Source organism: Cupressus sempervirens, chromosome 5 (genome assembly GCF_028749045.1).
Source record: "Cupressus sempervirens isolate cs-2001-9-10 chromosome 5, ASM2874904v1, whole genome shotgun sequence".
Classification (NCBI taxonomy): domain Eukaryota; kingdom Viridiplantae; phylum Streptophyta; class Pinopsida; order Cupressales; family Cupressaceae; genus Cupressus; species Cupressus sempervirens.
Genome location: NC_143122.1, coordinates 1,032,945,916 through 1,033,446,501, shown reverse-complemented (window position 1 = coordinate 1,033,446,501; position 500,586 = coordinate 1,032,945,916). Strand labels below are relative to the sequence as shown.

Sequence of the window (500,586 nt, the reverse complement as noted above, 5' to 3'; positions counted from 1 at the left end):
CAATTAAATTTTTCAACAGTAAACATTAAATCTCATTCTTATCATATCCCTCTCATATACCCAAAACCCTATCACATACTTAAAGCAATTACTTAATTCTTTGAACCAAAAGCAATCAAAAGAGACATACAATTTATCTAAATTGCATTAAACTGAAAGAACATTGTTCACTTCAATCCCAAGATCACAGATATACAAGAAAGGAGATAAAATTAAGATACACAGATATGAAAAACTTCCTTTTGTATTAATTTCCTTTCAAAATGAATAGAATACTGATATAGGCTTGAAATATAACTCAGAACTTGACAACTTGATCATTCACATTTATTGTATTTTCAAGTTTACAAGACTAAATGCATTCATATAATAAACAAAACTAGATGGACTGTAAATGACATAAAATTGAAAAATCTACAAACCTTTGACCTCTACTCCACATCCTAGAAATCCTTATAAAGGATTGGAACAAGCTATAGATGGGAGGATGACACATGTCAAAACCTGAATGGAAGAAAAGGTGGCAAGACATGTACAAAAGGTTGCAATTTAAGATACTCCTTTGCACTTGATCCAAAAATAGGAAGTAGTTGTAAAGTCAGCAGGTGGCTATTTATTGCTAGAGCTTTAACTTTAATCTTTTGTCTTTTACTATCTTCAGTAAGTAACTCCTCAACTACCTCCCACCGATAGAGCCTTAATCTCTCCCATCGCTTCCCATACATAGATCTCCCTTTTGGTGGGCCACTCAGTTGATTTAACTTCTTGTAAGTCCTTTGTGGCTCTAGTTCACCTGGCATCTATTATGGCTTTAGAATCCACTAAAAAATTATTTAAATCTATTTTAGCTCTGAATAAGGCGTCAATCAAATTGTTGAATGGGGCGTCACTGTTATCTTCAAAAATTGCTACTGTGGCCTCTTGAGTCAACATTGTACTGAATGAATCAAACCATTTCTGTCATTCTCTTAACTTGTTATTAGCATCCATAATTGGTGGAATATAGGGCTCAATTCCCTGAGATAAAACTTTCAACTTTCCTTATATTATTTGCATTTTTCCAATTAAAAAGCCAATTAATTCCTTTACCATTTCTAGGCCATCCTTCACTATAATAATCTTATCAGGAAAATTTGGCTTTATATCCATCAAAATTATAAGCCTCTTTAAGAATTGAATATACGGTCCTAAAAGATTGAAAGTGGGTAATACCCATGAAAGTGCTTCATTGCAAAATTGCTCAGCATCTTGTAAAGAAATATGTAATATATGAGCCTGTTGTGATATACTCTTTAGAGTTTCAACCCTATAGCCAATCACACCTCTAAGGATAGTTATCCTTGCCTCATCACCTTGTTGTGTTGGTGGAGCAACAATGTTCATTCTTTTATGCTTTGTATTCTCTACCTCCAACACACCTATCTATGTGGTTGTTTCTACTATGACCTTGGATGGTTGTTCTTAACTCTCTTGTTGCTTGCTTTATTTTGCAATAGCAACCTGTTCTGCATTGGGTAGTTGCTCTCTGAGAGATGCAACTTGAGTTTCTAATCCTTGGACCTTAGCCTCAAGCTCCTCAATCTTCTCCTTGTATACATGGCTTCTCCTAAGCTCATCCTCATCGAGCTTCCTAACATCAATGTAATCATGAAAGGATTTGACTAGCCTTGTCTCTATCTCCTCTACCTTAGCCTCATTCATAAATGAGAAATGTTTTATAGCCTTGGACATCTTTGTATCTAAGGTACCTTGTAGTGTCCATACTATCATGTTGCCCTGATTTGTGCTTTGCACATCCATTAGTTTGGTTTTGTTTGTTGTAGGAGCCATGCTCCATACTACTAGAGACTTGGCATCAATGTTGAATCCAGATCCTCTCTACATTCCACTAGCACCATATGCCTCATACGAGATGGCATTCTCTTGTCTTCTAATTTGGTCAAGCATAAATGCTTGTTCTAAATCCCAACTAGGCACTAACAACATCCGACTCCTTTGCACTAGATCCCTTGCCTCCTCAAGAGTCATGACTTCACTTTTTGGATCATATGCATGCAATTTTTCAACTAATTCTTGCTTTTTCTCATCTAACTCACCTGGTTTCATTTTTAACACCAGTTAACTTTGTTTGACCTTATACAAGAAGCTCTTAAACTCAACTAATTTGATGAACTCATTATCTTCTATGAATTGTCGGGCTTGGATAATCCTATCATTCAACCTTGTTGCTGCTAGTTTGAGGTCAGTCAATGTGTTCTCAAATACAATGACTCTATATGAGATATAACTTTGTCTTAAATGAACAAAGTATTGAATTTTACCAAGTAGAAAAATTTGCAATGTCCTATGTTTAACCTTTTCATGAATGTAGATAACTTTTTGCCTCTTGTTTCCCTTAGTGACCCATGATGACTCAGGGGGCTCATCTTCTTCCATTTATAAGGTCACATCAGGTTCAGGGCTATCAAGATTCACCCTCTCTTCTTACCCAAGTAGCTCCTCTGGTATTTCTAACATTATTTGTGCATGGTCAACTACCATCATTCTTATCCTTTGTGGGTAGGGGATATCAAGGTAAAAAAATTTGAAATTAGAATCTAATCTCTTCATCTCCCTCTTTACCCTCAGCACATCATCAAACTTTGACAATTTATCAGCTACCTCCCCCTTAGCACCAATATTGGGAATGAGGTCTTTATGCATCAACTCCTTGGTACTAGGCAACATATAGTTTGTTATTACCTTGAGGGTGTTCCTTGTCTAATTATTAGAATCATACATCCTGTAAGGACCAGTAATAGCTTGTAATGGTGGAGGAAATAAAGGATTTGATCTAGGGAGTCTTTTCTAATTGAAAAGTCCCCTACCTTAATACACCTACATAAGAATGTGCCTCTATGCACCTTTGGTCCTAGATACTCCCTATTTACCATAAATAACTGCCACATGAATTTGATGATGGATAGTCTAGGGGGGATGAATTTTGGCAATATATGTGGGGGTTGGGGACAACCATAAACCCTCATCAAGGAAAAAGATGGAAATAGGAAAATATCCCCCCAATTATGATCTAATCTTTTGTTCTTAGGGAGTAGGGTTGGTCTTAAAAGACTCTTCAAAACCTTAGGTGCCCCAAAGTAACTTGGGTCTAACATTATCATTATGATAGTACTGAAATTATTGAAAAATGAGACAGAATCAAAGTAATGATAGGAGCTATCCCATACTCATGTCCACAGTTAAACTAGCAGCTCTCCAATGGAATTAGATGTGTGATCAATAAAGTATGGGCTTATATACCCCACATTTTTTTATAGGATTAGGTGCATCAACATTGAGTAATGGTGGAATTCAAATTTTTCCATTTCTTCATTCAAGGCCAATTCAATGTTCTCCTTCATCCTCCCCAAAATATACTCAACATATTCATATTATCCACCATGGTAGGAGTCTTGCACATCTCTAGCAATGATGAATTCTGCTCCATATACCATGTCAATTCCATCTTTACCAACTACCGTGTGGACACCATACACAATTTTCACAAAATAGTTCTTCAACATGTCCAAAGGCATCATCTTCTCCACCTTCTTGGGGGTAATCATCCACCTGCTTTAGGTCCATGGTAATATGTTGTAGCATTTCCTTCCTTGTGTAGGCCTTGGTGTTCCTCTCAAATTTTCCTTGTAGGTCAACCAGGTCTACTAGTTCACTCATGGCACCATCCAATCCAAATGCTTTAATAAAGAGGCACGATCTAGTGTGCATAGAATAGTTCCATCCCTTCTATGAAATGATTTGGTGGTTGGATTATATGATTTGATCAGGGCCTTTACCAAATCAATGTCCACAAAGACCTCTGGAAAGACTTTGCTAGGTTCTTCTTCCATGGATTTCAAACATGGATCTTCTTTGCTCTGTTGCAATAAAAATATCTGAAAAAATCACAACCAATGACTCCAAGACATATAACATCTCTATAAAATATATAAGGGTCCTTGAACTCTTGGTCATTTGCAGAAATGACATTTGAGGATTTCGATCCATTCTTCCACAAACCTATTAGGTTTCTTCTACCTATTTTTTCCCCTCCCTTTAAAGCTAGAGTTTCTACAACTTCCATGTCTGAAGCTTGAATTTCTTCTACTTCCTTGTGACAAATCTTGTAAATAGATTGGAAACTTCTACAAATAGCTTTGAAAATAATAATCTGCTGACACTAAAAGTTATGCAACTACTCTAAAATCTCTAATTTCTACAAATGGTAATGGATTATTGGATTATGGAATGTTTTATGTTGAATGCACTTTCATCATCCTTCTGTGTGCATTGATATTCTACATGCTCGAGCTTTAAATTCAGTGTAGTCTATCATCTTAGATGGAGTGTTCACATAACAATTTAGCTCAGGAACTTTTGTACTTTACTCAAATTTCATTGGTCACGGGCGTTCTGTCGTTATTCTAGCTTAGGAGAGAAAAGTTCACTTTTTTCATGTCAAACTAGGGTTTATAATCTTACTATATACTGAAAGAGTCCTTTGTATAATCTTAGACGAGGAAATTTGGCTCTACGATATTACAATCGTTTAAAATCAAAACCTTTATTGTGTTATCATAAACATTGAAAATGGCCTTAATGATCTCACAATACATCAATTATTGTGGCATCAAAGGTTACCTTTAGAAAATATCATTTGACCTATGACCACATGACGATGATTATCCTTTCTTTATCATCACCTCAAAAGTATCAATTTTCATCTTCACAATCTCATGATCTAACACTGCTTCGTAGCTTCGTAAAGCTTTGAACTTGCCCTTGAGATTTTATGATCTACTACTTATTGCAGCATCATAAGATATGACTTGCTATGCGTCTTAAAAACTCATGCAAATGTGCTTGGCCCCACCTTGCTTTATCATCTGATCTTTACAATCTTACGATCATCTCTTTATCGTGTCATCAGACACCCTAAAATTTGCTTCCACGATCCCACGATTATGAATTTTTTCATATCTTTAGAACTCTTCTTCAAAACTTTCATGATGCCTTGATCTTTCCTTTGTCGTAAGATCAGGACTAACTTAATCTTTTGCACTTTTATGTCCTTGCGATCTTACGATCACCATTTATTGCATGGTCGTGAGCCTCCACTTCTGCCTTTATGATCCGACAAATACCTATTTGTCGTAACATCTTATGCCTTGCTTTTAACCCTTTTCATCAAACACTTAAGATGACATGACACAAAGGGAGTTGTAAGATCAAAGACTTCAATTTGAGTACTTGCGATGCTATAGCCATATAACATATCTTAAGATTGGGAGATTCAAACTTTACCCCTACGATCCTCTGCTAACCCTTAAATCATAACATCGGGAGAGGGATATTTTAAGCTTATGACAAGATGCCTAAATCCTTGATTGTAAGATCATATCACATGATTTGAATGGCATACAATCTCCCGCTTAGAATAAAACCTAGGATAAGGGTAAAATGATTATGGAATTTAACGAAATTTTTCATGACAAGGGTGAAGACACAACTTTAGGATATCACATTATTTCACTAGGGCAGGAGTTTTAACATTGGACCAAGGCAAGAGAAATGACCAAGTTCGGGTCTTTTCTGGAAACTGAAAAAAAGAAACACAAAACCCTAATAATAAAACTCAGATTAAAATATTTTCACAATGAAATTTCAAAATTTTGGCATAGTCAAAAATAAGGGCTATCATTTGGGATATTATTCCTACACCGAAAACCAAATCAATCATATCTTCAAAATGGTTATTTCAAATGAAACATGTTGTAGATGGAAGAATTGACATATACAAAAGCTAGGTTTATTGCAAGAGATTTCTCTCAAAAGGAAGCAATTGACTATGAAGAAACACTCACTCCTATAGCCATATATACTTCTGTTAGAATTGTGACAGCCATTGTTGCCTCTAAGAGATAGAAAATTCATCAAATAGATGTAAAGGTTGCCTTTTTAAATGGAATTTTTAGAAGAAGTTTATCTTGAGAAACCTCAAGGATTTGTTGTACACAATAAACAATCACATGTATGCAAATTAAAGTAAGCATTGTATGGGCTAAAACAAGCCCCTCAAGCTTGGTATGATCGAATAGATCATCACTTAACTAAACTTGGCTTTACTAAAAATGATGTTTCAATCCTAATTTATATTTCAAAATACAACAAGGTGATATGTTTATTCTGGTATTATATGTGGATGACCTATTGATCACAGAAGAAGATCACCTCATAACCAAATGCAAAAAAGGTCTAGCATTCAAATTTGTTATGAAGGACATGGGACCTCTTCACTATTTTCTAGGACTAGAAGTATGACAATATGCTAATGAGATCATTCTAAATCAAGGAAATTATACAATGGATGTACTTAGATGCTTTGAAATGTTGGAAAGAAAACTCATAAAGACTCCTATGGAAATAAATCTATAGAAGCTAAGAGAAGAAACTAAAGATAATGAAAATGTTGATCCCACTCTCTACCGACAAATCACTAGATCCTTAATCTACTTAGTAAATACAAGACCTAACATTTGTTATGTAGTAAATACCCTAAGCTAGTTTATGTGTGAACCCAAACTAATTTACTTAGTATTGACAAAACATATTCTCAGATACCTTAGTAGCTTAGTTAAATATGGTTTGAGATACACAAATGTTGGTTTAAATCTAATTGGTTACATTGACTCAGATTGGGTTAGAAACTCCTAAGATTGAAAAAGTACATCAGGATGTTGTTTTATCTCGGGACCAGTAATGATATCATGGTTTAGTATAAAATAGTCATCTGTAATTCAGAGCTCCACTAAAGAAAAATACATAGAAGCATCTATAGGAGCTCGAGAAGCTGTATGGTTGAGGAAGCTTCTAGTTGGATTGTTTGGGAAGCCTCTACCTCCCACTACTATCTATTGTGATAACTAGAGATGCATCAAACTCTCCTTGAATCCAATATTTCATAACATATCAAAACACATTGAAATACCATATCACTATGTACGAGACATGGTTGAGAAGAATGTGACTAAGTTGAAATATATCAGTATAGAGAAACAAACTACTGATATTCTTACTAAATCACTTGCTAAAAAAAAGTAGAACATTTTTGTAAGGAACTTGGTATGATTGTAATTTTTGAGAAAGTGTCTGAGAATATCTGAGTATTGTACATGATATATTATAAATGTTATGAATTTATGAAACCTATGTACTTCATGAAAAAGTGACGACTTTCAAATGATTCTCACTTGTACTTGTAGAAGTTATTGAAAGGTGATGATCTAACAATAACTTAAATCATGATATAAATTTTGTATAAATATTGACATAGATCATAAAAGGCTTTATAGGTACTTGGTGAATATCTTGCCTTGATATTTCGATAGGCCATTACCGCTTTTTAGTACTTGGTGAATACCATTTAGTTGATGTTTTGATAGGCCATTGCTTAGAGTACTTGGTGAATATCATTTGGTTGATATTCAGATAAGCCGATGCTCATGATACACAAAAGGTTATCAAAAGTTGTATATAGGTGAATGTTATGTGTTGACATTATGATAGGAAAAATAGTCATATGATATCATTTAATGGAAATCTTTTGATCAAATATTTCCTGAAGATGAAAATTATTGGTTTCCTATATTTATCCTTCTAAATTAAGAGAGAGTGTTGATGTTTTAGTTGTATAAGGACAAATACATCCCAAATGTTTTTCATATTTATAATATATGTCATATATGGTGATATTGTTAATTTTTATATATATAATGATCAATGAAATTAAATTTGATTGGTTCAAATATTTATCTACTAGCTATAATTATGAGTTGATGTATTAATAGTCACCTTCTTGATCTCAGTGAGCGGTATCCATTCATTCAACTCCATTGGGAGTCACATACCCGATGGTATGTGACTCCAATGTGGAGTCACATCCCATTGGGGACACCACTCATATTCAAACATATAAAATGTTGCACCCACTACAGAGTACAAAATGAACACAACAATTAATATTAGTCTTTAGTACATTTGTAGGGTTTCACATTTAACATTCACCAAATTGAATATTCATTTTATCAAGTTCAATTTTATATAACAATCATCCACAAAAAAAAAAAAAAAATAAATTTAAAAAATAAAAAAAATAAAATTATATATATATATATAAAATTTAATTCACTGTGCAAATTCATATATAATATAGGTACCATCTAATTTTTAACTGTTTTGATCCATACAAGATCTTCCTCCTCTGGTAAAGGGTTTGCCTCTCGGATATCTTCCTCCTCTTCCTCTTTGACTTTTTGCATGCCTCTTGTTCAACTTTTTTTCGACCTTCAATGCACATTGATAAGCCTCTTCCACACTCTACAACTTGATCGAGCTAATCTCATCCTATACATAAATACTTAAACCATGAGGATACCTTTCAACTTGTTTGACACCATCCTTAATATGTCTATATTTGATGTCCAACTTATAATATTCTTCAATAAACTCATTCATACTAGATTCACTTATAGTATGTCTATATTTTTGAGGTTTTGTAACTTCATAAATAGATTCACTTAATATAAGTAATGATTTTTCCTTCAATTTATTTACCATCCTATCCCAACACTTGATCTTTTCTTTTTCTCTCCTTTGTCTATTAGTCTACAAATTTTCCCAATACAATGATGCATGTGAGAAAAAATATATACATGGTATAAAGAGTGCACAAACTATCACTTTAAGACCTTGATAATGAATAATCAAAGAGAAACATCCTTGTCTTGTATGTGTGTAAACTTTTGATTTAGTTATTAATTATGGAAAAGGCTCAACATTTTATTTAAAAATGGCCATATAAGAAAAGGGTTATGTTTGAGCATATAAGCTATTTATAAATTTATTAGACTCTTGAAAGAGATGATATTAGGGAAATTGGGTATATAAGTGCGATTAGTTACAACTTAGTCTATCTAAAAATCATTTGGGAGGATTTTATAGATAGTGATAAACCTTTAGACATAATAGTGGAATACATAAATTTGGCTAAAACCTTGGAGAACTCTATTGTGTTGCATCATTTTAGATGAACTAGATGTTATGGAATATTAGTGGAGTACAATACTTGTCCTTTCAACCATACTAATTTTTGAAATGTTCAAGTATATCTCAAGGATAAAAAGAAACATGTTCAACTACTTATCCTCAATTAAATGTGACAAAGTAATATCTCAAGGATACAAAGGAATGTGCTCAACCACTTAGCTTCAATAATATGTGACAAATAATATCTCAAGGATAAAAAAGAACACATTCAACCACTTAGCCTCAATAAGATGTGACAAATGATAACATAAACACTCTCACATATGAACATGACCACTTTACAACATTATCAATGACAATTGTTCCTTTGTAGCACTAAACCTAATGATGAGTCATTAGGTTTGGGATGCACTCGTGTCTTTCAAATGCATTTATACACCTTTGAGATATAAGAAATATGTTGAAACATTTAATTGTTTACTACAATAAGAAATGTAAATAAAATTATAAATATTGATATACTTTATATGTTAATATTTTTTTAATTCTTATTAATATTTTGAACTCATATCACATCTATGGTTAACTAAATTTTTAAATGCAACTGAATATTTTAAATAGATGTCAAAATTTGACTTATAATTTAACAAGTCATATCGTGTCTAAATTCAATGTATCAATGTATATGTTCTTTTTAATAAACAAATTCAATACATCTACTCATTAATTGTCTACATTCATTGTACCCACAACACCTTATATATGGACCAGATTCATTGTATATTTTTCATGAATATGTGAAAAACATATAATGGATCCACACTCATTATAAGACACCACCCTTTATATGGACAAGATTCATAGTACCATTTTAGTAAGTTTGCAAAAATATATAGAATGAATTTTTTAGTGTTCTTTACTAATTCTCCTTTTGCATGAGCATATTTGTTACTAGTTTTGCTTATATATGTTGTATGATTATTAGGTTATTCATTCCTTATAAAATATTGGACCAAATTTTAATAAATTGTTGAACCTTTGTCATAATGAGTAGCTAGCTTAAAAATGTGCAAACAAAATATGAATATTTTTCTCTTTTAATATATATTGTTAAGGTTTAAAAGTACGTTGTAACGTCCCCATTTTAGCAATTGACCAAGTGTGTGTGCGTTAACCTTGTTCTACATGGTCCCGAGGGCTAACGAAGGGTTTAATGGGATCTTGGAGTGTTTTGGCCTAGTCATTTCCAGTTTGGGCCAAAACGAAGTTGATTTACTCAGTTTCAGGCATACTTACTATTTTTAGTAAGTCGGCAGGACACAGTGCAGGTCAATTTTGGTGATTGAATTCGATACTCCTCGGTGAGAGCTTTCCGATGAGCTATCACTCGCATTATTCGGAGTCCGATTGCTAGTACATTTTAATGCCTGAAGTTTTATTAAAGTAACGTCTAATTTAATTGTAAAATATTAAAGTGTTACTTTAATATTTATTTTATGGTGATGTGTACCCAAAGGAGACATAAGGGGTATTTTAATATATGTTTTATATTACACATCTTTTATCCCACATTGTCCATATGAGTTGAGCGGACCCGTGGGAATAGAATAAAAGGAAGCATTTGTGGCTTCATTAGGCAGGTTGAATATGAGAAGAAATTGGTGTGTGAGTTGCAGCTTTGTTCTTGGCATTTGAGGACGTCTATCCTCTCTTGTAACATTCTAGACGTCATTCCCTTGGGGTTTGGCCTTTGGAATTCTTTCTTATTGGCTTCATTATCAGGCAGTTTAGTTGCATTTCCGGCTACAGGCAGATTTGATATTTTGCTCATATCTTCTTCACTACTTGTCCGTCGCTTATGCCGCTTGGAGGGAATGGTATTATGAAGGTAGTGGACTGATTGGAGGACAAAGTATTGTAGCAGCAAGTTCGTAAGCATGGGCTGGAGTATTATGACAATATTGCTGAAGTAATTAGTGAGTTGATAAATCTGCCATGTATTTGGTTTTATGAATTCTGAAAATAACATTTTATTAGCAGCAATTCATTTCCACTTTGCATATTATTATAGTTTCTTTCTTGTTTATGTTGTATGATACCAATTCCATAAAAACGTTTGATTTCCGGAGTTATAAGGGGTTTTAAGAAGTTGAATGCAAACTGTTTGACATAATTCCTTTCAGCAATTTGGTTTAGTTTTTTTGGGACATCCAAGGGTGTCCATTACATACGCAAATTACTTATATTATTTTTTATGTCTATTTTAGTTTCATATGATATTTCTTATTCATTTTATTTATAATCTGTGTCAAATCTCTTTATATTTATTATTATTTTATGTTCAATTTTATCTTTGTTAGTTCAACGAAAGGAAAATAGTCTTTTACAAAAAAATTGATTCAACAACATCTACAAAATTATTGTACAAAAGAAGGTCTTTCATGAGATTATAGGTTCTTGCTATATCTACAAGGCCATTTCATCTAGTTAGAGCCAATTTTTTCACATCTTTGAACTTATGTTTTAATTTCTTAATTTTCATTAAAGGGAAATATCTAGGTTAAATTGAGTTCTTAGAAACCATTTTAGTCATTTATGAGATTTCTCTCTCACCATAACTTGGTCAAAATTAAAATGTTCTCAATTATTTGATAGAAGTTTGACTACTACTAATCAATTTACATGTCAAAAGAATTGAATTGTGCGCTCAAGACTTGTCTTTAAAGATCTGTGTTTGAGACTTGTCTTTATAGATCTCATCCACACTTATTTTAATTAAGGACTCTTAAGACAAAAGTGTATTTCTACATTTAGTTGCATCTATTCAAATTGTCTTAATTATCATATTATCAAAAAAAAAAAAAAATTGGAGATGCCACGCTAATGTCATGATGCAGATTCAAGTTCAAATAGACAAAGTGGTGCTGAAGTGGCCCACTTGTAGGAGATTTTGGCTCACTGGGGCAATGCCCCTTGCAAGGTTGCCAAGGTGTCATTAGACCATTTATTCGGTGATTGTACACCTCCTCGCGATCACCGGAGAGGCCGTAGCAACTCAGCTTGTCAGTCGCATACTCCCAGGTCATAGCCTACACGTCGCTCTCCTGGTGGCAGTTTTGGTGGTCATCATCGCTCGGCCTTGCCTTCGTGGAGGTCAGGCTTGGGCTGGTCCCCAATGGCTCCTCATGCTGCCCCTGATGCATGCTGACCCTCTATCTATAGGGACCCTAAATGGGCATTCCCCCCGCTAGATTTGGCTATCTCTCCTCCCACGCTGGAGGGAGAAAAAGATAAAGATGATGCTGTCGCCACCGCCGCTAATGGATGGGCTCTACCCGAGCCATCCACTAACCCCACTGATTTTTGGAGTTTTGATGACAAAGACCGCCCCCCCAGCTAGCATTGCTCTTGTAGCTTGAGGGCCTTGTTCTTGTTTTGTGTTTTGTTGCTTCGTCTTCAGCCTTTGGGCTTTTATGTTTTTTTTTTGTGAATAGTTGGTCTTTAGCCATGCATTGTTTAAATTTGTGGGGCGATCTCGTATCCCCCAACCTTTCTCCAAACCTTTTTTTGTGAATATGTAACTTTAATATTTAATTAATAGAAAAGAGACTATTCATAAAAATAAAATAAAAATATTTAAGAAAATATTACAAATACGAAAATCTTATATGAACTTTTTCCTTGAACATTATCTGTTCAAATTTTAAAAAAATAAAACGCTCACGTCATAAGTAGGATATCTCACACTTTTTCTAACAAATTAATGTTTAACGACATAACCCAAATTTATGTGGAAAATCTTATTATTATCTAAATAAATATTCTCCAATCCTTTAATAGACTCCTTTTCCCTAAAATAATGAGGACTGAATCCTATGAGTATTTATTCTAAGATTCTTTATGTAGCTTTTCGACTGCACAAAAAAACAGCGAGTGCCCTCCTTTGCTTTAAACGTAGACTAGTTTGCTTAATCTTTGTGGCATATACGCCTTCATAAGCATTTTACATCATCGTTGTTTAAATAACATTAAAACAACAAGAGCATAAACCTTTGCATTCCCTAGAGGATGCTTTGGAAGTCGCACGAGCTTTAACTCTCTGCCACGGCATCCCCCCTATAAATTCAAACGTTTCACTACCGAGTTTTCACAGCGTGTCGGCTAAAAATACTGCAATTGAGTATGTTGCATCAGCAGAACACGCCACGCTCAAGCAAATCGTTTGACGAATGCAATGCTGACATTTGTTATGCAGAGGCTGGAAAAGCTGCAATCTATTTTACTTCTTCTGTATTTATAGCATCGTTTTCTTACGAAGTTTTAAGTGTTGCATTAATTTCTTTGTTTCACTTCCCTTGAATCACCGTGTCATTTTATTTTTTCGATGAGGCTCTAGTGGTTGAAAGGGAAGCTTGACAGATTGGTTTTATTTAGAGACAAAAATGGCTTTTGGCGGCTTAGTTGCTTGTGCTGAGAGTTTTTCACTTGCAGTGGGGTTCAGGCGGAATTCAGTCACTCGTACTCTGGTAAGTATTTAGTTCCTTCTATGATTTTAATTTTCGGCAATGAGCTGCTTGTTAGTATTTAGCCAGTTTCTAAGGTCGAGGGCATCGGAATTGGGTGGTTTTGTTATGTTGTTTTTGTAGAAATTAGTTTCTTGTTGAAATCAAGTTAATCTTCATGGAGGTGTTTCTATGACATGCTTTGTGCACCAGCTATGTCAGTTTATGTTTTCTCGGAGCGCATAACTCTATTATGAATTGTGTTTTTCCCTTCTTAATTCAACGTGTTTTTCTTTTTGGTGAATAAGCTGCTTGTCCTATATGGATTTACGTAAAGACTGTGTGAAAATAAGTGCGTTCAGTTTTGGGATTATACAAGCAGCGTCTAGATATAACTGTGTGTTTATTTTTGCATTCAGGTTTTGGATCACATTTCGTGATCCATCAGAGGACGGGAAATAACGGTCAATTTTTGTAATCTATTCAATGAGCAGTGTTTTTCTGTACAAGGGCAGCGAATTCTGTGTTTCTGTTGGTTGACAGTACTAATTTTTTGCAAATCAGTTAGGTGTTAATATCAAACTTATCTTTATTCCTATCTTACATAAGCAATTATTTTTACCAAGGGACACAATTTTTGTTTTTGTTGGTTTAATGTGCCCCTGGCAATTATGTTTTTACTGGTCTATGTGATGTATTTTTCAGAAATTAGACGTTTGAATTTTGAAACAATTTTTTTGTTATCTACTTTTCACAATTATTTTTATTTTCTTGGGAAGGGCAGAAAACTTCCCGATCCTGTCAGAGGATGGTACCAATTATGCGTGCTCTCTTTTTATGGTATTATTTATTGCTTACAAGCTATGTGCTAATATCAAATCTATCTTTATGTAGTCACAAACTCTCTTTCATAAGCAGGTTTTTCTTTAGTTCACTGAGATTTTGTGATTCTATCAGCCGACAGTGTCAAATAAGCCTTTTCCCATTTAATGAATCTGCAAGGCCAAAGCAGCCTATGGTACCCCTAAGTAGCATACACCTCGGAATAGGATGCTAAAAACCTTAAACAATTTGTAACTTCCTCTTTAATCTGCTCTTTGACAATGAATTCTGATCACTAGGTTTTCTGTTTTGTCTAGCTGTAAAGTACTTAAATTGACCGCCTTTAAAATATTCACATAGCTGGAATGGATGTCATGGATGTCATTTTATGCTGGGAACTCCATTATAAAATGTGTTCTATCTCTACCACTCCCATTTGTAACTTCCTCTTTAATCTGCTTTTTGACAATGAATTCTGATCACTAGGTTTTCTATTTGTCTAGCTGTAAAGTACTTGAATTGTCCACCTTTAAAATATTCACATAGCTGGAATGGATGTCATGGATGTCATTGTATGCTGGGAACTCCATTATAAAATGTGTTCTATCTCTACCACTCCCATTTTGCAGAAAAGGCATATTCTTTTTTCCTATTCTCCCTTAGACATCATTCATCTACCTGTTTTGCACCTCAAATGGCGAGAACTAGTCGTGAGCTGAGCTATAAACATTTGTGCTCTCCATTTGATTTTTGCTCCTATCCTATGTACCACTCCTATGTATGCTCCTATATTTTCTCCTTTTATCTAACATCGTGTTTCAGTAACAAGCTGGGTGTTATCATGGGTTAATCTTCATTACACATCTTTCAGAAGCAGTATTTTCTGTCAAATGGAACAAAGTTATGCATTTCTGTTAGAGGATGGTGTTAAGGCAATTTATTTCCTTTTGTAATATCATTTACAGACAGCTACTTGCTATTATCAAATCAATCTCTATGATCTGAATTTCATGAGCAGTATTTTTTTGTCAAGGGCAACAATTTTGTGTGTGTGTATAAGAGCCAATTATCAGTTGGGTTTAGTGTTTTAGTATCAAGTCAATTTTTATGACCTATATTTGATGAATAGTATTCTTTTGTCAAGGGCAGCACAATTTCTTGTATCTGACGGTGCCAATTATGTTTGATTTTATTTATTTTAATAGTGATACTAGTTTTTGGATTTATCTGCATGTTAATATCAAGTGAATATCATTACTTATCTTTCATTTACAGTTTATTTACCCTCAGTGCAACAATATTTTGTGTCTCAATGTGTTGATAGTACCATATTTATCGTGCCAGGGCTTTGGAGGACGAAATGTTTCAGCGGTCCGGCATGGCTGGAGAAATTTTACGTTGCCGGTACAGAAAAATCTTTCTGGTGTGTGCCAGTGTCTAGTGGATCATAGGTTAGACAGGAATATCCATGACGTCCGAGAGGAGGAGGAGGAACAGCAATTTGTTGGATGGTTTAGGCAGGCATGGCCTTATATACATGGCCACCGTGGGTGCACATTTGTTGTTGTTATCTCAGGCGAGATTGTGTCTAGTCGGCACTTTGATTGCATTCTTCAGGTAGGCTACTAGTCTGAAACTAGCTTTCAAACGAGTACTTGACGTCCCATTTTTTTCTATATTAGCGGTGTCTCACTTCTTCAATGGTATTTTGTATTCATGTAGTGCCACCGTGCCATAGATTATTTTTATCTTGTGAAGTGACTAAAATATTTTATTTTTGATGTTTCTGGTTTAAGATTGTATATGCTTGTAGTGCCACCATGCCATAGACTATTTTGATCTTGTGAAGTGACAAATACTTTTAGATGGTAAGATCTACAACTGTCCATTTTTCATCTTCTTGTGCTTTCTGATAGTGCTTTTTTGTCTCGATGGTGGATTACATAGTGTGAATTGAAACATTGATCCAAAAACTAAACACAACCTAAAACCAGAAACATTGAAAATAACTATTATGGATGGCAGAAAACAAATTCTCTTATAATATTTTCATATATGCCTTTATCTCTTTTTAATATCTTGTTTACTTGAAAATTGTAATAATCACTCTGTAGTCATTTGAATGGAATGGTTAGAAGTTAGAATTGACTATTTAAAAGGCCCTTCCAGGTGAGTTTGATTACAAGTTTAGAATGTTGAAGTAAGATTACAAGATAAAAGCAGAGTTTTAGGGTACTATCATGCGAGATAACAATTTATTATATGAGACCTCCTTGTGGAAGCTTATTTACTATGCTCCACGGAGTTTCCGGGATGGGGACGTCTTTCCGGTACAGGTACAGGTCGAAGCCAAAATTTAGGGGACGTGACCTTAGGGGACGGCAATTAAAAACTTATAGAATTCAAATATGCATATCATAACATTGATAAACCATTCACCATAGACAAATACTAATTACTTCCATTATAACAATATCACATACATATATAGCAAAAATCAAAATGCCTAAAGGCTCCAAGTATCATGCTGAAATCAGAATGAAATAAAGAGAAGTCCAACTAAAATACTAAATGCAAGCTTTCTTCACTAAACACCATCTTTCCTCACTGCTGCTATTGCTCTTATGTTTTTTTTCCTTCCTCTTAGCAAGTATGTCAAATCTAAAAATGATTAGAAGAGTTAGTATTTTAATGGACCAAATATGGGTTGCATATTTGTCTTATGTCTTTAAGACGACTAGGGGCTGTGTGGACAGCAAAAGTTAGAAAAAAATTCATATTTTGGGGGCAGTTTGCCTTTACCAGACTGGCTGGAAAAAAGGGGATGGCCAGCAGTTTCAGGGACTGATAGGGGATGTCAAAACTGTCCCTGCTACTGCTAGCGGTCCCCAAGTTTCCTGCCAAAAAAAAGGGTCATTTCGGGGACGTTTCTTAATTTGCCAAAATGGGGACGACTTAAGGCCGCATCCCCTTTTCGTCCCTGGTACGGGTACGACCCTAAAACCATAGGGGACGCGTCCCCATGGAACATTGCTTATTCAAATTCTGCTATTTGAGGGGTTTCATCTCATGACTATGTTTTGTATTATGGGATATTTTATAGGATGCAATTGTGTAGTTTTTGAGTCAAATTTATTTTTCTTATATTTTCATGAGAAGTGGTTCACAAGAACCCATCACCATGAGCATGAATGTTCTTGATGCTTGACCACTATGAGTGCCCTAGATGCAGTGAGTGCTAAATGGAATGTTCTGCTCATGAAGTGGTTCACAAGAACCCATTGCTCATGAGCATCAATGTTTTTGATGCTTCATTACTATGAGCAGTCTAGATGCAATGAGTGCTAAATGGAATGTTCATGCTCATAAGAGGGGGTGGTTCCTGGGAATCACTACTGAAAAATGACAAGGTTGAATTCTTATAAATACTACATAATTTGACATATTGTAAAAAACTAACTTGATAAGTTCAGTATTGACCACTAACTTACTAACCTTTTTGTATCTAGAATGCAGTGGGCTTTAATCTATTTTGAGGCTAAAATGTAGGATATAACTTCAAATTGTATGTGTTATTGTCAATTGTATGGAAAATTAGCTAATTTCAATATGCAAAAGTGGAAAATGTCTCTGTTGGAAAAATTGTTCATTGGTGGATCTAATTCTGAAAATTTTGTGAGAAATTAGTCAATTAATAAAACACAATCCATATATAATACCTACTAACCCAAGCCAGAAGAAAATGTGTACAAGACTTTTGTTGTTGGAACTAAGAAATTTCAGTGCCTTGGGTATTTTGTTTTAAATTTGAACCTAAGGTTTGAAACTCTTAACCAAGCTTAGGAGGAACCTGTACATTCGAAGATAGGGTTTATAATATGTTAGAAAGGTAAAGGAGACTTATAGGTCCCAACATATCTAGCATAACACAGAAGTTTGGGACATGATATGCTACCTATTTGTGGGAGTGGGACTCTTTACATTTTTCTCATTTGATGTTTTATAAATATGCATTTTTACATTTTTAAATTTAAACCTTCCTATTTTTTGACATTTTTTTCATATATATATATATATATATATTGTTAGAGTTTAAACTTTTGAGTGTTGATTTCATGACAAATCCTCAAAGTAAATTGAGTGTTGCTAATCTCCTTACATTCCGTGAGGTGGTCAAATGCTCATATATATAGAAACCATCTTGTAAGGACTATTCTTCTTCCACAATTGTAGTTGAATTTAAATTGACATTGACTTTGCACCCAGCTTAATGCCTGCTTTGATAGGTTTTCTCTTAACACAGGTAGCATGTCCTTGATTATTATTATTGTTTTGCCACTAGACCATGGGTGCTGGGCTTGTATTCCAGTTTTACAGACATTCTTGTGAAGAATGTTTTTAATTAGATAAGGAGATTCTTATTTTAACAGAAAACTGCATTGTATATTTTTAAGTGCCCTTTAAGATCAGTTTGTTACCTATTGGCGGACTCTTCATTGTAATGCTTGCTGCTGCCCTTGTGTTTGATTCTGCTTAGTTTTCCCAATGCATTGAATGGCATATATATCCATATAGGATCATTCACTCACTGCTATAGGAAATGATGACTTTTATAACCATATAGGAACATCCATGTCTGCTACGAGGAATTTAGCGCATTACATGTGAAGACATTTTTTTGATTATCACACTTTGATGAGTTTTATTCCGTCAGATTAGATCAGGTTACTGCCGAGTTTTTGTTCACATGGGTTAGTTTTGAACATATCAAAATTGAAGTTGAGTTTATAGGGGGACTTGTATTCCGATTTCTTCTTTTTACGAGTATTTTCTTCATTTGCATTTTTTTGTTTGTACATACCATACAACCATTTGTTCTTATGGACATCTTGGATCTATGGGTATGCAAGTCATTGTGCACCCTAAACAAACTCATTGATTATGGTGAGAAAACATGAAGTGAAGCACAGTCTTGATGCTAAATGATGCAATTCTTGTTCAAATTGAAAACTACATACCATACGAATCCAGAGCTTGAAGAGTGTATGCTTTTTCAAAAAGAATTTAAGCATTGGAATGTCTGGTGTAGTTAGCAGATGAATAATGTGTTATCCCACTTTGGTTCTCATATGACGATTATTAGATTGAAGAAAATAAAAAAATATAACCCACTGCTTTTCTAGTTTTCTCAATTATGTGAATTAAAACTGTACAAGTAGAATGCTTGTAGTCAAGGGAGATATCTGCCATTGGTGGATATATTCAGCACACTCATAGCCTCTTGTTTAGGAAGCGATTCATGTAATTTTATTTATACTCCAGGAACTAGGTGACACATTCACAGAAAGCAAATTGTTCCATGTGCGAGATCTTGGACGCCATTTTGCTACTGGGAAAATACTGCAGTATCAATTGATTTGAAATGATTTCTTGATGTAATAAATTGATTGTTAGAATAGGTAATGACAGTTATCTCATTAGAATCTTGTCTGTATTTCCCTTTATCCGAAGTTTGTGCAGGATACAATTTATTAAGTGTTAAGATAGTACATATGTTGTTGTGCAGAACAGTAGAATCAGCTTTGTGCATTAACAATAAAAGAATAAAATTAAACTAATGCCTTGTGTGCCTTTCTTTAATAACTTTGACACAATCTTTTAAATAAAAAACTGAAAATCTTTGAATTGCAGGATATATCTCTTCTTCATGGTTTAGGAATAAAGTTTGTGATTGTTCCGGGCATTCATGTTGAGATCGATAAACTTCTGATGGAGAGAGGTAAGGCCAGTGTTCAACGTAATTATGCATAAGCATTTTTTTGCTGTCAGGGAACTAGGAATATCTATTTATATGATGCATATTTTTGGAAGTGAACTAGGGTATTTCTGCATGCTTCAGCTGATATTTTCTAGTTATTTATTCAATTGCCAATCATTTATTTTACCTGCATTTAGACATTTTATATATATTGTCTTTTGAGTACTTCAAACCATATTGTGGGGTATTTATTAATAGGAGGGGCTCTTGAGATATGATCTGGGATCTATATGAACACGAAATCTTTTTCCATTATTTGAAGAATGGTTTGGTAATTCCATATTTCTTGTTGGCCTCCAAATAAAAAGGTCTCGTATTGTGTAATGGACACCCAGGAATGCCCAAAAGCTGAACTAAGGCTGAAATTATATTAATTCAAAAAATGCTGCAATCAAGTACAAAGAGATGTATTCCAAAGGCCAAACCCTAAGGGAATGACGTCTAGAATATTACAAGAGAGGATGAACGTCCTCTAATGCCAAGAAAGATATGTGATTCACACATCCAAACTCTTATCAAATGCAATTCACAATCATCCGATACAATAATCCTATGCTCAACAATGAGACTTTCAGCCCTATTTATCCTTTTCTTCATCCTTCTGGAAGGAACTAAAACATTAATTAATTGCAAGGGCTAGAAGCTTCCTCCTTCCAATAATTAATGCATACCCTAAAAACTCCTCCTTGGAAATAATTAATTAAATCGAGAGGCTTCCGTCCTTTCAATAATTAATACATACCCTAGAAGCTACTCCCTTGTAATTAATAATTAAATTAATTAAATACAAAGTCACCTTTAAATTGAATGACTTTATAAGAAATTAATTTAATTTCTTCTTATCCTCCACTTAGACTTTGGAGAACGTGAAGGCTAAAACATGGGATCATTACAAATCCGCCCCCCTTGAAATTGCTTGTCCTCAAGCAATTAAGTAACATAATGAACTCCAACCTCCACCTGGATCCCAATTGAAGTATTATGTGATATCCATATTAAACAAACTACAAATGAATATCATTAAGACCAACCACATGTGCTACAAGTTAGCTCCCAAAACTTGTGCTAATGCAGTATAAGTCTCGATGTCACCAGAAGGCGGCTCCATAGAAGATCTATGAAACCTCTTCCTCCCAACTGCTGCAACACAAAACTGAATCTTTGTAGATGGTGAAGACTAAGCCCAACTCCACTCAGGCGAATGATCAGCCTCAAACATCAAATTGTCATAAGACAATGTTGTATCCATGTTTAACATTTTACTATCCCAAGAGTGAACATTAACACTTTGTTGATCGATAGTATAATATGACTTTGTCACTATATTGCTCACCTCATTAGCAATAACAAGTGTACAATCATCAAAGCACACATCTACAACTGCATGCATACTGCTAAACTCTTTGTTGGATGGTTCAACGGACACAAAAGTGGCTGCTGATATGACAGTATCCTCGCATTCTCCTAATCCCATTATTGTTGCATCGCCATTTGCTGACAAAGCTTCATATGTGGACTCCTGACTATCACCAATAGCATAGCCCGGTGGTGTCTCAATCCCATCTGAAGAAATCGACTACCTTCTGCTCTGGAGCAACATACAAATCATCAATGTTGATGCCCATCTGTCTAGCCATAAGCTGCAACATCATATCCATTTTCCTATTCCGCTCTTGTTGCATACGTTGCCCCTTCTCTAATGTACCCAATAACTGTGTGAACATCACATCTTGATCTGGACTAATATACATCTTTAGCTATCAATATGATCTCCACAGGATGGCAGGACTTATAGCTCTGATACCATTGTAATGGACACCTAGGAATGCCCAAAAGCTGAACCAAGGCTGAAATTATATTAATGCTGAGAATGCTGCAATCAATTACAAAGAGTTGTATTCCAAAGGCCAAACCTTAAGGGAATGACGTCTAGAATGTTACAACCGAGAATGAACGTCCTCTATTGCCAAAAGAAGAGAGTGTGATTCACACATCCAAGCTCTTATCAAATGCAAATCATAATCATCCGATACAATAATCCCATGTTCAACAATGAGACTTTCAGCCCTATTTACCCTTTTCTTCATCCTTCTGGAAGGAACTAAAACATTAATTAATTGCAAGGGCTAGAAGCTTCCTCCTTCCAATAATTAATGCATACCCTAAAAACTCCTCCCTGGAAATAATTAATTAAATCGAGAGGCTTCCGTCCTTCCAATAATTAATACATACCCTAGAAGCTACTCCCTTGTAATTAATAATTAAATTAATTAAATACAAAGTCACCTTTAAATTGAATGACTTTATAAGAAATTAATTTAATTTCTTCTTATCCTCCACTTAGACTTTGGAGAACGTGAAGGCTAAAACATGGGATCATTACATATTGTAGATGGGAAGTTGTTCGTATCCATTTTTCTGCAATTGTGATTATATATTTTAGCTGTCTTTGCATAAAAAATATTCAGTTCTATTATATATTTTTTAGCTGTTTGTTCCTTATTGTCATTTGTCTTAAAGATGTCTTATAGAAGTATGACCTGATATATTGCTAAGTGATAATGAATTCTATGAGCTTGCACTTATATACCTGATGACAAATATTTATTATTTACTATATGGAATGAGGTTCTTGCATATATGTTGCCATGGCTGTCAGCTAGACATCAGAACTTTATAGGATAATATAAGATGACAAAAGAAGTGATTCATCTTTGAGATTTTAACAGCATTTTTGACAAACTACAACTAACTCTGTAAATCACCCACAAAGTCTTAAACATTTTAACATAAATATTCAATTTTGCAGGAAACAGGGCCAAATATGTTGGGCAATATCGGATTACAGACACTGAATCATTAGAAGCAGCTATGGAGGCAGCTGGGACAATCCGGTTTGCCATAGAAGCCAAACTTTCGCCTGGGCCACCAATACCAAGCCTTCGCCGTCATGGTGACAATGATCGTTGGCATGATGTTGGAGTTAGTGTTGCCAGTGGTAACTTTTTGGCAGCTAAGGTTAGATGACAAGAATGGGTTAGGTTTAAGTTACTCATGTTATGGATGCATTGATTACAAAATAGGCAGAAAATATTAGTTGTATAGTTAACATGAAGGTCTGTATTTGAGTAATTTGGAGCATTAGAGTGCTTACAAGTTACAGCTTAAGCACCTGTTTTTGTTTAGTTTTCTTTAATTAGGTCTGTGATATTACTCATTAGAATTTTTTGATGAATCTGAAGGATATAGTGTTTGGTTTGAGAGTGTAGTACTTCATTGGCTTTTGACATTAGCCCATGAACTTTTTGTATTGCCTTGAGACAGCGAAGAGGTGTTGTCAGTGGAATTGACTTTGGTGCAACCGGAGAGGTGAAGAGAATTGACGTTTCTCGGATAAGGGAGAGGCTGGCAGCTAACTGTATTGTTATAGTGAGCAACCTGGGTTACTCCAGTTCTGGGGAAGTATTGAACTGCAAGTATGTCAATAACATTTTACTTTAGCTAATTGCACTTGTTTGTTTTACTGCTGAAATGTCATAAATGTATGTTTAGCTAAAAGTCATATGAGCTATTTCCAAAGATTCTTCATCATCTGCAAAAAGGCAATCTGCTGCAGAAGTAACATAATTCAATGTTCAGATTTACACTGGACCTGTTATTATTTATTTATTGCAAGATACATTTCTTCTCAATGTTGCTAGGATTTGATGTTAAATCTAAAGGACTTGTCGGGAGTGGAATATGGTTCTTGGACAGGTTTCCAGTTGCCAAAGCTCTATAACAATGAAAAAACCTTGCCTGGGATGTCCCCAATTGAAACTGGGGTTCCACATGAAGAAACCATTGGCATTACTGATCGTCCCAGAAAAGCTTAAGATATTTTCCTGTGTGCTTCCTTTTAAACAATTTCTATCTTGCTCTCTCTACTGTCCTATCTTCTCTCACATCCTAAAGTGCTATGACTTAGTTCCCAACTGAAATAGGACCTTGGTTGGCTCTACTTCTGGTAATCATGTTTCCACCTGTTTCCAACTGACTGTTTTCAGTTCACGGCGGCACCTTAATGGCTTATGTGCTTACATTGGTCAAAGATTCTAGTTTGTAAGTAATGATTCTAGTTGTCTGCCCACTTTATTTCACTATTTTTTGGAATTGTTTCACATGATTCCATCTCATGTGTGCACCCATAACAAAACGACTTTGCCTATTGGTGTAAACATTGTGCAAGGGCCATGTTTCTATGGCTATAAAATCACATAGGTGTTTGTCCTTATGCAGATATGTCTTGCACTTCGCTACAATGTGTGATGAAGATTTTATATGATGCTCTGATTTGTGCATATCCTTTACCAATCTACTTGAGTAAAATTTCTTTTTTGATAGGCAACTTCCTCTTGCATGGTGTCCTTCAGCTCAAATACCATGACTGATAGGTATCTCTTCCATTGAATTCAATTGGGATTTGCAGTAGGCCAAGTCTGTTGTGGTATTCCATATCCAGAGAGTTGTATGTGTTGTCTTTCCCAATTTCAACACGTTGTCATATCTTCTGAGGATTTAACTTGGATCTCCATAATGACAGCCCCAATATTTTTATCACTTAATCTCATCTAATTGGTCTGTAACTTTTGCTATTTTACTAAAACATGTGATATTTTTTTGAAGTTACCATAAATGCCACACATTTCATGAATGTTTCAGTCTGCTAGAAGACATTTGATTTGCAAGTGGTTTGAGCTTTGGTTCTCCTTTAAATTTATCCATTTGACGGTCATACAAACTCAATGGTGTCTAGAAAATTGACATGTGCAACTAATACCCAGGTAAATTTAATAATATGCTTTGTCTTCAACGCTCACACCTTAATACTACCAACTATGTCCTACAAAATTGGATTTTGAATAAATTTGATCAGGCAATAATAGTGACTATATCAAATAGCTTTGGCCTTAATGGTCATCTTGAAATACTTCTTGTGTACCACACTCAACAATAACAAAATATGAATGCAACAAGTGGCCTTAAAGTATTCTAGAGTTGCTCGGATTTATTTCTGATTTTCTTTGTATGAATATTGATGATGTACTTTTAATAAATGTAAGAGCTTTAATCAGGTTCCATTCAAAGAAAACCATTAATGCCATCATAAGTTCGTTTTTGTATGTTTGAGAGTCAGAGATTCAACTTTAAATTTCTTTGCTTTTGAAAGTTACAAAACTGTTTGTTTTGCATTTGTAAATATGGTTTGTTGTATGACAGTATATACAGAGGTTACTTGTAATATGAATAGTGTTTTAAGTCTTATAAATTTTATATATTTCTGCAGTTTTTGGACTGAAAGGTAATTTTCTTTTGAATTTTATTGCGGATATGGGTTATGGCTTTCAATCTGGTTGTTTATGTTAATGAGATTGATTGAATATTCTTTTGGTGCCTGCAGCACATATGAGGTGGCAACAGCCTGTGCCTTGGCTCTTCGAGCGGACAAACTGATATGTCTTATTGATGGTCCCATTTTAGATGAAAATAGTAGGCTAATTCGTTACATGTCCCTTGGTGAGGCAGACCAACTAATACGGAGGCGAGCTGCACAGAGTGAAGTTGCTGCAAACTATGTACAGGCAGTTGCTGATTCTGATAGTAATGATCTTGCATACTCTGGTCTGAATGGAAACAATGGTTCGTTTAAGAAAGGGCTTAATGGAACTTTTCAGAATGGTGTTGGCTTTGGTAATGGAAATGGGCTCGGGGTAGGGCAGGGATTTGCAATTGGTGGTGAGGAGAGGTTGGGCAGATTAAATGGGTACCTTTCAGAACTAGCAGCTGCAGTTTTTGTGTGCAGGGTAAGATTTTTCTGTCACCATAGAACTCTCTGTAGTCATTAGCAAGGAATTGCAAGTTATAGATTTGTTTCTATTTTTCAAGAAGTGGAATATTTTATATTTACTAATAGCATATGGTTATATTGACCATCCAATTCTGAATTAATTGTTTTTTCACTTACCAGTGTGCATGTGTGTGCAATGGTACTTCTTTCTTAAGGCTTGTCCCCAGAAAAAAAAAAAAAATACTACCATAGTTAAATTGGTTTTTTGGATGATCCTGACAACTTGGCATATGTAGAAGTCCAAAGTGCAACCATAGTGTCAATCTCTTTCCAAGTAGCTGGGTACCCTGAATTTGAAACTACTGTCCAGCATAAATCTGTTCTGGTGATCATGTGCATTCTATCAGAATGATGTTTTTTTTAAATTTATATTCTTCCATGCGGTTTGTTGTCTATCAAGTGTATTCTCACGAAAGGAAAAATAACTAATTTTACTGAAAATTTGAGCACTGACAATTTTTTTTCCTTTCCCAAGTATGAAATTAAGATTCTGCTGAGTTCTTATCCCACTTGCTTGTCAGCTTTGTTGAGATGTTGGTCACGTTGACTGTATTTGACCCCTAAAGTAGCTATTTTAGGAAAATATTATGGTATGCAATTATTTACACAGTTATTTTTTAGTAGCTTTTTCTGTTGTGAAATACCCCCTACTCTCTTTCCAAGCTTCAAAGATTGACTGCATAGATACATTTGAGCAGAGATGATCCCTAGTTTTGAATTGAAAAAATTTCACTAGATTTTTCTTTTGGATTAATGTTTGCTAGCATACTTTACTTGATTGTAAGTTTGCACAATTTTTGGGTTTCATGTTATTCCCTTTTTTATCATTTATCATTGTTTTTAATCATGTGATTGTGGATCAATCCATAAATTTGGTATATTTCTGTTTGTGATATTGCCATCAGGATTTAACTGTGTGATTGAGCTCCATTGTGTACGAGTTGAACTTCTGTAATAAAATGCATATCACAAACTTTAATAGGATGTTTCTGTTTGTTGGTTAATTATTAATTGTTCAAACTTCAATTTTTTAGGTGGTAATGTCAGAATGGATTTCTGTCAATAAATCCAATTTGCCTGTAACATGTATTGAAATTATATTGTTATTTTGGACTTTCATAAATAATTTAACTTCAATAGGTTGAAATTTTTTGGTTTATGTGCTTTGTTTCCTCAAAAAACTGCTGCATACTGGTTTTCAAACACTTTTTTGAAAAGTGTTAGATACTGCAACTAGATAACGCAAATACTTTTTGATCTTCTGGAATTGAGCTCCATTGTGTTCAAGTTGAACTTCTGTAATAAAATGCATAATACAGAACCTGAAACCTTTTGTAGTCAGGGTACAGTGCCAATTGTTCTGTCCTATAATATTGGTTATCCATCAATGTAATAATTGTCTTTTGATTGTTGCTCTTAGGTAGTTGTGTCAGTTGGGTGACGGTTATGTTTCTCTTGGCAACTGTCGGGTCCTTTAAATATGTTTTGTAGGAAGGGGCTAATGCAGAGTTAAATGAATGGTAATCCTTGGTTCACCATCTGTGGTCTTCTTCTTTGTAATGAATTCATTAGCTAATAAAGATATATGACTCCTATTTCTGGTATTCACTATCATCTGTATTATTATTTCATGTATGCAATTTACTAGGTATAGCAATAAACATCTTTCTTGACCCCATGGAAATCTAATGCCTATTGGTGTGCCAAAATTTATGAAAAGAGTAAATTTGATCAAGTTGTGGTATCATTCATTTTTGCACTTCCCTTCACTTATATTTGATGGAACAGAGCTGGATGTTTTTAATACTAATCCTATCCAAAATGTGCATTCAACTCAAAACGAGAGATCAAAGAATGGGGTTAATTTATTGGTCTTCAATTTTGTATATGTACAAAATCAAGAGTTTGTTATATAACCACCATACTTGGTAAATATACATAAGTTAATTGTTCATCTCTAATCTCTAATTGTATTACTCTAGTTAATTTAGTTTAACTAGCTATTATGAACTATACAGTATAGATCAAAGTAACTACCCGGGCAGCAGGTGGGGTTGCAATGAGCAAGGGGATAAGAGAAAAACCTAACATACATTTGCTGACCTTTTATATGTGAAAACTTTGTTAGCCCAATTGTGGGTAGTGATCGTATATATTTATGGGGGCATAACAATCTTGGTATCTAAATTATGTTAGAAACCGAATATAGATGCATTTTAAATGATTTCAGTGTGTTTTAGACAGATGTATTCAATATATCTATGCTAATGTATTCAAGATATCTATGCTAGTATGTATGGGACAATTTTCATTTGACTTTGAGAGCTCGTGCATATTAGCTTTTTGCTAACATCTTTCATTGACCAAGTAAAATCAACCATGGAAGTTCAACCTGGTCCACAAGATGAGGAATAACTGGGGACTCATATTTAATTGTAGGAAAGAACTTCAAGTGATTGTTCATTGCCGACAAACATCTTCCCATACAGTAAATGGTTAATATTCCTTGGCATGTGTATTTGAAATAGGTTGTCTGGGGGCTCTTAAGTTAGTCTTTACCAATTTGCTGATAAATGAGTGATTTGCAAACTCACAAGTTGCAACTTTCAAGTCATGAAGGGTTGTGTGAGCTGAAATCTTTTTGAATAATCTCAAGCCTATAATATACTATCTTGAATACAATCAATCATTATACTTCTGTTTTGTTCATCTGTGTTCTCTCTAGATTGCTTAAGCAGAAATCTGTTCAGTAGCAATATTAAAGTGAACCATTGACACAATATTGCCATTCCACACTGTCTGCAATGATTTTGTCAGTTTGGCCTGCTCCTGTTTATTAGTTTGCGATATTTTGTCCAATATAGTATATTGCTTCAAATGAATGAGTGCTGGGAGGGTCTAGTTCTATTGATTGTTGAGCCTAATTTCAGTTTAGCTGGCATGTCATAAATTAATTTCATAAATGTTTTCTTTTCTCAGTTGAAATTTGTTATTGGTTTGTGAGAAGGAAGATACCCATGTTTTGAGCCAATTCCTAATAGGCAATAGCTAAACAAGAGGATTTTATGTAACAATTGTTAATTTTTGTATAGTTAGATAGAAGCTTGCAATTATTTTGGTTACTTTATATATACTTATAAACAACTGTGAATATGCAGGGTGGTGTGCAAAGGGTCCATCTCTTGGATGGTACAGTTGGTGGAGCTGTATTACTAGAACTGTTCAAAAGAGATGGCATGGGGACCATGGTTGCAAGGTTTGTTTCTTTTTGATTTCAAGCATCCTTTTAGTTATGGTTGTGGGTTTTAATCATTTCTGCAATATCTATATGAAAATGGAGTTTTATATTAGATGAATGAATAAATTGTACATCAAGAAGAGCATTGCATCACAGGATTTTCTTTTCCATCCTAATCAATAAAGGAAGATTTTTATGGTATCAGAATCTTTTATATGCTTTGCAAGTGTTGTGAGTACAATTGTCTAAGGCACCCAGGAATCTAGAACTCAAATTTACAAAATTCTCTCCTGAGCTTTTCTGATCGCATCATCTCTCTCTTATCGGATGAAGAATGAAGCAACCAAAAGATATGCCAAGCAAATTTCTTAGAAAACCAGAGGTTTCTGAGAAATCCTGGCCTCCAATTGACAAGCCCACAAAACATACGATGGTACCATTGATCAACATTCAGACAAATTTGCCTAGCAAATTTACAGTCCTTAAAAGCATGCTTTATAGCCCTGTGGTTGCTGTGCTCTACACACAAGCCATTTGAGAGACTAATTTTAGTTATGTGTGCTTCCTAGGACATCCTTTAACCAACATTTATTAAAGTGCCCTGATAAAGTGCAAGGCGTTTGAAAATGCATCATGGACTGGAAATTGTCATCCATAACTGACAGCCTTGGGATTTAACTTTTCAGAAATGCTGAATTTGGATTTGAAATGGCTGTATATAGCATGTAACTCAAGGAATTTGTATGTTTGGTCAGACACAATACATCATCTAGGTTCAAGCGTAAGAAAGTCTGCTTTAAATTTATAAATTATCATTAGCTTTTACCATATTTTTAATTTCAGCTTTCAAGTGAAGAATGCTGATATTTGAATTTTTTGTTAATAACGACATTTCTGGATCAAAGTCATAATGAGGATCAATCAGAATCCTGAATCATTCAAATCACGTCCTTTAGAATCCTTTCAAAGCTAATCTTCTCTTGATTCTGGGAACTGAACCAAGGGATTTAACATTTTTTCAAAAACAGCAACTATAATATCTACTATTTCCGAAGATCTCATTCATGTCAAATGCTCTAGTGTCCATCTGCTCTACTTTTAAGTGATTGCTGGTTCTGTCTTATTTCTTGGAGGTGTCTGTACAACAGACCTGGCTCATCACATTCTTATTCTGACAGATTTCATGATATATTTAGCAGTCGTATAAGAAAAATTAATTTTGTCTTATTTTATGTCAATTTCTGATGCTTACTGCTAGTTATATTATGAGCTCAAAAATACTTGAATGGTTCTCTTTTCTTGTTATTATTTTAATATTATTGTAAAAAATACTTAGGAAGGACAATACCATAATTATGGTTCAAAATGATGTATTTTTACATACTCACCCATCTTAAAGAAATTGAACTTTTTGATCTATATTGAAAAGAAGCATGCACAACTTAGTTGATCCAGTGTCTTTTGGACTCAGAGTTCAAAAGGATATTGTACCAGTTACTGCATCAGGAGGTGATTTATCATATGGTTTATTATTATGTAGCAATGAAAACTACAGGAATTTTAACCCTATGTCTGTATTGCCCTTAATGGTACTTTCTCATTTAGAGATGCTATATGCTTTTTTTCAGAATCAAATGTCCCATTTTAGCACACTTTGCAAAAGCAAGTATTCATGTATTGTATGATATTCCTTTGGCTTCTATTTCTGTTGCTTTATCGCAAACTGTTGTTGCATCATTTGTGAGAAGTTTCTGATGCACCCAGGTTTTTATCAATTCCAGTCATAACAGCTCCAGCTTTTCTGCATTAGTCTGATCTTCTCAGTGGAATAAAAATCTTCTGCAGTTTACGTTCTAGTTGACCCTTCATTCATAACATTTGAAATTACTGATGTGCTTTTAAGCATTTTGTTCTCAGCAAACAAACACTTTGCTGGTGCATATAAATTTCTACCTTGAAATAAAAAAGATTGTTGTGAACATTCAGTTTGAAGACAATGAAGAGCTAAGCCAGCAATTGTAGAAGAAATTCAAGTTCCATTTGCTGGATGAAACACTCAATAGAAAGCAATGCAGCCATACTTCAGAGCTGCTTTGTATGTAGTTTTTCTAACAGTTCAATCACAATGTAATGGCATAAAATTGAAAGAAATGGCCACTTTCTAGAGAAATATAATGTGTTTCATATAGCTCAATTAATTCCATTATGAAGTGGGAGGATGCTGGTTTATGGATGATTACCAAATTTTTAGCTTCAATACAATTCTGTCGTGAATGCCATTAGAATAATCTGCAGAAAGGTGTTTTTTCAAAGAATTCTTATGACACAACTTTATGATAAAAGAAGAGTTGACACGTGGCACAATCAAGTACTCCCAAGAGGAAGAACATATCTCTCCCATGCTAGTTATTCTCCATCAACTGCACATTATGTAATGCAGTACGATTCATCATGAATACTTATTAAACAACCTGAGACCATATGATCACAAAGACATTCATAAAAGTCAAGTTTGGATATGTATAAATTTCAGACCACAAAGACATTTATAAAAGTCAGGTTTGAATATGTATGAATTCCAGAGGATTAAATGTGAATGTCACATTCTTCTTTCATGGGATTTAAAAAATTTAACAAAAATACAAGAGACAGAAGGATTGCCAAGAGATTTGATATTAAATAAGGAGCCAAAGCCTCCTTATGTATTATCCCTTTCTATATAAAATAACTGTCCAAATATGAAAAAATTAAAAGACGACTAATTTTAACTATTTAAAAACATCATTAAATTAATTAAATTTTAAATAGTCCTAAGCTACTTGGGATTATTTATAACAAAATAATTAAATGTTTCCTTATTTATTTTACTAAGTGACTTTACATTATGCCAATGGGAAATTTTCAAGGTTGCATGGGTACTCGTACCCACACCCCTGGTACTCGTACCCACCGAGTACCCACGTACCTAAGTACCGGGTACATGTACCCCACGTACCGGGTACTCGGTGGAGAGCATCATAGCTAAGGACCTTGATTAAGATTCTGATTTTTTTTTGGTTTTTTATTTTTGTATTAGCTTGTTGTTTATCAAATGTAATTCAATACCAAATCAGTTTGAAACTTTGATACTCATTAACAATAAACTTTATCACTGTTCAAGTCATAAGTTTATCATTTGCAATGTGTCATTGTTATATGATTTAGGATCCTCTTGTTCATGTTTAAAGTCTGCCTTCTTTGTTATGCATCTAAGCATTTATTATGTATTATTATTTCAAACATATAGCAAATCTGAAACTGAAAACAATACATTACATTTGCAAACTTTATCACTGTTCTTGTTTTGAAAAACCATTGTCATGACTCATAATTTCAGATGTTTTATAAATATAAAGGTATAATTTTTAAATAAGTTTGACATACTCAAGTAACTCCGTCCCCTATTATGAAAAATACTTTAAACATTAAACATTCAGCAATAGCATATATATATATTTCAAATTTCTTGTTTTGAATGCTCAATGTCATGACTCATGACATATATTTTGATTTTTATATTTTCTATAAAATATTAATTATATAGAAAAAATAGGCATACACACGTACCCCCATCCCCTATTTTGAAAAATATGCGTACTCGTACCCGTTCCTGTACCCGTACCCGTTCTCGTACCCACGTACCCATGCAACCTTGGAAATTTATAGGCACATAACTTTTTAAAAAAAGTCCTCCAGGAAATTTATATTTTCAAGTTATTTTAATGAAACTTGACTTAAGTTATTGAATTTAGTTCATTCTTCAACGGAAGGATGAAAACCCTTTTGCACATCAGTTGCAAAAACACACCTAGCCGATCTAGCAGATTCATATAGAATTCACCATTGCTTTGAATATTTGTACCATTTGATTTTGTAATATTTGGCTGTGATGTTTATGGAGGATTGTTATTGTATGTTGAAGTATCTTTCCCAAATTTGTGCTCATTTACAGATTGACACATGAGTTTGATGAAAATTAAGATTTGAGTTTCTGGCATTTCTTCTAGGATTTTATTCTAGTATTTGTTGACATTTGTTAATGAATTTTTGAAATAAATATTACCATAATTACTATGGAGAACATTGTTGCCAACCCTATTTTGAGGTCAAGTAGACCATTTTGAAGTTCCTTGTATGCTTTTTTTGATTTGTAAATAGTAGCTATGGGGTTGCACCCTTTATATTAAAGTAGTAAAGATATTATATTAATTCAGCTTATCTGGCCTAGCCAGTCATTTGACCAAGACAAGTTGTCAAAAGCTACCTTTCTTTGAGGTCATCTACACCAAAAAATGACTTCAATACCAAAATGGAGACACATCCAAAGTATGATTTAAATTACACCTCAAAATACCGTATCAGATGCAGCACCTACTATATACTGTAACCTGATTTTTTTTGGCAGATCTATTAATTATAAAAGAAAAACAAAAAATAGAGACTTCACCCTGAGTCCCTTACTTAAGATTGCTCTGCCACCCCGGCAGCCCACTGTACCTTGACCGGACATGTCAACTCATAGGTTGTATGGCTCTTCCCGCTCCGCATCTATCATGTCCTCATTCGCAGGGTCTTTTGCCTCTTTGATTTCCACCCCTAACTCCTCTTTTTCCTCATTCTTTACCAAGCCTTCCTCCTTTATGTAATTCTAGAGCTAACCTGCCTCATTATTTGGTACCAAATTCAAAACATTCTTTAGGAACAAAATGTACCTTTGTATTGCCACCCTTCTCTGCTTGAGCTGGAGTAGTATTGGGATGGGCGATGTGTTGTTATTATGCTTCTGGGCAAGATTGGGTGACCTCTTAGGAAGTTTTGATGAGAATCACCTAGATGCAATGAATGTTAAGTGTTCCATTCATTCTAATGAGAGATTTATTAGAATATTGTAATATTTCTTTAATGGTCATCTTAGTCTTTAGTTTATGAGGTAGTTTCTATTTGCATCTTTAGTTCACGATAATTTAACATTGTCTTTGTAATTCTATATGAGGAGCTCTCATCTTCTCTATTTAATACAACATTGATTTGCCATAACATGGTATCATAGTAGGTCAATGACATTTGATAAGATTTGACGAATTTTTCTTAAAAAATTCGAGCCTCTTCTGATTTGGAATATTTTTCAAGAAATTTGTTTTTCGATTCCATAAAATAAAAATCATTAGGGGTATTTTATGAAAATTTTGTGGTTCGTAGGTGAAGATTTTTGTTGAGAATTGTGTCTGGTTGAGGTTTTGATCTTGTGATGTTTTGCTTTGAGCAGAAGTCTATGATCTTTCAAGTTTGAATGTACTTGTATGTGCTTTTTGTGAGTTGCATGTTACTTGCATATGCTATTACCATGTGAAGTTTCGTGTTTTGCTGCATGAAGGTTTCTTTGATGGGTTTTCATAATGTTCTCCCTTAACACTTTTTTGATGAGTTATTTTCCCTGGCTTTTTACAATTTTTTCCTTGATGGGTTTCCATAGTTTTTTCCCTTTAAATTTTTCGGTAGGGTTTAAAAATTGTCCCTTGATTATTTTTTTAAGTTTATAGTATTTTTAGGAAAAAATTAAGGGTTTGCTCCTATCAGAGAGGGCTCTCTAGTTTCTGGAAAGGTTTTATTAATTTTTCCATGAAAACAATGTTTTGTATGCTGATCCATGTCTTAAATTTTTATTTAATTTGGTTTTTTGATTTTTTCTCCTAAAAAACCGTTTCTAGATTCTATAATTTGCAAAGTTGAGTGTGATTCTTTTGAGTTTTTACCATTTTTTGAATTTTGCAAAAAAATGGATTTGCAATCTTGGGTTTGACAAAAGTTTCCTCAAAAACTGTGAATCTTTCGCAGTCTGTTCTAGGGTGTCATGTTCTTCCACAAAAGTTTGGAGGGTTTACCAAATCTTCCTCAAAATCCTGGTAGTTGTTCTTGGTGTGTGTCTCTAGCTACAGGGAGGGACAACTATGTTATCCAGCATCATGTTGGATATTCTGTGATTATTTTTGGTCAGAAGTTTGGTAGATTATGGGAGGGTTGGTGGCAGATTCATCTTAGTTGTAGAGCATTTTGAAGAAGGGGTCAACTTTCTATTTTTCTAGACAGATTTTGGCTACTCTTGGTCATTAACATTTTGCAAATTAAGGATGGTCTCAATAGCAACAAAATGTTTTGAAGAATTTATGACTACAAGACACATAGCCTTCTGCAAGGTAGTTAGACAATGACCACTAAGGGAAGGTATTAGAATATTTTAATGTTTCTTTTAATGGAGATCTTAATTAGTCTTTAGTTTTATTAGATAGTTTTTATTTTTGTCTTTAGTCCACAATTGTTTCATAATAGAAACATTGTCTTTGTAAATCTATATAAGTAGCGTTCATCTCCTTTGTTTAATAGAATATCAATTTACCATAACAAGATGGGTTCTTGTGACATGAACCAAGGGTCGATGGGTTTGGCTCGAAAACTACAAGTTGAATTGTGATAGCAATGTCACAATTTGACTTGTTGTGGAAAATATCTCCTACTTATTAATTGATGAGCTTAAGGGGCTTTCCAATGAATGGTTCATACGACACAACACTTGCTGAAGGTTTTGCAAATGGGATTGCAAGCATAGTGGACTTAATTGTGGAGGAAATTGTTAGGCAATAAAGTCCACCAACACAACTGGGGGGGGGGGGTGTGGTGAATCAATTGTGTGCTCAAACAACTTAAATTAAGTTTATCAAATCCAACATATTACCAATATATGCAACAACCATAAAATAACAATCATGCACAATAACATCAGATTTGTTAACTAGGAAAACCCTTGTTCAGAGGGAAAACCAATAGGAGTGATGCTGACAAGATGATGTATTAATATAGATAATTCCTTGTGAAAGGATAAGACTCTGTTAGGAACCAATTACATACAATCAGTACATGTAGTCCCTATTAGGAGACTTTGAATCCCTGCCAGAAGATTCCAACTCTGTTAGTGTTGTTGTATTAAAGATCATTTTTTGCAAATGTAATGACATTGCCATTTTTTATTGGTGTGTTCCAAATGCAGATTTGAAGTGTAATGACCTGAAACAGCACTATAATGTTTGAACCAGATTTTATTTGTTTCCCCCTTAATGCTAACTCTGTTAGTGTTGTTGTATTAAAGATCGTTTTTTGCAAATGTAATGACATTGCCATTTTTTATTGGTGTGTTCCAAATGCAGATTTGAAGTGTAATGACCTGAAACAGCACTATAATGTTTGAACCAGATTTTATTTGTTTCCCCCTTAATGCTAACCCCTAGAATATAAACCCTCTAATCAAATAACCAGCAAGGTGAACAATAGATGATAACCCGTAAAAATACTTCTGCAACTCTTAAATATAATATTTAGAATTACATACACAAGAAGAAGAAACACAAACAACAAGGGCCAGAACTCACTCCAATCACTCTGTCTTATTCAAAATGGCATCAAAGGTGCGAGCATATGAAAAATTGCAGTACAAATTAAAGTACTAAACTAGTAACTTTCCCACAATTCGGAAGGACATTGTTGCATTAGATATCAGCTATACCATAACTAGCAACTTCTAGATAACTCCTAAAACAATATTGTATTATACAACAACAATACAATAACCAACAAACTATGAATCCAATCTTAAACACAATTCTGATTGGAAACTTAAGAGAAGAACCTATAAGCACAACCGAGACACCTGAATTGAGATCTCCACTGGCAATGGGTTTGCGTCCATTGCTTGCCTGCACGAGGCGCTACGTCCTCACACGGGCTGAAAGCTAAAGCTTTTTGAATGGCTTTCACAAGAGAGAACTGAAAATCTGAATGGTAAATCAAGCATACCAAAATAACGAGTCTCATCTCCTTTTTATTTTCATCATGGTGGTTCTTCAACTCTCCTTAATAAATCGTCTTATTCATCCTCGTCCTCTTGTGACCACATGAGATATTAATTTGACCTTAATAATAAATCTCCAGGTAACATAGTCAAATTTAATATTGAAAATTCATTCCTTCTTAATAATTCTAATGTCCCCAAATAAGGGACATTACAAATCTCCCCTCCTTGAGATTGCTTGCCCCCAAGCAATCAGCACCAAGATCCCATACAAGTCTGCAGGCAGCCTTGAAATCCAAACTGAAAACAATTTTGGCCATATTGTGAAGTCAAATGTCCCTCTGCAATAAGACTTTCAACCGGATCCCTGGATCCCATATAGCTCTCTAAGAGAAATCACCACCTGCACCTGTAAACTGTTCAACACTGACCAACACCCGGACTACAATAAAATCCTCGTCCAACCATAGGTGTAATCTGCCAACACCTGGGTCCCAAACTCTGTTACGTTGCCTTGCTGCTATGATTAGATAGAAATATATCCAAGGTCCATGTATAATCCAGTAGAGTGTGAAGACCTGACCTAAGCGAACGATGTAAGAAATGATCTACTCAAAAGCTGAAACTATCATCCCATGGACATCAAAGTTCATACTGTCGGCATAAACTTGGAGAATTCCCAAACGCATAGGTGCTATGGGTATGAAGGATGTTGAAAATCTACCCACAAACCTCAAAAAAATACTCCACCAAGAACTGTTCGAACGCTGATGAAGAAAATGCACCCAACTCCTAAATGGAATGAAATTAGAAAATATGTTCGGACTGATCCAATGATAAACAATGGAAGTTGATTCATCATTCCCTTGTTGAGATCTGGATTCACTGCTAGAATCTAAGCCAGGATCCCAAAGTCTGAAATCAAACTCTTCCTCTTCATGGCAAATAAGAGGTGATCCTTCATTTGACACAAAAAGAGGATTGTCGGACTTCCAATCAGCAGGAACTCCAAACGAGGGGTTGCCAGCAAGCTGAAAGTGTTATGAAGTTTTCCTACTTAACCGTTTGGGGCAGCTATCCAAGTCATACGTCTGCTGAATGTTCTCAAGTTCGTCAATGACTTCCTGGAAGAACTCCTGCCTCATCCTATTCTCATGTTCCTGAGAATGTTCCATGAGCTTGATTTGATTTTCTGCCCCCAATAAAGATAATTGAGTTTCACTCAGTGCCTCCCGAACATTCTTAAGTGTCCTGTGGAGGTCCTCAATCTCATCCTTTTCCCTATTTGACTGTGCTGCATAAATCTTAGCAACCTTAAGAATATAATCCCTATCGGACAACTAATATAAGTAATTTGATTTCATAGTCTTAAGTGCTGATTTGACCTTCTGTAAATCGGTCACATGCTAGACATCTTCCCCTTCCCTTGGGATTTTCCTATAAAGCTCCTCAACCAGTTCGTGGGTACTATCGTACTATACCAAGGATGTCACAACCATGTCTTCACTAACCTTCAATTGATTCTGTAAGGCATGTATTTCATTATCTCCTTGCTGAAACTGTGCATTGTCTTGCAGTGTCATCATTGGTTGTTCCTCATAATTCACGTTCTGAGTATCATGAATATAGGGTTCATGATGCCAAGGTCCCAAACCGTTATTACTTTGAGTGCAATTTGCTTCATTATTCTACTTGACAAGGCTCACCTCCAAGTGGCTTCATAGCAGCTCTCTTGAAATTACCTAGTTCCTTTCCAGATTTCTTTTTAATAGATACTCGCTCAGTAACAGAAAGCACGCATTCATTGTGATCCTTCACTTCCTTCATGCAGTGTCCTTTAGAAGTCATGTTCAATTCTTCAGTTAAAGAAATCTTCTTATTACTGAAATTTCTCTTGTAATCTTTCTGTGGCTCATTATAATATCTAACCTTTCCCTTCCTACAATCTTTGGTATCCATTTCCAAAAATGTTAGCAGTGTTTGGCGAAGACTCAATAGAGCCTAGCATGCGCTTTTCAAGAACCTACACCTTCCTAGATGCAGATGCAGCCTCACAAGTAATCTGCAAGCTTCCAACATCAACCCGCAAGCCCAAATAATGAAATGCAGGTCAAGCTCCCAACTATGGCATTTATAAACATGCTCGATAGGGAGACCTATCCTATTCCAAGCACCGAAACTGTTTGCCAATCGCTAATGGTATAGGCATTAAGATGTCTATGAATTTCGAGCTCCCTCTTGCAGCAGAAAAGTCACGCCTAAGCACAGGAAAATAGGCGTCCAATACAAGAAGAAACAACAAAAATATATGTCAACCCAATCGTCCAGTAAAGAAGTAAAATGCCCTCACTGATTTAGCAGACCAATGAGCGATGATTTGCAGATGGCTCAAGTTGTTTCTCAGAGTCTAAACTCCCACACTAAAACACCAGAGCTGGACACCCAATTCAGTGATAAACCAATCCCAATGATGATCGGTTTCACCAAACAGATATCTCCAGCAAATTCAATGCAATTCCTAGCACTAAACTCTTCTTAGTTGTAGTCCATACCCAAGAGAAGGTTACTTCTATCCTAACTCCAATTTCAAATGCTCTCATGCACATAATCTATGTTCCCAAAAACAAAGAACATTTGGCACGTGTTCCTGTTTGTTCTCTTTCACCTTCGCAAATGATCTTTAGTTTATCAACATGGACCATAACAACAACATTTATTGCCTGAATTCATTGCAATTCTTGGTAGAAATTCATCTTTGCCTCCTACTTCTCCTTCTAGCAATGGGAGGAAGCTTCTCTGAAGGCCCAGAAGGAATTGGTTGACCAATTTCCTCTTTAATGCGTTTCTTCAGTTCTCTAAGAATCTTAATCTGACCAAGCTTTTCTGGTGATAATTTGTCCCAGTAAATACCTTGAGGCTTTTGGATGGTTGTATTCATACGGATAATTTGAGTAGGGGTGCAAATCACATCAACTGAAATATTGTGTACGAGAAGTTTCTCTACAGGAATGCCCTCAACTAACTGTTTGTTGTGCACAAAAGTGACGATCAAGGTTGAGTCATCTATAGCTCCCATGTACTGTAGCATTCCATCTTTTATCGTTATAAAATTGAACAACTCTCCTCAAAATTTCATCCTAAACACTGTACGCCTCTATTTTATTTACCATAACCGCATATAATATGTGTTAAGTTAGACCAAAACTCAATTCCTAGGTATAACGTATCCGTTTAGTTCCCTGAACGACTTCTTCAACGCGGAATGAACAAGCTATGTTAAACTCCCGCAGTAGGTATGATCGAACTTGGCACTAAACAACTCGTCCTTTGCCAGGAACAATCATGTTAATACTGCCACGAATTCCGAATTCTAGGTGAAGGAACGCTTCGGGAAGGTAGGCTCATAATTGAGAATAGACGCTTCTGATGATGATGTGTTGCATCGTACTTCAAGGTCGATATTCTCAGCAACCGTCTCTTATTTGTTACTTTCCACTCCACCTGGCTTTTGCGTGGGTTGAGATAACTGCAGGTATTTTGATAGGTCTCGGTTCAATAATATTCGGCTATCATTCTGCCCAAATAATTTGTAACGATAGTTCTCGATATGTCAAAAATATATTAACTCCGACAGTTGTTGCTTGCTATGAAAAAATAATTTGTTTTTTACTTCTTTGTGCAATGCCACGGTTTCCAGCTGTGATAACGTTCTGCTACATAATTTGGCTCCACTGTATTGGCGGTTACGTCCAAGCTGGACCAACATCTTGCATGAAATAACTTATTTCGCCTTCGTGTCTTGTTATTCTGCTCCAAACGTGATTCCTTGAACACTTGCTGCACCCATAGACTTATGTGTGTCTTTCTAAGCTGGCTACCCAACTTCATGTGTTCTCGTTGAATATTCAGCATTTCTGATTATGTGATAGGCGTTGTTCTAGACTGATACGAGACTTCTCGAACACCAATATTTAATAGCAATGCCGGTACTAGAGGCAAACTACGAATACATCTCAAAACACATAAATATGAGAATGCACCTGAATGTTATGGTCGGCTTTGGTTCGAGACTCTCTGGTATGGTTTGCCGACAACGGGTATCTCCAAGTTGTGAACTTCCTCATGCCGTGCGAGTTGATGTAGTTTCCAACTGCGTGCCTTGTTACAGTCCACGCATAAACTCATGAGCTAGGGTGTTGTTAGACGCTACCTGCGATTTACCTAAGGTAGTGGTGACTATACTCACGTTCTTGGTCGCAGTGCTGAATCCTGTGTATGCCTCTTCCTCAGTTTGCTGTGTATTAACCTTACGCGTCTGTGCAAATCAGTATTAGTTCTTACCTTGCAAACCAGTATTCGTTCGCACCTTGCAAACTAACTGTCCATGCAATACAATGCGGGTCTGCTAAGAAAGAAGGCGTGGAAGTTCCAGTACGCTGACTAGGTAAAAACGATGACAGGGACTCCTCCACGAAATTACTTTTGATTATTATGCCTAGACTTTGTTCTTCAATAACAAGTAGTCAACTGGAAACTTGGATTTGCAAGAAAATACCTTCAGGTTTATGAATATTCAACTGGCTCAAACTTCCTTACCTCCCATAGCCTGTTCCTTTGAAATTTTATTGTCTTGCCGATTTCATGCCCAACCTGCATAATGCTGACTAGAAAGAGAATTGGGGTGTGGCTCTAAGTATCGTTGAATACCATTAGATAATTGATAAACATTTTCATAGTCTGAACCTTTGTTCTTGATATAAAGATATCTCTTTGGAAATCTGAAACTAAACATTCTGATTGTACCCGACAGGATGGCAGGTTCGAGGCTCTGATACCACTGTAATGACCCGAACCAGCACTATAATGTTTGAACCAGATTTTATTTGTTTCGCACTTAATGCTAACCCCTAGAATATAAACCCTCTAATCAAATAACCATCAAGGTGAACAATAGATGATAACCCGTAAAGATACTTCTGCAACTCTTAAATATAATATTCATAATTACATACACAAGAAGAAGAAACATGAACAAGAAGTAAGGGCCAAAACTCACTCCAATCGCTCTGTCTTCTTCAAAATGGCATCAAAGGTGCGAGCATATGAAAAATTGCATTACAAATTAAAGTACTAAACCAATAACTTTCCCACAATTCGGAAGGACATTGTTGCATTAGATATTAGCTATACCATAACCAGCAACTTCTAGATAACTCCTAAAATGTTATTGTATTATACAACAACAATACAATAACCAACAAACTATAAATCCAATCTTAAACACAGTTCTACAGTCAGATTGGAAACTTAAGAGAAGAACTTGCAAGCACAACCGAGACGCCTGAATTGAGATCTCCATTGGCAATGGGTTTGTGTCCACTGCTTGCCTGCACGAGGGGCTACGTCCTCACATGGGCTGAAAGCTGAAGCTTTTTGAATGACTCACAAGAGAAAACTGAAAATCTGAATGGTAAATCAGTCATACCAAAAGAATGAGTCTCATCTCCTTTTTATCTTCATCACGGTGGCTATTCAACTCTCCTTGATAAATCGTCTTATTCATCCTCGTCCTCTTGTGACCACATGAGATATTAATTTGACCTTAATAATAAATCTCCAGGTAACATAGTCAAATTTAATATTGAAAACTCGTTCGTTCTTAATAATTCTAATGTCCCCAAATAAGGGACATTACATGACTTATAAATATGAGAGGAGACATTGAAGAGATATGTCTCTACGGTTAATTATCGTTAGATAATAATAAATATGTTAACAATAATATAAATAACCATATATGCATATTATATATATATATATGTATAAGAATATCTATCTAAATGATGATTTACCATCAACAATGAATCTCATAATCGAATTAGTTTGACTAAAGCTATAAACTTAACACTCCCCCTTAGCTAGGTAGGATTGTCATAGAACACATTATGCTCTCAAGTATATGAAGGGTGTTGCCAGACTTTTAGTTCCCCCGTTTAGCTTTCATTTTGGAGTCAAGTGTAAATGTGTTAAAGTCTAAGTCTAGGCTGCCATTAGATGACTTTTCTTCTCATCATTTGCCTTTAAGTTTGCTTGTCGATTTTTTGAGATTTCCTTGCTCTGCCTTGTCCCTGACCCTTTATTGTTGGATTCATGCAATTTTGGTGTATGTTGGCCTTAGGTGATCTAGGACTGGGAAGGAGTGTGGTAGAGCGTCTTCCCCTGATGAGAAGAAGGTCAAGAATCAGTTAGATCAGCACAAGATTGCCCAAGTAGGCTATTTGGGAGTTTTACCTGTTTGACTACTCCGCCACAAGAGAAGCTTAACCACCAAGTTTTCGACACAGTGAAAAGGATAGCCCCCAGAAGCAAAACATGAAGAATGCATTGTCTCAAGATGTGTAGATAAATTGCAAGTCATAGAAGCGATCGGATGAGCCAATTCCATATAGGCACATGCCCTGTCGAAGTTGCACCATTTTAGCTACTCCTTCATCGAAAGAGCACTCCAGAACCCACTTCTTCGACAAGGTAGAATTGAGATGTTAAATGACTTATTCAAAGGGACTATCCGTTTAGAGATCCTCATGATCACCTACTCCACAGTAAAAAAGCTTAAGTACAAGACCTTCGGAAAAGATGAAAACAAGCTTGTCCAGCTCGCAAATGCACTCGAAATGCTACATCTCCAAAAAGGAAAGTTTAATTCACTTTTGGGTAGCGGCTTGTTATAGAAGGCGAATATTTGTGCAGAGTTCTACTAATCTACTTGCTAAAGGCGCCCAAGACAAAATAAGAAGCATAAACATGGAGGTTGCAGAAAAGTGAAGTAGCGGTTTCTCCACTTGCGGAAGCACACTGAAATTGGTGCATTTATGAAAAAAGGGGAATTTCCCCATTATATGTTTTTTCTAGAAAAGTAGACAAAGGCCTACTCCTTCGAAAGGAGTGAAACAACGCATTGCGGAATGAAGTAGAAAAGGTTTCTCTCTGAGGATCAACAAATAAGATGTTTATTCTATTTAAGGCAGATTCTTACCTCTCGAGCTACCCTTTCGAAAGCTAATGTTAAGAGGGAGAATCAAAAAATCTATTTTTCGCTGCACCAGAGCTTCAAGGTTTCTCTCTGAGGATCAACAATCAGCCCATTCATCCTATCACTCTGAAGCTCAAAGAGAGTGGGCTTGTGGAGGCTGTTGGTTTTCCAGTGGTCGTCTAGGCACCTGAACTCTTCAGGGAATGCATAGCCTGATAGGATGCAAAATCTAAGCAAATTAAAATGCTTGATGACTCAATCTTGATCACGCTTGACAGAGGTCTTATGCAAAGCACGTTTGGTGTTCCAAACAGAGTGCAATATTGTGATATTGACTTTGGCTCATCCACCTCCATGTTCAATGAGAAAAAGACTCAGAGGCTTGGTGACATTTTGACAACCTAGTTCCAACCACCAAAGAGCAAGAAGAGTAAGCTCCCATAGACTCTGTTCAGAATTCAGTATGAAGTGAGAAATAGTAGATATCTTGGCCCTATTGTTGAGACTCAAAGGACATGAGGCAGTCATTAATTTTATTAAGCATCATTAATTCCTGGTATAAATGATATGTTACGTCGATTGGGCTCAAATCATTTGTGATGAGTTGAGTAGCTGGATGAACTCAACAAGGGCGTTCCAACAATTTTACATGTCATTGTTTCTGATATATATTCTGGCGACCATTAATTTGTGGCCGGGCTTGCCAAGCATCGAGGATTTTAATGAAGACCCAAAGGTTTATGAATTCTACCCCTGTTTGCAACTGGAGAAAAGTTATGAAAAGTATGTGAAGGGGAATGATGCTTTCACCATGAGGCTATGTAGAGAGCTACAAGGGTGTATTGAACAGAGATTTTCACGAGACGCAATTTCAGTGGTGGCCCAATTCGAGTGCTGCTTCATTCAATTCCTGACATTCTCCTACATCCGAATTGGTGCATTTGATGGCTTTCCAAAGAGTTTGCCCAGGTATCCTGAAGACTATTACAAAGTAATTGGTAAATATTTGCTTAATATTAACAGAGACCAAGAGGTTAATATATACAAAAGAATAAAGTGATGTTTCCTTAGGAAAAGATCGTAAAAAATAGAAACTTTCTATTCTAGCTAAAAGAAAGCTAACGGATAACTACAGACTATCTTATAGTAGAAACATTCTAATATTTACAATAGATTACAAATAGATAACAATTAACTAATAATAGAAGCTTATCTATTATCGTAATGCCCTCCCTTAATGGTTAATCTATTCAGAGCACAAAGTTGTCAAAAAGCGTAAAAGGTAGAGTTAGTTTGCTCAAAGTGCTTCGTACTGTTCGTTGTGGGTTGCGAACCAAATTACTTAGATAGGACAGCTAAGCGTTTCCGACATTCAACCTTCAAATGCCCATACTTGTGGCAATAGTTGCATTGAATGTTGTTTTTCCTAGAGCCTTCTAAAGTTGGTGCAGAGGACCTTTGCTAGGAAGACTGCTATGAACTAGGACCACCTTATTGTTATTGCGATATTCAGAGATGGTTAGCATTTGCTGTTTTAACATGCCATAATTGCGATTGTTGAACTTCTAATTTTCCTCGAGCAAAATATTAGTTAGAGATGCCATAGTACATTTTACAATGAAAAAGCATGAAAATCTGTGAAGGCACGTACTTTGAGGTAAAAAAATAGAAGAGCTCAAAAAATGAAGAGGTATCCAAAAGAGAGCTCAAACAACCTGGAAGGAATATGTTGTCGGATTCTGGATATTCTAGCTCAAAAATTGAGGCACGAAAATTGAGGCACAAAAATTGAGACACCTAGAAAAAATGGACAAAATGTAGTTGAGCTCTCAAAAAACCCACCAAGAATCTTAATTTTTTTTGATTCGATACAAAAATTTAGGGTTTCAAACAAAAAAGGCCCTGGTTGCAAAAAATCTCAGAGAAAAATGATAGATTTGCAGAGAAAATTGCAAAATGTGAGCATGAGTAACCAATACAGGTTTGTAAAAAACCTAGATGCTTCCAAATAAGCAAAAAACGACCACTTTGTTTTTAAAAAAAATGGAAAAAATGGGCCACAAAATAGATGTGCAATTTTTAGAGAAATTTGGACATGAGTGGTAGAAAGATCTAGGCATGAGTTGCAGAGAAATGACGTCCAATAGACCTCTATGTGAAAAATAGAGAATAACCCTCGATTTTTAGAGGATTTAGTTGCGCTGGTTGCAAATAGAGTGGTGCAAGTTCTTAAACCGTAAAAAATCATGGGAGTCGTAGACAAAATAACACAATTTTTTGGTAGAAAGCGCTAGTTGAACCATAGGTTTTGGAAGCAAATATGCATGAAAATAATTTTGAAAATAAAGGGTAGATAATTTCAATCAAGAAATTATAATTATTTTCGAAATTTTTTAGAGTATTGGCTTTGATGCCATATTACGAAGTAATTGTTAAATATTTGCTTGATATTAACAGAGATCGAGAGGTCAATATATACAAAAGAATAAAGCGATCTTTCTTTAGGAAAAGATCATAATGAATAGACACATTCTATTCTAGCTAAAAGAAAGCTAAAGAAAGCTAACAGATAACCACAAACTAACAATAGATTACAAATAGATAACCATTAACTAATAATAGAAGCTTATCTATTATCGTAATAAAGACAAGGTAGTGTTAATTGAGTTATGTAGATAGGTTCTAGAAGGAAATAACTTGTGCTTAGCTATTAAAAAGGCAGGAATCCCTTTCCCAATCGTTGTATGACCATACTCTTGTGCATCTAGATCAGATGCAAGGAATTTGATTAAGGCCTTTGAAGGCAAGATCAAATTGAATGACTATGAAGTCTTTAGGCCACAATATGATCTAATGAATAATGTCAAGGATCATCTACAACTCAACTCTAGCTACAAGCATGTGCCTGATATTGAGGATTACTGGGCCGATTGGTATATCGAGGTTCAGACTAGAGAGCAATTTTGGTCTAGGTTCACTATTGGGGACGTTAAATTGTACAACATGAGCATCAATGTTAGTGATATAGAGGACAATGATTAACACTTGAGGTCCTCTACCTATGAGAAAGAAATCAAGGACACTCCCATAGTGCTAACCCCACCCGAAGGTCACACGATAGATAAGATGGAAGTTCTAATCGACGACATCATTAATCATACCGATAAGTGGGTAGAATGGACAAGAGCCAAAAACAAGGAGATGGGTCATACAGGCTCATGTGCAGGTGTGTCCAGTGGAGCTCAAACTACATCAATAGCCCACTTCTATCGTAGAAGCCACTACTTCAACTTATACGGGTCCATCACAATCTATTGGTGGAGGAGGAGGAGATCGTCCTCCAGAAAAGACCATTCAAGTCCCTCCTACTTGTGGAGGAGGCTTTTTGCCTGATATTGGTAATGTTGGAGATAAAGAGGCAGAGAAGGATAAAGAAAAGGAGAAAGAGAAAGATCAATCGGTAGGAAAAGACCACTCGACCATTTTGGTAGTCAATCTAGATGGAGATAGCAATCAACTAGGTGATGGAGATGGACAAATTCAAGAGACTTCTCAGCAACAAGAAGAAGGAGCTACTAAGCAAGGTAATCCACCCACACTTTTTGTGACTAAAACTATAACCTTTCCTTTCTCTAGTAGGAAGAAGTAGACACCCTCAGTGACGAGAAAGTTATTCGATCCTTCAACACTCTAGTCAGCATTGGATGTCCTCACAACCGAGTCTTGGTCGGAGGAAACCATTGGTAAAAAAAGAGAAGGATGGAAGAGAGTGCTCCACCAAAGGACCTAATTGCTCAAGCCACGTAGTAGCCTACTTCGTGCCCTAAATTGAAGAAGCAAAAGACACTTGCGCCCCTGGCTACTGATGTCAACATTGGACATATGGTTATGGAGATTGCACAACCTCAAAAGGATGGGCAAATTGAAGATCTAAGCCCAACGTGATTTCCAGAAATAAATTCATGACATGGGTCCACCTATGCATGATACCATGGTCAATATCTGGAAATCCAAAACTGTCAAAATTAAGGATAGGCTAGAGGAATTGAAGTTGGTAGCAACACTCAAGGCCTCCAACAAAGAATTAAGAGATTATATCAGGGCAACGCTCGCCCCCCTAGCCATAGTGCCAGTGGATAGTGCTACTACGAGTACCTTTGATCCAAAGGCAGAGGAGAGTAAGAATTTGCTAGTGAAGCTACAGTCAGAGAAGCACTTTGGACAGATCGACCGTGGTTGGATTGAGGATTTGAAGACTTGAGGTCCTTCCGAAATTGAGAAGCTTGGAAATTTGGTACTAGATGCAAATAAGTTGAGAGAGGCTATATTTAAGCACCAAGCCTCAATGCAGGCGGAAGTTGAGAACTTAATACAGGAGTTGTCCCTGATACAAGAGGTGCTTGATATGAAGATTGATGTTGCCATTAGTCATGGCATCCCAAGGTTAGGAAAAGAGCCATTGCACCACTGGAAACAATCAGTGGAATTCAAGAAAGAGAGCTCAGAAAAATCAGAGCATGAACTGAACACTGTACGTGGATCAATGACAAAGGTGATTGAAAAAGTATACGTGTACTTGAAAGATTTACACAATGAATCCCAAGTGGCTCCAAATAAGCAACTGGTGGATATTGGGCGGATTAAGTCAAAATACCTTGAATTCATTGAGGAAACCATCAGTCCCGCCAACTTCCAAGATTTAAAAGTTCAAGAGCTCACCGTAATTGACAATACTCTGAGGACAACATCAGATAAGCTCCTATCCAAGATCACAATGGTGGAATTGACAGGAGATCATTACTACTGGGTGGTTAGAATTGATAACGTCTTCATTCCAATTGCCAAGGAGCTAAAGACAATTGTTGATGCCATGAAAGCACATAAGGCCAAGTCCACAAGACCCAAGTAGAAGAATTGACATGAACATAAGCGTTACATTCTTCTGATAATTCTTCTTTAGTATGAGTTTAGACACGTCTCTCTCTCTCTCTCTCTCTCTCTCTCTCTCTGTTTATCGTAGCCATACATGGCAATTCTTCTCTCATGTATAAGTTTTGGTAACGGATGATTGTCAATCAATCCTATTTTGCGCAATCCCATTTGAACTAGATGTGAATTGTAATGATGAAATGTAACCGGTTAGATCTCTATGCGGGGCCTATAAATGTAACCTTTTAAGATGAATACAAGATCAACAATTTTTTGGTGTGAATTGGCCTAGTAGCTTTGTCTACCTAATTTATTGTGAATGTTTTTTGTTCATTTCATGTTAGATTAGTCCTCCTTGGAATCAAAAGACAATTGTATGTGATGCCGTTAATTTCTTGCTGATCTGAGTGTTAGTATAGTATTAACAATATTAGCAGATTTGGTATTGCTTTTCATGTGCAATTATGTTTTTTTTCTTGGCTTGCATTGCATTTCATAATAGTTGCATATTCGTTCCAATGGTTGGGATTGAGTTTATTTAATGAGAATCTGTCCAAGTTAGGGGCAAACTTTGAGTTGTAAATTGACAGGGTGGGATTTGTATCATTGCCTCATTGAGTCTTTCTCCTCCTTGTTGCTGTTGCATTATGATAGTGTGGTTATGCATGGTGTATTGTGAGACTAGAGTTGAAGTGAGTTGGGAAATTGCTGTTGGGTAAAATTTTGTCTGGTCAGAGAGCCACTAGGGCCACAAACGCTCTGTTTTTGTTGTGCACTCCTTGCATCTAGTAGCAAGAGAAGTAGAGGTAGAGTAGAAGTTAGATGTAGTACAAAAGAGATGAAAGATAGCTCATATCAACCACATCTGTGGGTGTTGCAGGCTGTCCTAAATTTTCTATTTTGCCTAGGTTGCTTGTGTCTACAAGTAGTCTGGTTATTACCTCTATTGTTCTCTGGTTAAGAGCATACCTCCAAACCCTCTGAGTGTTAATATAGTGTTAACAATATTAGTAGACTTGGTATTGCTTTTCATGTGCAGTTATGATTTTTTCTTGGCTTGCATTGCATTTCATAGTAGTTCCATATTCGTTTTAGTGGCTGGGATTGAGTTTATTTAATGAGAACCTGTCCAAGTTAGGAGCAAACTTTGAGTTATTGTAAATTGACAGGGTGGGCTTTGTATCACTGCCTCATTGAGTCTCTCTCCTCCTTGTTGCTTTTGCATTATGATAGTGTGGTTATGCATGGTGTATTGTGAGACTAGAGTTGAAGTGAGTTGGGAAATTGCTGTTGGGCAAAATTTTGTTTGGTCAGAGAGCCACTAGGGCCACAAACACTTTGTTTTCGTTGTGTACTCCTTGCATCTAGTAGCAACAGAAGTAGAGGTAGAGTAGAAGTTAGAAGTAGTAAAAAAGAGATGAAAGATAACTCATATCAACCACATTTGTGGGTGTTGCAGGCTGTCCTAATTTTTCTATTTTTCCTAGGTTGCTTGTGTCTACAAGTAGTCTAGTTATTACCTCTATTGCTCTTTGGTTAAGAGCATACCTCCAAACCCTCTGATCTACTAAAGACAGAGCTTATTGTAAATCTTTCCAACTTAAGGGAGTTGTAGCTTATAATTTAGAGAGGCAGTGATATAACACATATACTGACTCATCTGTTGGTTACAACCTTTGTTCCTCTACATATTGGGCATTCAAAGAGTCAAGGTATTAGCCAAAACCTTGGAGGGACAAACTGTTAACCAACAAAGAGGTATCATCTCAGTATAATATTCCTGGAATGGCATATTTAAGGATATCAACATATATTCATCAACTTAGATGTTATCTCTCAATATTATCTGAAGTATGAGTCAACAGGAAAAATTAATCATATGATATTCGTCATACTTATATTCTTTTGGTATGTGCACTGGCATCAAATCCTTGATGCCTACCAAAAGAATATGTTATATCCTAGTAGGATATGAGTTGTCTGATTTTTGACACTCCGGGACAACAACTTAATGCAATCTATTAGGTAACAGGAAACCACAATGTCATGGTCTCTATCATGACAAGTATCATGATCTCCTACACTTTGGGACAACAACTTAATGAAGTCTGATCATGATACATTCATTATCATGACTTCCGATACAACAAATTAATGAAGTGTGTCATGACAATAGGTCAAACTACTGATAAGATTGTCACCTTACAATAGCTACCTTCTAGATATATATATCAATGAAAGATCGTCACCTTTTACGACATAATCCACATATGCAAAATAGTAACCACCATGAACCAAGTCAGAGGGTGGAACAAGGGCTTTCACCTTAAAGTCTCTCTCACAGAGAATGCATTACAAGGAATTTCAGTTCGATCTTTTCCCTTATGAGAAGAGATCACACTTCAAAGTTCTCCCTCTGAACAACGATCCTAGGAAGTCAGGTCCTCTAGTTACTCCCTTAGAGCTCTCTTCGCCTGAGGAATCATGTTGAACTCCCTTTGAAACTGATATCAATCTTCTTTCTTTTTGGTTATCAGTCATTATTTCCTCATGATGCACACAGGGGTAGGTCCATCAAAATCATGCATTCATACACATGTATTTTTAGACTCCCTCTGAGTATCAATCTTCTGAGCTCCTATGTTGCCTTTGAAGAAGTGTCAAAGTCCCTCTTAATGGAAGAATACTCATAATCTTAATCATCAAGAATATACAATTTCAAGAACCTCACTGATCATCAGATGACTAATGAATTCTCGATCACAGCTTCTTTTGAGCTACTATCATACGATTGAGTCTACTCAATATTTGGTAGCATGTGTAAAGTACTAGCCTTTTTTTATTGCAAGATCATCTTCAGATACAAAGGAAAAGATCAAGGGAAATAGCTCATGTAGGACATATAGAAATACAAATAAGAGAGACTATAATGAGTAGATAAATGTAATATATAAAAATGCTTATTTGTACATGAACATTCTTGATACTAATTTCTCCAATGAAGGTCCATATGCATCAAATCAGAAAATGCCTCCAATGGGAATGAAACATTGGGTTAAGGTATTTATTCTCCTACCCCCACAATGTAAAATTCCCATATGTTTTATTTTCATAGAGTTTTCAATCAATATCAAGTCTAATGAGAGACAATCATCCAGAATGATATCAACCTCTATTTCTGTTAGTAGCTTCTTCTTTCTTTTTCATGATTATTAATCTTTCTGGTTTAGTCCCTTCATCCAATGAAGATCCAAACATTCATTAAGCTTATCAATAGAGGCAAATGAGTATTGACATTTCTCTAAACCCATCCACCATATACCAATATTTTGATTTAGAGTGTTCATGAATCTATTACTCATACTCAGAGCTTTGGTCATCAAGCGGATAACAATTGATGGTTCAAATTCTTATGTAACCATAACTATATAATTTGGATAGTTTGGCCATTCTAATTGTAATTAATGTTATCCATCATATGACAAATTCATGATGCCGGAGCTTTGGTTGACTTTGACGTAAGCTTCTTGAATCAACCTATATGAAGTGACCATCAGATGCCTGCAAACCTCAAATACCATTCATAATGTTTGTCTAAGATGATGGACAAGAGTTTCCTGTGATGTCCCTTAGTATTGTTGTTGGCTTCTGATATTGGACAATGCTCTTATTACTTCAATTTGTGAATGGACTCTTCCTATGAAAACCTTAACTCTAGCATTCCTTGGTTTGCATATTTCCTCCTGTTATGATTTATTTTCTGAGTTGCAATGCAGTAGATAAAACTGGCACACTGTGGTTGGATATTTATAATGTTCGCATGTGTACATTAAAAAAAAAAATGTACTACACCAAATACTTATAAGCTGAACTCTAAGAGATTTCTTAATTTGATATTAAGTATTGGATATGATTTGCAAGAGTCTGAAATGGATAGTAATTAATGAATTCCTTGCAATGAAGATGAGTTTGAAGTGCTGCTATTAATGTCTCTTTTCTGTGATGAGAATGCTTTTTTTTTTTGAGGTCTAATGCTTCATCTGCTGATTCTGATTTATATTCTGTGTATGGTAAAGTCTGAACATTAAATTTAACTCCCCATTCGTATTTCCTCCCCTTGTAATCTTTCACCGATATCAAATATATATTGTGTTTGATAGTCGCATTCTTCGTCGAGGAACTGACACATCCTTTCACAACTATATGTTGTTTTCTCCAAATCACTAGGATATAATCTTCTAGTGAATTTATTGGATATTGTAGTACTGTTCATCTTAAGATATAATAAAACTCTTTGACAGCTTTGGAAGACTATAATGTCCTAGTCAGTGACAGATTACTCTCAGGATGATTATGCATTCATCACCACTTTATGGCTGTTCCCTCCACCATTCCACGGAGCTCTAGAATAAATTAAAGCAATGTCATCTGTCCTTATGTAATAATAGCAGGCATATATATGCACCCATGCGTTCATGTAGAATAAAACATCCAATATGTATCTTGTCCATATATCTCTCTCTGTCCAGAAATGACTATCATGTTTCTTCCTAATTTAGTGATTGAAGAGAATTCTGAGTCATTTTGATCTATCTTTCCTCTTAGGCCTTGTCTAGTCTCCTTATTCGCCATTTTGATTAGATAATTTGACTTATTATAATAACTGTGTTATGGTGCTGATGAGACTTATTGGTTCAATCTTATAAGCTGCCGGTGACTATTAATGTCATGTTCAGCATGTGCCCTCCATGATTCGTGACTGGCTACTCTACCATATCTATTTTTGTCACCTCGTCGTTCTACGCTCAATTAAAAGTACCGAGTCAATACTTCCAATATGTGTGTGCTCTTCTAACTCTGTTCTGGATATTTTCCTTCATGCTTTTCTTTTCTGATCTATAGCTTGAGGTGCCTTTCCTTTTTCTTTGTCTAAGGTGGATGCTCAATATATGCACTCAATTGCTACAGGTTATCTGTAGACGTTGTGACAGGATTAAGTCAGATATATTATAAGAACTGGTGGTGCCTGTATAATCATTGCCTTCCAGATTTGTGCCAATAACTTCCTCTGTATAATCTTTGTCTTCCCAATTTTGCGTCAATAACTTCCTCATTTTGTTATTCCCCCTCTAATCAACGAACTTCCTATCCTGATTGGTTCCTGTAGCTTCTGTTTTCTATTTGTTCTACTGTTGGATTTGATACATTGACATTCTAGGAGGAAATGAATTCGATTTAAAAGTGTATGCAGAATATGGAAGACAAAGTGGCGACAAACAAGAGAATGCAAGCCTCAAAACTCGGAACCATTATACTCTAAATGTAAAATTGATCACTGCAAATAAAATGAGCGGAACATCTTGAACATCCAAGCACAAATCCAAATTGTCATCTGGAGGAATCCAATACTAATATGCTGTCCAGAGGAAGCTTCTACAATTAGACAAGGAGAGGAAACCTAGGTTCCATACACAAGCTCAACACCTTACCACATGACTGTGTAAGTCACAAGCCTCTAAAATACTGATTATGGGCTATGTAGAAACTCCAGATGTGAGTATAATGAGATAGGTTGCAATTCATGCATGAAACGATGTTGGGTGACCACTCACGTGAATCTCTGTTCTTTCCAAAAAGAATGAGGTTGACGTCTATTCCAATGAAAAGAAATAAAACTCTGATCTTCTCTCACCAAAAGAAACCCTATTAGGAATCAAGATGGAAGATGATTTGGTCCTGCAGTTTCTTGATCTCACTTCTGAATTTGGACAACCTATCGGCACTGAGTTTGAAGAACAAGTCTCTCAACTTCTCCACATCCGGCAATCCGTCCTTGTTTTTGTTCTCCAGTCTTCTCGTGACCTCCTCCAACTCACATATCAGGATGGACTGCTGCTTAGATACCATATTTTTTTCAAATTGTGTGTATGAGAGATTTCTCTCTTTGAAAATTATAATCTTTGTCATTTTCATTTGATTTTCTACATTTGCAGCCTGCTCTGATACCATGTTGTTGTTTTAAATATCATTTTCTGCAAATGTAATAACATTGCTATCTTTTATTGGTGTGTTCCAAATGCAGATTTGAAGACTTATAAATATGAGAGGAGGAGACATGTCTCATGAAGAGATATGTCTCTACGGTTAATCATCATTAGATAATAATAAATATATTAACAATAATATAAATAACCGTATATGCATATTATACATATTATATATAATATAATATGTATTATAATATTATATATATATATATATATATATATATATATATCTTAGAATATTTGTCTAGATGATGATTTACCTATGAACAATGAATCTCATAATCGAATCAATCTGACTGAAGTTACAAACTTAACAGTTAGGAGCTGCTTCAACCTTGTTAGGAGCTGATAGGAACTCATCTAGAATCCCACTGTCCAAATTGTTTTAGAAGTGTCTTCACAAAACAATTCTTTAGGATAACATATCCAAGGGTGAACTGACTGATACGACAACTTATTTGCCAATATAGCTCCTTCGAAGTTCTCAATACATCTTCAACATCATCCTTTGCCCTGATCTCATCAAATTCGCATCCTTAGCATCAATACATCAATTATAGTTCAGTTCCACACTATGACACTTACAACCAAGGAAAACATCTTTCCTTTATACCAAGTCCTAACAACTAATTGAGTTGGCCATAGGCTTCCTGATGTAGGTGCATCATGGGGAATTATGTCTATTTCCCCTTCAATTTTGCTTTGAGGTCTCTAGATGATTGCATTTAGGTGAAATATGCATTTGGTATTCATTTCATGTTGAGTTGTTGTCATTTGCCAAGTTGCATCATTTTGTGCATATTTGCTCATTGGTCAATGGGTGTCAACGGGCAGTCAGAGTCTCATTTTTGGGATTTATGGTATAAGGATGGTTTTGGCATGTTTCTAGGCCATTTCAAGGTGTTTGATCATGTCTTGCATAGTTTCGGTCATAAGTTGTCAAAAAATGCAAAATTGCAAAAAATGTCGCAAAGTTGCAAAATTGGAACTTCAAAATTTCAGAAGTTGAAAAGTCATCTTGGCTTTTTCTGTATTGGGTGAGCATGGGAATGTGAGTAGTCATTCCTCACTTTGATTTAAGCTTGTTTGCAAACATTTGTACAGTTAATGAAGCTTTTGGCAAGAATTTTGAAGCAGCAACTAATGATAGTAAGCGAGTGTGGTAACTAGTAAGAGCCTTTTGGTCTGCAACTCATATTTTCTTTGAGCATTTCCATTGTTTAATGATTTGAATGCATGGAGGGGTTGATTTTACACATTCTGCATAGCTTGGTTGAATAAGACAATAGAATTTGTGAGTTTAGTTGAATTTTGTGAGTTTGCTAGCTCTGTTCAGGCCTGTGATTGGGGTTTCATCAATAACGGCCTAATTCTCCTAATTGCACCATTGGAAAATTCTGATTTTTGGTAATTAGAGGGATGGGCATGTGCATTAACTTATTCTCTCACCAATTTTCTTGCCACTGGTGTTACCTATGCAAATTGATGTGATTTGGTCTAGGCATGTTGCATGTGACTAGCCTTGAGAACAGAATATGCAGTAGCAGCAGAGGGTTTTGGAAGTGTGGGATGACATTGGAAGGTGGAGGTTGGTGATTTGAGTTGTCCTTGAGGTGTAAGAAAAGTCAATTTGAGTGCATGATCAATATAAACCTTAGATTTTGGAATCCGTAGTTGAATCGGCCAAACACCCATGTTATTTGGCCAATTTGGGGCTTTTAGTCTTAGAAAGCAGTTGAGAAATTGAAACCTTGGAATCTGATAGTCCTTCCTATTGATGTTTAGTAGCTTTAGTAGGATAAACTTGTGAGATTGATTAATTAAATAATAATGATTTATATATATATATATACTCACACAGCTATAATTAAGATTGTCATTATATTAATTGATGAATGGACATGTCCCATGAAGAGACGTGTCTCCTCTTGGTTTATTCCTCATATTAATACAAGGGAGATTGCTGCATTTGAAAAACACACACCAAGATAAATGACAGTGCCATTACAAATGCAACAATCCTCATAATACCTTAACATGGTATCAAAACCTAGTTTCGATATAGGGACCTGTGAAGAGGCAGATTCGTTGCTCTTTTGAAATAAAATATGCTTCCAAAAGAATCCCCTGTGATAGTCAATTACTGCATATTGTATCTAGAATGTATGTGCAACCCATGGATATGCAAAAGGCGCACACTAAACTAGCACTACAATTAGAGAAACTTGGACCATAGGCGCCAGTGAGGCACTATAAAATAAAGATGTTAAAGTGTGGTTGGAGGCTTGAGTCTTAAGAACACGAAAGATCTTGCAGGACTGTTCATGGAAGTCTAAGAACATAGCCCAAAAGATTTGCAAAGACTGCATCGTCCTTGCCTATTGGGATGGGGAGGTGATTCCCATCGAACTTCATCTAAATAAACAAAGAACACATGTAATTATAGATACATCAAAGGCATGCAAGCTGTTTGACAGAATACTGACGATGCTCAGATAATAACATAGAAAGCTAAGAGGTTGTTAGCAAGTGTTCTTGGAGAACACGGTGATCTAGAAATTAATATATGTAAAAGGCCCCAATTCACTTCTTAAGGACATAAAAACATTTCTTGACATGAATTGCTATGCAACCTTATAATGGACTATGCACATATAACCTATTTTCAATGGCTCAACGTTCATGATGAGGAGGAGTTTGGAAAGAGATCGATTCAACCAAAATTTTGAAATAGGGCATCGCTCTACTGAAAGCGACTTAGCATAAAACCCGCAAACATCCAACAAAGTAGGTGAGCATTAATAATCACGCTGATTGCCCTAACAAATGTACCATCTGTGGGTTGGATAATAATAGACTCAGACTGTACATGTCATCCGTTTATGTCTTATGCCTTATACCATCGCTAAAATAATAGCATCCACTAAGTGGGCATTACAATGAAGAATGGCCAGTGCTTCATAAAGAGCAAAGAGTAGGTCATGTAAGACAAATCAAAAGATCTTAATATAGGTGAAATATGATGAGTAGTAAGGGAATTAAAAGTTAAGTCACATAATAAAGGCTATTTGGAAGGGGAAATCCTGAAATTGTTCGAGATGTGAATAATTCCATCTTAGTATAAGGAGTGAGATATGCAAGAGATTGGGAAATGATCAACACCATTAGAGGTTTAAATTTTCATAAATTTTCTTAATTATAATGCAATTATTATATGATTCGTATGGCAATATGTAATGTCCCCTTTTGGGACATTAGGGTTTATATTCTTACTGTAAATATATTTTCTCCTTTTTGCTCTTAGATTGCGGATCATTCCTCTTTTCTTCTCTTTATATTTTTCCTTACTTATCAAATATCCCTCAATGTTAAAATTTCTCTATGTATATAGTTTTCATTCCTAGGAGTCATGTCTTTTCATTAATTATATTAGTAATAATAATATAATTATATTAATTATATACTTGTATTAATAAGCTTGATATATTATATTAATAATAATTGTATTATTATATATATTATTCTAATAAAATATCAACTATAAATTATATTGCTATATTATAATACTTTATATTAATAGTATCATATCTTAATCATATTATTATTTATTTATAATTATATTAGATTAACATTTAATTAATTTCATAATTCCACATTGCTATTATAATGCAAGGATATTATATATAATTTTACACATAAAATATTATTACTTTAATATTTTTATTAATAACACTTTATATATAATGGTTTATTTATTATTTATATTACATGTCAGAATGGGGACATCACAGTCCTCCCCTCTTGAATTTGCTTGCCCTCAAGCAAATCTTACATACACAAGTTTTGTCACAAACACAAAACATACTTGCATTCAAAAGACCAAAAAATTTATGAAATATACATTGAACGAAAACATGAACCATACACGATGTAGACAGATCATGAAAACACGAAGTAGACATGATGCAGACAGATGAAGGCACGAAGCAAACACGACGAAGACACATCATACATAACCTTGATTAGATCCTAAAATTAACAATGCGCAATGACTATACTTCTTCATTAGGCTTATGAACCCTGCAACCACAAAATAAGCATCAGTACATGCATGTAAATATATATAAACTTAAAAGAAGTTCAAATGATAATAAGTTAATCCAAGCGAGTTCCATACTAAGCTCAAGAGCGGAACTTTGGCCCCCTTGGCCCCAGTGGTGGGTGTTAGGCATCCACACGAGGTGGTCTACTTAGTGGATTGCTTGTTTGGCTAGAAAGGTTCTTGTGAAAAGGAGCCATTACTATCTTTCCCTTAACTAGCACTACAATAGGGTGTCCTAACTGCTCTCCCTTGATTGTAGACTCCATAGGAAAGTGGTAGGATTCCCTTACTATCTTTCCCTTAACTAGTATTGCAATAGGGTATCATAGCAGCTCTTCCTTGATTGTTGACTCCATAGGAAGGATAGATGCCCTTATAGTCTTTCCCTTAACTAGTACTACAATAAGGTGTCTTAACAGAACTCCCTTAATTGCAAACTCCATAGAAAAGTTAAATATGGTAGGGTTTCTATATAGTCTTTCCCTTAACTATTACTACAATAAGGTGTTTTATAAACCTTCCTTGATTGTAGACTCCATAGGAAAGCTACTTGAAATCCCTAAATCATTTCTCAAATAATCAATTTTACACCTTTATGATTACAGTAATTAAGAAAACTTACAATTTCATATTTTAACTATGGTTGAACTTCCTCGCAGCTCCCTCTGAATCTTAATCTCCCTCTTTTCCTGCAAGAAATTTTTTGAAGAAAAGATCAAGGCACATAATGTTCTCGCTAGTTGAAATTTCACTGGTACTAGCTCAATAATACTAATGTAATCTTCATGCTTAGAACTACTCATAATTGTCTCTCAAATACCCAATATTAGTAAGATCAAAATGTTAAATATTATATTCTTTTATAAGCATTATTGACATGAATATTAATATGAAAAGAAACATTTTGAAATAATATACACATACCCTTATGAGGTCAATGTCAATTGCCTTTACCTTCTTGTAGCACAATGACTTAGTTTTTGCATTATACAAATAGCAAGATTTATGTAATTACGAACTTTGTTCTTACTTCTTCCTTAATTGAGAAATTAATATTAATCCCCTTTATTCAATTGTTATCCTTATTATCTTCCCTTAGTAAGAAACTAATATTAATCACTTTTATTTAATTACATTTATCGTTTAGATGTTAAATTGGATAAATATCCATTTTAATAAAAATAGACATATATTATTCATACTAAACTCAAAATTGGATAGTGGCTGTCACTTGACGTACCATGGACCCTAGCTCACGTGGAACCTGATGGAGCCAGTGTACTCTTCTAGTGCAGGTTCTTCTTTCCACGCATTTAAAAAATTTTTTTTTTTGACCTTCAATGTTCTTTTTTCATATGGTCTATGCAATGTAAGCAGTGTTAAACCGTTGCTACGACGTAGATTTGAACGAAGTTTTTAATTTGACAAATAAGTTGCTTGTTGACCACAAAAAATTCTACCTCCAATTCGAGCTCCACATTTGCAATTGTTGAAAATATCCTAAAAGCATCTCTTACTTTGCTAACTTTTATTTTCCACAATCCAAATCGAAAAAGAGTGCAGTTTGTTGGTTCGCCGTTCACAGAGCAGAGCAATTATATTTTATTGTTCTCTTCTTTCGTTTTATTTGATAACTAGTATCTGTCACTTGATGGTTATGTATACTTTTGTCAAGGTTTGAATTGCAAGAAACTGGCCTAGCTTATTGGTTTAAGCTTTAATAGCGGCATCATGAAGTTCGTCGACGGGTGATGATCTGATGGAACTGCTTTTAATGGCCTATCTTCATAGAAAAATGCTTCTCCTGATCATTGGAAATGACGCTCTAGATAGAAGTTTTCAAACTCTTGGCATCTTAGACCTTGGTCAGCATATTACTCTTTTTAAACAGTATTTGGCATTTCTTCTTTTTCCAAACCCAGAAGTTTGGGCCTGACAATCAACATAGCGATAATTCATTCCAACACACTATCACAAAGCTTCCAATTTTGGTGCAAAGCTCTGTCTGCTAAGAAGGTTGTGGCTTGCGGCTAAATTTCTCAAGACGTGTCTTCAAACTTAGAAACTTTGATGGTTGTCTTTGGCTCAAGTTAAATCTAGAACCAAAATTAATAGCATCAGGAAATTTTTAAGTAACTATTTAATTTTAATTTGTTGTAGTCCTCTGCAAATACCATCTTCTACGTATTTGAATATGAACCCGTTAATCTGCAAGTTTGTTGAGAGATTTATGATGAATTCTTGTTGCCTAAGGCGCCAAGGTGTTTGTATCATTTGCAGGTAGTTTTCAATTTTCTCCGCTACCACCTTCAACATGCTTCCATACTACAAAATTTTCATGGAGTGGCCGTAAAGTGTATCATTCGCAGGAAGTTTTAATTAACAAGGGTTGATGTTCTTCATGAAGGGGTTTACGGGGCTTGATGTTGCTAGACTCATGAAATTTCTGATTATACCCAGTAGGATGTCAGAATCGATGCTCCGATACCATTTTTAATGTCCCCTTTTGGAACATTAGGGTTTATATCCTTACTGTAAATATATTTTCTCCTTTTTGCTCTCAGATTGCAGATCATTCCCTTTTTTTCTCTTTATATTTTTCCTTACTCTATCATATATCCCTCAATGTTAAAATTTCTCTATGTATATAGTTTTCATTCCTAGGAGTCATGTCTTTTCATTAATTATATTATTAATAATATATAATTATATTAATTATATTAATTATATACTTATATTAATAAGCTTGATATATTATATTAATAATAATTGTATTATTATATATATTATTCTAATAAAATATCAACTATAAATTATATTACTATGTTATAATACTTTATATTAATAGTATCATATCTTAGTCATATTATTATTTATTTATAATTATATTAGATTATCATTTAATTAATTTCATAATTCCACATTGCTATTATAATGCAAGGATATTATATATAATTTTACACAAAATATTATTACTTTAATATTTTTATTGATAACACTTTATATATAATGGTTTATTTATTATTTATATTACATGTCAGAACGGGGACATCACACAATATTATCTAATTCAAAAGATTAGCATATCATATAATGAGAAACTGATATAGCCATTGAATGAGAGATTGATATAATCTCTAAAGTAAGTATATATGGTGAGTATAAAGTAAAACATATTTTCTAATCAATTTTTTATAAATATAAGTGAAATCAAATACCTTAGATTTTATATGTGGTATTAATAAGGAAATAAAATTTTGAATTTTTTTAATACTATAAGAGCTATTTGCTTTGATCTTTTTCGAGGATGTTCTTGTAGGAGAAGGAATATTGATATCAAACTCAGAGGGAGATTGAGATTCAGAGGGATCTTGGTATTTCATTAGAAGCAACCTTGAAGAGAGGGAGCAAATAGAGGATATGGTTCAGTCAACCTTTGGTGATCTTGGTCATATTGATTCAGAGGGAGTAGACCATGTTGAGATGGATTCAATAAATTGTAGCGGTCAAGAGGATTGTGAATCGTAAAAATACTTTGAGACTATTTGGGCCTAACAACCCCTATGTACATCATGAGGAAGTGATGACTTCCAAATGATTATCACTTGTATCTGTAGAAGTTATTGAAAGGCGACGATCTTTCAATAACTTAAACCTTCTATTGAGATAGACATTTTATGATGTCTAAAACAAATCATTATAGATTGGAAACTTGCATGGTGGATTAAGTTCCTTATACAAACGATGACCATCCATTATGATGGACATCTTATGATGTCTAAGCAGATCATGATAGATGATATTATGCATGGTAGATTAAGTTCCTTAAACTGACCATGGCTATATATTATGGACACCTTATGATGTTGAAGAAGATAATGATAGACGATATCCAACATGGTGGATTAAGTTCCTTAAATAGACCATGGCCTTATATTCTAATGGACATCTTATAATGTCTAAGAAGATCACAATAAAAGATTACTTACATGGTGGATTAAGTTCCTTAAACAAACCATGGCTATTCACATGGTAAGCATTATGAGAATGCGTGTGTACATACCTAATGAATATTTTTGAGTACATGGTGAATGTTATGCAAATTGATGTTTAGGAGGCCATTACATAGAGTACTTGGTGAATATCATGTGATTTGATGTTCAGGAGGCCATTACTCACAGTACTTGGTGAATATCTTGAAACTCGACATTCAGGAGGCCATTGCTCAAAGAGTACGTGGTGAATGTCATATGAGATGACATTCAAGACGCCTCTTAATATCGTTACTCAAAAGTATTTGGTGAATATCATATGTTGATATTTTGGAGGCCGATACTCTCATGATATCAAAATGTTGAATATCTTTTGATCAAAGATATTTTTAAATTACATCGAGGTAATATATGGTCATGTGTTTATCCTACCTAGCCAAGAGGGAGTGTTGATGTTTGGTAGCTTTAGTAGGATAAACCTTGTGAGATTAATTAATTAAATAATATTGATTCATAAATATATATATATATATATACACACACACACAACTATAATTAAGATTGTCATTATATTAATTGATGAATAGACATGTCCCATGAAGGAACTTGTCCTCTCTTGGTTTATTCCTCATATTAATACAAGGGAGATTGCTACATCTGAAAAACATGCACCAAGATAAATGATAGTGCCATTACAAATGCAACCATCCTCATTATACCTTAACACTTCCAAATAGGTATCCAAATATGTGATTTTTTTGGGAAGTGTTTTGGAGCAATTTCAAGTTATTAGACAAAAACCAAGTTTGGAGGCCTAATTCTAGTAGGTCTATTTAGCCTAGGTGCAAGATATTGATTTGGGTATTGGAGTTAAAGGTTGTAACTTGCGGAACAGTTGGAAACGAGTTTGAGAAGATGTCTAATGCCTCTACTTTTCCTCTTGATGGTCTTGGAGTGGTAGTTGTGTAAAGATCCTAGGTTGGTTTGTAAGGGTTGAAGGTAAGCAAGGAATTAAATTGGAGTTAGAGTGAGTTGTGGGTGCAATAGTGGGAACAAGCGGTTTGTTGGAGTTAGGTGGACTGGGAAAAGTTATTTACCTTTTACCTTGGGTCCTGACCTGCATTGGAAACAATTGGTTGTTTGTAGAACTCACCTTGACTAGTTTAGACTTTGCATCAACCTTACTTGCATCACTTCCCAAATGTACAATGAATAATATAGGACCTCATTAAGCTAATACATTACACATTACATTACAATTACACATCCCAAAATAAATTCCAATAGACAGTTGTCCTGACAGTGAACATATGCCATGTTACACTTTAGTGACAATCACAAAACGATCACTAGCATCCGCTACCTCAAACACATCAATACAAACATGTCTTCAACCATATCTTGACCTTGCTCAACTAGAATCCATCTCGCTCAACTGATACAATGCATTTACTAGTAAACTCAGTAAACTATTTCCTACGTACTACCCTGTGACCAATCTTCAGTAAATCTTCTGAAACTGATGCAATCCTTAAAATGACTTTCTGTGAACACAGATACATCATCGTTTGACATATCCTCAAATATGATTCTAGGCCCGCAGAACATGACTCTGCACTTGCTGACCTAGTTAACCAAGTCTCTCTCTGCAACTTTGACTGTTGCAACCCGAATACATCTATGTTGGCATTAATGACAAACCAAGTCATGAATGCAACACATAAGCACTCAATCATTTCCCCAAACATATTGACAATCTCCCTCGTAGGAATATCTTCAATAACAATGCAAACATAAACTTTGTAGTTAAGTGCTCTTGAGTTGGAGTAGTGTTGGTATGTATGATCTCTTGGGAATTCCTGATGCTTCATCTTTGTGAGCATCACCTAGATACAATGAATGCTAAGTGTTCCATTCATTCTCAGGAGACATGGGTTCTTGTGACCCACTACTCATGAACCATGGGTCAATGAGTTTGACTGGAAAACTAACACATTTAAATCTTGATAGCAATATCGCAATTTGACTTAAAGCGGAAAATATCTCCTACTTAATAATCAATTACTCATGAACGATGGGTCAATGAGTTTTACTCAAAAACTACACATTTGAAATCCTAATAGCAAAATCACGATTTGACTTGCTGTGGAAAATATCTCCTACTAATCAATTGATGAACTTAAAGGCTCTCTAATGAATGGTTCATAAGGCACAACACTTGCCAAGGGTTTTGCAAGCAAAGTGGACTTAACCATGGAGGAAACTTTGTAGTAAGAGCAATTGAGCTAGAGTAGTACTAGGATGGATGACCTCACAGGAAGTACCAGTGCTTCACTTTTGTGAGCATTACCTAGATTGCACTAAGGGTTCCACTCATTCTCATGAGAGATAGGTTCTTGTGAACCACTTCTCATGAGCTGTGGGTCAATGAGTTTGACTCGAAACTACATAGTTGAATCCTCATAGCAATATCACATGCGAAAATTTCTACCTCACAATCTTGATGACAACCTACATTGTAGACATTGAAAATTGTTCAGTCTATGACAACACTTTTCACTAACTTTTTGCCTAAACTAATTACATAATAACTAATTTCATTCCTTTAGTACCTCCTGATTAAATAATTTGTAATTATTTACAAAAATCTTTAATTAAAATGTATCCTTCGTCCTTATTCAAATGATTTTCATCATTCTACTATGATTAAATAATAATCTTAATCATTTAACCCCCTTAACGTAGCAAATTGTTCTTTGTCAATAAAATAATTAATTTTAATTATTTAACCTCTTTAACCAAAATCCTCATAATTAAATAAATTCTAAATAATTACTCTGGATATGGGTTGAATAAATAAATAGTAATTTTTTAATTTTCAATCCCAATTAATTGTTAACTTTCCAATTTCTTCATTCTGACTTGCTAGTTTCTCTCCCAACTTAAGTCTCTCACCTTTGCTAACTAAACTTGCACTTACCAAATTAACTCTTAAACTCTTCCAGGTTTGTTCACTCAACTCACACTTACCAAATTAACTCTTTAACTTCTCTCATTTCTTTCTCCATGTATTCCTCACGTGTCCTTCACTTAAAAAATGGTAGCTTTTGTTGAAAATAAATACCTTCCAAAATTTATTTTCACTAAGTTCATCTCCCCTCCACTTCCAAATGGAAACTTGCAAATAGTGACTTTGAGTGTCATTTAATCTCATCCATCTATTTCGCAAAATGTGAATCAATCCTATTCGTCTATCCAATTCTTTGTCTATAAATTTGAATCAAATCCTCATTTGCGAAACTAACCACTATCTCAAAGCACATATTTTGACTTTCTTTTTGTCATTATCACATCAATCACACTTCCAAATTATCTTTATGCACATGAAAACATGAGGAATTCGGGGAAGGTAAAGAACACTGGAAACCACATGAGATGGATGTAAAAACATTTGGTTTGCATTTGTTTTACTGCCTTGAATCCATATTTTGTATTGGTTGAGTCAGATTCTAGGCTTAGTTTTTGAGTTTGTGGTTGCTCTTATTTTCTTTGCTTTACTCATTTCCTACCTCAACATACACAACAATCCCCGGGGAGCGGAATGCCCTTGCCTACCTCTTCATTTTCTAGCACATGTCCAACTTTGCCTAGGTATCTTATCTAGATAAGCTTCTAGCAAAATGTGTTAGCCATTACATTTGTTTGCCCAACATTTAATAGGGTTGCAGAAATGTGGCAAATTTTTTTGTATCTACCCTATGATGATGGCTAATGTCCAAATATTCATCCCCCAAGATTGTCTTTATTGTATATTGTATAGGTAATCAAGTCAGGCCTGGCTTTAAAGACACATTCCATTTTTTTTGTCTAAAATATTTCCCAAGAAAGTCATCTGTCTCTTCTTGCTCGCTAGAGAGTAACCATATCCATTAGTCTCTCATGGCTCTTGTTTTGGAATGGTAGAATGAAACATTTTGTAGCTTGGCAATTATTTAAAGGTGCTTCCAAGCTTACGTCTGAAGCTTTCTTAACCCAACTCATTTATAAGTTTGCAACCCTAGTTTGCATGAATGATGGTCTATCCGTTCCTGAAGTTATGATGTCATAAAAATTGCCATCATTTTTCTACCTTCACCCAACTTGCCAAGCAATTAGATTTCCCATCTAAAATCACCCACCTTTTCATCATTCCAAAATGAGGTTATTCATTCACAAGTTGGTGCCCTATGTGAATTATTACCTTATCCAATCTATAAACAACTTGAGAAAATCCTACAAAGTATATACCTCCATTGTTTTCGGAGGGCATCGAAGTGATCTCCCATAATTATTGTCACATCCATCAAATTCTTTACCCCATTGTGAATTTCAAGTCAGCCTTACGACCACCTCACATAAGTGCTAGTTCAAATTGTCACAAGTATTTCGGGGATTTTTGCCAATTCACTTGCCATTGATTTGCCTTCTCTATAAATATTTAAATACTTGAATCCTTCAAATTCTCGTGCTAAGTCATGATTTAGTTTGGTCCATTTCTCAACTTTCTAGTTTGGAGTTCACTTCTGCTAGATTGCATTGACTGTAACTTGTGATGCGCCCTCCAAATACGCCTGAGGAATATTTAAATCTTGTTTGAAAGCCACCCTAAGATTCTTTTTGTTATGTTATTCATAGAGCTACTGATCTCTGTGCCAGAGTTACTCCAATGCAATCCCATACTACACAATTTGCTTTATTTGCACCGATATTACCCTTGGAGGCTCCACCAAAATTGATCTTTACCCAACCAAGCTTGGGTTTCTCCGAAATTACTTCTCGGGGGTTGGACAAAGATCAACTATCTTGGCCCCATTAATGATGGGCACTTTTAGACCATAGAAAGTTTTAGTTGCTTCATCATCCCTATTAGTGGATATGTTTTTGCTTAGTTTCACATTTTAGCCATTGTAGCCAACATCTAATGCTTCAATCTTCTCCAACAACTGCTTCCCACACATTTCTCGTCCTAAAAAATCCTTCTATTTTTTTCTTTCCGAATTTCGTAGACTACACTTGAAGGAAAGGATAGTCTATATGCCATAAACTAACGCCATTTTTTCTTTATGATTGACTATATTTGAAATCAATCTTTAATCTCTCGAGGAAGAGCTATTCACAATTTGGCTAAGTTAAATAGTGTGATGTTTTCATTTATGGCAACATATATTCAATATAAAGTGAGCAAAATGTAAGGATACAATTTTGGCAGATAAACTTAGAAAATTGTCTAAGTGTTACTCTGTTTTCCTATCAATAGAGATAAAGATTTGATTGGTGAGCTTCATTGAGAGAAGATCAGCACGTGCGCACCTATATGGAGGTAGTACAACATGTAAGGAGGACAGATGCATGAGCGCATGACTGTACAGTCAGTATGGACATAGATATTTTGGTTATACAGTGACAGTGTTGAGCAGACAGAATAGGGTAAAAGATATGAAATCAAATATTTTGTATTAAGGAATTATTTTGTTTATCAAAATAATTACTTCACTAATTAGGGATGACATCCTAGATGTTAACCCTAAGTGGGTAAGATCTAATTTTGTATTTTTGCAAGCGTGTAAAGTGATGAAGGTCGACAGTTTAAAGGAATAAGGTATAAAGGAAAAGATTTTGAATATGAAGTTGTACAAACTTTGAAGTGTGTATAATGTTATGTTTGTGATGCGATTTTGTATCTACTCTTTGTATACTGAATTTCATTGTATATTGCATGTTTGGGCAGTGGGCTCATCTTGCATACTTTGTATATTGTAATAACTCCGAACAGGGTTTGAGACTTCTAACAAGGGCAAAGATACTATATGGATGTAACAAACTCCTAACAGGGTCAAAATCTTTCACAAGATACTTTTGATTAGTGGATTATTTTGTGGGTACAATCGCCACCAAGGTTTTCCCTTGGCCAAGGTTTCCCTAGTTAACAAAATATGGTGTTATGAGTTGCCTTACTTTATGGTTGTGTTTACTGTTCAACATAATTAGTTTGCTTTCATATGTAAGTTATAAGTTTGTAAAAGATATCGAGTTTTGGGCAAAAGTTTGTGAAATATTGATTCACCCCCACCTCTCAGTATTTCCTATTCTAACAAGTGGACCTTGCCAATTGAGGCTATCAACAAAGTACTTAAACAATATTTAGTTAAGTACAAACAAGGAGAAGATGGTCAAATGTTTCTTCATCCTCTTTTTTTAGTACATACCTACTCCAACCTAAAATGCCAAGCTTCCCAAGTCGATCTTCCATGGGAATCTTCTTCTATATTACTAAGCAAGAGAAAATTCTTGCCTTTGGCAAATACTTTGTGTTCCACAAAAAGTGGAGGGGCCAATTCTGCTTGGTTAGGCTGCCTCTTTTGTCTTGTATCCAATCTTAACATTGTAGTCACCTGATTTAGTGCTGCTCCATTTTATGACATACTCCTTGTATGAAAGAATTAAAGCTCCATCCTTCAAAATCCTCCTAAGATCCTTTTTCTTATTTTGGGCAGCAATGTTGAGATATGGTAGCTTTGGTCAGATTATAAGTGGACTCTATTTTGTGCATGTATTTGAATATATGTTTTGCATCTATTCACATACATGTACATATTATAAACTAGTCCGAAATATATGAGATAATAGACCAGCAACGTCATATACAGCTGAGATGAACGTGGTGCACATTGATATCGTGCATTCCTTAAGTATTGATTTGCTAATTCATATCAGTGATACATTGATTAGTTAGTGAATATTAACTGAACCAATGTCATCATGACTCTTGATAATGAATGATCACGACCGATCAGAATTGGTTCTTGGAAATTTTATATATATATATATATCGTCAAAAAAGGAGTATATGTATCAAAATCTATAAATGACTTATACTCTACAATCATAATTTCAGCTATTCATATTATTCAAGTGCAGTTTAATATCCTTATCTTTTTTGTTTGATATCGAAGGGAGATTGATATATATATTAATAAAGATTGATCAAAGATCAGTATACTTGCAGTGCACATTTCTACATTACTACTAAATTGCAGATTAAAGGAGTTGGAAATAGCATTAAAAGATTTGAAACTACAAGAGTTTATTCTGATTACATACGGACAAACAAAGTTCAATTTATTTAACATGGTATTAGAGCCATGATAATAACTAATCCAAAATTGAACTAAAAAAATCAAGGAAATCTGGATCTGTTTGAAGCCGTAGTGAGTCGAGTACTATAACAAACAGATGGGCAATGATGGAACTTCTGAAATTAGATGATGTGGGTAACTGCAACAGGAGAATGGAAGTATCTAATAAGCCACCTTATCTCCATGCGATCGGTCCTCTGCTTGTATCCCGTATTGTCGAAAGCTTCTGCGAAATTGGGGTTTATGTGATACTAAGTCCATCTATGTCATACAAACGTTGAGCTCCAAAAGGTTTTTTGTTGGTCACAATAGTAGTGAAGATAGTCACATTTGATGGAGAGTTCGTTTGCGATAATATGGAGAACAGACTTGGCATGTTTCTTATTGGTTTGATCGATCATATGCTGAGTAAACTCCTCTTGTTTTGTTTGGAATGTTGCTCACTTGTGTTGTGTTTGTTTTGGCAAGGAGATATCATCCATTGCAGGCTTTCGAAATACCTTTGAAAATACTACAATCTATAGAAGGCTTTCAAATCAAGTTTCTTATGTGCAACAATGATTTTCTTTATGAATTTGAAGTTGGCTTGTGCAACAATGATTTTCTTTTTGAAGTTGGCTTGATTTTCTTATGTTTGTTTTGGCAAGGAGATATCATCCATTGCAGGCTTTCGAAATACCTTTGAAAATACTACAATCTATAGAAGGCTTTCAAATCAAGTTTCTTATGTGCAACAATGATTTTCTTTATGAATTTGAAGTTTCTTATGTCATACAAACGTTGAGCTCCAAAAGGTTTTTTGTTGGTCACAATAGTAGTGAAGATAGTCACATTTGATGGAGAGTTCGTTTGCGATAATATGGAGAACAGACTTGGCATGTTTCTTATTGGTTTGATTGATCATATGCTAAGTAAACTCCTCTTGTTTTGTTTGGAATGTTGCTCACTTGTGTTGTGTTTGTTTTGGCAAGGAGATATCATCCATTGCAGGCTTTCGAAATACCTTTGAAAATACTACAATCTATAGAAGGCTTTCAAATCAAGTTTCTTATGTGCAACAATGATTTTCTTTATGAATTTGAAGTTGGCTTGTGTAGTGTATAGATGTCTGTGCTATTCTAGAAAACATCAAATTTGCTCAATCCTGCAAAGCTATGATGACAGATGTGCCAGATTGGAGTGAATTGACTTAGTGCTATTGGTAATCAAGTGCTGTAGAACTACCGTGATTTGCAGAAATCTTGCAATAACTAGAGTTTGAAGTATTGACCGCAAAAGTGAAGAATGTTCTCCGAACCAATTAGATGTGTGGAAGGGGCCTCTGGAGATGAAAGCTGCTGCAAGTTTGACATATCGTTATCTGATGAAGATACAACCCATGTAATGTTCCAAAGATTTGCATAAAGCGACTTCCTGTTAGAACCTGCGGTAAATTCTGAATGAATGGGCTCATAGCAGTTGTAAACAACATTTCAAGGCCATGATGATACCACATTATGATGCTTGGTTCGCATGGGAAAAGTGATTATCATAGGCGTCTTAGATGCTGCTACATATGGCATGGGTCGGTAGTGAATGCTTGAGGACAAGAGGGATTAATTGTGTCAGGTGCAAGAATTTGCATGAGAAGAACTACGCTATATTATTATTGGGCGTTGCTTGTGCATGGTAGCCGCACGAAGAGATGTTACAGAGGAAATTGTATTGATAGATATCACCAAACAACAGAGAGACGAATGTGTTGTCTCTGTCAAGAAAATTAGTCTCAATCAATCTTTGCAAAGAGGGTAAATTGGTTGAAGATTCTCTTAATTTTTTAATCACAAGGTAGCTCGTAGATATAGGACCTTTCATTGATAAAGGATACAAGCATATATTTGAGCTTTGAGTCAGTAAAAGATGTGCTATTTGAAGAAGATGAAAACATAATTAAAAAAAAGAAAAAAGAAGAAAAAAAATTAAAATATTAATAATAATTTTACATTTTGGATGGAGGTAAGGAGAGGGATTACATAGCAAATGACATTTGAAGCATATTATGACACAGTTTTGGAGAGGCAATGAGGAAAAATTAATATCTTCTATTCTCAAAAATACATAATACATGCTCCCTTGCACGGAGTTACATATTCATTTGTAGAATTGCTATGTAGCTCAGAGCAAAATAGCGTACACACTGATGGAAGTAGAGGATAGTGCTAGTCATAGTTCAAAATCTTGTTCTTTGCCACTTATCGGCAAGACAAAAAATAAAGTTCTCGACAAATATCGAAGATAAATTGACAACTTCTCAAGCAAATATTGAGAGTTTTAAAAATGACGCAAATTTAATTAGAAATGCAAAATTCAATAAGGATATGTGTAATGTCCCCTCTTTAGTCCGACATGGCATTGATCATGGATTTGCCTATTCCAGACTCTCGTAGGCAAATGGTGTGGAAAGAGAGTCAATTCTGCGGATCAGATAGTCATATCTTGCTTTTGAAGAAGTGTTAAGAGGTTATATTTTATCATTATGTGATATTGGGGCCCACATGTTATAATTTTAATTTGAGTTGCACTTTTTATTTTATAAAATTACTTTATTATAAAAAGTGCATTATAATGAGAATTCATAAAGGATGTTTCTAGAAGTTCTAGCAACTTCTTAGAAAAGTGAATAAATAGAGGGCTGGGCCTCTCATTTGGACATGCTTGGATTGGAGAACTCTTCTACTTCTTCATTGTGAAGACATTTGTGGACTTTGGATCTGCAAATTATTCGATCTTTGGGAACGAATCACTCCCTTGGATTGGCGACTTTGAGGGTGTGAAATATCACCTGAATTGTTGCATAATTGGAGTTGGTATTCAGCCATCTCATTGGAGCTTATTGAGAATTCGTTGTTAGGGTTTGTTTTTGGTTGGAATAAGGATTTCAGATTTGCCCTATCATTGGAGAAGCATTTGACAAGAGTTTGAAGACAGAATAAGTGCATTTTCAGAATTGGCAAAGCAGGGTTCGGAACCACATAATTGCTCATATCTCCTCAACCCCTTGGAGTTATTTTTTATGGTTTTACAGGGTTACTACCTAACCCTAGGCGCCCATTTTCCTTGCATTTGGGGGTCCCAAAGCCCTAATATTATTTTATTTCAGCAGCCGTATAGGTACGGCCTGGTACGGCCCTGCTAGTTTGGGCAGCAGCAGCAAATTAAGGACAGTTTGGGGGTGCGGTTGGAGGTCTTCATCAACGATCTGCAGCAAAACGTGGTGTTCTTCCATAGTTCTTCAAACCAGGTTCTTGCATTCTGAAATATATGTCAATTTTTGGGTAAATTTGCTGTCATACAGTCATTGTAATAATCAGTCCAGAATTGGTAATAAAATAATTTCAGAATTTATTGCATTGTAATTGAAAAATAGTTCAATGGCTTTATATATATTGTAATTCTGTGATTATATTTTGAAAGTATCAAATCTGAAATTACCATATTCTGAATATTGTTACTGTTACACGCCAAATGTTTGACAAAATTCCTAAGTTCAGTTTGAGGGTTTCTGTGGCCTTTATAGAGAGGGTCATTACAATATGCATCTAATGAGCCAAGTAAACAAACCAAACAAGCTGATCTAGATATGTATAAATGTAATGTGTAACAAAGTTGCATCCTTATATGGAATGTCAATGGCTGGCAGTCATATTCAGAGATTCTGAACTCCAAAGCAACTAGAAATAGCAAATTGTCTTTGCAAAAAGATAAGCAAATGCAAATGTCAAGTAAAATGTGTAACTAATCTACATCTTCCTCTTCCCCTTTCCACTAAATAGAAACAAAATATAGAAAACTTACTTGTGAATCTAGAATTTGCTTTGAATCCACTTGTGATTTATCTATAAGGCTGCCAAAAACTATTTCTCTCTGCCAAAATGTTTCTCTTCTCCAAACACTCAAAATTGCAAAACAAACAATCAATGGGTAGGTCGCTGGGTGTCCCAGTTTTACTAATGTCACCCAAAGAGGAGTAGTTAAGTTATCTCGAGAAGTTCATGATTTATCATAGAAGTGGCCAACTTAATGGTGAGAAATTGAGGTCTTATCAGCTTGAATTTCTCGCCAGAAACCTTAAGTTTTCTCGTTTTGGAAAAGTTCTCACGAGAAGTAGAGATATCTTCCACTTCTCGGAGAGATTTTAATCTATGGTGCCAGTATTAAAGATGCAATACACAGATATCTGTATTGTGTAATGTCCCATTTTTTGGCAAGTTTGTGCAGTTGATCGAGTTAGCTCATCATAGTGACCCTCGTGAGCTGACAGGGTGTTTTGGGGGTCCCAGTTGTGGACTTAATATTTTTAGTAAGTCAATTTTTGGCAGTGTAGTGGGTGGCTTTGACAGTTGGTCATCACGTGTAGTAAATAAGGTTAATAATTGCATGAGGTCTTATTTATTCATTGATTTTTAAGTTGCATTATTATAATAATATTTATGTTATTATAATAATGACATTAAGAGATATTTCTAAAGAGTGTGCTGGAAAGTTTCTAGTGTTGAGTTCTTTTGGGAAACTTCCACAATTTATGAAGTGGAGTTCTTTAGGAAATTTTGGCCAACAAAGGATTATAAATAGGCGCTCATTTCATTGGAAAAAGCACGCTTGAATATTTATTTATTTTTTATGCCTTTGTGGTTTTTTCTGAGTTTTTTGAATAGTGTGCCCTTATTGAAGTATAAGGGCCTGGTTCTGAGTTGTTAATTGATTCCACAGTTGAGGTATTGTGGAACAAGCTCTGAGTACTTTACCAATTCTCCTTACTGTGCTCACTGTATCTAGGGAGAGATTCATTATGTTGTGTGATTTGAAGGAAGATTATTTGCTGGAGTTTGTATTGGATCTGCTGTGAGAAGTTTCTGAGAATTCTGAGAATTGCCTTGAAGGATAGTTTGCAAATTGCTGCTGCTGTAAAGTAATTTGCCAATTATTCTCACTGTGTCCAAGGAGATTATTTGTGGTATTTAGAAAAAGAAATCATTGAGATATCATAATCGATTTTCTGTGGTATCCAAGGCATTTGAAATTAGGGAGCTGTGGGTTTCCGATTTGTACCAGAAGGAGAACATTTCATCTTGTTGTGGCACATTTGGCACTTCATTGTCTTACCTAGAGCCTGGGCTGTAGTTACATTGGGTCTGCAATTCATTTATGACCACATGGGGACCTGTTCTGCAAACACAGGTGTGCCAGTAAGGTCATCGTTCAATTATTTTGGGCCTGCAATCTGCTATAGAACCCAGCATTCAGTTAGTAATGGTCAAACGCTCCTTCCTTTTACAATTTTGATTTGTCTTAAGAGGGGCTGCTGAGATATGTGTATTATCATGGAGCAAGGGGACATGATATAAGCTGGAAAGCCTGCAAGCAATTTGTATAAGTTGCGAATTAATTCTGAAGACCAGTGTGAGTGTTGCCTGTGACTGCAATTTGGTTCAAAGAGGGTGGCATTAAGTTCATTGACTACCGCAACATCATTAGGTTTAATGTTCTGTTTTATATAAATTGTGATCTGCAAAAATAATAAGATGACATTGCTCTTGTTTTAATTGGTATCATAAATTTAATGAGTGGATGTTCATAGTCCAAACTTTGTTTATTATTTATCAATATTTGGTATTAGTTTTGCTTGCCAAATGTTTGACAAAATGTCAAACAATAACTTTGCATAGAAAATTGGTGTGTTAAAGAGCAGTAATCAGACGGGGTTATTAGATATTGACCTGCTATTGTCATTATTACCCATACAGATAAGTGGACCATAGTGGACATTCATAAATCTAAAAAATATAAGGAAAGATTCTTTAATCTAGAGATATTACTGAAGTTCATTGGTGACAGCAGTTCATCATTAATCATTACAGATTTTCTCCTGTGCAACAAATTATAAACAACACCTTAGTGCAGTAGCGAGGAGAAGGCATTCGTCTATAGAAAATATTTTCTTCGATGAAAAACACTTATTTAATCCCTGAAATGGAAGTTGTTTCTGTATATTATGAGCAAGACAGAGGAAGATGTCGTCACTATTTGGATGCTTTAGCTGGAATATCTATAGGCCTATATCCAAATAAGACAGGATTGTGTTGCTTAGGCAAAAGAATCCCTATGAACTTTCATTTACATGGCTTTGATCTCATGTAGGTTGTGGCTATATACAAATCTGCTTTACGAAGAATAAGCTAATTCCCTATTAGATGGACTAATTGTTGTAGATGATGTTATTCCTCCATTGACAAGAGTTATGAGGGAAGGGACTCTCAAAGGAAAGCAACAAATTCATTGGCTAGTTGTATTCATTGATACACTTTTTTTTTTTGGAACTATTCTTCATCTGCTATCATTCCTTTAAGAAACAAAAGAGGTCTCCCACTAAGAGGGAGCTTAAGTATTAGAGGAAAAGTGTAAGCTCATGTAGCAATGTGATTGCTAAAAAACTCCATTGGAATCAACTCTACAAAATGGCATGAGTGGGAATTTTACATTGTGGGGGGAAAAATAACCAATGTTTCATTCCCATTTGAACCACCTGTAGAAGGGAAATTTCAAAGGAAGGACCTGTTTTGAGTTTTTCACACCATCGCCCCAAAACTTTGGGGAACCCCTTTTTCGGGCAAGCCTTGGCAATTTTTGTGGATTTTGGGATTTTTTTTTGTTTGCCTTAACAAAATTTTGGAGTTCTCTAGAGTTTTTTTTTGAATTGACAATTTTACACCTAGGACACCTTCGGGCTAGGAAAATGATTTATTTTGTTAAAAATTTGAAATTGTATTGCAAAATTGAAATTGGATTAAATTACAAAATCTGGTTGAAATTTTTGCTTAGAAGATTTTAGAAATTATAAAGGAAATTGGAAATTTGGAATTGAAAATTGATTTTGGCTTGCTAGATTCGATCTTAATGATATTTTAATTACCAATATGTTGTTAAATGAAAATTTTGACATCTCCTAGGCTTACCTTGTTTCTATTTTGCAATTCTAGATCAAACTGGCAATTAAAAGGGCCAATTTCACTATGGGGCTTGGTTATTTTCACGTTTTATTTAAAACTGGGCCATCTTTGGAGGATTAATTTAATTTTTTGTCTCCTTCTAAGTAGGTCGGCCCACTCTGGAGGTCAACTAGTATATAAGAAGGGCTTCTCCCCTCCTATTCCCTCATCCATTCCATCTCCTCTTGCAAGATTGAGCGATCTCTTCTTCCTTGGAATGGCAATTTCTGCCCTAGGGCGAATTTGAAGGAGTAGATCTGATTTTTGCAAATCGGGCGATTTCTGCCCTAGGTCGAATTTTTGAGGGAAAGCCTGATTTTTGTGAGATTGGCAGCAATTTTAGACTCTGATTTTCACTCCTTGGCTGCGATTTTATTCTTCAGCTATGACAATTTTTATTTGGTGAACAAGCAAGGCGAGTTTGGGAAGTTGAAATTTTGATTTTGGGTAGGTTTTTGCAAGGTTGGTGAATTCTGATTTTTGGTAGGGCATCATATTTTGTTGGAGGACTGAAATTTCTGAGATCTGATCTGAATTTGAAGAGGCCCGATTATTGGTAAAGGCAGATTTACAGTAAAATTCCCATTCATTTTTAGAGGTGAAGTTTGGTTTTAAAGGTGGATTTTATTTCTTGTTCTTGTTTGGTTCGTTTCCCTTATCTTCTTCTTGCATTACTCATCTACCACACTATCATTTCCATTGATAGGCTGAAGTTGAGAGATATAAGTGTAGATTTCATGATAGGACACTTGGAGAGGCAGAATAAGCTAGACCACCCTAGGAATGAAGTTGAGAGATATAAGTGTAGTCCATCCTAGGGTAACGAAGAGGAAAAAATAAGTGGTAGTCCCACCCCTAGGATTGAAGTTTGGAGATTGATAAGTGTAGAGATAGGATTTGGAGAGGCATAAATAAGCTAAATTCCATCGATAGAAAGAAGTTGCGAGATTGATAAGTGTAGTCCATATCATTTAGAACGAAGGGGCAAAAATAAGTGTTTAGGATGCTAGATGTTAGTGCAAGCAAGTACCCAAAGTGAATAAATACCAAAGAAGACAAGGAAAACATGATGCCTAAGACCACCTTCTTGAAAGTGAGGTGAATAAGTGATACCAATATCGGCACGGTGAACATGGTACAGTTGAAGGATAGATTGAAGGAAGAACGATCCCACATGGCGAAGAAGATCTACAATAGAAAAATTGTACACATGGTGGCTTTCCCTCCTAACTTACCTTGTCTGGAATTGGTAATGGAGTGTGCATCCCAATTTGATATTGTTACCAAGTCCATCATTTTTGATGAAGGGAAGAGAGTGTTGGCTAACATCAGTGGACAAGTGGCTGAAGAAGTATTTAATGTTCCCCAGTATAAAGTCATGACAGTGGTAATGATGGATTAGGCGGCCAAGTTATTTCGGGATAATTAGGAGGCCTACTTCATTCATCTAAAGCAAAATTTGTTATACGAAGGCAAGGAGGGAGTTGCCAAGTCGTCAAAGCTCACCAAGTCAGAGTATGGAAACCTTATTGTGCTTCTTACGCAGATCATGGGCATGGCTCAAGCTATGCAATTCGAGAATTGGATGTACTATTTTATAGATGAAATTGAAAATGGAAAGAGAAAATTTGATTGGGCTAGAATTATAAGTGAAAATTTACAGTTGCAACTAAGGACAATACAAATTCAAAATCAACTCTACATGGGATCCTATCTTTTCTATCTTCTTCAAGACTATATGAAAATCTTGGACTTAAGGCCTTAGGAGTGATTGGCAATGGGCTAGGGCAATGTTTGGTGCATCTATTCACAGCTTCATTTGCACAAAACCAAAGATTATAAGATGTTTTATGATGCCTTTGCCATGAAGACGGTAAGAATATTAGAAGGGACACGTGCTAGCAGGCTCTCATTGGACGCGGAAGCAAAAGTTAAGAAATATGGGAGTTGGTTCATCCAATTTTCGCAATTCACATATATTAGGGTGGCAAGAAGTACAGTTTGTCCCAAGAGACATCCAAGGTACCCCCTGACAAGATAGTTTTGATGGAGTTGGCTAGGCAACTTGAGCATTATGACAAGATGATGAAACTTAAAGGTGAGATAGGGATTACCTTCTCATTTGGGATAGGCAATGATACTTGCCCTAATCTTGTGGCCTTTGTAGCTGCGAAGGAGTTAGAATGGTATCATGTAGGATGGTATAGAGCAAGACAGGGATTTGATCCTAATGGTCTTATCAAGGCATTTCATGAAAACACATTCAAACATATTCCTACTATAGAAGATTTTTGGGCCAATGCACAGGATGACTTTCACATGAGAAGATAGTCAGTGGGCATGATGAGGGCAATCAGATGGAGAGGCCTTGATATTCTCGATCGACTGGAAGATGAAAATGTGCTAAGAGGGCATTATGATACAATCGATGGAACAGAATTGGTTCCAGTGGATTAGGATGATCATTAGGATCCTTCCTTAGAGGCAGTTACAAGGACAGTTGATCTACACACTGAGTCATGGTAAAATGAGATGTTAAGGCAATTACAAAGTTGGAAGGTACCCCTTACTTATGAGAAGGTGAAACCAGAGAAAGAAGGACCAACGGAGTCAGTCAGATAGAAAGGTGGGGGTAGTAGCCAGCAACAAAGAGCCGTTAAGATCAATAAGAGAAATTTGCAGGTTAAGAAAAGTAAAGAACATCAGGAGCCTCCAGCAAAGAGACATAATGCAACAACGTCAAGAGGGAGCATAATTGAGGCTAAGAGCCAAGGGGTTAATACAAGTGGCCAAAGGGTCTCGGTAGAAGTGAGCTTTGATTCAAAATCTAGTGGTTACAGTGATAGTACCGAATACTCTCCTCTCTCAAAGACCAACATGGAGATGATATGACTGTCACTAGTGAAGAAGAGGATAGGCCAATTGATATTGAGGAAATAAGCCAGACACTTGAGGCCATTGGTGATGCTTTGCTAGTCGAATTGAATCCAGATTTGGTGAGATACGCTGCACTGCTATGGTTAAGGCAAATGTTTATGCTAAGAGGCGAGGTGGTGATTGTCCAAATAGTTAAAGATATTCAAGGGTTATTGAAAAAGGAAGATAGTGAGAAACATGAACAAATTGCAAAAATGGTGGCAAAGGTAATCAGGAGTGATGATGAGGGTGATCGAAAAGTTTAGATTGCTATACCAAAGGTTAGCAGGGTGGTGGATGAGATTGTAGCCCAGGAATAGGAGATAGTAGAGCATAACTTGGGAAGAATCATGGATGACATGGAATGTGAGGAGATCCAGGAAGGCATGGTTTCAATTAGAGAAAGATTGAGGAAGGCAAATGAGAGGATTGTAAAGTTGGTGGCCAAAAACAAGTATTGGAGAGAGTGCCAGCCTATCCAACAGTTGCATCTGGTAGCCTTTCCGTAAGACAGTGGGAGCAACATAGAAGAGATATCGGCTCAGCTGCACGAAATCAAAGATTGGATCAGTGATATAATTCAAGATGGGTGAAATTTCTTGCCTTCGTCTATCTCGACATTCAGGTCATTGGTGGCTATTAGAGACAAATTCAGAACATTTGATGGGGAGTGGAAGGAATTCGTTCTAGTCAAGGGCTTAACCATTCCCAGGCTACGGGTATTTATTGGGCTACCGGAGAGATATTTGGAAAGAACCAAGTTGGTGGATGAAGGAGAAATGAGTATGGTGGAGTCTTGGTATGTTGCCTTGACCATCAGATTGAGGATACTTGAAGAGATATAGAATGATATTGCATAGCATAGCCTAGGCGTTGACACTTCCATTTCAACCATGTTGGGTGATGTTGAGGTTGCACTTGATTTTGAAGATATCAAAGAGGAGAATGTCAATGAGACAGAGTTTGGATGAGTTGCGGAAGGTTGCCATCAAGAAGAAGCATTTGGGCACCCTTGCCTCCCTGGATGCCTTTATTGGATATGCGAAATGTTGAATATTTTAGCGTTATATGTAATTTTGTAAATTTCTATTAAATGATTATTTAATATTATATATATTGATGCAATATTTGTTTGGAGAAATTTGTTTGTGTTTTTAATAAATTTGCAGGATATAATACATGTCATATTACAAGTTATTCTAGGGCCCGCACAATATTTCTTATAGCGGCAATATTCCTGTCGGTTTCATATTCCTTACATGAAAGGATATTAAGCGTTGCCGAATATCAAAGGTTATCAAGCGTTGGCAAAGATTATAATCTGGAGAATGACATCTGTCGGCAACGTTTTTATGTTCATTCTTGCATCTTTCGAATTTTAATATATTCTATCGGTAAAGCACGTACGGAAAAATGATTTTCTTGAATCAGTTTTATTTCAAGAAATTCTGGGTGTCTTCTAGCTGTGGTTGCAGTCATATTATGTATGTTTAGATTAGTACTTTACTGCATATAAAGTGTGATCGAATTTCATTATGTATGTGATGGTGTTCATTACTGAACTGTAAGCAATTTGTATTTGTTTATATCTGAACTGTAATCGATACAAGTATTGGTTATATCTGGACTGTAATTGATTCAAGTATTAAGTATATCTGGACTGTAAGTGATATATGCTCAGGTATTTCTGATGTTATTCAAATATACAACATTATCATTTGTTTTGTGATTAGTGAGCAAGTAGCTTTTAATATTGTAATTGAAGTTTTTCATTAATAAAGGTTTTACTTTTGAGGCTAGGTTGTTTCCCTTAGTGAAGAGGGTTTTTCCCAGGATATATGCTGATGGTTTTTATCTAGTCTAGTTTCAACATGGTATCAGAGCCTGGTTTATAATTTCTAAGATTGCACTAGATTTTTTTTCATTTTCGATCATGGTCCCTGGATTGAAGGTAGAAGATCGTCTGGAAGGGGCTTCAAATTTCATCTCATAGAAATCTAGAATCTTGCTAGTTCTGGAAGAAAATGATCTTCTTTCTTTTGTGGAGTCTGAAGTTTTAGAACCCTTTGATCTTAAAGAAAAAGGTAACTTGGAGGAAGAACATGATTGTGGCCAAAAGAAATATTATTGACTCCATGAAGGATCATTTAGTCCCTACTATTTCCAAGCTGAAATCTGCCAAAGAAATGTTTGATTCACTTCATAGTGTGTATGAGATAAACAATACTAGTAGAACTCTAGCACTTTGCATGCAGCTTCTTCACATCAAGATGTGCAAAGGTGACTCTATTGTCTGTTTCTTCTTGAAGATTTCTGAACTTAAAGATTAGTTAAGTACTATTCGAGAATTTGTTAATGACAAAGAACTTGTTATGCTTGCAATGAATGGTCTCCCTCATTCTTGGGAATCTTTCATTCAAGGAATTAGTAGCAGAAGTGATTTTCCAACCTTTGAAAGGCTGAGAACTGATTGTATTCAAGAGGAATGTCGGCTGGAGGCTAGAGTGAGTTCTCGTAAATTTATTCAAGTAGAAGATCAAGTGCTCACTTCTCAAACTTCTAAGAAAAGAGGAAGGAAGAAATTTTTCAAAAGGTTTGAAGATAAAAATCTTTCCTCATCTTCTGAATTTAAAAGAAAGAAAGATTTCTCCAAGATTAAATGTTTTAGGTGTGAAAAACTTGGTCATTTTGCTAAGCATTGCACTGTGAAACTAAATTTTCATGATGTGACTATATCTGATTCAAATGTTTCTTCTCCCTCAAATGATTCTTATGATCATTCAAAAGGTCTTATATCAGCCTTGTCTAGTCATGTGCAAGCTGATTGTAATACTTGGTTAATAGATAGTGGTGCATCTCATCACATCTCCGGGTTCAAGCATCATATCTCAAATTTGATTGAATCAGATCGTCATCTTCAAGTGATTATTGGTGATGATACATCCTATTCTGTTAAAGGGGTAGGTAACACATTACTAAAATTAAAATCTGGTATTCCTCTTCATCTAAGTGATGTTTTATTTGTTCTTGGTATCAAGAGGAATTTAATTTCCATATCAGCTTTGGAAGATAAAGGTTTTTATATTGCTTTTTCTAATGGAAGTGTAATGGCTTGGAAGAAAGATTCTGATTTTGATTCTGCTCAAATTATTGGTGAATGTCATGGGAGTCTTTATAAGCTTGCAGCCAATCAAGTTCATGTTCTAAATCATTCTTCTTCCAATATCAACTCATTATGGCACAAGAGATTTGGTCACCTTAATTCCAAATCTCTTTCTTCTTTAGGGAAGTTTCTTGTAGGTCTTCCTTCTCTTAGCTCCTCTTTTAATGGCATTTGCAAAGGTTGTTCTTTGGGAAAATTTTCGAAAAGTCCTTTTTATAAAAGTGAAAATAGATCTAAACATATATTAGAGTTGATCCATTCAGATTTATGTGGACCAATGTCATCGGCTTCTTTAAGTGGTTTTTGGTACCATGTTACTTTCATTGATGATTCTTCTCGTAAAAGATGGATCTATTTTCTTAAAACCAAAGAATTTGATGAAGTTCTATCCAAGTTCAAGGAATTTAAAGCCTCAGTTGAGAAGTTATCCGAAAAGAAAATCAAGACTCTCAGATTTGATAATGGCGGTGAATTTATTTCATGTTCTTTTCAGTCTTTTTGTGTTGAAGCAGGAATCAAGAGGGAGTTTTGTGTCCCCTATAATCCTCAGCAAAATGGAGTTGCTGAAAGGAAAAATAGATCTATTGTTGAGGCTGCCAAAGCTATGATTCATGACAAAAATTTGCAAATTTTTCTTTGGGTAGAGGCCTGCAGGACAGTAGTTTATGTTCAAAATAGAAGCCCTCATCGTATTCTTGATAATATGAACTGGTACCAAACTTGATGCAAGTCATTTGAAAGTTTTTGGTTCATCAGTTTATATTCATATTCCCAAAGACAAGAGATCAAAATTAGATCCTTCAAGTAAAAAGGGAATTTTTATTGGTTATAGTGAATCTACAAAAGCTTATAGGATTTGCATTCTAGGGCAAAAATCTATTGAGCTTAGTAGAGATGTTTCTTTTGAAGAAAATTTTGATTGCTCCAAATTTGCTGATTCTTCACTTTATATTGATTTGGATGTTCCTTTGGTTCCTGAAAATTCTTCTTTTGATCCTTCTAATTCAGAAATCTTCTTTGAGAGGGAGTATTCTCCTTCTTCTCCTAAGATTCAAGATATGTCTGAAGCTGAACCTAGTGGTCATTTAAATGAGAAGAAGAGGCCTTTGTGGGCAAGGAAAATAATACAAGAAGCTGAAAAATTTTCAGCTCCTAAAGGAACTTTTAGGGAAAGTAAACGACCTCAAATTCTTGGTAATTATTCTGCTTTAATGTGTAATCTTATTGACTTTGAACCTTCATGTGTTGAATTAGCTTTAAGTCAGTAGGTTTGGAAGGATGCCATGTTAGAAGAATATGAGTCTATTCTAAAAAATAAAGTTTGGGAGGTTGTTCCTCGTCTTAAAGATAAATCAGTCATTTCCTCTAAATGGTTATTCAAAACAAAACTTGCTGCAAATTGGAGTGTGGACAGATTCAAAGACAAATTTATAGCCAAAGGTTTTAGTCAAAAAGAAGGTATAGATTATGATGAAATTTTTGCTCTTGTAGCAAGGTACACTTCTATCAGAACCATTATTGCTATTGCTGCAAGTAAAAAATAGAAAATTCACCATATGGATGTAAAAACGGCTTTTCTCAATGGTTTTATTAATGAAGAAGTTTATGTAGAACAGCCTAATGGATTTATTATACTTAACAAATAATCTCATGTATGCAAACTTCACAAGGCATTGTATGGTCTTAAGCAAGCACCCTGAGCCTGGTATGAGCGCATTGATGGTTACCTTTTGAGTTTGGGTTTTTCAAAGAATGAGACTGATCCAAACATTTATTTCAAAAGGTATAAAGATCTCATGTTGATTCTTATTCTTTCATGTTGATTCTTGTTCTTTATGTTGATGATCTATTTATCACAGAAGATGATGAAATGATAGTCAAATGCAAAAAGGATTTATCTTCTGAATTTGAAATGAAAGATTTGGGTTTAATGCATTACTTTCTTGGTCTAGAAATTTGGCAACAATCTAATAAAATCATTATCAGTCAAGGTAAATATGCTCTTGATATTCTTAAGAGATTTGGTATACTTGACTGCAAGCCAAATATGACTCCTATGGAATCTAATTTGAAGAGAATTCAAGTAAATGCAGCTGATTCAGAATTAATTGATTGTACCATTTATAGACAACTGATTGGTTCTCTCATGTATCTCGTCAATACAAGGCTTGATATTTGTTTTGCTGTAAATACTTTGAGTCAATTTATGAGTGAACCTCGGAAATATCATTTCACTACAGCTAAGTATATTTTGAGATATGTCAAAGGGACTTTATAGTATGGGGTGAGTTTCTCTTTTTCTAATGATCTGCAACTTTATGGGTTCTCAGATTCTGACTGGGCTGGTTGTATTGTGGATAGAAAAAATACTTCAGGTTTTTGTTTCAGTCTTGGTTCAAGCATGATTGCTTGGTGCAGTAGGAAGCAAAAATGTGTAGCTCAAAGTACTGCTGAAGCTGAATATGTGGCAGCCTGTTCAGCAGCTTGTGAAGCTATTTGGCTTCGAAAACTCATAAGTGGATTATTTGGAAAATCCTCTGAACCTACTACAATTTTCTGTGATAACCAGAGCTGCATGAAAATTTATATAAATCCAGTTTATCATGACAAGTCAAAGCATATAGAAATTAAGTACCATTATTTAAGGGACATGGTTCTTCTGAAGGCTGTGGAGCTGAAGTATATCAGCACTGAAGATTAGACTACTGACATCTTTACCAACCCTCTGTCTAAGGTGAAATTTCATTTTTTCAGAGATAAACTAGGAATCGTAAACTTTGAGACTTAAATGGAACTAAGTCTAGTTTATTAAGATTTATCTATTATTATTTTATGGTGTGTGATCTGATAAATATTGTAAGATCAACTATTACAACTCTTTCACTATGCAATAGTGAATATCATGTAGAGAGAGTACATGATATTATCATGTTGAGTAATTCCGTGATGAGAGTTGTATGTTATGTTGAGAGATTCCATAACTATTCACGTTGAGAGAGTCTGTGAATGAAGGTTTAGCTGTGAGCCTTACAAATTTGTCATGATCAAATTTAGTTATGAATAAATAATTTTTATGTGAGATATTAGAGATATTTCATGATTTTAATCAAATTGGATCTCTGTGTTGCTTATTTAGTTCACAAATTTCATATAAGCTAAGAGGGAGTGTTGAATATTTTAGCTTTATATGTAATTTTGTAAATTTCTGAATAAATGATTATTCAATATTATATATATTGATGCAATATTTGTTTGGAGAAATTTGTTTGTGTTTTTAATATATTTGCAGGATATAATACATGTCATATTAGAAGTTATTCTGGGGCCCGCACAATATTTCTTATAGCGGCAATATCCCTGTTGGTTTCATATTCCTTACATCAAAGGATATTAAGTGTTGGCGAATATCAAAGGATATTAAGCATTCGTGTATATCAAAGGTTATCAAGCGTTGGCAAAGATTATAATCCAGAGAATGACATCCGCCGGCAACGTTTTTATGTTCATTCCTACGTCTTTCGAATTTTAATATATTCTATTGGCAAAGCACGTATAGAAAAATGATTTTCTTGAATCGGTTTTATTTCAAGAAATTCTGGGTGTTTTCTAGCTACGGTTGCATTCATATTATGTATGTTTAGATTAGTACTTTACTGCATTTAAAGTGTAATCGAATTTCATTATGTATGTAATGGTGTTCATTACTGAACTGTAATCAATTTGTATTTGTTTATATTTGAACTGTAATCGATACAAGTATTGGTTATAGTTGGACTGTAATCGATTCAAGTATTAAGTATATCTGGACTATAAGTGATATATGTTTAGGTATTTCTGATGTTATTTAGATATACAACATTATCATTTGTTTTGTGATTAGTGAGCAAGTAGCTCGGAATATTGTAATTCAAGTTTTTCATCAATAAAGGTTTTACTTTTGAGGCTGGGTTGTTTCCCTCAATGAAGAGGATTTTTCCCAGGATATATGCTGATGGTTTTTATTTATGGTTATCTAGTCTAGTTTCAACACGAAAGAGTATGAGAAAGATCACGAGAAGACACTGCAAGTGGCGAGCAACATGATGAATTCAGCTGAGGTCAAGATGAAACACACGGCTTGCCTGCCCATGAAGTCAATGACAGGCTAGCCAAGTTGATTGCCTTGGCTAAGAAGATGAAAGAAAACGGTAGAATTATATTAGAGGATCATTTGATGTAAGCCCAAGTGGCAAATTCTCCTTTCTTCTTGGGTAGGATAGGTGTCTGATTCTGATTGGCTACCATTTTGGTGCCCTCTCATTAGTTTCCACTTTTTCTTTTTTTCATTGGTCCATTGATGAGGTGGCGTCTTCTCTTTGGCCGATGGGGTGGCAGCCCTAATTAGTGTTTCTGGGATTTGATTTGGATCGTTTATTTTGCTTCTTAATCTCTATCGTTGGTTGTTTTTTTGGCCCCTATATAAGGCCATTTGCTCTAAATTGTAAAGGGTTGAAGAAAATTGTTGCTTAAGATAATACCAAAATTGCTTCTTTATCATTGTTATGTCATGCATGGTGATTAACAACACTATGTGTTATTGCATGGTTTCTACTTCCAATAGTTAGAGTTAAATTTCCATTGAAGTTGTTAAGGTAGATTTTATTTCAAGAAAGTTGTTAAGCAAGAGTAAGAGTAGACGGATAGTTGTATGGTGATATTAGTGGATGTGTTACAGGGATCCATAAACTAGGCCACTAGCATCCTAGCGGCTTGTTAGGAAGCCTTGTGTGGTAATCTAGTCCTCTTCCCTTGATCATTACATCTATGGAGGTAAAGCCGCTCATAAGCTTTCATCAGATTTGATCCCCGTCCATTTGCTAATCTTTCCATTCATAGGAGTAGAAGTAAAGCAACAAGTAGTGTAGTAATTGGAATTCATTGTTGGAGAAATTTAGAAAATTAGAGCATTGTTGGTGGACATTCCCTCCATCATCACCATCAACATCATTTGGCGCTAGTGTACATTGCAAAGGTAGATTCAACACCATCATAGAAAAAGTCCAAGTTATCTTCGAATGAATAAAGTAAGCCTACCTACGTGATTAATCAACAAATTACATTAATATAATTGAGTTAGTATCCACAGGTGTAAGGAACCTTGGAGTTTTTTCTCATGTTCTTCATGAGTATTTACTTTTCAAGAGAGGGTTGAGTGTTTGATATTCCATATCAAGTATTCAATTGCTATATGTTATGTAGTGCTACAAAACTGACGTCAACAAGATCTTCATTGGTACACCTTATATCAAGGATGTTGATGTATAGGGATATTCTTCCAGGAAGAGAAGAATGATGCATTAGGAATACTGTTAAGGCATCTTAATAAATTTAAGACAAATGGATCTTCTATTGAGAGGGAGAAGACTATGATAGAATGATCTTATGAAAACACGTCCAACTTTATATTGAATCTAGTACTATGGCTGGCACTCTTAGTGTTTTTGAATTGGTTGGCTCTTTGTTAGGCGGAAAATTGGAAGGGGGGAATCTTGTGGGAGGTATTGATCCTGGTGGGACAGAGGATTGAAATGAGGAAAATTTCGCTAATTCTGCAAGATTTACGGATACTGGTACCACTAGATGTGGGGTTCGGGAACTTTCTTTGGATTCTTTTATTGCAAATCACGTGCCTGGTTAGGAACTCGAGAATGAGAAGACTCCTTTGGAGAATGTGGAGGACACTAAAGAGAGGAAAGCAGAAAGTTCACGTAAAGAGTTAGGCGATCAAAGGACATGGTCTTCTCTATTTGGTAGGAAGCCCGGTGGAAAATAATGTTTCCCACCGATTACATCGAAATCTTGCTGGGAGAAAGTTGAGCTTCAAATATTTATTTCGGACCCAATCATTGATTTCTCTGTATCTTCTATGGAATTTACTCTTGTGGGAAAATTCATGGGGGCCAGATATAGAAACTTTGAAAAATATGATAAAACGGAAATGGGTTATCCGTGGTCAAGTTGATATAGCTCCTATGTTGAATGGATTCCTTTCATTTGTTTTTAATTGCAAAGAAGATATGAATATGGACTTTTGTGGAGGTCCATGGTCGTTTGGCAAAAGTACTCTCACTATTAAAAAATGGGAGCCAAATATGGATTTATTTGATGCCTTCTTCTTAACTACTCCGATCTGAGTTAGACTTCTTTGCCTCCCTTTGGAATTTTGGCATGGAGATATCTTCAAGGGAATAGCTGGTTCCTTTGGGGAACTAATTGCAGTGGATCATGCTATGGCTTCGAAATCTAAACTTCAAAGTGCAAGAGTGCAAGATTATATGTGAAAGTGGCAAACTTGAATCACCTCCCTGAAAAAGTGGAACTAATTTCAAAACTTGGAAAAATAATACAGGAAATTATATATGAAGATCGCCCAAATACCTGTTTTTTCTGTAAAAAATAGTGTCATAGGGTGAAAAAATGTCCTAACAAAGGCAAGAACTATCCCAAGACTGATAAGGAGGATAAAAAGAAGGAAGTAAAAACCCAGAAGAAAGTTTGGAAACCTAAAGATACTCATGCAAAGGGTGTGAAGGATAATGTGAATCCAGAACTTCAAGAAACTAGTATAATGCCAAATTTTGTTTGGAAGGAAAACTTGAGCAGTGAAAATTAGGAGATTGGGGTGATGTTAGATTCAACCTCACCTGAGCAAAATATAGAGAATATGGTTGGCATGACAAAGCAATTAGTCATTTGTCAAAAGAATGATACAAACTGGGAAGATCTAGTTGAGATGGAGGAAATAGAGGAGGGTGAAATTCTGATGGATAGAAGTGGATCGATGGTGTGGGAGGAATCCCGTAATATTGAAAACCAGAATGTTATTCCTTAGCCTCTTGAGACACCCTTGTGCAAAGAAATTGTTCCCTTTAGGAATGATTTTGAAATTGAGGAGAAGAATTTGGAAGGGAAGGATTTGAAACAGAAACAGAGTCAAAGGAAAAAGGTGGAAAAGAAAAATAATACAGTTCCTAAAGGAGTAGAGACTTGTAGTAGTAAATTGGAGCAGCAATCCAAGGTGATACCAAATGTTGGAACTTCGGAGAAACCTGGAATGAAATCTTCTTGGAAAACTAGGGAAAGAGAAAGTTTGTAGAATATTGCTGATGGAAGACAGACAACTATTCTGGATTTTACCCCCAAAAAACAAACATGAAAATTATTACTCGGAATATTAGGGGACTGAATAGTAGTCATAAACTTGACATTGGTAGGAATTTTGTTAGGGAGCATAAGTCGGATTTTCTTTTGCTGCAAGAAACTAAGATGGAGAAGGAGAGAGCTGGACAAATTAAGTCTTTTAAAAATTATTGTTGAAAAGCAAGTAGTTCAAAATGAGCTTTTCAGGGAACTCTGATGTTATGGAAGAAATCCCACTACTCAGGAACTGTTTTGAATGCTAGCAAACATTTCATGGTGGCTAAAATTACTAGCATTGACCAGAATAATGAATGGTATATTGTTAATATGTATGCACCAAATATTAAGAACTCTAGGAAAAAGGTATGGGAAACTCTATCTTATATAAAGAGTAAAGACTACTTTGGCAGATGGATCTTCATGGGGGATTTTAATGTTCCTCTTTATGACCATGTAAAAAGGGGGGTTAATGTGAGCCAACTGGATGGGAGACTGGATCTAATGGATTTCACTAATAAGGAGGGTTTAATGGATCTATATCTTCATGGAATTGAGTTTACTTGGAGTAATAAGAGGCCAGGTGATGATTGTATTCAGGTTCGATTGGATAGAGCTCTTATTTCTTCTGATTGGACTAAAGAGTTTTTATGCAAGTTAGAGGCATTGCAAAATATTGGGTCGGATCATTTCTCGTTGATTTTTACTGCTGAAAAGGTTAATATAAAAAAAAATTTCCTTTTAGGTTTGAAAAAATGTGGATGCAACACGCACAATTTGAGAGTAAATTGGCTGAATGGTGGAATATGGATGTTGATGGAACTGCTCTTTTTAGAGTGGCTTTAGAATTAAGAAATTTCAAAAAGGAGGTTAAAATCTGGAATATAAAATGTTTTGGTAATATTTTTGAGAGGAAATCTAGTATTAAAGAAGAGCTGCAAAATATCCAGGGCAGGATACAGAAGGAAGGATACACTCTTGACCTTGTTAGAGAAGAGAATGAAAAATTGGTACAGTATCATGACATTGTTATCAAAGAGGAAATTTATTGGAGGCAAAGATCCAGAGCGGTCTGGCTGAATGGAGGAGATAAGAATACCAGGTTTTTTTATCTTTCTACTTTGAAGCATAGAGCTAAAACTCGTATCTCATATCTTAAGAAGGGTAATTTGAAGATTAATGAGGAAAAGGATATCTCAAAAGAGATGGCCTCCTTTTTTTCTTTTCTGATGACAACTGACTCTAACATTGATTCCACTCATCAAGCTGAACTTTTTAAAGGTGATTCCTTCTCTAATTATTGATGAGCAAAATAAATTGTTGGGTGCCATTCCCAAGGAAGAGGAAATTTTAAAGGTTGTCTACTCCTTAGGAGGGGATAAGTCTCCAGGACCGGATGGTTTTCCTATGTTCTTTTTCCAGAAGGAATGGAAAATGGTTGGAAAAGATGTATGTGATGCTGTTAAAGAATTCTTTGGGGCTAAAAGAATGCTAAAGGAGATCAATTCCACCTTCCTATGCTTTATTCCTAAAAAGATCGGGGCGGATTCTCCAGACCAATTCGGGCCTATTAGTCTGTGTAATTCTTTTTATAAGATTATCTCAAAAGTCCTCTCTTCCATGATGCTTTTGGTGCTTCCGTCTCTTATTGCTGTTCAGCAAAATGGTTTTGTCCCAAGTAGGCAAATTTTAAATTCGATTATTGCTGCTCAGGAGAATATTCATTCTTTATCTTGCTCTAATAATTAGGGGTTTATCATGAAAATTGATATTGCGAAAGCCTATGACAGAGTGGAATGGGCTTTTCTTGTTAAGATTTTATTGGCCTTTGGCTTTAGTCATAGGATTGTGAGGGCTATTTTTTAGTTGATTTCTACTACTTCTATTGCTGTTTTGGTGAATGGGTGTTCTTTTGAATTCTTTAGCCCTTCTAGGGGTTTGAGACAAGGAGACTCTTTATCCTCTATTCTATTCACTATTATGGCTGATTGTTTGGGGAGGTATATTGGGAAATTGGTTTTGCAAGGGGATATTAAAGGTTAGCAGCCATCTTCTCAGCCTCTTACTTGTTCTCATGGTCAATTTGTTGATGACACTATTTTCATGGGGAAAGCTGAAGTCAGGGAAGCCAAAAATCTCAAAAAAGCCCTTAGCTTGTATTCTTTTGCTTTATGTCAGTTGATAAACTGGAATAAGAGCTCTTTGTTTTTTATTAATACCCCTGTTCTAAAATAGAACAAAATTGCTATAATTCTAGGGTGTGCAATAGGATCTTTTCCTTGTATTTACTTGGGTCTCTCTTTGGGACCTAAAGCTCCAGATTCTTTTTGGGAAGATCTCATTAAGAAGTTCAATAAGAAGCTGGCCGGATGGAAGGGTAACCTTTTGAGTTAAGTGGGTAAAATTAACCTCCTTAAAGCTTGTCTCCAAAGCATCCCCACTTATGCTTTGAGTCTTTTTAGAATTCCAGTAAAATTTGCAGACACTATTGATAAAATCCAAAGAAATTTTCTCTGGTTTGGAACTGAGGAAAGAAAGAGAATGGCTCTGATAGCTTGGGATCAAATTTGTAAGCCTATCAGAGAAGGTGGATTGGGAATCAGGTCAGTGCAAAGTATGAATAGAGCTCTTTTAGCCAAATAGGGATGGAGAGTATATCATGATGATAAGGAATGGAGTACTATATGGAAACGTAAATATCTTTTTAATGCTCCTTCATTATCTAATTTTCTATCATCTGCTGATGTTCTTTCCCCTTTTGCTATCTGGGGGCTGTGCAGGAAACTAAGAATATCTTAAGTAAAGGATGTTCATGCAAAGTTGGAAATGGGTAGAAGGTCAGATTCTAGGAAGATGTTTGGATATTGGATCATCCCTTGATCGAGGAATTTGAGGACAGGACCCATATTGATAAATGCAAACAATTGTATGGGACTCTTGTGGGACATGACTGGTATAATAATAGTTGGTTTAGCCTTGTTGATGTTAACCAGGGTTTTCATAATATCCAGATTATGTTGAATGCTTTTTCTTTGTATCCCCTTGAGGAGGATAAGATGATATGGAGTGCTGATGTAAGTGGCCATTTCAAAGTTTCCTCTGTTTTCAAATTTGAGAAGAAAGGTAACTGCCCTTTATGGACTAGAGCTTGGATAAAAGGTCTTATACCAAAAATAAATATCTTTTATTGGATGTTGCTTTAGAATAAAATTCTTACTTAGGACAATTTGCAAAAGAGAGGCATTAATGTGGTTAATAGGCGCAGTCTATGTAAAGAAGGTTGTGAAGACAAAGATCACTTGTTCTTAAACTGTACTTATAGTCAACAGGTATGGAGCTCTATTCTCAACTTTTGGAATATCACTTGGGTTCACCAAAATAATATAGAACATTGTCTTAAGAGTTGGATTTGCCCATCTAAGGATAATGATGTTGATTTCCTATGGAAAATTACTCTTCCCCAACTCTGGTGGGGTATCTGGAAAGAAAGAAATAATAGAATATTTAGAAATAAAGAAATGCCAGAGTGGGTGCTTGGCCAAAACATTGTTAGGGCAATAAAGGAAAACTTCAATTCCTAGAGAAAGTGTAATATAGATTTTCAAATTGATAATTCAATGTTTTCCAAAGGTTCTAATATGAAGAAAGAAGACCTAAGAATGGACACTAAATGGAAGGCTCCTCCTATGGGATGGATTAAAGGGAACTTCGATGGTGCTGCTAAGGGAAACACGAGCAAAGCGGGTTGTGAAAAAGTTTTGAGAGATCACACATGTAATATCATAGATGCAATTGCTATACCTATTGGTATTTCTAATAGCCATAAAGTTAAGGCTACTGCAGCTCTGTATATGATGAGGTAAGCAGTGGAAATTGGTTTCCAGTGCCTCTAGATGGAAGGAGATTCTTTGAACATTGTAAATATGCTTAATGGTAAAAGTTCTATCACTTGGTCCATCGAAGCTAGTGTAATGGAAATTAAATGTTTAATGGATAAATTTGAGAAAGTCTTTATATCTCATTCTTTCCGTGAAGGAAATGTTGTGGTTGACTAAATCACTAGCTAGGTTGTCCAATGGGAGTGTAAGATGACATGGCATGATGACCTAAGCAAGAGCGTGGATTTGAAAGCTCTTATTAATTATGACAAAACTCACGTGACGGAGGGGAAGATTTGCTAAGATTAGCAATTTAATGATAGATGGAAGTGGGGCTATGGAAGCTAGTGTTATTTTCCCGAGAAAGTACATAAATGTGATTATTATCTTGGCTTGGCACCTATGTGTTTTTATGAGGGCCTTAGTTGTTTTAATGAACACCTTGGATTTGCCTAATTCTTTATGTCTACTTGTCTACTCGACTTTGGCATTTCACAATGAAACGAAATTTTCGGAAATGGGTGGGGAACCAAGAAAACAGGAACCAAAGAATTGTAAAGCATGGAAGGCCAAAGCCTCTGTTTGGCAGATTCTACAGAAGGGTAATGTCACCACTTAACTGGAGTGCCTTCATGGCTATAAACCACATGTCACAGAGGCATTCTTATAAAATTGGATCAAGGATAGGGTTTCTGTGCATGGGGTGACGGTTCATTTGTTTGAAGATTTCATAGCCGAGGTGACGGGCTTGCTTAAGGAGGGCATAAAATTCAGTAAGGAAATGAATATTTCCAATGCTGCGTTTAAGAAATTTTTGAAAACGGATGAGGAGGAAAATAATCTGGAGAAGAATGGTGACTTCTATGAGCTGGGTCAAATTAAGGTTATCTAGTAGGACATTCTCTCTTGCATCCGTTAGTATTTTATTTTAGATAGTAGATAAAAGCGTGTTCATTAATTTCATTTTGTGTTCCTGAATCATTTTCGGTATAAGGATAGGATCTCTTTTCCTTTTTATCTGAGATTTTCTTTGCTCCAATGTCTTCAAGCCCATAGGAAAAAAGAGTGCCGTCCGATTTTACATGAAGAGTTAATCCTATTAATTGAGAATTATTGCAAGAATAAGGCTATTGTTTCTTCCCCTGCCTCTGAGAAAAAGAAGGGCTTTGTTAGTGAAACCTACTCTAGGAACAGTAAGGGTGAGGAAGGGGTTAGTGGGAGAAGGAGTTTGAAGCAAGAAACTCCGCAGAAAAATGCGGAGGAGATTACTGAGTCTGAGAATTCAGATAATAATGATGATAAGAATATGGAGGAGGAGGAGAATACGGATGTGGGCAATTTCAGTTCAAACCTGGAGGGTTACCCTGGTAGCAAGGGCGGGACTGGTAAGGATGAGGCCGACAAAAGCAATGATAAAAACACAGGGTCGGATAATGTTGGAGAAGAGGAAATAAACCAGAGTGAGCATACCGAGAGAGCGAAGGATGAAAATTTAGAAATGTCGAAGGAAAAGGAGGACCTCACTGGCAAGGATGCTATGAATGTAGAGGAAGATAGAAGGAAAGAGAAGGATGAGTCTATTGGTAAGGAAGAAATAGGGAAGGAGAAGGACGAATCTACTAGTAAGGACACTATGCGTTCTTTCCTTCATACTGCTAAGCTTAAGGCTGATTCCTCTCTTCAAGGCGACTTCTGGATGTACAATGAGTTAATGAATTTGAAAAGGAAAGTGGGAAAGATGCAGCAGGACCAGGTAGCTGACCGAGCAAAGATCATTTAGATGGAAGTTCAGGTTGGTAATATCTCGGATAAATTAAAGGAATATGAACACAAACTCTGTCTTTTGATCAAAGAGAGTGACAATAAGATGGAGCAGGTTATTTCGAGCATTTGTGCAACTGCTGCTAGTTTAGGGAAGAGAAATAATGAAGAAATCATTTCTGTTGGTGGACCAAGTAAAAGAACAAGACAAAGCTCAAGAAAGAAGGTGACTGAGGTAACAAGGGGATTTGCTGCTGATACCATCCAAGGCACAAAGAGGTTGCGAAAATGATCAAAGAGCTGTAATAGCAGCTAGTGGTGCTTCTGGTAACTGGTCTCTGTTTTGGTGGCGGTCCCAATAACTGGGCTCTGGTCTAGGTCTTTTATCTGACTTTTGTTCATCTTGTACAAACACTAGGTTCCAGGTTCTTGTAAAACCTGGTTTTGTTTTATGGTCTTATTTTGTGGTTTCAGGTCCCTGTAAAACTTGTTTTTGTATCTATTATACTATAGGTTTTAGGTCCTTGTAAAACCTGGTTGTGCTTATTGGATTATCTTTTGCTTTTCTGTTAAGGGTTTCGGGTCCCTTCAAAACCTGTTTTTACCTTAATCTAAAAAAAAACTTTATATTGGATCTAACAGTTGCAGTTGAATGGGAATCATGACAGATGATAATAAAACTCTTGAAACTTAGATATCATGATTGAGACCATGACAGAGTGAGTAACTAGAGGATCTACTTCAATCAACATCAAAGGATCTTGGACATTTTGTTTCGAAGGGAAGTTGATCACGTTGAGACAAATTCTCTAGTGATTGAAGCATCAAGATTTGCGGGGTGAAGTTCCATGTATGTAGACTGGAAGATCTTTATGTGGATATCTAGGTTGTGATGTTCATAGATAGATGTATACTTGTCAAATCAAAAGCACTCAAGAGAAAAGAATGACAGATCCTGTGTGAAAGTCATACAGGTTGAAAAATGAAGGCATAGCTTGCTTCCATGAGGTTGAGTTGGTTGCACACAATTTTAAAAGGTGGGTATTGTTCTTCGAGAGGAAGAATCAACATTCATAGGGAGTATGAAAATTCATCAGAGGCAACCTTGGACTAGGAAGTTAGAAGGGTGATATCTAATTTAAGGGGAGTTTGACATTTCGTTAGAAGTAATATTGACGAGGAGGTCAAATTGTTAGTGTTTGTTTCATGATTTCTTCTTCATGAAGGAGAAGTTCAAAGTGCACCGCTTGTAATATATTCTTCTCTATAAGAAAGAAGCTTTAAGTGAAATCCTTTATTCCACTCTTTGGAAGTAGCTATGATGGATCCAACCCTTGATATGGTTCGTGGTGAATGTCATGTACGAAATATCATTACAATACTACGTGAGAGAACCCGTGGTGATTTCATGTAAACTTTTGATGTCATATGTATGACTCCATGACTTTAATGGGCCTGCCCCCTGTGTACTTTACAGAAAGGTGATGATTTTTTTGATAATATACACTTGTATTCAACATTGTAAGGTGATGACTTTACAATGCTTACTATCACGACGAATATCATGCTGACTTGATATTCCTAGAAATGTCTTTATAGTTAATATCTCTTCGACTTATTGATAGAAATCATGCTGAGTTGATATCGGTTGAGTATGAATATGTTCTTTATGAGATAATCAATAGAAATTATGCTGAGTTGATATTGGTTGAGTATCAATATGTTCTTTATGAGATAATCATGCTGGGTATTATGTGACGTAATATCCATGAATATGCCATGATGAGTTATGGTAGACATCATTTGATGTGATGTCAGTGCACATACCATAGCCATGATACATGAATATCATGCTAACTTGATGTTCAATAAACTCCTTGATATTACGACTAAGGTGATATCTAAATATGTCATACTTAGTATCTCTTGAGCATTTTGATGGATATCATGAGACGTGATACCTATTACAGATCATTATGTTCCTTATGAGATAATCATAGTGAGATGCCATAATGTGTTATGAAAGACATCATGCAACTTGATGTCAATGCTCATATTGTAATGTTCTTGTCATAAAATAAATAATTAATCAAACCTTTGTTTATGGGCTGATTGATTTAGTATATCTCAGACCCATTTTTATTTAATTGTTTCCATGGTGTGGCCGTCCGCTATCTTTGTAAACCCTTGGGAAGTTCCTCCGAAGGGTATTTGAACATGACATATAGGTAGTAGTTGGTATGTGATTTTGGATTATTTCTTTGTTTTGCGAATTCGTGTTGGAGTTCTCTATGGTTTGCCATTACGAAAGTGAGAAATCTTCCCTATTCGGTTATTCCGGTTTCGATGGGATTCAACCCTCACCCTATTTCGTTCGGTATTACTTTGCTTCAGATCTAACACATCTGGAATGCCATCTTGGTCTACTAATTTATATTCTATGTTCAGTGATAATTTGCATACATTAGTCTTCCTTGGCTTATCTGTATATTCGTGAATGTTTCACATTTGTCTTATTTATGTTACCTAGAGCACAGACAATTTCATTGATTTTTGACTTGTGAGTTGCCATATCTCCTATGCACATCATACCTAGTACTCGTACGACATTTTGATCCACCGTACGCCATTTCCATCTGCTCATTGTACGACCTTCACTCCAAACCGTACGCTGCCTCATCCTCTCATCATACTACCCTCTTCTCATTCCGTACGATCTTCACTCCAAAATATACGACCCCCTAATCCTCTCACCGTACTGTCCTTTCCACTATGTATGGTCCTCTTGCTGTAACAACCTTCCACTCCTCGTGCGGTTAACCTAATGATACCATATGGTCAAACCCAATAGACCTTGTACAACAACATACTTCACCATACAGCTACAACTTTTGTAGGGTACGACCAAGCACTTCTTCATGCTGTATGCACATCATTTATTCATTGATAATGAAGCATATAAGATTTGTATAGTCAACATTTAGCAAGACAAATCAGGAACATTATAGTGGTATCAGAGCCAAAGATCTTGCTAGCATGTGGATAGTGAATTAAAGTTTATAGCCGCAAGAGAAAGAAATCCCACTTAGTCGATAGAATGGCAGAACAAGAACCCACTCCTATGGAAGTCACGGCATTATTAAGGGATCTTTCGAGGAATCAGGCACAAATCAATAACACTCAGTGACTTATGGAAGAAACTCTTTGAAAACTAGTAGACAATAAGATATTTGGAGAATAAAATAGTCATAGTTCTGACTCAGTTTTGGGAAACGCGAATCCTCATCGTGCACGCTCTCAATCTTCCATGCCGACTTTTCCTCCATGGACGAAGGTATCACATGGAGGAAGGCAACCAACCTTTGAGGAAATTCAAGAACAGTGGAAAGAAGATAGGAAGAATGCAAACTTGGAAGAGGATATTTAGGAGGTGGAGACGAGGATATTTTAATGATCTTAGAAGAAAGTTGAGTAAAGTAAGTCTCTCACCATTCGACAGATCCGGATCCATATCTGCCCAAGCATGGGTAATGAAGGTTGATACTTCTTTCTTAATCCAATGCCAGAAGAAACAATAAAATTTGCAGCATTCCACTTAGAGGGAGTGGTGCATGAATGGTGGCATTATGGCACTATCACACTGGGGCATGACCAAGTGACTACTTATGCCGAATTCACTGAAAGATTGATAGATCGGTTTGATGGTAAAGATCCATAACTTAATTTCAAAGAGTTGCCACAATTGTGGCAAATTGGATTGGTCGACCAATACATCAGATAATTTCAAAAACTCACTGTTTTGGTTACGAACATTTTCAAAAGGAGTGCTCTTCATGGACGGACTGACAAAACTACTGAGGGGTTGGGTAAAAGGTTTCAAGCCTGTCACCCTTTCAGACGCTATAAACAAGGTGTGAAACATGGCATCAACATCATCCTCTCGAGGTTACTCCCACTCCAAAACGCTAGTATTCCCAAGGGAGAAAGATAACAAGCCTTTGCCAAAGAAGCCTTCATTGTACGATGCTACTAGATAGGAGCTCCGAAGGAAGAAATTATGTTTCAATTAAAAGGGATTATAGGAACTTGGGCATAGATATCTCGGTGAAGAGAAAATACACTACATCCAAGTTGTATTCGATTATGCGGATGATGAGGAGAATCTACCCACTTAACACAATCACCCCCACGAGGACTCCAAAATGTTTAATTTGAACCTTATGGAGAGGATCGCAATATTGGTACAGCGTGGGGAACCATTGCCCTAGCTGGTAGCCCAAGATGTACGATATTTCGTGTACGGGGAACCCTTCAAGGACAGAGAGTCATTGTGGTGCTCGATGGTGGAGCCACTCTAAACTTCATAAACTCATCTTTGGTGAAAAGAAGAGGTCTACCTACTGAGACGCACATAGGATTCTAGGTCAAGGTTGCCAAAGAAACACTTTTTCCCTGTACACACCTTGTTCCCCAACTGAGTACCACCATGGCTAACTACACTGTGATGGAGAATTTCTTTATAGTGGACCTAGATGATATGGAGGTTATTTTGGGCATATAGTGGATGGAGATACTTGATGAATACACATAGAGTTTCAAGCGGATGGACTTCACTTTTGTTGTAAATGGAAAGAAGGTTGTCCTTTGTGGGATGGCCAATGAGGGACTGAAGGAAGTTTCGACATAGTGGATGGAGGCCATTTATCGACATGACATTGCAAGGGCTGCATATTGTTTCGTTTCGATAGAACTAATAAAAGGACAATTGATACCCCACCAGGATGACGGTCTTCAGAATATCTTGAGTGCCCATGATAAAGTTTTTACAGACATTCCTCCTGGCATAACCCCCATTGCGGGTTCAAGTATACCATCGAGTAAGAAGCTGGCGCCAAACCAGTTATCATCACGCTATACCGCCACCCCAAAAAATTCAAAGATGAGATCGAGAAGACGATTTAGGTGCTGCTCAAGAAAGGATGGATCCATCCCAACTCTAGCCCTTTTGCATCATCAGTAGTATTGGTAAAAAAGAAGGATGGGACAATGCACATGTGTGTGGACTAGCATGCTGAATAAGAAGACAATAAAAAATAGACACCCAATTCTAAGGATCAATGAATTATTGGATGAGCTGCATGGTGCGGTTTATTTTTCTAAAATAGATCTCCGTTTTGGATACCATCATATCCTCATGCAGGGAGAAGATGTGGAGAAGACGACTTTTCATTGTCACTATGGGCATTATGAGTCCTTGATCATGCCGTTTGGATTAACGAATGCATTGACTACTTTTCAATCTTGCGTGAATCTCATCTTTAACAAGCAGTTGCATAAGTACTTGCTTGTATTTTTTGATGATATCCTTATTTACATGAAAACTTGGGAAGAACACCTGAGACATTTTGATGATGTCCTAGGGATCATGAAGGTTCAGTCTTTGTTAACCAAGCAATCCAAGTGTGAATTCCGGACGATAAAAGTATTGTACGTAGGGCACATTGTCAGTAAATATGGAGTGCAGGCCCACCAGGAGAAGCCTCAAGCTATCGAATTGGCCCCCACCAAAATTGTTCTATGAGTTGCGAGGGTTCTTGGGACTGTGCAGTTAGTACCGAAGGTTTGTAAACGACTTCTCTCAGCTCAGCACACCATTGACAGATTTGACTAAGAAAGGTTCCTTCTAGTGGAATGAAAGAGTGCAACACACTTTTGATAAGTTAAAAGAAGCAATGAGCAGTTGTCGAGTTCTCGCCTTACCTGATTTCACTCAAACATTCATTTTAGAGTGTGACGCATTCGGAGAAGGCATTGGTGCGGTATTAATGCAAGATAGACACCTTGTAGCCTATGAAAATCAAAAGATTACACAGTATCTGGTAGGTGTCAAGTTTGTCATCCGTATCGATCATAATAGTTTGAGATATTTGCTGGAGCAACAAGATTTGAACGAGAGGCAACAAAAATGGGTAAGTAAGATTCTGGCTTTTGATTTTGACATTGAATATGTGGAGGAAAAGGACAATGTGGTTGCAGATGCCTTGTCAAGAAAACCCACCATTTGCTTATTGTCTTAGATTTCAGCAAACTCGAAAGCACACTTATTGGTGGAATATTGCAAAAACACATTTGCATGTAAGCTAATGGACTATGACACTTTGCATGACCGATACAAGTGTGGATGACGTCATTTACTATAAGGATTGGATATACTTAGTGCCTGAATCCAAACTGAAGTAGAGAATCCTAAAGGAAATACATGCTACACCCTTGGCCGAACACCCGGGTTTTCTCAAAACCTATAGAGAGCTCAGGGAGAGGTTTTCATGCAAGGGACTTAGAGGAGATGTATTGCAGTACACACGAGAATGTGCAGTCTGTCAACAAAATAAGTCCAAACACACTTTACCTGCCAGGTTACTGCAACCCTTGCCTTTACCAGAACAGAAGTGGGAAAGTATCTCTATTGACTTCATAACCAGACTTCCTAAGGTAAACGGGAAGGATTGTATCTTTGTGGTGGTTGAAAAATTGACAAAGTATGCACACTTCTTTGCCATCTCAGATTTTTAGGCTGCACAGGTAGCAAACTTATTTTTTAGAGAAGTTTTTTGTTTGCATGGGTTACTCCAAAACATTGTTAGTGATAGGGATGGTCAGTTTCTCAGTTTTTTCTGGACATAATTGTTTCAGTTGATAGGAACATAATTGTCGCCAAGTACTAGTTACCACCTTGAGACAGATGGACAAACGAAGATTGTGAACAAGTGGCTAGAAGGCTACCTCTGGAACTACGTTTCGACACACCAACAGGCATGGGTCAAATGGATGCATTTGGGGGAATACTGTTACAATACCACTTATCACATGTTCATTGGGATGACACCATTCAAAGCACTATACGAGTATGAATGCCTTTCATTTATCAACATGGTACTAGGTGACAACTGCGCACCAAGGGCGAGGGACTGGCTTCAGGAAGGGCAAGGCATCTTGAGATTCTTGAATGAGAACTTACAAAGGGCATGTAATCAAAAAATATCTATGCCAACAGACACTGGATTGATGAGAAGTTTTGAAGTGGGAGACTTGGTCTATCTCAGACTCCAACCATACAGGCAGTCCTCATTGAAGGCAAAAGAGAGAAAAATTGAAACCATATTTTTATGTTCCTTATCATGTAGCTCCCCGCATTGATGAAGTTGCCTATGAATTGGAACTTTCAGAAGGAAGCCACATCCATAATGCTTTTCATGCCTCTTGCTTGAAGAAAGCTGTGGGAAATAACATCGCAATAACCACAGATTTTCCGCCACTCAATGAAGAAGGGAAGCACATGTTATAGAACCGACCGAGATGATTGATGTACGGGAGAACTCTGCAGAACCGTACCCTGAGAGAATACTTGGTATGCTGGAAGCACTTGTCGTTGGACGATGCGACTTGGGAAGGTGAACACATTCTACAACATCCGACATTGCATTTGCTTGAGGACAAGAAAATTTTGGGACTAGAGGACTGTAATGTTCCTGTCATAAAATAAATAATTAATCAAACCTTTGTTAATGCGTCGATTGATTTAGTATATCTGGGACCCATTTTTATTTAATTATTTCCGTAGGTGTGGTTTTCGGCTATCTTTATAAACCCTTGGGATGTTCCTCCGAAGGGTACTTAAGCACAACATGTAGGTAGTAGTTGGTATGCAATTTTGGATTATTTCTTTATTTTGCGAATTCTTGTTAGAGTTCTTTATGGTTTGCCATTTTGGAAGTGAGAAATCTTCCCTATTTGGTTATTCCAGTTTTAGTGGGATTCAACCCTCAACCTATTCCGTTCTGTATTACTTTGCTTAGCACCATCTTCGTCTACTGATATATATTCTATGTTTGGTGATAATTTGTATACATTATTCTTCCTTGGCATATCCCTATATTCGTGAATGTTTGGCATCTATCTTACTTATGTTACCTAGAGCACAAACAATTTGATTGATTTTTGACTTGTGAGTTGCCATATCTCATGTGCACATCATACCTAGTACATGTACAACATTCTGTTCCACCATACGACATTTCCATCTGCTCACTATATGACCTTCACTCCAAATTGTACGACCCCTCATTCTCTCATCGTACTACCCTCTTCCCACTTTGTACAACCTTCACTCTAAACCGTACGTCCGCCTCATCGTCTCACCGTATTGCCTTGTGCACTACGTACAATCCTCTTGCTGTGACGACCTTCCACTCCCCGTGCGATTAACCTACTGATATCGTACGGTTAAACCCAACAGACCCCGTACAACAACATACTTCACCGTACACCAACAATTTCTGCATAGTATGACCCATAGATGTGAGTATCGCCGATTAATCGGCGATACGAGATAAAATCGTGATTTTTTGGGGCCGGCGATTTAGTCGCCCCAAAAATCGCGATTTTTTTTGCAGATTTTTTCCAAAAAATCGCAGATTAATCGCCTAAAAAATCGCCTAAAAATCGCGATTTTTTTGCAAAAAATCGCTCGCGCCCGGCAGTCACATAAAGTGACGAAAAAACACGTTTTTTTCATTATGTTTTTACATTGCTTAGGGTGTTTTGGAGAGGAGAGGATAGAGAAGGAGTTCTTGGCAAGAAATAGGCAGAATCAAGTGCATTTGGAGGCCTTTCGATTCGATTTCTTCGTTACTAGGTAAGTGATTTGAATCTTTGTTTTTTGTTTTTGCAAGAGATTGTATTTTTTTTTCTTGCATGTAAATGGATAAAAATACATTCCTAATTAGTTAGGAATGCATTTGATGAATGTAAGCAAGATTAAATGCATTCATTTGCATTTTTTTCCATTCTAGATCGAATTTATGCTAAAAATTTGCCCTTTCTAAAAAAATTTGAAACCCTAGCAGCTAGTTTGTTTGAATGTTATTTGGATTTCAATTTATTGGTGCTGTTATTGGAATGTTGCTTGAATTCTTTGTTTAACTGTTAATTTTGATCTTGTTATAATTTATTTATAGTTTTTTTTAAAAATTTGTATGTGTAGGCAGCCCGCAGCAGTTTTAAATGGCAGACAAATGGCCATTGACTCCATGCCCCTCAGGCTACATTGGCACCAGGCCAAAGAATGCGAGAGATCAAGCATGGAAATATGCCTATGAAGCACCTGATGAACCAACCAAAGTGATTTGCATTCGATGTGAAAAAGTAATATCCGGGGGCATTTACCGGTTCAAATATCACATCGCAGGGATCTCAAAACATGATACAAATCCTTGTGAGAATACAACAGAAGAAATAAAAAGGTTTGCAAATGCCTTGCTCGCAACTGGAGAGCAAAAAAAATTGCAAAGAGAGCGGAATAAATTGCATGTAAGGGCAGCCATAGCAGAGACCCAGGGCAGTTTCGTTGATGTTCTGGAGGAGGAGGCAGCCATTGAGAGCATGGCTGGCTCTTATCGTGGGCCGCGTGTCCGCAAACAGGGTGTTTTTTCTTTCACGAGTTCCACTCCCACTCCCACTCCTACACCTCCTAGCACTTCCGCACCATCAGGATCAGCAGGTGCTTCTGGGATAGGGAGCTATTTTGTGACGAGGCACACACCTGGTGCACAAGCTTCATTAGAGGCCACTAGATGGAATAAGGAGGTCCATGACCAGTTGGACAATGCACTAGCAGATTTCTGGGTTTTCAACAACCTTCCTATTAGTGTTGTTGACAGTCCCTATTGGGAGGCTTTGGCCACAGGGTTGACAGTTGCAGGAAAGGGGTACAAGTCCCCTTCTCGTTTTGTGTTGGGTGGCAGGTAAACGAATAATTTTATTACACTCGATTTCCTTTTAATTTTTAACTTTTTACTTAGTTCTAAATTTTAATTAATTTATCTAGAAATTAGAATGTTGATTACTAACGTCTAAATCAATTTTAAATTACTAAGAATCTAAGACATAACTAAATTTTGTTTTTGTAGGCTTATTGGAAATGCTGTTGAGAGGGCCAAAGCATTTGTTGAGGAACAGAAACAAGAATGGACAAAATTTGGTTGCACCATTCTTTCTGACGGGTGGACGGATGGGAAGAGCAGGACCATAATTAATTTTTTGGCCTGCTGTAATGATAATGTGGTGTTCCTGAAATCAATCGATGCCTCCAACAAGGTAAAAAATGCTCAGACATTAGCATTGATGTTGGAGAATATGGTCTTAGAGATTGGCATTGAAAATGTGGTGCAAATCATCACAGACAATGCTGCTGCATATGTATCAGCAGGTAAACCGTAATTTTATGTTGCATGTGCATTGTGAATTTCACAACAAGAATTTTTAATAGTTTGATATATTTGAAAAGTTGGAAACTAATTAGTATTTGCTTTTACAATTGGCAGGAAAACTCCTACAGCAGAGGCACCCCACTCTCTCTTGGACCCCGTGTGCAGCACATGTCCTTGACCTTCTTTTGGAGGACATGGGCAAACTTGAGTGGGTCACTCCAATTGTGGAGGATGCAAGGCGGGTGACAAAATACATATACAATCACCCATGGGTCCTTAGCCTGATGAGAGAGCACACTGATGGCAAAGAAATTGTCAGGCCTGCCGTCACAAGGTTTGTAACGATTTTTTTGACATTGCAAAGCATTCTCGATAATTTGGCTTCTTTGAAGCAAATGTTTGTTTCCAAAAAATGGCTTGCTTCCACATTTTCAAAGAAGAGTGAAGGAGAGAATGTTGTGCGGATTGTGTTTGATAAATATTTTGAAGATAAGGCTGATGAAATAGTAAAGGTAACTACAAAACTTTAAGTTTTAGTTTGCACTTTACAACTTTATAACATACTAAGTTTGTAACTCAAGTAAATAATAATTTTGTAACTTGTCAACTAATTTCAAATTTATATTGCAGGTGTCTGAGCCTTTAGTCGGAGTTTTGCGTTTGGTTGATGGAGACCAAACGCCAATGGGTGAACTATATGAGGCCATGGACAAGGCCAAAGAATCTGTCAAAAATTACTACAAGGGGGAAAGCATCAAATATGAACCCATTTGGCAGATCATTGATAGAAGGTGGAATAATCAGCTTCACCAATCCATTCATGCAGCAGGATATTTCCTCAACCCACGTTTTAGGTATACTGTAAGCTCATTCTTACTCAAATTTAAGTTAACAAAGACTTGAGTTCATTTTGCTTTCGTAGGGTGTTGGGTGTGTACTAAAATTGGAAGACTTATTTGTTTTTGGTTTTTGGTTTTAGGGCTGATGGTACATATGCAGATCCTGATGGAGAGGTCATCAGAGGCCTAAGTGAGTGCGTCGAAAAGATGGTAACCAGCGAGGAAACAAGAGATAAAATCATCGCTGAGCAGGAGATCTTCACTTCAGCAGGAGGCAAGGTGTTCTCCACTTCTCTCTGCAAGAGAGCAAGGCTTACACAAACCCCAGGTAATACATTTGCAAACTTCTGAATCTCAAATGCTAAATTAATATTTATGTTTCATTTTTTGTTGTCTATTAGTATTTTCTAACTTGTACAATTTTTGTGATGCAGTGGCTTGGTGGACCACTTGGGGTGCAAGGACTCCAAATCTTGCAAAATTTGCTCTCAGAATCCTATCACAGCCTTGTAGCGCATCACATTGTGAGCGCAACTGGAGTTTGTTTGAGGCCATCCACACAAAAAAGAGAAACAGGTTGTCCCAAAAGAGGATGAATGACATGGTCTATGTGCAATATAATCTTAAATTGCGCATGAAAAAGGCGCAACAAGATCCGCCTGGGCCAATCGATTTGGATGAGATAGATCCTTATTATGATTGGACGGCACAAGAGCAGGCTCCCTTATTTACACAGGAGGACATCTCCAATTTGGAGAGGGAGGCCGCGGAGGAGGCTGCGAAGGAGGAAGGGGGTGGAACTGGATATGACATCGAGGAGGGCGATGATGAGGATGATGACATTGAGCTTACTGCAGAGGACCTTGACATCATGCGCGCAGCGAATGTGGAGATACCGACATCTAGTTCTATAGCTACACCATCTCCTGCATTGGCACAGACACAGACACGGGCACAAACCCTGCGGGGTTCTAGTTCTAGAGCTTTACCCTCTCCCGCACTCGCTAGTAAAGTGACTGGGAAGAGGAAGATGTAGTCCTGTATTTGACATTTGTACTTATTTGTAGTCATGTTGATGTGCTTATTTGAACTCTTTACATTTGACACTTTATTTATGAGAATACTTCTCATGTGTTGTGAACTTGTTAGTTGTTAGTAATTTACAACTTGTCACTACTTACTTGTTAGTAATTTACCAATTAATAACTCTTTTTGCATTGATATATATCTAAACATGATTGTTTCTTATGTATTGTTAGTAATTAAGTCATTAGATGCAAAAAAACATTGAATTCTGTAAAAAAATCGCATTTTTTTATTAAAATTTAGTGGTTTTTTAGTTCCCGATTTTTTCCCCGATTTTTTCCCGATTTTTCCCGATTTTTCCCGATTAAACTTTTTCAGGCCTAGGCGATTAATCTCCTCAGGCGATTTTTACATCTATGGTATGACCAAACACTTCTCTATGCTGTATGCAGGCCATTTATTCATTGGCAACGGAGCATATCAGATTTGTATCATCAACATTTAGCAAGACAAATCGAGAACATTACACATACCATAGTCAGGATATCTGAATATCATGCTGACTTGAAATTCACTGTACTCCTTAATATCGTGAGTAATGTGATATCTAAATCTGTTCATAGTTGGTTAATCTTCCCTAGCTAAGAGGGAGTGTTGAGATATGGTAGCTTTGGTCAGATTATAAGTGAACTCTATTTTGCACATGTATGTGAATATATGGTTTTCATATATTCACATACATGTACATATTATACACTAGTACAAAATATATGAGATAATTGACCAGCAACAACATATACAACTGAGATGAATGTGGTGCATATCAATATCGTGCATTCTATAAGTATTGATTGATTAAGATGTAAATCAATCTATGACTGATTTGCTAATTCATATCAATGATACATTGATTAGTTAGCAAATACTAACCAAAGCACTGTCATCATGACTCTTGATAATGAATGATCATGAGCGATCAGAATTGGTTCTTGGAATATATATATATATATATATATATATATATATATATATATATATATATATATATATATATATATATATATATATATATATATATATATATGCTGTCAAACAAAGAAGTATATGCATCAAAATCTATAAATGACTTATACTCCTCTACAATTGTAATTTCAGCTATTCATATTATTCAAGTGCAGTTCAATATGCTTATTAGTCCTGTTGGATATTGAAGGGAGATCGATGTATATATTATTAAAGATTGATCAAAGATCAATATACCTGCAGACCGCATTTCTACATTACTATTAAATTGTAGATTAAAGGAGTTGGAAATAGCATCAAAAGATTTGAAATTACAAGAGTTTATTTTGATTACATACCGACAAAGAAATTTCAACTTATTTAACAATCAATGTCTTGTAGATATCTCTATTTCCATTGACAAACCCTCCCAACCTCTTTTGATTCTTTATAATCTTTTGACTTTATGTCCCCAAGCTTTGCATGTTGTTAGCTTGATTAATTCCAAATTCTACTTATTGTCCAATGGTGAGTGTCCATCCTAGGAAGCCATACAAAATGAAGCACTTTTCCCATCCTTAACTTCCTAGGTTACATTCTTGGAGATGGTGTTTCTATAATCTAGAATAAAGTTTCATACAACTGAGCCTCTTTGATGGTCCCTAATTGTAAGGACAAGAGTAGGGTGATCAAAATCAAGGTATTTTCCCCAGAGAATTTTTGACCCATTTTTAATTTTGTTTATTATACATAGCCCAAACAAGTTTTTCTCCCATTGCCCGATTCATGATTTTCAGTTGTCTAATACTTGTTTTTAGATGCCTAACATGAGATGGATTGTATAGTATAACTTAGAAGTAACCATTCAACATTATTGCATAGTATAAGCTACAAATGGAATGACATGAATAACTAGAGATAACACAAAATCACATAACACAACTAATGGAAGAATGATATCTCGTTCATAGCATAACAATTTCCCACATTAACAACCACATGAATTGTCCTATAGTACTCGACAGTTGGTTAAGACTGCCAATTGCCAATAATTGACACCGTTTCAGGACAAATATTTCACTATATTTCCCTTAACTAACAAAGTTATTATTGATGGCATGATTGCTGCCTACATCACCCCATCCCCCCCGCAAAAGTTGTTGTCTTTCAAATGACAGATCAAAATAGGAAAAAAAAAAAACCATCAACCACCTACTGGGACGGGTGAAAAGACATCCTTGGAGTACGAGAGGTTGCGGTGTTTGGGAGTTGTTGGCGGAGGATCCTTAGGTCTCTAACTGGAATTAGTTGCTTCTCTTGGGCTGCCTCCAACAATCTCAAGGCATCAACAATATCCTTTTGGGAAGTTGCCAATTGCTGCTCTTTCCCCACCCCTGCCAACTTCTCCTACGTGTGCTCATTTTTTAGCTCTTGCACTCTCGTTTTATAGGGAATCCTCTCTTTTTAGAGTAAGAGTATGCTTCTTCGCCTTGCGAGCTATCCATGCTACCTGCTACAACTGTAAGAATATGGCTCTAAAAGTCTCTTTCATCCATGCAAGGGTTCTCATCATTGTTGTGTGGCTCTTGTGTCCTACTAGAGTATGTGGCATACTCCATGCTTACCCTCTTCGTTATCTCCATCTCCGACCATCCTTGCTTTGGGAGGCACTCAGTGAATTTCATGTTATACTCTTTTGTCATGAATGTGAAGAGTGCCTCGGTTGTTATGATTTCAAACCCCATGTCTAACTTCCTTGCTCAATCTGCCATGTCCCGTGTAACTTCTGCTATGGTCACGAGCTTCACTAAGAACCACTGTGCAAAATCTCCAAATCATGGGTTGGAATGTTTTGCTCCACCACCATCCATCACTCTCCCTTCTAGCTTTCCCATGTGTTGGCTTCCCTCGTCTATCTCCACAACCTCAGGTTGAGCCTGGGTGACTTCCTCCATTTGATGTCTCATCATGAGTGTGGGTGAAGGTGGTGGTATGTCACGTACTACCATCTGAAACTTAGCCATCATGTTGTTCGCCTCTACATCCATATCTTTCCCTTCTCCGTTTTTGCCGTTGCGATTAGTGCCGCGGTGTTGTTGGACTGGTGACTATGATGGTTGGGGTTACTATTCCAGTTGGAAGTGCTAGAGTGACCATGAATGCAATAGGTCGGGCTCTCTCAATTCCCTATGAAGTGATGATATAGATAATGTGGGCCCCTACCTTATGTGTTCTGAGATCTACCAACCTCGTCTGTGCTAATTGCAGTGGTGGTTTGAAGAATACTACACGAGCATGCCACGATTGTGTCCGGTTGATCATTTTTTTTCTCATAGCCATCTTGAGATACACGTCTTCTAAAATTGTTGCACTTGAACTTGGACATGTGAGCATTAGTTTTCTTGAAGGAACAATGAACCGATAACTGACTGGCAGTAAGGTTTAATCGTGAACACCGTTGTTTGTCTGTTTGATTTTGAAGACAACAGAGGATAGGAATGACTCTCCTCTACGTAAGCATATAGAGAGCTTCGAGTAATAATATTATTCTGCAATACATATAAGACACATGCCTGCCAAATAGTAATTGCTTTAGGAACCAAAGATATGTAATAACCCTGTTCGGTTATGCTTCTAGCAATACCACTTATTCAGACATTTGATATTTCAACAAACACTTGGCAGACAACCCAATCATCACTGAATATATGATATTTAAAATTCCAAAACATGGTATCGGAAAATGCAACAATTGTTCACAAATTCAATTAGCCTTAGCCTTATACATTGCTCAAATAAATATCAAGTGCTAGTATATAAATCTACAATGTGAATTTACACATTTAAATCTGAAACAACAAATACCGTAAAAACCCCAACTGGCTATAACGCGTTAATTTTTAACAAATCAGAAGTTCAACATTTTGTCAAACACTTGGCAAGCTAACCCAAACACATTTGACAACCCTCGTAGTGCTGCAACTAAATCTGTTCGGTATTTCCAAGAAATAACAATATTGTTTTTGCTATAAGAATTCAAAAATGTTATTTAATATTGAGAACCTTGCATCTACCCCTTACTGGACGATTTGCAATAGTTAATTGCACAAGCAGTATTCAAAACCCTCTACACAAACCCTCTCTTACTGGATATTCATACTGAAATATCTATATTTAACAATTCGTACTTATATGCTAACATTGAAATAAGGAACAATGTCAGTGTTAATTTGTAGTAATTATGAGACAATAATGTGGCAATAACAATTGTAATTAGAACCTGTAATCTGCTAGGGAACAATCCGTTCGCAAAATAAACATTATCTGTGCAAGACCACCAAAATGCAGGCCTTATTTGCTAGCCTCAACAACCCGTAAATGATGCCAAAGATGGAAATCAACAGCAGCTACACAAGATGACGCCCAGGTGGTATCTTAACAGCCATGAGCAGGGCTTCACACAGCTCGATCTCCCTCCAAAAACAGTAACAAAATAATGCCCAGCTGTAGATTATACTGGCAGAAATTAAACCAGCAACTTGTCCAAATATGGATGCCCAATTGCAAATGGACTCCTTAGTAACAGCCAAAAATATGAGGAAGACTCCAAACTCCAAATACCAATCTCAGATTTTTCGAACACAAATTAAATCACTATACAATACCTCAGCTGTGAATTACAAAGCATTTCTCAGCTCCAAACCCTTATACTTCAGCAAGGGCACATAAATCATCAAACTCAGAAAAAAGCCACAAAGGCATCAAAAGCAAATAAAATATCCACGCATACTTTTCTCAACAAATGGGCTTGTATTTATAACCTCCAGATGCCTTTTTTGTTGCCAAAATGTAACTTCACTCAAGAAGCTTCACCGCACATTAATTAGAAGCTTCCATTAGATTCTTTCACTTGACTTGGCTCAACTAATAGAAGCTTCCAATGATAACTCAACTCTTAACTTAAGTGAAATTATAAAGTTAAGTTATAACTTTATAATAAGCCATTTAATAAATTAATAATAATTTGGCCACCAAAAATATAATAATTTTCAAAATATTCATCATTTTAAATATGCCGTTTGAAATAGGAGTTATACCTATTATTTGTCCATGTGTCCAAATGCACTTTCCAAAAATAGAAAAGGGTCCATCACAATCAACACCCAACTTACCACAAATAATAAGTACACAAAACTAATCCCAACCGAAGTCCAATCTAAGCCAAATGAAGTCCAACTTGTAGCTTACTGAATCGTGGAGAAGATAAGACCCTCCTAAGCTAAGCCACTACCTCAGAAGACCCTCTATCCACAATAATTAGCCTACGAGGTCACAATAATATGCTAATCCCTGAAACTTTGATGCTGGCAGAAAATGGGGACATTACAAGATAAGCATACAACTCTAACCAATGGAATTGTTAGAATAAATATTTCGACTATATAATAAAATACATTAGAATTCTTAATATGTACAATCATCAGAATTTCATATGAAGCTATAAGTTTTAGCAATTTTGGACTTGTGTGTACTCCTGTCATAGCCGTGAACTATGATGCGTAATACCAACTCATAATCTCCAAGGTTGACAATGGGCATAAAAACAATGTTATCTACCTGAGCTGTGCGCAAGGAATCCTTGAAGGGTTGAATTTCTAGAGTCCTCTCTCACCAAGCCCTACACTTGCTTCTTGTAACACTCCAGGACATGAGATTCTCGGCTATAATATGCTCATCTTTATCCTTTTGCACCTTTCCATTCTTCTTGCTTGAAGTTACTATCTATGATGCCATTTGTGATTGTAACAGTTTCTTGGTGATGGCCCTAGCCTTATTAAATATCATAATTACTCTTTTTAGGATTGTCATAACTCCCTTTTACTATATTGCACTCTTGGTTAAGATGGCCTTCAAGTTCTGTGTCTTGTATTTCATTCTTTTTGTCGATGATGCACATTGTGACCATATGATAAGTAAAGGCCTGGGCTTGCCAAGGATTTTTCGTATGACTGAGGCACGATGTCTACCAGAAATATTTTGTATGGCTATCAAACAAGTTTATACGATTTTCTACTTGATGGATTGATTGTCCTCATTCCCCCTTCATACGACTATGGTTCACATGACAATTGTATGGTCTGGTAATGTCAATATTATTTGTAGGACCCTTGTCTTTTTTGGCACTCATGATGCCTGTATTTCTTGTATGACTATTGTCTTCCTTGTTGCTTTCGAAAGTACACTATCTCCTATATGTAGCCACGCTCATACGACTACCCAACCTATGCTCCTCCAACTCTCTTGACCGTATTGGTGGTACAACTTTGATCCAAATTCTTATCCATTAATTCTGTTTTCTCCCCTACAAGTTCTTTAATTGGCTTGTTTAAGGTTTAGGGTTTTAATAAAATATTTTCTCTCATATGAAAGACTAGCACCTTTGTCTATTTATTTGTTATTTGTTATTTGTTATTTTTCTTTTCTATTTTTTTGTTCTTTATTATTTCCCTTAGAACTCCTCCCAATATAAGGCTTTTAATTATAACTTTGTCCTTTCTCATTTTTTAAACCCATTTTCCTTTTATTCCCAACTTTCTAACTTTGATTCTTTAATTTTTCTTGAATAGAATTTTTTCAGAGTCATCGTACCTCTTAATTGCTTTTGTTTTTGTGGTTCTCATATCCTTGTTTAGCCTTCACATTTTTCGTTTTGAAGCCTTTAAGTTGCCTTTTCTCCATTCTTGTCGCCATCTTACCTTTCCAAATTTTGACTTCTTTATGTGTCCCTTTACTTCTTCATATTGGTTCCTTTTTACGCCTTTTTCTTCGTTGTATCGCATCTTCACCTCTGAGACATGTTGTCACATCTAGGTGCTTGGAGGTGTCTATAGCATTTATTTTTGCAACATGTTCCAAGGTATTCTAAATTAAATATTTTGTCCATGAGAAGGGTGGGTCCCACCCCTTTATAACTCTCATCCACGTAATTACCTCTGTACTTTTGGTACCATACCATTTCTCCATTCATCTTCGTGGGCCTTGTTGGATTTAATATGACTGGCCATAATGCATTCTGTTTGGGTTGGTATGATCTTGCTTGTCCTTCATTGACATACTTTTCTGACAAGTGATCTATAGAACTGTCTCCTTTGGAAATAAACAAGTCATCCGTTTTCACAATCTTTTTTAAGCATGGTCCTAAAGTGACACGATACTCTAGATAAATTTCTTCCTCCAAGTCTTCCTCTACGATCTCACGCTTGGCTGCCTCATCAATGTAGTAAGCAACAAACCCTTCTCTTCTCCCTATCTTAGGTGCCCCCCATCTACAATTCCCATTTATTTCCACCCATAGTGCAAGTGGTTTGAGCAATGCATTTATCAAGTGCTTTTGTACTCCTGGTACTACAGTACCCTTCACGTTTTTTCTTTGCAAATACTCCTCTAGGGCCATCACGGACTTGGCCCAATCTAGGTCTAGCCTGTGGGTTCTTCGGTTATTATTGGATCTTCTTCAATCTTTTTTTCTTGGCCAAGAGTCTATCACCTTTTGATTGCATATCCCAACATGTTGATTTTTGTAGTGTCTATCTTCTTCTCCTGGTAGATTTATAGTTTGGACTCGTTGACTAGTTCCTTGATAGGTCTGTTTAGGATAGTTATAAGTTTTATATCCTGGTTATCTCCCATTTCTCTTACTTTATAGGGTTCTAGCCAACGAGCTTTAAGCTTACCAAGCTTGCTTTCGTTGTGACCATTATACTTCAAAACTAAGTGGCATTGTCAGAAGTTCATTTGCTGAAAGTGTTTGTTGTGCTAGAATTCTCTCCACCATTGAGCCGCCTCGGTAGCTCACTATCTTGTCATCAGTCTTTCACCTTTTTCATCAAATTGAATAATCATTCTCTTAGCTTTTTTTTATCTCCCCATCGGTTCTCTATTGTTACCCTCAGACTTGGTACGATGTACTCCACAGGTACGAATGTATATGAGTTGGAAAGGTGCACATCTTGTTGTTGCCTTATAAGAGGTCCAATATGCCCAAAGTATAACTGGAAGTCTCTCTTCCCTATCTCCCTATTCCACTCTGCATGTCCTATACAATATCGACACCAATACTTTGTTTGTGGGTTCAATTTGCCCATTCAGTTGAGGGTAGTATGAACTTGAGAGGTTGTGGAATATTGTGAATTCAGCTATCATGTTCAGGATCACTTTGATTTACAAAATGTACTCCTCGATCACTAGTGATGGATATGGGTAAACCAAATCGAGTGATGAACTGCTCATAGAGAAAGCGAGCTGTGCTAATTATGGTGTTATCAAGAAGTACCTTGAACTTTGCCCATTTCGTTGAGTACTTAGTGGCTACCACAATGCACTTGCATCGCTGTGCGACACTCACTTTGAGACACCCCACAAAGTCTAGGCCGCTCCTTTCAAAGAACTCATGATGTAAAGGAAATAATGACACAAAATCTCTCTCTAATGACTTGCCCGCTCTTTGGCAAGTATCACATGCAAGCAGCCACTCTTAGGGATTAGTTTGCAACATCGACCATAACAATCTTGGAATTAGTTCCTTTTGTCGCATATAGCTCATGTGCCCTCGTTCCATCCCTTCGTGAGACTCTCAAAATACTTGGAATTTCCTCCTCCATGACATCTGTGTAGCATGTATTTGGGTCCAATCTTGTACAACCGCCTATTGATGAGTTGGAATGTTTTACGGTTGATTGCCAATTTTCTCCTTTCACTTGGTGGCATTTCTCAGGGGATTGTGGAAGTAGAGAGCTATTGTACAATATGCTTGTACCAGGAAGGTAGGACTGCTATCTAGAATAAATAGGCATCTAGAAAGTCTTTGCTTACTCTGTTAGCAGGCTCTTCCGATTTTATCTTGGATAATTGATCCACAATGACATGATTTTTCCCAAGGCGTATGATGATTGTGAACGTGAATTCTTGGAGAAGTAGCAGCCATTGACTTATCTTTCCTTGTATGATGGGTTTGTTTACCAAGTATAGTGAGGCTTGATGGTTCACATAAAACATGAAGGGCGTGGCAAGAAGGTAGTTGTGTATCGTAATTCTTCTCCATCTTTGACAGTATTGTGCTTAAATATGTTGGGTGGTCCAATCGTCTTGTGCTGACTTGTGCCAGGGTGGCATCAATGGCATAGTTTGAGGCATCCACCTGTACGTTGAATTCCTTATCCCACTCTGGATATGCTAGAATGGGCACACTCATCAATCTTGACATAAGTTCCTTGAATGCTTGTTATTGTTCAGTCACCCAGGTAAATGGTTTGCCTTACCTTGCCCACTTGTCTAGTGGGAATGAGATTTCTACAAACCCCTTGTTAAAACTCCTTGTAGTGGTCAACATGCCTTAGGAAGGACTTCATTCTTGTCCCATCCTCAAGGCTTTCCATTTGAATGCTCACTTCACCTTGTTAGAATCATTCTTCACACCTTGCGAACTATATGGTTCATGAGCTTGCGCTATGGTACGATAAATCAACACTTCTTTGGGTTAAGTGCTAGTTGTGCCTTTTGACATTGTTCTAGTTGCTCTCACAAAGCCGAAGGTGGGCTTCCTTCCTGCTGTATATAGGCCGATTGTCCAAGAAGGATGTCAAATTTCCCACTAACATCTTGGCAAAGATGTGGAGTATGATCCTTCAGAATATGCTAGGGTCGTTGCACAGACCAAATAGCATCCTATTGTTTGCATACACCCCGTCTTCGACAACAATTTTAGTCTTTAGTTTATCTTCCTTGACAATATTAATCTGGTTGTAGCCAAAAAATTCATTCATGAACAAGTACATCTCATGTCCTGCCACCTCTTTCAATATGTTGTCAATGAAAGAAATTGTGAAGGGATCCTTGATTGTGATGGTGTTAAGACTTTTGAAGTGTACAAAAATTCAAATTTTGTTGGCTTGCTTAATTAGAGAGATGACAATGAGTGACACTCGGTTGCTTATTTGGACTCTGAAAATGATCCTTGTGCCAAACATCTTCTCAATTTCCTCCTGCACCTTAGCAACACAGTTCTTATTTACACGATATGGTCTCTTCCATACAAGGTGTCTCCCAGCACCAAGGGGATTCAATGAACGTCTAACTTCGATGGCGCACCCTTTAGGTCTTTTTGATGCCCATGCAAATACATCTTTACACTCAAGAATATCCTGAATGCTGCCATCTTTAGTACGGGTTCCCAATTCTCCCCCACAAGCATAACCTTTGGGTTGTCGCCCTTTCCCAAGTTTAATTTTAATTTTGCTTTGTTCTTCATACTTAACTCTGCCTTATCCCTTTGGACCTAGTGGGCCAGGGTCTCATTCACCCTCCTTGTATTCGTCATACTCTTGAGGGTAAGTGTTTGCTTCGACTTCAACCTCTAGAATCTCTAGCATGTTAGAAATGGGATGAAAACGTTCACATTCTTCCATCTTTTAATAGAACAATCCCTTTAGGGAACTCGTTTCATCCTAGGAACAATGCCCTAGTCTTAGTACTCCATCATCATTTTCCATCCCTTATTGAACTCCTCCCTCAGAATCAAAGTGGCATGTCGATTCCTGAATTATTGCTTGGTTACATAGGTTGATGACATATTTTTACCCATCACTCTCAATAGATAGTATTCTTCTTCTAATTGTGGTTGGCTTTTGTGGCGATGAGCCAACCCCTCTCGAGAAGAGTGTCGTACCCCATTTTTTGAATGAGATGACCACAAAGTCAAGGAAGAATTGTTGGGTGTTGATAGTCACCCTTTGAGCCATGAGTGTTTTGATTGGTTTTATGTTATGCTGGTCGTTACCTACCAAGTGGAGTGTTGACAGCTAGAGTGTTGGTTCGTCGAGGGCCTTCCATGTCTCCTTGGGCAGTACATTTATGCTAGATCCACCATCCATGGTCATGTTGTCAGTGTACGACCTGTATTTCCATTTCTACCACTATTGGGATTCATCCAACACCCACTGCCAACAACATTGGATTTGCGGTACCACCTATGGAGTATCGTATACAGAGTCTTCTTTCTCTTCTTTATTCATTTGGTGGTTGTCAACCTTGTGATCGCCATTGGTATCACCTATGTTGGTGATTGCCAGCTTTAGTTGTGGTAATGTATCTAGTAGGTCTGCTATTTTTATTGGTACTATAGCTTGCAACATCTGCTATATGATGTTGGCTTGAGATATTGACTGTACTGTGGTATTAGTAGTGCCATGTGTCTGCCTTTGCTCTTCCTCCATTGCTTGTTCCATTTCCATTCTGGCTTCCTTAAGCATCTTCTCTATATGTAGATCATGATTTGTAGCTTTCTTTGCCCGGAGCCTCACGATTGTTAGAACTTGCTCTTTTAGGTGCTATCATGTTTACCACCTTTCCTGTAGGGCATTCAACATCCTCATGGTCACCAGGATTACACCATTTGCATAGCATTCTTTTGCCACCTTGCTCGCTTTGGCAGTCTCGCGTGAATTGGCCCCACTTGCTACACCTATCATGGGCCGCCCCTTCGCATTGCACTAGATGTGACATCTCGACGCCTTATTATTGCTATTATTGTTGCTCAGTTGTTGGTTGTTATGGTAACTGCCTGAAAAGGCATTGTAATTTGTCAGTCTAGGTGGTAGAATTGGCAGGGTTGCCTGATCCCCTTATGTGAAGAGCCTTCTATTGCTCCTTGTCTTGAGGTTGTACGAGCACTCCTTAATGGAGTGTCCCAATACTTGACAAATGACACAAAAAGATTTCTTGGGACAATTGGCCCTGGTGTGCCCCTTACTTTTACACTCTATGCACCACACTTCCTTTCTCTCCATTTCTTTTTTCACTCTCATCTCTTTCATCATCCTCATCATGTCCTTCTAGAGTGCTTGTATTGTTCGAGACACTCCCTTACTGTCATTGTTCCTATTATTGTCATCGCTGACCTTCTTTCCTCTCGACGTCTTATTCTTGCTCTTAATATCCATGCTCAGTTGCATGCCTCTGTGTGGGAGGATGGAGGTACCACCTTCATTTTACTTCAGATGGAGGAAGTTAGTCCCTTGACAAACCACCTTTTCTTCAAACTCTCAACTGGCTGGTTGTCTAACTTCCGAATGAATTCATTTAACCTATGATGGTAGGCACCTATTATCTCATTCTTTCATTAATGGTTATTATAAATTTCAGCTAATACTTTGTCATCATCACGAAGTAAGTCAATTCAGCCTGAAATGCTTTTTTCAAGTTAATTCAATTTGTTTTGGTCTCAGTGGCAGGTCTGTGAGCCAATCAAATGCTACTTCTCGTAAGGTAGTCGGTAAAGGCTTCAATGATTATTCCTTATCATGTTGACCATTTGCGTCCCATATGGTTACACATCTCTTACAATGGCGGGCCGTATCCTCATAGTTGGACCTATTGAATTTGGGAAGCTTCTTATTGGGGGTGTTCACTATTTTTCTTTTGCGATCGACACATTGTGCGTTGTTAGACTTGGGTACGTTGGTTATTTCTCTAGGTCCTCATGCTTCTCTTACACATCCAGGCTTGCGCGAGCCCTCTTTCCTTCCAGCTCTATTGTACACGCCTTGTTAGTATTGGTACACCCTCCTATTGAGAGTTTTTGGTTCCTGTACACCCTATTCTCGACTCTTTGGATATGACAAGATTCTCAATGCCCCTTATAATACTTTCAAATAGGTTCTCTACCTCTTCTTCGAGATCCCTTTCTTCGCAATTGACTTCCTTCGAGTGCTCATATGGTTCCATCCATGTGTAGTTACTCTCCCAACTGTCTACATTCGTCCCCTCTTGTATCTTAGAGGTGTCGAGGAGTGGTAACTCTCTTGCAATATCTTCCCACTCCTGACGTGTGGGTAATGCCCTACCTTGAGTGTTTGTACGAGTGTCACTTATGTTGGGAAGACTGAGAGATCTTCTCACAAGTTGTTGTAGGCATTCCTTCAGTTTGTTCTCAAATCTACAAAGAGCTTTTGATAGTTTCTAGCTTCGCTGTTTATGTCTCTTTCCTCGTCGCCACCTTCTGTCTGTATTTGGTAGAAGGGACATTCATTATTAGAGTTGTTTGAGGTGCGACACCTTCTTGTGTTGCGTGGTTTTTCCTTGCTTGGGTTCTTTTTCTTGTGTCGTAGGTAGAAACTGTGTTTGTCAACTGGATTGTCGTCAGTGTTTTTGTAGTCGATGGAGTGATTGTCGGTGGTGTTTCTATAGCCGACAAGCTAATTGTCGTCGGTGTTTCTGTATTTTGTAGCCGACGGGTAAATAGTTTGTAGCAGACATAATGTTTGTGGCCGACGGACTCCTTGATAGTATTTATATCCCGTCTGGGATCATTGCAATTCATCATGAATCATCTTCTATCTTATCTTATGAGGCATAATATAATGTTGGCATATGCGAATATAATTCTGCTATTCTGTTCCATTGTCTGTATGCGTTCATTTATTTTACCTATACGTAAACATTTGGCGCCGTTGCCTTCTAAACTTGGAAGGTGGGAGGAATGAAGATTAATGCCAAATTAGCTTAACAAGGATCGGAATAAAGTCAAGGGAAAAGATGAAATCCGTATTGCGCAAGAGAATTTAATTCTGGCATAGCAAGCCGAACGCCGACGAAGATTTCAGAAGAGTGCCGACGGAAACTGAAGCACGGGAGGAGTTTTTGAATTTCTGTCCACCGAGGGAAGAGAATCTAGATGGAAGAGCATCGACTTGCACGGCTCGGAGTGACGACAAAGCAAGAGCGTGGAGTGAACTCTTCGTCCGGGATATACTCCCGCGGGAGAGAACTTCAGAACACCCTTCTTCACCAAGGTTCGCATTTGTTGAGTCTGCCGGTGTGGGAGTGCAAACCGTCGGTCTGGGAGTGCAGTCTGCCGGTGTGGGAGAGCAGCCAGCCAGTGTGGGAATGCAGTCCGCCAGTGTGGGAGAGCAATCCGCCGATGTGCGAGTGCAGTCCCCCGGTGTGGGAGATCAGTCTGCCGGTGTGGGAGAGCAGTCCGCCGGTGTGGGAGAGCAATCCGCTGTTGTGGTAGTGCAGTCTGTTGGTGTGGGAGAGCAGTCTGCCGGTGTGGGAGTGCAGGCCGCTAGTGTGGGAGACCAGTCCGCCGGTGTGGGAGACTAGTCCGCTTGTGTGGGAGTGCAGACCGCCGGTGTGGGATTGAACAGCGCCAGTATTGTAGGACCAAGTAATGCCTGTTTACAGAAACCAATTGTGATGGCGGGACCGAAAGAGAAACTGCCGAAGTTCAATGGTGATGGTACGGCCGATCCCATTCGACATTGGAAAACATGTGAAACGATCTGGAAGGCAAATGGGATAACTGATGAAGATGATTGGATGAGGCAATTTTAGTCGACCCTACGAGGCGAAGCAATTGATTGGTTCACTGATATAGATCCACAAAAGCTAAACAGTTGGGATAACATTAAAAAGGAGTTTCTGGCAGAATTTAAACTATTGCGAGATGATAATGAAATTGTAGCAGAGATCTTCAATACTAAGCAGGGGAAGAACGAAACCATCCACGTTTACGCCAGGAAATTAAAAGATTTGATAAATAAAATGGAAAGTAAGCTAGTAGACGGACTTCAAAAAAGATGGTTCGTGGAAGGCCTATGCTCGAAGTTGCGAAGGAAAATGAAAATTGTGCCACCATCGTCATACACGGAAGCTTATAACAGAGCATTGCACCTTGAAAGTGAGCAGAAAACAAAGAAGAAGAAGAACACTAGCTCATCTGATTTTGATGATGACGAGCCTGCTGGAGAAGATAGCAGCGACGATGAAGGCAGTAGCAAGAAGGTCCGTGCTTTACAGAAGGACATGAGCCGCATGATGAAGGAGTTTAAAAACATGTAGAAGGAGCCAAAAGGCAGTGAGCTGTGGCGCACGGAGTGTAAGACCAATGGTCATACTAAAGGATCGTGTCCAAAGAACCAATTTTGTGACATTTGTCAGATCATGGGCCATTCGACAAAAGAGTGCCCCTTTAACATGAAGACGAGGATCTCCGTAGGTGCTTCTTACACAGGAGGCTTCCCCGTCGGGCAGTAGCGGAAATATGAATAGCGCAGGTGCCACATCCGGAGGGTACTAGAATAATAACAGAGCGCAAAATAACAACAGTGCGAACAATAACAATAATAATGGGAGCCAAAGTCAAACTCAGTATGATGCAAACGGACGGCTGATTGTTCAATGCTAAGCATGTAATTTGTGGGGTCATTTTGCGCGGGATTGTACAGCGGCAAACACACCGAAATTATTATGCAGATGGTGCGGACCTGGCGACCATGAAGATTCCAAGTGTCCAAAGTCTGGAGTAAACTTGATCACTGTCCGCACAGATGTAGAGGAGGTTCTAGCAATTACACGGAGGCAAGCGAAGGAAAAGAGAAAATTGGGGGAAGCGCAAGCAGAAATTGCAAAGGCATCGTCGGCGGGGACATCTCAGTTGAAGGAAATCACCGGCACCTTGGCAAGGAACTTCGCAGAACAAAACATTGTACGACAGATCTTACAAACGGAGATACTGGTCAAGATAAGTGACCTCCTTCTCACAATGCCCCAGTTACGGACGTCCATTCTAAATCATACACCATTTCCGAAAGCAACGGAGGATGCAGGAAGGGACAGTAGTCCAACGACGGCAACAGACCCAATGCTTCTGGCGCTCACGACGGGAAGGCATCCGGCGGTTGTCGAGATGGGGATTTTGGGATACATTTTGATAAACACAATTGTTGACGGAGGGGCCGGTGTGAATGTGTTGTCGGAGGATACTTGGAAGAAGTTGGGAAAGCCGACGCTGTGGCCACCTACATTCCAGTTGCTCACGGCAGACCAGCACGGGATCAAACCCTTCGGAACCTTGAGGGCGCAACCGGTAACCATTGGTACGCAACCATTTTTATTGGATTTTGTGGTCATTCCATTGAAAAGAAAAGGATATGATGCTATTTTGGGACGGAATTGGTTGGTGCAAGCAAAAGTAAAACATGATTGGAAACAAAATACCCTATCAATGGAGCACGGAGGCAAAAGATTCATAATTGACCTGCACGCACAAATGGTAGGTGAGGAGGCAGCATCGTCAGACTAAGAAGGTGAAGGCAACAGTGACGACGAAAGAAACGACGATGAAGGAGAAAGGAGAATGGAACCGAACAATGAAGGAGTATTGACACTAGAAGGAGGATCAAATGATGACGACCTAGACTCGGCGAATTGCCTTTACCACTGGCAGATAGAAGACTACGAATTGTTTCCGAGTTGTAATATGCTAAAGGTTGATGAAGGTGAGAAAAAAGAGGAAAATGAGTGTCTGAAGGAATACAGAGCAGTGGAAGAAGGAAAGGCGGTTACGCCTAAAGCTGATGGGAAGAACATATAGTCCAAACTTAGAAAAAAGAAAGATCCCACCATTCGGTACATGGTGAATGGACCGCATAGGAAGAAAAGAAGGCATCACATCATAAAATTATTTGAAGGGTATTGAAAGCAAAGAAATAAGCTAGATGCGCGATGATCGTAGGTATAGTGGGTGACAGAGGTGACACAGAATAGACGTAAGGCGTGGCATGACAAACATCTCAGACTTAACAGGTTTCTGTCGGGGTAGTTGGTACTCAAGTACGACGGACAGAATGAAGTCAAACCGCAAAGGTTTAAGACCAGATGGGTTGGACTATATTAGATCCGAGAGGTCGGCGATAATGGAGCGATCAAATTTGTCAACCTCGCACGGCGAAGAGATACCTCACACAGTCAACGGATCCTACCGTGCCAGGAAGATGCCGTCGTTGTCAACGTTACAGAATGGTCAGATGATTCCCTCGTCGTTGTCGTTGCAAAATGGCGATGCCTGGAGGCAAAATTGAGGTACCTCTGTATTTTTATTTTAGAAATAAAAAAAAATAAAAAAAAGAAAAAAAAGAGTATGTAGGCCGCAAGAGAATGTTTCGCGGGCAACTCTCCTGCGGGAGGTTGCCCGCAGGCACATCTCCGCGGGAGGTTGCTCCGTGGCCAATTCTCCTGTCTGCGGAAGCAGTCCGCGGGGTTGTTAAAAGAAAATGGCGACTCTCCCGAATGGGATTGATTGTGTTAGAGGAGTTGCAGTTTGGCGAGATGGGATATTTGTTACGGGGTCCCCGCGGTGTTGGGCTTGCGGAGTCCATATTCCTGTGGAGCAGTTGACCATTTCCGTGGAGTTCTGGGCAATACAATCAATGCCATCGATTCACATCTCCGTATTGGGACGGCTGTGTTCATACTCGTAGCAGAGAATTTTAATAGACTTCAGAATAACGATTGAGGGTTTGGAAGGCTGGAGACAATCTGTTGTGGGAAGCTTGAAGGACGATGACTCCAGATTTTGAGCTTGAGGTGTGAGAAGTCGCGCGCCTGTGTGAGTTGATGTAATTGGAACGGTAGATTTGAGAAGCTTTTGATTTTTGGCTGGGATTTGCTAGTTTCGGGGGTTGTGATACCTGAGGTGGCGTTCTTTTCTTCCACCAAGGAGGGTTTGCTAAAAAAAAAAAAAAAAAAAAAAACGACGACAAATTCAAATTGTTCAGTGTTTTCTAGAAAGAGTGTAGAATCGGCAGAAAATGACAGAAATGGTGTGTTCCGTGCATTTCTGTGTGGGTTGCGAAGTGCGTTGGCCCTCAACCCCACCGAGGGCGTTGCCCCTTGGACCCCCAGTCATTGCGGATATCAGTCGTGAAGTCTGACCAGTTAAGAAGACTTGAAGCAGCTGCAGGCATGGAGTGTTTGTGTACCAGAGGCAGTGGGAGTAGGTGTTGGCCGAAAGGCTGTCTTGGTGGATGCATAGAGAGCTCGGGAGGAGTGGGTCATCCAGAAGGCAGTACAATGACACTTAGCTCAATGGACCTAGTGTTGGAAGCAGAGAAAGCGGCATGGGTAGCTATCAAGGTCAGCTTGAGGAGACAGTATTGTGTTAGCAAAGGCTACAGATGTAACGGGATGAATGTGGAAGTGATGTGACAGAAGCAGATTTTTTGTTGTTACTCTGTTAATGTATTTTGTTTGTTAAATTATCTCAAATATTTTGTAATTGTCGTCCGGAGACGACTTTTTCTTTTGGGGGGGGGGGGGATATGTCGTAGGTAGAAATTGTGTCTACCGACTGGATTGTCATCAGTGTTTCTGTAGCCGACGGAGTGATTGTCGGCGGTGTTTTTGTAGCCGACGAGCTAATTGTCGTCGGTGTTTCTGTATTCTGTAGCCGACGGGTAAATAGTTTGTAGCGGACATAATGTTTGTGGCCGATGGACTCCTTCGGGAAGATTCCGTGGATAGTATTTATATCCCGTCTGGGATCATTGTAATTCATCATGAATCATCTTCTATCTTATCTTATGAGGCATAATGTAATGTTGGCATATGCGAATACAATTCTGCTATTCTGTTCCATTGTCTGTATGCGTTCATTTATTTTACCTATACGGTAAACATCTTGTACTTTTGTAGTTTTGTGCGCAGACAAAATGTGTTTATTCTATAATACGGGAGCAGTAGAGACAGAGCAGCACTTTGTCAAGGATTACCTGGCATACTGTGACATCAGATCTGGTTATACAGAGATATTACATAACAGGGACTTCAACTACTTATTCGAGGAAGATCAAGTGAAGAGAACAATGGCTTTGATTACCAATCTTCAGAGGAGAGACAAGTTAACCAAAACTTTGCAGCTAGATTAGTTCCACTCCTGCCTTGGGATGGTGATCATGTAGGTCCCATAGGCTACTTTACCGTCGTGGACATCATTAAAATCTATCATATCATATTATATCATCTCTTTCCTCACATTGTTCTTGGGTTTCCAACAATGTGCTAGCCAACAATCTTGGAAGGCTCCCTAGAAGATTGTACACAATGGTGTTCACTCTGTGTTCAACATGTACCGTGTTAGTCGGACAACTCTATCCCGAGCCTTCTGCTGCACGTACTCGTCAACCAACATGTCCCATGCCTGAACCAAATCTTTTGTCAATTGGTCTTCTCAGGTCACTTAGTTATTGTTCCCAACGTAATTGTCAGTTACTAGTATCTGCTAGTCGAAGGTACAACCCATTGTGTTGCAATCCCTCCTATTCTTACTTCCTTAGACTTTTAGATTCAAATTTAGGCAATGATGCCAAATGTTAGATGTCTAACTTGAGATGAATTGTACAGTATAACTCAAAATCAACCAATCAACAATATTGCATAGTATAAGCTACAAACGGAATGACATCAATAATCAGAGATAGTATGGAATCACATAACACAATAAATGCAAGAACGATATCTCTTTCATAACATATTAGTTTACGACATTAACAACCACATGAATTGTCTTGACCAAATAGTGCTCGGCAATTGGTTAAGACTGCCAACTATTGGCAACTAATATGGTTTTGGGACAAATATTTTATTATATTTCTCTTAACTAATAAAAGGATTATTGATGGAATAGTTGCCACCTACACCTATTTCCTCGACTTCTTTTTAGGAGAGTAGGCCTTTTCCCAAGACACTAGGGGAACTCGTTATGATGTTCCACGTTAGAAGAATCTCCACATGATCGTGTCATTGCTTTAGGAGTTGTCATACATGACATATAATAGATAGGAATGATCGAAATAAAACCTTAACGTCAACATACGCCCAATTGATGTGAGCCATTTCCCTATTCATGATTCCAATTTGGTTTTGCAATTTCTTATCTCAGTTTTCAATAACATTTTTTGCCGACTCCGCAAATATTGGCACACCTAGGAATCAACTAGAAACATTGGCTGTCCAAAGTTCTAGTATTCTGCTTATGATCCATTGCAGTCTAGATTGCGCTTTAAGGAAGAAAACCTTTTTAATTCTTTGTGTAATTTCCCTTTTCTAATCTTCCCTAGAACATTTCCCCAAAATCACAATTACACAAGATTAGGGTGAGGGTTTACCATGTATGGGGCTTTCTTTAATTGTGTAATTCACAATTTGAAACCTTGCAATATATTTTGTATTCGTTTATAATTACAATGCAATAGTTAGATTTCTTTTAATTAGGAATAAACATACATGAGAAATGTAAATTGGATCAAAAGATTGCTAGAATTAACATCGATGAGATTCAAACATAGAGATGATGGGGTAAGAGGGTTTAATGAGGTGTCCCAAAAATTGTCTACCTGAGGCCCAAGAGTGGATTCATTGTTCCCCCTTGGCCTTATGTAAACCTTGCCACACATATGAGGTGGGCTAACTAGTATGGGGTCCTACTATTGTCTCACTCCATCTTACCATCCTTATTCTGTCTACCCTGATTGAAGGTCCACTTCCCATGATAGGGATTGTGAGGGTTCTTCACAACTAGGTGTGCCAAAAGTTTACCCATCCTAAGCTCAAAGGTAGTCCACCTTTTCTCCCTTTGGCCCCATGGGAGTGCTTAGTCATCAAATGGATTGGTGTGCGTAGAACTTGACCTCATCAATTATGGTTGAATACAACAGTTAGATATGACATAATACTTGTATTGTCTTAAAAAATTGGCATGTATAATTAGATGTTTATTTTAGCGCCATTTTAGTATTAATGGGTTTCTACAATGATTTCATGCTCTCCTAACACTCTTTGGACCTTTAAATTAAGATTATAAGTTTTGTGCGAGGGTGAGTGTGTAGCCGAGTTGGTGTGCAAGCGAATCATGAGGCATAGTGTTAGGTCAGTGATCCAGTGCTACACATCAACTCTGGTTCACATCTTACTGGGTTCCCTGCAAATCCTTTCCTGTAAATGGGCAATGTTGGGTTAAACCAATTTGGAGTGATAGGGATGCTATAATGTGGATGATGCCTGAGGTAGGGTGGTGGAAAGTAAACTTCGATGGAGCTTCTAAGGGTAACCAGGGCCATTAGGTGCTGGTTTTATTATTTGGGATTGGATGGGAAATACAATTGCTATAGGTGGAAAAAGATTAGAAGATGGTATAAATAATGTTGCATAAGTGGAAGTAGCTTTGGTAGCACTCAAGTTGGCAAAGAATCTAGGGATTAGGAGGATAGATCTAGAAAGGGATTCCCTCATAATCATTCAAGCAATCGTTAAAGGCACATTGGAGGCATGACATTTGCAGAAGTATGTGGATCTTACTAACTTGGAATTGGAGGGGATTAATGACTTCAAGGTTACATATGTTAAGCGGGAGGGAAATAAGGACGTTGATTGTTTATCAAATTGGGCTCTTACCTTTGCTAATGAAGGTGCTGTAGTTGAAGATTTAAGGTTTTTGGAAAATCTGAATTGGAAGCACTTGGAATTTGTATTAGAAGCACTTGGTGATTTAATAGGGTGATCCAAGGTGATGTGTAGAGAATTATGACTGTGTATGGGTGTAGGAAGTCATTACAAATGAGGCAATCAAAATGATAAAGGTTATAATGTGAGGTTAGGGTATTTTTTGAGGGGGATGTCTATTTTTTTTAATAAAACCTTGCTTGAGAAGCTTATTTTGTAGAGTGAAAAGGGTTATGGTAGGTGTGAATAAGTGTTGGTGCGTGAAGTTGGAGCCATCTTTCACTTTCAAAACAACCTAACAACAAAATCCATTTCATTCCTGGATTACTAAACAAAGATTGGAGGCTATGTTGTTGTTTGAGGATGAGAGATTAACAAAATGTGTGATGATCATTCTGGTGGAGATGTTTAATGAGGTGGATAATTGACACAAAACTAACACAAATGTGCATTCGATGATAATGGTGTGGGGTCTGCGATTGGGAGAGTCAACTGCAATACCTCTTTCTACGTTGGAGGCTATTGTTCTTCCAAAATTCCTTGTGGGAATGGACTCCATTGTGCCAAAGGCAGTGCAAGGGCTCAAAATGAATCTTATAGCTCATCCAATCGATTTGGAAAAGGTGCACACCAAATTTACGTTGTTTGTGTGGAGGTTTGATGATAGACATTGTAGGTAGTGGTTCAAGGATGCATGCTGGAGGTGGGAGGCCCTTAAATTGCTTTTGTGTTTATGACAGTTGGAGATGGAAATTGAGGAGATGAAGTGTACACGGGGTTGGTCGAGGTAGCAGAAGTGGTGGTTTCCAAGAAAAAATGAGGATCGAGAGGAGGCTACAAGGTCAAGAAAGCAACAAGAAATGTAGAACCAAAGGTTGGTAGATTAGGTGGTGCATGAAAACGGTGGTCGCAAAGAATTTGTGCAACATGTTGGATGAGGTGGTAGTGGAAGTGGGAGTGGGTAATGTCATCCAAATTGTGATTGATAATGCAATTGCTTATGTGGCAGTTAGTAAACATTTGATGGAGAGGTATCTCTCATTAATTTGGATCCCTTGTGTTGCCCATTGTCTTGACTTGCTCCTTGAGAACCTAGGGAAACTGAGTTGGGGAAAGAAGGTGGTTGAAGATTGAAGGAATATCACAAAGTACATCTGCGGTCCACATGGGTCCTAAGTCTAATGAGAGAGCACACTGGTGGTAAGGATCTTGTACAAGCAAGGGTTACAGGCTTTTCTACTAATTTTCTCAACACGCAAAGCATATTCGCCACAGTGAATGATCCGAGGCAATTGCTTGTGAGTGTGAAATGGCGAGAGAGTCCTTATGTCAAAAAGCCTGAATGTAATAACCCCAATACGTTATAACTTCTTTAAACACCAAAAATCTTTATACTTCAGTTGTTTGACATTTCGTCAAACACTTTGTAAGCAAGCTCTGATACCACTGTAATGACCCTCCTCAAATCTGCTCTCAAAAAATGCTGATGAAAGCTCAAGGAATTTCATCAAACAATTCACATGCAAGGGACGTATGACTGATATAGTATTTCAGTTGGCTTTAAATGACTCTTTTTTCAATTTGCATCAATGAGAATCTTGTGTTAGAAGACTCCAAATGGACTACACAATGGCCTAACATGAGTGTGCTACTGATTTTGACAATATTCAGTGCATATAAATGATCTAAGTATGAGAAATGAACACTTACAGCCAACTAGCATTTTTACAAACAATTGGTATGCAAACTAACTACCTGATAAAAATGATATTGAATTGCTTAAATAACACCAGCAACTATTATCTTCTTAATTTGCAATGAAATTTCTAATACAATGCTTATGAAATATGGCCAAGACTTTTGGCATTTACATGGATTACAAAATGATAATGCTGGTATAATGCACACTTACAACTGAAATTTATAACACCTAAAAAGCAATACTAATAATGGAACCTGGTTGTAGATGGCTGTAATAATTTTTTTCAATGCTGCCCCTTCTACTTTGCTTTTCCGATTTGCTTTTTCGAACTGCTTTTTCGGATTTGCTTTTTGAGCGGCTTTTTCAGACTGCTTTTTCGGTTCTGCTTTTTCGGGCTGCTTTTTCGTATCTGCTTTTTCGGACTGCTACCATGTAGAATCTCGAGACCATATCTTTCAATGGCGTCAAGATTTCCAGCTTGAAGGGATTTCGTCCTTCAAACTATTGAGATATAATCTCCAGAAAATTTCCCAATTTTTTTGATATTTCCAACCATACTTAAAAGAAACTCTTCCATTTCTTTTATAGTGTTCTCACAAGGGCTCCATCCTTCGTTTTCTCAATGTGGGATAAAACATAACTCCCTTTATGTAACTTATGTCTCCAATGTGTTATAAAATAAAGGGGACTCTTTTAATTTAAATATTTCCCACAAACTATAGTCTATGCATTAATAAAGTTAAATATTTAAATTTAACTTTATAAAATAGCTTTATCAATGCATAACAAATCTTATCAATGATAAACAAGTTTTCTTGCAGATTTTAAACAATTACCATCGACATACCGCTGCCACTGGATGTCCGACCATATCCAAGAGGACTTGCTATAAATAGTAAGTATGCCCAAAGTTGCCTCAAAACCCCTCAGAAATACCTGCAATTGAAACTATCTAGGCCAAATGGCCTCTAAGTCCCTTTAATGTCCTGGTTAGCCTATGGGACCGTGGGGAAATAGGCTAACGACAACATCATGCTATGAATGCTAAAAAAAGGGGACATTACACTGAAGTAGAGAAGGTTGTATTTGATGTTAGATTTGTCAAGCTAATGGAGGAGATCATCAATGTAAGTTTTCAAAGCTTGATTTATGATTTATTATTTAATTTCTAGATATTACATTTCGCTAATTTTTGTTAAATTTTCTATATGCAAGTGCAATTGCTATTGGTGAGGGCAGTGTTTCGGGACTCTGTGAGTCCGAGGCAGCCTTTCCGAGGCAAATGGCCTCTAGACTCGGACTCGGCTTAGTCCTGGCAGAATCCAGGGACTCGCCGAGTCTTGAGCTTAGGACTCGTGAGTTTTTTTTAAATTTTTTTTTCTCTTTTATGAAAAAGATAGAGATTTCTGGGAAGTGTTATTTTTTTCAGTGTATATTAATTCTGAAAATGATGTTGTGGGGCTCATTGCCGATATTGGTTACTATCTGGGTTCATTATGAAGAAGTCGCTTTCAAGATTGTAGAGTTTAGTAATGTACAAATATTTTCAGATTTACATATATTTGTGTTAAAATTCTATAATGATGTATATGAGTATTTTTTATTTTTATTTTAATACTTACTTGTTCATGAATGTTAAAACTCTCTAGTGTTGTACATAAAATTATAAACTTTTAGACTTGCATGTATATGTGTTGCTGGCTATGTCCTTTATCATTTTCTTGGCAAAAATTTGTAAGCCAACTCTAATTGTTATCAAAAGATTTTTATTGTTAAAGGTTGTGTTTCACCAAGCAAATTGATAGACATACTTGAGAGCCTTGTCGTCTACAATGCGCACATAAGCTGTACCAAACATATTTCTCAATATCTGAGTCTTCCAGGACTTATCTTAGGCGTATTCATAGGAGGGCATAGGCTACTATGAAACTTATTCTTCTACACTCAAGCTGATATTTTGATATATGTTTTCAATTTTTGATTCTATGGATTTCATATATTGTAGACATTTGACAGTGACACTATGTTTAACTTTATATTATGTTAGTTAGTTTCTTTTCTTCAGATATTCGCTGTTATACTTATGTGATCTATGCAAAATTGTGTATGAGTGTTAAGTAGCTTCTATTTATCTCAATTATTGTGTATTTGATGTTAATTGACTAAATTATGCATGAAAAAATCTTTAAACCCTTAAAATCTTTGAATTTCATGGATTTTTCGATTTGCTGAGTCTTGGCTGAGTTCGAGTTCATGTCGGATTTTGACTTTCTGAGTCAGAGGTGAGTCCAAGTCCCATAACTATGGGTGAGGGTTCTACAAATTGCTGATGGGGATAAAAACCTTATGGGGTATCTATATGAGGCCATTGATAGGCCCAAAGTCAAATAAGACCAAATATAGACCCCATATGGCACATAATTGACCATAAGTGGAACTGACAACTCTACCAACATATTCATGCCACTACCTACTACTTGCAACCCAATTTCTGTTTCTTCTGAGGTTCAAGTTGGATTGGAGACATGTATTTGGAGAATTGTTGCTGATTTGGACCTTCGAGACCTTATACTCGATGAATTACAGAGCTACAAGAGGGAAAAGGGGCCATCATTTTCTTCACTTGATTGCAAATGTAGGAGATACACTCTATAGCTAGGTAAAGAAGAACACGTGTTTAGTGTTATTAACTTACATTTATTTCACTCATTAAGTTTATTGGAATCTTCACCACGTTATAAATGACTTTTTATGTCTTTGCAGATCTGTGGTGGGAAGATTATGCTGCCACAACACCTAATTTCAAATGCTTGCCATCCAAATAATATTTCAGCCTTGTAATGTTTTTGGTTGTGAGGGAAATTGGAGTACTTTTGAAAACATACACACAAAGAAGGGCAATATGAATGACTTGGTTTATGTGTGGTACAGAAGAGAAAGTGCAAGGGGCAAGCTTCATATGAAACACTTGACTTGAATAGATTGATCCATATCCAGCAGATTGGATTGCTCCTCTTGATGGTGATGATGTAGATACACATGTGGATTGACTGATGAGTAGCTAGCTGAGTTTGAGATGTAGGTAGATGATTTAGTTGCATAAGTGGCAACATGTGAGGAAGTAGATGAGCTTGGTCATCCATTGAAGGCTTTTGTTGAGGCATCTATTCAGGCACCTATTGAGGATGCTGCAACTACTTCAGCACCACCCATGCAGCAGCAACAATCTCTTTTGAGATTTAGTTGTAGACACAATTTATGATTTCTACTTCTAGTTTTCATGCGTACTGATACTTAATATGTATTCAAAGGTTGTAGTTTCATGGAGTTTGACTTCTATATGTATTGCACTTATTTTTATTCAGATCCCGTACTTGTTTGATTCTATGTTAATCTACTAAGTTTTAATTTCTATGCATATACTTGAAAACTTTGATTTATATATGGTTGGTATCTCAAATCAATAAATGTTCTACAAATTTGGCATATACATGTGTGCTTAAAAAATATTTTAAGAAATTCCATATTTTCAATTATTCAATAAAAGTGCCGATTTATCGCTTATTTTTTCGCCGAGTTTTTCAAATTTCTTGGGTTGGCTGAGATATTGTGGAAACTGAGTTTTTCAGCCTTGATCGAAATGAATGATGGAGGTGAAAGAAATAATGTGGAGAAACCCCTAGTGTGTAAAATATCACAATCATACTTAAGAGTACTCCGAATGGTTTCAATATAAATGTTACCTTCTATATGTCATCCAAGAACCCTCCCAAACAGCAGAAGTATCTGCAAAGACCAATTTACAAACTCTCAATGGATTCCTTTGGCCCACTGTAGTCAAAGCATGTGAAAATTGTCACAAGTAGCTATCCTTTGTACATTGAGATACTTGAACTTCTTAAACTTCATTTAGTAGTACACATGCTTTCACTATCAGGTCAACTCAGGATGTTCATTCTACTGTTATACTTGTAACAAATAATGCCAATGGTTGTATACATGACTGTAGAATTGAAACTGATTTCAGTAGGTAATGTTTCTCTGTGAAAAATGTGGATTCTGGATTTTAGCATCCAAAAAATATCTTTTAATTTTAATGCATTCCATTTACAAATGGTTATATGTATTATGTGATAACATCGACTATATGCCATTTGTAGCTTATGACTTCCATTGCATTCTGCTGGAATCTGTTTTAGATCTGATGATCTAACAGGCTATATTTTTGGTGCAACATCCAGGCATGGATAAGTTCGCTTTGAACACATGTGAAAGAAAGTATTGGTGGCAACCTTCTCAAATTATAGCTTCTTTTCACTGTGCTTCTCATAAGTTGCTATTGACAAAATCTAGTTGATTCAATTATAACGATATGTTATAAGACAGTTTCTTTTCAGTCAAAAAATTTGGTTGCTGATGTTTGTATTCGTGAAACAGTGATATGTATGAAGGCACCCGGACAGCAAGTGTGGTTGATATTCCTGGAATACAACATGTTTTACAACCTTTGGAGGAAATGGGTGCATTGATTAAGCGGACCAATGAGCAGGTATGCGCTTGTCAGTATAAATTCAAAGCTAATAAGAATTTGTGGAATCTTTGCTCTTGAAACATTATCAAGTTTACAAGAGATATTTATAGATATCCTAGAGCAAATAATTTCTTAACCTACATGTTGAGGAAATAGAAATTTGAAAATAAGAACAAACTTAATATAAAAGTTTTGATCATGTTTACATGAAATTTAAATGAACCAGCTCTTTGTTATTTATCTAAATACTGTTTTGTTCTTTCAGTTGCTTGAAGAATTAGATAACTACACTGTGGTTGAAAGGGATGGCTCAATCATTGCATGTGCTGCTCTCTTCCCATTCTATGATGAAAAATGTGGTGAAGTAGCTGCTTTTGCTGTTTCTCCAGAATGTCGGGGTCATGGACAAGGAGATAAGTTACTTGGTATGTAAAAATGACAAATTTTCCTTATATGAATAGATATTACTGTTGATTTCATTGTCTACTATTGGTTTTTTCATTTTCTTTGAATAGTACTTTTTAATCATGCATCTACATGGTATATAATAATGCATAGACTTAAAAATTACATATAAGAAACTTGAGGTTAGCAGATCTATCTTGAGAGTTATTTATGCTTTTTCTTACCAATAGAATGTAAGTTTATGAAATTGTTAGCTTCATTGAGCAGCAAGCTCAGTTTAGAGAGTTATCAATAGATTGAAATGTAATAAATTTATTGTTGTGAATGGAGGTCTGTGGAAGTGTTTGTAGCCTCTTTTTTTGTTGTAAATGCAAAATGAAATGGGCTTAGGATTTAAGGTACAATACCGGTTTGAAACTCAGAGCCCTAGAATTAGGTTTGCATGGGTTCGTTTGTGGGTTCGTCTTGGGTTAGTGCTCGCTCGACACAAACTTCAACATACCCATTGGGTATCCAGGTGAACCTCTGAGAACCCATGGCCTAAAGATGAAAAAGTGGCCCTGAACATAAGTTAAAAATAATTTATTTATTTATTTTATTCCTAACCATAGAATGCACTAATATTAGGCCTTTAATCACACTTTCATTTCATTTTTACCTCTCATCTTGCTCACTCAATTGTATTCGAAGGAGATCCATTGTGGAGTGCCAAATAGCTTCCACACAACATATTAAGTGTTTAAGGTATGCATTTAAACCCTATTCCTCAGCATAAGATAAGAGAAGAGAAGGCAAGATAAGATAATAATATTAATGTCCAACAAAAAACCAGAAAGGTTTATGGGATTGAGTATACAAACAAAAGAGTTGACCACACTAGAAACACCAAAAAGGTGTCAGAAAAGAAACAAAACAAGACAAAAGACCAAGAAACACAAAGTAAGGATTATAAATCCTTCATTGGTACAAAGTAATCAGAAACAAAAGGATATAATTGTGGACGATTCAAAGTCCTAGAGCTTCGCTGAGACCCATTGGAGGAGTGTCGTTGCCCTTAAAAGATTGGTACAATGCTTGACTGATCTACGAGTAGTGTTGGAAGGCCTTTTAACACCCTGTGACGGAGACAAGGGGAAGTAAAAGGCGGTAATGAGCTGGTCAAAGGTGTGGATCTAAGATGTAGCTAACTGAAGAGTATGCTCACGAAGTTGGGTGGCCTTCCAAAGATAAAGTGCAAGACACTGCTGATCAATGTAGCTGAAGAACTCTGAAAGAGAGAAACAATCCCTGAAAAGACAATAAAATCTCCCTCTTATCTCATAGTAGATAGGGCAACGAAATAAGAAATGGGTTTTAGACTCAACCTCTTCCAAAGTAAACAATCTACAAACCCTATCCTCTCTGTCCATATGGTGATCAGTCAAGATCCGAAGACAATGAGAACCAACTCTGAAGGAGCCCAAAGAGAATCGAAAGGAATGACACCAACGTCGATAGAGATAAGTAGGCCGCACAATAATACCATTCTAAATCTCAAGAAAATGCTCTGCATAAAATGCCATCTGAGGACATAATTCCCTAGGAGGATTACTCCAAGTAGTGATAATATACTGTCTGTAGATATCCTGTCTAACACAGTCATTCAACTCTTGACGGGAGGGGAAGAGATGAGCAGGAGCGTCCAAATAGAACTGGTAAGGAGGGAGACGATCAATGTCATTCCTGATCGAACCCAACAGAGAGGTGGCAAGGACATACTAACAACGAGATCTAATGGTAGTGTCGGATCTCCTAATCTGAATAGAAGAACAATATGCAAGATGAGAGTATCTATGATAGTCAACATTAGAGTCCATGAAACCTCGAAGCTGATGGAGAAACTAAATCAAGTCAAAAATAGTCGAAAGCCTAAAAGGATGAGCTCAAATTTTTGATGGATTTTAATTTTAGATCTTTGTGAAGAAGTTTTTAAGATTTTTTTTTAAAAGTGTTTTTATAGATTGCTACAATGAGTAGTCGAAGCTCAATGGGTGGGGAAGTCAAAAGTTTATAATTGATAAAGGGTCTCTTGGATAGAGACGTACTACACAATTTCACAACTTCTTGGAGGTGGGGGGTGTTGGTTCCCAAAACCGTAGTTTGAAATCCTATGAGTCTTGCCAACTTGATGCTGGGATATCCAACTAGTTATGGCCAACTTAATGGAACTGAATAATGTAATCTGAGTTCCTTGTGCTTCTGGTTTTGCAAAGCCAAGGTGGGTGTACCTGATCCTGAATAAATCACTTAAATCCAAGATCCTTATAACAGATTGGTTAGAATACGAATATAATGAAAGCTTCCAAAATGGCAAGAATTATAGAAAGCTTTTAACTTGCAAATTATAAATTGATAATAATAAATGAATGAATTTGAGAGTGTTTTAAATAAAAAATAATAATTATGGATTATTGCAACAAATGAATATAATTCTTCAAAGGAAAGATATGAAATAATTGCCAGCATATGGATTGCGAATCAGGAATAACATAAAGACCAGAGCTGAAATTAAAAGGGCGATAGAGTCATTATTATAAGTTTGAAACATACAACTATATAAAATTCTTCGCACATCAACTATAAATAATTTAGTAATCAAGATGCAATGGATCAAATATATGGACACAATTTTAAAATAGTCTAGAATGCACTTTACTCCTATGACTGGGAGACAAAGCAGACACAGATACGGAAACAATTCTGCGATAATCGAATTTAAAATGCTATAATTGACCTTATCCACTTATCTATCATATAAATTATTTATAGAATTTAAAAATATTTACAAAGGACACAATTTAATAATATTTTCAACTCTAAAGTTTCATTCAAATAAATAAAATGAACATTTGTACTGGTTACGTCAAAAACAATAATGCAGTGAAGACACTTCTTATGGATGATTCATCCACTATAGCTTGATTCCAGAATCGCATATAAAAATAATTACTCAATAATCCACCGTCCACAGGCTTAGTTAAAAAATTCAATCTTTGCCAATAGAAGAACATAATATATCAAATGTGCCTATATATCTTTGGTATGTAAAATTTGTAAGGAATTGTATATGAATTTTTTTAATTGTTGTTTTGATATCTCATATTTATAAAGGATGGAGGGGCATCCACTCAATCATCAGACCTCTTCAAAACTAATAACCAACCAATGTTAATGACAATATAACTTTAATATAATTTAAGTTTGTATAACATAACCGGTGATATATCCTTATAATTTCCATCGCACACACTCCTATTTCCCACGTGTCCATACTCACCTCCAGATAACTCCGCATAAAGTGCCATTTTTACATTTTCTTTCAACGTGTATACACTTCACGCTTGGGGTCTATGATAAAATCAAATGCAATGTTTTGCTGCTTCAGTTCCATGCTTCTTCAATTTGCAACAAATACAAAGAAACATTAGATGTTATCAAATAAGATAAGTAATTAATGATTCACACTCTTTCTGACTGTCATTTATCTCTGCAAGACATATGTATTGCATATTTAGAATCGTCAGTCTTCTTTGTCTCATATGCTCATTTCCGCCCAGACGTGCTCCTTGTTTCTTCTTTGTGATTTGCTGGCTGTTTATATAACTTTAAATACAAATTCAATATTTTTGAACTTGACCTTCAGTATTCCTTTTGTGACTATTCGAGGCCTCTCAAACCATGCAATTCATACAAGGATGTTGAACGATGATGTCTCCTCTCCCATTGCCCGCAACTCAAAAAGTTCAGCATCTATTTAACAAGCAGAGTAAATGGTCCTGGTTATTCGAAACGCTAGGGCCATTACTTTATTGTTGACTTTCATCCCAAACATCATGCTATGGTCAATGAGTGCCGATGATAACCTGGGATTTTCTATCACATATTGTAGGAGAAACACATGGTTCACGTGAATACAGGATGGCATGTGGAATCCATCTTGTCCTAGCCAAAGAAAATTTTCTGGAACAATTCTGAACTGAGATTAATGATCCCAACAACACATGAGGCTTTTCTGCTATAGGATCTCACAGATCTCTGAATTAATACGCTGTTAGCATACACAGACCAGTATAGTCTTCTTAAATTAATGCATACTGAAATGCGAACAGGTCTAACTTGAAACACTTGTACGAGCTTTAAATTTTATATACTCTGTTGTACAGCTTGTTACCTCTAATAAACCTGTGTGTTGCTGTACAGAAATCCTATACTGACCAACTCATATTATATGCTGGTAACATCTGTATCTACTGTTGCACATTTGTTGGTGTGTGTATTTCAAATCTTTCCTGTAACCTTTCCTCGAAGAACTTGACCATAGCAATTTGTATCTGCTTTGATTCTATATCAGAGTATTTGTATGATTGTTGTATACTGTTTCATTGAATCAATCGGAGAAATTCATGTCCGACTTCTGAACATAATTGAGTGTAAACCTCCATGTGCTACTTTGCTGCAAATGCTTGTATAGTTCTGATTGAATCCCCATTCATTATGCACGAAAAATTGTTTATAAATGGTTATCACCATGACAGTGACCATAACACAATAATGACCATAGTCTTTATAAAAAGCTCACAAAGTCTTCATGTATCAGATCAAGGATATAACCATACTTCATTAAGCCACTAACATTATGGCATAAATGAAGGCCTTATTCTGCAAAAATTAGAGTTCCATCAGGGGGTTTCTTTAGAAATGTAATTTTTGCAATGCACAATACAATAGCTCCTATTACCAAGTGAAACTTCATTTTCTGGACCTTGTGGGTGAAGGGATTAATATGTGTGAGGGCTCATAGCCAGATAAGAAGGGATTCTCAGCTGGACAAATAATAACACTTAAGAAAGAACAAGAAGATGCTGATATAAGTTGGTCTGTACAACATACTGCTGGGATGGATCTATAGTATATGTATAGATGGCAGCCTCTCTCAACCTGCAATTGAATTTCATTCTATGCCCAACTTCGTTTCACAACCTCCCTACCAATTTCTTCCAGACACCTCATACAACATATGACTATTCTGTACGACATCGGCATCCTCACTACTTTCGTACAACCCACGGGTAAGAGTCTTTTGTATGGATATTTCTTCAGTCTCTCTCACTTCACCATGTATGGCTAGGAGTGTTCACATGTGTCATACTGATGAGTTTTTCTTAACTTTTTCATACAACGTACAAACTTCTTATCCTATGGTGTACGGGTCTTAGAAAATCCCTGTCCTCACTGTGGCGTACAGGTCGTACGCTGCAATCTTCTAAGTAGAATGTAATCAATTATCAAACCCTACTTCTTCCTTTGTACAACGTCATAATATTAATGATGCTTCCGTATGATGTACGACTCTTGCCTTATTTCTTGTTGCATCTCCTCTAACCTTGTTTCTTTTTGATCTCACTCCTGTGTGTAATTTTTGGCTTGCTCAAATTTATTGCACTTTTCCACCATTACGGTTTTAATAGGGTATATTCTTCTCATATGGAAAACTAACACCTTCATCCCCTTGTTTTGGCTTTTAATTTTATTTTTCTTGTTCTTTTTTTTTTTCTTTTTCTTATGATCTCCCTTATAACTCGTTCCAATATAAGTCTTTTAATCATGACTTTATCCTTTATCATTTTTCCTACCCTTTTCGTTTTATTCCCATATTTCTAACCTTGATTCTTTTAATTTTGGTCAAATATTTTTATTTTTCAAAATCTTCGTACCTCTAAATTTTTTTTTTTTTTTGTGGTCATTGGTATCCTTGTTTGGCCTTAATTTACTTCCCTTTAAATCTTTTAGGGTGCCTTTTTTTGTTTTCATTTTCGTTGCCATTTGATCTAGTGTTCTGATTTTCGACTTGTTTGGGAGTCTCTTTACTTCTTCATTTTGCCTCTTTTTTATGCCTTTTTCTTCACTATATCACATCTTGACCTCCGAGGCATATTGCTGCATGCAGGTGCTTGGGGTTTCTTACAACATTTATTTTCACAACTTGTTCCAAGTTATTCCAAGTCAAATATTTTGTTCACTAGTGGGGCAGATCCCACCACTTTATATCTTCCATCCACATATCTGCCGTTGTATAGTTGGTACTATTTATATCAAGTTTGGTGATGGTGGAGAGGGACCCTTTCTATTTTAGGAAATTGCATTTGGTCAGATTGGGAAATATTAGGATAGCTTCCATCCATGTATCTGCCTTCATATATTTGGTACTATTTATGTTAAGTTTGGTGATGGTGGAGAGGGACCCTTTCTATTTTAGGAAAGTGCATTTGGTCAAATTGGGAAATATTAGGTGCAACTTCTGTTTTAGATGACATATTTAAAGAATAAGTATTTGGGTAGTTATTATTATTTTAGTGGCCAAATTATTATTAAATGACTAAATGACTTATTATAAAGTTATAATTTAACTTCATAATTTCACTTAAAATTGGAAGGGGCCATTTATTTAATTAATTCATGGAAGCCTATGCCAAGGAATTAATTAATGTTTTGGAGTAAACAATTATCATTTTATATTATTACAAAATTCAAATATGCAACCAAAAACAAAGTTTGCATTTAAGTGAAAACTATATGGAAGAAGTTGTTGGCCATTGGTGTGTTGAAGAAGATTTTGGCTTTAATTGTTATAAAACCAAGCCTCTAGCTTTGGTTTATTCATCTCCCTTCATTTGCTTTTTTATGAATTTGTGAGTTTCTAAAGATTTCAATGTGGGTTAAAGAACATGACTGATTCCTCAGTTCTGGTTGCACTGTAATAACTCCAACCGGTTATAACTTCATCAAACACCAAATTCTTTTATAATTCAGTTGTTTCACATTTCGTCAAACACTTTGCAAGCAAGCTTTCATACCACTGTAATAACCCTAACCAGTTATAATTTCATCAAACACCAAATTCTTTTATAATTCAGTTGTTTGAAATTTCGTCGAACACTTTGCAAGCAAGCTTTGATACCCACTGTAACGAGCCGCGCTGGCTCTCAAACAAAATGTACCAAAGAAATAATTTTTTGTTTTTGTTTTTGAGGTTTTGCAATTTATGATACAACAATATAGCAACAAAATAGAAGATATTACAATAATAATTTCAACTCAAATATTTAGATATTACATAAAGAATATACAGCTGAAAATTCCAGATTTTAATATCAACTTAGACATTGATTATTTTCACAAAATACCAACAACCCAGTTGATAAAATATCCCCTATTATCTAAATCAACAATACCCAGACAAAGTAGAAGTTACAATCCATGAACTTACAGGTAAGACATGCTTTGAAACTTTTTGAAATGAAGTCTAGCAGTAGCAAAAGAATTCTCCAACAAACAAATGCGATTGTATGTATGTGAAATGCTGCTCCCAAAGTGCAGATAGAAAATAATGCCTAGCAGCAAATATAAATGAGTGCTTAACCAACTCCAAATTAACCAGCACCCAACCGCTTCTCAGCAATAGTAATAACAGTATAAGAAGACACCAAATTCCAAATTCCCAACACCATAGTATCTTCCAACCATAGTGTATACAACAATGGAGACAAAGAACAATTTTTAGAAACGTAATTCACAATACCTCTGCTGTGAATTACAATGAACTTCTCAAGAAGAAACCCTTATACTTTAGCAAGGGCATAGAAAAATCAGACTTTAGAAACGTCACAAAGATGACAAAGAAAAATAAGATAATAAAAAATTGGATGCTTTACTCATCAAATGGGTTCATATTTATAATCTCTGAATGGCACAAAGTTTCTCAAATGAACTTCACTTAAGAAGCTTGCCACACACAACATTAAAATATAATAAATTGCCATTAATATAATTTATTAATTGCTTTTGGCTCCAAAAATGACCTTTTCCACCATAACTTAATATTTGACACGCAAGGCCACTGTTTCTTGTTCCCACGATTTAAAACTTTTCGTCCTAGTTCCAATGAGCTATGATATCGAGGTGACCAACCAACAACAACAAAAATAGCAACCTCAACATATTTGGATGAAGAATAATAATAATTCACCTGTCTTGCGAAGACAATTGAAGAAGCGTCAAAATCGAAATCTAACAACACCAAAGTGATTCTGATGATGAAAGATGATGAATGAACCTGACAGGGTGACTTACTATAAATAGATGCTCCCTCCAAAATTCTTGTAGTCCAAACTGGAAGCTCGAAATAAAAACTAAGAGCATCCCACAACTCCTCTAACTCAACTAAGCTCATCGGAATCAACATTTTGACTTACTATTAATAGTAAGTCCCTCAAATGGAGCCAAAACACACCATAGGCTATTGAAAAGCCTATAAACCCACAACTGAGACTCTCAAATCTCATTGTCATCTCACGAGGGTCGCGATGGTGAACTGACCAATCCAACTGCAAGAACCTACTAAAAATGGGGACATTACAGTCCTCCCTCCCTAAGACTTATCGTCCCCAAGCAATCCTTGAGCAAAATGAACATCACAGTCGACCTGAATCCCATGGGTAGAATTGCGTACTATCCATGTCATGTACAAGAAAATCCTGTAGCACCAACACCCAAATAATGAACAACACCATCAAAATTTTCTGAAACTGACCCTAGGCGCTGATGAAGGCAATAAATCATTGGAAGTCAACCCAACTGAAATACCTTCTCTGTCTACACCTGAGTCCCCATCAAACTAACACTCACACCTAAATGCATTGTGGAAACGATAACAAGCATAGGTACCTGAATCACTAGTATTAACTCCAACCGCTGGTAAAGTGTCCAAGGTGTGTGGATCCTGCAAGTGGTCTGACTTGCAACTGTTGATCCCATCCGCAAAAGATGGAGCTAACCCATCCCATAATAGATGGTATGAAACTGGAACTGACCCACGCCGATGTGAAACCAAATCCTCTACCTATGGGTCAAAAGAACAATGATGAGCACCCCTCACAGTGTAATGCCAATAAAAACTCCCAATATGTGTCAAGGGCTTATCAGTATCAGTTTGGGAATTAGTAGATGGATCCAATCTTTTACTCCTAGCTACCGGTCGGGTAGGATCCTAGGTAATCCTCTCAGCAAACCCAACCTCAAAATCCTTGTGGGGAAGCATAGTAGACAGAGTCTCTTCTATCTTTCCCACCAACCTCTGAATAACACAAAAGCCTCGGATGAGAGTACCCTCAGACACTCTGTATGAATTCTCTTGCAAATCCAAACTTTCTAACAGATACTCCATGAAAGATTGTGCAGTAGAAATTATGTGTGGAAGCATCAACCTGCTCCCCTGTGACCCACAACTGATCCCTTTGAAAATGTGGCACTACCAATTGTCCAATGGTACCAGCTATATGAAATGAGGAAATAGATCTGCTTCTAGCAGAAGGAAGCAAATCACCATGAGAGCTCGTCCCTACTGATGCTCTCACATCCTTTGTACCTAGTGCACCCATATGTTGGACGAATGTGTTGGCCACATTATCACATCCATCATCCCCAATCGCAGACGCAAACTCACCACCAACCACAATATGCAATTGAACTTGATCTGGGGTTGGTGGGGTCCGAACATGTTCCAACTCCACGGTCACCTCATTCAATCATGACCGTGACTCCTGAAGAGCGACTGAGTACATTGAAGAGAGTCCACAGTCACCTCAAGCTCTTGGGTGAGCTCAACCACCTCCTCTTTCCCTAGCAACATTTCCTAACATGTGTTACCCCACTCCAAAAGGTAATCCCTTTCGCCAACTGAGAGTAACTATGCTTCAAAATCTTGACAGCCTCTCGAAGTGTATGAAAATTTGTTAGGGAAAGACTACTACCATCATGCCCATCTAACATAGGAGCACCCCAACCAGAGGTAGCTAGCATCTGATGGATAACATTATAATGCTTGAGAGTAGAAGAAATGTCACTATCACTCACCTTCAGCAGACAAGTCACATGATGCCTCTATAACCCCTGATTCCTATGCAAGCTCCCTCTCTCACTAATTGCACTATGATAGGAAACCGAATCAGAACCACCCACCACAAGATCACTCACTGCATGTGTGCTATTGACCTCACACAACTTTGCATTCGAGATACAACTACAATGTACCTCAATGAACTCCTCATCTGAAGAAATGGAAGCCCTCGCAATATCAATATCCTCGCATGTCTCAGCTTCCACCTCAAAAGATAGATCCTGCAAACACTGATCTTGGGACCAATCCAAAACCTCCTCGGCATCATCAACTAATACTTGGTAAGGGATATCATGCCCGGTGCAGCTCATAGCATCCTCAAATGTGTCCATACTATCTGCATCTACATCTCCAATTAAAGCCTCAACCACTGACACCTGATACTACACACATGTCTCGACGTCAAGTTGTGAATCAATAACACTAGAGCATGAATCCACATCCACTGACTTCGTTGTAACACACAAATCATCAACATCACAGCTAGGTGACTCCATACATGCATCCGTCCTGCCTGAGGAAGCAACTCCCTCCTGTATTGGAGCAACACTATGATAACTCACGTACAAATCTCCAATAATAATCCCCTTCTTGAGAGAGCTAGAAGTTACACTAGTAACAACTTCATCAACTGTCTCTGTACTAACTACAACAACTTTGGGAGCCTCAACCTGCTAAAGCTCAATTTCGCTATCTACCAAGGGTACTGGCACATCTACTGATCTTTGCGAAATGAGTCTATCATCAACACTGTAACTAGGACTAGCAGGTGTCATACTAAATACAGGTACATTTGCATCATGGACACTTGTCGGGGAAAATTCAAGCTTCCTTCTCCGCAACCTCGATGCCGACCTTTTAAAGGTTGAAACCATATACCTTGCTGCCCTGCCAACTGTCTTTAGATTCAACAAGCTCTCCAACATCCTTCGCTGATTTAGCTTAAGTTTTTCTATACTCTCTCAAAGAATTTAATTTCTTGCTATCTTCCTCACTACTCCGCCAGCTCCCAAAACTACTACGCCTCCTGTATCTGTCCATAGTTGGAAATAACAAGAGTGCTGATCACTCCAATCACACCAATGGATCTGAAATAATTAATATTTTCCTACCCCAAAGGATGGCAGAAAACCACTTTGATACCACTGTATTAACTCCAATTGGTTATAACTTCGTCAAACACCAAATCCTTTTATAATTTAGTTGTTTGACATTTCGTCAAACACTTTGCAAGCAAGCTTTGATACCATTGTAATAACCCCAACTGGTTATAACTTCATCAAACACTTTCTTCTATAATTCAGTTGTTTGACATTTCGTCAAACAATTTGCAAGCAAGCTTTGATACCACTGTAATGAGCTGTGTTGGCTCTCAAACAATCTGTGCCAAAGAAATGATTTTTTTGTTTTTTGTTTTTGAGGTTTTGCAATTTTTGATACAACAATATAGCAAAAAAAATAGAAGATATTACAATAATAATTTCAACTAAAATATCTGGATCTTACATAGGGATTAGACAACTGAAAATTCAGATTTTAATATCAACTTAGATACTGAGTATTTTCACAAAATTTCAACAACCCAGTTGATAAAATATCTTGTATTATCTAAATCAACAATACCGAGAAAAATTAGAAGTTACAATCCAGGAACTTACAGGTAAGACATGCCTTGAAACTCTTTGAAATGAAGTCTAGTAGCAGCAAAAGAATTCACCAACAAACAAATGCAACTGTAGATATGGAAAACACTACTCCCAAAGTGTAGATAGAAAGTAACGCCTAGGAATAAATATAAATGAGTGCTCAACCAACTCCTAATTAACCAACACCCAATCCCTTCTCAGCAACAGTAATAATAGTATAAGAAGACACCAAATTCCAAATTCCCAATAACACAGTATCTTCCAACCATACTGTTTAGAACAATGGAGATAAAGAACAATTCTTTGAAAACTAATTCACAATACCTCTGCTATGAATTACAATGAACTTCTCAAGAACAAACCCTTATACTTCAGCAAGGGCACTGAAAAATTAGACTTCAGAAACGTGACAAAGACGACAAAGCAAAATAAGATAATCAAATAATTGGATGCTTTACTCATGAAATGGGCTCATATTTATAATCTCCAAATGGGACAAAGTTTCTCAAATGAACTTCACTTAAGAAGCTTGCCACACACAACATTAAAATATATTAAAGTGCCATTAATATAATTTATTAATTGCTTTTGGCTCCAAAAATGACCTTTTCCACCATAACTTAATATTTTGACATACAAAGCCAATTTTTCTTGTTCCTAGGATTTAAAACTTTTCGTCCTGGTTTCAACGAGCTATGATAATGAGGTGACAAACCAACAACACCAACAAAAATAGCAACCTTAGTGTATTTAGATGAATAATAATAATAATTCACCTGTCTTACGAAAGACTGAAGAAGCATCAAAATTGAAATTTGATAGCACTGAAGTGATTCTAATGATGAAAGATGATGAATGTACCTAACAAGGTGTCCTACTATAAATAGACGCTCCCTCCAATATTCTTGGAGCCCAAACTGGAAGCCTGGAATAAAAACTATTTGCACCACACAACTCCTCTAACTCAATTGAGCTATTCGGAACCAACAATTTGACTTACTATTAATAGTAAGTCCCTCAAATGGATCCAAAACACACCATAGGCTACTGAAAAGCCTATAACGCCACAACTAAGACCCTCATATCTCATTGTCAGCTCACAAGGGTTGTGATGGTGAACTGAGCAAGCCAACTGAGCAAGCCAAATTCGTTAGAAGCTTGCACTAGATGGGTGGAGCCGTTGGTGCGATTACATCTAGGAGAGTCCAAGTCATCTACAATTCCTTGCATTTCTAGTTAGAGATAGAAGTAGTAGTAGTAGAAGTTAAGTTTATTTTTGAAGTGGAAAGGTTACAAGATCAAAAACTATATTTTCATTGCACGTTGTAGAGACAGATTTTTAGAAGTGCAAGAGTTGATATCCATTGAATGAATATCATAAGTCCCTTTGTGATAACCGGCATATCACATTATCAAACTGAGTGAAGTTCACAATTTAGAAGGAACCTTGAATTCATTCCATGATCTTCCTTTGTAAGCTTAGCATTAGAGATGACCTCATATCAAGAGAGGATTGAGTGTTTAGTGTTTCTCCTTAGAAACATTAAGTATTTGATTCTGCATGTTGTAGTGGAACAAAACTCACATCAACAAGTCACTTCAAAAGTAGTTCATTAGCATTGACAAGAATTATGTTTTTATATTTCAATAGCTTCATATAATAGACTAATCTGTTTGCCACTAAAGTTTTAACTCCTTCAACATGCAGTTGGCGATTAATCAATCACATGTCTTATGATTGTGTAGTCACTTGAATAGTATACTGTTTGTTTTTTGATTGCATTTAATTTTCTGTTGTCCTCACAGCTTTGCAGTGTAGTGATAGCTCAATGTTAGGAAAAATAGAGTGCTGATGGTAAAGATTCTGATTGGTTTTCTTTGGTGTTCAAACATTTAACTGTAATAGCATTATTGCTCTGTAAACTTTCAAACAAGCATAACCATCATAAAATGCTATTACAAGCATAAAATAAAGATGAATCTCCTCAAATAGGTACTCTAATCTACTCTGCAGAAGAACAGAATGCTAAAATGATAACAGCAAGACAAGAATAATTCAATAACAAGATAAACATTTAAACTGGCCTGTGATTCTTTGTACTGCTGATATAAACCCAGATTTAACACAGCAGTCTGGAACTCAGGAAAATTTCCTTAAAAATATAATGGCTCAATTATTTTCTCTGCTGCAAACAAGATTTGACTGTGGTTGGAGTACATGAGATTTTAATAACTGGAGTCTGGAATATTCCATAAATATCTGATGTGTCTTCCTCCACACAACAGGTATGTCGAATCATTTGGATATGTGCGCCTTCCAAATGAGTTCACCATGTTGCCATAATAAGCTTAATGATGATATCAGCTATTAAATGTACAAGAGTCATTACCTTCATATCCCTTTTCCCTCATCCTTTTCATATTCATCATCATCTTGTTTCCTCCATTTCATTTCTTTCATCCATTTTCTTCATTTCATGTCCTTTTCATCAACTTCATATCTTTTTTTTCATCATCCATTTCGTTCATCAGTTCATTCCACTCATCAATTTCATATTCCTTGTGCATCGGCTATTTCTTCACCATCTTCCCATTGCTTTCATTTTTCATATTCCTCATCTCGGAGATCAATAACTTGTTTTCTCCAAATGATACATGTCTCTTAATTCCAATTTCAAATCAACCAACTTGCTTCTTAGCCTGGGATCTCATCATTCTCTAATCAAACAAACAATCATTTTACCAACATATCTTGCGCTAGCATCAATTTCAATCAACTTAATCAACTTATCACCTTGGCTATACTACTCTTTTCTATCAATTGTTCAATTAAGCTTATCAGTTTTGCATTTTTATGAAATGTATATCTTTGTTTAATCACTTGGGTCCTGGCCAATATCAACCATCGAATCTTTTCTTGTGATCTATTGAGAGATCAATCTTTTTCACACACTATCCGATCGGTCTCTCATGGTGGAATATCATATTTATCAGCATCCTTGCCAAGATATCCCCAGGGCATAAATTAGTTAGTCAATTTGCCTTTAAAATAACGTGATGGGCTACATTGCCTTAAAGAAGGGCAAAATGTAGGGCAAAATGTAGACACAAAAAATATTTATAAATCTTTTCCTCATATGTTTCCTCTAATGTAAATATTTTCATGAATCATTTCATTTAAATCAAATTCACTTATATTCTTTTCACAAATTCATTTTTCTTTAATCGCTACCACTTCATAAACTATTCTATTTATCCCCTTTAACATCCATCAATTGCATTCATTCACCAAAGGTGGGATAAACAAATTATCTTTATGTCATCCTTTTATCCCACATTTGTCCCTACATTGGGATAACTATAAATCTATTCTCCCTCTCATTTCTAAGCCTCTCCAACTCTCGAATTCTATAGCTTTTCAACTCTTTCAAGAAACCATGTTGCATTCATCATACTTTTGTAGTATACCCTAGGGACATGTCCCCCCCAAGTCCAGAGCATTTCCCGACACAGAATGAGGACGCACTCGAGACTTGGTGATGACATTCCAACGTACCCACCGACACCACCATTGTTTGCTATGGCCATTGGGAATGCAGGGACGTCCTAACATCCGTAGAATGTTAAGGAGGATGGATGTCCATCCCTCAAGTGTCTTGAGAATGCCTAAGCATCCCCCACTACAACAACATAAGAAGTATGTTTTGAAAACAAATTACACTTTTTATTGTTTCATTGGTTCTATTCGAACCCTATCAGTATGTGGGCTCCATCTATGGTCTTCCATATCTTCAAAAGGCCTCCACTCTTAATATATTTTCATGTTTTCAGTTATAATTGATTACTAAAGAAAGAAGAAGTGTGAGAGCCGAGAAAACTTCAATGTTCAATGTTCAAGTATTTAGTATTTGATAGTTTACTTCTTAATAGTCTTATACATCGTTTCATAACTAACAATTTAAGTATCATATGTATAATTGTAACTGTCATTGTTTTAACTTGCAATAACACTTATAGATTTTTTGTGTGTATCAAGTTACCTTCTCACTGCTTATGTATATATGATATTAAGAGGCCTATCTCTGCATGTCTCTTTAAGTCTCATTAGTTAGCAATAACATTTTCTTATTATGATGATGTGATAATAACTGACACACACACACACACACACATAATAATTGACACACATGCACGCACGCACACGCACACGCACATTATTATCACTAATACTAATGTGCCATGATAATAATTGTGTAGGATAGATATTAAATGTTTCAAGTCGATAGGTCCTTCAATCATTTGGTTTCATCTATTGGAATCATTCAATCGATGCTATAATCATCACTCCCTCATAGCTAGGGAGAATGATTTCTGATGAGGGCACAACCCAAGACAAAATGAACACAACAGGAAAAAGGATAATCTTATTATGAGAAGAGATATGCTATTACATGCAGTACAACAAAAATAGACTCAACTACATGCCCTATGGGCTTACAATGTTATCAAATTCTCGAGAAAAACTCTTCTCATAGTACATTCTCCCAAACTCCACAAAAACTGCCTTTACAATGCAAAAAGTGTCCTTAAGTCACCCAAATTAGGTTTAGGGTTAGGAATACATTTTAGAATATGCCATTTGGCATCCACTACCAAAGTAGACGGTTCTAGAAGACATGTTAGAATTCGGTGCAAAATTAGAAGAATCTATAAATGGTAGTCCAACTTTCGGGAGGCATAAGTTTTGATTCGGGACTTCGATTGACGAACTGTTTGCATTTTTGGAAAGCTATCCATGTGTTCTGTAGTAGTATGGACTAGCTTTGCTCGTCCCCTATTTTTCAGGCCTGTACGAGGTCCGTTAGTTTTTCAAATTTGACTCTGAAGTGTTCTTAGGGGGTCTCTAGGCAACTTAAAACTGCAATAACTTTCAAACCGTAAAGCCTTTTGACCTGATTCTTTTTTTGGAATGCTTTAAATTACAAGTACAATCATTTCTCCAACTTACACCCCCTAATTCATCATAATTATGGCTCAATTACAAAATAACGTATTTTCTACACTGACACATCCTGAGGTGCTAAAAAACACTAACCCAAAAAACCAATAGTGAAACTATGAGAGTTGGAATCTCTATTTGGCCCAAATGGGTATCCAGAAACAAAAACACATTAAATGGAAACCAACTCTAAGCATATTTTTGGGTGATACAGGATTGCCCTTACACCATTGGATGCTTTTGCATTAGACACCTAGAGTAAATTGAAAAGTGACCCTGCCACTTGATAGTTGGTAGAGGAAAACCCAAATGGGAAACTGATGGGGACACAACCCAAGAACAGAATGGACATAACAGAAAAGGGAAATTGTATTAACTGAGAAAATAAGCTAGTACAACAGTACAGAGAAAATAAACTTCAAAACATGCCCTAAGGGCTTACAATAGCATAAATCTGGAGATAATTTCTCCTTTCAGTACCTCCTCTCAAACTCTACTCCGAACTGCCTTTTACAATGCCAAAAATCTTAAATAGACCACGGAGGGTTAAGGACTAGGAGTACATTCTAGAAAGTGCTAGTAGGCATCCACCGACCAAATAGAAGGTTCTGAAAGCTGCGGTGGAAGTTGGCGCAAATCTAGAAGAATCTAGAAACGATAACCGAACTTCCGAGAGACATAACTTTTGAACTGTAGGTCCGATTGACGAACCGTTTACATTTCCGGAAAGCTCTCAAAGCGCTCTATAGCTCTATGGACCAGCTTCGCTTGTCCCCCATTTTTCGGCCCTTTTCGAGGTCATTTAATGCCCCTAACCTGACTTTGAAGCATTCTTAGGAGGTCTCCAAAACCCGAAAAACTGCAATAACGTTCAAACCGTGGGGCCTTTTGACCTGATTCTTTTTCTGGAATGTTCTAAATCACAATTACATTCATTTGGCCAATTCATACCTTCTAGGTCACCAAAATGATGGCCAAATTGCATGCTCCTATTTTTTCGGGATTTTCTAGCACACTGATAGTTGAACTGTGAGAGTTGGAACCTTTATTTGACCCAAATGGGTATCCAAAAATGTAAAGACATGAAACAGAAACTAAGTCTAAGTACATTTTTTTTGTGTGACACAGGATTGCCCTTATAACTCTGGATGCTCCTGCATCAAAAACCTCCTTCTTGGATAACCAGGTTGAATCTTCCAATGGTTGTCCCTTCCACTTCACTAGGTACTCCTCATATTGCATGTTTTTGGTGCTCTGATGTACACGATTATCCAAAATTTCTGCAATCTCTTTTTCAAAAGTAGGAATGGGACATGGTTCCAGTACTTCTCCTTTGCACCATCTTCATGATATTCTATTAAGTCTGCAATATTAAAAACATTGGAAATATGGATCCCATCTGGCATCTCCATGACAAAAATTCTTCATCTTCAACTTGTTGTAGGTGCCCATTGGAAATCGTTCCTTCCTCAAGTACACCATAACTAAATCCCCAACTTGGAACTCCTTATGTGTCCTCTTTTGATTTGCTCTAGCCTTATATTGCAGATTCATCTTTGTAAGATGTGCACGTACCTCCTCATGTAGGTTCTTGACATGTTCAACAAAGTCTTCTGCCTCAGCACTAGTCCTCTCTCCTTGCTCTGTCTTCCTCAACTCTGGTGCAGTCCTTGGATTATTCCCATACACAATTTGGAATGATGATCTACCAATATTCCTATTCATAGGATTATTGTAAGCAAATTCCGCTTGTGGTAGTTTAAAATCCCATCCCTTGGGCTTATCTCCTACTAAACACCTCAGCAAATTGCCTAGACTTTTATTCATTTTTCGAAAAATTTCTTTAGTACCTCATTCATAGGCTGCATGAAGGTGCTTGACGCGTTGGTCAGTCCAAAGGGCATGACTAACCACTCATATAGACCCTCGGTCTTGAATGCAGTCTTCCACTCATCTCCCCCTCTTATCTATATCTGGTGAAATTTACTCTTGAGATCTATCTTTGTGAAGTATTGGGCTCCTCTCAAGCAGCCCATTAGATCATCCATCCTTGGCAAAGGGAACCGTTACTTGATGGTTATCTTGTTTATAGCCCGAGAATCTATACACATTCTCCAGCCCCCATCCTTCTTTGGTGCCAGTATTGTAGGTACTACACATGGACTCAGTCAAATCCAAAGTAATGAGAATTGGAATCGTATCGGAATCGGCACGGCCGAATCGAATCGTGAATCGGGGGTGAATCGGAAAATTTGAAAAAACTCTTTAAATGTAGAGATTTTAACAATTTAAGACTTATTTCATCCACCCTTTATTGAATATAACTTAAACACACTATAACATCATCAAATAGAAGTTGAAACTTAACATATATAAACATGGAACTTTGTGTTTACCACATGGGGCAAAGAGTTTTTATAAGACAGCTTCACATCCAACACCTACTCCAAGTGCTTCAAAGCATATCACCCCTCTCGAAAGGCTTGCTCTATTGTTCTCTCCACCACAGACACTCCATGCCTGCAACAGCTTCAGGTCTCATCAACTGGTGAGACTTCCCACGACTGATAACCATAGCGACTTGGGGTCTAGGGGGCAACGCCCCCAGCGGGGTCGAGGGGCAGCGCCCTCGCGGGGTCCTGGGGCACTCTGAAACCCACACAAAACTATATGGAACACAGTGTTTTTGTGATTTTCTTCTGATCCCACACTCTTTCTGGGAACCGCTAATGTTTTACTACCTGATTATGTCTTTCCCTTCCCTTGGGCATCATCCGTTATGCATTCTAAACATTTTTTATTTGTCGTCGTTTTTTTTTTTAATTTTTTTTTTATAACCTATGGTTCTTCTTTTCTCTTCTCCTCTCTTCTAGTCATGCTTAACAATTAGAAGGCCCTTTAGGGTTATAACAAAGAGGAAAGGTAAAAAAGAAAGCGAAAAACATAAGTGATTTTTTTATTATTTCCAACTAAACATGCATGCTGTTGCCAGCCGATTTTTGGCGATTTCTAATGGCGATTCAGGCGATTTTTTGAGTGAATCGCTGATACATGCGATTCACCCGATGAAATCGCCGATCACGATTTTCGACTCCAAAAAAATCGAGGTGCATGAATCTGATCGCTGAATCGGCGATTCACGTGATTTTAGCGCGATTCTCGTTACTCTGGTCAAATCAGACCTTTCCTCAACACCTCTTGAACTTATCTGTTCAACTCCTCAGTCTCAGTAGGAGTCATTCTATGAGCAACCTTGTTAGGCAAATTAGCTCCAGGGACTAAATCTATTTGATAATTGATTTGCCTTACAGGCGGCAGCCCTTATGGGACATTATTATATATGATATTTCCATACTTAATAGACTTCAAACTTCAACTAGAACTTCACTACGACCTTCCTTATCCTTTCTAGGAAGTAAAGGATAACACATATGTTGGTGTTTCAAGCCATCCAAAAACTTTCTTCCATCAACAAGACATACCCTAGCACTACTGCATATCTTTTCACCCTCCTTTATCTAGGGCTTCAACCTGTGACGAACTCCATCCCTTGTCGGAGAATAGGTGTTTGCATGACCATCGTGTATAGCATGCCTCTCATATTGCCACGACCTTCCCAACAACAAATGGCATACATCCATCGGGATAATGTCACAGAGAACCTTGTCCTGGTAACTCCCAATCTTGAACTTTACCAAACATTGTTCATTAAATAGGACCTTATGATCATCTTGCACCTAGGCAATCTGATATGGATGGGGGCATTTCTTCCTCATGAGCTTTAGCTTTGAGACCATCTTCTTTGACACCAAGTTGTCAGTGTTCCCATCATCAATAATCACATCACAACATTTACCCTCACACTTGCACCTAGTGTGAAACAGATTCCTCTTTTGTCGAGGTTCAGTCTCACCGCTCAGCAAGACCCTTTCATCAACCATAACCTCTCCTCTTTCTACATCCTCTGAATGGGATGACTTAACATCATCATCCACATGAGCAAGCCTTGCTTGATGATCAACTCTCCTATCTGTCCTTCCTTGGCGTTGAGGGCACTCATAGGCATGATGTCCTTCTTCATTGCAGTGAAAACATGTACCACAAAAGCCTCCTCTTCTTGAATCTTGTCCACTTCTTGTACCTCTTCCTCTTTGGTCTCCAAAGTTTTGATCACGGAAACGGTTGAAACCTTCATTCCTCTAGTTTTGGCTAGTACCCACATCTTCATTTTTCTTTTGGTCCTCATTTCAGCCTCCAAATGACCTACCACCGCCCCTTCCTCCTTGACCGCACCCTCTTTGCCTTCCATCAAACCTTTTGTTTAGCTTCTCCTCAACTTGCAAGGCAAACTGGTATGCCTCTTCAATGCTGGTCATTCTAACCAGGCTTAGCTCCTCTTGAATGCTAGGTCTTAACCCATTAAGGTAACGGGCAACTTTACCCTTGTTTGCTTCTGCATGCTCTATCCTAATAAGGACTCGGTAAAACTCCTTTGTATATTCCTAGAAGGATTTGCCCACTTGTTTTAACCCTTGCATCTTCTTGAACAAATCAAGCTCGTAGTCAACAGGAATGAACAACTTCTTTAGTTTGTCCACCAAGTGATTCCATCTTGTGATTATATCCTTCCCTCTTCTATTACTTTCTAATTGAATCTCTTGCCACTAGATTTTGGCATGGCCCTTCAGTCTCGCCTTCGCAAACTTAACACTATCAGGGTCCTCTATATCCTCATACTCAAAATATTGCTCCAGCTCATTTATCTAGTCGATCAACTCATCCCGATTTAGATTTCCTGAAAGCATGTCGACCTCAAGTTTAGGTGTTTTGCCCAGCTTAGCGATGGCCCTAAAAAGCTTCTTCTCTGCCTAGTTCAAGACATCTCCTTCTTCCCCTTCGTACACAACATTTCCGTCTTCATTTTCCTCTTCATTTTCATCCCTTACGACAAGATTCATCCCTTTACGGATCTCCTCTTGCAATGCCTGAACTTGTCTCTGGAGGACTCTAACCTCAGGGGAACACCTCTGACCCTTCCACCATGCTCTCTTCGTCGGCACTCTGTCTACACACTCAGGAACTCCTGCGCTGATACCACTTGTTGAGGGCACAACCCAAGACAAAATGAATACAACAGGAAAAAGATAATCTTATTATCAGAAGTGATATGCTATTACATTCAGTACAAAGAAAATAGACTCAACTACATGCCCTATGGTCTTATAGTGTTATTAGATTTTGGAGAAAAACCGTTCTCACAGTACCTTCTCCTAAACTCTGCAAAAATTGCCTTTACAATGCAAGAAGTGACCTTAAGTCACTCGAATTAGGTTTAGGTTAGGAATACATTTTATAATATTTCATTTGGCATCCACTGCCAAAGCAGAAGGTTCTAGAGACACTTTAGAAGTTAGTGCGAAATTAGAAGAATCTAGAAATGGTAGTCCAACTTCTAGGAGGCATAACTTTTGATTCGGGACTCCATTTGATGAACCGTTTACATTTTCGGAACGCTCTCCAAGTGCTCTATAGCGATGTGGACCAGCTTCGATCGTCCCTCATTTTTCAGGCCCGTATGAGGCCCTTTAGTGTCTCAAATCTGACTTTGAAGCGTTCTTAGAGAGTCTCCATGCAACTTAAATACTGCAATAACTTTCAAACCGTAAAGCCTTTTGACTTGATTCTTTTTTTGGAATGCTTTAAGTACAATCATCTCTCCAACTTACACCCCCTAACTCATCATAATCATGGCTCAATTACAAAATAACCTATTTCCTGCACTGACACATCCCGAGGTGCTAAAAAAATTAACCCATGAAACCAATAGTGGAACTATGAGAGTTGGAATCACTATTTGGCCCAAATGGGTATCTAGAAATACAAACACATTAAACAGAAACTAACATTAAGTATATTTTTGGGTGATACAGGATTGCTCTTACACCACTGGATGCTCATGCATCAATTTCTATCCAAACAACACAACGTACAACTGTTATCTCACTGTAACATAAGGACTAAATCTACAATTCATCAATACTCCCTCTTAGATAGAAATGATAAATACATGTTTAGATATACCTCACTGTAATATCAAGTTGGCATGACACCAAGTACTCAAAAGATGTCCATAGGTTATGTGCACACGTATCCTTAATAGTACTTACCATATGAACATTATATTCATGGTCTGTTTGAGGAAATTAATCCACCATGCAAGATATAATCTATCATGATCTGCTGAGACATCATAAGATATCCATCATAATAGAAGATCTAATTATTGTAAGATTGTCACCTTCCAATAACATCTAAAAGTACAAGTGATAATCATTCAGAAGCTATCAATTCCTCATGATTTACATAAGGCCCAAATAGTCACGAGTTAACACTTATGATTAATAAAATAGTTCCATTAGTCCAATAATCAAATATACCAAGTTTATCTCTAAAGTGATCCACCATTGTTTTTGCAAGAGGTTTGGTAAGTATGTTAAAGAATAGTGAACTCCCTCTCAATCCAGTGTTTCACAAATTTTGAAGTTCTTTAGTATACAAGTTTCTCTGAATTCCAAGTTTAATCTTCATGAATTACTTGAATTGAGGAAATCTTTATGCAAGTCAAGATGAAACACAATAAGAGCTTCAGAGACAATGGATTACAACTGCCTTGCGTAAAAGCCTTGAGTATATCTTCAGCTCTTTGAACACTTTGAATGTAATGATCTGCACTGTGAATAAAAAGCAATAAATAAATAAATATATAAATGAATGAATGTTAGCAGCAATTCAAATATGTCTTGATATGAACAATAAAAAGGAATAATGAGAATTGATCTCCGATCAATCTGCACTTTGAGAATGATCAGCTTATGTTTTAAACATCACTCCTCAAGTATTTCTTGTCATAAAAAACAAAGTCGTCTAACTTCTTTTTAAACAAAAGTGGCTTGCTACATTAGAGAGTTGACTCCTAGCCAATGGAATTCATACAATTTTGCACGCTCGTCAAATCATTGTCCCCTTTCCATGTCCCCAAGGAGCCTATCTCCATTTATTTACGCACATTTCTTGAAGTCTTTGATAATACCTCATCTTCGATTTGGTCAAATACCAATTCTATTGTTTGTGTTCTTCCTAATTGGGATTCAAATCGGAGTGCAGTTTCAGAGATCAATGATCTCGAGAATCATCATTCTCAGCGATCTCACTTTTTAATGTCCCCTTTTTTTTGGGACATTATAATTTGGTGTTGCCAGCTCACTTCGCTTTGGTTTTGGGGGCAAAAAAGTTCTTTACGGGGTTTAGTTCGAGATTTAGCCTAGACATTTCTAGTTTCAGACCCATCAGAGCAATTTTGGCAGGTTCTCTGGATGCTTACTATTTTTAGTAAGTAAACTGAGCTCAGATTTCTTGGTATCTCAGTGTTGGTTTGGAAGTGTCTCGCCGAGAGCTTTCCAATGAGCTATTGCACGTGCTTATCCGAGTTCATTTGGTTAGTTATTTTGATGCTTGATGATTATATGGTTTATTGACTAAGTGACTTTTAAAGTTCATTTAACTTGTCACTTTATTTAAAAAGGTACTATGTTCACTCAAGTGACTAAAGGACCAAAAAAAGTGCTTTATCCCACATTGCCTAAAAGGGCGTGCATCACATTGGGAAAAGTGATAAAGGTATGACAGGCTCCACATGGGAAGTTATGAAGAGGATAATATGTAAAACAAATATTAGTCTGGGAGCTGGAAACAGTGACTCGTTATTTCTTCGAGGACGCAAACCCTTGAAGAAGCATTTGGAGGTTGGACGCAAACATGACCTTCTTACAGGTTTTATCTACATTTGCCAATCTAACTGTTATTGCTGTTTATAAGATTGGAATTTTGGATTGTTTGTGTGTTATTGTATGGCTGTAGTATGATACAATAACGTTATTTAACGGCTTTGTGTGTTAACTATTGGTTTATATATGTACTTCTAAATATTGGAGGAATAAAACAATCTTTTCCGAGTTTTTTTGTATGCAAAATCTGCTGGTTACAAATTGATTTAAGTTCTGGAATTTATATCAAATGTTGGTTTCTGTTTAGTTTTAAATTTGCAAGTTTATATCAAGGGTTTTTAGTAAAATATCCAGAAAGGGATATTACACACTTAATGATTTGTTCGACATTCATATAATAGTGATTACTTGAAGATTTACAATTATTTCTTAGAACCACAGTTGGGCATCACACATATCATACCACCCACAACATTGTCAAGTGGCTAACATTTAGTACAATAGTCTAGAGATCTCAACATCAAGTCAATTGGATATGTTCACCACAAAAGGGGAGATTTCAGAATATCCAAAATTTCCAACAAAGGGGAGATTTCAGAAGAAGTGAAATTTCCACCAAGACTTGGTTCTCTCACAAACTTCGTCCCCTTTTCCAACATAGAAATCCATCTCTCCTGAACCAATTTTTTTTTCACTTTCCACTTGGATTTGGACCACAAAAATTTCCCTAAGTGGCATCAAAATGCTTGTACAAGCCCCGGGCAAAAATTGCTTCCCATTGAGCGAAAATTTCTCAAACTCACATTGGACTTGGAGACTTGAAAAATTGTTTCCTACCAAAACTATCTAAGACAACTACTCCTACTCACTAAAGAAAAAGAAGGGGTCCCTATTCTCAATGGGGCAATGGTGTGAAAACCACACAACAAGACTTTGGGTGAATTATAGGCCTACATGATTTCTAAGGAAGGTCACACAAATGTACCATGCCATATAAGTTCATTGCAGCCAGGCACGAGCTTCATCAGTTCAAGTGTTGCTTCATTGGCTGATATTATTCCTAGTCATGGTATGATTGTAACTTACTCTTGGCAGTGCACTTCTAGGTAGAATGCCCATTACAAATGGTTGTACTAGCAACCATACTATCATTTCTAGCTGTACTCATTGCTCAAATCTGCATTACAGACCTATTCGCATTCAAGATAGTGAGTAAAAAGGTTATTGGAGGTGTTATAAGTTGGGATACAACGGATTTTAGTCCATACAATGTAGCCTTGGAGCATCTACTGAGATACTAGGTCTGGACTAATACAATATGAAAATCTGAAATTTATATGCAAATCTGAAATTAACTAACTTAAATGTGGAGTTACCATGATTAGATCCATCTTTTTTATGATGATATAAATTGACCAACATAAGATTCTTAGCATCGCCCCATTATGTGAACTTATAAAAGAAGGAATGAATGATAACATCACTGTAAGGTAGCAGCAAAGAGGCACAAATCAGCTACAAAAAGGCATCGCATGGCACAAGATTTATGTAGAGAAACACTTGCAGGGGAAAACTCCACTGAGAAGAGAGGCCAAGTACACATTATCTTTGAGATGGGATCAGAATTTGTTACACTTCGTTGTTCACTCTGCCTCCAATGTGGCAGTACCTTTGTTCTTGTGAACAACCACTTTTGTGCTCCAATCTGTTTCTTCGTAGGTTCCTGTGCCTGCACTATAACTCTACTTTCAGTTGTTCCATCTATATTTCACAATTAAGTAGCCGTATTCATAGAGTGAAAGAGGTCGGATTCACTAAACTTGGCACCCAAAGATGTCTCTTCATTCCAAGTATCCCATCCTTTGATTTTCCTCCTAGGAATGTTTACATATTTTTGCTCCAAAGGCTTTCCCTTCAACCTAGGCATCCAAACCTGGAAACATTATGTGAAATACCACAAATGAGAAGATATTAAGAGATAAATGTTGGCTCTTTTGAAATGTACTCTCGAAGAATCCCAACAATCATCTATTTGTCCTCTTCAGTTGTCTTCTGCCATCCCATTCTAGCTGCCCACATTCGGGGTTACATCAATAAAATATTTATATACAAAAGTCACCTTTACCATTATTAGTGCGACCCTTCATGCCTTATGTATAATAAACAATGGTGAGAATCAAATATCGCACTATTTTTCCAATAAAGCCTAAGATTGTAGGGACACTGTCCAGGATGTTGCAACCATGCAATGTGACATACGGTTTACAAGATAGATGTCACCTTAATCCTAATGCTTATTTTTGCTGGCAACACTGGCATCTTTCGTAAGATCAGGAGTGCAGCGCCCTCACACCATATTTCTTTCCTTGCTTTTTAATATGAAATCATCTTTTGGTATTTATTATGTATTTTTTCGGGGAATTTGTCACTGGCAAGAGATAGATTGTACTAGTCAGCAATGCAAAATTGGTTCTTAATTGATGCTGGGTTAGAAAGAACAGATATAATAAATTTGTTTTTTATATGAAAAACTGCTTACATATTCAGTAGTTCCAAATTGCATGGTTATTACAATTGTGATATTATAGATATTCCAATGGATATTATGACGAGGCGAAAGCAACGAATTAAACTGTGGTTTGTAATTTTTTTTCTGACTTGAATCTTGACTTGTCCTCTAGTGATTTAAACTATGTGTTTTGCTTCTTCTGCTGTGGAAGGCTAACCAGGCCATACAGAATACATGCCAATCAATCTCACAAGACTTTGCATAGCCTTTTTAAGCCCTCATAAATCTAAGTTTTTTTTTTTCCATTAATTATACTTGTTCGATTCTTATTAACTTATTATTAGAGCAAGAAATCATATTCAGCATATTCCCTATGTATTGTTATTCATAATATCATTTCATTTCTAGAGCAATGTAGCATGCATCTAGATGTTTTGAGAAAGAAATTTATATATAAGCAGTATGTCTCATCCAAGCCTTTCCTAGGCCTTTGAGCTATAAATAAATGCTTCCGATTCTTCACATTTCTGTTTTAGGATAGGCTTTTTCCCATGGTAGTATGCCTTTTGTTGTTATTGGGACAAACTATGCTCCAGTCTTTGAAATGGATATGTTGGCTGTTTATGTTAAGGAACTTAAAAATATTAAAATGTCAAAATATTTGAAATGCTTTAGCTTTCTTATAATATTTTTTTATATCTTAGCAGATTACATTGAAAAAAAGGCAATATCAATGGGACTAGAGAGATTGTTTCTGCTGACTACCCGTGCGATAGATTGGTATGATATCCTTGAAAATATTTTCTTTTGTATTTAAAAGATTTGTTACTAAAGTGATTTTGTTAGGCATGATATGCTGATTTCTGTAGTATAAATGGAAGAACTATATATTTTTATTTGGATCAGGTTCAACCTTACACCTTGTTCTACAATTTTATTTTTTATGATTCATGTAAATTTTATGTAGAACATTTTATTTTTTGGTTGTTTGCAGTTGTTTGCAGTTGAGTTAAAATATAATTTCTTTTTTTCATGTGTGAAAAGATGACTCATGTAGGACATGTAAAACTAAATGATTTATACATGTGCAATCGAGAATATTATGCTTTGTAAACATGTACAATAAAAGGGTGATTATTAGAATGGGCACAACCTTTGAGGCGAAACATTGATAACAACATTCCTACCAAATAAATCTTTGTAAGTAGTCCTCTACAAATATTATTAGTAAAGTGGCAGTGGGTTAGTTGAGTTTACGATATCTTGCCAGAAATTTTCTAAGTTAGTTTTATGTACAAGTTTTTGTAGTCAACTTGACATTCATATTCAGAAGGTCAAGCGATTACTAATTTTCTTTCAAATATCAACTTAATATGGGTGACTTGGACTTTTCATGAGTATTTAATGACCATTGAGTTTCTTTGTGACAAGAAAAAAGTTAGTGCATATTGGAAGCAATTGCCATCACATTGAGGCATGATTGGTAACTCTTGAGGAGAGGCTAGATTGTGTAGTGGAGAAGGTTATGACTTATGATAGAATGAAATCTCATCAGATAGAGAGTAGTTTTATATTATTTTGTGTTACTTTAGAGTGTGACATGTTCTTATACTAGTGACAAGTGATAGTCTGTTTTGTACATGATATATTTTACTGTGTATCAAAATTATAGTCATAAGCATAAACAACCGAAGACGCATGGATACATGTACTTCCTTGCCTTTGTGGAAGATCATTTATGTGTAAGTGTTACAATGTTACCTAATCATTGAGCTAGATTCTGTGAACAGCTTATTTTTTCTTTACTGACAACTAGATTTGCTGGTGCATTTAGAGATGTGTCACCAACCATATATCTTGGACCCTTGATTCTCTCTTAGATTCTCCTACTCGTTTTGTCTGCTTGAGCTGACATTATCAATCTCACCATTGTCATTTTGTATCAATACTATTTTGGTCCATGCTAGTGACTGAATTTATGTTGTTCCCTAACTTAATATTTCATGTATTTATTAGTTTCCCTTTTGTGATTCCAAAAAATGGATACTATTTGATCTTCTTAGGCACATCTGCCTTGAGAAGAAGAGGATTTAGGGCTATGAGGAGCTTACACCAAAGAAGACAAGTTAGCGTAAGGCCTTGAGAATTTCAAGAATAGGAGTTATACCAACACGGTTTACCAAGCTTTTGGAGTTCCCAACTTTGGACTCGTAATGTCCCCAAATTTTAATAAGATAATTTAATTAAATTAAGCATAGTTACCGGTTTGAAGAGCCGGTTTGCCGGTACGACAATATTTTGGAAAAGGTTTTGGGTTGGTTTGGGTTTGTTTGTATGTAAACATGTAAAAATTAAAAAAATTATGTATATATACATATTTATGAAGCCTAAAAGCATAGAGTATCATAAAATCATATGATATAAACTAAGTTATCATTTAAGCAACCGAAACACCGTAGGCATAAACTTTAAACACATAAGTTGTAATCATAGCATCATGAATAAAGATCATACCATCATATATTTCAATTTTCAAGTTCAACATCAAAAATTCAAAACATTAAAAGTAAATCATGATCCATGAATCATAACAACAAGTTCAAGTATCATTGTTTCAACTTCAAGTCAACTAATCATAATGTATAAAATTTTAATATTCATCTTCTTCATCTTCTTCTTCTTCTTCTTCTTCTCCTTGTAGTCCTTTCAAATAAGTTGACTCAACAATAGAGATAAGTCCAATGGGATCAACACAACAACAATATAATCGGCATCAAACTCTTCAAAGTCTTCAATTATAAGCTGAGAAATAGAAATATCCAAGTTCGCCAACTCTACATCTGCATCCCACCTCTTTGTCTTCCCTTCTTTGTATTCTTTAGTCTTGTGCAAGAGGAGACACAAGTTGTAATGCACAAACACCAAGTTCTCTGCTCTTTTTGATTGCAACCTATTGCGTTTTACTAAATGGATGAAAGAATATGTGCTCCAATTTCTCTCTTAAGCGGATGACCTAGCAATCTATGATGACATGACATGTAAACAATTAAAATAAAATTTAAATTATGTAACTTGAATCTTAGATCCCATATTCACCCAAATTCGTCCCAAATCCGATCTGAGCAGCCAAAATTCGGTTGGGTTCGAGTTTTGGATTGCGGGTTCGAACCAGCCCAGGGAAAATCAATCCTTGATCAAACCTGGGTCGAACCGGACTAGTATTTCAAACTAATTCAAACCCAGGTAGGGTTCTTGGGCCAAAACCATGAACACGGGTAACTATGAAATTAAGTAATTAAGTGATCCCAAAATTAAAAAATAAAATTATTAAGGACCTTTAATTGATTAATTAAAATAATAAATGAAGTGGGCCCAACTAATAAATTAATAAAATAGATAATTGATGCATTGAAACCGTTTTTGCATTGGGGAGCGAATGGAGTAAGAAAAAGTCCTTCCCCCTTTCCAATCATTTTTTTTATTGCGAGCAGGCTCGACTTGGAAATGTAGTAGTCATGTAGGTTTGGCAATTGGTGACTTTTAAGGGCGAGTTTTAACTAAATTAATAAAATAGTGTCAGCCCGTACCATGTTGTAACTTTCTAGACACTTAAGAGGCCTATATATGAAGTTGGTTGGGCATTGTATATCAAGGATTGGATTTGATTCCTCTACATTTTTGAAGGCTGAAGGTTGAAGAAGTTCATGCACAATTTTGGAGGTGGAATCCCTTCCTTAGTTTTCTTTACACAGTGTTAGTGGCTTAGTGCTTCCCTAGTCTGCCATTGGAAATGTTACTCTAATATTTCACTTGTGTGCCAAATTTGTTAATCGCCTTCATTTGGAGATTGATTTGTATTTGCTCGGATCTTGTTCGACGCCTATGCAATTTGCAGTGTATTGATTATTTAATGTGAAACTCTTTTCAGTCGTTGGTTTTGGTGACAATATTGAAGAATTGTGCAAATGTCAATGTAAGTAACCTCCTCTTCGATCTAGAATTGCAAGACTTGATCCATGATATGTTTCATCAGTTCTTGGTCACAAGCAAGGAATATCATGATACTAAGGGTTTGGTTGCTATGGAGAGCCTTATGATTTCATGCATTGAAGCAATTGAGGAAATCTCCCAACCTATCATATCAATGCTATGGGCTGTTCGCAATCTAGAATGTGTTTCTTGTACTGCACCATGTAAATTGTTCAATAATGTATTCAATCATTGTGAAGAGAAACTAATGTCTCATTTGCACAAAGTGGGAGAAGGCAATGGAAGTATGGACTCCTTCCTTTTGTGCAACATGCAATGGAAGTGGTCATTGTTTCTTAGAAAGAATGGCAGCCACATGTGGTGAAGTAGATACATGTGAGCTTTGCGATTCTAGACCATTCTTGGAGAGTAATTGAACGACATGATGACACGATTGCAGGGAGTCTCAACATTGATATCTTTGAGGATTGGTGACAAGGGGAGATTAGGAAAAGCCTTTGTTATCTAGGAGATACTCGGAGGAATTACCGATCTTATCCTTCTTTGTCTGTTTAATACGTGTTCGTTCATGTCTGCCTCTATGTTTGCATCAGCTCTGTGTCCTTGTTTGTGGCAATATTTGTCTATGTCTTTGTTTGTGTTTGCTTCTACTCCATGTCCACAACTGCATTTGTGCCCGTGCGCATGTGTGTGTATGTTTCTGTGTCCATGTCTATAATATCCCTTGCAATTTTGATTTCTTAACTTGAGAATTTTGTCAAACACTTTGCACACAAGGAATATATCGCTGATCTAAATTCTGTTTTTTGTCTAAATGCCAAACTTGAATTAATACACTTGCAAAACTCCAAACAACCAGCAATAAAAATGCAAGTATTCTTGTATTTTTTGAACTATATAGGCATTGAGTACAAATGAGAAAATATGCATCTATAACAATAAGACATTAGGAGAACGCCTTCTATAATTTTCAATGATATCGTAATCCCTTACAACAAATTCTGATGTAAAATTCTGATATAAATCAGATTACAATACCTCACAATTGATTTCTAAATTCTTACACATGCCCTAAGATATTATAATCTATCCTCCATTCAATGCAAAATGAAATGGATAGGACCTTGGAAACCGCTCAAGGAATTTGGATTTTACTGTAGCGAGTCACTGTAGCAGTGATGACACTATAGCAACGACACTATACCAGCGATACTGTAGCAATATTTGACTTATTCCTTCAATCTTACTCCATAAATCTGGCTCTAGGCCACAAATCTGGCACAATGAAAAGTCTGATTTGTCTTCTCCAATAGCTGCAACCCTTCAAAGGATCTTTCACTACCTCAGTTATGCAAATCAATGGCATTGTTCACTCCCAATGACGAATATAGCAACTGCAGAAACCCTTGGCTCCACTAGTTATCAAGTAAAGTAGACGGTAACACATTCAGTGTCCAACAATGAGGCTTCTCTCCCTATTTATTCATTTCCTGCAAGAGGTGGACCTCCCCCTAGAAGACTTTTATTTTATTTATTTAGCTTTAGTCACTTGTAATTAAATTAATTAAATATAAAGTCAACTTTTAATTTTAATTTATTTAATGACTTAATAAGAAATTATTTAATGAATTTCTCCTTATTTCTCCACTTAGCCTTTGGAGAATGTAAAGGCTAAGAACTCCACTGAGAGGCTAAAAAGATGGGGACATTGTTGTGTTTGTACCATGCCTGCATCCATGCTCATGCCCGCGTTCGTACTCTTGCTCGCGTCAATATCGACAACCATATATGCCTTCACATCCCTGCCTGTGTCTTGTTGCGTCCGCGTTCGTGCCTGTGTTTGTGTTTGTGTCCGTGTCCAATGTTCGTGTTTGTGTTCGTGTCCAATGTTCGTATTCATGTTTGTGTCTGTATCCATGTTCAGGTGCCTTATTTGCATTCACATTCATCTCTGTGTCTGGAGGTATGCTTTGCCTGTTTGTGTGCTTCGTCTGTGTTTAGAGGTGTGCCTTTTGTGCTTGAGAGATGTGTGCTCACACTGATTGGTTTCTTGCTTATACTGTATGACATTGCATCTCACTATACGTCATGTGAATCTATCGTATGGTCAATTGTGGCTACTATATGAACCCCCAATGTCACCGTACTCCTTGGTTTTTGAATGCCTGGATTAAAGGGTCAACATAACAATCGAGTACTAGATTGGAATCATAATGTGGATGAGTGTCAACAGAACACCAGAAGAAATAAATTTCGGAGTGACTACATGCCAATGTTGAAGTAGCACTTCATAGGTGGCTAAATCTAGGCAGTTCTACGAACAAGAGCTTGGCAACAAATCCACATGAACAACTTCTACAGATATTTGATTTTGGTGTTTACCCTCTAGTCAAGCATGAGACCTGCTTGACTACATTTCCTTCATGTAAAGCGCTTCCTCATGAAAGCAATGAGATCTAGTTTAGTTATGATGGTGAGTATGATAACACAAAGACAGTGGAGTCGAGCGTCAATGTGATGTATGATTGGCTTCTATGGGATTAGGGTAATATAGTGCAACAAAAGTTTGATGGTAGTATTTATATTAGAGAGACGCAATGAAAGTTTGATGACAATATTTATATGGTGTGGTAGAAGTTTGATGGCGATCCACTCATCTTGGCCGCATTTTTGGTTTGGGATCCCAAAGCTGAAGGCATTTAGTCTAAAGATGGATTGCTTAAGGGAAGACAATCTTTGGGCATCGAGGATTTGTGTTAAAATATGGTAGCGTCGGTCAGTATGAAAGGATGAATTTGATAACTATGTATGCATGCATGTACAAATATACATGCATACACACGCACACATATATATGATCACAATAACTATCCTTTCCATCAGCGATCTCAATTTGACTGTGCATATTTTCCTAATTATGAAATTTGCAATTATGTCTTGGAATCGTACATTACCTTGCCAAATCGATCAAGCATTGATCGAATTTATAATCATTGCTTGATACAGATCAATTACAATTTGTTATCCAAAAAACACTAATGAGATCAATGTTTTAATTAGTTAACATTAAACACCCAATTAGGATCAGGGCTATTGGAAATAACTCAAATTGAACCATCATGTTGTTGATGTCAGTTTTGTACCACTACATAACATATAGGAATTGAATACTTGATATGGAATACCAAACACTCAACCCTCTTTTAAAAAGTAAATACTCATGAAGACATGAGAGAAACTCCAATGTTCTTTACACCTGTGGATACTAACTTAGTTATGTTAATGTGATTTGCTGGTTAATCATGTAGACAGCCTTACATTGTTCATTCAAGGATTGTCGAACTCTCGTTGTGATGGTGATGATGTCTGGCTTTGCAATGTATACTAGCATCAAATGATGTTGATGGTGATGATGATGAAGGGTATGTCTGCCAATGATGCTTCTCCTTTTCTAACTTTCTTCTTGAATGAACAACTACTGAACTACTCACTGCTTTACTTCTACTCCTATGAATGGAAAGATTAGCAAATGGATAGGGATCAAATTTGATGAAAGCTTACTAACAACTCTACCTCCATAGATGCAATGATTCAAGGGAAAAAAGACTAGATTACCACGCAAGGCTTCCTAACAAGCCGCTAGGATGCAAGTGGCCTAGTTTATAGGTCCCTATCAAACATCCACTAATATCACCATGCAACTATCCATCTACTCTTACTTTTAACAACTTTTTTGAAATAAAATATACTTTAACAACTTCAAAGGAATCTAACTTTAACTATTGGAAGTAGAAACCATGCAATAACACCAAGTATTCTTAATCACCATGCAAGTCACATCAATGATAGAGAAGCAATTTTGGTATTATCTTAAGCAACAATTTTCTTCAACCCTTTACAAATGAGAAAAAATCCTATCTCTACGCTTATCAATCTCCAAACTTCAATCTTAGGGGTGGGGCTGCCACTTATTTCTACCTCTTCATTACCTTAGGATGGATTATACTCAATCTCCAAACTTCAATCCTAGGGTGGTCTAGCTTATTTTTGCCTCTCCAAATGTCCTATCATGAAATCTACACTTATATCTCCCAACTTCAGTCTATTAATAAAAATGATGAAGTGGTGGATGAATAGTGCAAGAAGAACATAAGGGAAACAAACCAAGCAAGAATAAGGAATATAATCCACCATTAAAACCAATCTTTACCTCTAAAAATAAATAGAATTTTACCTTAAATTTGCCTTACCAATAATTGGGCCTCTTCACTTTCAGATCAGATCTCAGAAATTTCAATCCTTCTTCCAAAATATGATGCCCTAGCAAATGAAATGCTTGCAAAATTCTGCCCTTTCTACTGAATCTTGACCTCCTCGCCAAAATCGCCCAATTTGAAGGAAATTGCTGCCCCAAGGCAAAAAAATCTGCTCTAATTCAAAATTTTGGTTTTCCAAATTTGCTCAAAATTGCCAAAATTCAGACTGTAAAATCACATAGCCTCTTCACCAAATAAAATCGCCAAAGCTGAAGAAGAAAATCGCTGCTAAGGATGGAGAAACCAAACCCCAAAAACAATGCCAATCTGGCAAAAATCAGGGCTTTTCACCACAAATTTGACCTTGGGCAGAAATCGCCCAACTTGAAAAAAAATCGGAATTGCTCCAAATTGCCCTAGGGCAGAAATTGCCAATCAATGGAAAAACCAAACTTGACGAAATTGCCCTAGCTGGAAATTCACCGGACTCGAAGAAAATCGCACATTCAAGGAGAAGGAGAGAAGGAATGAGGAAATAAGAGTGGGGAAGCCCCTCTTATACCAAACTTTGTGCCTCTCCAAGTGGGCTGACCTTCCTGGAGGGAAAACAAAATCAAGTTAGTCCCTTAATTAATGGCTCAGATTTAAATGACGTAGCCTTATAGTGAAATTGGCGCATTTAATTGCCAGTTTTGATCAACAATTGCAAAATAGAAACAAGGTAAGCTTAGGAGATGCCAAAATTTTCATTTAATAACACTTTGGCAATTAAAATATCATTAAAATCAAATCTAGCAAGTCAAAATCGATTTTCAATTCCAAATTACCAATTTCTTTTAACATTTCTAAAATCGTCTAGGCTAAATTTCAATCAAATTAATGAGATTTTGCAATTTAATCCAATTTCAATTTTGCAACACAATTTCAAACTTATTAACTAAAGAAATTCCATGGTTACGGGGAGACCCGTCTCCCCCCTAAAAGTCGCATCTCAGAGACTTTTCGTGTCTCCGAAGACCTCAAAAAAGGTTGGAGACTTCATGATGGTGTCTCTTGAAGTCTCCCAGTCTTCTAATCCAAAAATTGAAGTCTCCCTGAAGTGTGCTGATAAAATATAATTATTAAACATAATATTAAATAATTTTATATATTTTAGCCCTCATTTTAATGTTTTTAATACAAAAATTAAGAACAATGAGGTACAATATTGTGATTGTGACTTTTGAAATATTTGACTCTATATTAATGTGACATTATTATTATTATTTACTTTAGTCTTTTAGTTTTACAGTATTACTATTTTCAAAATTTATATTTAGTATTAGACTCGTTAAACTATAAAAAAAAATTGCAGTCTCCAAGTACCCCCATCTCCTATTTTTGAAAAATTGCCGTACCGGTACTAGTACCAGTACTAGAGACCTCTAAGTCTCCATGTCTCTCAATGACCTTGACAAATCCTTTTCCTGGTAGTCGAAATTCAAACTCCAATTTCAATTTCACTATGAAAAGAAAATTTCCTTTTCACCAAAAAAATACAAGATTTTCCAAAACGACTAAATAAAAAAATTTTATTTTGAAAATCCTCAAGCTTATACAATTATTTCAAAGTTTCAAAAAAAAAATATCGAAGTCCAAAATTTGTAATTTTATCTTGCTAGATATCGTTTTAACCATCGAAGAAATGTTGTTGACTTCTGTTTGGGCTAAGGACAAAATTACATGTTTTGGAAAAAATAAAGTTTTGCACCCGATGAAAACAAATCAAATCTCTTTCCTGGCCCAAAGGTGTCCAAGGTGTAGAATTTTCAAATCGAAAACCTCTGGACAACTCCAAATTTTGCTAATGCAACCGAAAAAATGGGGTCCCCAAAATCTTTTGGGGCGATGTTGTGAAAACCTCATAACACGTCTTTTGATAACTATTAGACATGACCACCCTTGGGTAAGGCTGTACATATGGATAAAATCGCAAGAGATATGTACCATTGAAACCATAAATAGTTCAATCTCTGCCATCAAACTTGAGAAGAAATTAATAGTATAATCTTCACAACTCATCCAAAATTTGAATATTAAATTAGTGTATACAAAATTGTGATTGCTATTACCGACACAATCAGACAATCAAGATCAATATTCTAGAAGTCTATTAAATTACAGTCTGCTACAAAGTTCACTAGTACATTTACATGGTATCAGAGCCAAGTTACGAAGATCAAATCTAAACTTGAGAAATCAGACTACCTTCTTTGATAAAGTAACGTCATACTTCCATCACTCAGAATGACAAATCCAATCAGATTAGAGGATCGCCCTTGTTAAGTTTGTAGTTACATTCAGATTGATATGATCATGAGTTTCATTATTGATAATATATATATATATATATATATATATATATATATATATATATATATATATATATTGTACATATGGTTAGTTATATTATTTTATACTAACTAATGATGTTTAAACTTTGGAGACATGCGTCTCCAAAGGCATGTCTCCTTCTTTCATACTTATATGAGATCCAAATTTGCATTTGAAACATATCAATTAGATGGTCATATTATTACATTTGCAGAAACGGTCTATGTTACTTAACATGGTATCAGAGCCAACTGCAAATGTAATGAACAAAAGGTAACTATTGTAAGGTGACGATCTTATCAATAGATGATCAAGCTTTTAATACCAAAAAGCATTGAAGGTTACTGGTGTCATTGTTATAGGCCGGATTTTGCTGGACATCATGAAAATTATTGGTGTCATTATTATAGGCTGGATTCTGCTGGACACATTGATATTCATCATGATTATAGGCCGGATTTTGCCGACATCATGAAAATTATTGGTGTCATTGTTATAGGCCAGAATCTGCCAGACACATTGATATCCATCATGATTATAGGCCGGATGTTGCTGGACATCATGAAAATTATTGGTGTCATTGCTATTAGGTCTGGTTTTGCAGGACATCATGAAAGTTGTTAAAACAAAGGTAATAAAGAATGCAGAGACTTATTGGTGGAGAAATCAATAAGATACGTTTATGATCTATGACAGAACATCATGCTAGGAATATAAAGATTTCAAATAGCATCAATATGAATAGAAAACAGTGATAAATCAATCAGGTTGAAGAAGCGTTGGAAATACTTATATCAATTTTCAGCAATACATAGAGGGTGTCGATGCCATTTTGTGTGTGCAAAGCCAGCAATATGCCACAGCAACAATAATCAAATATAGTTAGCAATAAAATAATCTAGCCTGCATATTAAGAGCTTAGTCAGCAACGTTTGATGTAATCTTTGATATAGAGGCATATATCTTCTATGGCCATGCTGGACACACAGATGACATTGTTTTATTTTGGGAAGTTAAGAAGTTTTATTTGAATAAACCATATTTGTGTACGCATGATAAACGTGCCACATCATCACTTAATAAGAGAACCAAGAGCCATCGAGCGTACATGAAGCAGATGTTACCCGGCAGATGTGATGAAACAACAAGCCCATGCATGTAAAAGGTATCAGCAACATATCTAATATGAAAGCTTCGGTGATATGGCAATAGAGTCATTGTGAGTCAGCCATTGTTTCTCATGTGACAAAGTATATGGAGATGTCATGACGACATTAAAATAATTAAAAGAATTATACCGATAATTATCTTATTTAATTTATTGGTGAATCAAAATAAGAGCAGAGACTGGAAGGTTGAAGTCGATGAAAATAAAAGTGTATGAAATTCAAAATACTAGTAGCAGCATATGGCTATGGATAAAGAAGGTAGCATTCGTGTGAATGAGACAAACATCTGAGCAAATATGATACACTATTAGATCTGCAGGTCTGTTATTCTCTGAGTTGAGCAATTTACATATTCTCTGTGATACAATCACAGTTCTGCAATCAATCTACACTAAATGACACCATGGACTGGTTCTTGTGATCTATAACATACATTCAGTGATCCACATAAGAGCAGATCTTCCACTGAAGTTAGTGTCATCTATACATCAGCAAATCTTAATTAGTAATTGAACTACTCCTTGATCTGATTACCACCTTCTTTGATTCAAATGCAATCTGGCCTGTGATCTACTTCTTATACATTTTTTTCATCTGAGATATGATTGGAGTGCTGGAGTCGGATTTGATTTGCTTTGTGGATTGGTGATCCTCAACATATCATAATCTTTGAGTTAAAGAGCAAACCATATGTGACATTTTGATACAAACCATGTGTCATCGTGAGATACACAATGGAGATATTAATGAGTTGCATTAAAACTGGTTGTATGCAATATGCATCTAGTCATGAAAGTGATGAATCAAAATGGAGTGTGGTTGGGTGGTAAAATATATATATACCAAAAGACAATGGGACATATCACATAGCATGACTGTCCTATCAAAGCTCATGCTTCAGTCAAACGTTTAATACCAGGCCCTTATTGGTGCTGACATATCTTACAAGGACAAAGTAAACATTAAAGTTGTGAGTATAGGGACTCGTCTATATCTTAGACCATTCTTATTTAAACTAACTGGAAAGGGTCATCAAAATGATAAAACTATTCCACTTTAATCCAATTGTATAGACGGGTCAACAAGCTTGACCGTATAGTTATATGGCAGCCATGTGGATGGTGGACCCACCAAAAGTATTCATTAGAGCACACCCATATATATATATCGACTAACATATTATGAAGCACTTGAAGTTGAGATTGTATATCCCCTTAGGGTGCTCAAGGACATCGTCATTGCAACCTTGTGATTGCATTGGGTTTGAATATTATTCTTAACCTTAGATATGTGACTCAACAATGACTACAAGGAAAGAAATAGCATTGAAAATGACAAGGATCCTTTCATATATAAGGTAAGTATATATATTATATTATTATGAAATATTAATACTAATATGCTTATCTCTTAATATTATCTTAGTAGCATATATTGTTATTATAATGGTGAACATTCAAACAAATACGACCCATGGTTATTTGGGAAGTTAGTAGAAAATTAATTAATAATCATAATGGAATTAATTAATATATACAATTATTTTCAGTTACAATATTAATGTCTAATGGAATAATAATAAGGATATTGATGGTTAGATAAGTATTTATCATCCATGAGTATTAATGTAGTCTCTCTCCTTTATCTTTATTCTTCAATAAGAGCTATGTGCCTTGAATTTTTTTGAGAATGTTATTTCAGGAAGAAAAAGATTGAAATTCAGAGGGAGACCGACAATTGAGGCAACCTTGAAAGAGAGGGAGCAGATGGAGGGTATGGTTTTGTCAACCTTCTATGATCTCAATCATATTGATTCCGAGGGAGTAAACCATATTGTGATGGAATCTTTAGTGATCGATAAGTTGTAACAGTCAAGAGGACTGGAATTTATGCAACTATGTGATTTTAATGGGCCTACCCCTTGTGTACATCATAAGAAAGTGGTGACTTCAATTGAACCATCTATGATAAATTAAAAAAAATGAAACTTGACTTATGAGTTGTAGAGTCATTCAAGTGGCACAATCATAGTCAATCAAGATATTGGCGTATTGTGGACTAGTATGCATTCACTTATATTATTAAGCTAAAATGGACGAAAAGAGCAAGTTGGAACATAGAAAGGAGTTGTCATTTTTGATACAAAATTGTTCAACAATATAAGAATGAGTAGAAATTTTACATTGTGGGGGGAATAATAGTCAATGTTCCATTCCTACTTGAACTTTATTTAGTGGTGAGATGTTCCATTCTCAAACAATCTAAAAAGATAATTTCAAAATCTTCATGTGCAAATAAGTATTCTTATTTTTGACATTTATCTCTCTCTTATTTGTAATTTCTATGCATATTATAACAGTTATTTGCCTTTGATCTTTTCCTTTCTGGTTGAGGATATTCTTACAGGAAAAGAAAGTTGGTACTCTAAACATGCTACCAGATATTGTGCAGACTCAACCTAATGAAAGTAGCTCCAAAGACCCCGATGATCAAGATGGATATCAGATTCAGAGTGAGTTCGATAGGCATCCTTGCGTGAAGAGAGTTTTTGAGGAAGTAACTAGAGGACCTAATTTCCCAGGATCGATGTTTAGAGGGAAATTTTTTGAGATGCAATCCTTCATAGATGATATTTTTTCTATGAGGTGAAGTTCTAAGAGGAATTCTTTGTAATGTGCTCTTCTCTATGAGAGAGAAGTATGAGGTGAAAACCCTTTGATCCACCCTCTAGTAGCAGCTATGGTGGGTCCACCCTTTGACTTGGTTCATGGTGGATATCATGTGAGTTACTACACGATGATGTTGTAATTATGTCATGAAAGATGATGGTCTTTCATTGATGTATATATTTAGAGGGGAGTTATTGAAAGGTGACGATTTTGTTAATAATTGGACTTGTTATCATAAAAAACTACAAATAAGTTGTTGTCCCAGTGTGTCGGAAGTTATGATGATGAACAAAAAGTAACTATTGCAAGGTGACGATATTATCAATAGATGATCAACCTTTTAATACCAAAAAGTATTGAAGGTTACTGGTGTCATTGTTATAGGACAGATTCGGCTGGACACATTGATATCCATCATGATTATAGGCCAGATTTTGCCGGACATCATGAAAATTATTGGTGTCATTGTTATAGGCTGGATTTTGCCGGACACATTGATATCCATCATGATTATAGGCCGAATTTTGCTGGACATCATGAAAATTATTGGTGTCATTGTTATAGGCCAGATTCTGCTAGACACATTGATATCCATCATGATTATAGGCCGGATTTTGTCGGACATGATGAAAATTATTGGTATCATTGCTATTAGGTCGGGTTTTGTAGGACACCATGAAAGTTGTTATGGTTCTTCGGGTTGGATATTGTCAGACAACATAACTTACATCCTTTATAGAACACACTTTAGGTGATATTCAAACTTATATTAAAGTTATAATAATTGCTTAATTTCCCTCCTTGCTAAAAGGAAAATTGTTGAGAAATTTAGTCTCATTATGAATTGTAGCAAATTCCTTATATAATATGTGTGTGTTGATGGAGTTATGTTGATATCCTTAAATATGTCATTCTAGAAATATCATTTTGAGATGATATCTCTTCATATACTCAAGAACATAATATGTTCTATATCAATCATTCTTAACTAAGAGGGAGTGTTAAGTTTGTAGTTACATTTAGATTGATATGATCATGAGTTTCATTATATATATATATATATATATATATATATATATATATATATATATATATATATATATATATATATATATATATATATATATATGTATGTATGTATATATAGTGTACATATGGTTAGTTATATTATTTTATACTAACTAATGATGTTTAAACTTTGGAGACATGTCTCTCCAAAGACATGTCTTCTTCTCTCATACTTATATGAGATCCAAATCTGCATTTGAAACATATCAATTACATGGTCATATTATTACATTTGCAAAAATGATCTATGTTACTTAACAACCTTGAGGGTGCCAACAACTTCATAGCATGGAAATTGAGAATCATGATGATATTAGATGAGAACAAAGTAGATTCATATTGAAAATATAAAAAGATAAAACTTGAAGATGAGTGAGAAAAATTCCAATGGATTGAAAATAACAAGAAAGCTATAAAATTGATAGTGGATTCTGTGAGGGACCACATAGTACCTATATTGACATAGAAGACAACTGCATACCTCATGCTAAAATCTCTAGAGAAAAACTTTGAGATAAATAATACTAGTAGAACCCTTGCACTTAAAACACAGTTGAATCACGTAAGTACGAACAAAGGAGAATTTATGAGGGCCTCCTTCATGAGAATAATAGAATTAAGGGATCAACTATCAAACATTGGGTATGAAATAGAAAGTAAATAACTGTCCCTAATAACTCTAAGTGAACTACCTAACTCACGGGAATTTAAACAAGGTATAAGTGCAAGATCAAAACTCCCTAAGTTAGATTGCCTAAGATCCGTCTACCTACAAGAAGAAGCTAGGCAATTACCAAAAGGAATGAAACAAAAATCCATAAATGAAGACATTGATATTCTGAATACCAACCATCATAAGAAAGTAAAGAAGAACCTAAAAATGAAGAAAAATGATAATGGTAAATGTTCATTCAAACAAAGCAAAGATGTCTCCCAAATTTAGTGTTTGAGATGTGATCAATATATTCACTATGGTGCAAATGTTCTTGATAGAACTGAGAAACAAGCATCCTATGCTAATGTTGGAAAAACAAATAAAGAAGAGGATTTTGAGAAGTTTCTATCCTATCCAACACTATCAAATCACGTATGAAACAAATTCAACACCTGGGTGATTCATAGTGGGTTGTCGACATATAATCGGCTTTTGAGAACATTTAGATACTGTGGTGGAAGAAATTGAGGAAGAGGTAATCATCAGAGATGAATCTACACATCCTGTAAAAGGAGTAGGTTTGTAGGGACCTGTAACATTAATATAGATTTGAGAATCACTATTCAACTACAAGATGTACTATTGGTACCAAGGATTAAAAGAAACCTACTAGCTATATCTGTCCTAGAAGTTAATGGATATAGAGTGACTTTCATGGATGGAGAATTCTTGGCATGGCCAAAGAATGCTACTTTTGAGAAGATTAAAACCATAGGTATAAGACATGGATATCTATACAAATTTGGTACTAAGTCAAAACAAGGACTCATTCATGAAATCTACGACTCCAATGAAATCTGGCATAGAAGATTAGGGCATGTACAATTTCGAGCCTTGACATCTATGGAAAAATTAGTGACATGACTTCCCAAACTAAATGCAATCCATAATGCGACATGTAAGGGGTGTGCTTTAGGGAGGAATACTAAAGGATCCTTCCAAAATAATTTAAGAAAAACTAAATATGTATTGGAATTCGTCCACTCAGACTTATGTGGACCCATGCCAACCCCATCTATCAGATGGCCTCTATATTATTTAATTTTTGTGGATGATTTCTTGAGAAAGAATTGGATCTACTTCCTGAAAGGAAAGTCTGAAGATATTCTTAAGAAATTCAAAGAATTCAAGGCCCTAACAAAGAACTCATTTGGAAAAAGATTTAAAACCTTGAGAGCAGACAATGGGAAATAATTCACTTCAGAACTCTTTAAATTTTTTTTTAGTAATGCCAGGATTAAGAGGGAGTTTAGTGTACCCTATAATCGTCAACAAAATGGGGTGGCTGAGAGAAAAAACATAGCCATTGTGGAGGTTACAAAGTCAATGATGTATGACCAAAGTCTTGATACTTCATTTTGGGCGAAAGCTTCAAGACCAACTGTCTACATACAAAATAGATGTCATCATTCACATCTTGATAATAAAATACGAGAAGGGGCCTTTATCTGGATAAAACCTGATATAAGCTATCTTAGGATATTTGGGTGTCCTATATACATATATGTACCTAAAGAGTAAAGGAAAAAATTATAACCTTTTGGAAGAAAAGGGATTTTTGTAGGTTACAGTGAAACTTCTAAAGGCTATAGGATATACCTATTTGAACAAGGCCAACTAGTGCTGAGAAAAGATGTCACCTTCGAGGAAGACATTGCCTTCAAAAGAACAAAGAGCTTAGATGAGTTAGAAATTCAGGACTCACCTGAGAACATGGAGGAAGAACCTACTTCTGAGCCTTAGAAGGAGAAAACAAAAGAAACCTGTAATGAAATCGAAACTAATCCTAAAATTGAGAGGGAGCATCAAGAGAAAAATCAAAATATTAACAAAAGGAAACCACTTTGTGCTAGAAAGGTTATTGAGGAATCAGAAAACTTTGTTGTACCCAATGGCACTTGTAGAGAGAGTAAGAGGCCTAACATATTATCAAACTACGTGGCTCTAATGAACGAGATTATAAACTCAGATGCTACTAGGGCTCCATTTGGTTGTTGGAATACAATTTGAGAACTGGCATTTAGAATCCTAGATTTGGGATTCTCAAAGTTAAAATCTAGATTACGGTTTTGGGACTGTTTGGTTCAAACCCAACAAAATTTGATACTCTCAATTTCTTATTCATGACATGTTTGGTTGAAACCCAAAAAAATCTGAATAGTACAAACATCCAAGATAGTATTTCTGAAAAGATAAAGCCCCTTTGTCATAGAGTGAAAACCAATAATACACAGGTAGGAGATCATCCTTCCACTCCTTCGAGCATTCCAACAGATCATTCCATCCCCTGCAAAAACTCCTAAAATGAAAGCAATAGTCCACTGGAAGGAATTCAAGCTTTCTCACCATCAGGTGTTCAGGTAAATCTAACCATACTGTTTGCTTCCAAGTTCTAAAAGAACCCATTTTTTGCAGCTACAATCGATCATCCCAATTAGAAATGAGCATAGATTTGTACTAACCCTCTATAATTGTGTGGGGAGAAAGAAATGAAGAACTGTCCATACCAACGAATACTTCAAAAGAGCATCTCTCCATGCATCAATTGTCAATAACACTTTCGAGTACTTAGTAGCTACATAGTTGACAGTAAAATTGGGAGAAAAGCACATGAAACCTCCATTTGAATGTAAATGTAAATGATGGCTACTTGCTTTCAAAATTGACATGACCATTGAGGCCTCAGAAATTCATTTATAATCAACAAATTTTTGCATTGCCTGCATAGTTTTTCAATTTCACTGAGCAGTTGAGGAATGCATTTTAGAGCTCTGCAGACGGTCTTTGGGATGCTTAACTTCCACTCAAAACAACAATCCATGAAAAGGTGAAATAAAGTAATTTTAATAATGATATTGAGAGAACAGGAAATCGCTTCAGATGAAGAAAAAAATCCAGTCACTTGAAATGAAGATCGACACCCAATATGAGGCCGTTTTCCCCAATCGACCCAAGATTGAACCCTGATCTTCTGGAGATGGAAAGCGAACTTCAACTTTGTTTGATTTCAATTAATATCCCATACTCATTTTTTGTCAATTTGGAATTAGAGTAGGAATTGGAGCAATTCTACCTATTTAGATGGAATACCAAATCATGAATACGAAGATTAATGGGCATACCAAATTCTAAATTTTTCCAATTTCAATTCCTATTTTACACACCCAAACAATGAATTAAATTTTTTTTAGTATTACAAATGCCAATTCTTATTCAAATCCACGAACCAAACGACCCCCTAATGTAATAGAAGCTCTTAAACACCAGTTATGGACAAATGCCATGATAGAAGAGTATCAATCCATTCTGAAAAATGATGTGTGGGATATAGTATCTAAGGTTTGAAGGGAAATCTAGTGTCTCCTCTAAATGGCTCTTCAAAATTAAGCATGCTGCAGATGGTAGTATAAAGAACCAGAAGGTACGTTTTGTTGCAAGAGGTTCTCACAAAAGGAAGGAATTGATTACGAGGAGACATTTGCACGTGTTGCTAGATATACTTTTGTTAGAGCAGTTATAGCCATTCTTGTAGCAAAGGGCTGGAAGATACACTATATGGATGTAAAGATCACATTCTGGAATGGGACCATTGAAGAGGAAGTTTATCTAGAACAACTTGATGTTCTTGTAATTCATGATGGAGCATCCCATGTACACAAAGTAAAGAAAGCCTTGCACGGACTCAAACAGGTTCCCAGAGCCCGATATGAGAGAATTGACAGCTATGTTATGAGACTAGGTTTCTCTAGGAATAAATGCAGATCCAAATCGTTACTTTAAAATTATCAAAGGTGACATGTTAATATAAATTATATATGTTGATGCCCTGCTGATTACAGGAGAAGATCACCTCATTTTTTAATGCAAGCACGGTTGGCTTTAGAATTTGATATAAAGGATTTGGATATTCTACATTACTTTCTAGGATTGGAAGTTTGGCAAAAACCTAATGATATCCTCTTGACTCATGGAAAATACACCATTGATATTCTGAAAAGATTGGATTACTAAATTCTAGGTCCATGTCCATACCCAATGGAAACAAACTTGCATTGGTTAAAAGAGGCAGCAACTGACTCCAAATTTCCAGATCCTACCCTCTATAGACAAATAATTGAATCTTTGATGTACTTGGTCAACACACGGCCTGACATTTGCTATGCAGTGAATGCCTTGAGTCAATTTATTTGTGAACCACGAAATATGCACCTTGTTGCTTCTAAATACATATTGAGGTACCTATAGGGTACTATTAGGTATTGGCTCAAATATAAGAATGTTGATTTAGACTTACATGGATACTTAGATTCAGATTAGGCCGGAAGTGTGACTGATTGAAAAAACACATCTGGATGTTGTTTTAGTTTCAGATCAACCACAATCCTTTGGATAAGCAGGAAGCAGTCTTTCGTAGCACAAAGTTCTACTAAGTAGAAAAATTGCAGCCACCATGGGAGCTAGAGAAACAATATGGTTTCGGAAGTTGATTGAGGGGTTATTTGGAAAACTCCTAAAACCTCCTACTATCCACTGTGACAATCAAAGTTGCATAAAGCTCTCAGTGATCTTGTTTTCCATGATCGATCTAAGCATATAGAGATCCCTTATCACTACATGAGGGATATGGTAGATAGGAAAGCAATCCAGTTTGAATTTATTTGTATAAATGATCAATCGGCGTATATTCTTATCAAGCCTCTCGCTAGAGTTAAAGTGGAGTACTTCAGTGGAACTTGGTGTAAAGATTCTGTAACTTCTTTATATCAGACTTCTAATTCCTATTTCCTTGAATGTTGATTATTATTACTGAGATCTGAATATTGATGAAGTCTGTACTTGTAAATCTGATCTTTGTATGTAACTGCAGGTAGAACAGTATGATAATCTTCTTAAGAAAAATGGCCTTAGATTTGAAGACTTCAAGAACACTTAATTTCATTTCAGACACAAGAAGGAAGAATCGATTGTTTGATCTGATATTGGAGAATATCTTAATGCTGTTAAATACTGAACAATGATGCTTGGAGGAACAGACTGAACCTTTTGTGTTGTATGCCCTACAAGTCTGCATCATCATCCCTCTAAATATCTAAACCAAGGGACGTCACCATCAAAGGGCATTGTCCCTATCCTTGGTTGGCTTTGATACCCTTTCTCATGGATTGGCGTCTTCAAGACAAGTTAGAATTAACACTTAACACACACATTATATTAGTTTAGGATTAAATGCAATTTGTACTTGAAAAGTCGCCGCCTAACATAGGAAGCAGAGTAGACATATAAAGCCATCATAGATATCTAGACTAAAATGATTTAAGTGCATCCTGCACTTCAGGATCTGTAGATTATCATGTTAAATATTTAACACTTGGTATGGTTGAAATGTAATTTATTGAGACAAAAACTCAATTTTTTTTCGATTTGTACCAATATATATATTTAAAAGATGTTTAATGTGTAAACTCTTTGAGTGAATTTATGACCTTATGGCCCCTTGTGTACATTACCAAAAGGTGACGATCTTTCTGATAATATTCACTTGTATACCACATTGTAATGTGATGACTTTACAATGATCACTATCATGACAAATATCACACTGACCTGATATTCATGGAAATGTCTTGATAGTTAATATCTCATGGACTTATTGATAGATATCATGTTGACTTGATATCAGTTGTGTATCAATATGCTCTTTATGAGATAATCATTATGGATATTATGTGACGCAATATCCATAGATATACCATGATATGTTATGGTAGACATCATGCTACGTGATACCAGTGCACATACCATAACAAGGATAAATGAATATCATGTAGACTTGATGTTCTATATATTCCTTGATATCATGATTTAGGTGATGTCTAAATCAGCTCTTACTTAGTTATCTTCTCTAGTTAAGGATTGTTAAAATATGGTAGTGTCGGTTAGTATGAAAGGATGAATATGATAACTGTGTATGCATGCATGTATAAGCAGTTCACCATATGAATTGATATACATGTGCGTGCGTGTGCGCGCACACACACACATACCATCACATTAACTATCCTTTCCATCAATGATCTCAATCTGATTGTGCATATTTTCCTAAGTATGAAATTTGCAATTATCTCTTGGAATCGAACATTACCTTGCCAAATCGATCAAGCATTGATCGAGTCTATAATCATTGCTTTATACAAATTAATTATGATTTGTTATCCAAACAACACTAATAAGATCAATGTTTTAATTAGTTAATTGTAAACACCCAATTAGGATTGGGGCTAGTGGAAATAAGGACCACCCTTTGGTAGGGCTATACATATGAATAAAATTGCAAGAGATATGTACCATTGAAATCATAAATAATTCTATCTCTACCTTTGAACTTCAAATGAAATTAATAGTATAATCTTTAGAACTCATATCTCAAATCTGAACATTAAATTAGTGCATATGAAATTGTGATTGCTATTACTGGCACAATAAGACAATCAAGATCAATAATCTAGAAGTCGATTAAATTATAGTCTGCTACAAAGTTTACTAGTACATTTACAATTTGTGATGTCCCCAAGTTTTCATAAGATAATTAAATTAAAGTAAGTAATTAAGTGGTCCCATAATTTAAAATACAATTATTAAGGACCTTTAATTAATTAATTTAGTTAATAAATGAAGGGGGGCCGAAATAATAAACTAATAAAGTAGTGTTGGCCCCTATCATGTAACTTTCTATACACTTAGGGGCCTATACATAATGTTGTCCAGGCATTGTTAATCATGGATTGGATTTAACTCCTTTGTATTTTCAGATTTTCAAGGTTGAGGGAGTTTATGTGCAGTTTCATAGGTGAAAGACCCTTCCCTAGTCCGCTTTTCACAGTTTTGGTGGTTCAGTGTCACCCTATTCTGTTGTTGGAAATATCACTCCTATATTGCCCTTGCATGCCAAATTTGTTGATCATCTTCATTTGGAGATTGATCTGTATTTACTTTGATCTATATATTCTTGGATCTTGTTCGACACTTGTGTAATCTGCAATGCTTATAATTATTGGATGTGAAACTCTTCGAGTCGTTGGCTTTGGTGACAATCAATTTTCATGCATAGTATAATTTGGTACTTCATTTACCTTAGATTTTGTCTTCCGACATTAGTATAAATTAATTGTGACTTCCGAAGATGATAGTTCTACAAAGGCGACCTATCACAACTGAGTGGCTTACTTCTTGGCACTCGAGGTTCTGTACGTTAGCATTGTACAAATTAAAACCATGACACCAAGATCAATCAGCTGTTTTAACCAAATAAGATCACATTGAGTCAAAGGAGTTAAAATTGAAGGCTAGTCATATGAATGCACAAACCACCTTGGTGTTGTACAAATGTCACCTTTAGCAGTGACATTCTTGTAATTATGGTTACCCATGTGCTTGCCATATGATAAAAGTGGAGAAGAAGCCAATGGTGATATCAAACATAGAACCGAAACCACTATGAGCATACAAAGCATAGTCCGTAAGATGTGTGTAGTGAAGTTAAAGAAGAGTGCATCATATGCCTCCCACCTAGCAGCATCTTTAATCACCATACGCTAGGAAGACTGCCATGCGACACTCATGTTTTGAGGCCCAATAATTGACCACAGAGATTGCAAGGAGACTGTATGGAGTGTGGGTAAGGTACCAAGTAAAGGGAAAGGTTTGATCCCAGTTGCACAGACAAGGCCAACTAGGTGTGCATATTACAAATCGACATTTATCAAGCGCTCCCATTAGGAATAGTATTGCACTCGATTAGAAGGTAGATCGTTGTACTTCAAGGTGGGAACATTACAAGACCATTGAGAGCTTCTTTTGTCCATCTTGACTTTGCCCACAACCATTGAAATGTTCTAATCAAAAGTATTGTAGTGCCCCCTTATTAGCAAGTGGAGCTTGTCGATCTTTAGCCTATTCAAATGATTCTCATTTGCTATTGAATTAGGGTTAGGGAACCTTTTAGGATCTAATGATTAGTTGAGCTCCCATTAGGAATTTTTGTAGGATGTCCTTTTTTAGTGGGATTTTGTTTTATTCTTCCAATATTTATTATTTTGAGTAAGTTAGCTGAGCTATTGGCTAGGTTGCTATTTTTTGTATTGTTGGTGGGCTTATTTTTGATGACTATCTCAACATTGTGTGGCCTCGAGGCCTTAAATTAAATAACAATAAGCTATTGATGAATAAAGTAAAATTAAATATTTAATTTTGTTGTTATTTTAATTTATTTAATAAAGGATTCTAAGGGGCCTAGTAATAAAATAAAAGTTACTCACATGAAATATGTTGGCCCTTTATACCTAATGAGAATTAGAGAATTAAAAGAAGTGATTAGTATGCCTGGAAAAGAGGGTTGAACGCCTTGGGGAAAATCTAAAAAGGCATTTTGCAATTCTCAATTCATTTGGACATGTTGAGTTTGGATATTGGATATTGTTATTTCTTCTAGATTTGTTCTCGTGGTTTGCAAGGATGAAATCCCTTGCAGGCAACATTCTCCATGTTGTTGGAAGATTATGATTTGGAGGGTTCTTGATGTTTTCGTACCGGAAACATGGTTGGACTTAATTGCGATTCAATATTTCTATTTTGGAAAGGTTTTGTAGTACACATTTGGTCAAGGACTGATTTTTGGAGGATATTAATACTGCTCACAAGTTTCAGCTTGGTTGTAAGACTTCTAGATATGGTTGTGCCACTTGGGGCTGATCCTAATTTGTCTTGATTTGGGGTAGGACTTCTAGAGGCTGGCCAATTTGGGTTTTATTGCAATATGTTGCAGTTTGCAAGCATATTTGTCATTGTTAGTTCGTCCTATCACATTTGGAGGACTTCATGACAGATGCCTAGGATTTTTGAGTGAGATACTTCGCTGGTTATTGGTTGTTACCAACCTTAATTTCTTCTATTAGTAAACAAGTATGTTGGTTTTTGATACATAATGCAGATTTTTGAGAATCATCCATTTTCTGGGTTGTTAAAAGTGCCACAGTATTATTTTTCTGACCTACTTCTATTATCGATGATATTGAAAACACAACTTAAAATCATATTTATTGTTTGAAAAAGGAAAAAGAAAAGCACAATCAGGGCTGCATCTTACAAGTATACAAAAATGAGCCAAGGCATACTAATAGCATAAATGTTTTAGTTATTTCTTGAGATGACACAACAACAAATAGAAAAGAAAAATATAATATGATAACCTGAACTTCCTTACAAAGATATTTGAGTATTAGAGTGTTTTTTGTGCCCTACAAATGATAATGTAGGATATTGATGCTGGCTTCTTGGTCCAAAAGGCAGATGTGAATGGGAGCTAATCTGGGGTGGATGCCTGGTGGGTGCTATCTGGAAGTGCCTCCTAGGCATGCAGGCACATCCGGATGCGTGGGACGTGCTTTCGGATGGCACCCACACGGCATCAAAGTGCCTTCAGATGCCTCTACGGACCTAAACTGCCAAAAAACATTTTTTTAATGACATTTTTCTTTAACTTTATTTTAGAACATGCAAATAAGAGTTTTCTAATCTATATCTTGCTCCTAGGCCCTTAAGCAACCGTAGAAGAGGCCATTCAACCATTCTTCATCTATTTTTGTTTGTAGCTAGACTCTCTTCTCGTTTGGTCTCCATTTTAGCGGTTTGAAGGCAAGGTGATTATTTCCAAAGAGGATCATTCGTATGACTAGAGATAACTTCCACAAAGGAGTTTTAACCATCTAAGGTAAGCATTTGATCCCATTCTTGAGTTCTTTGATGATCTTTTTTGAGGATTTGATGAGTTTTTCCAAGGCTGCAAATAGTTTTTTCAAGTTCTTTTTCATTTAAAAAAAAATAAAAATAAAGAAACATGTATAGCTATCTATTTTTTGTAGTTTTGTATCATGTTTTTGCGCTTGTATGCTTGATGTTCATAGTTGTTTTCTAATTTATATTTATTAAATCTCTTAGTATAGGCATAGGAAAAAATTAGATTGTATTGTGTAAGAATGGCCGCCATAGTCAAAGTTCAGTGGGAGGGCAAGGAGTCGACAGTTTCAATATTGACGTAGGATCTCCTTTACAGAGACATACCACAAGAATCTCACAGGTTTCCAGAGGTGGCTCATATCTCTGGAGCATTATTATTCTCAAAGCAACAAAGACAAGCTATTCAATAGCTCATTTTCTTGAGTCAAACTTCATTTTATGGGCCTTGTTGGTGAAGGCTTTGCAATGTGCAAAAGGCACAGATGGAAAGGGGATGTCTAATGCACGAATAATTTGATTTGTAAAAGAATAAGAAACTATTGATAAGTTAGTTTAAATTTTAAAACAATTTTTTTTGAACCTCCATCCGGAAACAAAACAATGCAATTATCCTTTGAACCAATTTTATCCTCCAAACATCCTTTCTTGTAAGTACTTGTATTGGGAGTGAAAGAGGAAGACGTAGAAACTACCACCCATATAAGAGGTCCATTGAACACCACATTTTAATTGGAGGCAAGCGAGCTTGCTGATCAAGCCATTGCACATTGCCTCTATGCCAATGGTCTTCCTTTCAACTTGGTGAGATCACCATATTGGAAGGACATGGTGGCAGCCATAAATAAAGCACCTACTAATTACACAAATCCTTGGTATGAAAAGGTGCATGCCTCTTTATTGCAAAAAGAGAAGACTTGTGTAGAGGAAGCTATTGAACCAATTAGAAGTCCATGAAAAACTTTGGTGTTTCTATTGTTTCGGATGGATGGAAAGATAAGAAAAATCGACCATTGATTAATGTGATTGCAATGTCACCTAAAGGGGCAGTGTCTTTGAAGGTAGTTGTTTGTGAAGGGGAAGTGAGAGAATCACAGTTCATTTCCAAAATTCTCATTGAGGGCATAGAGATGGTGGGTAGTGACAATGTGGTCAAGGTGATTACAAACAATACCAAAAATTGTAGGGGCGTAGGTGCTTTGGTTGAGGGCAGTATGACCATATTTTTTGGACACCACACTGTACACTCCCTAAACTCGGTCATGCAAAAAATTGGCACTTAACTAAATTGGGTGAAGAAAATTTACCAAGAGGGGGGAGATACAAATGTTTGAGGCAAACCATCATGTGAAAATCAATATTTAGATCATTCTCCAATTGGAGTTGTTGGCGGCAAACTGTAAGTATTAAATTAAATTTATTTATTTAATTTTAATAAATTTTATGTCATGTTCAACTATCAAATTGTATATAACTTTGCTTAATATTTATTGACATATAGTTATGATTAATTTACTTAGGCAGCTGCAACCCAATTTGCATCTCATACTATTGTTATGAGATGACTTGTCAAGGTGGAAGGGGCATTTAGCCAAATGGTTTTCTCTAGGTAGTGGGGTATATGGAAGGCTTCAAATTTTGAGGGGGGCCACAAAAGATCAAGACATTGATCTATGATGACAGTTGTCGGCTTGAGTGCAATTTGTATTAGATTTCGTGGACCGTATCATGACTATGCTTTGCTTTGGTGATATAGATCAACCTTGTTTGTGTTGGCTCCTACTTTAATAGTGTTTGAATAAACAAGTAATTGAAACACAATGCATTTGTTAGCCGACTGGATGGTCCCGGCGGTGTTTCTGTAGCCGAGGGAATGACTGTCGTCGGTGTTTTGTATTTTGTAGCCGACGGGTAGATTAAATCAATGCATACAGACAATGGAACAGGAATAGCAGAATTATATTCGCATATGCCAGAAACATTACATTATGCTTTAATCATAAGATGAATGATAGAAGATGCTTTACAATGATCCCAGACGGGATATAAATACTATCCGCCGAAGTTTCACAGTCTGAAATAGTTCATACTTAGACATGCATGGCTTAATCTTTGAGACAAGCATATGACTACTCGCAGGATCGACCAGGTAACCAGCATCTAAGAGTAGCTAATTCCTATGATGGATGCACCTACCAACTATAGGGCTATATTCCTACACTTCAGGCTCTGCAAAGCCTAGGTGGGTGGACCTTAGATTCATCCATATTACTAGTGCTAAAATACATATCTAAATCTAAACAAAGCAAATTAACTTTTGATTCATCTTTACTCATGCAATATCATAGGTATGAAATAGCTAATAACATAATCTATGAATTCACAAGCTAAGTGGTGGTCTTCCTTTCAGCTCTACAACAAAAAGGAAAAATGATTTTGATTATAAATTGCAATCAGATCCATGAGTGAAACAACAATAAAATGCAGATCCTATAGCTGTGCTTAGTGTCGTACCCATTGGTTATTACTTAAATCAAAACATACATTAAAACCTTCATGATCTATCAATCTACTTTGTAAATGAGACATCAACTTCTAGAATTAATCCTCTACTCACCAAAATCCTTTCATAAGATCTACAACCCTGTCAAAGTTTACTAAACATTTACTTGATTCCTTGAATCAATAGTAATACAATGGCGCACAACTTCAAAACCAATTGCAACTAAGATTTGGGTTCTTCATCCACAAATCATAGAAAATTGCACAACTCAGAGATAGGAGATAAGATTCATCATGAAACTATAATCTGATAACTGCTGCTTTGTATTCTTTACTTTGAAGTAAATACATCAAGATGCACATAATAACTCAAGATAACACACAATAAACTAGATGTGAAAACTATTCCTTTACTGTTTGCTCGAAGAAATGTACAATATGCTGTTCCCACACAAGAAAATGCTGAGAGTTGTGGAAACATAACAATGAGACTTGCTCAACAAGCTGGAACCAACCCTATACAATGAGAGAAACAAAGAAAAAGTAGAAGAATGAAGCTAGGTCAGATTTGATCTGTAGCTGCCACATGTCATCATCATCCTTCATCTTCATTAAGCCAAAGTCTCTCTACTCTCTCCTCTTCTGAAAAGTCAATCTGATCTTCATCATAGTTGCAACAAACTTTGAGAAAACATATCCAAATGATGAATAACCCTAGCTGGAAGAAAGATCAAATCTGTTGCTAAAAACCACTGCTTAAAGTCCCACCAAATGACTTCATCAACAAAATAGAAGTGTTGGGATATTCTTTTCCAATTTCGGCCCCTATCTAGATGGTGGAGTTGCAAAAAAAATCTCTCACTACCGTGATTGAGCAACAAACCAAGAGAGTGCAATTGGAAGAAAAAAAACCTTGTTGATAAGTCTGAAAAATGTTTTATCACTGATGCATGCATAGATCTGGACTGCAAAAATGGATAGTTTGCTCCGAGAGCTTTCCCACGATATATGATATGCCTATATTTGATGAAGATCAAACCGGAAACTTTGTTGTGAAGAACATAGGCATTGAAGAAGCATATGCAGACCTCTGCTCATGAAAATTTATTCTTATTACAAAGTTTTAAATTTTATAATAGAGAGGGTTTGATTAAAAAATGTGGAGCCCACTTTGTTCTCATTCCCTTTAGTTCTACATTTTTGATTTGGATGAGCGCTCAACTCTAGGAAATAACCTATAGATTTAAATTGAAACTTTAGCTATTCTCCCTTCCAATAAACTCAAAGGTGACACGTGGCACCATTTGATTTGTCCACTTGGTCCTCGTTAGTGCCTAGTCATCATTCTTTGTTTGACATGCCACGTCATTGCCATGTGTCGCAATCTAATTGGCTCCTAGATTTGCAACATCATCGCCTACTAGGCCAGTGTTCACACATGTCGTAATCTCGCTTATTCACAATGATGTCATGCTCTCCTTGGGAGATTGCGGGATTGCGCCACATGTCCTTTGTTGACATCATCATCTTCAATCTTGGATACCATGTGTTATCTCCTCATTTGCCAACATTGTGGCCTTGTCGCCAAGCTCGCACCACATCGTCAAGCCTACTTGCTAGGCGCCTCGTGTAATAGCCCTCCTCAAATCTGCCCTCAAAAATGCTGATGAAAGCTCAAGGAATTTCATCAAACAATTCACATGCCAGGGATGTATGACTGATATAGTATTTCAGCTAGCTTCAAATGACTTTTTCTTCAATTTGCATCAATGAGAATCTTGTGCTAGAAGACTACAATGGACTACACAATGACCTAACATGAGTGTGCTACTAATTTTGACAATATTCAGTACATATATATGATCTAAGCATGAGAAATGAACACCTACAGCCAACTGGCATTTTTACAAACAGTTGGTATGCAAACTAACTAGCTGATAAATAATGATATTAAATTGCTTAAATGACACTAGCAACTATTATCTTAGTAATTGCAATGAAAATTAAAATGCTTATGAAATATGGCCAAGAGTTTGGCATTTACATGGATTACAAAATGATAATGCTGGTATAATGCACACTTACAGCTGAAAGCTTATAACACCCTAAAAAACAATACTAACAAAAGAACTTGGTTGTAGATGGCTGTAATAATTTCCTTCTATGCTGCCCCTTCTGCTTTGCTTTTTTCGAACTGCTTTTTCGGCCTGCTTTTTTTGGTTCTGCTTTTTCGGAGTGCTTTTTCGTACCCGCTTTTTCAGCCTGCTTTTTCGGTTCCGCTTTTTTCGGACTGCTTATTCGTACCCGTTTTTTCAGCCTGCTTTTTTAATTCCGCTTTTTCGGACTGCTACTATGTTGAATCTCAAGACCATATCTTTCAATGGCATCAAGATTTCCAGCTTGAAGGGATTTCGTCCTCCAAACTATTGAGATATAATCTCCAAAATTTTTTTCAATTTCTTTGATATTTCCAAGCATGAATAAATGAGAGCTATCCTCTTTCTTTTAATCCTTTCCTCACTTGCTCCATGCTTCCGTCTTGCCAATGTGGGATAATACACGAGTTTTAATATTACTTCTTTTTTTCCTTTTACAAAGTCCATGTATGTACTCAAAAGGGGAACTCTTGATTTTTTTTATAAAGTGACTTTATAAAATATTTTATAATTCAAGTCACTTTATTAAATTAATTAAATATAAAGTTACCTTTTAATATTTATTTATTTGATAACTTTATAAATAATTAACTTAATACCACTTATTTATTTAATTAAAATAATTAATTAGTCATCCTCATAAAATATTCATTATTTTGGACAACCTAATTAATTAAATTAATTAAATCAAATTGCCTCCAAAATGGGGACATTACAGTCCGCCCTTCCTGAAATTGCTTGTCCCCAAGCAATGGCTGAACAATAAACCAATCAATCCTCCTGGATCCCAAATGTAGTCATGAACTATATCACTGTTAATTAACATAGGCTCCTGCAATATCGTTTGCAATATAACCAAGAGGAATCCATAATCAATCTGATAATTACAGCTCAACCAAACTCCAAAATCACAACTACCACAGTCAGAAACCCACGAGACACAAACTCTTAGAACATCAGAACCCAAGTAAAGTGGGCAAATCAAGCTGCCAACACAGTAAATGCCATCAACGCATCCCACTGGCCTATACGGAATGTATAATCCAACTCTGCAACAATGGTGAACGCTCCCGAATAAAACTGTACCAAGTATGGAGAATCCACACACTGTACAACTCCTGCAGTCAACACAACTCTGCAGATCACTGGCCATTGTCTCATAACCATAACTCCCATGCATCGCTGATGGTGAAAAGACATCACAAGATAAACAGCAAGAAATGGAACCCAAACCATATTTGCCTGCCATCAACTCCTCAACACAAGGATCAAATGCTAACTGATGTACATACCCTGCAGTATAATGCTAATAAAAAGAACCAACCTCAGTCAATAGCTCACCATGAACAAGTGATACAACCCACTGTGACTGATCACCAGCTAAGTCAGGAGATGTCATAGCCAAAGGAGTAGAATCAATAACAACAACCGCTGAAGCATTACTCCCAAACTCCTGCTCTAAGTCATTTATTATCAAGCTGTCAACCGTAGAACCTATCGCCATGTCATGCCCATCACAACTCTCATCCTGAGGCGTCAAACCGTCCCATAACTGATGACAAGCACTAGGAACCAAAGTGCATCTCTGTATCATCATCTCATCAATATGGTCATCAAAGGTAAATTGATGAGCATACCTCATAGTGTAATGCCGATAGAATGCGCCAATCTTAGTCAGTGGCTCAGACTGCAATCGTCATTAACCATGTTGGAACTGACTACTACCTCCGAACACATCACCAAGGGAGTAGTATTACTAGCAGGAACCATGCCAACTGCCGGCTCACCAATATCACACATGATCTTTGATACAACATCTCTAGTCTCCGTGCCATCAATACTAGAGGCCACCACCATGTCAGGCATACCAAAACAACTGATCTTGACTCTAGTGGGAACGAACCCGATATGGCAATGTTAGTATCAAGGATGGATGCATTCCCATCTCCACTGTCTTTGACAATCTCGACCATGGACATCCTCGGATCACCAGACACCACAGCTTGTGACTGTACAGAATTTGGTAAAGACTGCAATCACTCTAACTCCACGGTCACCTTAGCCAAATGAAATTGTGACTCCTCGAAAGCCAACTGTGTACTCTCAAGAATCTCAGAAGTCACCTCGAGCTGTTGAGTAAGCTCACTCACCTCATCTTCGTTGGCCAATAATGCTTCGTATGCTGTACTCCCCCACTCCATAAGGTAATCTCTGTCGGCTACCAACTGCATATAATTCTGTCTCCGAATCCTAATAGCCTCCCATAAAGAGTGGATCTCTGTCAAGGAAAGATAACTGCCTCCCTGCTCATCACTAGTAGGAGACCCCCATCCATAAACTGCTAACAACTGGCGAGCAACGTCAAAATGTTCGCACGCAATAACAATGTCTCACTTGCAAACTCTCAGCTGACTAGACACATGATTGTGCCGATTGGTCGAACTCCTATACTCTATCCTGGTACACTGTCCAAAGGAGTAAGCTCGGAATAGCTATCATCTGTAATACTCAGATCCTGGGACTCTTCTGTAAACTCTGTCATATCTGAGAGATCATCAACCCATTCCAACAAGAATGGTCGACTGGATATATGAACAGTGCCCAACACAGGTGTGTAAAAACTAATTCCAGCATCAAACAAGTTGCTGGCATGGATGAGAACTACACCTGGCAAACTACTAATCAAGTCCATGATGGTGCAATAGATACTACTACCAAGGAATGATAGATATCTCTGGTCAAAACGATCCCAAGTACTAAGATAAGGATCCCAACATCTAATCCATGAACGGAAACCGGCTAGCAATTCAAGTAAACTTCTCATCGTAGTAATGTGAACAATACCGACTGACTTCACGCACCTGTCTACAATCTTTGAATCCGGAGTGTGAATGCTAGACATATTCATATCATCATCATGTGACCCGACTGTAAAAGAAAACTGAGTCCCTGCTATACGCGCTAACTCCCGAACTGAAGTCACCTCAAGACAAAGCTCGTCGACGTGTCTCTCAGAATCCTGGAGAGCCAACCGAGTACACACCAAGGAATTTCGAGTATCCTCCAGCTCATGAAAAAGCCGATCAACCTCCTTCTCCTCCTTTACTGCATCTTCCTTGATCTGTTGTAAGTCGTCACAAGAAGAACCTGTTGTGACTCCTTTCTGTCTCTCCTGCAGTTGAATCATCCAAATGTGATTCTCAATCAATCCATGTATCCTGTCACGATGAGATAAAGTCGTGACAATATTCTCGTCCCCTGTCTTTAGCTGACTTGCCAAACCAGGTGAAGAGCTACTAGCCTCTATCTCATGTGAAGAAGCATCCAATTGTGCTTGATACTCATTTTCTGCAAAGTCCTGAATGCTCACTTTCTGATCAACTGTACTATCCTCAAACATGATAGTATCCTCAAATGCTGTAACTTCATCCAGCCCAACTGTATTGGAATCACTATCTATGTCAATCGCACAATCCGGTGTGCCTGTGATATCACCTTCTGGCTCAACCTGCACAACGTTTGTAACCCCTTCTACCTGTGAAGATGATGCAGATAAACCATTACCTGAAGATGTGCTAATGTCTCCCTGTATTGAATCAGCATGTCTGTTAAACTCCTCATACAAGTTTCTGCCTGTCATAGGTAAGGTACGATCCTTAGGCCTATCAAAACGTTCAACCAGTCTCTCCTTAAACTCCACATAGGAGGTAATGTGTGCATGACCCATAGTGACCATACCATGATGCCACCACTCGTGTGCTAACCCATCCAGGTGAATTGCTGCGTACTTAATAGCTTCTTCCTCAAGCATAGGATTCATTTGAAAATATGTGTCAAGCTTTTGAACCCAAGCTCTTGCTGAAGACTTCCCCGAGCCATCATAATATGGTAACTGAAGTTTCCCTACTTTCTTCCGTAGCTCGTAGCTCTGGTTCCTGTCATGTCCACGTGGCATATGTTTCATCCGCACATCCATATACTCCCTAAAGGTAATTGCAGCTATAAAATCTGGACCTCCGGCTTCCCAATCTCTCCTCAGTTGGTCCTGTATATCAGTGATCTGGGGCTCTGGTACGGGCTGCTCTGGAGCACTAGGAGGAAATGTTGGAACCATGGGCCTCGAACTCACTGTCCTAGTTTGCTGGGGTGCATGACCGAAATTGTTCTCAACTTGTTCGCCTCCATTATGTGCCCCATCCTGATTATTACCATTCTGATTATTTCCTCCAACCACATTAGCATTCAACCCCATTTGACGAGCCATCATCTGCATCATAAGCTCAAATCTCTGACTCTGTTCTTGTGCTCTTTGCTCTACTGATCGCTGTCCCTGTGCTAAGGTGTCTAATAATTGTAAGAATTTCCCCTTTCCCTGATCCGGATTTTGTCAAACATTTTTCTCTCTATCTGGGTATTCCAAATTCCCAATAAGACCTTCACAGGATGGCAGGACTTATAGCTCTGATACCACTGTAATAGCCCTCCTCAAATCTGCCCTAAAAAATGTTGATGAAAGCTCAAGGAATTTCATCAAACAATTCACAATCAAGGGATGTATGACTGATATAGTATTTCAGCTAGCTTCAAATGACTTTTTCTTCAATTTGCATCAATGAGAATCTTGTGCTAGAAGACTACAATGGACTACACAATGACCTAACATGAGTGTGCTACTAATTTTGACAATATTCAGTGCATATATATGATCTAAGCATGAGAAATGAACACCTACAGCCAACTGACATTTTTACAAACTGTTGGTATGCAAACTAACTAGCTGATAAATAATGATATTAAATTGCTTAAATGACACCAGCAACTAATATCTTCTTAATTGCAATGAAAATTACAATGCTCATGAAATATGGCCAAGAGTTTGGCATTTACATGGATTACAAAATGATAATGCTGGTATAATGCACACTTACAGCTGAAAGCTTATAACACCCTAAAAAACAATACTAACAAAAGAACCTGGTTGTAGATGGCTGTAATAGTTTCCTTCTATGTTGCCCCTTCTGCTTTGCTTTTTTCGAACTACTTTTTTGGCCTGCTTTTTTCGGTTTTGGTTTTTCGGATTGCTTTTTCGTACTCGCTTTTTTAGCCTGCTTTTTCGGTTCCGCTTTTTTCGGACTGCTTTTTCGTACCCGTTTTTTCAGCTTGCTTTTTTAGTTCCGCTTTTCTGGACTGCTACTATGTTGAATCTCAAGACCATATCTTTCAATGGCATCAAGATTTCCAGCTTGAAGGGATTTCGTCCTCCAAACTATTGAGACATAATTTCCAGAAAATTTTCCAATTTCTTTGATATTTCCAAGCATGAATAAATGAGAGCTATCCTCTTTCTTTTAATCCTTTCCTCACTTGCTCCATGCTTCCGTCTTGACAATGTGGGATAATACATGAGTTTTAATATTACTTCTTTTTGTCCTTTTACAAAGTCCATGTATGTACTCAAAAGGGGAACTCTTGATTTTTTTTATAAATTGACTTTATAAAATATTTTATAATTCAAGTCACTTTATTAAATTAATTAAATATAAAGTTACCTTTTAATATTTATTTATTTGATAACTTTATAAATAATTAACTTAATACCACTTATTTATTTAATTAAAATAATTAATTAGTCATCTTCATAAAATATTCATTATTTTGGACAACCTAATTAATTAAATTAATTAAATCAAATTGCCTCCAAATTGGGTACATGACACCTCGGGCCTGCTATGCGATGTGGCAATTCCTCGCTTTTTCGCTATGCTCTAACACCACCTCCACTAAGAAGCGTTGTTGTGACACATGTCCACCTCATCCAGTCACCATTGTTGGGTCCTGTTGCCAAATGTCGTCACAACACTTCGTCGCATCTTTGGCACCCTAGTCTTGCGAAGAAGTGATGGTGCGACACTTGTCCACTCGCCTAGTTGGCCTCCTAGATATCCATGTGTTAACTTGTCTTTCACCAGTCTCCATCCTACATCATCTTCAGGTTGCATGCTACATTGGTACAAAATTTTGGTTATTGCCTTCGCAAACTGACCGACCCGGGCTCGCCACACGATCCCCGCACCTTGTTTCATAAAGACTTATAATTTAGACAAGCTTATAGTGTGCGGCTACATATAAATAAAACCTCTAACTTACAGCCCACAAGCAATGTGGGACAATACAAGATTGATAATAACCCGCACACAACCTCCATTGCTTGTTGATTCTCCACATTGACACTACCTGCGTAACCTCCAGTGAAAATGTAAAGACTCTAAGTATGCTTTTGACTGAATTAACAATGTTAATGAGCAATATAATTGTGTGTCTTTGTTTTATTCAGTTTTCAAACAATAATTTCCAATTTCCTTATTTGTGACAAATAATATCATTCACAAATCTGGAGACAAAGTTGTATATTATTAAAATTGCAAATTAAAACATACAACTCAAAATCTGGCTGCTTGCGTGGCACTTGTTTGCCTATTGAGATATCTGAAATGCAGTTGCAGTCACCAGTATACTTGACCATGTACCAACGAATTCTGGAATTCCCAATGAAGCTCCTGCAAATTTGGTAATTAACTGACAGTCGAAGAATGGTGTTGGCAGCTCACTAGGAAAGCAGCCACAGATCAGATGTATTTGACGACTTACCTAGGAGAACAAACGCAAGTCAAATACTGTGCTGGATTTGCTTGTTGGCAATGTTCATTAGTCCCAGCAGCTCTCACGCATTGACAATTATCTTCCAATCACACATGAACACCAAATGCAGGCCTGTGTTCCAGTTTGGGAAGGAATTTTCTTATGAATTGGAGTTGGCAGCCAATCAGACCTCCAATATTTGCATTTCTGTAAAATTGACTAGTCTAGTAGTGCAGATAATCAACTGGAAGAATCCTCTCCTTAGGCACATCAAACAATAGTAGGAGAATTTGCCAAATTGCTATATAACAACAACAATTCACAAAACCAACATTCAGAACAATTCTCAGAACTATAGAAAAACCCTCACCAGATAATCAAGAGATAAAATATGTAATCAAGATTATTCTTCTCCCTAGATACAAAAGATACAGTAGGAGAAAGTTGGCCAATTTTATACTTAAGCACAACTGCCAAGAACTTCTCAGACGAGATCCTGATACTTTAACAAGTGCTCACAAGATAGAAATCAATAAAAAGCCACAGAGGCACAAAAATCAAATATATAATCAAGTATGCTTTTCCCAATGAAATGAGCTCCCATTTATAAGCTTTCATTGGCCAAAGTTTTATTAAAACTCCACTTCAAAAATTGTGGAAGTTTCGCTAATCTTAAAACTACAAACTTTCCAACTCGCTTTTTAGAATGATCTCTTAAAGTCATTATTATAATAATATAAACATTATTATAATAATGCAACTCAATGTTTAATAAATAAATAAGAGCTCATGCAATTACTACTTAATTAACTACAGGTGACGACCAATTGCTGAAGCCACCCACTGCATTGCCAAAAATAGACTTACTAAAAATAGTAAGTCCACTACTGAAACCCCCAAAACACCTTGTCAACTCACTAGGGTCGCTATGATGAGCTACCTCCATCAACTGAGTAGACCTGCCAACAATGGGGACATTATAGAAAAAGAGGAAGAACTTCCATAGAACAAAACTAGATGCAAATAGACACCCTTTGGCTTACGTGTTCCCTTCAAATAGATACACCATGCTGAGCGAGTTCACGTCAAAGCTGCAATAGGGTTATTTGTGCTCAGTGTTGATCTGTGCTTCTCCAAATTTCATAGCACTAGCAGTATGGACTTCACTATTGCTTGGGACTCTATAAAAAACACAACTGCCCTATCAGATCTTAGATGCATATCCATTGGTCGCCCATTTTGTATCACAGACACCCCAAGACGATATTTGCGTCAGCGTTGAATTTCCCATTTTATTCACAACATACACACTGAAGGAATCCATATCGAACTATGAAATAGCTTTACCCGTGCTTAGCTTGATCTTTTCTTTGCTTATTAATGAAATTGCAATATGTCTCCTTGTAACCATTTTAGGCATGGCGGCTTACTTTGAGTAGCAGTTACTGTACTTTGCATGTGGCTATCAAAATATCGCTCCTAATAGCAACGTCATTACATTTGCAAATCAGTTCCTACCTCCAAGCGATGAGCAAGAAATACTCCATCGTGTCTTAACTGAATACACATACTCTCAAATAAAACCAAAGATGATGTCATTTTCTAGTGTAAGTCATCACATATGTCTGGCATTTGTAACTGATTGAAGTTGAGACAAGAAAATTTCTTCAAATGAAACGGAATTTTTGTTCTGTTAAAAGAACATGGTGCACTCCTATCTGCGCTAAGCTCCTTTGTAATTTTCATTGGCAATGGTGTCCCTACTTTCAAATTTGAACTCCTGCACAATAATTCTTTCCTTTGTAAAAGATGTTGCACAAACCACCTCCAATTTGCCACTACGTCCTCTCAGTCTGATAAATTTAATTGAGCCCCAAAGCGGGTTTGGCTAAATTTGTTTTCAAACTCAAACACCTAACCCCTCAAATTGATTCATTTAACTCCTCAAACTGATTGGATTCAAAATCGATCACTATTTGAGCATTTTAAACTCATTTTTACCCTTCCTAATAAGTGTCACTTTTATGCTAGGATGCCTCAAAATAGGTTCTAAAAACTGACAAGGTCATTTGACTAAGCCCCAAAACTTTGCATTCATGTTCTTTGTGTTACGCACTATCATTGTGCAAATTCTTAGCTCATGACAACACTTAAGTCAAAAGATATTGACCAACAAAGTTGCTCTTTTAAAAATTGACTTGCAAATAAACATGTTAGAAACAAACAATTGCGTTTGGTTTTGACTTTGTAAATTAGTCAAACGATCACTTGGGAACTTGAAACCTAGGGTATAACATCATTCTGGTATGAAGAATACGAGGGTATATTTCAGTTCATAATGAATAACAGGACACATTTGGCAATCGTGCAAAGTTGGCCACTGAAATTTGCAGAACTGGTCAATTTGACAACACAGTGATTGTTGCAATTGGAATAGACTTAGGAAAGTGTGTAATTGGATTCGTCGAGACTTGCAAATTGACATGTTGGAAGTATTTTCAATGTAGAATCTAGGGGTACACTTGATTTAGCTTCACCTATCATGGTTTCAAAGTTATGACATCATGAATAGGGCTACCAATCAACTTGTGAAACTGATCTTGTAATAACCCTAACTGGTTATAGCTCAAACGAACACTAATTCTTTATTGGCTAGTTACTCGAGATTTTGTCAAACACTTGGAAAGCCGGCTCAAAATCACCATAATGACAAATCTACCTTGTAGTTTTATTTATTGCTTTGCATTTAGAACGTTTGTGTTGAATTTTAAACAGTTTGGATATCGGAGCCATTGTTTGTGCTATAACTTAGCGATCCACAAATTCCAGTAGATATTAGAGGCACATAAAAATACTGAATGTAACCACTTAATTTCAGAATTACAGAATTTGACAAATTATTATGAACTGAATTCTAATTTTTAATTCATGATGAAACCTGATTTCTTTTGTAGCATGACCTTTTATGCTGCCGGTTGAGAGGAGAATCCAAAATATATGAAGGCGGCTTCAGCATTCATTGACTCCTTCCTCAATGCAAGCCAAATACTCAAACACCCAAGTCTGGAAATGATTTAAATTGCTTCCAATGCTAATCGCAGGTAGTCAGCAAGACATACATAATTTGGTGGATATGTCAAACTATCCTTTAGACAAATTGCAATTGTTTAATATGCAAAGCCGGCCCCTTTCAAACTCAACGCACAGCCCCACCTAGCAAATACAAGCAAGAAAATAGGACCTCAATGTAGCTCATGTGATTGGAGGTGGTGTATCCAAATGACTGGCAATAAAATGCAGATCCAATGCAATGCCGTCTAGCTCCTTGATGGACAAATTCAGTTCAGAATTCTATCAACCAATTGCTATGCCAAAACGCTACCTCCAGATATCTTACGACAGTTCTCTCATTCATCAATGACGACTCCCTTTAATGCTGAATTAAATCAATAACAAATCGCCCCCTTCTTTCAGACTTAATACAATTTTCCCTACACTCGGACCTCTTTAGGTAGTAGGAAGAAATCAACAGATTGCTATACAACAGCAGCCAATTGAAATACAGTAGGAGTATGTCGGCCAATTGTATACTTCAACACAATTGCCAAGAACTTTTCAGACGAGACCCTCATACTTCAGCAAGGCCTCACAGGTCAAAAAAAGGAAAAGCCACAAGGCACAAAAAACATTTATATTTTCAAGTGTGCCTTTCCCAATGAAATGAGCTCTCATTTATAAGCTCTTGTTGGTAGAAGTTTCCATAAAACTCCACTTTAGAAATCGTGGAAGTTTCCCAAAAGAACTCAACACTAGAAACTTTCCAACTTGCTTTTTAGAAATATCACTTAAAGTCATTAGTATAATAATGCAACTCAATGAAAAATAACTGAATAAGAGCTCATACAATTATTAACCCGATGAATTGCAGGTGACAACCAATTGCCAGAGCCACCCACTGCACTGCCAAAAATAAACTTACTAAAAATAGTAAGTTCACAACTGGGACCCCCAAAACACCTTGTCAACTCACGAGGGTTGCTATGATGAGCTAACTCCATCAATTGCATAGACTTGCCAAAAACAGGGACATTACAGATCTGCTTCAGCATGTTAGAAATTGCAAACGGAATCACATTTGAAAGCTGATCAAATGGATTCGTCATAAGTTCAAATTTGAAACACCTTTGACCTTAGAAGTATAGTAGAGAAAAAAATTCTTTGATGGGGTCAATTGGGTCAAAGTTTTAATCGGTCAAATAGGGCTTCCTGAAATTCGAGGTAAAGTGCAACATCGTGACATACAATCAACAACCAACTTTGGAGATACAAAAAACTTGTCAAAACATGTTGTAATGATTTGAAATCTGAAAGATAGGTTCTCAAATATGCACACTAAATACTCCCAAAGTGGCGAGTCATGACACTTTACCAGGTGTAAGCTATTCAATTGCAAAGTATTATTCTGAACTTTGTTTGACACTTGGGCAAAAATGCAGATTTTTCTAATGCTTCAAATGACACTTCACAAAATGACTTGGAATCGCAACTTATCATCATGAAACGCTACACTGAATGAAAGGTGAAGAACATCTGAAACACATCATAGGCCTCAAAATGACAGTCGGGCACATAAGCATGAAAAGCATTTACAGGGGCTTATTTTGCAAATTTTTCAATTATCGCTCTCAAAATCCTTATAGATTTTTTAGTCCCATCCGTTTGGGGGATGTCAATACTGGCATGGTTACAATGATAGAGAAGGTAAAACTTTCTTTATGAACATATGAGAATGACCCCACACAATGTAAAGCCTTATGCAATTAGCTAGAAATAATCATTCATCATTATTGGGAAAAGATAACTACCCCATTGCACCTCCTTGCATATGCCTCATCTCCAAGGTACTATTGCGAGGAAGTACTTTCTATTCTAGATAGAGTAGCACCATATGCGGATGAAGAAGCCGCAAGTGGGTGCTACAGAGCTTTTACAAGACTCTTCCTAGATGATGACATTCGCAAAAAAGTTATGACAAAATTTGGCTTATTTGGTTTGGGAGCAAAACTTAGTCCACTTGCAAAAAAGGACCAATGTGACATGGGAGCTATAACATCGTGGTACCTCTATGGTCAACCATTTAAGCATCTACAGCCTTTCACAATCAAAATGCTCTCACAAGTGTGTGGTTTTATGTTTTATGTTTACCACTTGTTTACCAGAATTCTTTAAATTGCTTTTCGTTTTAATTTTTTAATTTTGTAATTGTGAACATTGTCCTGGTTGCAAGTTCTTCTTTTGCTTAAGGGAATTGGAGTACATACTCCTTTGTCCACTTAGTGAACTGTAATTGGTTTGGCTAAAAGGAGTTCAAGACTTGGTTTACATTAATACCAGCTTGTGTATTTTATCATGTAAGGAGGATTGCTATTGAGGAGCAACCAAGCTCTGGGATGTAGAACCTGAGAGTACAAACTTGGATGCAATGGCTCAAGATCTTATTAATCCTGGACGATGTTGTTGATAATATCATGACACATGGTGCATCTAGCACAAGTGAAATCATTTTTGGTTCAAATGATCTTGAACTTGCAGCAGCTAGGGGAGTTGGAGATGATGGGAATAATTTTACAAATCCATATGATACAGATTTGGATTGATGAACATTGAATCGTGAACTATATTTTGATTTTGTAAGTATGATGATTTTTTGATTTGTATTGAAATTATGAACATAGGAGTCTATGATATGGTTTATAGCAAAGAACTAAAACTCGGAATTGGCAAGCCCAACTCGAATCATGGATCGGCTCAGAATTGACAAAGTTAAAAAACTCTTGAAATTTAGTGATTTTAACGATTTAAAACTTATTGCATGCACCCTTAATTGAATATAACATTAGCACTATCACATCATCAGATAGAAGGTAACATACATAAACAAAGAACATAAATGATAAATCCATCACATACAAAAAATGTAAATTTTGTAGCTGAAGTAAATAAAAATCATCGATTTGTAATGAGTCATGACATAGATATATAGAATTATAAATGCTGTCAAATCATAAATGTATCTAAGATGAAGATCCATAAAAGCAATGGCATCAAATCATAAATATATGTAAGATGAAGATCCATGAAACGTATGTCTGTTTGTAAATTAAAAGAAAAAATAAGTCTCTCGCTCAAGCCTCATCACCATCCTCAAGCTTGGTCGCAGCCTCAGCCTCAACCTTATTGTATCTTGTCTGGCTTCTACAGAGGCACCTTAGGTAGGCCCTAGAGGACTGATGAGCCATTGCCTCTGCATGTGAGATGGACTCATGAATATCATCAGCAAGGCCTATGTTTGTGTGTGCACGTGTGCGTTTGCCAGTGCCTGAACGTGCTCTAGCCTCCTCTGCTAGAGCCATAACCTCATCCTCTCTTTCTACCTAGTCAACTCACTCATGGTCTTCCTCAGTGAAGACTGGATTGGTAGCCTAGATGAGCCACTCTGACTCTGAATCAATCTCCTCCAGAATGATTGGAGAGGAGCTGGCGGCCAAAATCTGTCTAGTCCTAAGGTGGAGGTTGTAATGAACAAAGACAAGATCATTCAACCTTTGCATAGACAACCTATTTTGCCTCTTCGAGTGGATATGCTCGAATAAGGACCAATTGCGCTTACATCTAGAGGTGTTCCTAAGCTAAGTCAAAATACATATGGCAATCCTTTGAAGATTTGAGGTTGAGGGCACAAAATCAAAAACTAAAATGCATAACTTATAAGCCATAAACTTAGCAGTTAACTTTAAGAATAGATTATTTTTACCTGGCTGTAATGATGTCTGAGCATCTATGGCTATCCTACTAGAGAAAATCGCTCCTTATGATTGAATTTGTCTAGCTCAATGGTTGCAACTCAGGCACTGCCATCACTACTCATTCTTTGCATGACTGTATATAGGCCGTTTAGAATATCCTCATCTGCCTTGAGGTCAGGACGGAAACGATATGCTGGATTCAGATTATAGGCTACTGCATGGATGGGCTTGTGGAGCTGATTCTACCATCTTCTGTCAATGATCTCCCAAGTGGGACATACTTCTCCTATACTCCTGCATACAAGGATCTAGTGTCCTCCTTGGCCTTATCCACACCCTCATATATGTAGCCCATAGTGGGCTTCTCCCCATCAACAATTCATAGGAGAGATACAAGGGGCTCACTGACTTGCATATAAATGTAAAAACAAAACATTTGAGACAATTTAAATATAAAACTAAAAATAAAACTAAATCATTAAACAATTAATTAATATATAGTAATACTAAATGTTAAATTGTAAGAAAGTTACCTTGATTTTTCTTTAGTAGGTGCCCAAAAACCATTCTCATCAAAGAGGCAATTCACCACATCTATCCCTGCATTGATTGTAGCAAAGAAAGACAAAGTCCACTCCGACTCAACAAACATGTGCAACAATTCTTCCCTTGATGTCAACAAGGACTTTAGTGTGATGAAATTGAAGGTAAACCTCATGATTGTGATATTGCTATTAGGATTTAACTGTGTAATTTGAGTTAAACTTATTGACCCATGTTTCATGAGTAGTGATTTAACATGAATCCATCTCACATGAGAATAAATGGAACACTTAGCACTCATTGGATCTAGGTGATGCTCATAAGGGTGAAGCATTGGGACTTTCGGGGAGGTCACCCATGCCAGTACTCCTCTAGCCTGAGGGCACTTAACTATGGAGTTTCCTCTATGGTTAAACCCAAAGCTTGTAACCCCATTTGCAAAACCTTCACCAAGGTCATGCCTTATGAATCATTCATAAGAAAGCCCTTTAAGATCATCAATTTATAAGTCGGAGATGATTTCCACAGCAAGTCAAATTGTGATATTGCTATTAGGATTTAATTGTGTGATTTTGAGTCAAATTCATTGATCCGTGTTTCATGAGTAGTGATTCAATATGAATCCATCTTTCATGAGAATAAATGAAAGACTTAGAACTCATTGGATCTAGGTGATGCTCACAGGGGTGAAGCACCAGGACTTCCTGGGAGGTCACCAATCCCAGTACTACTCTAGCCTGAGCGTGCTTAACTACAGAGTTTCCTCCATGGTTAAACCCAAAGATTGCAACCCCATGAAACATGGGGCAATGAGTTTGACTCAAAATCACACAGTTAAATCCTGATAGCAATATCAAAATTTGACTTGTTGTGGAAATTATCACCTACTTATCAAACTTCATGATGCCAGGGTGAGCTAACTCCCTATCTCGTGTATTTCATCATTGTGCTGATGACGAATGCATGATTTTAGATAAACTTGCATATATTTTTGGCCTTTTCTACGCATGATTTGACCCACTCAAGCTTACCAATGTCCTCCGACATGAGGTCAAGGCAATGTACTATACAAGGAGACCAAAATTTTGTGCGGTGCCTCTACATCAAAAGTTCATCGACAACAATTTTAAATTAATTATATATTTACACTTGTTAAGAAACATAGAATTCAAAAAGTTCAAATAAATTTATTTGCAAAACTTGATAAGTTAAAACTTAAAACTTGTAGGAACATTACTTGTTGCATTATCTACCACTACCTGCTCTACATTTTCTTCCCTCACCTTTGGTATGACTGTTGGAAATATAAGAGGAGTAACTGAGAGGGGAGGGGTGAATCAGTTATGACAAAAATAAATCTTAGATCCCTTAGATGTCAATACAAATCAAAACCAAACTCTGCTGAAAGTAAAAATATTGCTGTAACTCGGGTAGCACTGAATCACTCGACAAACACTAAGAATCTCTGTTACTCGGCAATTACTGAAATAAATGCTTCTTAAGATGTTTAATGTTATTAACCACAATTAACTTAGTTGCAGAAACAAAAAGCAAATAACATGAACACATACGACACCAGAATTTAATGTGGAAACCCAATTTGAGAAAAATCACCAATTGCAACTAGTTACTATTTTTCATTCTTTTGAAGTGAGCCCTATTAGGAGCCAACCCTGTTAAAGGTTATAAAACACACTGTTAGGTGTGACCCTGTTAAAGGATTTAATCACCCTGTTAGGAGTGGCCTTGTTAGAGGTCTTTAGACGATTCAATCTAGAAATGCCATCTTGTTAGAGGATTTGGCAAATAGTTGTTAAGCTAGCTCTGGTAAGAGATTTGATACATTGCTACAATTATTAGAGAGTAACAGTGATACAACCTGATTGCTGATGCAACTATATTGCTGCTTTTAGATCTCTGTTCTGGCTTGAATACTTGATCCTCCTTGATTGGATAAAACTTTACAGCTCGTCAACTAAGGATACTCTGCTATCTTTCCAATTCACTTCCTTGGTTTATCTTTTTAATCCCATGCTTCTGTCTTTTAATCCCACAACTTGACCTTATATCTTTTGCCTAGTCAAATTGGCTTGAATGCACTTACAAATATTCAATATTCATCACTTAAGTCAGCTAGACTTAACAAATAAATTCATCAAACTAAATATACTGATTCAAGAAAATCCTTCGTTAGCCGACCCAACTCGATCAACCACTAACTCAGAAAAGACTTTCTTCAGACATCCTTTGTTAATTGCGTGAACTCGGTTAACACCGCATCCTAAATTGAATTCTTTTGGTAATCGAGTGAGCTCGGTTAACACTGGTTTCATGCTAATTTCTCTTTGACGCCTGAGTGACTTCGATAGACACTATTTTTCTACAAACTTCCTTTGGTGCTTGAGTGAACTCGATAGATACTGTCTTCGAACATGATTATCTCTGTAATGCTTGGTAGACATTGGAAACTCTTTTCATCGCCCGAGTGAGCTCGATAGACATTGACTGGTAAAGACTTGACATTTTGTGTAATATCAAAGACAATATACAATTGAGCAATTGTTATCAATAATGACTTCCTCAATAACCTCACATAAGTATGTGACATTTTTGACATAAGAGGAAGCATCAATAGATTTGATGAACTAGGTGGATCCTACAAAATTTAAATAGAGCAAAACAATTAATAATCATGGATCAGTAGCAAATTGACAATCAACAAATCCAAATTTAAATTATTCAATCACAATTCACAATGTATGTAGGAAAGTAGAATGATCAATCACTTCCACAGGAAACAAGAAAATTAAGGAGTGTTCTATTCCTCCTATCCATCCAACTATCAATCGTAATGGTGCAACTCTTTACGGTCCATTTCGTTCGGTGGCCCTCTAGCTCAAGCTTCATATCCTCTACCATTTCATCTATAAGAGTTAGCCACTCAACTTAGCCTCACCAGGGGCTTTAAGCCTTGGACCACAAACTGTTACGACATCTATCATGCCTTGTCAATAAAACCCAGTCACAAATAGATTATGACTTATAATAGGGACAGCCTCAGTATAAGATCGACTAGCACTAGCACTAGGATGAAAAGGAGGTCTAGAAGAACCCTTTCCAACACAACTTGTGGATGTAGATGCAAGAGCATGGGAGCCAATGGCACTTAACTCTTCAAGTTGCATTTTCTTTTTTAACTTTTTCTCATATGCCTCTAATGCCCCATTATACAACTGTTTTGCCTCTTTAGTTTGTGTAGTGCGCACAGTAACATTATGTCTAGGAATGACTGCAATATGGTATTTGAGTCTATAAATGCCTCTACAATTTATGTTGTTACAAAATATACATTTTGTTTGATGTTTTGTTCTTCCAGGAAAATCTTCGGTATATTTTCAAACCTCATCGTTTTTAGGCATTGTGGAAAATGAAAGTTACGGTTGCTGCAATAAGAAAAGTCAATTTAAAACTTAAACTAATAAAAAACCAGAAAACCCTACATTCTTTCGGGAAAATTGTAAATACATGTTTGCACATTTGTTATAAAAATATTGTAGGGTTTACAAGATCGCATTTTGTAATTTAATAAAAAATATTCAAGATTTACAAATGAAAACTAAAAAAAATTACAAAAAAATGAAGAATACCCTAACATACAAACATAAATAAATCAACACTTACCTCTTGAAAATGAGTTGAGTGTTGCAATTGACTCCTTAATGCTCCCAATACAAAATAATGGCCTCCCCAAGCTGATTTGTGATCTCCTTGATGCTCTTCTTTCTGGCTGGTTGCAAACCTATGGTTTCTCTTTTCTCTTCCCCTCTTTTTGTTAGACTAAAGAAATAGAAGGCCTTTTAGGGTTATTAGAAAGAGAAATGAAAAAAAACTTTAAAAGTTGTTAATTTTTATGTTTTTATGTTGCCTTTTGTTGCTGCTGTGTGATCGATATCATGTGACAATTCAGTCAATTTTTCAGAAATTGCGATATATGGTGATTCATCACCAAAAACCAACGATTCAATTCAGCGGCTTATAAAAAATCACGCAACATGTTTCGAATTGCTAAATTGCATGAATTGCCACGATTTTTGGTTCCCTGGTTTATAATCTTATTGAAATTAGTTATTGGTATTGGTGAAGTATTATATTATAAAATGTTTTGATTTTATATATTTCTTTCATTTCTTTGCATATATATAGATATTTATAATATATATACGCATTTGCATCCCCTCACAATTTTTTCATACATCTGGGCATTTGATTCTTGCATCCACATCTGGATCTGCACCCGAATCGGTAACTTTGATGATAACAAATCACCGTGCTGGTTCTAGATGTCGTGTGGAATATCCATGCATCCCATGCTAGAAGCACTTCATGCCCAAGGTTTTATAGGTTAAACTTGAGGGGGTGCAAAAGTTTCATGTTGTTGCAGCAGTAGTCCCCTTTCTTGTAGCTGAAGATGAACATTGTTTTTGTTTTCAATTTTAAAATATATCATTTTTCTGCCCTAAGCTATTGCTTTTATTAAAGTTTGATCAGATTTAGATTTAGGAAATTTTAATGTTAATTTCTGTTTTCTATAATGAAAGCTTTCCACTTGAGATGGTATGATATATTTTTGTTGTAGCTTGTAATAACACTCTTGATTTCTATATGTTCCAAATTACTCTTCAATGAATATGTATGTGTTATAAGAGGCATGTCTCCCATAGAGACATGTCTCCTCATGAACAAGAGCTCATTTAAGGAGACATGTCCCATGTTAATATCTTAACTCACATTAGTTATAGCTTAAACATATATCATTGACTACGATGAAACTACTTGATAACCATGATCAGCTCATCAGTCATTAACATTGATAATATTAAGTACTCAATATAGTTGATATGATATTTGCTTAATGTATTATCATGATTATAATATATGACAATAATATATATATAGATAGATAGATAGATAGATAGATAGATAGATATATGTGTGTGTTTGTTATATATGTATTATAGATATATATATGTACATAATTATTATCAATAATGATAATGCTCCATGATAATAATAGTGAAAGATAGATATCAAATGGTTAAGGCTGATAGGCCATTCAACATTTCATCAATTGTAATCATCCAATTGAAGCTAAAATCATTAACACCCCCTTTTAGTTAGGGATGATGATTTTTATCCAAATAAACAATGTAGTGTACTTCTGCATTGCGTAGGAAGAATATTACCTTAATGTAATATTCGGAGTTATGGTCTATAAAAATATCAAAATGATATCCACCATAAAGATGTTACCTCACGGTATCATCAGCAATATGGTATGCCCAAGAATATCAACCATATGATATTCACCATACTCATCTTTTCTTGGTATGTGCATTGAAATCACGTCTTATGATGCTCATAACATCCACCATGACATATCTCGATAATATAACTCATTGTAGTTGCACAGTAGTCAGTTAATATTATGTAAGAGGTATCAACTATCATGACATGTTCTTGGACATCGACCATATGATATTCATCATGATATTAGGTTAAACTATGTTAAAGTCTTCACTTTACCATTACAACCACAATTAAACTTCATTGAAAGATCGTTACCTCTCAAGAAGTTTTCACAAGATCATGTAATTACTCGCCTGACATCCACTCTGAACCATGTTAGAGGGTGTGCAAGGTCCCCATTTTCGTCAGCATCAAAGTTTGAGGGACTAGCCTATTATTGTGATCCTTGTAGGCTAATTATTGTGGATGGTGGGTCTTTTGAGGAAGAGGCTTGGCTATGATAGGGTCTTGTCTTCATCACAATTCAGTATGTTCCATTTTGGTCTTTGTTTGATTCAGATTGAACTTCTTTTGGGCCAATTTCATGTACGTACTTTTAATGGTAATTTTGGTGATGATTGCGATGGACCCTTTCTATTTTAGGAAAATGTATTTGCTCACATAGGAAAATAATAGGCGTGACTCCTGTTTTAGATGACATATTTGAAGGATAAGTATTTTGGGAGTTACTATTATTTCAGTGGCCAAATTATTATTAAATCATTAAATGGCTTATTATAAAGTTATAATTCAACTTTATAATTTCACTTAAGTTGAGGGTTGAGTCATCATTAGAAGGGGGCATTTATTTAATTAATTCGCAGAGGCCTATGCCTAGGAATTAATTAAAGTTTTAGGAGGAAATGATTATCATTTTATATTATTACAAATTAAAATATGCAACCAAAAGTGGAGTTTGTATTTAAGTGAAAAGTGTGAGGAAGAAGCCAAGTTGCATTAGAAAAGAGACTTAATGGAGAGAAAGAATTGATCTCTTGTCTATTGCTTTTTGATAATTTTCTTGTGAGTTCTTCTTGAGGACTGATTCCGCTTGATCTGGAAGTCCATTTGTTGCTGTTGTATAACACATTTGTTAGTGTTATCAGGATCGTTGCAAATGTAATAACATTGTCTGTTTGGTATATATTTTTCAAATGCAGCAACCACTTATTTATATGGATAATAAGTCAAGAATAGAAGGGACACATGGTTAGGTATTACCTCAATGTAATATTAAATTAGGAAGATTAAGAATATCTGTGATGGTCCACTCGGAGATCCTTGGAAACAAGGATATACAAAGACAAACATAATTTTTTTTGAGATAAAACATAGAAACATGCAACAACAAACATAAAAGAGTTTGCAATGGAAGACATAACTAACTAGTCAACCAAAGATCCCCAAGTGTTCATCACTTACTAACACACTCATTTCCATCTACATGAGTTAAATATACAAGGTTCATTCCATTAACATACTAACAAGATTACGTTGTTCAAGTTGCATGCCAAACACAATTCCTAAATGATTAAACATACAAGTTCATTTACCATATACATAGAGCATGAACGCATTCATGAATAGCTATCCTGAAATTAGGCAAAATCTGAATCCTGAGCTCCTGAAATAAGATTAAGTCTGAAATCTTGAAGCCCTGAAATTTTCTAGAATCTTTATTTGAACTTGTAGAGATCTGGAACCTATCTCAAATGAATTGTCATATATATATATATATAAAATATATCTTAGGTAAAAGGAAGAAGAGGAAGAAGAGTAAAGGAAGAAGACTATGATATATTTTATATATGACTGAAGCTCCTAAATGAGTTGTGCGATACTTCACACAATTGCCGTGCGATACTTCTCATTACTATGGTACGATACATCACAAGTATCGTATGATATTTCATATAATTGTGGTGCGATACTTCACCAGTATTGTACGATACTTCCTCCAACTGAGGGCGATACTTTACCAGTATTGTATGAGATACTGTCCTAGTGTCGCCCAGGAACAACAACAAGGTTAAAAGGCTTAACTAGGATGCAAATAAGGTTTAGAACTTCTACGCTGGGGAGTATCATAACCACCAAACTTGAGGAACGAACATTCGAGAGCATCAAATGCATAGAGAAGATCTAGATAAATCACATAAACAACATGCTACTCTAAACCATGATAAATAACATTGCAATGAAGGAAAAACAAGATCCACACAAATACATGGACATAAGCAACATCTCAAGAAGGAAAGTACAAGCATATGCTGAAATCAAATCCAATGAACCCTGCTCGTTTCCTCCCTACCATAATGCAATCATGAGACTTCAAGGGCCCTAATCATACCCCCGAGCGTGAATCTCAAATTGCCAACAAGATAGTTGGAGTTGTGTCATGAGATCGTTCTTACCAATAAACCATCCATTAACATCACATGAAATATGAAACATCTAGCATGCTAACCTACCATTAGCATCACTAATCCAAAGCAATGGTAAGAAGTCTCTACTAAGCAATATGATACAACATCATGATAAAGGAGTGCATCAAGTAACATACTAAACATCATCTAAACATGATATCAAAAGCATCCAAAGTAAAACATAAATCACAAGAGAAAATACTCTGGATACACCGAAGTACCAAGTGAATATCTAGCATCGGCCTCAAACTGGAAGTAGACCATCTCTGTACACCAATCCCCAATAGTGGTATAAGTAGTTGCACTTCCCAACCATTTGGTAACCCGCAAGCCCACTCCTGCTATGCTGATGGAGATAATGACCCGATCATAATCACATAAGACAATCACCCAAGGCTAACACACACGTCAATCAAGTATGATACAAACATCTATATAATAATGAGAACAATGCAGTACATGTCACTGGTCAGACCCACTATAGGATAACCATGTAGGGACTCTAGTGGAGTTTAAGCGCTTGGCATCGGAATGCCCAAGCTATATGTAGCATTGTAACATGCTCTCGCCGGGAGGCCCAATACCTGGTGTGGTAACACGCTCTTGCAAGAAGACCAACACCTAGTGTGGTAATGCGCTCCCAAAGGAGGCTCAACACTAGACCCTTGCACCGGCTCCATTAGGACACTTAGAGGACATACAGGTTTTCACTTATCTTATCATTAAGTTTATTTCCCATTTATTAATTTTGATTATCACTTGTTAGAACCTCTTCACGTTACCTTGTAGGCCACTTTCGGGCCGAGATACACGAGAGAAGCCACTTCACATGTCTACCCTACATACCCATGCTCATCACACAATGAGTGCCCAAAGGTAATGCAAGTTCCCAACCTAACCCCCAAATGAACAATCTCTCAATGGGAGTTCGGGTCTTGCAAGATCCTATCATATGCACACGCACGTGCTCGTGTGTGGGCACAATCAACTTGACGAATGTAATCACATAATACCAATGCAAGAGTTGGATATGAGAAGTGCAACAAATGATACAAGCATAACAAGCTCACTCAACCAGCCTATATTCAGGAGTATGGATTCTACACGTATCCCAATAATGGAATAAATTGCCAAGCATCATGAACTCACTCAATCGGCCTAAATCCGAGAGTATGGATTCTACATGAATCCTATTGTCCATGAAGAAGCATAAGAAGAAAGGAAAGATGGAATACAATCCATTTTCATAATCCAAGAAAGCACTAACAAAACCCCAACCAAATGTGGGTGGTACGCAAAATGAGGCAAGACTAAAAGCCCAAAATTCAAATTTCTCGGATATCAACAAAACCGAAACTTCAACTCAAGAATATGGTCACAAGAGTAAGGGTCCAATAAAATTCCCTAAACATGCTCAACTTCAAAATCCGATGAATACGGGAAAAGACACAAGTCCACAAGATCCACTATGGAAACACGAGTTTAGATTGGGAAATAAAATACTCCGGAATGTCCCATAACCATTCCAATTCCATGATCCTAATCATTAAGACAAGAGCTATGAGATCCAAACTTTAAATAAGCCAAACAAAGGATCGGGCAAAAACTATATGGCATGCAAAATGAGATGATGCCAAAAACACCCAAAATTCAAACATCAAATAAAATGACAAAATTAAAACCCATTGGTCTAAATCCACCCAACATTACACTTGTCAAAGAAAATCATGGACCCAGACCCTTCATGAAAATCTAACAACATAACAGTAAGAAAACCCCCAAACCCACATGCTGAAAACATAAAATACTCACACTTGTCCAATTGGGTGCTGGAATTGCAGGAAATCAGAGGGGAACACTTGTTCTCCATTGCCTAACATTTAGCCATTGAAAGAATGGATTAAAATGGGCTAAAAATAATTAAACCAGAAAGCCCTACCTCAAATGTTTGGTAAAAACCAAGAACAGAGAGAAATAATTGAATAACTTGCCGAATCGGTTGAAACCTTCAGCAACTTCAGCAAAGCGGAGCAATCTTGATACGAATCGAATGGGATTGATCTCGCAAAGATCCACCAAGCTGAACTCCCACAACGGAAAAATCTTTGTTTTAGCCTAGAGACTGTTGGAGCATTTTGCCCTTTAAAACATGAAACTCCAAGGGAAAAGTGTACAATACAATTTATTTTTGCCAATATAAACACTTTTCCCACGTGACTTATAAATTAGGTTATTAAAATAACTTAATAACCAACTAGCTCCTTAACCCAAATAAATCAGGCAATTCCAATTCAATTGGAATTCAATTACGACAAATTAGCCAGCAATAAAATAAAGATTAAATCAAATAATCAAAATACCTTTGACCCATTAAACATCATTTAATTTAATCTTTTCCATGACCATTGTAGGGTCCTAAATGCACAGACACACTTATAGGTCTAATCACATAATGCATTATGAATCCGTATTTACCAATTACCAGAGGGTTAAAATAATAGTAAAAGATACATCGCCCATATAGGGACGATATTGGCTCAACATGAAAGGTTTGATCACTAACTCCATGTGCCACTATCAGGAAGCTTAGAAACAGGATAGTGAAGGAGTATTTGGTCAGATGGAAAGACCTGCTGGAGGAAGATTCTACATGGGAGAGTGAGCAGGTTATTCAGCAGGCTAGACTGAGATTGCTTGAGGGCAAGCAATTTCAGGGGGGCGGACTGTAATGTCCCCATTTTAGCAGTTGACCAAGTGTGTGTGCGTTAGCCTTGTTCTACATGGTCGCGAGGGCTAACGAAGGGTTTAACGGGATCCTGGAGTGTTTTGGCCTAGTCATTTCCAGTTTGGGCCAAAACGAAGTTGATTTACTCAGTTTCAGGCATACTTACTATTTTTAGTAAGTCGGCAAGACATAGTGCAGGTGAATTTTGGTGATTGGATTCGATACTCCTCGGTGAGAGCTTTCCGATGAGCTATCACTCGCATTATTTGGAGTCCGATTGCTAATACATTTTAATGCCTGAAGTTTTATTAAAGTAACGTCTAATTTAATTGTAAAATATTAAAGTGTTACTTTAATATTTATTTTATGGTGATGTGTACCCAAGGGAGACATAAGGGGTATTTTAATATATGTTTTATATATTACACATCTTTTATCCCACATTGCCCATATGAGTTGAGCGGACCCTTGGGAATAGAATAAAAGGAAGCATTTGTGGCTTCATTAGACAGGTTGAATATGAGAAGAAATTGGTGTGTGAGTTGCAGCTCCGTTCTTGGCATTTGAGGACGTTTATCCTCTCTTGTAACATTCTAGACGTCATTCCCTTGGGGTTTGGCCTTTGGAATTCTTTGTTATCGGCTTCATTATCAGGCAGTTTAGTTGCATTTCCGGCTACAGGCAGATTTGGTATTTTGCTCATATCTTCTTCACTACTTGTTCGACGCTTATGCCGCTTTGAGGGAATGATATTACGAAGGTAGTGGACTGTTTGAAGGACAAAGTACTGTAGCAGCAAGTTCGAAAGCATGGGCTGAAGTATTATGTCAATAATGCTGAAGTAATTAGTGAGTTGATAAATCTGCCATGTATTTGGTTTTATGAATTCTGAAAATAACATTTTATTGGCTGTATTTCATTTCCACTTTGCATATTATTGTAGTTTCTTTCTTGTTTATGTTGTATGATACCAATTCCATGCACAAAACACAACAAACAAATAAACGTTTGATTTCTGGAGTTATAAGAGGTTTAAAACATTAAACGGAGAAATAAGAGGTTGAATGCAAACTGTTTGACATAATTCCTTTCAGCAATTTGGTTTAGTTTTTGGGACATTCAGGGGTGCCCATTACATAGTGGGTAATCTCGTAAAAAAGTAATTAAGTAGTGTTTAGGAGAAGTTGGTATTAGTAACCAACATGAGCACTTTATGTAGTATACAGATGAAATAGAATGATATGGTAATCTGTAATGATCATTGGTTTTGTTATGTAAAGCGCAATTGGTACAAGCAATAGCGACATACTTTACCATTCTGTGTATTACTTCTATTTAGTAGAGTGCATGTGATGTTATTATTGTAGACTATATCTCAGTATGTAAGAATTCCAATTGCCAACCTTCTTTGCCATATTGGCATAAACATTTTTGGCAGTGTTGCATAAGTAGAACCCAAGGTACGATAGGCGGAAGGAAGATGGACATATAATGGGCTGACCATTCGACCACCAAACAATAATAAGTGACAGTGGCATTGAGGAAGTGAAAGTGACTAGAGAGGATCAATTGACACAAGACCTCATACTTGCGTGGGGGAAAGCGGTAGATGAGTACGTTCAGTGAGAGGCAGAGTAGAGGGCTTTCCCCACCGGTACGGTACGTGCTGAACTAATAGTGAATGAGGCTATTTACGATCTCTTGGGAAGTCTTCCAAGACTGCTCGCACAGAGGCTGGTAGCAATGGAAGAGCAAAGGGAAGCGGATTTGCGAGAACAAAGAAGGCGACAGACATTGCAACGTTTCCATCAAAGGACTCACCGAGAGGAGTCTAGAGATACTAGTAACCGTAGAATGAATTCTCAGTGGAGGAACCAAGGGACATGAAGAACCATGGAAGAAACCACTACCTCCACATTTAATGCCCCTTCTTCAAAATAAAGAGAGACGATGCAGAATGGAAACTCCATTGGAAATCCATCGAGGAGGACATAAGGAAGGCATTGTTGGCACATCGACAAGTAGAGAGGAGGCAAAAATTGCACGACCTTACCCAACAAGTACAAGGACTAGAGCATACTCAGTGAGGATGAGGAACAAAATCTGGAAGTAGCAGAATTACTGGAGAGTACAGTAAGGGGAATAGAAAGGCTAGCTATTTTGGAGGCACCCATCATAGGGTACACCGAACCAGAAACCCTTTGGGAGGTGTGAATCCCACTTCCACCGAGGCGGATGAGGAGATGAGCATGGGAGTAAGGAAGTTCTGCAAACTCTTGGAGGAGGAGGAGAAGAACGAGAGAGAAGGATCACGAGAAGTCAAGAAGGAGAAAATCTGCACCATATCAATAAAAGAAAAATTTCGAACACACCGAATAAACAAAAATGTCCTAAGTTTAAAGGTGAGGGATCAAAAGATCCCATAAGGCATTGAAAGACATGTGCAACCCTCAGGGAGGGGGGAGGACCAAATGATGAAGATTATTGGTTGAAAGCTTTTCCTGCCACCCTGTGAGGAGTCACAATTGACTAGTAGACAGATCTGGTTGATACAGAAAAGGCCACATGGGACACTCTACAAAAAGCTTTTGAAGTAGAATTCAAATTGTTAAGGGATGATGAGTAGGTGGTAGCGGAAATATATAACACTCGTCAGGGAAAAAATGAAAGTGTGGGTATACCACAGGAGATTAAAGGAACTGATAAGGAAGCTGGAGAATAAACCAGTTGACGAACTGAAATTAATTTGATTTATTGAGGTATTGAGTCATTCCGTCCGAAAGAAACTGAAGGTGGTACCTCCATTGACCTATAAAAAGGCTTGCGACAAAGCTATGCATATTGAGAGCAAAGATAAAATGTCTAGGAGTAAGAACAATAGCGATGCTAGCAGTGAGGAGGAAAGCGAGGAAGAATAAAAGACCATCCGAGCCCTCTGCAAAGACATGATGCGGATGATGAAGGAGATCAAGGGAGAGAAAGTAGTTACGGGGGGCAAGGAAGTTTGGTGCATGGAATGTCGGGGTGAAGGGCACACAAAGGCTAATTGCCCAAAGAATTTGTGTTCTGACATCTATCGAGTAGTGGGACATTCTCTCAAAGAATTCCCGTATAAATTGAAGGTGCGAAGCGCACAAGTACTCCTGATGGGAGAACAATCTATACCTCCTACAACCCCTCCAAGGAGCACAAATTCCAATGCCTCTTCTGGAGGATATTAGAACACAAGACGAGGAGATACTAGTAACACTAACACAACTCGCAGTCCCATGAATACAACGAGAAAGGTTGCCCAATGATCTAGTGTCAAAAGTGTAATGAATGTGGGCACTTCGCACGAGATAGTCAAAATGGCAAGGGGAACAAGTTGTAGGTGGTGTGGACTAGAAAACCACGAAGATGTGGATTGTCCTAAAAGGAAGGTAGTGAACATATTTGAAGTCGTAGAAACAAATGAACAAATAATGGCAATCACTCACCTATAGGGCAAAAAAGCTTCCTATCCTGAGCCTCAAATAGAGAAGGAATGACTGAAGAAGGCACAAATGACATTGGAGGAGAAACAACGGCATGAGAAGGTAAACCCTCCCATCCGATATGCATCTGAAACCAACATAATAAGACATGTTGCAAGCTACCGTACCAATAAGGGTGGCTGACTTACTGGAAACCTTGCAATAGCTAAAAGTAGTAATCTGCAAAACAGGAGAAGATAACATCAAACATGGAGAGTAACTCTAAAGAAGACGACAACAAAAAGAAACAAGCATTAGAGGGCTAAATGATTCCAAAACCAGCACTATTTATTGTGGGAATGGAAAGAACTCCTGCCGTGGTGGAAGTCAAAATCGTGGGTCACAAGTTGACAAACGCCATAGTGGATGGAGGATCCAGAGTGAATGTGCTTTCTGAAGAGACCTGGAGAGCATTGGGTAAACCCATGCTCTGGCCACCTAAGTTCGATCCAGTAGGAGCGGATCAACATGGCATCAAACCTTTGGGAACACTAATGGGCCAAAAGGTAATTGTAGGCACTTAGCCATTTTTTCTGGACTTTGTAGTTATTAGGTTGGAGAAAAGGGCTATGACACCTTGTTAGGAAGACAATGGCTAGTGCTAGCCAAATCCAAACATAATTGGAAGCGAAACACATTGTCCATTGAAAGTGAAGGGATGAAAATTGACTTACAAACCCAGGGAGTAAGTCAAGAGTTAGCATTTGACTCGGAATTGGAAGGTAGGGAGTGTGATGGGGAAGGGAGAAATAGAACCAAATGAGGAATGTATCCTAAGACTTGGGAATTGTCCAGAGGATTAGACAAATTCCCTCAATTGATTGTTTCATTGGCAAATGGAGGAATATGAGGTGTTTCAACCAAGTTGTAATATGCTCGAAATTGCCAACATAGAGGAAGAAGAGGACATGCACCCTAAGGAATATAAGTAAGGAATGGTATTGGTAGATGACAGACCTGCGCACCAACTCAGATAAGAGGTGGTGGAACTTAACTTAGGAGATTAAAAGAAACCAAACCTATAATAGGAGGGGATAATTGTGACCCAATTCTTAAGGGGCGACACTTAAAACATTTCTAGAATATAAAGATGTTTTTGCATGGACATACAAGGATCTAAAAGGAGTCCTTCCAAAACTATGCACATAGAGTACCACTAATGCGAGATGCCCAACTAGTATGCAAGCGGCCATATTGTATGAACAAGAATTACGCAGCCGAAGTACAGGAAAAGATTGCAAAAATGCTAGATGATGGGATTATTTTCAAGGTACAAACCAACGAATGGGTGTCTCCAATAGTCATCTTGCTGAAAAATGAAGCAAATCAGATCAGAATATGTGTGGAGTTTTGGTGCTTGAATGTTGTGACAATATAAGATCCTATTCCTATATCCTTCATGGAAATGATGTTGGAGTAGGTAGTTGGACACGAGATGTACTCGTTCATGGAGGGGTTCAAGGTACAACCAAGTTAGCATAGCAGACAGATAAATTAGAAACTACTTTTGTAGTCGTAGATGGAATATATGCATATAATAGAATGCCGTTCGGATTATCTAATGCTCATGTCACATTTCAAAGAACTATACTTCACATATTTGCTAGAATGACAACGAGCAATTTTAGGGCTCTTCTAAATGATTGATCGGTATTCAGTGGGAAGGAAACTCATATGCCAATATTATGAGAATGTATGGAGCGGTGCAGGAGGCCACGAAATGCCGATTCATGGTACCCTAAGGGAAACTGTTGGGGCATATTGAATGTAAAGAGGGACTAAAGCCTGATCTAGATAAAATCAAAGTTATTGTGGAGATAGAGAATCCTCAAGATGTAACAGGAGTAAAATCATTCTTGGGCCATGTGGGCTACCACAAAAGATTCATCAAAGGGTTTTCTGAAATCTCACTAACATTGGAAAAGCTTACATGAAAAGGGAAGCCACTCACATGGGGACGGAGCCAAATGATTCATTGAAGGTACTCAAAGGGAGGTCGGTAGGAGCACCGATACTGGTCTATCTTGATTGGAGCAAAGAATTCCACGAACATGTGGATGCATCCAACGTTGCCATTGGGGCAACATTGGCCTAGGTAGGAGTAGGAGGGCTAGACCACCTGGTCTACTTTTCCACTAGGTTGCTTTCAAAGGTGGAAAGGAACTACAGTATGATTGAAAGGGAGACATTGGGCATGGTGTACTCAATGTAGAAGTTCTGCCACTACCTCCTTGCCATACTGCTCACTTTCTATGTTAATCACCGGGAACTCTTGTATCGCGTCAACAAACCAATAATTCAAGGAAGTGTAATGTCCCTGTTTTTTGCATGTCTAGGTAGTTGATGGAGTTAGCTAATAATAGCGACCCTCATGAGTTGATAGGGTGTTTTGGGGGTCCTAGTTGTGGACTTACTATTTTTAATAAGTCTATTCTTGGCAGTTGCTAGTTATGGTAGTGTAATGGGTGGCTTTGGCAGTGAATTGCTTGAGCTTTTATTTATTAATTAATTATTGAAGTTTCATTATTATAATAATATCTATGTTATTATAGTAATGACATTAAGAGATATTTCTATAAGTGTGATGGAAAGTTTAAGTGTTGAGTTCTTTTGGGAAACTTCCACAATTTTTGAAGTGGAGTTTTTTAGGAAACTTTGGCCAACAAAGGATTATAAGAGGAGCTCATTTCATTGGGAAGGCATGCTTGGATAATTTATTTGCTTTTGTTGCCTTTGTGGCTTTTCCTAAGTTTTCTGAATTGTGTGCCCTTGCTGAAGTATAAGGGTTTCTGAGAAGATCTGAGATTCGGGTTGAAGGTTGTCATAGGCAATTGTGATGAAGTATACAATTGTCTGATTCTCCTATTGTATTTACTGTGCCTTGGAGATCGAATTTCTAAAGGTAATCATTGAGAAGTTATTCAATGTTTAGGATTGTGAATTTAATTACAAGAGGCCACGATTTCTATGCTACAGGTTGCCGATTCAATGTTTGAGGCAGCAACACCATTATTATAGATGCCAAGTGGTAAATCTTGATTCTTATTTGCATTAGGAAATTGGACGACACAATTACTAGACCTGTGATTTACAATTCTGAGAATTGGTAACAAATTACGGGTTGTGTGAGTATTGGAAGAGGCCTACATCTATTCATTTTAGAGCTAATATTTATATTTGGGTCTGCAAATTCGTTGTAAGGACCATCACATTCCATTAAGGGCCTGTGTTTTGGGTGTACTGGGTTGTGTCCAGCAATAAGGTAGCCACCCGACATTATCTAAGGGTCACATCTAGTCATTGCATGTATTTGGGCATTATTTGCAACAATACTATCAAGAAGTGGCTTACATCACCAATATTGGATGCAACAAATTATATTAGGTTCCAATTTGGTATTTGATAAAACTAGTAGCATTTCATATATATTTCTGTGAATTGTTGTTCTAATTAATTTGAAAAACAGTAGCTGAAGGGTCATTGTTATTATCTTAATCAATTTGAAATTAGAAATAATAAAGTTGTTACTGTTATATTGCTTTTGTAATTCTCCATTCTCTTCATATCCAAAATTTCAAAGAACATTAAAAATATTTGTTTTTCAATCACACTGTTGGAGAGTTCTTTGCCAGTTGTTTGACAAAATGTCAAACTTCTGATTTGATAAGGAAATAAATGTGTTAAAGCTATTTGTTGAATTATAACTGACTGAGGGTTGTTACAGGAAGGGTAAGTAGATGGCTTCTCCTACTTCAAGAATTGACGTTCAAAATTGTGGTATGACTAGGCAAAAGCCATGTCATGGCAGACCATCAATCCAGAATAAAGTTGGGGGAACTGACAGGAGGAGTAAATGAAGATTTTCTAGACACGCATCTTTTTCGGATTGCAGTACTTCCAAGATGGTATGAGCAAGTTGGGAGGTACCTATCCACGATATCTTTTTCCCTAGATATGAGAGTGAGCGAAAGGAGAAAGGTAGCCTTGAAGAGTAAAATGTTTCAGCTCACAGGTTTACTTTATAAGATGGGGCCTAATGAGGTACTACGAAGATGTGTGATGGAAGAAGAAATCCCAAGCATGCTACGAGAATCCCATTATGGACTAGGAGGAAGACAAATGGGGCCAGATGTGACAACCAGGAAGGTACTTGTAGTTGGACTATGGTGGCCAAGACCATATACAGACACGAAGGAATAGGTGGTAGGATGTGACAAATGTCAACTAATGGGAAAGCCAATGAAAAGGGATTTCATGTCATTGTTCCGTTCCCAACCACAAGAATTGGTCGATAGATGGGTACTAGACTTTGTAGGATCACTAGAAACAAGTGCCACATAATACTTTACAAAATGGGTAGAGGCAAGGGCTCTTCTAGACAACACAACAATCAATACGACCAAATTCTTGTATGAGCATATTGTCACAAGATTTGGGTTACCCATCTCCATTACAAGCAACAAAGGTGTGCATTTAGTAAACTAGGTGATACAGAATGTGACCTAGGAATTTCACATCTTCCACAACTTGTCCAGTTCCTACTACCCATGTGCAAATGGATAGGCAAAATGCACAAATAAGATTTTGGAATCAATATTATACAAGACTTGTGAGGTCAAGGATGGTGATTGGGAGGAGAGGCTGCCAACGATACTATGGGCCTATCGTACTTCATACAAGGTAGCAACTGGAAGCACACCCTTCCAAATCATGTACGACCAAGAAGTAGTGGTACCAACAAAATTTATAATACCAACAAAATAGTTGGGGGGAAGAAGACAACTTGAAGGAAAGATTCAACAATCTCATTAAACTGGAAGAAAGGCGAATAACTGCAAAATGGGCTACGGAGGTGGCACAACATTCAAGGAAATATTGGCATGATAAACATCCCTAGAAAATGAATATCCGGCAAGGGAAGTTTGTTCTAAAGTATAACAATCATAACAAAATCAAACCAAGGAAGTTCAAAGTGTGGTGCCTAGGGCCATTCAAAATAAGAGAAATTGGGAGCAACGAGGCAATAAAACTGTCCACACTTGATGACAAACCAATCAAAGAACTAGTAAATGGGTCTAAGTTGAAAGTATATTGTGAGCAACATATTGAGGGAATCAATATGCTAGGATATGCCACCAAAGGAGGATGGAAAGATGATAATTTAGTATTGGCATGAAGCCGTCCTTGTGACTCATGGACTTATCTCAAAAGAATCAGAGAATTATATTTCAGAATTAAAAGACAAGCTGATTCGAAAATTAAAACATAAATATGGCATATTCATTCAGTTTCACACTCAAACATGGTCAGATTACTTGGTAAGCTTGATTGAATGAACTATTCGATAATCACCTTTTACTTCACAAACATGCATTGAATAAATAACATTGGAAATCCTAAAACTCCCTTGCATCTAGATTTCAGATGCAATTTATATACAAAATAAAAAAAATAGAAGTTGTTCACATAACCTGATCAATGATGGAATTGAACTTGGTTAATCTCGGCCGACCGACTCTCAATAATTTGGGTTGCCAAAATGGATATTAGAATACAGAGTCCCTTGATAAAAGACACAACAAGCTCGGATTAACTATCAATATCGGGCTGTATCAATGAGAGCTCAAAGAAAAGTAGTCGAGCTTATATGTCTAAATAATAGAGAAAGCAATTGAAACCGTGGCTTATGATGGCAGTTGCAAATAAGTTTATTGGCTTCTTGGTTCACCAATTTAAAAGAAGAAATATCGCCAAGTGTACTCATCGTCCCTCATAGAGACTTATAATTTAAAAACATAATTCGAAGGACTCCTTATTAAAAGAATAATTTATAATTTTATATATATATATATATATATTTGCATATATTATTTTCAAATGATGTCATCATACTATTATTGTGTGCAAGTTTATACCTATTAGGATTCACATATCTATATACGTGCATAATTTGGAGAATTTATTTTATCTTCATATCCTCCCAAAGTATATGCATATATATAGGTATACGTATGTTAATAGAGACGAGCTTGGATAATTTAATACTATGGTGGCATCATACCTTTATACATGTGTGCATATATATATATATATATATATATATATATATATATATATATATATATATATATATATATATATATATATAATGAAATGATGAGGATACCAATATAAATCATCAAAAGGTACGAATATGATTATGTTAAAATATTTAAATGATTTAAATGATGTCCAAGTAGCTCATGCGTGTCCAATGTATTTGCTTGGTAATATAGTCGCTAGGTCCTTACCAAAGTAGTTAGAGGTCATACTTGTTGATTGGATAAATGGACTAAGGTAGTGCCCCATTTTGTAGATATTGTTAAGCAATGCTTTCTCCCCTTCCTCTGTTCCTGCAACTAGCCGTGCAGCATTCCATGATAATAACAAGTTCTTCGCATGATAAATCAACATCATCTTATAATATAGTTAGCTGTAAAAATAGTTAAGTTCCATTATCCAATAAACAAGTAACTGTTAACTACCATCAACAAACATATGATAAGTAATGGCTAACTACCATCATCATTAAGCAATTATATATAATAATTGTTAACAACCAAGTTCATATGAAAAATAAAGATGGTTAAATATAACTACCCTTTTCACATGAACAAGGAATCAATAGTTTTAACTAATCATCACAATGGCTATAATTTATTTTTAAATAGGTCAAAATTTTGGAATGTAACATACCCTCCCCCTTATTTCTTTCATCGTCCCCGATGAATTTCACAAATAAAATTTATAAGAAATATCTAGTTCAGGGTTTTTTTTTTAACATTGCAACTTAAAAAAAAAATGAAAGAAAAGATCAGGCTCTAGCCCTGGAGAAAAGATGAGGGTATTTTTGAAAAATCTAATTGCAGTCTTCCCAAGTAGCATTATCCTCTGCATACTTATCCCATTGGAACTTGCACTGAGTCTCTTCTCAATTTTGTAAGCGTAGCTGACATAACTCAAGTATTCTAAGTGGGTCTATTTCCACCACCCTTGGATCTCGTACCTGTAGTAGGTTCCAATCAATTATATGATCATGATGAGTGATATATTTCTTAAGAAATGACACATGAAAGACGTCATGCATCCTGGCAAGAGCTGGTGGTAGTGCAATTTTGTAGGTTGTTGGGTTCATGATTTCCAATACCTCAAAGGGTCCCACATATCTTGGGGCTAACTTGGCATTCTTACCAAACTTGATGGTACTCTTTTGGGGTTTTACCTTTAGTAGTACCTTTTCTCCTACTGAAAACTCTCTAGGTGTCCTTTTAGTATCTGCATAACTTTTCTGTCTATCATTTGCTTCTTTCAATTTTTGGCAGATTTGAATTACTTGTTCTTCCATCTCTTTGAGCATTTTGGGTCCGATAATAATTTTGTCCTCAACATTGTTCCAGCTTATAGGGGTTCTGCATCTGCGACCATATAGGGCCTCAAAGGGGGCCATCTTAATGGTGGATTGATAGAATTATTATAAGAAAATTCCACCAAGGGTAGATACATTTCCCACTGATATTGCTCATCCATACAATAAACTCTTAAAAGATCCTCCAAAACTTGGTTTACTCTTTCTGTTTGACCATTAGTCTCGGGATGATAAACCGAGCTAATATTTAACTTAGTTCCTAAGGCTGCAAATAATGTTTGCCAAAATCTGGAGGTTATTCTAGCATCCCTGTCAGAGATAATTTTCTTTGGAATTCCATGATGTATAAAAATCATTTTCATGAACTTGTGAGTGATTTTTGGAGCTCCATCGGTTAGGTTTCCCAGTATGAAGTGAGCAACCTTAGTCAATCTATCCACCACTACTAGGATGGTGTTGTGTTTGTTTCATGTCATAGGTAATCTTTGTACGAAATCCATGGAAATTAGCTGTCATTTCCACTCTGATACTTCGTTTGGGTGTAGGAGGCTAACTGGGTAATGATGTTTTGCCTTTATTCTTTGGTATTCCAGACATCTTGCCACAAAATCCGTTATCTCTCTTCTCTATTTTTTCCTTCCCTTCCAAAAATATAGTGGTTTTATATCTGACAACATAATAGTCACCCTAGGATGTCCTGAGTAAGGAGTTGAGGGGAATTCCTCTAAAATCATTCTTTGGAGTTTAGTTTTGTTGAGTATGTATATCCTTTCATGATACCTTAACAATCCATTTTCTTCTATTCTAAAATCTGTGTATCTGGGATCCTGTGCGTCTTTGATAAGAGCATGGCTGACCTCTGTATAGAATTCATCTTGTTTTTGATGTTGTAATGCTTGATCCCTTAATTTGAAATTTATGACGACCATTGCGAAAATATGTCTTCGTCTGCTTAAGGCATCCGCTACTTTGTTTTCTTTACCTTTAATATAACCAATGCCAAAGTTGTAATCTGCTAAAAATTCTAACCATCTCCTCTACTTGACGTTAAGGTTGGGTTGAGTAAAGATATATTTTAGGCCATGGTGATCTGATCGAAGTTCAAAAGGCTTCCCAATCAAATGGTGCCTCCACATTTGGAGGGCATGCCCAATAGCTACTAGCTCCAGATCATGAAGAGCGGAGTTTTGCTCGTAGTTCTTTAACTTCCTTGACTCATACGCAATCACTTGCTCTTTTTGCATTAGTACACCTGCTAATTCTTCCTCGGATGCATCAGTTATAACTACAAGTTTATTTTGAGGGTCAGGTACTCTTAGTGTAGTTGCAGTAGTTAACTTCTGTAACAGATACTCAAAAGCTGATTGACATTTTTCAGTCAATATAAATTTCTTTCCCTTCTTTTGAGGTGAAGTGATCGGATAAGCTATTTTAGAGAAATTTTTGACAAACTTCCTATAGAATCCTGCCAATCCCATGAAACTTCTTACTTCTATCACATTCTTAGGTATAGGCCATTCCCTAATTGCTTTGATTTTTGAAGGACCTACGACTATCCCTTTAGCTGAAATAATATGTCCTAAATACTATATCTCTTTCTGATAAAAAATACACTTTGACAACTTCTTGTATAGTTTATGTTCTTTCAGCCTTTGTAGGACTTTTTCTAGATGCTCTTGTTGTTCTTTTTTGTTTTTCAAGTAGATCAGAATATCATTTATGAATACCAATACAAACTTATCCAAACAATCTTGAAAAATGTTGTTCATCAAATTCATGAAAGCTGCTGGAGTGTTACTTAACCCAAAGGGCAATATCGTGAACTCATATGCCTATATCTAGTTCTAAATGCCGTCTTGTGAATGCCCTCATCCTTGATGCGGAGCTAATGATATCCTGACCTTAAGTCAATCTTTGAAAATATTGTAGCAGCTTTCATTTGAACAAAGAGGTTGTCGATTCTAGGAAGTGGGTATCGGTTCTTGATGGTGACCTTATTGAGCATCCTATAGTCTATGCACAATCTCATAGTTCTGTGCTTTCTGATGAACAATATTGGGGCTCCCCAGGGTGAAACACTAGGTCGAATAAGTTTCTTATCTAACATATCTTGCAACTGCAATTGTAATTCTATTAATTTCGTTGTGGTCATCTGATTTCCTTGCCAATAGGCCACTAATAACCACTAATACTGAACTGTGAAATTTCGTCAAACACTTGACATGCAAACTAAATACACTGCGGAAAGTAAAATGCTGAATAAAGGAAATCATTGTGTAGCAAATCTACTCAAATAGCTGATGTTAAATAGTGCCAATATATTCATTCAATGATAACCAAATGCTTTTACATATGATATGCGATTTCAACTCTGAGCATTACAACATGGCACATTACAAACAAACCCTTACTAGCTGAATGCAACTGAGAATTTTTTGCAATTATAACTGAAATGAAAGAACCTGGATTGAGCAAATGTTGGAGACTGAATGCTGAAGTCGAAATGATGATAATGCAATTCCAACCTCGTACGGCCTATAGGTACAACTGTACATGTACGAACTGGTACGACACCTGGCAAAAATAAATACTAGGTTGAAAGGTGCTGAAAATGGTATAGAAATAATCGCCAAGCTCTAAGGAAAATTCTCCCAGAAAATAAAAATCAAATTCCTAGGCAATAGTGAGATATGAGCAAAAATGTATGTCTAGGTTGAAAAATTGAACCCTGCTAGAAATGTCTAAATACCAAATAAGCCCAACTTGAAGTATCTGAATACCACTTCCAAAGTGCAACTTTTCAAAGGATATTTCACCTCCTTAGTTATGCAAATCCTTAGGAGACTACGTTCCTAATGATCAAATTTCAATTTGCAGACCAAGATGACGCCACAAATGCTCAAAGAGAAAAGTAGTGTAAACTCAAGTGATGGGATGTCCAAATGAGAGGCCAAGCACTCTATTTATGCACATTTCTAAGAAGCCACTAAGAACTTCTAGAAGTATCCATAAAATATTCTTATGAAGTCCCTTTGTAATGCACATTTATATAAAAAGTAACTTTGTAAAATAAAAAGTGCAACTCAACTCAAAATTATAATATTTTGGCCCCGCATAACACATAAAATAAAAAATATGATAAACCCCATCTCTCCAAGAGCAAATAAGACCATCCAATCCCCAAATAATCATTAGAATGACTCTCTCACCAAAATCATCTGCCTACGAGAGTCCATGATAGGAAAATTCATTGAAAAATAACATGTCACTAAAAGGGGACAACTAGTAATCTCAAAGCTGGATGTTGCAAAATATCTTCTCTCTCCCATGTGGCATCCTCCTTTGGTAAATTTCTCCACTTCACCAAGTACTCTCTGATAATCCTCCTACGGAGCTGTCTCTCTCTGCTGTCAATGATGCACTTGGGAACAAGAACCAATTTCCCTTCATCATCCAATGGAGGAAGAACTGCTGAAGGCACAACATGCTGACCCAACACCTTCTTGAGCCGGGACACATGGAAAACATTGTGCACCCTGCTGTCTGTTGAAAGCTCAAGCTCATAAGCCATCTCACCTATCTGCCTGATAATCTTGAAAGGGCCATAGTATCTAGGCTTAAGCTTCTCTTACCACCTCTTCCTGAGAGTAGATTATCGGTAAGGCTGCAGCATAAGGTAAACCATGTCACCAACCTCAAAACTCCTCTCTGTGCTCTTCTGATCTGCATACTGCTTATGCTGATTCTGTGCTCTGGCAATATTACCTTTGAGAGCATCAACAATGTCCTTGCTCTCCTGAAGCAAATCCCCAGCACGAGGAACTCTGACATCACTCATAAGAAAATCAATAAAGCTCGGTGCATTATAGCCATATAGTGCTCTGAAAAGAGTCCTCTGAATAGACATGTGATAGGTAGTATTATAGCAATATTCACATAAATAAATCCATCTAACCCACACTTTCTATTGACCAGCCACGTAATTGCTCAAATATCCCTCCACCCACTTATTTACTCTCTGTCTGCCCATCAGTCTGCGGGTGGTAACTGGTGCTAGGTGTGAGTTCAGTGCCACATAAATGGAACACCTCCTGCCAAAAATGACTCAAGACCCTGCTGCCCCTGTCACTCACTATGCTCCAGGGTATCCCATGTAGTTTGAAAACCTCCTTGAAAATGATTTCAGCCACCTGCATTGCTGTGTAAGTAGTAGTGATGGGAAAGAAGTGTGCATACTTCGTCAACCTGTCTACCACCACATAGATGCAATCTCGCCCTTGGGCCTTAGGCAAGCCTATAATGAAATCTATGGATATACACTCCCACTTCTTGTTAGGAATGGGAAGTGGCTGTAGGAGCCCTGCTGGAAAGGTGTGCTCTTGTTTGTTCCGTTGACAAACAAGACACTCTCTAACATATTGCAACACCTCTGCCTTGAGCCCTTTCCATGTGAACCGCTCCCGTATCTGCCTATACGTTTTGAAGTATCTAGGATGTCCAGCTGTGGGTGAATCATGAAGTGCTCTCATAACAATACGCTTCACCTTCGATTTTGGGACTAAGAATATCCTGTTCTTGTAGATAATCAAATCATCCACAGGTGTATACCTGGTATCGACAACTGTCCCATCAACAATCTTGGATGCCCATGAATCTCTAGCATACTCAGCAATGATCAAGTGCCTCCAATCCTCTAATATCTAAATCATAGCGCTGAGATGTGGTCTGCATGACAATGCATGTGCTACCACATTCTGAGTCCCTTTCACATAGGAGATGTCAAAATCATAAGCTTGCAGTTTACTAACCCACTTTTGCTGCCTGTCATTGAGATCTCTCTGTCCAAGGAAATGTCTCAAACTATTGTGGACAGTTTTAATGCAAAACTTACCACCCAGCAAATACTGCTTGAATTTAGCCAATGCATGCATAATAGCCAACATCTCCTTGTCATATAGACTAAATGATCTCTCTGGCCCATGGAGCTTCCTGCTCTCAAATGCAATGGGGTGCTTGCCCTGCATCAGAACAACACGAATACCCTCTCCAGATGCATCACATTGAAGCTCAAATGGCTTCGAGAAGTTGGGCAATGCTAACACAGGACATGTAATCATGATCTCCTTGAGTCTCTCAAAGCAAGCTTGTGCCTCAGGTGTCCAAACAAAGGCTCCCTTCTTTAGCAAATCTGTCATAGGAGCTGCATGACGTGAATACCCACTGACAAATCTGTGGTAGAAACCACACAACCCAAGAAACCCTCTCAACTGTGTCAGGTTTTCTAGAGTAGGCCAATCCACAGTAGCACGGATCTTATCAGGATCCATCCTTACTCCTTTTGCACTAATGATGTGACCCAAATACAATAGCTTTGTAATGCCCAAATCACATTTGGACTCCTTGGCGTACAAGGACTCCGACTACAGGATTCCCGAAACTATCTCCAAGTGCTCCATGTGCTCTTGCCAAGTTCGACTGTAAATCAGAATATCATCAAAGAAGACTAACACATAACTTCCTCAACTGGTGATGGATGACCCTGTTCATGGTGCACTGAAAAGTAGCTGGCGCATTGGTCAGCCCAAATGGCATGACCACAAACTCAAAGTGCCCATAATGACATCTGAAGGCAGTCTTCTCAATAGCTTGCTCTCTAACTCTGATCTGATGGTAGCTGGATCTCAAATCAATCTTCGTGAAGTAACATGCACCGTGAAGCTCATCAATCAACTCATCAATCCGTGGAATGGGGTACCTGTTCTTGATTGTCCTTTTGTTCAGCACCCTGTAATCAATGCACATCCTTTATGTATCATCCTTTTTCTTCACCAACACCACCGAAGAAGCAAAAGGAAACTTGCTAGGCCTGATGTGACTCATTGCAAGAAGCTCCTTGATGGTTTTCTCGATCTCATCCTTGAACCTCTTAGGATGCCTGTATGGTGTAATCATCACGGGTTTAGCACCCTCCTCCAACTCAATGATGTGCTCAATACCTTTGTTTGGTGGTCTGCCAGGTGGGATTTCACTGAAGACTTTGTCATACTTCATTCTCAACATCTGTATTTCTGGGTGATACTCTGTCTTATGTTGTCCCTCCTGTGTAGGTGTGAGAGTACATACGGCTGCCCACTCAATGTCATCATGTTTGGCTATCCTCTCCAGCCCTCTGAAGGAAATAGTCCTGATGTCTCCATAACTGATGGCTCTCAAAATGTGTTGCTTCCCATCCACTTCAAATTTAATCTCCATGTCCTTCAATCTGAAGGTGACTTCTTCCAATGAGCGCAACTACTCCATCCCAAGAACAATATCTAGATCACCCATGTTGACAACATGGTAGTCCGCCTTGAACTCATAGTTGTTCAGGTGTAAGGGCAAATTTCTAACCATCCTGTTACACTTAAGAGTGTAACCATTAGCAACGTATACTTGTAGTCCCTCAAACTCTGTCATAATACCACGACGTTCGACAAATCGTGCATCAATGAAATTGTGCGTACTACCTCTATCAACCAAAGTAATAACTCTTTGCCCTGCTAGAACACCATGTAGTTTAAAAGATCCTAACTACTAAATGCTATATAGGTGTGCCTCTTGTAAGTGCAACTCGGGCTCCTCCTCAGTCTTTGGAGCTTCTGCTTCTGCCTCAGGCTCTGCATCACTATGATCAACCTCATGTCCAAAATTATCAGAATCTGAACCCTCGTAGTAAGCCCACATAACCCTGTTGACCTTCCCTTTAGGCCTCATAGGACAATCATGTTCTCTGTTGTAGGGACCTTTGTAGAAAAAACATAGCTTCTTCCTGTGCAAGTCATTTAGTATCTCCATATCCAAAGGTGCAGTAGACTTATCCTTGGTGTCACCTTTTTTGCCGTTGTTTTTATCAAACTTTTTATTGTCCTTGAATGAAGAAGTGCTCTTGGAGGTGAACCTGCTGGAGGGTGCTGTGAGCTCCATGCCTTCCTCATAGCCTACTGCAATGAAGGTGGATCGAATGCCTTGATCCACCCCTTTAGAGGTTCAGACAACCCCTCTGTGAATAGTATAAGCAACCTCCTCTTGGACACATCCTGCACCATCATTGATAACCTCTGAAACTCACTGATGTAGACTTCCAAACTGTCTGTCTGTCTCAGCTATGCAAGATCATGGAATAGGTCTTTCTTATCAAAGTGCTCTACCAATCCATCCACAAAATCCTGATAGGATGTCACCTGATTATGCTACAATTTAACCATACCATGTGACCACCAATCATGTGTTGCACCCTCTAAATGCAAAGTGGCATACCTGATAGTATTTGTCTTTGACTTAGGCCTCAATGCTAGGAATGTATCTAACTTATGGATCCAGGCTTCTGCTGTCATTTGTCCACTGCCGTTGAAAGATGGTAAGGTGAGCTTGCTAGCAGCTCGCTGCAACTCACTCTCCTGACCTCCTCTAGGCTTCCAGTTTTGCTTGCTACTCATTTGCTTTCTTCTTTGACTTAGGTAGCGATCAAAATTCAGCAACTCGTGAACATGTGGAGGTAGTGCTTGCCATTCTGCATCTGCAAATCGAAGACCATCCTGAAAGTCCTTTGGCCTATCATCCTCTACTGCCTCCTGGGTCGCCTCTCTAAGGAATGTAGGATCTGTAGGTTTGTTTGTAGTCCATGACCTATCCCTAGGAGCACCCTGTGAGCCTGCTACACTCCTGTTATCCTGCTCTGGTGTCCCTTTACCCTGTTCTTGATTCCTTGGTTGAGCAACTCTCTCCATCATAGTAGTCAATGCACATATAGACTAAACTATCTCTTGCTATCCAGTAGTCATAGCCCGGAAGAAGTTTCTTGCCTCATCATCATCAGTCCTGGGGACTCTAGGTGGATTCTGTGACTGTCTTTCATCCATAGTAAGTATATCTCTGAATTCCTGCTCACCCTCAAGTGTTGCTCTCCTGTGCGTATAATACTTGTGATACCCAAAAGCTAAAGGATGCATAAAGATTCTTTACCCAAGAGGATGGCAAGAACACCGCTCTGATACCACTGTAATGGCCCTTGCCAATAGGCCACTAATAACTACTAATACTGAACTATGAAATTTCGTCAAACACTTGACATGCAAACTAAATACACTGCTGAAAGTAAAATGCTGAATAAAGGAAATTGTTGTGCAACAAATCTACTCAAATAGCTGATGTAAAATAGTGCCAATATATTCATTCAATGATAACCAAATGCTTTTACATATTATATGCGATTTCAACTCAGAGCATTACAACATGGCACATTACAAACAAACCCTTACTAGCTGAATGCAACTGAGAATTTTTTGCAATTACAACTGAAATGAAAGAACCTTGATTGAGCAAATGCTAGAGACTGAATGCTAAAGTTGAAATGATGATAATGCAATTCCAAGCTGCCCTCAGACTTGTTGATCGTACGGCTTGCAAGTACAACCATACATGTATAGATTAGTACGACACTTGGAAAAAATAAATACTGGGCTGAAAGGTGCCGAAAATGGTATAGAAATAATTGCCAGGTTCCAAGGAAAATTCTCCCAGAAAATAAAAATCAAACTCCCAGCCAACAGTGAGATATGAGCAAAACTGTATGTCCAGGCTAAAAAATCGAACCCTGCTGGAAATGTTTAGATACCAAATAAGCCCAACTTGAAGTAGTTAAATACCACTTCCAAAGTGCAACCCTTCAAAGGATATTTCACCTCCTCAGTTATGCAAATCCTTAGGAGACTTCGTTCCTAATGATCAAATGACAATTTGTAGACCAAGATGGTGCCAGAAATGCTCAAAGAGAAAAGTAGTGTAAACTCAATTCATGGGATGTCCAAATGAGAGGCGAAGCACTCTATTTATGCACTTTTCTAAGGAGCCACTAAGAACTTCTAGAAGTATCCATAAAATATTCTTATGAAATCCCTTTGTAATGCACTTTTATATAAAAAGTAACTTTATAAAATAAAAAGTGCAACTCAACTCAAAATTATAATATTTTGGCCCTACATAACACATAATAAAAAATATGATAAACCCCATCTCTCCAAGAGCAAATAAGACCATCCAATCCCCAAATAATCATCAAAATGACTCTCTCACTAAAATCATCTGCCTATGAGAGTCCATGATAGGCAAATTCACTGAAAAATAACGTCACTAAAAAAGGGATATGACAAATGAGCTCAAGAAATTGGTTCTGCTTTGGGTACTAAATCTATGTTAAAATTAAAAACTTTTGATGGAGGTAATCTGGGAAGTTCTTCTGAAAACACATCCTGAAATTTCTTAAGGTATGGATACTTCTCCTCGAACGATTCGTTCAATTTTTCTCTAATTCTTCCCTCTTCAAAAATGTGTTCCTTTCCTTATGTGGAATCTATAGGTTTTCTTAATTCTTCAATCCTCACAGCAAAGATCTCACAACCTTTGCTTCCACATCTCTTGAGTTGCATGACAGATATCTGTCTTGGTTTAATTTCATGTATTACTCCCTTAATGCTTACAGGTTTGCCTTGGTCATCTAAGTAGTCTACATTTTTGGCATGGCAATCAAACTTGGCCCTATGCCCGCTAAGCCAGTTAATGCCTATAATAATGTCGTAAGACCCAAGAGGTGCTACATATAGATTTAGTTTGGTGGAGAAGTTTGAAAAAAGAAAAATCGTGCCTCAAATGGACACTGCTCTACCTTAGCCGTTGACTGGTTTGCATACTCGACTGTCCATAGTTTTTCCATAAAACTAGATCTCTTTGGAAATCTACTTAATAACTTAGGTGATATGAAGCATCCAGAGGCTTCCGTATCAATTAATATAGAAACAAGGTTTCCATAGATCTTACCTGGAGTTTCAATCAGACCTATCTGTTGTTCTCCCTGTCGATTATCAAGTGCCACATGAATCCTTTGTTGGTAAACATGCTGTTGTGGTGGAAGGGGTGGTCAGGGTAGTTTGTTGGTGTTTGTTTTACCAAGGCATTTGTTAGCATAGTGATCTGCTCTGCAATTGTAGCATCCTGAAGGTGGCCCCATCTTCTCACTTTCCATTCTTACTTATATTGAGGTTAGTTTTGAAATCCTTAATACCATTCCCTCTTGGTTCTAGTTTGTTAGATTTGTAGTCCTTAAATTGCTTCTTGTGGGATCCAGTATTTGCAGCTTCTGTATTCCAACTTGTTTTCCTTTTGTTATCTCGGACAGAATCATCTATCTTGATTTTATATTCGTGATGGACAACTTTATCTAGGGCTTCTTTCATGGTTCGAGGAGTGAGAACATCAAATGCCCCATCGATCCTACTATTTAACCCCATTACAAATTTTCTCACCTTTAGATTCCTATCTTGAAATTATGGAGGTACATATTTCAGTAGTGAATTTCGCCCAATACTTATGTACGGTCATATCTCCTTGTTTGAGGTTTTGGAAATCCAACAGCTTTTGGTCGTAGAAAATTTGGGGTAACCAATGGTTTCTAAAGCTGTTTACAAATTTCTCTCAAGTAATTTCAATTGTTTTTATATTCAGTTCAACCTCTCAGTTTCCGCACCATGTGGTAGCTTCTCCTAAAAAATTTTATATTCCCCAAACTGCCTTTGAGGCCTCTGGAAAATTTCTAATCTCAAAATATTGTTCCATTTCTGTTAACTAGGCCTCTGCATCCTCTCAGGATTCAAAACTAGAGAACTTGTGTGGTTTGATCTTTTTAATGTCCGCAGATAGGTCGCTTACTATTTCAATTTTCTTTTGTTTCTTAGTTTGGGTAAGTGAGGCTTTAGTATTTTTGTTGCTGTGCTCAGAGATTCCTGGTTCTGTTCAAGGAGGCGGCGAGGATTTTATTTCCTCTTGGTTTTTCCCAACCTGGGCTGCCAATTCGTTCATCCTCTTCTCCATGGTCTTTAACTTCGTTTGCGTGTCTTGCAAGACTTGAAGTAGCAGATCAATTGAAGGTAGTGAATTGTTCTCAGGGACCATGTTGTGGTCTGCAACATTCTCTTCGCTATTCATGTTTCTTGATTATTTTCCTTGAAAGTAATTGTAAGTTCCTTGCATCAAATTTTATGTTTTCTTCTTGTTATGCGTTTACACAATAAAAAAAAAAATATTATGAGTAGAAGGAACACATGAATAGACCAATTTATATATTTAATTTTAAAACTTTTTTGCTATATTTACAACAGCCTTTATTTACAAAATTCCCTCTTTTGAGGATATTACATTATAGATTCAGTTACTCTGAAATTTAATTTCTAGCTTCTCATTCAATTTCGGTTTTGGTCTTAAACATATCTTGCACCATCCAAGGTCTATGAAAATGCATAAGACAGTTGGCTTGGCAGGTGTTCCAAGTTTGAATCAATTTGTTCCTATAGGCTGTTTTTCTGGTAGTAGTCCACTTGACTCTTTCCTTCCTCATTTATTGCAAAGCTTGTTTTAAGATTTCTTCATCCTGAGGCATGGAACAAAAACTATAATAATAGTTTGGCATGTTCTTAATCAAGTATGAAAAGATGGGATGCTGCACTTTCTTGCGAGGTGTCTTTCGTACATACATTTAGTTAGATTTAATTTAAGAAAATCTTAGGTTTACTAATCTTGTTAGGTGGTGTGCCCAAGGTTCAGTGTCGAACCTAGTGCTTTGATACCATATGTAACAAACGAATTTTCTTAACTAAAAAGATAGAACTATATTCTAAATTATAGCAGATATAAAAACAATACTTCAAATCCAAATTACTGAATTGAACATCTTTAATTCCTTTTCATGTGAAATTAATTGAATTAACAATGAACTGATATAAGAGAAGAAGCATTAGCTTAGGCTTAACTTGCCAACCATGGACCATATCAATCCTCATGATCTTTTGACAAGAAAGACCTTCCCTACCCTGGGGCTAGGCTTGGGGCACTATTAGTCGAGCCATCTGAGTTATATCAGTGTTTAGAATGTCCGCTCAGTAATAGACAAACATGTTTGATTAATTGGCACCACCGACATCATGTGATCTATAGATGACAAGCATGCCTTTAACTACCTTGGCCAAGGTTTTAGATGGGTTTATAATACTTGATCACCACCGCTCCACTTGACAACAGGGTAAGTAGACTGGACATGCATGAGCTTATTAATAGTTCTTAAAGTTGAAGTTTTCATATCAAATTTGATTCATGTTCCTTGATTTTGCAGAACTTCCTTTCTACCTCTTCACCCTCTTTCTTGACCATTCCAGCTCGGGTCAGTCCTTGCTGTTGGCTCATTAATGAAATTAATTCATTTGCTGAAACTCAGTTGATGGAAAGATGATAATTTAGTATTGGTATGAAGCCATCCTTGTGACTCAAGGACTTCTCTCAAAAGAATCAAAGAATTATATTTCAGAATTAAGAGACAAGCTGATTCGAAAATGGAAACATAAACATGACATATTCATTCAATTTCAAACTCAAACATGGTCAGATTACTTGGTAAGCTTGATCGAATGAACTATTCAATAATCACCTTTTACTTCATAGACATGCATTGAATAGATAGCAATGAAATTCCTGAAAACTCCCTTGCATCTAGATTTTGGATGCAATATATATACCAGATAAAAAAATAGAAGTTGTTCACATAACCTGATCAATGATGGAATTGAACTTGGTTAATCCTGAATGGCCGGCTCTCAGTAATTTGGGTTGCCAAAATGGATATCAGAATACAGAGTCCCTTGATAAAAGAAATAACAAGCTTGGATTAACTATCAATATCGGGCCGTATGGAGAGAGCAAGAACATGAAAAAGGAAGAAATGGTGAAGGAGAGCAGTATCGATGATAACTCAAAGAAAAGGATTCGAGCTGATATGCCTAAACAATAGAGAAAGTTTCAATTGAAACCGTGGCTCATGATGGCAGTTGCAAACAAGATTATCGGCTTCTTGGTTCATCGATTCAAAAGAAGAAATATTGCCCAAGTGTACTCATCATCCCTCATAGAGACTTATAATTTAAAAATAGAATTCAAAGGACTCCTTATTAAAAGAATAATTTATAATTATATATATTTGCATATATTATTTTCGAATGATGTCATCATACTATTATTGTGTGCAAGGCTATACCTATTAAGAATCGTATATCTATATCCGTGCATAATTTGGAGAATTTATTTTATCTTCATATCCTGCCAAAGTATAAGTATATATATATATATATATCTATATATATATATATATATATATAGAGAGAGAGAGAGACGAGCTTGAATAATTTAATACCATGGTGCAATCATACCTTTATACATATGTGCATTTATATATATATAATGAAATGATGAGGATACCAACATAAATCATCAAAAGGTACGAATTTGATTATGTTAAAATATTTAAATGATTTAAATGATGTCCAAGTAGCTCATGCATGTCCAATGTATGTATACTATTATATAGTCGCTAGGTCCTTACCAAGGTAGTTAGAGGTCATACCCGTCGATCGGATAAATGGACTAAGGTAGTGCCCCATTCCGTAGATCCCGTTATGCATTTTCTCCCCTTCGTCTGCTCCTGCAACCACCTGTGCAACATTTCCACAAGAATAACAAGTTCTTCCTATGATAAATCAATATTAACTTATAATATAGTTAGTTGTAAAAATAGTTAACTATCATTCTCCAATAAACAAGTAACTGTTAACTACCATCAACAAACATATGATAAGTAATGGCTAACGACCATCATCATTAAGCAATTATACATAATAATTGTTAACAACCAAGTTCATATGAAAAATTAAAACGGTTAAATATAACTACCCTTTTCGCATGAACAAACAATCAATAGTTTTAACTAATCATCACAACGGCTATAATTTATTTTTAAAATAGGTCAAAAATTTGGATGTAACACTAGGTTCTTTTGTATGGCAATATGATTTGGAAGTAAAAATTCAGAGCCTAGAGGAAAGAGGGACGAAAAGGAAGGACCAACTTGAGGAAGGATGTTCGAAGAAATTGAGAAAGATAACACCAACAGAGACAATAAGACATAACAAGGTACAAGGTTGGCATAGGAACATAGAAATTTCATTGAAAAGTATAATAAAGGGAAGAGAGGATGTAAAGAAGAACACTTGCCCTAAACATAACCTCATGCTTATAAAAGACAACCAAGACCTCAACATTTGACACAAAGGAATGCAAAACACAACTTCGGGAGGAATATTGCAACTGTACAAGGCAAGGAGAGAAAAGTCTGTATGGGCTCGTATGGCAGGAATGGGCAAGAAGCTTGTATGTGTACACTAAAGAAATTTACGGATGCGACACATCCATACATACATGTAGATCGAAAAGTGGAGTCGTATGGGCTCATACTGGGTCGTATGCGCAGTCATCACACCCTTACGTACATGCAAAGCAAAAGGGATGTCATACAACCGTACATGTATGCTGAGGGAGCAGAAGCACCTACGTAGAAAGGGGAGTCAGAGCTCGTACGCGAGAAAGGTAGAGTGATAAGGATATGCGAAGGCACATTTAATATACTCAAAAATTGGTTCAGAAAGATCACAACGCATCTATATAACCCTAACAAGAACTTCTTGGAGGAAAGACACGAGGAAGGAGAAAGAAGACCAAATCAAGAGACAACATGGCCACAACTAGCAAGAGCTACAAAAACAATGGAAGGATGGAAGAAGTCTCTGCTGCAAACATTAATTTCGAAGGGTTGGGAGGAATAGAATGTAGGAATTGGTGGCAAGGGACAAACGATCAACATGCATTGAAGGTTGCACTAAGAAAAGAAGAGGTAGATAAGATTGTATTTATGCCTATTTTTATTCTAAAAGAGTTCAAACTAGTACTGCAAACACTAGTACATGGGTATGACAAGAAAGGCCATAAGTCCAGTATCCAATACCTCCAACAAAATGTGACAGTTTCCTATGCACCACAAAATTTTACAAAAGTGTTTGGAGTTCCCAACAAAGGGCAACAGACGGGCAAATTTCTGAAGATGACTATAGAAGAGAGGACACACTTAGTAGAATTGGTATGGAAAGAAAGTTTACCACAAAAGCAGTGGGTCAACATCTGGAGCAGCAATAGAGGCATCAAAAAGACCTTTGTCAGGAATGAAGAATAGAGGTGTGTGGTGGACGTGATAAAGAGTAAATTAACAGGAGGTAGTCACACGTCAGATATTGCCCTCTCCATGCTTTCCCATGTAAAAGGCCTCTATGAGGGAAGGGTTTATAACTTGGCATAACTACTTTGAGATAGGCTAAACTTTTTTTTTTTTTTTTTCTATTGAAGCAATAGACTTTCTATATGCCTCATCACACTATAGCATTGTTTCTTAAGGCTTTATGCACATAGGTTGCTCCTGAATATTGGGGAAGTTTTGTTCCGCTGAACAGGGTTGAGCCATATAAGCATGCCACGCTATATTGGATTCATATAGATACCACAACAGGAGAAGGAAGTACTAGGACTATGGAACCACGCAAGAAGGCAAGACAGGAGGAAGTCACCACACAAAACTTGTCATGTCCCCTTCTTTGCACTAGTGTTATGCGCCAAGTTAATCTGTCTCCACATCCGGATAGATTAACAGCATTAACTATTAGGATGCCTGCCAGTCACGTCGGAGATTTTATCTTAAGTACTCCAGTTATTATATTAAAGTGTATGGATAAAGTTACTTTTTGTTATAAAGTCATTTACTTTAGAAAGTGACTTAAGTGACTATAGGACAAAATTGTTGTTTTATCCCACATCCCTTATTTCAATGTTTTTCTCTCACTTCGAGGTTATAAAAGAAGGGACCTTGCATTAGGATTCACACAAGAATTTATGAAACCAATACATTTGTATATCCTAGTTGCTTTAATGTGACTGGTTAGAACTCTGAGGACGAAATCCCTCGAGTTTGGCTTTTTCGAGGAAGTTGGATGTTATCCCAGACTCGTCTTCAGATGTTAAGATACAGTTGAGGCAGAAATCGGTAAGTTCAGATTTAAAGTAAGTGCATTCTGTTACTGCTTATATGGAGTTTATTTGGTCTACAGTGCAAATGAGTAAGGATTGATGAACCGTTAGCTAAGAAAACATATCGGTTTGGCACTAGCAGTTAAGTCCACGGGTTGAGTTTCAGTGAATGAATAATCTCCATAGTATATACGAAATGTAGTTGTAGACAGGAACTCTTAAAATGTTGACAGTCTCTCATCTTACATAACAAGGTGTGTTCACGGGAAGATTGGTAACACGGGTCTCTTCAAATCATGAATCTCATTGCTTAGCTGCGGTCTAGGAAAGCATTCGAAACGACATACACACATCACAGGTAGGGTAAAGGTACAACACCAGTCAGGAATATTGAAGGTGGCTTGGTTGTATCCCATAGGAGCTTTGGTTAGCAGTAGTAATGTCTTCTCCTCCTACTGCGGGTTGAGCCGACGGCTTCCACAACATGGCTGTTAGGATACACAATGACAGCGGTAAATTGGGTGTGTATTGGGAAGTATGACAGGTTGAACGCTGGGAGCATTCACGAACTCCTGTAGGGTACTCTCCACTATTACGGGTTTGTCCCTTATACATCTCCCGTCCATTATTCATGCTGAGTATTGTTAATAGGGAAGGCTTGCTCATCATTTTCTTCATAGTACATAGTTTAATGTCTCCTTGATGTACTGTCGTGTATGGATGGTTAAGATCATAAAACTTTAATCTCATTACATTTTACGTTTGTTGTGTTTCTGTTATCATATTTCATAGCCCTTGCCTTAGTAATAAAGTAATCTATCATGACTAAGCTGAATATTGTGGAAGGACTAAGTTTTTATAACAACTGTTTGACATAATGCTTCAAGTTCAGATTGGAATGTATTGTTAAGAAATAGCAAGGGTTTTAACAAAACTCAAGCATGGAAAGCAGTGTAAAAGAAGAGGAAGAAACATCCTTGGAAGAGGAATCCAGCTGGCAGGAAGAGGAAGAGTGTCAAACTTCACGAACAACCCTTGGAGATACGTCAGAGGATGTGGAAATGACAGAAGTCGTAGAGGGATCACTCCCAAGGGCGACAGGTGACATGCACAAGGCAAAGTCAACAAATCGTATGTGTATGACTTCCAAAGAAAGGGTTGGTTGTACAAACACTAGTATGGATACCTGGCATACAAGTCGTACAAATGCTAGCCGTAGGGACCAAGAAGGGCACGTAAGCATGGAAGAAAGGGGTAGGAGAACATGAAATGAGGGAGATGAAGGCGTAGCAAGTGGACCCCCCTTTGTCGATTGGGGTGCCAAGAAGATAAATTTTACACCTACCCAGCTTTTGGAATTGGCTCATATTGTTCCTGTAGACAGGATGTTGGGTGCTAAAATAGTGGACTTGAGGTGCACCAAAGTAGGCAGCCATACAGTTAGAATTCCTACCACTCAAGGGATCGAGACAGGACAACCGATTTGTAATAACCCTTACCAGATTATAACTTAAAAAACTCCAATAATTGCTAGAAATCAGTTTGACATTCTATCAAACACTTGGCAAGCAACTTAATAGCATTGATACAAATTCCAAATACTATTGGTACACCATTATCCCAATTCCAAATAATTTAAAGATAAAGGCAATTTCTGAATAACAATAATGATTGCCAAACTAGTTCAGATTTTAAGGAAATATTTTGCAAATCGTTTGCCAGGCCAAATGAATTCTTAACAAACACTAGTTCTGAAGTTTATTGCAAATATATTCTTCAAACTAATTATGAAATCAGAATTTCAATATGAATTGCTTGGACCTTCTGTTCACTACATTCCCATTGCAAATTATTAGACCACTATTAAACGAGCAGCAAATTTGAAAATGCCAAACACCAGAGACAAGAATGCAGACCTCCACAATTTTGAATGCAGGTCTGCAATTATGTTTGCAGATTTCAAAGATGCCTAGGATGCTGATTACTTGGGCTGCCCACAGCAGTATTAATCTAGTGTCCGATGCCAAATCAGTCCACTCTGAATTATCAGAACCGAGACTTCAATCAGCAATTTCTTCAGCCAATAGCTACCTCCCAACAACAACAAAAACACAAATAAAGAGACGTCAAATGCATATATAGATTCAATCGCCCAACACAATTGAATTCAGCTTGACCAATCCATAGTATTACATCTGCCACAAACTCTCAGCACTGGTGATTTACAACACAAGAGGAAGGATGCTCAATCTAATGCAATCAAAATCAAACTCCAATCAGCTATAACTCAGCAGCAGATGAAATGCAAAACTCAGGGATTCAAAACCCTCCTAGGAAAATATCAAGCAATAAACAATATCTCCCAACCACAGTATATATAACAAGAGATATTAATAATAATTTTCAGAACTATAATCCACAATACCTCATCTATGGATTAGAGGCACAACACAGCTTCGAAACCCTTATACTTCAGCAAGGGCAATAAAATTTAGAACCTCAGAAAAGCCACAAAGGCAACAAAAGCAAATAAATATTCAAGCGTGCTTTTCTCAACAAATGAGTTTGTGTTTATAACCTCCAGATGCCCTTTTTATTGCCAAAATGTAACTTCACTCAAGCCTCATCACACAACATTAATTAGAAGTTTCCATTAGATTCTTTCACTTGACTCAGCTTAACTAATTAATGAATGGCTTTCTCCAATGATACTCATGTCTCAAGTGAAATTATAAAGTTAAATTATAACTTTATAAGAAGCCATTTAATAAATTAATTATAATTTGGCCACTAAAATATAATAACTCCATCTCAATCAACACCCAACTTACCACAAATAGTAAGTACACAAAACTAAGCTCGAATAAAGTCCAATCTGAGCCAAACTAGGACCAACCTCTAGCTTATTGAATTGTGGAGAAGACAAAACCCTCCCAAGCCAAGCCACTACCTTAGAAGACCCTCTATCTACAATAATTAGCTTATGAGGATCACAATAATAGGATAATCCTTGAAACTCCGATGCTGGCAAAAATGGTGACATTACACGATTGCATTGTATCACCAAGGACAACACCAACAAGAAAAGGAATGGCAACATCTACACTAGCACCTCCTCTCACTACTGCTATGACCTCACAGTTGGTAAGGAAGCCACAAAATAAAGAGCACAGATAGTGAGATGGGGACACCATGGAACAAAAGGACAAGGAGGTTGATGCCTTATTGGCACAATTTGAGTTGGGAGTGGAAAGTATACCAACGCCGTCTTCACATTTGCTAGGAGAACCCACACTGGCCATACTAGAGGAACAACCTCTACAACTACATAAGGAGACTAAAGACATTTAGGAAGAACATGCAGTTTTAGCAGAAGACAACTAGCTGAATGGAGGAGACACCATGTCCACAGTTTTTGGTGAACGCACTCAAAGGATCTTGGCAGAATTGGAAATCATAACTAAGGCAACATAGGAAATTAAGGAGAAAGCCATGGAGGCGGATATGACTACCATAATCTCTCAAGATGAATCCCTCTTACACTTCATGAGGACGGGTTGCCACAAAGACTTTAAGAGGACATTTGTAGACTCAAGATGAATCCCTCTTACACTTCATGAGGACGGGTTGCCACAAAGACTTTAAGAGGACATTTGTAGACCATGGATGGTCTCTTGAGGAGATGGAAATATAGTTTCAATAGTGGCAAGCATCACAAGTAGTATAGTCAGGCAAGCCCTTAGTTCCAGTTTTATCTGACATGGAATGAACTTTTCGGGCTGTATTTTTTGACTTACAGAAAGTTAGTTGGGATTTGGCAAAAATTGAAGGTGATCAGGTAATTCTGACAGAACAAGTCGAGTAGTTGCAGACCAAACTTAAGGAGGAACAAATTACACATGTAGAACAATTGGCAACGACGTTCTCTCACCCCTTCCTGAGCTTGTTAGTCGTATGGAACCAACCTCTTTTATTTTTGCCCCAGGGGGGGGGGGGGGTGCGGGGAATAATGTAGTGGGTAATCTCGTAATTAAGTAGTTGGTAGGAGAAGTTTTTAGCAAAGGTCGCATCGGTTGGTATTAGTAACCCAACTTGAGCACTATATGTAGTAAGCAGATGGAATAGAATGATATGGTAATCTAGGATGATCATTGGTTTTGGTATGTAAAGCTCAATTGGTACAATTAATAAAGACATATTTTATCATTTTGTGTATCACCTTTATTTAGTAGAATGCATGTGATGTTAGTATTCTAGATTATATCTCAGTACGTAAGAATTCCAATTGGCAACCTTCTTTGCCATATTGGCATAAACAATTGTTGTAAATCGCTGCAATATTCTGGAGCAGCATTTTCCATATTTGTAGTTGCATTTGTTTGTTGAATAAATCTTTTGCTGTTGACGTTCTTCCTTTGAGAGGGCTTGAAGGCATGCCTTACCTATAAGTTTATGGTCTGTAACTTGTAATTTTTCTAGGTATTGTTGCTTTAGATAATGGGGGATATTTTATCAACCACGTTGTTGATATTGTGAAAATATTGAGTATCTAAGTTGATATTAAAATTTGGAATTTTCAGCTGTATATTCTCTATATAATATCCAAATTTTGAGTTGAAATTATTATTGTAATATCTTCTATTTTGCTGCTATATTGTTGTATCAAAAATTGCAAAACCTAAAAAACAAAAACAAAAATCAATTCTTCAGCACATTGTTTGAGAGCTAGTAGGTCTCCTTACAGGGTGGAACAAGGGTTTTCACCTCAAACTTCTCTCTCACAGAGAAGAATGCATTAAAGTACATCTTAGATAATCATTGATGCTGAGGCTCCCTCTCAGTAAGGGCTCTGATTGATAACTCCAACCTTGTCTTCAATAATGTTCAAACTTCACTTTGGCAAAAGGCTTTGGGAAAATATCGGTTTTCAGATCTTCAGTGATAATGTACTCTGAATAAATAGTATTCCAAGTATCCATCTATGGTCTAAGCATTCACATAAAAGCCTTTCAGTCTTATGCACATGGTATTTCATTCATGAATCACAACCCTTTGAATGCTATAGTTTCTTGATTACTTGAGAATCCATCTCAACATTGTCTACTCCCGCTGAATCAATATGGCCAAGATCCTCAAAAGTCAACTGAAGCATATCCTCTATCTGCTTCCTCTGCCACAGAAGCATACCTTGATTCATAGTAACATGAGTGAATGTACTACACTTTGAATTTATCCTCAGGCTTGGCAACACAAGGCATTCAAGATAATGTGGTTCCCTTCTGAAGCTTCAAGTACATGCATCAACCTTTTGAAATGATATCATATATTAATTGATATAATATAATATAATGTTATATTGTACTGATTGTACTTATTAAAAAATGAATGGATAATAATATAACGGATATTAATAATATAATATTGGTATAGTAGTCAATATAATATAAATTCTTAATACTATTAATATAATATGAATTCTTAATATTAATATTTATTCTTAAATATATGCTCTCCTATAACAGCAATAAAGAAGAAATTCGATTCTATTTAGTAATCAAGCAATGGAATAAATGATTAGTTAGACAAAGATTATATTGTCCTAATGAATACAAGTCAGGAATGCCATGTCACTTGTTGGCAGCAACTAGAATCAAGAAGAGCAAAAGTTATATTAGCAAAACACCTAAGAAACTCAATTCATGAAGTTGTGCAATCTGTAGGAAAGGTGTGATCAAGTTAAGGATATTAAATTTAATTTGTTTGAATGAAGAGGTAGCTTTATAATAGGACATGTCTCATTAGAGATGCCTAATTTCAAAGTGTATGTTGCTTGATGAATAAGAGGATATATAAGTGAGAAGTATGAGAGATAAGAAAAGGGGATTAGTGTTATTCCCTCTGGCATGTGTTACCATTAATGCCAAACATAAGATGATTTTATTCTCACAGTTACATCTCTCCTTGGTATATGTGGTAACATTATGATGGCATGGTTTATATATTGTGAGACATTATGATGATATGCAATGTGGTCATGTTAATACGCCTTGATGCATATTGTTTGGATTGCATTAAACACATGATGATGTTGAAAAAATGTATCGTTTATTACATATTTGTTAAACCCATGGGTGTTTTTGAAGAAGGTTGGCTAAGACACATTTCAGATTCAATGGTACATAATTTTCTATCATATGGAAAATATATTTCGATTTGAGAATTTCAAATTGCTAGTTTATAGTTGTCGGTTAAGTATGAGTTATTAGTACTTTTTAGTTAGTTGAAGGGGTAGGTTGTTGGGGATCACAACACTTGGCACTCACACCCCTTCAACCCTTATATATGTGATGTATTACATTCAACAGACCTCATCATGTTATTATTAGCATTATTGGAATTGTTGTCCTGTATTTGGTGTTATACATTGTATGCATTTGAAGTTAATCAAAAAGAAATTGTGAGTTCTCTGATACATTGTATTTTGTTACATTTCTTATTACTTGTATGCATTAAATTCCACATTATGGTGCAAATATTTGGCATTGTTGCTGATACAAATTTGGGAGTGACAAGTGTTACATGGCGAAGGTAGCATAATGGGCCAACCAATGGATGAAGGTACGAGCAGTAGCAGAAATGGTCATCATTTTTCTTTTGATCCGCGTGTAGAAGACTTGGTTATACATTGATGTGGATTGGCTCTAGGATTATACCATTCTTTATGGGATAGGTATATGTTATCTTCTACTGATGGAGTTAGTAGGTAGAAGTTGATGGGAGACTAGTTGGAGAGTCACTACATCCATGGCAATTTTGCTAAGAATGGATTGTGGTTGTCACATAGGCACCCTTGGGAATCCTTTTCTTCGTAGTACAGAAGGATTTCACACCTATGGGGGATTGACAAAGTGTATATGGGTTTCAATATAGCTGATGATTCCATATATTCTTACCTCCTTGTAATAGATGGTTGTAAGTTTTTTTAATTTTGGGATCTAGGTGTGTAATGTCCCCTTTTTAGCATTCATAGCATGATGTTGTCGTTAGCCTATTTCCCCACGGTCCCGTAGGCTAACTAGGACATTAAAGGGGCTTAGAGGCCATTTGGTCTAGATAGTTTCAGTTGCAGGTCTTTCTGAGGGGGTTTGAGGCAACTTTGGGCATACTTACTATTTATAGTAAGTCATCTTGGACATGGTCGGACATCCAGTGGCAACGGTATGTTGATGGTAATTGTTTAAAATCGACAAGAAGACTTGTTTATCATTGATAAGATTTGTTATGCATTGATAAAGCTATTTCATAAAGTTAAATTTAAATATTTAACTTTATTAATGCATAGACTATAGTTTGTGAGAAATATTTAAATTAAAAGAGTCCCTTTTGTTGTATAACACATTGGAGACATAAGTTACATAAAAGGAGTTATGTTTTATCCCACATTGAGAAAACGAAGGATGGAGCTCTTGTGAGAACACTATAAAAGAAATGGAAGAGCTTCTTTTATGCATGCTTGGAAATATCAAAAAAATTGGGAAATTTTCTGGAGATTATGTCTCAATAGTTTGAACGACGAAATCCCTTCAAGTTGGAAATCTTGACGCCATTGAAAGATACGGTCTTGAGATTCAACATGGTAGCAGTCCGAAAAAGTAGATACGAAAAACAGTCCGAAAAAGCAGAACCGAAAAAGCAGGCGGAAAAAGCAATCCGTCAAAGCAGTTCAAAAAGAAGATCCGAAAAAGCAAATCGGAAAAGCAAAGCAGAAGGGGCAGCATTGAAGAAAAATTATTACAGCCATCTACAACCAGGTTCCTTTATTAGTATTGCTTTCTTAGGTGTTATAAGTTTCAGCTGTAAGTGAGCATTATACCAGCATTATCATTTTGTAATCCATGTAACTGCCAAAAGTCTTGGCCATATTTCATGAGCATTGTATTAGAAATTTCATTGCAAATTAAGAAGATAATAGTTGCTGGTGTCATTTAAGCAATTCAATATCATTATTTATCAGCTAGTTAGTTTGCATACCAACTGTTTGTAAAAATGTCAGTTGGTTGTAGGTGTTCATTTCTCATGCTTAGATCATATATATGCACTGAATATTGACAAAATTAGTAACACACTCACGTTAGGTCATTGTGTAGTCCATTTGGAGTCTTCTAGCACAAGATTCTCATTGATGCAAATTGAAAAAAGAGTCATTTAAAGCCAACTGAAATACTATATCAGTCATACGTCCCTTCCATGTGAATTGTTTGATGAAATTCCTTGAGCTTTCATCAGCATTTTTTTGAGAGCAGATTTGAGGAGGGTCATTACAAGGTGGTGATAGTTTTAGCATTGCAAGTTCGATGGGCCCCATCAAGTTGTGTCGCCATCTGCTACATGGTGATGTTGGGTTAGATTAGTGCAACAAAAGTCTGGGGTTATTCTTCTTGGCAGACATAGATTTAGAATATGGGATCTAGGTATATTTGTATGGGACACTCTTCAATGTGCTATGTGGTCCTTTTCCAATTTGAGTTCATTAGGGAGTAGTGCAATATGTGCATGGTGGGGATTATTGGCAATCTACTTTTGATCCACATGTACATGAGTTATACGTCAATGTGGATTGGCTCTAGGATTATATCACTCTTTATGGATAGGTAAATGCTATCTTCAATTGATGGAGTTTGTAGCTAGAGGTTGGTGGGAGACTAGTTGGAGAGTTGGTACATCCATGGGTTTTGTAGAGGATGGATATCGTGGTTGTCACACACACTCTTGGGAGTCCTTATCTTCATGGTACAATTGGATTTCATACCTATGGGGATTGACAAAGTATAGTATGGGTTTCAGTGTTGGAGATGATTCCGGATATTCTTATCTCCTTATGATGGATGATGTGAGTTTTGTTTAGTCTGGAATCCAAGAGGTGGTAGCGTTAGCATTGTAGGTTGGATGGTTCCCATCGGGTTGTGTTGTCATTTGTAGCACGGTGATGTTGGGATCAGACTGTTGCAACAAAAGTCTGGGGTTATTCTTCTTGGCAAGTATGGATTTAGGATATGGGATCTAGGTATGGAACACTCCTCAATGTGCTATGAGGTCCTTCACATGCATCGGGATTCTGGGTTGGCTCACTGGGGAGTATTGCTATATGTACATGGTGGGGATTACTGACAATTTACTTTTGATCCAGATGTACATGATTTGTTTCAAATGCAAAGTTTCAATGCACAGAGATTGGACAGAGGAATTGTTGTTCATTTCTGTCCAATGGCGGTTATTGGTGCTTCAGTTGTGTTCAGTGCGGACAACTTTGAGTCTTCCTCTGTCTTCCAGTGCAATGGAATTTCTTTGAGGTCATGATTGCTTGGGGACAAACAATTTCAAGGAGGGCGAGCTGTAATGTCCTCTTTTCAGCCAATATCAGAGGACAAGTTGTTAGTCCACATTGTGACCCTGGTGGGCTAATGCCATGGATGGTGGGTTTCAATCGGTTGAGTTAGTGGCTATTTTCACACTCCAGAGGTCAAAGATGTTCAAGATTGCTCTTTGTTTGAGTCAGATTGACACACTATTTATATTAAATGTCTATTTTAGGAAAGTTTGGATTTCTTCATTTTGTAGGGCACCTAAGCAATTGGTATCAGTTTGGAGATGTGGGAATTTCTGCGGGGTTTTCATTAATAGGAACTTACCATTTGTAGTAAGTCCATTATTGGTTAGTTACTATTTATGGCAGGACGTTAGGTGTTGACTCTATCTAAAAATGTTGTGGAGTTTGACTTGTTACTTGAGTATTTGATGATTGGTTTTATTAATGGAATTAATGATAATTAATCAAGTTTGACTTGATTAATTATTAAGTTTTTAACTTTATGTTATAGACGAAGTCGTTAATAGCTCATTTAAAAGCTTACTACATGGTGCCAATTTATATTGAGAAGATGTAATATTTGTAGCAAGCCAAACTATTTATGTGTGGTGAAACTGTGAAGCTTTTGTTCGATTCCATGAGGAAATATATCTGTTGAGAAGAGAAACGAACCATATACTTGCCATTTTGGTGAATTGATTTCTTTTGGCTTGAGGTGAAAGATAACGGTTTTTGTTAATTCTTGTTAGGACCAGACAAGCAGAGGTGAAAGGAACCGAACACTATAGGTCTATTCCATTTATGCATCCTTCATTAAAGGTGCAGAACAACATACTCATGCATTAAATTGAGCTGGCCGAATATATCTAAGGCTTACAATTAATTTTGCATTATGAAGCTTCTTGTAAGAGAGCTATATCATTGGTGGTGAACTATGTACTTGGTCTAGATGGAGGAAATGAAGCATCATAGAGTTTTGCTGTTGAACGAATAATTTCATTAGCTGATTTACCTCTATGCAGTAAAGTTGAATCAGGAAGGTCAGCAGGGAATTCTGAAGGGCGTGTATTTGGGAAGACAATTGTTCAACAACATATATATTTTCTCCTAAGTTAGATCCAATCTTGCATTCAATTAGAAAAAAAAGACTCTCCTTGCCTAGTTCTCTTTCGCACGTTGTCCATCACACAGCTCCAGGTTATAAGCTTTTGCCAAAACCATTAAGCCTATCTCAAGTTTACATCCCTCCTGGTGCAGAGGTTTGTCACCCTGTGGAATTAAGAAACAAGACTACGGTTGATGGTCATGAGAGTTCTGGTGATGCAACTGATAGCATTTATTTATCCACCGATAGAACCTTCAGTGAGGGAGTTCACAGAATCATAGACCCATTACAAGTCTTGACATCATGATTACTTCCATAATTTGAAATCACTCCAAAAAATTAAGGGCTTCCAGTCGAACAGCCAACTCATATACTTGAATTGGAAGCATTTCAAGATTGCCACTCATATCAAATTCAAAATCAGACAATCAAGTTACAGGGTTTGGATAACATCATGATAAATAATATGAAACCACAAGCATAGTTAGCTCATGATTTTGAAGCTAAGGTAAGGGCTGAAATACTCGACATTTATGGAGGGTATAAAGAATTTCCTATCTGAATTCAAAATGACTTATCATTCAATGACTACTTGGATTTTTATCTCGAGTAGCAAAATATTATTGATAGGGCAAAAAGAAAGTATTTGGGGTTGCCCAGGATCACTTCACAAATGAACAACACATAAGGGTGTATGAAGAACTTCCGATAGGCTAGAATTATCATTTGGATGATCTTGAAATAGAAGAGCAGACAACTATTAGAAATGAGCAGCCTTCTCACTAACATATAGAAGATGTTACACAAGGTATAGATTTCTTCGTTGGAGACTTGGAGGTGAGCCTTGTCAAGTAGAATAATGAAGTGAATTGCACTCAAGGTAATAACAGTTTGGGACCTTGGCATCATGAACCATGTATTCATAATACTCAGAACGTGAATTTTGAGGAACAACCCGGGATGACACTACAAGACAACGAACAGTTTCAGCAGGGAGATAATGAGATTCATGTCTTATAGAATCAGCTGAAGGTTAGTAAAGACATAGTTGTGGCATCCTTGATGCAATTTGACAGTACCTACGAGTTGGTTGAGGAGCCCTATAGGAAGATCCCAAGGGAAGGGGAAAATGGCTGGCATGTGACCGATTTACAGAAGGTCAAAACAGCCCTTGAGACTATGAAATTAGATTACTTATATCTGTTGTCCGATAGGGATCATATTCTCAAGGCTGCTGATATTTTTGCAGCACAATCAAATAGGGAAAAAGATGAGATTGAGGATCTCAACAGGATGCTAAGGTATGTTCGGGAGGCACTGAGTGTAACTCAATTATCTCTATAGGGAGTAGAAAATCAAATCAAGCTCATGGAACACTCTCGGGAACATGAAAATAGAATGAGGCAGGAGTTTTTCCAGGAAGTCATTGACGAACATGAGAGTATTCAGCAAATGTATGACTTGGATAGCTGCCCCAAATGGTAAAGTTGCAAAACTTCAGAACATTTTCAGCTTGTTGACAACCCTTTGTTTGAAGTTGTTGCTGATTGGTCGTCTAACAATCCTCTTTTTGTGTTAAATGAGGAAGAGTTTGATTTCAGGCTTTGAGATTCTGGCTTAGATTTTAGTAGTGAATCCAGTTCTCAGCATGGGAATGACGAGTCAATTCTGTTGCTTATCATTTGATCAGCCCCAACGTATTTTCTGATTTCACCCCATTCAAGAGATGGGTGAATTTTCTTCATCAGCCTTTGAAGAGTTTTCGGTGGAGTATTTATGCAAGGTTTGTGGGTAGATTCTCGACATTCTTCATATTCATAGCTCCTATGTGTTGGGGAATTCACCAAGTTTATGCCAACAGTATGAATGCTGATGTCCATGGGAAGGTGGTTTCAGCTTTTGAGTAGCTCATTTCTTACAGCATCCAAGTCAGGCATTCACATTCTACCGGATTATACATGGACCCTAGATATACTTCTATATCATCATAGCAGCAAGCAGCATAATAGAGTTTGGATTCAAGTGTTGGCAGATTGTATCTATGGTTGGATGAGGATTTTATTGTGGTCATAGTGTTGATCAGTTGACAGGTGCAGGTGTTGAGTTTTTTCAGAGAGCTATTTGGGATCTAGGGATCCAGTTGAGAGATAGATTGCAGAGAGACATCTGGCTTTGCAGTATGGCTGAAATTGTTTTCAGTTTGAATTACAGGGCTGCCTGCAGACTCGTATGGGATCCTGGTACTGATTGCTTGGGGACAAGCAATCTTAAGGAGGGGAGATTTGTAATGTTCCAATATTGAAGTCTTATTTTATGCAATATTAAATGGACTCTAAGACATAGGCTCAAAATATTAAAAGGGTCGATTTAATGTTATTTAAAAGACAAAAGGGTCAAGAAGGAACAAGATGAAATGCCTTAGGGAAGTTGAAGAGCCACAACGGAATAGACGAAAACTAGAGACGAGCCGAAGATTCTTGGTTTGTGTATTAAAAAGGGAGAGAGGCTCATTGTTGGATATGCCTGATTTTATTATTTAGTTCAGTGTCCTCTCTTGTGAGAGTCTCAGAAAACTTCAGCTTTCAGTTAGTTGGAGGACGTAGCCCCTCGTGCTAGCAGACAGTGGACGCAAACCCATTGTCCTAAGAAACATCATTTCAGGTGTTTCAGTAGCGCTTACAGGTTGTTATCTTAGCGTTCCAATCTGACTGTTAAATCTGTATTTCGGATTGGGGTATTGTATTGGTTATTGTATTGCTGTTGTATAATGGAATAACGTGTTTAGGAGTGTTGAAGGACTACTAGTTTTATCCTACTGATTTGTAATACATTTTCATATGCTTGAATCTTTAATATCATTCTGAGGCAGACGGATTTATTTGGGAAAATACTGGTTTCTTATTGATGTTCGTATTATATCTGCCAATGCTTGGAATTCTGAATATTATTCGGAAAGGAACTGGGTATTAATTGGTGAAGAATTTTCTAGTTTAAACATCGTATTGTATTACATTTGCCTATTTCTGAGTTGAATATTATTATTTAAGAAGAAGCTTGTTAAACATCTGTTGGCTATTGTACTGTACTCGTTTGTGTTGGAATGCATCTGCAAGGTTTTAGTTCTGGTTATTCTGTTTTAAAGAGAAATCAGCAAATATCGGGGATTAGGATAGTACAGTATGCAATAAGATTATATGTTTTGCAATTGCAAAACCATTTAAATACAAACAAAAAAACCTTATAAATCAGAATTTAGACATCGCATGCTAATTATTTGACAAAATATCAAACAATCAAAAGTGAAACAATTTGGTGTTGTCAGGTTTGAACCTGCAGGGGTTCTTACAGGTTGGGATTATCTAGCAAGGAATCATGTGTGGTCATGATTCCTTTCTTACAGAGTTGTGAACGGTGTAGCTCCACTTAATTATATTCTTCTTAAGGCTGTATTGAATACTAGGGCACATTGTTTCCCAACATATGTTTTGTATTGTGTATTTCTGTTACATTTCTCTTATTTGATGTTCAGATCTTTTACAATATGGATATTCTTGATAGGATTGAGTGTTGTTGTAGGTTTAGAGTTTGGAGGGACATTGCGAAAGCAAATAAAATCATAAGTTGTATATTGAAATTCCTTCATGTTCTTGTATTAAACATGTGCTAGTTCTTTGGTCAGATCTTCATAGGTTGTATCCAATCAATCATTGATTGTGAAATACATGGGTGCGTTATTGTAATGTGGTAAATCATGTATCGGGTGAGCTTTGAATGATTCCATAGTTTATTATAAATATACTTTCCGAACTTATCAGGATGTTGCTGGCCCATAGTGCACCCTATGAAAATTTAGTTATAATTCCGGAAGTCTTCTTCTAGCATTTGTAGAGAGTTTCTTATGCTGTTCATGTTACTACACCTTGAAATTGGTCAAAAGTATTTGAAGCACGTGTGCTGGATTTTGTCCCTAATAATGTTGAAACTTTTTGAGACTGACTGTCAATATTGAATTTGCATGTTAGAGTTTATTGATTGGCTAATGCTTTCAGGTTGTAGGAAGATAGAGCTACTAGATGACAACATATGATATGGTATTTTTTGCAGGTTTGTAAGCCGGGGTTTCTGTAAATGTACGATAGATTCAATTCCAGCATCAAGGAGGGCAAAAATAAATCTAAACCGTGGATCAAAATACTACATGAAAAGACTGTAACTCACCTTCAAAGGAGTAAGTACTGAAAATTGACATATGGACAAAACATGAGCTAAAAAGCCTCTGTATTTACACTAACCCTTACTCCATAATTGTTGTAAGGCATAGTTTCATGGAAATGCTTACGTACCTATTAATTTGGCATAACAAGACACATCAACACGCTGAAGGGTTTGAGTTCACTTCTTGTGCTTAAAATAGATTTAGAAAAACCAAGAGCTAATTTTGTTTGGCTTTGTAGACACAGTTTTGTAGCTAAAGTTGGAATTCTCGAATGGGAAATTCTGACAAGCAGACTCTTTGCATACCGTTCAATTTTACTTTTACACGTTATATTATTTTTCCAGACATTGTTATATAAAATTTGGAGTCTGTACGTGCACATTCTCATTTATGTAATGGTTGACTTGTATTGTACTTACTCTATTGTCATTCCTTCTTTATTTACCTCTATCCTCAAGGTGCTGATTGGAATATCAATGCTTTCATTGTTTTGCAATAAAATGTAGCAAAAAACATGCATCACAAGCTTTTGCCTGCAGAATTATTGGGTTTGTTCTAGAAGAATGTATAATTAAATAAGTGGAAATCATCCAATTACAGTCGGATCAATGCTATACTATAAAACGCATTGCCATGGACAAATTAACTATAGGGTCTTGTGCTGTTTTAAGCAGACACTGCCCAAAATTTTCAGGAACCTGTGGTCCCATGATTTATTTTTCTTATTAATTTCAAGTAATTAAAATATTAAAATCTTTTTGGAATTATTATATTTTGAAGATAAAATTTAAAAGAAAATGGAAAAGAGAGGGAAAGTAATGTGCGCTACACGGAAGATTTGTGGTTAAGCAGTGGTGGCATATTTGATAATTTTAAACATGAAATGGAAGCATCTGAGTCTTGAAAAATTAAGCCACAAGCGATTAAATGAGACCATGCTGTAAACGGCATGTTTTGTAGGCATTGCCTCTTAGAAATAGAATTTGAGATGATCTCTATTAAGGAAATACGGCATTGTAGCTAATACTGCGAGACTAGCAATTTTGTTTCTAGGCTACAATTATTACAAACTTTGTCAGATATAACAGCATGAAACTTAACAAGCCTAATCGTTTTCCAAAATGAAATATAAATGAACCCGAACATCTATCTGGCTATATAGTATAAAAGATGATAAACCAAAAAGAGATACACATAATATAAATAAACTAGTAGGCAGAATTGGATATATATTCCAAAATATTCATCACGGACTGACAATTCCACTGATCTTTTATTTTTTTAATTTTGCTTCAGTATTATTGACGAGCAGATATATCTTTTATAATCTATACTTGGACGCTAAGAAGCTGTAATGTTTTTTCCTTAAATTCCTGTTGGTAAACAGATTCATCATTGTGAAGATACTTCAGAAACTGACCCTGTGAACAGTGACAATTGTGCCAACAGCTGGAAAGATTGCATCCAATCATTATCAACCTACAATCTTCCTCTACTTTTGTGAGGGGCAGCTCCCTCGTATGATAGGTGTATTTGTGATTTTTGTATACTTTTTACCTGAAAGCACAAACAAACAGAAATCATAAAACTAGATAAAGTGAATAACAGAAATCTCACCAATAAACCTATGCATACCAAATCTGACCTCCAAAACAGGTAACAGGTAACAAGTGGATTTTGAGAAGATAAATATAATGATGACAAAACATGGATAACAGACCTTGACATACAAAAAGATATGCTATTTCAATATATTCATAACAAGATACCGTGAAATGAATACATTTTGCCAAATAGGAAGACTATCAGATTGCATTAGTACAAAAGAGATCACTAACTCAACATATGAGAAGCAAGTGACTGACTATCAGATTGCATTAGTACAAAAGAGATCACTAACTCAACATATGAGAAGCAAGTGGCTCAATAAATAATGAATACATTCAGACATACGACTGAGAGAGTTCTTCATTATATTCTTGATGATATACAAATCCAAGAACATCCAATACATAATGCAATTTACAAAATTTTCCAGCATAAAGTTTTGCCACCCCGCCCGCTCCGCCCCACCGCCCTTCCCCCCCCCCCCCTTTACATTACACATGGCTTTGTATTTATAAGCTACCTGTGATTAGTACCTTCTCTTCAGGTTAATAACTAACTCCCTTTTATGTGTTTTGGGAGAGGTTGGTTAACCTCAAAATTTCACCTGAAAATAGTCAACTTCTTAACCTTTGACTAAAAGTGGCAATGATGATTTTTTACAAATGATTACTCTTTCAAACAACAAGTATAGAAAATGTACAATAAAAACATTTTGACCAGCAGCTTATCCTTGAAACTAAATATTTGCCTCAAGACAAAGTAGCAATGCGCTTCTTTACCATCACCAAAAACTTGTTCTTTAAGAAAATCCACCCAAATGCTATTGAAGCATAATTCATGCAATCAAACTCATTTGTTGTACCTTCTTTAAGCTTACCACCTTTTACATTCAAAACACAAATTGTGATTGAATATAAAAGCCTAATACAATTCTATTGAAGAGATCTTTCTTCGAGAAGCAACTTCAAATACTACCAGTTTTAGACTGCCTCAAGACTAGCTTATCACATGTTTCAATATTTAACCTTGAGACAAGGAATGTTTACAACTAGTCTTGAAATCATTACACTAATATGATTCTTTGGCATCTTTGTTAAAACTAGATAATACTCACTTCTATTATCTTTGCTAATGAATGATCAACTTAATTCATCTAATCAAATGCATCGAGGTCCCAATGTTTTAAAGGAACAACCAAGATTTGAAATTGGCCTCACCTTTGGTCTCTAACTTTTGAGAACATCTAAGGATTCATGTTTTATTGTTTGATATTGCTTCACATTACGTGCCTATCAACTGGTGTTACATGGATTGTCATCCAAAGGTCTAGCATATATAGTTCAAAAATTTCTAACTACCTTCTTTTTGGGTTAATAGCTAACTCCCTTTTATGTGTTTTGGGAGAGGTTAGTTGACCTCAAAATTTCATGCGAAAATAATCAATTTCTTAACCTTTGACTAAAAGTGGCAATAGCACTTTTTATAAATGATTCCTCTTTCAAACTACAAGTATAGAAAATATACAATAGAAACATTTTGACTAGAAGCTTATCCCTGAAACTAATTTTTTGCCTCAAGACAAAGTAGCAATGTGCTTCTTTACTATCACCAACAACTTGTTCCTTAAGATAATCCGCTCAAATGCCATTGAAGCATAATTCACACAATCAAACTCATCTATTGTACCTTCTTTAATCTTACAACCTTTTACATTCAAAACACAAATTGTGATTGAATATAAAAGCTTGATACAACTCTATCGAAGAGATCTTTCCTCGAGAAGCAACTTCAAATACTACCAGTTTTAGATCGCCTCTGGTGCACGAGCACCTAGGATAGGTCATTAAGAAGCAATACGAGTCTTGATAAGACCTAGGAGGAATAAAGGGGTCCTTATGTATGTGAAGCACCAATGTAGTGCATGATGGCCAACTAAATGTAATATTGCATTTGTTGTCAATTAGGGGCAAAAATGCAAATAGTTGATTTGGAGGGCTAAATAGGCATAGAAGGGTAGTTAGGCATGGAAATGGTCTAAAAATGGCCTAAATACCTTCCATGATTGATTTGGAGTCATAAGGTATAGTCCTAATAAGTCTAAGGTGCAAGAATGCAAAAATTGTCAATTTTACAAAAAATTACACATTGACAATTTGGCAAAAATTGTAATTTTTCATGTAAAAGTTGCAAATGTGGTTAGAAGTCACGAGGTGGTTACCAACGAGTAGGGGTTGGTTCAATTAGTTGGGAAGTGAGTATCATTTTTGTATGGTTGGAAGTTTCGGAGTTGTATGGATGCATACAACAGACAAGGAAATCCATGACAGTTTGAATGAAAGATTGAGATTTTGATTGTCATGAGATTGAATCAGTGTTTTTTCTTTGGAATCTTGTTTGTGCATTGTTCATACTTGTATGTTTTGGTTAAAAGTTCTTAGCAATCCATTAGTGCTCACAATAAAAGTTTCACTAAATTGCCTATTTATTAGCAAGTATTGGGGCAAACTTGGCAAAATGGTGTCTACCAGCATTTCCCATGGTGGAAACTCCATGAAACCTTGAGAGATGCTCATAGACACCTTTTACATTATGTAGTAGGCAGGATGGAGCAAGGAGTGAAGGGTTAAGCCATTTCCTTGGAAGCCCTAGGCGAGACAAAGTTGTACTCGGCTAGAAATTGAGCCAAGGAATAAATAATTCTTGCAAGGTTTAAGTAGTTTGAATGGAATGGGTATTATGGAAGGTTAGAGGATAGAGTGAAGACACTATGGCTGCAGGGAGAAGCATTGAAGGCTTCTAGAAAGCGAGGAAGAGAAAATTTTCTCTTGACTGGTCTAGATTGCTGTTAAATCCTAGTAAAGCCTCAAAAATAGGGTTAGCCCATGTAGTAGATGTTGGGTACCTAAGACCTCAAGAATCTTGAAGGCATTTCAAAAGGGTATCTCAATCTGAAGTTTGTTTGGGACCTTCTTAAGGAAAGATTTGCACAAATCCAAAATTAGTCCATTATGAGAGCTAATAGGCCTAGTAGGAGTTTTTCATTGGTTTGAAGGGATCATATAGAAATCTAATGGAAGGATTGTGGTAAATGGATGGAAAGAAGTCCAAGACACCCTAGAAAGAGCTTCCAACCCTTGCAAGATCAGGTCATCAAGGAGGCCTAAAATGAAGTTTCAAGCTAGTGTGCAAGCCTGAATTGGTAGGCTAGTCTAAGGAAAAGTTGTCTCTAGCTAATTAGGGTTAACTTGTGTAAGTAGGGGATATCAAGGAGGGCATATCAACTATCTACATTACCCTAGGCTATTCCTATCAAATTGGTATTAGAGCCATTTGATTTTGGGAAATATAAGTGTATGTCTGATAGTGAAGGGATATACTTCATAGGATCCACCATGGTGACAAATCGAAAGTTGGCTAAGAAGGTTCAAGAGAAAAATGAGGAAAACCTAGAGTTGAAGCCTAAGATAACAATGTTGGAGACACCACTTGAGAGAGTAGCTCTCAAGATTGAAGCAGTGACCAATAAGGTCAACCAATACGAGGAATGTAGCAAGCATAACTAGGATATGTATAATGAAGAGGAGGCACCCACACCTGATCCTGAAATAGAAGAGGAACCATTTTTTAGAGAAATCAAGGCATTGAATTAGAAAGCCTTGGAAAGTGCCACTTTTTAGTGGAAGGTTGGATACATACCATGTCTTAGAATGGTTGGAAGGCTTGGAGAACTACTTTGAGAGTGAGAATGCGACTGAAGCCCAAAAGGTGAAAGTAGCAAAGGCAAGGATGAGAGGAGCAACTCTCACATGGTGGAAGTTCCCTCAAGATGAAAGAGTGAAAGGGGGAAAGAAACCCTATGCAAATTGGAAGAGTATGGTGAGCCAAATTCAACAAACCTACCTTCTTGAAGATTTTGAAGTGCAATTACATACCAAGATGTAGAATCTCAAACAAAGGGATAACAATGTGACAAGTTATACTGAAGAGTTCTAGAAGCTTTTCTTAAGGTCCAAGGTACAAGAAGCTGAAAGCATTAAGATAGCAAGGTATGTTAATGGCTTCAGGGGGGAAATTCAAGAGGAGATTCAATTGTGGACTCCTAACACAGTGCAAAAGTTTTATCAATTAGCACTTAAGGTTGAGGAGAAGTTGAAGAAGAAGCAAGACTTCAACAATAGGAGCAGAGACAAAGGCAGAGAGTAAAGCAGTCAAAGAGTTGGAAGAGGCCAAGCAACTAGACCCCAAGGGGATAGTAAGCCAAGTGAACAAGGTGGTTCAAGCAGTCCAAGAGGAGGATTTCACCAAAGAGGCAAAGGTAATAGTAGCTTTAGGGGCAAAAGTAGCAGTCAACGAAGAGGGCCTTCATACTTTGCCACTATGAATTGTTACAACTGTAACCAACCATAACATCCCTCTTATAGGTTTCTAGAGAAGGCTTCTACCTCAAGAGAAAGAAATGTGGCTTATGCTCAAGAAGATGGTGGTGGTAGGAGGGTAGCTTATCTCCCACTTGATTCAAAAGAAGGTAAGAATCTGATGTTCAGAAGAACACTCATTAGAGAGCTCGTGAAGGAGGAGCCAAGCCAAGGGAGAGCCTTATTTAGAGTCAAATGCAAGGTGCAAAATAAGGTATGCAAAGTTATAATTGACTCTGGGTCTGTTGATATCATAATTTTAGAAGTAGTGAAATTAAAACTTAAAAGACTCCTTCATAATAGACCCTATAGAGTCACATGGCTAAATAAGGGTCAACATGTTGAGGTGAAGGAACAAGCATGGGTTGACTTCAACATTGGTAGGTATAAGGACAAAGTTCTTTGTGATATTCTGCCAATGGATGCATGCCATCTCGTTTTAAGGAGGCCATGACAATATGATAGTGAGGCTCAATACCATGGCAGGAAGAATGTATACAAGTTTAGGAAGGGAGAGGAGTTTTACACCATTTAGTCCTTGTTAGAGGGAGAAGGCACACCATTGGAGGGACCTAATGTCCTAAATGGTAGGTGAGAAGGAGTTCCTAAACATCATGAAGGAAGGAGAAGGCACGGGATATGCCATAATTGTCAAACCTCAGAATGCAAGTAGCACAATTAGATTACAATTGCGCAAGGAAGTGCAGAATTTACTGGATCAATTTGAGGACATTGTAAGTGATGTGAAGCCTACATTTCCACCGAAGAGAGTCATCATCCATCAAATAGATTTCATGCCTGGAGCAACTTTGCCTAATAAGGCAACCTATAAGATGACACCTAGTCAACATGAGGAGATAGCCAATCAAGTGCGAGAATTGTTGGACCATGGCTTGATAAGGAGAAGTGTGAGCCCATGTGCAATGTCAACTATTTTGTTGCCAAGGAAGGGAGGTACTTGGGAGAATGTATATTGGTCTTGAAATCATTGCACTTCATATGATTCTCTGGCATCTTTCTTAAAACTAGATAATAGCGACTTCTATTATCTTCGTAGATGAATGATTGGCTTGATTCATCTCATCAAAATGCATTGAGGTCCCAATGTTTTAAAGGAACAACCAAGATATGAAATAGGTCCTAGCTTTGGTCTCTAACTTTTGAGAACATCCAAGGATTCATGTGTTACTATTTGATATTGCTACATATTGTGCACTTGTCAACTAGGGTTACATGGACCGTCATCGAAAGGTCTAGCATAGTTCAAAAGTGATGTTGCCAATGGTAACATCAAGTGTGATTTCTACAAGGTGACCATCAATCAACTTTGCAACCATAGTGATCGAGGTAAGAGATGGAGGACAGATCAATTTCTCATATCAATAAAAATATCTTGCATAGAGAGCCCCTCCAACATTCATAATGGTTTTGAATATGATAATCGACTAGAATCACTCTTTATGATGTAATTATTATATTTGAAGGGATGATAACTCAATATGATACTCAATCAGATGACCCTAATGTTTTCCAGCAATCACTCCACTTGGCAAGACTTATTTGGCATCGATCATTGGAACTGATAGCCGCCTTCGAGTTCATCATACCTTTTGTTTATGATTCCACATTTTTTGTGCTTATACATGCCTTCGAGCCCACTGGCTATCACATTCAATGATCACTAAAGCCATTTTGAATAGGGTTATGATCAATAACTATGCTTTCTCGTTGACTCCATTGTTGAAGTGGTGACACTCCATCACACATGTTATCAAACATATTACCCACCTTTCTCTACTATGAGTTATTTTCTTCAACCACAATCCATCTTCATTGTGCCTTGAGAGATACCCATATCCAATGCAAAGTGGTGGCAAGGTTGTTGATCAAGCGTTCACCTGCCAATTGCATTTTCTCTGCATAAGTTTATAACACAATTGAACACTCCATTTTGGGCATGCCCTGCAATCATTACTATTCCCTTCCTCGAATGACCACCACATTATGTCAAATGGTTGGCACACTTCATGTCTTGCCCTGCCTCTTACCGTTGTGATGTTAATCATATGTGTTGATGCCCAAAAGAAAAATGGGAACTAGAAAGCATTATGAAAGAGAGTGAAGTGAATGAGATAGAGAATCCAATGAGGACGACTGAACCAGAATAGTTGGTCATTAGGGTTTACCACTGGAGTCCGTTGTACAACTGCACTTCGGTCCTAAGTTTGTAAGGCCATTGTGGTTATTATGACTTGGAGCTTTGCATTTGAACCATCGAATCATGTCAATCCGGACATCATTCCAAAGTGTGTGCAACTCAGAAGTGGAGTGACCTCTTCCATCATTTCTCCAAACACATTTTCTTAAGTGGTTGACTATCTTGGGCTCACTTTAGCAACCAATATTCATAAGGGCATCTGTCGAATAAGCTCTCGATAGAGCAAGGAAGGCACAATAGATGTGGCATTATATGAAACAATAGAGGCATTTTTCAATTATCATTCCCATGTGGACATTTCATCAAGAAAGTCATGCATCTTTCCATGACTCCATAGTGTGCATACATGCTTTTGAGATATGTCCATGCTCCATTCACCAATTGCCAATGTCATAGCAACTATTCAACTATTCATTTTGTGTGTAGGTTGCAATGTCTACTTGAAGCTTTCTTTCAAACAGCATACATGCTTCCTCATGGTTTGAGCTTTCTATCAAATACATCATTATGAGACTCACCTTTGCTACATGCTGATATAGCCACTTTATTTTCACAAGTTACTTTGAGAATTGTCATCCTATCTTCTTGTGATTTCCAACCCTCTTCTCTTCAAGGTTGTTACTACAATCTTGGACCCTTATCTCTCTACACTCTTTAATAGAGTGGTTTGTTTTGGTTTTCTAGACTCATGGTCAAGACACGCTAGTCACCCGATCCATAAGTCTGGGCTAGTCTCTGATCCTAGAAACTATAGGATCATCATGATTGGGCATAATTTGCCAAAATTTATGCTGCAATATTGAATACTATTTTCTCCAGTGAGCTTGACAGGAGGAATTGCAGGGATAAGGGTCAAGCAAAATCTAGGGCAGACTACTAGACCATGGATCATATCTTTACACTACGAACTATTATCGAGGAGGCTCAGCAACACTTGAAGATAGTCTACTGTTGTTCTGTGGATTTTCGTAAGGCTTTTGATTCCATCCCCAAAGTGGCCCTTTTTCAAAGATTGAGAGATATTGGTATTTTTGAGATCTTACTGATGGCTATCACGAGGTCATATGAGACAATGATTGGTAGACTCAAGACCACAAAGGGCCTCTTTGACCCTATCTAGAGTACCATTGGGGTGAAGTAGGGCTTCCCTCTCTTGCCCACTTTGTTCGGGATCTACATTGATGAGCTTGAGACTTTTCTCAGTGACTCCTCACTTCCAAGAGATGGATTGCATCTACACTAGGTATTGATCTCCATCCTTCTCTTTGTTGATGATGTGGTTCTTCTTGCTTCTTCTCCTGAGGGTCTTCAGAGGCTTTTGGATAGACTTGCATCTTTTTGTGACATGAGATAGTTGGTCGTGAACCTTGAAAAGACTCGTGTTATGGTCTTCAATGATCTAAAGACCTTGCATCTCCATTTTCACTTCTAGGGTTGGGAAGTTGAGATTACATCATCTTACACATACTTTGGGGTTAAGTTTCTAGATCTCGTTTTAGCTTGAGATTAGCCATTCAAACTTGGATCAGTAAAGGGTTGGGTTCCCTTGCCATGCTCGAGAGATAGTGCTTCAGACACCACTTTTAGGACACATTGTCTAAGCTATCCCTCCTAGATTCATTAGTAAGAACCATAATGCCCTATGGTTTGGTGGCTTGGGGTCCATCCCTTTTAGACTCGGATTGGCCTCTGTCAGATTATCAGATGTCATAGATCTACCCCCCACAATATTATTTTGGCGGAGTTTGGAGCTCACCCATTCAGGCTTGCATCCATTTTTGACTTGATTTGGTTTCTCCACCGTCTTCGTGGCTTTGCAGAATCCGCTGAAGGCCAACACAGATACCCTTACTTAGTCTACTGTTCCTCAGTTGCTATCGTAGCCTCTGATCTAGCCACTAGAGCTCATTGTTGGTATGCTTAGGCTACTATCCTATTGAGTTTAGTTGGGATCGACATTGACCCTCTCCCTCCCTACCAATTTTCATTGGATGCTCCTGCTAATTTACTCTCCTCTCGATAGGAATTGAATGGGCATGTCAGACTTAACATTTATAGGCAGTATATCATACGGACCTAGGTGGATCCTCTAGGGGGACTACGTCTAAGGATGACATTCTACGTTGAGCACTTCTTAGATATTCGAGATGAGATTATTTTATGCCTTGAGTACTTACACAGATACTAGACACACACCCTGAGCATCTCCCTTAGTTCCTTTAGGGTGGGCTCACACAAACTTCGGATCTAGGAAACTTCGGATCTAGGTCAATCACCATATTGCTAGAGAGGATTAGGTATGTACACTTAGTACCTCAGCAGAGGCAGAATTAGAGATTCATTTTCTTTTACTATATGTTTAGAGATTGCAGATCACTCTCATATTTTTTCAGGTACACAGATCAACCTTGCATTGTGCTCTATCTTCGTGAGTCCTTACAACTTTGTGACCATACTTTATAGCTATCATTTCCCAGGAGTCAGACCCAAGCACAACTTATTATGACCTTCTTATCACCCTTAGCTCTGACTCAAGGTGTGAAGTGACTATACAGTTTCCCTAACACGGGCCATTCCAGATCTACGAGACCTCGCAGGGGACCTCTTTGCCAACGACACTCCTCTTGTAGCACTCAGCTTTATCATAGGGACTCTAGTAGCCACACAGATTAGTCGATGTTGGACTTTTTCCCTGTGAGGATGGATACCTAATCGTTTTTGTTATGTCTCCTACTTTGTTCTTTTGTGGACATTGTTTGCTGCTCTGTTTGTCTTCTTTTTTCTTGGTGTAAGCTTCTAGTCCCATAGACCCACGTTGTGGTCTTTTGTTGGACATTAATGAAATTATCTTATCTTATCTCATGCAACAAGTTGGGGATGCTAATGGTCATATTCTTTGAAATCATCCTCCTTGTCATTCGATTTCATATTCTCCCCACCATCACAAACACCTTTAACTAGACATCAACTCCTCATATATGCATTTTACTTTGAACGTTGTTGGCCTTTGACATGAAGGATCTCAATGACTCCTCAATCAAATCATTGTGCTTCCAAGAACTCCATTCGATGATTAATAAGTTTCAATTGTAAAAACAATCCTCCATATTGTGAGTCCCCAAAGACAACTAACCTTTATTGAGGTTCATTAACCTCAAGATTTTTAACCTCTCATATTTGGACAAAGAGGTTAAGGATAGATTCCAAAATACATGTTTTGGGTCTCATGCTTATCCTTTTTGGTTTTTGGAGGTTAAGGTTTAGGTTTAAAATTCGTGTCTAGATTATTTTTCTTTTCTCTTTTTGGGATGAGGGGTTAAGATTTCGAATGAAAATATATGTTTTGAACCTTTTTTCTTAAACTCTTAAGGTTTTAAAGGTTAATGTTGCGATAAAAAACACTAGAGACCTTTTATTAACCTATACCAATTCGAGACTCAGGGGTCAATTTTCAGAAATTTGAACTATTGGACCAAGTTAAAGATAAATTGAAGGCATCAGGATTACAAAATTATTTAAAAGACGATAAATAATAGATTTGTTAAAAATTTGAAATTGTCATGCTTGAATTTGTTTTTACTTGAGAAGATTTAAAAAAAAATCATGGTCTGTTAGGTACGAGAACCAAGACAATAGTTGGCTCTATCTGGGGACAAGGACGATAAGGGACACATAGGGACTATAAAATTCTTTCCAAGAATCAATACTAAAATCATAAAGGTCAATATAACATTTACCATTCCATATTCTATTAATTGTTTAAGAAAAAATACAACTTCCTTGAAAGTTGTATTGAATCTCACTACTATGAAATCAATATGGATAATATTTGTTATTCCTCTTATATCATCTAATTGTTTTCGAAACGAGGTTGTGTTTGATCTTTTGTATTTTTACAAATTGGAATCAAAGTATTTATCCATTTTGAACTTTAGTTTACAATATTTGACATAACCTCTATGCACTTGCTACAGTTGGGAAATTTAACACAAGGGGCACTATGACATTTTTTTTTTCACATAATATGACACATGACCATAGGTGTTTTGATTCAAATTGGAAAGTGCAACCAAACTACACATGCTTGTTGAAAAACATAGGATAAATGTTTCTAGTAAATCAGTTTAGGAGAACATGTTCCAAGATTTACAACGCAATTTCATTCTTGTAAATGATTTGTTAGATACTCTTCCTAAAATAAAAAGCAGCGCCTTGTCAACTATTTCCATAGCTCCTTTTCTCTTTTGTCATCCATTATATCTATGAGATATCAACATTTCTTTTAATATGATATGAAAATTTAAACAAGACATTGTAAATAACCAATTTCCTTATATAGTTAAATAAAATTAGTAACAAATGTAAATGAAATTACTTATAGTAATTCCACAATAGTTGTAAAGAGTTGAAGGATGAGTCAAATAACGCGTGTTTTCCATTGTAATAGTCAACTTGGTATAGCTAATGGATGTCACCTAGTTTTGTAACATTTAATTTAATGAAGTCAATCAAATACTAGTGACATTTTTACAAATTTGGTAACATGCCAACTTCTATAATAAAGATTTATATAATTTTTTGAGAGTAAATAAAAATGTGGGTTACATTAATATGAGAATATTTAAAACTTAATCAAAGGGTGAATCAAATTATTAATGTTGGTCATTGTAATAGTGAATTTTGTTTTGCTATTGGATGTCACTTTATTTTGTAATATTTAGTTTAATGATTTTTTTTAATACTGATGACAATTTTACAATTTTGGTAACATTCTACCTTATACAAAGATTTTTCTGATTTGGTAAATTCAATGACATTCAAATATGTCTTGTGAATTGTATATCACAACAAATATGAATGCATATTGCCAAAAGTTAATGAATGTAATATAAGAAAGACTTTTGTTTGATAAGTTGAAATATGCTTACATATCATGTGTAATTGTTACTATACAAGAACCCATTTAGAATTCCAAAACTTTCATACATATATTACAAAGATTCTATACACAAATTAGAAAATAGCAAAGTAGAATCTATGACATGAAGTGGGGTCATACTAGAGATACATTTTGAACATTATTAGTTTCCAATCATTTCAACCTTGCTTCTTCATCTTTCTTGCTTTGAACATATTTCCTTTTTTCCCCTTTTTTCATATATATCAAATGTAAATGGAGGCATTATGCATAATCTTTGCAATGACTTCACACATGATATTGCAAAAAAAGTGAGCCTTGTTCTTTCTATAGGTCTTATATGAATAGTTATCATCTCAAGAGTCTAGACCTTGAGACTTGTGTATTTTAAGAGCACGAGCAAGAAGTAGTGGTTTCAATGAAATGCTTCATCTTTCAATACTTGAAATAGGAACAAATAGTAGACTATGGTCATCATACAATATTCTTGAGTAGTTACCAAATTTTACTAATATATAAGTAGGAGGTAAGGGATGTACAATTCAATGTCTATATAATTTTTTTACAGTAAACCCTAGAGCTCCGCTAAGAAGTCAGGTTTCTATTCATAGGTTACATATTAGCATCACCCTTGCATTTTTGCACAATAATAAGATCAAGTTCATCATCTAGTCCTCATTCAGTGACTGTGAAATTCGTTGTTGCAATGCTCCACACAATTAAAGTATTTAGTGCATATATTTTTTCCTTATTATGGTAGTGTACATTATTATTGGTTGCAAAAAGATGAACACCATCGCCAAATTTTGTATTGCTCAATATGTCTATTGTCTTTTGAGGTCATGTGATGAGTAAATTCAAATAACCTATTGTAGGGTTCACATCTCTAATTTTTGTAAGTAATTCACAAAAAAATTCTTTCTTGTTACTCTATCCATCATCTTAATGTTGGCAATTTGGCTAGGTTATAGGATATGATGTTGTCATTTATGGCAACATATAATCAGGTTTAAGTCAGTAGACCATGAAGATAAAGTGTTGAGATGTAAACTTAGAAAATTGTCTAAGTGTCACCAAGTTCATTTGTCAGCATAGGAACCTTTTTGGTCAACACAATTCATAGAGACATTTCTGGCACATGCGCACTTACCTAGAGAAAGAATAGTATGTCAGGATAATGTGTACAAGAGTGCATGATAGTGCAAATAGTACAAACATAGATAATTTGGTTTTACAGTGATAGTGTTGAGCCGACAAAATAAAGTATAAGATAAAGAGTTATTTTGGGTTAATAAATTATTTTGTTTACCAAAATAATTACTTAACTAATTAGGGACAACATCATAGATGTTAATCCTAAGTTAGCAAGAATTAATTTTGTATTTTGCAAAGTGTGTGAAAAGATGAAGGCTGATAGCTAAAGAAATCAGGTATAAAAGACAATTTTGAAATGCAAAGTTTTCTGTGGTATCAATGATATGAAAGTTATTGTATATGATGTAAATTTTGATGTATGATCAGAGCAGTGAGAATTGTGATGAAGTTTGTGAAGAGCAACAAAGGCAAATATCAAATATTTTGAAGATATCAACAGTTTGTAGAGAGGTTATTTTATCTACTTTTTTTATACGAAATTTCAATTTATATTTACATATTTGGGCAATATACATTTGTAAATTGTATATATCAACTCCTAACATGGTTGAGACAACTCCTAACAGGGTTGAGGCTTCTAACAAGGCCTAGCCCTCAAACTAGGACCGAGACACTATATTAATGTAACAAACTCCTAACAGGGTCAATATCTTTCACAAGACACTTTTGATTAGTGGATCATTTTGTGGGTACCATCCACATTCCCTCGGCCAGGGTTTCCCTAGTTAACAAAATATGGTGTTGATTTACTTTATTTTATGGTTATGTTTACCATTCAATATAGTTAGTTTACTTTCATATGCAAGTTATAAGTTAATTAAAGATATCCAGTTTTGGGCAAAAGTTTGTGAAATACTGATACCCACCCCCCCCCCCCCCCCCCCCCTTCTTATTATGTCCTATTTCTAAGAATTGGTATCAGAGCACAATTACTTAGAGAAGACCCAACAACTTGAGTAAGATCCCTATGGCAATGGAATAGTTATATAAGAACCTAGAAGAAGCTCTTGAACAAATTGATATTCTTATTGAAGAAAGAGATACTTTGAAAGATAGGTATGAAGATGCTAAAGACTACATTGGGGAGTTGAAAGATAAGATAGATTATCTCAAGTCCAAGAAAGAACCTAAAGATTAGATCAAGGATAGTGATGAAGGTTTGACACTAAAGAAAAAATAAGAGATCTTGAAGCATGAACTAAAGATTACTAATACGAAGACGAGCTTGAAGGATGATGACATTAAAGTTGAAGCAGATTTGAAATTTGAAAATGCAGATTTAAGATCCAACCCTACCAAAGTATAGATAGGGATATAGTAGTGGCAAGTGAAGCCAGGAGCCTTAGCCATGAACCACATGCCAAGCCCTATGGGGCATTTCCTTCTATATCCATGCCCCTCAAAGAAACCTACTTGCCTTGCTTTCTTGGGTCCTCTTATACCTATCCCCCTGAGGCAACATCGGATTGGATCGACCAATTACACCAGATCCATCTGACCCATCTCCCCTACAACCTCTAGTCAATGATCGATGGAGCAGGCTTGACCGACGGGAGAGGGGAGAGGATTATATACGTAGGCCCCCGCCCACTCACGCAGATAGATTAGATGGGCGAAGAGATCTAGATGGGGAGCCATCTATCTAGACTATATAGAGGGTTGGGAGGCATCTCTTGATGATGAATATTAAAAATTTGGCAAAGATGACAGATAGAAGCCTATAGATAATAGGGGACCCCGTCCCCTTAGAATGGTAGGTGACTTCTCTTTTCGAGTTTCTAATTCAACTTTTATTTCCATAGAAGAACCTATAAAATTGTAGGGGGTCTGCCTCTACCTCTACCATTAGGGTTACTAGGGCCATGGCTAGTAAGGTTGGACTCTCCCTAAAACCCTATACAATAGTAGGGGTGGTGTTTTGGGTTCAACTATTCAAATCTCATAAGCAAGAGTTAGTTTCTATATCTAGGTATTTAGTCCCTCATGATCATGATCCAGATTCTTGTGTTCGAGCCTTCCTAAAATTTTATGGGCCCACTATTCTAAGGTCCGATTCAACTGTTTGGGTGGGAGGGAATCATAGGGCCATCATGAACAACTCTTTTCAAACAAACCATGGATTTGTTTATACTGCTCCTTTTGGGTGGCCATAGCCCTACTATTTTATGGGAGGGGCCTATAGGGCCGCCCACCAACAACTATATATCCCCCTATAGTTTAGTAGGGCCATGGACTAGTAGGGGTAGGGTGGATAGATGGGCATGATCAATCAAATAGAGTTACAACTAGATGGGCAGGGGCAAAACTTGCCATCATTGGATCCTGACTGGGAAAAGGGAGGGCTAGAGTTGCAAAGGTAGATTCATTCTTGTAGGGCCCACCCAACAATAACTATTCCCTCCCCCCTACAGGGGTCCTACGGACATAAATGAAATGCGCTATCCCATTGACATCTGATCTTGAGTCTATAAAGTTGCAGTATGAAGAACTTGAGAAGTACAATACTATTGTGAAAGGAGAATTAACTCTATCTAAGAAACATTTTGAGAAGTTATACTCTAGCAGAGAAAAAACTGATGAGCGTATCTTTATATAGAGACCCTCTTATTATAAGAAATTTCTTGGATACCTTGGAGAAAAGTCAGCTAAGAAGTTCAAAGATAGAAAAGAATCAGATCCTATGACCCATTATCATGAGCATAAGGTAGATTATCAAAACATGAGTCAAGTCAATTTGAAGAAGTACCTAACAAAGTTAGGCAAGTTAATCACCTTGAGCAAGTTGATGTACCTAAGTAACCTGAGCAAGTTGAATCACCTAAAGAAATGAGGAATGAATTCAAAGGTAGATGTTATGTATGCAATGAATTTGGTCATATTAAAAGAGACTATACAAGTAAGTCATTTAAACCTATTTCAGGTTATTGTTATAATTGTCATGGTTTTGATCATAGAGTTGTTAATTGTAGAAAGCCTACATTTGATAATAACAATAATAATGGTAGAATTTTTAGAGGTACTAACCTTGTAGAAAATAGACCTATTGGAGGAACCAATGTTATAAGGAATGGTATTATGTGTTATAAGTGCAACAACTTTGTACATACTACTAGACATTGTAGAGCACAGATTGGTCAGTCAACACCTAGATATGGAAACAATGTTATAATATGTCAAATTTGTAAGAACATGAGATAGACAACAAGATTTTGTATGATGAACATAAGGAACAACAAGAGAAATCCTAATCCTAGAAGGAACATGAACAATAACAAAAGGAATTTGTAGGAAACCTTGATGAATCATTTGTTAATGCTAAGGAACCATCATGTTCATATGTTGTGTTGAAAAGTCAGTCAAGTGAAGCATCTGATAATAGATTGAAGTCAGTAATAGTTGGTAATCAATCATTATTTGATTGAGAAACCTATTTTATAAACAAAGCTTTGGTAATTTAGGATTGAAGAGTTTGTTAGAAACTTAGGATAAGAGTAATGTGAATAAGCTATGGTTAAGTACGCATAATATTTGAAGTTCACATATGAGTGTGCAAAGCATAAGTTCATTGGTAAACATTAACAACTTTTTGTTGATTGCGTACTTGCACAATTAATATAGAAGTAAATTGGATATGATGTAAAGGTTGAAATTGAGTTATCGAGTATCATTTGATTGTGCAAGAGTTAAAGAAGAGCTTTGGAGAAAATTTAAGGTGAAGTTGAAGTGTTCCAAGAAGCAAATTCAACATTTTCATGGAATTAAGGTATGTATTGCTTGTATAGTTGTATTTTGGAGTTTAATATAAAAGAAATGGAAACCCCTATAGTGTGTGTTGTCAACGAGAGACCTAGGTATAAAATCAAGAAGCACCTCGATGTTTCATTTGAAGATGACCCACTAGGAGCATTCTCACAAGTACCCCACAATGTATTACACATAGAGGATATTTGTGGATACATTCACTGCAAGTTTGTGAGTATAGGTGATAACAACATCCATAGTGACTTTGATTTAGTCTATAACAATGACATATCACTTAAACAAGGGTTTGAGCATATGAATCAACTGAACATCATTAGGCACATTTTCTACCCAAAGTTTGATAACCACGAGTGGACAAGAATTATTTCGAGCTGAACTCATGAGGATATGTTTTGGGTTGGAGATATACCAGTCATGATAGACAATGATATGATTCATAAACTTACTAGACTAAGTAATGAAGGTAGCAACCATGTGAATGAGAAGAATGTAAAGAAGTTAGTAGAAACTAATTTGAAAACCAAGTCTGATGGAAGGAATATTAAATTGGATATGATAAATCAAACTGATGTCAAATTGATAAGCAATATAATTGGCTATAAGATAAAGTACAGTTCAAGGTTGAACTTAGTACTTGTTGGATTTATCCATCCAACTTATCTAATGACTGTTAAGAAGGAAAAATTAAATCTATGCGAGATCTTGAAATAATAACTATTGGACAATATTGACAAAATTAAGGGGACAAAGAATGTAGTATTTAGGTTTGAATCTTTAATAACACTTTTGTTCTTCCAAGTGATAAGAAGATTTCCTAGGATGTGAGACTATGAATTGAATACAAATAGATGTACTATGAACCTGATCACTCACTATTACAGAAAGCATTCAAAGGAAATAACCAAAATGATGAAAAGTTTTCAAGCAGAAATGAAAGAAAGATACACAATCCCTCCATCTTCAATAGAGAAGTACAAAGATGACATCTGGTTTATGTTTGAAGCTCATCTAATAGTTATGGAAGCAGTTGAGCCTAGAGTCAAATTCATAGACCCCATGAGATATTAGATGACTGACGAACTGATAGAAGATTATGCAAGATAATCCTAGATTTAGAGAGAGATAAGGAGTGTCCTAGATGAGGCACATGTGAGGAAAAAGTAAAGGAAGTTCATAGTGAAATACATAGTAAAGATAAAATGAAAAGAGTTGACAAAAGGTTTGATAACATATTAAAAGAATTTGGAATGATAAAAGAAGAATTCAAGGAAACCATGGGAATTTCAATAGAAATGAAGAAAAGTGGATAGACAAATGTGATTATTGCGAAGCCATTGGCTATAGATAGTGGAGAAATACAAGGTATAATAGTAGCTAGACCATCATTACAAATACCTAATGCACTCTATGTAGTAGTAGCATAGGTATAACCATCATTCACTCCACCCATTCAAAAGAAGTTAAGATAGTCAAAGTGTCACCCCTCCTAGCACAAGGAAGTCCATGAGGTTAATAGAAGTTAAAAATGAGAAAATTGAATCTCTTGGTCATAAAAGAATAAAATAGATGGCTAGTGGCCCTGAGAAGGAGAGAAAGACATTTTTTACCTACAGAGGTTAGTAGAAAAGAAGATCACAGATTGTTGAATTTGAATATGAAGAATCAAAAAAGGAAAAAGAAGAGGTAAAAGAAATAGAAGCAAAGAAAACATAACCTAAAGTGTCTACTGAAAGAAAACCATGAAAACCCAAGATAGAAACATTGAACAATGCAATCATTAATGAAGGGATCTTTGTTCAGTTAAATAAGTTCTATGATTTATATGGTAATTTTGAGAGATTTGAGCTAGAGAATGTTGTAATAAGGTATTTAATAATGAATGATACGAATTTTGTAGAAATACAAAGTCTTATTCCTAAAGACTTGTATATAAGACTTATTAACAGAAAGAAGAAAGTAGTAGAGGAGGACAAGAAAATAAGATTGTCATGTCCCGTTTTCAAATAATTAAAAATAATAATCTTTTCTATGGCAGGCAGGCCCAAAAAGGTGAAGTTTCGGAAAAAGGGGATAATCTTTGGAAGCTAATAGACTAATAAATGAAAATTATTATTAAAATATGTTTTATTAACCCCTCTTGGACGTGAGTTAGGGTTATGCCCTCTTTTAAGGGGTTTGGAGGCATTTTGGGCTGATTCCAAAACTTGATTTTTGCTCATTTCTTTGTTATTCTTCAGAGGCTGCCAAACCTGTGGAGAAGGAGACCCAAGAACGGGAGTTTGCAGGTTTTTAGGGAGACCCAAGAATGAGAGTTTGCAGGTTTCCAGAAAGGCTAAGGACAGGAGTTTGAAGCCATTCCATGTGCATGCTCATGCAGAGTTTGCCTTTGTGCTGAACAATGCAGATTTGTGGGTTTTCGGGTGTATATTTTTGTAAGAGTTTGGTGTTTTTCAATTGAGTATTTCATATCAGTTTGGGTTGCTACTGTATATCAGACTTTTGAATATTAAAATAGAGCTGAATATATGTATTTGAATATGATTATACTTATGTGATAGATTATTAAGTTTTTGTGGTGATTCTGGGCTATTTTGTGCTATTTTCGGGAGCCCGATGAGCATTGTTTTTGTCCTCCGTTTGGGAGCTATTGTTTGCATGTTATATAGATCTGGAAATGTCATTTAATAGGCTATTATGCTGCTCAAATTTTTGTAAAAAGTCCACTTTTAGATTTATTAATAATAGGTGAAGCTGTGAAGCTTTTGGTACTATTTCTGGCATACCCGATTTGGGGTTTCTTGAGAAATTTGGTGGATCTTTGTGATATTAGTTGTTTGATCTTGAAAATCTGATTAGAGGCATGAAATATCATATTAAATCAGTAAAGGGACATTTCAGTGGTATCAGAGCCATGATCTTGCCAGCCTGAGGGTTTGTAGAAGTTTGCATGTCAGTTTTGACAACTACCCAGATCTTGCATGTCAGTTTTGACAGCTACCCAGATCTTGCATGTCAGTTTTAACAACTACCCAGATCTTGCATGTTAGTTTTGACACTACCCAAATCTTCAATGTTAGTTTTGACAACTACCCAGATCTTGCATGTCAGTTTTGACAACTACCCAGATCTTGCATGTCAGTTTTGACAACTACTCAGATCTTGCATGTCAGTTTTGACAACTACCCAATTCTTGCATGTCATAATTTATGGTTGCATGTTGCTTTTAATCAGCTGCATGTCAAAATTTATGGTTGCATGCTATTTCTAATCATTTGCATGTTAGTTCTTGGTGAATTTGGTGGTTGCATGTTGCTTCTAATCAGCTGCATGTCAAAATCTATGGTTGCATGCTACTTCTAATCAATTGCATGTTAGTTCTTGGTGTTTGAAGAAGTTATAATCTATTGGGGTTACACTCTACTTTATCCAGAATGGACATGTATAGTACAGAGTCTTAGAGGACACGATCTTGGACAATTGATATCCAGAGTCAGAATAATAGAAAGGATGGTTATTTAGACATTCGAGATAAACTTAGGAAAATAAGCCATGACATGTCTGAACAGTTGGTTGAGCACCACCATATAATGAATGACATGTTGTCTGACCCAACTAAGGTGGATAAGTTGATTGGATTTTTATTTGGCAGATTTTCTCACAGGGCAGATGACACAATTACCAAGAACTTGCATGAGGAGTTTGAGAAACTAGCTTATAGCCAAGCAGAGGTCTCAGATTCTACTCCACCACAGGAGGTAGTGAGAAAGGATATTACACAGATTGATAGTAATGGTCAACTTGATACTCAAATTGAGACAATTATATACAGGTTGTTAAAGGGTGATATCACAGGTATTCAGGATGGTATAGTTACAACATGTAGTGACTACAACATAGTGGGTTCAGATGATGATCATGAGGATGTTGTTATGCATGATGGTGAGATACTTGGTAGAGATGAGCAGACATTGAGCATTCATGAATTTGCTGAGAAAGAGTACCAGGCACAGTTAGATGCTTCGTCACATGAGGTTGGGGCTGGTAGTACTTCACACGATTTGTCCAGCCAGCTGAAAGTGAACAAAGACAGTATTGTGACTTCATTATCTCATCATGACAGATATGTGGAGTTAGTTGGTATTGGTCATATTACTCAAGTGAGGATTTTGCTTGAGTTACCAGCTGATTCTAGTTTACAGATATGGACTTGAGATTGTTATATTGGCATTTGGGATTCAGTTGACTGGAGATCTTTAACACATTTTGGTAGCAGTGTTTGTTTGGGTGCTATCATGGATTTGATTAGCAGATTGCATGGTGTTGTCTTTTCTTGTGCTAGCAACTTGTCCGATGTTGGTATTAGTTTTTATACACCGGTGTTGGGCTTTGTTTATATATCTAGTCGACCATACTTGCTGGAATGTGTTGATGATCTTTCATATTTGGCAGTGTGTACCAATGAGTCCCAGGATCATATTGGCATTGATGACATCCAGGAGGATGCAGTGGGTAGTTTTGAAGACTTAGTTTCCTTGGTAGTTTCTTTTGGTACAGAGGAGTTAGACATCAGTGCTACAGTTTTTGATACTCCATATGTTGATATGAGCTTTGGAGTTGATTCACAGGATATGGATGGTAATACTCTAGAGACTAGTAACTTTGAGGATACTCCTTTAGATAGTGCATCAGAGGAGGTTTTTAGGAGACAGTCTATCCAGTGCCATCATGTGTTTAATCAGTTGAGAGTTAGTGAGTGAGACATTGCTATCGCTTGCCAGCATTTTGATGCTGCTCGTCAGTTGTTAGCCGTTTATGGATGGGGTTCTCCTACTAGTGATGAGCAAGGAGGCAGTTATCTTTCCTTGACAGAGTTCCACTCTTTATGGGAGGCTATCCAGATTCTAAGACAAGATTATATGCAGTTGGTAGCCGATAGAGATTATCTTATGGAGTGGGGCAGTACAACATACGATGCATTGTTGGCCAAGGAAGATGAGGTGAGTGAGCTTACTTAGCAGCTTGAGGTGACTTTTGAGATTCTTGAGAGTACACTGTTGGCTTTCAAGGAGTCACAGTTTCATTTGGCTAAGGTGATGATGGAGTTAGAGCGACTACAGTCGTTACCTGATTCTATACAATCACAAGCTGTGGTGTTTGGTGATCCGAGGATGTCCATGGCCGAGATTTTCAGAGACAGTGGAGATGGGGATGCATCCATCCTTGATACTAACATTGGCATATCAGGTTCATTCCCACTAGAGTCAGGTTCAGTTGAGTTGGGTGTTGTAGAAAATTGTTGTATGCCTGACATGGTGGTGGCCTCTAGTACTGATGACACGGAGACTAGAGATGTATCAAAGATCATGTGTGATGTTGGTGAGTCAACAGTTGACATGGTTCTTGCTAGTAATACTACTCCCTTGGTGATATCTTCGGAGGTAGTAGTCAGTTCCAACATGGTTAATGATCAATTGCAGTTAGTTTCATCTGGATTACAATCTGAGCCACTGATTGAGATTGGCGCATTCTATCGACATTACACTGTGACGTACGCTCATCAATTTACCTTTGATGACCATGTTGATGAGATGATGATACAAAGATGTACTTTGGTTCCTAGTGCTTTTCATTAGTTATGGGACAGTTTGACGCCTTGGGATGAGAGTTGTGATGGGCATGACATGGTGATAGGTTCTGCAGTTGACAGCTTGATAATACATGACTTAGAGCAGGAGTTTGGGAGTGATGCTTCAACAGTTGTTGTTACTGATTCTACTCCTTTGGCTATGACATCTCCTAGCTTAGCTGGTAGTCAATCACAGTGGGCTATATCACTTGTTCATGGCAAATTTGATTTGGGTTCCATTTCTTACTCTTTATCTTGTAATGTCTTTTCACCATCAGCAGTGCATGGGAGTTATGGTTATGAGATAGTGGCTGGTGATTTGCAGAGTTGTGTTGACTGCAGGAGTTGTACAGTGTGTGGATTCTCCATACTTGGTATAGTTTCATTCGAGAGTGTTCACCATTGTTGTAGAGTTGGATTGTACAGGCCAGTGGGATGCGTTGATGGTATTTACTGTGTTGGTAGTTTGATTTTTCCACTTTACTTGGGTTTTGATGTTCTAAGAGTTTGTGTCTCATGGGTTTCTGACTGTGGCAGTGGTGATTTTGGAGTTTGGTTGAGCTATAATTTTCAGTTTGATTATGGATTCCTCTTGGTCATATTGCAGAGGATATTGCAGAAGCCTGTGTTAATTGGTAGTAGTATAGTTCATGACTACATTTGGGATCCAGGTGGATTGATTGGTTTATTTTTTAGCCATTTCTTGAGGACAAAAAATGTTTGGGAGGGGAGGACTTGTCATGTCCCCTTTTCAAATAATTAAAAATAATAATCTTTTCTAAGGCAGGCAGGCCCAAAAAAGTGAAGTTTCGGAAAAAGGGGATAATCTTTGGAAGCTAATGGACTAATAAATGAAAATTATTATTAAAATATGTTTTATTAACCCCTCTTGGACATGAGTTAGGGTTATGCCCTCTTTTAAGGGGTTTGGAGGCATTTTGGGCTGATTCCAGAACTTAATTTTTGCTCATTTCTTTGTTATTCTTCAGAGGCTGCCAAACCTGTGGAGAAGGAGACCCAAGAACAGGAGTTTGCAGGTTTCCAAGGAGACCCAAGAATAGGAGTTTGCAGGTTTCCAGAAAGGCTAAGGACAAGAGTTTGAAGCCATTCCATGTGCATGCTCATGTAGAGTTTGCCTTTGTGCTGAATAGTGCAGATTTGTGGGTTTTCGGGTGTATATTTTTGTAAGAGTTTGGTGTTTTTCAGTTGAGTATTTCATATCAGTTTGGGTTGCTTCTGTATATCAGACTTTTGAATGTTAAAATAGAGCTGAATATATGTATTTGGATATGATTATACTTCTATGATAGATTATTAAGTTTTTGTGGTGATTCTGGGCTATTTTGTGCTATTTTCGGGAGCCCGATGAGCATTGTTTTTGTCCTCCGTTTGGGAGCTATTGTGTGCATGTTATATAGATATGGAAATTTCATTTTATAGGCTGTTATTCTGCTCAAATTTCTATAAAAATGTCCACTTTCAGATTTATTAATAATAGGTGAAGCTGTGAAGCTTTTGGCACTATTTCTGGCATACCCGATTTGGGGTTTCTTGAGAAATTTGGTGGATCTTTGTGATATTAGTTTTTTGATCTTGAAAATCTGATTAGAGGCATGAAATATCATATTAAATCAGTAAAGGGACATTTCAAAGATAGAATATCATAAGGAAACTTTGCAAAGTGACTAGTGAGGAGCACCTGTAGAACTTATTGAGTAGTCGTGGACTGTACATTAGAAACAAGACCCATTTTAATTATGGGAGGTAATTATGAGGAAGTAAATAGAGAGACAAATACAATAATTGTAATAATGATGATAGAATTAAAGCCATCCAGTTTACAAAAATTTGTAATAGAGACACCTACACATGAGAAGAAAAGTATTGCAGTATGGGGAGCAATCCCTACAATGCCTAAACCTACAACAATAGAGACCACAAAGGATAAAGAAATGAAAGAGGTAGCTAAATCAAAAAAGATCCCATAGATAAAAAAATTGTACTGACACTCTGTAGAAAGATAGTACAAGAATCACTTTGGATACTGCAGAAAATCCTTTTAAGGAATATGGCCCAGCTATTGTTGACAATATGATGGACTACATGAGCTTAGAAGATGAAGAATAAGAAAAGAGGAAGAAAGAAGAAGAGGAGAAAAAGAAAGATGTAGAAAAGGAAAATATGATAGAAGAAAGAAAGAAAAGAGAAGAAGAAGAGAGAAAGAAGGAAGAAGAAGATAGAAGAAGAGAAGAAAAATGAAGTGGAAGAAGAGAAAAAGGAAGAGGAAAACCATAAAAAGGAAGAAGAGAAGAGAAAGGAAGAAGAGAAGAAAAAGAAAGAAGAAGAAAAGAGAAGACAAGAGGAGAAAGTCATAAATAATTGGAAAATAATCTTTGCATGAATCATCATTTTTGCCAAACTTGAAACATACAAAGAGCAAAGTTGATAAGGTTACATTTTAACATGAAGTAGACATTCTCTTGGAAACATCCATCAAGTCCAAATCACCATTGGAATCAGCTTTGGCCATTTTTTTTTGGTGATGATGATGATTAGATAGGATTGATATCATAGTTGAGAAAATTATTTGAAAGGAACAGGAAAGTGAAGAGCCTTGAGAAAACATTAGAGGAGGTTTCAAAAAAGTTATAGAGCCAAGGTGATAGAAGAAGAACCTTAGTTGACAGCAATAAAACTGGTTGAAGCTTTTGATAATTGATTCACTCAATTATTAGAAGTAGCAAACACCTAAGAACAAGCTAAGGATGATGCACACCTATTTGATATAGTATTCACAAATATCATAAATGATCTAAAACCACTCGACACTTGCATCAAAGAATTAAGAAGATGCTTGATGGAAGGTAGAACATTGTATGGACAATGTACCATGTCATACAATTTTGTTAAAGATATGAATGGGAAGTAGAATGAACCACATAACTTTGTAAATGAACTTCAATAGCTAGCCACAAAGATTAAAGACTTGGAATCAAAATTTGCAAAGATACATGATGATCTAAGTTTGATTGAGTTGAGAAGAGAGAATATCATCTTAAGATTTTCATTATTAAGGGAGCATTTGACTTTGAAAATCAGTTATGTGCATAAGAATCTCGATGAATGTCTTAAAGCTAAGAAATCATACGAGAAGTTTATATATTTAGATTTGAATGTAGTTGAAGTAATGGCTTATGGACTGTGTTCCTTGATAAGCATATATGAAGTAGTCAAAGACACATGGGAACAAGAGTTTGAGAACCTAAAAACAAACTTTACAGATTGTATGTCTAGAATAAAATACTTAGCATGAAGAACAAGGTGTAGACACCTAAAAAACCTTTAGAAAATAAAGTATTTTTATTTTCTGAAAAAGTCCCGATGACATCATCATTTATTAATTAATTAATTAATTAATTTTTATGCCATTAAATCCCTTTATCTTAATTAAAAATATTTAACTAAGGAATCCCTCCCAAAAATGTTTAAATATTATTTCCTTATTTATTAATTATTTAATTAATAAATTGACCAAAAATCCTAAAATAAATAAAAAATTTATTTTTTGACCAAAAATTGGCCAATTTCCTTAAGACCACTAACCTCTTCCAAAATCTTCTAATCCTTCTTTAATTTTAATTAAAGGCTAATCCCATCATTTCCTACCCCTAATCCCAACTCAAAATATTTAATTAAGATTAAATATTAATCCTCATGTTTATTAAAAAAGTTTTAATATCTCCTCAACCCAAACCTTTGAAATAAATAAAGCTTTATTTATTTCTTAAAAATCTAATTTATCTTCATTCTAAGAAGTTCTAGACTCTTTTAGAAAGTCTTCATCCTCATCCTAGGAAATTCTACACTATTCTAGAAAGTCTTTATCCTCATCCAAAGTCTAGAGTCTTCTAAAAGATGTCTTTAAACCTAATCCTAATCCCCTCCTAACCTTGTCACATTCACTAAACATGGGTTAAGAATTACTAAACCAAGCCAAAGTTAACAAATATCTCCTCCTTCACCCACCCTCATTAAATGCCATCCACTTGCCTATCCCTAAGCTAATCCTAAACCATCCTAATCCATCCTCTAATCATTTGCACAAGCCTAAGAAAGCTTAAAACCCTCCTAATCAAGTCCAAGTCGAAATTGCTCTCATCACCCTCAAAATATCTCAACCATAAAACTTTATGAAGCCCACTAGACCATAAATGACTCTTCCAAGCCCTTTTATTGCTCTTACAAGTCATTATGAGGGTCTTTATGAAGATTTTATCCCTTGAGCCTCCTTTGTTGACTCATCCTTCCCCTTTCCTCCATCCTCTCACCATGTGACATGTGTCACTCTTTGATTGGCTATAAGGAAGCACAATCCATGTTCTCTCTTCTCATGCAATCTGAGCCCTCCATGAGCTTTTTCCCATCCTTGCATCTTAGCCCTCAATCCCTCAAGCCTCTTGCCTATAAATTGGATACTTCCCCTTTGCAAAATAACACAATCCATGAAGTAAAGTCATAATGCCATTTTGAGAAGCTATTTTATATCAAAATCATACACTCACACCCAAATTCCAACTCCATTTGAAGCCCTTTTTGAAGCATAAGCTTGAGCATACATCCTATCTATTTAGACAAAGCTACTCAACAAGAGAGCTTCTCATTGAGAGAGCCCATTAATGGCTCATATTCTCAATTGAGAGCTCATCTTAGTCTATCTTTAAGTTTATGAATTTTGTTTAGTTTGTAGAAGCTTTATTTAAATTTGGTTTCTATTAGCATACTAATATTGCTCATATACATTTTGGCATGCCCGGTGGGACCCCGCATTGGTCATCTTCATTAGCTTTTTTAGTCAAGTTTTGTATGTCATTTGCTGATTTTGGATAATTTTACTTGTTTTTGTGATTGGTAGGATTGTATAAATTGGTTTTGTAGGTCCATATGAGCATGAAGAAGACAAAGGAACTCATAATCTATCTCATAGCGATTGCAGATTTTTCAAGCTTATAGGTGGACAAAGAACTTTAAATTCTTCTTCCTCTTCTTGTCTATATTCTTCTTATTCCATCTACTTCTTCTTCTTATTCTTTTGGGAGATCTTGGCCATTTTTTTTTTAAGGAAGCAAAATCATACACACTTCTTTTTAGTGCTTAAAATGAACCCCCAAATCATACTTAAATCCATTGAAAAATTAAAAATTTGCAAAAAAGAAAAAATCTTTTAACAAGTGAAACTAAACCAATCTAATCATTTGCATCCTTGCAACATCAAGGTTTTAGATGCATTCATGCAAAATTAGGAACACTTCATTTTTGAGAATTTAAAAAGAACTTCAAGTTTCCATTTCAAAAGGTTCAAAATCAACACTAAGTGCACACTAAAGTTCTTTTAAAAAATCTCATGAAAACTAAGAGTCCTAAATGGTTGCCAAAAATTGTCCTAAAAGCTTTGTTATTTGTTCCAAACAAATGTCTTATTGCAAAATCTTGAATGTTTCTTAGGTTTTTCATGCATCAAAACAATCTAAGAATATCATTTTTGGGTTTAAAATATGCAAACTAGAACACAAAATCTTGAATGAAAACCAAAGTCCAAAGAGTCATTTTCACTTTTGAGTCCAAAACAATCTTGAATGATCTAAGGTTAAAACAAAACACTTCAAAGTTCTTAAAACAACACACAAAATCTCAATCTTAAATGCTCAAAAGAAAACACTTGAATGTTTAACCACTTGTCTTTGAATGCATGTTGCTAAAATCACTCTTGAATGCCATGGATTAAAATCAAATTTTTCATGAATGCATGATTAAAACAAAAAATCCAATTTTGAATTCTAAGGATCAATTAACCATTGCAATATCAAACACTTCATTTGGAGCTTCTAAAAATTGAACAAAACAAATCTCTTTTCCACATGCAATCTAGGTAAAGTTTGATTTTTGGACATTTAAGAAACCTTGTTAAGTTAAAATACAAATTTGCAAAAATCAATTTGAATAGTTCCTTGGACTCACCTCTTTTCTAATCACCCATCAAATATTAACCATTGGTTGCAATCTCAGCGCCATTTATGGGGATGGGTCTACTTGAAAATGGTGTTAAATGTTCCACAATCTAACTCACTCACTTGGTCTTTGAATGTTTGCTTTAACTTTATCAAAATTCTTAAATGATCAAAACTCTAGATTAAATCGATCACACTTCAATTTTGGGCACTAAAATTGAACAACAACTGACGTGGAGAGCCTCCGGGCCCGCGCTTGAAATCGAATCTCACACACTTTTTTTTTGGGCTTAAAACAAACTCACACTCAATCTTGAGTGCCTTAAAGAAAATTAATCGATACTTGACGTGGAGGGCCTCTGGGCACGCGAGTTTGCTTTTGTTGACCCTAACTCTTCTTATTGTTTGCATTCTTCAATCGATTTACTTTTGTTGGCACTTCAAGTTGGAATTGAACATTGTCTCTTTAACATGAGTGCTTGCAAAGTCTAGATTAGCACACATAAGAGTCAGTTGGTAAAAGAACAAGCGTGTTTTTTAGCCCAAGGTCATCCAAGTCTTCTCTCCCCTTGTCGTCTTTCGAGGCCATCTTGGGTGCATAAGATTAGGATCCAAAACTTTGTTTCTTTTTAGGAGGCCTGCTTGGGGATTTCATCACCCCTTGGACGACCTCAACTCCAGCATTCTGGCGGAGTATAAGAATTGGGAGGTGAATCGAAAGACACGTCTCTTGGGATCAAGATTTTGTCACTCGGGCTAAGCTTCAAGGAACTTTATACCCTTGAGAAGTGAAAGAGGAGAAGCGAGTTACCGCTCCTCTCGGCTGTGTGACATCTTTTTGGTCTCATCTACGGATTTGGGCCTCACGTACCTTGGGTATATCGAGGACTCCTTAGCTAAACCAACTGTCAGCCTTGTAGAAAACCATCTAAGATGTTAATGTGTTTGAGGTGACTGATCGAAACATTTGTAGAACATACACACTCCTTGGCGCAAGTATCACTTTCTGAGAATCAAAAACTTCTATCTGGTTGTTTCTATCTATTGCTTGATCTTTTATTTGTTGAATGAATGTTTGCCAAACTTGGTCAATCCTAGCTTAGGGCATACTTAGTGTAGTCACTGCCTATTCCAGAAGTTGAACGAGTTGAAGCAAAACAACCAAGATCTCTCAAATCCAACTAGATTCAGGAATTGATGTCAGAGAAACCCAAACCCAAACAGAAGTTCCACAAAGTTAAACTCAAACCATCTCTAGCATACCAAGAACTTTCAGCCAAGAGAAAAGAAATAACACCAAGCCCACGAATTGCCAAACTCCAAAAAGCAGAGGACAAAGCTATCGACGAAGCACTTCAAGAGGCCTGGTTAGAGCGCAACATCAAATTTAGCCAACATCCAGGAGTTAATCCTGCTTATGCCTTACCAACTAGGCATGATTTCTATGATTAGACACCCTTGTTTCTCCACATCTTCTTGGATAAGCTTCACTTTAAAATCATCTTTGTAGAAAAGCCATCCATTTTAGGTTATCCCCTTAAGCATTATTAGCTCATTCATCTCATTTAGAACCAAACCATCTAGCCAGCAATCAAATCCTCACATCCAAGCCTTCAAAATTGTTGTCATTTTTGCCAAAAGTTTGCTACTCCTAAAATCTTCCAAATCCATCAATCTCACTAAGGTTATCCCTTTGACAGAGCTTTGTCTAGGGTAATCCAGCTTTGTCACTTGTTATCCCTCATCACCTTGAGCTAAAGTTTGGGATCCACAAGTGGTCAATCTCGTGTTCTTCGTAAAGGATCATCAGTCTATCCTTAAGTTGACACAATCACCACCAAGCTTGCACATAGGAAAGCAGACCTTTCGTGCTTTGGCAACATATCTTTGAAGTTAGAATCTCCAACCCAATCCTCCTTAGGTTTTGTCATATAGCTTTGCCTTAACCTAGGAACTCATTTGCATAGAGAAGCCTTCTCCCTTTTGCATCCATCAGCATTATTGCATCTCATCCGTAGGAGCATTTTTCATGCCACCCGTCACTCGCTTAGCCAAGAAGAAAGAAACAATGGAGCCCTATCATTTGGATCGAACAGCCTCACCCCCCTTGAGCACTCAGCCATCCTTCAACCTAGAGAAAGCTATGCCATCATGTACTGACATTGAAGCTTTCATGAACCAACAAGGAAATGCAGTATTGGTAAATGCCATTATAGACAAGAACAAAGAGACAATCATGGCTAATTTTCGAAGGGAAAATGTAGGAACCTTTGACTTTGGAAGACCCCCTCCATTATCAGATCCATCTCACCCATTGTTTGGGCAGCTACCACCACCCATAGGCTCTTATGATCCAAATTATCCTCAATATATGCAAAAAGAAGAGCCTCCAACCAATCCATATGATCCAACAGACCCAAACATACCATCGTCCACCCAAGTTGAAATCTCCATGCCGCAAGCCAACCCAGCCACCACCACTCCATCCTTGGTTCATACCTCTCCGCTCCAAACCCCCTTTACCCAAAATAGCTCACCGTTCACCCCCTTCACTATTGCTGCTGTTGCACCCCAACCCAGCCTTCCAAATCCACCCATCTCCCAAATCTGTGCTAGCATCTTTGGCCAACCTCAAAAATATACAACAGGGATGCCACCCATGGGGCCAAGTAATCAACCTTTCATCACCCCTAGTTTGTTCACTACAACCCAAAGCACAATCCCATCATTTTCATTAGGTCTTGGGAGCTCAATACCATTAGCCAAAAATCTACAAGCTACTACCCTCACTCCACAAAGCTATCAAATCCCACAAGCTACTACCAATTTTCTACGAAGCTCCCAAGTGACCCCAGCCCCTGCCACCACTCTACCAAGCTTCCAAATCCAACGACAAAGCTATCAAACCCCATTAGTTCCATTCCCAAGCTTTCAATTCCCACCACCTCCACCACCAACTAATCCATTACCTCCAATTACCAACTACTTTTCAATGCCACTTCTAGGAGGTAATCCACCACCCCATCCAACCACCAATTATTTGCAGATACCATCCCAAATGGGGGCACAACCCACATATATTGGTCAAACCCCACAAGCCCCCCGATCCTTTCCCCAAGCCTCACAACCATCTTATACCTTACCTCCACAAAGAAATCCATTTATCCCACAGACAACTTATGTTCTTCAATCTCAACCTCAAATCCCATATCAACAGCAAGCCTCGCAGCACATGTAGCAATATGCGCCACCTCCCCCTCAGCAACTTGTCATCCACCATGCAGCTGCCCAAACAATGTACAATCCCTATCAGCAAATCCCTCACAGCCATCCATATTCAGTGGCCCCATCCAACACATACCTACCTCAAGGCACTCCTACATTGGGGGCACCCCAGCCATCACCTATCAATTCAGAATGGGAGCAAATAAAGATAGCTCTGAAAGCCATCCAAGAAGGGAATGATCCGAAGACATTCAAGTTTGAGAATGTGTGTCCTTACCCATTTGACAGAGCCAGTACCATGACACCATTTCCCAAAAACTTTGAGGTACCCAAATTTGACAAATTCAGAGGAAAAGGAGACCCTGTCACACATATCAAAGAATTTTACATGCACTACCAGGACGTAGCATACAATGATGTCTTCCTCTTGCGCCTTTTTCCCAAAAGCTTGGCTGGACCAGCTCTTGAATGGTTTTATAGAATCCCCTATGGCACAATTAAAAACTTTGCTGAATTATCTGAGGCATTCGTAGCCCAATATGCCCATCTTGTTGAAAAAGAGCTATCAATAGTTGACCTTGTCCACACTAAGAAAAAAGGTGGAGAAAGCCTTGCTGAATACCTGCAAAGATGGCAAACCCTTACCACCCGCATATCCTACACCTTTCCAGAGCACCATGTGGTGAAAATGTTTATTGATAATGTCCATCCTAGCTTGGCTCACCACATGACCATGAACTGTTTGCAGACCTACAAAGATATCAAAGAGAAAGGAATGATCCTTGAGCAAGGACTCATTAAAGATGGTGTGGTCAAGATTTACAAGGAAGCCAACCAAAATCAATCACATTCCAATGATAAGTCTAGGTATTGGAACAAAAACAAGCACGTTGCAACAGATGGTGTCACTGACACCAGACATGTGAATATTGTTGGTCCTCAAAATCTGTCCAACCCACCATATCAACCAAACAATCAACAAGCTATCAATTACCAACAACATAATCACCAAAGCTATCAAAACCACAATCCAAAACCCAACTTTCAAGGGTCTAGCAATCAAGCTAATGCCATCAATGTAGCTGCAGGACAAAAGCCTAGATTCCAACCTATACCTAGAAACTATACACCCCTTGGTGAGCCATTGGATGTCATTTTTGAGAAATTAGTCAAGGAAAACCTCATCAAATTTCCTCCTACCCAGCAAATTGACCCAAGCCAATCCAAAGCTGCATGGTACAAAGATAATGAGTACTGCAAATTTCATAGGGTAAAAGGTCACACTACCCTCAGATGCATGAAACTGAAAGACTATGTGCAGGACCTCATTGATCGAAAGGAAATCATTGTTGGTGCCCAAACCTCTCCCAATGCAGGCTTACAGATCTATCAAAATGCTTTTCCTCCACACCACAACCAAAATCCTGAAAAAGCACCTATCCAAACCAACAACAACAACACCAACAACCATCAGCCAAACCAACAGCATGGGAAGAACAATGACCACACTTCATCCTATATAGACTATGGTACCCTTATAGGTTGTATATCCGAGAAAGAGCCTTCTGTCAATGTTATCAATATCCAAGGACCAAACAATGAGTGTGCAGTCACCACTCGAAGAGCACGATTTAACATCGCAGGCCCACCCGTTCCACCAACACCATCAGCTCCATCAAAAAGCCAGTACAATATCTTGGAACACCTTGGGAACATGTCAGCCCAAATCTCAATTTTAGACCTTCTTCACACTAGTCCTGTGTACAAGAACATCCTTGACAGTGCTCTCATAGAATCCCGTGTCCCTTCAGATATCAATGCTACTGATTTTTGTAATCTTGTTGGACACCTATCCTCCTCATGTGCCCTATCTTTCAAGCCCACCGACATACCCGTGGTCGAGCCAGATCACACCCTTCCACTTCGCATAGCCATCATGGTATCCAACTTTGCTATGAAAAGAGTAATGATAGATAATGGATCAGCCTTGAATATTTGCACCCTAAAATTCATAAAACAAGCTGGGTATATTGAGGCAGATATCATCAGTGAGGTTATCACCATCAAAGCTTATGACAACTTGGAAAGAGCCATAGAAGGAACTATTTTGCTGCCAATCAAGGTTGGGCCAGTCATCCAAGAGACACTCTGCCATGTTATTGATCTAAACCTACCATTTAACATCCTCCTCGGTCGCCCATGGATTCATGCCATGAAAGCTGTTCCATCTACTTACCATCAGTGCGTCAAATTTTCGCATCAAGGCACTGAGGTAACCATCCATGTCGATCCAGAACCCTTTGCTTACTGCAATGCGGTTGAAGCTTCATATACAAACCATTTCCCTGGAATTGATATCGACACATCCATCGCCAGCTCATCCCACACTTATAATGACCCAGAAACCATCCTCGCCTCTACCCTGTCTACCGTGAAGATCAATAACAAAGGTTGTGGAGAGTATAGTCTGTCAGATGCATTTGATGTCGGGGCACTCCCACTTGATCCACATGCCCATGGACGACTGACATATCACAAAGCTAAGGAGATTCCACCTCCTCGATACAAACAGTTTGGCCCAACAACCTTTGTATCCTCGAAAATCCCTCTTCATGAGGAGCTCACTCCAGATATCAACAAATGGTTACATAAGGATGCACCTCAAAGAAATTAAGCACGCCTTGATCACTTCGGCCAAAAGTATCCCCAAGAACATAAGCTCATCACTAAAAAATGGAACTATCAAGGTGGTGGTCTAGGACCAGAAGAAAGAGGCATGCAATGCCCCATCGACGCACACAAGTGGGAATCGAAGTCAGGTCTTGGCTTTGGCATACCCATAACTGGGGCCACCAATGAGAACGGTCACGCTTTTTCGAACATTCACCACAACCTTGTCGAAATCGAAGACATTCCTGAGGAAGTTGAAAAAAGAGCCTACGACGATATCCTAGACCAAATCTCCCTCGGAGACTCTGTTCTCCAAGAGCTATCCATCCACCTCATTGACCTACCACTCGCCCATCCATAACTCATAGATTGAGACCAACCAAGTGTCATACACATTGATGAGTTCACATTAGAGGAGGCACTTCTAAGATTCATGGGAGCTGAAACTCCTCACAAGAAAACAAAGCCAGATTCTGCCTATATCTTCAAGCTAGATCTCAAGGGGTATTTTGGAGAAAATCCCCAACCTAGTTCCGATACACCCAAAACTGGAAATAAGGTGAATCTGAGACTAGCTAAGGCAACGAAGAGAACCCCTCAGCAAGAAAATCCAGAGCCACAAGAAGAACATGAGGATTTAGCATTGCCTCCTCAAGATAATCGACCAGAGGTGTCTTCTATTCTAATTGAGGATACTCGAGAAGTCAACATTGGTTCTTCAGAGATCCCCAGACTTGTTCACATTGCTGCATCCCTATCACAAGACCAAGCCAATCTCCTCTTTGAAGTCTTAAGAGAAAAAATTGGTTGATTTGCATGGTCATATCAGGACATGCCAGGGCTTGATCCAAAGCTTGTAGTTCATCATCTTGCAGTCGATCCAAAGATCAAGCCCGTCAGACAAAAGCTTAGAAAAATGCACCCCAAGGTGGCATTATTGGTCAAAGCTGAATTAGAAATAATGTTAGCTGCTAAGGTTATCCGACCTATCGACTATTCAGAGTGGATCTCCAACATGGTACCTGTCACTAAGCCTTCTAGTGACATCAGAATCTGCACTGATTTTAGAGATCTTAACCAAGCTTGTCCAAAAGATGATTTTCCCTTGCCCAACATAGATATGATTATAGCTCTTATAGCTGGACATGAAATTTTGTCCCTCATGAATGGATTTTCTGAGTATAATCAAATCAAGATTGCAGAAGAGGATCAACATAAGACAACATTCACTACCCCTTGGGGAACCTTTTGCTACAACATGATGCCTTTTGGCCTAAAGAATGCTGGGGCTACCTATCAAAGAGCTATGACAGCCATTTTTCATGATCTCATCCATAGCATTTTGGAGGATTATGTGGATGATATCTTGGTCAAGTCTCATACCTTCATGGATCATCTTGCTAACTTGGAGAAAGTCTTTGATAGGTTAACCAAATATCATCTCATGCTAAATCCCAAGAAATGTGTCTTTGGGGTCACATCTGGCAAGCTTCTATTCCTCATAGTTTCTAAATGAGGTATAGAGATCGACCCCAAGAAGGTCAAGGCTATCTTAGACATGCCTCCTCCCCAGACACTACGACAGCTTCACTCTCTTCAAGGAAAGCTCCAATCTATTCGGCGCTTCATCTCCTAGCTTGCAGATAACTGTACACCATTTTCACATTTACTGAAGAAGGATGAGAACTTCAAGTGGGATCCTTTATGTCAGCGTAGCTTCGACCATCTCAAGCTGTATCTCATCAATCCCCCTATCTTGGTTCCACCAGTTCCTGGTTGTCCCCTAATTTTGTACATATCAGCAACACCTATTGCTCTAGGGGCACATCTAGCACAGCTTGATGACTACAACAGAGAAAGAGCCATCTACTACATCAGTAGAACCCTAGTTGGTTATGAACTCAATTACACTCCTATGGAAAAAGCTTGTTTGGCAGTTATTTTCTCAACTCAAAAGCTTCGCCATTACATGCTAAGTCATACCATCCAACTAGTCTCCAAGATTGACCCTCTCAAGTATATGCTCTCTAGAACAACACTTACAGGCCGTTTGGCCAAATGGGTTATGCTCCTTAGTGAATTTGACATCCAGTATGTGGATAGAAAGGCAATCAAAGGGCAAGCTATAACATATCACCTAGCTGATGCACCTCTATTAGATGCTTATCCGTTGATCACAGAATTTCCAGATGAGCATATTTGTCTAATTGAAGAACAACCCCCATGGAAACTTTATTTTGATGGCTCATACACATCTCATGGATCAGGGGTAGGAATATTGTTGGTCACACCTCAAGGAGATTACATTCCAAAAGCCTTCAAGCTACAATTCCCTAGCACCAACAATATAGTTGAATATGAGGCCCTCATAGCAGGATTAAAGATAGCTGCAGAATGGAACATTGCTGATCTGCAAATATTTGGTGATTCTCAGCTCATCATTACGCAAGCCCTAAATGAATATCAAACCAAAGATGAAAAGCTATTACCCTACAAAGAGCTAGTTGATCAGCTAACCCAACATTTTACAAAGCTTCAGTTTACACAAGTGCCTCGAATACAGAAAAAAGCAGCAGATGCTATGGCTACTATAGGCTCGCTCTTGGAAATTCCCCAAGCATCTACACAGTATGAGTTTTTATTGGAGCAGCTCCTCACACCCACCTATGCGAATGAGGATTCAAACCGTGTTTGTATCTTGGTTGGTCCCCAATCCCCTTGGTACCATGAGATTCACGCTTACCTTAATGATGGTATCATATCCCCTCACCTCACACGTACCCAATGCCAGAACCTCATCCGAAAATCATCCCGCTATGTTATCATAGCCAATACCTTATATCGTCGGGGGTTATCACGATACTCTCTCTCGATGTTTAGACCAAAATGAGGCCGCGATGGTGTTAAAGGAAGTACACTCTGGACTTTGCAATGCCCACATGAGTGGTATTTTCCTAGCGCGAAAAATCCTTAGAGAAGGCTACTATTGGCCTACCATTGAAGAAGATTCCTGTGACTTTGTCAGAAAGTGTCTCCCATGTCAGCAGCATGCAAATCTTGTGCATGCTCCAACACAGGATCTACAGCCTATTGCACCACCTTGGCCTTTCGCTTGTTGGGGCCTTGATCTATTTGGAACTATCACACCCCTCTCATCTGATGGACATAAATGGATAATAACAGCTACAAACTATTTCACTAAATGGGTGGAAGCAGTCCCCCTAGTCTTAGCTACAGGAGTTCAGGTCTCCAAGTTCATCTTGTACCACATTGTTTGCTGCTTCGGCATCCCATCCACCATCTTCACCGACCACGGAGGTAACTTTGAAAATCTCAACATGGAAGAATTATGCACTTCCCTCTGCATCCATCACCGCTTTTCTAGCCCATATTTCCCACAATGTAACGGCCAGGTAGAGGCAACTAACAAAACCCTCCTCAAAATCCTAAAGAAAGTTGTCAATGATTCCGACCGTGATTGGCACCTACAAATAAATCCAGCCCTATGGGCCTATCGAACTTATTTCCGTACATCCACAGGCACAACTCCATACTCCCTAGTCTATGGTGCTGAAGCGGTACTACCTATAGAGGTTGAACTTCCCTCCTTGCGTATATCTTTGCAAGGGAAAATATCAGATGAAGAATATAGAGTAGCTTGGCTCACCCAGCTAGATCTCTTAGACGAGAAGCGACAAAAAGCCTATGATCATCTCACAGTCTATCAAACTCATCTCAAAAGGAATTTCAACAAGAAGGTGCTTCCACGACACTTTCAGCCAGGTGACATGGTCCTTAAAGAAAACATGAAAGTCCAAGCAGATCGAGAAAAGAAAGGCAAGTTTGAACCTACATGGCTTGGTCCTTATGTTGTCACTGCTTCCTTTGGCTCTGGAGCCTATCAACTATCTACACTAGAAGGAGAACTCTTGAATGATCCTACTAACATCATTCATCTCAAGAAGTTCTATGCTTGAAGATCCTTGGTATACCTAGCTTTTGAAAAATACAAAAAAAAATAAAAAATAGTAAAGAGAAATAAGCGTCCAATGGTGAAAACTTGGCAATTCAAGCGCCTTGGATAGGTACCTTGGTGAAAACCTAGAAATTCAGGCACCTTGTGTACTAAGACTAATCCATTATCTACCACTATCCTATCCCTCATCCATTCACCCACCATCCCATAAGACACACTTGCTTGTTCCCTTGGTGTTCCAACCAAATATCCAAAATCCGATGAAGCTTGTAAATACCTCCTGTACAGCTTGTAAATCTTGTACCAAAGCTTGTATTATACCTTGTAAATCTTGTACCATACCTTGTCTATCTGAATCTTGTCCAAGGTTTGTACCATACCTTGTCTATCTGAATCTTGTCCAAGGTTTGTACCATATTCTAGCCTATAAATAATCTTGTATCCTAGCTTGTATACTATCACGTGCACACACAAAACCCCATTTTCACTTAAGCTTTTCGCAAACCATCTACCTATCCACCTATCACCTATTATAGACATCCCATCCTTCACAAACATTTCCATCTCACAAAAACCAAAACATGAACAAACTTGTACATTTGTAACATATCTTGGTCCATCAGCTTGTACATCCTCTTAAGCTTAGTACCATTGTATCTATCCAGCGTTCGTGTCAGTTCGTCCTTGATCAACATCTTGAACCCATCACACATCTTGGTCAGTTATTCCAATGCATCCTTTAGCTAGATTTCCTATCACCAAAGTGTTATCTTTTTTAGTTCAGCTTGCCAGACGCATCACTCATCCAAATCCACTAGCTTCGGTGCTCTCCGATAGGTCCTTGCAGGATATAGCTTTCCTCATGTCTGATCTTGGTCCGTTAGTACCTTGTCCTACCCATCTCGTTGGCAAACGGCTCTCTTTTGGATTTTCACTTTCTTTTGATTTGGGATCTTCCCTTTTGGGTCTTGAAGTATCTTTTCCAAGCAATCTCCTTGTTCCCTCCTCAAGGTTGCCATGATCTTCCATATCATGGTATGCTGCGAATGGGGCAATTAGAGCGTAAGGTCTTGATCAGGTCTTTCGTTTGTTTTTCTTTTCTGCTTGTGGGTTCTCCAGTGTCGTTTCCACACTGCTTCCTCTAGGATTCATGTGTGATGCTGGGGCAATCCTTGCGTGTTTGTTTTGAGTTAGTTTGTCAGTCCTTTGGATGGTTGGTGAAAAGGCCTTGATGTTCTTGGTAACCTTGGAAATTAACCAATAGTCCTATAGCAAATCTAGTGCTCAACTACATGGTGGTACTTCTCTTTGAAGTATCCCCCCGCTCAAAAAGTTTCAATGGTTTTCCTTCATCTCCATTATCCCCCATCCATATCCAGCATCTGTCTCTCCTACCCCAGCTGATGCATCAGTATCTCTTTGAATCACTCATCACTCTTAGCTTTAGGGATCCATAAACCTAGTCTTAGGGATCCACCAATCCAAATCAACCCACCAAGCCTCATCTTTCGAGATCCACAATCCTAATCCTAGGGATCTCCGAAACCCATCTTCTGCCAATCTAACTCTTTGAAATCCTATTGCATCAACTTTATAATCCCCTCATCCATCTCCCTATCCTAGATTCTTTTTTATAGCGCTCCGCTCCTTCATCCTCTGCAATCCCTGAGATCTTAAGCTTGCTTTCTCTTGTGCCTCTGATTCTCCCTTTATCATTCTCCCATAGTAAGAGTTTGAGCTAAATAAACCTCTTCTCTTAATCCAATCTGAGTCTCCTTGCTCATCCCGAATTCTTGTATTTTTCAAGAAGCCACCGAGCCTCGCTTTCTCTCCCCGCTGCCTTCTTGAGGGGGTATCTCACAGTCCATTCTCTCCTCTTCTGCTCTAGCCTTGGGCATCTTATTTTCTTATCTTTGATGCCATGCCACTTGTGGCATCACATCAAAGAGGGGCAAAATGTAGACACCTAAAAACCCTTTAGAAAATAAAGTATTTTTATTTTCTGAAAAAGTCCCGATGACATCATCATTAATTAATTAATTTTTATGCCATTAAATCCCTTTATCTTAATTAAAAATATTTAATTAAGGAATCCCTCCCAAAAATGTTTAAATCTTATTTAAACATTATTTCCTTATTTATTAATTATTTAATTAATAAATTGACCAAAAATTCTAAAATAAATAAAAAATTTATTTTTTGCCCAAAACTTGGCCAATTTCTTTAAGACCACTAACTTCTTCCAAAATCTTCTAATCCTTCTTTAATTTTAATTAAAGGCTAATCCCATCATTTCCTACCCCTAATCCCAACTCAAAATATTTAATTAAGATTAAATATTAATCCTAATGTTTATTAAAAAAGCTTTAATAAATATCTCCTCAACCCAAACCTTTGAAATAAATAAAACTTTATTTATTTCCTAAAAATCTAATTTATCCTCATCCTAAGAAGTTCTAGACTCTTCTAGAAAGTCTTCATCCTCATCCTAGGAAATTCTAGACTATTCTAGAAAGTCTTTATCCTCATCCAAAGTCTAGACTCTTCTAGAAGATGTCTTTAAACCTAATCCTAATCCCCTCCTAACCTTGTCACATTCCCTAAACATGGGTTAAGAATTACTAACCCAAGCCAAAGTTAACAAATATCTCCTCCTTCACCCACCCTCATTAAATGCCATCCAGTTGCCTATCCCTAAGCTAATCCTAAACTATCCTAATCCATCCTCTAATCATTTGCACAAGCCTAAGCAAGCTTAAAACCCTCCTAATCAAGTCCAAGTTGAAATTGCTCTCATCACCCTCAAAATATCTCAACCATAAAACTTTATGAAGCCGACTAGGCCATAAATGACTCTTCCAAGCCCTTTTATTGCTCTTACAAGTCATTATGAGGGTCTTTATGAAGATTTTATCCCTTGAGCCTCCTTTGTTGACTCATCCTTCCCCTTTCCTCCATCCTCTCACCATGTGACATGTGTCACTCTTTGATTGGCTATAAGGAAGCACAATCCATGTGCTCTCTTCTCATGCAATCTGAGCTCTCCATTAGGTTTTTCCCATCCTTGCATCTTAGCCCTCAATCCCTCAAGCCTCTTGCCTATAAATTGGATGCTTCCCCTTTGAAAAATAACATAATCCATGAAGTAAAGTCATAATGCCATTTTGAGAAGCCATTTTATATCAAAACCATACACTCACACCCAAATTCCAACTCCATTTGAAGCCCTTTTTGAAGCATAAGCTTGAGCATACATCCTATCTATTTAGACAAAGCTACTAAACAAGAGAGCTTCTCATTGAGAGAGCCCATTAATGGCTCATATTCTCAATTGAGAGCTCATCTTAGTCTATCTTGAAGTTTATGAATTTTGTTTAGTTTGTAGAAGCTTTATTTAAATTTGGTTTCTATTAGCATACTAACATTGCTCATATACACAAGGTAACACAATTTTGACATGTATATAAATTTTGACACCTTTGTCATTGATGTCAAAGTGCGAGTATATAAGAATTTTTTTTATATGTATGTAAAAGAGGGAGTAGTATAGAAATTGCAATAAACAAAATAATTATAGTCAAAGGGGGAGTTATATTGTAACTAGGAGATATAAGGAAAAGGTGGTATATATGATTATCCATAGTTTTGCAAATTTTTCAAATTCCACAAGTGTTTGTATATTTTGAAGTTTTGTTTTGGGACTTAGCCAATTTTTCCATATGTTGCCATCAATGCCAAAAGGGGGAGATTTTTGGCAATTTGGGTAGGTTACAAGATATGGTATTGTCATTTATAGAAACATATAATCAGGTTTAAGTCAGTAGACCTCGAAGATAGAGTTTTGAGATGTAAACTTAGAAAATTGTCTAAGTGTCATAGAGTTTATCAGCCAGCACATGAACCTTTTTGGTCACCACAATTCACATAGGCATTTTTGGTACATGTGTACTTACCTAAAGGAAGGAAAGTATGTCAAGATGACATGTGCGAGAGCACATGATAGTACAAATAGTACAACCATTGATATTTTGATTTTACACTAACAATGTTGAGCCAACAACACAAAGTAAAGATAAAGAGTTAAGTATTTTGGGTTAAGGAATTATGTTGTTTATTAAAATAATTACTTAACTGATTAGGGATGACATCCTAGATATTAACCCTAAGTTAGCAAGAATCCATTTTTTATTTAGGTCGACAACTAAAGAAATAAGGTACAAAAGATAGTTTTGAAATGCAAAGTTTTGTGTGGTATCAATGATATGAAGGCTATTGTATGTGATGCAAATTTTGATGTATGATCAAACCAGTGCAAATTGTGATTAAGTTCTATAAAGGGAAGCAAAGACAAATATTAGATATTGAAGATATTAGTAGTTTGTGGAGAGGTTTTTGTATCTACTCTTTGTATATTAAACTTCATTGTATATTACATGTTTGGGTAGTAGACTCATCTTGCATACATTTGTAAATTGTATACATCAACTCGTAACAGGGTTGAAACAACTCTAAGAAAGGTTTCTAACAAGGCTCAGTCTTCTGACAAGGACTGAACAAACTCGTAATAGGGTCAATATCTTTCACAAGATACTTTTGATTAGTGGATCATTTTGTGGGTACCATCCCCATGGGGGTTTTCCCTTGGCCAGGGTTTCCCTAGTTAACAAAATATGGTGTTATGAGTTACTTTGTTTTATGGTAATGTTTATTGTCAAAAATAATTAGTTTACTTTCAAATGCAAGTTATAAGTTAAGATATCTAGTTTGGGGAAAAAGTTTGTGAAATACTGATTCACCCCCCTCTCAATATTTCTTATTTCTAATGTTTAAAATATGATTATATCAAATTATTTCAATTGGTGCTTTTACTTTCTTCTACTTTGGTATAGTGGATTATCATTAATACATGGTAGTTGTGCAAGTTCACCCACCATAATTACCGATATTCCTAGAAATCATTCTCAAATGAGAGAATCTATAAGTTTCCTTGTATGGAAAATATGACACTTGTATGGGTATGGCTAATCAGTATTGTCAATATACATAAAATTACATAAGGTTGGATTTAAAGTGTTGACTATAAAGAAGCCATAAATTCTTGGGTGTACCCACTTGAATTTTGCAGAGTTCAAAGAGAAGAAGGCTTAAGCAGTCTTGTTAGTTGGTGCTTTTGATTTGTTTTTTGGAAATTCCAACATGGTTTCTTTTAGCTTACTCCTAGGTTGTCCTTTTCATATTGAGAGGTAGTTTAAATCTTGTCAAATCAAGAGCTGACAAAATGGTGACTCTACTAAGGAGCACATGACATGGAAACATATGCTTGATTTTAAGGGAGAGGGCCTTAGCAATGATCTTGTAAGAGACGTTCAACAAAGTGATGGGCCTCTAGTTGCATATGTCTTCTAGATCCCCAACTTTAGGTATGAAATTAATATTGCCCTTATTGATTATGTTGCCTAAGGAATGAGTATTGTAGGCTTCATGATAAAATTTATGCAAATTAGGACCAATATCATCCCATAAGACCTTGTAAAATTCACAAGGGAAGCCATCACACCCAGGGGCTTTGGCATCAACCATGAAGAGTACTACCTGCTTGAGATCAAAAAGCATAAGATTTTTCTCACAAAAGGCATACTGCTTAGGGGAAAGCCTATTAGGAGTAACAATAAAATAGGTTTGAAAGCTTAGTCATGTGTAGTAGAAGGACCCTATATAGTGAACACTTTTTCAAGTGGTGCACAAAAGCTTGGAGGATATCAGAGAGATCAGAAAAAAGCTATTGGTCCTCCCTAGTATGCTTTATTCTCATAGCAAATTAGTGAACCCACACAACATTCAAAAAATCCTTAAAAGCCTAATCGCTAACCTCCAACCAATGGAGGCGAGTTTTGATCTAAGCTCCTTGAGCAACATAACTATCTACAACTTATTTTTGGTGATGAATATTGGCAAGCCGAACCTGTAAATAAATATTAAACATATTCATGGAAAGAGATTCAAAGGTTGTATGAAGATATTTTTGGTGGCTTCATAAGATTGTCTGTGCTACTTGGCCAACTATCACCCGTAAATGTGAAGAAATCTAACAGTATGTCCGATGGAATCATTCCACCATTGACTCCACCTATTTGAGGTTTGGGGCATGGACTCAAGGTTTGATGAAGGGTGCTCCCCTTAATACCATAAACACATAATAGAAACAAAGAAACAACAACAATTACAGGAACAAAATATGGGATTCTTATTATCATCGCAAATGCAAAATAGTAGAATTCACAATTACAATATGCTAACCCATATGGTCACCTTCATTATAGTAATCTACAAGAAAAAGCTATGAACTATCACCCAGAGCTATCCTAGACAATATTCAGGCATTTTTTTGATAGACAATTTTATGTTTCCCGAGAAGGTTCTAGACACTCAAACTTAATACCTAGGGCTGATAGACCCTAACAATACATATAAAGTCAAAAAAGTACATGTTCGACATTAATTTTGGATGTTTTCATCAGCCCAACTTTGGAAGACCTTAACTCTCAAATTGTTGCTCTGATTGGCTATTGTAACCACTTTTTGGAAACCTTAGCTCTTGATCTACAAGCTCAATTTCGTGCAAGATCCCATCCATCAAATTTTCAGGCCTCATTCAAGAAATTTTAGGCCTCCAAGGTGAGCCTGAAGTTTATATACCAAAATTGTAAACCAAAAATCCACAATAAATCCATGAATACACATGATATGATGTTGAGCCTCAATTGGTAGGCTGATATATCTAAGATGAATATTTACATTTGCAATTAGGACATTCTGAGCTTGTATGACTGACTTACTAAGTAGCAAGCCTCCATAGAAAACAACTTTGCACTAAGACAACCTTTATTGAAACAACTAAAATGAAATATTTTTCGTTGATGCAATATTGCTCTTACACCCAGGATGCTCCTGTATTAGACACCCATGGTAATTTGAGAAGTGACCCCATCATGTCTCAAGTACTAAGAGGAAAACAAGATGGTTAACCTCCTCCTTTGCTATCCATAATGAATCTTCTATTAGTCTCCATTTCCATTTGACCAGGTATTCTTCATAAGGTCTGTTCCTTGTACTTTTGCCAACACAGCTTTCTAGTATTTCTACAATCTCCTTTGTTGCCGAACTAGCTGTTGGAATACTCCACTACGCTTCTACAACTTCATCTCCATAACCTCCTTCATAATACTCTATCAAATATAAAATGTTAAATATTGGTGAAATATTCAATTTAGTAGGCAACTCCACTTCACAGGCATTTCTAGAATCATGCCTTTTCACTATCTTGCATGGTCCAAACTTTTTCACTTTCATATTATTATATGTACCCACTGGGAAATGATCCTTTCACAAATGAACCATGACTTCATCTCCAATCTAAAATTCCTTATACCTCCTTTTCACATCTTCTTTAGCCTTGTACAATGTAGTCATCTTTATAATGTGCTTCCCTACCTCCTCATGGACTTTCTTCAAATGTTCAGCAAATTCCTCCACTTTAACACTACTGATCTCTCCATGATCCAACTGCCTCAATTCATAAGCATTTCTGGGACTACTCCCATACACAATCTGGAATGGTGATTTACCAGTACTCCTATTGGCAAAATTATTATATGCAAATTTTTCCCATGGTAAAATCATATCCCATCCTTTTGGCTTGTATCCAGCCAAACATCGCAATAAAATTCCCAAACTACAAACTACAATTCACAACTTCTATATGCCCATCAGTCTGTGGATGATGTGATGAATTGAATTTCAACTCTCTCTTCAATTTCTTCCACAATGTACACTAGAAATACCCAACAAATTTGTTAGCACAATTTGAAACTATATTCTTTGGCAGATCATGTAGTCTCACCTTCTCTAAAAAACAACTCTGCCACATGAGCAACATCACTAGTCTTCTTGCAAGGAATGAAATGTGCCATCTTTGAAAACCTATCAACCACCACAAGAATAGAGTCATGCCCTTTCTGAGTCCTTGGTAATCCAAGAAAAAAATCTATGTTGACATCCTCCCATGAGTTCTTTGGTACAAGTGATGGATGATACAACCCCGTATTATGCTTCACTCCTTTTTCCATCTGATAGACTCTTCAATTCTATACAAGCTTCTTCACATATTTCTACAACTATGGCCAATAATAGTTCTCAACAACCAAAGAAATGGTTTTATCTCTACCAAAGTGTCTAGCCAATCCTTCATTATGCTTCTCCTTAATGAGATTCTCTCTCATTAAACTTCTTGGAATGCACAAGTGACTTTCTTTGAACAACATGCCATCTTGGATTATGAAATCTAACCACTTTGTCCTATCAAGAGTAACAGGTTCTGTACAAGCCTTCCACACTTCACCAAAATCAGGATTCTCTGGATACAAAGTACTGAGTTCCTTGAACCCAACCCCCTCAATCTGCATTTCTATCAAATAAAGATGTCTTCTACCAACAACATCTACAACTTTGTTAGACTTCCCACTCCTATGTTTCAAAACAAATGTATAACTCTGCAAAAAATCAACCCACTTCAAATACCTTTGGTTTAATTTTCCTTGACTATTCAAATATTGCAAAGGTTGATGATTAGTATACAAAGCAAACTCCTTAAAGAGAAGATAGTGTCTCCACTTCTTGAATGCTTGAATTATAGCACAAAATTCTTGGTCATAAACATAATATTTTCTTTTGCAATCATTCAACTTCTCACTAAAATAAGCATCAGGTCTACCTTCTTGGCTCAAAACAACTCCTATTTCAGTACCACTAGCATAACAATCTACTTGAAACACCTTGTTAAAATTTGGAAGTGTTAAATACGTTGCTTTGTAACTTTTTGTTTCAACATATTAAAATACTTATCTACTCCTACAGTCCACTTAAATTCTTTCCTATCCCCTCTCATTGTTTTTGTCAAGGGTCCACAAATAACTGCTAGGACCTAGAAAATAGGCTAATGTCTAACATACTATGAGCAAATCACAAACTCACTAAACATATATTGAAACCCTCATTAATAAAGGAAAACAACACAATGTTAAAACTCCTCTTTCATTTGTAGCTCTCATGTCCTTCTTTCTTCACCATATGATGTAGCTCCAAATTGCTTATAGTGCACATAATGTTGAAATAAAAGCCTAAGATGGTGATAATGCTATGAGAATACTAGAAGATTTTATTTTAGCATGAGAGATGGAGAAAAATACTAAGAAGCTAGGGACTCGAAATGAGAGAAAGAATGCTCATTTTATAATCAACACGGAGGATGAGAGCATTGGAATTGTCACCTTGGATATGCAACATGGCAAGAGATTCCTTGGAGGATCCATGACGCATATGACGCAAGATGCCAAATGTAGGATTTTATGATGCTTGGAAGTCAAACTTGGCTAAAGATGGAAGAGAATCTATGACGCGTCATATGACACCTCAAACCCACTTAAAGCCAAGAATCTATGACAACGGAAGCGAAATATGGATATGTGTAAGAGAATAAGAATATTGGATTATGAAATATCTTATCCAAGTGTCAATGGAGAATCCATGAGGTGTCACGCCCATGTGTCATGATGATGTCAATATTATGTGGAATATTTGAATTAAAAATCCATTATTCCACACAAATATAAATTAGTGAAAATGGGATTAATGTTGGAAAATATGACTTAGGAAATTGAGAATTTCCATGGTTTGTGAATGATGTGTTGGAGTTCTTTCTGGTAAAGAACATATTAGGTAGATTTAAACCTGATACCAAGAATCAAAGACCAGGGACAAGCCTAAGGATAAGCTAAATCCTATGTTCAGCAAGGCTAAATCTTAGTTCTAGACCAATTAACAAAGTCATCAGGACTCACTTCACTTTAGGCTCTGCTAAGCCAAGGCGGGAAAACCTAAGGGATTTGTCTCATTAATCTTGATACTTCTTCTCTACAAGACTATCCCCTATAGCAAAAATGGTCAATATTCTTCTTCAATTTGCTAATAAACATCTTGATTGTAGTAGCTAATTACAACCAAAGAAAGTAACCACAAATAAGCCATGACCTACACTTCTAGCTCTTTAATACATAAAAAGAGAAATTCATGTTCATTTTAAGTTTTGATCTCTCAACATAACCCGGGTATGCAACAACAGAGAACATGTATCCTTCAAGATGACCAATCCCTTATCCATTGGGCATCAACTAAACCTTAACATGCAGATGGATACTTGAAATATACTCATATATTCAGAGATTTGATATATCTATTTGACTTGAAAACATACATTAGTCTTCATAACAACTATTGTACTTATTGTAAAATCCCTCTACTGTAACCTACAACCCTATTAGTATAAACAAGAATTTACATGGATCTTTGTTCCAACAACAAATTCATCTTGACATACAACCTTAATGGATTTCAACTAAGTCCAAGCTCTTTTTTCTCAAACACAAAACATTATAGATAACAAAAGAAGGAGATGAGAATCAGAATGAAACTAAGAAAGGTGAAACTCTTGTATTAATTTCCTTGAAAACAATACATCATCTGCATATCAAAATTCAAAAAATACACAAAGAATGATTGTGTAATATAACAAATGCCTCAAAAGGAATATAATATGTTGTTCATAAATGAAGAACACTAAGAAAATTGGTATCACAACTCCAAAAACTAGAGCCAACCTTGTGGTCTCACAAGTCCTAAAAATTGGAACCCATGTAACAATAAGCAGAACAAGAATATATATAGGAGAGAAGATCTTTCAGGAAATGTAATATGGAATTGACATCTGTCCCATTGAAAATATCCTCAATCTGAAGTTGCTAAAATTGAACTTCCTTCAACTGCTTGCACTTGAAAACCATAAATGATGCCAAAATATTTGATATATCCCTACTTAATAATCTGCAAAATATCCTATGGAGACATATCAAGAATTCATCACAAACTGTACTGAAGCCTTTGAAATCTAATCTTTGCTTGTCACTTCTGCCTCTACCAGGAAATTTCTTCATTTGCAACCAACTGCATTTAAAACCATCAGATCAACTTGAAAATTGCTAATGAAGTAAAAAATGATGAAATCATATCTATATCTGATTGCAATTTCATCTGCAACATTAAAATTGCACAATTCACATAGAAGTCCCCAAAATCAGAAAACCTTACGTAGCTGCTTCTGGCTGATACCTGCTCAAAATCTAACTTCAAAAATGGAAAATTCACTCTTTTTTAGTTCTAACAGTATATTACACTATATATTTTGGACAAAAATTGCCCCCCTGAGAGCATTCTAAAAATCTGGCCTCTATGACTGAACAAAGCCATTAAAATTGAAAAATTTAAAAGTTCATATAGTATATAAACTATATAAAACTTTAAAATAATTCAAATCTTCAAAATTTAAAATCTGAGCATTCAAATCACTTAGGATTTTGGTTTTTAAATCATTTTTAACTTTTTCCCTTTGCCAAGTGTCAATCTTTTATTCTCTGAGCGGGCCCCACTTTACTTTTTAATTGAAATGACCTTTAATTTCTAAGCCTACGATATCATGACCAAATCGTAATATTGTAGCTCATGAATTCATCCTCCCCAATGATGCGATGAGCTCCTTTTTTTATTGTTACATTGCAAATCCATATATTTGAAACATTTGAAATCATCACTCGTAATAATATATGATTTAATATATTAATTCTTCTAATTCCCTTTTTAAAGTAGCATCTCTTCATTCAAATTTGACCCCTTTAATCTTACGATTTCATGACATCGTAGCACAATGAAGATTACCTCCCAATCCTACAATAGTTGGAGCATCGCAAGATTCAAAAATTATGCCTCGATCATATGATGAAGTCATAGGATCGGGGACCTTTGTTTTTTCATTTATGATCTTACAAACTTGTTAGATCATCGCACAACCACAAAGCTCATCCCCTGACCACATGACATGGTCGTAACATCGTAGAGCCATTTAAGTTGCCCTACAACCTCACGACATGCCACATTATATATCACATGGTCAAAATTTTGCTGACCATTGGCCACAACAAACCTTAAGTCAAGAAGCATGACATGCGACAGTGTGTCTTTGAAGACACTTAACTCTTTCATATCCAGGCTTATAACGATGTAAAATTATGCCCACATCCCCAATATGGGACTAAAAGTATGAACAATGTTTAGCTTCCCTGCTAACTGTCGTGGATTGTTCTCTTGGGTAGGGGTTTTTAATCTTCCACGTGGGTCTACCCATCATATTGCATCTTATGCTCAAAGCATGGGCATCTTGTTTTATTGAGGGCCATTGATCCTCCATTCTTGCATGGGGGGCTGCTTTATATCTTCCTACTGTGTATGTGGGAGTGCCCTGTTCTGCTATGGGTGTCTCCATCCATGGCGTGAAGTGATATGGCTCCCCATCTAGTTTGAGACCTCCCCTTTATGCATGAGACTACAATGTTTTATTCATGCACGTGGATCTCCACCCATGCCATCCTCTGCAAACTACCTTTCACATCCAAGTTCATGGGCCTTTCTTGTTGGTTCATGTAGATGCATGGGCAGCATTGCTTTGCATTAGATGCTCTTCTTTTCCTCATCAAGAAAGCTCTCCTTTGTGCTACCCTACATATGGAAGTTGCCTCTACCCTCCAACATGGGGGTGCTCCTATAATGTATATGGCATTCTTCCTCTTTTTAATTATTGTGGAGATCCCTCATTGTATGGGTGGCTTGCTCCATTCCTTTGATTTCCACATATCTATGCACATTTGAGGAGAAACATCGCAAATTGAAAACCAGTGACTCAACATTACAATATATTATAAGAGCATTATAAACAATCATTCATTTATAAATTACATTTCATATGATGACTCAATATTTTGAGCATGGACTAATGAGTGAAATCATGGTGACCCTTTATGTTCACCAGTTGCAAGTTGAGCTTCTTCAATCCATACATAATTCCATTGATTTGATGTAACCAGTTGGGCCCCAAAATGGGTCCAACTAATTTTTTTTGTTTTGTTTTTGAACAATTGACCAGTAGACTAATTAATTAAACATCTTGAACTGATTGGAACCTGATTTGATCACAAATTGACCATTAAAAAATCATTTTACTTTGCTCTTTGTCAACTGTGATTTTCTAATGATAGGGCCTATCGACTGGCCTTAAAAACTAATTCAAACTTCTTATCAAACCCTGAAACTCTAGACCTTTGTTATCTCTGACACATTTAAAAATCCTACCAAATCTTGTTACATGACGACATCAGGGTCAAAAGATATCAACCTCCAAACATGCCTACTTAAAATCACCTGCAGATAAACATGTCAGAAAGTTGGGAATTGCTTTTGGTTTGAGCTTTGAAAACTAGGAAAATGGGCACTTGAGGATTTGGAATTTGGGGCATTGATACTTTGTCATGAGGAGAATATGATTCTATGAATTGGGCTCATGATGAATCACAAGGCACATTTGGTGTAGGTATGAAGTTGGCTACCTAGATTTGCAAGATAGTGATCATCAATAGAAAAGTGTTTTTTGTGAATGGAATGACCTTGAAAAACTATGCAGACGAATTCTTCATGACTTGAAAACTGAAACACTTGTAGAATTTTTGATGTAGAATGTAAGGGTACAATCCATTTGGTCCCATCAATCATAGACTCAAAGATATGACATCCCAAATAAGGCTCCCAATCAATCTGCACTTCTGAATACCAATGAAACCTTAAAAATTGCAAATGGAATCGCATTCAAAAACTGATCAAATGGATTCATCATAAGCTCAAAACTAGAGCATACAAAGTCTCCGACCCTTATAATAGGAATTTTCTTATTTGGGTCAACTGATCAAAAGTTATAGTTTGTCAAAAAGGGCTACCCGAAAATAAGAACAATATGCAGATTTACAACAGATGTAACTGACCAACTTTGAGGGGTTTAAAACCTAGTCAAACAGATTTGAAATGACTTGAAACTTGGAAGATAGGTTATTTGATATGCATACTAAACATCCTCAAAGTCAGTGAATCATGAAACATAACCAAGTAAAAGATATTCAAAGGAAAACATGCCCTCCTATTGCTATTGGACACTTAGGCAGAAAATGCAAAATGACACTAGCCCAAAATGGGACCTCATAGAATGGTTTGAAATTTCAGTTTATCATTATAGAACACATGGATAGGCTGAATGGAGGGTGTTAGAAACATGAAACACCATTTAGGCAATAATTCTACAGTCAGGTATATGCGCGACAAGCGTTCATAGGGGCTCAAAACTTAGAATGGACACTCAAAATAGGAATGCAATTTTGAGAACCAACATGATGAACCAATTAATTAATAAAATATCAATCAATTGAGGAAGTTAATCAAGAAGAATAATTAGTGAAAAGATACAGGATTAAATTATGGGTTATTTAATCCTATAGAGAGAGTTAGTAGATGATTGGCCGATTTGATTTGATAAGTTCAACAATATCCTTTGATGAAGTGTGATGATAATGGAGATTGACTAGGATGATGATGGATAGACCAAAGCCATGGTCAAATTGATCAATTGATCAAAATTGATAACATGCCAAGTAAACATGACTTGAATTAAGGATATGTAACATTTAACAAACATTGTAAAATGCTACAGGATTGAGATTGGTTGATAGGGTTGATCATAATAACATTGAAAGAGACTATCAATGTTATTAAATGGTTGATAAGGCCATGATCTGACACTGAGAGACTTGGCAATCTCAAAGATCCAATGATGTGAATGATAGTTTGACCTAGTACTGAGAGCCATAACAGTACTAAGGTCAGATTGATAAGATTTGATAGATTGATAGGTTTCCAAGGCACTAAAAGCACAACAATGCCTAGGATCAGACAAATGATGATTGATTTGAGATCTTTGATATATTTTGGGCCGATTAAGACTAATTTTGAGTTGATTTGGGGTGATTCTGAGTTGATTTGATATGATTCTGAGTTGGTTTGATATGATTGCAAGTTGATTTGATATGATTTTTGATGATGTTGAAATGGTTCAAAAATGATGTGCAATTGATGTGAAAGAGGATACAAATGATGATAGACACTGTTGAGATACAATCAGGTTGGCCAAAAGATTAGAGTTAGTGGAATGAGAAACTGGGATGAATAATATGAAAAGTGATGTCAATTTAGGGGCTTGAGAGTATTTTCAAGGGTTACCACTCAATATAGTGACCAAATAATGAAAATGATAGATCGATTTTTTCACAAAAAAGACATGAATCCAATGCAACTGACGATTCGTAAATCGAAGTTGAAATGCAAATGTTATGGCCTCCAAAGTGCAACATAGGGGTTATGGGAACAATTCTAGGCATCCTACTACCCCAAGTGTGCCCAAAATGCACCCAAGTGTGCCCAACATGCACTTGGTAATCCCAAGTGTACTATGATAGTACCAAGTGGGCTCTGAAAGTGTAGACTGTGCCCTAGAAGGCTTTAGGGGCCAAAAATAACCTGACTAGACTCAAAATGACCTGAAACTTTGTGCAAGTTCCCAAAATGGTGGAAAGAGGTCATAACATGGGTAAAATCAGTCAAACATGGTCAAATTTGGTCAAATTTGGTCAAAAATAGGTTAGACTAAGGTTGGAGTAGTTGTAAAGCCCTAGAAGGTTGGCAGATAGTGTAGGATGATGTAGGAATGTAGGAATGCAAGATGAAGATGATTTGGTGTATTGGAACACATGATCATGGTGGTGAAGAATTTTTCTTTCAAAAAGTGTGCTATATGTCAAATGGAGCTTCATTTTGATGAAACCATAGATGTGAAGCATTTTTGAGCATCTACAACTGCTAAAACCTCTTATGAATTTTCTATAAAAACTAGCCAGTTCATGAAATGATCTTACCTCTATATAACTCTTTGGAGGAGGCCATTCAAGGATAGCCTTCACTTTCTCTAGGTCCATTTTCAGACCTTCTGTTGAGACTACAAATCCCAAGTACATCAACTCCTTCACAAAATTGTGCTTCTTCATATTTATCAGCAACTTTTCTTCCCTCAACTTATCAAACACCTTTAGGATATGCATCAAATGATCCTATAATGTCTTACTAAAGATCAAAATATCATCTAGGTAAATGATGACAAACTTATCCAAAAACTCCTTCACTACCTCATTCATGAGCCTCATGAAAGTGCTCGGTGAATTGGCTAGCCTAAAAGGCATGACTAACCACTCATACAGTTCTTCCCTTATATTAAAAGAAATCTTCCACTCATCACCTTCTCTGATACAAATCTGATGGTATCCACTCTTTAGATCTATCTTTGTGAAATATTGTGGCCTACTCAAATAGTCCATAATATCATCCATCCTTGGAAAGAGAAATCTATACTTGATTGTGATCTTGTTGATAACACAAGAATCTATGTGCATCTTCCATTTTTCATTCTTCTTTGGTGCTAATACTACTAGTAGAACACATGGACTCAAACTCTCTTAAATCAACCCTCTCTACAATAACTCATGAACTTGTCTGTTCAACTCTTCACTTTGTACTGGTGTCATTCTGTGCATTGCCTTGTTTGGAAAACTAGCTCTTGGAATCAAATCCATTTGGTGACTTATCTTACTCACTGAGGTTAATCCATCAGGTACATTATTTAACATAATATTAGAAAACTCTCCCAACATAGCTACAACTTTTACAGGTACCTCCTCAACTTCTTCTTTACCGTCTTTTAGAATTATAATAAAACACATATGCTCATGCTTCATACCTTAGAGAAACTCCTTTCCATCAACAAAACATATTCTAGTAGCACTACATAGCTTTTCTTCTTTCTCCTTCAATGGGTTCAACTTATGTTTCACTCCATGGTTAGAGTGTAGGTATTTTCTTGCCCATCATGTACATCATTCCTCTCAAACTGCCAGGGCCTACCCAACAACATATGACATATGTCCATAGGTATGATATCACAAAGTACCTCATCCTAGTAGCTTCCAATCTTGAACTTCATTGAGAATTTCTCACTAACCATGACCATGTGGTCATCTTGCAACCAAGCAATATGGTATGGTTGTGGGTGTTTCTATCTCTTTGGCTTCAACTTTGTGACTATCATTTATGACACCAAATTATTAGTACTTCCACCATCAATGATCACATCACAAAACTTATCTTCATCTGTACCTTGTGTGAAAAAAAATCCTTTGATTAGGTTCATTCTCACCACTTAGTAAGAATTTTTTGTTAACTAGGAATTCTTCTCTTTCATCATCTTCAAAATGTGATGATTTGACATCTTCATCGACATGTGCAACTTTGGCTCGGCCTTCTATTCTTTGATTTGTCCTTCCTTAGCACTAGGAACATTCAAATGCTCTATTCCCTTATTCTCCATAGTGAAAACATTTCCCATAGAAGCATCCTCTTCTAGATCTTTCTCCTCTATCCCTTCATCTCTGATCTCTATTGTTTTAATTTTGTAAACAATTGGAATTATTCACCCTCTGAACCTGACTACTACTTCCAGCCTCATCCTTGTTCTTCTGGTCATCATTTTTAGCCTCAATAAGATCATCCACCAGATCTTCCACCACAACCTCTTCCACTGTTCTTGTTGTCAAAAATTTTTCTTAGTTTCTCCTCAACTCTTAGGGAAAACTGGTATGCCTCCTCAAAACTGATAATTTGAACTAGGCTTAGCTCATCTTGAATACTTGGCCTTAACCCATTAAGATAATGGGTGACTTTCTCCTTATCAACTTTTGCATTCCCAGTTCTAATGAGAACTTGATAGAACTCTTCAGTATACTCTTGAAAATATGTTCTAGCTTGCTTCAAACCTTGCATTTTCTTGAATAGATCAAGCTCATAATCCACAGGAGTTAACTATCACTTCATTTTAGCTACCATTCGATCCCATTTGGTGATTTTGTCCTTTCCTCTTTTATTTTGATCCAACTAGATCTCCTACCACCAGATCTTTGCATGACCCTTTAGTTTGGCCTTCACAAACTTGACCCTATTTGGATCTTCAATATCTTCATATTCAGTGTACTCTTCCAATTCATTGATCTAGTTGATCAATTCCTTTGGGTTGAGATTTACCAAAAATGTGGGAACATCAAACTTAGGTCTTTTTCCAATACTAGAAATGACCTTAAAAAGCTTCGCCTCCTCTAGGACAAGAACTTTATCTACTCGATCTTGGTCTGCATTTCCTTCTTCTTCTTTTTCATCCTCGCTTTCATCATCTCCTATGACAAGATTCATTCCTTTGCATATCTATTCTTGCATTTCTTGTATTTTCCTCTGGAGATTTCTAAAGTTGCCAGGTGTAACACATTCAACTCTTTCACCATGCTCTCTTCATGGAGGTATTTTCACACTTCTACTAAAAACCTAGTGAAAACTACCTTACAATTAACGATCTATCTAGATGCTCATCCCAAATCATGATCCTAGAGCGTACTACCTCATAGTCAATGATTTATCCACACACTTAGGAACTCCATCTCTGATACCACTTGATGAAGGGTGTTCCCCTTAATACCATAAACACATAACTAAAAAAAAGTAACAACAACAATTACAAGAATAAAATATAGGCTTCTTATTATCAGCACAAGTGCGAAATTATAGAATTCACAATTATAATGCCTTCATTATAGTTAACTCCAAGACAAAGTTGCAAACTATCACCCAGAGTTGTCCTAGACAATTTGTGATATTGCTATGAGGATTTAACTGTGTGATTTTTGAGTCAAAATCATTGACCATGTTTCATGAGTAGTGATTCAACATGAATCCATCTCTCATGAGAATAACTGGAACACTTAGCACTCATTGGATCTAGGTGATGCTCACAGGGGTGAAGCATTGAGACTTCCTAGGAGGTCACCCATCCTAGTACTACTCCAGCCTGAGCGCGTTTAACTATGGAGTTTCCTAGACAATGTTTGAGAATTTCTTAAATAACGATTTTTTGCTATCGTTGAAGGGTCTAGAAACTCAAAATTAATACCTAGGGCTAACAGACCCTAACAATACATATAAAGTCGACCAAATGCATTTTTGACATTTATTTTGGATGTTTTGGTCAGCCCAACTTGAAAAGACCATAGCTTTCAAACTATCGCTTTGATTGGCTATTATAAGCACTTTTTGGAAACCTCAGTTTGTGATCCACAGACTCAAATTTGCGCAAATGCCCATCCCTCAAGTTTTAGGACCTCATCCAAGCACTTTTAGGCCTCCAATAGTGAGTCTAAAGTTTATATACCAAAATTACAAACTAGAAATCTTCAATAAATCCATAAATATACATGATATGACACCGAGCCTTAACTAGTAGGTTGATATATCTAAGATGAATATCCACCTCTAAAATTAGGACATTTCGAGCTCGTATGATTGACTTACTAAGTAGAAAGCCTCCACAGATAGCAACTCTACATTAAGACAACCCTGATTGAAATAACTGGAAAGAAATATTTTTGTTTGATGCAAGATTGCTCTTACACCCACGATGCTCCTAGATCAAGGTTTCAAACATGAAGAATGTGGTAAATGATAGGAAAATGTGACAACATGGAAGTATTGAGATAAAACTGGGTTTTACAAGTACAGGGCTAGGTTGTGTGCCAAATAATAGAAAAGAGAATGGGGAAATGATCTGACAATGTCACATCCAATAAAGGGGTGATGGGTAAATCATGCTTGTGGTAAAAAGAGAAAAAAAGGATAGAGTTGTAAGCATGGCTTTATCTAGTCTCTTAAACACCCTTTCAAAACTTGCTCAAAAGTTGGACCAAGTATGCCAAACCGCACCAAACCAACAACAGTTAGCATTAGGATAAAAAAGGTCCAATTATTACACATGTAGAACCAAAATTCTATTTTTCCAACTAACCATAAAAAAGGCAAAAAACACTTCCTAATTTGTAGCCAACAATACCATATTTAAGTCCCCACAAAAAATCCAAGTGGCAGATGATCTACCAACCAACACCATAGGTGGGAGAGCTCAACTACATCATTGGGGGCATTAAATTAATAATACCAAAGGAATGATTCTAAAAAGACAACAAGATCCAAAAAATTCTTTTCATGGGATCAAAGCCATGCAAAATAACCAAAGAAAGTAAATGAGGGGAGAGAAGAGTGACTACACCACCTCAACCAGCCTCATGCTGGGAAGAAAACATGGCACTATCTAGTCAAATAAGATGACAGACCGAGTTGAGAAAAAACCTAACAACTTTAGCCTCTTGAAGGTAGAGAACATCAAGATTATCAAGTTGACGCTTGGTATCATAGACATAGTATTTTCTATTGAGGTTTGTTAGCCCCCATAGATTCCATGAGAGATAATTCATTATAACACAACTTGCATGTTATCTCCATCTCCAAGAGAGGAGAAGTTGTTTTTCAAAAATGTGGAGGAATCGAATGAGGGTTCAAAAAGAGTGGTGACCCACTATATCTTTTCCCTATTATTAGAAACCTAGTCTTGACCTTTTGGGTTGCATGAATGATGAATGGATTGTAAAGAAATCATTGAAGTCACTTGCAATGCTAGAACCATGTAAGGCGAGTCTCTGTGGTATAAATACTCATTTTCCCCTGAGCACTAGGTTTTGAATGGGTAGAGGCATGAGAAAAGGGATTGAAGATGCTAGCAACACCAATCTTGAGCTAGGTCGACCATTATTGTTAGGCAAAGAGCCTGCCTTGATCACAGTAGAGGTGTTTCCCTTCTTCACAATAGTAGTCCATTCCTACTTTTTGGTCATTGGAGCCAGTTTTCCTTTTGGGGTTGGTTGACAATTGCATTTCAGTAAGGGACAATCCTTAATCTTTGTTATGCAGACTAAGACCTATAGCAAGTGTTTGGGAGATTCAAGTAAAGAATCTTCAACGTGAAGGTGGTGCCACCTATCTAAATTTTCATAGATTCTTTGAGGTCTTTGGATAGGTCAACCTTAACACAAACCCTACGTTAAGGATGGACATTAAAAAACTTTCCATGCTTAATGGAAATGACCCTGCCAATAGTTTGTGCAATTGCTTGCAAGAAGGATGGACATAGAATGGGAAGCCTAGGGAACCCAATGCACATGGGAACCTTGAGTTTTTAGTCATCTAATAAAGAAAAATCATGAGAACATCTCTGAAAGACAAGAAGAGAGGACCTGATAGATCATGGGCCTCGATAAAGTAAATTCTCAACTTGGCTATGGTTGGTAGAGGAAAAAAGTGCTTGGTAAGGCTTTGGACACCCTCAAGGAGGACATCTTGAGGTATCCAAACCTTGGAAACCCATTCTCATTTTTTTTTATAAGGAGTGTAACCCAAAAAATAAGCTATCAATGTTTTCTATTAAAACCATATATATGCACTATCAAATTCCTTGACATTTAAAACAATATCAGGAGAGAAATTACCTAGTGTAACACTTTGGGGATGAACTTGCACAAGAATTTGTTCAAAAAAACCATTATCACCAACAAAAACAACTCCAACATCAACAACAAGAATTTTGTAGTAAATGAGATATGATAGGCAAAAAAAAGGAAAGGGTTTAGACAAAATTCATTCAAACCCTAGTAGAGCACATTTCTCTTCATTTATTCTATCTCCAAGCACACTTTTCAACTATTCTATTTAGGATTCCTTAGAAATCTTCATTAATGATATAATCCACAAAATGAATAATGACAACAAAGAAGAAGATCAAATGGTTGTCAAGATCAAGGATAGTAAGGCCAAGAAATGAGAATCTAAGAAGAAGATGCATACCCAAAATGTAGATGCAACGAAGAAAAGTGTAGAAGAAAAGAAGCTGAAGATTGGTGTCAAAAAAAATTGAGGATCAAGTTGTCCAAATACAAGAAAAATAAAGGCAATTCAAATAAACCTCTCTTTTATGATCTAATTGATATCATAACCATGTTGTCACAAATTACTATAAAGGTTCTTCTATCTAAAATGTTTACAATAGAAGAACATAAAAGAAAATCACTTTCCTATTTGGGAGGAATTGGAAAAAATAATGTCATCTATGGAGAGTTGTCATTAGGAAAAGAGGTACAAGTCATACCAAAAGAAAAGGAAGATAAGGTAGTAACATCTCAAATACCCCAAATCTACTTGGATAGTTCATCAACAACATATATAGAAAATATTGACCCTTTCTTCCTCAATCTAATCATAAATGGAAATACTTTGAAGAACTGTATGATTGATTCAGGAGCCTTGGACAATGTCATTCCCTTTAAAGTTATGGAGGCCCTTGGTTTGAATGTAAACACCAAACAAGGTAGATATTGGGCTAGTGATACAAGGGAGGTCGCTATCATAGTACTATTATTGAAAATATGGCTAAGTAGGATGAATTAGAGTTGTCATTTATGGCAACATATATCTAAGGATGAGATGAGAAAATGTACTGTTAAAGATCTCACAATCTATGAAAGAAAATTGTCTAAGTGTTAGACAATTTTACTAGTAGTACAAAGATAGTTTTGGTAATGCATAATATACAAATATATTTTCCATGTGAATAGTCAAGGATAGGTTGTACATAGTTGAATCGTGATGTGGCTAAGTGTATACTATGGTACAAACATTATGACATCATATATATTAGTTTTATTAGTAAAGGTAGTGAACAAAGCACAACAACAAAAAAGAGAATAATAGGTTAAGGAATTATTTTGGGTATGAAATAATTACTTAACTAATTAGGGACAACATCCTAGATGCTAACCCTTTTTTAGAAAGTAATTTTGTAATATGCCAAGTGTGTGAAAGCTTGAAGGCCGAATGGACAGAGTTTTGCTAAAATGTAAGATATAAAGAAAGATTATACTTCATGAAGCAAATTTTGGTGTTGTGAACTATGTATGTAGTACATGAACTTATGAAGGCTATGTGATGGGTATTTTGATGCAAGATCAAAGATATACAAAGTACAAAAATCAACAGTAAAGAGGTTTTTGCATCTATCTCTTTTGTATACATGCACTACATTGTATAATTGCATGTTTGGGTAGTGGGATCTTCTTGCATACATTTTATAGTTGTAATACCAACTCCTAATAGGGTTAAGGCTTTTAATAAGGCCTGGTCCTCTAACAAGGACTAAGACACTTTATGTATTTCATAGACTCCTAATAGGATCAATATCCTTAACATGATTCTTTTGTTTAGTGTTAACAAAATATGGTGTTATGAGTCCTCCTTGTGTATGGTTTATTTAATATTCAACATTGTTGGTCTACTTTCTTAGGCATGCTATAAAGTAATTAACTATATTTAATTGTAGAAAAAAGTTTACAAAATATGGATTCACTAACCCCCCCCCCCCCCCCCCTCCAGTATTATCTATTTCTAACAGTTAGTATTAGAGATTAGTTGAAGAAAATTTATCCCTATGAATATGGAATAGCTAAAAGGTAATCTTGAAGAATCCCTTGAGCAGATTGATTTTCTTATTGAAGAAAGAGACAACCTAAATTAAATGTATGAAGATGATAAAAAATTACATTGGGAAATTGAAAGATAAGATTGATCATCTCAAATCTAGAAAAGAACATAAAGAGAAAACTAGTGATAGTGATGTGGTGGAAACCTTAAAGAAGGAAATGAGATTTTGAAACATAAGTTGAAGATTGTTGAAAAAAAATTGAGCTTGAAAAAGGATGATATCAAAATTGAATTAAATCTAAAATTTGAGAATGCATATCTAAGATGCCATCTTATAAAAGTAACATCTGAATTAGATTCTATCAAAATAGATTATTCAAAACTCAAGAAGTACAATATCATAAGAATGCATATCTAAGATACCATCTTACAAAAGTAACATTTGAATTAGATTCTATAAAAATAGAGCATGCAAAACTCAAGAAGTACAATATCATTGTGAAAGAAGAACTAACCCAGGTTAAGAAATAGTTCAAGAAGTTATATTCCATTAGTAAGAAAATTGATGAGCAACTATTCAATCAAAAATATTCTTATGATAAGACAAGTCTTGGATATCTTATTGGAGAAAAAATAGCAAAGAAGGTTGAAGCTACAAAAGAATCAGATCCAATCGTTGAAACCCCTAAACCTAAGAAGAATTATTAAAATTAAAATGAGCCAAGTAAATTTGATGACGTTCCTAAAGAAGTTGAGCAAGTAAGTCAACCTGAGAAATAAAATGAATCCAAATGAATAGGGCAAGTTGAATGACCTAAAGAAGTAAGATATGAATTCAAAGGTAGAATCTTTACATGTAATAAAGTTGGTCATATGAAGAGAGATTTCACAGGTAAGCCTTTAAAACCTATTACTAATTTCTATTGTTATAATTGTCATGGTTTTGGACATAAAGAAGTAGATTGTAGGAAACCTAAGTTTGATAGTAATAATAGAAATAGTAGAACGTTTAGGCATACTAACCTTGTAGGTAATGAAAGAAGGAGATCCTCAAGAAGATCTAATGAAGGAGAAAGAGATCATGGGACAAAAAAAAATATTGTGTGTTACAAGTGTAACAACTTTAGACATATTGTGAAGAATTGCAGAGCACTAGTCAATCAGAATGGACCTAATCATAGGAGTACACCTGTATTTCAATTATGTAATAAATTTGGTCACATTGCAAGATTTTGTTGAATGGATATAAGGAACATCAACAAGAACCCAAACTAAAGAAGAAACAATAACATAAATGACAGAAAGAATGACAGTAGCAACAACAGTAAAAAAGAAGCACTCAAGGAGCATGTTGAAGAATTCAAGGAAGTATTGTGAAAGAGAATAATCCATCAAGTTCACATGTGGTTTTAGAAGAACAATATTTCAATGCAACTGATATGAGATTAAAGTCAGCTATTGTGTGTGGTTCATCTTATTCGAATTAAGCAATTTTCTATTGAAGACAAAGCACCAGAAAGATAGAACAAGAGTTAGAGATTGAGTTAGAAGTTGCAAAGTTGATACAAGGATTAACAGATCACAAGGAAGCACTGGTTAAGAGTGCAAGTTATTTAAAGATTGTATGAGGTTATACAAATTAAAACATGTTTAATAGTTATTAGACAACAACTTTTACAAATTGAGTAGTGTGCAATCAATGTGAAGTTTAATTTGAAAGGATTTAAAGGATGCAACCAATATTGTGAGTACCATTCAATTGTATGAAGAATTGAGAAGTAGTTGAGAGAAATTTAAAAATGAAGTAAAATAAAATTTGAAGCATTTGAAAGTGTGAAGTAAGAAAGCCCTAGTTGTGCGAATTCTAGGTATTTTTCAAAGTTTTCATTCTGTTTTTGAAATATTTGAATCAACTAAGATGGAAAATTCTAGCATATGTGATTTTAGTGAAAGACCATGATACAAGTTCAAGAAACATCCATTTGTGTCACTGGAGATGATCCTTTGGGAGCATTTTGCAAGTTTCATCGAATGTATTGCACATAGAGGATGTAAGGGCATACATTCACTACAAGTGTGATAATATTGGCGATAATGATTTTCACAAGAATTTGGATGTAGTATGTAATAATGACCTATCTTTGAAGTAAGATTTTCAACATTTGGAAGAACTATATATTATTAGGCACATGTTCTATATCAAGTTTGATAACCACAAATGGATTAGAATAATCTTGAGCAGAATCCATGAGGGAATATTTTGGGTAGGAGTTGTCCCTATCATGATTGACAATGACATGATCCAAAAGATTATTGGATTTCAAAATGAAGGGATAAATCTAGTGAATGAAAAGAATGTTAAGAAATTGGTTGAAACCAATCTAAAGACCAAGTTAGACAAAAGAAACATGAGAATTGACCTGATTAAGGAAGATGATGTAAGAATCATCTGAAAAATTATAGAAAACAAGATGAACCATAGTTCAAGGTTGAATTTTGTACCTATTGGATTCATCCATGCAGCATATATGATGATAGTGAAAAGGGGAAAGATAAATTTGTGTGAAATTGTGAAGCAATAGTTGCTTGACAACATTGAGAAATTGAAAAGGACAAAGAATATAGTTTTCATATTTGAATCAGTGATAACTCACCTATTCTTTCAAGTTATTGGAAAGTTTCTAGGTATGCAAGACCATTAATGGAATGGAAATAAGTGTGTAATAAACTTGATCACTTATCATTACAAGAGGTAGTTACAGGAAAGAATTACTGAAGATATATCCAAAATGGTGAAGAGTTTCCAATTTGAAATGAAGAAGAGATTCATAATCCCTCCGTCAATAGTAGAGAAGTACAAGGGTGACATATGTTTCATGGTTGAAACTAATGTCACATGTATGAAAGTAGTTGAACCCAAAGTTAAGTTCATAGACCCTATAGGCTATGAAATGAGTGAAGATCTAATAGAAATCTATGAAAAGATAATCCCAAAGTTTGACAGGGACAAGGAATACCCTAGATGGGGTACCTATGATGAAAAGATGAAAGAAGTTTGTAGTGAACTATATAAAAAATGCATTAAGAAAAAAGGTAGACAAAAAGATAAAAGCTATCTTGAAGGAATCTGATATGACTAGAGAAGAACTCAATGACGTTAAAGGGATTGCTTTGGAAATGAAGGCAAGTAGAAAAATAGAGGTGTTTGCAACCACACCCCTTGTAGTGGTAGGATCTATAGAAGGAGTTACACTAGCAGGATCTACTTAATAGGTACCTACTATTCCTTATGCTACAATAGCACAAGTACAACCCACAGTTGTACAACTGGCTAAGAAGATTGATGAAGAAGAGGTTAATATTACTAATGTCAAATTCATCATTCCTCAAAACACAAGTAAATCAAAGAGACTCACTAAGGTAAAACAAGAGATCGATCCACCTAACAAGAAGAAGACTAAGAATTTATCAAGCAGGCCTAGAAAGAGAAAAATGACTCTATAGATGATTGAATCAGATGATTCTGATGAATTAGGAGATGAAGAAACATAGGAAAAACCAATAGAAAAGGTAGTTGGAGAAGCAAGGACATCCACTGGAAAGAAGACTTGGAAGCCAAAGGTAGAGAATTTGAATGTTCAAATCATTAATGATGACAATTCTATTCAATTAAATAAGTACTATACTTTGTATAGAAACATGGATAGATTACAACTAGAAAATATTTTAGTTAGGAATATGGTTTTGGGGAACAAAATATTTGAATACATACAAAGGAATATCCCACAAGATTTGTATAATAGACTGATTAGTATAAGTAGAAGATTTTTTGAAGATGACAAAAAAATTATAGAAAAGCTAATAAAGAAACTTTGCATAGTAAATGATGATGAAGATTTGAGTTGAATAATAAAGGCTACTGAGCCCTTGATGAGAAACAAAATAAAATCCATTCTATTAATGGGAGGAAACTATGAAGAAGTGAATAGAGAGACAGAGGAAGCAATTGTTAAACACATGACCTCTGTACCCAAAATTGTAGAGAACAGTGTGAGTTTAGGGGGATTGATCCCTATGTTTGTTGAGTAGAATACACTAGCATCATTAGAAATGGAAGTCAAGGACACCAAGATGTCGAACTTATCTTTACAAATTTCAATTGGGACTGACACCATGCAAGTTGGTGACACCAAGGTTATAGCTAACATTGCAGAAGATCCTTAAAAGGATCTTGGTCCAAACATTGTTGGAAATATAACTAGATACTCTAGTTTTGATGAAGAAGAAGATGCAAAATAAGAGAAGAAAGAAAGAGGAAGAGAAGAACAACAAAAAGAAGGAATTAAGAAAAAGAGAAAGTGAAGGGAAGGATAAAAAGAGGGTTGAAGATGAAAATAAAAAGAAAGAAAAATAAGAAAGAAGGAAGAAGCAAGAAGTAGTTAAGAAAAGGGAGGAAGAAAAGAAAAAGGAGGAAGAAGAGAAGAAGAAGGAATAAGAAGAAAAGAAAAAGAAGGATGAAGTTAAGAAGAAGAGGACAGAGGAAGAAGAAATCAAAAGAAAAGAAGATGAGAAGAAGAAAGAGGATGTGGAAATGAAAAGGGAAGAAGAAGAATAAATGAAGAAGAAAAGGAGGAGGAATGTGCACCCAACACATCTCTCAGCCTAGCTGCACTAACAGGATAAAATGATGATGATCAAATGGAGTTGATATCATCTCTCAAAAATATTATCAACAAGAACAAACAAGTAAAGAGTTTACATAAAACTCTTATGGATGTAACTAAAAATTTACAAGGAACATTGATAGTAAGATCATTAGGTCCCAATTGAGATGATAGAGCTAAGGTTTTTATTCAAGCATTTGATGTTGAAATCACAAACTTGTCAGAGGTAGCAACAACTCAAGTGCAAACAAAGCATGATGCATAGATGTTTGATAATGTATGCCAGAACATCATAAATGACTTGAGAGATGTTGATGCTTGCATAAAGGAGTTGAGAAGATGAAAAATGTGCCATGTCCTTTAATTTCACCAAGGACACTGATGAGGAGCTGAAGAAAAAACATGATGAAGTCAAGGTGTTGGCAAATCAACTTAACGAACCTAGTGTTAATATTGAAGAAATTGAAACATAGGTCAACAATAATTATGATGCAATAAGTCTGTTGCAAGTTAGCAAAGAAAGGATCACTAAAAGGTTCTCACTTCTAAGAGAACACCTATCAGTCAAGGTTAGCACAATTGAGGAGCAGGTAGAGGATTATCTTGTAGCAAATACATCCTTTGAAAAATTCATTTATTCAAACTTGAATGCAATGGAGATTGCAAAATAGGTCCTCAATTCCTGATAACATAGAATATTGGTAGGTATTTGAAGATGGCAAAGACATCCTAGATTGCACTACCTTTGTTGAAAATGTGAATGGGGAGGACACCATTTTTTGTCAAGAAATCTTCTAGTTAAAAATAAATAAAGTACCCAAGGGGTTAGTGGTACTGGAGAGTGCTTTTATAAATTAAGATAGGGTTCATCCAAGAGTTAAAGAAAAAAAACTAGAATAGTTGGAAGACATTAATCTAAGAACTAATGAATCTCCTAAAAAGGTGTACATAGATAAGTCATTATCTCCTGCTATAAGAAAAAATAGAATATTGGTAGGTATTTGAGGATGACAAAGAAATCCTAGATTGCACTACCTTTGTTGAAAATGTGAATGGGGAGGTCACCATTTTTTGTTAAGAAATCTTGTAGTTAAAAATAAATAAAGTACCCAAGGGGTTAATGGTATTGAAAAGTGCTTTTATAAATTAAGATAGGGTTCATCTAGGAGTTAAAGACAATAAACTAGAATAGCTGGAACAAATTAATCTAAGAACTAATGAATCTCCTAAAAAGGTGTACATAGATAAGACGTTATCTCTTGCTATAAGAAAATCCTCGGTTGATTTATTGAGAAAATTTAGACATATTTTTGCATGGTCTTATGATGATCTAAATGCTTATAGGGAGGATTTTTTCAAACATGTTATCCCACTGAAGGAAAATATTAAACCATTTAGGTAGAAACAAAGGTCTATTAATCCTACATTGGCTCCAAAGATGCAAGAAGAGTTAATGAAGCTTAGAGATGGAGGAATCATCAAGCTTATAAGACATTTTACTTGGGTATCCAATTTAGTTCTAATTAGAAAGAAAAATGGAGATATTAGACTGTGTGTATATTTATACATCTCAATATTGCATCCTTAAAGGATAACCATGGTCTGCCCAACATGGAGGCTATGTTACAATAGGTTACTAGCTCTGAGCTAATGTCCATGATGGATGGATTTTTTTGTTACAACCAAGTACTGGATGATGAAGTGGAACAATACAAAACTACTTTTACAACACCATGGGGGACGTATGTGCATGTTAGAATTCCTTTTGGATTAATTAATGCAAGAGCCACTTTCCAAAGAGCCATGGATGTTTCTTTTGCAGAATAAAAAGACCAGTTCATGGTGGTTTAGCAAGATGACTTAAATACTTATTCTAAAAAAGTAGGTCATTGTAAACACCTAGAAAAAATATTTATAAAGGCTCTAGAGTATGGAGTTTCCTTGAATCTTAGAAAATGTACATTTGGAGTCACAAAAGGGAAACTACTGGGACACATAGTATCCAAAGATGGAGAGAAAATTGATCCAGAAAGGGTTGCAACTATTGATAAGGTACCAAAGCCTAAAAATGTCAAAGGTATCCAAATATTTTTTGAGCAAGTTAACTTCCTAAGGAGATTTAAAATTTTTTTTGAAGAAATTAGTAGACCAATCTTCAAGATGCCAAAAAAAGGAGTGATAGTCAAATGGGACGGAGAACCTTCGATTGCTTTTCACGAAATAAAAAATGCAATCAAGAATGCACCGGTACTTAGGAATCCAACCTATACCAAGCTTAGGAATATATTTTACTTTGCCTCTTTTTACCCAATTGCAACAGTATTGCTTCAGAAAAATGAAGAGGGTTTTGAGAAACCCATTACAGTCTTTAGTAAATCACTTCAAGATGTAGAGCTAAAGTATGACATAAATGACAAGTAGGCTTATGCTCTAGTAAAGGAAGTCAAAGATTTTAGATGTTATCTAGTTGGTGTCATTGTTATAGTGTCTATCCCAAGTGCTACCATGTAAGAAATATTCTCCCAACAAGAGGTATCTACCAGAAGATGCAAATGGATAAATAGGATTCAAGAGTTCAACATAGATGTTCAAATAAAAAAATTAGTGAGAAGTCAAGGATTAGAAAAGCTAATGCTTCAATCTAATTTAGATTCCAACCAAATCAATCTTGTAGATAAGGATTGTTGCCCTTACACTTGTGATATGAACTATTGTTAGTGGTATAAGAATATCATTTACTATCTGCAACACATGGAAGATCCACCTAATTTGATTGACAATGAAAAAATATCTATAAACTTGTAAGCAATTATATACATCATTATTGATGGGAAAATCTAGTGGATGAACTTGGAAGGAATATTGCTAAAGTGCATTAAACATGGTGAATGAGTCAAGGTATTAAGTGAGATGCATTCTTGAATCGGTGGTGGCCACTACATGGCTAAAACAATAGCCCATAAAGTGATGAGGGCTAGTTTTTGGTGGCCAAGTTTGTTTAAAGATACTCATTATATAGTTAGGAAATGTGACCCTTGTCAAAGGTTTACTAGCAAACTAAAATTTTCTAGGAACACACCATTAAAGCTTGTAGAGTATCAAGCCCCTTTTTAGTAGCGAGGAATTGATTTTATTGGAGAGATAGCTAATAAGTCTAGTAGTGGCTATTCATGGATCCTTGTAGCCACTGATTATCCCACCAGGAGAGAAACTAATAAGGTTGTAGATATTTTATTGCTAAATAATATAATCACCAGATTTGGATGTGTAGAAAGAATTGTGATAGATAATGTGATGTTCTTCAGATAAGATGAATTCATACAATTTTGTGACAAATATGGTATCACTAGATCTAATTCATCTCCATAACATCCTCAAGGAAATGGGTATGAAGAATCCACAAACAAGAGTATGTTGAAGATTATAATAAAGATATTAGATAAGAATAAGAAATCATTGAACTCCAAGTTACCATTGGTAGTTTGGGCTGACAGGGTATAGTTAAGAAGGTTATTGAAGTATCACTATTTGACCTTTTTTATGGAATTCATGCAAGAATGCCCCAAAAGAACTTAATGGGTTTGTACAAATTTTTCCAAAATTATGATGAAGATATTGCAGATGATATGATAAGAAAGGATAGATGAACTCACTGGGTCAAATGAGATTATAAGATGCATCTACAAGGAATGCCAAACTATAGTTACAAATGAAACATTTGTTTTGACAAAAAGACTATAGAAAGATAATTTGAAATAGATGACATGGTACTATTTTGGAATGCAAGACATGAAGAAAAAAAGGAAAATTTGATCCCATATGGTTAGGCCCCTATCTGGTGCATGATAAGTGGGATGAAGATTCATATCATTTGAAAGAAATGTCTAGTGACCTTCTTGAATTTCTAGTTCACGAATAGTTTTTGAAGAGTTGCTTCAACTAAGAGGTATCATTTTCTCCATGAGCAATAGTTAGGTTGTTAAAATCTTGTTAGAACATATAGTCCACCAATATCACTGAAAGTAGGGGTGAGCAAATCAGTTATCCAACTAATATACAATTATCAACCTTATTAAACTTTAACCATATGAGCAATATAATTAGAAACTAGAACAAGATACTAATAACAATAATACTAGATATGTTAATTAGAGAAACCCTTGATTAGAGGGAAAACTTTAGTGGAGATGGTACTCACAAGATGATGTACTGATATAAATATTCCTTGTTAGAGGATGGACCTTGTTAGGAGTCTATGAATACATTTAGTACATATGAGTTCTTGTTAGGAGACTTTGAATCCTTGTTAGGAGATTCCAACCCTGTTAGGAGTTGTGCCAACCTTGCTAGGAGTTGTGGAAGACAGTTGGACCCACTGCCCAAATAGCTTCAAGGTTAAAACCAATGAACCCACTACCCAAATGATCTTTGTATTATTCCTTGTAGAATAATAGAATTGAAATGTACTCCCTTCCTTTATCTCTGTCCTGTCAACCAAGACCTCTATTCCTCATGATCTTGTAACCAGATCATAAATCTTGTATCCAATAATCCCTTGGATTGCTTACACGCATTTACCAAACACTCTACTCCTTTTTACACTTCACACTTCATACAATGATCATGACACATTACAAACAAGGAAAACATCTTTCCTTTATACCATATCTTCAAAATAATTCCTTGAGTCAGCCTTGAATCTTTCCCAATTAATTATTATAAGATAATTAATTAATTACAATTACAATAGAATTGTTGGCTCATAGTCTATATAAAACTTCACACCTGCGATACTAGGGCTTGCACACTTGTTGACATCACTGATAGAATATCCTTTGTCACTGCTTGACTGTGCATCTTCTCATTACATCTTAGATGAAAGATATCAAAAAACCATTAGGATCTACTTTCCTAATGCTTTGTCTCTAAACTTCTCTTTGTAACTTAGGTACAACTTCTGTATATCTTTGACATAGACTTTTCACACTGAACCACATCATCAAGAAATTGTGTTGAACATGTCCATCACTGTGCATCACTAGACAATCAAACCATTATTTGTATGCCTAAGATCTATATCTTCTACTTAGCCAGTATTTACAGAAACCATACTATGTTGACATCAATGAAAAACATGATCTTGAATGAAACATGTCAATACTTTCCAATTCTTAGAATACTCCCCCAAAGTAGTACCATTAGCATTCATGCTAACAATCTCCCCCTTTGGTATTGATAGCAAAATAGATGGAAAACATCGAAGTTCCAAGAATATGAAATAGTACTTTGTTGTTGTTGTTGTTGTTCTCATCTTTTGAAATTCTCTTCATTAATCAAGTTTGAAATCCTTTGGATTCTAGGATTAACATTAGTTATTCACATGCTAAAAAATTCTCAATACATTAGGTTCATATCTCCTACTTCCTCACATGAATCTTCTAAATCTCCCTAAAGAGATATCTCTCCCACATTCTTACTTAGGAGTTCTTCTTCCCCCATTACTTAGGAGATGGCTTTCATGCATATTATCCCCCATTGACATCAATGCCAAAGGCCTCAATATTACAAAATACCAATTATTGATACATTGTTCTAATTCTTCAACCAACTTGAGTGTCCAAAGACACTATTCAAAACCAAATACCAAGAGTCCTTAATGACTTATCTCATCACAGATACCCCCCCTCCATATGAGAAGCATCAATATTTAGTCTAGTCTAACAATAGTGCTTTGTACCATTGGACTGATGTAGTTACTACATCATCTACTCAGAAGTAGGCAAGGGCATATCCTCAAGTATAACTATCAAGTACTCAAATGTATCTTTAGGAAAAGGTTTCGTAAATATATCTGCAATCTGATCTTTAGTACTCACATACTCCAATATGATCTCCTTTTCTGATGCTTTCTCTCTCAAAACATGATAATTAATAGATGTATGATTAGTCTTAGAATTCAATACAAGATTCTTAGACATACTCATTTTACTTGTGTTATTACAGTAAATGATAATAGGTTCTGCAAACTCAATTCTGATATCCTTTAACATTTGCTTCATCCACATTACTTGATTGTAGTTATTTGTTGTTGCAACATACTCTGCCTTAGTTGTACTTTGTGAAATAAAATCTTGCTTCTTTATTAGCGAAGAAACCAATCTTCCTCCAAGAAAAAATGCTTCACCACTAGTACTCTTTCTATCACCCATACTACATTCCCAATCTACATTAGTATATGCACATAGAGTAAAATCACTTGATGTATCATACCAAATTCCATAGTGAAATTTTTCTTTCAAATATCTGAATATCCTCTCTACTACTACATAATGATACTCCTTAGGATCATCTTGAAATATAGCTACAATCCCGGCCACATTTTCTATATCTGGTCTAGTGTGAGTTAAATTTTGCAAACCTCCAATCAGGGATCTGTACTTCTTCTTCTCTATTGTAGGTGTCTCATTTTTCTGGATAACTTGTAATCAGTTATCATAGGTGTACCAATAGGTTTACAACTTTCTAATTCAAAAATTTTCAACAAGTATTTTAGGTACTTAGCTTGTGAAATGAAAATACCATCACTATTCTTTAACAATATGCAATTGTAGGAAAAACTTCATTTCTCCTATCATGCTCATTTTAAAATCATCCTTCATTTTTTCAGAAAACTTATTACCTGCTTCATCATTACCTCCAAATATGATGTCATCACAAATATTACTATTATCAGCAAACTATTCTCAATTTATTTCAAATACAAGTTACTATCTATCATACCTTTAGCAAATCCAAGATTTACCAAATAGTTATCCAAATTTGCATACTAGGTTCTAGGTGCTTGATTTAGACTATATAGAGATTTCTTTAGTCTACATACCATGTGTTTTTCTTATGTCAAAGGGAATCCTTCAAGCTTCTCAATGTATACCTCTTCTTCAAGTTCTCCATTAAGGAAATTTGATTTGATATCCATCTACTACATAAGCCAGGAACATTCTCACACTTCCATTCTAGCTATAGGTGCATATGTTTCCTCATAGTCTATGCCTTCTTGCTATGAATATCCCTTGCATACAAGTCTAGCTTTGTTCCTCAAAAATTTTCCTTGCTCATTCATCTTGTTTTTGAATACCCATTTGGTTCCTATCAGATTCTTATCATTCGTCACAATCTTATCTAATTCTTCCTTCATTGCTTGAATCTAATAATCATCTTTACATGCTTCATCTATGCTTTTAGGTTCAACTTGAGAAATTAAACATATCTCTTCATTAACTCTATTTCTTGTCATCACATATTTGTCTTTTCTTCCAATTATCTACTCTAGAGGGTGATTCTTTGTCAGATTCATGTTAGGGGTAGGAGTTGACATCTCAACTTATTTTTAGTTTTAGATCTCTACTTTCCTCTTTGCTCAATAGTTAGTACATCATTTTGCAAATCATTGTTAGTCTCAAAGAAAACTTTTGTATTTCCTCTAAAAAATCTAGAATTATATTCTTCTTCATTTAAATTATAATCTACCATCTTTTCCTTAGTTCCAAACTTTTTATTAATCCTTGCATTTGTGCATTCAACTATTATCTTAGTTCTATAGTTAAAAAATATGTATGCGTTGCTTTATATGAATAACTAAGAAACATACCTTCATCACTTCTTAGATCAAACTTACCAATGCCACCATCTCTCTTAATGTAAAATTTTCTCCCAAATATTTTGAAATACTTAACTAATGGTGAATGACCAAACCATAGTTCATAAGGTGTCTTGATCATACCTTTTCTGATTTGTACTCTGTTTAGAGTTTATATTGTTGTATTGATTTCTTCTCTCCAAAATGTCTTAGAAACATCATTCTCAAATAACATTGCTCTTTCTTCCTTTGCTACTAATTAATTTCTTCTTTCACCAATCCCATTCTGCTCATGCGTTATAGGTGAGAATACTTGCCTTTTGATTCCATTCTTTTCAGAGGTGAACTCTCCTCCTCTATTTGATCTCAAACACTTTATCTTAACACTAGATTCATTCTCAACTCTATTCTTAAATATCTTAAACTTATCAAAAGCTTTAAATTTCTCTTTATGAAATGTTATCATTCTAGTAAAATCATCAACAAAAATTATAAAGTACCTTTGACCATAGGATCCTCTTATTCATGAAGGACCACTCAGATCTATGTGAACAATCTCCAACTTCTCTGTGGTAGTGAACTTCTTGCTAGGAAATGATACTTTCTTCTATTTAGCCAAAATGAATTCTTTGCAAACAACATTAGTAGGCTTTGTTATATTAGTCTAGTGTCTAACTACAAATGTGCTACAAACTTTCCTAATATTATCAAAGTTTATGTGATAGAATCTTCTATGCCACAACCAACTATTGTTCACTTTAGCTACCAAACATGCCATTTTAGTAGGATTCAACTAAAATACATTACCTTTGAATCTTGTGCATGTTCTAATCAGCTTACCATCTTTGTCTTTGATAATGTAGGTCTTCTTAGTGAATTACAACTGATAACCCTTGTCCACCAACTATCCAACACTCAAAAAATTATGTTTCAATCCATCAACAAAATAAACATCATTAGTGTTAGTTTTACTATAAAGAATAATTGATCCAATTCCTATTTTATGATAGGCCAGACTGTTACCAACTCTAACAATATCTCCATCATGATTCTTGAACTTAAAAAACTTATTCATATCACCAACCATGTGATGTGAAAAACCACTGCCAATTATCCAATCAGATTCCTTTTCAAGTTGGGAAACTAGAGCTCTTTCTTCTCTAATTTCTCTATCAAGCTCATCTTCCTTGATAGCCACAAATCCTAATTGACCATCACTTTAAATTTAACCTCTCTCATTAGATTCTTCATCTTTATTTACATACAAATAATTTTTGTGTCTTCTAGGCTTAAGCTTTCCCTTATACTTTTTCTCTCTTTTAAGACATTTAGATGCATAATGACCATATTCATCACAAGTCCAACATTTCAAGATTTTATTACCATCCTTTTCTCTTCTCATAAAAAGGGCTATACCTTCCTCAATCTTCTTATCTTCATTAGGTTTTCTGCTACCAGCAAAATCTCTATGTGTGCTCGTACTCCTTGTTGGATTAGATTGAATGTTAAGGGTACTGAAAGTTTTTTCTACTCTTTCTAGATCTCCAAATAGTCTCAAATCTACTTATGTAGCTTCTAATCTTCCAAGAAATATTTCCTTGGTGAAATCCTTAGTGCATGGTATCAATAGCTGAATCATCTAAGCTACTTGCTTGAATGATGGCGTCAAAATTTTCAAGATCTTCCATACTACTTCATCTTCTTCCTTGGTTCCACCATGAGACTGAATTCTTATAACAATTTTTGATATTCTACCAATATAGCTTATTATAGATTCATCTTCCATCATTTTAGCATCTTAAAATGCACATATCCAATTCTACAATCTAATTCTCTTTGCATATGTATCACCTTTAAAAGTAGATTCTAATGCTTTCCAAATTTCATGAGATGTTTGAAGTAACTTTACCTGACTATAGTCATTCTCTGGAAGAGCTGATAGTAGAGCCTCTCTAACTCTCATGTTACACATGAATAGATCTCTCTCTACTTCACTGCATTCTTCAAAAATTGTCTTCTCACTCTTTGTCAAGATCCAATAACCCAAACCCATGCACAATAGATGATTCTTCATCTTCTCCTTCCAACTAACATAGTTGGACCTATAAAATCTAAGACTATCCTTTCTAAAAATATTTTTCATTGATCAACCAAAACTTTTAAGCTTATCCTTCAAGGACCTAATGCTCTGATACCAATTGTTAGAATATATAGTCTGGCAATATAAATGGTGGGAGGGGCATAAATTAGTTATCCAACTAATATCATAATTATCAACCTTATTAAACTTTAACCATATCAGAAATATAATTAGAAACCACAACAAGATACTCATACATAATAACACTAGGTAAGTTAGCTAGGGAAACCCTTGATCAGAGGGAAAACCCTAGTGGCGATGGTACCCACCAGATGATGTACTAATATGAGTGTTCCTTGTTAAAGGATGGACCCTATTAGGAGTCTATGCATACATTTAGTACATATGAGTCCCTATTAGGGGACTTTGAATCCCTGTTAGGATATTCCAACCCTATTAGGAGTTGTGCCAACCTTGTTAGAAGTTGTGGAAGATAGCTAGATCCACTATCCAAACAACTTCAAGGTTAAGACCAATGAACCCACTGTCTAAATGATCTATTTATTATTCCTTGCAGAATAATAGAATTAAAATTTACTTCCTTCCTCTATCTTTTTCCTATCAATCGAACCTCTGCTCCTTATCTTATAACCAAATTACAATTCTCACATCCAATAATCCCTTTGATCTCTTACACACATTTACCAAACACTATTCTCCTTTTCACACTTATCACTTTCTATAATAATCATGACACATTAAAAACAAAGAAAACATCTTTCCTTTATACCATATCTTCAAAATAATTTCTAGAGTTAGCCTTGAGGCTTTCCCAATTAATTATAATAAGATAATTCATTAATTATAATTACAATAGCACTACCAACTCATAGTCTATAAAAAACTTCACATGTGTGATACTAGGGCTTGTGCACTTGCTGACATCACCAAAAAATTATCCTCTATCATTGCTTAACTATGCATCTTCTCATTAAATCTTAGATGAAAGATATCAAACAACCATTAGGAATTGCTTTCCTAATGCTCTATCTTTGAATTGCTCTATGTAACTTAGGTACAAATTTTGTACATCTTCAACTTAGAATTTACACATTGAACCACATCATCAAGACAATATGGTGAACATGTGCATCACCTTGCACCACCAAAAAATTAAACCATTGTCCATACAACTAAGATCTATGTTTGCTACTCAACCAATCTTTACAAAAACCATACTATGTTGACATCAATAAAAAACACATCCATGAATGAAACATGTCAATGCTATAAAATTCTTAGAATACTCCCCCAAAGTAGTATCATCAACATTCATGCTAACAAAGCTTTGTAGATAGTGTGTATAGTGTGTTTCCTTCTGGTTGGTTCACTAGTTTATTTTGTTTAGTTTTAGTGCTCTCCAGTTTTGTCAAGTTTGTAGTATACTCTAACTACAAAATTCTAAGGTCTTGCATTGATATGGAATATTCATCATCCCCAGATAGAGATACTATTAGGACCTCTTTGAGTTTCTCCCTTTTCAAATTTTAAGTTTTAAATCTTGTCAATAGTGACCTCATTTTCAAATTTTTTAAGGTAGGAAATTGTGTTAGAAACCCCAGGAAATAAATGAATAAGTTAAACCCTTTTAATTTTTGAACCTTTTTGGGTTTTCTTTAATTAGGGATAATATTATTCAATGGGTCATATCCTATGTTTTTCATGTTTTGGTCTTCGTTGTGGTTGTGAATTATTTTTGACAGGATTTTCACTTTATTTCCTCATTATTTCTTACCTTTTGTGGACCCTTGGAATGAGCTATTTTACAACCATTAGATCTATTTTAGATCTAAAACTCTCACTCTATCATTATTAAGAGTAGCAAGGCTTTTAAATTTTGTGACAAGTGAGCAATGCATGTCCAGTGGGAGCACAAAGCATGGTTGACTAATGATCAATGGGAGCCCTTAGATGCTAAATAGATAAATGACCATCATATTTTTCTATATGAAGATGCACCAAGTTTAAGAAATGTGACAAAGCAAGAAAAAACATGTGGATATAGTGGGGTCAAAAAATTTGTGAGTCTCAAAAGGAATGGCATCATTAGGATAATAGGTGTTAGACTGAGATTTTTTTATAGTTCAAGGTAAGCAGGTTTTTGATTTTTCATCCCCACCATTGATCAAGTTGAAGATCAATGAACATTGCATAGTCATTATGAAGAGATGCTCAATCTTTAAGAAATGTGACAAAGCGAGAGAAGGACACCTATCTTGGTGAGCCTTAGCTCAAAATAAAGGTAATGTTTTATACACCATTGATCTTTTCCAAGATTAATGATTGTTGTGTCATTGCAATGAGAAGGTGCCTATGGTTTAAAAAATGTAGGGAAGTGACTGATGCAGGAGCATCCAGAGGTATAAGGGCAATCCTATATCACCAAAAAAATATACTTAGACTTAGTTTCTATTTCATGTGTTTTCATTTTTGGATACCCATTTAGGTCAAATAAAGGTTCCAACTCTCACAGTTCCACTATCAGTGTTCATGTAAATCTTGAAAAAATAGGAGTATGTAATTGAGCCATCATTTTGGTTAACTAGGAGGCATAAATTGGCTAGATTAATGTAATTGTAATTTAGAGAATTCCAAAAAAAGAATCAGGTCAAAAGGCCCCACGGTTTGAGAGTTATTGTAGTTTTTCAGGTTGTGGAGATCTCCTAAGAATGCTTCATAGTGAGGTTAGGGGTATTAAATGACCTTGAAAAGGGCCAAAAAATGGGAGACGAGTGAAGCTAGTCCATAAGGCTATAGAGCGCTTTGAGAGCTTTCCAAAAATGTAAACGGTTCATCAATCAGAGCTACGGTTCAAAAGTTATGCCTCTTAGAAGTTTGGTTACTATTTCTGGATTCTTCTAGATTTGTGTCAACTTCTAACACAGCTTTTGGAACCTTCTATTTGGTCGATGGATGCCTACTAGCACTTTCTAGAATGTACTCCTAGTCCTTAACCCTCCGAGGTCTATTTAATGAGATTTCTGACATTATAAAAGGTAGTTCAGAGTGGAGTTTGAGAGGAGGTACTGAAAGGAGAAATTATCTCCACATTTATGCTATTGTAAGCCCTTAGGGCATGTTTGAAGTTTATTTTCTCTGTACCGAATGTACTAGCTTATTTTTTAGTTAATGCAATTTCCCTTTTTTGTTGTGTCCATTCTGTTCTTGGGTTGTGTCCCCATCAGTGACTAAGTGCTATGTGTCTTTGTGGGCCATGCAAAGAAAGGAGTGTGAATTCTTCATAGTAATCCAATCATGAGCTAATCTATGGTTTTTTTATTGTCTCTATTGCAAGATGCAAGAACTTTAGCTAATGTGACAATGTGACCAAGTGACGTGTGTCCCCTATGGGCTTAGCTACATGAAATACTAACAACGGATCTCAACCATGTGATGCTTGACAGATCGATGGATGTCACAATTTTCCAAAGGGAACAAGTACATTTTTAAGAAAATATGAGAATGCAATGCACAAACACATGTCCAGGATAGGCCTAGTGTAGAAGGAAACACCAAATGAAATATGATTAATTTACACTGTCTAATGCAAGATAGATCCATGACCCTCGCTTTGTCACTATTCACAATAGCAAGGTTTTAACCAAAGTGATAGATAGAGTGTGCCACATGTTCAAGGTGTTATGATTAGTATAAAAAGGGTATATAGAGATGATGTATAAAAATGTAATTGGTTTGATGACCACATCAATAGGTTGAATAATGACTCAGTGATAAAGTTCAAGTGAGATTGTTTGATCTGCTACGAATCAATGGTTTGTTTTCAAACTCACCTATAATACATATATACTTGTTTGCTGTAAGACATTAATGGTTAAGTAAATTCTTCTCGTGCAAAACTAAATTGAGATATGATTTGCAAATTGTCTCTTGTGTTGTAAATACATGAACTATTAGTAGAATGAAAGGATTTTAAATTTAGTGCAATCAGTGTGTGAACTATTGTGATCTTAAAAAGAATTTTTTGTGACCAAGAATCTATAGAAATATATTAGTAATTTTTTAAACCCTATCTTAAAAAAAAAATTAATGATATGAAGTTTTCATAATTTGTGAAAATGCCTCCTCAAAGCGATTTCTCTAGTAAGGTGGATTACTAGCATAGAAATGTCCATGATAATTTCTTGGAAAAATTAACTGCCTATACAAATGAAACAACAAAAGGTAGAGAGTTAATTCCCAAAAGCTCTAGGTTGAATGTAGATGAGGGTTTTTATGATAAGGGAATTTTTTTGAGAGATGTGTAGACATCTGTGGGTATCCTAGAGTTATTTAAGAAGTGGTTCTCCCAAAGAAAACATGACACACCACAAAATAATGTTTGGGAATTCAATGTAGGGAAGCTTGTTGTACCTGGGGTGTTGATGGATGTAGTCTTGCTAACCATGATTGCAAGAAGATATAACCCCATGATGTAGTTGATACAAAATCATTCTGGGGATGACCTATTCAAGGTGACAATGAAGGTAATCAGGGATGTTTTTATGCTAAACCCTAACACTTCCTTGCATTAAGAGATAGGCTTTGGAAAAATGTAGGCCAATTATGATGAATATAGGGTGTATCTCAAAAGTAGGCCCTTGCAAGAGAACTTTTCTAGGGTTGGGAATTTAACATTGGTCACTTCATATACTGCCGAGCCTCTTCTAAAAAATTACTTCAATCTTAGGGCACATGCATTACATTTTTGTCTTTGTAAAGTCTTTAGTACTAGAAAAAAATAACATATACCAGTGCGTATGATGTATATGATAGCTCAAATTTTGCAATATGGAATGAGTTCAATTTTTTTATTTTGATTCCTATCTAGTTGAAGAAATCCATAATGGGCTGATTGGAATAAGCAAGGGAAAAGTTGACAAACCTTTTGGTTGGTATTTTATGCTTATGTATATCTTCCTATTCAAAGGTGTATCTATTTTTGAAAAGGATATGAAGCTAGAAAAGGAAAATGAGGGTGAAAAGTTTCTTGTGCAATTATGGAGTGTTGATATGACATGGGAGGTCATAGATGCTAGTTTTGTCAGATTTGACATATACTTTGCTTCAAAAATGAGGCTATTTCTTGTTGAAGACAACTGCCAAATTCTCAAATTGTTGTTGGAGTTGATTAGGCCAAAAGAAAATTCCATAGGGTTGAATGTGAGCCACAATTGGGGGGATATTATCCCTTACTCTATTTCTACTATCTTCAGAGTTTATGGCTTTCAGGGAAAGCCTCATGTTTTACCCTACTAAGTCCCTCTCAAGATAGGTGTTTTTGAGTTCTTATGGCAAGTTGGAGGGCCCGAGAAAAGATAATTGGTAGGAAGATCAAAAGGAACCTTTTTCCATAGCTTTATAGTAGTCCATCAATTTTAATAACAAAAGGAGGTTGGAGACACCTTGGTAAGTTCTTAGATAAATATTAAATGACTCAATCTCATCCTAGGTTCATAGATCCTAAGGGATTTTATTAAATGTTTAAAGAAAGAACTAAAGCCAGGAGTTATAATCATGTTTTCTATTATCCTAAAGATATCATAAGGAATGAATTCTCCTTGCAAGAAAAATAAGTTAAAAAAATGGAGATATTTTAGCAAATTTCTTGAATTCATTAATGCCCTAGATAACAATTATGATCCATTAAAGGATATAAAGTTTTGGGATGAAAAGATAATAAGTCAATGTCAAATTTTATGGGGGTTATGAAAACTTTGAATGAGAAAAAGGAAGTTTTAATAATTAAAAAAATCCAAATCAAGAGGAGGAGGTGGAAAATAAATTAGCAAGTAGATTTTTCATAAATCTAGGGAAATATACCCTCCAAAGAAGAGTTTGATATACTATGGCCAGGAATGTAGAAGCATACCCTATGCCAGTTTATCAAAGGAAATATTATGAAAGCCCCCCATCAAAACCATTTTTCAAGAGGCATAAATTAGAGGTGGGAAGTTCATCAAGGGTTGAACAATATTCACCTTCTTAGACTCCTATGCTCTTTGATAATGAAGATGTATTAAGAGAGAAACTAAGGCAGAATGGGAGGCCATGATGATGTTCTAATAACAACATCATAATTAGATAAAGGAATGCCCCAAGAGCCCCCATGCCAATTTTTGACCTCATAGTTGAGGATTTCAAGGGGGAGAGATGGATCTATTGGTTCCTAAATTAACAACTTTTGAATAACCCATTAATAGGAACAAATACATCTAGAGGTAACTAATTTCCATGTTTGACATATCTATCCAAACACCAAGGCCAACTATAAGGCTATACTCCTTCAGGCTCTACAAGACCTAGGTAGGTGAACCTCAGATTCTTTTATATGGTACTAGTTTCAAAAGCATATAATTTGAATCTTATAAAGTAGATAAAACCCTTATTTCTCATATACTTACGCAATGATAAAGGCATGCAGTAAAAAATCACAAATTCTATGAAATCCACAACTTGAGTAAGGGAATCCTTTCAACTCTTACATGGAAAGGGAAATAGATTATTGATTAAAGTTTGATATAACAAAACCCAAATATGTAATAGAAAGAACATGTTGATCATGTAACAAATTAGTGCCTTATCTATTGGGCAATTCCATAAATTATAAACATACATCCATGATACCAATGACATATCTCATACATCAAGATATCAAATCTGTCCTATGACTTTGTGAATTAGACATTAGTGTTCATAAAAACCCTCATACTCATGAAATATCCTCATCATGTAACTAGAAACCTTGTCGAATATATTAAGCATTTACTTAGCTCTTTGTTTCAACAACAAAACATATTGAGACATACAACTTTAAGGAGTTGTAAATGGGTTTAAGTTCTTTTCTCCTAAAACACAAAACATTACAGATAATAGAGATAAGAGATGAGAATCAAAATGAAACTAACAATTTTTTTTGTTCCTTGTATTCATTTCTTTGAAACAATACACTTAAGATGCATGTAAATAACTGACAAACAACTCCATAGACTAGAACTATCTATATTAGCTTTAGTATTTTTGTTCATATAAGAGAGAATGCTAAAGAATGTGTTGATCAAATAAATAAGATTAACAAATGAGTGTCAACACACTTAACCATTTTCACCATACATGTCGAATACACAATGGGAGCTGAGCTAGAATTTCTTTATGTGTTGAGTCAATGAAAGTGCCGAGAAAACTACAGTTGATGTCGAAGCAGAACACATTCAAGTATATGCTGAGCTATACATAATTCAACATGTGCCAAGTAGATCAGAAGATAGTTTGTGCCAAACATTGTGAAGTTAATAGAAGCTGAGTGATTTAGGAATTCTATAGGAGCTGAGTACCATAGGAAACATAGTGGATGCTGAACAATCCAGAATAGATTGTGCTGAGCATCAGTATTACCTTATGTGCTGAGCAACATAGGATTAGCATAAGAGTTTGTGCCAATACAAACCAAGATGTAAAATGGTTATGTATGACTCATGACAAGATAAGGAGATAAGATCAAATCCTTCTGTTTACCTATGTGATCCTCATGCAGCTAATCAGAAAATTGGAATTGCATGTAGCCAATGGGTGAATTTCAAGGGTTTGAGTGGGAACATTTTATCCAAGGATGCATAATGATCCACTAATCTTTATAAGGGAGTCCTGATGCCATTGAACAAGATGAGTAGAGAAGAAGGAAAAGTAGAGCCTTGTATTGAGGTCGTTGCAGAGCATTGGTGTCAAAAATTTAGTGGAAAGGACAACATTTACAAATCTAGTTGATCAAAACAGATCAAGGAACACAATCAGTAGACTAGATCTAGCAGAGATCAGGGATAAACAAGTAGATCAAGAGCTTGAAGATTAGCACTAGAGATTGCATTAGTTCAGGTGTATTATTCTAATACTCTCTCACAATTGTATTAGGAATTTGGAAATCCTATTGAGTTAGGTAGGTTTAACAACCTTATGTAAATCCTTTAACAAGATGGCATTCTAAGTTGAATGTTCTTAAGTCCTCTAACAAGGTACACTCCTAACAGGGTGTAGAAATCCTTTAACAAGGTCACATATTAACAATGTGTTGTAGCCTTTAACAGGGCAAACCATCAAAAGTGGTTGAAATCAATTGTTGGAGTAATTTAGTGGGTATCATCCTCACCCTAGTTTTACCTTCTTATTCTTGGAGGGTTTCTAGGTCACCAAAATCTCAAAGTGTTATGTGGTAATGCATGTTTGTTTCTCATGATTGTTTAATGTTTATATGCATGCATGTTAATTTTAGTTATATGGGTTTAAAAATTGTTAAAAGGCTAGTACTTTTGATCCCCCCCCCCCCCCCCCCCGCCTCCACTCAGAAGATCTCTTCTCATAAAGACATTCCAACAATTGATATCAAAGCTACGTTCACTCAAGAAAAGCCTAACATCTTGGAGGAAAAGATATGAAGATGGAAGTCTTCAAACTGGGGAAGATCATTGAAAACCAGGTGATAGATGTGCATCTCGCTCTACAAAAGGTAGAGGAAGCTAGAGAGGAATTGAGAAAATCTTTAAAAAGAAGGAAGGAAATAGCTATAGCTGAAAATGATATTCACTACAAGGATATTGACATCACACAAGTATTTTCCAAATGAGATTCCAAAGAATTTGATGCAACAATAGCAAAATTGATGGAGAAAAATAGAGCTCAAGTAGAAGAGATAAGAACTCTTAAGATAGAGCATGAATCACAGGCCATGATGCTATGTAAAATCACTGAACAAAAGAAAAGAGCAATTGAGGATAGAGTTATGATGGAAGATGACAAAATAAATCTTGGAAATAGACTTGAAGAAAAATGTACTGAATTAACAAGGATCTCAAACATGCAGATGGATACACTTGCCCAAATGATGAACCTTCATCACGAACTCAATATGAAAGATATTGAGATCTCTACTTTGAGGATACAGAATGAACAAGTGCAAAATGAATTGAACAGAGAAAAAGAAATAGCAAAAAATCTGAACAAGTCAAGTGAAGCCATCAAGTACTTTGAAAAGGTGCTAAAATCCCCAAGATCAACCCATGATACATCAGGTTTTGGATACAATAGCACTGAAGTTGGGGAATCATTAAAGAGTGTTGAGAAAAGGAGTGACAAAGGTAAGAATTCTAAATCCATTTGTCATTACTGTAATAAAAAGGGGCATAGTGCTAATGTTTGCAGGAGTAGAAGGATCAATAAGCCAAACACATCCAAAAGCAAGGGTTACTGTCATAAGTGCAACATGCAAGGACATATGACACAAGATTGCAATCTAAACTCATGAGGACACAAAGATTTGATGGACATTGCCATAATTGCAAGAAGTATGGACATGGAGCCTTTGAGTGCAGATCAAAGCCTATGTGGACTCCAAATCAACATGTAAGAAGGGACAACTATGAAAACCACTACAATTGGGACTACAATACAAGGCAAAGTTGTCACTATTGTCAAGAGTATGGACATATACCCAAGAATTGCATAAGAACACATTTCAAGGGAAACTATAAAAGGTGGTTGAACCAAACTACTTGCTTCAGTTGCTTGAAAACTGGACATGTCAGCAAAAATTGTCCAACGAAGGCAAAGGCACCCAAGATTGAAGTAAATAAGGGCAAAGAAAAGATTGATGTGGAACACATCAGAACAAACATGAAGAAGAAATGGCAGAAAAAGAATGGATCAAGTACATCCAATGAAATAGTCACTTCACCCACGTGGTCAAGTGATCATTTCACATTTAAATAATCACAAGATGAGACTATGGGGCTGATACATATAAGGAAGTATCATACATCAGCCCTAAATCATAAAAAAGCATTGCAAAGAATAAATCTACATGAGATAAGATGCTAAAACTTGAATGATGATGTTGAGCTATCTGTAGATGCCGAGTAAAACTACAGTGGTGGCCACGTTATTAACAAAGTTAGTAGATGCTGAGTAAGTATAAATGCTGAGTGAATACCGAGTTGAAAAACCTTTGGAATCTGAGTAACAAGTAAAAGTACAAAAATACATTAAATGCAAGGTTTTTGAGTCACTTAAAGGAGAAAATCATTTCATTTTTGAGTCATTCAAATGAAGAGTGATTACCAGGAGCACGACTGATTGATTTTAAAGCTTTCAACTAGCAATTTGCAGTGATTCAGCATCTACCCAAGTGATCTAAGCTTTTAACCAGATATTTCCTTCAGGTGCCGAGTTTTACAATTTGTGAAGTTTGCTTTAAACATCAAACCCTAGTTCAGTTAAAAATGACATCTAGTTCAAAGACAACCCAAGGGAAAGAAAGCCATGAGATTCAACTTGTTAGTAACGAGGTTAAACAACCAGAGTTTAGGCCCATACCAGAAGTTGCATATAAAAATGATTCCGCTGGTGCCCTATCTGCCATCCCAGAAAATTTTTTTATGGTTCAAGATGTGCAAAAGTGTTATAATTGTAGAATAGGAGCCATAGGAGACTTGGAAATATTTAATTCCTTTGAAAAACTCTGTGATAATGGTATATTGAAAGATGAGTTTTCTATCATAGAGAAGAATGGTTTAACCAAAGCCCTAGTTTTTCCAATTGTATTCAAAATTGAGTGGATATGCATAATACTTAGCAGAATCCATGATGGATCATTCTAGTTAGAGCAAGGACTAGTCAAGATTACCAAGAAGATGGTTCATAGGGTTACAAGATTTCCAACCCTAGATCGGCCCAAGACATTGAGAAGTGAAAAGAAGGAAATAATTAAGAAGAACACAGGTGCAAAATGGAACAATAGAGGCATGGCCATAGATACCATAAGTAATCCCCTTCTAAACTTTGCTATAAGGATCATATCACATAAGTTTTATCAATCTAGCAGGTTGAATAGTGTACCTTGCATAGCAGTAGATGTGACATATAAGCTTGTAAAGAAAGACCACACCTATGACCTTGCAAAGCTCATGTTACAATAGATTAATGAAAATCTTGGAGCTATTAGAAAGTCCAAGGGAGCACAATGTAAATTTGTATTAGTACTAGTTTGATATTCTTTTATGTGATGAAGGAATTCCCTTCATTTGGTAAAGTCAACTGAAGTCAGAATAAAACAATTGTTGATCAAATAAATGATTTCATTGCACAAATGGGAGACAACTTTGATGATCAAATGTCTATCTATTTTGATGATTTCAAGAATGAAATAAAGAAAAGAATGAGGATACTAGTTTCACTGATAGAAAAGCATATAAATAACATATGCTTTCTTGTTGATATTGATTATACTTACATTCAAGTAGTCCTTCCAAGAGCAAGATGGCTTAGACCATTGGGATATGAGCTTGATGTTGACCAAGCTTGTGCAACCATCACAACATTACTTGCAGAGGAAATGGACAAATCTGCAAAGGCATTTGGAATATATGAATTTGTCAAATCAAGAGTTGTTACGGAATTCAAGACAACTACACCAATGAAGAAAAAGGACAAGTTGGTGAAGAAGATAAAGAAGAAATTTGGTGTTGAAGAATCAAGTGTAGTAGGCGAAGTAGAAAATATTAGTGAAGATGAAGAAGAAGGTGACGATGAGAAAGATGAGGATGAGCCAGAACAAGGGCCACTTGAATTGTCACAAGGCCAAAGTGAAGACAAAGATGAGAGTGCTGAAGAAGAAAAGGAAGCACCCATCAAAGGAAAAGTCATCAAAAGGAAGGAAAAGACACCTCCTACTTCTTATTCTTCACCAAAGAAAGCTACCAAGCCAACACCCAAGAAGCCAACAACTAGAGCTACAACAAGGGCCTCTACACAAAAGACCAACGAGGGAGCTACAAAGAAGAAGAAGACAGTCAAGAAGGCACAGGATGAGCCAAGAAAAAGGAAAAGATATGTGGCTCAATCTGATACTGATGAAGAAGATCAAATGGAATAGGTAAGTCATCCTCCTAAGTTGTCAGTTGATATATCATGTGAGAATATTAGGAATGGAGATTTAAGTGAAATGAAAAAGATTGATTTCAATAAGTTCAATAGAGAGGAACAAAATAGCATAGAAGAATCAATCTATGCATTAATGGCATAGTTCAAGTATACACCTCTTGAACTAGATGGACAATTGCCAAAGGAGTTGTCTAAAATTGTAGAAGATAGATGGCATTTATGTCTGAAAATGGAGAAGGAGATGAGGGAATCAACCCTAGCAAGCATACTGCCTGATTTAAATAAGGAATAGATTACTCAAGTAGTCAAAAGGCATAACATTAGGTTTACACCTAAGTATAGGTCATTCTCTATTCTCCAAAACAAAATGGAAAAAGTTGTACAGAGAATCACAAGAGCTTGGAAAAACTTGTACAAGAAAACTGAAGATGTCCTTGAAGAGGAGTACAGAGAAGAAGCTACTTCTAATCCAAATGAAAGAAAGAAAAGGAGAGAAGAGAAGAAAGAAGTAGAGAAAAATATTGAAGAAGAGGAAAACAAGGAAGAGAGAGAGGAGGAAGGAAAAGATGAAGACAAGGGTACTAATGAGCAGCAAAGTGTGCAAGACACACAACTTCCACCTCCTACTCCTCCTCACTCTACTACCACACCTACATAAATCATAAAGATTAAGGATGTTATTGACATCACATGTCAAAACATCAATCCATTAATTGTAGAGGATCTCACTAAGATCCTTCACCAAGCAATTCTATAAGCATAATTGTGTACAAGTCCCATATTGGTCAGTGTAGATCATCTCCAAAAGTTAGTAGATAAACTCAAAGAGGCCAAGGTGTCACCACAAGAACCACCTCAAATCACTCAAACTACTGGGCTTTCATTTCTACCACCTCCTTCACCACCAAGAATAGCCATACAAGCTCATCAGGAGCTAAGTGCACTAGCAAAGGAAGTCACAAGTATAATAGGACAGACAACAAGTATACCTCCAGCAACAGTGACACAAGAAGAGGATAAAGAAGAAACATAAGGTAAAGAGGAGTCAGCAATACAAAATTTGGTTGAATTTCCAAAAATAGGAACTCCCACCAAACCTATTCAGAAGCTGAGTACTGAAATGATGATATTACATCTCAGTACACCAAGCTCAAGTTCTACAAGGGTAGACAGGACCATTCATTATGGCATTCCTAAGCTTGATGAAGAAATTAAAATACCCTATTATGATTCAAGCACTCTAAATGAGGAAAAGATGAATGAGATACATAGTGCATTGGATAAAAGAAGGAGGCAAGAGGAAACAAGGAAATATCACAAATACAAGAAAGCAATGAATGAAATCAAAGATATATTCATGGATGCCTTCAGCCTACAACCTCCAGATTCAAGCAAGCCAATTCTTGAGCAACTATATGGTATAGTTGACCAAGTGAATAATGAAGACCATGATACAAATGCAAAACTCATGGAATCATCAGATAAGAAGTTTGAAGGAAAAGTTAACTAGAAGATAGCTAATAGCATAATTTTGGGACAGGTTGACCTAGCTAAGAAATTGGATAATGTAAAGATTGTATTAGGGAACATCTTTTCCATTTATAACAAATTGTGTAATTTTTCTAGGTTCACACAAGAAATAAATCCAAAAATTTTGAACCTTGAGAGCACATTAAAGCTCTCCAGCATGCAAGTACCCTCAAATCCTGCACAGAGTAAAAAGAGATTTGCTCAAACTCTTCACACTCAAAGGGAATTAGCTACATTATTAGCAGAAGAGGCCATTATTAAAGAAAAGCTGATGTAGATACAAGCCTCAATCACTCCTCACTTGGAAATATTACAAAAGAAGCAAATGTATGCAGAAAAAATCCTAAAGAAAGATCCAAATATTTCTACTCATGAAGGACTTGTTGAACTAGCAGTAGAGCTTGCAATCCAACAAAAGTCATTAGATATTGCATTGAATAACTGGGATGCAACTCTCAAAATACTCCTTGAGGTAAATAAAACATTTTTGGCCAAGCATGGCATTACCATTTAGGACCCTTTGACATCAGTGTCAAAAAGGGGGAGATAATATTCTAAGGGGGAGATAATATTCTAAAGGAAGAGATATATTAAAGGAGAAGATAAGAAGATAACATGATAAAAAATAGAGAACATCAGGCACAATGGCACAAGACATCATAATTCATGACATATCAAGGCATAACCAACTCAGAGGGAGTCATAAGGTATATTGTTGTTCACATTTTTTTTAAATTTTGAAAGTGAAGAATGTATACCAGTTAAGTACTTTTGACACTCATGTCAAAGGGGGAGATTGTTGATCAAATAAATAAGATTGACAAATGAGTGTCAACACACTTAACTATTTTCACCATACATGTCAAATACACAATGGGAGCTGAGCTAGAATTTCTTTATGTGCTGAGTCAGTGAAAGTGCCAAGAAAACTACAGTTGATGCCAAAGCGAAACACATTTAAGTATATGCCGAGCTATACATAATTCAACATGTGTCGAGCAGATTAGAAGATAGTTTGTGCCGAGAATTGTGAAGTTAATATAAGCTGAGTGATTCAAGAATTCTATAGGAGCCAAGTAACACAGGAAGCACAATGGATGCCAAGCAATCTAGAATAGATGGTGCTGAGCATCAGTATTACCTCATGTGCTGAGCAACTCAGGATTAGCATAAGAGTTTGTGCCAATACAAACCAAGATGTAAAATGGTTATGCATGACTCATGACAAGATAAGAAGATAAGATCAAATCCTTCCATTTACCTATGCGATCCTCATGTAGCCAATCAGAAAATTGGAATTGCATGTAGCAAATGGGTGAATTTCAAGGGTTTGAGCAGGAACATTTTATCCAAGGATGCATAATGATCCACTAATCTTTATAAGGGAGTCTTGATGCCATTGAACAAGAGGAGTAGAGAAGAAGGAAAAGCAGAGCCTTGTATTGAGGTCATTGTAGAGCATTGGTGTCAAAAATTTAGTGGAAAGGACAACATTTACACATCTATTTGATCAGAACAGATCAAGGAACACGCTCAGTAGACCAGATCTAGCAGAGATTAGGGATAAATGAGCAGATCAAGAGCCTGAAGATCAACATTAGAGATTGCATTAGTTCAAGTTTATTATTCTAATACTCTCTCACAATTGTATTAGGAATTTGGAAATGCTATTGAGTTAGGTAGGTTTAACAACCTTATGTAAATCCTTTAACAAGGTGGCATTTTAAGTTGAATGTTCTTAAGTCCTCTAACAAGGCACACTCCTAACAGGGTGTAGAAATCCTTTGACAGGGTCACATATTAACAATGTGTTGTAGCCTTTAACAAGGCAAACCATAAGAAGTGGTTGAAATCAATTGCTGCAGTAATTTCGTGGGTATCATCCCCACCCCAATTTTACCTTCTTATTCCTGGAGGGTTTTTGGGTCACCAAAATCTCAAAGTGTTATGTGGTGATGCATGTTTGTTTCTCATGATTGTTTAATGTTTATATGTATGCATGTTAATTTTAGTTATATGGGTTTAAAAGTTGTTAAAATGCAAGTACTTCTAATTCATCCCCCCCTGCCTTAGAAGATCTCTTGTCATTAAGACATTCCAATAGAATGGTGGAATCACATCTCTGGAAACCTTCCAAAAGATTGGAACCAACCTTGTGGCATCACAATAGTGGCAAAATTTATCAAAGAATGGGAACCAACCCTAGAGAAAGAAAATAGAAAGATATAGGAGAGGAAAGAAATACTGGATCTGATTTCGAAGTGACACATGTCCACTTGAATCTACATCTCACATTGTTGCAAAGCCTCTCTCTTCTTTCTAAAACCTAGGTCTTGATGTAGTGTAGGGTTGGAGAATCCCCAAAGGAGATGTCCTAGCCCCCATCAATAAAACCACACAACAAAAACAAAAAAACAAGAATCAATAATGCAAGATTATTTATCAAATCATAAGTTTATAATCAAAGATATAATTGATTACATGCAATATGCCCAGCTGTAAGGCTTTCTGAGTTAGGACCAAACACAAATAACAATTACAAATCAATTAGTTCTACAAGAACAAGATCCAACTTATAAACCCAATCTCAACTAGTCCAAATACACAATTGGATAAGAATGATAAGAAGAATGCATACTTGTACCCTCAAGTCAACCAAGTAATCCTTCAGTTCCCAAGTCATAGCCCTAGCTTTCCAAAATACTTACAGAACATTCTAGAACATACAAAATAGGAAGGCCGACCCAAAAGAATGGCTAAGACACATCCCAAGGAAAGATCTCATCATAAAAATCATGATAAAAATAAATCTAACAAGTTGACTCGCATCAAAAATGCAAAATTCACATCCAAAATGCTGACACTCAGCATAAACAAGAAAAATCAGCATTCACTAGCTATAGTAACTCAAAACCCACTAAGTGCTATAGTAAGTTAGCACCCACTAGAGCTAACTAAGTGCTACAATAACTCAGCACCAACTAGAGCTACAATAACTTGACACCCACTAAGTGCTATAGTAACTTGGCACCAACTAGAGCTATAGTAACTCATCACCCAATACACAGCTTGGTAGCAACATAAGATCCAAAACCACTGGCACTCAGCTCCAACATGTAGGATTACAAGAAAGCCTAGGATACTCCTGCATCAAATTTAAATGGAATCTCATCATTGTGCTTCAAAAAACTCAAAATATCTCCTCCAACTCATGAGAAACCCTTATTTTGATAAAAACATCAGGATGCATTTGAAATGTTGATAAATCCTTCACTAAACTAATTTGTAGGTAAAAATACATTACCAACTGTCTCTCCACTAACTTTGGTGCACACTTTGTTCATCATTTCACCAAAAATCTAGACTAAACCACCATACTAGAATGTAGTTGATAAATAAATACCTTGGAAAAAACCCCAAATATCTCACAAGTATTGCTTCCTATACAAAAATAAATTACACATATGGAAAATTCATTTCGATAACTTTTCGTAGATATATGATAGTCCTATATTTTCTTATCAGAGATGCCCAAAAGCTTCATTTGAAAATTAGGGTTAGAAATTCATAAGAGGACTATATTTGTTTTGCAAATATTTATTTTTTCCTAAGGTCAAAACTTTATAACATAATCTCAAAAGATTTAAATGACCTTGTACGTACATCCAAAGGAAAAGAATTAAAAATTAAATTTTCTACACTTTGAAATTTCTCTCCAAATTTGCATCCAGGTCAAACCTGTTTGACTGAGCTTTGACACTTGTCACTAGGTGATTCGTCTATCCTTGCATAGTCACCACCACCAGGGAAACACATCATCAGCTTGTTGGGAACTTCACCATGTCATTGCCATGTGGTGTCACCTAATTGGTCCATTGTCTTCTCACAAGCCTCTGACATGTAGCCATGTGTCATCTTCTCATTGGTTATTGTATTCTTGCTTTGGCTAATGAGTGAGCATCTTCATTTCTTGAGAATGTGACATTCATCGATCCTTCCATGTGTCACAATCTAGTGAGTTTTTCATAGTCAACACCATGTCATCATGCACTGCCACATGTCACTATGTCACTTTCTTGCTTTGGTTAACTTCCTCACAACTTCTGAAAGTGACATAGCAATAGTTGTCAATTCTACCACATATCACAATCGTATTCCTTTGAACTTAGAACCTGCCACATCACTAGATCCTTAAAATCCATGCCATGCATCACTCTACTATTCGCTCACCCAAGTGCCATGTGTTAATTTTTAGTTTGTCACTCTGATCCAGGTCATCAGTGCCATATTAGCATGTTCGTTCAAAATTTCTTGTTATTCTCAAATTGGTTTTGATGAATGTGTATAAACTTAAATTATTGACTTAGTTCATGTTGAACAAAATAATATATGCCAAGCACAACATGTAAGGTTAGAGCATGTCGAGTAAATAGTGAGTGTCGAGTCACTCAAATTTTGAGCAAATAGTATGTGCTAAGTGATTTAGGAGTTGAGAAAGTAGTGCATGCCAAGTCATTTAGTTGCTAAGTGACAACATCGAAGTCATAGTTAGTGCTAAGCACCAAGAGTTTTAGATGTCGAGTAACACAGTTTTGTCATAGTTGTTTGTATTCGCACAAACTACTATGTAAACCATTTTTGGGCCAACTTAAGGATTTAATTATGATATTTTGTTGATAAGGACAAATCATAAGTGGGAATCCCTATGTATTATATGCATCCAATCAGGTAAAGGGAAAGTTTAAGCAAAAATATGGACGAATAACAATTGTTAATTCATACCTAACCCTAAGTCACCTAGGTCTTCTTAAGTAAGAAAAACCATAAATTTTTTATGATGAAATGAATGAATGATCAAGGAGAGAGAAGGAGAGTTTGCATGCACAAATAGGACATTTATGGAAACCAAGGTATTATGATCTGAATTGCATTGCATAATCAGTTAAAGGAGAACAGAGGAAGGAGACAGTGAATAGCAGAGGGACATCTAATCAAGAAGGATCAAATATACATTAGTGTAGAGGTGATCTAACATCAAGAAATAGAGTCCTAATCACAAGATCATTGCTAAGACATTTTAATAGGTGAATCAGTTAAATCTCTTAATAGAGTAGTCCTAATAAGCTATATTGAAATCCTCTAACATGATGCTTACTTAATTATGAGTTGAAGTCCTTTAACCAAGCACACTTCCAACAGGGTGTTGAAATCCTTTAATAGGGTAAGACCTAACAGTCTTTGAAAGCTTTTAATAGGGTAGACCTTTCACAAGGTAGATCATGTTTCATGATCAAACATTGTAACCTTCATTGGATACACTTTATTACTACTCCCCGCCCCAGTTTTACCTTCTCATTGGAGGGTTTTTGGGTAATCATATCTTGTATCATATATGTGTGAATGCTTACTTGTTTACATGCTTTAGATGTATATGCTTTGCATGGTATTTCAATTTACTTATTGAATGTATGAGATGGATGTGTGGTGAACATTTTTATGGGTTAAACTTTAAAGCACTCATTAACCCCCCCCCCCACAGAGTTTACCTTTCCTATTGTAATTTCAAAAATTTGTATTAGAGCTTTATTTTCTAAAAGTAAGGCTTTGCATCTTTGAGGAAAGATCTTGGAAATGGAATTCTACAAGTTATAAAAGTTGTTGACAATTAGGAGATTGAAGTACAACTCATTCTACATTAGTTGAATGAAGCAAGAGAAGATCTAAAGAAATCATTGAGAAGAAGGAAGGAAATTTCTATTAAGGAGAATGCCACAAAATACCAAGAGATGGACATTACTAAGATATTTGCAAATGGAAACTCCAATGAATTTGATGTAGCAATTACAGATCTAATGAAAAACAACAGAACCCTAGTTGAAGAGATCATAAATCTTAAGAAAGAGTAAGAATCTCAAGCCATATTACTATGTCAAGTGACCGAATAGAAAAAGAAAGCAATGGAATAAAAAGTCATGATTGAAGATGACAAAAGAGTTTTGACCGGCAGACTAGAAGAGAGATCATTAGAGATAACTAGGATTTATAACATGTAATTAGAAAATTTGGGTCAAATGATGATTGTAAATCATGAATTGAATGCCAAAGATATTGAAATAAAAACATTGAAGTTGCAAAATGAAAAGTTGAGCAATGATCTAAAAAGGGAAAATGAGTTTTCTAAAAGTTTGAATAAACCCAGTGAAGCCATCAAGTACTTTGAATAACTGATGAGATCCCCTTGATCTACCAATGATACATCTGGACTTGGATACACTAGTACTGGAGAAGGTGAATCATCCAAAAGTGTTGAAGAAAGAATTAACAAAGGTAACAACTCCAAACCTTTTTGTCATAATTGTGGTAAGAAAGGACATACTACTAATGTATGCAGGAGCAAGACTATAAATCAAAATGTTAAGTAGAAGAGCATGGGTCACTGCCATAAGTGCAAAAAACAAGGTAATCAAACACATGAATGTAGAACCAAGACCATGTACACTCAAAGATTTGAAGGATACTGTTATAACTATCAGCAATATGAACATATAGCTTTTAAGTGCAGATCCAAACCCAAGTGGTCATCAAGCAAGCAAACAAAGGTAAAGAATGTTGGTCTCAGATTGGTTTTGACAATTGAGTATCAACACACTTAAGAAATTTTCTTATTTGATGTCAAGTATAATACAAATGCCGAGTTACAATATGTACCAAGCCAAAAATTCATCAAATGTCGAGTCATTCAGATGCCAAGCAGATAGACAATTCTGAGCAAGTTTCAACTACCAAGTGACTAATTTCTATATGTGTCAAGCATTAGTAATAAGTAAGTACCAAGTAACACTAAATTAGCATAAGATTTTGTGCCCTCACAAACTAAGATATAAACTATTTTTGAGCCGAAATATGATGAATCTCAAAGGAATAAAAGATAAGATCAAATCTATTTGATTCCCTATAAAATCAACATGCAACCAATCAAAAAAATGAAAAAGAATTGAGTGAGAAAGATGGATAAATCTCAATCATAGATTCATACCTAACCCTAAGTCATGAAACCTTTTTAAGGAGGTCAAAACCCCATAATTTAGTAATGTATGAGAGAGTATGCGAGAAGAGAATGCATGCAAGGAGAGAATACTAGCAAAGTTTGAAGGAAGTGAAAGGGGTGAAAAGACTTAGAAGAAGGACAAAACTATAGTATTAGTTAACATAACAGAGTATCAATACTTCGTATAGAATCATATCAAATCAAAGAGGATCATATTAGAATGGACTGAACATTGATCTAAAATCAGTGATCGAAGATGGTAAGTTATCAGGTCATCACACTCTACTATACTTTCTAGCCATTGTATTAGGAGAATGAAAATCCTATGAAAATAGGTTGGTTTAATAGCCATTTTGTAAATCCTTTAGATAGTTACACTTTTAACAGAGTGTTGGAGCCTTTAATAGGGTAGGGCACTCACAGGGTAGACCATTGATGATGGTCAAAATTTGTAACCTTGACAAGTTACATATTGCTGCAGTGATAAGTTGTGTGTGTCATCCCCACGCCAGTTTTACCTTCTCATTTTGGAGGGTTTTTGGGTGATCAAATATTGTGTTACCTATTTTCATGCATGCCTTTACTTTCATGTTAATTGGAAATGTTTCATGCATGTATTGATTTCAGTTAAAATTTTTATAGCTTAAAGTTTGGTACTTCTGATTCACCACACCCCCCCGCCCCCACCAACCTCTCAAGAGTATTCTTCCCACTTGTAAATTCCAACATAGAAAAATGGAAACTCTTATAATTGGGATTATAATACAAGGTATAGTTATCACTACTATCAAGAGTATGGACATGTTCCTAAGAACTATATTAGAACACACTTTAGAAGTGATTACAAAAGGTAGTTGAGTCGAACCACATGTTTAATTTGTTTGAAGACTGGTCACATCAGTAGATATTGTCCAACAAGTTCAAAGGAACCAAGTTGTGAGTTCACAAAGGCAAAAGCAAGATAGATATTGAAAATGTCAGAGATGAGATGAACAATACATGGAAGAGAAAGGAAGATTGCAACACATTTAGCATAGATGAGATTACTTCACCCAATGGGTCAGGTGATCACATCTCATCAAACTAAGAAAAAAAGAGGTATATGGAGCTGATATTTCAAAGATATACCATACATTAGTTCCAAGGATTTAGTTTTGAAAATATGACATGTGCATGAATGAAGATGCAAAATGTTGTTGGAAGTCAAGGTTAAATCTTTAAGTTTCGTCAGCTTTTCATGTTACTACCGAACATGAAAAGTTTCATATGGTTGTCAAGAAAAATGTTAGTTGATGCCAAGATAACAAATTTATTAGTTGAGGTTGATCTTGTAGTGGTTATTGAGCATATGAAAAGACATGTGGATGCTGACTAAGCCAGAAATCAATTGATGCTGAGCTTACAGCTGTGTAAGCACTTCACATTACATGCGGTGTTTTAAGGGCTATTTGATCAATTTCTACTCATTTAACATCATTTGAATTTGAAGATGAACACAAAGAGCTAAAGGAAATCTAGAGAATTTTATCTGGGCATTTGCAATAGATTTGAATAGTTGCTTGATACCATTTCAGTAGGATTTATAAGGTATTTACTATGTGCTAAGCATCATAGTTTCAAATTTCACAAACCCTAGATATATTTAATGGCATATAGTTCTTCTAAATTGAAAGGTGTAGAGGGAAAAGAGGTTTTGAATTATCATTTAATTAGCAATGAAATCAAATAACCTATTTTCAAGGCTATCCCAGATATAGCTTATATGTAGGATCCCTCTGGTGCATTGTCTATTATACCACTAAGAGTATTGATGATTCAAGATGTTAGGAATTGTTACACTTGCAAGATTAGAAGCATAGGAGACATGGATATTAGAGAAGAATATGGGAAACTATGTGAAAATGGAGTGTTGAAGGAAGAATATAAGATTGTAAAGAAGAAACAGTTAACTCGTGCCCTAGATTTCTCCAATATCTTCAAAACAGAGTGGATTAAAATTATCTTAAGAAAAATTCATGATAGCTATGTATGGTTAGAAAATGGGCCAATTAAAATTACAAAGAAAATTGTTCAAAGGGTAATAGGGTATCCAACCCTAGATCAACTAAAAACCATGAGGAGTGAGCCAAAGGAAGTTATTGAAAAGAACACAGGGGTTGTATGGAATAAAAGGGGTATAACTATTGACACTATCATAGATCCCCTAATAGCTTTTGTAGTGAGGGTAATAGCACAAAAAATTTATCAATCTAGTAGAATAAATATTGTACCTTGTATTTTAGTGGATATGGGCTAAAAAATTGTAAAGAAGGGTCATACCTATGATCTTGCTAAGTTGCAGTTGCAACAATTGATTGATAATTTGGGAGTCATAAGGAGAACAAAGAGTGCTTAGTGTAAATTTGGATCTATTTTGGTATGTATTTTCTTCTATGTAGAAAATACATTTGGCAAGGTTGCTTGGAAGGTGAATAGATCGATTGCAATTGAAATAGGATAAGTTATTGAGCAATTAGGTGATAACTTTGAGTTAGTGATGACTAGTTATTTTGAAGATTCCAAGAAAACCATGAAGAAAAGAATGAGGATATCAGTGTCACTAGTGGAGAAAAATTATGATGATGTTTGCTTCCTAGTTGATATTGATTACACATATGTTCAAGCATCAATTCCTAGGGTGAGATGGCTAAGTCCATTAGGTTATGAGATCAATGTTGACGAGGCCTATACAACAATCACAACATTACTTATAGAAGAAGTGGATAAGGAAGCAAAAGCATTTAGTAATTATTACTTGGAAAAATCAAAGATTACAATGGATTTGAATACTACTTTAGTGATGAGAAAGAAGAACAAATTGGTGAAGAAACTAAAAGAAAAATTGAGTGAAGGAGCTGAAGAAGAAGAGGAGGAAGATGATGATGATGAAGAAGAAGAAGAAGAGGACACATAGGCTCAAGCACCATTGAGATTGACATAAGGATAGGGTGAAGATAAGCAAGAAGAGGAAGTAGATATTGTAGAAGGTGCTAAGGAAGAAGAAGTCAGTGAAGCCCTTATTACTACTAAGAAGAAGAAAAGAAAGGCAAAGACTCAAGTAGTGAGAAAAACAAAGGTTACAAAACATAGTTAGCCCAAACCAAAAAAACCTACCACAAGGGCTAGTACAAGAGTCACTACATAGAAGGCTAAAGAGGTAGCCAAGCCTAAAGTGCAAGAAGCTGAAGCATAGAACAGACCAAGGAGGAAGTATGTTGCCCAATATGAATCTGATGAGGAGAAGCCTAAATCTTATGATAACAACCAGTTCCAAGTGGTGAGTCATAGTCCCTCCTTAGATCTAGATAATTTATGTGAGAATGTTAGAAACAATGTTCATTTTTCAAGTTTCTCTCACATTGAGTTTGATAATCTTGGAAAGATTGAGAAGAACCAAGTAGAGGAGGTAGTATATGCCATGATGGCTACATTCAGAAAGACTCCTCTAGAGCTTTCCAACTCCATTCCTAAAAGCTTATATGATAGAGTTGAGCAAAAATGGCATTATATTTTGAACATTGGAAAACAAATAAGGGAGACATCCCTTGCTCAAGTTATGCTAGAAATTAGTAAGGCTGAAATGTAAAAATCTATTAAGAAATATGTCACAAGATTTGTACCTAAGTATAGGGCATTTAACATATTATAGAACAATATAGAGGATATTGTAAATAAGTCCAAAAATATATGGAAGTTAATATATGGACTAACAACATCAAAAGAAGATGAAGGAGATGATAATGAACAAAGCATAGTTGGGAGAGGCACTAATATGAATATTGATGATTGGGCACCAGCTAAGAAAGAACAACAAATAGAACAAAGTGTACAAGATACAAAAATGCTAAGTGTTAGCCCTCCATAGGTGACAAGTATAAAAATTGAAACTATCATAGTAAAGGATGTTTCTGATACTATTGATCAAAACATCAATCCCCTAATAGAGGAAGATTTGAAAAAGATACTTGTCAAGTCCAGTCTCCAAGCAAAATTATGTGGCAACCCTGTACTAGTGAGTGTAGATGAAAATGAGAGGTCAAAGACTATAACTACAAGGGAGGAAGCGAAAATACAAGAAACACTTATAATCACTCCTCAAGTCACAAGTGTAAAACCTTTACAACCCATTGTTGTATATCAAAGGAAGGAGACAACAGGTTGCATTGTAAGTACACTCATGGAAGGCACTCTAGTTTCAAGAAATGTACAAGAACCTAAAAAAGAAAAGGTTGATATAGCTCGAGAAGACAAGGTGGAAACACTAACAAACGATGGGACATGAAGCCAAATAGGTTAGGTAGATACACCTGCACCTCTAGCACAAGATCAAGATGCAACTAAAATCATAAAGAGAGAAAAGGACAAGTCTAAAGAGATAAGTTTGATAGCTAAGATAAAGGAGCTAGTAGCAAACCAAGCATTGGTGACATTACTAGAATCTGGTACTCCTTCCAATCAAACTCTTTAGAAGCCAAGAACAAATGCTACACCATTACAATTTTTAGTTTTGATTCCTAGATCATCTAGGGCACAAGATAAAATTACTTATGGAGATATTAGCCAAGATTAAGAGATTGCATTGCCAAATTTTGATTATGTTGCAATAATAATTAAGTAGATGGGTGTACTAAAAGAGGCCCTAGTAAAGAATAAACATCAAGAATTGCTCAAAAGGGAGAATAGGTAAAAGCAAGCTTTGATTGAGATCATAAAAAATTTCTTAGATGCATTCAGTCTGCCTACTCCAGATGTAAAAAAATATATCATTGAACAATTGATCAATATAGTGGAAAGAGTAAGCGACATAAAGCTAGATAGTAATGTCAAACTATTAGAATGGTCTAAAAAGAAGTTTGAAAACAAGGTGAATGAGAAGATATCTAGTGATATTGCACTAACAAAGGTTCTGTTGGAAACTAAGATAGATGATGTAAAGAAGGTACTAGAGAACATTTTATCTCTATACACCAAACTGCGTAATCCTACACTCTTCACACAAGAGATAAGGAATTACATCCTAAGTTTGAAGAGCCAAATAAATTCATCTCATGAAATAGTGCCCAATTATCCAACTCAAAGTGAGAAACACTTTAGGAGCCTATTGCAATCCCAAAGTCAATTAGCACCATTACAAGCAAATGAAGCCAACATAAGGGCTAAAATGATCATCATTCAGTCGACATTGACTTCTCATATGGATATTTTACACAAGAAACTAGGCTATGTAGAAACATGTATGAAGAAAGACCCCAATCTTTCTACATTAGATGGCTTAGCCCACTTTGCTACTAAGATGGACATCCAAATTAAGTCTTTGGAGGTAGCTTGTGATAATTGGGATGTAGCTCTTAAAATTATACTTGAGGTCCGTAAATCCTTTTTGGACAAATACACTATTAGTGTATAACCCATTGACATCAGTGTCAAAAAGGGGGAGTAAGAGAAAGAGGGAGAGCAAGCGAGTAGAACAAAGAGATCAAACTATCCAAGAGGGAGTAAGAATAGAGAAAGAGTATCAGTTGATGCAAATCTACTTAGTAGGAGATAGATTTTGATAAAGAGTATAGTATAGAACAAATCAAACAACTTAGGGGAAGTTATGAAATTTTGAGGTATAAGTCATGTTGCAAAATTTTGATATTTTAAAATTTTGTGTAGAAGCCAAATAAACATTTATGTTATGCTTGTAAGAATAAGAATATTAATGTATGATCAAGTGTTTTTAACACTCATGTCAAAGGGAGAGATTTTTAATCTCAGATTGGTTTTGACAAGTGAGTGTATGTACACTTAAGTCATTAACTTAGTTCATGTTGAACAAAGTAACATATGCTAAGCACAACATGTAAGGTTAGAGCATGTCGAGTAAATAGTGAGTGCCAAGTCAATCAAGTGCCAAGTAGACAGTATGCATTGAGTGATTTAGGAGCTAAGCAAGTAGTGCATGCCGAGTCATTTAGTTGCTGAGTGATAGCATTGAAGTCATAGTTAGTGCCAAGCACTAGTGACTTCAGATGTAGAGTACCACAGTTTTGTCATAGTTTTGTGTATTGGTACAAACTACTATGTAAACCATTTTGGGCCAACTTAAGGATTGAATTATGATATTTTATTGATAAGGACAAATCTTAAGTGGGAATCTCTATGTATTACATGCATCCAATTAGGTAAAGGGAATGTTTAAGAAACAATATGGATGAATCACAGTTGTTGATTCATACCTAACCTTAAGTCACCTAGGTCTTTTTAAGGAGAAAAAACCCTAAACATTTTATGAGAAAATGAATGAATGATCAAGGAGAGAGGAGAGTTTTCATGAGAAAATAGGACATTCATGGTGACCAAGGTATTATGATCTGAATTGCATTGCAGAATAAGTTAAAGGAGAATAGAGGAAGGAAATAGTGAATAATAGAGAGATATCTGATCAAGAAGGATCAAGTGTACATTAGTATAGAGGTGATTTGACATCAAGCAATAGAGTGCTAATCATAGGATCATTGCTAAAACATTATAGCAAGTGAATTAGTTAAATCTCTTAACAAAGTAGTCCTAATAGGATGTATTGAAATCCTCTAACAAGGTGCTTACTTAATTGTGATTTGAAGTCCTTTAACTAGGCACACTTCTAACAGGATGTTGAAATCCTTTAACAGAGTAAGACCTAATAGTCTTTGTAAGCTTTTGATAGGGTAGACCTTTCACAGAGTAGATCATGTTTCATGATCAAACATTGTAACCTTTATTACTATAGTAATGAAGATTTGTGGGTGTCATCCCCACCCCAATTTTACCATCTCATTGGAGATTTTTTGAGTAGTCATATCTTGTGTCATATATGTGTGAAGGCTTACTTGTTTACATACTTTAGATGCATATGCTTTACATGGTATTTTAGTTTACTTATTGAATATATGAGATTGATTTATTGTAAATATTTTAATGGGTTAAAGTTTAAAGCATTTATTCACCCTCCCTGTTAGAGTTTACCTTCCTATTATAATTCCAACATTTCAAGGCCCATGCATGAGGCTTGTGCATGCTCCAAAAGAAGTTGCACCTTAAAGACACTATGAATATAAGGATTAGGGTATTTAAATAGCAAAATTATCCCTTTTTATCAATGTGAGATAATTAGCTTTTGTCAAAATGATAATATATCTTGCATAACTGTTGCAGATATGCATGCCTCCTGTTAAATCATTCTTCTCCACACTATAATGGAGTGCCATATTTTGTATGGCAAGCTTCACATATAGGAAAACAAACATCAAGAAATACCCCTAGAGATTCTTCATGCAAACTAATGAGAAGACACAAATTTTTACATTATACTCAATTGGTTATGTCACCTAGTGTCCATGTTTTATTTCTCAAATCATAGTCTCTTCCTATGGAATACCCATAAGGATTTGGTTCATCATTTAAATTTTAATGAGGCCCAAGTTTTGCAGTGATAACTAATGGTTTGGATGAAAAATTCTAAAACCTCCTTTTGACTGAAGCCATTGCTCTACAAAATACCATTATAGCAATTGGAAAGATCAATTTGTGGTATTTAAAGATAGAATCATGCCCAGGAAGTTTAGATGCCTCAAAAACCCTAACACCACCTTCACATTTACAAAAGGGGAAGGCTTCTTTTATGCATAGATAGACCATGTTGAAGTAGATTAAATTACAATTGGCCATTGCAAAACAACTGGGCTACAAACAACATATGTTCTTCCCTCTATACACGTCCATCTTATTTTTTCTAAACTAATCATGAGACGTAGGTGAAGATGTTACATTGGTTTCAATTCTCACACTATAGCTTTCTTTCTCCTCCACTTTTTTGAATTCCAATGTCTCTAGTTGCATTGAGTCGATTAATACTCAATATCTTGGCAGATGTGTAGCCTTAATTATGCTAAAAGGACATGATCTTGTTTGTATTTGAGTTCCAAAAGATAGTATGAAATAATACTCTTCATAGTTTCAACACATTGATATAATTTTACACATTAACTATAGAAGAAAGACAACTTCACATCCCATTCTAAATGATTTTCATGCATTGCTACCCCCAAACAATGTTATGTTCCAACATTGATTGTAAGTACTATGGCCTTTAATATTATTAATTTTCAACTCAATTTTCCCTTTGCATCAATCAATATATACACCTCTGGATATATAATGTGAAACCCTCTTAGTGTTGAAATCCTATTTGGGATGAGAAGCTCTTAGCATAAAAAATTAAGGAATATTTCCACAAGAAAACCATTGCTAAAGTTGACTACAACAACAATGAGCTTTTAGATCCTCTCTTGTATATTAAAACCTTTATTGATTATTGTGGACACATCCCTATATGTCTATTTTATCTAGAATTATGATACGTTCATAGTAAAAAAAATTCATGATCATGGCTATTATGTCCTATCAAGACATTTTTACTTCGAGAGTACAACTTTTCAATTTGACAAAAATAGTCGAGCCCCAAAGCGGGTCTAGCTAAATGATCAAGTGAATTAATTTCATTAATTAGATTTAGAATCGATCACTTATGCATCATTAAAAACTCATTTGACCACTTTTTTCAAACTGTGACTTTCTAACAAGAAGGCTTTAAAACTGGCTTTAAAAATTGACTAAAACCAAGAAGCAGGTTCTGAGATTTGACATACTGATTCTCTATTCCACATTCTTGTACCTTGTCAGATTTTTCCTCATGATGAAATTTGGGCCAAAAGATATTGACCGTCAAATTTTCTCACTCGAAACTCCCTGCAAACAAACATGTTAGAAAATAATAAAATGTTTTCAATCTTGGCTTTGAAAATAGGTCAAACAAAGACTTGAGGGAATAAAAATTGGGGCATTAGTTCACTATCATGAGGGGAGCATAAATATTTGAATTTGGATCATGATGAATAACATCATGCATTTGAAAAGCGGTCAAAGTGGGGTGCTCAGAATTTCAGGACTAAGAACACTAGCAGAACATTGATTTTCACAAACGGAATGGACCTAGGAAAGTGTGTAGATAGATTCATCAAGACTTGAAAATTGGAAAACTTAAAGTATTTTTAGAGTAGAACATAGAGGTATAATCCATTTGGTCTCATCTATCATGGATTCAGAGTTATGACATCCCAAAAATGACTACTGATCAATCTGCACTTTTAGACACCAGTGAAACTTTATAAATTGCATTTAGAATCATGTTTCAAAACTAGTCAACTGGATTCTTCATAAGCTCAAATCTAAAACATAGCAAGTGTTTTACCCCTAGAATGAAAAACCAAAAGAATTTCTCATTTTGGTCTGTTGGAATTACAATAGGAAAGATAAACTTTTAAGAGGGGGGGTGTGAATCAGTAGTTTAAACTTGGACCCATAAAACTTTCATCACACATCCATCACATGCATTCAATAAATGAACTAAAATAACATGTAAAGTATATACATCTAAATCATATAACCATGTAAGAATTCACACACATAACACTAGATATGATTACCCAGAAACCCTCCAAGTGAGAAGGTAAAACTAGGGTGGGATGACACCCACAAATCTTCACTATTGCAATAATAAATTATATCCATTAAAGGTTACAATGCTTTGATCATGAAACATGATCTACCCTATAAAAGGTCTGCCTTGTTAAAGGCTTACAAAGACTCTTAGGTCTCACCTTGTTAGATGATTTCAACACCCTATTAGAGCTACTTTATTAAGAGATTTGACAGTGTTAGAAATGGAAAAAGAAATATGTAAATAAGCAATACCAGGAAAGAATCTAAGTGAGTAAATGCATGAAAAGATATTACCATAAAATAGGAGAGAGAAAGCTTCAAGCTCCAACACCATGAGATAAGATATTTGGAAAGGGGAAAGAAAAGAAAACCCCTTGTGATATTATGAATGAGGCATGAAAATCCTAAGAAGAAAGAGAGAGAGCAAGAGAGCAATTGCTCATACAATAATTGAGAAGAGGAAGAAACCTCATTGTTAAATGAGAGAAGAGGGTCATCTCTTAAATAGAGATGAGAGAGAGGAGTTAGAATGTAACTCCCATGTCTATGAATGCCACCATTCATAAGTGTGTGAGGCCAAGTGTGAGATTCCTCTTAAGGAGGAATAATCTAAAATTAGAAATTACAATATATATTTGTCCTCACATATTCCACTAGATGACAAAATAAGATGTAGTGGAAAAAGGACAAAAAGAAATATATTAGGATACCTTGGCTTATATCCTAATATATTACAACAATAAAGAAAGGAGTTCTAACCTTGGTTTATAAACACACCAAGGAAAGATTACAACTTCTAACACCCCCCTTTAATCTTTACTTGGGGTAATTACATCAAAGGGTATTAAACCCATAATTTTTAGAAAAATCTGCAACTTAATCTTCAATATAAAGTAATTTGATTGTCTTCAAGCCATATGGTGCATTTGCAGATCCAGAAGAAGACATGAGTCCTTTGAATGTGGAAGCATAGACACCTCTTCATATGTGGAAAACCAAGAAGGTTCCTTGATGGATCACCTGGAAAAAAGAGAACAACAAGACAACTATCCACAAGTAGAATGCCATCATATATGCAAATTCGAAATCCTTTTGAATAAGGATAATAAAATTCTCATAGAGAAACAATGAGTGAAACATGTTACCACAAAACAATGGAGATAACCTGATATCAAGATAAAGTATATGCTCAAAAATTGTCAACAAGGACAAATTGAGTAAAAAGCTTGATCAATGCTCTCATGAAAAGTATATTATACTAATGCACAAATGGCCACAGATAAGGCCAACTAATGATACTTGCATCAATCTTGCATCAATCATGTGGATATAGACAGTCCACTTAATGAATCATCTCACTGCAAGTTAATGGGGGCGTCCCTCCATAACATGCATGACTCATGATCTAAGCAATAATGTATGCAGATCATTATCACATTAATATATGAAAATAACATAAAGGAGAGACATGCTGATCAAAGTAGAATTATCATGATTTTTTTTAGGATAATCAAAAGAATGGAGTATGAGGATATAACAACATATTGCCTTCAAATTGGATCAAATCATCTGAATTTTGGAGAGAAAACTCCAATAATAGTATCCTCTTCATTGAGGAACAAAATGGAACAACATGGAGGGAAACTCCATAAAAATATTATCCTATCAAAATGGAACAGATAGGATCAAATGGAGGGAAACTCGATATAAAATGAGTGCATACCAATATAGGATGGAGGGATACTCCATGGGCCAGATAAGGAAATTATGTATCAGTTATACTGAGGGGACTTACATAGTTATCCTTGAAATTTTTTTTGGCTCCCTATGCAACTCAAAATATCATATAAATCATGTATATCAATGGTATAAAACCATAAAGTGCCAACATGGGCATAGAACAATGCTATAAAAGCATAAAACTGCAACCATGTGCAGATAGATCAATAAAATCAAATCATTAAATAATGAAGGCAATAGTGTAAGATTACTCATAATCCAATTAAGTAAAATGATTTAAGGAAGATCAACTAAATATAGATATCAGGTATAAAACTCCATTGAGTGTAAACATGAGTATTTAATTCATTTTGCAAAGGTATATATTAATTTTTGAAATATTATAGTCATAAATTATATATTTATCTTGGCATATATGTGGGTCCCCATATATACTCAAATAAATATACGAAAATAGATTGGTTAAAGAAAATAATCACCTTTCCATACTTAATATTTTGGAAAGTCACAATTTATAAAAAGTCACAATATTTACCTTGGTTCAAAAATATAACCTCAAAGTAATAAGAACATAAAGTCATGGGGCAAGAAAAGATCTCCCCATTTTTCTCATACTATGCCTTCAAGATTGGAAGTGATTCAAAAAGATTTTTTTTGAAATAAAACATTAAGAAAGATATAACTAAAAACTTAGTAATTAATGATAGAGGTCAGATCTGGCAGATAAGAATATACTAAAAAAAGTTTTAAAACTTTTCTAAAAAAAAGTTTGAATAAAGCTTGTAATGAGTAAGAGAGATTTAAAATAGAATATTGCACTTGTCTGACAATGAATGATTTCATTCCAAAAATAGGTTGACAAGAGGCAATGAGAAAAGCAAAAGATGCCTCTGTCAGAGCTCAAAAAGGAAAAAAGAATCTTGCATGCTAAAAAACAAGAAAAAGTTACAACAGACACTGCAACATCTAAATAAAAGAAAAAGAAAACTGATACCAATTAAAACTATTTTGATTTTGGCAATTTTGCTTCATAAAATTTGCCTCTTGACTGCAATAACATGGGGGAGTCTTTCATGTCACCTCCTAGTTTTCTTGTTGCTCAAAGACTAATTCCTCAACTGCCTTCAAACTTGCAGTTGCATAACCAAAGGTCGCTCTTTTCCTGTGACAACTTGTCTCTTGCACCGCCAAAGCGGCTGAGGGAAGATAGCCAAATTGTGGAGAGCATGTAGTTCAAGAGTAGAGAGGAGGAGAATGATAGCAAGTCTGGTAGTGGGAATTTGGATGGTGGGTCCGGTGAAGATTAGGATGCTGCAGATCAACAGCCAAGGAGGAAACGCTATCACCGACATACAGCTCGGCAAATCCAAGAGATCGAGGCTTTGTTCAAGGAGTGCCCTCACCCGGATGACAAACAGCGATAAAGGCTCAGCATTGAATTGGGTCTCAAGCCAAGGCAGGTCAAGTTTTGGTTTCAAAATTGGCGCACTCAAATGAAGGCTCAACAAGACCGATCAGAAAATGCAGTGCTGCGGGTTCATAATGAAAGCCTAAAAAATGAGAACTTAACTCTACGTGAAGCAGTGAAACATGCAATCTGCCATAACTATGGAGGCCCATCTTTAGCGGGTGAAATGGCTTAAAGTGAGTATAATTTGTGTATTGAGAATGCTCGATTAAAAGACGAGCTTGATCGAGTCTCAAGCATTGCATCAAGATATCTCGGAGGAAGACCGGACCATTGGTTACCATCTGTGGCACCGCCGCCATTGATGACATCAACTCTAGATTTGGGAATGGGAAGCTTTATAAAATAGTCTCCTGATATGATGTCCATGGCTTCTTTCGCTGATATGAACATCCCTAATGGCGGCTCTTTCATGGACATGGACAAATCCTTAGCAATGCAAGTTGCCATGAGTAGTATAGATGAATTGATTCAAATGGCACAGATGGATGAGCCTCTTTGGATGAAAACTCATGGCAATGTGGTCAAAGAAGTTCTAAATTTGAATGAGAACGAGAGGTTGTTTCCGTGGAGTATGGGGCTGAGCTTCAAGCACAACCATCATTTTAGGCATAGAAAAAAATTGAAAAAAAAATTCTTTATCAACAATATATCAAAACAAGAGTTAAAAAAATGATATCTAGATAGGAAAACCTTTTGGTGGCAAGCCTGCCAAAGGGGGTTAGATAAAAAAATAAGAAGTAACCTGCACAAATTAGAGCAAACAAAAGTTAAACGGGTTTGGCGGTAAACCAGCCAAATCCAAAAAAAAAAAAATTCAATTTCTTCATTCTCAAGAAGATTAAAAATGAATTAGTGAAATCTCTCTCAAGAGTCTCCTTCAAATCGTACCTTCATGCAAACACTCAAAACAAAGATTAAACTGCTCTGATACCATGTTAGAAATGGAAAAAGAAATCTGTAAATAAGCAATACCAGGAAAGAATCTAAGTGAGTAAATGCATGAAAAGATATTACCATAAAATAGGAGAGAGAAAGCTTCAAGCTCCAACACCATGAGACAAGATATTTGGAAAGGGGAAAGCAAAGAAAACCCCTTGTGATATTATGAATGAGGCATGAAAAGCCTAAGAAGAAAGAGAGAGAGCAAGAGAGCAATTGCTCATACAATAATTGAGAAGAGGAAGAAACCTCATTGTTAAATGAGAGAAGAGGGTCATCTCTTAAATAGAGATGAGAGAGAGGAGTTAGAATGTAACTCCCATGTCTATGAATGCCACCATTCATAAGTGTGTGAGGCCAAGTGTGAGATTCCTCTTAAGGAGGAATAATCTAAAATTAGAAATTACAATATATATTTGTCCTTACATATTCCACTAGATGACAAAATAAGATGTAGTGGAAAAAGGACAAAAAGAAATATATTAGGATACCTTGGCTTATATCCTAATATATTACAACAATAAAGAAAGGAGTTCTAACCTTGGTTTATAAACACACCAAGGAAAGATTACAACTTCTATCAGACGAAAATCACCTATTAAAATGTCTTAGCATAGATCTTTTGGTTGACACCTACCTGTCTGATAATAGATCACCTCTAAATAATGTCTTCTTGATCCTTCATGATTAGATGTCTTGATGTTGTATCCTTTTCTCTATCATCTATTCTTCTCTAACTGATACTGCAATTCACTCTTTCTTCATAACTTCTAAGTCATCATGAATGCTCTGCATGCAAACTATCTTATTCACTCCTTCAATTCCTTAAATGCTCTATAAAGAGTTTAGGGCTTTTTTCTCCTTAAGAAGACTTTTGTGGCTTAGGGTTAGGTATGAATGTATGACTGAGATTCATCCATTTTCTCACTTAATCCTTCCCATTTTCTGATTGGCTGCATGTAATTATATAGGGCATCCAAATAGAGATTTTTCCTTATGTCAAAAATATCACAATTTAGTCTTAACTTAGCTCAAAAATGGTTTACATAGTTGTTTGCTCCATTACAAACAAATATGTCAAAACTGTATCACTTGGCATATGAAGTCTCTAATGCTTGACATGCACTATTCTGTATACTATGACTTGGCACTTGCTTTTCTCATTATCCATTATTTACTCAGCTCCTAAATCACTTAGCATGGTCTATCTTCTTGGCACTTGAGCGACTCAGCTTTTATACAAAACTTCACATTTTCAAAATTTTGCACTAACTTGTATACCTCAAAATTTGATAACTCCCCCTAAGTTAATATGTTTTTTTTGTATCCAAAATTTGTGCTCTTCTCTGTTGATATAGTTTAACTTCAATGCCTCGATACTTTGTCCTTTGATATATCTCTGCTACTATGCTCCCCCTTTCTTATTCTCTCTTATTCTCCTCCTTTTTGACACTTATGCCAAATGGGCTATACACTTATTGTGTGTTTGTCCAGAAAAGATCTATGGATATCCATTATTATCTTGAGGGCTAAATCCTAGTTATCCCATGCAACATCCAATGACTTAATTTGGATTTCAAGCTCAACAGTAAGGTGTACTAGACCTTCTAAAGTAGAAAGATTTGGGTCTTTCTTTAGTAGAGTTTCAGCATAGCCTAGCTTCTTGTGCAATATATCCACATGTGGGGTTAGGGTAGCTTGTATGCTTGTCAGTTTGGCTCTAATGTTAGCCTCATCTACTATTAAGATAGCTAACTGACTTTGAACCTGAAGCAATGCGCTAAAATGCTTCTCACTCTGAGCTGCATTTGATGGTAATCTTGCACTTGATGTAGATATTTGGCTTTCCAGACTAAGAATGTGACTTTTGGTCTCTTGGGTGAAGAGTGTAGGATTGCATAGTTTTGTGTACAATGAGAATATATTCTCAAGTACCTTCTTCACATCCTCAACCTTAGTTGCCAATGCAACTTGAGTAAGTGCTATGTCACCAGATATTTTCTCATTTACTTTATTTTGAATCTTCTTTTTAGACCATTCTAATAGTTTTGCATTTGTATCAAGGTCTTCATTACTGACCTTCTCCACTATGTCTATTAGTTATTCTATTAGTGGCTTAGTCTCTTTAGGAGTTGGCAGACTAAATGCATCTAGAAAGATGTCCTTAATATCTTCAAGTGCTTGCTTTTGCCTATGTTCTTTCCTAAGCATTTCTTGATGCTTTTATCTTTCTAAGGCTTGTTGTAGTATGCCTAGTTGTTCCAATGTCATAGTATCATAATCATACTTTGGTATGACAATTTCTTCATCAAGGCTTATATCTCCATAATGAATTACCTCTTCAAATTTTTATGAGCTTAGGCTTGGCATTGAAATCTATAATGGAGTAGCATCTATGCTCGACTTCTAAAGAGTTTGTGTGGAAGGAGTGCCAGATACTGGTAAGGCTACCAATGCTTGGATGGCCACTTGTTCCTTAACCTTTGGTTTTGTCTCTTCAGGCTTGCCTTAGTATATCACTATGACTTGGCTTGCACCTTGTTCTTGTGCTGTAGGTACAAATGAATCTATCTATCCTGTTTCCTTCTATTGTCTTGTAGTGGTGTCTTTCTCTTTTTCTATTTTCTTCTCAATTGTGTCAAATTTGGTAGATGTATCTTTTGTCATTTGCATCAAAGATTGTACATTAGTAACTAAATGGATGATGGAATGTGGTTCTTGTGGATTCACCTTTTCCCTTGTGACATCAGTTACTGCCTTTTGTAGTTCTTCTACACATACAAAATCGGATTACCACATAGTTTGGCTTGCAATGTAGATTGATCTAAGATCTTCTTTAAATCTTCTACAATAAGAGGATTGATGTTTCGAGCTAAAGGATCAGAGACATCTTTGACACTCATAGTTTTAGTTGTCTTGGTTGTGTCATGGGGAGGACTGACACTTAGCATTTGTGTGTCATGCACACTGTGTTCTTCTTGTTACTTAGGCTCAATTGTTGCCTTATCATCTTCTTTTGTTTTTGTCTCTCCTCCAACTGTGTTTTCTTTTTCATCATCTTCCTTATCATCATCTTCTTTGTCATCATCTTTAACCTTTGAAGGGCCAGTTTCTCCTTTCTTCACTGTGGTTAACCCATAAATGAGTTTCCATATTAGTGTTGACTTTTTAACAACATCTTCAATATTATTTTGGAGAATGCTAAACACTCTATATTTAGGTGTAAACCTAACGACATATTTCTTTACTGCCTTGACAATTTTTGCCTCAGTCAACTCAGGCATTACATGGACTAGTGTTGTCTCCCTAATTTATCTTTCCAAATTTAGACAATAATACCATTTTTTCTCAAATATGTCATATAAACTTTTAGGTACTAAGTTGGAAAATTCTAGTGGTGTTGTCTTAAACTTTGACATCATGGCATATAATGCCTCTTCCACTTGGCTTTTCTCTCTTTACCCAATTTATCAAAATCAAAATGACTAAATACTGATAAATTTGCATTGTTCTTGACATTTTCACATAAATTCTCAAGATTTGAGAGAGGATTGTGAATTACGACCTTGAATTGGCTATTGTCATCTGATTTTGTCTTCTCTTCATTAGAATCTGGTTGAGCCACATACTTCCTTCTCTATCTTTTCTGCTCTTGACCTCCTTTCTCTATCTACTTTATCTTTTCTTTAGCCTTTTGTGTTGTAGCACGTGTGCTGGCTCTAGTTGTAGGTGCAGTGGGCTTTGGCTGACTTGGTTTAACAAGTTTCTTTGTCCTTTCACTAGCTATGTCTTTGCCTTTCTTTTCTTTCACTTATTAGGAGTAGGTGCTTCCTTGGCTTCTTTTCCCTTGGCTTCTTCAGTCTCATCTTCTTCCTTATCTTCTCCCATGCCCTGTGTCAGTGCTAGAGGTTCTTGAGCTTGAGTTTCTTCTTCTTCATCCTCTTCTTCCTAGGTACCTTCTCCAAATTTTGATTTCAACTTCTTTACTATCTTTTCCTTTTTCTTCATGGAAAAGGTAGTCTTCAAATCCATGGTAATCTTAGATTTTACCATCTCATAGTTTCTAATTACTTTTGCAATTTTTCTACCTCTTATGTAGGTAAGGTTGTTATTGCAACAGAGGCTTCATCTACATTTACCTCATACCCTGAGGGTCTCAACCATCTTACCCTTCATGTGGAAAGTTTCACAAATGTGTAGTTAGTATCAACGAGAAAAAAATACATCATTATAATGCTTCTCAAATAAAGAAACAGGCATCCTTAGTCTCTACTTCATTGACTTCTTCAATTCTTTAAAGTAGCTAGTCATTAAGGATTAAAAATCTTCTCCTAGTTGCTCGATGTATTCACCAATCTGTACTACAATTGATCTATTAGTCTTCCATCCTACTATTCCAAATGAGGGGAATGTGTTTTGTACATAGAAGAATATGCAGATTAATATTGAACCAAACTTGCGTTGTGCACTCTTGGTTTTCCTTATTGCTCCAAGGTTCTCCATTAGTTGTTGCAATTGAAGTTCTGCTAGATCATATGTATGATCTTTTTTAACAATTTTATAACCAACATCTATAGATTTACAAGGTACACTATTCAATCTACTGGATTGATAGAATTTGTGTGAGATTGCCCTTATAGAAAAGTTGATAAGAGGATCTGTGATTGTATCTATAGTCATACCTCTCTTATTCCAAACTATTCCAGTATTCTTCTCAATCATTTCCTTGGAATCACTTCTGAGTGTCTTAGGCTGATCTTGTAGGATTTGACCAAAAGCGTATAACAAATCCACAAAGCCCAAGAAAACCTGCATGTAGAAAATCTGTCACAAAGAAGAAAAAGATAAGAAGAGGCAAGGGTTTGATCTGAAAAACTCAAACAAAGAAGAAAAATATTATTCAATGGATTCTGGAATTTACAAAGAGATCAATCCTTATAAAGGAGATCAAAACTCGAAAAGGGTAACCTAAACTCTAAAAAAGCTAGGGTTGCACATTATGATTAATAAAATATTAATTTTATGCACCTACAAGATAGCTTAAGAAAACTAGAGTAATAGGCAACTTAATTAATTAAATCAAAGTGATTTAATTAATAAGTGAAAAAAACTAATTGCTATAACACCCCCCCCCCCCCCCCCCCCTTAAGAAAAGATTAGGAGGTAAGCTAACCTAGCACAACTATGAAATCAGAAAAATGGGTCCCGACAACAAGGCCTGATTAGGTACCCAATACAAAAAATTCTCTATGAAATGAAGAAATAGCAAAGAATGTTCCAGAAGAAGGAACAAAGATAGATCATGAAGAGAACCACTAAAGCATGAAAAGATAAAAAACTTTGTCAAAAGGTGTTGATTTGTAGAACCTCCACATAAATAGAAGGCATGAACTGAGCGTGTCTATATGGTAGATGATCCATCTCACCGAAATGCATAGGTAGCCAACCACTACAATTGCCTAGTATGTAGGATTAAGTACTAAATACATATAGCTCACACTAATGAACCATCAAACCAAGGAAGCATTAGAACCAACAATATAACCCCCCCTAATGCAGACGAGGTGAGGTGACAAGCAACTGAAAGGGTGGGCCAAAAATCTCCTACAATATAGGAGCCAAACACATCGACAGTGAGGTATAGACACCTATAAAGGCACGTGTCACCGACACATCATGAGGAAAAAGAGGAAGAGGGCACAAAATAGAAAATAACTATCCCCCCCATGGCACTTTATAAAATATTGTGAGTACAATGAATCACAATGATGAAAAGGATCCTAAAACACAAGAGTGGCACTTTATCTCAGTGTGTTTACATAAAGATGCTTACAATGAATATCAACAATGATCAAAAAAAGAATAAGACTGATACAATAGAAAGTATAGCCCAAAACAAAGCATTTGAAGCAACAAAATCGATCCCCAGACCTGAAGCAACCAAGATATCCACCAAAATGTAAAAATGCATAAGACTAAATAAAAAGTTCCTAGAGTAGAATCGAGAACAATAGCTAGCATCACTAGAAAGATCATAGAAATAGCTTTCCAACAATATAAAGAAGTCCAAAATTGGAGATCGGATACTCAAGATACGCCTCCCAGAGTGCAAAATAGAACATCCAACTTTGACTGCCAAAAAAGGAAACCAAACTACATCAAAACTCAAAAACACCTACACAAATATCTTCGTCTCAGAACCAGCTTTTCGACACATTTTTTAGATCAAAAAAATGTCTGTATGCTCAAGTTATGGAAGAAAAATTGATAGGCTCTCTGAAAATGCATGAAAAATTATTTTTTTTAATAAAAAAAAAAAATTTTAAATTAAAAATCACACCCGGTTGAGCAAAAGTGCATAAAAAATCCACAAAGCCCAAGAAAACCTGCATGTAGAAAACTTGTCATGGAGAATAAAAAGACAAGAAGAGGAAAGGGTTTGATTTGAAAAACTCAGACGAAGAAGAAAAATATTATTCAATGAATTCTAGAATTTACAAAGAGATCAATCCTTACAAAGGAGATTGAAACCCGAAAAGGGTAACCTAAAGTCTAAAAAAGCTAAGGTTGCACCTTATAATTAATAAAATATTAATTATATGCACCTACGAGATAGCTTAAGAAAACTAGAGTAATAGGCAACTTAATTAATTAAATCAAAGTGATTTAATTAATAAGTGAAAACAATTAATTACTCTTACAAATCTAGGGTTGGGTAGCCAGTAACCTTATGAATTATTCTCTTAGCAATCTTGATTGGTTCACTCTCTAGCAACAAGGAACCATCATGAATTTGGCCTAACACAATTCTTATCCATTCTATTTTGAATACATTTGTAAAATCTAGGGCTTGTGTTAAACCCTTTTTCTCAACAATTTTGTATTCTTCTTTCAAAATTCCATTTTTACATAACCTGTTGAATGCACCTCTTATTTCCATGTCACCAATGCTTCCTATCTTGTAATTGTAGCATTTCCTCACATCTTGTACCATTATCACATTTGGCAGGATCATAGACAATGTGCTAGAAGGGTCTTATTTATAAGAAATGTTAGGAATGGCTTTAAACATGGGCTGGTTAACTTCATTTCTAACTAGTTGAATGTTTAAAACTTCCTTCCCTTTAACATTTTTTGAACTTGATGCCATTGTGTCAAGATAGGGTTTATGAAAATTTAAACTTTGTAGCTCAATTCTTAATAAATACCTTGTGAGATCAGATGAAATGATGATGAATCACTGCACAAATATTTTGCAATCACTTTGGACCAATTTCCAGATTGCCTCTTGCTCTTCTCACTCTTTCTTGATTTTGAAATGATGAAAAATGAGGTCAAATCAATCATATACCTTTTGAAAACCTTTCATTTTATGCTGAGTACTTACATAGCTGTAAGCTCGACATTAACCAATTTTGGTTTCACTTGGCATCCATTAACATTTTCATCACTTGGTAGCTACTATGAGTTCAACATCAACTACTTAGTCTGATAGCTTGACATCCTCTAACACTCCACTTGGCACATACAGGAAACTTTTCATGCTCAACAACAATATCAAAAACTTAAAGTTTTGTCTTGAATCTCTAACAACATCTTGCATCTTTATTCATGTTGGTGAGGTCTTTTGAGTACTATCTCCTTTTAGAACTGATGTATGATATAGCCTTTAAATATCAGTCCCACATACCTCTTATCTACCTAGTTTGATGAGGTGTGATCACTTGACCCATTGGGTGAATTGATCCCTTCTCCATTTGATGTGTTACAAACATCTTTCTTTTTCCATGTCTTTTTCATCTCATCTCTAATGTGTTCAACATCTGCCTTGCCTTTACCTTTATCAAATTCACAACTTGGTGCCTTTGACCTAGTTGGAAAATATTTACTGATGTGACCAATCTTCAAATAGCTAAAACATGTAGTTTGACTTGACCATGTTTGATATTTACCTCTAAAGTGTGTCCTAATACAATTCTTAGGAACATGTCCATATTGTTGACAATAATGACAACTATATCTTGTATTATAATCCCAATTATAAGAGTTGTCATTGTTTCTTACCTTTTTTTTCTTGTTTGATGGCCACATGGATTTGGATCTATATTCAAAAGCTCTATGTCCATACTTATAGAAATTGTAGCAATATCCTTCAAATCTTTGTGTTTTCATGGTCCTAGTTCTACATTCATGTGCCTGATGACCTTGCTTGTTGCATTTATGACAATAAGTCATTTTCTTAGGCTTGACATTCTGATTTGTAGTTTTGTTCCTATACATATTGGTAGTATGTCCTTTCTTACCACAATTATGACAAGTGGGTTTGGAGTTCTTACCTTTGGTGTTCCTTTCTTCTACACTTTTGGATGATTCTCCTTCTTCAATGCTTGAGTAGCCTAGTCTTGAAGTATCATTAATTAGGAGATCTCAATAATTGCTCAAATTATTTGATGGCTTCATTTGACTTGTTGAAACTTTCAGAAAATTATTTTTCTCTCTTTAGGTCATTCTTCAACTTCAATGTAGTTATATTAATGTCCTTGACATTCAATTCATATTTGGCATTCATCATTTGACTTAGAGTATCCAATTGAATGTTGAAAATCTTAGTTAGCTCTATTGAATTTTCTTCCAATCTATTGGCCAGAATTCTTTTGTCTTCTTCAATCATAGTTTAATCTTCCATAGCTTTCTTCTTTTGTTTAGTTACCTCACATAGCAATATAGCTTGTGATTTTTGTTCTATCTTGAGATTTCTAATTTCTGAATTCTTTTGTCTTATTCAATCATGGCTTTATCTTCCATAGATTTCTTCCTCTTTTTAGTTACCTCACACAGTAGTATAGCTTGAGATTTTTAATTTCCTCAACTTAAATTTTATTCTTTTCCATTAGATCTACAATTGTTGCATCAAATTCATTAAATTTTATTCTTTTCCATTAGATCTACAATTGTTGCATCAAATTCATTGGAGTCTCCATCTGCAAATAGCTTAGTAGTGTCTATCTCCTTATATTGTGTGTCATTCTCTATAATAGCAATTTCTTTCCTTCTCTTCAAGGATTTCTTTAGTTCCTCTTGATAGCTCCTATTTTCACTAAGCTTGATTTTCAAAATTTATAGTGAAAATACCGAAATGTTGTGTTTTCTAGGGTTGTATATTTCTTCTTTTTATTTTCCCTGATCCATTTTTTTTCATTTTTATCCCAAGTGTGAAATTTAATGTTCTAGGGTTTTGATTTTATCTTACATTAAAATAAATATTAATAAAATCATAGTCTAAGCCCTAACCCTAGGTTTTGAAAACAAGCAATTTTCATTCTCTTTTACATAGTCTTCTACAATGTTATGATAAAGGGTTAGCAGAGCCCTGTGATGAAGAGTTTTCTATGTCTCGATCTTAAGAAAAATGTGTTGTTGTGGTATCGTGAATGATAAAATTGGTCTTCATGGTCATACAATATCCTTTGTATCATATGATTGTATCACAATTTGAATGGTTTTCATTTCATCCTCTCTGATGTCATGACAAGGGAGGTTATTGTAGCATCAGAAACAATGAAATGGGTGCTACAATATTACGAAGTAGCAGATATATTAGGATCATGAAGGAAATATTGGGATGCTATGATGCTATAGGATACTTATGGTCGTAAGATCGTAAGGTGAGAAAAGGCAAGTTAATGCAATAATACATTTTCACGATAGGTGTCCATTTTTTATTGATCAAATCATGAGGTTTACATTGACTGGATGCTTAGTTAGATCAGTAGGACCAAAAAGGAATTTTATATTATTTTTGTGAGGCATATGGCTATCTCTGATCTTATGATATATGGTTCATCGTGAGATCTCAAGGTAATAAAGGATGTGCTATGATGCTATGAGTAAGCCATAATCATAAGATCACAAATGAAAATTGCAAATCCCACAATGCTACAGTAGAAAGAGTTAACAGTTTGTCAAAGTATCATAGAGGTTTCAAAGGCAACTATAGATGTTATGAGATAATACAGGTAACCAAAATTGAAAGATCATATGATGAAAAGGGTCAAAAAAAGATGCTATGAAGCTATTTTCTGTAAGATTGCAAAGAAAGGAAAGGTTAGTGCCGATGCCATGACAACAAAGGAGTTGTAGGATCATAGAAGGGTTTTGCCAAGGTTTCTGACTAGTCAACTAGGGTTCTTCAAAGGGTTTTGTAACATTAAAAGAATGTTTCTTTAGTGGTAAGATAATACAAGAGGTCTTTTCATTAGTCATGATCATAGCATCGTAGGCCCTATTTTGACATTAAAGTGTTAAGTCACTTTCTGAGCTAGAAGCAGCAATGAACTTCTCAACCAATGAGATTTAAGTATAGTATAAAAGGTGCATGGTTGGATAGCAATGGTGATGCTCCCCTGAGTTGATAGAATAAGTTGATATTATGTTTCAAGCATGTTAAAAATCAATGCAAAGTGGATGTTGATTTGCATATATTAAGTTGTAAATATTTTCCTACTTTATAATTACAGTTCACTATTTGCAGAAAGAGAGAATTTGAGTATTTTTAGAGTTGTCAATACGATATAGATTTTTATTCTTAGAGCTTTGAAAACAGATTCCCAATTTCCATATCCTGTATTTTCTAGCATAGTGTCAAGATGTCTGACAAAGAAGTGGAAAAAATTCAAGCATTAGACATGGGAGCTACAAAGCCTTCAACCTCTAAGGGTGGGAAAACTAGATAGAAGAAACCAAATAGATTTTTAGAGTAATAGATAAAATTGTTCCCTGGTTCTTCTAATGCCAATGTCATAGATGATCAAGCCTTCATTGATCCATATGCCCTTTGCATAGATGTTGTATGCCCTAGTGTTATTGGTTTTGAGCTTTTCAAGTATTTTTATTATAACAAGGAGAAGAAAATTCTTGTGTGCAACCCATGGAAGAAGAATTTAGCTAAGTTGATATTTCTAGAAGTCTTTGTAGATGTAGATTTGATGAAGGCCCTATTTCATTGTTACAATTTGACCACTAAATCATTTCATAGGAAAGATGGAACCATCCTTTGCACTCTTGACTGAGAATCATTTATTGAGGCTTTTGGACTGGATGGAGCTATGGGCCAACTTGTAGATTTAAAGGATTTGCAAAGAAAAATTGAGGCAAATACCAAGGCTTATACTAGGAAATATATGCTACAACATATTCCCATGGATTTGAAGGAAGTGGGTGATTACCCTAAAAAAGTGGAAACAATGATACCACTGGAAAAATTTAAGAACTATTTTGTAAAGACAGTATCTAGTGTCTGTAGACACCTAAAAACCTTTAGAAAATAAAGTATTTTTATTTTTTGAAAAATTCCTGATGACATCATCATTAATTAATTAATTAATTATTTAATTAATTAATTAATTTTTATGCCATTAAATCCCTTTATCTTAATTAAAAATATTTAATTAAGGATTCGCTCCCAAAAATGTTTAAATCTTATTTAAACATTCTTTCTTTATTTATTAATTATTTAATTAATAAATTGACCAAAAAACCCAAAATAAATAAAAAAATTATTTTTTGCCCAAAACTTGGCCAATTTCCTTAAGACCACTAACCTCTTCCAAAATCTTCTAATCCTTCTTTAATTTTGATTAAAGGCTAATCCCATCATTTCCTACCCCTAATCCCAACTCAAAATATTTAATTAAGATTAAATATTAATCCTCATGTTTATTAAAAAAAGTTTTAATAAATATCTCCTCAACCCAAACCCTTGAAATAAATAAAACTTTATTTATTTCCTAAAAATCTAATTTATCCTCATCCTAAGAAGTTCTAGACTCTTCTAGAAAGTCTTCATCCTCATCCTAGGAAATTTTAGACTATTCTAGAAAGTCTTTATCCTCATCCAAACTCTAGACTCTTCTAGAAGATGTCTTTAAACCTAATCCTAATCCCCTCCTAACCTTGTCACATTCCCTAAAAATGGATTAAGACTTACTAACCCAAGCCAAAGTTAACAAATATCTCCTCCTTCACCCACCCTCATTAAATACCATCCACTTGCCTATCTCTAAGCTAATCCTAAACCATCCTAATCCATCCTCTAATCATTTGCACAATCCTAAGCAAGCTTAAAACCCTCCTAATCAAGCCCAAGTCGAAATTGCTCTCATGTCCCTCAAAATATCTCAACCATAAAACTTTATGAAGCCCACTAGGCCATAAATGACTCTTCCAAGCCCTTTTATTGATCTTAAAAGTCATTATGAGGGTCTTTATGAAGATTTTATCCCTTGAGCCTCCTTTTTTGACTCATTCTTCCCCTTTCCTTCATCCTCTCACCCTGTGACATGTGTCACTCCCTGATTGGCTATAAGAAAGCACAATCCATGTGCTCTCTTCTCATGCAATCTGAGCCCTCCATGATCTTTTTCCCATCCTTGCATCTTAGCCCTCAATCCCTCAAGCCTCTTGCCTATAAATTGGATCCTTCCTCTTTGCAAAATAACACAATCCATGAAGTAAAGTCATAATGCCATTTTAAGAAGCCATTTTACATCAAAACATTACACTCACACCCAAATTCCAACTCCATTTGAAGCCCTTTTTGAAGCATAAGCTTGAGCATACATCCTATCTATTTAGACAAAGCCACTCAACAAGAGAGCTTCTTATTGAGAGAGTCCATTAATGGCTCATATTTTCAATTGAGAGCTCATCTTAGTCTATCTTGAAGTTTATGAATTTTGTTTAGTTTGTAGAAGCTTTATTTAAATTTGGTTTCTATTAGCATACTAACATTGCTCAAATACAGTGTCCACAAGGTGGTTGGTAAGGATGGAACTAATGTAGTATATGGAGTAGAATTTATAATTTCTAGAGATGTACAAGACACCTACCATTGTGGGGAGTATGATTATGTGAACTACATTCTAGAGGTAATGAAAGATAATATTGCTAGGGCTCAAAGTGAAGAACTAAAGGATTTCAAGTTCCATCATTATTCACTATTGATGCACCTAATCCTCTACAATAATATAGGGTATATAAGATCTGATTTCATTGATCATCCTTCTAATGCAAATGGAGATCTACCAATTTAATTATGGACATGGGGGTGGGATAGTAATTATCATTTTTCTAATATTGTTTCATTCTTTAATAATTTTAGTGTTGTTATAATGAGAATGTTAGATCCAAGTTACTTTAGGGCACCTAATATCTTAAAAGGCCTTTTGAGACAAGCCCTGCTTCCTGAAGGAAAAGACTTGACCATAACTAGGGGGACATCTTTTTATTTCCAACCTTTTCTTTAATGAGAGTCTATGATTGTCCTTAACCACCCCACATACTACAAAAGTGTATCGCTCCTAGGTTGGGTATAATTGAGTTTATATGGCAATTATTTATGGTCAATGGGGAGTACATGTCCCACCTAAAGTGCACAAGGGAACTTTCTTGTGTATATGTTTTAGGATTGGGGATTTCACAATTGGAAAAGAGGCCTTGGATTAGATCCATACTTTCCTCCACACTATAATTTATCTTTTGGCCCTTATAGAATGTATGACATTGACAATTGGATGAGGGTTACCCTTAAAGAAATGAGAAATTATGTACTACCTAGCACCAAGGAATTTCCCCATGAGAATTTCATTCCAAATATAGTTGTAGAGGGTGTGGTAGATGACAAGCTAGCAAAGCTAGATGATGTTTTAAGGGTGGAGAGAGAGTTTAAGGGAATAGATCCCCAATTTTTTGGATTTTAGATGGATATCCCCTATCCTCAAAGGGTTAGGAAGATGGTCATTGACCATCCTGAGATCATGGCTAAGATGCTTGAGAGACCAATGGGATAAGAACATAGGGTATGCCCTGACAACCCTGAGCTTGATGTAACCTTTGAAATAGAAGAAGCTGATGTCCCTAAAGCATCATGGATGAAAAAGAGAAATAAGAGACAAAAGGTTATCCACATCCATGCTGAGGTGGAATAGATGATACTATAGATCCTACCTGGGAATAGTTAGTATTTTGCTGATGTAAGACAAAATTACCTCCAAAATAGAATAAATGTAGTTGAGAGTATGCTCATAGACTTAGAATTAGCAATAGCAAGGCATGATGATAAGATCATTCAAACCCAACAGTTCCTTGAGGATGATGAATTCATTAAATCCACTGAATTCAAGAGCTTCCTGTATAAAATAAAGCAAAGTGAGCTTGTATTGAAGATGAAGCCAGGGGAATCTGATGAACAAAAGCTGAAATTGATAGAGAAGTTGCAGGCCTATGATTCTAAAAGTGAAGTAATGACTCTAGAGGAGGCCAAGGATCTTGTACAGAGGAGTGGTATACTATTAGTGCTAATATGGGACTTGGAAGAAGCATTTATGCTTCATCAAATAAGGAGGTAGGAAAATGCCATTGCATATGAGGCATTTGGTGCAAATGGACTATAGAGAGGGATTGGTTTCAACATTGATACCAAATCTCTGGTAGTCTAGAGTATGGCTCCTTCCTCCAACAAGCCAAAATTAAAGGATGTATAGAGCACAAAGCAAGGTAACATGATTGTATGGACTCTACAGAGCAACTCTAGCACAAAGATTTCTAAAGCATTAAAATACTTGTCATTTTGAATGAAGCCAAGGTAGAGGAAATAGAACAAAGGGAAGAGCATGAAGATCAACAATAGCCAACTAGGGATATAGCTAATGCCCTGATACAAATAAAGGATTTGGGAGAAGAGGAGGCATCAAAACCTAGAAGGATGAGCATTGATGCTCAATCTACTTAGCAAGGAGGTGATATAAGGACAGCTATCCTTAGGAATATAATGAGCCATAGAATTGACATATTGAAAAACATGTCATGGTAGGCTCATAGTTTTTATGTTGCTCTACAAAGTGCTAAGAAATTTTGCAATGAGGCACTTTCATGGCTATCACCAACATTTAATCTTTAGGGGCCATATATTCAATTTTTGGAGAGGCAAATTGTACTAATGGCTAAAAAGCCAGATTTTCCTGATAAAATAATCATAGTGAAGGAAGGCCTAGAAGTAGTAAAAGAATTAATTAGTTCCTTCACTAGGAAATTACAAATTATACAAGGAAAGTTAAAGGTTTTATCCCAGGGAATACAACTCTGCATACCATCAATTTTGGATGCTGCTAGCACAGTAATAGACTAGCAGGAGTGGTCTAATTATTTTGATAACATTCTAATGTAGGAGGCTACATTATCAATTTTTGAAGATATTTATGATATTCCATACAATAAATTAATTGATTCCCTGTTTAAGGAAGAAATAGATTTGAATAAATTTATTGTTGAATCAAAAGTAGTCATGGATGCCAAGTGGACAAAAGAAACTCAAGATTTACAAGAGGTAAAAACTATAGAGTGGCCCACAAAAAGGGAAAATTATGTGTGAGAAGTGGTAGGAGAGATTAAATCTTTGCTGACAAGCGGTATTTGAGATATTTTGCATCTAGGCCAGTGAAGGACAAAGAGGAGAAAAATCAAGCTAGTGATATAAATTTTCATTTACTGCCTCAACTAATTATCTTTTGGAAGAATGTTATGCCTACCTTGTTGTTCCCATCTTCCAAAGTTTTGTTTCCATTAACATTATGACATCTGTCCTCCTCTCATCTGTAGCTTGTTGCATGTACTTGAATACAAAAAGGTGAACATTTGGTACCTACGACTTGTCTTTGAGTTGTATCATGAGTTTTTTGTTAGCAGTATAAAGGTATGAATTAGAAGAATTTTTCCTTAATTATCATTATCTTTGAGTTTTGTCTCCTTTCTCGTATATTCATAATCTTGGGACTAAATGAACAAGTTTCATTCAGTTTAATGCAATTTACACATGTTGTATATATATATATATATATATATTGTTGATTGTTGCTAATTCAAAGAATTGGGTAATTTCTTTTTGTGATGGATAAGGTTTAGGGTTTGTGAAAAGGATGAGAATCAAAATGAAACTTAGAGTTTAATGTTGACAATTCTAATCACAAGTTGATTAAAAAGGTCTAAATCTGCTAATCTTTGACTCTATATATCCCAATGGATAAGAGACTGGTCCATTTTAAAAGTTCAAGAATACACTGATGATTCACTTAATTACAGAACATTCACAACAACAAATCAATTTACCATTAAATGTATCAAGAACTTAAGTGTTGGTCATCACTTATCTACATATACTTTTTGGTATAGTTAGCTACTGTGCTTAGGAAGTTTATCAGCAAATTATAGAAGAATATTGATCATTTTTGTTGTACAAAATAATCTTTGAAAGAAAAAGTATCAAGTTAAAAAGATCAATCCCTTGGATTTTATTGCCTTGGCCTTGTAGAGCCTAAAGTGAAGTGAGTCCTGATGATTCTATTAATGTTGGTCCAGAACTAAGATTTAGCCTTGCCAAATATAGGATTTCACTCATCCTTAGGCTTGTCCCTATCTTTGTTTCCTAGTATTAGGTTTAAATCCACCTGATATGTTCCTTACTAGAAAGAACTCCAACACCTCTCTTGCTTCATTTAGTTGATGTAGTATAAGATGTATTTCAATATTCTAGTTCTCAATAGTCTTTCCCAACTAGTAGACTTCCATTTCAAGATCTTTCCTCAAAGTTCCAAAGCTTCTCTTTCAGAGAACAAAGCTTTGATACCAATTGTTGGAACTACAATAGGAAAGGTAAGCTTTGAAGCGGGGGGGGGGGGGGGGTGGTGAATCAGTAGTTTAAACTTGGACCCATAAAACTTTCACCACACATCCATCACATGAACTAAAATAGCATGTAAAGTATATACATCTAAATCATATAACCATGTAAGCATTCACACACATAACACTAGATATGATTACTCAGAAACCCTCTAAGTGAGAAGGTAAAATTGGGGTGGGGATGACATCCACAAATCTTCACTACTATAGTAATAAAGTGTATCCAATGAAGGTTACAATGCTTTGACCATGAAACGTGATCTACCCTATGAAAGGTCTTCCTTGTTAACGGCTTACAAAGACTATTATGTGTCACCTTGTTAGAGGATTTCAACACCCCATTAGAAGTGTGTCTTGTTAGAGGACTTCAACTTACAACTAAGTAACCACCATGTTAAAGGATTTTATACAGCTTATTAGGACTACTTTGTTAAGATATTTGACTAAAATCACATGTTAAAATGTCTTACCATAGATCCCACGGTTGGAACTTGCTTTCTTGATAAAAATTCACCTCTAAACAATTTCTTCTTGATCCTTCACAATTAGGTATCTCAATGTTGTATCCTTTTCTCTATCCTCTATTCTTCTCTATCTAATTTTGCAATTCACTCTTTCTTCATAACTTTTAAGCCATCGTGAATGCTCTACATGCAAACTATCTTGTTCGCTCCTTCAATTCCTTAAACACTCCATAAAATTTTTAGGGCTTTGTCCTCCTTAAGAAGAATTTGGTGGCTTAGGGTTAGGTATGAATCTACAGCTAAGATTCATCAATTTTGCCACTTAATCCTTCCCATTTTCTGATTGGTTGCATGTAATTGTATAGGGCATCCAAATAGAGTTTCATCCTTATCTCAAAAATATCACAATTTAATCTTAAGTTGGCTCAAAAATGGTCTACATAGTTGTTTGTATCATTACAAACAAACATGTCAAAACTGTGTCACTCGGCATATGAAGTCTCTGATGCTTGGCATGCACTATTCTATATATTGTGAATTTCACCTACTTTTCTTAGCATCCATTTTTTACTTGGCTCCTGAATCAATCGACATGGTCTATCTACTTGGCACTTGAGTGATTCGGTGCTCATTGCAACTTGGCATGGTCTAATATTTACATCTTGTGCTTGACATGTATTACTAGTTTGGCATGAACTAAGTAGATGACTTAAGTGTGTTGAAACTCACTTGTCAAAACTAACCTAAGATCAACATGGTCAACTGGCTCAAAGTTATAAGTGGTCAAATAGGGCTTTCCAAAATTCTAAGCAAAATGCATCAAACTCATAACAGTAAACAACCAATTTTGAGAGATTCAAAACCTAGCCAAAATCTATGGAAGCTACTTGAAATTTGAAACATAGGTTCATTGATATGCATACTGAAAATTCCAAAAGTGGAAAGTCGTGACACTTAACTAGGTGCAAGATATTCAATTGCAAACTTGGCCTCATGTCACTATTTGACACTTAAGCAAAAATACAAATCTAAACAATGCTCAAAATAACACTTCACAAAATAATTTAGAATGCAAATTTATCATTATGGGATGCATGCATATACTGAATGCAATGTGTTATAAACATAAAACACCTCATAGGCCTCAAAACGATAGCTGAGTACACATACATTAAACACAATTATAAGGGCTCAAATTTAGAACAGTACTCAAAATAGGGGCTCTAATTTTGAGTCCCAACAGGATCTATCATAGAATAGGCTTCTAAAAAATTCATTTATGCTAATGATCTTTTTAAGACTAGGGCATTTGTTCAATTTTTTTGGAGAATCAATATTTCAAATTTTGAGGCTAAGTGCATGAAACTAAAAGTACAACAACCTAATAGAGAAGACTCTACCATTGAAGAGGAAACTAAAGAAGAATTGATGAATTTTTTTGATCGAATAAATCTAGAGGCTAGATGGAAACTATTAAAATAGGCTAATGTTATGGTACTCTCTGAGTGGTACATTACTAATATCATGATGTTTTATGCCATTAGAAAGGAAAAATAAACCAAGTTCAAAATAGAGGAGGAGCTCAAAGAGGCCCATAAAGGAGTGAAATATAATGGAGACCACCAAGCATTACTGATGTGGTCAATTCAAAAGAGGAGCAAGTCTAGACTCCAACAAGTTTAAGATTCAAAACATACAAGGAGCTTGATGGTATATAGAGTGTTAGAACTAACAGTGAAAAATCAGCCCTGATGAGTAAACAAGTGGCTAATTTCAATGTAGATGTAGCTAGAAAAGAAAAAAAAAATTCATTCATTTAAATACTAGGTTTGGAAAGATTTCAGAGGCCTATGATCAAAGAGGAAGGAAAATAAATGAAATATAGAGGATCATTGCTAACTTGGAGAAGCAACAAGGGAAAAGGAAAATGATAGAAGAGACAAATCAAGCCATGATTACAACATCTCCTGCTCCACCTCCTCCTACTAGACCCATTATTGATATCCTAGATACTCCTTAGCATCAAGATTTCTATACTAAAGATGAACTAGATGAAGAAAAGGCCAAACTTAGGGTTGCTCAAGTGGAGCATCACAAAATTATAAAGATAAAATTAGGGATGCTATTATGTTTTTGGTTGACCATGTTAACTAGCCCATGTTCTACTTTGAAATGGCCAAACTAGTAGACATTTGGGTGGAGTTTTAAAAGTATGAACTAATTTTGAGGCTAGTTCTGGATAAATGGATCGGTATAGAACAAGATCTGACTGATTAGTGTGTCAAAATCATTGATAAAAGTGACATAGATACATTGATTGAAAAACCATATGATTAGACCACTGACCTACTAGATTTTGATACAAAAAGAAATATTTTTCATAGAAAGATGATGGTACATTTTTTCAGGTACATAAGAAAGACTTTTGATATTTGTCCCCATGTTTTAAGAAATCCAATTAACTTCAAGTCAAAAGAAATTTGGGGAAATGAGTTGAAAGAAATGATAAGTTCAAGAATGAATGATATTATAAACAAGGAAGATAATATTTTGTTTGCTAGAACAATAGAGGAAATTATTAAATGTCCAAATATTCTTTTATTCTTTTTGGCCTCAATTTGAAGAACTTCAGAAAATGGGCAAGGCATACTAGACAAAGAGAAAGAAATACTCATTTTTAATTGACCCAATGACTCGATGTATAATGAATGGGAAATAAAATATGCTTCAATAGCAGAATATTCATAAGTGGTACTCAAAGATGAGTCTTAAGAAAAAAAAAATGACCAATGAAGAGCATAAATTAGTTGAAAAAGGAATTCAAGTCACACCTAAGGAAATAGAAGGAGTGGCCCCACAACCTATACAAGTAGCTAAAGATAAAGTACCATAGGTTTTTGTAGAGCATAAAGAAGAAAAAACTAAAGAAGCCCCTACCCCACCATAGAGAACATACACCAAGAGTGCACAACAAATGATCATTGTCAAAAAATAGTTATCATAACAAGATACCTTACTTTTGTGGTAAATCTACTATGGGTATACATTCTTAACAAATCATGGACTACTTTTGTAATAAAATGAAAAGGTGCCACATATGTTTAATTTAGTATGTCCTTTAGTTTGAACATAGTGACATTTTGTCCATTCTATAACTATGTTTTGTTCAGGACATACGTCCTTTCCCTCTATGCCTGAAGCTTGTTGCAACTCATCCTATATAAATGAGTTCCCAAGGCTAGAGAATGGCACGAGTTTTCATTACTGAATGAACATAAACTTTCATATTTTGAGTCAATTTAGAGCTATATAGTTATATTCATGTCTTAGAGAAGCCATTAATAGAAATATAAAGTTACATTGTTGAGATAGTATTGAGTCTTTTCTTGCAAATTTGACATTGAATTGCATATTTTCAAGGGGAGATAATACACAAAGTATTTGCAGCCTGATTACCCAGTTGAGATCTTGTCTCTTCTTGTGTTGCTTTCAATTTGCTAAAATCTAATGATAATTGCTGGAAATACAATAGGGAAAATAAACTCGAGAGTTGGGGGGGGGGGGGGGGGGGGGGGGGGGGGGTGGGGGGAGGGTGGGGTGGTGAATTACTCCAAAAATTTAACCATAAAAACATCCACCACAGATCCATCTCACAATTTGCATGTAAATTGAAATAGCTAACTAAACATATTCATCCATAGCATGAAAGCAAATAACATTCAACACATGTATGACACACAATATTTGGGTACCAAAAAACTCTCCAATGAGAAGGTAAAACTAGGGTGGGGATGACACCCACAAATCTCCATTACCACGGTAATAAAGTGTATCCAATGAAGGCTACAATGTTTGATCATAAACTATGATCTACCTTGTGAAAGGTCTGCTCTATTAAAGGCTTGCAAGATTGTTTGATCTTACCTTGTTAAAGGATTTTAACACCCTATTAGAAATGTGTCTGATTAAAGGACTTAAAACTCACAATGAAGTAAGCACCCTATTAAAAGATCTACAATAGTTTGTTAAGAGATTTAATTGATTCACCTACTATTATGTATCAAAAATGATCCTATGGTTAGCACTCGACTACTAGATAACATATCACCTCTTTCCTGATGTGTAATTGAACCTCACTCATTAAATGTATCACTTCTATCCTCTAATTCCTTTCTGTTATTCTCCTCTAACTGATTCTAAAATGTATCTCAATTCATAACTCCTTAGCCACCATGAATACTCTATTTGTGTATGTAAACTTCTCTCCTTTCTCTTTCCACACACATACAATGTTTAGGTTTTGTCCTCCTTAAGAAGACCTAGGTGGCTTAGGGTTAGGTATGAATCAATAATTATGATTCACCCATTTTTTTGCTTAAAACATCCCTTTAATTGATTGGTTTCATGTACTAGATAGGGATCCTTGATATAGATTTTTCCTTATGATCTAGAATCACAAAAACAATCCTTAAGTTGGCTCAAAAATGGTTTACATAGAAGTTTGTGCCATAACAAACAATTATGCCCAAAATTGTTTACTTGGCACTTGAAGTGTCTGATGCTTGGCATCCACTGTCTACTCAATGATGTAACTCGGCCTTTGAATGACTCAACACCTACTATCTCCTCAACACTTGAGTGACTCAACACTTACTAGTTACTCTTCACTTAGCATACACTATCGGACAACTTATGCTCCACATACATTACTTGTTTGGCATGAACTAAGAAAATGACTTAAGTGTATTATCACTCATATGTCAAAACCAATTTGAGATTAACAATCTCCCTATTTGACATAAGTGGCAAAAACACTTTGTTAATGAATAACCTTAGCACTTGAGCATAACTTAGATAATATCCATATAGTACTTGGCTTACATACAAAATTTCAAAACTTCAAAATTTTGCAAAACTTATGACTCATCAGTCATACCTCAAAATTATATAACTCCCCCTGAGTTAATTTTTCCATTCTAAATCTATTCTAAATATTTTTTCTTAGTAGATCTACTGTGCTGATTTTGTTTTCTCATCCCTTAGTTTGGTCTTCCCTAAAATTTATTCTCTTCATTCATGAATTCTCTCCCCCTTCCTTCATTCTTCCCCTTTTGACACTTATGTCATGGGTGGTACACAAATTGTTTGTACAAGAAAGATATATGGACCATCATAATCTTCAGCGATGCATCCCAATTGTCACATGCCACCTCTAGAGATTTGATCTGTATATCTAACTTGGTAGCAAGGGTGATGAAGCCTTCATGTGTAGAAAGATGGGGATCTTTCTTTAGCAATCTCTCTACATAGGCTAGTTCCTTGTGTAACACCTCCATGTGAGGGGTTAACATGGATTGGATGTTGATTAGTGTAGCCCCAATATTTGCATCTTGAGCATGTAAAGATGCTAACTGACCTTGTGCTAATAGTAAATTGCTGAAATGGGACTGGCCTTGACTAGGAGATTGTTGTAGAATGTTACTTGTTTTCTTCGGATCTCCCTCCAGATGGTCAATGTATCTCTACACTTCTTGTGTGAATAGGGGAACATCACACAACTTGGTGTAAAGAGAGAAACTGTGTTCCAACATCTTCTTCACACCCTCAATTTTGGTTGCTAACTCAACCTGATGTAGTGAAATGACACTAGATATATTTTCATCCACCTTTGTTTGAAATTTCTTCTCAGACCATTCCACTAATTTGACATTAAAATCTAGGTCTTAATTATTGATCTTCTCCACAATATTTTCCAATTGCTTAATGATTGGTTTGGCTTCATCAGGTGCAGGAAGGTTGAATGCATTAAGAAATATGTCCTTGATGTCATGAAGAGCTTGTTTCTACCTATGCTCCCTTCTGAGTAGTTCTTGGTGCTTCTTCCTTGCCAAAGCATCTTCCAATATACTTATTTTCTTTATTGTGATTGATGTAAGATCATACTTTGGTAATTCAATCACCTCATCTAAGTTGATATCACCATAGGATGTCACCTCATCAACCTTAGGTGTGCTAAGACTTGGCCTTTATGTGTGTAATGGTGTAGCTTCTGTACTCAACCTGTGTAGCACTTGACTAGGAGTAGGAGTAGCAGTGTCTGGTAAGATAACCAATGTCTATATTGCTATCACTTCCTCTTGTTTCATATTCAAGACTGAATCTTTAGTCCCATCCTTCTCATTTTTTAAAATTTCTTCTCCATCTTATTCTTATGGTGTAGGTGCAGGACTGGCTTCCTCACCTATTTGGACTAGTGTCCCTTTTTTCTCAATTATGGTAATTGTTGGTACTAAAACATTTTGTAACTTAGTGGTAATATGTGAAGGCATAGTGTCTTTCCTCTGGTATACTACAATAGACATTGTAGGTTTCACTTTTATAGATGGAGAGGGGGCAATGGATAATTATTGTGTTTTCTCCCCTGCAGATGCCAATTATGCCTTCTCAATCTCATCCACACTCAAAAAAGTAGTGTAGGAGTTGAGAATCAAACTCTGAAAATGCACCAAGATCACCTGCAATGCAAATAGCTTGCTGAAGAGAAACCTAGCGAGCAAAGAGCTTGAAGCAAATACTGCACAAGAGAATATTTCACAATAGGAAATTAGAATTGCTATATGAATGGAATGAATTTACAATGAATGAGAGACCAAATAAAAAGGCCTCATGGAAGCTTGTAGAACAAGTTGGAATGAGGTAGGAGATAAGGTTGACAACTAAGCACACATCCATAAGAGGTGGAAAAGATAAGTATGCTAAAGGGAACAAACTCCCGTGTTGTCAACAACTAACCTCAACTACATGCATTAACCTAAGTAAGCTTAAGTAAATAGAATAAATAATTAACAATTAATTAATTATTTACTCTAACACCCCCCCTTAAGTGAAACTTAGGGGAATACCTTAAGCTGACAAAACAAAAGAAAAAATGCAAAATGGGTCCCGGAAACAAGGCCATTTTAGGTACCCAAGTACAATGAAACTAAATGCAACCTTTGTAAAACAGGGAAAGAGAGAAAACCACATGGGAAAAACTCTCCCCCAAAAAGAGGTAAAACAAAATGCTGAAAAAGAAATGAAGTGAAGGAAGGAAGGCCTCAACTAGTCCCCCCAAGGACAACTTTTGTAACCCCAAGCATTGACCACAGCTGAAGAAAGAGGGGCGATGCAAAAGGCTTACTAAAGATGTCCGCAACCTAACCAACGGTAGGAATGTACTCCAATGCAATAACACCATCCTGGATCAATTAATGGATGAAATGTATATGCAACTCAATGTGCCTGGTACATTGATTTTCCATCGAGTTGCAAGAAATGTGGATGGCACTCTGATTATCACACCACAAAACAGTGGGACAATCAAGAGGAAACCCAAACTCAGTCATCAATTGACGAAGCCATAAAGCCTCCTAACTAGCAAGAACTGCTGCCTTGTACTCAGCCTTTGTAGATGAAAGTGCTTGAGCATGTTGCTTCTTGCATGACCATGTGATGGGACAAGAGCCAAGGCAAAAGACAAAGCTAGAAGTAGACTTTCGATCATCAACATCATTGGCCCAATCTGAGTCAGTGTAGCCAACAATGTGTGGAGTCCCCATAGTATAGTGAATGCCATACATGAGTGTGCCTTGAATATAGAATAGAATATGCCTAGAAGCTTGCCAATGACTCTCATGAGGGCCCTGAGAAAATCAAGAGACTAGGCCAACCACAAAAGAAAGATCACGGCGGGTGTGTGTCAGGTACAATAGGCTACCAACCAACTATCGATACAAAGTACCATCCACTGTAGATGAGGAGCAGGAGGTAGACAAAGTAACACCCAACTAAAATGGTGTAGGAGCAGCCTTACAATCAATCATTTGAAAGTGATGAAGTATGTCAAGAGCATACTTCTGTTGATACAGAAAAATGCCAGTAGGAGACTGATGAATCTGAAGACCAAGAAAGTAGTGCAGCAAATCAAGATTAGTCATCTCGAACTGGTCCATCAGTGCACGCTTAACATCCTGGAGCATGGATGATGAACTACCTGTAAGGATAAGATCATCAACATACAAAACAAGAATTAGAATCATATCACCAAGACCCTGAATGTACACTCTAGGATTGGAATGGTAGTGAGTGAAGCCTGTAGATAGCAGAAAGGAGTCCATCTTCTCATACCAAGCCCTAGGGGCTTTCTTGAGACCATACAATGAATGTCAAAGCCTGAAAACCAAGGTGGGATCCTACACAAAACCTGGAGGCTGCTTCATATAAATCTTCGCAGTGATATCACCATGCAGGAAGGCACTTTTCACATCCATCTGATAAATTGACCATCCTTGTGAAGTTGCGAGGGATAAGACAAGGCAAATAGAATTCATCTTGGTGATAGGGGAAAATCTCTTGGAGTAATCAACACCCTCGACTTGCAAAAAACCCTTCACAACAAGACGAGCCTTATACTTATCAATAGAACCATCAGTAGCATACTTAGTGTGGTAAATCCACTTACAATGCACTAGTTTTCTCCCCTTAGGAAGAGGACAGAGATCCCATGTGTGGTTCTTCATCAAAGAAGAATATTCCTCCTCCATTGCACTGTCCCATGCTGAATGTCTTATCACCTCCACAAATGTTTGAGGATCAGTACTAACAGCATGACTGAGTAGACTAGAACTGGCAGTGTGAGAATAGGTGCGACGGGATGTGGATGGGTCACCAGCTAGAGATCTTGCAGCCTCAACAGTAGCTCAAGCCCATTTAGGCATCTTGGGAGGATCTTATGGTGGAGGTATATCGAGATCACCATGATCATCATCCTCATCATCCATGAAACCATCTGGAAATGAAGAGGGAGTAGTGGGAGCTAAAGGAGTCATTGGAGGTGAGGAATGCACTGTAGGAAGGTTCTCATCAAACTGGACATCTCGTCAAAATAGGACCTCTCTAGAATCAGGATCAAATAACCTATAAGCCTTTACATCCTCATAGTAGCCAAAAAAAATCAATGGTCAGATCTTTGATTCCATGGTTTTCCTCTAAGAATCAAGTACAAATGCATATGTCATACTCCCAAAAACTCTGAATGACAACACATCAGGCTTGACATGGGACCAAGCCTCCTCAGAAGTCATATGTTGAAGTGCCTTATGAGGCATCTGATTCTGAATGCAGTTGGCACAATTGACTACCTCTGCCCAAAAACATGAATCCATGGACCTAGACTGAATCATGCAATTTTCCATCTTTTGAAGGGTTTTGTTCTTTCTCTTGGCCACACCATTCTGTTGAGGAGTGTAGGGCACTAAAAGTTGATGCTGAAAACCATGCTCAAAATAGAAATCTCTGAAAGTCTAGTTCACATACTCCCCCCCATTGTCCATGCATATCTGTTGAATAGAAAGCCCAAACTGCTTCTCTAAAAATGCCTTAAAAACTCGAAATGAGTCTAAGGCATCATACTTGTACTTAAGAAAGTACACCCATGTGCATCTAGAGAAGTGATCAATAAATGTAAGCACATATCTGGCACCTGAAAAAGAAGGAGTAGGAAATGACATGAGGTCACTATGAATCAACTCCAAAGGTGCTAAAGCACGAGTGGCTCATCTATGTGGAAAAGAATCCCTATGTTGCTTTCCAAGTGCACATCCTTGACAAACACCATCTAGACAAGAAATATGGGGAAGCCAAAGAACAAGTGCCTATGTGCTCATTGCTAAAGATATCTATAATTGACATGCCCAAAATGTTCATGTCAAAGTCTACTTACTGAATCTGCATGTCCAACTAAACATGAACATGTGTCATCAGAAGACTCAAATCCATCAAATCTATAGAGGCAAGATGCAGAGTCAACACTCCCAGTGGCCACAATCATCTCTGGATCATGCAAGTCCCGAATAACCACATCATGTGGTGAGAACTCAATTGTCTTCCCAGAGCCAAAGTGGAAAATTTGATAGATAGATAGAAGGTTCATCAAAATATCAGGAACACAAAGTACATCCTTTAGAGAGCCCTCGGCCAAAGCAACAACACCAGAACTTAAAATTGAAAGTTGTGAAGAGTTCCCAACTACAATCTATGTGGTGGCACAAGGAGCAAGTGAGGTAAGAAACTTAGGAGTGTTTGTGATGTGGTGAGAAGCCCCGAAATCAAGAATCCATAAAGGTGCTAAAGTCATAGCTCGTGCAGAAAGAGCATGACCTTTCCTTGCAGGTGGAGATGAAGACTGAGGAGCTGAAATTTGATGCTCCTTCATGGCTTCCTCTAAAGCCTCCAATCATTTCCAACACCTAGAAACTAAATGTCCATCTTTCCCACAAAAAATATAGTTCTCACTCGATTTCTTCTTGGTCTTGGAGGTAGACTCACGTGACTTTGAAGAATCTTTACCCTTGGGAGGGTTTGCTAGAGGATTAGTTGGAGGCTTAGGATCAGATTTTGATGTGTCTTTCTTCAATTTTCCTTTCTTCTTTGATTTCCCCTTAGAATTTTGAGCAACCAATGCTTGGCTGGAAGAGCTAGAGGCATCCACCTATTGGATCTTTGCCTATTCCCAAGTCAACCTATCACAAAATTTCTCGAATGTAGGCATCCTATATCTATTTCCAAGGGCATCCATGTTGGAGTAGAAAGTAGAAGAAAAAACCTGATACTGCCCCTTCAACTTTGGGAGTATCAAGAATATGCACTCATCATCAGTTTTGTTCTTCCCACATCCCTGTAAAACCACACGTAGGGATTTGAACTTCATCAGAAAGTCCTCAATGGTGGGAAAGTTGTTGGGTAACAAAGAAGTCAACTCTGCATCCAACTGAAGTTCCTGGAATTCATTCACCTAACCAAACAAAGTTTGAAATTTCTACCAATAAGCCCATGGAGTAGTCAAACCATCCAAGTGAAATAGCAGACTGTCTAAAATGTTGAGTACAATCAATCCCATGGCTTCATCCTTTTTTTTTCTATGCTATAGAACCTCAAAAGGTCGTGTAAGAATAGGCTAATTCTCATCCAAATAAGACCATAGACCTCTTGACATGAGAAGTCTAGTCATTTGTGCCTTCTAGGTGTGGTAGTTGTGTGGTGTGAGATGGGTCATAGATGGATCTGCCATTGAGAGAAAGAAGAAGACAAAAGTAGAAGGGTCTTAACTGAAGTAAATTATAGAAAAGAAAGACACCCCCCCCACAAACGTACAAGAATATCTCTCAAATACCACAAAAACAACTATGAAAAGCAAAAAACTAGAAAAGAACCTGGATTTATTGATGTAGAATAGGAGGAAACACAAGCCTCTAATTTGATGCCAAAAATGGGAGCTCAAATGAACTTAGAATCTTATGAAACTAGCACCAATGTCTCTTTCTTTAAGTCAGCTTTCTGATGCTTCTTTCAAATCGAAAAAAGACCTCTGTATGCTCAAGTTATGGCAAAAAAACTGACTACTGCTCCAAAAATGCACCTTGCTGAAAAATTATAGACACTATGTTAAATTTGATGCCTGTACGGCCATCAGGAGACCGTCACCATAAAGATGATGTCAAAAACTAGGAAGATGACATCAACAAACGAAAAGATGAATTCAGCAAGGTTGCATGCTAAAATGAGGTCAGTGTTGAGAAATGATGTCACAATGTGGGAAGATGATGTCACATTCCTGGAAGTGATGTTAGCACCAAAGGTGGTGTCTAAGTCAGGACCACCAATGGCAGTGGTGCCTGGGAGGAAAACATAGTGGTGCTGCTAGGGCAACCGAAGATCTAGTGGCGCACTGGCGGCGGAGGAAGTGGGGACTATTGCTGGTGGCGCGCTAGCAGATCAGTGGTGCACTAGTGGTGCATAGGCTGCCCCATGGTGGCACATGAGCGCTGCTATGGTGGGAACATGTTTTTTATTTTAAAAAAAAAAAATTTAATCGTACGTTTGTACGGAAGTGACCTGGGTGCCCAAACTTTTTTCCCAAAAAAGCCCTGTGGCCAAAAACAAAAAGTTTTATATGAAACCTGACTGCAAATGACATTCTAGATCTAATGGCAGCATCCATTTGACCCCAAAGTGCTTCGAAAAATTGCTCTACCGCTGATTTGAAGAAAATTGCATAATCAAACTAGGGTTTGTGACTTCAAATTATGGCTTCAAAAATCCTTCAAACAAGAAGCAGCAGGGAGGCTCTGATACCATGTAGGAGTTGAGAATCCAACTTTGAAAATGCACCAAGATCACTTGCAATGCAAATAGCTTGCTGAAGAGAAACCTAGGGAGCAAAGAGCTTGAAGCAAATACCGCACAAGAGAATATTTCACAATAGGAAATTAGAATTGCTATGTGAATGGAATGAATTTACAATGAATGAGAGACCAAATAAAAAGGCCTCATGGAAGCTTGTAGAACAAGCTGGAATGAGGTAGGAGATAAGGTTGACAACTAAGCACACATCCACAAGAGGTGGAAAATATAAGTATGCTAAAGGGAACAAATTATGGTGTTGTCAACAACTAACCTCAACTGCATGCATTAACCTAAGTAAGCTTAAGTAAATAGAATAAATAATTAATAATTAATTAATTATTTACTCTAACAAATAGAATGATTGCATAGTTGTGCTTTGATGGTGGAATTAGTCAATATCTTTTGCATATCCTCCTTTATTGGGGGATTGATATTTTGAATGGTGGTGTCAGACACATCCTTAACCTTTACTATATCTTCTTGTGGACTACCACTCAACATCTATACTTCTAGTACATTCTAGTCTTATTGTTGCTCTTCCTCAACTATTGCCTCTATAGTGCCTTCCCCATATACTTCCATCATAGATTCATCATTTGTTACTTCAACAACCTCTTGCTCTTCCTTGTCTTCACCTACTTCCTTAGGTGCGTTCTCAATAGCCTGTTGAGTTGTTAGCCCATTGATCACCTTCCATATGTGTGTACTCTGTTGAACAACCTGCTAGATTAAAAGAACTTATGTGCAATAACTCTCACTGCAAATGCAATTAAGCAATCAGTAATTATGTCTATGGTCATCCCTCTCTTGTTTGATAGTGCCCTTATATTCTTCTCAATTGCCTCTTTTGCATCACTCCTCATTGTCTTAGGTCTATCTAGGGTTGGATACCTTGTCACTTTGTGAATAATCCTCTTTATGATTTTGATAGGGCCATCCTCCAACCATACAAAATTTTCACAAATTCTACTAAACACAATTTTAATCCATTCTATCTTGAACACATTTGGAAAATCTAGGGCATGAGTTAACTCTTTTCTCTCTACAACCTTGAATTACTCTTTTAATACTTAATTCTCACACAATTTTCCATATAAATCTCTTAAGTCCATGTCTCCAGTGCTTCCAACCTTGCAGGTGTAGTAACACCTTACATCTTGTATCATTAAAACTTGTGGTGGTATCATAGATAATGCATCAGACGGGTCTCCTTTATATGCAATGTTAGGAATTGCTAGTAAATGTGGTTGTTTTTATCTCATTACTTATCAATTGAGCATTTAAAACTCCCTCTCCTTCCTTAACCATAGTAGTAGAAGAGATAGATGCCATAACAACTAACTAGGGTTTGCATAAATTCAAACATTGTAGCTCAACACAAGATAAATACCTTGAGAAAATATGATGTCTAGTGTTGAGTAGAAATTGAATTAGTTTGAAAATGTGTGAATTGATTTCTCCAATTCTCCTTAAGCTCTTTCTACTCTCTTCAATTTTGTATAATTGTAAATGAGTCAAAAATTGACCATATAGCCCTTAAAACTTTGCAATAAATGATTAGTGGTTACATAACTATAAGCTCAGCTATAATAGAAATTCGGACTCACTTGGCTTCCATGTAATTCCTTCCATGCTTGGCAACCATAATGAGCTTGGCCAACACTATCACCTTTGATAGCTTGCCAATGACTAAACTTTCACTCGTTAACCATAATGAAACTTTTCATGCTCGGTAGTAACATGAAAAATCATAGATTTCTTCTAAGTTCTAACCAATACTTTGCATCTTACTTTATGCATTTATGATCTTTTTAGAACTGACTCCTTGGAACTAATGTATAATTGAACTTTGAAACATCAATTCCACACATCTTGATTTCCTAGTTGGAGTGATCTCATCTGAACTTGATGTACTGTAATCTGCCTTTTTCTTCCATTTCTTGTTCATCTACACTTTGACTTCTTTAGCATCAACCTTTCCTTTTCCTTTATTGAATTCAATGCTAGGTGCTTTTGACCTTGTTGGACAATTTCTGCTTAGGTGACTAGTCTTCAAACAACTAAAACATGTAGTTTGACTCAACCATCTTTTGTATCACTTATAAAATTTATTCCAATGTAGAACAACTAAAACATGTAGTTTGACTCAACCATCTTTTGTATCACTTATAAATTTTATTCTAATTTAGTTTTCAGCAACATGTCCGTACTCTTGATAATAGTGACAACTATACCTTGTATTTAATCCCAATTGTAGGATCTTCTAGTATGGTTTACCTTGACTTGCTTGTTTGATGACCAATTAGGCTTTGATCTACACTCATATGCTCTATGTCCATACTTCTTATAGTTGTAGTAGTAACCTTCAAATATTTGTGTGCTTGATGTCTTGGTCTTACATTCATGTCCTTGATGTCCTTGATTGTTGCACTTGTGACGGTTACCCATGAATTTCTTCTTAGGGTTTTGATTTGCATTGTTGCTCTTGCAAACATTTTTTGTATGACCTATCTTACCATAATTATGACAAGTAGGTTTGTAGTTCTTACCATTTTTGTCCCTTTGTTCACCAATTTTAGATGATTCTCATTCTTTAGTGCCAATGTAACCCAATCTAGTAGTATCACTACTAGTTCTAGGAGATCTCATTAATTTTTCAAAGTACTTGATGGCTTCACTAGGTCTATTGAAACTTTTAGTAAATTATTTTTCTCTTTTCATATCATTTCTTAGTAGTTCATTTCGCAACTTCAGTGTTGTGGTCTCAATATCTTTTCCATTGAATTCATGATTGACAATCATCATTGGATTCAATGTTTCCAATTGCATTTGTGCTATCCTATTCACCTCTGATGTCTTCTCTTCCAGTCTGTTGGTTAGTATCCTTTTGTCATCATCAGTCATGACTTTGTATTCTTCAACTTTCTTTTTCTACTTAATCACCTCACATAGAAATATTGATTGCACTTAGTGTTCTATCTTAAGATTTTTGATCTTTTCAATAAGGGTTGCACTCTTTTCCATTAGATCTACAACTACTGCATCAAATTCACTTGTGTTTCCATTTGCAAAAAATTCAATAGTGTCAATCTCTTAGTATTGTGTGTCATTCTCTTCAATAGCTATCTCTTTCCTTCTCTTTAATGAGGGCTTCAAATCATCTCTTGCTTCATGCAGTTGATGTAGGTCAAGTTGGATTTCAATCTTCTAATTCTCAATAGTTTTTCCCAACTCGTAGACTTCCATCTTCAAGATCTTTCCTCAAAGGTGCAAAGCTTTCCTTTCTAGAGAACGAATGCTTTGATACTAATTTTTAGAAATATAATAGGTAAAGTAAAGTCTAAGGGGGGGAGGGGGGGTGAATCATTCACCACACATCCATATCACAATTTGCATGTAAATTGAAATAGCTAGCTAAACATATTCATCCATAGCATGAAAGAAAATAACTTTTAACACATGTATGAAACAAGATATTTGGTTACCCAGAAACCCTCCAATGAGAAGGTAAAACTATGGTAGGGATGACACCAAAAAATCTCTACTACTATAGTAATAGAGTGTATCCAATGAAGGCTACAATGTTTGATCATAAACTATGATCTACCCTATGAAAGGTTTTCCCTGTTAAAGGCTTACAATATTGTTAGAGCTTACCTGATTAAAGGACTTAAAACTCACAATGAAGTAAGCACCTTGTTAAAAGATTTACAACAACCTGTTAGGACTACTCTGTTAAGAGATTTAACTGATTCACTTGCTAGAATGTATCAACAATGATCCTATGGTTAGTACTCTGCTACTAGATAATAGATCACCTCTTTCCTAATGTGTACTTGATCCTCACTAATCAGATGTATCACTTATGTCCTTTAACTCCTTTCCTATATTCTCCTCTAATTGATTCTACAATGTATCTCAATTCATAACTCCTTAGCCACCATGAATACTATATTTGCACCTGTAAACTTTTCTCTTCGTTCCTTCCACACACATACAATGTTTAGAGTTTGTACTCCTTAAGAAGAGCTAGGTGACTTAGGGTTAGGTATGAATCAACAATTATGATTCACCCATTTTTTCAGTTAAAACATCCCTTCAATTGATTGGTTGTATGTACTACATAGGGATCCTCAATATAGATTAGTCCTTATTATCTAGAATCATAAAAAAAACCCTTAAGTTGGCTCAAAAATGGTTTGCATAGAAGTTTTTTTCCATAAAAAACAACTATATCCAAAATTGTTTACTTGGCACTTGAAGTGTTTGATGCTCAACACCCATTGTCTGCTCAATGATGGAACTTGGCCTCTGAATGACTTGGCATCTACTATCTGCAAGGCACTTGAGTGACTTAGCACTTACTAGTTACTCTTTTCTCGGCATACACTATCTGACAACTTATGCTCAAGATACATTACTTGTCTGGCATGAACTAAGAAAATGAATTAAGTATATTGTCACTCATATGTAAAAACCATTCTGAGATTAACAATGTCTATTAAGTTCCAAGTATATAATTTATTTTTAGTTATATTTATGTTCATACTTTGTTGATAATCAAATATTTATGTAAATGATTAATATGAATAGAACAGGATTGAAGTTTTTCAAAAGAAGATTACCATAAGAATGAGATCTAGATTGAGTATTGTTTACCTTTTCACAAATTGATAGGATTGATCTAGTCATTTGTGTCAAATTTCTATGAGGAATAGCCCAACAGATAAGGCAGTAGTCATATTTTAGGAGCTGATGGATTGTGGGAGAAATTATATAGTAAAATTTGTACCAATCAGCTCCTTTTACTTTACAGTATTGTGAATTTAAAGCATAAGCCTACACTTGATTCAAGGTTTTAGAGGTAATGAGAATCAATCATCTCTCATTTTCTTTTCATTATCCTGAATTAGAAAAAAGATACGGCATATTCATCTACTAGAATGGGGATTTATGTTGTAAAGTGTTTACTATAAAGAACCCATAAATTCTTGGGTGTACATGTCCGAATTTTGTAGAGTTCAAAGAGAAGAAGGCTCAAGAAGTCTTGTTAGTTGGTCCCTTTTATTTGTTTATTGGAAATCCCACCATGGTTTCTTTTGGCTAACTCCTAGGTATTCCTTTACATATTGAGAGGTAGTTTAAATATTTTCAAATAAAGAGCTAAAATTGTAGTTAAGAATGCATGCAGAAAGTCAAAGACTAGTGACAGTTATTCAAGATTTATAGAAGATAGAGTACAACCAGAGTTCTTCAGAAGTAGTAACTGGTAATCAGACTATATCTCCTAATAGGGATAGAATCTAGTTGAGTGTAGTTAGAAATAGGTAGAATATATCATGATGATGGTGTTAGTGAGTTTGCAAAGTCCAAGGTTGCACATGTGAAAATTTGTGAAGATTGTGAGCCAATGTTGTTATGTAATTATGAAAAGATGTAATGTAACATGTATTTTTTTATCTTAGTGAGGTCCTATTATAATTTTAAATTGGGAAAGCCTCAAGGCCAATTCAATAAATTAATTTAAGTACTTGGTATAAGGAAAGTAGTTTTTCTTGTGATTAGGTGTGTATGCAAGAATGTATTGAAGTAAGAATGAAAATTGTAAGTGTGAATTGCATGCGAGTAAGCAATCTAGTATTGAGATCTAAGAAGTATTTGGTGTAGCAATGACATAATGATTGAGAAAATAGATTATATTTGGTATAGAGTGTTAGTGGATAGCTGATCATTTTGCATTGTTTGAAAATGAGTTTGGTGGTCTTTCCCTTGAAGTTTTTTGGATAGTGGGTCCTTTTGCCTTCCACAGCTCCTAATAGGGACTAATATGTACTTATTGTATTTTATTGACTCCTAATAGGGTCCATCCTCTAGCAAGGAACTTATATATTAGTACATCATTTTGTGGGTACAATTCCCATTGGGGTTTTCCCTCTTATCAAGGATTTATCTAGTTAATAAATATGGTATTATTGTATATGGTTATCTTCTTGTGGTTAATATTTCACTTGTTGATTACATGTTTTAGATTTAATAAGGATAACAAAAGTTATTTTGATTGCATAACTGTCATGTCCCCTTTTCAAATAATTAAAATATAATAATCTTTGCTAAGGCAGGCAGGCCCAAGAAAGTGAAGTTTCGGAAAAAGGGGGTTAATCTTTGGAAACCGTTGGATTAATAAATGAAAATTATTATTAAAATATGTTTCATTAACCTCTCTTGGATGTGAGTTACAGTTATGCCCTCTTTTAAAGGGTTTTGGAGGCATTTTGGGCCCATTCCAGAACTTGATTTTTGGCTCATTCTTTGTTATTCTTCAGAGGCTGCCAAACCTGTGGAGAAGGAGACCCAAGAACGGGAGTTTGCAGGTTTCCAGGGAGACCCAAGAACGGGAGTTTGCAGGTTTCCAGGAAGGCTAAGGACGGGAGTTTGAAGCCATTCCATGTGCATGCTCATACAGAGTTTGCCTTTGTGCTGAACAGTGCAGATTTGTGAGTTTCCGGGTGTATTTTTTGTGAGAGTTTGGTGTTTCCGGTTGAGTATTTCATATCAGTTTTTGTTGCTGCTGTATTTTATACTTTAAGCTGTTAAAATAGATCTGAATATATATATTGGGACGTGATTAAACTTCTGAGATAGATTATTAGTGTTCTTGTGGTGTTTCCGGGCATATTTTGTGCTATTTCGGGAGCCCGATGAGCATAGTTTTGGTCCTACATTTTTGAGCTGTTGTGTAAAGGCTATACGGATCTGGAAATGTCAATTTGTAGGCTGTTATGCTGCTGAAAGTTCTGTAAAAATTTCCATTTTCAGATTTATTAATAATTGGTGAAGCGGTGAAGCTTTTGGCACAATTTCTGGCATACCCGATTTGGGGTTTCTTGAGAAATTTGGAGGATCTTTGTGATATTAGTTGTTTGATCTTAAAGATCTGATTAAAGGTTGGAGATATCATGTAAAATCAGAAAAGGGACATTACAGTGGTATCAGAGCCATGATCTTGCCAGCCTGAGGGTTTGTAGAAGTTGCAGGTCAGTTTTGACAACTACCCAGATCTTGCATTTCAGTTTTTAGAACTACCCAAATCTTGCATGCCGTAATTTATGGTTGCATGTTGCTTCTAATTAGTTTCATGTCAAAATATATGGTTTCATGCTACTTCTAATCATTTTCATGTTAGTTCTTGATGAATTTGGTGGTTGTAGAAGTTTGCATGTCAGTTTTGACAACTACCCAGATCTTGCATGTCAGTTTTGACAACTACCCAGATCTTGCATGTCATAATTTGGTGGTTGCATGTTGCTTCTAATCAGTTGCATGTCCAAATCTATGGTTGCATGCTACTTCTAATCATTTGCATGTTAGTTCTTGGTGTTTGAAGAAGTTATATCCTATTGGGGTTACACTCTATTTTATCCAGAATGGACAGGTATAGTACAGAGTCTCAGAGGGAACGATCTTGGACAATTGATAGCCAGGGTCAAAATAGTAGAAAGGATGGTTATTTAGACATTCGAGATAAACTTATGAAAATAAGCCATGACATGTCTAAACAGTTGGTTGAGCACCACCGTATAAATGACATGTTATCTGACCCAGCTAAGGTGGATAAGTTGACTGGATTTCTATTTGGCAGATTTTCTCACAGGACAGATGACACAATTTCCAAGAACTTGCATGAGGAGTTTGAGAAGCTAGCTGATAGCCAGGTAGAGGTCTCAGATTCTACTCTGCCACAAGAGGTGGTGGGAAAGGATATTACACAGATTGATAGTAACGGTCAACTTGATACTCAAATTGAGACAATTGTTTACAGGTTGTCAAAGGGTGATGCCACAGGTATTCAGGATGGTATAGTTACAACAGGCAGTGACTACAGTGTAGTGGGTTCAGATGATGATTATGAGGATGTTGTTGTGCAGGATGGTGAGATACCTGGTAGAGATGAGAAGACATTGAGCATTCATAACTTTGCTGAGAAAGAGTACCAGGCACAGTTAGATGCTTCATCACATGAGGTTGAGGCTGGTAGTACTTCACATGATTTTTCCAACCAGCTGAAGGTGAACACAGATAGTATTGTGACTTCATTATCTCATCATGACAGGTATGTGGAGTTAGTTGGTATTGGTCATATTACTCAAGTCAGGATTTTGCTTGAGTTACCAGCTAATTCTAGTTTACAGATATGGACTCGAGATTCTTATATTGGCATTTGGGGTTCAGTTGACTATAAATCATTAACACTTTTTGGTAGCAGTGATTGTTTGGGTGCTACCATGGATTTGATTAGCAGATTGCACGGTGTTGTACTTTCTTGTGCCAGGAGCTTATCTAATGTTTGTATTAGTTTTTATACACCGGTGTTGGGCTTTGTTCATATATCTAGTCGACCATACTTGCTGGAATGTGTTGATGATATTTCATATTTGGCAGTGTGTATAGATGAGTCCCAAGATCATATTGGCATTGATGACATCCAGGAGGATGCAGTGGGCAGTTTTGAAGACTTAGTTTCCTTGGGTATAGAGGAGTTGGACAGCAATGCTAATTTTTTTGATACTCCGTATGTTGATATGAGCTTTAGATTTGATTCACAGGATATGGATGGTAATACTCTAGAGACTAGTAACTTTGAGGACACTCCTTCAGACAGTGCATCAGAGGAGGTTTGTAGGAGATAGTCAAGCCAGTGCCATCATGTGTCTAATCAGTTGAGAGTTAGTGACCAAGACATTGCTATCACTTGCCAACATTTCGATGCTGCTCGTCAGTTGTTAGCAGTTTATGGATGGGGTTCTCCTACTAGTGATGAGCAGGGAGGAAGTTATCTTTCCTTGACAGAGATCCACTCTTTATGGGAGGCTATTTGGATTTTGAGACAAAATTATATGCAGTTGGTAGCCGACAGAGATTATCTTATGGAGTGGGGCAGTACAGCATATGATGCATTGTTGGCCAAGGAAGATGAGGTGAGTGAGCTTACTGAGCAGCTTGAGGTGACTTCTGAGATTCTTGAGAGTACACAGTTGGCTTTCAAGGAGTCACAGTTTCATTTGGCTAAGGTGACCATGGAGTTAGAGCAACTACAGTCTTTACCTGATTCTATACAGTCACAAGCTATGGTGTTTGGTGATCCGAGGATGTCCATGGCCGAGATTGTCAGAGACAGTGGAGATGGGGATGCATCCATTCTTGATACTAACATTGGCATATCAGGTTCATTCCCACTAGAGTCAGGTTCAGTTGAGTTGGGTGTTGTAGCAGATTGTTGTATGCCTGACATGGTGGTGGCCTCTAGTATTGATGGCACAGAGACTAGAGATGTATCAAAGATCATGTGTAATGTTGGTGAGTCGACAGTTGGCATGGTTCTTGCTAGTAATACTACTTCCTTGGTGATATCTTTGGAGGTAGTAGTCAGTTCCAACATGGTTAATGATCAATTACAGTTAGTTTCATCTGGATTACAGTCTGAGCCACTGACTGAGATTGGCACATTCTATCGGCATTATACTATGAGGTACGCTCATCAATCTACCTTTGATGACCATGTTGATGAGATAATGGTACAGAGATGTACTTTGGTTCCTAGTGCTTATCATCAGTTATGGGGCAATTTGATGCCTCAAGATGAGAGTTGTGATGTGCATGACATGGTGATAGGTTCTGCAGTTGACAGCTTGATGATATGTGACTTAGAGCAGGAGTTTGGGAGTGATGCTTCAATGGGTGTTGTTATTGATTCTACTCCTTTGGCTATGACATCTCCTGACTTAGCTAGTGATCAGTCACAGTGGGTTGTATCACCTGTTCATGGTGAGCTGTTGACTAAGGTTGGTTTTTTTAATCAACATTATATTGCAGGGTATGAACAACAGTTAGCATTTGATCCTTGTTTTGAGGAGTTGATGGCAGGAAAATTTGGTTTGGATTCCATTTCTTACTCTTTATCTTGTAATGTCTTTTCACCATCAGCAGTGCATGGGAGTTATGGTTATGAGATAGTGGTCGGTGATTTGCAGAGTTGTGTTGACTGCAGGAGTTGTACAGTGTGTGGATTCTCCATACTTGGTACGGTTTCATTCGAGAGCATTCACCATTGTTGCAAAGTTGGATTGTACATTCCGTATAGGCCAGTGGGATGCGTTGATGGTATTTACTGTGTTGGTAGTTTGATTTGTCCACTTTACTTGGATTCTGATGTTCTAAGAGTTTGTGTCTCATGGGTTTTTGACTATGGTAGTGGTGATTTTGGAGTTTGGTTGAGCTATAATTGTCAGTTTGATTATGGTTTCCTCTTGGTCATATTGCAAAGGATATTGCAGGAGCCTGTGTTAATTGGTAGTAGTATAGTTCATGACTACATTTGGGATCCAGGTGGATTGATTGGTTTATTGTTCAGCCATTGCTTGAGGACAAGCAATGTTTGGGAGGGGAGGACTTGTCATGTCCCCTTTTCAAATAATTAAAATATAATAATCTTTGCTAAGGCAGGCAGGCCCAAGAAAGTGAAGTTTCGGAAAAAGGGGGTTAATCTTTGGAAACCGTTGGATTAATAAATGAAAATTATTATTAAAATATGTTTCATTAACCTCTCTTGGATGTGAGTTACAGTTATGCCCTCTTTTAAAGGGTTTTGGAGGCATTTTGGGCCCATTCCAGAACTTGATTTTTGGCTCATTCTTTGTTATTCTTCAGAGGCTGCCAAACCTGTGGAGAAGGAGACCCAAGAACGGGAGTTTGCAGGTTTCCAGGGAGACCCAAGAACGGGAGTTTGCAGGTTTCCAGGAAGGCTAAGGACGGGAGTTTGAAGCCATTCCATGTGCATGCTCATACAGAGTTTGCCTTTGTGCTGAACAGTGCAGATTTGTGAGTTTCCGGGTGTATTTTTTGTGAGAGTTTGGTGTTTCCGGTTGAGTATTTCATATCAGTTTTTGTTGCTGCTGTATTTTATACTTTAAGCTGTTAAAATAGATCTGAATATATATATTGGGACGTGATTAAACTTCTGAGATAGATTATTAGTGTTCTTGTGGTGTTTCCGGGCATATTTTGTGCTATTTCGGGAGCCCGATGAGCATAGTTTTGGTCCTACATTTTTGAGCTGTTGTGTAAAGGCTATACGGATCTGGAAATGTCAATTTGTAGGCTGTTATGCTGCTGAAAGTTCTGTAAAAATTTCCATTTTCAGATTTATTAATAATTGGTGAAGCGGTGAAGCTTTTGGCACAATTTCTGGCATACCCGATTTGGGGTTTCTTGAGAAATTTGGAGGATCTTTGTGATATTAGTTGTTTGATCTTAAAGATCTGATTAAAGGTTGGAGATATCATGTAAAATCAGAAAAGGGACATTACAATAACTTAATTCAACCCCCCCCTTCCACACCCTCAGTTGTCTTGGTGGACTTTACTTTCTAACATAAACCTCATGACAGAACCCAGATCACCAACCTAATGAAGCCACAACTTGATGGATTCCCAGGATCTCTAAATCATTTTGACAACAAAAGTTCCATGGATTTAAACTGGTGCATTCATGATGAGAAGGGTTTGAAAAAAAATCCCCTTCCAGGTCAGTCTATTAATAGGAACACCTATAGAAATACAATGCCTAAGAAGAACTTTACAAGTCTCATTCCTTGTTAGGGCACAAATGACCCACTTGGCACATAAAAAAATGTCTTTCTTCTATTGGAAAGAAGGCATGAGCCTCCAAACTCCTTAGGAAGGAAATAATTCTCCCAGGTGACTTTGTAAAACCCATGATGATCAACTCCAGAAGCCCAAAGGAAATCCCAAAGGAGTTTCTCCAACTTCATGTATGAAGCTTTGGAACAAGCCCAACAAGAGGAGAAGTACATGTGGGTGATGACCATAGATTTGGAAAAAATCCAGAGCTTGTTGGCCAAGTAGATCAACTAGTATTCAAGTTTCTTTTCAATCTTGGCAAGAACTAGATTCCATAGATCAAGAAGCGAACCTTGGAAGGAAAATGGGATGCCCAAAAAGTGGAAGACATCTCCATGTTGAATCTATTTCTATCCACATTGAGAAAGAAAAGGAGGAATATGAAGAAAAGACTGCCTACAACAAAGAATCTTTTGCTATTGTATAGTTGAACCAAAGGCAAGACAAAAGTTTGAAGGCATTGGAGAGTATTAGAGACATTTTCCTCATCTTCAATGAGAGTGAGAAATGAATCATTGGTGATACCTCATATTTTGATTTATCTAATGCTTATTAAATTAAAGAGGCAAATTATTTTATCTAATCATACATATATAAGTAATGTAAGATTATTTCATACAAAATTTGTTTCTCTAATGTTCAATTTCTATTCTCTTCATATATCAGTATTGAGTACTATTGATTTAAAAACATAATGTTTTTTCATTATATTATTAAAATATTTATAAATTTTATAGGATTAAATAATTATTTAAATATTATTCACCTATTATATATTGAATATTTAATTGAGTTAAACTATTTAACAATATATTCAAATTGTGTAGTTGCAAATATCTAACAAGACCAAAGAATTTGAAAATTGAATAAAATATTTGATAAATTTCCTTTTCTAATCTACAAAATAGAGGGATGATACGATGAAGACTCGGGTTGACCTTCATCTTAAAAATGCTTTCCTAGAATAACATTGACAATTTCTACAAGGTGGGAAGAAAATGAGGTTGAGGATGACAATGTTGATGGTTGAACACTACCTAACTCTTGGCCAGGCTGAGCCTCATTATGACAAAGAAGGATGAACTAGACCCCCCTCTTCCTTTGACTATGACTTTAAAGTTTCTTGAGAGTGTTTCTTTTATGAATAGTGCCCATTCATATTTATATTTTTGTTATTTTAGGGCCAGGTCCTTATGTTTTAAAGACATTGAGTTTCTAGGAAAAGCCCACACAACTCTTAGGGAATGACTTTTTACACCCATTGTTTTATTTATTTATCTATACATATGATTTTAAGTTAGTTTAATTAATTAGACTTTTACATAAAGTCTACAAATTAGAGACTACATAAATCTCACACACACACACACATATAGATATGTATACATATGTATGTGTGTGTGTGTGTGTGTATATATATATATATATATATATATGTATATATATATATATATATATATATGTATATATATATATATGTATATATATATATATATATATGTATATGTATATATATATATATATATATGTATATATATATATATATATATATATATATATATGTATACATATGTATATGTATATATATATATATGTGTGTGTGTATATATGTATACATATGTATATGTATCTATATATATGTATATATATGTATACATATGTACATATATGTATATATATACATATGTATATATACATGTTATGTACATATGTATATATACATGTATATGTACATATGTACATACACATGTATATATACATGTTTATATATGTATATAAATATATATGTATATAAATATATGTGTATATATATACATATATATACATGTATATATACATATATGTACATATGTATATATACATGTGTATGTACATATGTATATATACATATGTACATATGTACATATATATATATATATATGTACATATATATATATATATATATATATATATATATATATATATATATATATATATATATATATATATATATATTTAAAATAATCATTATTTTAATAGAATATTTATTAACTTCAATGTTAATATTGTATTTTAAAAAATATTTCAATATTAGTTTTAGCATTGCATATTTCAGAAGGAAAATTAGGGTGCCAAACTCTTGACAACATAATTTATAAGGTTAGAATTTTCCATTACTAGTCTAGTAGTTATAACTATCATAAAATAACTAATCAACAATATCTGTTACACTAGGTCAACCAAAACATATATATTTAGCAATAACATCCAAATTGTAGAGGTTGATTAAATTCTTTCAATAATATTCAAATATCATTAGTTTAACAACCCATGATCATCTCTTTCAACTATCTTAGTTTTTGGTTGTTATTAACATATACTATATAAAAATGATACATAGCTTGTCAATGGTTCATTGGTCTAGAGATGAACTTCAAAATGAGCCACGACCAAAATCAAAACTTGTTAAGCCTAACTATTTAATCTATCATCATATGAAAAAAAAAAAAAAAAATCTTTAATAAATTCCAGTTTCTTGTATTTATCATATTCACTATTTGTAAATAATATTCATCAATTTCAATATCATTTTGTATTATTTAAATATTTAGTTATTAATTTTGTTATTGTGTAGATCTTCAAAAAGAGAATTAGAGCTGGAAATGCTTAACAATATACTATATCAAATAAAAATGTTACAAAATTAGTCTAGTAGTTTGAACTATTAGAAAAAGCAGCAATGCCAATTACGTATTTTGTAATTAAAAATATATATGTTTAGTACCAATATTCAAATGATTAAACATTTCTATTTTTCTAAAATATCCAAAGTTTAGTATATCATGATTTTCTATCTCACTCATTGATGTTTTTAGTTTTTTATAATCTATATAATTTGTCAATGAGTCATTAGTCTATTTGTAAACTCAAAGATCAAAACTCGTTGAAAGAGATAACATTGATATCATACCCATAGAGATTCAACATAATGAGTTTCCATTTGATTGAAGAAATTTTATTGTATAACATATGCTTTCCTATCTAATTACAACCAAACAATTCTAGATGGGACTTAAAACTCTTCCACCAAGAAATAGAAACAAACTTGCCTTCAATCAAATGACTGCACACTTTGAGTTGTATATATAATTGAATCTTGCCTTCAATCAAATGACTTCACACTGTGAGTTGTACATATAATTGAACATTGATCTATTCATGCACTTGAGTCGAAGAGAATCGAGACCCATTAAAGACAAGACAGTATCAAGATTGAGATTGTGCCGTAAATAACTTCCACAAAATATTTGCCCCTTACATCTTTGTCTCTTAGTTGAAAACATTTTAATGTGTAACTCAAACTTTCCAATCAAACAACCAAACAATTTGATATACAATCAAATTGTCTTCATTTAAATGACTTGTGAAGGGATCCTTCATTAAATAACATCAATGTCCGGGGAGAACCCAAGTTTATACGACTCCACAATTTCATATGACCACCAAAATTTCTGCTTCGTGTCACAATTAGAACAAATAAGACAATGAAATTGTAGAAAGTGGATTGGACTGCTCATCATTTCAAATCTCAATAATAAGTGAACAGTTTTTTTCTTTTTTCTTTTTGGGTGTGATACAGGTTATCTCCACACAAATTAATGCAGAAAAGTAGCATAGAGTGGATTGGATTTCTCCGATTTGACAGTGTGCATGGTGCTGGTATCAACACAACACAAAAAACATTGCACGCCCATGGTCATTATAATTGTTGTAAGACTTCTGTGTGTACTTGAAACATCTTCATATGCTATCATTTTTGCCTTGAATTAAACCCATGGCCACTTTATCTTTTATTGATTATCAAAAGTTCGATAAGCCCAGATGTTGTGCATGGAACTTTTGGGTCGTGGGCACCAGACCCAAACGTCTAATCTATCATCTCAGAAATTTGCAGTGAAGAACAGTCAAGTTTATTGATGTCTGATAATTATTATGAGGCCTGAGCATTCACATGCACAGCATTGGTGGGAAACATGGAATATGTTTTTCTATTCATCACTTGAACGGTGCTCGAGGGTGGAATCGGGATACAATATCTGCCTTGTTTTCTTCAACAATATTATTTGATGCACTTGTTCATGGTCTTAGTGGTCTATTGGTTCAACAAATCTTAGTGATGATGAGTAACTTCAAGTGTAGCTTTGTAAGATTTCATTTGAATTTGTATAAGAACAGTTGAGAAAATCATAGTTTTTGAAAAACTTTTATTAATCATGTTACAATTAAATAATGTAACATTTTTATCATTCTAAATATTAAATAAAATTTTCACATATCAAGGTAAACTTGTAATTCGAGGTAACATCAATCCTTAAGAAGTATTATGTGTCACAAAAAAGGTTCAGGTTAAAGGGATTGAAATTTTCATTTATCTAGTTGCAGCTTTCTTGAATTCAAAGACAAAACCAAAAGAAGTTTTGAGGGACTCAATTTGTCCATAGAAAGGACAATTCATACCTAGAATTCCATATGGCTGGGACAAGTCCCCATAAGAATACCTTGGTTTAGTAAACACCAAGTAAAGTGACTTGCCATAGATCAAGCACAACAATCTACACATGTTAAAGTCATTTTTTCCACAACCCATTAGACAATTGGAATTTCCAATAAAAATTAAATTGATCAACTATGATGGTACTCCAAATTTATTTTCTCAAAAATTAATGTATTTCACATTTTTAGAGTCCAAGATTGAACGGGTCTACGAAATGACATTTTTTTAGCATTTTGAAAGCATATCATCAACTTGATGTCGAAGATCTGAAACATCATAATATTAAATGAGCAATATGGAAAGGATTATGATTTTGCGATTTCACAACAACCAAGATCATAGGGTTCTAATTTTGCGACTTTGTAGCAGGAAAAGTCATATCCTCTTGATTTTGCAATTCGAAGTTGATGAATTCATGTCAGTCCAATTTCATGATTTCTTGAGCAATGAAGCGATGTTACCTCAATTTCACAATTTCACATAAAGGAGATCATTTCCAAGTTGTAATTATGAAAATCAATGATAAAGGTAAAGTGCATATCATATTTCCAATCTAATAACAACTTGAAGCTCATCAAGTGGACGATGTGACTAATGAGGAAGGAAACAATGACGATGATGAGATTAATGAGAACTCACAAAAACTCACAGAAGCCCTTTAAATATTATTATGCCCAAGCAAAGCACCAAAAGCCCTGAGAAAAGTTCCAAGCAAGTTATTGGAAAGAGCAGGCCTCTAAAAGAATGAAATCACTACTCCAAAAAGAATTGGAGAAAAGGCTAGCAAAGAAAAAGGTGATTCATCTAAATACATCCCTCCTCATAAAAATAGAAATTCTTCATTTAATACTATACATAAAAATCCTTTGTATAATAAAAATGAAGGAATGGGTCATGAGAGAAATAATCAAATTAATGGATATAATCAAAATAGAAATAAAAAAAATACAAGACTAAAGGTAACTGGAGAAATACCAATGCTAATAATCAAAATAATATAGGAAATAATCAAAGAAGATAAAACTTTCACCATACAAATCAAGGGACAAGGGCCCCTATGATAATAGAAAGGTATAAGCAATTAGATTTCACAGGGATTGTTGTTTATCCAAACCTTGTGTCAAATGACTTGAGATTAGCCATACCAAACATCTCTAGAGAAGAAGATCAATCTACAGAAACACATGTTACTAACCTCAAAAATATTGTTGAAGAATTCTAAGAACATAATGAAGATATGTTTATGAAATAATTTGGAAATCATACTAATACATCGTTTGCCTCCTGTGAATTTACTAATATCAAGATAAATTGTCAGTTAGATCATTTTTGAATTCAACAAAAAGTAAACTTGGAAGAGAGAAGACCCCCAAGACTATTTGATCCTAAAGCCCCTAAGCAGAACAAAGATGAAGGCAAAATTGACAAACTCTTAGGTTTGATTACTTGGATCTTCATATCAAATATAATAAGAATGAAGGAATGTGGCCTACTAGGAATGATAAACCTTACTACAAGAAAGATAGATATAGATTGCAAGAAATGTCTTAAAACACATCTTGGAAAGATGGCAACCCAATAAGGAACAATGGAACTCCAATCCCTTTGAAGAAAAGTAACCATTATGTTGAAAAATATCCCTAGTGTGAAACTTGCAAGCTACCTCATATGCAAGAGAAATGATTATTTTCAAGAAGAAACTCACTTAGGAGATGAGCAATAAATAGTGAATACATTATCATCCAATCCCTTCTGGGGAGAGGATGACTCTTCTAAAAAAGAATACATTTCTAATATCCATGTGATGAGAATAAGATAATAGTACTCCCAATTTTTTTTCAGACAATGATGAAAATCCTACACTAAGACCATCAACTAATCAAGAAAGAATATCTCTTACAATTGCAGCGATTGAACAGGCAAGGAGAAATTATAAGTTAAAGAATAGAATCATAAATCTAGATGTGAGAAAGAATGCAGAAATTATCACTCTACATAAGAAGGACAAAGAGAAGGTGATACCTAATGATCAACAAGATGTTGACCCACAACTAATATATCCTTCAGAAAAATAACTAGAAGGTAGGAAATTGGTAAGTAGAAACTCATTCATTTCTAATGCATTATCACAATTGAAAGTTTTAGTTCCATTTTTAGAAATTGTTAAAATTCTTGAATGTGGAAGAGAGGTTTCTAATATTTTATTTGAAACTAACAAAGAGGGGTATGCTAAAGATTAGAATGTTGAGAAAATACCAATCGTTTAGGAGCTAAAGTAAATGAAAGTACCCCACAGGTAGACCCTTTTTATTTAACTCTATTAATTAACAAAAAGTTGGTTAGAAATTACATGGTGGATTCTGGCATCTATGAACATAATCCCCATAGATGTTATGAAAGAATTAGGATTGAAAGTAGATTTTCCTTACTGGAAGTGTTATGCCATGAACAATGGATCAGTTCTTATGTCCACTATAATAAAAAAAATGTTAATTTCAGGTTCCCTTCTTGTCCCGGTGTATCCTATATGACAAATATAACTATGGTAAAGGTTCCTACTTGTTATGGCATGCTATTTCAAGACAATGGTCACATTTACTTGGAGGGAATATACAATTGGATTGATCTTATGCGACTATTCTGATAAATGGTCAAAATATCATAATTGATAAGGAACTAAGATTTGATTACCTTGTTGAAAACTTTTTTCCAGACATTAGAGCTAGTTTTTGCCAAATAGATATTGACAATTTCCATGTAAGTATAAATAAACCCATTCAAATTATAGAAGATGCTAATGAGGGTCCTATGTAGAAAGAAAATAGTGCTATATGGCATATGCATTTTGATGGAGCCTGTAGTAAAGAAGGTAATGGTGCAGGAGTAATCCTTACATCCCCATCATATAAGGTGTTTAGGTATGCCTTTTTGTTAAAATTTGAATGGACAAATAATATTATTGAATATGAAGCTCTAATCCTAGGACTAAATATGGAAAGATTCTATAAAATAAAGTTGCTTTTGGTTTTTGGAGATTTTGAATTAATAATATATTATATTAGAGATAGATTCATGAAAACAAACTCAAGGTTAAAAAATACAGAAAGTATGTTTGGGACTTACTTGAGTATTTTGATGCATTTTCAATTAATTGGATCAATAGAACTACTATTTTTTTAGCTGATATGATGGCTGATTTAGTCATGAAACAAATTGGCATCTCATTACAAGAAGTTGTGTAGGTTGAAATGAAGAATAGACCATATATACCTGATAATGTGCACAACTAGCAAGTTTTTGAAGATGACAAATATTTGTTGCAATTCTAAACATGTGAAGAAGATTATCAAGACATTTTTATTGATTGGACTGGCCTTGTAGAAAATCAAGGTGCTAAAGGTAATATTCTAGGAAAAGAAATTGTGCAACTCAAGTCTAACAAAATACCAAAGGGATTAGTGGCTTTGAAGAAAATATTCAATGAGCATGAAATGCTCAAGACACACACCCATGTTAATATGCGGGAGCAGATTGAGATGATTAATCTTGGAAATGAGCATTCTCACAAGGAGGTTTTTATTAGCAAAAATCTATCCAAATAAAGTAAGGTAACATATAATTGCTCTATTAAGGAAATATAGACATGTTTTTCTGTGATCATATGATGATTTAAAAACATATAAAGAAGACTTGTTTCTATTGAACCTTTGGTATTTATTTTTGTCATTGATTTCAATTGGTATTTTCGTTGATATCAACTTTTGTTGTTTGCATATTTAGATTTATGAGTTAGAACTTGTATTTCATTAAAAAAGTATTATACTTATATGATAGCTCATATAACTTTTTAAATATGCAAGAAGATAGATATTGATGTTATCTACAAATTTTCTTTCTTATAGAAATTTTTTTGATGACATTTAGAAGGTCAAACAAATTAATTTGTGAAAATCATCAGTTTCTACAAGAAGTTCAACATCTTCCTATTGCAAACAAAGACAATTTAAAAATAATAATTAAAAGTGGAAAAACAAGAATAGAAATAGTTTTTTCATGTTCTAATCATATTTATATCTTCAAAAACTGAACGGTGACAAAAGTGATCGATAATGTATGAGGAAATGATCAAAAGTATTCAAGTTGATCTTATTGATTAATTCGTTGCAGTTAGTTTGATAGTTATAACTTGAATTTGGTTATTAAGCTACACAATAATGGTTATAAAAACTAGTGAAAGCATTTATGTGAAGATAAGAATGAACATCTATAGAATTCTGGGTCGAAGAAGAGTGATGAAACGGAACAAAATATTTAAGAGAAGAGAGAATGATGGTAGATTTGTGGACAAAAGAAAATTCAGTTACTTGGTGTTGAAGCTAATTTTTATTTTTTGCATGGGACAAGAAGGAAATATTTTAAACAATAGATATTGAGAAGTATATTTTCATTTTCTATTTATTTCTCTTAGTTTTGTGACAATGACAATTATAAGTTCAGAGTTATGGATCAAAATCATTGATTTCAATCTACGTATTGTTTTTACAAAGTTCAGTTTATCTTGGGTAAAGATCTATTGACAAGAAGGTTTTTTGATGAATGAAACTTGGTTTAAAAATTGTTATTGTTAGAGATATTTTCTAAGATTACATACCTATTGTAATAAGATTTGGACATAAATTTAAGTTGAATCCCTTATCAGATTTTCCAACAAAAATATTAACAAATATTAAGTGCAGACAAGCAAAAAAGTGTGACATGATACTAGCATATTATTTTCATATTGTTTTGAGCTATAAGGGCAGTTTTTTTATTGTTTTGATATGAAAAAGAAGGGTCAAATTTTTGATGTATAACTTGTTGAACAAGTTTGATTTGCATGGAAATAGAGTAATTCTCTGGATTTATTATTTACAAATTCTAAAAGGGAAGTAGGTGCTTTGAAAGATAGGGATGGGTGTTTGTTGGAGTTGTAGCTCCTAAATCTAATGGGTGTTGGTGCTTCCCAAAGTTATATCTCTAAAACTATTTGCTTCAAAGATCTAATAAAAAGGAATTATTGAAGAATGCTTTTTAACCCTACAAGGTTTTCCACGTTAAAATATTGTACCACTTGCTTATGCATTGTCTATCTTGCTTATGTATTAAAGTTCATAACATGTGATTATTTCAAGTTTGCAAAATTATTTTAACCACTGATTCAACCCCTCTCTCAGTGGTTTTTGTATTCCAACAATTTAAACATTAAATACTTAGTTTTAAAACTAGATGTCAATCCTTTCAAGCAAAATCAGATGTTAGAAGTCTTATTGGGAAGCAAGTTATTGAGGGCGGGGTGGGGAAGGGATCTATATAACTTTTAATTTTTTGAAACAAATTAACAAATTAACTGCATTCAGCTAATCCATCTCATATCTTAGATCATAGACCATATAAAAATATAAAACTAAAATTGATCTAACTATGCATCTCATTCATCAACATGAAAAGTAAATATAAACACATAACACAAAGATTTTGGTTACCCAGAAACCCTCCAAGGTGAAGATAAAATTGGAGTGGAGATGACACCCACAAATCTTCACTACGGAAACAATAAAGTTTTCATATTAGGGCTACAATGTTGATCACTTCTGATGATCTACCATATGAAGGGTCTTCTCTATTAAAAGCTTTACAAGACTGTTAAGTCTAACTTGATTAAAGGATTTAAACTTACAATGAAGTAAGAACTATGTTAGGAGATGTAATTAGGTCTATTAAAACCACTCTATTAAGACACTTACACTGATACATTGGTTAGATGTCTCAGTACTTGATCGTTCGGTTAGAACTTGATGCCAAATTATAGATCTCCTCTTTCCTTGTCTAAATTGATCTCTTTATCTGATTTTCTCTATTTTTATCTTCACTGCTAGGTTGCTTTGTCTAATCTCTATCTTTGGTCATCAAACTTAGCCTTCCTTCCCTCTTTCCTTAACCTTCACACACATACAAGATCATCCTTCACTCATGCATTGATTTAGGGCTTGGTCCCTTCTTAAATAGATAATTGTGGAAGATTCTAGATCATAATCAATGATAAAGAATTCATTCTTTTACTTCTTTGTCCTTCTAATTTGTTGATTGCTTACTCTACCTTCCTAGGGATTGATTTCCTCTAACAAAACACATAATTATCTCCTTAGTTTTGTCTACAGTCCATAAATATTGTATAGAAGTCATCCAAAATGATTTACATAAGTGTTTGTGCCATTACAAACACATATGCCAAAACTAGTTTACTCTACAATTGAATATCCTGACACTTGGTCATAATTATGATCCATGTTGTCCCTCTTCTTTTATATGCTTGGTTGATACTAACTCACTCGACATAAAATATCTCTTCTTTTCTCAGCTTCCTTATCTATTACTCAGTATATATTAAGACTCAGTCTACACTAGGGTGCCCAGAAACCTTTGACTTTCTTGACATGTAATGAAAATATAAACAAGTCCATGTAACTCATCCTTCATTAGGTGGCTCGATCGCAATGATGACCAACCAACACTGCCTATAAAATGACTAAGTGTTGGAAACTAGTAGGCAACAAGGCTTTGAGATCAACAATCTCCTCCAGTGACATTAGTGGCAAAAATACTTTGTTATGACTTAGTAATCCATTAAAATTTTCAAAATAACAAAAATAACACTCCCCTTAGATAGTGATTTAGTCTCCAAAAAATTGACTTCTATATACATAATATATGTACATGTCTTTTCATACCTATAATCTATGATAATACTTATGCTCTTTGATGTCAAATGTTGATTCTTCTGATTTCTCATGTTTGGATGTGTCATGATTGGTATTTCCCCTTTATTGTGTCATTCTAATTTCCCTCTTGTTTTGACACTTATCGCTTGGGGTTTGTAGGGGTCAACTAGTACTTATCCAAAATAAAATTTGATTTATTAAAATCACCTCTAATCCATGATTTCATCTTGATTTTGTTGATTCCAGTACCTGAATCTGTATTTTTAGCTAGGCGACTAGATCAACTAAACTATTTGCAATAGAGAGATGCATATCTCTCTTGACTAAGTCTATTGCAATTGATAGTTCCTTTTGTGTTACCTCTATATGAGGTAGCAACATATTTTGAATTGAAATCAATTTGGTTCTAATGGTTTTTTCTTTAGCCATCAACTTAGCTAATCTTCCTTGACCAAATATCAATTTATTAAATGAATGAGAGCTTGAACTTGCATTCTTTCTCAAAGAATTAGCACTAGCCTTCAAATCTTCTTGTAAATGAATAATTGAGCATTGAGTCTTCATGATAAAGAAATAAACATCACATAATTTCATATACAATGAATGAATAATCTACAAAATTCCTTCCAAACTAGTTGCAAGGTTAGAAATCTCAACCTCTTTTATTGTAATTTCTATTGAGACTCTCTCAAAAATTTGTGCTCAAACTCTTTCTCAGACCATCTTATCATTCTCTCATTGGTCTCTATATCCTCGTTATTTACCTTCTCAACTATATGAACTAATTGTTCCAAAATTGGTTTTTTCTCATTTACACCATGAATATCAAATGCATCTACAAAAATATCTTTAATTTCATGGAGTACCTACTTCTTCTTGAACTTTGTCTTTAGTTGTTCTTGCTTTGTCTTATGACTCAACAAAGCTTGTAGAATCCACATTTGTTCCAATGTCATATTATTAGGGTCATATTTGGGTAATTTAATGATCTCATCTAGACTCATTGGAGTCTCTGGTGACTCAAACTTTTGTTCCATTAACTATGACTGTGAAATGCTGACACTCACAATGATATTTTGTAATTTTTTCCCGTTAGTACTTAGTCTAGCTATTTGTTGTTCACTGAAAGTAATTTCTTGCTAAGTAGATGTGACCTATCCAATAAACATAAAATTTAATGCGTCGATATGAACAACACTCATAAGTTGAATGAGGACTTGGATAACCTCTTTCTCATTAGGCTTCTCGGTCTCTACTAGCTTGGATGGTTCAACCTCCTTAGTTCCCTCAACATGAGGTCCTGAGCCATATTGAGAAGATTGATTTGCTTCACATTTCTCTTCTTCTTTCTCTTCAATTACATGATTGAACTTGGGTAGCACAATAATGGCTTTACCTTGCTTCTCGACACTCATATTTGGAACAACTATGATTGATGTAACTCAAAAACCATCAGTTGATGCACTGTTAATCCATGGATAATCTTGTATTTTTAGAAAAACTAGATTGGTGTATGGGAGAGGGGTGCCTAGGGTGTTTGTTTCTACATTCTTCAAATCTTCCTTAGTTAAGATATTATGATTCTATGGTGATGAATCAAGAACATCATCTATAGTGGCAACATCTTGTTGTTCACTCTCTCCTTCCTTTGTACGTATTGCCTCTAGAAAATTATATGGTGCATCATAATCTTCTTGATTATCTACCTCAATAGCATCTCTTCCTTATTCCTCTTTCTCCTCTGCTAGAGATTGAAGAAACAATCCAAATGTTTTCGTCCATATCAAAATGTTCTCTTGTTCAACCACTTCTAATTTATTCGTCAAATTTTTGTATGTTCATACTTTAGGCACAAATTTCTTAGCAAAATATCTTAGGGCAATAGAAAAATGTTTCTTCCCTAAAACAAACATTGTTTGGGCCAATGTGGTTTCCCTTATTTTCCTTTTAGTGGATAATACCCACTTCCACTTTACATCTAATTTATTGTATAGGTCTTCAAGAATACCTTTGCCTAATTTTAGTGTATATTTGAATTTTTCCATCATATCTAGCATGGCCTTTTCAACTTTCTCCTAATCTTCCTTATTTAAAGAGTCATATTTAATTTGTCTAAAGCCTTCTATGCTAGTTGATTTCCTCATGTTTTCACATACCTGATCAATTGTCATAGGAGGTCATCTGGGTACAATTTGAAGCTTGCAAGTATTGTCAGACTTTTTTTTCTCTCATTCATCCTCCTCCTCATTAGGTGTGACGACCAACTTCCTTCTTGGCCTCTTTTGTGGACTCTGCTCAATCCCTTTTTTTTTTTCTCTTCACTAGGATTTTCTTTGTCTTAGTAGCTAAGGTTGTGCTACCTTGGATCTTGTGATTATCCTCCTCTTAGGCTTAGGTGCAGGAGGTGTAATTTTTTTATTTGCATTCCTATTAAGATTCCTCTTCACTTTAGGATGAACAATCACAATTTTCTTTTTCTTAGTTTCCTTGGGCTCGACAACAACTAACTCTTTTCACCCTTAGATTCTTCCTCCTCTTCTTCTACTTTAGAATCTTCATCTTAACCTTTTCCCTCTATTATCTAAAGTAGTCCTTAACCAAGTTTTCCCTCAAGATCTGTTGTCATCTTTTTCCTTTTCTTCTCCATCTTGGGCACTTTAGTTTGCATCACTATTTTGATCTTTGCAGACTCATAATTGCTGAAGGGCTCATTATCCTTGTCAGTTTCTTTAGATAATAGTGTAGTAACTTCTACAGTGACTTCATCAATATTCACTTTGTATTGCATTGGTCTTAACTATGCAACCCTTGATAGCACTACCTAAGTGTAATCCATGTCTACCATGAAACAAATATCTTCATAGTAATGATATACCACAAATTGTGGGATCCTCATTTTGTTCTTCATCTTACCCTTAAACTCGTCAAATTAATTATCCATTATAGTCTCAAAAATTTTGCTCGATTTTTCAATGAAAACATTTTTTTTCTTAGTGATAGGTTTGGTTCTATCCCATACAACAATGCCTATGGTAGGAAATAAATTGTGTACATAGAAAAATATATAAACTAGCAAAGATCCAAACTTACAATATATATTCTTGGCTTTTTGAATTGCTCCAATATTTTCTAATAGCTTTTGCAGTTGCAGCTCTGCGAGGTTGTAACTATGATCTTTCTTTACAATTGTATAGCCTAGATCGATTGTGATGCATGAAACATTGTTTAGTCATCTTGATTGATATAGCTTGTGTGCAACTATATGCACTACAAATTCAACAACAAGATTAACAATTCCATCAATTGGCATTCCTTGGTTGTTCCACTTGGCCTTCATCTAATCCTCAATGACCTTCTTCACTATACACCTCATTTTCTTTACCCTATCCAGGGTTGGATAACTAATAACTCAATGAATTATTACTTTATTAATCTTGATTGGTCCACCTTCTGGCCATAATTTCATATCAAGTACTTGGCTCAATACAATATTTATCCATTTCACTTTGAATACTTTAGGAAATGCTAGGGAACAAGTAATCTATATCTCGGCAACAACCTTGTTTTCATCTCTTAGATTTCCATTGCCACATAGCTTGTCATAGGCAGCTTAGAACTCATAATCTCCAATCTCTCCAACCTTATAGATATAACATGATCATACATCATGAACCATCAAAACTCTAGCTGGAATCAATGATAGGGCACCAAATGTGTCTCCAGTCATCACAATGTTAGGGTATGCTTTAAAATTTGGTGGAGGACATTGATCATTCCTCACAATTTGTGTGTTTCTTTCCTTCAACATTTATTTTTTAGACATAGACACGGATGGTGCCATTTAAAAAATAGGGTTTTGAAACTTAACTTCAACAATTTTGAAAATAGCCAAACTTGACACTTCAAACCTTACTTACTTTATTATGCAATTTCATCCATGTCATACTGAGATTCTCTCACACTTTTGTTCAAATCTCATGGATGGTCTAAATCGCTTGGTAAATGGAAATGAACTTCAAAAAATTGATATAAAACTTCAATATGTTGAATTAGGTATGTAATAAATGTGTTGTGTTGTAATAAGTGCATTATAGTTGTCTCGGCCTTCACATAATATTGTGTTTATACTTCTTTCCTTCAATCACTCGATCTCCACTACTTAGCTCGGTAAACATATCAACTTGATTTTGTATAAACTCTTGACTCATATGGCATTACTTGGTCACTATAGACAATAACACTAATACTCACATCTTCTATGCATGTGAATTATTTTGCTTAATTCTTTTCTTAGATCTGTCCTAGTGCATCTTGACTCATGCAGATATGGACTTTAATCACATCTCTTGTGAGGAACTAGTATATAATTTGTCATTCAAGTGTATAGTTCCTTACATACCTTCTTTTCTTAATTAGAAGTGGTTTGATCACCTAATCCATTGGATTGGGTGATCTCAACTTCACTTTATCCACTACTTCCAACTTCTACTTTCTTTCTCCAGGTTTGACTCATATCTTTCTTTGTTTGTTCTATGTCAACTTTTCCTTTTCCTTTGATGTGTTCATTATTTGGTGTTGGTGCTCGAGTCTTGCAATCCTTGTTAACATGTCCAACCTTGTGACAACTAAAGAAAATCGTTAGAGTAATAAAGTTATTTCTTATTAGTTAAATCATATTGATTTAATTATTAAGTCACTTATTATATCTAGTTTACTTAAGCTTGACTTTGGGCATATAATAATTAATTCTTTTGTTAATTATTATCATGCAACTTGGGTTAGTTACTTGTTAGTATTTTGATCTCCTATTATAAGGGTTGGTCTCTTCATAATATATTCATTCACTTTTGATAATAGCAATTCTCTTTTTTCTCATCAATAATGTCTTATCTGTGAATTTGGGAATTCCTTCCTCCATAGCTTTTACTTCTCTCTTTCTATGACAGGTGTTTGCATGTAGGTGATTCTTGGGAGCTATGGGGTTTGTAGTGCCTACCCCTAGTTTACATTTTTTCTATTAGTGCTGAACTTTTTTAGGCCAATTTTATGCTTGACTATTAGTAGTACTATTTCAAGACTATTAGGTATTGTTTTAGATTAAGTTGATTTTATGATGAGATTACTTGGTACTCTATACTTCATGTATGCATGATGATTAGTTAGATGGATTATTATGTGTCTTCTTATGGATACTTACCCCATACTGCATGTGTATGGTGTGTGTGTATGTTTTCTTTATGTATGGCATTTTTGATGTGGTTAAGGAAGGGAGTCATAGTCACCTACTAGTCGGGATCTACACAATGCACCACTTCCTACCATTTTCTATTTAGCTTAGAATATTGTGTTTGTACATGCATACATTTTATGTAGGTTGCATGTACCAGGTATCGACTTCCCTGAATTGTCAAGATAAGCGTACCCTATCGCATTATCTCAATAGTAAGAGACGAGAGATAAATTCTTAAGTCCAAATCCTAAACCTTTAAGCCATCTGTCCTAGAAAATTAGTACAAGTATCTAAGTTGAGTACTTTCTGAATGCATCAAATGACATTAATTCATGATTATAACCCTTTAGTTTGATTTTGTATGTGTTTTTCTTTGATGGGTTTTCATATTTCATCCCATAGGTCTTAAGGTGTTTTTCTATTAATTAAGTCAAATTGAATGATTTAATTAAATGGAAATTTATTATGGTATTTTAATATTTAATTATTTTTAATTAATTTGGAGAATTAATTAAATATAAAGATAAAAGTTATAAGTTTAAATTTTAGAACATGATAATATTTATTTAATTTAATAATAATATATTTAGATTTCATTTCTAAATAAATGTTAAATACTATTATTATTTAAGTTAATAAATATTTTTTCAATTAACATTTAAAAAATTAATTAAAGCATGAAAAGATATTAATTAAAAAAATTCATAAAGTATGCATGTAATTAAAATATAACAAATTAAATTAAAAAGTGAAAAGATATTAATTTATTAAAAGTTTTAGGATTGCATGATGCATGCATGAGATTAAATTTAATAAATTAATTAAAAAAGAAGTCAAGTGAAAATTGAATAAAGTAATTTAATAATTCAATAAATGTGCATGGAAAAGAAAAAGAAAAGATAAAGAAAAGTTAATTTAGAGTTGAAGTCTGGTGAGCAAGGAGTTCTCTTATGTGAACATACAATTAGTGCCCCAATTTAAGGAGAGAACTCATATCACAATTTGGGGGTTCATTTTTCAAGGACCAAAAATTTTGGAGAAGGAAGAAATTTTCGGGAACGAGAAGGTTCTGAGAGGAGGAATTTTCTCTACAATTTTCTTGGGCATAGCAATTAGCATCAGTGTCCAGGTAGACGCTTGCAATTATTTGCTCAAATTTTAATACGTTCTTTCTGTCCTATCTTCGTCGTGTCTATTAAATTGATGTCTGGGTAATTCTTGTGACAAATGTATCATAGTATGATTTCCTAGTATGATTGTTAATTCTTTTGTGCATGTGAAGTTTTAAATGATCAATACAATCTCTCTTTCCATAGATTTTAAATTTGGGAAAATAGGAACGGGGTAGGGTTTTGCAATAAATTCGAAGATTTCATTTAAAAATTTGACCGGTTGGTCATATTTTCCCTATCAGGGTATTGTTGGAAATTTTATTTTAAAAATTATATATTAAAAAAAGTTTTTTTTTTTTTTTTGTGGGGGGGGGTGGTTTGATTTTATACAAATCATATTTAATTTTTTATTAAAAAAATTATAAAAACAAAAAATTACAAAATATATTTTTGGTGGAGGCGAGGCCACCAATTCCCCACCTCCCCCTCTTTCTCCTAACTCCCTCGCCATACTAGTGCGTGCAGCAAACCCTGTTCTTGATGTAGTGTACTCTATTGCGGCAACAGCAGCCACACGGCTTTAAAAGGCCAGTGGGCCTTTCAAAAAAATGCACTTGTTTTTTTTAATGTTATTTTAATTTATTTAAAATTTATTTCAATTAAAATATAATTTGTATAAAAAATTATTATTATTATTTAATAATTATAATTCATATATATATATATATTAATATAGTTTTTTTAATAATTATTATTAATTAATTAAATTAAATTTAGTTTAATTAATAATACAAATTATTTAATGAGGTTTTAAATTCATTTATTTTATTATTATTATTAGTGACCTAAATTTTAATAAAAAGGGTAATTATTTTATTAGAAAATAAATAGTTGTTATTTTAATAATTTAATAAATAATTACTTTCAAATTATTTAGAACATTTACTTATAATCAAATAAGGGTAATTATGCATATTATTTAACATATAAATGGGTTAATTTGTAGGGCAAGCTGAGAATCTTATATACTTGAAAACTTACATTGAACGAAAATTGAAACCTTATTGTTAACTCAATTACATGTTCAAATCAAACTAGACTATGAGACCACTCTGTTATCTGTGTGTTGTCTGTACTTTGGGTTTTGGGTGACCTAGAGTATTGACCAGTCCTAGGATGTTAATAGAGGCTTGGGAGTTACGTGATTGTGATGCTATATTGATTTGATCTCGATCTTTTTAACCCAACCATGGTAATGTGTCTAGTATGCTCTATGATGTGTGTTAATCTATTGATTGTTATTTCTTTCTAGTGTTCTTGTGTGACGCTGAGGTGTTTGGTATGATCTATTTTGGTGATGTCACGTTATGAAATATTTGACTTAACCATTTTGAGTCTTTGATTAGTATTCTTGGGATGCTTTCCAGTTGCTCATAGAGAACTGATGTGTTATTTTGAATTATCTCTTGATGCTTTCCAGTCAATTGTATAGGACTGAGGTGATGTTATATGTTTCTTTGATTTATACTTGTATGAGCCTAGGGTAGGTTATCTATATGTAATATCGAGAAGTGGCTTGCAATGGGGGTCTGGGCCCTAAGTGGCTGCCAACGTAACCCATTGTAAGTTGTTTAATAAGTGAAAATACTACACTAAATGGGAATAAAACGAGCCTAATAAGAGTCTTTGTATGTTCTCACCCATGCCTTCAGTGCTCGTACAGATTAGGATGGGAGTAGAGAGAACGCTTGATTGCGACCTTGCATCCATAGTATGTCTTGTCAGTACGAGAGGATACTAGTGGTCGCATAGGGATCACTAGGGGGCTAGGGTCCTAAGGGACTGCCAGGGTAACTCTAGTGTGATTTGTGTGATGAAAATTTCCCACTTACATAGTAGGTTTCCTACTTGTCTTTGTGTGCCTTTGGGTCTAGATGTCAATCTATCATAGAACCTTTGAGTTAGATTGCTTTTAGGGTTTCCTAGACTTAGAGTGTACTTTTGATATTTGGTTTGTTATCCTGCTTGGGACTTGAGACTATCTCTTTAGCATGGTGGGAGTGGGCCATTTAGGTTCCACATGGTCGGTGGTAGTGCTTTTTACTCTTACCATTGAGATTCGTCTGTTGCTATTGTGGTTGGAGTTTCTTTTTTTTTCTTATCCTTTCATTCTATCTTTATATCTTATGATGGATGGTTTCATTTATTGTATTATACTTTGTATCATGGATCTGAGGATGATGATGTAATTCTATTTGTATAAATGTATAATCTTTTAGCCTTTCATACCTTGTGACATGTACAGTGGATGATTGAGCATTCTGAATTTTATTGTCAAGTGGCATTCGGAAAAAATGTATATTATTTAGGTAGACTTTGGACTTTTTAATTATTATTTCATATGGATGTGGTATTTCATGGACTTAGTATTAATTAAATTTGAATGTGATTCAACATCACGAGATCCTTAAGAAATGTAACCATTTATGTATGCTTATAGATGATTGTATGTTATTGCTTTCGCTACTTTATGTTTGATGTGTATGATATTCTTCTTGTTTTAAAAAAAAAAATGTTTGGCAAACTTAGTATAACTTTAGGTTATTTCTTTTAGATCCCTTGGCGAGGCGTTACAGGGTTGATCTTTTATCTGTTAGAATTCTTTAGAATAACTGAGGAGGGGGGGTGAATCAGTTATTCAAGGTCCAAATGCCCTATTAATACCCTTTTCTTATGTTCAAACTTAAATCAGTCATATAAGCAAATTACTGTAAATCAACATGCAAAGATAAAACATTCAAGATCAACACATGACACAATGATTTACATGGAAACCCAATTTGGGAAAAACCACCAGTAACATGCTACTTGATTCTCACTCTTCTGAAGTGATGCCCTATTAAAAGCCTACCCTATTAAAGGCTTACAACACACTGTTAAATGTGACCTTGTTAGAGGATTTCACCAAACTGTTAGGAATGGGCCTGGTTAAAGGTCTTTAGAACATCCACTTGGAATGTCACCTTGTTAAAGGATTTATCTAATGGCTGTTAAACCAACCTAAGTCCATAGGATTTATGTTGTTGTTACAATTTCTAGAAAGTAACGATAATGGTCTTTTGATCTGATATAACTTACAACATACTTTGCAAATTTCAGATCACTCTTTCAGTTCAATCCTTATGCTTGGCTTCAATCTCTTCATCTCTGACTGCTTGTCTCCCTCTCAAGCTTCGTCTCCTTGAGTTTTCCTACTCATTTTTCCAATGCAATCATTCTTGAGGTCATCTATTAAACAGAGTTCCTGTGCTTTCTTCTCCTTAGCACATTCTTCAGCATTTCATGCTTTTATGCTTGACTACGGCTCTCTCTCACACTATCCCCTCTATTCCACACTTCTTCTCTCTCTTTTTTATTAACTTATGTCTTCTTATATACAAATTTGATTTGTCTTTGCCGCTCAATTCTCCCTCTCTAATTTTAGGATTTCAAAATGGATTAGGTAGGATACAATGTATCTACCCCATATCTTTTTTTCTTCTTGAAACTTTGCCAGTTGTATCTTAAAAATGTTCTGCATGGTATTCTATGTCACCAACTCATCATTCTTATCTTCCTTTTAATTCATAGATTTCTAGATAACAAATTTGTCGAATTAGATCTAGGGAATCTTCAATTTTCTAAATAATGCAGCAACTTGGCATTATTGAGTTACTGGTGCTCGACACCTCTGTGTTACTCGGCACCTACTCGGCACTTGGTTCTACTCGACACTTGATTCTGCTTGGCACTTGAACTTGCTCAGCACTTGAACTTGCTCGGCATTTGAACTTACTCAGCACTTGAACTTACTCGAGGCACTTGAACTTAGTTTGAGCTTTGCAAAAGACTTAGCTAAAACCTTAGATCTTTTGATATGTTTCACTGTGCTTATTCTTCATATCTTTTAGTATGTCATCCAATACACTGTTTCATCAATGGCTTAACTGATCCTTGTATTTCATTACAACATCATAACTTCAACCTTTCTCTAGGTGTTCTAGTTACATCTTATTGATTGCCTCCACCTTGACAATCAACTAATTGATAGTATTTTGATCACTAAAGCAATTGTCATCCCTGCAAGTAGCAAGTTTGACATCAATGACAAAACAATGATTGAGGACATTCTTTTCCAGTTCCATATATTATTCCAATAGTTGTTCTTATGATCATTTCAATTATTTCCAACAATCTCCCTCATTTCAATCATTTCCAACATTATCAACTTCAACATGGTATTAGAGCTCCAAATTTTCATGCCCCAGTTCTATTTATGAAAGGTTTGGCTTGGCTTTCAGATATATATTTTTCTTTCAAAGGGTTTCATTTTTCAAATATTTTTTATATTGGATCTAGGGGGTCATTGATTTTTAGTGCACTTTGAGAAAAAACGAACCTCGTCATTACACTCATAACATCCAAAAACCTTTATTTTCATATAAGGCAGGTCTAATTAGGACATAGTTGGAATTTGAGGCAAAAACATTTGTTCCCAAATTGGGTATGTTTCCTTAGGTGGTGATTTTATGATTTTTCAACATGGAAATCGAGATTTTTTGGCTTGAAAATTTAGATTTGTCGGCGCAAAAATCAAGATTTTTTCTCGAGAACTAATATTTTTTGGCACAAAAATTGAGGTTTTTTGGTACAAAAATCAAGATTTTTTGGCACATAAATTGAGATGATTTTTGTTATGGAATTGGCATTCTTCCCAAGACAATTTTGGTATAGAACTGATGCACTATAGATGTGATTTTTGATACAGAACTTGTGCGCTTCTCGAGATAATTTTTGGTACAAAAATTGCTATGCTTCTTGAGGTAATTTTTTGTACTAGTGGGCATGCTTCCCAAGGCATTTTGGCATGGATCCTGAGGTGATGATTTTTTATTTTTCCCTTCCATCTCTTTTTTGACCTACCTCTGGTTTTATGGTTATAACTTTCTCATCTGGACACCATTTTTCACAAACAACATATCGTCGAAAAGATGATTTGAGCCTATCATGATGGTGTAGTTTATTTGGACTTTTGATGTTGATTAGTTTCCAATTTATGTGGTGCAAGAACACCTAGTGAGCACACTTAATTTTGGCTTGTAGGTGGTTTTAGCCAACCACCAGGGTTTAAGGACTAGACTAAAGTCTCATTAGTGTTGGGTCAATAGGTTTGATGGATTTCATAGGTTTGTGAAAGTTGCAAGGTCATTTAGGGTATTTTTGTGCATTTAAGAAAAAGTTTCTTACATAGGCCACCTTGGTCAAAACAAGGTCAAAGGGTTCAAGTAGTCATGAAACTGAGTTGAATAATCTTATTTGGAAATATTATGCCTTTCTTAGTCATATTGGGGTTGTGTGAAGTCTTAAAATCAACAAATTGTAAAAGTTACAAAAGTTGCTCATGACAATTTTGCAACTTTAAAAAGTTGTCATGGAAACTTTACATTCTAAGGGTAACATAAACAACCTATTTATTAGGGCATTTTCCAAGGGTGAACACATGTGTGATATAGAAAACCTAATATGATCACTTGAGGAGAGGCAAAGGACATTCAGTTGTACAAATTGTAGAACCATTTGGAAGTTTTTGTGATGATTGTGATGACAGTTTTAGCAATCACTGGCTTTCTTTACTTGTTCATGGATTGGAATAGCCAAGTTTGTTTTGTAATTTGTTAGAACAATCAATCTTGATAAAAAAAAATATGCAATTTGAAATTTTGGAGTTAAGTTTTCCTTTTGTTTTAAAAATCTTTTTGATTTCACCAGTCTGTTGCTTGGGGTAGAATTGTTTGTACATATTTTGATGTAGGGGGATATCCATATGGTGAAACTTGTACATTTCTTTTAAATATGGTTAGTATCTTCCTCGATCTTTGTAAATATGTCTCTTTTAGATTTTTAGGTGTAGGTTTAAAGAGGTTGGAATGAATGCCCAGGTGAGAAATGGATGCTCAGCTAGGGAACAACAAATTGGAAAAATGAATGGAATACAATGTCTTTGCATTGAAGGAACCTTTCTTTTCACCTTGTTGGAAGGATTAATGTTAGGTGAATCTTTGTGTGTGGAGAGATGTTTTGAGGAGGAGTTTAGGGTGGTGAAAAAAAAACCTTTCACCAATGTTGATGCACATTCTTGAAACCCTCATTTTTAGCCTTAATTCAAGCAAAGTGTTGTACGGATAGTGTGGGGTCTTGTAGCTTCATGAATGTGTTAGTATGGTGAAAATAGTGTCTGAAAATGGAATTGGTTTGGTAGTTTTTTTGGAAAATTGTGGAAAGAAAGTACAAAAACTCCATCAATAGGCCTAATTAGAGATTTAGACCTACTAGGCCAAATCAACAAGAAATAGAGTTTTAGGAAGTGGGTTTGAGAATGGAGACTTGGAATTCTTAAGGGAGTTTGAAAACATAATTTTGGGGACTAAAAATCAACCTTAGATTATACATTGGTATTTATGCCTGTAAGAATTTGGCTTAGGCCAGAATTCACCTAAGAACTAAAGAAATCAACACAAGCACACAGTAGACCAAAATAGACAGAGTATGATCAGAATGATGATAGTCATTCAATAACTGCTTAAGAGTACACTAGGAGTGGCTTGAATATAAAGGCCTCATGAGAGCTTCTAGAATGCATAGAGGTTAGCATCATGATATGTCATACAACTAGGCACATGTCCATCAGATATGGATTATCCTCCATTGAGAATGAGATTAAGTGCGATGATGTGAGGATAAGCCTACAATGGTGTAGCACGCAAATTAGTGGAGTAGACAACATGTGCTAAATGAGGAGAGTGGATAACTATGTTGTCATCATGACAACTCAGTGAATGATGCATACTCCCGTGTTGTAGACACCATGTGCATAATTAGAGTTGCTTAAATCAATGAGAGTTCACAAACTCCTAAGTGTCTCACCTTAAATAATAATAAAATAATGCATTAACCTAAGTAAAACTTAAGTAAGTGTAATAAGTAAATACTTATTTACACCAAAACCCCCCCTTAAGTGCAACTTAGGGGAATGCCCTTAAGCTTACGAAATCTAGGATGAAATGCAATATGGGTCCCGGCTACTAGGCCATGTTAGGTACCCATGTACAGAATGATATGCAATCTCTCATAAAGCGGGGAAAGAGGGAAAACCTTATGGGAAAAACTCTCCCCCAAAAAGAGAGATAGATAGGGATGCATCGATGGATGGAGTAATCAAGACCCCCCCATTATGATATACATTCAATATATACATAAGAGAATGATGAGAAGAGGAAGAGAGACAGGATAGGCTCCCCCCCACAAAGAAGAATGTCAAACAGTGACTGCTTCAATGAAGAAGTTGATCGAAGACTGCAGAATGGTGTTCCTCCCCTTAGGAAGAAACAATGCTAAAGGTACAAATGAGATGCTCCCATTGTGTGTGGAAAGAATCCCATGGATAAGTGATGTCTCTGAAACTTGCTCAACTGGCTGAAGAACCTGTCCCAAAGAACTATCTGTCTCTGCAACTGATGAAGAACCCTGCTGCAACTGCTAATCATAAGTATCCACAATCACTTCAACTTGGGAGGATTGATCATGTAGAGAATGAACAAGAGAGTCAAATGGATACCTTGTGACAACTAAAGAAGGAACTTCTACATCAAGAAGAAGAGGCAAATCATAAATACTGTCACCCAAATCTGTCATTGAACCTGCATCTGGAAGACTAGATGTACCCTATTGTTCTGGACCTATCACTATGGTGATGTATGTGTTAGATTGTGGTGACTGATCAGGAAATTATTGTACATACTTCATAAATAGTGGGGTTCGAATAAAATTTTTGGCAGTGGCTGACATGGTAGCCGACATATTATGGCCGACATATGGCAGACATGTTATAACCCTAAAGCGGTTTAATACTTGTATAAAAGGGCTTAGGGTTCGGTATTTTTGATAATGTTGTGATGCGAAATTGGTTCTTGCGGTGGTATTGAGCTATAAGGGATTACAGATTGTAATAAGGTTGTAATCACTGGATTGTAATAAGATCAAACTTGTTGTTTGGTGGACGTAGCCCAGGGATTGGGTGAACCACATTAAATCTTGGTGCCTTGTGTTCATTTTTTGTGTGTTCTATTATTTTGTGTTATTGGTTATATTTGCATGTAGTTTTTTATTTTATTTCTGTCTATGGTTTATCCTAACAACTGGTATCAGAGCAAGGTTGTCTTTCAGTTATCCTCTGCAGGAAAGTCTCACGGTTAAGTGGGAGTCTCACAGTTGAGTGGGAGCGATGGTAAATGAGAGTAAGTTGAGGGTTGATAGGTTTAATGGGCATAACTTCTAGTTATGGAAGATGCAAATGGAAGACTATTTATATCAGAAGGATTTATGGAAGCTGTTGGAAGGAAAAGCCAAGAATCAGGGAACTATGTCAGAGGCTGAATGGGATCTTTTGGACAGAAAGGCACTCGGAAGCATTCAGTTATGCTTGGCACCAGCGGTGACATTTAATATTACAAAAGCAAAGACGACAGAAGATTTGATGAAAACCGTAGCGACACTGTATGAAAAGCCCTCTGCTTCAAATAAGGTATTTCTCATGAAGCGTTTATTTAATATGAAAATGGCAGAAGGTGGATCTGTTGCAGATCATTTAAATGAGTTTAATACTATTACTAGTCAATTATCTTCTGTGGGTATCAATTTTGATGAAGAAATTAGGGCTCTCTGATTTTGTGTTCTTTGCCTGAAAGATGGAATGGCTTGGTAATGGCGGTGAGTAATTTTGTTCCTAGATCTAGTACCCTAAAATATGATGATGTGATCGTTGTTATTTTAAGTGAGGAAACTCGTAGAAAACCCTCAGGTGGATCTACATCAGGAAGTGCTTTAAATGCACAAAGCAGGGGTAGAACGACTGAAAGAGGAAGTAACTCTGGAAATTGTGGGAAATCAAGAGGAAATTCAAAGGGGAGGAGATCTCAATCGAGAGGACCAAATGATTGCTGGTACTATGGGAAACCAAGGCACAAAAAGAAAGATTGCTGGAATCGAAAGAAAAATGAAGGAGATAAATCAGATGGAGACAAGGAGGCAAATGTGGTAAGTAACAAATCCAAAGAGGATGCTTTGCTTCTGTCTTTAGAGAGTGTTGATGATTCATGGGTTTTAGATTCTGGTGCTTCATTTCATGCTACACCTCATAGAGGTTATTTCATTGATTATGTCCAAGGGGATTTTGGGCTTGTTTATTTGGGGGATAATGAACCCTATCAGATTGTTGGAAAGAGAAAAATTAAGATTAAGTTGCAAAATGGGAATCATTGGCTACTACATGAGGTAAGACATGTTCCAAAACTAAGTAGAAATTTAATTTCAGCAGGGCAACTCGGTGATGAGGGTTGTGTAGTTACTTTTAATGATAAAAATTGGAAGGTTTCAAAAGGTTCCCTTGTAGTAGCAAAAGGTGTGAAAGTAGGCACCTTATATCTTTGTACAGGTCATATTGTTCCTTCTACTTTGATTGTTTCAGAGAAAAATGAATATTCAGGAACAATTACTGCAGTTGAGCAGGGAGAACAAATAGTTGTTGTAGATTCGGATGCAGCGCTGTGGCACAATAGACTTGGGCACATGAGTGAGAAAGGTATGAAAGTACTTCATTCAAGGAAAGTTTTACCAAGTCTAAAATGTGTGAATATGGATTTCTGTGAAAGTTGTGTGTATGGAAAACAAAAGAGAGTGAGTTTTGTAAAGACAGGGAAGGAAAACAAAAAGGAGAAATTAGAGCTTGTGCATACAGATGTATGGGGACCGGCTCAGGTATCTTCCCTTGGTGGCTCTCATTATTATGTTACATTTATTGATGATGCAACTAGAAAATTATGGGTTTATTTCCTTAGATAGAAATCTGATGTATTTCAAACTTTTAAGAAATGGAAATGCTTGGTTGAAAATGAGACTGGTAAGAAATTAAAATGTCTCAAATTTGATAATGGTGGTGAGTATTGCAGTCATGAATTTGAAGATTATTGCTCCACTAATGGTATTCGTAGACAAAAAATTGTTCCAAGGACTCCACAGGAAAATGGAGTGGTTGAACGCATGAACAGGACTATAATGGAGCACGCAAGGAGCATGAGGTTGCATGCTGGGTTGCCCTTACACATGTGGGCGGAGGCTGTCAATACTACAGTATATTTGATTAATAGAGGTCCCTCTACTCCTTTGGGCTGTGGTATTCTAGAGGAAGCATAGACTGGTAAGAAGGTGAGTTATTCTTTTCTCAAGACCTTCGGTTGTGAAGCTTTTTCTCATATAGACTCTAAAAATAGAACCAAGCTAGAAGCTAAATCAAAGAAATGTGTCTTTGTTGGATATGGCATTAATGAATTTGGTTATAGTATTTGGGATTTTGAAAATCTTAAAATTGTTAGAAGTCGAGATGTCATATTCAATGAGAAAGTGTTGTACAAAGATCTGTTGCAGCAACATGAGAAGAAAGAAGATGATTATGTAGTGCTGGATGATACTCCAAAAGCTGATGTTCCAGCCATTCCTCATGATGTGCAACAACTGCAACAACAAATACCACACACACCAGTAAATGTTAGATGGTCAACAAGGAAAATTAGACCTCCACAAAGGTTTTCTCCCTCTTTGTATTCTATTTTACTTACTAATGCTGGTGAACCTGAAAGTTATGATGAAGCTATGCAGGTGGATACTAAGATTCAGTGGGAGTCTGCAATGAAAGATGAAATGGACTCTTTGCGAAAAAATAAGACATGGGATTTATGCAAGTTGCCTACAGGTAAAAAGGCTTTACAGAATAAGTGGGTTTACAGGTTGAAAGAAGAGGAAGGAGGTAATAAAAGATTTAAGACCAGGTTAGTTGTAAAAGGATTTGCATAGAAAAAGGGAATTGATTTTGATGAGATATTTTCTCCTGTTGTTAAAATGACTTCTATTCGTACTGTTTTAAGTCTTGTGGCTACTAAAGATTTGCATTTAGAGCAGATGGATGTTAAAATAGCCTTTCTTCATGGTGATTTGGATGAAGAAATATATATGGCTCAACCATAGGGTTTTGAGGTCAAAGGTAAGGAGAACTTAGTGTGCAAATTGAAGAAAAGTTTATATAGCTTGAAGCAAGCACCTCGGCAATGGTATCTAAAATTTGACAGTTTTATGCATGAGCATGGATATAACAGGTGTCATTCAGATTATTGTGTTTATTTTAAGAGGTTGGATGATGATAGCTACATTATTTTATGTCTATATGTTGATGATATGCTTATAGCTGCGTCTAACATGCATCATATTAAGGGGCTAAAATGCCAGTTAGCATATGCATTTGCTATGAAGGATTTGGGGGCAGCAAAACAAATCCTTGGTATGAAGATTTGCAGAGATAGGAAGAACAGAACCTTGACGCTATCTCAGGCTGATTATGTTGAGAAGGTGTTGCAACATTTCTGTATGGAGAATGCTAAATTTGTCACCACACCTTTACCTGGTCATTTGAAATTGACTAAGGAGATGTGTCCCAGGACACAGGAGGAGGAGGATAAGATGTCCAAGGTACCCTATGCTTCAGCTATAGGAAGTTTGATGTATGCTATGGTATGCACTAGGCTAGATATTGCACATGCAGTGGGAGTCGTTAGCAGGTATATGAGTCATCTAGGATTTGAGCATTGGAATGTTGTCAAGTGGATTCTCAGATATTTGAGAGGAACATCCAATAAGTGTTTACACTTTGGGGGCTCTACTACTGATTTACAGGGCTATGTTGACTCAAATTTGGTTGGGGATATTGATACCAGGCAGAGTACTACAGGTTATGTCTTTACTGTTGGTGGGGCAGCCGTGACCTGGGTTTCTAGGTTACAGAAGATTAATGCTCTCTCGACTACAGAGGCAGAGTATGTTGCTGCTACAGAGGCAGCCAAGGAGATGATATGGCTTCAGTTCTTCTTGGAAGAATTGGGACATCCTCAGAAGGATAATTATTTGTTCATAGATAGTCAGTGTGCCATTCATCTTGCTAAGAATTCAGCTTTGCATTCTAAGACCAAACACATATAGTTGTGGTACCATTTCATTCGGTTAGTTTTGGAGGATGGACAGTTAAAGCTAGAGAAGATACACACCAATGACAATCTAGCAGATATGTTGACAAAGGTTGTAACAAGGGAGAAGCTGAACTCCTCTTCAGCTTCAGTTGGTCTTTTAGACTGAACATGACTAAAAGAATAGTAGAGTCCAGGATGGTTTGATCCAGTGGGAGCCCCATGTGGTAGTGGTATTACTACAGGATCAGTCTCCAAGTGGGAGATTGTTGTTTAGTGTGGAGCCTGATCAGTCCCCAAGTGGGAGATTGTTAGATTGTGGTGACTAATCAGGAAAGTACATATTATGGCCGACATATGGCCGACATGTTATAACCCTAAAGTGGTTTAATACTTGTATAAAAGGGCTTAGGGTTGGGTATTTTTCATAATGTTGTGATGCGAAATTTGTTCTTGTGGCGGTATTGAGCTGTAAGGGATTACAGATTGTAATAAGGTTGTAATCACTGGATTGTAATAAGATCAGACTTGCTTTTGGTGGACGTAGCCCAGGGATTGGGTGAACCACGTTAAATCTTGGTGCCTTGTGTTCATTTTTTGTGTGTTCTATTATTTTCTATTATTGGTTATATTTGCATGTAGTTTTTTTTTAAATTTCTGTCTGTGGTTTATCCTAATAGTATGCATGTGAACTGAACTGATGAAGTGACCTCTCACTGTATTTGTCGATTAGAACCCCATGTGTCTGAATCTGTTGAAGCACTATCGCTGAAATCACTTTTAGTATCCACACTGTATGATGTGTGAAGAGGAGTAGAGGACAAGCTAGGTGGACTTTCCTCAAAGTATACATCCTTCTCCACAAATATCTGATGTGTCTCAGGATCTAGAAGTCTATATGCCTTCACACTGTCTTCGTAACCAATGAAGGTACAAGGCCGAGGTGATTGTGCCTTGCATCCCCTAGAAGATCTCTTTGCCCATGCAAGACAATCGAAGACTCTGAAGTGTGTCACAATAGGTTTTCTACCGCACCATGCCTCAAAAGGATTTTTTCCATCTAAGGCTGGATGAGGAGAACAATTAAGAATGTGAGTGGCACTTGAGATTGCTTCAACTTCTAATGATGGATCTAGAGACTTGGCTTGTATCATGCAACTTTCCATAGACTTAAGAGTTCATATCCTCAAAGCTGCAACATCTGTCTTATGTAGACAGAATGCTTAAGAAGTCTGAAGATCAATGCCCTTATGTCTGCAAAAGTCCTTAAGTCTTTTGTTCACATCCATGTTTCCATTGTCCATGTAGAGTACTTTGATGGCTTTCCTAGGTTTTCATTCTACATGAGCCTTTAAATCTAGAAACATGTCCAACACTTCACCCTTACTATGCAGAAAGTAGACTCGAGTGAACCTTGAAAAGTCATCAACAAAGGTGAGTATGTAGCGACCCTAGTTGAATGCAAAAGGACCTGCTAATACCATGTGAACCATTTGAAGAAAACTTGTTGCTCTAGAAGACTTCCCTCTTTGTAACTTCCCCTCTGGATGCATATCCACTAAACTTTTTGAACATTCACCCTTAGAAAAGTTGATTTGAGGTAGACCTTTCACCATGTAATATGTGCAAAGTTGCTAAAGATAGCAGTTGTCAAGATGACCATACCGCTCATGCCATAATTGCATGTTTGAATTGGATTGAGATAACAAGGCCTTTGAAGGAGACTTGGGTACAAAATGAGAGAAAGAATACAACCTCTTGTGATCATTCACTTTCCCCACTACAACCAAGGAATTGTCTTTAAGACTATGCACTTCTACTAAGTCAGGAAGTAACTCAACTCTATGTCCATCTCCAAAGTGAGTGACTTGGTAGATTGAAAGGAGATTTGAACTTAGGTTTAGAACATAGAGAACCTCTTAAAACTCTCCATTTTCCATTTTCATGTTTCCTTTCCCTTCAACTTCAATTTTTCTATCTTTCCCCATGAAGATGTGTGGTACCTTTGAGTGATTCAATGAAGAAAAATCCTCCTTTGAAGAACCCATATGATATGAGGCACCTGAGTCAAATATCCATTCCTTTGAAGAGTTTGCATTTGACATGAATGATTGCCCTTTGCCCTTAGAATCTGAAGAAGATCCCTTCTCCTTGTGAGCATTAGGCAATGGAACATTATGTTTCTTCATGATGTTGGTCAATTCATCAATCTTTTTAAGATAACACTCATGCTCTTCATGACCCAATTTCTTGCAATAAGCACACTTCTTCTTCTCCTTATTGTTGTCCCCTTTCTCGTTGGAATTCGAGGACTTGCCTTGTTGATTAGATTGTGGTGTTGTCTTTTCTGCATCCTCAGATTTGTCCTTCTTCCATTTCTTCCTACCCTTTCATTTATTTGAAGACTGTCCAGCTGAATGTTGAGAACCCTCATTGGCCACCAATGCTTTGGATTGAGGTGATTTGAGAATCCCCATTGTTTTCAACTTCTTTTCTTCATCATCCAACAGTTTAGCATATTCATCAAAAGTGACTTTCTTGTAGGCAATCCCTAAGGTAGTCTTTGAGGTGTTAAAAGAAGATACAAATGTGGAATATTTTGATGGAAGCTTGTTATGGATGAGATAGATCAGTCAGTCATCTTTTATAGAATTCCCATAATAAGTAAGCTTAATTTTTTTACCTTAATGATGAAGTCCTGTATTGAGTCATATGACTTAGGATCTAAGGATACAAGCTCATCTTCAATTTTGAAAACATCCTCTTCAAACACTTTCCCATAAAGGCTTTCGAGGGTATCCCAAGCTTCCTTGGATGTAGTACATTTTTTAATTTGATACATGATCTTATCAGCTACCCCCAAACATATATCACCTAGGGATTTCCTATCCATGGCTACCCATTCTGAAATTTCACTTGTTGATACATTATTACCTGCTGGTTTAGGAAGAGTACCATCTACATATTGTAAAACTCCATTATGCATTAAGTGATACAACATTTTGATTGACCACGAAGCATAGTTATGAGGAGTTAATTTAGGAAACTTAAAGTTTCTCATAATGCAGAAAATGAAAGAAAATTGCAGAAAAGGGAGAACACAACACCAAGAACACCCCCCAAAATAGATGCTTTGGGAACTTTATCAGTAGTGCGATTACAATGGGCCACTTTCCAATTTTGGCCTTCGTGGACTTCTAATTTTTCTTGTTACAACTTCTTAATAGAGTACAAATCTGAAACTTTACAAAGTGCTACAATTCTAAAGCATTACAAAGCAAAGAAAGGTCCTAATGTTGAAAGTGACAATTTTTTCCACACAACCCTATAATATGATGCCAGATCTAGAAAGTAGATAAAAAAACATGCACTTTCAAAAAAAATGAAACCTGTTTTCGACTCCAGATGTGCTTGTACGGAGCATTTGAAGTTGCAAAATGCAGGATTATCTAGGTACAGTCGCCAAAAAATGCAATTTCTGAACAATCCGTGCACCAAAACTAGAAACTAGCTGCACCACTAAAAAATTCAATAAAAAATTACCCAATTTTTAAAAAAATTGCACCTGATTTGGAGTCCAGATGTCTGAGTTATGGCCTCTCAAAGTCGGACTACAAAAACCAAAATGAATCTGGTGAGGGGTTGCATCAGCGAATGACAGGGTTAAATTTGATGGTCATACAGCTAACGCAGTAGTTGTAGTTTCACCTATTTTGACGTCGAGATGGGCATCAATTTTAGGCTCAGAATGGATGATGTCAGCACAACTACGACCCCCTAGATGATGTCAACATGATACCATCCGTACGAATGATGATGTCATCAGTATGAAAAAGATGCATGGCCGATGATCTGTCATATGAATTTGTTGATTGTACACTACACTGTATGATGAATAGGCTACTTATTGGGTCGTTGATGAGGGTGTGATTAGGCGCTCCACTGGCAGATGACTATACCCTTACTGCGCGCAGACATGGCAGCTTACGTGGATTTCATACTATACGAATCCATACGAAAGAATTGACGTGGATTGGTGACTCAGCATATGGCTATCTGCATCACTATTGACTAGACAGTCCAGTCACTGCACAGTCAATGCTGACTGGGACGACGAGCTGCCAAGTGTCTTACTAACATGTGCGTTGTCATGGTCTGAAGCTGACTGTGTGCAGATTTTATTCCTACACATGTCTTCGAGCTAGCATCGCGAGCTTATAAGATTCTGCCACGTGTTAGAAATTTTGACTCTAACTACTGTCGAATTTCCTACTTTCAAAACTGGAATCTCAACAAATGGCGTTATATTCCCTGCGGTGCCGGAGCATGGGAATTAGTCCCACATTGTGTGGGTTTTGTAATGCTCTGGTTTATAAAAGAGTCACGCCTGCAGTTGTGAAGAAAACAACGGCTCAATAATTGTAATGCTTGTCGAGTCGGTGTTCCGGTGGGAAGAATTGTCACCAGTAGGTTATATGACCCCCGAGAATTTGAAGCATCAGTGTGAATTTGTGGGTTTGGCCATGTGGTGTGTATGGCCGAAACAGTATAGATTCCCAGACAACTAATAGATGACTTGCAAATAAATAATATTCCACCACACTGAAAAATACAGAGCTGAGCTAGGGTGACTCTACCCGGTTCAGCTAAATTTTTTTCTCTGACTTTGTAATTAATCCGAAAATAATTTTGAAAATACAAATAAATTACAAAAATTTAGATCTGAAAAATAACTAATCAGATCAAATGAAATGATCATACCCAATTGCAAATTGGTGCCTTTGGGTGTCGGTTTGCAAAAAAAATTTGCCTCACGATCAACTTTCACCAAAGATAGGCAAATTTATAGTCAATCTTCATCGAATTGATGCTCCAGACGCAACGGTGAGGTCAGATCTAGCTCTAGACGCTCCCAATTTCTATGGATCCTCTAGATTTGTGTCAAGGTGTTGAAGCATGAATGGTCTCAAATGGCTATGTGATGAGAATCCTCCTTGGCTCTGATACCATGTAAGAATTTGGCTTAGGCTAGAATTCACCCAAGAACTAAAGAACTCAACACAAGCACAAAATAGACCAAAATAGATAGAGTATGATCAGAATGACAATATTCATTCAATAACTGCTTGAGAGTACACTAGGAGTGCTTGAATATAAAGGCCTCAAGAGAGCTTCTAGAATGCATAGAAGATAGCATCATGATATGTCATACAACCAGGCACATGTCCACCAGATATGGATTATCCTCCATTGAGCACGGGATTAAGTGCGATGATGTGAGCATAAGCCTAAAATGGTGTAGCACGCAAATCAGTGGAGTAGACAACATGTGCTAAATGAGGAGTGTGGATAACTGTGTTGTCATCATGACAACTCAATGAATGATGCATATTCCTGTGTTGTAGACACCATGTGCATAATTAGAGTTGAGTAATTCAATGAGAGTTCACAAACTCCTAAGTGTCTCACCTAAAATAATAATAAAATAATGCAAAATAATTAAATAATGCATTAACCTAAGTAAAACTTAAGTAAGTATAATAAGTAAATACTTATTTACACCAACAATGCCCATATTTGCTAAATAGAGGGAAAGTACCTTCAATTTAAGATTGGGGTGATAGAAGTGGATAGAGACAATTGGTGTGATTTTATCATATGGAAGGGGATACTAGGGAGGTTTCCTCTTAGGGATAAGGTCAGGAAGCAACCCTAAAGGTTCAATAGAAGCCTTTGATTAGTCTAGGCACAGTGACCTAGACTAGCTAGATTGGATCTTATTATATCAAATTGCTATTAGAGCTAGTTGATGGTTTGGGACTAGGCATTATATACATCTGATTGAGGTTGATTTAGTAGGAGAAACCATCATGGTGACCAATGTTGAATTGGAAAAAGAGTTGATAGAGTAGAGGGAGAGGAATGGACTCCTGGAAGAAGCCTTAAAGGCCATGAAGAATAAACTTGATGAAGTAGTAGAAACAACTAGCAAGATGAAAGAGAAGTTGGATATTGATGAAGAGATGGCCAAAGAAGTTGTAGAAGAAGATGTAGAACCTAAACCTGATCCTCGAGTCCAAGAAGAGCCTTTTCTAAAAGCTATCAAAGCCTTGAGTGGAAAATCTCTTGAAGGAGTGCCTTTTTTTATGAGTAAGATGGATCCTTATTTAGTATTGGAATTAATTGAGGTCATGGAGAATCACTTTGATTGTGAAGGGGTTACTGAAGTACATAAGGTAAAAGTTTCCAAATCTAGGTTAAGAGGACCAACCTTAACTTGGTGGAAGTTTCTCCAAGAATAAAGGGAGAAAGAAAACAAGAATCCCATAACCAATTGTAAGGAAATGGTGAGAAAATTCAAGGAAAACTACTTACCAGAGGACTATGAAATCCAATAGCATAAGAAGAGGCAAATTCTAAAGCAAAAAGATATGGATGTAGCTTCTTACACTAAGGAATTTCAGAAGCTATTTCTAAGGTCCAAGATACAAGAGGAAGAAGTAGTAAAGTTTTCCATGTACCTTGGAGGTTTGAGGTGGGCTATCCAAGAGGAAATCAATTTATGGACACCCACTATAGTTCAAATTTGTTTTCAGTTATCTCTCAAGGTGGAAGAGAAGAACAAAAAGAAGCAAGAATCTCATGCTAGAGGTCATGGTAGAGGCAGAGATGGAAGAGGAAATTATAAAGGAGGATATAGGAGTAGAGATGGTGATTCAAAGACCCAAGGAGAATCCAAATCAAATGAGGAAAGTGGTGATAGCAGCAGTAGGGGCAGTTATGGGAGAGGTAGAGGTTTTAATAATTGAGTAAGAGGAAGATATGGTAGTGGAGGAAAAAGTTCACACTTCTTCGTCATGAAATGCTGCAATTGTGGCAATCTAGGCCACCCAGCTTATATATGACGTGAGAAAGCTTCTTCATCACAAGGTTAAAGGAAGATTAATTATGTTCAAGAAGACCAAGGTAGAAGTGTCAATTAAGAAGTGAACCTTGATTAAGAAAAGGGGGAAAATATTATGTTTAGGAGAGTTTTGCTAAAGGAACCAAGCAAGGAGGAGCCCAAACAAAGAAGAGCACTTTTTAGAGTCAATTGCAAGATGCAAGGTAAGGTTTGTAAGGTTATAGTGGATTTAGGATCAACTGACAACATCATATCATAGGAGGTTGTACACAAACTTCAACTGGTTATAAGAATTCCACATATTTGTTCTTACAAGGTTACATGGTTGAATAAAGGCTGCAAAGTTTTGGTAGTGAAAAAGTTTGGATAGATTTCTCCATAGGAGGTTCTCAAGACAAGGTAATAAGGGATGTGCTTCCCAAGGATGCATGCCATCTACTTCTATGTAGACCATGGAAATATGATAAAGAAGCCATATATCATGGAAAGAAGAACTTGTACACTTTCAAGAAAGATGGGGTAACATATAAAATTCAGTCACTTGTTGAAGAAGGTATGGACATTACCTTAGATCAAAACCTCCTACTTATGAGTGGGAAAGAATTCCTAAATGATTTCAAAGAGGAGCAAGAAGTTGATTTTGCCATCTTGTTGAAACCCAAGTAAGAAGAGGTGAAGGAAAAAACTATTCTACCAAAAGAGGTGCAAACCGTATTGCATCATTTCAAGGAAATTATCAGTGATGGTACACCATCTACAGTCCCTCCACAAAGGGCAGTTAGTCACCAAATAGACTTTGGACCAGGGGTTTCATTACCAAACAAGGCTACTTACAAAATGACCCTAGAATGGAACAAGGAAATAGCAAGGCAAGTTCAAGAGCTACTAGATCAAAGGCTTGATAAAGAAGAGTATCAACTCATGTTCTTTTCTAGTAGTGTTGGCATCCAAAAAGGGAGGTAAGTGGACATTATGTACTGATTCTAGAGCCATCAATAAGATAACTATAAGATATAGTTTTCATATTCCTAGGATAGAGGATTTGATGGATTTTCTAGGAGAAACTAAGTACTTTTCTAAGGTTGATCTTAAGAGTGGTTACCACCAAATAAGAATGAAGGAAGGTGATGAATGGAAGACAAAATTTAAGACAACTAAAGGGTTGTGTGAATGTTTAGTTATGACAATTGTCCTCACCAATGCACCTAGTATATTTATGAGGCTTATGAATAAAATGTTGAAGAACTATATAAGAAATTGTGTGGTAGCCTACCTTGATGATATACTGATTTACAACAAGGATAAGGAGGAACACTTGAAACATTTAGATATTTTTTTGAGGAGACTGGATGAAGAGAAATTAACCATTAACCTAGAGAAATATGAGTTTCTAAAACAAGAATTAGTTTACCTTGGATTTTTTTGCTTCACAAGGTAGATTGAAGACGGATGAAGGCAAAGTCAAAGAAAATCCTAAGTTGGCACACACCAAAAATAGGTATAGTTGTAAGAATTTTTCATGGTTTGGCACAATTTTATAGGAAATTCATAAGGAAATTTAGTGAGATACGTGCTCCATTTTTGGACACAATCAAAGATGGTTTGAAAACTAATTTTTTTTGGACTAAAGAAGCAACTAAAGGGTTTGAAAGGCTGAAAAAAGAGGTAGCTATAAAACTTATCTCAGTCTTTCTTAGTTTTGAGAAACTATTCATTGTTGAGTGTGATACAAGCAATGTTGTTGTTGGGGCATTTTTGAGTCAAGAGGGAAGACCAGTTGCCTTTTTCAATGAGAGATTAAATGAAGATAATTTAAGGTATTTTTCCTATGATTTGGAATTGTATGCACTTGTCCAAGAAATCAAGAAATAGAGGCATTACCTTTTTCCAAAAGAATTTTTTGTCTATACAAATAACCAATCATTGAGTTACATTAAATCACAAGAGAAGTTGGGTTTAAGTCAAATCAAATGGTGGATTTTTTGCAATCTTATACCTTCACCATCAAGCACAAGAAGGGTCAGGTGTAATGCCTTCCCCTACTTGACTTTTCTAATTTGTTTTGATTGGATTCTTTTCGGTCTATTCTATTATTATATTTTATGATTAGCAGTGCTGGATTAGCAAAATTGATTAGTTGTATTTCATATTCAGTTGATAGAGAGAGAGAGAGAGAGAGAGAGAGAGAGAGGGAGAGAGGGAGGTACTTAATGAAAATTATTTCAGTTATTGAATGATGTTAGTTAGATGAATGATTTTTATGTAATTTTTATGGATACTTACCCCACACTTGTATGTGTATGGTGTGTGTATGTTTCCTTTATGTTTGACATTTCTGATGTGGTTGAGGAAGAGAGTCATAGTCACTTGCTAGCTGGGATCTACATGATGAACCACTTCTTGCCATTGCCTATTTAGTTTAGAATATTGTGTTTGTATATACGTGGATTTTATGTAGAATGTAGGTATCGGGTATCGACTTCCCTAAATTTTTAGGATGAGCATACCCTATCATAGTATTTCAATGATACAAGTGGGGAGATAACTCTTGAGTCCAAATCCTAAACCCTAAGCCAGTTGTCCTAGAAAATAAGACAAGTGTCTGAGTTAGTTTACCCATTCAAATTTGTCAAGTGATGTGAATTTATGATTTTGACCCTAGGGTTTGATTATGTTCTTTGCCTTCAGTTAAGTTGTCATTTTTAGCTTTGTGGGTATGTGGTAATTTTCTGTTATAATTAAATCAAATTAAAAGATAATTAAATGTTTTAATTTAATGAAAATTTTATAAAGAAATTTGATATTTAATTATATTTAATTAATGGAGAAATTAATAAAATAAAAGAACTAAATTTAAAGATTTTATTAAAGTTCTATTTTTGACGTATTTATATTTATTAATTCAATGATAATTATTTAGGAGTTTTATTTTAATAATAAACTCCAAATAATGTTATTAATTAAGTTAATAAATATATAATTAAAAATATCTCGTGAATTACTTAAATAAAAGAATAAAATTTAAAGATAAAGTTATAGTTCTAATTTTGGCATATTTATAATTATTTAATTTAATAATAATAATTTATTTAAGATTTTTATTTTAATTAATAAACTCTAAATAATATTATTAGTTAAATTAATAAATATGATATTAGAAACATCTCATGATTAATTAAAGTGAGAAAGAAAAATAATTTAATAAAGATATTTTAATTTAAATTGTTTAAAATTGTTGCATGAAAAATGTATATAGAAAATTCAATATTTAATTAATTAAAAAATTAATTAAATTTAAAAGATTAAATTAAAGTTCTAATTTTAGCATATTTATATTTGTTTAATTTAATAATTATTATTTAAGAGTTCTATTTTAATAATAAACTCTGAATAATATTATTAGTTGAGTAATAAATATTATTTGATTAAAAAGAAAATAGCAAAATATCTGAATATTTGATTAATTAAAAACTAATTAAATTTATACTTTAAATAAAAAGTCCAAATCTAGAAGTCTAAATTAGAGGTTTCAATTTAGAAAATTGGTTAAAGAAATATTAGAATATGATGTTATGTAATTAATTAGAAATTAATCAAATATGTACTTTAGTTTAAAATATTTATTTTAAAAGTCTAATTTAAGAAGTTGGATAAAAATAGAATTAAAATATTAAAAGATTAAAGATTTAATATTATTTTATTATGATTATTAAATTAATAATTATTAAATTAGAGTTACATTAAAATAATGAGCTTTAATTATTCTTATTAATTTAAATAATAAACTATGCTTTAAATAATGCTTACACTAATTAATAAGTGGAGGAAAAGAAAATATAAAAGAATATTTTAATAAAAAAGTTCTTTAAATGTGCATGAAAGAATTAAATTTAAAAGATTTGATTAAAGTTCTAACTTAGACATATTTATATTTATTTAATTTAATAATAATTTATTTAGGAGTTTTATTTTCAATAAATTCTAAATAATATTATTAGTAAAATTAATAAATATTATATTTAAAATGTCACATGATTTAATAAGGGAGAGAAAGCTTTAATTTAATAAAGTTTATTTTAATTAAATTGCATAAAGTGTGTGTATGAAAATTAAAATATAGTAATTAAAGACAAAGGGTTTTTATATGATTGCATGATCAAAGCCTTGATTTGGGAGGAAAACTCTTTATTAAGGAAATTAGAGCTCATTTCTAAATACATAGGTTTGGAGGAGCCAATTTCCAAAAAGAGAGTTTTTGAAAGAAAATGAAGATTCTTGTGTGTTTGTGCATTCATTATTTTAGCATCAGATCTAGGTAGGATCTTGTGGGTTTGTGCAGTAGTTGCTCGTTTTTCAAATTCTTGTCTTCTTCGTGTTTATTATGTTTCTATTTTCAAAATTTCTCTAGGTTAAAATCCTTATTTGAAAAAATTGATTTCCATTATAGAATTGTCTATGATTTAATCTAAAAATCTTTAGTAAATATTGAACTTTAGAGTTTTCAAAACCTAATGAATTATGGAATCCACTTTTGTATGCACTTTATGTAACATGTGATGTACTAGTGTTGGAGTTTTTAGATTTCACTTAGCTTTGGCCAATCAAGATGTTTACTAAAAGCTCAAGAGTTCAGTTTTGTGATGTCATGATGATGTTTTGATCTTAATCTTTTATACTCAACCACGGTAATGTGTTTGGTATTCTCTAAGAGATGTTTTGATGCATTGATTGTTATTGCTTTATATTGTTCTTGTGTGAAATTGAGGTGAATGGTGTTACCTATCTGATATAACCTTTGAGTCTTCGATCAGTTGTATTTGGATTTCTTTTCAATTGCTTTTATAGGACTAAGGTGTTTGTATGATTTGTTCTTGGTAATGTCATGTTATGACATGGATTGGTTTATGTATACTTGATTTTGGGATCAGTCCTGTTAGGATGATTGTATTTATTACCATGCTTTTTGATACCCACATTCTAAATTTCCAAGCTAACTCTACAAAGTAAATTTTGGTTGTGTTTTAATTGCTAATGATAGTTTATGAACTATGACCTATGAAGAATATATGTTGAAATTGAACCATCAAATTCAAAACAACAAATTCTACTTCAACTTCAAGATCGGATTTGCAGAAGGCTAAATTGTCAATACATTCCAAGGTGCAGCATACCCGTATTAGGTTGAACTCGAACTTGAACCAAAGGTTTCAAGTTCAAGTTCAAGTTCAAGCTTTTGTCTATAGAATCAAAGTTCAAATAACATGGATAGGTTCAAGTATGTGGCTCATAGATTGAAGATTTAGATTCATCAGTTCAAATTTGTGGTTCAGAGTTCCAAACTTCAAGCTCAGCACTCCGCCTTGCCATGTTTCAAAATGCAGATTCAGAGAATCGGTGACTCAAAGTTCAAAACTATGCTCGGATCTAGATTTCGAGTTGAACATGCAAAGTTCATGGTTCAACGTCCAGATTTGGAAAGTCTTGAGGTTCAGTTCAAAGTTTATCTTCAAAGTGAAAGGAATCCGATAATGCGGATCTAGATTTAGGTTTAGACACCCAAACTAGTTGAAAAGCCAAATTATCAAAAGGGCCAAATTGTTTTCAAATTGATGTTGGTAAGGCTAAGATTCCAAGTTCAAATTTGATGATATATCTTCTTTGCAGGTTATGATGTGAGACTATATCACATATTTGATGCATTAAAAGATCATAATCTTTATGTAATTTCTATGGGACCCAATATGCTTCACAAATATCCAAAGGGCATTATGAGGTGTAAACCCATGAAGGATTCATGATCCTAATAAAACGTTATCCGTTTCAAATTAGAGATAATACACCAATGTTTGAATTGAACACTCATAACCTTAATAAGGAGGCTTGATCATCAAGGAAGGAAAGTGGGCTCTGATGAAAAAATGGCACATGATGGGTTAACATTGAGATGTAAGTAATGTGTTTCTAAGCATCCTATATTATAAATCCGATGCCAAAGTACCCCCCACCTTTCAAAGATAGATAAAACAATCCATGAGTTAGAATCCAAAGAGCAACGGCTTGAATAAATGTCACAATAGAATTGGTACTTGATCTATTTCAAAAACCCAAGATTCGTGTTCAAAGGTAATATGAATTTAGAGACACCCGCATCATTAGAAGATTAACTCTTTGTGATATGATTGGGAATGATAGTCGAGTCGATTGTAATCGAAGACAAAGTCCATCATAGTTGGCAGAACGGAAGTCTTCAAATTGTACGGTGTGCTCCATAAGCGGGATACCGATAGATGCAAGGACCTTCCACATACGATTCGGTGCTAAGAGTCTGGCGCCTCCATATTGACAATTGTATTAGTATCAAGATCCCAGTGAATACATGGAATAAGCACAAGCGGTTTCAACATCATGGTCTGTCGGGAGCATAGGTGAAGTTTGAGGGAAGAAAGCATAACTCGACTCATCACTTATTGAGTGGGTAACAGAATTGGGTGACTCCACTAAAAGCACAACACGATGCACATGAATTGTCTGACAAAACGCTAGCAGCATCCATAGTTTCCAAGGTAGAGCCATGACAAAGCATGGGAGCCATTTGACAGAGCCGCGGCCAGGAGGGGTATACATGTGAAATATGAGCCAAATGCTTGATAAGGTGTCACGATCATTGGAGATGCGGGAGAGTCATGCGACATTTCTATTGTTGGCAAGAAAAAGCTCGTACTACTCTGTGAAGGATCTCCTGCTCGGAAATCAAAGAGCGGCAAAAGCCCTCTACCAGATTGGTTGAGGAAATGAACTGAAGCTTTGTTGTCCGGCTATGAAATTTGTTTCAATTTCGTGAGCCATGGTTAATATTTAAAACTTGCCTGGTTTTAAGCCTTAAATTGGTCATTCTATCTGTGAAATTTGCGAGTCTTTAAGCCTCCATGTCTCCTGCTCGTTAGCAGCTCCGCATAGCACTTGAAATCGCTGAAATCCGACTCCTGAGCCTCAAGTAATTAAAGGTTAGTGATCGCCACCCAAAATGTGTTTTTCCTAACCTCCCAATAGGTTAATGATAACGTTCAAAAATATGTTTTTCTTAACCTCAAAAAAAAAAGGTTAATGTTAACACCCAAAAACACATTTTCGTTAACCTCTCTAAAGGTTAATGATAACGCTCAAAAACACGTTTTCATTAACCTCTATAAGGTAGTTATTAACCTATTAAGGTGACATATGCAACACTGGTTAATAATGCAACAGCCGGATAGAAGATTGGAATGCAAACAATTCAGACCTGTGCATATGCAGCTATAGCAAATGCTGGTGTAGAGGGTGTCGTAATGATAAGGAAATTAAATTGGTTGGCCAGTGGCTATATAGAGACCAATCATGGGTAAGCTAACTGTGTGATGAAGATCTCAAGTGCAGGATAAAGACGTTTTTAAGGAAGCAATTAAACTTCATACCATGCTTGCCAATTACTTGATACTCAACCGGCGGTTTTCTCCCATAATGGAAAACGTTTTCAAGAGCTAGAAGCGATAAAGATGCAGAAGAATTTTCAAGAGTTGGAAGACATGAAGCCGCCAACTTTTGTTGTAAATAGACAACGATACATAATCAACTCGCCAACCTTATAAAAGGCATCACCATAATCATACCATTCTGGAATTCACAGTTTTGTTCCCACATTCCAGATTGCGAATCGAAAGGAGATTGATAATCTAGTTTGACAAGCTTTGGCTTTAAATGATGCCTTTGATTAACACGATATTTAATCGTTCCTTAGCAAAGATTTCCTATTGTCTCCGTACATGAGAGATGGAAGATGTCTGCGTCCGTCGTTGACACAATCTCATTATAGATAAAAGGTGATTATTCAAATTATCTCAGGAAACAATTGTTGTTGATCCATTTGTCAGTTTTGCCAAATTGCATTGTTACCCTTAAGCTGGCAGGGTAGAGATAGTTTGAAAATTTTAATTGCTCATTTCCAGATCCATGAACAAGTTGCAGAGGATGTAAGCAACTCTTGAGATCGCCCTTGATTTGTTTGACATAATGCCAAGATAATAAAAAGGTGGTGGGCACAAACAGAACATGTAGAGTGCATTATCATTTTTGAGCTAGCGGGGTGGAGATAGTCTAAAGCAAAGCAAACTGAGCTTGCGGTTTCTTAAAGTATTTGGGTCACCTGTTCATTCTATCGCCAGATCTCAACCTTGAAGGTGCCGACAGGGAAGGCTTCTTAAGAGCTTTCATGGCGGAATATTTGCAAGACTTGAGATTGCTCTTAACTTATTTGACAAAATGCCCAAATTAAAAAAAAAATGTGGTGAGCATGAACAGGACATATAGAGTGCTAGGGAAGCATGCAAAATGTTTGACAAAATGAAATGCTCGTTCCTAACCTGTAGCCATGGAAGCCTCACTGATTACGTCACTCAAATTCAGTTGGAAATAAAGAGTGCAGTGCGGGGTTGAAGACATCCACCATATTTGAAAGAAAGATTGGAAACCAAACCATGAAGTACAAGTATCAAAGGCCAGATTATGCTCCTGTTTTAAGAAGTACGCTTCCAGACATCGGTGATACCATTTTAGGAAGTGTCTGCCTTCAAGACTTCTGGTCATCTCTTGTAAATGAAGAAAAGACTCCATTAGCTGGAAAGATATTGGAAAGTGGCTTGGCTCAAGCAGGCGGACATCCCATTTCTGTACAATGCCCAGAATTAGTGTTGGAGTGCATAAAGGCTTATCATCCCAAAACTAGAGAAGTTCTTTCACCGAACAATGAAGCAATTGTCCTTCTGGACCCCGCCTCTATTGCTATCATTTTTCGATTGCCCACTAGGATGCAATATGCCAGCATTAACCTGAGAACTGCCAAGGAATATTTTTCTGCCAATCAAACCCAATGTTTAAATATTGTGGCAAGATCGTGGTTCTTCCAACCAAGAAGAGGAAAGTCTCAACTAGGCAAATCCATTCACAGATCATCACTGAAAGAAGATGTGGCGAATATGGTAACTTTGTTGAGCAGGATCATTGGTCTTCGGGATTCACACGAGTTCGAAGGTTGGATGTTTTTATTCATTAATATGGTCTATGAAGGAAAACAATACATTGATTGGGCTGAAATTATCAGCGACTCACTGCATAGATAGCTCATGGAACTTCAAAAAAATGACTACTTTTATATGACTTCATATTTTTTCTATGCTATTGCAAGCACCAAAAGTTGGCCAGGACTTAACCGGCAAGGCGTTTATGATGACACAACCATCATTTATAATCCTTCCTCAAATTCAGTATGATAATAGCCTGCACCATTTCAGAAGAGTGAATGACACATTCATCATGCTAACTGTAAGGGAAATTCAGGGGAACATTGGACTCAGGCTTTCACCAGAAGCAGCAATGAAAGTACAAAAATATGGAAGTGTTTTCATACAATTCTCGAAGTTCACTTATATTTGGCTAGCTGCCTATGATGGATGTCCACTGATGTTACCTAGATTTGTTGATGATAAACTAGTCTTAGTTGAAATGTGCAGGCAAATTAGTCAAATCAATCAACTTTGCAGGAACAAGAGGATAGATGAAATAGCTTTTCCTATCGGCATCGGATATTATAGTTGTGACACTGCATCAGATGCCAAGAACATTGAAAGATCTATTGCCACAATAAATTTGCATCCTTACACGATGTGTTTCCCTTATGACAGTAAGGGCTATGCAATGAATGAATTAAAGTTAAATTCCACTCTTGGTCACTTCCCGGCTCTAGAAGACTTTTGGGAGGATTGTGAAAATGACTTCGAAGTCAGGAAGAGAGATTGGATGCGGCTTACAGTACGACAAGTAATAGACTTCAAGTTGGACATTGATGTGACAGGCATAGATGACGATGAGGTTTCTTTGGTCGATCCTTACTATTATGAGAAAATTGAATTGCTAGAGCTCCCTCCTATTGATTGGTCGATTCCTGAATTGAAAAGCTTGAAAGAGAGGTCTTCCTATGTTCTTAAAAGAACAAGAGACTGGATCAGTAAAGTTAGAACCGAAAAAGCAACTGGTGAATCTCAAAATAAAGAGAGGACAAATAATATAGGGGAATCGTCTCAAATGGAGATAGAGGCAACTTCTAGTGAGAAGATACAACAACTGGATACAGGTGCTCAAGATCAAGATGAAGATTTGAATCAGCCAGATAAGTTTACAGTCAAAAGAAAAAGGACAAGAATGAAAGATAGAAGGAATGAAAAAGACCAAATAAGTCCTCAAATTGCTGAATCACATGTTCCTGTTACATCCCCTCGTGTTGTAGCGATTCCTCACTTGAGTCTTTCTCCTCCTGATATGCCAATAATAGACATCACATAGTTAGATAACCCATTATCTAATTCAGAAGACTTAATGATGGTTGCTGAAAATGTAATAGGTGACATACAAGCTTCAAAAATTACACATTCGTGGTTCCAGGATAGTCTTCAGAAGAGGAAGAAAGTTGTTCAAATGGTCCCAACTCCATTTGATATGATCTCTAGTATTCTTCAGAAGTCTCCTAAAGTGAAAAAGACCAAGGTGATGTCCAGGTTAGCTATTGATAAAACTTCAAGCAATTTGTGTGTGGAATTAACCAAGCCTATAGTTGAAAAGACTTTTGATGAAGCATCTGAATCAGATTTCATCCTAGAAAAGGTTGATCTTGGTCCTTCTAATGCAGAAAGAGAGTTCCAGAATTTTGAAGTGATTGCTACTCAGATGTTGCAAAGGGCAAAGGAAGAGAAAAGAGCTAAGGCGCAACTCAAGGAACTAGTTCAGATGATGGCGGCTTATATTAATTCAATCAGCAATCCTTCTAATACCCAAGTCGTGGTCACTCCACTGGTTCTAACAGGTCTTGATGGTATTTTAGATCATACTGTTGTTCAAAGAATCGACCAACAAAAGTCACATAGTATGATGCTCGAGGCTTGGATAAACAGGATGATAGAAGATGCTTCAAAACTTATAAGTGGAGTGAAAGAGATATATGGGAGAGCCATCACACAGATACAGGAAATTTCTAAGGAGCTGGACAATAGCAAGGAACATAAATCCAACTGGCAAAAAGTAGCTGATGAATTAAAAGGAATGGCCAAGTTAGATACGAGCACCCTACTTCTTGAGAGAATTATTGCTGATCCAAGTGACAACCAAATACGTATCTAGAGTAAAAGTGTTGGTTGGAAGGTGATAAACATCAGCAAAGCCATCACTGAGTTTGAAAATCTAATAGCTTCTTTGGAGCAACTGAAAACAAAAAGTACAGATGAATTAATCTCTACTATCACAGGTGGAGTGCCAGTAAGTGATCTTCAGAATGTTGATTGTCAGTTCCTCCTTGATTCCTTTAGTGTTCAGATTCATTCAGAAATAGAGAACCATGTATCGGATGCTGAAACTATGATGAAGCTTAGCCTGGTTGCAGTCACACTAGGAGATTGTAACATTTCAGCCTATCAACGGGAGTCAGAAGAAATTCAAGATAGATACTTCATAGCCAAACTCAGGATGGAAAACGTGTTCATTCCGAACTATGAATCAATAATGATCATCCTAGATGCTTACAGGGCTTTTCGAGATAGATCAATTGTGTCCGGTTAGATAGAGTTAGTACCTAGAAGAATCAGTGATTGTATATGCAAACATCTTTAGGAACTCTAGCTAAAGTTTTGTTTTTACAACTTTCCTTGTATCGGTTAATTTTCTTGAGGTTAATTAACCTTCCAAAATTACGTATTTTGGAGGTGGTTATTAACCACGAAGAGGTAGTTATTAACCTCTATGTCTATGTAAGGACACCTTTTGGCTTTGTAAAGGGACTTTTTTGGTTTTAAAAAGAAGGGAACACTATGCTGAAATTTTGATCTAGGGATAAATTTTGGAAAGTATGTACACTTTTTATCTCTGAATTGAATAATCTCTATTGCTTTCTTGGTGCAAGAAAATGAAATGAGATGTGCTTTGGGTTTCTTATTTTAAAATCCAAATTATTATACGTTGTAGTAGACATTCTCATGGTGCTATGCGAGTGTTTACAAATGATAATGAATGTGCTTTATAATACTGGTTGCTTTCAAGCATAGCTCTTGAGCACCTCTGTTATTGATTTTGTTTACCGAAGAAGCTTGTGAGGGCGCGTGGTACATTCGTCTTCCATGACTTTCTCCTGAACTTCGAAGTTTTAGATTCTTTAATCGAAAAACCCTTTAAAAATTATATCATACGAGGGAGCTACCCCTCAAAACGCAGAGGAAGGTCGCATATCAAGGGCCTATCCAACTGTTGTGAATGGTTTGCCACACACTCCGTTGGGCAATTCTACTATGACAAATCTGTTTACCAACAAATTTTTGGCGACTCTACTGGGGAGACTGAATAGAAAGATTGACAGTCGCTTGTGATGAAGTACAATGGTGCTTCCGCATGAGAACATTTTCCCTGTTCTCCAACCGAACCTTGGCTTTCAAGACACCCAAGAAGATATCATCTCAGACTTGAACACTTTAGCCTGAAGGTGTAGATGAAGTGTACAGGAATATCATCAAGTTAATCGAGTTCTTGAAGAAGAAGAAGAATTCGGAGAAATCTTGCGAAGAGCCCCTATTAGTCAGGACGTTGTAGTTATTGAAAGAATAGTGGTCATTCCAAGAAGAAACAAACAGAATCTTGGTCATATTCAAGGGCAAATAAATAATAACAACTAAGCTGGTTGATAAACCATACACCCGGGTTGATAGACAAAAGGGTTTGGTAGACGAAGATTTTGAAGCCCTTCGAAAGTTAGATTTTAAGCCAGTTACTCTTAAGAAGAAGAAAAACGTCAAGTCTGTTAGTAGGTCTTCTTCACCAACCAAGGCTATTGTTTCTCGTGCGGCTTTTCAAGCTTTGATTCTACCAGGTACTCTTGTATTTTTAGCTATAAATTTGCAGCCCTTGAATATCATTCTTCCGACTATGGCACATCAAGAACCGTAGCCGCCAATCCCATGGGGAGCTGCTATTGGTCCTCTAGATTTAGGGAACCAATTACATGACATGCCCGTTGGTGTAGACACCTAAAAACTTTTAGAAAATAAAGTATTTTTATTTTCTGAAAAAATCTTGATGACATCATCATTTATTAGTTAATTAATTAATTAATTTTTATGCCATTAAATCCCTTTATTTTAATTAAAAATATTTAATTAAGGAATCCCTCCCAAAAATGTTTAAATCTTATTTAAACATTGTTTCCTTATTTATTAATTATTTAATTAATAAATTGACCAAAAAACTCAAAATAAATAAAAAATTTATTTTTTGCCCAAAACTTGGCCAATTTTCTTAAGACCACTAACCTCTTCCAAAATCTTCTAATCCTTCTTTAATTTTGATTAAAGGCTAATCTCATCATTTCCTACCCCTAATCCCAACTCAAAATATTTAATTAAGATTAAATATTAATCCTCATGTTTGTTAAAAAAGTTTTAATAAATATCTCCTCAACCCAAACCCTTGAAATAAATAAAACTTTATTTATTTCCTAAAAATCTAATTTATCCTCATCCTAAGAAGTTCTAGACTCTTCTAGAAAGTCTTCATCCTCATCCTAGGAAATTCGTGACTATTCTAGAAAGTCTTTATCCTCATCCAAACTCTAGACTCTTCTAGAAGATGTCTTTAAACCTAATCCTAATCCCCTCCTAACCTTGTCACATTCCCTAAACATGGGTTAAGACTTACTAACCCAAGCCAAAGTTAACAAATATCTCCTCCTTCACCCACCCTCATTAAATGTCATCCACTTGCCTATCCCTAAGCTAATCCTAAACCATCCTAATCCATCCTCTAATCATTTGCACAATCCTAAGCAATCTTAAAACCCTCCTAATCAAGCCCAAGTCGAAATTGCTCTCATCTCCCTCAAAATATCTCAACCATAAAACTTTATGAAGCCCACTAAGCCATAAATGACTCTTCCAAGCCCTTTTATTGCTCTTACAAGCCATTATGAGGGTCTTTATGAAGATTTTATCCCTTGAGCCTCCTTTGTTGACTCATCCTTTCCTAGTTGACTTCAATGAAGAATGAAATTCATGAGCCAATGTAAGAATTCATTGCTCGTTTTAATCAGACGGTGAATCGAATTCCTGTCAACAAAAGACCCACTGAAGAAAATCAAATGACTTTCTTCATCAGTGCTCAACCTTCTGACGTAAGCTTTCAAATATGAAGGACAAGACCCGTTAATCTAGCGGTCGCGCAAACCTTGGCTATCGAGGTGGAAGATGACTTGCTTAGTTCAGGAAAATGGAGTTGTGATCTACAAAAGGAAAAGGGTCAACAAGCTCCTGTCACTACCACTAATCCTTTATATCAAAAATTGGCTAATGATCTGTTACAACTCAAAAAACAGTTGCTTTCTAATCCTCCACCTTTGTATCAAGATATTCAAAGGAGGAATTATATGTCGTATCAACAAAATAAACAAACCAAATGGCTACCCCAACCAACACCAAGATTAGCCATCGAACATCCCTCATCATCTGGTAAACAGGCTGCTATGTGTGATTTTCACCTAACAACAGATCATGATGGTGCGAGCTATCCTGAGATGGCTAGATTCATGCAAATGCATTTGACTGTGAAGAAGATAGAAGAATATGTGGCTCCTGAAGATGTAACAGAACCCACTATTGGCACCTCTTCTATTAACTTTTTGGAATATGAATCTGATGGTGACCAAACTGAAGATATCAACAATCATTCTTGCAATGCGGCTACACCAAGTTGGAGACAAAGATTGGAAGAAAAATGGAGTAAACAAGCAAAAGAAAAAGATTCTGATGAGACTGCTATGAGGATTCTGTCTCGTAAGCATACTCCAGAAGAGCCTTCACAAGCAAAGGAGATGGATAAGGGTAAAAATCCTCCTATCATTGAAGACTCTTTTGATTTTATTGATCACTGTAAGAAGACCAAAGTACAAATTTCTCAGTTGGACTACCTAAAAGCCAACCCTCATCAATTAGAAAGGTTGATCTAATGCGTTGGTAAAGGGAAACATTCACCTGAGATCACTATCAACCATGAATTAGGAGTTTCTCTAGAAGCAGAAGATAATTTGGAAGGGCCCATGACTGAGAAAGAATCTTTTGTTGCAGCATCTTTGTCAAACAAACCTGAGCCTTTCTATGTTTCTCTTTATATAGCTGGATGCAAGTTAAGTAATTGTATCATTGATTCTGGTGCATCTGATAATGTCATGCCTTCAAAGATGGCACATGCCTTGGGTCTTTCTCTGAATAAACCTTTTGGAAAAGTGTATTCTATGGAGGCAAAACAAGTCCTGCTAGTTGGCCAGTTGAAAGATGCTCAAGTAGCACTTGCAACACATCCTAAGAAGAAGTTAAAACTAAATATCTTGGTTGCTGATATTCCTGCTAGTTATGGGATGCTTTTGAGCAGAAGTTTTTGCAAAGATCTTGGTGGTGAAATCAAGATGGACATGTCTCATGCTCTTATCCCAATTGGAAATAAAAAGGTTAAGCTTGACCCTGAACCCAAAGCTAAATATACAGTGTTGAAATCAGATGATCCCAAAGCTGAAATATTATATGTTGATACTTGGCATGGAACGTACATGATGACGTCCACTGAAGAAGATGTAACTAAGCCTCTCATGCCTGATATAACCAATGAATTATGGTCAATGGAGTTTGACGGAAGTTCTTCTTCTTCTGGTTCAGGTGCTGGGATAGTGTTGATATCACCAAAAGGAGAGAAATTTCTAAAGGCTTATAAGTTAGCTTTTGAGACCACCAATAATACCGCAGAATATGAAGCTCTTCTACTTGGTCTCAAGTATGCAAAAGAAAAGGGAATCAAGCAACCCAAGGTATCAGGAGATGCAGAATTAATTGTAAACCAGGTGCGAAGACAATACCAAACAAAGAATGCCAAACTGAAAGCATATAGAAATAGAGTGTGGGATGAGATTGAGCATTTTGATGCTTTTTCTTTATATGCTATCCCTCGTGAACAAAATTCTAAAGTAGATTGTCTTGCAGTCTCTGCATCTCTACTTATCCCTCATCCTGAGTTCAACAGATATGTTTATACAGTAGAGATGATTCATAGACCCAGTGTGCCTGATAATGATCGACACTAGCAAGTTTTTGATGATGATGGGCAAATAATTGCATTTCTTGAGGGAAGGCCTCCATTTTCAGACCTAAAATTTGAAGGATCACGTAATCATGATGGAAAATTAGGAGATGATCCTGAGGTTATTCAATTAGAAAGTAATGTTATCCCGAGAGGATTAGTCACCCTAGAGAGTCTTTTTGATAAAGAAGATAAAAGGAAAGAGAAAGCTAAAGACATTAAGCCTTCTAATTGTTCAGGTGATGAGAAAGTAAATATTCGTTCTAAGGAAAATCCCCAGATGGTCCTGATAGGGAAAGATTTGACATCAGAGGAGAAAGAAGGATTCATGAAGTTGTTGAAAGCCTACCAAGACGTTTTTTCTTGGGGGTATGAAGATCTAAAGGAATTCATGAATGAGAAATTTAAACATCAAATTCCCTTGAAACCTGGTTCAACTCCCTTTCAGAAAAAGCAAAGACAATTCAATCCCAAGGTAGCTGACGCTATTTTCAATGAGGTGATAAGATGCTTAAAGCAAAGATTATCTATCCCTTTCACCACTCAACATGGGTAGCTAATATTGTTCCTGTTAGGAAGAAGAATGGTGAGATAAGAATATGTGTTGACTTCCGCAATTTGAATCAGACATCACTTAAGGATAATTATGGACTCCCTGTCATGGATCATATTTTGCAGTTGGTATCGGGCTTAGAACTCATGTCAATGCTAGATGGCTTCTCCGGTTATAACCAGATCAGTGTTGCACCAGAAGACCAACACAAAATAGCTTTTACCACTCCATGGGGTACGTTTGCCTACAATCATATGCCTTTTGGTTTGATAAATGTTGGGGCCACCTTCCAAAGGGCCATGGATCATTCATTCGAGGATTTCAAGAATAAGATCATTGTGATGTATCTTGATGATCTTAAAGTGTTTTCAAAATAGAGAAGAGATCATGTGCATCATCTAGAAGCCATCTTACATCGATGTCGAACTCAAGGCATCTCACTGAATCCGAAGAAGTTTGTATTTGGGGTGACAAAAGGTAAACTACTGGGACATATTGTCTCCAAAGAGGGTATTCGAATAGATCCTGAATGGGTGAAAGCTATCCAACAGTTGTCACTTCCCATGAGTAAACCAGGAGTCAGATCTTTCTTTGGGCAGATAAACTTTATAAGAAGGTTCATACCAGACTTCTCTGAAATAACAAAGTCAATTGTGGATATGATGAAAGGGAATACAAATTGTAAGTGGACAAAAGAAGGTAAGGCTTCTTTTGAACAAATCAAGGCTGAGATTGCAAATGCCCCTACCCTTTCTTATCTAGATTTTTCTAAGGATTTTCATGCGTATTGTTATGCATCCGAGAACACTTTATCTGCTATACTTACCCAACTTGACAAAGAAAATACCGAAGCCCCAATAGCATTCATGAGTATCCCTCTTAAGAAACATGAATTGAAATACTCTTTGATCGAGAAGAATGCTTATGCTCTAGTTAGAGTAGTGAAACAATTTAGGTTTTACATCCTGAACTCTCACTCTAAGGTGTTTGTTCTTGATTCAGCAGTGAAAACTATTCTGACACAACAGGAAATTGGTGTGAACAAAAGGGCGTCCTGGATAGCTAATGTACAAGAATATGATCTTGATATCAAACCTAAAAAACTTGTCAGAGGGAAAGGTTTGTGTAAGGCAATTGCAGAAGGATCTTCTAAAGGTGAAGAAGAGACAGAGGAAGAAATGCCTTTAGTTTTATTCATTAGCAATGTTGATGATTGGTTTTCAAATATTGCCTATTTTTTGACATATGGAGAATGTCTTGCTCATTTATCACCTTAAGATAAGAGGGCCTTGAAATTGAAATCTGCGAAATACATTCTCTGGGGTGATGCTTTATACAAGAAAGGGATAGACGGTACCTTTCTGAGATGTGTTGATTCTGAACAAAGAAAGGAGTTGCTTTAGTTATTTCATAATGAAGCATGTGGAGGTCATTACTCTGCATCAGTAATGGCTTACAAAATCTTGAGAAATTGTTTTTATTGGCCCGGGATGTTCAAAGATGCAGAAGAAAGGGTGAAGAAGTGTGATTCTTGTCAATACTTCAAAGGAAAAGTCCAATTAGCAGCACTACCCTTGAAGCCAGTGGTAATCGAAGAACCCTTTCAACAATGGGGTTTGGATTTCATAGGTCCTATTCATCCTTCATCCACTGCTGGACACACTTACACTTTGATGGCAACTGACTATTTTACCAAGTGGGTGGAAGCAATCCCAGTCAAACAAACAACTTCAGAAGTGGTGTGCAATTTTATCAAACAAAACATTTTGGTTAGGTTTGGTGTCCTGAATAAAATTGTTACTGACAATGCTACCAACTTCTCTTCCCAAGAGATACCATCATTTTTCTATCAATACAGGATTATTCTCTCTCATTCCTCTGATGATTTTGCACAAGAAAATGGTCAAGCGGAATCAAGCAATAAAAATATTATGACCATTGTGCGAAAACTGATAGATGTTAATCAAAGATCTTGGAACAAGCACCTGTACGATGCACTATGGGCAGATCATACTACTAAAAAGAGAGCAATAGGATTTTCCCCCTTTGAGATCCTATATGGAACTGAGCCAACTCTTCCTCTTCCTTTAGAGCTATCCACCTTGAAATTACAGAGTGCCATTGAGAATCTTGAATTCAAAGATGCTCTTGAAAAATGAATGTTGTATTTGACAAAGTTGGAAGAAGAAAGAGAGATGGTTGTAGATAGAATTCAGAAACATCAATCTCGTGTCACGAAGTTATTTGATAAAAAGGCTAAGCACAGGATGTTTCAAGAAGGCGATCTTGTCTTTCTTTGGGATAAGCGTAGAGAGCCAAAGGGATTACATGGAAAATTTGACTCCTTATGGAGAGGCCCTTTCCAAATCAAAGAGGTATGCGGAAAGAACTCTTTTATTTTGTCATACCTGAGTGATACCCAGTTGCCCTTACCTTATAATGGGCAACACCTAAAACATTATCATCAGTAGAAGGTGTTTGTACACCTTTTCATATATAGGTTGTCCCATTTTTGGTGTGCTCCTGTCAGTTGGTGTTGTTTTGGTCTTTCTTTCTATTGTCCTATTTTTGGTGTTCGTTCTCTCTTTTGTAAATTGGTCCCTCAATTGACTCTATTTTATAGCCTAATGGATAAGGCACTACTTTATTCATTCTGGATTCGAGCTTCGTCCTTGTCAGTCCTTGTCCCTAGTTAGAGCCAGCTGTTGCCCGACTATGAAATTTGTTTCAATTTCGTGAGCCATAGTTAATATTTAAAACTTGCCTGATTTTAAGCCTTAAATTGGTCATTCTATCTGTGAAATTTGTGAGTCTTTAAGCCTCCATGTCTCCTGCTCATTAGCAGCTCCGCACAGGACTTGAAATCATTGAAATTCGACTCCTGAGCCTCAAGTAATTAAAGGTTAATGATAGCCACCCAAAACGTGTTTTTCCTAACCTCCCAATAGGTTAATGATAACGTTCAAAAATACGTATTTCTTAACCTCAAAAAAAAAGGTTAATGTTAACACCCAAAAACACGTTTTCATTAACCTCTCTAAAGGTTAATGATAATGCTCAAAAACACGTTTTCATTAACCTCTATAAGGTAGTTATTAACCTGTTAAGGTGACATATGCAACATTGGTTAATAATGCAACAACCAGATAGAAGATTGGAATGCAAACAATTCAGACCTGTAAATATGCAGCTGTAGCAAATGCTAGTGTAGAGGGTGTCGTAATGATAAGGAAATTAAACTGGTTGGCCAGCGGCTATATAGAGACCAATCATGGGTAAGCTAACTATGTGATGAAGATCTCAAGTGCAAGATAAATACATTTTTAAGGAAGCAATTAAACCTCCTACCATGCTTGCCAATTACTTGATACTTAACCGGCGGTTTTCTCCCATAATGGAAAATGTTTTCAAGAGTTGGAAGTGATAAAGATGTAGAAGAATTTTCAAGAGTTGGAAGACATGAAGCCGCCAACATTTGTTGTAAATAGACAGTGATACATAATCAATTTTCCAACCTTATAAAAGGCGTCACCATAATCATACCATTCTAGAATTTGCAGTTTTGTTCCCACATTCTAGATTGTGAATCGAAAGGAGATTGATAATCCAATTTGTTAGGCTTTGGCTTTAAATGATGCCTTTGATCAACACAATATTTAATCGTTCCTTAGCAAAGATTTCCTATTGTCTCTGTACATGAGAGATGGAAGATATCTGCGTCCGTCGTTGACACAATCTCATTATAGATAAAAGGTGATTATTCAGATTATCTCAGGAAACAATTATTGTTGATCCATTTGTCAGTTTTGCCAAATTGCATTGTTACCCTTGAGCTGGCGGGGTAGAGATAGTTTGAAAATTTTAATTGCTTATTTCTAGATCCATGAACAAGTTGCGGAGGATGTAAGAAACTCCTGAGATCGCCCCTGATTTGTTTGACATAATGCCAAGATAAGAAAAAGGCGGTGGACACAAATAGAACCTGTAGAGTGCATTATCATTTTTGAGCTAGCGGGGCGGAGATAGTCTAAAGCAAAGCAAACTGAGCCTGCAATTTCTTAAAGTATTTGGGTCACCTGTTCATTCTATCGCCAGATCTCAACCTTGAAGGTGCCGACAGGGAAGGCTTCTTAAGAGCTTTCATGGAGGAATATTTGCAAGACTTGAGATTGCTCTTAACTTATTTGAAAAAATGCCCAAATTTAAAAAAAAAGGTGGTGAGCATGAACAGGACATATAGAGTGCTAGGGAAGCATGCAAAATGTTTGACAAAATGAAATGCTCGTTCCTAACCTGTAGCCATAGAACCCTCATTGATTATGTCACTCAAATTCAGCTAGAAATAAAGAGTGCAGTGCGGGGTTGAAGACATCCACCATATTTGAAAGAAAGATTGGAAACCAGACCATGAAGTACAAGTATCAAAGGCCAAATTATGCTCCTGTTTTAAGAAGTACGCTTCCAGATATCGGTGATACCATTTTAGGAAGTGTCTGCCTTCAAGACTTCTAGTCATCTCTTGTAAATGAAGAAAAGATTCCATTAGTTGGAAAGATATTGGAAAGTGGCTTGGCTCAAGCGGGCGGACATCCCATTTCTGTACAATGCCCAGAATTAGTGTTGGAGTGCATGAAGGCTTATCATCCCAACACTAGAGAAGTTCTTTCACCGAAAAATGAAGCAATTGTCCGTCTGGACCCCGCCTCTATTGCTATCATTTTACGATTGCCCACTAGGATGCAATATGCCAGCATTAACCTAAGAACTGCCAAGGAATATTTTTTTGTCAATCAAACCCAATGTTCAAATACTATGGCAAGATCGTGGTTCTTCCAACCAAGAAGAGGAAAGTCTCAACTAGGCAAATCCATTCACAGATAATCACTGAAAGAAGATGTGGCAAATATGGTAAGTTTGTTGAGCAGGATCGTTGGTTTTTGGGATTCACATGAGTTCGAAGGTTGGATGTTTTTATTAATTAATATGGTCTGTGAAGGAAAACAATACATTGATTGGGTTGAAATTATCAGTGACTCACTGCATAGACAGCTCATGGAACTTCAAGAAAATGACTACTTTTATATGACTTCATATCTTTTCTATGCTATTGCAAGCACCAAAAGTTGGTCAGGACTTAACCAGCAAGGCATTTATGATGACACAACCATCATTTATAATCATCTTCCTCAAATTCAATATGATAATAGCCTGCACTATTTCAGAAGAGTGAATGATGCATTCACCATGCTAACTATAAGTGAAATTCAGGGGAACATTGGACTCAGGATTTCACCAGAAGCAGCGATGAAAGTCCAAAAATATGGAAGTGTTTTCATACAATTCCTGAAGTTCACTTATATTTGGCTAGCTGCCTATGATGGATGTCCACTGATGTTACCTAGATTTTTTGATGATAAACTAGTCTTAGTTGAAATGTGTAGGCAAATTAGTCAAATCAATAAACTTTGCAAGAATAGGAGGATAGATGAAATAGCTTTTCCTATCGGCATCGGATTTTATAGTTGTGACACTGCATCAAATGCCAGGAACATTGAAAGATCTATTGCCACAATAAGTTTGCATCCTCACACGATGCGTTTCCCTTATGACAGTAAGGGCTATGCAGTGAATGAATTAAAGTTAAATTCCAGTCTTGGTCACTTCCCGGCTCTAGAAGACTTTTGGGAGGATTGTGAAAATGACTTCGAAGTTAGGAAGAGAGATTGGATGCGACTTACAGTACGACAGGTAATAGACTTCAAGTTGGACATTGATGTGACAGGCATAGATGACGATGAGGTTTCTTTGGTCGATCCTTACTATTATGAGAAAATTGAATTGCTAGAGCTCCCTCCTATTGATTGGTCAATTCCTGAATTGAAAAGCTTGAAGGAGAGGTCTTCCTATGTTCTTAAAAGAACAAGAGATTGGATCAGTAAAGTCAGAACCGAAAAAGCAACTGGTGAATCTCAAAATAAAGAGAGGACAAATAATATAGGGGAATCGTCTCAAATGGCGATAGAGGCAACTTCTAGTGAGAAGATACAACAACTGGATACAGGTGCTCAAGATCAAGATGAAGATTTGAATCAGCCAGATAAGTTTACAGTCAAAAGAAAAAGGACAAGAATGAAAGATAGAAGGAATGAAAAAGACCAAAGAAGTCCTCAAATTGTTGAATCACATGTTCCTGTTACATCCCCTCATGTTGTAGTGATTCCTCACTTGAGTCTTTCTCCTCCTGATATGCCCATAATAGACATCACAGAATTAGATAACCCATTATCTAATTCAGAAGACTTAATGATGGTTGCTGAAAATGTAACAGGTGACGTACAAGCTTCAAAAATTACACATTCGTTGTTCCAGGATAGTCTTTAGAAGAGTAAGAAAGTTGTTCAAATGGTCCCACCTCCATTTGATATGATCTCTAGTATTCTTCAGAAGTCTCCTAAAGTGAAAAAGACCAAGGTGATGTCCAGGTTAGCTATTGATAAAACTTCAGGCAATTTGTGTGTGGAATTAGCCAAGCCTATAGTTGAAAAGACTGTTGATGAAGCATCCAAATCAGATTTCATCCTAGAAAAGGTTGATCTTGGTCCTTCTAATGTAGAAAGAGAATTCCAAAATTTTGAAGTGATTGCTACTCAGATGTTGCAAAGGGCAAAGGAAGAGAAAAGAGCTAAGGAGCAACTCAAGGAACAAGTTCAGATGATGGCGGCTTATATTAATTCAATCAGCAATCCTTCTAATACCCAAGTTGTGGTCACTCTGCCGATTCTAACAGGTCTTGATGGTATTTTAGATCATACTGTTGTTCAAAGAATCGACCAAAAAAAGTCACATAGTATGATGCTCGAGGCTTGGATAAACAGGATGCTAGAAGATGCTTCAAAACTTATAACTGGAGTGAAAGAGATATATGGGAGAGCCATCACACAGATACAGGAAATTTCTAAGGAGCTGGACAATAGCAAGGAACATAAATCCAAATGGCAAAAAGTAGCTGATGAATTAAAAGGAATGGCCAAGTTAGATACGAGCACCCTACTTCTTGAGAAAATTATTGCTGATCCAAGTGACAACCAAATACGTATCTGGAGTAAAAGTGTTGGTTGGAAGGTGATAAACATCAACAAAGCCATCACTGAGTTTGAAAAGCTAATAGCTTCTTTGGAGCAATTGAAAACAAAAAGTACGGATGAATTAATCTCTACTATCATAGGTGGAGTGCCAGTAAGTGATCTTCAGAATGTTGATTGTCAGTTCCTCCTTGATTCCTTTAGTGTTCAGATTCATTCAGAAATAGAGAACCGTGTATCGGATGCTAAAACTATGATGAAGCTTAGCCTGGTTGCAGTCACACTAGGAGATTGTAACACTATGCTGAAATTTTGATCTAGGGATAAATTTTGGAATGTATGTACACTTTTTATCTCTGAATTGAATAATCTCTGTTGCTTTTTTGGTGCAAGAAAATGAAATGAGATTTTCTTTGGGTTTCTTATTTTAAAATCCAAATTGTTATACGTTGTAGTAGACATTCTCATGGTGCTATGCGAGTGTTTACGAATGATAATGAATGTGCTTTATAATACTGGTTGCTTTCGAGCGTAGCTCTTGAGCACCTCTGTTATTGATTTTTTTTACCAAAGAAGGTTGTGAGGGCGTGTGGTACATTCGTCTTCCGTGACTTTCTCCTGAACTTTGAAGTTTTAGATTCTTTAATTGAAAAACCCTTCAAAAATTATATCATACAAGGGAGCTGCCCCTCAAAACGTAGAGGAAGGCCACATATCACGGGCCTATCCAACTGTTGTGAATGGTTTGCCACACACTCCATTGGGCAATTCTACTATGAAAAATCTGTTTATCAACAAGCTTCCATTGTTAAACCTTCTCCAAATGATTTTAACTGACATTGCAATTAAGATTTTACATACTTCGACAACCCATTCGTCTCATGAACTCCAATGCATGAATTTGTGTGCAGAGTTTACATGGTGAACACAAAAAAGGTTGTGAATTATTATGGAAGTATCCAATGAGATGCTAAGCCCAAGAATCATCAAATGTAGCATCATGTGGGTGAGTTTGAGCATGAAGATTGATAGGAAATTGTTTACCAGGATGCCCATGGTCGACACTGCTTATGTCATCCAAGCAACCATGTTACAAAGTGGATTAATTTTCATCAAGTTTTGGGTCTCATTCTATGTGAGTTCTGTGAAGATAAATGGCATGGAAGTTGGAGGCAACCATGAATTTAGTGTATGTCTGTGGATGGTGATCAAAATCTTTGAAAGCTTAACCCCAAAAAAAAAAAAGATGGAGAGAGTCAAGCCTCGTATGGTGAAATTTATAATATTTTGGAAAGAGAATACATCGTATCCGAAAGATTCCTAGATAAACATGATAAGTAATAATGTTGAACAGTGGAATCCAATCTCTCGAGACATAGATGGAGCTCGTAGTTTGTTTGACAAGTAGTTGTACTATTAAGAGGTGCAAGCTATTTGGACTCATTTAAAGATATGCTAGAAAGATTTTAATGATGTGTCATCATCTGAAGGTCACTTATCCCATTCCTTTCGAATATATTTATTCTGATATTATACGAACAGAGGGAAGATAAATCTAAGCAAGGAAAAATTAGTTATGATAACTGAAAAGTAAGTTATCAAGAATAATCAAGTGTTAAATATGCAAAAGAAAGATGCTCTTTTTCAGTTTGGAAGTTCTATAGCTGCTAGAAGGAGAAGACAGTGTTATTTTGTGACAGGGGATAGATATTCATTTTATGCAGATTGATTTTTATAAGGGGATCGAACAATATTGTTATTGTTTTATCATGTTTCTGAAATAAAGAGAGATATAAGTGTGTTTGATTTTGCAATCCTATACATTTGCGTTCTTGATTTGGAAGGATTTTGAGTTGTTAAATATTTTTGTTTTAGATGTAGTTCTTTATTGCTATGTTGAATGTGATATATGTAGTCTTGTGGTTATGTATTCATGCTTTTGCATAATGATATTTGCAACTCTTTCTATCTCTTCTATAATGTGGAAAGTCAAATAGGTGATCATAGGGTTATTTATTTGTTTTCTCTCTTTAGGTTTTAATCTAATAATCACATTTATTCCATATTGATGGATGAATGTCAGAAAATCTTGTGTCTTCAAGTTGAAGACATAATCAATTTCTCATATTCACTGTATATCTTTTATGAGGGAGTTGTACCTCTCAATTCAAAGGAAGATTATCAATAAAATGATAATTTATCCAATTGTTAGTGCATTTCATTCTTTTTTGAAGCATATTGACTCATTGTTCGCATTTTTATCTGAACAACAAAACTATTTATTAACAGTATTGGTGGAATTCGTGATTATAATCAGTGTTTTTCTCAATACTTGTCAGTTGCTTGTTTAAAAATTGATGTATGGTATGTGGTCTTTTGTGATCTTTTGATTTTACTAAGCTTGGGTAGGTTATCTATATGTTAAGTTGGGAAGTGGCTTGCAATGGAGGTCAAGGCCCAAAGTGGCTGCCAAGGTAACCTATTGCAAATTATTTAATAAGTGATAACATTTCATTAAATGGGTTTAAAATAAATTAACAAGATATTGGTACCACAGAAAGTCACTAAGGGGCTAGAGGATTAAAAGACGAGCTGAGTAACCTTAGAGTTGACTCATTAGTATGCCTTGTCATTTCAAAAGGATACTAGTGTCGCACAGTGCCACTAGGGGGTCGAAGGATTAAAAGAATAGTCGAGTAACCCTAGAGTTGGTTCGTACAATGACACTTGCCCACTTGCATAGTAGATTTCCTATGTGTCTATGTTTCCCTTGGCATTAGTTGATACTTGTGTCTTGGTACCTTTGAGTTAGATTTCTTTTAGGTGATTCCTTGAACCTAGATGTTGGATTTGATTATTGAGTTTGTTATCCTATTTGGGGCTTGAGACAATCTCCTCAGGGAGGTAGGAGTGGACCTTTTTAGGTTCTACGAGGTTGGGTGGTAGTGCTTTTTCTTATACCATTAAGATCCAACCACTAGATGTCATTGCTAGATGTGTTTGTGTAGATGTTCCTTTCTATATATTCTTGTATTTCTATGATGGATGGTTGTACTATTATATTGTATTTGATTTCATAAGATCTTAAGAGATGATGTAATTTATTTCATGATGTATATTATTTCAGCCTTCCATACCCTATGACCTGTATAGTGGATGATTGTGTATTTTGTTTATTGCCAATTCGCATCATATATAATTGTATATTATTTAAATGGATTCATACTTGTATATTATTATTTGATGTGGATTTATTATATATTAGATTTATTATTAATTAAACTTAAATGTAATTCAACATCATGGGACCCTTAAGGATTGTCATTTGTTTTATGGTATGTGTTTGTGAATGTTAATTGTTTCCACTATGTTATAATTGTTGTTGTTAAGTTATTATCTTTAACTTTAAAAAAAAAATGTTTGGCAAACTTAGTAAAATTTTGGGTTAATTCTTTTGGATCCCTTGGCGGGGCATTACCAGGTTAATAAAATTGTTGATGCCTTAAGTAGGAGGTTGCTAACCATTCAAGAGATACAACTTGAAAGCATGGGAGTTGATAGTTTTAAGGACCTATATGCTGAAGATGAAGATTTTTCAAAGATTTATAAGGTATGTTCAGAATTTAATAATCATTTTCAAAGAAAGTTTTCTGATTTCACTTTGCAAAATGACTTGTTATTCAAATGGAATAAATTATGTGTTCCTAGAGGGTCTATGAGGGAAAATTTGATTCAAGAGAAGCATAATGGCAGTCCTAGTGGACATTTTGGTATGAATAAGACACTAGAGTTAGTAGAAATATTCTATTTTTGGCCAAGATTGCAAAAAGATGTGAAAAGGTGTGTGGAACAATGTATCGTATGTCAAAAATCCAAAGGGACATCTAAAAATGCAGGTTTATATCAGCCTTTTCCCATACCTAATAGACCTTGGGAATGCATCAGCATGGACTTAATTGTTTGTTTGCCAAGAACAAAATCAGACTGGGATAGCATTTTTGTTGTTGTTGATAGGTTTAGCAAAAGAATTCATTTCATTCCTTGTAAGACCACACATGATACAAGTCACATAGCTAATATTTCTTCAAGGAAGTTGTAAGGATACATGGATTACCTATCAGCATTGTATCAGATAGGGATGTCATGTTCATGGGACACTTTTGGAAAACATTGTAGAAAAGGTTTGCTACTAATCTATATCATAGTTCAGCTTACCATCCACAAATGGATGGTCAAATTGAAGTGATTAATAGGGTCCTTGGAAACCTATTAAGATTCCTAACAAAATAATATGGTCAGACTTGGGATCAAGTTCTTTCACGAGAAGAGTTTTCTTATAATGATAACATGAACATGACTACAGGGAAGAGCTCATTCCAAATAGTGTATAGATCCCATCCAAGGGGAATTTTTGAACTAAGAGATTTAAAGCAGCGTGAAGAGGTGAGTGAACATGCAGATGATTTTGTAAAATCCATGTGGGAAGTGCATAAGTAGGTCAAGAAGATATTAATTGAACCCGCCCAAATGTTGAAGGAAAAATTGGATGAAAGAAGGAGAAATGTGCAATTTGAAGGTGGGGATTGGGTGCTAGTACATTTGAACAAGGCTAGAATCCCCAATAATGTACCAAAAAAGCTACAAATGCCTAGGATTGGACCTTGTAAGGCTCTTGTAAAGTATGGTTCTAATGCCTACAAAATAGAACTCCCACAAGACTTGGCAAGTTATCCTATTTTCAATGTGATAGATTTAGTTCAGTATAAAGGGCTTGTAATCAGAGAAGGACAAACATCATTAGAAGTCAAGGAGATCATTCTATTGTAATCTAAGCCACAAGCTAAAAAGGTTTTGGATTCAAGAGTAAAGAAGAAAACTATTGATGTAGGAGCATCCTGGGTGTAAGGGCAATCTTGCATCACCCAAAAAATATTTTATTTTCAGCCTTTTCTATTTTAATAAGGACTAATGGACAGGGTGATTACTATTTATGGGAACATACTATTTTTAATAAGTTTTTCATACGAGCTTGGAATGTTCTCATTTTCTACAGAAAGGTTCATTTAAGAGTTGTCAATCTACCATAAAAATCTGATTTCTCAAGCATTAGTATTAGAGAAGTTAATATGGATTTTCGGTGGAAAAATTTGCAGAAAAATCTTCAAGCTCACCATTGGAGGCCTTAGAGTGCCCGAATGAGATCTGAAAACTTGACTGAAGGGTGCTACTGTAGTTCTGAGTTTGTAGATCAGGAACTAGCATTTCTGAGAAGTGATTATAATAGCCAATTAGAGCAACAATTTGTTAGGGTCTGTCAGCCCTAGGTATTAAGTTTGAGCATTTAGAACCTTCCGGGGCGGCATAAAATTGCCTATTTAAGAAAAGCTCGAACATTGTTTAGGACAACTCTGGGTGATAGTTCATAGCTTGTCTTGTAAATTGTTGTATTTAAGGTGCCCATGTGGGTTAGCATATTGTACTTATGAATTCTATAATTTCGCATTTGTGGTGCAAATAAGAAGTCCATATTTTGTTCTCGCATTTGTTGTTGTTCCTTTGTTTTTGTTATAAGTTTATGGTATTAAGGGGAGCTCCCAACATCAACTACACATGATACCTATTGGTGCTCAAAATTGCATTCCTATTTTGAGTGTCCATTCCAAATTTTGAGTCACTTTGAGCCCCCTATGAATGCTTTTCATGCATATGTACTCGATCATCGTATTAAGCCCTAAGTGGTGTTTTATGTTTCTAACACCTTTCATTCAACCTATGCATGTGTTTAGTAATGATCAACTGAAATTTCGAGCCATTTTATGAAGTTTCATTTTTAGTGGTTTTCAGTTCTACATTTTCTGCCTATGTCAAACAATGATAGGAGGGCATGTTTGCATTTGAATATCTACTGCCCAGTTAAGATTCATGACTTGCCACTTTGAGGGTGTTTATTATGCATATCAAAAAACCTATGTTCCAAGTTTCAAGTCATTTTGACATGTTTTGACTAGGTTTTGAATGTCTCAAAGTTGGTCAGTTATCTTTGTTGTAAATCTATGTTTTGTTCGTATTTTCAGGTAGCCCTGTTTGACAAGTTATAACTTTTGACCACTTAACCCAAATAAGAAATTTCCTTTTTCATTTTATTCTAGAGGTCAAAGACTTTCTAGGTTCCTGATCTAAGCTTATGATGAATCCGTTTGATTAGTTTTCAAATGTGATTCCATTTGCAATTTATAAGGTTTCACTAGTAATCAGAGATGCAGATTGATCAATAGCCTTGTTCGAGATGGTATAACTTTGAATCTGTGGTTGGTGGGACCAAAAGGATTGTGCTCCTGTATCCTACTCTGAAAATACTACAAGCATGCCAGTTTTAAAGTCTTGATGAATCCATCTGCACACCTTCCTAGGGTCATCCCATTTGCAAAAAATACTTTTCTGCTAATGTGTACAATCCTACAAATCCAAGTAGCCAACTTCGAACACTCACCAAATTTTTCCAATCATTCATCATGAGCCCAAATTGGAGATTTATATTCTTTATGTCAGTGTCTACCAATGCCCCAGATTCCAAAACCTCAAGTGCATGTTTGCCCAGTCTTCAAAGCTAAAACCAAACTCAATTTCTAGTTTTCTGACATGTTATTTTGCAGATGATTTGAAGTAGGCATGTTCAGAGATTGATATCTTTTGACCCTGATGTCATCATGTAACGAGATTTGGGGGGCCTGTTAAATGTGTTAGAGAGAACAGAAGTCCCGTATTTTAGAGCTCGACTAGGTGTTTATGTCATTTTGTAAAGCTAGGCAACAAGCCTTATTATTAGAAAATCACAGTTTGCAAAGAACATGGTAAATAAGTTTTAATGATGATTCAGTGGTCAAATTTGTTTTCAATCAGTCTGGGAAGGTCGATGGATCGGTTTACATATCAGTTGTTCGAAAATGAAATATTTTTTAGCCAGACCCACTTTGGGGTCCGACTAATTCCATGAGACTAATTAAGGATCAGATGTATTATGAAAAAAAGTGGAGCTGACTATGTGCAAAGGTGAATCTATTTTGATTTTATAAGTCAAAAATGTGCACTACAACGTTTCAGCTATAAAAGATAAGTGGATTTTTAAAATAACATGTGGAAACGAATGGAATGCATTGAATGTTTTCCATTCTGTAGGCAACATTTTAATATCCAACACTAGGAAGCATGAAAGTGCAAACCATATGATACATGTTTTGGAATCAATTTTGGATGATAAAATAGAAATGTTCATTCTAAAATGTGGAGAATGTTGATCTTGGGTTTTCTTCCAAGTCAAAGGCATAATGAATTCCTTATTTTGTTTCTCCTAAAGTTTGGGTTTTCTTCCAAGTCAAAGGCATAATGAATTCCTTATTTTGTTTCTGCTAAAGTTTCCCTATTCGTGCAACTTTAAAACTCTTTAAAGTTTATAATAAAATCAATGTGTATATATATGTAAATGGCTCCATGCTGAGGGGGATGACGTTAGGCAAAGAGAGCTATCCACGTGTGCCGAGGAAGGAGAGCATTCATGTGGGAACAATAATGCATGGAGGTCTAAAGCCCATGTTTTGAGCATAAGTTGTGGACTGAGGGAGGTTGTCCACACAAAGGCCCAATAATTTATGGAAAATGCCCATGGGAAAGGAGGAATGGGGGGGATGGCTCCAGCAGGATGTGCCACACCTTTCAAGCTACCCAAGCATCCATTTTAATGTGAGAAATCACAGGCAAAAGAAAAAGTTTGAAGCAGCCTCACGCAGGTAGGAGATGCACATTTTTAAAGGGGGCAGTTGCATTGAGTGGGTTGCAGTCCATGTTAAGGTTGTGTGCCCATTGAAAAGTGAACCATTGGCACATTTTACCATCTGCCAGATGAGGATTTTGGTCCGGCCTTATGCAAGAAGTAACGTACCTGCTGTGATTTTCACATAAGAAAGTTTAAGAAAACTAACCCTTAGCGGATTGAAGAAAATAGGCCGTTTGGAATGAAGAACCTATAGCTACGGATGACATGTTGGGGAGGATCTACAAAGTGTTTGTTACGAGGATATTTTTGCCTGAGAAAAGCTGACTTTCTAGGCGTGTTTGGTGTTCAATCAAGGCCAGCTATAGTCTAGTTGGGCCCATATCATATATATAGGGTCGAGCCCATGGGCCTTCTCCCTCGGCCTCCCATATAAAGGCACCAGCAAAGCTCACTCGCCTGGGTCGAGGCTATTGATTCCAAAATTTTCAAACCTTTTATTATAGTTGGGGATCTGTCAATGATGTTTTATCCCACATTAGGGATGTGGAAGATTAAAACTATATCTAAATTACCTAGGACTCAAAAATATCTCTAAGGCACAACATTTTCTAAAGGATGTGGAGATAGGTGTGAATGGGCCTAGCCTGTCCCACGATCAATGGAGTTTTGACCTGCCTCGTGATCGGGGGGATCGGCCATGAAGTTGTGTGATATTTTGATGGTGTCATATTATCATAGGTTGAAAAATGAAGGGCCCCGGCATAATTTTTGAGGTCTTGTGATGCTCTGATTGTTGTGAGATCAGGAGGTCTAGGAGTAAGAGATTGTTGTGAGATCAGGAGGTCTAGGAGTAAGAGATAAGACATTACAAAAATGGTAAATTTGAAGAGTTGTCATAGGGTCTAGAGGTCATTTTCAGTGATCTACAATGCTATAGGAAGTTTAGATTAAAGTGTTAAAAAATATTAATAATGCCAATCATGGGATCAGAGAAAGAAAAGAAAATTCCAATGGTAAGATAATATGATGAATTCATAATTTTCAAATGTTATATAGATAAATGTGGGGCTCGCTAGATATGATGGTTCGATGGGAATCTGCCAAGTGACATTGATTGATTGGGAAAATGAAGGATGAAAATAAAAATGAAATTCAGACATGTTTCAAATGCACAAAGATTTGAATGTATTTAAATTTTTATATAGTTCAACTATATATAACTTTAAAAAATTTCAATTTTAAAGCTCAATTCATGGCACAGGAGCTAGTTTTTTAGATTGATCGTAGGGGCACCATTTTTTGTCCGAAATAAGTAGTCTAATATATTGTTGGAATTGGCAAAAGACAAATTTTCCATTTCCAGGGTCAGATTTTTTGCAGGTGCTTGTTGGAAGTGGCTACAAGCAATTTTGTAATTTTGGGGGGCTTCTCAATGAAAAGTGCAAATTTAAAGTTGCAGATGAAATTACAATCAGATATAGCCATGATTTCATCATTTTTTATTTCATTAGTAGTTTTGAGGATGATTTGATTGGTTTTAAATGCAATTGGAGGTAATCAAGCATTTCTATGGACAGTACAATTGAATTGCCCAACAGAAGTAGAAGTGACAAGCAAAGATTAGATTTTGAAGCTTTAGTACAATTTGTGATGAATTCTTGATATTTTCTCCATGAGATATTTTGCAGATTAAAGGGGGATATATCAAATATTTTGGCATTATTTATGATTTTTGGTTCCAAGCAGATGAAGAAGTTCAGTTTTAGCAACTTTAGATTGAAGACATTTCAAGGGGACACATGTCAGTTTTAGATGGTAATTCCTAAAATGTCTTCTCTCCTATATATCTTCTTTTTTTGCTCTTTGTAAGGGTTGCAATTCTTTGGAGATTTTTTGAGGATTATAAGACTAGTCTAGTTCCAATTTCCTGAGATTTTTCTCATAGTTTTGATACCATTTTCTCAGTGTTCTTCTATTATGAAAAACATAGTGTAATCTTCTTTTGAAGCATTGCTATATTAAACAGTCATTTCTTAGTGTTCTTTTCTGAATTTTGGCATACAGATGATGTACTATTTTCAAGAAAATTAATACAAAGGGCTTCATTTCTTTTAGTTTCATTCTAATTCTCATCTCCTGCTTCTGTTACTTGCAATGTTTTGTGTTTAAGAACAAAGAGCTTAAATTCATTTGCAGTCTTGTAAGGTTGTATGTTAGAATAAACTTGTTGTTGGAACAAACAAGCCAAGTAAATGCTTGTTTATACTGATAGGGTTGTTGGTTACATCATAAGGATTTCATCATAAGTATGAGAATTGTTATGAAGATTGATGTATGTTTGCAAGTCAAATAGATAGATCATATGTCTGAATATATTAGTATACTTCAGGTATCTATCTGTATGTGAAGGTTTAGTTGATGCCCAATGGATAAGGGACTGGTCAGATTGGAGGTTACATGTTCTCTATTGTTGCATACCTGAGTTATGCTGAGTTACAAATCTTAATTGAATATATTTCCCTTTATGTTTAAGAATTAAAAGATTTTCCCTCACTTGGTTTATCAAGTTCATGTGCTCTATTATTAGCTATTTCACCCTTGAATGCTTGCATAAACATAGAAGATTAAGGGATTTTATCTGTTATTTAGATTTAGTTATATGCCTTTACACTAGTACCATATAAAGAATCTGAGGTCCACCTGCCTAAGTCTAACAGAGCCTAAAGAAGAAGAAGGAATTATCCTTATAGTTGGCCCAGACTACAGTCAAGCGCATCCATTATAAGAATTTGCTAACCTTAGATGTATTAGTCTAGTTTCTTGGCTATTTTTAAAACTGTTAAATCAGGAGCCAATAACACCTATATGGGTAATCTCATCAAATGGAAGTTTTAGTGCCCAATATAGTCATAGTTTTAAAACTTCAATTTCAAATTTTTTGAACCACTTCGAACTAAAGTTCAAAGTAGTTCAAGGTGGTTCGGTGGTTCAAAAATGTTCATCTTGTGAGCTCGTGATCGATGGAAGTTGAAGTGCAGATTCTAGCTTCCAATACGAGTTAAATTTTGACATTTGAAAGTCCAACATTTGCAAGATCACATAAACAGATTCAGAAGCTTATAGTGTTGAGTTTGAGACACAGTTCAATACTTCAATTTGTAGTTTCAAACATTTCAAATTTAGGACAAAAAGCCTGAAGTTCAACATTATTGGACATGTGGCATATACAGGGAAGGACTCAAAGCTCTTAGACATTCATACATATGGACTGTGATTAAAATATTAGTTCAATGGAGCTAGAGAAATAACCATTGAAGAAGATAATATCAAAGTTTGTATAAGTCATCAATGGATAACTAAATCCATCATGTTCAGGGCCTACATATCATGAAAATTGGTGATATCCGAGTTGAGGACAACTGCCTTGTCATAAAATGGTGATGTCTTCATCACGATTATAATGTTTCAAAAGGAAATATAGATGGATAAAAGAAAGGTATCAGATGCAAGATGAATAAATCTATCACTGTCAGATTTTCAAATGTTTGCTCATAAGGCTCTTGCATTTACACAAGGATTATGATGGTATTCTATGTATCAGATATTATAAGCAGAGATGCTAAAATTCTTGAAAGATCGAGAGCAAAGCTCGTGCAAGAATAATATCAAAGCAAAAAGGGTAGCAGCTTGATGTTTGCAAGTTGAGATACCTTTTCAAATTCAAGACTATTGAACATAGAATGCATAAACCCGACTCCTCTTCATGGAAATTCATGGTTATGAATAACATGGCAGTTGAAAGATGCAGCATTCAAATTGATGCATAAGTTCTTGTCACTCTCGTGGTTATAATGCTTTATAGAGAAAGCACAAATTAAATATAGACCACAACAATCCAATAATGACTAGCACTTGGAGGATCAAAGTGTTGAGATTAAAAATGTTCCAGTTAGTGTAAAGACTAAAATCCATAACAATTGCCAGACATGCAAACAAACCCAAGATGCGGAAAAACATGAAGATTTGAAAAGTCAAAAGTAGATTTATTCACATAACTATACAATATCCATTTCCTTAGATGGAAAAATCTACACATATCGACATATAGTCTAGAATAACTGGAAACACAATCATTATTACATATCATCATTGTTTTTTAATTACACTTGATCATACAAAAAGTCGACCACATATCGATACCATATACAAAGAAAAGTATAAATGCTAGAAATGACTCGTATGAACATAACATCTTTTGCCAAAACTATGTCGACCTGCATGTATAACATGAATGTATCTTTAAAACATCATATGATATAAAGCATATATAACATAAATCATATAAAATTAACATGCCATCGAACCTTAGTGTCCATCTACATGTAATCTCATCTCCAAGCCATCAGAACAAAGTCCATCTGCTATCATGAGATGGAAGAGTGGTCCAGGCGCTTTTACCGCCCAACCATGGAGTGGTTAGCTCCTTGAGGTTCTCTAGTTAAGGAGAACTACCCGACCTTGGCACGAGAAGGTTAGCAACTCGGCACAATTGGATCGGAAGGATCTGGTGCAGCCTTTGTGCCTAATCTACTTACACATATGTCTAGTAGAAACATACACAAGGATGTGGCAGAGAGAAAACAACATATTATAACCAATGCATCTCAATCATATGCATAACTATTTTTAAGCTTGGCCAAGAAAATAACCAATGTAATGTAAAAGTACTGGTAGGTAATTTATAAGAAAAATTCAATTCAAATTTTCTTTATTTACCCTCCTCTTTGATCCCACATTCAGCACCCATTCCTACTTTGCTCTTTCACTATTTGCATTTAAAATAGCTAAAAATATTATCATCTACATACAAGTATGTAATAAATTAAATACCTAACCTTAAGTAAATTTGAATCAAATCGAGACTAAAATATGACAAAGTCAACTTAATCACAAACATATAATTAAATAAGATTCTCCTAGCTATTTAACAAAATGGCTTTCAGAATTATGCAAATTATTACCATTAAAAGTAAGGCCATCTTTGTTCACACGTAAATCTCTCCATATACTAAAGGACCAGCACTCATAGCTCGTTTTAACAAAAAATAATATCCAAACAAAAATACTGAAATAGCAATCATTTCCTTATTATTCCAGCCAATTGTTACTGGCATGTATAGCCAAAAGCCCAAAAGATTTAAAATTGGAATATAGTTATAGTTTAGATCTATTCTCTAACATTTTTATTTCCTCCTAAACCTAATGGTATGTCTGAATACTGTAGGAATCAAGGAAAATAAACAACAAATCATGAACTAGCTATAATTATTCTAAAGTTCCATTTAACATAAATTGTATTCTACAGGTTTTAAAAAAAAATGTTTGGCCACAAGTTATAAGAAGCAAGATAATAATTGTTGAGATGTGTTCTCGGGCTTTTCCTTCCCATAACTGCACACAAAAGATTAAAAGTAAAGAAGAAGAAATAGAAAAGAACCTGGTAAGATTCGTTCTCCACACAAAGCACCTTGTCCTTTTGCTCCCTCTCACCCAAGCTCCTGCCTCTGCTGTTTGCCCTCCTTTCTCTTATGGAAATTAGAAGAGAGTAATCTTCATTGTTTTAATCAAACGCGTCTACTCCCCCTTCTCCCAAAAACATCCACAATTGACTTCTAGCTCTTCTCCCTTCTCTTTAAAATGCTAATTCCTTTCTTCTTCTTTTTTCAGATCTGTTCTCTCTTGCAAATCTTTTTTTTTCTTCCCCTCTCAAATTCATTTTCCTCTCCCTTTCCAATTCAGCTGACACTTCCCAATGAAACGTTTTTTTCTCTGTTGTTTATAAATTGCCCCTTCTCCTTAATCATCCTCCTCCTTCTCCCAGCAAAATGACTCCACATTGCTATATAAAAACCTCCCCCTCTTCAATTCGGCTAGCCCCTTTTTTAATCTGCCTTACCTCAATGAAAATCTCCTTTCTTCTTCTCATGAAACTTGCAGTTATAAAATCTTTTTTAGCTATTCTTCTTTAAGTTTTTCTTTAAACAAATCATTCTTCGCTCGTTATTTCAGCCAGCAACAAATAGAATGATTCATAAATAAAAGTAAATAAATAACACTTGGCTTTACAAAAAAAAATAACTAACACTTCTATTAAACATAATTTTAAACCAACTCAAGATCATAAATTTTAAAATTGTTAACAATCTATTAATTTCCTTATTTAAATCTACGGCTACCACTTGGCTCAAGAACTTTAAATAAACTTTTAGTTCTATTTAAGCTTCCACATTTAATTTAAATCCAACATTTTCAAAATAGAGGAACTATTAATTACGATTTAATTAATTTTTTTCCGACTAACTACTACCATTAGAAATTTGTGCTTGAAAATTTGAAAGTATAATACTTGTTTTATAATCTAAATTATAATATTTCGAAGAAATAAGATTTAATCATTCATTTTTTTTCATTTATGCCACATTATCATAAACAAAACATTTAATCCATCTAGATTAATTGAAATTCAAAGAAGATAACTTAAATTCAAATAAAAACAACTAAGTGTGTGTGTGCAACTACACCATAAATTTTTTTGAGTCAACCCTGCCGAGGAGCTAAACTCCTCTACCTCAACCACCCTTCTGCCTTCAGTATCTGCACACTCACAAACTTGACATCACCCAAAGCATCAGTAATGTCATCATCATAATAAATAAATAATATCTTAAATAAATTATTTTAAAAAAAAAAAAAAAATCAACATTCATCATCAGACATAAACATATAATGAAATCACAATGTTAACCGTCATGTTGATATCTCATAAGCTCAACATGTAAGGACATATCAAATGACAAAATAATTAACATTACCATCTAATAACATATATGATAAAATTCTAATTAAAGTCTATAAATTATTTGACTCAAGTCGAGTCATACATAGTCTTAGTCAAAAAGGTCAATCACACAATTAAGTCCGTATAAAAAGCATGTCAAGATTTGAGTCATGATAGTTAGAGTCAAGGTGAGGGACTCAACATCCTTGCACACATGGATAAAGAAGGCAAGCTAGAATTATACCTGGTGTTTCTTTATTGATAAAGTCCACATGCTACTTTGCATTTTTGAACCATGTTTTTGAAAATGAGATGGCAGTACAGTTTGGGCCAGGCACCTGGAGCTGCAGCATCAGCACGGATAATGGCGTCGGTCTTGGAAGATCTAGTTTAGATGGCACAAAGGCAAAGTGTGGATCCTGCCTATGCTGGAAAAGGGCCGATGCAAGACAGACATCAGATGTAAAGACCACTTTTAGTCCGTTCTTTTCATAAAATTTGCGGGCAAATATAAGACAAAAATCTTAGTTTTAAGCAATTGGCATCATCCATGTGGTAATGTGATCTTGGAAATCATAGTAAGCAACTCCGAAATGGCATAACTCAGGATTATGAAAAATATAGGTTATGTGAGCTTAAACATTGGATGAAGTTAATATTCTACATATATATATATGCCTCACGAGAGAGATGATTAAAAGTTCAAGGCGCATGGTAAAAATTGAAAATCATTCAGATTACAATTTTTGAATCCAAATGTCAATCAAATAAAACTACTATTGTTATACAAAGAATTTGAAGGCTATGGTATCCAAATTGAGATAAAAGATGAGTATCATATTGGTTCCCTTTTGATCTCGATTGGAATCCAATCATTGATGCTCAGGCTTTAGAAGTGTATAGCACACTCACTATGACAACAGAGTTTGTGCTATTTGATAATGAACAAACTATATATCCAAATGATCAATCTTGCTTTGGTGAGATAGGATTGTTTCATTCATTCTCTGAAGCATCATATGCATTGCTCAATGCAGATTACAGCCAGTGCCCATTGAAGGTTTTAGAACACAGTCTTTATGTCATGAAGATTTCAAATCAAAGGCTTTAGCAAAATTGATGTCAATGGAAAATTTCCAAACTCATTCCTCATTGGCAGAAGACTCACGATCTATGCCACCATCAAATTCACTCTTAGTAGAAGAAAGAAATAACTATCACCAGAAGGAATGAGACAAATGGAAGTTTGAACTGTGAAACTTCTAAAGTCTTTGAACCAGTTTGATTGGCCTTTTCATATCATTTCCAAATGGAAATAGATACAGAAGTGAGTGAATGTTGATCCTTCATTATTTCCTAGTTGATGTTTGGTTCATCTGAGAATGGCTATAGGAGCCTCATATATACAGACAGTTTCAAACATTCAAAAAGTAATGCTCGCGGGTCCCATGGAAAATAAAGCAGAATATGGGAGATGCACATTTTTTTTTTTTTGAAATGCTCTTTCATCATAAAACTTGATCATATCATCAGTCACCAAGAGGTTTAGACAAACTGAAAATGTTGTTAAACAATTACATGTGGAGGATTAACGTGCAAAGTGTAGAGATTGCTTAAACAGGTGTCAATGCTCATTGCTTAGTTGAGCATAAATTTGAAGTTGACTATCTATTTCACATAAAGGAAGCCCATAAGATGCCAAAAGTGATTGGCGATAATATATTTAATTAGTAATTAAATCTAATGCACATGTAAAAGTATATGAGGAAAGGAAGAGAGATTTTTCCTCCAAGAATCAATTACTCAAAATAGAACAAGAATCGACATCAGAAAGGATAAAAGGTGATAGCAAATGAGATAAGAGGGGTTTTTTCATTCTTCCTTCTTCCAAACTATAGACTTGGAGCTACAGGCAAGGAGGAGAGTTTGGCAAAACTATTATATTTTTTGGAGAAGCTATGACAGGCAGAGCATGGGTTATTTCCTTTCTTTCTTCTTTTCAAAACTAGGTGTTTGAGGTAGAGTTGGGATTTTGATAGTTGATGTAACATGGTGAAGGGAGTTTCTGTCTTTATTGAAATAATGATTTGGTTGCAATGTGTAGAAGGTACTTTGTGAATTTTACAGTCAGGGAAGGGAGATTGGAGGTTAATAATATCATAACTTTGATTATGGTGTATTTTTCTCCACTGGTAATGAACCTTGAGTCATTTCCAGTTTTCTCTGAGTTACATTGCAATACCATTATTTTCTTGTCACATTACTTGTTCAAATAACTTTAAAGGCTCTGGTTTTTATTTCTCTCAAGAGAACAAAAAACATATTTTCATTTTCATTTTCATTACTCAACGCAATGTTCAGCAAATGAACTTTGTGTCACCTGTTGTTCTTTGCTTTCTTTTCATGCAGTAGTATAAGTTTATGCATCTACGATGTATTTACGAGTAGATGTTTGATATCCTTTTATGCTTTCTAGTAAAAGTACCCACATTTAATTCAATGAATATCTTGTACGGGGAGCTATACCCGATAAAAATTCAGAGAAAGGTTATCAATCCCATGATAACCTATCCAACTATTGGTGTTAGTTTGTTCTTTCATCTGAGCATTCAGGGTCAGATTTGCGTGCATTTCTTCAAAGTACAATCTGTTCACTAAAAAGAAGGAAAAACCATAATCTAAGGCCACATGGATAGTTGAGAGTGAGTTTAAGAATAAAGGTATACATGTTGATCTTGTTCATCTGGATTCACCATGAGCTCTTTGCCACAAGGGGAGAATGGTGCAGAAGCACCTAGTGAGCACGCTCAATTTTGGCTTGTAGGTGGTTTTAGCCAACCACAAGGGTTTAAGGACTAGAATAAAGTCTCATTAGTGTTGGGTCAATAGGTTTGATATATTTCATAGGTTTTTGAAAGATGCAAGGTCAATTAGGGTGTTTTGTGCATTTAAGAAAAAGTTGCTTACATGGGCCACCTTGGTCAAAGAATGGTCAAAGGGTGCAAGTAGTCATGGAAGTGATTTGAATAATCTTATTTGGAAATATCATGCCTTTCTTAGTCATATTGGGCTTGTGTGAAGTCTTAAAATCAACAAATTGTAAAAGTTGCAAAAGTTGCTCATGACAACTTTGCAAAGTTGTCATAGCAACTTTGCATTCTAAGGGTAAAGTGAACAACCTAGGTGTTATGGAATTGTCCAAGTGTGCACACACATGTGATAGGGAAAAACTAATATTATCAATCCCTAAGAGAGGCCAAGGACAATAAATTGTACAGACTATAGAACATTTTGGAGGTTTTTGTGAAGACTGTGATGAAATTTTTATTAATCAATGGCTTTCTTTCCTAGTTCATGGATTGGAATAGCCAAGTTTGTTTTGTGATTTGTTATAAAATCAATCCTGATAAAAAATATGCAATTTGAAATTCTAGAGTTGATTTTTCCTTTTGTTTTAAAAATCTTTTTTATTTCACCAGTTTGTTATTTGGCGCAAAACTATTTGTACATATTTTTATGTAAGGGGATATCCATACGGTGCACCCTATACTTTTCTTGTAAATATGTTTAGTAGGTTCCTGTATCTTTGTAAGTATGTCTCTTTTAGATTTTTAGGTGTAGGTTTGAAGAGGTTGCAAGGAAGCCCTAGGTGAGAAATGGATGCCTAGCTAGGGAACAATAGATTGGAAAAATGAATGGAATGCAATGTCTTTGCATTGAAGGAACCTTGTTTTTCACCTTTTTGGAAGGAGAAATGTCAAGTGAAGCCTTTTGTGTGGAAAAAATTTATGAGGATGATTTTAGGGTGGTGAAAAACCAAACCCTTCACTGATGTTGATGCACATCCTTGAAACCCTCATTTTTAGCCTTAACTCAGGCAAAGTGTTGTACAAATAGTTTGGGATCTTATAGCTTCATGAATGTGTTATTATGGTGAAAATGGTGTCTGAAACTTGAACTAGTGTGGTAGGTAGTTTGGAAAATTGTGGAAATAAAGTACAAAAACTCCATCAACAGGCCTAATTGGGGCTCTAGACCTACTAGGCCAGATCAGCAAGAAATAGATTTTTAGGATTTGTGTTGTTTAGGATTTTTTCAAGATATAATGTCAAATACTTCAAGCACATTGTCTCTAATTCCACATTTTTCAATCATATATACTATGGAATTATCAATGGCATTAGAGAGTCCCATCCCTATGATTCATTGTCTTGTGCTTGGAAATTTGAATCAATGATATTCTTGCTTCCATCACATTTGTAGAGACTTAATTATTTTTAGTTCCTACCATGGTAGGAAAAATATTGGCAAGGATAATATATTAAATAATGATTAAGTGGTTTCTTGGTATCCAATAATTTTGTTTCATTTTTCTATTGTTACGCTTTTTCTTATGTTCATTAGGGGGACATGATTAAACGTTAACATATGCCTTTACAATATAAATGTTGGTAGATTTTCATTGGCAAATCAAAGAGTTTGCATATTTCTATGCAAGAGAAGGAACACATATAGAGGATGGGTGCAAAAATCAATGTCTTAGGTTACTAGTTGGCATTACCATTTTTTGGAGGGCATGTAGTAAGAAAAAATGGACATAAAGTGAGATTCTTGCAGTGCGTTGCATGGTGATGCATGACACTTCTAAATATAATGAATGGTTTGTTTGAATCTTCCCACTTGAATGAGGATTTCCACATGTATTTCTATTGAATAACTTTGTTGCCCATATTTTGGACTAGAGATGTCTCTCCTATAGAAAAGAATTCCATCTGCTTCTATTTGAAAAGTTTTCTCATTGATTGAATTATGTTCACCAGAGAGAAGAATTCCTTAACTTCCCTATCATATGTTGTTGGACTTTAATATACACTTCTTTTCTCCCTCATTGAAACTCCCTTGGGCTTCATTGTCTTCTTTTTGTGGATGCTTACTATTCTTTTCTTCATTCCACTTTGTATTGCATTGTAGGTTGTGCTTTAAACCAACTAAATCCATAATAATTTCTAGAAAGAAGTTGTTGCAAAAGGCTTAAGATGAAGTCACATGTTCCAACATTTCATCATTTCACCAAAAATCACTCACTAAATGAGTCAATGGCACAAATGTTAGAAGTCGATGCTCAAAATATACAATATTCATGTAGCCATGAAAGGAAGCTAGTTTTATAACATTCACTTTTCACAATTAGAAAATTTTAAACATAAATCTTCACATTAGAATTTGAGCCTTGTCTCTAACTTAAGAAGCATATTTTTTTGTTCTTGTTTTTCCAATTCACATTATTTATGGAAAACAAGAGTGTCTTTTAAATGTGCTAGAATATTGTCCCCCTCACTGATTTGATGTCATTTCCCCTAATTTGAGTAATATAATTAAATCATTATGAATAAATAAATATATTATTTCTTAATGTTATAATATATTAAAAGAAATATTGATATATTATTAATGGTATAATATATTATTAAAGAATAAATAATAATATTTTTATAAAGTAATACTACATTCTAATTATATAATAATATCATATCATGTTATAGTAATCTAATATAATATAGCAACGTACTATATTAATAAAGTATTATAATCTAATAATATAGTTGATATATTGACAATGGTTAGCACTTAATTGCTTTATGCTTAATTTATCATTTACGTTGTTAACTAATAACATCAACATACGTGACTCTTCATATATATATATATATATATATATATATATATATATATATATATATATATCCCATGCCAGGAGATGGGGATAGATATTCAATTTCTCCCTTTTGTGGACTTATGAGGTGGACTGAGAAAACATGGTTGCTGACACAACCTTCCAGTTACAAGTGCAGGAATTGTAATAGCATTTATCAGACACAATGCAATTGTTGAGCACATATTTATCTCTTTATCAGTGATGGCTTGAAGCATTGCAGATTGCATACATAATAAAGTTATATTAGAGATGACATAATGCAAGTGACCATCCCATCATCACCAACATATATCATAAAGCAATAATAGAGTTGACTTGAAAGGAATATGCCTGTTTTCACAACAACATATAATAGAGAGAACCATAGCATCACCTGAAGCACTTGAAACTAGCAAACTATTTTGTAAATTCACAGAGTGCCCTAATCCTACCAAAAGGGTCATTACATTTGATAAGTAAGATTTATTTTCTCTTGCTTAAGATGTGAACTACCTAAACTATTAAGACCATATTTGTTAAGTCATAGTTGTAGAAATCTATAAAAATTTATGGTTTATTACAAGTAATGGGTGCTTGGCTTGGGTGTTAGCCATTCGTTGTATTTTCATATAAGCATTGTGATTTTGATTGGTTTCTTGGTTTACTAATAAATTTATCTCTAAAAATTCTAATGATCTGTAAATTTTCTTTTTTTATCTCAAACTTCCTCGTAGTTTAGAATGATTTTCTAAAAGAATTAGGGTTCATGGTTTTTTTCATTTGATTTGTGTGGCATATATCTGGTATATCATATTTTCCCCTTACCTAATCAATTGTTTCATTTACTTTTAACCCTAGTCTTTTTAATTACTAATTATTCAAATAACATCTCTTGTTTTCAAGATATTCTCCTGATTTTTTCCTACTCCCAATCAAAGAAATGTGTGTATTATTCTGCTAGGATCTAGGTTGCCACCTACATTTTATTTACTATTTTTAATAACTATTTAACTATTATGGTTAAAAAGGAAAGACATAGTTTTGGGGGTATGGTGTTAATAATTGGTTTTCTTTATAATGTAAGAGGTTGGTTCCCATAGGGGCACATGCATATTTCGCTTACTTAGCAAAAGTTATTTTTGTCCAAACATCTTTTTCTTAGATATTTATATGAATGAGATTTTTTATTCAGACTAGATTGTTGACCAAGATATCATGTTAAATAACATCATTGATTTGGGACCTTCAATTGATTGTTGCAGCACCATCAGAGTACTTAAGGCTTCCTACACACATACCATAGTAAAATTTGTTTTGACGTTGCCTACAAAAAGTTCACAAAAAAATTCGTTAGCTTATCTAAACAATATTTTGTTGATTATGTTAGAGCTTTCAACAATTTTGATTGGAATATTAGTTTTCCATCATAAACATTTGAATAATTAAATGCAGTGGTGGACTAGATACTTAAAAGACTTACCCTCGCAATGTTGTTTTCTTTTCAATTTGATACATTTCTCCTCGTAAATCAACTTGGCCTTCTTATAATTGGCAGGAACTAATGCTGCCATATAGCTGTTATTTGTTGTATGTTTGAAGTTATTTGAAAGAAAAAGTAGTTATATTCTTAAATCTTACTGAATAAAATAAAAATACCTATTTTGAAATTATTTCTTAATTTTTTGAAGCAAGAAATCCTTTATTTTTATAGTTTCTCAACACTTCCATTAACCTCCTTTATTTCTATTTTCAAATCAAAATTAAATTGAGCTTAATAAATCACTTAAAAACACATATTTTGGATTGATTCATTAACTCCTTTAATCTTTTTGTTTAATTAATTAAATTGAAAAGCTCAAAAAAGGGATGATTGAGTAACCTTCCATAACTTTTGACACAAAAACCCATTTTCAAATTTTCAAAATGCAGGATAGAGTTGGGATGAAGCTAGAGACATTCTAGTCATGAAAACTAATGAAGTGAATGATAAAAGATCAATTACTTTTGAGTGTAAAAGTCAAGGTTTTATATATGATAGAGACTCAAAAAGATTGATTTTGGACATGAGATACACAAAGATCATGAAAAGTGAATGCGATTACATGGGGGAAATGAGGTAGCTTCACTTTGTATGAACATTTTTTTAAAAATATTTGGTTGGATTGAATACCAAGTAAACTAATAGAATATAGACAAACAAAAAGGAAATATTTTTGGATGATGCAATATTTCTCCATGCATCAATAAACATGAGATTGGACCCTTTCAAGCCTCTTAGTCTTCCCTAAATATACATCAAAACCAATTGGTGTTTGAGCATAAGCATCAACGATGGAGAGGGGTTTTGAAAGTGAGATTTTTGTAAAGGTAGAGAGTGATTCTTTAGAGACTATTATTGTCACAAAAGCTTGCACCCTTGTCCAAAGTTTTTACATAAGGACAACCTTGTGAAACATGGAAACAATCTCCAAGCTATGGGACTTGAACTATGAGGTTGAGTCTTTGGAGAAGGTCATCTTCCCTTGCTATCAGGATGTACGTAAACTCTACTTGGAGAGGAAAAGGGAAAAGGAATACATGAAAAAAAACTACCTAATATATTCCAAGGAGGTGATGTACCAAAATAGAGTGTTCAATCCTATCTCTTCCCATACATGTATAGTTAACTATCATGACACCAAAAGATATACACATTCAAACTTGTTTAATCTATCAATCACATGCAAATCAAACAACCAAATGAGTGACACAAGGAAGAAGAGTTTCACTATATATCATTCATAGGAAAAAAGAGATATAGTCATGCAAATTATATATATCCACAATACATTGAAGAGAGGCAAATAGATCTTGCACAGTACATCAATGGTTGAAAGAGATAAGGCAGAATATTATGAATAGTTCAGAGGTAAAGGGAATTTACAATGTGCATGCCAAAACATGCCAAGGAAAATAGAGAAGAATCAACCCTTCAAAAGATTAAAAAATATGCTTTTATAGCTTAAGCATAACTCAGATAGCTTCCACCCTAAGGAAAAACTCAACAACTATATTCAAGATGGCAGAGAGCAATCACTGCAAATCTGGGAAAGATTTGATCATGGCACACATCTAGACATAGGAAAATCACTTATTCACCAAACAGAGCCCTTAAGAAGATAGAAACAATGGCCACTAGCATTCTGACTAATCAGATAGATCAACAGGTAGTGATGGAGTGTCTCTTTTCATTTATCAAACATGGAGAATGATGAAAGTGATTGCAGAAGATTGAAAAGATTAGATCTACAATTAAAGAGTTGCTTCCTTTGTTATTAGTACACCAAATTAGTCATGTCATTAGTCAACAAGAGTCAACCATTAGGCCTTTCCATGTGGACCAATCATCCTTTATCATTCTACCACCCTTCCAACATTCAACCTTATGTTTCATGTTTGATCACTCGTGATTGCAACTTCACCACCACCTTTCTTCATTAACAGTTATTACTTGCAAAACTGTGACCGACTAACTATTGTTGCTTCGTAGCTTGTCTTTAACTTTTCCCACTAATTGTTGTGACCTTACAAAGTTGGGGTCTTAACTATCAGTGCACCATCGCTACCTTAACCCAAGATCAACCTTAACTCACCACGACCCTAAAAAAAAAGGAAGATTTCTTGATCACAGTGCTAACTATAGTCTACCATTTAACCATGTGACCATGCAAAATAAGGAAATTTGAAACATCCCCACTTAAACCTAAGTTAGCCATTTTATCTTGCAACCATGTACAAATGTTAAAATCACACTGTCAGGATGTGTACTTTAGTGAAACCCTAACCCACTGTGATCAAGCAAAAATAATGCAGTTGCCTCGTCGCCATTTGAACTCTAGTAACCAAAGGGTGATTCAAATGGTCACAACTTAAAATGTTAAAGATATATAATGAAAATAAGGCCACAAGACTTAGGATAAAAATATATGGCCAAAGTTTTAAATAAATCCTTATATAACATTTGATCATTTTAATTTTTGAAAAGGTATGACCGTTGGACATGTTTGATAGGAAAACTCAAATTTTGGCAAGAGGGAAAATATGGCTAACAATTTTGGTGACTCAAAGAGGATGCAAGCCTACTATGCATGGACCAGTAGGTTATACATCTATTGGGCAAGAGATTCATAGAAATCATGAAAATTTGCCTAGTGAAAACCTAAAATCGCAAAAAAACATGCTCAGTAAAACCTCAAAATTGCTCTCTACAACTACAAAAATAGGAACCAAAATTTATGTAACATAACATGTTCTCATGCATTTCTTGGAAAATAGGAAAGAACAGGAAGAAAACTAACTAACTATATACATGAAACATTCATTTCTATCAGAAACAGGGCTTGAGATATAGTCCATTGACTGGAATAGGCAAGAGTTCTCCATTAGGCCTGCTTAACTAGAAAGCATTAGCCTGCTTGCAATTGATAATCACATAGGGACCACTCCATAGTGCATCAAATTTTGAGTACCTTCCTATTTTTTTCTCTATTTGCATCGCACTATAACACAAGATCACCCTTTCTAAAAATTTTGAACTTATCCTTCCTATCAAAGGACCTTTTCATCTACTATTGATGTGTTTCCAAGGATTGTATTGCTTGATGTCTCTTCTCTTCCAACTCCAATTCTACTATCATTACTATCATAGCATCATCTTCAACTAACTCAAGTTGATGAGTTAATTCAAGACCAATAAATTCTAATGAAATAGGAAGCCTAGCCTCTTTGTCATAAACCAACATGAAAGGATAATTTCCTATAGCTCTCTTAGGTGTTATCCTATCAACCCATAGAGCTATCTTAAATTTTTGATGCCAACACTTCTGATTATCCTCTATGATTCTCTTCATTATCCTAATCATATTATTGTTGGATGACTCAGCTAATCCATTACCTTGAGGGTAGTAATTGGAAGAAGTACTCAAATAAATGCCATGATCTCACTCTAGGTATGGCCACTTATATGTAAGTGTAGTCAATATCTACCAGAAAAAATGCATCATTAACATGCTTTTCTACCAAAGAAACTAGAATTCTGAGCCTCTGCTTCATTGACTTCTTAAAGTCTTCAAAATAACTAGTCATCAAGGTCTCAAAGTTAGCTCCCATCTACTCTATGTATTCATTTACTTGAACTATGATTGACCTATCATTTCTCCATGCCACTTTACTAGAAGAAGGGAATTCATTCTGAACATAAAAGAAAATACATATCAAAATTGCACCAATTTTGCATTGTGCTCCTTTTGTTCTTCTAATTGTTGCTAGATTTTCATTAATATATTGTAGTTGCAGCTCTATAAGATCATATGTATGATCCTTCTTTACTAGTTTGTATCTAACATCTACTGCAATACAAGGCACACTATTGAGTCTATTGGACTGATAAAATTTGTGTGCTATAACATTGACAAAAAAATCAACTAGAGGGTCTTGGATAGTGTCAATTGTCATCCCTCTCATATTCCATTTTGCACTTGTGTTCTTCTCAAATGCCTCCTTGGCATCACTCCTAAGAGTCTTTGGTCGATCTAAGGTTGGGTACCCTATCAATCTATGTACAATTCTCTTTTTGATCTTGATAGGACCATCCTCCAACCATAAACTGCAATCATGCATTTAGCTCAACACTAGTCTAATCCATTCAATTTTTAAAATAGTGTGGAATTCTAGGGCACACATTAAACCCTTATTTTCAATAATTTTATATTTGTCCTTTAACACTCCATTTTCACACAACTTTTCATATGCCTCTCTCATCTCCATGTCACTTATAGCTCCAATTTTGTAGTTATAACATTTCCTTACATCTTGAACCATTACGACCTTTGGAGGTATGATGGAAATGGCACCAACTGGATCATTCTTGTATGCAACCTATGGGATTGGACAATAATCAGGTTGCCTAACCTCTTTGGATACTAATTGGACCTCAAATAATTCCTTCTCCTAAGCTTTCTTAGAGCTAGATGTCATTTTTCACAATCTAGGGTTTTTTCACAAAGAAAACACAAAACTGCATAGGGTTTGTTCACAAAGAAAACACAAAATTGCATAGCTCAGCACAATCGTAAATACCTTGTAATTGATGGAATCGTGCAAGAATGTTGTTGAAATATTCGTATACATTGGTTTCTTTGCTTTGGATTCACTCTGCACTCTTTCTCATCTTTGTTCTAATTCTCGATGAATAAAAATGAATGACAATATGATAATATACCCTATTTTCATTGCATTTAATGCTTAGTACATTTACAATAGTCCACTCAGCTTCTGAAGGATTCTACATTACTCAGCTTCCATTCTCTTTCCATCACTTAGCTTCCACTAGAGTATATTTACTCGGCTTCAATTGAAATTTCTTCTTCACTTGGCTTCCTCTACCAACTCGGCTCCTACCAATCATTTGGCTACTACTAGCAGCTTGGCATATACTAACATTCACTCAGCATCTAAGCACAACTCGGCAACACTGGTGAAAAATTGAATTTCAACTTTGCATCTCTAATCATGTTGATCTCTTCTTTTCAGTACTATCTTATTTAGGAACTAATGTATGATAAAGCTTAGTAAATCAGTCCCTCATGCCCTCTATCTGCTTAGTTTGATGGAGTGTGATCACTTGACTTGTTAGGTGAAGTGATCCCTTCATTTGATGAGCTACAGTCATCTTTCTTCTTCCATGTCTTATTCATTTCTCCTCTGATGTGTTCAATATATAC

The 500,586-nt window shown here is 36.0% G+C and overlaps 2 protein-coding genes across 2 annotated transcripts; both read left to right on the top strand.

Moving 5' to 3' along the window:
• Positions 1–13,233: 13,233 nt before the first annotated feature.
• LOC149559453 (putative amino-acid acetyltransferase NAGS2, chloroplastic) lies at positions 13,234–260,645 on the top strand. The gene is made up of 11 exons (XM_089833368.1): positions 13,234–13,610; positions 15,753–16,025; positions 20,100–20,187; positions 23,036–23,244; positions 23,551–23,702; positions 25,667–26,069; positions 29,272–29,369; positions 136,036–136,147; positions 136,395–136,554; positions 164,174–164,246; positions 260,116–260,645. The coding sequence occupies exons 1-11, from the start codon at positions 13,527–13,529 to the stop codon at positions 260,222–260,224; spliced, it is 1,761 nt and encodes a 586-aa protein (XP_089689494.1). The 5' UTR covers positions 13,234–13,526; the 3' UTR covers positions 260,225–260,645.
• LOC149559454 (uncharacterized) lies at positions 105,353–108,677 on the top strand. Its single transcript, XM_089833367.1, has 6 exons — positions 105,353–106,230; positions 106,396–106,694; positions 106,810–107,207; positions 107,326–107,549; positions 107,675–107,862; positions 107,969–108,677. The coding sequence occupies exons 1-6, from the start codon at positions 105,491–105,493 to the stop codon at positions 108,568–108,570; spliced, it is 2,451 nt and encodes an 816-aa protein (XP_089689493.1). The 5' UTR covers positions 105,353–105,490; the 3' UTR covers positions 108,571–108,677.
• Positions 260,646–500,586: the final 239,941 nt, after the last annotated feature.

Coding starts and splice junctions, on each gene's coding strand:
- LOC149559453 (XM_089833368.1), top strand. CDS start 13,527: ATGGCTTTTGGCGGCTTAGTTGCTTGTGCTGAGAGTTTTTCACTTGCA. Junction 16,026..20,099: donor ACTTTGATTGCATTCTTCAG/GTAGGCTACTAG, acceptor TTTGAATTGCAG/GATATATCTCTTCTTCATGG. Junction 29,370..136,035: donor ATGGGGACCATGGTTGCAAG/GTTTGTTTCTTT, acceptor TTCGTGAAACAG/TGATATGTATGAAGGCACCC.
- LOC149559454 (XM_089833367.1), top strand. CDS start 105,491: ATGGCAGACAAATGGCCATTGACTCCATGCCCCTCAGGCTACATTGGC. Junction 107,208..107,325: donor AGGCTGATGAAATAGTAAAG/GTAACTACAAAA, acceptor TTTATATTGCAG/GTGTCTGAGCCTTTAGTCGG. Junction 107,550..107,674: donor TTCCTCAACCCACGTTTTAG/GTATACTGTAAG, acceptor TTTTGGTTTTAG/GGCTGATGGTACATATGCAG.